The 487,333-nt window shown below is 39.5% G+C and overlaps 11 protein-coding genes and 1 long non-coding RNA gene across 41 annotated transcripts; 5 read left to right on the forward strand and 7 right to left on the reverse strand.

The window, feature by feature from the left end:
• The first annotated feature begins 1,576 nt into the window (after positions 1-1,576).
• tpm4b (tropomyosin 4b) lies at positions 1,577-15,760 on the forward strand. 4 transcript variants are annotated; one of them, XM_047367845.1, is made up of 9 exons: positions 1,577-1,914; positions 4,320-4,445; positions 12,126-12,259; positions 13,357-13,474; positions 13,561-13,631; positions 13,710-13,785; positions 14,455-14,517; positions 14,609-14,678; positions 14,857-15,054. In XM_047367845.1, the coding sequence occupies exons 1-9, from the start codon at positions 1,801-1,803 to the stop codon at positions 14,937-14,939; spliced, it is 855 nt and encodes a 284-aa protein (XP_047223801.1). In that variant the 5' UTR covers positions 1,577-1,800; the 3' UTR covers positions 14,940-15,054. The 4 variants fall into 4 exon arrangements, with proteins under 4 accessions (XP_047223801.1, XP_047223800.1, XP_047223804.1 ...); XM_047367844.1 differs by lacking the exon at positions 14,857-15,054 and adding an exon at positions 15,167-15,760 and having other exon boundaries at positions 1,580-1,914; XM_047367848.1 differs by lacking the exons at positions 1,577-1,914; positions 4,320-4,445 and adding an exon at positions 8,081-8,323.
• A 3,464-nt stretch (positions 15,761-19,224) lies between these two features.
• LOC124869907 (ras-related protein Rab-8A) lies at positions 19,225-29,268 on the forward strand. Its single transcript, XM_047368140.1, has 8 exons — positions 19,225-19,404; positions 19,891-19,951; positions 21,613-21,673; positions 21,772-21,849; positions 21,963-22,052; positions 22,185-22,250; positions 24,085-24,135; positions 25,305-29,268. Exons 1-8 carry the CDS (start codon positions 19,281-19,283, stop codon positions 25,392-25,394), a joined length of 621 nt encoding a protein of 206 aa, XP_047224096.1. The 5' UTR covers positions 19,225-19,280; the 3' UTR covers positions 25,395-29,268.
• cib3 (calcium and integrin binding family member 3) lies at positions 29,005-39,237 on the reverse strand. Of its 2 annotated transcripts, XM_047368142.1 has the most exons (6): positions 37,586-39,237; positions 36,049-36,083; positions 33,317-33,428; positions 32,629-32,776; positions 30,504-30,699; positions 29,005-29,738 (listed from the first exon to the last, which is right to left on the reverse strand). In XM_047368142.1, exons 1-6 carry the CDS (start codon positions 37,634-37,636, stop codon positions 29,717-29,719), a joined length of 564 nt encoding a protein of 187 aa, XP_047224098.1. In that variant the 5' UTR covers positions 37,637-39,237; the 3' UTR covers positions 29,005-29,716. The 2 variants fall into 2 exon arrangements, with proteins under 2 accessions (XP_047224098.1, XP_047224097.1); XM_047368141.1 differs by lacking the exons at positions 36,049-36,083; positions 37,586-39,237 and adding an exon at positions 34,136-34,303.
• Positions 39,238-40,211: 974 nt separating this feature from the next.
• LOC124870642 (anti-dorsalizing morphogenic protein) lies at positions 40,212-44,353 on the reverse strand. The gene is made up of 5 exons (XM_047369460.1): positions 44,059-44,353; positions 43,839-43,975; positions 42,073-42,195; positions 41,800-41,989; positions 40,212-40,815 (listed from the first exon to the last, which is right to left on the reverse strand). The coding sequence occupies exons 1-5, from the start codon at positions 44,351-44,353 to the stop codon at positions 40,391-40,393; spliced, it is 1,170 nt and encodes a 389-aa protein (XP_047225416.1). The 3' UTR covers positions 40,212-40,390.
• A 4,089-nt stretch (positions 44,354-48,442) lies between these two features.
• Positions 48,443-55,536, reverse strand: pnhd (pinhead). The gene is made up of 7 exons (XM_047367552.1): positions 55,408-55,536; positions 54,971-55,066; positions 54,727-54,866; positions 54,113-54,389; positions 51,496-51,677; positions 50,764-50,822; positions 48,443-48,731 (listed from the first exon to the last, which is right to left on the reverse strand). Exons 1-7 carry the CDS (start codon positions 55,457-55,459, stop codon positions 48,581-48,583), a joined length of 957 nt encoding a protein of 318 aa, XP_047223508.1. The 5' UTR covers positions 55,460-55,536; the 3' UTR covers positions 48,443-48,580.
• A 6,071-nt stretch (positions 55,537-61,607) lies between these two features.
• LOC124870132 (serine/threonine-protein kinase NIM1-like) lies at positions 61,608-67,659 on the forward strand. Its single transcript, XM_047368657.1, has 3 exons — positions 61,608-61,614; positions 61,742-62,010; positions 64,660-67,659. The coding sequence occupies exons 1-3, from the start codon at positions 61,608-61,610 to the stop codon at positions 65,413-65,415; spliced, it is 1,032 nt and encodes a 343-aa protein (XP_047224613.1). The 3' UTR covers positions 65,416-67,659.
• A 4,219-nt stretch (positions 67,660-71,878) lies between these two features.
• On the reverse strand, positions 71,879-73,944 carry ccl25a (chemokine (C-C motif) ligand 25a). Its single transcript, XM_047368964.1, has 5 exons — positions 73,875-73,944; positions 73,297-73,382; positions 72,873-72,990; positions 72,677-72,785; positions 71,879-72,583 (listed from the first exon to the last, which is right to left on the reverse strand). The coding sequence occupies exons 2-5, from the start codon at positions 73,358-73,360 to the stop codon at positions 72,557-72,559; spliced, it is 318 nt and encodes a 105-aa protein (XP_047224920.1). The 5' UTR covers positions 73,361-73,382; positions 73,875-73,944; the 3' UTR covers positions 71,879-72,556.
• Positions 73,945-93,156: 19,212 nt separating this feature from the next.
• On the forward strand, positions 93,157-121,566 carry ranbp3b (RAN binding protein 3b). Of its 5 annotated transcripts, none has more exons than XM_047368764.1 (17): positions 93,157-93,247; positions 95,085-95,140; positions 96,991-97,027; positions 97,125-97,202; positions 97,316-97,387; positions 101,466-101,531; positions 101,683-101,775; positions 103,914-104,023; positions 106,952-107,071; positions 108,879-108,979; positions 109,082-109,157; positions 109,246-109,342; positions 110,836-110,960; positions 111,044-111,164; positions 111,625-111,767; positions 113,162-113,357; positions 120,363-121,566. In XM_047368764.1, the coding sequence occupies exons 1-17, from the start codon at positions 93,226-93,228 to the stop codon at positions 120,404-120,406; spliced, it is 1,557 nt and encodes a 518-aa protein (XP_047224720.1). In that variant the 5' UTR covers positions 93,157-93,225; the 3' UTR covers positions 120,407-121,566. The 5 variants fall into 5 exon arrangements, with proteins under 5 accessions (XP_047224720.1, XP_047224722.1, XP_047224723.1 ...); XM_047368766.1 differs by having other exon boundaries at positions 93,168-93,247; positions 95,127-95,140; XM_047368762.1 differs by lacking the exon at positions 93,157-93,247 and adding an exon at positions 93,588-93,630.
• A 6,859-nt stretch (positions 121,567-128,425) lies between these two features.
• Positions 128,426-233,738, forward strand: LOC124870028. 3 transcript variants are annotated; one of them, XR_007038706.1, is made up of 6 exons: positions 128,426-129,240; positions 129,332-129,403; positions 173,143-173,226; positions 187,911-188,052; positions 209,673-209,868; positions 233,608-233,738. It is a non-coding gene; the product is annotated as an uncharacterized LOC124870028 (long non-coding RNA). The 3 variants fall into 3 exon arrangements; XR_007038705.1 differs by lacking the exon at positions 173,143-173,226; XR_007038707.1 differs by lacking the exons at positions 173,143-173,226; positions 209,673-209,868 and having other exon boundaries at positions 233,608-233,729.
• Positions 164,445-183,455, reverse strand: LOC124870027 (neurturin-like). Of its 3 annotated transcripts, none has more exons than XM_047368419.1 (4): positions 183,344-183,455; positions 182,779-183,193; positions 168,726-169,011; positions 164,445-168,203 (listed from the first exon to the last, which is right to left on the reverse strand). In XM_047368419.1, the coding sequence occupies exons 3-4, from the start codon at positions 168,982-168,984 to the stop codon at positions 167,770-167,772; spliced, it is 693 nt and encodes a 230-aa protein (XP_047224375.1). In that variant the 5' UTR covers positions 168,985-169,011; positions 182,779-183,193; positions 183,344-183,455; the 3' UTR covers positions 164,445-167,769. The 3 variants fall into 3 exon arrangements, with proteins under 3 accessions (XP_047224375.1, XP_047224376.1, XP_047224377.1); XM_047368420.1 differs by having other exon boundaries at positions 183,292-183,424; XM_047368421.1 differs by lacking the exons at positions 182,779-183,193; positions 183,344-183,455 and adding an exon at positions 178,797-178,986.
• On the reverse strand, positions 186,738-188,280 carry LOC124870026 (la-related protein 6-like). The gene is made up of 3 exons (XM_047368418.1): positions 188,121-188,280; positions 187,845-188,031; positions 186,738-187,743 (listed from the first exon to the last, which is right to left on the reverse strand). Exons 1-3 carry the CDS (start codon positions 188,135-188,137, stop codon positions 186,853-186,855), a joined length of 1,095 nt encoding a protein of 364 aa, XP_047224374.1. The 5' UTR covers positions 188,138-188,280; the 3' UTR covers positions 186,738-186,852.
• On the reverse strand, positions 191,078-455,748 carry ptprfb (protein tyrosine phosphatase receptor type Fb). Of its 18 annotated transcripts, none has more exons than XM_047368400.1 (37): positions 455,217-455,748; positions 409,545-409,691; positions 356,736-356,912; positions 342,062-342,207; positions 341,014-341,155; positions 304,460-304,648; positions 301,237-301,254; positions 295,972-296,082; positions 282,978-283,247; positions 279,521-280,102; positions 278,057-278,190; positions 277,415-277,559; positions 272,379-272,684; positions 271,049-271,242; positions 263,766-263,792; positions 258,116-258,233; positions 255,544-256,116; positions 254,808-254,908; positions 254,415-254,662; positions 251,914-251,992; positions 249,159-249,383; positions 238,867-239,021; positions 237,015-237,026; positions 233,572-233,684; positions 229,164-229,196; positions 226,895-226,992; positions 217,591-217,714; positions 217,276-217,451; positions 210,427-210,546; positions 209,667-209,821; positions 207,843-208,128; positions 206,145-206,323; positions 199,840-199,966; positions 198,695-198,820; positions 197,711-197,865; positions 196,194-196,329; positions 191,078-193,242 (listed from the first exon to the last, which is right to left on the reverse strand). In XM_047368400.1, exons 3-37 carry the CDS (start codon positions 356,833-356,835, stop codon positions 193,174-193,176), a joined length of 5,772 nt encoding a protein of 1,923 aa, XP_047224356.1. In that variant the 5' UTR covers positions 356,836-356,912; positions 409,545-409,691; positions 455,217-455,748; the 3' UTR covers positions 191,078-193,173. The 18 variants fall into 18 exon arrangements, with proteins under 18 accessions (XP_047224356.1, XP_047224358.1, XP_047224354.1 ...); XM_047368402.1 differs by lacking the exon at positions 409,545-409,691 and having other exon boundaries at positions 455,217-455,313; positions 455,412-455,429; XM_047368398.1 differs by lacking the exon at positions 409,545-409,691.
• Between the last annotated feature and the right edge of the window lie 31,585 nt (positions 455,749-487,333).

Raw genomic sequence — 487,333 nt, forward strand, 5'->3', positions numbered from 1 at the left:
GAGATAGACCAACACAAAGTAGTGCTTAACTGTGGTGTGCATTTGCATTTAGGATGCCTAACTTGGATACCCCAAAATACAACCAGTTGCCTTCAGAAGTCACCTAATTTGCATTACATGCAGACCTATACAGATCAAGAATAACATTGTGGAGAAGTTAAAAGTAGGGTTGGGTTGACCATCTCACAGAGCCCTGTTTAATTCATGATCTACAAGCCATGTAGGGGTCACAGCGATCATGCATCAGGTGCTCCAGAGACCAAAATTTAGCTTATTAGTCTACACCCAAAATGCTACATATGGTGGAAAACTTACACTATACATAACCCTGAACAGATCAGTGTTACTGTGAAACATGGTGGAGGCCGTATCATGCTGTGGGGATTATTTTCTTTTGAAGGGACAGGAAAACTTGTCAGAGTCTATGGAAAGAAGGATGAACAACATATAAACATATAACCAGAACAACAATGGACTCGTTTAGATCAAAGAATGTGTTAGAATGGCCCAGTCAAAGTCCAGCAAAAATACAATAGAGATTTGAAAATTAATGTTTACAGGTGTTCTCCATCCAATCTGACTGAGCTTAAGCTGTTTTACAAAGAGGAAAGGGCAGAATGTATGTTTCCAAATGTACTGAAAAACACTTGCATCTGTAATGGCAATCTATAAAGTCTTGACCCACTGGGGCTGAATACAAATGCACTTCACCTTTTCCAGATTTACACAGTTACGTTTTGCACAAGAATGAACTACTTTGTGTTGTTGCATCACAAAAAATCACAATAAAATACAGTTTGTGTTCGTAATGTGACAACATTAGAAAACGTTTAAGGGGTGTGAAAACATTGAAAGGCGCTGTTGTGTTCACTTTTGCTTTTCCTTCCATTTTTCTTCTGGTCTGACACAATAATCTGCAAATAAAGACTACAAATGCAGCTTAAAAATAAAAATGTAAAAATAAAAATCCTAGAAGTCACCTTAGAAACTTGCAATACTTTCCATGTTTTTCCAATTAGAAATCACAGACCATAAATCTAAAGAAAAGCCTGTCAAACTGCTGGTAATTAGCAGGATCCTACTTGCAGTGAATCTAGGGTTTGTGTCTCTGCAGCCCGACTGTAAAACTGCCTGTCTGCTGTGGATCGCATTCAGACTGTTCTTCGCCCACAGATTTTCTTTGGCTGGATCATTTTCCATCCAGCTCTTTTTCATTTAACAGTAGAATGAAAACTATGTCGTTTTCTAACCAACTCTGGTATTAACATCAATTTGAACATTCCTAAGTTAGAGCACAGGCATATAGATGGTCTGAAGAAAAAGGGGCAGAAAAACAGCAGTTAATAACTAATATGAATCATGTTCTTTATGTGGCTCTGGATTGTCCTCTCATTTCTTATCTGGTATTCTTTTCCAAATAAGGACATTGCCTGAACATTTACTTCGTTTTTTTTACTTCAAAGATCTCTTGAGAGGTGAAGTTTAGATTAGGATATGAGGGGGAGTGTGTGGGGCACACAGTAAATTCTGTGGGAGTCAAGTCGGGGAGTGGCAGAAGGGGTGAACGGGTGGGGAAGGGCCGTCATTCGGGACTGGAGCTGCCTCCAAACCTCCAGTCAAGTTTAAATTATACTGAGCTCCACTAACTCACATTTTGTATCCTCCTCTCTCCTCTCCATCTGAAAACCTCTCTCTGCCTTCAATCTTGAAGAGTTCCTCTGAGGCATCTTCCTCTGAGAAGAAAAAGTAATAAATTCCCTTTCTTTGAGCCCTACAGGACACCAAGAGCCAACAGCCACCATGGAGGCCATCAAGAAGAAGATGCAGATGCTGAAGCTGGACAAGGAGAATGCCATCGACAGGGCAGAGCAGGCCGAGTCCGACAAGAAGGAGGCAGAAGATAAATCCAAGCAGGTGAAGTGAAAGATGTCTTTTCATGAACCAAAATACAATATTATTTTTGTGTGTGTTAATAACTCTCTATATAATGAAGAATGGATATGGCAAAATAAAGATTTATATACTAATAATGTTAATAATAATGTTAAATAAGTCTGGGACAGTTATTTAAACCTCTTCTCCACCGCTATGATTGACTTAAACAACACAGTATGACCTGGACAGGTTTAATATACAGGTTGCCCTCTATTTTTAAAGTGTTTACAATTTATATATTTTTCTAATGCTTTTAATCGCTCGAAGGACTCATATTTTATGCCAACCCTTCCTTTATAATTTATATTTAATTGTTGAATTGCACCATTTTAACTGTATGTATTTTTAGTGCAGCTTTACTTTCCCAAACATGTTTCCCTGCACGGATAATAGTCAATTGAATTGAATTGAATTGTAAAAATGAAAAAAGCATAAAGCTTGAGAGAATGTGTAATAATACAGTCAATAATAATGTTTTTGTATACATTTATTGTTTTTTTGAGTAATATTGTGAAATCATGGAGGTTTATTATTATTCAGATTCACATTCAGAAAACTTTATTTATCCCCAGGGGCGAATTAAAGACAAACAGAGCAGTGTGGCCTGTATAAAAGGTACACTTGATCTTGATTTTTTTATTTATTTATTTAGATTATCTTCACAATCTAAATCATAACGTAATTACTTTAATTATGAACAATGTTTGATTTATTTAGGTGAATGTAATTGTTTTATGATACAACAAGACTTGAGTGAAATACTATGAAGATCTGAAAGTAAATAATAATTATAGTAATAATAATAATGTTTTCTCTAGCGAGAAACTGATACTGAGCCCCTTTTGGCACATTGTGTTTAGTAAATGCTTTAAGATGCTTTCAAACAGTCACAAATTAAGCAGCAAATGCAAATAGGATCCACCTTGAATCAAAGGGATTATATGCAGCAAAATGAGAGCATTTACTGCTGGAAACAATTCTCTCCAGCAGTAAATGCTCTCTCCTTTTTCATCAGACTTGCTCAGCATCCTTATCTGAGCCAAAGTCTGAAGAAAAAACGTCACTGATCCCAAATATCCTTATTTGGTGCTGCAGCACGCGAGCCTTGGAGAGCTCGATGTTTCCAAGCCTCTAAACTAATGACAGCGTACTTATCCCACTTTATATAAACAAAACAGAATTGAGACATGTAATAGGGCATTTAAGAGTTTCTAAATGAATGGCAAGTATTGCACTGTTTGGAGATGTAGTTGTCTCTGTGGTCCAAGGGGAGGAATGAGAAGAGGTTTGCAAAGCTAAAGGATCCACATTAAAGCTATTGGAAAGAATCCATCCATCCCTCTGGAGGCTGCTGCCCCTCATTATATCCTCAAAGAGCTTAAGGGGTGACAGTTATCACTGGCACTGCACATATGGACCCTCATCATATCTTAAACATCAGTGAACAGTCAGCATGAAATCCAAGAAGATCACACAGAGCTCTTTGGTTTGTCTAGCATAGCCGGGATGTGAGTAGTGCAAAGAGACACTTTCTTTGCTATTCTTGGCAGGACGAGTCGAACACCAGGGTGCTGTCTGGCTGACGGAAAGCACTGAAAATATACTGAGACTAACATGCAATGTCAACATCCATCACACAGAGGATCAGGCTCCGACTCCAGCGGTAATTAGAGAAGCGGGTCACCCAAATTAAAGAGGAATTTGGAAAATTTCAGGGGCTCTGAGTCTCATCAAGAAATGCCCCAGTTCCTGCTTATATTCCAGAGCATTGGTGAAAAAACAATAGACAGCAAATTAAATCATCATCAGCAGTCGTATAGCTTTGATTTGTACTCATGCAATATATGAACTACAGCTGAATGAGAATGCCACATTGAAGTTTGCAGACATTCTTTCTTATGTTTTTAAGAGGAGGCATCCTAATGATACCCTAGCATTTCACATTCAGCTGCAACAAGAGGTTTATTTAGACAGGTCTGCTGTAATAAAAGTTTGGTCAGCTGTCATAGAAATTGCAATAAATCATAGTGAAAAAACATTATTAACTGGAGTAACTTGTAAAATTCTTGAATTAATTATCCCTGAACCTTTTTAAATTTTGTCAATTTATAACCACTTTAATGTATTTTATGTGATAAATTAAATCAAAGAGGTTCATAGTTGTGAACTGGACTGATAACAACAGTTTTTAGCATTTTCTGCAAATAAAAATCTCGAAAATGTGGCATGCATTTGTATTTAGTGCAGCAAGTCCTAAAAATGCAAGTCCTAAAGTCCTAAAAATAAAAAATGAAATAGTTGCGCTACATTATTTCATCAGGTCAACAGAGCAAAAAAACTTTCCCAGTAACTTTATAAATATAAATATCTTTCTCGTGTCTCAGCTAGAGGACGAGCTGCTCGCCCTGCAGAAGAAACTGAAAGGGACAGAGGATGAGCTGGACAAGTTCTCCGAAGCCCTGAAGGATGCTCAGGAGAAGCTGGAACTGTCTGAGAAGAAAGCCGCAGATGTGAGTTAACCACAGCGCCACTCGCCTTCTGAAACACATTAATCACATAACACCACCACCACAACCTCTGGGTTTTCTCCCTGTACACATACAGTATCAACATCCCCTCTCACAGATGGACTTCACTAAACAGCAGTGATTGATTGCTACAAAAAAGGGGAGCAGCAGACATTGACGTTCTTGAAGTTTTGAAGCTTCTTATTTAGAGCGTTGCTTTTCTTACTTACCCAATACAAAAAGATAATATGTGTGTAATATGTTAATGTGACATAACAAAAAAAACTAATAGGATTCAGTTGCTTAACTATAAGTAATGAGGACGAATAAGAAAAAATAAGAAATATGCCGACGTATTTTCCAGATAATCACTACAAGAATCTCAAATTCCCTATTTTATGACACTTTGAGTTCATGTTTTGAGTAAAAAATCCCAAACTTAATCATTAAATGGTAAACATTTATCTTCTAACCCTGGCTCGCCGAGGCCACTAACAGAACTGTTTGTCAAGCACAGACAAAACTGGGCCAGCCTGTAGCCGAGCAGGAATGTCAGGAATGCAGCTTAAGCAAACAGAGAACCCCATACTGCAGTGTCTAATGAAATCAATGCTTTGGCCTTTTTAGGGGTGGGGATTTAATGCTGGGTCCAGCCTTACACTGCACAGCAGTAAATGGCAGCTGACCTTTAAAGAACAACACTGTTTTTCTCCTCTGTGCATTGTCACAGAAGAGAAAAAAGATGTTGTCATTGTTAAAACCTTAGGTGATATTAGACGGATTCTAATTAGGGAAAATCTTTAATTAAAAGCACAAAAGAAAACGGAAGGCAAGCCTGCTTTAGCCTGCCTCATCAAAGTGAAAATACTGATGTAACATTAGATTTACACAAAAAAATAAATGATAGCCACAATTAAAGCTGGAAGCTGAAAATATCTGGTATACAAAAAGTAATATATGCAAAGTGCAAAGTGACATCTCAGATCCATACATTTATTATATCTATTTTTGGAATATTTCCAGTTATAGTCTAATGCAACTAACATGGATCTTGAAAATGACGGTGCAGCAGGTGAGATAAGGTCTCAAAGGTCAAAACAAGATGAAGATCTGCAAGATCAGCAGTGGAAGCAGATGGCATCAGGTGCGTTCTGCTAATGGTTTTTACTGGCATGCTTGGGGGGAGCTGAAGTATGAAAACCCTACAAAAGGTCAGAAAGGGATGGTAACTCGAAAGTGAGCTTGGAAGTGGATAAGATCAGGAGTATGGAGAACTGAAACTGTCAGAATCAAAAATTAGAGCAGAAATAAAGACACAGCCACCATGCCAACAGATAAGATAGGATTTAGACACGTGAACAACCATTTATCTATAAAAAGGGAGTATAAATTCATTTGTTTATTCATGGTTTTTTTTATTACGGGCAGCACTCAGTAAGTGTTGCAAAGCAACCGTTGCTCTGTACATAACAACTATCAGCCTCTTTAAATGACTTTATTGTCCGTAGCTCAACAGCTTACTGGTCACAACACAAAACTATGATCTGTCATGGGTGATCGATAGCATTAATTTTCTCTGAAGATGAATTTGTAATCTTTCCATTAAGCTTTAAACAAGAAGGACATTTCTTAATTTTTATATAATACTTATGAAAAAAGAAAACCAGAAAAATAAACGTTTTCTGAAAATCAAGGCAGAAATAATAAAGAAAAGTAAATACTAAAGAAATAACATTTGAGCTACAGCTAAAACTGAAATATCAGCCAATGGTAGATGACCACCTGGTGTGGGTAGCATGGTGGGTATGAAACATCCCGGGTCAGATGGCTCTCCTTCGTAGCAGAAAACAGGAGTAAAGGTAAAGCAGCTTTAATTTTGGTGAGCCACCCATTATAGGATAGTACAACGATAGCCCTTTATTGTCTGTGGAATGAAGAGAGACATAGAAGATTAAAAAAAGAAAAACAAAGAAAACATTTTAATCATTAAGAATAAAGGTAGAAATGATGAACATTATGAGAAAGTAAAAACTGCTTTGTGATGATAGCTATTCCTTCTGGTTTTGCTTCCGTGTCACGCTAAAATGTTTCAGATTGTCAAACTAATTTTGATATTATACAAATATCACCAGAATAACTAACAAAATACATTTTAAATAATTATTTCATTTTTTCAGCTAGAAAAAGACAATCTGGCACTTGGTGAAAAAGTTATTTCCCTTTAAATCTCTAAACTGGCTGTGTCATCCTTGGCAACAGCAGCTGCTAGCAAGACTTTGCAGTAATTGGCAATGAGTGTCTTACATCACTGTGGAATAATTTTGGTCCACTCCTTTAGGCAGGATAGTCTTAAATCAGCCACACTGGAGCGTGAACGGCCTGTTTAAAGTCATGCTGCAGAATCTCAATAGGATAATGGTTCAGACTTTGACTAAGCCACTCTAAAACATCAATAACATTTATTTAGCTTTTTCCAGTGTTTCTTTATACCCCTAGTGAGATTGATCTTAAGGTCACAAACAGATGGCTAGACATTTTCCTTCAGGATTTTCTGGTAGACAGCAGAATTCATGGCCCTGTCAATTACAGGAAGTTATATGGGTCTTAAAGAAGCACAGCAACTCAAGACCATCACATATTGGACTGCCAGAATTATGCTCTGTTTCTGAAATGCCGTGTTAGCTTTATGCATGATATTTTGGGACCATGCCTTCCAGGCAACTGAGGATAGTGAGGCATGCAGTGCTTTAGATGCTGTTCTGATTTTCTTTGATGCTCTCTAGCCTACCAGGTGAGCCACGCCTGGGAAGATGGCTCTTGATGTAATTCGCTGGAGTCCCACAGCCTTAGGAAGTGCTTTTTAACCCTTTCCAGCCTGATATATGTGACACACATGGTTCCTGTTTGTTCTTCAATTTCTATAGGTCGGGTCATGATGTGTTGAGCTTTGAGCACCTTTAGTCTAACTGAGGTGTGTGGCTTGTGAAATAGTCCAAAAAATGTAGTTAATCGCAGTAAATATATTTTTTACCGAGGGCCAGGTTGGTTTGTAAATATTCATCACAGTTGTTTTTTTTTTTTTTTTTTACATTTTATAAGGCCGGTATTGTTTTGGGCACTCCCAGTCTTCCACAGTAGGACGAGGCTGAAGGAATGTCTTGGACCCCAGCACGGCTGCGGGTCATGTCTGCAAACAAATCAATTTACATTCCAAGGCAAAGGTCAACAATCCAGTTGAATGGGATTATCACAGCCCCACCCTACTCCTGACCCCCTCTTCTTCACGTCTTTAGGCAAATCTTTGATTTCAATAAAGCCACTTTTTAATTCAGTCAGTTTCTTTATGAGGCAACCACATTTAACCACGCCTTAAATGAGGCATACTTGTCGTTCTTGTCCTTATCCCACTCTTCCTGTGATCAGAGCAGGAAAATATACCTTGTTTGCCATATAAGTCCACAATAGAAAAGCCAAACTTCCACTCCTTTTTTTGAGGAGGAGGAGGAGGAAAAAGCTAAGTCCCTTCCCTTCCTGAAAGCTCTGATGTCATCTCAGACAGGTTTCTTCACTGGGATTGGAGGAACTGGTCATAAATTTCCTGAAAAACTCCCAGCCCATTTTTTTTTTTTTTTTTTTTTTACCCATCCCATCGTCCTTGATTTCCTGCCCGAGAAAAAAAGCTGAAAACTTGGGTTTGCCATCTATTTCTTAGCCCCTCTTTTTAAAGTCATTCTTTGCGTTTGAGAGAACAGCGAATAATCGCAATTATGGAAATGGTGAAGAAGAAAATCCAAACCCTCCAACAGCAAGTTGATGAGGCAGAAGATCGCGCACTGGCAGTACAAAGGGAGTTGGATACAGAACGGGAACTGCGGGAACAAGTGAGATCATGTATAAATTACAGAAGATCAAGCCGCATTGTATTGTTTCTTAAAGTTGTACTTCTGTAAAAACACGTTTTTTACAAACAGGTAAATAATTTATTCTCAGTATGACGGCAAATAGCGATAATGATACACTCGTAAGACATATAAAGTTGCCCGAAACCTGTCCAGATGTGAATGTGTTTCCTTTTCTCTGTTTTGTATTGTTTGAATTCAGATTTGTCGTTATTTGCAGACTTTCTTTGCAGACCCTAGTAAGGCTTTGTTACCTAACTTCCCACCCGCCCCATATTCATTGAACACATTGAAACTCTTCCCCGGTGTGGCTGATTTTTATATAGCATAGATGCATAACTGGAGATGCACTGATTGGGCCTTACCAGCCGGTACCGATTTTCAGTTGTCTTCGAGGTCTAAACTGTCAATTCCAGTTTTGGCCAACTTTATGAAATATGTGAAGCAGGTTTTCTGATAAGAGGCAGTTTCGAAACTGTAAATTAAGAAATGACAACATAAATCCTATTTATGCATCAAAGCATATGTTCCTAACCTATATCCGATTTGTTAATAAACCCAGAACAGTGAGTTTATAGTTTTTCTTAAGGTTTAAAGTTACTTTATTTCTGCCTGTTGTTAAATTTGTTTTGCAGTGGCTCAGAATATGCTTACACACACTGAAAAAAAATCTTAAAATAACCAGAACCATAAAATATAGTATACTCAATACTTAAAATGTTCAGGACGCAAAGACACAAAGGACATAGAAGAGAAGAGCAAGGCTTAAAAATCAAGAGAAATAAATAAATAATCAGATATACAAGTATTAAAACCAACTAAACTAAGAGTAAAAGTCAGTAAAATAACAAAACAAATAAAACCCAACAAAAATGGTTGTCAATAGTTGGTAAAGTGAAATACAATATAAAATCCATGAAAATTGCAATCCATTTAAAATCCAATTTCAGTCCATTAAAAGTGTCTGTGTCATGTTATCTTGTGAATTTCAAGACTACCTACATTTCAAGACTTAGTCTTGATTCATTTAATGAATAGGAAAAAAAACAGTTTTTCCAGTACTTGACCTGCTGTGATTTACTTCCTATCAATAGTTTACTCTTTCTCAAAGAGTGGTAGAAGTTAGAACATGGGATGCCTTGACACAGAGAAAATTTTGATATAACTATTTACATGATTAACATGAAACAAATTAGCTATAACTGTCTAGCTAATAGGGGTGTGACTATACATCCAGCTTGTGGGATTAGCTCATACCTAATATTAAGGTCAGGAGAATGTGATGACATTTTAGCTGTTTTTTAGGGAATGCTAAAAGTCCCCATTTTGTTGTTTTTAACTAATATAGAATATAGATTTCTGGTTTTCCAGGGTGTAATTCCAACTTCAGGAATCATTTGTATTGTCCCAAAAAAACATTATTATGAACTTGGAAAACACTAAAGGACAAACAGGGGTTTATATGTGGTTATGTGTGTAAAAGATTTGAGATAAAAACTGCTAAATGTGCAAATAAATGTTATACATTCTACTTTCCCTATGTTTAAAATGACAGTTATATTACATTCTAAACTCTGCACTGCTAAAAGACAACCGACCTTCCCGTTTAGAATCCCCAACATCCAGGTCCAGTTGCTTTACAGAACTGAAAAATCTCACTTTGTAGTGGAAAGTGAACGCACCATCATAACATTTAGCAATACGATTTAAAACACTGAAACACTACAAATACTGGTGGCATGTATAATTATGTGTGAGAAAGTTTAATCAGGTACAAACTTCCAGAAGGGCAAATACATTGTTTATTACTGCGGCTAAGATCATGCTTTAAACACACAGCAACCATATTTGACTTTGAAGTTGGTGTTGGCGAGAAACAACTATATTTTTCTGCAGTGTTATTGAGTAGAATATTTAATTTCTATTCTGTCTTTTATGACAAAACTCATCAACTGGAAAAAGTCCAATCATTGTGGTAGTACTGTTCTAAAATGTCTTCACAGTACTGCGGTACATGGAAAAATGCAGAGAACCAGTGGTTGAAGACATCAGGAAACAGTTTTACTCCTGCTTTGTCGAACATCCAACAAGCCCTTTGTTCCACTCTCTTCCTGTGACTCTTTTTTTTTGACTAAATATCATTTGACACAAAGCCTCTCTGGACATGAGGAGCTTGTAATCCTTCCTCCTTCTGTTCAGCCTTTACACAGGAAGGAGGGACACAGCTATCTGAGATATCAGGCGGACAGGAAACAGGCTGTGAAGAAGCAACCAAGGCTGAAGGATTTCAGATTTGTTAGGGTTAAATTGTCTCTCTGTTTTCCAGCGTCAGCACTTTTCTTTTTAAAGTGCCTGTTCTGGCTACAAAGTCCACAGCTTGTTATGAAAAGCAGAACAGAGATAATTCATAATGAATAAATAGAGTGGCTAACCAGAAGGTTCTAAGACAGCTCGAGATTGTCAAGATGTACTCTTTACTCAAAAATACCATAATATCATTGCTTTGACACAAAAAGTAAAGGAACATATATAACATGATCATATAACATAACACATAGCATGGAAAAATTTGGATGTTTATGCAAAAACATAAGCAAAAGTGTAAAATAAAACTCCTGCTAAATTTAGTAGAACTCAGTTTTAAAACAGCATTACCAAAAAAGATTTATTCTGGAGCAATAATATACACAATAATTGAACAAATGTATTTCTATATTGTAAAAGAGGAAAAAAGTAGAGCCGTCAGCTAACCAGCAGTGCACAGCAATAATTGGGAAAGGGGCATTACTGCATTACTCAGCATACAGGCTAAAGAAAGCTAAGGAGCATTCTCTGGCCTTTAATTGAAATAACTCTAAACGGCAGGAACCAGTTCCAGAACAAGAACAATGTCTTGGACATAGAGTAGGCAAAAGAAAACCTGTTTAGGGTTGAACTGACATCAGTTTCTTTCAATGGTAATGGTACAACCCAGGTCATGGCACCCCAGGCATGAAAGCCACATTGCCCATATCAAAGATCGTCACTGGCAGGAACGGTACGAGTGAAATGTTTGCAGTTTTCAAACTGTAACTTTTAAAACCTTGGTATGCTTTAGTACCAATAACCAGCCTAATCATGTCCCAGTTTGTCCCTCATTTTGGATTTCTGCTGAATGCATGTGATGTAATCTTAAAGCAGAGGAGTTCAGGCCTGTCACACCTCCATGCAAGTCAGGACAGACCACAGCCAAGCTTGTATTTGCTGGAATGGAGACATGCTTCATAGTTGGAGTCTTATCAAACCTTGCACAAATAAAGCTAAGAATCACTTTTCCTGTCCATACTGTGGTATTTGAGGGAAAACACAGATTACTTGTAATATTTCTGTACATATTTTCAAACCCAGTCTGAGAGTTTTACCTGTAGACATTTGTCATTTATGGCAAACCTCCTGCTACCAAGAATGACTCAATATTGACTTGTGGATGTCTTGAGGTTTGGACTCTGGTATGTAAAGCTTGAGCACTTTAAACAGCCTTGGCAAAAGGTCCAAATATTCTACTAAAAAACTAGAATAATAGTTTTAAATTTTGTGAAAAAGTATTTTAAACATTCTTGACAACTTGACTCACAGACCCTAACACTTAAATAAATACATCGTCGTACATTTACAGTACTTTTGCAGTTGCATTATAAATATCCTGCGCTGGATGTTGATCTCAGGAATCCTTCCAGCGTAATGTTTCCTGTCTGACCTCAGACCTCTAACTTTTCTCTGTCCATCTGTCTCTGTGTGGCTAAAGGCTGAGGGCGAAGTGGCCTCTCTGAACCGACGCATCCAGCTGGTGGAGGAGGAGCTGGACCGAGCTCAGGAGAGACTGGCCACAGCCCTGCAGAAGCTGGAGGAGGCCGAGAAGGCTGCGGACGAGAGCGAAAGGTGACGACCGACATAGATCTGAACTATTTAGAAGCCTTTATTAGTAAGAATGTTTCAGAACACTAAATGTAATAAAGTTCCAATCAAGCTGTAGCATTCGTAGCAAAGCTGTCAGCATTAATGTCAAACTCTAACCTATGTTGAGAGCAGAACTTCAAAAACTTTTAAAGGCCAGCAGTATTTGGACAAAACATCACTAGATCAGCTTCATATACCCATGTGGTTAATTTTGCTACCAGCAACTGTATGTCCTGTTCCACAATCTTTGAACAGCTTTGATAAATCAAAACAAAACAGAAGAAAAAGGTTCCTTGTCTAACCCTGAACAGCGAAAGGTGCAGACAGACTGTTACCCCATTTTATATGCATGGACTCATGAGCATTCTCAAAGGACCAAATTCTTACTAAGGATTCAGGAATGCCTGTGTTATATAACTCAATCAAACCCAAAAGCTTTAGATGCATCGATAAAACACAATACAATTGTGAAATTATGTATGCTATACAAAACCAAAATCTTCTTCTTAGGCAAAATACTCATATCTGCACCAAACAGAGGTTAAGAGAAAATATTCCATCTAGTTCAACATTGTCTTTTCTAAAACCTTGGATAAAATACTGACTAAGGCTGATAGTTGCTATTTATTTTTCCAACTTCGTCCTTTGTGATGGGAGAATATCAGGAACCAAAGACCCAGTTAAACAAATTGAGTTCTCTACTAGTAAAGGTTAAAGCTTCAGCAGAAATCTGTATTTTGAACTTCTTGTGGAGAAACTATAACATTTTTCTTTTTGTCAATGTCTTGCACTACAAAGGAGGCACTTCTGTTACAGTTAAATAGGCAACAAAAATGTTTCTGCCTCAACTGAGTAATTTAACACCATCAGTATTAGTTCTTGTGAGTTGAATGTGCCATTACACTCTCAAAAGGTGGGATTAATAATGTATTTAAAGAAGTTACAAATAAACACATTATTGCGTGGATTTTTTTTTTTCTTTAACATTTGAATCCGTGTTTTGTTAATTTAAAAGTATCACTTTAGTGAGATGTCTCTCTCTGTTATCGCCTAACACTTTGCATCTTTCTCATCTTCAGAGGCATGAAGGTGATTGAGAACAGAGCCATGAAAGACGAGGAGAAGATGGAGATCCAGGAGCTGCAGCTCAAAGAGGCCAAACACATCGCAGAAGAGGCTGACCGCAAATATGAGGAGGTGCATGCTCAGACATGAGCTGTTCTCCCAGGTTTTTAATAGCAAATCAGCTCCATGCTGATTCTGTTTCCTCTTTTTAACGACAGGTTGCTCGCAAACTGGTTATCCTCGAGGGTGACCTGGAGAGGGCAGAAGAGAGGGCAGAACTTGCTGAACTGTAAGCACAAGTATAACATTAAATGGTCACAAATGGCGCTAATGAGTTTGACCTAAATGTTTTACTTTGCCCCCACAGAAAGTGTAGTGAGTTGGAAGAGGAGCTTAAAAACGTCACCAACAACCTGAAGTCTCTAGAGGCGCAGTCTGACAAGGTAACCCTCCAGATTACACCTACTAACACTTCTCATAAAAGATGCATAAAAGATGCATAATTTAATCCCAGTACAAATCCAGCTGTTCTGTGAAGGTCTTAGAGGTTTGTTAGAGAACATTAGAAAACACACAGCGTCATAAAGACCAAGGAACACAGCAGACAGTCCGGAAAGAAAGGTAATATTTAAAGCAAGGTTAGGTTACAGTTCAGTGGCAGCATCATGCTGCAGGGGTGCTTTTCTTCAGAAGGGATGGGAAAGCTGGCCAGAGTTGATGGTAAGATGGATAGACAAGGCCCCTAAACATACACCCAATTGAGCAGTGGAATGGTTTACATCAATATCCATGTGATGGAGAGGCTCAGTCAAAGTCCGGGGACGGAGATGTTGGTCAAACAAAAACAGGACAATCCTGAAAGAAAACCTGATAGAGGCAACAAAAGACAAAGGTTCCTTTTACTTCATAATTATGCACTACTTTGTGTTGGTCTATCTATCACATAAAATCCTAATAAAACACACTGACGTTTGTTGTTGTAAGATGACTAAATGTGAAAAAGTCCAGTGGATATGAATGCTTTTACAAGCCACTATAAATGCTGATGGTAAAATAATCTACCTCAGCCACTTTTAGAAGTAAACTGATTAAGCATCTCCTTTTCTGTGCAGTACTCTGTGAAGGAAGACAAATATGAAGAGGAGATTAAAATCCTGAATGACAGACTCAAGGAGGTATCTTCACATTGTTCTTTAAGCTGTCTGTATATTTGTTGGCTATATCAGGGTGATTAATATTTGTGGGATTTTGTTTTGTTTCAAAAAGGCGGAAACCCGTGCAGAATTTGCTGAAAGGACGGTGTCAAAGCTCGAAAAGACCATAGACGACTTAGAAGGTACACCTTGTTTCCGTCCCAGTCCTGTCCCAATCTTCTCTTTTCTTCTTTACCGAATGCTATTGTAAATCTTTAGTCAAGTTAATATTTGACCTGGTCTCTTTCATTTCTCTCCTTTTCCTCCACCCTGACCTGAATCCCTTCACCCTGCCTTCTCTTCTGCCGTTTCCACCTGCAGATGAGTTATACACTCAAAAGCTGAAATACAAGGCTATCAGCGAGGAGCTGGATCATGCCCTCAATGATATGAACACCTTGTGAAGCTCCCATATGGCTTTGGATGTATTCTCTTCATTTTCTGTCTTCTCCCTTTGCCCTCTCTTATCTTTTCACAGTTTGCATCAAGCTGAAACACAATAAAGACATATTTCTCTTCTACTGCCTTCTTTCTTTCATTTACAATGTCTGTTTTCCTCATAATTATGTTTCTCAAAGCATGAATGCTTCTGTAATCATGCTATTCATTGCAGCTACCCTTTCTATTGCAGAGAGCCTGTCGCAGGCGAAAGAGGAAAACCTAGGGATGCACCAGGTTCTGGACCAAACACTGCAGGAGCTCAATAGCTTGTAAAAAAAAAACAAGAAGTACAAAGCGCAAAAAAACACCTTTTTTTTTGTAAAAGAATATTTTCTACATGCCATCCATTCTGTTTTTTCACGTCCCCTTGTCTGTGACTTTTTAACACATGTAGCCAATTTGTGTATTTATGGTTCATTTGTTTCTTTTGCTTTTTTAACAAATGGTTTTGGGTCCATATGATTTCAGTATTGGTGCTAGAAATTGTCTGCTAGACCAAACTCTGAGAACAAATAAAGCTTGTGATGATGTCAGTCTCAATGCAGCTCCTGATGATACCATGTCCTCTTCTCTTTTTGCCACCCCTGGTAAAGATGTGTAAAAAGTCTTAAAATATATCCATCATCTATTGCTGCTCAATCTGACTCTGTAAAATGTAAAAAAAAAAAAAAAACAGTTCAACTTTATTTGTAGAACATTTATTCATTGTGGGAAAAAAATCCCCATTTCCCCTATTATTGGCAGCCATAATGATTCCTATGAAATAAATACAACTGGAAACGTGTTTGATTTACACTTGTCTAGTAACTTTTAATTAACAACCCTTATCTTTCTGTTTCCCTGGGTTATAAATATGACATGACAAGGAGGCCCATTTGCCACTCTTCAAAATAAGAAAGACAAATGAACATGGCATTCAGGTAATGCAGATATTAGTTGATTTTCATACAGCAGGAAGTAGTTACTGGCCTAAAATTGCCCATTTCTAAAGTAAACAAAAATGCTAATACTAAAAAAGAAAGGATTAGTGAACAAACCGCAGAGGAGTCAGAGGAACACAGCAGACAGGTAAGGGAGACATTTGTGGAGAATTTTGAAACAGGGTCAGGTTTTTTAGGTGTTTCATGCTGACGACACCATCGCCCCCATGATGCTGTTGATGTGTCTCTTCAGCAGGGAGGGAAGCTGGTCAAAGATGACAATGAGTACTTACAGAAACTTGCTTTTATTTAAAGTCAGAACAGTAATGCAAACTGTGGACAATGGTAAAGGGTGTAAATAATCTCCAAAGCTCACCAAGTCTCCATAGCAACCATCATCTGTCTACATGCCAACCAGTTGTTTTGAGCGGGATGCCAGGAGAAAGCATCTTATTTACCCACCATCAAAAATATAAATGTTTTTAATGGGACTTTAACTGGCACCTTGTGCTTTGGTCAAATAAAACTTGATGGAGCTTTTTGACAACAAAGACTCATCTCAGTCTCCAGACTAAATCATAAGCTCAAGAGAAGAGGTTATAAGAGGACACAGAACTGGATAATCTAGACAGAATGTGCAAAGAGGAATAGCCAAAGATCCTCTCTCTGTAAGCCCCAACCTTATGAGATGTTATGTTTGCAAAAGTGGGTTGTATAATAAATGAACAGCTTGGGTGTGGAGGTTGCTGTAAGTGTTGGTATAGTTATTGTGAGTGTGATTTCTGCCTATTCTGTTCTGCATCCTGGAGGCAACTTCAACATTCACTCATAAAGTGTAATGGAAGAAGAGCAAGCAGAGGGCTAACATGTGTAAACGTGCTGTGTTTTCTTTATGCTCCATGAAAACAGTGAATTTGTTTTCTGTAGAAGCACCGAAGTCTGATCTTATCATTGGGGAAAAAACACTATGTCATTGGCAGTTCAAGCTTATCAAAATAATCAGATTACAAAAAATCTGATTTTATATTGTCAAAAGGAAGGGATCTCAGGACTTTTTAAGTACTGATGTAGTGTAGGTTTTCTATGACATTAAATTAAAATAATCACTGAGATCATTTCTGTGTGCAGGAATGATGTAAAGTTAGGCAATATTTTCAATAGACAAGCCTCCACATGTAATATACCCTTGAAAAGGGCTGCAAAAACAAAGAAGACACAACATATATACAGGTACAGCTGACTCTCTGGAGTCAGAACTGAAGCTGCACCCTCTTTTCTGAAGATTAAAGCGAAACCCCAATCCAAATGATTGGCCCACCTGAGTATCTCAAAAGCTCAAATAATACTTCAACTACAACTCCAAATCCCTGATGAGTTGAAAAGGAGACGCCGTGGATGCAGAGCAGGAGCTAAGAGAAGAAAGAGAAGGAGGAAGTTCAAACCATCTCTTCCGTCAATTATGATGGGCAATGTGAGATCGTTGGGAAACAAGTTGGATGAACTCCAAGTACTTGCGGAGCCAATGAACTGAACACATTCTTTAATAGGTTCAGCTCAGAAACAAGGTCAGCAACCTCCTCTCCTGCTCACAGCCAAACAGACATTCCACCTTCCTTTGACCCAAAGGACCCACAGCTGTCCAGTAACACCTCACATTTTTTATCTTCCACCTCAGCCCTAGACCCTTCTGCTTCTACATGTTTGCCTTCAACCATATCAGAAGATGCTGATGCTTCATTTGCTTCCCCCTTCCACCTGTGTGTCCTCCTGTCTTGTTCCGGTACCAAATAAAACTCATCCATCAGTCCTCAATGACTATAGACCTGTTGCCCTGACATCTCACATCATGAAGGTCCTAGAGAGACTCCTGTTGGCCCACCTGAGTAAGCAAACAGTAAACTATCAGGACCCCCTTCAGTTTGCTTATCGCTGTGGAGTTGGAGTTGAAGATGCCATCATACACCTGCTTCAACAAACCCACTGTCATCTGGACAAAGCCAGCAGCACTGTGAGGATCATGTTCTTTGATTTTTCCAGTGCATTTAATACAATCCAACCTGATTTGCTTTGTCAGAAACTCCAGAAGACTCAGGTGGAGGCCTCAACAATCTCCTGGATCAAAGACTACCTGACAAACAGACCACAGTTTGTGAGACTGAAGGGTTGTGAGTCCAACCAGGTAGTCAGCAGCACAGGAGCACCACGGGGGACTGTACTCTCACCATTCCTTTTCACTCTGTACACCTCAGACTTCCAGTACAAGACAGACACCTGTCATCTGCAGAAATACTCGGATGATTCTGCAGTCGTGGGGTGGATCAGAGATGAACAAGAAGCTGAGTATAGGAAGGTGGTGGACCACTTTGTGGCATGGTGTGGAAACAATCATCTCATTTTGAACGTGACTAAAACAAAGGAGATGATTGTAGATTTTAAGAGAAACAGGAATAAGTCAAAAACTATTTCTATCATGGGAGAAGAAGTGTAGGTGGTGGAGGAGTATAAATACCTCGGTGTTCACCTGGACAACAGACTAGAGTGGAGATGCAACTGTGAAGCCATCTACAAGAAGGGACAGAGCAGACTGTACTTATTTAGGAAGCTGAGGTCCTTTGGTGTTTGCAGCAAGATGCTGCATATCTTCTATAAGTCTGTTGTGGAAAGTGTGATCTCTTCTACCATCATCTGCTGGGGAAGCAGCATCAGAGCCAGGGACTTAAAAAAGCTCAACAAGCTGATAAAAAAGGCTGGTTCTGTTCTGGGGACTCCTCTGAAACATCTGGAGATCATTGTGGAAAGACGGATTCTTCATAAAATGAAGAACATTATGGAGAACCCTGAGCATCCTCTTCATGAGACTGTCCTACAACAACAGAGTGTCTTCAGTCTTCAGTCAGAGGCCTCTTCAGATCTGTTGTAAGACGGAGCGCTACAGGAGATCCTTCCTGCCCACAGCCATCAGCATCTACAACAGCTCTTTGAGGAAACCTTCATAATGAGCTGCAACAACATTTAATTTCCCTTTGGGATTAATAATTGGTTGCCCAAGACAAAATTGTTTCCTCAAAAATGTTTGATTTAGCCTAGTTTAATCAATACAGATTTGGGTGCACCCCGGTCTGCTTTTGAGTAAATGTTGCCGTATATTTGTGATTCTACTTATTAGGAAACTAAAAAGAAAACGAAAAACATGTACAGTTCTTGAATTGCCTTATGGGGGCCGCACAAAATCAGTTCAAAGTCCACAAATGTCCAGCACTGCTGATAACTTCTCGTCCAATGGCGCTGTAATCCCTGTAAGTGGATTCCGGACCAGCAGGGGGCGTTGTATCGTTTTTGTGCATCCCATCTTCGCCGGGCGGGATTTCCGCAATAATATCAAGTATGGCGAAAACATACGATTATTTGTTTAAATTACTGCTAATCGGGGACTCCGGTGTCGGCAAGACCTGTGTCCTCTTCAGGTTTTCAGAAGACGCCTTCAACTCAACGTTTATCTCAACAATAGGTGCGTTTTTGGGGTGTATTTTGGTATATTCTGTGTGTTTACACTACGCAGAGGGACTGGCTCTGCGGATACGTCTATTTGCTGGAATCCTGGTTATGGTAGATGAGAAATAACTGATTTTTTTGTCAGTAAACGTTCATACTTGTTCAGATTTTGAGGACCTTGTCGCTCTAATATAGTTGGGTGTAGAAAAGCTGTTAATATTGTATTTATGAGTTGTTTGTAACTTAATTTGATATTACTTTTCCGCCCATACCGGTGTATAAGCGCTAGTGTCAGCCGTTAAACCCGTCTATGTTCTGGAAAGACACCGGAAAAGCTGATGTTTTGCATGTTAAATACTTTTATTATAAAGCGCCTTTTCTTTTTAATGGACCCTACTGACTTTTGTTGTATAATCAGTTGTTTGAATGTTGTGTTTTGGGTCATTGCATCTTAAACTTGACGTTATTATGCAAATTTTAGTTTCCGTTTGCTTTCCTACAGGTATTGATTTCAAGATTAGGACAATAGAGCTTGATGGCAAGAAGATAAAGTTACAGATATGGTAAGAGTACCTTTTTTAGGGTGAGCATTGTTTTGTTAATACGGTGCCTTGCAAAGTATTCACGCTCCTTGAACTTTTATACATTTCATCACTTTTTCCAACCACAAACGTCAGTGTTATTTATTGGGATTTTGTGTGATAGGAAAAATAGTGCATAAGTGTGAAGTTGAATGAAAATGTTAAACAGTTTTCAGATTCTTAAAAAAAAAAAAATATTGTGTCGTGTGCTTTTCTATTCGGACCTCTTTACTCAGGTACTTCTTAATAAAAATCCAGTGCAATCGATTGCCTTCGAAGGTCACCTAATTGGTAAATAGTCCACCTGTGTATAATTTAATCTCAGCATAAATACAGCTTTATTGTGAAGGCCTCAATTTGTTTGTTTTTTAGAGAAAATGAACGAACATGAAGACCAGGTAACACAGCAGACAGCTCAGAAATAAGATGGAGAAGGTTAAAGTAGAGTTGGATTCTAAAACAATATGCTGAGATTCAAACATCTCATGAAGCACTGTTTAATCCAAACATATAAACAGAATAGCAAAGCTGCAAGCATACTAAGACATGGCCGTCCACCTAAACTGACAGGCGGGCCAGTGAGAGCAATAATTGGTGAAACAACCAAGAAACCATAACTGGATGAGCTGCAGATTTCCGCAGCTCAGGTGGGAAAATCTGTAGAGAGGACAATTTTAAATTAACTTACCTATCTAAAACAAATTAACCAAAAGGCAAAATTGTATCTCTCTAACAAACAAAGGAGAAAACAAAGATAGTCCACTGCTACAAACTCCTTAGATTATTTACAAATGCTGATGGGAGTTGTGGCTGGTTGGGCTGAGCAGAGGAGGAATGTTGGGTGGTCCGCTGCAGCATCATCTTATGCATCAGCCTCCTTTCATTCAGCAGTCTGCATCCGACTAGCTGTCTGACTCCAACCAAACGTGGAACGGCATCCACACCCTTCAATTAACATACAAGCTATTACTGCTGTCTTAATAATACATGGACGTTTGTGGCAGTAATGGGACATATTGTTCAAGCGGTGTGAATACTTTTGCAAGGCACTACACATTTCTGATAAAGTTAGAAGTCAGGTTCACAAACACTCTTCACTACTTATTAAAATCACGAGTTAGGCTGACAATGCTTCCACTTTTGCATTTGTTGTGTGTTGTACTTCTCATATGACTAGTGCAAAGTAAAGCAAAAATAAATAAATAAGCAAAGAAACAAACATCACCCTTGGCATATAGAAAGAAACACTAAAAATAAAAGAGAATCATTTAATATTACAACTCAGGCTTGAGGTTTATTAAACACAATTTTAAATAATAACAATTGCATTTATGTAAACCAGGAAGAGAAAGTATCATGGATGATATGTGTCTTAACTATGTGGGAGCCAGCCAATCAGAATAGATTTTTGGAACACACAGAAGCTGCATTTTATTATTCAGCCAATGAGTCAAATGAACTCTGAAGCTAGTCATTGAGAGCTTTTCCAGATAATCTCTCAGATGTGAAAAAGTAAAACATTTCTTGAATCAAAACACTGCCGACTACGAGCTGCTGCTGTTTGAAACAGAAATAAAGTTTTGAATCTGATCCCCAAGATGTTTCCCCCTTTTTATTTAACTTAACTTATTTGACTTTTACAGGGATACAGCTGGTCAGGAACGTTTCAGAACAATCACAACCGCCTACTACAGAGGAGCAATGGTGAGTGGCTTCATGTGCTATTAGTTCCTCTTTCTTAACCATTAAAAGGCTCCTCAGCTGTATTTATTGCAACATGTGTCATGTGCTTCTCTTTCCAGGGCATCATGCTTGTCTACGACATCACAAATGAGAAGTCTTTTGAAAATATCAAAAACTGGATAAGGAACATAGAGGAAGTATGTACTGCTCTAAACACATCCTCAGTGACATGTTTGCTGCGTGGTTTTATGAAAGACTAAATGGCTCCATGGAGCATTTTAAAATGTGCCTTTTTCCTCTGTTTATGCAGCATGCATCATCTGATGTGGAGAAGATGGTTCTTGGCAATAAATGTGACATCAATGACAAGAGGCAGGTGTCCAAAGATAGGGGAGAAAAGGTGAGAATCTCAGTTTAACATAAAATGAAGGTTGCTGTTTAATGATAATATATTATTAGCACTAGAATGAGAGCAACAGATGTTAGCAGGTTCAATGAAACTTAATTTTGGACTTATTTCTTTTTCTTTCAGCTTGCACTAGAGTATGGGATCAAGTTCATGGAGACCAGTGCAAAGGCCAACATCAATGTGGAAAATGTAAACCACTCTTGTGTAAAACCCTTTCACATATGTACTTGTTTCATCTGATTTGAAAAACAATCAGGCTTCATGTCTGTATGATTATCTTACCACCAAATCTAAAAGTGTCAAAAACAGATAAAGTTGTCTGCACATCTGATAAAGTGGTTAAAAACCCGTGGAAATGTTCCAGGAATTGAAAATTGGACTAATTTTAGTTTGGTCTGCCATGACCGGGGATCAGAAATAAATCCTTTTATTCAGGTGTGTTGAACCAGGGAAATATGTAAAACAATATGTAAAACAGACACTGCTGATCTACATTCTCTGTTTTAGCAGTGCTAGCTATACTTGACACTCTAATCACATAGAAATAATGACTGTTTGCAGGAGGAAGGATTAAAAAGAATATTTTGAATGCTGTTCTAATATCATCTTATATTATAGCTTTTAAAGAGAAATCAAAATCAGCTTAAATTAATTAGGAAGTCAAGGCAGTCAAAAACGAGATCAGAAATTGGGCCTGAACGTCTGACCAGTGTGTCTTTATATACATTTAATTCTGGAGACAGCTTTAACAGTGTGGCTGCAGCTCCTTCCTGGTTCCATGCTGATCAGACTGATGTGTGTAAGCATGACTCATCTGAGACCCTCTTTACACGACAACGATCCATTGAAAACAGGATTTTGTTTTCGTTTCTGTTAACACATCTACATGATGTTTTCATTACAATTTCTGTTTACACGGCAACAGTAGACGTGAAGATGGTGTAATTCCCCCACCATGCTACTAGTTGATGGTATGTTATTTGAAACTCAACAACATGCACAAACACTTCCTGCTTACAAAACAGAGGAGAAAATGAGTACTTTGTTGGAGAACAGTTGTTAGATTCAAAAGAGTCAGGTGCACAAGTCAGTATTCTGCAATCCACTGCTGTTATTGCTTATATCTTTGTCTTCTGTGGGTTTTAAACTGGTCAGCAGACGTGATGTTGTGCGCGTGCGCATTAATCTCTACTGATTTCAGTCATACTGAGCATTAGCCAGGACTTCCCCTTAAGAAGGATTTAATTTTTCCCCTCTACCTGACAACAATGACCTTTTCACACGATTACACTCTGGAAGCTGCCCTCAAATGGTGTCATTTTCAGAGAAAACATGCCCCGTTGTCATGTAAACAAACAGTAGAAACTCAACTCAACTTTTTCTTTCTCGCCAGAAAACGTTGTCGTGTAAACAGGGCCTTAGTCTGATCTAATTGTTCTTCACACATGTTAAATACGTATGACTCAGTGCTCGTTTCAGCATTATTTGCTATGTTCCTAAATATTCTCACAGTAGATGTCAGTTAACAGCTGCAGCTTCAATAATGTATGGCAGAATTCAGACACCCCTGTCATTACTGTTCACTCAAGGACAAAGAGAGGTTAAGCAAACAAATCGCTAGTTTCTCTAGAAATTAATCATTAAAATAAAACGTTGTAAGAATTAAGAGAATGCAGCAAATACCCAAAATATCTGGTAAAACTGGAGAAATATTGCCAAAAGATGACAAGAAAGCCAGATTCTTTGAAATAAAAGATGGATGATTTAAGCAATAAATAATAAGATATGTAAATACAAACCTAAATACCCTCTATTGCTTTAAATGCCTTTAATTGTTTTTTTATTCCCTCTTTCTTATACATATTTTCTAGTAGTCTTCTTGTTACTACTGTCAGTTATAAAGCCTTGACATTGCAGATCAAGATGTTATCAAATGATTTCATACACTGTGGCTTCATAATGAAATGCTTTAAAGTAATGTATAGAAATGCATCATTTATTTACATTTGTTTGGGATTCACAGGCATTTTTGACACTTGCCAGAGACATCAAATCAAAGATGGACACAAAAATGGTAAGAAAAAATATTCTATCAATAGAAGCCAAGCGATTTTATTGAGATTCAGTGTGATGGATTAAAACAATGTATTTCTTACACAAATAATTGTAAAGTAAAACGATTTATGGTTTTCTACATTTCTTTACATATAAAAATCTGGAAGGTGCGATGTGCATTTGTATTGAACTCTCTTGAGTCAGTATTTTGCTTCAGGTCTTTGGGGTTTGTCTCTACCAGCTTTGCACATCTGGAAACTTAACAAAGTTTCCCCATTTATTGAAGTAGCTCAGTGTCTGTCAAATTGGATGGAGGGCATCTGTAAACATCAGTTTTCCTTTCCTACCTCAGATTCTCAATTGCATCTAAGTCTGGACTTTGACTAGGCCGTTATAATCAATGACATGCTTTGATCTGAAACATTCAGTTGTAGCTATAGCTCCATGTTTAGGGTCGTTGTTCTGTTGGAAGGTGAACCTTCACCCCCAGTCTCAAGTTTTTTGCAACCTCTATAAGGATTTCTTCCAGGATTGGCCTGAATTTAGCTCCGTCCATCTTTCCATCAACTCTGACCAGCTACCCTGTCCCTCCTCCCACCGACATGTGTTACCATATGGGTGGTGTGTTTACTGTGATTTGCATTGTTAGTTTTCCACACATAGCATTTTGCACCGTGACCAAACAGAGAGAATTTTGCTTTCATCTGACCAGAGCAGCTTCTTCCACACGTCCCCTGCATGGCTTGGGGCGAGCTGCAAATGAGACAACAGTGGCCTTCACAGAACAGCTGCATATATACTGATTACACACATGTTGACTCTTGTTTACTAATTAGAAGAGCTCTGAAGCAACTTAGTTGCACTGGATTTTATTTTGGGCTATGAATACATAAGCGTGCCACCTTTTTCAGATTTTCATCCCACAGTTATGCGCTACCGTGTGTTGTTCTATCACAGAAAAGCCCAATAAAATACATTGAAGTTTGTGTTTATAAAGTAATGAAACGTGAAAACGTTTGCATGCACTGTAAGTTATGAGAAACAGCGTGTCCACCAGTCACTCCTTGTATGTATTTTAGGATGCATTTTGGGTTTCTTGTAACATATTTAAAAACATAGAAGAGCTTTTTGTTTGTTTGTTTGTTTGTTTGTTTGTTTGTTAATTGATCTTTTTGTGGTTTGCTGCAGGAAGCCAACACCCCTCAGGGTGGCAGTCACGGAGTCAAGATCTCAGAACCACAGAAAAAGACCAGTTTCTTCCGCTGCAGCTTACTCTGAGTACCAAAGCCTTCCATGCTGGCTACAGGCTGGCCAGACACAATTTGACTGTGCTTGCTCTCAGAACTTCCTGCTCTTTTTTTTCCTATTCTTCCCAACCATGGCCTCTCCCGGTTCATCCGGTCTGCAAAAACCACTATTGTCAATAAGTGGAGGACTTCCCCTCCTCTCTTCCTTTTCTGATGGCTTCCAGAGGTGCGCCGCTTCCATATTTAGAAGATAACTTGTCTTCGCTTTTCAGAGTTTTTAACTGACAAATGACTCAAACCCGAACGTGGTCCACGTGTTCTCTGTTACAGAATCTGGGCGTCTTGTATTTCTTACAGTCAGTAGCAGAACCAATGACAAAAGATACTTACATCATTATAATATTTTTGAATTGGAATGCAGAAGTGGGGTTTTGATCCATTTTTAATGGCACTCTTTGGGTTGTTGTGTTACATGTGGCTGAGTAGGGACTGATGGTCCTGAAATTCAGTAAGAGTTGCACTTTTCTCATATCAGCAGCTGAAGTCATATCAAGCTGTATAAAGTCAATTCGAAATCAGTTGGAAGGATTTTTCATTTGTTCTCTTTTAATTTGTTTGTTGTTCTCGACAATCATCTGATGTGACGCCTCTGATCACTGCCTCCAAACAATTTTTTTAGCCGTAGATTTTAAGTTTTGGCAATATATGGTCTGTGTTGTCTCAGTAAGAGGTGGCATATCCCTGTAAAGGGTCTCTGAAGTAGTAAACCATATAGTCGTAGAGATGCACTGATCAGGCTTTTACTGGTCAAAATCAGTTTCTGGTTTTATTAAGGTCGGACCTGCTGATGCCAATTTTCTTTTTAAAAAAAATGTAATGCAGAAAGGAGCCGAAACTGTTCCGCAGGTTCCATGATAGAGGTTAAAGCAATTGTAGAAACAATATTGTTCTGTTAGCTATTTAAGTTTCATTTTAGGGACACTTCAAATTAAAAAAAACGGTTGGAATAGCTGAAGTGGCCTAAACAGATGCAATTATACTCAAGACAGAGTAATAAACTCTTATATAATACTCTCAGCAGAGAAAAAGAAACATTCAGTTCTTCAGACTTGAATTTCATCACCATCTACGTTTGAAAGTCCCACATTCATGTTGTCATGGTGCTTTATACCATCATTTGAAAGACTAATCCCAAAACCCGAAATCATCAGAGCTGTTATCTGCCACACCTAACTTAAATCTTTAAGATTAAACCCTAAAAATCATTAGGAGAAAATGTTATCAGAACAGACGTCTTCAGATGTTCAAGAGAAAACCAGCTCTACGTTTTACCTCCTTAGGTTAAATCTGCTTATATTAAAGCCTTTCTTTATATGGGTAGCTGGTTGAAGGTGAGCTTGATGCCTTTCATCAATGGGCGGATTACTGTGAATGACTGAGCATAAACAGACATAACATGTTTTTCTGAAAGAAAAGGGCAGAAATAGAATATTTAAACATCATGTTTTAAGTTGGCAGGAGAATAGGAAGCGCTGCTTTATTAACTTCCTGTTTAGACCGAGATGTTTTTGCTTTCTGTGTGGTTTTCTTTAAACAAAATGGCAGGAACTGCATTGCTGGTGATTGATTTTTGGACAAAGTACAGCAGCCAGCCTGACAGTGTTTTTTGCCAGCATTCAGCAGTGTAGCAGATACACCTTCGTCTTTATCCTCAAATGTCAAAACTCGTATTATAATCTACATTGAAATCTGGAGATGTGACTCAGAAGAGGTGTTGAACATTTACAACCCCAGCCACATTAGTTTTTCAACAGCAAGGTTCCCAAAGTCTGTGGAAGAGAAACGGACCCAGAGCATCACACATCCTCCACCGTGCTTAACAGGGAGCATGAGGTGCAAAAGGTAGAAAGTATTGAATTTCCTTACAGCGTTTTCCAGTTCTGGAAAACTACGGAAAGCTGTAAATGGACTATGGGGAAAAATAGTTGTATTCTCAGACTTTATTCCCTGTCACATGATCTAAAATTTGTACCCATTCAACTATTTGTTGTCCACCATGCATCTGTTTATCCATCACTTTGTCCATGCAATTATCCATTCTATATTTTAAACCTGACCACAGTAGTAGGAGCCACTGAAAACTCCTAGTATGCTAAAATGGTGGACTAAATTGAATGTTGAAGTTTAAATGTTGGAGTCTGGAAAAGTTTGGGATTTTGGCATGAAAGGTGCGCAGGAAGTCTGTCCACACCTGCAGTGTTAGTGGCTAAAATGCTCAATCTTAGTCTCATCTGACCAAAGTGCACTGTTCCAGTTAAAGTCCATGTAGAGCTTCACATCTTTACGACTGATGCTAGGACAGATGATGCTTATTTGGCATGCCTTTAAAAAGCAGCTTTTTGACCTGAAGATGGTTTTCATTGTTGTTGTCGAGATGATGACCAAAATATGCAGATCTCTCACCCGCTCCATAAATGTACTCAACTTAAAGGTTAGATATCTCTAAACTGTTCAGTGGAATTATTCTACTGCAGTAGAAAACTAGTTTATGTTACACATCTTTTTCATGGGTGTCCTTGGGAATCAGCTCCAGATGTCCTTCAAGTTAAATGACCTCTCTGGTTATTAGATGGTTCAGATGATCACCACATGAGTTCACCCAATTTCCCATAGAGCTCTCCCAGCACTTTACAAGTAAATCGTGTTGTCTGTGTAGTCTGTGCCAAGTGATGGCTTCGCAATGTAACAACACAGTGTTGATCTGTTGAGTCTTTGTATTATAAAGCCGTGTAATACCAAAATTTAACTGGAACAAGTGATCCACCATTCTCATATTGTAGTCTTTCACTTTGTAGCATTTGCTTGTAATTTATGTAAACTGATGTAAATCCAGTATGTAGGTGTAGAATAGAGGAGTTTTAAGCTAAAGCCTGCCAATTTATTCTAGAAAGGTAATATTTCTGCTCTGCTCTCATCAAAGCAGGTTCAAATTAAGCTCATTTCAGATATTCAGTTCCATGTTTAGTTGTAGCCCTCATGTTTGATGGCTAGATGGCTCTATAGCAGCAGTATGCCGGTTAGCTAAACCACCTAAACACATTTGAGTCGCATTTAATTAAATTGAGAAAACAAAAAAAGCAGAGTTAATTGAAATATGTTCTTTTTAATGTATTTGCTTCAGTTTCGGCCTTTTCCTTTATTACCTCGTTTACATTCCTACATCAGTTGCTCTTCTGGAAGTTCCTACACCCACAATATTTAGAAAGGCATTTTTCTGGTTTGGTCGAGCCTTTTGTAAGGATCAAAGAAAAATCCGGGACCTCATGATTACTAGGACCATTTGTCTTAACTGTCAGCTCTCATAGCTGAGCTATGCATGGTGAATCTTGGACCTTTACACCCCTACTGTTGGATTTATGGGCTTTGTTCCATATAATGTTTATTTAGTCACTTATTGAGCCAAAAACAGGTCATGCTCATTTGGAAGCTGCTTGTTGAACTAAACTTCTAGCAGGTTTTTTTTTTTAGCAGAGATGAAACGGCGCTGGTATGTTGCTTGAGTAGTTTAAGGTGATAATAACCATGGAGAGCAGATGTTGGACCCAAAATCTGTACTTTTATTTTTTTTCATGGATTGATGCTTCTTCTTTTTTTTTTATTTCACTTCTTCTTAAGATTCCGGTCACATGTTGTAATAAAGCAAACACGTATCTTTAGCTGTCACGTTTTCATTGTCTGTTGGGAAATTTACAGGGAGATGTTTTGAGCGGGAAAATATATAAATATCATTGAATATTGAAAAATAAATCTATATAAACTGTACTGTACTTTCTAAACCCATAAGAAATGTATCTACAAACTGTAGATATGTGTACTTTTGATTTAATAAAAAAGATCTAAAAATGTTTAAGTTCTTCCAGTACTTTCATTGGCTGGTTTCCTGACGAGGTGACCAATAGTTGACCCCCATGCTGGAGCTTTGCTGCTTTTAGGACAAATGGCCCTCTCCCCCTCTTACTGGCCCGCTGGGATGTTCTGTTCTTTTACATGCAGTGTAACTGAACCCCTTTAGATACAAAACAAATCTACTGTTGATGGTCATAATTAATGAAGCCTGTCCTGATGGATTAGCTGGGCTTCCACCCGCTGATGGACCATGGCTGGTTTTATTGCAAAATAAACTCTGGATGTGGGTTCAGTTGAAGTTTCACTTCAGGTGAAAACATTTAAGATCAAATGACAACATAGAGTAATAATAGTTTTCTGAAGATTTCAACATTTAAGTTGAGCAGTATTTTTGTTTAGTCCATGTTTGGGTTTTTACAAGCGATCAAAGGGCAGCAGCTGGTTTCCTTAGATCCGTATGTGAAAGGTGCTGTGAAGACAATTTTGTAGATGTTATATTTTATATTTTGTCATATAACAACCACAATGTTCATGCATTTTATTGGGATTGTATCTGACCAACACAACGTGGTGCATGACTATGAAGTGGAAGTTCAATTTTTTCTTTTTCAAATAAAAGTGTGGCGTCTATTTGCATGGAGGGTACCTGGTTTGTACTGTTAATAGTTGCCCATTCTTTAAAAAATATTTCAGGCTCAGTCAGAGTGGGTGGTGAAACGCCTGTGAACATCATTTTTCAAGTCTTGCGACTAATTCTTGCTTGGATATAGCTCTTGACCTTGACTGGACCATTTTAACACATGAATTTCTATGGATTAATTGATCTAAACCATTCTATTGTACCTCTGAATGTACATTTATTGTCATTGTGCTCATTTGCAGCCTCCAACAGTTTGTTTTTATTTTATTTTTTTTACAGGATTGCCCTGTATTTAGCTTTTCCCATCTTTCCATTAACCCAATCTTGGCTGTCCCTGCTGAAGAAGAGCATCCAGGTGTGTCTATTTATTAATTAGGTGTATTCTGGAGGCAAGTGGTTGCATTAGATTTATTGAGGGGAATCACAGAAAAGAGCCAAATGCACCCCACACTGTTAAGATTTTCATTTCTGACAAATTTTGAACACCATGTATCATATTTGATCCACTTCACAGTTAACTGTTTTGTTTTGGTCTGTTACTTAAATCACAATAAAGCTCATTGGGTGTTAATACTTTTGCCAGCACTGATTTACCTGAGGAAATCCGGAGCTCTGTTAATCATGTGCTGGAAATCCTCCAGTGACAGGCGTCCATCGTTATCCAGGTCAGCCTCGTTCATCACCTTCTCGCACACCATCTTCACCTCGTCTTCTGTCAGCTCGTTGCGAGTCAGCTTGTTCAGTGTCTTCTCCAGGTCTGACTTGCAGATAAAGTCATCGTTGTTGAAATCTGTAAAAGCAAACACAAAGAATATGTAAAACATCCTATCTAAATTTTTGTCCTGTTTGTTAAAAGTGCTCAGTAAGTTTCAATGTCCCCAGATGCTAATATTTGATTTTGTGACTGATTTACTCTAAATACATGTTTCAGGCTGATGATGGGAAGTGAAGTTTCCTCAGAAAATAACCAGAAATACAAAAGAGCCCATTGTGTCGCAACACAAACACATTGATAAACACAATAATGAATTATTCTTCAGTTTCCTGGGACAGTCCTCCAGACTTTTATTGTAAATGTCTTAGTATTCCAAAGAGTTTGTGATGCCATGGATTTTATAAAGTTTCTCAAGACCTTGGGAAGGGAAACGGGTTCACAGCATCACAGATCCTCTAATGTACTTCTCAGCGAGCCCGAGGGGCTTTTCCACATATGCATTCTTCATTTCTTGACAAGTCCGCCTGGAGTGTTTGCTGGCAAAGGGCTCAGTCTTAGTCTCATCCGTCCGAAGCACACGGTTATAAAGTACCAAAAGAGTACTCCGCATCTTTACATCTGTGATGGTGGAAGAGCAAATGTTTACTTTCCTGGCATGTCTCCCTAACAAGGCAGACAGAAATACATAGGTTCCAATGGTTCTTATGGAGATGCCATTCTGTGCTGTACCTGCCCTACAATCCTCTTAACTTGGGTCCTCGTCAAGCTTATTTCCACATGATTTAAACCTTTTAACTGTCGCTCTTTAGCTGCCGTAGATGAATGTAAGTTTAGGTAAGTTGTTCTTTTAAAAAAACAAAACAAATATGCTTAACTTTGTTGGCATGTTCTCCGGCCTTTCCCATTTTAAAGAGTGAATGAGTGAAGTGGGCTTCTGTATCACATGATATTCATAATCCAGGGAAAGGAGATGTCATGAATTAGTTGCCTCAAGTTAAACACAATCCATTTGAAATATGAATTTTAAAATGTTCATTTATTTTAAATCTTTCTAAACACTTTCATTAGTGCTTTACTTAAATTATAAGTCCTTTCTATGCTGAGCTACACTTGCTCTCTCCAGTGCCTCTTGTCATTGTATATATATATGAAAAGGTTTCATTTGTCAGCTCTTGTTAACAAGGACTCACTTAGCAGTTAGGCCATCGAATCTCAGTAGTAAAGGGTAAGCTGGAGATTGGTCTAGAAGTGCCCAGGAGAGAAGAATCTAACTTTAGCCAATCTTATAAACAGTGGTTTTCAGTCTTACGTAACATAGTGTTAAAAATTCGGATTTGTTCAAAGCCCTCAATAGCCTAAGTTGTAGATTAGAAGAAACATATTTGTTGCAGACATAAAGGATTTAGATTTGCTACCTACCCCCCAACCATAAAAAATGCAGGAAATCATCTAAATTCAAGGATGGGGTATAATGCACTGCAGTCCCACACAAAGAAAATACACAGGTCGGCCTATTCTCAGCAACATGCAGGGCCTGGTGCCAACTCCCCATTAAAAAGCTACAAAAAAAGTATTCCAGACACAACTAAAAATGAAGTGCTTGTGCGTCGTCCTTTTCTTATGTTGCCCTGGGCAACTGCCCATGTGGTCATATCAAAAACCGTCATTTATTCTCTCATTATTTCTCCCACATCAAAAAAAGACTTTTGACTAATGTCATCAATCAACCCTTGTGATGAATTCACTGCTTTTTAGTCACTGGAGATAAAGAATTAGAAACTTTGTACATGTATAATATCAGATTAATAAAAAAGAAAATACCTCAAATACAAGCTGCAGGATTGTATGTATTTACATATTAATGTTTAACCAGCACTACTCTGTTTATGTAAATCAACAATAAAACAGAAAACATGTAAACATACAATCTCCATTTCTGTATTGAGTGGAGGACGTCTTTAAGATTATTTTTTTGCCATCTACATTTTCCCTGTGAAACCTTACCGTATATTTTGAAAGCATAGTAGGCCTTGAGGTCACGAGGAGCCATCTCACTGAGGACTGAGAACATGTCCAAGAAGTCGTCCAGAGTCATATTTCCTTCTCCATCCTCAGAGAAAACCTCAGCAATCCTCTGCCGAAATGGGTTGTCCTGAGCAGAGACCAAAACTGATAAAATGCTAAAACACAGGAGTTTATATTAATGAAATGGGTCTCTGCACAGGTGAGCATGCCCTGAGCGACTCCACTGTCACTCAAAGTGGAACAAAATTACATCAGCTGCACTCCAAACAGGTTTTGTTTTGCTTAATTGCATAACTGGTCAATACCACCCACCCTGTCTCCAGTGATATTGTCTGATTTTGATTTTGAAGTACAAATGTTGGAAAGAACCCTGTTTGGATCAAAGATGGACTTTAATGTTTGGTCTAGCCCACTCCTTTTTTTCAGCACCTGCCAGTAAACAGTAAATATATGTTTACCTTGCTTGCCTTTGCGTAAAGGGGCATATAATTGACCCATTTCTAACAAGTGAGCTCTCAGGCACCCAGGAGCATTCTTCAAGTTTAAAAGAGTCAGGTAACGTATAACCTTTCAATGAATTCTGTCGATTAGTTGGTCATTAATTATGGATCAGGAACAGAGGGGGAGAGCGGGTCTGCAGGGTTTTTTTGTGGACCAGTGGGTCTACCTTCAGCTCCGGCATGCTGCCAATCAGCTCATATGGTAACTTCACATCTGGTTGGTTGGTGTAGTCAAGAGGAACAAGCTGCGGTGCCAAATCCCAATAGCGGTAGAAAAGTCTAGGAAGGTCCAAAACATTCACTTTCAGTACTACATTACAAGCATACCTTGTTAAATAGTGGTTGCTAATAATAGAAAAAGTTTCTTAACAAGCATAAAGTAGGGAGAACATTCAAATATAAGCCAAAAAAAAACCATCAAAAAGCCTAATTTAACATCAATCTGATTTCCTTGGAAGTTCATCTCAGCAGGACTGGTCCACTGAGGGTTTAGTTTAAATTTACCGTAAAAGTTTGTACAGAACTAAAAAAGAGTCTGAATAAATCGTAACTACAGCTGCATCAATTTTCATTAGCATCCCTGGAAGAGAAGTGTAAAAGGTAAAATAATTCATATTTATTGTATTAGTATAATATTACAAAAAAAATTGTACTGCAAATTCCTTCAGCATTGTTTTCCACAGTCGCAGTTGTTTTGAATGTTGTAAGTATTACTGACTGCACGGGCATGTTTTGGAGAATAGCTATTTGGGTGTAACTATTTTCTGACTCATGAGAATCAATATACATTTGCCGTTCTTGACTGGCATGTTCTCTTGTCTTTCCCATGTTGGGACCACAGAGCCATGGGTTTTCAACACTAAAACTCCGGTACATACTTTCCTGGAACCTTTCAAAATAAAGTGCATTAACCTTCTTCCAGCACAGCCAGGAAAGGGGGTAACTGCGGACTTCCTGTGGCGCCAATACCCAAATAAAAGCCCCACCTTTCCACAAGTCTTTCTCTTCCATACGGCCTCCCAGAGTGACCGGTCAGGAGGGAACACAGCGCGCTGAATGTCTTTTGCTGGCAAAAAGACATAAATTCAACTGGATCCAAGGACCGATCATTTGCAAAAGTTAAGTAGAATGAAATACTGTCTGTGTATCCGGTATTTTCATTCATGAACGGAGAAATTAAGGTGTAAGAGTTGCTTACATTTTCTCTTCGAGGCCCCAACAGAAGCAAACGGTGTTCCGAGAGAAGCTGTTTCGACAAGCCGAGTCTGGAGGAAAGACAACGGCCGCAACCGTGTTTACGGTAACGAACAGCTGATCACCTTCTGATCGGGAGAAACTGAGGAAGTTGGCGGGAAGCTAACCTTTGTTCACGACGGATATCTTCTTCAAACTTCGCCTTGGGACGACATTCCCTCAACAGTTTCAGAGGTTGGGTTTTGGGCAGATTAACAGATTGGTTTAGGATGAAATGATCTAAACGTTTTCATGTTATGAAGTTTGTTTTGTGGAGCTCGGCTATCTTGGTGCTAGCATGCTACCTGTAGCACCCAGGCCGGTTCGGGTTCTTTGTATGTTTTAAAGCTAAGATAAACTTTATTTAAAGGGTGGTTTTAACCAGAACATTGCTCATAACGCGCCGTCAGCGCTTATGCATTTTAACCCTGGTATTTTAAAGGTATGTGTTGATTCTGGCGCTAAGCTATCTCTAGCTTAGCACTTTAGCTAGCTTCTTTGTTAGCCCTACGGCCAACCGGTAAGAACACGTGTGCTAGCATTAAGGCTAGTCAACAGAAAGGTTGTTAGTTTTAAAGCTAGTGAATAATAGTCCCTGAACAGCATTTACTAGAGTTGATAACTAAGTAAACACCATTAAGCCCCATTTCTCCAGAAAGATTTGGCTCTTTTCCAAAATACTCAATAATATTTGAAGAAATATTATTTTAATAAATGAAGGCAGCTAATTAGACACCGTTGAGAATTAGTCATCCAGGAAGTTGGTTTTATTCAGCAGATCATTATTTAAAACATTATTTTATTAAAATAATATTTAATCTGATCTTGCATTGTGAAGGGTTGTCTAAAGGTTGCTGATTATTTTCTAAGTTAGTTCCAAGACTAACTTCACTTCCAGATTCTTCAAGATAATCCTTGGTTCTCAAACATAAACACTGCATGGTAATGTTGCATCACTCTTTTTGGTCATGATTTCTAATCATCTTTAATCAACTTGTTTATATTGTACATAGTCCATTAAGTCTTCATTATTCTTTAATTCTGCTTGGTAGTTTAGTTGGATTGTTTTAGCATAGTAAAGAGTTTGTTGATTAAAATACGTTTGACTTTGAGTTGACTTATTTTTGTTGATAAATTCTTGTATTTTAAGAAATTGTGTGAATTCATTCCATATGTGTGCAGAGTTTATGCTGTTCAATAATGTCAGAGCTCGTCTCACACCTTTCTATTCTGTCCTAATACCATCGCCTTAATGGGGCTGGTATTCACAGGACAATCCTTAACAGACCGGAATATTATTTGGTAAAATATTAATATTTTATATTACATAATATTCTCAGATTAATATTTACAACACCCATTTTGAAGAATATTAGCTTGGGGAAATGGGATGTCTTAGATTGTTAATTAGACGTTTGCCAGCTGTCTGATCAACCTACAAAATGCATTTGGAAAAGTTCTTCATTAATTTTAGAAGATTTTTTCTTAATCTGGTTCTAATCAGATTTTTTTTCCCCACTGAATAAACTAAAGGTTGCCCAAATTCTAGATTTTTTTAATATAGCGTTGGATTACTTTTGTGAAAGATGAACATACTTGATGGCTTTTACATGTTTAAGAGCGGCTTTAATAAAAGTCGAGGGTGCTCTATATATTTTATGCTCACCTGAGAATTTCTTTTCTTGTGAAATATGTACAGTCCTGCAAATACAAACAGACAATGGTGGGAAAGTAAAGTTATTACACCGAACGTTCAGTAAGAAAATCAGTTTCACACGATAAAACTGTTTTTATTAAAATGCTGTGAAAAAGTATTAATTGCCCACCTTCTTAAACCATGGTTTAATTGTGATGAACCACATTTTCACTTGCCACACTCATGCCTGAATACTGCCTGTACTTCAGAATCAAGAAATCACTTGAATGGAACCTGTCTGACGTTATGAAGTTGGGTAAAAGTGCCCAAACAGCAACACAACTTATCTAAATCTAAAGAAATCTAAGAAAAGAGGAGAACCAAAGTCAATAACATCTAGAAATCTGGACAGGGTTACAGTTACAGAGAGTTTTCAGACTGAAGCACAGTGAGACATAGTCCACAAAAGGAAAAAACGTGGAACAGTGGTGAACCTTCCCAGATGTGGCCAACAAATCAAAATTACTCCAGGCGTGCATTGAAGTAGTTAATGAATCTGTCACCCAGGAGAACACAAAGAATCCTATAAGAACATCTAAAGCAATGCAGGCCTCCCCGGCCTCCGGAGAAAGAGAGAGAAAGAGAGTTGGCTCCCAAGGCCAAAACCACAGCTGACCAGAAAGAGCACAGAAGACCATCTCACATTTTCTACAAAACATCTTGATGATCCCCAGGAGCTTTGGAAAAGAGTCATTACCAACAGTCTAACATAGTGGCAGTACTGATGGTCTGGGGCTGCTTTGCTCCTTCAGGACCTGGAGGCAAAATTAATGAAACCATAAACTACAGCAAAACATCCTAAAGGAGAAAGTTCGGCCATCATTTTGTGACCTTAAAGCAAAACACACTTCGATTATGCAGCAAGATAAAGATCCAAGTACACCAGCAAGCCTACCTTTGCATTACTCAAAAAAACACCAAATAAAGGTCTAGGTAAAGAGGCCTAGTCAAAGCCTAGGTTTATATCTAGTTGATGTGCTGCGTCATGCATGACCTAAAGGCCGTTTATGCTTGAAAACCCCCCAATGTGAATCAATAGAACAATTCTGCAAAGAGTGTGCCAAAACTCCTCCACAGTGTTGTAAAAATCTGTATAATTGCTGCCTTTAGTAAAATTACTTTTTTATTGTCTGAAACATTGAAATGTGAGAGGGAAAAAACAAAAAAGAAAAATAATCTTAGCAAATACTTGTTCAGAGTCAAAAATAAAACAATTGAATTTATAAACTATTTTTAAAATGTAACTACATCCATGTATCTTGATGCTAGTTGTTTGTTTTCTTTTTTTATTTTTTTTTTTATTGGGTAAACATCACTTTAAAAGGATCAGACTAAATCAAATCAACAAACTATCTGGGTAAAATTTGTGAACAAGAACAGCAGCGCTGCATGGCTGTGGCTTGTATTCTTTTGTCCAATAAAGAACAAAGTAAGAACAAATTTCATCTACTTTGTCATTAAGGTTGCAAACATTAAGGTGATGCTTCAAAACGGGATCCTTACCTACCTGATATGCATCGAGCTGCTGTGCTGTGAAGATGGTTTGTTTATTCCCCATATCTGCGCTTTCAGGGTCCAAAACCACAGATCCATCGCTGCTCCAGCACTAAGCAAATGGTTTTTATTAGGGTGGCCCAGTCAGATATGAAATACCAGGACAAAATGAGGCCAGAGCCAAAGAGGAGATCGGGTGTCGGGCCGCAGCTGGGCCCTTTGCTTGCCACCATAAAGGCAGCATTTCATCGTTTGCTCCATTGTGAATAGCAGCCCCTCTGATAATGAATGAGGGCTGTCGTACAGCATCATGCCAAGTGGTTTCAACCCCCTTTAGTGCCACTCTATGGCCAACGCCTCGCTTGCTGCTCGGGTTACAGTCTTTACAGACAAGGTTTTGAAATGCACTGAAAGAAACTTTGATGGCTGACGACAACATGCTTTATGTTTTGTTTCAGCTGCAAACTCAAGAGACACGTTTATATATAGTTACTTTGCTGTGTAGTACTCATACCCCTTGATTATAACCTCAAACATCTATGTATTTTACTGTGATTTTATACAATAGAAAGTATACTATTTGATCAGTAATTTTCTCTAACAACCTCTTAGGCCTTCACAGAACTAATGGGTGTATAAACTACATACAAGTGGACTGGATTTATTAAGCAGGTGTTGCACTGGATTTTACTTTGGGGTATAAGAGTAAAGGGGGCTGAATACAAATACACCCTACACCTTTAAGATAATTGGCAAGGCTACAAGCTATGTACGAGCAAATGAATGATGTATAAGAGAATCTGGATGCAAAACATGTAACTTTTTTTCCTTTAAACCTCTAGAAAATCTTAATGTTTTTTATAAACTTTTAAACAAACCCGACAGAACCAGAAATAAGTGCCACATTCAGACAACAGAGCATTTTCCTGGTCTGTCATGATATCTGATGGAGACTGAAAATCACTTTACATTTTCATGGTTATCTGCAGACAGCTCTGCAGGAGCAGAGACCACAGTTCCAGGTTTGGATGCAATTACCTGTTGTATGTTACTTAGTGTTTAGTAGTTATTGTAAATGAATTATGCAGATGTAAAGCAACATCTATGGTCAGATGCAAGTTAGTAAAAAATTAAATGTAAAATAATCTTTTAAACCTGTTCATGGATTCAGTGCAACTTAAGGAATAGTGGAAGGAATTGATCAAATCTATAACTCTAAAACTGGTCATCATCTACTATTATTTGTCAGCTGAGACAAAAAAAGTATTTATAAGCAAATAGTCTTTCGAAAGAAGTAAAGGTTTTGACTTTTTAGGGGACAACCATGCTTAGACCACCATTATTTACTTAGTAAAGCTTTCTTTTATGATCAAAAATGAAATCTTTTACTTTTTATTTTAAAAGGTTTCAACTTAGTACTGACATGTCTTTCTAATTAATTATGTACACTTGATATTTGTCAAATGACTATTTTTTCTTATTTAATATCCATTATAAATGTGAAAATAATCAGAATTCTGAGTAAAACAGGACCATTTACTGAAAGATTTAAGCTGAGCGGTAACATCATCATGTACGCTCTGTTCCAAAGGCAGAACTTCCATTACTGCGTCCTTGCGTTCTCAGCTAAAAATGTGTAAAAATATTTAAATAAATTCCTCTTTAAATTAATTTTGTGTTTTTTATTATTCATACAGAAAATTTAGAAATAGTTTAGTAATTTAAATGGAGTACATTTATTCTTTGTGAAAGCATTTTGTTGAGATATAAATGTTTTTATCAAACTCCCCAGTGGCACACCCTGCAACACTTTGTATAATTACATTTTGATTTTTTAAAGGGATATTAATAACTTAACATGGATTTTTTAACCCACTGAATGAATGTACTAAAATTAAAGGCTAAATTATTTTCTTTTTTCTTATTTGACGTCATCTTCCTGTAAGAATAGTTAATTCTAAGGCTTATTACACATCTTTACTAGTGTTGATGAACAATCAATTCATCAATGCTTAGAAGCTTAGAGGTGTACTGCTAATATTTTTGCTCCTTAAAAATAAATTTCAATTCCAAATATTTCTCTGCATAACTAAAGGAAGACAGAAATGTAATAAGATGAAAACCATATATTTTAACATTATTATATAAAATGCACCTATAATGACTCAGCTTGCTTTAACATGAGAGATGCTTCTTCAGAAAAAATAGAAAAGGGTGGAGTAAATAATACTAAGATTTACATGGTTGAATCTCTCTGTAATTATTTATGATTCTTAGTGATGCTTCACTGAATGATTTGATCACCAAGTTCTTTCTGTGGAAAAAGTGTTGCCAAATTGTTAAAAAACATTATTGCTTACGGAGAACTCAATTAAAGTGGAAGAATGTTGCTAAATAAAATCTGTTTTGGATTGCAAAGGTTATTACACACTTTTCACCTTTTTACACAGAAACCAGGGGAGATGTATGTAAGATTTCTGAATTAATGGAACAAAATAAAAAAATTTGTTCAGTCATCCTAAAATAGAAATTTCGAAGTTCCATATATCTAGTTTATTTATTAAAAGTTATTCTTACTTCATTAAAATAAAGAACACAAAAACATAGCATATACATATTTACAAATTTTTGTGGTTATCTCTTGCATCACAGTCATATATTATAATTTATGTAGATATTTACATATATTACAGTGTCATTGGTAGAATCAGCACATTTACTCATGAGTTAATAGTGAAAGGGCAACAGGAACGGTAAGAGTGAAAATTAAATCTGCGTCTGAGAAGCTATGTACCCAAACACAATAGACTTTACAAAATCAGTGACAGCCACAGCTTCCAGCCACCATGTCATTATACTGCTTCAAAACAACATTCTCATCATCATCAAAGTACAGCAGGTTGATGGAAAACAGCTTGTCAGGCACGCAGCACGGCGTCTCGATGCCTCGGATCAGCTTCAGGGCGTTGATGATGGACTGGACGGTGGCATGGTTAGTCGGCCTCATGTTCTGACCCAAGGGGAAGGAGCAGGACCCCTTGCAGTGATAAGCGTTGTAGCCCCTGGGAGACACGATCCACCCCGACCAGCCAATCTCCTCGAAGTCCACATACAGAGGCAGGCGCTGGCAGGACTTGGACCAGCCTTCCTCCTCGCCATAGTCCAGGGAGCGAGCTGTGCGGGAAGATTTGACTGACGTAGGGGTCTGGGGGAGAAAGGAGTTGGCGATGGCCTCATGGGCATCTGGAAGAGAGAAAATGGTTGCTTAAATTAGCAAACACAATCGAATACTTGTAAAATGTGTAGAGTATAATAACAGCCAAAATTTCTGAGCACCATTTATAAAAAGGAATTTTGGAGGGTATAAGTGTTAGGTTTTTAACTGACTACATTTTAATCAAGCATAATAGTGTTTGAATGCAATGTTCCATAATGGTTAATTTCTAACAACATTAACTATGTTTTTGGGTAACAAAACTTAGGTTTTTAAGGTAGCTGGTAAGAGTCATTACTAATGAACAGCATATTTAAACCGGGGTTGTCAGGGAAACAGTTTACATGTCAGCTTCTTAGAAAATATTTTAAAAGTTTAACCTTTAGCTTTAGCTAGTTTAGCGACAGGGCTAATGCTAAACTTGAACTTACCAGCTAGCTTAGGTTTTTAAGCTAGCTGGTAAGAGGCGTTACCTAATCAACAGCAAATTTAAACTGTGGTTGTCATGGAAACGGTTTACATCTTAGAATAGATTTTAAAAGTTTAAGCTTTAGCTAGCTTAGTAACACAGCTAATGCTAAAGTCACGATTGCTAGCAATCGTGGTTTCTTGCTATTTATTTCTCTGATGTTTTGTACTTCTAACTGATTAATATGATTTAAAATCATGAAATATTGTCTGTTTCTAAAGTCTTCGTCAATATAAAACAGAAGAGTTAGAATCTAACTAATTTATTTGAATAAAGTTAAATGTTTCAGAGTCGGATCATTTAAAAATTTTTTTTAATTCTAACTAACTTATTTAAGTGTCTTTTAGCAGTCAAACATGCAAACTCTTTTCAGAACTATTGATTAAATTCCCACTTAATAAAATGTATGCAAATTGCCTCTCCTACTTAAAATCTAACGGTTTGTTTAACAGTGTAGGCCAATACAAATCATCCAGGATTGTATTTACTGTCATTGGTTGTATTCTGATTTGAGAAATGACATTAAAACTGATGCAAATCTCACTTGTGCTCTCGAGTGCAGCAGAGCGGCGGCCGTCATCGGTGAATAGAACCAGCATGGGATGTTTGCTCAGGTGGTGGTGGCGCCCTGAAGCAAAACGGATCAGTTTCAGGTCCGTCTGGCTTTCTCCCAGCGTCCTAACCACCACGTAGAGCCCTAGGTTACTGCCTTCATCTGCCATCCAGGAGCGCACCTTAAGGATATCAGTTACAACATGATTTTTATACAACATCCGTGGCTTGGATTCAAAGTATTTGGGCTTTAGGAGATACTTACAGCTTGTGTGACTGCGAACACTTCCCAACCAGTTGAGTGGACTGGAATGAGTCGAGAGGACAGCAACTTCTTTGCCTGAGTGCTGTTGGTTTTACCACTATCCAACAGCTGATAAACACTGACCTGAATGATACAAAATGAAAGGAAAAACCATTAGAAATGAAGCAAGGAGAAATTAATTTTAGTGTATTTAATTTTCACATCCAGTCAGGGTATGTGCAAACAAACTGTTGGCCTGGGGTCCCAAGAGAACTTTAAACTTGGCAAGTTTGTTAATGTACAATTTAGACATATTCAAAAGAAAACTATCATTTAGATTACAGTTACAATATAAACCCGATTTAATCATTTCTATTGATTGTATCTAAATCTCGGACGCATTTCATGCACACAGTCACTGTCTGCAAATAGCTCAACAATCGGTTCTCTGTGGTTACATTAAACTCTGCTCCCTCTCCCTGATTCCAGCAGGATACATTAATTGTTACTCGTACTCGTCGTCTTCCGCTTTATCCAGGACCGGGTTGCGGGGGCAGCAGACTCAGCAGAGATGCCCAGACACCTCCTCCAGCTCCTCCGGGGGGAGCCCAAGGCGTTCCCAGACCAGCCGAGAGACATAGTCCCTCCAGCGTGTCCTTGGCCGTCCCCTGGGACTCCTCCCAGTGGGTGTTAATTGTTATCAAATCAAAAATTTGAAATGCGTGCCTTGCATATCTATTTAGCACCATTTTCTCTAAAAATAAACTCTAGTGCAACCTGTTGCTTTCAGAGGTTCTATAATGTTCCTTAAGGGCCTCAGAGGTTTGTTAAAGAACATTAGTGAATAAACAGCATCATAAAGACCAAAGAACACAGCAGACAGGTCAAGGAGAAAGTTGTGGATAGGTTTCAAGCAGGCTTAGAATATAAAATAATATCCCAAGCTTTGAACATTCCACAGACCTCTGTTTAACCCATAATCCGAAAATGGACAGGCTATGGCACAACCACAACCCGACGCATGGCCATCCACCCAAACAGAGGCTGAGCAAGAACAGCAATAATCAGTGAGACAGCCAAAAGGCCTGTGGTAACTGTGGAGGAGCTACAGAGATCCACAGCTCAGGTGGGATAATCTGTTGACAGTAGAACTTTTGGTTTCACAATCCACAAATTTGGCCTTTGTGGAAGAGTGGCATGAAGAAAGCCATAAGATGCCTAGTTTGCAGCTTGCTGCACACATGTAAGCGACGCAGTAAACATGCATAAGAAGGTGCTCTTGTCAAATGAGACCAAGACTGAACTTTTTGGCCTACATAAAAAAACACTGTTTGGCGAAAAACTAACACCCTGTACATTTAGCAGCATAATGCTGTGGGGTGCATTTCTTTAGCAGGGACAGAAAAGGTGATCAGAGCTGATGGGAAGATGAATGGATCTAAGCAGCAGAAAGAAAATCTGTTACAAATTGTAGCAGACATGAGACTGGAGTCAATATTCACTTTGCAGTTTGACACCAACCTTCAACATAAAGCTAGAGCTACAATGAAATAGTTTAGATTAAAGCACATCCGTGTGTTAGAATGGCTAAGTCAAAGTCCAAACATAAATCCAGTTGAAAATATGTGCCAAAATGTGAATAAAATTGAAAATAAGCCTAAGCCACTTTATGAAGGGAAAGTGCAAAGCTGGTAGAGACATGCCCCAATAGGCAGTTTCATACAACCTAGGGTCAACTCTGCATGCAGCCATAAACATTTAATTATTATTTATAAGGATGAACCTACTTGGCAGAAGTGATGTCTGCTGAATGTGAGGGATGCCTGTGGGCGCAGCTTGAAGAGGTGGAGTTCTGCCATGAGGACCTTCTCGGTTCTTGGCACTGTTGACAAATTAAACTTGAACTCCACCTGTTCACTGCGCACTGCAATAAAAAAAACACTATTAGAGACCACACCTTCTATTTTACCCTCTTCTGGTCTGCACACCTAAGTACAAGCATCTTACATTTGTCAAAGAAGCTGCGCACAGTATTCCCCTCCAGCAGATAGGGGTCCTTGGTCACGCCGTCCACATCAGCCACCGTGTTGTACAGATCGAGCATGTACTGAGGAGGCTGCTTGTGTCCATGGACAGCAGGGGGGTCCTCCATCCCGAAAACTTCCAGAAGTCTTTTAATGGCAGCTGAGCGGACCACCTCTGACTCGCCCTCTGAGGTGAAATGATTCCCCTGGTCTCCGAGCGCAGGCCACGCTGCGGTGACGCAAAGCAGAGCGGCACAACTGAGCGCAAACACCAACATCTTAGGAGCGTGAGTAGATCCCCGGTGCATCAGTCTGTTTGAGCGCAGCTTGTTGCTGGAGTGACTCTGAAGACACCGAAGCTCCACGTTTTATATCAAATAGCCTAGTTCCCCTCTGCAGCCTTGGTAAACAGCAGTAAAGATGTTATTTGGCCGCAAATGTAAATCACCAATCAGCGAATGTAAAAGGAGACTAATGGCAGTGCTAACAAGGTGCGACCCCCGATTGGAGATTTTATTCAAGTCTATTGTCTTCGTGTCAAGGAACGAAGGATCAAACAAACTGCAGTCTGCTTTTGCATAACACCGATCTTGTTCTTGCAAATTTGGGTTTTTTGTTAAAAATGTGTTGTCAGAGCTTGAGAAATGAAGAATGCAAAATAAATAAGATTTGCACAGTTTATAAGCCAGGAGCTGCGGACGTGCAATCTGTGGGTGGCCAACTGCGCCTAAATGGATCCATTAATTTAAACTAAAGGCCACATTGTTTTAGGTGGAAACCAATTACCTGGATAAATTACCTGGTGTCACTGGTGACACTAGGTAAAATTTACATGACTGCCCACCGAGCTACAGTAATCATCATGTTTGACCAGACTTAGGCTGATCTCTGATTCACAGCTTCTGTTTCAGGACTAAAGGGATATTCTGCTACATTTCACTACTGTGAACTAGTTCACAATCTGAAACACTTGGAATGGTCAGATGGACAAAATATTCTATACCGACATATTGCTGAAAACAGTTTATGAGTTGTGAAGCCATAATTCAATGTGTGAAAAATGAGAAAATAATTTTTTTTTTCACCGTATTCACTAAGATTGAGTCCAGTGTGAAATCTAAAATACTTAAACAGGTCAAACATGGGCAGAATCCGTCTTTACTTGTAATATATTCTATAAAATATAGTTTGTGCTTGTTAAAACCTTTATTCAAATTCTGAAAAATTAAAAAAGTTGACTTGTATAGTTTTTTTTACACTAATGGCAGATCCTAGAAAACAGTTTGTAAATTGTAAACCCCTTTTTCAGTTCATGAAAACTCAAAAAAGGCAGATTTTAGATGGGTTTTTTGTTTCTTCATTAAGTTTCACAAATCCCACACTGTATTCTGTAAAAATGGCCAGAATAATTCTGTCTGTGGATGGTAGTTTTCAAGCTGGACCCAATATAGTGTGATCTTATGCCAAAAAAGTTCTTGTTTTAGTTTTTACAAATCCAGTAACAATTTCACAAATCAATGTCTATGTTTTCTATTTTACATTCAATATTATGAAATATTCCAGGTCATGTTTGACCTTCCTAAGCATTTTTGTGTTCATATTAGTGACTGGTATTAAGTGGGCCCAGGCTCACTAAGCGTTCTTATAGGCTCCCCATTTCATTTTACTAAACACAACCCATATCGACAAATTGAGTAGGGCAGCCTCTGTAGATAGATAGATAGATAGATAGATAGATAGATAGATAGATAGATAGATAGATAGATAGATAGATAGATAGATAGATAGATAGATAGATAGATAGATAGATAGATAGATAGATAGATAGATAGATAGATAGATAGATAGATAGATAGATAGATAGATAGATAGATAGATGGGGTTGGAAAAATTGTCTCCTTCCTTGTAATAAACATCTCAGGGATCAAAGGTTTTGTTCTCTCCATGGCACCTTGCAGAAAGACCATAAAACATTTTACTGTAGTAGAAACAGAAAACTGTGACAGAGAAGTGTTTTTTCACAAGTCTGTACCAGAAAGAGGAGGCTGTAACAGCTTGCATGTGTGTTATTTCAAATCAGCATTAACATTTTAGTCCCTCTTCGATGTTTTTCTTTAATCTGACTGCAAATATTCCTTAACAATTTCATGAACCAATAAATTTGAAGTTTTAGGCGGGCAAAAATAAACACATTTTAGTTGTTTTCTGATAAACCTGAAGGTCACAGCTGGACTTTCATTAATATGTAATTCATGTATTTTGTAAAACCTTTATATATATAAGCAGAAAATAGTTTTTACCCGTATGGATGTCGTCTGCAGTTTAAGGACTGAAATATCAGATTTTTTCGTATATTCATTGAATGCATCAAAGCTAAGGACTCCTACAATTTTTAGCCTATAAATCAACCACAAGACTGATTCACTTTTTTGATTATACATTTTTAAAAATCTGATTTTCAAGCGTATAATCCTTTTGATTTTTTGTTACATTTGAAACTACAGCCTCTATTAAAGAACCTGTGGCCCATTTTACTTTTTTATGTGATATACAGGTCCTTCTCAAAATATTAGCATATTGTGATAAAGTTCATTATTTTCCATAATGTCATGATGAAAATTTAACATTCATATATTTTAGATTCATTGCACACTAACTGAAATATTTCAGGTCTTTTATTGTCTTAATACGGATGATTTTGGCATACAGCTCATGAAAACCCAAAATTCCTATCTCACAAAATTAGCATATTTCATCTGACCAATAAAAGAAAAGTGTTTTTAATACAAAAAACGTCAACCTTCAAATAATCATGTACAGTTATGCACTCAATACTTGGTCGGGAATCCTTTGGCAGAAATGACTGCTTCAATGCGGCGTGGCATGGAGGCAATCAGCCTGTGGCACTGCTGAGGTCTTATGGAGGCCCAGGATGCTTCGATAGCGGCCTTTAGCTCATCCAGAGTGTTGGGTCTTGAGTCTCTCAACGTTCTCTTCACAATATCCCACAGATTCTCTATGGGGTTCAGGTCAGGAGAGTTGGCAGGCCAATTGAGCACAGTGATACCATGGTCAGTAAACCATTTACCAGTGGTTTTGGCACTGTGAGCAGGTGCCAGGTCGTGCTGAAAAATGAAATCTTCATCTCCATAAAGCTTTTCAGCAGATGGAAGCATGAAGTGCTCCAAAATCTCCTGATAGCTAGCTGCATTGACCCTGCCCTTGATAAAACACAGTGGACCAACACCAGCAGCTGACACGGCACCCCAGACCATCACTGACTGTGGGTACTTGACACTGGACTTCTGGCATTTTGGCATTTCCTTCTCCCCAGTCTTCCTCCAGACTCTGGCACCTTGATTTCCGAATGACATGCAGAATTTGCTTTCATCCGAAAAAAGTACTTTGGACCACTGAGCAACAGTCCAGTGCTGCTTCTCTGTAGCCCAGGTCTGGTGCTTCTGCTGCTGTTTCTGGTTCAAAAGTGGCTTGACCTGGGGAATGCGGCACCTGTAGCCCATTTCCTGCACACGCCTGTGCACGGTGGCTCTGGATGTTTCTACTCCAGACTCAGTCCACTGCTTCCGCAGGTCCCCCAAGGTCTGGAATCAGCCCTTCTCCACAATCTTCCTCTGGGTCTGGTCACCTCTTCTCGTTGTGCAGCGTTTTCTGCCACACTTTTTCCTTCCCACTGAGGTGCCTTGATACAGCACTCTGGGAACAGCCTATTCGTTCAGAAATTTCTTTCTGTGTCTTACCCTCTTGCTTGAGGGTGTCAATAGTGGCCTTCTGGACAGCAGTCAGGTCGGCAGTCTTACCCATGATTGGGGTTTTGAGTGATGAACCAGGCTGGGAGTTTTAAAGACCTCACGAATCTTTTGCAGGTGTTTAGAGTTAACTCGTTGATTCAGATGATTAGGTTCATAGCTCGTCTAGAGACCCTTTTAATGATATGCTAATTTTGTGAGATAGGAATTTTGGGTTTTCATGAGCTGTATGCCAAAATCATCCGTATTAAGACAATAAAAGACCTGAAATATTTCAGTTAGTGTGCAATGAATCTAAAATATACGAATGTTAAATTTTCATCATTACATTATGGAAAATAATGAACTTTATCACAATATGCTAATATTTTGAGAAGGACCTGTAATCCTTAGAATAAAAGAGAAACTGGTATCAGCCACAAAAAACCTGATCGCTGCCTCTCTAAACATAAATGTCTTTCTATTCAATCTCCGTGATTTTCATTTATTTAGTTTGAATTATTTACATGACGGATAAAATAAAAAATGTAACCCACAACTTCAAACACACAATCTAACACATTTACATACCAGGTGCAAATAATAACATACAAGTTATCATCTTGTTTGTTTTTTACTTTTATTTACAAAATTATCACTTATACATATATTACATATAAAACAAACAACATGAGGTTGGTCAGTCTTCAAAAGTCACTGGAAACTAAGGAAGTTGCTTTCCAGCAGAGGGCGCTGTGTTCAGTTTTGACAGAGGCAGGAGGTGATGGAGAGGATGGTGCGAATCTGCCCATGCTGGTTGATGAAGCTGTGGCTTTCATATCCCTGAGGAACACAGGAGCTGGACTGTCTTTTTGACCACAAGTAACAGTTTTCCAGATCAGATGGACTCCTACAGCAACAGAAAAAAATGAGAACATTGAAACTTCCTAATCCAGTTGAATATATATAATGGAAATAAAGCTGATAACAGTCATCAGCTGTGTTTGTTTTTAAAACCAAACAAAAGCAGCTTTTGTTGAAATTAGAAGGTAAATCTCCCTCCCAAGCAAAATCCCTATTTGGAAACAGCTAAAACTGTCTTTTTAAAAGGTACCAAGTAGTAATAAGAACACAGATGTTCAGAGATGTATTGTATGCCTGGTGTTTACCCTGGTAAAACTTAAAAATGAACAAAATACATTCAAAATTAAGTTTATATTCAGGTCTGTACCAGCTGAATATTTCCCAACACTTAAGTTGTTGTTGTTTAATAAAATTATAAACAGCTACCTAAAAGTTGCATATTTGTATGAACCAGAGAGACAAGTTAAAGTATTGAACTTTTTCCCATTTTGTCCCATTACAGCCACAAACTTGAAGCTATTTTGGTGGAATTTTATATGACAGACCATCATAAAGCAGTTTATATTGTGAAGTAAAAAAAAAAATTCCAACACGGATTTTAAGCCTTTTCACTAATAAAACTCTGTAAAGTGTGGCATGCATGTGTATTCAGCCCCAGTGAGTCAATGCTTTTTGCAGCAGTTGCAGCTGCAGGTCGTTTGGGGTATTTGTCTATATAAGTTTTGCTCATCTTGATATTTTTGCCCATTCTTTCTTATAAAGAAGCTCAAGCTCAGTCAGATTTGATGAGAGCATTTATGAATATCAATACCTAAGTCTTGCCACAGATCCCTGGCTGGATTTAGTTTTGAGCTTTTACTGGGCCATTCAGACAAATGAATATGGTTTGATCCAAACCACTTCATTGTAGCTTTGGCTGCATGTTTAGGCTCTTTGTCCGGCTTCTAACAGGTTTTCCTCCTGGATCCCTCTGTATTTTGCTCCATTCATCTTCCTTTCAACTCTGACCAGCTTCCCCGTCACCACCTTAGGAAAAAAATCCTTGCAGCATGGAGCGGCCACCACCATGCCATGTGGGGATGGCGTGTTTGGATGGGTGTGCAATGTTAGTTTCCCAAAAAGCAAAATAGGTTGTATGTAGGCCAAAAAGTTTTAGTCTGATCTAACCAGAACACCTTCTTCCACATGTTTGCTGTGTCAAACTGCAGAGATCTTATGGCTTTCCATAAACAATGCATTTCCTGTTACTGTCTCTCCTCCATAATGGCCAGATTTGTCTAGAGTTGACTAAAAACTGTCCTGTCAGTACATACTCTCACCTGGATTTCTGCAGCTCATCCAGAGTCACCAAGGGCCTCTTCCCTTTTTTTTTATATATTCTACAGTGATCCAGTGTAGGTGGATGGCCATGTTGTGGGAGGTTTGCAGTTGCCCCATGACCTTTCCACGTTAAGATGATGGATTGAACAGAGCTCTGGGAGATGTTCAAAGTTTAGGATATTGTTTTAAAATCTAGCCCTGCTTTAAACGTCTTGACAATGTTCTTCCTAACCTGTCTGCTGTGGTGCTTGGTCTGTTCACTGAAAAACCTCTGGAGCTTAACAGAACAGCTGGATTTATAATGATTAAATCACACAATGGAGGACTCCATTCTCTAATTAGGTGACTTCTGAAAGCAAATATTGCACTGGATTTTATTTAGGGGTATCAGAGAATGCAAAGGTATTCTATTGTGATAACCCAGGAAATGCACTGTAGAGAAGCCTCAAATTCTTTGGTTCTGTTTTCCTTTATGTACATGCAAAGCAGTATTAAAAGATTTCAAAACATATGCAAGAAACATTTAAACTACAGCATATTTCTGAAGATGTTGGTGAAATTCTCTATAGCATGCAGATAAAGTCCTGAGACTCTTGAGTAGCCTTGTTGCTTCTCCAGATGCTAATTAGGATCTGCAGTTTTGTAACAAGGCTGGAGATCTGACCTACTGAGTGCAGAAGGTGTCGCAGCTTACAGGCTGCTGTTACAACTCCAGAGCAGAAGTGTGTGTGTGTGTGTGTGTGTTTTTTCATACTGACCTGAGAAGGCATCGCTTTCCTGCTGTGCAGCCTCCCAAACATCTTCCCACATCTATTTCCTGCAGACAATTAGCAACACAGAGACAGAGTGAGAGAGGGGGGGAGTCAGCTCACAGCTGGCTGCAAATATTGACCCACTTTGAGCTGAGGAGCAGCTGCGGTCTGAAAAGATAAAAGGGCTTTCATTTGACACCTGCAGGGACCATTTGTGTTTGTTAGCGCTGCTCTCACATTTGGTGCAGAGAATCAGAACAATTGATCCTAAACAAGTTTTTACAGAAAATCTTGTGTTTATTCAATTATTTTTTTTTCTCATTTGGCAAAGTTTTGTTGTTAGTTCTAGTAGGTTTTGCAACTTATTTAACAAAAATCTGATTTAGTTTTGTTTATTAACATAAAACTACATCGACTTTTGTTTTCAACCCCAAAGTGTCTTTGCTTCGTTCTTTATCTACGTCAGTCTTTTCTTTTTGGGTCTGAAGGGTGCAACACATTCTGGTGATTTTCCCACCCGGATGTGCGGTCCTGATTAAGTGCCGACTTCCACATGCATGTCTGATGCATTAAAGGCACTTCTTTATTGTCTGGCACCCAGCTAAGGCACCGTTTCCTCTACTCTCGATCACAAAGGGGTGTGAAGCAGACATCTTAAAGGAATCAGTCTTTGAATGCACCATGCTATTCAAAGAAATTAATGGAATGAAGAAAGTTTTTTTCCCTTATCTGACTTACTTTGAGCTTCTCTTCCTTGACTCCATCTCCATGTTGGACTGTTTCATAGTAATACTCCACATAGGGGATCCTGTAGCAGCTTTCCTTCAGCTCACAGGCCGAAACAGTCTGGATCACGTCCACTTTGTTCGGAGTTTCCAGCAATGCTGAGTCAAACTTGGTGGGGACGCAGGAGAAACCCTCTGGAAACAAACCAGAAAGTGTTAACCAGAAAGAAAACGGGCCAATATAAAACTACAATAACTCTGGGTTCCTATAAGGATTTAAACTAAAATAAGATGTAAAAATAATTTTATGTGATTTAACTTATATCAACAATGCCCACCACATATGGATAAAGTTTTGTAGATCTTGATCAAGCTGTTCCCGTATTTAATTAGTATAATGGCAGTTTTTGTGTATTTTAACCAAAGACAGCTCGGGTCAGAAGTGTTTTGCTCTGATATTTTGTGGGTTTCACCAGTGCGGGCCAGATTGTAAAGTGTTCCTAAGCAGAACTTGATTTGGATCACCAAAGCTTAACTAGTATCTAATTTACATCAAAAACGTTAAAACGTTTGTATTAAACCTCTAACATTATGAATAGAATATTTTAAAAACTTTAAATCAAGATTCACCAATTAACTGGAATGAATCCGTTTCCCTTTAATTAGCTCTTATTGTTGACCACGGGTTAAATACTAAGAAACCTGAATTTTCTTCTTATTTTTATTATTAAATGCATGAAAACTAAGAACTACCAGCATTTTTGGTTTATTAACGCATCAACCAACAGACTGTACACTGATACCCTTTCGTGTAGTTTGTTAAAAAGTCTGATCAAGGATATGGAACATGTGGTGAGATGCATATCCTTCATTTTCTGCTGGATTCAAAGCCACAGCAACTATCTAAGAACACGCAGCACATTTTCTCTTCTGAGTGTAAATAAATCAATGAGTCAAAATTTAAATCAGGGAGGTGAGACCTCAAAGAAAAATAGTGATTGGTATCGGTCTGTAAAAGGCAAATTCATGCATCTCTGCAAAATATTATAATAAGATTTAGGCAACCAGATCTCTACTTCTTGACTCTCATTGGTGACTTGACATTATGTTTAAGATGTGTTATATTTATAAATGTTGTCTGTCTCTCAATTAGACATCTATAGCTTTTAAGGTAATAGCAGAGGTAACAACTGACTAATGTTACTATTGTAGTGCTGCTGGGGGGCCCTCTGCTGGTGTGGAGGGCCCAAAGCGACTCCTTAGTTTGATTACATCTCTGGTCTGCTGTTGGTTAGATGATAAAAAAGTACATACATTTTATTTTTACTTTTATATATATATAGATAGATAGATAGATAGATAGATAGATAGATAGATAGATAGATAGATAGATAGATAGATAGATAGATAGATAATTTATTCTTTGGATTTTGGAAAACAATGTTATTGCCTCTGCTTTAAAATAAACCTCAAGCACATCAGATCCTTTCTTTGTTTTTGGTATTTTTTTGCTATTTGACTGACTGCATCACAGCACCACATAAGGCCAGGCATGGTTATAAAAATATTTTGCATAATTTATATGAAGATATTTCTAGAAATAGTACCATATTTATGAGGAACCTTTCTAAAAAGGAAAAAAAAACTCTGTTTTAACATAAAGTGTATGTGTATGTAACTTTTAATCTACTGTGGTTTGTAAAAAAGAACCTTGTGTGGGTTGGGCACCAGCACTGGTTCTGGCCCAGTGGCCCACCCCCTCCTAAACTGGGCCCTGAGTAGATACAGAAGCACTACTTTATTGCTGTTTTCATCTTAGAAGTGAGGACATTGCTGTTCTGAGGACAACACGGTGACTTTATAGTACTAGAGACCAGGCTTATTCAACTTTAACTGTGGATATAAAATGGCTTAATTATTTTGGGCCTTGAAATGGATTTGGATTAACTGGCTTAATGTCATAGACATTGTTATGCATCATTGTGAAGTGGAAGAAAAATTATACAAGGTTTAATTTTTTACAAATAAAAATCTGAAAAGCTTAGGAGTTCATTTTAATTAACCCTGCTTTCTGTGATGCACATCAATGAGCCCTGTTCAATCCACCATCTGACAATGGAGAGACTATAGCACTACTGCAAATCTACCTGGACATGGTAGTCCACCTAAAGTGACACACAGGGCAAGCCTGCAGAGATCCACAACTCAGGTGGAAGAATCTGTTGACAAGACAAACATTAGTACTGTTCTCCACACCACTGGCCTTTATGGAAGAGAGCCAAAAAGAAACCCTTTGTTGAAGGTTTGCCACAAGCCATGTGGTGGATACAGCAGACGTGTGAAAGAAGGAGCTCTGGTCAGAAGAAACCCAAACCAAACAGTCTGGCTATAGATCAATGGCCCAGTCAAAGTCCATGACTAAATAAAATTGAGAATTCACAAAAACATAAGAGAAAATTACGTATCATTTTCCATCCACTTAAATATTATGCACTATATGTTGCTAGTTTATCACATAAAATCCCAATAAGTTACATTGAAGTTTGTGGTTTTAACAAGATAAAAATGTGAAAAAGTCTTAGGGGGATGAATACTTTTGAATGACGCTGCACCTAAACTCAAACACGCACCTGGGGCTCCTTTAGAGCGGGAACATCCTCCCACGTCTAGAACCGTCTCGTATGGTGTTTCGAAGTAGTAGGTCCTCAGAGCCGGGACTCGGATACATTGGCTCAGCTTTATCTCACAGTGGCACTCCTCGATAACCTCCACCTCCCGGGGCCCCTCCAACAGCAGCACCCGCTCCACTCGCATCCCCGTCGGCTCGCAAACCTGGTTCACCCCGCAGGAAGGGAGCCGGTTCAGGTGCTCTGAGATCTCTGGTGCAGCCGGGCCGTGCGTCCTTGTCTTAAGGGAATCAATGGGTTTTGTTTTGGTTAAACATGTCAGAACATGTTTCTGTGCTCGTCAGCTTCAAGGTGCTAACTCCTTTTAGACATTTTATAGCTAATTGTATGCAACGCGGCGAGAATTAAATGATTTAAAACAACATACTATCATATTATTATTTTTTTTTTATTTGTCCTTTCCAAGCACCTTAGGAAAACGGTGCGGTGGGTCAGGTTGCCATGCAGTTTCATTGTCAGATTTACTCTACAAAAGTTTTTATGGCTTAGAGAAGCCCTAGGAAATGATTACAAATTCACACTGCCCTCTTGTGGCAGCAGATGGAACTGCAGCGTACCTTCTTGCTCCTCAGGAATTCCAGCATTGAGGAATGCTTTGAGTATTCCTGCCGTCTTGTTTCTTGCGATAATCTTGCGGTCATCCCGCAGTGTGACCTGCACATTCCCACATCTATGCTGACAGGACTCCCTGAAATGTCTAAGTTCCCAGAGAGAGTCGCAAATAGATAAATAAACAGCAAACATAAATACATAAAAAAAAAAAAAAAACATAATCTACTTCTTGGATGTGCGTTTCCTTACCTTGCCCAATGTGCACAAAGTGACTCTGCCTCTTGCAGCACACTCGCTGTGTAAACAGGTTTCTGTGATCGATGTGTGTGCTTAGTGCTGCACTCACTGAAAAACACCAGACAAACATGTATCTGTGCTGTCATTTGTGAATGGAGAGCATTCAGTGGAGCTGCATAAATTGGTTGATACAACTCAAACATAAATTACTAGTTTAAAACTGCAGTAAAATAAAGATAATGCTTATCTGTCATTTTTGTTTGGTGTTTTGTAAAAAAATAAAAATTAAAACGAAAACTGCGTGAAACTATTTTTTCACTTTAAAGTAAGATATCTAATTGCAATTATTTACCACTTTCATCAGTTAGTATGCTCATGCAAGTTATTTGCAGTCTGTGAGATAAATCAAACAGCTGCAGTACAACAGAGGATTGGCCACCAGTACTTACAAGTCAGATGAAACACACACAGGAATAGAAGGAAAGGTTGGAGAACATCCATGACTCATCTGAATGGTCTCCTCAGTGCTGTTCTGCTCACTCCTTCCTCAGATATTTATTTGGGATCCAGCTTCAGCCTTAAATCTCACCCAAAGTGAGTCTTCAGAAGCCAAAAAGGGAGAGCTAATCAAATTTCCATGCTGATGTCTTACAACGCAGGGGCCACTTCAAAGGAGGATCTCAGCGTCTCTGTTTTTGTTTGTTTTTTTGCTGCAAAGGGACCCACAGAGGATCAAATATGCTGACCAGACCTGAGCTCCCTCTAATGAGGGGGCTTATAAAGGCCATGAACCATTCAGAGAGTCAACCTCAAAGGTATCAATCATCTTTTATCTCAGGGGGAAGGTGTTTAGCACCTCTGACTTAAAACAAAACCAGGACTAAACACATAAACAGGATCAGCAGGGGGAAGCAAGATCCTCACCTTCAGAAAACTCCAGCACCTTTGTGTTTATTCAACATGACACCAAATGGTCAGACCCCCTTAGACCTTTCAGAAAACTCGGCTCTTTTCCCTTTTTGCACACACTGGATAGTTTCAGGTCCTGAGTAACGCTGTACATATTAAACATTCTCTTCAAGCTGCATGGTTCAGTTAACCAAGAGCATTTATAGAATGAGCACAACAAACATCGATCTTTTAATGGTTTTTATATTATGATCTGATATGGCTTAAAGCTTGATCCTGAAGAGGTCCAAGGGACATTTTCTGCCATATGTTTTTTTTTTTTTTTTGTGGTATTTCGGGCCATTTTGGCTGTGTTGAATGAGTATAGTTCAAATCTGCAAGATTATTATTTATTTATTTATTTTAGAATTAAAATCTTATGGCTAAGCTACACAAAAACTACCATATTTATTACAAATGACAAAATAACTATTTTTGATCCCACATATATTTTATTTACATAAAATAATGCATTCCTTTATGTTAACATTTATTTTGAATAGCCTGTTATTCTGTTGTTATTTTATATTTGTCCACCAGATGGCGCTACTTTACCCCATTTCATTTTTTTTTTTTTTTTTTGACACTTTTCTGTCAAGGTTAATTGGTCACTCTAAATTGCCCTTAGGTGTATGAATGAGTGTGTGCTTGGTTGCTTGTGTGTTGCCCTGCGATGGACTGGCAACCTGTCCAGGGTGTATCCCGCCTCTCGCCCATAGACTGCTGGAGATAGGCACCATCTACCCCGTGACCCACTATGGAAGAAGTGGTAGAAAATGACTGACTGACTGACTTTTCTGTCATTGATGGTTGGGTAATCGTGTGTGTGTGTGTGTGTGTGTGCGTGTGTGTTTTAGTTAAATTATTTTGTTTTGGATTTTTGTTTTAAGTTTTTTGTATGGTTAAGAAACAAACAAATATTTAAGCTCTGTAAATATCCTGGCCTTTAAGGGGTTAAAATGCCTACAACATAATTAATATCAGATATAAATATTTCAGGCTCCAGTAGTTTTAAAAAACTGAACCAGTGAAAGCGGAAAAACGCTAAGTTTATAACATGTTACAGCAGATTTTAGAGAGCTGATTGTGGTTTGTCATTAGAACCATGAGTATTTTTTTAAATGCAAAAATATTAACAATCATAATATTGGTTATGTATCAAAGTCAGTGATTCTGCTAGTCATCAATCCATCTCAGGTCATAATAATAATAATAATCGAATACTTCTTAATATTATTATATGTAAATTATGTTTGTATTTTGATGTTTGTTTAATAAGAACACAGTTAGGAGCTATCTAATAACACTAAAAATGTTATTAACATTTATTATACTATTTCCAGCTGAAGCAGTTTTAAAAGACTGACATGTTTAAAGTACGTTTTCAGATAAAAATATTTTCTAATATATTTATATGAAAAAAAAAATATGCTTTGACAAAAAAATACTTGGAGCTGCCTTGTAAACTTAGCATTTTACAGATTTGCTCTTTCAGTCTTGACCAATCGGGCTGCTATTTTGATATGCTGATCAGATCTCCCTATTTTCGCTGAGATTAACGGACCTTTGTTAAATGAACCATCAGACATCTTGATTAGAGTGACGTTTTTAATACCTTCCAAAAGTTACAACAAATGACACCGTGGGCCTCTTCCCTACTTCTCTAATTAATGCGCTCCTTGTCCAGCCAGTCAGCTTAATTAGTCTTGGTTGGTTTGTAGGTGTGCCATACTCTTTCTATTTTCAAATGATGGATTGAATAGTGCTCCTTGAGATGTTTAATATTGCTTTATAACCTAATTTTAATATAAACATCTACACAACTGTATCCCTGACCTGTCTTGTATGCTCCTTGGTCTTTGTGACAATGTGTCATTTATCTTCCAAAGACTATAAGAACCTTAAAAGAGTCTATGGGACTATGAACCCTTTTACCGACGAGGGTATACTGGTATACAGACTATACCAGTAAACTGAAATGTACATCACCATTAGTTCTTTCAACAGGATAGTGATTCAAAACATATAGGCAAATCCATAGAAAAAACATCATTCTTCCATGCCCATCCCAGTCCCCAGACTGAAATCTTCTAGAAAACTGAAGAGAAGAGAGCATAAGAGGTCCCCTTTTATGCTCTTTTCTCTTTAGTTTTCATCCAAGACTATGGACGATCTAGAGAGATTCAAAAACCTAATGGTCAAAGATCCCTTTCTCTGTATTTAAACCTGCTAAAACTCTTTCTGTTAACTTTAAATCCACCCAATTAACTTTCCCAAATTTAAGGTTGGATTTGTCATTGTGAGACTATTGAAGTAAGATTTTGGGGTATTTTACACAAAATTTAAAGAGGTATCAATAAGTTCAGAGAAAGCTGTGGAGATATCTTCCACATCTATGTCTTCTTCCCCTTAGACAATCTTCTCCTTATAAGAGCCTTTACTTCAGCATTGCACATGCAAAGAGCTTTATTGAGCACAGATTATAATGAGTCACCTGCGACATGAGCAAGCAGTTTATAGAGCGAGGACTTCCAGAGATAATCCTAGGTGTCCAGTCTCGGTGCTGCAGAGGTTGGAGAGACCGACGGGGAGCAGACATCTGTGTGTCTATGCAGACTGTCTTGTGTCTAAATCAGTGTCTGGGTCACCAAACCGCTGTGTGACCCGTTCACAAAGAGGCCTCCTTTGGAGGTTCTGGCTTAGATAAAGTGAGGACGCAGTGCCGTTTATGAATTCGTCTTGTCGTTTGCAACATGTTAAATTCAACAACATGTAAGATTTAAGTGGGCCAGGTTAAAATTTTAAATGAGCCCTTTTTTTTTTTTTTTTTTCGTACATTGTGTGAACCATGTTTGCCAAACCAAATCAGTGCCTCAAAAAATGCATTTTCCTTTATAAATGTGATATGAATGCTGTACATGTTTTCAGTAAAAGTTTGTATAAAATAATTTTAAAATATTAAATCCTTCAAAAAGCTAAATAATGTTAAACTGTGATTGTCTAAAAACAGTGAAAAATATTAAAAAGATTAAAGAGTGGAAGTATTTGAAAATAGTCAAATGTCTTAATCCGTTTAAGGTGAAAATAATGTTTCCAGCCTAGGGGGAAGTAGGTAGCTACCGTCAGACTGTTTCCAATCTTTCCACATAATGGCATATTGAAAAAATGTGTGTTATGCAGGTTTAAACCTGAGAAAATTCAGTGGATTTTGTAATCCTGTAGTCCTGTTATACCATGGAAGCATACATGTTGCTTTTGATGTGCTCCCGGTTTGAATATTGTTTTTAGATCAAGAGGGTGGAATTCACAATGTTGAAATACAAGTACTTTACCTTTTCCATGATGTTACAGTCTCTTATATTTTTCATATTTTAGAATTGACCTCCTGTAAATTAAACTTTCATGAGTGCCACCAAGTGGACATATAATGATTTCTTGAATCAATCAGAAAGGTGGCCATCTGGTCAGTTTCAAGCACCTGGCGTCCTTAGGTAAATGAATCTTCATCGGTGCAGACAGAGCATTTACATGGTGTTTCATGAGATTAGGGAATGATATTATTGGGTCATTGCTGCAATATTTGAACAGGAGTTGTGAAAATACTGTAGTACTGGCTAACAATGTGGTACACATTGCTTAGAGCTGCATCAATTTTTGTATCTGTGGCAGCCTGACTTTTGTGATGAAATTATGTTACAGTGTTAAATGCATATAAATGAATAGGGAAACATTCTTCCAAAAAAATAATAAACTGTATAATTAGCGGAAGTCCTTGCTATCGTGTCTGAAAGAGCTAATTTTGGGGTGATTCAAGTTGCACAAAGATAGCAGAAGCAACTGATAAATAGTTTATAGCATTAATATAATGACTGTATAGACACAAATCCATTTGCATTTCAAAGACTGACTGTAGATCAGGTAGGTTTGTTCATCTGCAAGGTTTGAAGAGGCCTCCAAAGGCTGCATACTGGCTGTCTGCATGGGAGGAGGCCAACACCAGAGGGGATTATAGGGCATTATGTAGTAGTTCAGGATTATAAACCATGAGACAACTTTGGTGCATACAGAGCTTGTGAAAAGGTGCCAGTGAACAAATGTACACTCTGGAAGGGAAGCTGACTTTTCAAGAAACACTTTCTTAAAGATTTTATATTCTTGGATGCATGCTCTATTTTTTTCCAGTCAACCTTTCACTTTTTGTTTTTGGTTAGTGAAAATAATTTTTCTTGTTTCTTGTACACCACTGTACTTACTTAAATCGAGGTAAGGAGTGTGGACCCATCTGGATTGGAATTATGTATTTGAACAACAGAAATAATACAATCAAAACAGAGAGGAGCAAGAAGAACATAAAAGGGAAAACATGTAAGTACAGAAATACCACTTGATCTCAATTATAGCATTTGATTGTGACATACATTTCAGAAGGTATTCATGGTAAATTGTTGTTGTCAAAGTGTACCTTTACATCATCTTACTTCCTTTTTCTCAATGTCAGGTTCTTACTTAAGGTCAGGTACCCGTAATGACGAAATTGTGACTTTGACACCACCACAGGAGAACAGTAAAATGGAGAGAACCAAAAAGGTGGCAGAGGAAGAAGAGTCGCTGCAGAGGACAGCCTTCGGAAAGGCCGTGTACAATATGACCCACTCAGAGAGGGTGATAGATGATCTGATGTTTGGACGCCGGGTGGGATTTTATGAACTGAAGGGAGAAATTGGCTCTGGTAACTTTTCCCAAGTTAGACTGGGTATACATGACCTGACCAAAGGTGAGTTTTTGGATGCTTTGATTTGAATACTTTTATGTTGTAGATAGCTCTAACAATGGCTTGAGATGCACAGATATACAGTAGGTTTTATATTATATATCATTTTAAACAATTATTGGCATCATTAAAGAAAAATGTGTGTAAAAGCTTAAGGTTGTCAAAATGGTTGTTATGGAAACTTCGAACCATTCAGACTGATTTGTCACTGTTCCAGTTATTTTAAAGCTTTTTTTTTCTTTTATTTGTGGAGAGATTAAACAAAGTTGTACACGTTATATACATCTTACATGACATTAGAGATCTAACCAATTTGCCTTAACCGTTTTAATTATGATTCTCACTGTAGATATGGGCAAGATTAGTCAAGCAGCTTTCAGGTAAATCTATTTTGTGGGACATAAGCTTTAAATAAATTCACATTGTTTTGAAATAATGGTAATATTAAAATGTAATAAAACATTTAAAATCTGATGTCAGTCATGTGACATTAGAATAAAAGACTAGAATTCTGTGTAAACTGAGCTATTTTATAAAATACTTTAAACCTGTATTGTGGAATTTTATACAATTTAAAGATGTTTTACATCAAAGTACAACACAGTGTCAAGTCTGTGCGGTTTACACAAGGAGGACTTTTAAGTCTTCCACTGCCTCTTCCTGTTATTCATGTTTTTGGAGATATTTTGGCTTTTCTGCTCAGTGTCTGGAATCCCATGTTTGATGGGAAGTCTCAGCTTAGAGATGAATGTACAGAGATCCAGCTGAGCTCAAGGAGACATACTTCCATCAGTCTGGGTCATTCTACATGTCAGAAGACATGACTAATCTCATCAGCCGGACCCTGACGAATACATTATGTTTTCATCCTTGTCTGCTTTTGTGTAACATGGCAGCTATGTTGTGAAGGGCTACATAACCACATAGGGGATGACAAGTCAGAACAAATGATGCATTTTAATTAAAAAAGAAAATTAAATAGCAGGATTATGAAGTTTAGGAGAAAGGTGTATTTTTGCTTTGTATCACAGGACTGCCTTTTTCTATGTGTCTTCATGTGATAGAAAGAGTGGCAGTGAAAGTCCTGGATAAGGAGTGTCTGAGCAAACACACCCAAGCTCTCTTTGCCTCTGAGATTACCTGCATGGAGAGGCTCTCCCATCCCAATATAGTGCGCCTGTATGAGGTGGTTGAAACTTTCAACCGGCTTTTCCTGGTGATGGAGTATGCCAGCGGAGGAGAACTCTTCTCCAGGATCACCAACAGGGGACGCCTGTCAGATCTTGAGAGCAAGCTGGTGTTTTCACAGGTTCTCTCAGCAGTCAAGCACATGGTGAGTAAGACACAGGTAGTTCTCTGGGGAACAGAGTGGGCGTTGGAGTTACTGGGAAAACGAAAGCAACGAGACTCAGAGCAAGGTGTCAAACCAGTTCCAAAACGTACTGTTCCGGGAAGTAATGGTCTTCAAGCTGAAATACAGGAATATGTTCATAGCCTTAGAACTGTATATGTCTAGAGTTGTGTAATATACTGTGTCGTGCAGAAGTATTCATCCCCCCTCAAATTTCTTCAAGTTTTTTCACATTATAATCACACAATTCTATTTAGATCATCGAGGTATTACAGTAAAGTTGGGCAATATGTAACATTTTTCCAAGTGTTATTTATCAGTCCAACAAATGAAAATTGGCAATATATTCGGGTGACATTTGGATGTTTTTGTGGGTAGAGTAATGTACACATGCACGGACTGATTTGCCACTTTAGAACAAAATGGAGGAACTAGTTGCCAAAAAAAATACAAAGTCTATTATTATTTTGGCTTTAAATCGGATTAAAGAGGCAAACCACAGGATGTAACTAAAGTGGTGTGCCGCTTGTGGAGACGTATAGGGCTATTAAGAAACTTAAGGCCAAAACATAGTCGGTTGTACTGTGAACAGCGTGGACTCAGTGCGCACTATCCACCGACGTTTGAGGCTTCATAGTCAAGCCTACTAATTTCCTACATTTCTGGAGACATAGTCCTAGATTTCCCACACTTTCTGCCTTTGTGTCATTGGACAGGGAGGCAGAGCCAATTTGCTGTGTGCTGTTCGTTGGAAAAACAAAAAGAAAAGAAGGTGGTGTTAAAGGCCATTAAACCAGACTAGGGTCAAAGAAGGGGAATACACTTGTCAGTGTGGCGCTGAGAGTGGTGGTGACCCTTTGCGTACTCGCAACTGGCTGCTTGGAGCAGAGTATCACATATAAAACAGTTCGATATGGAGACTTTTTCCCACTGAGCAGTTTATTGTGTGACACCATGTACGCGTTGTAAAAATGACTCTGCAAGTACATCCGCGGAGTCAAGTGGGCTACACCCGACTATGTTTTGCGTTTAACCCATAGGCCCAAAAAAACAAAACAGCCAATCCTCGATAGTCAATAATTTCGTTCCAATCACCCAACCTTAATGGACAATCCCAAAATGAAATAATTCCAACCATTCCTGTCTGTACTGGCTTGTCCGTGCAGGGCCGCTCTTGTCTATCTCCAGCGTTCACTGGGCAAGAGGTGAGGTATACCCCAAGCAGGTTGCGTGTCCATCACAGAGAGATACAGGACAGACAGGCATCCAGGCACCCTAAAGACAATTTAGAGAGTCCTAATTGTTTTTTTAGACTGCAGGAGGAAGCTGGAGTACCCAGAGAAAACTCATGCATGCATTGGGAGAACATGCAAACTTCATGCAGAAAAAGCCTAGGCTGGGATTCAAACCCAGTACCTCCTTGCTTCAAGGCAACAGCGCTACCAACTGTGCCACCATGGAGCCCAAAATAAAATTATTTTGAAGTACAAAGAAGATAATACACAGTTCATTCATGTCCAGCCCTCTTTACGCTGATACCTCCCTTCAAAAGTCATCTAATTAGTACATAGAGTCTGCTTGTGAGTAAATTAATCTCAGGATAGTTGCAGCTGTTCTTTAACAATATTTTGGTTAAAGAAAGCCATAAAAAGTCCCATTTAAAGTTTACCAAAGCCATGTATGTGGACAGCCCTTCTTCTACACTGGTCAGATGTGATCAAAATTGAAGTTTTAGGTCTACATGCCAAATGCAGTACATGGATAGAAAACGAAATGCAACATCCCACTGTGAAATGTAGTGGTGGCACTAACATGCTGTGGGAATACTTTTCTTCAGGAGGCTAATGGTCTAAGTTGATAACTGGTGCTAAATACAGGTCAATACTGTTGGAAAACCTCTTGGAGGCTGCAAAAGATTTAAAACTGGATCAGAAGTTCATCTTCCCAGTAGGACATCAAACCTAAACAGTCGGGCCCATGTTGAGATGGATTACATGAAAGAATATTCATGTGTTCAAATGGCTCTATCAAAGTCCATACCTAAATCCAACTAAGAACATATCAAAATTGATGTTCTTGGATGTTCTCCATCCAATATGACTGAGCTTTAGCCATTTTTGGAATGGTCCTGGTAGAGACTTACTCCAAAAGACCTGCAGCTGTAATTGCAGTGAAAGGTGGTTCTAGAAGGTGTGACTCAGGAGGCCTGAAGACAAATGTGCACCACACTTTTCATGTTGGTCCATTATCTAAAATCTCATTTGAGTACATTGAGGTTTCAGGTGGTAATGTAAAAAATGTGGAAAAGCTTGAGGAGTATCAAATATTTTTGCAGTACAATGTATAAACTGCTGTGCTTTAGCGCAATAGATGGCCTCCACCTTGCATTTTGTCATATTGAGGTTTGATGGTCCTAACATAGCTCATAATAGACTAATTTAATTCTAGAGGGGGCTTTGCAGACTTTAGGACTATGCACACCCAGAGGGGGAAAGAAGGGAGGGGTTTGGCTCCCTAGACCCTAGACCCTGCTCAGTGATCTCCTGTGGGGCTAAGAAAGAGGTAAAAGATTTACTAACGTTACCAGTTGTGATTGCTTCAATAACATGTCTTTGTCTTCTCCTTTTTCAGCATGATAATAACATTGTCCACAGGGACCTGAAGGCTGAGAATGTGTTCTACACCCACACCTACTGCATTAAAGTAGGGGACTTTGGTTTTAGCACATGTTGCTGCTCCAGTGATATACTTCACACATTCTGTGGCTCTCCCCCTTATGCAGCCCCGGAGCTTTTCAAAGAGAAAGGCTACATTGGACATTATGCAGACACCTGGGCTCTGGGTATTTTGCTTTACTTTATGGCAACAGCCACGATGCCTTTTAAAGCAGCCACAACTACCAGGCTGAAGATTTGCATCCTGCAGGGTGCTTATGCCATTCCTTCATATGTTCCCCAGTCCTGCCAGGAGATCATAAAGGGTCTCCTGAGGCCAGTTCCCGTAGACCGTCTCACCTTGGCGCAGATAATGAAGAGCGACTGGATGGCAGGCATCGAGTATCCTCAGGCCTACCCGACTTCCAGACCTACTCTGTCGCACCTGGTCGAGCCGAACTGCGTCCTTACCTCAGATGAGCTGAGCGTAAAAGTGGCCCTGGAGGATCTTGGCATCAGTGCGGTTCATCTGCTCAACAACAGTCTCGACCTGAGAAGCCCCATCACCGGGGCTTATCGGATCATGTTGCATCGAATCCAGAAGAGGAGATTGATAGAGCCTGCGGGTTACAGTAGAACACGCACGAGTGAGTCCCTGAACAGACTAAGATGGAAAGCTGGTTCAGAGGGCCTTCTTTACAAGCGCCACTCTGTGGTCTGTGTCATCATGTAGCTTAGTCTTTCTTTTTGAAGATATACTCATTTGGGAGATATTCTTGTTTGTGCTTCCAGTCTGAGATGAAGGGGATGGCCCCAACTTGCATTTTTCTGGGAATGTGAATCACCTCTTAGATGCATTTACTGTAACTTTATCCTCTTGTTAAAAAATGTCCCCACACTTTAATTCAAGCACAAGTCTTCTGGCAATAGCATGAGGTTTCTGAAAGGACAGAACATGATTTTGTATGTAATGATTGTTTCTGAAAATGCACACAGTGGCATTCTCCATGAACATACTTGGCCTCCTTTTTGTCCGCTAAAACAACATCCAACGTTTCTGTAACTGGAGCTACACTTAAATCAGCTAAGCGTGAAAGAAATTTATTGAATGTTGTCAGTGACCCTCTTCATATTTCTCCTTTTGTAAGATTAAGGGAATTTTAAAAAGTCAAAAGAAGACAGTTTCTTTATTCATAGATTAATGAATCCACCCAGCCATGCATTTTCCATACCTGCATCATCCTGTCCAGGGTTGCAGAGTTGTCTGTCTTTCAGCAAAACCATGAGCTCAGTTTGAAAAATGCACTCTCCTCCAAACGTTTTGGAATAGTTAGGCCAATTTCTGTTCCAGGTGACTGCAAACATTTGGGTTTGACATCAAAACATTCAGACACACAGGATGTTTTTAACGAATAAGTGGCCTGTTTAAGGTCATGTCACCGCATTGTGATTGGATTTAAGTCCAGACTTTGACTTGGCCACTCCAAGACCTTCATTTGGTTTTTTTTATTTGTTTCTTGAGCCATTCAGAGGTAGACTTGCTGGTGTATTGTGGATTAGTTTCCAGCTGCATAATTCAAATATGCTTGACCTTAAGATCACAAACTGAAGGCTGTTCCTTCTCCTTCATGATTTTTTGCAACAGAGCAGAATTCATGGTTCCAAATTTAGCCAGTTGTCCCAATCCTGAAGCAGCAAAACAGCCCTAGTTTGCATAGCATCACTATCACCACCATGTTTGACATTATGGACAATGTAATTGTTTTGAACTGTTGTGCTAGTTTTAGGCCAGATGTAATGGGACACACACCATCCAAAACATTCAGCTTTTGTCTCATCAGTCCTCATAATCTTTTCCCAACAGTCTTGTGAATCTTCACAATGTTTTTTGGCAAATGTGAGGTTTATATCGGAAAGCAATGGTTTTTGCTCTCAAAGGGATGCTATTTATTTTCTGTGTCTTTAATGTCATGCTCATGAATTAATCATAAACACTGACCTTAAAAAAGGCAGGCTGTAGAGCTTTAGATGATGCTTTCGGTTCTTTTGTGAACTCCTATATGAGTTGTCGATCCAATCTTGGATTATCTTGGTAATTCAGGCATTTCTGGAAAGGTTCATAGCATTGTTCCAAGTTTCCTTGTGAACAATGGCTCTGATTGTGGTTCTCTGGCTGTCCCAAAGTCTTCAAAATTGCTTTGTAACCCTTTCTGACTGATGGATGTCAGTGACTTTGTTTCTTATCTGTTCTTGATTTGCTTTTAATTGGGACATGATGTGGTGCTTTTGGAGATCTTTTAGCCTGTATTTAGCCGACTCAGACACGTCCCAAACAGGTCTGGCAGTATTCACGTCTGGGTGTTGCTTGTGAAATTTAACCATAAACACAAATGATTCATGTTTTAACTTGTGAGGGGGTCAACTACACTTTCACATAGGATCAGGGTGATTTGGAACGCTTTTTTCTTTAATAATTGAAATATGCTTTTGAAAACAGTTGTTTGTATTTATGGAGAGTGTCCTCTGATAATAAAATCAGTTTGATGATCTGGAAGATTTAAGGATGACAGAAACACAAAAACAGAAGAAATCTGAAAATAAATGTTTATCTCTTGTGTCATATTCATCACATATCAAACCCAATTGTTTACTGTTTACAGCAAATAAAGAAATCGGCATCACTGCTCCAAAGGAGGGGAATGTGCGTATTTTGATCCTGTATGACTTTATGCAAGGTTAGATGTTAAAGAAACCCAGAAACTGAAAGCTGGTAAAATTATGCTGTATAATATTGTTAATGTCAGTGGATTTGATCACTTTGGATAACATTAGCATTTTAAGTGTTAAGTAGCTTACTCAAGCTAATGCTAGCTATGTTCAGCATAGACAGTTTGACCAAAAAAATTGGAAATAAAGTTAAAACAGACAAGAAATATTTTAAATAATGTTAAATACCAAGTGAGAATGTTGTCAATAAATGTGCAAATATTATAAACTTGTTGTATTTTTTATTTAATCATTTTTAATCCAGTTGTAGCTTAGTTGTTGCTACAGAAAGAAGGTCAGTATTTTCAACCCACTCCTTGGTAGCCCAAAGAGGGCCAAACCCAGTATGCAATGTCAAACCCATAACCCAACCCTTTTGTGTTTAATAAACCTGGGGGTGGTATCGGTCCATATCTGACCTAGGACTGGGTTAGCAAAATGACCCACTTTGGGTTTTTGTTTGTGTGTATCACATTTTGGACACGTCATAGAATTTACAATGCAAATCTAAAGCTTTAGTTGTATTTGAAGAAGAAACATGGTGGATCTTGCAATCCAAAAGTTGTCGGTTAGATTCTGGTCACATGACGATGTGACGCTGGGCAACAAGTTGCCTACCAATCAGTGTATTGTATGTGTAATATGTGAATTTTGTGAGTGTGATAGTGTGAATCTGGCTCTAGTGTAAACTAGAAAAGTGTTTTAAAACAGAATCAACTGGAAAATCAGCAAAACAACTAGGACTTGGTGCCTTTCCCTAACCTCTATTTTGGAACGAAAAGACTTCAATACAATTCTAAACTTGGAAAACGTTTATTTCAAAATCTCCATAAAAGGTATGTAAAGAAGAAAATAAACAAACTTCATTGTTTTTTATTGGGATCTATGTCATATGCAAACACAAAACCGGTAAATTACCTTTTTCCAAAATCTTAACCCCTAAATAGAACCCAGTACAACCAACTGCCTGGAGAAGTGACCTAGTTAGTAAATAGAGGCTACCTGCTTTTAATTTAATCTCAGTATAAATCCAGCTGTTTTGTGAAAGTGTCAGAGGTTTGTTAAAGAACATTAATAAAGAAACAGCATTGTGAAGACCAAGGAATACAGCAGGATATATAATATTATTCCAGACTCTATACATCTCACAGAGCACTGAAAAGAGTATGGCTCAACAGCAAACCTACCTAAAACTGGCTGTCCACCTAAACTGACAAGATAGTCAAGCATTAAAAGCTTGACTATCAAGGAAACAAGTATTACTGAAGAGGATTTTAGGTACAGTGTCAATAAAACCGCATTGAAAAGCAGAAATATATGACCTTTTTTATTTTGCCCTACACAGATCAACTCATCCCACATTTACTGATGAAGGAACTGAATCCTGTCATATAATGACTATTTGATTTACTGTTTTCACTATTCAGTGTGACAGAAAGTCTGTTAGAACAGGTTAATGTTAGTGCAAAATGTAATTTGAAGGAAAAAGGTGTCATTTCCAAACAGCTTTGCTTTGTGAAACATTTTACAGCTGCTTTCATCTTTCATTTTATTCTTTTTAACTTTTGTGGGAATCATAATTTACAGCCACATCACAGTTATTAATGTTTGATACCAACCTAGCACAGACCTTTATTTAATAAACAAGTCAAAGTATGTCAGTCGACACCATTATTTCTGGTTTTCTAGTGTGTTGTAATAATTTATAGCTATAATTTTCACACCTTTTCACACGCCATAACATCTCAGTTTTTATAACATTTGTTTTAGAGTAAACTACTCTTTCCTGCATTTACCTTTGTACTTTTTTACATGTTTTTACCTTCCTTCATTAAAGAAGCTGCAGATTCTGCCCCAGCTTGCAATATGATCCTCTGAGCATTGTTGTGATATAGACATGAAGAAACGAAGGCGCCAAAATCCTTTTCAAGTTGCAACACAGTTTTATTGACCTATGAGGGTAGCACTCCTATTAGTCATTCTCAAAGCACTATTGGATGTCCACCAGTATTCTAAAGGCAATAACTGTTGTGGTAATTATCTCGCATTTGTCAGGCTATCCATCACTCTTTCTGCCTGTGAGCTAAGTTGGCAGCATTTTCAAACAGATACTTTAAGTCTGTGAGGCCTCCTGGCCGTTAAATCTCGATTGCACTACAGTAAAACATATTCAATAGTAACTTTTCTCTCACCAGTTTATGTGTCTTCAGCAGAGAAGATGACAGAAGCTTAAAGGTGTTCACACTCAATCTTTAATCAACATACATCACATTTTTGATGCGTTACAACAGAGGCCTTTGCGGGCTAATAATTTTTCTATTGAGACACACAGTATCTCTGCTTCATCTTGCTGTTTGCAAGATGCAGCCTCTGCAAGGCAACTGTGTGGAAGTCATCAATCTCCAAAGACAACAAGGTGAAACACACACTGCGTTATGCATGATAAGATTTTATCAGCAGCAAGCCCCAGCAGTACCCTGGGAGATGAGGGAGGAAGATACAAATAAGTCAGTAATTCAAGCTCCATGGCTTATCAGATAGTGTTGTCAATCACTCTGTTACACGTGCTCTGTGCCTCCTTGCTTGTTTGAACTGTACTTGGAAATAAAAAATTTTCGGCTAAGTTTCCCAATTGTGTATCCAAATTCCTACCAAACCTGCAGAAATGCGATCAAAGTCCTGATGGCCAGGCTGATTCAAAGCTGTGTTGAAAGATCAGAGGAGGAACGTAGAGCACAGTGCCTTTTGAAAGTATTCGTTTGCCCCCCTTTACACTTTGTTATGATACAACCCATGTATGTATTTTTATTCGGACTTTATGGGTAAAGGATTCATGCTTTTCAGATTTTTTAACAAATGAAAAACTCGCTTTGATTGAAACCTCTGGCTGTATGTTTAGAGTTGTCGTCCTGCTAGAAGGTGAACCTCCACCCCAGCCATAACTCTTCTATAGTCTTTAACGAGGTTTATCTCATGCTTGTCTTGTGTTTGGCTCCATCTACTCTGTGACTAGCTTCCCTGTTCCTGCTGAAGATAAACATTCCCACAGCATGATACCGCCACCACCATGTTTTGCAGTAGCGATGTTGTGTTCAGGGTGTCCGCCACACAGAGTGTTTTGCATGTTAGCTAAGAAATTGTTTTAGCACATCTGACCCGAGCTCCTTCTTCCAGATGTTAGCTGTGACCCTTACATGGCTTCTGAGATCCTTTAAACAGGACTCCATTTTGGGTTTTTTCCAACAATTTTTGCTTGCCACTTTTCCATAAAGGCCAGGCTAGTAGTTGTCCTGTCAATAGATTCTTATGGCTGTTGTGTACAAATACACTTCACCTTTTTAGGTTTATATTAGTAAAAACATTTAATCTTGTTTCCAATTGTGCTCTACTTTGTGTTGTTCTTTCACATAAAACTCCAATAAAATACATTGAGGTCTGGGGTTGTGATGTTTAAAGGTCCAAGGGTCTATGAATCCTTTCGCAAGGCACTGTAGCTGCCAAATTGTATAACCAGCGAACAAAAGCTGTGCTTCAGCCTGTTGCAGTAATACAGTAAATATGTAACCTGAAATCAAGCTTAACTACCTGCTGTATCATTTTATTATAGTAATTCACAAGATTATCTTATTTCAAAGCACTTGTAGGATTGGAATGATTACGTATCTATGGCTTATGGTGCGATCGATCTTGTGTTCTGAAAAAGTGTATTTAAATCTAACAATTTGATTGTGATGCAAGACAAATCTTGAAGCGGTTTATAGACAATGAATTTATGAAACATTTCTAGGAATGTTTTATTATTTATCTACTGCTAATGTCATTCTCGGATATTTATATGCACTTTCTCACAGTCAGACATTGAATCAAGTTTTGTTAAATGCCAGAACAATAAGCATCTTCAAAGTCAAATATTTCCTTTGAATTTGGTAGTGCCGCCTTTTATACTGTATGAATTGGGTCAAACGGCCTGCCAAAGGAACCCCACGGTTCTCACAGTAATTTACTGTCCCATTCCTACTGGTAATACCACCAAAGTGGTATAACTGGTAGCCCACATTGCTGAGACAAATATTTTTACCTCAGTCCCATAAATTCTCAGTCGGTATGAGATCATGGCTTAGTGATGGCCACCTCACAAGATTTCCTTTGTTGTCCTTAAGCCACTTTGTAACTAATTTGTCAGTATGCTCATTGTGTATTTGGAAGATGGTTTGGCCCAGGCTTTAACTTCCTAAAGATGTTGCTTACATTTTTTTTTACACTATATTCTTTCTTCTTAAAGTAATCTAGTTTGTGAAGTGCACCAGCCCCTCCTGCAGGAAGGGGCTGGTGCAGGGGCTTCTCCTTCTTGAAGTCAGCATCTTCAGATGGTTCTTTGCTCTTGCTTTGTGGTTGATTTGCACATTTTGAAGACAGAACACGTCTCCCTCTTGAATAATACGAACATCTTTAATCATCTTTGACATGCAAACCCCCCCAATGTGAGATGCAATAACCAAATTTTTTTCAGCAAGATTTTAATTGGAACATGTAATTTGTAATAAAACCTGTACACAAACGTATGAAAAGAAAGACACTTAAAAACAAATCTAATAAAATGTATGACGAAAGCTTATCATTTTCTATGGCATAAACTTTAAGAAGCAATTTATACCATACAGTTCCACTCATATAATTACTTAACACAAATGTGTACACATTGCAGATGTATTATATTTTGTATCAACACATATAATTTACTCTCCATTATCATTTCTATAATCAGTCAACTTATTTCTGTTTTAATAGCATAAAAACAGTTGCAAAAATATCCTCTGAAGGAGCCATGCATTGAAATGTGTGTCTTGTGAATATATTCTATGGTGATCCAGCAGCTGCAAGACTCTAACCGTTAGCAAAGTGCTGCTGCAACTTTAGAGTAGTTTTTGACCTGTAATGTTAATGCTGAGCAAAAGCAAAAGCAGAGCTGCAACATTTTCTTGGCCAGCCTCCTGACTTTTCTTCCAGTCAGACTCCATAAAATCCCCATAACGGCCGCTCTTTGCTTGGTAATAAAACTGCAAACAGCGAGAAGATGAAGGTGGTGTCGCTGTGGGGAGTCGTCCTCTTCAGCCTCTTTTTGGATGTCTTGAATGCTGCATGCAGAAAAAAGGCATTACTTGAAGCATAGTTTTTTAAGAGTTACCTCTCTGCAAATTTCAGGTAGAAGAATGTCCCCCAAAAAATACCTTTTTGGGACTAATATTGCCATTCTTCTCATCAATCTTCTCCACAAGTTCCTTGACCCACTTCTCATTGGGGTCTGAGCAAAACTTGCGTCCCTTCCTCATGGTAAAGCTACAAAAAAGTTAAGAGTACATGTGAGGTTCTGGTTCAGGTGATCAGATCTGATTCAAAGTGAGCTGTTCTGCATTGAAAACTCACATTACAGCAGGAATGTTGCAGCCACCATCTGTCTTCTGGTATCTGTATTTCACTGCGTGCTTCTGAACACTTTTGGTAAGACTCTTCACATACCTCAGGCAACAGTCCTCATAGGACACTGAAAGAGCAGAAATCAAGTTTAATTCAGAGCCATCAGATTACAAAAACATCAACACCTTCATAGTAACTTTTTGGAAAGATTAAGGTTGAATAAATTTAATCAATCAGTAAACAAAATTTACAGTAAGTAGGGATGTTTACAGTTTTTAACAAGCAATAAGCACATAGGAGGTCACAGTTACCCATCCCAGCAATCAGGCAATAAACCAAACTCATTAACCCTGATTATCTCTTTATAGCATGCTAGATATATGACACTATTTCCAGAAGTCAGCTGTTTGTTTTTATTTTATTAACCCTTTACCTTGTGCGAAAGTGAAGCAGAGACAGGAAAGGATCAGCAGGAAGAACAGTGTGTTGAACCTCATGGTGAAGTTTGTGGAGGCAGCTCTGAAAAATAAATGAAATAATTAAACATCATGCATGCAATCAGCCTTATCACTCTTATTACTCCAGCTCAGTTCCTCTCACACCTTTCCATATATACCTTGAATTTGAACAAATATGCAGAAATGCCAGTCTTTGTCTAACATCTTATCCAGTCACACTTTGGATCAAAAAACTAATTTATTTTGGATTACAGAAAAAACTTTGTTCTGTATTAAGTAAATGCTTCCTGCCTCTAAATGACGAGCATGTTTGCTTTTACTCTTTTAATCTTAATGCACTTTTGATATTGTTTTTATCTCAAAAAAGTTTGATTTTGTTGCTTTTTAAAAAGAAATTACTCAGAATTTCCATTCTCTCCATCCTGCAAATAAATAGCATTGCCTATTTTCTCTTTAATATATTGTAAAGTAAATAAACCGCACACTAAAATAACAAAATTTAATAAGACAAGAAAAATAAAGACAAACTAACTCTTAACCCAAAATATCTCACCTGTTATGCTCTCAGTGTCAGTTGCAGCTCACTGCTCGTGTGTCAACCAAACCTGTGCAGGTAGTGCTCTTTATACGCTCTCACCTCACTCGGTGCTGGCATTTGGCCAAAGATATTTCACAAGCTCCTCACCTTTGTACTTAAGATTATCTGTTCTTTTTATTCTTTCTTTTTACAGGTTGACTTATGTTTTCAAAGTTCATGATGCACCCACACAAGACAATAAATTAAAATTAATCTCAGTTATGTGGTGAGAATAACTGCTTAAACTTTTTAAAAACTCCACCTTGAAAATTCATAAATCATTTTGGGGTCAGTTTAAGTTATTTCATTAGTAGACCACAATAAAAGTCGTCTCATGGCAGACAGCAATTTACTTTACACAAGTTTAAGGACTGTTAAATAGAGACAACTATTTACCAATTACACAAAGTGAGAATAAATACATTTCAGTAAAGGCAAAACTCTCTTTTATTTGTTCTATTAGTACATTTTACCAGTTCTGAACTAGTTATGTGTTCTAATTTTGCATTTTACAGTTTATTTCTTTTGAAGTTTTTTTTTGTGTTAATGTAGTTTTTCTCCCTTTTTCTGCAAAGTCTTAGTTTGCTTTTACCCTTTTTGATATATAAATAGGCATTTATTGTCTAGAGATTTAAACCTGGTAAATATTTATTGTCTGAATAAATAAAAGTGTTTTTGTTGTCATTGCAATGACTAAGTTAACACTAGCTGAGACCTGTCTTCATATTGTCCAGTCCTTCATCATGTATTGCAATAGGGTTCGAAGCGCTTTCTTCTCACTCTGAGCTGGAGTATTTTTAATAATATTGGGAAACAATTTTCTAAATCTACGTTTAAAATCCTTGTTCTCAATTCTAAATAGTAAGGATGTTCAAATGTAAGGTATTAATTACAATATAATGAAAGAGGCACAGTGTTGTTAGTAAACAAATGAGTGTTGAACTTCTGAATGGAACAAGAAGTGCTTTTTTTTTTATAAGTATCTTTCTAATGGCAAAGTTATCTTAATAACAATTTAGTTTAATTTATTTTGTTTCATAACTTTTTGATAGTCATTTAATTTAGTCAATTTAGTTTATCTGGAAAAACATTCATGTGGTCATTATTACAAAGCATAATCCACAAACATCCATTGCTAATAATCGATAGCCTTTCACAGTAAAACGTCACCTATCATATTTGCAGTATGTAGCTCACATACGGGCTTCCTTTTACTCTTGATACATTTTAATATGACTCAAGTTTCAGATCAGGAGTGCAAGTCAAGTCTCAAGTCTTTAAAACACAAGTCGATTCGGAAGTCTTTTTTTTTTTTTGTGACTTAAATGCGATTCCATCTCTGAGCATGTAGCAAACTAAAAGTATTAGTCCGAGCACAAAGACCTGCAGAACTCCATTAATAATTCCTGTTTACTAAAAAGGCTCACTGTTTACTTAAACAAACGGATATCTATGACATAAGAACGAAGTGTCGCCACTATCCTCAGGGTTTTATAATGACATGTCACAGGCGATAAACACAAGGCCAAAAGTGGATTGTATGTCGATTACATTTGTGCTTTTTTCTGTGCTTTATCATGACCTAAGCTCCTTAAAAACAGATGACCAAATGCAATTGTTTACAGTTAAATAGCGCACTACTGTTTTTTTAACTGCTCTTTGTTTTAAGATTTTCAGATACTTACGTTTGCATGATAATTATCTTCTACCACTGGTTCACAACCAGGGCTTTTAATTGTAAATTGTATCTCAACAAACCTAATAACCTAAGTTACATGCTAGTTATTAATAATAAACTGATGATACTCAACATGGTTACCAGTTTTATTTACTTCACTGAAGATATGAATCATTTCATCCTGTTGTAAGGTAGACATCGTCTAAGCCAGGCTACAAATTTATTTTTGGTGACTTCCGTTTAACCTAAATTCAGTGTTGCAGGGAACCTTTCACACAGGCCACTTACATTTCCAATTACACCGTTTTTGACGGTATCTATAAGTTCCCATGACTGACTATGATAAAGATGTTGATAAGTTGGAACCAGTTTTATTTAGATTTTATTACTCATTGTTGAATGCATTGTTTCAAGTGGCATGTTACAGGGAAAGCATGTCCTCCACACTATTACACGCATACCCACATAAGATTGGATTTAAGATTCCCAGAGAAATCATCCTGAACGTTCAACTGAGTGAATCACACTTTCATTTCTTGAACTTGCTGTGAACATATTTCTAAATTTCTCCTGGTAATAAGAGCACCACATTTTTACTTTTATTTTAATGAGACCTTGCAAGTGTGCTTTTAGTTTTCTTTTCATTTTCTCTTTTTAAACAAGAAAAATAAGATGCATGATGTTCCATCGGTTGGTCTTCAGAGTTGAAAACATATGGTGCAGTAAACGGCATACAATGTGTGAAAGTAGTGTATTTGTTACTTATTTACCTTTAACAGTGTGGAAATTCCCAAAAGCTCTTGCGCAAATGTTTTATGGGCTCATAAAGGCTGCAGTCTATTACATGATCAAACTCTTCAATTGGCCTGTTAATAGGAGCCATCAAATTTGATCACTGACGTTTATGGGAAAGAGAATCAATAAGTTAATTCCTACCAGGTAATGTACAAATTATGTATCTTGTCTGAACTAATATGATATTATGACTGGTATAGTTCAGGTTTACATTTACTGGCTATCATCCCCATGCTTCTATCCCATACTCATTAAATAATAATAAAAACGTTCTAACATATCTCATTCTTTGTTCATAACTTACAGTTTTGTTTAACAAGAATTAAAAAGCTGTGAATCTTAAAACTGCTTTTATGTTTTTGTTAATTTGGTCATAGCATTCCTATATAACAGCCTGTTTATACTGGTAAGCTTAAACTTTAAAATGCCTGTCTGACAGCTTGGCTTTTTTAAAGAAATGTGATTGGATAAACCACTGTTTCTCTATCATGTTCTGTAAACATTTCTAGATTCAATAACCTTGGTTTGTTTCTTCTTGCCCTGTTTTTTATTTCCCCTCACACCTGTGTCTTAGTGGATTATCATCACAGTTGCCCTGCCTTTGTTGTTTTAGAACCTATCGGTGTACAGATGAACCTAAAATGATCCATCCTTGTGCTGTTATGAGCTGCTGCAAGTGGGATTTAGAGCCAGACACCACATTCTGGCAGCGTTCCTAAGGAATCTTACCCTTCTCCTCATGGGCAAAGGGAACCAATTCATTAATTGCCCTTTCCATTAGTACTTCCTAGTGGTGAGATGTTATTGTTCCCAGTTTCACGAACGAAATGGTTTCTGAACTTCAGGATGTCTGAACAGATGTTTAGCTCCCTGTGCAACAAACCGCAACCCGGTCTAGAGCGACAAGATACGACTTTCAGTATTGGACAACTTTTGTGTCTTTTAAAAATGTCTTTTGTTTTCTACATATTACAAGGACTTTATGACAAATGGAATGCTGAATGAAAAAAGCTAAGGATAATCCAGTTGGATAAATCAGTTTTGGTTTAGTATTATTTGGTGGTTGGTAAAAACAAATTAAATTCCATTAAACACTAGCCCAGAATACAGATGCTAGTACGGCACAGAATTTCTTCATATAAAAGTGATATCACTAAATAGTATGATTTCTTCTGCACTGACACATCCAAGAATAGAGTTGTGTGATGGCTTCACTGAGTAAGAAAATTACCTTGTTTAGATTACCTTTTCTTGAAAATGCGACATCAATATCATGGCCACTCCAGTATCTTCCAGGACTTGTTCTGAAACCTAGCTTAAGAGTTTGAAATATGCTTAGGATCATTATTGTCTTTAAAGGTCCATTGGCACCCAAGTTTTACCTTCCTCACATTCACCATGGATCTCTCCAAGGATTTTTTCATACTTGATTGAATCCATCCTGCATGTTTGCTGTGCCAGAGGAAGAAAACAGACCCAGAGCATCACTCAGTCACCACCATGCTTTAATGTAGACATGATGTTCCTTTCAGCAAATGCTTCATCCATCTCCTTCCACTCAAAGGCCCAAAACGTTCCTCCTTTGTCTTATTTATATTGTTGTGAGCAAACTGGAGCTGATTTTTCTCATGCTTTTGGGTCAGTAGCTATTCATCTTTTAGAGTTCAACCATTAGGCCCTTCATTGTTTAAGAAGTCCCTCAGTGTTTGCTGCCACCAAGTCTTGATGTACAGTCAGCTGAGGCTTATTTTTACCACCTCCCTCCATAGAAATCTAGTGGCAGCCCTTAATAGTTTCCTGTTTCTGTCACCTACAACTCAACTTTAAACATGTGAACTACGTATATGCTTCCAGGCATTTCTCAACATTGAATGCCTTTGTTGTCTTTTTGTATCATTTTCCATGATTGTACAAAATGATGATCTATGAATGTTTTGGAAAATATTCCTGATTTAACCCTGTTTCTAACATGCAATAAAACATCACTGCCAACAGTTCAGGTATTTGAGATGTTCTATCTCGAGCATATTTGACTCATCAAACTACCTTGATTCTCTGCGTTGTGCGGATTTAGGGTTAAATCTGGATAAAATCCTTTTAATATTAGATTTATTTAACTATTTAAAGAATTCTTGTTTTATCTGATTATTTTCTGCCAATAAGTCCAATTTGCAGCGGGAATAAATCATTTTAGGTCCAATTGTAATGTATTTCCCCTTTATTTTCCTGCAGTGGGAAATGGGGATGTAATTTTGTAAGCAAAAATCTATGTACGACAATGTCAGGTTTAAACAACCTAAAATACCTATAACATAACAAAAAGAAGAGAAAGACAAGATAATTAGTTTCTTACTCGCTGCGAGGAGAACAGACAGAGATGTGCTTTCAGTTACAAATCTCCTACCGCTCTGAAAACACATCTCTCCAACACCTCTTTTTATTATCTTTAGGGTGGTCCCTAGTTACATAAACGTTGCTGCTCTAAAGGGTGGGGAACATACAGCAGCAACGTGACATACATCATGTACACCATTGTCTTTTACAAACACGCTTGCATAGTCTCCATAATCTTAAGATATGTGCGATCTTTGTTCAGCACAATCAGCTCGTGTCTTTGTGATGTCCTCAACTGTGACTGCATCATCCCGATTCCACCTTTCCTCCTTGCCTGTAAACAACTCATCACATGTTTGCTTACACATACAACATGAAAGTTTATAAAAGTCAAATTGCAAAGGTAATAAAGAGAAAATGTAAGATAAATCTATATACAATTATTCCAACAGATAAACAGGTACAACATTTACTTTATCTATATTGACTTGATGTTCGGTTTTCACGGTGGTGCAGTTGGTAGCACTGTTGCCTTGCAGCAAGAAGGTCCTGGGTTCGATTCCTAGCCTGGGGTCTTTCTGCATGGAGTTTGCATGTTCTCCCCGTGCATGCGTGGGTTCTCACCGGGTACTCTGGCTTCCTCCCACAGTCCAAAGACATGCCTGTTAGGTTAATTGGTCACTCTAAATTGCCCTTAGGTGTATGAATGAGTGTGGTTGTTTGTGTGTTGCCCTGCGATGAACTGGTGACCTGTCCAGGGTGTACCCTGCCTCTCGCCCATAGACTGCTGGAGATTGGCACCAGCTTCCCCGTGACCCACTATGGAATAAGTGGTAGAAAATGACTGACTGACAGAGCTCTATTGATTTGATGTTCAGTTTTCATCCTATTCCTAAAAGAACCTTAGTTTGATGTTGTTAAACATCTCTTGTGCAGAATCTGATATGTCTTCCCATTTCATGAAATCCCTTGTCAGCATTGCTAAATCGCATTTACACTTCAAACCTTTCCTGTTAACTCCTTAAAATAGCCCTTTATGTCATTGTCAAAAGAGCTTTTGACAGAAGCTAATGAGCCCTCAGTACCTGAGTGGACACCTGACACTGTTTTTGTTTCTTAGTTGTGCGAACATCATCTGCTGAAACCCAGTGAAGCGATGCATCTGTATTTTCTTTTCAATGCTCTTGCCTGCTGAATACTGTTGTTTAGTCCTAAAAAAGGCACACTCAAAGACTCTGAAAATTTATATTTCTCCCCAGATGCCACCCAGACTCTTTCAAGATTTCATATGTATTACGTTTCGTATGATTTATTAGCAGTTTGCGTGGCCTTTATTGCACAATTTAATTTTCGCTTGCTATATTTCCTGCTGACTGTGTACATTTGATCACATTCATAAATTGTTTACTGGAAAGATGGCATGTAACTTCTTATGATAAGAAAAATGGCATCGACGATCTTTGATCTTGACATGCATTTTTAAGAAATCCTGATGGATTAATAGCACCATTTGTCAGAATAATAACATCTGACGCCAAGGAGACTTGGGCTCGGCCCGGGTTATGATTCACCGTGTTGTCTTCAGCATTCTTTTCAGACAGTATGATATGCTGTTTTATCCATTCATCTCTGCTGTCATCTACATATATTTGAAAGAAAGATATCTCCAAGAAGCCATTCATCAGGATGTGAAACAATTTCTCTTGGCACACGTTTTAAAAAAGCTACAACACGGATAAGAGCAGAACTATTTCAAATGCTGCAGACAGAAAAATAATACACATTGAACACGTACTTCTGTTGCAACCATCCATTTTTAAACAGAAATGTACCTGAAAAAGAACAATTCGAGCTAACAGAACGTAAAATGGTCTGGCTGTTGATGATTTATCTGAGTCTGTTGGTTACCTAAACACAAATGTCAGTTTTTTTTTCTTGCACCCTTTCTTTTGCTGGTTTTCATTTTTTGTAGCCAAGTTGAAACATTTTCCTGCTAACTGCCAAAAAAGAAAATTACCACCAAAAGAAAAACAAATGTTTAATAATAATAACTAAACTAAGTCATGTGGCTTGTCTATTTAAAGAAGCTCATTTTCTACTTAGTTGCAAACATGCAAACTAAACATTGCACACAATGGAAGAAAGTAGAGTGCATGCAACTGCTTGTTCTTGTACAAAAGGTGCTACAAGATTATGTGTGCAACCATGCAAAGAACAGCCTGACCTACAAAAACCCAAGCAGTTCAGGAGCGGTGTTCTATATAAGTGTATAACTGTTTAAGGTAGATTTTGGTTCATCTTGATTTATTTTTTTCAATAAAGGTCATGTTTAAAGTCAAGAACAATGGAAAAAAAAAAGCATTACAGAAAGGAAGCCAGGAGAAGACACCTTAGAACGCAGTCGAAGGTTGCCTTATAGTGATGGCCTGCACAGGTGTGGATCAACATTATCATTTCTCCCAACTGTTGAGTTATCAGAATTAGAGTGCAACATTTAGGTAAATACAGCAGGAGTAAATGGAGGCAGCTGAAAGTCTCATTTCTCCACACATAGTTTACTGTAGGGTTTAGCTAAAGTATGTAACAGTGATGTTTAAACAATATTTCAAAGACACTGTCTAATTTACCACTCAGACTCTATGCAACCATCAACAGTAAGATTTCTCATAACAGTCAATTTTGCCCTAAAAGTTACTTCAAGCTAATCCTAAACAAATTGTTGCTAGAAAGAACGTCAAAAAATTGAAACACTTTCTCTAGTTCATTTTGCTCAGACACAAAAAACTGAATCAGTTGCTACTACAGCTATCGTGGATTGAACCATAAGACATTCTACAGATGTCAGCAGATCCTTTGTATTTATGGAGGACGAAAACACCAAATCCATGGTAAATGACCACATTTTCCCACCTGGAAAACCTGAGCTCACAAACAACACCTCAATGGTCTGGCTGCTGACTTCTGAAGAGCTCTTTGTCTCTCTCTGCCGTGGCATAAACTGCTTTGTGTCCTCGCCCCTCAACTTTGGGTTGTTCCTTAACTCTCAGACAAAATTCAGACTTTGGTATTATCCATAATCTCACTCACTTTTTCCACGTAGACGATCCGTGGGGACAGTCTAGGTGCTCGCTCTATCCTTTTCCATATTCGCAACAAACGACTACACATTCATTTGTCATATTGTACAATATTAGAATAGTCTTATTGTTAAGAAAACAATTAATTTTCTGTTTTTAACAGTTAGCAGTCACACTCTGCATTTCAAGCCAACACTTCATCACTCATTCAGGATAATGCCTTTCTGTTTGAGGGATGTAGGAAAAGCTCTTTTTCTTTGGGAAATTGTGCTTTAACATTATTATTCTATTTTTTAAACTAATTGAAAGGCCGAATGTGACTTGTTTAAGTTTGCTACTTTGAACGTTTGCTCTTTAATGTTTTCTATCTATACAAACTCAACAATAATCATTGTGGCAACCCTGAAAATAAGTTCAAAATGTTTATATTTGAGATATTACATTTTGTTATTTCATGTGAAAGGAGGAAGTAAAAAAAAATACCAAACACAAACATCTTGATGAGAAATTGCAATCCTATGACCAACCATGAAGATGATTTATTTCTGGTTTCTACAACCAGACACAATGAAGACACATGAAGTATAAAGTGCCCATTAAATTAACAAGGTTTGGCATCACTGTACATGTAGATGTGATGTTTGACTATAACTTTAATAATGTATTACTTTCAGAGTCTGAGTCTGTGTGTGTGTTAGTGTGTGTGTGTTAGTGTGTGTGTGTGTGTGTGTGTGTGTGTGTGTGTGTGTTTGTGTGTTCCTGTCTTGGCATTACAGTGAGAACCAATTTCCCGATTTCACCATCAAATTGAGGACCAATTGTTCCAAAGTGAGGACATTTTGCTGGTCCTCACGACCTATTTTGCTAACGGTTAGGTTTAGGACTAAGGTGTGAATTGACTTTAGGTTAAGGTTATGGTTAGGCATGCACTGGTAATAGTTAGGTTTAGGGTTATTGTCAGGGTTAGGGCATAGAAAGGGTTGAAAATGACTGAAAATCAATGGAAGTCAATGGGAGTCAACACATGGTCCTCACTACATATATAGTAAAACAAGAGTGTGTGTGTGTTTTTGTGTGTGTGTGTGTGTGTGTGTGTGTGTTTGGTGTACTTGTCTTCATAACCATTCAGTGTTTCCAGTTGGTGCTGGAGTTCTCAGGTGCGCTTGATGACAGGTGTCTCCTATCTGCTGATTGCTTGGAGGAGTACTTAAGCGGGAGGCTGCCAGCACTTTGATGCCAGAGTGTTTGCCTTAGTGGTAACAAGCTCAGCCTCTACTGATCTTTGCTTTGTTTCTGAACTTCAAGTAACTTTGTATTTTGTTCTCACCCAGGTTTTTACCTGAGGCTTTGTTTACCTTGCTGAGTTCTGACTTTGTTCCATAGTTTCTCTGAGCATCTGGATTATCAACTACTGAGTTAAGGATCTATTTTCCTGTGGATATCTCTCTCTACCGTCTGTACCTTTCGGACACGGACCAAGCTGGCGGCTTCCCGTTTCCTCCAACTCCAGGACCCAAGCATCAGCATACCCTGTCCCTCCCTCCATCTCAAACATTGGCACCTGAGCTCCATTTGGCTGGCACCAAGATCACAACAAAGAAGACAACCAGTCCATTCTTCTTCCTTCCTGTACAGTTGGTGTTTCCAGTCCTCATCCCAGATTACTTTGCTGACAATAAAATCTGTAAAACTTTCTCTTCTGAGTGTTCTTTGTATGTGGGTCAGATCTATACCGAAAATGACAGAACATTCTGGCCAACAAGACCCTGCAGAAACACTCCAAAGAACTCTTTCAGAACATGTAAATCAGCTTCATTGTCATGATTCATCTCTCCATTTTCTTACAGAGCAGCAGCATCAAACTAACCAGCAGTTAGTGCAGATCACCTTCATGCTACAGCAGACCCTCAGTACCCAGTCCACCACACAGGTAGATGGTGCTGCTGCATCCCCGGTAACTCCACGGCCGCCTCACTCTCGACGTCATTTCCCCTAACCCTGATATGTTTTCTGGAGAGGTGGGTAATTGTAGAGGGTTTTTACTCCAATGTACCCTAGTTTTCAACTGCTCTCCAAGTTCCTTCCTGCATGATGATGTTAAAATTTCATACATCATTGGTTTATTGACCGGCAAGGCTTTGCAATGGGCCGAGGCTCGATTTTCAGCTTCTTGTTATTTTGGTTGTACCTTTGAAGAATTTATTTCTGAATTTAAACTGACATTTTCCCCAGAATTAGATAAGCCAGACACTGGACGGCAGCTGCGGGCATTAAAGCAACGCAATAGACCCCTCACTGAGTTTTCAATAGAATTTTGTACTTTGGCAGCAGCTTCCGGTTGGAATGATTGTGCTTTAAAGTCTGCATTTTTTCATGCCTTAGACGATGATCTGTAAGACGAGTCAGCTCTGGTTGATGAACCTACCACATAGAATGGAGTAATTTCTTTGGCCACAAGAGTGGATAACAGAATAAGGGAGAGAAGGAGGACCAGAACAGAAAGATCTAGTATTAGATAACGGATTAACTTTTCACCAATTGCTAAACCCACTCAGCCCTTAGCTACTGGGTCAGAACCTATGTTGATAGGACGCACCCAGTTAACTCCAGAAGAGAGACAGAGATGCAGACAAGCCAAGCAGTGCTTTTACTGTGGTTCTCCTGACCATTTTGTAGCTGACTGTCCTATTTGTCCCGGGCAGCCAAAAGACAGGGTCCGCTAACCAGGAAGGGGGGATTGGCGGACCATTCATTAAATAGTGAAGCCCCTAGACTCAGCGAACAGAATTTGATTGATTCAGGATTAGTAAGCAAAGCCGGAATTGAGGTTGAACCTCTTGCTTCCCCTCAATCTGTGTTGTCCCTTGATGGACAGGCCTTACAGCGAATTACACATCAGACCAAACCCATTGACCTTCTACTATCAGGAAATCATAGAGAGAAGATATCTTTCTTTGTATTTCCGGTATCACAGGGCTCTTTGGTCTTAGGTTACCCATGGTTATGGAAACATAATCCTCATCTTGATTGGTCGAAAGGTCGTGTTGAATCTTGGTCCATTAGTTGCCACTCATCTTGCCTCCAGTCAGCGTTCTCTCCGAGCTTTTCAGAACAGAGTAGTGAGGAGAACGAGGACATTGATCTATCACATGTATAGAATATCATGATCTCAAGGGAGTTTTTAGTAAGAACAAGGCTTTGTCCTTACCACCCCATAGGCCTTATGACTGCGCTATTGACCTTCTCCCAGGCGCCTCCTTACCCTCCAGCAGATTGTATAATATCTCTCGTCCCGAACAGAAGTCGATGGAGAATTATATTAATGATTCCTTATCTGCGGGAATAATCCAACCATCTTCTTCACCTCTTGGGACCGGATTTTTTTTTTTTGTAGGGAAGAAGGATGGGTCATTGAGACCCTGTATTGACTATAGGGGTCTTAATTAGATCACTGTCAAAAACAAGTACCCTCTTCCACTACTTTCCTCAGCTTTCGAACCGGTTCATGGTGCTACAGTATTTTCTAAACTAGATCTGAGAAATGCTTACCATCTTGTTGGGATCTGTCAGGGGGATGAGTGGAAGACGGGCTTCAAGACTCCACTCGGCCACTTTGAATATCTGGTCATGCCTTTTGGTCTATGCATGCTCCTGTTTTCTTTCAGGCCCTGGTTAACGACGTGCTTAGAGATTTTTTGAACGTTTTTGTGAATCTAGACGACATTCTGATTTATTCTAAGGATATTGAGGAACATCGTTGCCATGTTCGCCAAGTACTCCAACGTCTTTTGGAGAACCGTCTTTTTGTGAAGGGTGAAAAATGTGAATTTCATCAAACTTCTGTCACTTTTCTAGATACATTCTCGAGTGTGGACAAGTACAATCTGATCCCGAGAAGATTAAGGCAGTCCTGGAGTGGCCTGTACCAGACACCCGCAAAGCATTACCGAGATTCTTCGGATTTGCAAACTTTTACAGACACTTAATAAGAAATTACAGTCAGATAGCCGCACCACTTACTGCCTTAACCTCTTCAAAGGTTTCATTGTCATGGCCACCCGAAGCTGAAGAAGCATTCCAGGCACTAAAGAGGAAGTTTTCTCAAGCTCCCATCTTGATTCACCTTGACTCTTCAAAACAGTTTATTTTAGAGGTTGATGCCTCTGATTTTGGAGTTGGGGCAGTTTTATCGCAGAACTCTGAGGATGGGAGATTACATCCTTGTGCTTTTTTTTTTCATGCAGACTGAACAATGCAGAGAGAAACTATGACGTCGTAGATAGAGAACTATTAGCTATTAAATTAGTTCTTGAGGGCACAGAACATCCTGTCCAAGTCTGGACGGACCATAAAAACTTGGCTTACTTACAGTCGGCTAAAAGATTGAGCCCATGTCATCCCGGTGGTCTTTGTTCTTTTCACATTTTGATCTTTGTGTTTCTTTCAGACCTGAACCTAAGAACACAAAACCTGATGCACTTTCCAGACAGTTTGAAGTAGATGACTCAGTAAAGGAGCCAATTCCCATTCTACCGCCCAGCTGGACGGTTGGGGCACTCAGGTGGGAGATAGAAGACATAATCCACAAAGCACAACAACAGGAACCCGACCCTGGCACAGGTCCACCCAATCGTACCTATGTCCCGTCATAGACTCATTGATTGGTTGCACACAGCTAAATTTTCTGCTCATCCCGGAGTCAGCAGGACAATAGCTCTCATACAGAGAAGGTTTTGGTGGCCTTCAGTTCACAAAGACTTTAAAGACTTTGTTCAGGCTTGCTCCACGTGTGCCAGAAACAAAACCAGCAATCAACCACCCGCAGGTCTCCTTCAACCACTTAACATTCCTAGCCATCCCTGGTCACATATCGCTTTGGACTTTGTTACCGGTTTACCCCTAACCTCAAGTATGACTACCATTCTCACAATTGTTGACCGTTTCTCCAAAACTTGCCATCTCATCCCTCTCAGGAAACATCCATCAGCACTGCAAACAGCTAAACTTCTCACCAAACACGTTTTTCAGTTGCATGGGATAACACATGATATCCTGTCTGACCGAGGTCCGCAATTCATCTCTCAGGTCTAAAGTTTCATTAACCTCCGGTTATCACCCTCAATCCAACAGACAAACAGAAAGACTCAATCAACAACTTGAATCCACTTTACGCTGTCTCACTTCCACTAACCCAACAGACTGGTGCTCATACCTACCATGGGTAGAATATGCTTTGAACTCTCACGTTTCCTCTGCTACAGGACGTTCCCCTTTCGAAGCATCCCTAGGTTACTAGCCTCCTTTGTTTTCGGCCGATGAGACAGACATCACGGTTCCCTCGGTCCACCAACACATCCGTCTTTGCAAATCCGTATGGAACTCCACCATCCAAACCCTCCAACGAACCGCAGAACAAACGATTCGCTGATCGACAACGCCGACCTGCCCCGGAATATCAGCCCGGCCAAAAGGTTTGGTTATCAACACTTGATGTACCAATGAAGTCTATGTCCTGAAAACTTTCGCCTCGTTTCATCGGACCTTATGAGATTGAGACAGTGATCAGTACCTCAGCAGTTTGTCTCCACCTACCTGCAAGCCTTCGCATACACCCTACGTTTCATGTATCCCAGATAAAGCCGTGGATCCCTAGTGCTTTGTTTACCTTGCTGAGTTCCGACTTCATTCCAGAGTTTCTCTGAGCATCTGGATTATCAACTACTGAGTTAAGGATCTATCTTCCTGTGGATATCTCTCTCTACCGTCTGTACCTTTCGGACACGGACCAAGCTGGCGGCTTCGCGTTTCCTCCAACTCCAGGACCCAAGCATCAGCATACCCTGTCCCTCCCTCCAAACATTGGCACCTGAGCTCCATTTGGCTGGCACCAAGATCACAACAAAGAAGACAACTGAACAATCTTCCTTTGCAAGTTAAGACTCAGAATCTCTCTGCCCCTGGTGTTTCAAGCTACAACAATTTAGTAAGACATTTCTCAGATCTAAGTAATCAGTTACTTCATATTATTCGTTTGTTCACCAGTCCATTCTTCTTCCTTCCCGTACAGTTGGTGTTTCCAGTCCTCATCCCAGATTACTTTGCTGAACATAAAATCCGTAAAACCTTCTCTTCTGAGTGTTCTCTGTATGTGGGTCAGATCTATACCGAAAAAGACAATTACCCCAAATAAAAGTGTTTCAGGTATATTCTTGCAGAGCTGAAAAGAGTCCTAAAATTACTTTGCAAATTCCACACAGAAGCTGCGAAGGACTGTGAGCTGCTGCACGTGTCATTAAACTTAAATGTAAATATTTTGACTATAATTAATTATCTCTGTGGCATTTGCATTGAGACGCAGTTAAATTTTTTTCAAATAACTGATCATTTGTTTTAACCGGCACAATATAGATGACATTGTTAGGGCTTGCGAGATAGAGGACCCCGGAATGCAAACTAGCAGGCAGCATGACGGTAAGTGCAAAACGATTTAATAAAAAACAAAACCTCACTCTCAGAAGAGGCAGGAACAAAACAATAAACGGACAGGCAGGACAGTCTTGGCATGATCCACAAAACAAGACGTGAGCATGATTTGGCAACAAGACATGATTTGAGAAATGTTTCCGCAATGAATAACTGAACAGGTGTGTATTTATGGAGCGTGACCAGGTGAAACAAGAATACAGATTAATAGGTGCAGGTGATCCGAATAAACTTAATTGACAGAAGAACAAAACGTGGCTGGAGCAAAACAGAGACTCTTGAACACAAACTAATAGAAACTAGAAAAACATGAAACAAAAGCATAACCAGATCCAAAACCAAACTTGACAAAACATGAACAAGACAACAAAACTAAAGCATGACCAAAAAAAACAAACAAAAACATGATTCAAAAATCTAACAAGAATAATAATAAATGGACTGAACTTATATAGCACTTTTCCAGTCATGCAGACCACTCAAAGCGCTTTACACTAGAGCCACATTCACCCAATTGCACTCACACATTTATACACCAATACGCAGATCAGTAGGCAACTTGAGGTTTAGTGGCTTGCCCAGGAGCACATTGACATATGGCAGGAGGAAGCTGGAATAGAACCCACAACCTTCTGATTGCAAGACGACTACTCTTCCTACTGAGCCACAATAATAATAAACAGAGTGATTCAAAACCTTAACTGTGAAAAACATAGAGAAAAAACCCGAAACCAAAAAACCAAACAAACCCAAATCATAACAGACATAAATCACAACATAAATTATCTTGTGGGTACACACATTGTGCACATTTTGTATCAAAGACTGAAGTTGCTTAGAGCTGGTCTACTGAAGTGAGTTATGAATGCGCCTCTTAATAAAGCATTTTTACTTCATATAATCATATAACTGCCACCTGTCCCCAAACAGTGTTTTCCAAATAACCCCCCACAGAAGATAAGACAGAACTTGTCTAGTTTTCTAATGAAGCAAATCTGATGGTTTTGACTTTGGTGATTATGTAACCAAATGATATTTGTGAAATCCCCGTTCTCCTAATTTTGGGGTATTCATCACAGTAAAGTGAAAAACAACAAGACTGTGTTATGTAAGGTTCTTGTGTTTCATCAAAACAGAACCTATCATACACAGATATTTGACGCACCAGGAGGATATTGAGTAAGATTTTTTATGTCTCTTCTTTGCAAAGATTTTCACCCTGTTGTGCAAGTACCAGCTGTATTTGGGTAGCATTTAGTAGGTCTGAAAAGCACTTTTGGCTTAATTATTTGACCTTTGCTTTATCAGAAATGCTCATACAAACTCATGCTGGTGCCTACTGGGTTCCATTATGTCCGTAGTCATAATTTGGAGCTGCAAATGACATTTAACTCTACTTAACCTTGTTCTAGTTTAACGTACGAAAACCAGTGGGGTTTGCTACCAAATAAACTTTTATTATGATATATGGTGAAACTGTATACTGCTGATTTTAACACCACCAAATCCCTCCTTGTTTGTAATTCAGGAAAACCAGGTAAGGAGAGGAAGGACAGGGAGTTTACAGCAGCCATATTTAGCTGCAGCTGAATGAAAGAAATGAACCTTAGGAAACTGGTTCATTCATTCATTCAGCTGCAGCTAAATATGGCTGCTGTAATTAGCTGCAGCTGAATGAAAGAAATTAACCTTAGGAAACTGGTTTGAACACTTTAATGCTGTGGTGCTTGTTTTAAAATGACCGAAAACTGCTCTTCTATAAAATTTGCAAGTTAACATAAAGGACATATTAGTTACACTAACGCATAAGAGAGGAACCGAAAGTGTTTTAGTCCCAAAGTTTAAGCCAAGACAAATGAGCCCCATCTGTAACTGACAGCATCAATGCGTGCAGTGGCCTGTTTGAGTTTAAGCTGAGGGGATATCTGGAGGCTGATTCTCTAAACTCCAGCCTGACATTACTCGCCACAAACTCTCATGTAACGTGCTGTATTCAGCATTTCTTAACAGTACCTGAGGTAGGCTGGCACAAAACATGTCTATGATTTCCTTTCCTGAGTTTTTTATACGTTTCACTAATCCAAGTTTCTTCATTTGATTGACCTAGCATGTTTTCATCTTTTAATTAACATTTAATACATACTGAGTTGAAGTTTTCGCTTTGATCCTTTTTATTGAAGACAGGTGAGAAATTGGGAAAATTTGGACGAAGAGACGAGAAGCCATTGAGGGTTTCATTTTACAATCAGGAGCCCCTTCATTATCGTTTTATGATAGAATAGAAATATCCTTTATTGTTCCTGCTGCACCATGGCGCAGTTGGTAGTTTCACTGTCGTCTTGCAGCAAGAAGGTTGTGGGTTCGACTCTTGGCTGGGAGTGTCCTGTGCATGCGTGGGTTCTCTCCGGGTACTTTGACTTCCTCCCACAGTCCAAAAATATAACTGTTAGGTTCATTGGTCTCTCTAAATTACCCTTAGGTGTGAATGGGTGTGTGCATGGTTGTTTGTCCTGTGTGTCTCTGTGGTGCCCTGAGATTGGACTGGTGACCTGTCCAGGGCGTAACCCGCCTCTTGCCCGTAGACTGTTGGAGATAGGCACCAGCTCTCCCTGGACACTGTATGGAAGAAGCTGGTATAGAGGATGGATGGATGTTCCTTATTGGGGAAATTCAAGTGTACCGAAGCAAAGTGAAAGGCAAAAGAAAGCATGCAGATACACACAAGGTAAAACATATGAAAACAAAAAAATAAGAATAAGAGACTGTACAGTGAGGGAAACATTTACAACATAAGAAAAATTATGCATATGCTATTAAAAATAACATATTTAGATTAAAAGACATGCAACTAAGTAGGCTGAATTTAAAAATGTACAAAATATTAACATATATTTGTGCATGAAAACAACAACAGACTATTTACAAAAATGGAAAAACTGTGTAAAGACAGCAGCGATGTAAACACTTATTGATTTTGTTGGGAGCAGTGATAGTTATAGAGTCTAAGCTGCAAGGAGGAAGGATCTCATTTTAATCTGATTCTCCAAAGATGATAGATTACTCTAACATTTTCTGATGCTTACATGTTCTGTTATGTAAAGACTATCATTAACACATTGATTTCATTTATCACTTTAGCTTTAAGCTAGTGTGCATTTGAGGCCTGTTTAAGCTTCTCCAGAAGATAAGGACCGTTTGCCCTCTAGTGGCAGGGAATTTGAATTGCATCGCCACCAAAAGCAAGCAGAAAGATGAAAAAAACATCAAACCTGTTTACAAAAATCCACGATTAGTTGGGTTTTGCAAAAGCTCTTTGGGTTAAAGTTAGTTAACTTTTTTACTAAACTGCTGGGATTCAGAAAATGCATTAAAACTGCCACTGCCAATAACAGCCTACAGAAACAGGGATGAAAAAGTAGAAATGCTGTAAAAGTAAATTAAGTTTGTCATTTAAAATTAAACAAAACCCATCAACAAAGGTGTGCTACAAAGTTACATGTGCCTCTGTAGCTTTTCTGTATGGATGTAGCAACAAAAATTATATATAGAAATAATGAATATATTTATTAAAGAAGACAAAAGGCAATGTTTTATTAAGTAGCCTATATGTCAGGAATTTCTGCAAAAGAGTGACACTAATGTGGTTTTTCTTTAGCCGTTCTATGTCATGTAGCAGCAAATTATGCACTTTATTTTTTAAGTGGAATGCTTATTGTTTTATTTTTTTATATTCCATAAATGATCAATTGAGTCAATTTGCCTCAGTCCACTAAAAACTATTTTCCCTCTAAAAGATTGATGTTTTTTTCTTTGATCTGATATTTTTTTAAAAATACAAATAATTTTGATTATCAAAGTTAATTATAAAACAAATCTCAGGACATTTTCAAATAGGTTTGTGGCCATTGATATTTATTTTGCAGTAACATTTGGATGGAAAAGATTATGACCCCTGGACCCAGGCACACAGAACTCTGTCCCTTGAGACTGACTGAAATATGTTTATGTATTTTTTTAATGCCTTGCAAAAAAAAAAAAAAATTTTTATAGTTCTTAATATTTTTCTTCCACCCCAAATCTTCTTCTTTATAATAATTTCCACTGAGGCCATGGAGTGGTGCAGTGGTTAGTATTTGTTGCCTGGCAGCAAGAAGGTCCTGGATTCGAATCCCGGCCTGGACTCTCTCTGCCTGGAGTTTGCATGTTCTCCACATGCATGCATGGGTTCTCTCTGGGTAGTCTGGCTTTCTCCTACAGTCCAAAAACATGACAGTTAGGTTAATAGGTTTCTCTACGTTGCCCCCTAGCTATGAATGTGTCTGCCTGGTTGTGGGTATCTTTGTTGCCCTGTGATAAAAATTGATAAGCTGGTTTGTACAATTGTGGATTTGTTATGTTGTTATAATATGTACTAATTATCATTATTACATATATCTATCCCTATACCTTCATGAATGATAAGCATTTGTGGTGCACCTACTACCTCACACCTATAAATGGACAATACGACTGTCTTCTGCTCTATCTGTACACCCTGGTTGTTCACTATATTTTGGACATCAAAGATTAAAAATAACACAAAACAAACAAGAAAAAATAGATGAAAATCATAAGTCTCACCCAGAAAACTGAGAGTTGGCAGCTTTAAAAGGCATTTTCTTTCATTTGGTCCTTCTGTGTGACATCTGATGTCACAATTTGTTTTCCACAACTCTTATTTTATTTTGTTGGGGGGAAAAAAGTATTGCATTGCAGCTTTTTCCACTCTCACGTTGTCTCTCTGTGATCGTTTACATTTATATTAGCGACCCAGTTTTGTTGAACAGCTTATTAATTATAACTCTGGGACAGGAAAAGGAGACTCCTGACTCGTCGGGCCCCCAGGCCTGCCTGAAAACATCTCTGCCTCGGCTTGTGTTATCTGCGCGGTGGGTTGTGGGTGTGAGAACGTCGAAGTAAAATGGCGGACTTGGCAAACGAAGGTGAGTAAGTAGCAGTGTGAGGAAAAAACAGCAAGGCTTTCCTTCTGATGTATATGCTCCTTACAATAGTGTCAGCACATGCGGCAGCTGCAATGAAGCATCTCGGTCCCATATTTGTTTGTGTGTTCGGGTACTGTGTGGCGTCGCGGTGTTGATCAAACCTATAACGTTAGCAAACAGGCTAACAGTGCTAGCGCTTGGGCTCGGGCTAATACCTGGAATATGTCGGAACTGCCGCGAATCCTGCCTGACGCTAGCCGGCTTACCTCTCAAAGCTAGCGCCTGGCTATTTTTAGCCTGTGTGTGAGACGAGCTTTAAGCGAGTTTCTGTGAACATAATCGTATGCTGAATAACATGTTTTATTTTAATGAGTGTGTGAACGGTAATGTATCAATTTAAGCTTATTTTGTGCTGCATTCCCCCGTTTGAACGTCGTAAGCTGTGTATGGCACAATCCGCTATCGCTTGTTTAGGCGCGTAGGGGTGAAAATGGCTATTAAAACAATGCCTGAATCGGTTGGGTTTTGTAAAAGTTGGTCAGTGATGCGTTTAACCGATTCCGCGTAGGTTTTTAATATAATTACAGCTAACAGGACGAGATTGCTATTAGCATTAGTGGTTAGGAGAGATGACTCATGCGGGATGAAGCGAATTAGCAAGCTAACTATAGCCTGCACGCTAAACCACTGCTTTATAGAGGAACCGGTACTGGCGACTATTTGCTGGAAAGGGTCATGGTAAAAGTGCTAGCTGTTTAACATAAGCCGGGACCACCTCATGCAATTTGAATGTCAGACGCGAACACCAGCAGTGCATGCAGGAATCCATCCGTTCGTCATATTAGCTAATTTTGATTAAATGAAAACAAAGATGGATGATATATATAGGTCACTTAGCATGTATTACGTTGTTGCACCCAAAAAAAAAAAACCCAGCATGATCAACAGGGGGATTTTTGTGCAGTGATTGTTAAAATAGCTTCGCAGGATATTTCCAGATGTTCATCTGTTGTTTCATGCATGTGCAGTTTTGTAAGGCAGGCAGCGTTAATGATGCTACACCTGCCCAGGAACAGGCCCCACTCAGACACAGGAAAACCTTTGTCTGATAACGTTATAGGATTAGACACCTCACATAGGTTACACCGTGAAGATGCTTTAAGTGGCGTGAGGTGACTCCAGATCATTGCCTTGCTTTGAGTGCTCTTCTTTCTGGCAACTTGTAGGGGAAGTTGAATCTTGGTGGTAAATAAGATTTTTGTATTGCAAAGGCAATTATTTGCAAAGCCAGATTTATGTATTCAGATTAAAATATACTCTCTTCATTGAGAAATATTGTCAATATTGCTTGAGTGGTTAGCTTTGATTCTCATTCTTCCAAGAAGTGTTAATGGGATTGTATGATTCAGCACAGTCTGTATGGAAGCGGATTTCTCTGGCTTTAAATCAAGATGATATATGATGTGGTGATATATGATATCACCACAGAAACCTTTCCAACTCGAGATGTTTGTCAAACAGATCACAGCCACTATTATATAACCTTAACATAAATATTTAAAAGAAGGTAAAGGTCATGCATAATGTAAGTGTACAAGATGCTAAAATGCGCTTTGATATATTCTAAATGACTCTGATGTCACTTGTTTATTGAACTTTGCTGTCTTATTATGTTGATTTATTATTCCTATTCTCCAGTGATCATTATCAGCTTTCGTTCTGTGGCTTTTTGTATAACTTTCATGTTCCACTACAAATCATGAAACGTTAACTGGACAACAATAGAGGTAACCTAAAGCTGATGCTTGGATGACCAGCCTACATCTTTTCTTAACAGACAAGCCTGCCATTGCACCTCCTGTGTTTGTTTTCCAAAAAGATAAAGCACAGAAGGTAAGTTTCTGCTCTCAAAGCACTTTGCACTTTATTTCAATTGTTAAAGCAGGCATGAGCTGATATGAGATTGCCTTAGTGTGAGTGAAAATACCACGGGTTTACACTTTCACAAAATAAAAACAAAAATGTTTAACGTGCTAATTGCTTTAGTAACAGTTACTCGTATTGCTGCCAAAATAATCTAAAATTTGGATCATTACAGTTCTTGAAGCATTATAACACTTTTTTTTTTTTTTTTTTTTGTACCTGGACTAGAGCAGAAATATTGCACAAGTTACCTTTTGTTTAGTAGCGTTTATTGTGCAGAATATCACACCTCTTTGCTATTCTGCTCTTTAGTCTGTAACCAGCTGAAATTACCTGGTTAACCCAATGTGTACCCTAGACTGTGTGCAAATATATGGTCAAAGCATCAGTGTGCCCAAAATTAAAATCACTAATGTTTATTTGGAATGCAATAATTGTTGGCTATTGTATTCCAAGTGTCACACATTTACGCTTTTCATGCCAAAGACATGTTCATCATGTCTTTGGGATGTAAAGTGGAATTTCAGTGTTTAAACACCCACACCAGACGCACTTAATAGTGCCCGAAGACACTAAAGGTCACAGACAGAGTTGGAAAACTGAAAATGAAGGATGAGAAACTGAGATCGACCCGATCCGATCCAGGCGTCATGAACCTGTGTTGCTGCAGCACATAGGTTGACTAATTTTACTCCAGACGTTTAAGCTTGAAATCCAACAAATGTTGCACACTTCAACAATAAAATATACAGATTAATATATTATCGAAACGTATGGATGTTTTAACTCTATTTGAAGATTTAGCAGATTGAGTAATGTTTAAACATACAGACTCCAGGCAGAGAGAGTCCAGGCTGGGATTCGAACCCTGCTGTAAGTTGACAGTCTGCTGCACTTCAGCTTCTTTAGAGGATTTTTACCATTAAAAGGAGAAAACGTGAGATAAATGTTGGTTATTGGCTTTGTGCAAACATGTGGTTTGGTGGAGGCTGTTTCAGACAGTAGTAACTGATGCACACTGAGTTTACGATTGTCGTATGAAACGTGCTCAGTAAATAAAGTTCACTTGACTTGAGAGAATTTCTGAACTGTACAGACAAGTCAAGGAGTTTCTGTAACCAACAAGTGGCTAACTAGAATACAGAATATTTTATTCTTTTAACCTCCATCTGCCATGGAACATATTTGATTTGGGAATGCCAGTGGTCTGTTGGAAAACTCTGACATTTGGTAAAACATATTTATAACCAAGAAAATAAATGGCCAGGCTGCTGTTCATTGGCTATGCCAATTCCTTATAAGCCACGATATATTTTTTTTTGAATTGGTTTTACTAAGATGTTAACCTTAACCGTCCTCTTGGATTTAGGGTTAACAGATCATTCTAAGGCCTATTTTATCATTAATTGTGTAAACATAAACACAGTTGATGTCATGTGCACATAATACAGTAATGTTACTGTCGGTGCCTAGGTGGTTTATTTATATTCGCTTATAACAACAGGACCAAAAGGGTTGGTGTTTCAGTAAAAATGTTCTGGATTGGAAATTATCAATATCGGCAGCTATTTAAAGTCAGATTTCTATTATCTTGATACCAGAAACTCACCAAAATCTATGTTAAAGCATGTTTTTTTAACAGCTGGTTCAGAGCTTTTTCTTTGTTAAGAGTTAAAGGCTGTATATGTAAAAAACTAAAAATAAAGCCCTCATTACTGATGTAAAAAAACAACAAACCATTTTTTTTGTTCTAGGCTATCACTACAACTTTTAAAGGTATTTTGTGTGTTAATTGAAGGTCTTTTTGTTATCTCTTGCAGCGGTCTGCAGAAGGCTCAAGTGCAGAAGATGGCGAGGGTAAACAAAAACCGTAATTTATCTCTGCTTTTGGTTCATAGTGTTTTATAGATTTTCTTTGAAACTAACAATAAAAATCTTTTACTACTGCTTTCAGATTCAGATAAAGATGAGGGAAGCTATTGCCCCCCTGTGAAAAGGGAAAGGACCTCATCATTCCCACCCCCTCACTCTGGTAAGGACGTCTGGTGACTCAGCAGACCATATTCTTCTTCTTTTTTTCTTTCGTTATTCTTTCTTGCGGTAGATTTGTATGCTGAGTGCAGTGTCCTGTTTGGCTTCTTGCAGTTCCCAAGAACAATGTATTCATGCCCTCAAGTTTCTGCCAGTCTCCAACTGGGAACTCTGATTCTGAGCCAGGTGAGGCGTTAAGACCTGAAAGCTTCTCTTCACAGCTTTAAGACCTCCTGTTGAAATGTTTTAACTTTGAACCGTGACAGATACTGTTTACCTTTTAAGAAAGGTATTTTAGTTCTTCTATTAAAGCTACGTGATCATTCTTGGCTTGCCTGAAGAATCTTTTAAAGGTTAAGTTATCTTTGAAAATGTTTAACTTGTTAAGATCTGGTTGCCAGCACATTGTCAGTGCACTCTTGTAAATGTCCTTCATCCAAAATGCATCCACATAACTCTCTGACCTCCGAACCTTGTTGTGATTCTTTTACTTCTAAGTTGGGGTTTAAATTTCTAGTTCAGGGTCCCGGTGTTATTTATAGATGGCTGAAATGTGCAGTTTAAAAGTGTATTTTGTTTTTTGTAACTTGTAATAATTTCTCACTTACAAGCTGCCAAAACTATCGTTACAAGACAGGTTTTCTGTAAATGTTACAGTATTTAACATCATTAGATAACCAACTACTCTTCCTGTTTGCAGCGGGTTACATGTTGTATTTTTCACGTGTTCATTGCAGATCATGATGCACCTTTCAACAGTAGCTGCCTCAAACAGATTCAATCAGTCACACTTCTGGTCAGGCTTTTGCCAGAACAGCTGTTGCTGTCTGGTTGCTGCGGCAGCCTTGGTGTTAGTTTGGCAACTGGTTTGCTAGTGAATATGTCGGCTGTTTGCTCTCTGAAAACTGATCGGATTTAGTCGGAGGTTACAGATCAATCTTTATTTCGCTCATAAACTCTAGAAACATGTTACTATAACACTGTTAATATTATGACTAATTTAACAAGATGAGATGTATTATGCTGAACATTACTTTATACGGTACATTTGTGTTTTTCTGGTAGGTTCTCAACTTTCTTCATTGGAAGCCTAAGTGTTCTTTGTCACTTTTTCGTTGGTTGCAAACAGATCAGGCTTTGTCCGGAGCAGAGAGAAGTGAAACGTTTTGCAGTTTGAGTTTGCAGTGCTTATTGTAAGAACGTCTTAAAACCCTGAGTAATTCAAAAAATGTTTTCATCCTGGGAACCATTTGGACCACGTGCAGCCTGTAATTATGTCTGCAAACAATGCATTTATGATGGCAAATCCATGTTTTAAAGCATGCATATGAAAACTTTACAGCAACTCAAACAGATGCTTTGATATTATTAGATGCTATTTTATCTACAATGCTTTGCAAAAGTATTCATACCCCTTAAACATATTCAAGGATTTATGCTGTAAACCAACAAGTGGTGTTTTTCACTAATAGAAATTCGACAGGTTGCCTTTGTATTCGGCCCCGTTGAGTCAGTAATTTGTAGAACCAGCTTTACACGTCTGAGGAATATTGTGTTTGCTGATTCTTCTTTGCCAAATAGCTGAAGCCCAGTCAGATTTGTTGCAGAACATCTGTGAACATACATTAATTGGATTTTGGGCTTTGACTTGGCCGTTCTAACACATACACAGACTTTGATTTAAAACAGGGGTGACCAAACTCAATTAAAACCTGAAACATGGACAGGTTGGGGCCAAATTGTTTATTCATAAAAGTAAAATTTTGTTTTAAATAGAATATGAATATGAAAATTCAAACAAAAATATGTTTTCCAAGTAAGAAAAATAAGAAATATCAGCAAGTCTGTCAAGCAGAGCAGAATATAAAATAAGAAAGCTGATGAAAAGTTTTAGGTCTTTAAATTAAAAGCAGCCTGATTATTGCAGGGAAAATGCTACTTAATAAATTAAAAATATATTTATTGCATTTTCTCTGCTCTTTATATAATGTAACATTTCTTGGCAAGCAGAGTGTCAGTTTCAGTGTTGGATTCTCAACTGTGGAAAATCTGAACACTTTGGAGGTGCCCATCAGCAAGTTGGCTCCCTTGTGCCGTCTTGTTTATCTTCATCATTGAGAACGGTTAATCCCACCGTTGTGTTGCTACCAAACATGCAGAACATTCAAGCAGGTTGGAGGCAGAGTTGGGGCCTTGTTGCAGAGATGTAGGGGACCAACGGAGTCACTCTTTGCCTTGAGTGTGTCGTTACACTGCGATTCCAAATAAACGCATAGATTACAGAACAATTGCATGTTATTCATTGCGCTTAAAAAAACAGCACAGCGCCCAGTGAGGACATTGCCCAGCATGTTCAGTTTATCAGCAAAATGTGCACTTGGGAACCCAGCAGCGGTGATTTGGTTTCTCATTTCTTGGCAACATGAAAAGTTTCCTTGCTGCATCTGTCTCTCCCACAAGCGCTTTACAACCTACCAGTGGGCCATTACTAACAGGTATATGAAATTATCTTGTGGTCCAGATACAATTGTATTGCAGGCCTTATGTGGCCCACAGGCCTTTGAGCTTGGCACTTCTAATTTAAATCATTCTATTGTATCTATTGTATCTTTATATTTAGTGTTGTTGTCGTGGTGCAAGGTGAACCTCCGCTCTAGTCTAGTTTTTGCAACCTCAAACAGGCTTTCTTGCCCTGTATTTAGCTCCATCCATCTCTTGATAGGTTTCCTCTTTTCTGAAGTAAAACATCCCTAAATCTTGCTGCTGTGTTTCTCTGTGATGATTGTCTTCAGGGTGATGTGCACTTTAATACCCTTTTTTGCATTTAGGCCTTTAAGTTTAATTGTGGCCTCTTCTCGCCCGACCACCTTTCTTCACATGTTTGCTATGTCCCCTTCATGGCTTGCTTGCAGCTCCTCCAGAGTTTACGTGCTGCATGTCAGCATGCTCCCTGTTTGACAGAATATTTGTCTAAGTAAACGTTTGTGGTTAGAACCTTGAAGGTTGCTAAAAGGAGGATGTATATATTCATGAGTTATTTCCTCATAAGTTACTAATTTTGCATGGTTTAGTTTACTTCCAAAGTTACCTTTGCTGATACATCGAGTTGGTACCAATACATTCATACACGTATATTGTTCAATTGTCAGAGACACTAAGCTTTCTACTAAGGTGAAGTAACTGTAGAAAAGTGAGGTCACACAGCAAGTTTGATTTGGAAGTGAGGAAGTTGTCTAAAGGTGAATAAACAGCACATTGGTTACCACTGAAATATATGCAGATGAACTGTGGCTCCAAAGAATATAAACACAACATAGTCTATTTTAAACACAGCTCTGTTATTCAGCTGCTTGGATGAGGAGCAAAACATGGAAATGAGTCTCTTGAGGAAGATTTGCTTCAGTCTTTAACAACTACCCTTTTTATGTTTTTTTCCTCCCATCGATAACCATAAGGGCTTTTCATTTAGGATTCAAACCATTTATCATTTTAAATGTACTTTTTCTAACTTAGGACTTTTCAAGGCTGGCTTTTGACAGCATATTTTATATAATGTGCATGTGTGTTTTAGTATTTGCTCGGTAAGGGAGAAATATCCAGGTGTGTGTCTGTGTGGTTTTGTTTTTGTTACAAGATGAGGCTCATTTTCAGTAAATGTACTACATTGTGCGGACCAAAGCCTGGTCCTCATGCGGGAAAATGTTGTTGTTGAGTTGGAGGTTAGGTTTAGGACCAAGTAGTGAATTAAGTTTAGGTTAGGTATGTACTAGTAATGGGTTACGTTTAGGCTAAGGGTCAGGGTTAGGCCATATAACTGAATGAAAAATGAATGGAAGTCAATGCACAGTCTCCACAAGGATAGAAAAACCCAAGCTGGGTGTGTGTAACCCTTAAAGGCACTTTTTAACATATGTTCCATGCAAGCTATATGGAAGTCGTGTCTGTCACACTCAGGTGAATTGTTAAAGTCAAAGGCCAAAGGAAGTAAGGTTTTAAAAAGTTTCTTTTTATATTCTTCTCTATCACTGACTAGTTCATAAAGCCAAGGAGCTGAAGAGACAGTTTAAAATTGACCAAAGGACTAAAAGCTTGCCATGTCACGTTAGGAAAACTGTATTGTTTCTGAGGTGTTGCAACACCATGAGGGTTGCTGTGGTAACTCGCTCGGTGGTTAGAGAAGTGGCAGTCAGACGCATATCTATTTATGTTCCTTTGTAATTTTTAGATGTTAATATTTGTTGACTTTTCTGCTCTTTCTCACCAGAGGAGAAACCTATGGGATTCCGTTTAAAGCCACCAACTCTTATACATGGGCAAGCACCAAGCTCTGGTAGGTTTCAGACATTTTTTATTGTTCAGGTTCTGCTGGGTTAGTGAATTCACTATAGTATTGAAAAAAAATTAGGCACTTCCCATATTCCCTATGACAAAACAATACAAAGGATTTAGACAGTATACAAGACAAGGTATCTTTGTTTCAGGTGTCCCGAGTCAAAAACCCAAGGAGGAGCAGCGAAGTGTCCTTCGCCCAGCAGTTCTCCAGGCACCGCCCTCCAAATCACATTTAGAGTCCAGTGAGTATAGCTTATGCTTAGGCCACATCAATCACAACCTAGTTTGGACAGTTTGCAAAGGAACTGCATCCTACAAGCATTCAACCAGCATTAGTGGGCATTAAGACATAAAGCGGTTGGTGACAATGGTCTATAAGGGGTTCAAACTAGGTATTTGTATGTCCCAGTCCAATACTTAATTAAAGACAATAGAATCAATGCCGTGCACAAGTTTGAAAACTCTTTAAAATACAGTCAGATCTATTTAGTCACTTAATACCTATGTTCATGACGCTACGGTATTTGTTTTTCCTGCAGATATTTTGTCCTGATCAGAGTTTTCGAAGGTCAGGCTTAGTATTTTACTCTAACATGGCTTAACTTGGTGAAGGAAGCTACTCTAAAGTTCTGACAATGCATCTGAGATATATCTGACTCCATACATGCAGCTACATGCTTCAATAAATTAAAATCTTGCTTCTGATGGAAAAGGTTTTGTTCATCGCAGCTTGCCAAAATGATAGACTGACATTAGCTTGTCTTTCTCTTTGTTTTGATATGACTTGTTGATAACCCTCCTTGAAATACAGTTTGGACAAATCTTTGTCATTCAATAACCTTTCCCTGTTTTTATTACTTTCTACTGTACATTGTAGATTCAAAGCACAGACATCAAAACAATGACACAAAAGTATGTAGAGTTATGTAGCAAACAAAAAATGTGTCAAATAGCTTAAAAGATCTTTTATATTTATTAAATTAAAGCTTTGATTACTGCTTTGCACACTCTTGGCATTCTTTCAAGGAGCTTCATGTGGTAGTCACCTAAAATGGTTTTCCAACAGTCTTAAAGGAGTTCCCAGAGGTAGTAATAAAGTAAAAACAAACCACTAAATGGGAAGGTGTGTCCAAACATTTGACTGGTGGTGTATATTATAAATGGATTTCAGTTTGACATGTAAAGTCAAATTTTACAGTAAAAGTTGTTCTCCTTCTTCATAAATTCATTTGAACATCATAAAATTTAATAACTTGTGTTTCAGCTGCTCTGCCCATCACTGTCTCTACTACAAAGAGCTATCTACCAGTATGAGCACAGCAAGCAAAGCAGGTCACATGACAAACAGGAAGCTGCAGCAGCCAATACAATCTCTGTTTCACTGGGAAGGTCATTGTAGGGGTAGGAAGAGCAAGCCTAAAATGCAGTTTTGCAATCCATGTTCATAAAAATTGACAGGGCATGACTCACTGCAGATCGCTCGGGATGCGCCCGATAATATCACAAATGGTGTGTGTAGTTTCTTCAGGGACTCCTACTCTGATCATTTAATAATGCCTTAATCCCGACCCTGATCCGATTCTTTGGATCAGGACATCCCTGAATTAAAACTGGCATTTTCTGAACTCCGCCTACATTAATTATTAGAGACAAATTATAGTTTTACACTAAAGTGTTAATTCCATCTGACTAATCTCAGGTTAATTTTAATTTCTCACACAAGCTAAACAGAGTAGTTTATTTGATATTGGTTTATTTCATTATTTAATACTTTTAAATTCTGAACTTGATTATTCAAATAGTCTTTATTGACATGACTTCCTTACATAATGAAGCAATGAGACATTTCATGTCTACATTAAACTAGCCTTGTTGTGGTACTGTGTAAATTTTATGCAAGATCATTTTCGAAAGAGAAGAGAAGGAACCAGATAAGCTTCTGACTTTCATAAAAGACATCAAAGCTGTCAGCAAACTTTATCTTCATGGCTTGTTGCCCAAACTTGTGTTTCTCAAGAGCTTTCTGCATGTCATGACAAATAAAAGTGTGTAGTGGCAAATTACCTTAGAGATCTGGTTTAAAAGTATAAAAAGGAGCACTAAATAGTAAAGAAGTTAAACTTAGCTTTTATTAATCTTTTTGGGGAAAAAATACCATTGTAGTATTTTCTTAGATTAATTTCTTGCTACATATACCTAAGTATACAAGGTATATCATACCTCAGCATAGCTGCGGCGCACACATACACATAAAAAAACACACACTGCCCTCAGATCCTTATTAAATGTATCGAGATGTTTTCTGTGTAATCTATGTTAGGGTGTGTTTCAGTAAAGTAATAAACAAATGTACAATATTTTGTTTTGTGTCTAAATTTAGATTCCACTTGTGGAACGAACGGTGTGAAGAAGTTGCCCGAAGGATCACTGGTCAGCCAGTCCTTCTTCCTGAACAACAACGAGCACTCAACCACGCCGGCCAAGTCACTGGTGAGTTTTATCTTCGTCAGTTTGCTGTTGGCTGATGTGACTTTAAGCATTGGTATCTCTGTAATGAGTTAGAATGGAGATAGGGAATAATTGATCACCACAGATTCTTTAACTGGGCTTCTGTTGAGATTATAATTGAAAAGAACATTGAATGCCCCTTCATTTCACTTTACTGTTTTCAGTTGGTCCTAAGTCTGTTTAATGTCCTACGCAATATTTTAAAATCATTTCTATTTTCTTTGCTATCTTCATACTTTGAGTTAATTCAGAGTTCATTATCTCCCTACTTTCATGTACTATCTTGCTGAATTGTAGCTTGTTTATTTTGTACTTTACAAGCTACCAGAGGACATCAGTGATCTGCAGCTGATCTTTGATCCATGGTTTCTGTAAAACATTCACCTGCCAGTACCAAGCCAGTTCTGTGTTTTCTTTAAGAACTATGATTAACAGCATTCAAATGATTTCTTTCTGCCCTTCCTGCCCTGAGCGGCCATTACTTAAATCAGAAGCAGAGGTAACTTCATCCCATGAGTGGGTGAAAGCACTCGTACTCGTCGTCTTCCGCTTTATCCAGGACCGGGTCGCGGGGGCAGCAGATCAGCAGAGACGCCCAGACGTCCCTCTCTCCAGACACCTCCTCCAGCTCCTCCAGGGGGAGCCCACGGCGTTCCCAGGCCAGCCGAGAGACATAGTCCCTCCAGCGTGTCCTGGGTCGTCCCCTGGGCCTCCTCCTGGTGGGACGTAGCTGGAACACCTCCCAAGGAAGGCGTCCAGGAGGCATCCGGTATAGATGCCCGAGCCACCTCAACTGGCTCCTCTTGATGTGGAGGAGCAGCGGCTCTACTCCGAGCTCCTCCCGGATGGCCGAGCTCCTCCCCCTACCTCTAAGGGAGTGCCCGGCCACCCTACGGAGGAAGCTCATTTCAGCCGCTTATATCCGGAATCTCGTTCTTTCGGTCATAACCCAAAGTTCATGACCATAGGTGAGGGTAGGAACGTAGACCGACCGGTAAATCGAGAGCTTCGCTTTTCGGCTCAGCTCTCTCTTCACCACAACGGACCGGCACAGCGCCCCCATTACTGCGGCAGCTGCACCGATCCGTCTGTCAATCTCCCGCTCCATTCTTCCCTCACTCGTGAACAAGACCCTGAGATACTTAAACTCCTCCACTTGAGGCAGGAACTCCCCTCCAACCTGAAGAGGACAAGCCACCCTTTTCCGGTCGAGAAACATTGCCTCGGACTTGGAGGAGCTGATCTTCATCCCAGCCGCTTCACACTCGGCTGTGAACCGCCCCAGCGCATGCTGTAGGTCTTGGCTAGAGGGGGCCAGCAGGACCGCGTCATCTGCAAAAAGAAGAGACGAAATCCTCTGGTCCCCAAACCAGACCCCCTCCGGCCCTTGGCTGCGTCTAGAAATCCTGTCCATAAAAGTTATGAACAGGACCGGTGACAAAGGGCAGCCCTGACGGAGTCCAACATGCACTGGGAACAGGTCCGACTTAGTGCCGGCAATGCGAACCAAACTCCTGCTCCGCTCGTACAGAGACCGGATGGCCCCTAATAAAGAGCCCCCCCGATTCCATACTCCTGGAGCACCCCCCACAGGGCATCACGAGGGACACAGTTGAATGCTTTCTCCAGGTCCACAAAACACATGTGGACCGGTTGGGCAAACTCCCATGAACCCTCGAGTACCCTGTAGAGGGTATAGAGCTGGTCCAGTGTTCCACGGCCGGGACGAAAACCACACTGCTCCTCCTGAAGCCGGGGTTCGACTATCGGTTGGACTCTCCTCTCCAATACCCTGGCGTAGGCCTTACCAGGGAGGCTGAGGAGTGTGATCCCCCTGTAGTTGGAACACACCCTCCGGTCCCCCTTCTTATAAAGGGGGACCACCACCCCAGTCTGCCAGTCCAGAGGTACTGTCCCCGACCGCCACGCAATGTTGAAGAGGCGTGTCAACCATGACAGCCCTACAACATCCAGAGAGTTGAGGTACTCAGGGCGGATCTCATCCAACCCTGAAGCCTTGCCACCGCGGAGCTTTTTAACCACCTCAGTGACTTCAACCTGGGTGATGAAAGAGTCCAACCCCGAGTCCCCAGCCTCTGTTTCCACCACAGAATGCGTGATGGCAGGATTGAGGAGATCCTCGAAGTACTCCTTCCACCGCCCGATAATGTCCCCAGTCGAGGTCAGCAGCTCCCCACCCCCACTGTAAACAGTGTTGGCGAAGCACTGCTTCACCCTCCTGAGGCGCCGGACGGTTTGCCAGAATCGCTTCGGGGCCAACCAGTAGTCCTTCTCCATGGCCTCACCGAACTCCTCCTAGGTCCGAGTTTTTGCCACTGCCCGGGCCGCGGCACGCTTGGCCCCACGGTACCTGTCAGCCGCCTCAGGAGTCCCACAAGCCATGGGTGAAAGCAGTCGCTGTAAAACTGTTTTACTGTTTAAACAAAGACAGATTGATTATGGAGTTGTCATTTTTGACTGTTTTTAGCATCTTATATTGGTGATAAGCATTGCTAACTGTAGACAGCTGTCCCTACATCCATACTCCATAGCAGGGGACATTTACAATTCAAAGAGCGATTTCTGACCTAACACCAACTAAAAAAACAAAACAAAACATGTTCCTTTGAAAAATTATAATTTATAAAGTTTCATATGACTGAAATTTGAGAACTACAATTTAATTTGTGGTTTTATGTAAAACAAAAGAAAGCATCAAACATTTTGAATGTATTTTCAATAGTTATAAAAAGAACTGGAGGACAGCTGAATTGTTTTATGTCTAGAAATTAGTTATAGTTGTGGAGTTTAATAAAGTGAATAAATTATACCTTAATATCCTAGAGATATCAAACTGCTTTATTTGAAGTAAAAGTATATCTATTGGTGTAAATTTGTTTTGTACTTCAGAAACATGAAAATGAGGAGGATGGAGCCAACGGCAACAAAGATGGAGGCAGAAGAGAGAAGAAAGACTCTGATATCCCAGTGTCCTTTGTGTTTGGTCAAAATATCAAAGACAGAGCAAAGGTGAGTTACTTTAGATTCCTAAAACACTCCTGATCTAAATATTCTGTTGGATCCTATAAAGCTTGTAGGTCGAGTTAGTTTGAGCAGACAACTGCATTTAAACACAAACATGCTTTTGTCGGCTGATCAGAAGTTCACAGCCTTTAAAAGCTAAAATCAGGTTAACTTTGTGTGATGTGAAAATTAGTTTGATCTGCAAGGAGACATTGTGATGTGATTTGAGAGTGCAACTTCAAGCCTTAACATTACAGTATGGAACCAGCTTAAATATTTCAGGACGTCCAATGGTCCATTTATGTGCATCATATGGATACAGATTTCTTATGCTAATTAGATTTTACATATTATGGACTCTTGTTGAGCATGTTCACATTAAAATGTACAGGGGTTGAACAATGAAACTGAAACAGCTGTCATTTTAGTGTGGGAGGTTTCATGGCTAAGTTGGACCAGCCTGGTAGCCAGTCTTCATTGATTGCACATTGCACCAGTAAGAGCAGAGTGTGAAGGTTCAATTAGCAGGGTAAGAGCACAGTTTTGCTCAAAATATTGAAATGTACACAACATTATGGGTGACATACCAGAGTTCAAAAAAGGACAAATTGTTGGTGCATGTCTTGCTGGCGCATCTGTGACCAAGACAGCAAGTCTTTGTGGTGTATCAAGAGTCACGGTATCCAGGGTAATGTCAGCATACCACCAAGAAGGACAAACCACATCCAACAGGATTAACTGTGGAGGAAGAGGAAGCTGTCTGAAAGGGATGTTCGGGTGCTAACCCGGATTGTATCCAAAAAACATAAAACCATGGCTGCCCAAATCATGGCAGAATTAAATGTGCACCTCAACTCTCCTGTTTCCACCAGAACTGTCCATCAGGAGCTCCACAGGGTCAATATACACGGCCGGGCTGCTATAGCCAAACCTTTGGTCACTCATGTCAATGCCAAACGTCGGTTTCAATGGAGCAAGGAGCGCAAATCTTGGGCTGTGGACAATGTGAAACATGTATTGTTCTCTGATGAGTCCACCTTTACTGTTTTCCCCACATCCGGGAGAGTTACGGTGTGGAGAAGCCCCAAAGAAGCGTACCACCCAGACTGTTGCATGCCCAGAGTGAAGCATGGGGGTGGATCAGTGATGGTTTGGGCTGCCATATCATGACATTCCCTTGGCCCAATACTTGTGCTAGATGGGCGCGTCACTGCCAAGGACTACCGAACCATTCTTGAGGACCATGTGCATCCAATGGTTCAAACATTGTATCCTGAAGGCTGTGCCGTGTATCAGGATGACAATGCACCAATACACACAGCAAGACTGGTGAAAGATTGGTTTGATGAACATGAAAGTGAAGTTGAACATCTCCCATGGCCTGCACAGTCACCAGATCTAAATATTATTGAGCCACTTTGGGGTGTTTTGGAGGAGCGAGTCAGGAAACGTTTTCCTCCACCAGTATCACGTAGTGACCTGGCCACTATCCTGCAAGAAGAATGGCTTAAAATCCCTCTGACCACTGTGCAGGACTTGAATATGTCATTCCCAAGACGAATTGACGCTGTATTGGCCGCAAAAGGAGGCCCTACACCATACTAATAAATTATTGTGGTCTAAAACCAGGTGTTTCAGTTTCATTGTCCAACCCCTGTACATGGAGGACTTTATGATTGGCTCACTGTTTACTTAAAGCTTCTTGTATTTCCTGACTGGCTATTTGGTTGATTTGCTATGGGAATTTTCTGTTGTGGTTTCCAGGCCCAGTTTCTTTTGTTTGATGCCTTCTCGTGTTTTCTTTCCCTTCCAGTTGGAAGAAAACAGTACAGAAGACAACTCAAAAGAGGCTGCACAACTAGACTCTCAAACAGAGGGCACCAATTATTTCTTACAGTACATCTCTACCCCAAGGTAACCAAATTGTGTCCCGGACATGTTTTTAACATTTCAATTTAATTCAAGGTTAACCTCTATACACGGATTGAAGCTTGTGTTCATTCCTTGTTTTTTCAGTTCAAAAAATGCCACAAACAGTACAGACAGTGGAGCAAAGTTTGTCTTTGGGCAGAATATGTCTGAACGAGTTCTGGTAAGCTGATTTAAGTTGGTTGTTTCCCAGAGACTTACCATGAAATACATTTCAGTTGTCATCTCTCTTTTTTTTCTTTTTTTTCCAGAGTCCCCCTAAGGGTGGGGCCTCAAACGAGGAAAACAAGGAGGTTTCTGCTCCTCCTGCTTCAGAGCCCTCATCACAGGAAACAACCCCAGAAAAGGGTAAAAGTACACTCCCCCTCATCTTCAAAAAATTTTTGCTATTCAGCTTCATTACTATGAGATATAACAGGACACTTAGCTGGACTTTATTGAAAATCCCAAATGTTAGATCTGAAGCCTCCCAGAAATGTCTGAACACAACCACATGCGGCCTGCAAGCTTCCAGGTTCTTTTTTCTAGGCATAGAAACGGTATAGAAACTTGTAGTCAAACCTGGAAATTGTGTTCCACCGCTGGGGTACTGTAGCTTGCAAGAGTTTGCATACCGCTTGAACTTTTTCACCTTTTGTCCTGTTTGAACTGCAAACTACAATGTTTTAGTTGTAATTTTATGTGATAGACCAACAGAACGTATTGCATGTTAAGTAGAAGGAACATTTGAATATATATTTTCCTTAAATATAAAATCTGAAAAGCATCGCGTGCATTTTTCTTTCCGGCTCCAGTCAATTCTTCTGTAGCTGCAAGTCTTTTATATCTCGGTACCCGTTCTGCACATTTAGAGACTGAAGTTTTCGTCAAGTCTTTGTGAAAAACTGGACAAATTCTCAATTGGATTTAGTTGTGTGCTTTGACTGGGCCATTGGCTTTGATCTAAGCCTGTCCATTTGTAGCTCTGGTTTAATGTTTAGGGTTGTTGTCATGCTTGTATGTGAACTTTCACCTCATTCTCAAGTCTTTTGCTTCTTCTGACAGGTTTTCTTCCAGGATTGTCCTGTATTTAGCTCTGTCCAACTTCTCACCAACTCTGGCCTGCTTCTCTGTCTCCACAGTTTTTTGCTGCCACCAGCTTGTTTCATTCGTGAGGATAATCTTTTCAGCGCGTGTCAGTGTGTTTTCTGCACAAATAACATTTTGCATGTTGACCAAAACTTTTAATTTTGTTCTTACCTGATCAGAGCAACTTTTTCCACATATTTTCATACATCTTATAGCAGCCTACTTATGGCTTTCTTCGTGCCAATTTCTTCAGAAAAGACAGACTTCTGGAGTGCACAACTACTACTTGACTAGTCAAATTCTACCAGATGAGCTGTCATTGCAGCTCCTCCAGAGATATCTTTGCCTGCTTTTGTGATTAATCCTTGCCTGGTCCGGTAGATTTGCTGTATGACAATGTTTTACTGTGTCGTACTCTTTGGGATATTGTCAGAGTAAAGGGGGCTGAATACAAATGTATTTCACGCTTTTCAGATTTGTCCATGTAATAAACATTTCAAAACATGCATCCTTGTCCTTTCGCCTCGCAAATATCTGCTGCACTGTGTTGTTCTATCACATAAGATCCAAATAAAATACGTTAAGGTTTGCAGTTGTAATGTGACAAAGAAGAAGTTCAATGAATAAATGTTTTTGCACTGATTACATTGTGTGTAATGGATCAACAGCAACGTGTTTAGTTTCAATGTAGGGAAGGAAGAATATTTTTTGGGTTCAGGGGGAAAATGTTCAAGCCATGTGTGAATGATTTATTCTGCTTTTCATTTTAACAGCAAACAGTGTGTCAGAGTCTTTGGCAGAATCTGCAGCAGCTTACACCAAAGCCACAGCCAAGAAGTGCATCTTAGAGAAGGTCGACGTGAAAACCGGGGAGGAGTCAGAAAGCAATGTTTTACAGGTAAGAGCCAAGACGGGCCTTTTACATTCAACATGTGCAGTGAATAAACGTGGGAGAAATTGATTCATTTTGTTTTACTACAGATGCAGTGCAAGTTGTATGTTTTTGAGAAGACGGCTCAGTCGTGGATAGAGAGAGGACGAGGGTTGCTGAGACTCAATGACATGGCTTCAACAGACGATGGCACGCTACAGTCTCGTCTAGGTAAACACACCTGCAAAACCCGGCATAGAAAAGAACGTAAACCCTGTTAAAAATGAGCAGGATGTTCACGCTCCAAAGTGGGCTGATGCAACACTTGACACACGACACAAGGGGGCGCTAAATCATTCAAATCATGTGACTTTATTAATCATAACATCGCATTTCACAGAATGTTAATGTTAATTCATAAGGTTTTATTTCAGCATTTTTGATGAATACCAGCAGTTTCATATTTTATTTCAGAGTGCAATGTTCCTAAACATATTTTCTTTAATTTTACATAAAATATAAGAAATACAAAAAATATAACACTGCTTAGATTACTTCTGTGGTTGATACTTAATTGTTTTTATGATAGGAAGTCTAATCAGATGAGTATCACAAAGACAATAAAAGTTAAACCTTATTCTCGCAGTAGTTCAATGCAGTAACTCGTCTTTGTGTCCCCTAATCTTTGAAGTGATGAGGACACAGGGCAGCCTGCGGTTGATCCTCAATACAAAACTTTGGCCCCAGATGCAGGTGGACAAGGCCAGCGAAAAGAGTGTGCGAATCACTGCCATGGACACAGAGGACCAGGGGGTCAAGGTCTTCTTAATATCAGTATGTATCACAAAAAAAAACACTAAATCAAGGCTGGCTCTCAAATGATCTGTTTTATGTCCAGATTCTTCTATATAGGCCTTACATTTTATTTAGGTATGTCTTTTGGTTTTACTTGAAACTTTTTTCCTTTCTCAGTTTTAGGAATTTTCTGATTGCAGTCATTTATTCAACTTGTTGTAGTTCTTGATGAGGAAATAGGGTTTTATTACGCACTGACAAACCGCATGATGCAGGGAAGTAAACACACCCATCAGAAGAAAGCTACAGCAGAACATTTAGACTTTTCTCTGCAAATCCACAACAAATCTGCACTAAAAATGAGCTTATTGGTGTTTGATTAGGGATCGAAAGTGTTCTTGTTACCCTGTCCACTGCCTGCTATTCAGCTTAACCATATCTTAGATACAAGTCAGAAAATATGCAGGATTTATCGCTTGTTATCAGTGACCAGTTTAATTACTTGTATCAGTACAAGCTAACAGCAACATATGTCCCTCCTTCTGATGGTTTCAAAGACTAAAATAACATGTTAACAAATAAAGGTTGCTTGTGTTTTTATGAATCATATACAAACTACCAGAAGTACAAATAAATAGTTTATTTCAGCAGCTGTCTTTGGTTTACATGCATGGCAGCCATATTGGATTTTGAGTGGGTGTGTGAGAAGACTCCCTCTTTTTCTGTTGGAATTCAGGACTCATTTGGTTTTTTTCAGACTGTCGCTTGGAAATTTCTACTTCAGACATGCAGTGCAATGTTATTTTTCTGTTATTTGTTTTGTGACAACAAACAGAAACGGTTTAACTCCAGTTGTTTTAAATGATCTTGTGGACATGGTGGTGGTTGGAAAACAGTGGTATTTAGGGAGGGGATGCTGGTTCATAAAGGTTTGAGCATCACTGATTTAAAGAATTTTATCTAAATTGTATTTAATTTCCATTTTTTGTTTTACATAATCTGTGTTGTTTATTGTAACATGTTTTAATTCCCACTAGTTCTTTGTTGTTGTTTTAATCTGAGGGTTCTGAGTTTCCTGATCTGTTATTACTTAAAATGTTTCTAATGCCGTTCTGTTTTTATAGTGCTGTGCTAATTTCCAGGTGAATACCATTGTGCCCCACCTAATTAACCTAAAAAGCTTCATCAAGTTTAACCTTTCGCTGCAAACACTTTTAACATATTTTCTGCTTCCACTTGCATAATAATGTTTGTTCCATCCTACTAAGCTCCAAAAAGTCTTTTCCCAGATGGTTGACATTAGTCTCCAGTGGCGTAAAGGCCAGAAAGGCTACGCTTCAGACAGACATTAAATCTGAAACATCTGCACTGAGGAATGTATTGACAGTATATGTAACTTTACGTTTCCTCAGATCTATCTTTTATTTCTTTAGGGTAGCTCGAAAGACATAGGTCAGCTGGCTGCAGCGTTACATCATCGTATTTTAGCTCTGAAGAGCAGGGCAGAGCAGGAGACTGAGGCCCCAGCAACAAGCATCCCTGAAGCTGAGGTGCCGCAGTCTAACGAGGACGACAGCGACGAGGAAGACAAGGGCTCTGCCTCTGCTGCAGCATCCACTCCTGCTACAAGTCAGTGATTTTGCTGACTTATTTTAAGTTTGTATTGACGTATTCGATGACACTCTTCAGTGTCAGCCAATAATATTTGTAGAGCATTTTACTGAACGCCTTTTGTGCAGCAATTATTTAAAATTGGCACCAGGTTGCCAAGCGAAATGCAGTAATAAATATTGTAATGTTTTTACAAGAGAGAAAATGATCCTGCGTTTTAAACTGTGTTGTGAGCACACAGAGAAAAGGCAATGTGAGCAGAGCACAAGCAGAGGAGTTTTCTTTGTTTTAATGATTTTCATACGCGACAGTCTAAGGACCATCTTTCAACTAATTATGACTGCAAACATCAGACAGTCAGGCCCAATTAAGAGAGCTTTACATACAGGTCCTTCTCAAAATATTAGCATATTGTGATAAAGTTCATTATTTTCCATAATGTCATGATGAAAATTTAACATTCATATATTTTAGATTCATTGCACACTAACTGAAATATTTCAGGTCTTTTATTGTCTTAATACGGATGATTGTGGCATACAGCTCATGAAAACCCAAAATTCCTATCTCACAAAATTAGCTTATTTCATCCGACCAATAAAAGAAAAGTGTTTTTAATACAAAAAACGTCAACCTTCAAATAATCATGTACAGTTATGCACTCAATACTTGGTCGGGAATCTTTTTGCAGAAATGACTGCTTCAATGCGGCGTGGCATGGAGGCAATCAGCCTGTGGCACTGCTGAGGTCTTATGGAGGCACAGGATGCTTCGATAGCGGCCTTTAGCTCATCCAGAGTGTTGGGTCTTGAGTCTCTCAACGTTCTCTTCACAATATCCCACAGATTCTCTATGGGGTTCAGGTCAGGAGAGTTGGCAGGCCAATTGAGCACAGTGATACCATGGTCAGTAAACCATTTACCAGTGGTTTTGGCACTGTGAGCAGGTGCCAGGTCGTGCTGAAAAATGAAATCTTCATCTCCATAAAGCTTGTCAGCAGATGGAAGCATGAAGTGCTCCAAAATCTCCTGATAGCTAGCTGCATTGACCCTGCCCTTGATAAAACACAGTGGACCAACACCAGCAGCTGACACGGCACCCCAGACCATCACTGACTGTGGGTACTTGACACTGGACTTCTGGCATTTTGGCATTTCCTTCTCCCCAGTCTTCCTCCAGACTCTGGCACCTTGATTTCCGAATGACATGCAGAATTTGCTTTCATCCAAAAAAAGTACTTTGTGCTGCTTCTCTGTAGCCCAGGTCAGGCGCTTCTGCCGCTGTTTCTGGTTCAAAAGTGGCTTGACCTGAGGAATGCGGCACCTGTAGCCCATTTCCTGCACACGGCTGTGCACGGTGGCTCTGGATGTTTCTACTCCAGACTCAGTCCACTGCTTCCGCAGGTCCCCCAAGGTCTGGAATCGGCCCTTCTCCACAATCTTCCTCTGGGTCCGGTCACCTCTTCTCGTTGTGCAGCGTTTTCTGCCACACTTTTTCCTTCCCACAGACTTCCCACTGAGGTGCCTTGATACAGCACTCTGGGAACAGCCTATTTGTTCAGAAATTTCTTTCTGTGTCTTACCCTCTTGCTTGAGGGTGTCAATAGTGGCCTTCTGGACAGCAGTCAGGTCGGCAGTCTTACCCATGATTGGGGTTTTGAGTGATGAACCAGGCTGGGAGTTTTAAAGGCCTCAGGAATCTTTTGCAGGTGTTTAGAGTTAACTCGTTGATTCAGATGATTAGGTTCATAGCTCGTTTAGAGACCCTTTTAATGATATGCTAATTTTGTGAGATAGGAATTTTGGGTTTTCATGAACTGTACAGGTCCTTCTCAAAATATTAGCATATTGTGATAAAGTTCATTATTTTCCATAATGTAATGATGAAAATTTAACATTCATATATTTTAGATTCATTGCACACTAACTGAAATATTTCAGGTCTTTTATTGTCTTAATACGGATGATTTTGACATACAGCTCATGAAAACCCAAAATTCCTATCTCACAAAATTAGCATATCATTAAAAGGGTCTCTAAACGAGCTATGAACCTAATCATCTGAATCAACGAGTTAACTCTAAACACCTGCAAAAGATTCCTGAGGCCTTTAAAACTCCCAGCTTGGTTCATCACTCAAAACCCCAATCATGGGTAAGACTGCCGACCTGACTGCTGTCCAGAAGGCCACTATTGACACCCTCAAGCAAGAGGGTAAGACACAGAAAGAAATTTCTGAACGAATAGGCTGTTCCCAGAGTGCTGTATCAAGGCACCTCAGTGGGAAGTCTGTGGGAAGGAAAAAGTGTGGCAGAAAACGCTGCACAACGAGAAGAGGTGACCGGACCCTGAGGAAGATTGTGGAGAAGGGCCGATTCCAGACCTTGGGGGACCTGCGGAAGCAGTGGACTGAGTCTGGAGTAGAAACATCCAGAGCCACCGTGCACAGCCGTGTGCAGGAAATGGGCTACAGGTGCCGCATTCCTCAGGTCAAGCCACTTTTGAACCAGAAACAGCGGCAGAAGCGCCTGACCTGGGCTACAGAGAAGCAGCACAAAGTACTTTTTTTGGATGAAAGCAAATTCTGCATGTCATTCGGAAATCAAGGTGCCAGAGTCTGGAGGAAGACTGGGGAGAAGGAAATGCCAAAATGCCAGAAGTCCAGTGTCAAGTACCCACAGTCAGTGATGGTCTGGGGTGCCGTGTCAGCTGCTGGTGTTGGTCCACTGTGTTTTATCAAGGGCAGGGTCAATGCAGCTAGCTATCAGGAGATTTTGGAGCACTTCATGCTTCCATCTGCTGAAAAGCTTTATGGAGATGAAGATTTCATTTTTCAGCACGACCTGGCACCTGCTCACAGTGCCAAAACCACTGGTAAATGGTTTACTGACCATGGTATCACTGTGCTCAATTGGCCTGCCAACTCTCCTGACCTGAACCCCATAGAGAATCTGTGGGATATTGTGAAGAGAACGTTGAGAGACTCAAGACCCAACACTCTGGATGAGCTAAAGGCCGCTATTGAAGCATCCTGGGCCTCCATTAGACCTCAGCAGTGCCACAGGCTGATTGCCTCCATGCCACGCCGCATTGAAGCAGTCATTTCTGCAAAAGGATTCCCGACCAAGTATTGAGTGCATAACTGTACATGATTATTTGAAGGTTGACGTTTTTTGTATTAAAAACACTTTTCTTTTATTGGTCGGATGAAATATGCTAATTTTGTGAGATAGGAATTTAGGGTTTTCATGAGCTGTATGCCACAATCATCCGTATTAAGACAAGAAAAGACCTGAAATATTTCAGTTAGTGTGCAATGAATCTAAAATATGTGAATGTTAAATTTTCATCATTACATTATGGAAAATAATGAACTTTATCACAATATGCTAATATTTTGAGAAGGACCTGTATATGCAACCCGTTTGAATCTGGAGACAAAGCGGCAGGTACAGGAGCAGCTTTTTAAAGGTAGACATTAATTATTATGTCTGAGGTAGAGATGGAAATTTTAAATATGTCATGCTCAGAAATGGTTCAGTATAATGAGAAATGTTGATACAGTTGTAAGCAGCGACATTATTTTTAATAAGATTGAGACGTTTACCATTTATTTCTGCATAAAATGCAAACATCAGTGATTAGAGGCCTTGGTGTACTGGTCCGTAGATAGATGTGCACAAAGGAATTAGTCAAGCAACATCACACCTTTTTACTTTGCCCATATTTAACCTTTTTGAAGCTTTATCAATTAGTTTTTCACATGCATATACAGCAAAGTGACATCAACATGTTAGCTGAACCATACATGTGCATCTAAGTAAATAAGTATATAATCAAGAATCAAATTTATTTTATTAATTCGTTTTAAAATGTTAAATTAATTCATTAAATTTATTACACATATAGTGATATGTTTAATGAATTTTCATTATTAAAGCCTACAGCTAATAAAAACCCTAAATGTAGTTTAGGATGTTACGTAAACCAATAAAAAAAAACTAAATGTAGTTTAGGATGTTACGTAAACCAATAAAAAAACCTAAATGTAGTTTAGGATGTTACGTAAACCAATAAAAAAAACCTAAATGTAGTTTAGGATGTTACATAAACCAATAAAAAAAACCTAAATGTAGTTTAGGATGTTACGTAAACCAATAAAAAAAACCTAAATGTAGTTTAGGATGTTACGTAAATCAATAAAAAAAACCTAAATGAAGTTTAGGATGTTACATAAACCAATAAAAAAAACCTAAATGTAGTTTAGGATGTTACGTAAACCAATAAAAAAAACCTAAATGTAGTTTAGGATGTTACGTAAACCAATAAAAAAAACCTAAATGTAGTTTAGGATGTTACGTAAATCAATAAAAAAAACCTAAATGTAGTTTAGGATGTTACGTAAACCAATAAAAAAAACCTAAATGTAGTTTAGGATGTTACGTAAACCAATAAAAAAAACCTAAATGTAGTTTAGGATGTTACGTAAACCAATAAAAAAAACCTAAATGTAGTTTAGGATGTTACGTAAACCAATAAAAAAAACCTAAATGTAGTTTAGGATGTTACGTAAACCAATAAAAAAAACCTAAATGTAGTTTAGGATGTTACATAAACCAATAAAAAAAACCTAAATGTAGTTTAGGATGTTACGTAAACCAATAAAAAAAACCTAAATGTAGTTTAGGATGTTACGTAAATCAATAAAAAAAACCTAAATGTAGTTTAGGATGTTACATAAACCAATAAAAAAAACCTAAATGTAGTTTAGGATGTTACGTAAACCAATAAAAAAAACCTAAATGTAGTTTAGGATGTTACGTAAATCAATAAAAAAAAACCTAAATGTAGTTTAGGATGTTACGTAAACCAATAAAAAAAAACTAAATGTAGTTTAGGATGTTACGTAAACCAATAAAAAAAACCTAAATGTAGTTTAGGATGTTACGTAAATCAATAAAAAAAAAACTAAATGTAGTTTAGGATGTTACGTAAACCAATAAAAAAAAACTAAATGTAGTTTAGGATGTTACGTTAACCAATAAAAAAAACCTAAATGTAGTTTAGGATGTTACGTAAACCAATAAAAAAAACCTAAATGTAGTTTAGGATGTTACATAAACCAATAAAAAAAACCTAAATGTAGTTTAGGATGTTACGTAAACCAATAAAAAAAACCTAAATGTAGTTTAGGATGTTACGTAAATCAATAAAAAAAAAACTAAATGTAGTTTAGGATGTTACGTTAACCAATAAAAAAAACCTAAATGTAGTTTAGGATGTTACGTAAACCAATAAAAAAAACCTAAATGTAGTTTAGGATGTTACATAAACCAATAAAAAAAACCTAAATGTAGTTTAGGATGTTACGTAAACCAATAAAAAAAACCTAAATGTAGTTTAGGATGTTACGTAAATCAATAAAAAAAAAACTAAATGTAGTTTAGGATGTTACGTTAACCAATAAAAAAAACCTAAATGTAGTTTAGGATGTTACGTAAACCAATAAAAAAAACCTAAATGTAGTTTAGGATGTTACATAAACAAATAAAAAAAACCTAAATGTAGTTTAGGATGTTACGTAAACCAATAAAAAAAACCTAAATGTAGTTTAGGATGTTACGTAAACCAATAAAAAAAACCTAAATGTAGTTTAGGATGTTACGTAAACCAATAAAAAAAACCTAAATGTAGTTTAGGATGTTACGTAAACCAATAAAAAAAACCTAAATGTAGTTTAGGATGTTACGTAAATCAATAAAAAAAAAACTAAATGTAGTTTAGGATGTTACGTTAACCAATAAAAAAAACCTAAATGTAGTTTAGGATGTTACGTAAACCAATAAAAAAAACCTAAATGTAGTTTAGGATGTTACATAAACCAATAAAAAAAACCTAAATGTAGTTTAGGATGTTACGTAAACCAATAAAAAAAACCTAAATGTAGTTTAGGATGTTACGTAAATCAATAAAAAAAAACCTAAATGTAGTTTAGGATGTTACGTAAACCAATAAAAAAAAACTAAATGTAGTTTAGGATGTTACGTTAACCAATAAAAAAAACCTAAATGTAGTTTAGGATGTTACGTAAACCAATAAAAAAAACCTAAATGTAGTTTAGGATGTTACATAAACCAATAAAAAAAACCTAAATGTAGTTTAGGATGTTACGTAAACCAATAAAAAAAACCTAAATGTAGTTTAGGATGTTACGTAAACCAATAAAACAGATTTTAAACAGAAATGTTATTTTGTGGCCATTTTATTGCATACACAATCATGGGGAAGACCGTTCCTGAGGAGGGTAAACCACGGAACAGTATTACTAAAGAAGCTGGCTGTTCAGAGAGCTGTACTCAAGCATGATGAAGGAAAGTTAAGTGGAAGGAAAGGTTTAGTTAAAAAGGGGACAAGCAACAGGTGAAAAGTATGAAGCAAAGCCCAATCAGGAGTTTGGAGGACATTAACGAGTCCTGGACTGAGCCTCAGTAAGACACTTCTGGGATTCTTCTTTCTGCCTAAGAAGAAAAGGGACTGAACTGTTGCTCAGTGGTCCAAAGTCCTCTATTCTAAAGAGTAAATTTTACATTTCATTCGGAAATCAACTTCCCAGTTTATACTGTGCAGTACATAGACGTACCTTTCAGCATGCTGACATTTCTCTATTAAAATCCCACTGGTCTTACTTAATATTAAAATGTTTGGAGAAACTGAATTTCGGGTTTTCATTAGCTGTGAACCTTGATTAGCAAAATTAACAAATGGACAAAATGTATCTCTGTGGGTTCGACTTTCTGATATACATTGAAGTAAAATTAATTTATTAACCTTTTGATTGCTAGTCTAATTTTACATGTACGTATATGCCATCCACATAGTGGTACCAGACGCAAACTGGCCTATTTATGGCTGTTCACCTCTGAAGAAAGTGTTTTGTGTTTTCACGCTGGGTTTGACTTGATGTATTGAGCCCGTTCTTCCATGGTGACGATTCCACCCATTTCAACTCTTTTGTTTCCTGCAGGTAATTCAGATGGAGGTGAGAACCAGGCAGCAGGAAGCACATAGCGTCACTCTTGGACAGCCTGCTAAGATGCCGCTGTTGAGGTATTTTGCTGTAGGCAACTCCATGGACAGCCCTTGACCAATATAGGTCCTCAAGACCAGTACTTTTGGATATTAGAAATCTTGCTCCAGGAAATGACCCCCTGTGTTGGAGTGTCTTACCCAACTCGTGCAGTTCATCTTCTCTGCATTCAGCGTAATATCTGGAGTTGTTTCTTCCCTCCCTCTCCTGTTTTGTGTTTTATTTTTGTTTTCAAGTATTTTTTTTCTCTCCTGATAGCAAAAATAAAGACTTCAAAGCTTTGGTTTGGGACTTTTCTGCTCATCATATTGATGAGTGTAAGGGTGTTTTCCTCTACATTTTAAGTATGGCACATGTTAAGACTGCAGTTTCTACTTTGGGACCTTTATACTCACTCTACAGCCGTACCTCTGAACTCCACACATCCAGAGGAGCTTCGTTCACAGTGTGTTTTGACTAGTCATTTAGTCTGTTGGTCCAACATCCAGACCAACTCTCCTTCTAACCCCCTTCCACTCCCCTCCAACCAGTCTGTGCATTAGGTTTTGGCAGAGGTAATTTATTTTGGGTAGTGATTTTCATAATGCATCTCAACACATCCGTGCTGTTTGTAATGGCTAGCCAAGATCACTCACTTGTCATTACTAGCAGTTTCTTATATTTCCTATTGACCTATATTATAGTGAATAAAACACTCAAACAATGCCGTTTCCGCTAATGTGATTTAATTATTTGAGGACAAAAGGGCAGAAGGATTCACCTTAAATTGTCATCTGAATTAATAAGTTTTTAGTTACACATGTTTATTTGTTTTGTTTTTCCAACTTGAGAAAATGAATTCATCAGTCTTCATTTTGCATGTAACTTTTTTTTTATTCATTTCAGCATCCCAAGGATTAGTTGTCTTGATGCGTATTTTTATGTCGAAAATGATATAAACTTTATCCATTTACATTTGGAAACCATGTTGGAGTGAGGACTTCGTGTGTGTATAAAAAAAAAATAAAAAAACTAAATATTGAGTAATGACTGTAATACCTTTTGAATTACATGTACATTTGAATATATCATTTAGTAGCACACCATGTTTTCCCATCTCCTTCACCTGCCCCCTTTACAAAATAAATCATTTTGGACTGACTGTGATATTTTTCCTTCTGAAACTTGATCTCTTGACTCTGCAGGCATATATACAGGGCCTTGCAAACACCCCTTGAACTTTTTCAGTTTTTGTCACATTGCGACTACAAAATTCATTGTATTTTGTTGTGCATAATTGTAAAGCAGAAGGAAAAGGATTCATAGTTTCTGAATTATTATTCTGCAAATAAAAATCTGGAAATGTGGCTTGCATCTCCCCAACCCCCCCTTACGTTTGTCTGTGACATTCAAGGGATATAAATAATTTTGCAAGGCACTGTAAAGCCAAACATATGTCAGAGCACTGTTTCATGCCTCGCTATTACCTGTATCCATATCAAAAAGCGGTAGAGAACAGATTTCAACCTTAGAAATAAGTTAATACATGGAGTGCAGCTTTTTTTTTTAGCTGATTTGTATTCATGTGCTTGATCTGGCCTGCAATTTTATGTACACTCTGCTCTGACTGCACCGCGAAAGGAGTCAGACTAAATCTTGCTTATGTAGCATATTCATCAGGGACAAGGTCATGAATATTTGATGCATGTACCTATCACCCAGCCTATCATATACACCCAAACAAGAAACAAAACTGCCACTGCTTGCAAACTCTTTGCCTTATCAGCTCTTCTGCTGTGACCCGGCAGAAAGGCATTTGTTTGCAGCATTTCCTTTGAATTACATTGACTTTAAGGGATGGAGGGAGGTAGAGGTTGGGTGTTTCAAAACCAAACGCATTCTGACCGTAAATGTTTGGATAGTTTAGTACATGAACTTGTCTACATAATTAAATTTGTAGCAGGCTTTGAAATCCTACACACACTCACCCTGATGCATATTTTTGTCTTTGATCTGTGATGAAGTAATATCGTCAACTTACTACAATAAAGCATCTGCTTGTTTCCAGACTGTTGCATTTATGAGCAAAGGTTTTGCAAGTAAATTTCACTGTCGGCAACAACCAGTGCAAAAGATCCTAAACTAAAAACAAATGGTATATAAATAGTAATTTTCCCTAAATATGACAAGTAGATTGATCTAAGTAGACTCTGGAAATAAAAATGCATATCTTCTATACAGAAAATTACAAAAATGAGTAAAAAGGTCAGGTCAGCTTTAAAGTATGTGTTATGGACTGTAACAGAGCAAGGCTATGTATATGTTTCTGAGACGAGCTAAACCAGGTGCAGAATTCATGTATATTTACTTTTCTTTGACTTGCTGATTTTGAACAGTTGGTGTACAGAAAGACAATTGGGTTAAGAGTGAGGCAATGAAAGCATATGAAGGATAAGAGAAATGAGTTTTCAGTTATACATGTTTGTAAAATTATGATTGAAATAGAAAATCCTAGGTTTTCATTCAATTGCTTGTGCTCTTGTTTCTGAGTGGAGGGGGGTGGATGATTCTGTAGGATGCAGACAGCGTGTCAAGGTTAAAACTGACTGACAGACCATCACTCATGTTTAGGGTTAGTCAAACGCAGTGACAGAATGAAGAATGGAGGAACTGATAAGACAACATTCAATGCCAGCTGCACAGATTTATTATTAGCGTTTCCAATGCAAATGTGGGATCTGATTTGTCCTTGTTATAGCAATGAAGTATACCCTATACAGCATCTTGTATTTGAAGGAAAGTTTTCAGCTTTTTTTATTACTGTTAATATTCAAAACTGGATGGGTTAAGTCACAGTAGTTTTGTCACGTGTTCATTAAGCATTCCCAATTAAAAAGCTAAAATGTTTTAGTGTTGACCCCATTTGTGATGTTTTGTTTAACGTCCACTGTTACGTTTTCAAGTCATGGCCTGTTTTTGCATCCAGGGTTTGAAAAACTGTAATAGAGGTTATGCACAATATATATTTTTTTATTTAGTGAATCTGGATCTTCATCTACAATCTGTTATCTAAACTTTGTGATGACGGTCTCCTTAAAAGAGAGATGGTTCTTGCTGCTTCTGCTCCCACTGTCATGTGACCTTTGCAATGCTCAAATAACCCCTGATGGGGAAGAGTAAGAGTGCAGCTGAAGCAGTAGTTTATAAACATTATGACAAGTTTCTGAACCAGGAGAAAAACCTTTTTTGTAAGTTTTGGCCGCAAGCAATTAACTAGACCCGCATTTAAATATGTTACGATCTGATTCATCAAAACAGGCAGGAAACACGACAGCTTTATGCAACTGATCTGGATGAGAAATCTACATTGTTGTAGCTTTCTTAACCCTTTCAACTTTCTGTTCTGTTGGGGCAGCATAATAAGGCTGCCCTCCAGAAACTTCAGGGAAAAAAAAGAATTTGCCTCCTCACATTTATCCTTTTTTGGTTATGCTTTATGTCATCAAACACATTTTGATATACAAAGATAATTTGATTAAATGCAAAAGGCAGATAATAAATGCTCCATACATTAAGGGAAAAGGCTACCCAAAGCCGCCAACCTATATACGAGTTGCCACTTTTATTAAGCACATTTTTTGCTTCAGTTTTATTATCCACACCCAGCCCTGATTGCTGTCTGACCTGTAGAATCAAGAAAGGGCATAAATAGAACCTATCTGAACATGAAGTAGGCTAAAAGCTCTCAAAACCTAACACAGTGTGCCTCGTTCTAAAGATATGCAAGAGGAAATGAGAAAAACTCATTGACATCTACCAATGTGGAAAGTTACAAAGGCAACTTATAAGGCTTTGGGATTCCAGTGAACTAGAGTGAGAGCCACAATCCCCAAATAGAGAACAGAAGGAACAATGGCCAACCTTCCCAAATGTGGCAAACCTACCAAAATTACTCCAAGAGTGCAATGACAACTAATGTAGCAAGTCACAAAAGATCCCAGAACAACATGTAAAGCACTGCAGGCCTCATTTGCCTCAGTAAAGGTCAGTGTTCGTGATTCAACAATAAGAAAGAGACTGGGCAAAAAGGGCATCCATGGGAAAGTCCCAAGGCCAAAACCACTGCTTACACAAGAAAAACACAAACACCCATCTCACAATTCTCAAGAAACATGATAATGATCTCCAAGACTTTTGGGAAAGTATTCTGTGGAATAATAAGACAATACAAACTTTTTGGAAAGTGTGCGTGAATTGTCTAGTCGAAATCTGGACTTACAGGGGTTGGACAATGAAACTGAAACACCTGGTCTTAGACCACAGTAATTTATTAGTATGGTGTAGGGCCTCCTTTTGCGGTCAATACAGCGTCAATTCGTCTTGGGAATGACATATACAAGTCCTGCACAGTGGTCGGAGGGATTTTAAGCCATTCTTCTTGCAGGACAGTGGCCATGTCACTACGTGATACTGGTGGAGGAAAACGTTTCCTGACTCGCTCCTCAAAACACCCCAAAGTGGCTCAATAATATTTAGATCTGGTGACTGTGCAGGCCATGGGAGATGTTCAACTTCACTTTCATGTTCATCAAACCAATCTTTCACCAGTCTTGCTGTGTGTATTGGTGCATTGTCATCCTGATACACAGCACCACCTTCAGGATACAATGTTTGAACCATTGGATGCACATGGTCCTCAAGAATGGTTTGGTAGTCCTTGGCAGTGACGCGCCCATCTAGCACAAGTATTGGGCCAAGGGAATGTCATGATATGGCAGCCCAAACCATCACTGATCCACCCCCATGCTTCACTCTGGGCATGCAACAGTCTGGGTGGTACGCTTCTTTGGGGCTTCTCCACACCGTAACTCTCCCGGATGTGGGGAAAACAGTAAAGGTGGACTCATCAGAGAACAATACATGTTTCACATTGTCCACAGCCCAAGATTTGCGCTCCTTGCACCATTGAAACCAATGTTTGGCATCGGCATGAGTGACCAAAGGTTTGGCTATAGCAGCCCGGCCGTGTATATTGACCCTGTGGAGCTCCCGATGGACAGTTCTGGTGGAAACAGGAGAGTTGAGGTGCACCTTTAATTCTGCCGTGATTTGGGCAGCCGTGGTTTTATGTTTTTTGGATACAATCCGGGTTAGCACCCGAACATCCCTTTCAGACAGCTTCCTCTTGCGTCCACAGTTAATCCTGTTGGATGTGGTTCGTCCTTCTTGGTGGTATGCTGACATTACCCTGGATACCGTGGCTCTTGATACATCATAAAGACTTGCTGTCTTGGTCACAGATGCGCCAGCAAGACGTGCACCAACAATTTGTCCTCTTTTGAACTCTGGTATGTCACCCATAATGTTGTGTGCATTTCAATATTTTGAGCAAAACTGTGCTCTTACCCCGCTAATTGAACCTTCACACTCTGATCTTACTGGTGCAATGTGCAATCAGTGAAGACTGGCTACCAGGCTGGTCCAATTCAGCCGTGAAACCTCACACACTAAAATGACAGGTGTTTCAGTTTCATTGTCCAACCCCTGTATATCCAAACTCAAATGGAGTAGCATGAACTTAAAGAAGCTGTTAATGCTCAAAACTCCTCCAGTGTGGCTAAATTAAAAGAATTCTCCAAAGAAGAGGGGGCCAGATTTCCTCCATAGAAATTTTAAAAACACATTGCCAATTGGTTTGGCTTAGGGGAAATTCCTTTTTTTGATAGATTATTTTCCAAATAAATGAAATAATCATTTAAAAACTGCATTAGTCTGGTTAGAGAAGTAAGCTATCAGGGCTTTCAAGGTATCCAGAGAAGGCCCCAAGTTGTTCCAAAAAGAAGAAAAACAACTTGTCACTAAATATTTTTGAATAAATTAAATAATCATAGTAACAGTTCTCCTTAAGATTACAACACCCTCCAGCTAAACCAGTCAGTACTGGCGACTGTCTTAGACCATCATGTTATCTGTTACGTGGGACAGTTTCACATTGATTAGATGAAGAACATCAAAAATTGACTCTCTAAAGGAAAACATGACACTTCCTGTTCTCAGGGGGTGGGGTTTTGATGATATCAGCATCTGATCAGTGAATATTGTTCAGGCCTAGAGGCAGATCAATCTTAGAAGGTTTCAGGTCTCTGTAACTTTCCCTGTAGGAGCTATATCAATTTCGTCTTTTATGCCGAGAAGTCATATTTTGAGGTGTGGCCACACCCACACGCTTTCATGCAGCAAAAAGCTTTTGATAACATTTGGTCACCAGTGCTTTAAGAGTATACTGAGTGATTTTCAAGTGTCTAAGTCAAACGTTGTAGGAGGAGTTCGCTCAGATATGTGGGCTAGAAAGGGCAAATCCGGGGTCAAAATGGCAACTTCAATCCAAAATGGCTGACTTCCTGTGGGATTTGGACCAATGCTCCAAGAGACTATTTTGGAGGTCTTGACAAGTTACATATGTGTACCAAATTTCAGATTCCTCAGTCAAAGCATGGCTTGGGGCTGATTTCTTTTTCATTTTCTAGGGGGCGCTGTGGACAAATTAGGCCACGTGCACCAAATATGTCATCAGATCTCTGTTGGGGACTGGACTAGGATCAATCACATCAAATTTAGTGCAGATCAGATGATGTATGTTGAAGTTAAAGACAAACGTATGGCCATGACGTGACATCAGACTTCGCCATGCCGCCACGGCCACACCCTCTAGCCAAACCTGTCAGTACTGGAGACCACGTTAGACTATCATGTTATGTGTCACTTGGGACAGTTTCATGTTGATTAGGTGAAGGGGACCAAACATAGACCACACTAAGTGAAACATTATACTTCCTGTTCTCAGGGGGCAGGGCTTCAATGATGTCAGTATTTGACCATTGCATATTGATCAGGGTGTCATATGGATCAATCCCAGAAAGTTTCATGTTTCTGTGATTTTCCTTGTAGGAACTATAACAGTTTCGTGTTTTATGGCGAGATGTAAAATGTTCAGGCTTGGCCACGCCCACATACTTTCATGTAGCAAAAAGCTTTTGATAACTTTTGATCCCAAGTGCCTTGAGAGTATACTGAGTGATTTTCAAGTCTCTAAGTCAAAAGCTGTAGGAGAAGTTTGCTCAGATATGCGGGCTAGAAAAGGCAAATCCGGGGTCAAAATGGCAACTTTAATCCAAAATGGCCGACTTCCTGTGGGATTTGGACCAATGCTCCAAGAGACTTTTTTGTAGGTCCTGACAAGTTACATATGTGTACCAAATTTCCGATTCCTCGGTCAAAGCATGGCTTGGGGCTTTTTATTTTTATTTTCTAGGGGGCGCTGTGGACGAATTAGGCCACGCCCACCAAATATGTCATCAGATCTTTGTTGGGGACTGGACAAGGATCAATCACATTGAATTTGGTGCAGATCAGATGATGTATGTGGAAATTAAAGCCAAACGAATGGCCATGGCGTGACGTCCATGTTCGCCACGCCACCACGGCCACGCACTTTTATGAAAGGTTACTGTGTTTCAAACATAGTTAGACCCACTAGTTATCAGTCACCTGACACAGTTTGAAGCAGATTGAGTGTAGACAGGCAGATAGCGACCTCTCCAAATAAAAAAAGTGACTTCCTCTTCCCACGGGGTGTGGCTTTGATGATATCAGCTTATGACCCCATAGGATCGTCGGGAACCCAAAGGTCTTCCTTCATGCCAACTTTGGTGTGATTTGGCATTTTTTGGGGAAAGTTATTGCATTTTTTCACTTTGGGCGCCAATGCCGTTTTCGTGCCCCGGCCACGCCCCCTAAACATGGCCGAAAACTCACGATTTTGATAATTTTTAATCCCCCATGCTTTAACTGCAAATTGACCAAATATGAAGCCGATAGCTCAAAATCCCTAGGAGGAGTTCGCTAAAGTTCGAGGTGAGTAAAAGTGAAAAACGCCCAAAAATTGGCCTTTGACCCAAAATGGCCGACTTCCTGTGCGTTTTAGGGCTTTTTTTCTTGGTTTGAGGAGTTCTACCTGTGTGCCAAATTTCAGAACTCTACGACTTACGGCCTATCTCACTTTAGGGGGCGCTGTAGAGCCACTTGGCCACGCCCACTGACAAGGACATTAATGAACAAGAATTTCACGCGGGGGACAATTTCGGGTAAAATCTTGTGAGTTTTCGTGCATGGCAAAGTCCCCAAATTGCCCCGCAAAGACGCAGCGGAAAAAAGAAATAAATAAATAATAAGAAAACCTACGATTACAATAGGCCCTTGCAGTTTTCCTGCTCGGGCCTAATGACCTTTATTTGTAGTTTTCTTTCCAAAATCTGCGCTTAACAGTCATTTTTTTTATTAATGTAAAAAATAAGCCTATCGAAATTCCTTGTTTGCGGTCGCTAGGTAGAATTTGTCTTCTCTGAAGACTTTCTCTGAACGCCTTCAGGTTTAAACAAAAATAAAACCCAACAACTTAGCATACATTCCAATTGACGTTTTGATCAGCCAATCATATCTCGATGTGGAGTCAGTGGGCGGATTCTTCACAGGTCAAAGGTTAGCTAGCCTGGTGATCCTCGTAGAAGTCTGAGATGTAGCTGTTGAAAGATGTTCCCTGGCTCTGACAATCTTATTCTGGGGCTACGGATTTGTTGCGTTTGTTTTTGTTGTTTTTATGGGATTAACCCATAAAAGTATTGCGTAGTTTGCGTAAAATATGCAGCTTCGGTCCTGGATTCCATAGCCGTTTTTAGGTTAGCACCTTTACAGGCCAAACTTGAGTCTTAGTTCGGCTAAGGAGGTTCTACTGCTGGAAGAAATCTCTGGACTGGAAACTTGGTGTGGAACTAAAAAGGTTTCAGACTTCGAGTTATTTAATTCAAGCTGAAATAAATCACTAAAACACCGGATCGTTTTGAGCTAACAGTCATAATGTCACTTTTTAGAACATATCCATGGAGTATTGAGCAATTAATCCAAACGGACTTTCCTGGTTCTGTTTCAACTGAGCATCTATGGTGAGTAAAACCATTTTTTTCTGTTTTTGCTGCTGTCATTTTAAAAGGATGTGTTCTCTGTTATGTTGAACCGTATTGATCCCAGTAGTTGCCTTTAGGTTTTCATGTTGATTCCATAATTTACGCTAATAACTGAGGAGTATTGTGCTTGTGTGACATTTAAGAGGTTTGCAACCTGCGGCTCTTTGGGTCCTTCACAGTAGCTCTTAATAAATTTGGCCAAAATTAAATTTAGAAAGATAGTTTTTGTGCAGTTTTTGGAAGTGTTTTTATGAAATCTAGGTGTCAAACTAGTCATTTTCCATAATTGTGGAACATTCTCTTTAAGTTTGTTGTAAATCTTTGATGTAAATAGTAACAAAATATGATTATTGTAAACATAAGACAAAAAAAGTCTATATTTATAAATCTCCTTTTGAAAGGTAATGTAAGTCTCCCTAATCAGCAGTCAATCAGCTCTGCAGAAGCCTGGTAACGAGCCATTCATCTGATTCAGGTATGTTGGAGAAGGGATGGTTCTGAAGGCTGCAGAACACTAGCTCTCCAGGACTGGACTTGGGCACTCCTGTTGCTGGCCCATGTTCTAAGTCAGCGGTGTCCAAAGTCAGTCCTCAGGGGGCACTGTCATGCATTTTTTAGATTTTTCCCTGGTTCAGCACACCTGAATCAAACAAATGATTCATTACAAGGCTTCTGCAAAACCTAATGACATGCTGGGGATGTTTTGTAGCCATTTGATTTATGTGTGTTAAAGCAGAGGTGCATTTAAAACCTGCAGGGGTCCGGGCTTGAGGACTGGAGTTAGGCACCCCTGCTTTAGGTGGTCTGTGTGGGTGTAGTTTTGTTGTCAGTTTATCACAAATCTGCCACCAACACTGTGGTTAAATTAGTGAAGTGTAGACTTGTGCTTTAGTTGGAGCTTAAAAAAGTCTGCAGCTGCAACTATGACCAGTTTGTGTGTGTATCTTTGTAACAGGCGGCGATAGTAGTGGTGCGAAGCATTAGGGTGTATTCACACCAGGAAAGTTGTTTGGTCCAGACCAATTGCGGACTCTGTTTTTTGCGTTTGGTGCAGTTTGTTTTCACATTGTACTTTTTGCAAATGAATTATTACTTGTAAACAAAGCAACACGGGTAATGATCATTGCTCCCATTGGACAGAAATGACGGGGACGGGAAAAAACACAGACCTGGAAATTGACAAAAACAACTGTTGCGTGCAGCACGTCTGTTCTGCATATTTGTGTCGTTATTACAGCTGCAGTGTCAAGAGCAGCTCCTTCAACACAGATTTTGCGACATTTATTCACCCCGTTGGAGAATGTGTGCTGCAAGCCGAAGGAGGCAACGTGTCTTTCAAGACAAACAAAAAAGAAGGAACATGTCTCCACAGTGCTCGCTTCCCTCCACTGACTCTGTGTTTTAGAATTGAAGTTTTACTGACTTATGGTTTTGTTTAGTCTTGTCATATTGTTTTTAACTGTCTGTTTTTAACTTTGAACTATTGTTTTCATTTGTTGTTTCGGTGTGCAGCACCAACGTCAGTGGTTTTTAAATGTGCTATATAAATAAGTTTGATTTGAAGACAAAGATGGAGCCAAAATGATCAGAATTAGTGTGCAGAATTAATGGCGTAGGATAAAACAAGAGGAGGCTTCTTTGTGATATTTCTATTGAATTTGTAAAAACACAAAATATAGATAAAGTTAAAAGAAATGGGACCAATAATATAACGCAGGGTTTCTTTCAAACAGCTTGAGGCAGAAATGTCTGTAGCATTCTGGTGGTTCTGCTCCTGATGTTGTGGTACAGTTTGTCTGATGGAAGCAGGTCACACACTTCATGCAGAGGGTGTGAGAAGTCCCTGACAATGTTAGAAGCCCTGATCCTGCAGCTAACAGGTGGGGGGAACTCAGATGAACTTTAGCTCCCCTCACTGTCCTCTGCAGGGCCATTTTTCTACCTAATTGCAGCAGTTCCACCATGGTAAAATGCAATAGGTCGACACACCCTAAACCAAAGATCTCTAGGATGTTGTTAGGATGGTTGTAGGAAGTGATGTTTTTTTTCTTTCGTTTTGTCAGAAACGTCTGCCCTGGTCCTTTTTCATGATCTCAGTGGCAGATAAATGTAACACTGTCATCTATCTCTATTCAAGTCATTCATTTTCTGTTTAAGCCAAAATTGTCTTTGGTTATACAGGTATTTAGTTTTATTTTGGTAAATAAACTGAATTACAGCACAATTCTAGGAATGTTGAGACTGTAACCTGTACAAGTACGTGCAAAATAAAGGTACCTGCTTTCTAACGATGTCTTTACTGGATGGATTTTTTTTTTTCAGACTTTATAGATCACATTGAGACGTTTTTGCTTTCCTTCAGGGCCAGAACACCTGTAACCTGTGCTCTATGCTGAGTTTAAATAAATATATACTTCGTTAGGAGAATTTATTGTGACAAAATATTGCTTAAAAATGGAGGTTAAAAAGAATAGTGAAAAAATATTTTCTTCTCTCTTTTTGACATTTTAAGACCCTTACATCATGATGTTGTCTGACTCCAGTAAATTAGCCAAAGGTAGCACTAATTTAACTATCTGGCAGCGAAAAAAGTGTGGACTTAAATCTTTGATATGCCGCTAAGTTAAAATATCCCCCCACGTTTCTGCCCAGATTCTATTAGCTTGGCTTTCGGATCACAAAAGTATGCGGACTCTGTTTTCTTCCTCATTAGATGCAAATGGCACACATGACTTCATCCCAGACGGGTGTCGCCGTAAAGCGATACCTCTCATCTGCAGCACCTTCTGAATTTCAGTAGACGTAAACAACTCTCAAGCGAACACATGCAGCTGTGAGGTCAGAATGAGAAGCGCCTGATGTACGTTGCAATGGAATTAACTGCTTATGCAGTTACTCAAGAAACTCTTCGCGAGAACATATTCCACCTGCTGACTCTTGACCTTCAAACTGTCAGCTTTGGAGTTATAACTCACCGAGCTTTAAGGGGGTTGCCACATTTTTTTGTACACCTGTTATTTCAAGTAAAGTGGAACATATTTTGCAATACAGTCGTTTTTTGGCAGCACTTTAAGGACAGTTATGTCTGACGAGATTGGTTCAGAAGGGGAACGCGATAAAAGATTGTGATGAACATACATCAAATGAGAAGTCACTGAATGCAGGTTTCTTTGAAAGAAGGGGAGTGCTGTTTTGATATCAGGGAACGGAGGTAAATATCTGTCAAAGTTGTATTATATCCTTGCTTCTCAGCATCGTAGTTCAACACCAGATGTGACATGGAAAAACAGTCATCAAAGCCAGAGTAAAAGTTATATGGTCCCCCATAAAGAAGCCCTGATGACTGCCCTTCTTCATTTTTTTTTCCAAAAAAGGCATCAAGGTATTCAGGAGAGAGTTTGGAACATGCATTTCATCCTGATTATTAAATTTAAAAGGTTTCCAAAGGAGGAAGCCTAACATTGCATTGGAGTTGCCCTCTCTCTTCAGTCAAAACTTCAGTTGCTTTGCCAGGAAAAGAAAACATATGTAGCTGAAACTTTGCTGAAATAGTTCATAATATGTAACTCTATAAAATGTAAAGCAAGTACACAGGGGCAAGCTGATAATAGGGATTTAATGGGCTTGTATTTAAAGCATGAATTATGTGATCGCTGTAGTGAACTGTTTTAAAACTGACTTTTTGCTATGAGAATGGACCTAAAAGATGGATCACTTGTGGTCCAACTGTGGGCAAGAAGTATTTGAGAATAAAATTACACATCCAGCAATCAGTTCTGTTTATCGTTGTGTAAACCCGTAGGGTCTTTACTGTATGCGCCCATTATGCCTGTAAAAAACAACTTCCCTCTAAAACAGTAAGGTATTGTAAAGTTGTATAGCTCGGTTCATGTTCTAAACCTGGCCTCTCTGAAATGTCATGTAATGTATGTTTTTTTTTTTTCCTTAGTCCATCCTAAATAAGTTATGGCACAAAGGAGACAACAAGTACATGGTTTTAAAACCATGTTATTTACCATCCACTTAACAATTATGCACAATTCTGTGTAGGTCTATATCATAAAATCCCAAGAAGATGCTTTGAAATTTTGGGTGGGTTTGTGACAAAAGGTGAACAAAATCGCAAATGAATCTATTTCACATTCATATAAAGCATAGATGCATTGTTTTTTTTTTTCCTGACCACTTACAGTGCAGAGCAAAAGTTTGGACACACCTTCTCATTCAAAGAGTTTTCTTTATTTTCATGACTATGAATATTGTAGCTTCACACTGAAGGCATCAAAACTATGAATTAACACATGTGGAATTATATACTGAACAAAAAAGTGTGAAACAACTGAAAATGTGTCTTATATTCTAGCTTCTTCAAAGTAGCCTCCTTTTGCTTTGATTACAGCTCCACACACTCTTGGCATTCTGTTGATGAGCTTCAAGAGGTAGTCACCTGAAATGGTTTTCCAACAGTCTTGAAGGAGTTCCCAGAGATGCTTGTTGGCCATGTTGCCTTCACTCTGCGGTCCAGCTCACCCCAAACCATCTCGATTGGGTTCAGGTCTGGTGACTGTGGAGGCCAGGTTATCTGGCGCAGCACCCTATCACTCTCCTTCTTGGTCAAATAGCCCTACACAGCCTGGAGGTGTGTTTGGGGTCATTGTCCTGTTGAAAAATAAATGTTGGTCCAACTAAACGCAAACCGGATGGAATAACATGCCGCTGCAAGATGCTGTGGTAGCCATGCTGGTTCAGTATGCCTTCAATTTTGAATAAATCCCGAACAGTGTCACCAGCAAAGCACCCCCACATCATCACACCTCCTCCTCCATGCTTCACGGTGGGAACCAGGCATGTAGACTCCGTCCGTTCACCTCTTCTGCGTCGCACAAAGACACGGTGGTTGGAACCAAAGATCTCAAACTTGGACTCATCAGACCAAAGCACAGATTTCCACTGGTCTAATGTCCATTCCTTGTGTTCTTTAGCCCAAACAAGTCTCTTCTGCTTGTTGCCTGTCCTCAGCAGTGGTTTCCTAGCAGCTATTTTACCATGAAGGCCTGATTCACACAGTTTCCTCTTAACAGTTGTTCTAGAGATGTTTCTGCTGCTAGAACTCTGTATGGCATTGACCTGTTCTCTAATCTGAGCTGCTGTTAACCTGCGATTTCTGAGGCTGCTGACATGGATGAACTTATCGTCCGCAGCAGAGGTGACTCTTGGTCTTCCTTTCCTGGGGCGGTCCTCATGTGAGCCAGTTTCTTTGTAGCGCTTGATGGTTTTTGCGACTGCACTTGGGGACACTTTCAAAGTTTTCTCAATTGTTCGGACTGACTGACCTTCATTTCTTAAAGTAATGATGACCACTCATTTTTCTTTACTTAGCTGCTTTTTTCTTGCCATAATACAAATTCTAACAGTCTATTCAGTAGGACTATCAGCGGTGTACTGTATCCACCTCCTGCACAACACAACTGATGGTCCCAACCCAATTTATAAGGGTTGAAATCCCAAGGGTTGAAAGTTTATGTAGCGCTTTTCAGCAACGAGACACTCAAAGCGCAGTACATACAATTACAATACAATCACAAAGCAAATAAACACAGATACAGACACAGAAAAACAAATCAAATGATAAAATCAAACAACAGAGGTAATTTAAAAAAGTAAAGTAAAATAAAATAAAGAGAATAGAATGATGGACAAGAAAATGAAAGGAAAATTGGACTGAAAACGCAACTAATCATGCCTAGATGGCACAGTCAAAGGCCACTCTAAAGAAATAAGTTTTTAATCTTGATTTAAAGCAATTTAGGGTTTAGGCGCTTTTACAGTTTTCTGGCAGTTTATTCCAGATTAGTGGAGCATAAGAACTAAAAGCTGCTTCTCCATGTTTAGTTCTGGTTTTGGGTACACAGAGTAGATTTAAGCCAGAAGACCTGAGATGTCTGGGTGGTTGATACACTGACAACAAGTCAGTAAAGTATTTTGGTGCTAAGCCATTCAGTGATTTATAGACTAACAGAAGTATTTTAAAGTCAATTCTACTAAAGATGAACACATGCATTAGTTTTTCAAGGTCCTGCTGAGACATTAGTCCTTTAATCCTGGAGATGTTCTTTAGGTTACTGTCTTTATGTGCCTCTGAAGGTTCAGGTCTGAGTCCATCACTACACCCAGGTTTCGAGCCTGACTGGTGGTTTCTAGCTGTATTAACTGAAGCTGTATGCTAACTTTTAAACGCTCTTCCTTTGGTCCAAAGATTATTACTTCAGTTTTGTTTTGATTCAGCTGAAGAAAATGTAGGCCCATCCATGCATTGATTTCTTCTAAGCATTTACCCAGCACTTGAATGGGTTCATGGTCACCTGGTGACATCGTAACGTATAGCTGTGTGTCGTCTGCATAGTTATAACTTACGTTGTTGTTTATTAAAATCTGAGTTAGGGGGAGCATGTAGATATTGAATAGGAGGGGCCCTAAGATGGACCCTTGGGGAACGCCACATGTGATTTTTGTGGTCTCTGATGTAAAGTTACCTACTGACACAAAAAAGTCCCTGTTCTTCAAGTAGGATTTAAACCAGTTGAGTGCTGTTCCAGAAAGGCAGACCCAGTTTTCCAGGCGCTTTAATAAAATGGAGTGATCAACAGTGTCGAATGCTGCACTAAGGTCCGATAATACCAGCACTGTGGTTCTTCCACAGTCTGCATTTATACGGATGTCATTGAACACCTTGACAAGAGCAGTCTCTGTACTGTGGTGAGCAGGAAGCCTGACTGGAAGACATCGAAGCGGTTGGTCGTTGTTAGGAAGTTGTTTAACTGCTGAAAAAGCTTTTTCAATAATCTTACTGATGAAGGGGAGGTTTGATATAGGCCTGTAGTTCTGTAGTAGCAGCTTGTCCAAGTTGCTCTTTTTCAATAGAGGTTTGATAATTGCTGTTTTTAGGGCCTGGGGGAAAACAGCTGACAAAAGGGACGTGTTTATTATTTGAGTTAAATCAGATGTTATTACAGGCAAAGCTTTCTTAAGGAAAGCTGTGGGTAAAAGATCGAGACAGCAGGAAGAAGATCTTAGTTGGTGTACGATTTCTTCTAAGATTTTGTAATTTATGTCGTGAAATTGGGAAATCTTGTCAAAATCAGCTCTAGTTGGACACAACATTGGTACTGGAGTTGAAGAACCTAGAATATAAGACATATTTTCAGTTGTTTCACACTTTTTTGTTCAGTATATAATTCCACATGTGTTAATTCATAGTTTTGATGCCTTCAGTGTGAAGCTACAATATTCATAGTGATGAAAATAAAGACAACTCTTTGAATGAGAAGGTGTGTCCAAACTTTCGGCCTGTACTGTATGTGTTTCCAGCTTTTAAAAATGGCTGAAATTCTGTTTTGAACATTGGAGTATTACACCTGTCACAGTTGTTTTAGAGGATTTCCTGACATGGTCTCCATGCATTAATACATTATACATCCGATATAGTCAGTCTGACTGACTGACTGACTGACTGACATCCGATATACATTCTCACTCTCTTTGACACCATAAATTACTCAGCAGTGTAATGTGGAACAGGTAAAAAAAGGTGCAAAAGCACCATCTATTCTTCTATTTTCCTTTAAAACACATTCCTATGTTCTTTGTCACATTTCTGCATCTGGATTCATGCCCATGTCTGTCATATTATGTCCAGAAAAGTACCTGAACGTTTGATTTTTTAAGGCCTGACATATTTTATTATGAAAATTATTTTTCTTCGCTTTGCAGTCATTCCTGCCGTCGCCCACATGGTGGAGCTGTGAGGTGGAAAAGCTACTGTAGCTAAAATTCATAAATGCAGTCTTCTCTAATAATTGGATTTTTCATGATTTGTTGGCCACTTAAAGATAATAAATACCTGATGAACAAAGACGTGTGTAAATTCTGCATGCACTTGAAATGTTTTCTAACAAAATATTTTATGGCACGATCAAAGCGTGCACAAAAGCCAAAAACAATGAATATGGTACATGACAGAGGATTTTGCAAACTGAAAGCAACAAACTTTTTCCTAGTTCTTAATAGATTGTTCTGGTAAAAATGTCATAAATACCTTGGTATAAGATCAACATACAACAAACATGGTTAATAAAAAAAACTACCAGTATATAAACTCTAGTATATACTGCTGTATGGAGGTAAATTTGTCTCAATATTATTTAATTTAAAAAAAACTAATATCAATCAAAAAATATTAAGTTGTGATCAAAACTTTCAGAGTTGTAACAATTTTTTTTTAATGGAATATTTCATTTTGGGGAGAAAAAAAAATTGTTTGAAAATTTTTTGATTAAAATGACTCATTTTTTCTCACGAAGAGAAAAAAGTTATTTGCAAAACATAAACTTTTATTTGTGCATGTCAAAAATCTTTGATTACGACTCTCGCTCTTTTGGTTTTGACGCTCTCTGTTTTTGGTTGAACTCAACGAATTTTGAGTGCTGGCATCTTGCGTGGGGCCTAAAGACGAACGCTGTAAGATGTTTCCCTATTGGTTAGTGCTGACTAAAGCGGCCACTCGAACTGCAGGGCTTGAACAGAAGAAAACTGCGGTTAAGTGAGCCAACAGTCAGAAATGCGCGGTCATGCCAGCCGACGCTAGCTCTCTTAAAGATTAGCATAGCGCATACAAGGTGCATTACGGTAATGGAGCAGTGAGGAACCCCGATCCTGGCAACGGTTGAGAAAATAAGAGGAAAACAGAAAAGGAACCTACAGAACATTTATATTAATTAAATTTTTACATGTAAAACATTCATGCTTTATGTAAAAGAATAAATATTTAATATTTTACTGTACAGTTTTGGAGAAATATCTTGTCAAAATACCTCAAAATGCTCAACCATTATATGCATTTGTCCCACTTTCAGGAATTTATTTCTCCAAAACCATGAGAGGTGACAACACAATCTCTTCAGATTATATTAGAGGGTTATCTATATTATAACCAGAATTAGTATTTCATAATTTCACTGTAGATTTCTGGAGAAATACACAACTACCCCAACAAAGAACCACAAACGCTTCTTTTTGGTGAGGTCGACCAAGTCCTGTGGGAAGTGGTCTGGACAGCTTAAAGTGCAAGAGCATCCAGATCTCCTATGACCTCTCCTGGACCGGAAACGCCCCTCGCCTGTTGAAGAAGGTACAACTACAGCTCTTCTTCATCAGGACATGAAAACAGACTGTTCTCTCTCCTCAGCTGTTTACAGATGTCTGCAGGGCCACGGTGGAAAGCACTCTGTGTCTCAGCATGACAGTGTGGTGAGGGAACTGCACAGGAGAGGAAGGAAGTATCACGGGTTGTGAGGACAACACACAGGATTATGGGATGCTGTCTGCCCGACATGGACTCTGTTTTATACTACACTTGGGGTAGTTGTGTATTTCTCCAAACCTTTACAGTAAAATTATGAAATATTAATTCTGGTTATAATATAGATAACCCTCTAATAAAATCTGAAGTGATGGTGTTGTCACCTCTCATGGTTTTGGAGAAACAAATTCCTCAAAGTTAGGCAAAAGCATATGCTGGTTAAGCATTTTGAGGTACTTTGACCAGGTATTTCTCCAAAACTGTACAGTAAAATATTAAATATTTATTATTTTACAAAAAACATGAATGTGAAAGTTGTAAAAATGTAATTAATATAAATGTTCTGTAGGTAACTTTTCTGTTTTCCTCTTATTTTCTCAACCGTTGCCAGGATCGGGGTCCTTTCTGCTCCATTACCATATTTCTGACTGTCGGCTCACTTGACCGCAGTTTTCTTCTGTAGAGTTGATGTCTCCTCACTGAAGCGACGCTGCAAGCCCTGCAGTTCGAGCAGAAGTTCAGAGGTGCGGGGGATCAGAGTGCCGCTTTAGTCAGCGCTAACCAATAGGGGAACGTCTTACAGCGTTCGTCTTTAGGCCCCTCGCAGGATGCCAGCACTCAAAATTCGTTGAGTTCAACCAAAAACAGAGAGCATCAAAACCAAAAGAGTGAGAGTCATAACCAAAGATTTTTGACATGCGCACATAAATGTTTGTTTTGCAAATAACTTTTTTCTCTTCGTGAGAAAAAATGAGTCATTTTAATCAAGTTTTTTCAAACAATTTTTTTTCTCCCCAAAATAAAATATTCCATAAAAAAAAAAAAAAATTGTTACAACTCTGAACATTTTGATCACAACTTAATATTTTTTGATTGAGATTAGTTTTTTGTTTGATTGAATAATATTGAGACAAATGTACCTCCATACTGCTGTAGATCTGTGGATTAGTGCAGAAAAGTGACGCATTAGCCATCCGAAGAAGTGGAGTCGATCCACACCTTACCCTACTTCTTCTTGTCCTCCCTTTAATCCCTCTGTTCCAACAAACCCTGCCACTCCCTTATCATCACCCCCTTCTAAAGTCCCAACAAAACACTCATGTTCACTACCAACACTGCCACCCTCACCAGTTCTTAAAATAAACACCCGAGCAAGTGAACACACACCTCCTTTTGTGCATCTGACTAAAATCAAAAGCATTTTCACTTAAAACGCTACTTTCCAAGTCACGCAGTGCTTGAACTCTGACGCCCAGATTTAAAGAGAGATCTAATGAGCCGCTTGCAGTTCAAAGGTTTTAAGATGTGGAGATTATCCTGATCCAGTAACCCAACAGGAATAAAAACGCAGAAGGTTGCCCGAAAAGCATTGTTCAGGAAATCCTGGAGTAACTGTCAGCTTTTTTTTTTTTTTTTTTTTACAGAGGCCTGGTATGTTGTAATTGCTTCTTACTATCCAAGACTGATTGCTAAAACAATGTGTAGATCATTGGAGCTGCTTTCCATGGAAACGGCTATCAGTGGCATCTTTGTGGCCACGTTTATGTAGAGAAGAACCACTTAATGAGAGTTTGCAATGACTAACTGGAGGAAACTGGAGGAAATCAAATCATATATTTAAACCAAACGCACACCAACGTGCTTACATAGCAACCACTTGAAACAGAGTGTGCCATTTGAGATCTATTTAGGGATCGCTCGACTATATTATACTTTGTGTGCCACTTAGGCACCAAGCTTCAGCCACTGCAGAAGGCATAATGCCTTTCCAAAAGTGTCAACAGTCCATAATCCCTGTCCACATTTTCTTACATTACAAGCACACATTTAGCTGTATTTCAATAGGATTTTGTGTTAGACCAAGACAAAAAGTTTTTGAAATCTTCTATTACTAAACATCTTAAAAGTGTGGCCGCATTTCTATTCAGCCCCTTAAAGTGCCAAAATTGCCCTTTTGAAATAATTGGTTGTAATTTAATCTTAGTAGAAATGCAGCTGCTCTCTGAAGGTCTCAGAGGTTTCTTAGAGAACATTAGTGAACAAACAGCATCATGAAGACCAAGGAACACAGCAGACATGTCAGGGATGAGGTTGTTAGAGATGTTTTAGGGTTAGGTTGAAAAAGAGATCCTGAGCTGTGAAAATGTGAGTATTAGTAATTTCATTATCTGAAAATGGAAAAAATGTGGCAGCACTGCAAACTGACTGAGCTTGAACTGTTTTACAAATGTGTTCTGTTTCTAGATGTGCACATTAGGTAGAGACATACCCCCAAAGACTTGAAGTAATACAGCAAAAAGCAATGTCAACATAAATTATGAGCAAGGCGTCACCAACTACATCTATGTAACTTTTACACTATCAAACTTCATCTGCTTGAAAATGATTTATTCATTAAATTACATTTAGCCCGCAAAGAATGCTGTGTAAATCTTCACATCTAATTAAAGATGTAACATCTAATGTCTCCAAAAAAATCATGTTTTATATTAAGAAGAAATTGATTGTGTTATCCATCTTTCAAAGGGTTCAGGGTTAGCTCAGGAAGAGGAGAAACACCTGCTCTTTGCTATTGTTCAGACTCTTTGGGTTGTCCAGAGTTTGCGCTTTGTCCGACGTCCCTCCATGTTCCTCTACAGATGTCTGAACTCCTCAACATGCTGCAGCTGGACATGGGAGGGAGCTGTGGAACTTTTTTGGCCTGTTTATTGCAGATCTTGTCAGTTCTGTTAGCAGCAACAGATGTCTTGTATACACTAACACTATTATCCAGCGGTACACTGATGTTGACATGAATATAATGGGGCTTTCCTGTAAATCTGCAAACCCAAATAATCTTCACAATTTGCTGAGATTATGTTTAACCAAAATGTGGACAGCTGAGTTTGTGACCACATGAAAGTGAATTAGAGAAAACTGAAAGGGAAGGATGCTTTTTGTGGCAGGGCTGGTCCTAGGATGTTCAGGGCCTTGAAGAGAACTTGATTTGCGTGGCCTTCCAACTACCATTAATCACAACTAAACTGTGTGCAGCTTATACAGTGTAAATTTATTCTTCCCTCAAAATAATACCTAAAGATACAGCCATTAATGTCTGAACCACCGGCAACAAAAGTGAGTACACCCCTTAGTGAAAGTTCCTGAATGTCAATATTTTGTGTGGCCACCGTTATTTACCAGAACTGCCTTAACTCTCCAGGGCATGGAGTTTACCAGAGCTTCACAGGTTGCCACTGGAATGCTTTTCCACTCCTCCATGACATCACGGAGCTGGCAGATATTTGAGACTTTGCGCTGCTCCATCTTGAGGATGCCCCAAAGATGTTCTATTGGGTTTAGGTCTGGAGACATGCTTGGCCAGTCCATCACCTTTACCCTCAGCCTCTTCAATAAAGCAGTGGTCGTCTTAGAGGTGTGTTTGGGGTCATTATCATGCTGGAACACTGCCATGCGACCCAGTTTCCGGAGGGAGGGGATCATGCTCTGCTTCAGTATTTCACAGTACATGTTGGAGTTCATGTGTCCCTCAATGAAATGTAACTCCCCAACACCTGCTGCACTCATGCAGCCCCAGACCATGGCATTCCCACCAGCATGCTTGACTGTAGGCATCACACACTGATCTTTGTACTCCTCACCTGATTGCTGCCACACATGCTTGAGACCATCTGGACCAAACAAATTAATCTTGGTCTCATCAGACCATAGGACATGGTTCCAGTAATCCATGTCCTTTGTTGACATGTCTTCAGCAAACTGTTTGCGGGCTTTCTTGTGGGAAGACTTCAGAAGAGGCTTTCTTCTGGAATGACGGCCATGCAGACCAATTTCATGTTGTGTGCGGCGTATGGTCTGAGCACTGACAGGCTGACCCCCCACCTCTTCAATCTCTGCAGCAGTGCTGACAGCACTCCTGCGCCTATCTTTCAAAGACAGCATTTGGATGTGACGCTGAGCACGTGCACTGAGCTTCTTTGGATAACCAACGCGAGGTCTGTTCTGAGTGGACCCTTCTTTTAAACGCTGGATGATCTTGGCCACTGTGCTGCAGCTCAGTTTCAGGGTGTTGGCAATCTTCTTGTAGCCTTGGCCATCTTCATGTAGCGCAACAATTCGTCTTTTAAGATCCTCAGAGAGTTCTTTGCCATGAGGTGCCATGTTTGAACTTTCATTGACCAGTATGAGAGAGTGCGAGAGCTGTACTACAAAATTAAACACACCTGCTCCCTATGCACACCTGAGACCTGAGTCACATTACATTTTGGAGGTAAAATGACGAGAGTGCTCAATTTGGACGTAGTCTCTTAAGGGTGTACTCATTTTGTTGCTGGTGGTTCAGACATTAGTGGCTGTATCTTGAGTTATTTTGAGGGAACAATAAATTTACACTATTAAATAAGCTGCACACAGACTGCTTCTCATTATGTCAAAGTGTCATTTTGTCAGTGTTGTCCCATGAAAACATATACTTAAATAGCTCCAGGAATGTGAGGGGTGTACTCACTTTTCTGGTACACTGTATATATATATACTGGAATGTAATAAGTAAAATCAGCACAATATATTAGTTGACTCTATAATGTGTGTTCCTTAAATGACGTTGACTCTAAATGACAGAAGCCATGCCTGCCTTCATAGGGTGATCGTTAGAGTAATATGAACAAATTTATATGAGTGTAGATCTTATTTTCTCCACGCGATTAAAACAATCGCCAGAAACGTATTGGACAAACCATTATTTCGTTGGTGCTGTCAGGGAGTGTGAAACGATCAAAATACTACAGTGATCTAAATTATTGCTTGATTTTTGTTTATTTAGGAGTATAAGGTGTGAGATAACATGTTCTGTAACTTCTATCCCTCCACTTACCTGCTGATGATCACCTTACACCAAATGCAAATTGCAACTACTGTTTCGATTTTGTCATCTTAAATATCGCTGGTAAAAAGGATATTTTTTTTATCAACGGCCATGTTGGATGGTGATGAAGATAATCATGGAATACACTAGAATGATCTTATAATTCATCAGTTATTTTAATCTGGTCTTTCAGTATTTTGTTACAAGTTTCATGAAGTATTTGCAGCACTCTTAATTCAACTGACATGGTATCATTAGGTATGCACATAATATTGGATAGAGTCAAATGAAAGAAATATTGGTGTCATTTGTTCTAATGTATAACAAGAATTTGTATTAGTGTTGCATTCACATTCTTTACATCAGAGATGGTAACAGTGTAACTGCTGGACCCTTACATCTGCTGTAGCCCTGGTGACACAAACATTCCTGACATCCTAAAAGGCTACATTATTCTTTACCAGTTTGCGGCCCAGGGTAGTGACACGTTATTAAAAATCTTCCCATTTCAAATTTCAACCATCTCATTTAGTTCTATATCACATCAACGGTCGTTTCATGATGTAGGAAACACAAAAACAAAACAATCACCCATTTTGGTTGGAAGGTTATGCCTCAAACTGCATACAAAGTTTAGATTGCAGCTCAGAGATCAGAATAAACTCCGACCCCTCACAGTCCTGCCCACCCTCCTTACTTTGCAGTGATGAGTGCCACTTGCTGTGATGCAGTCATCTTTATTGTAGAAGCTTGTAGGTGCCAGTCCTGATGGAATAGTAGTGGGCCTGAATGAAGGAAAGGAAAATGACAACAAATACAGGGTCAGCAGATCATAATTGTCTTATCCTGATGTGATGCAAATTATTTAACTTTAATGAGGGTTTGAAGAAATGAAGAACTCCTCAAAGATGTGTAAGGAGAGAAAAAAACAAGAACAAAAAACGAGACAAATTATTATTACCATCATTACATTTGCTGAAAGAAGGGAGAAGCTTGCAGCATCCCAATTATGAAGTACATAGATCTGGAAGGAAATAATTTTGCCAACCCCGACTGAAGCCTGGAACCTTTTTTCCTGGAAAACAAGAACAAAGACACAATTGTTTTAACTTTTGTAAACACAAAAACGTAAGAGGAATATAATAAATTACTCTAAAATTAGGTTTTATGTATTTATTTTTAAATGTATATAAATATTTAAAGCAAACCTGCACTAACCTCAGTGTGGAAATACAGTCGTTTTCATCCAGAGGTCAGTGAAAGCCTCAAGAATATGGTTGGTTGATGACTTCTGGACACCTCTTTCACCAATTTGAGAAGAATTAGCCGTCACTAAATTATCTTTTATATTTCTTTATGCTGAAAAAGGCCACAACAACGGCACATACTTCTACAAAAAGCGAAGCTCATTAATAAAATGTAGAAAAACGTACTGGGAGCTGTTTGGAGGAATGAGAGCGGCAACACAAACTCCTGTTTTTGTCAGACAGTTGTCAGTATTAACCCTAGCACACACAAAAGGTTAGTTAGTTAAATTGTAAAACTGATTCTGAAACAGACTTTAAAAAAAGATTTGGAATAAGGGTTGGGCTACCTATAGCAAACCATGTGATCTTCATGTAACTGTTGGACAGTTATTCCTGTTGATTTCCTGAAAGGCAATGGGTCAATGTACTCGCCTCTAAAAATCCAACATTGCAGTGAAAGGGATGCAAAGCTGAGGCAGTAATTACAAATTCCCACCAATTTCTTTAGCCTGCGGTATTTTGTGTTTCCCCTCTGCCAGCTCACCAAAACACAAAGAAACAATTATTCTTTCTGTCCACAAACCACTCATCTGCATGGTGCCACCTGGACTCAGAGATAAACTCACTGCAGACTCACTTAAACATTTATACAGCCCAAAATGTTGAAATCAAAATTTACTACATGCAAAGACACCACTGCTAAAATTCATGAAATGAGTGATTTGCCAACTGGTTTACTTCAGTGCAACTTTATGCACTTACCAGCAAATTATTTTGGTAATAGATCTTCAACCTTGGCTAATGGTAAAACTTAATGGGGCTAGTTCAAATAAGGTGGTCTTCTTGTTTCTGTCATATACAGCATCTGTGTCAGAGGTTCAACTGTATGCTAATGACTTGCTAAAAAAAAAAGAGGTGCAGGACCCTGATAGAAAATTACCCAGTTCACACGGTTCCTATAATCACCTGACCCGACCGGATTCTGTAAATAAAAACCAAAAATAACCGGCAATATAGCTGTCATCCATCACAAGCCTGAGTAAAGATCCATATTTATTTTGTCTAAAAACCCTAAGATTTCACTGGCCATTATACAGGTCCTTCTCAAAATATTAGCATATTGTGATAAAGTTCATTATTTTCCATAATGTCATGATGAAAATTTAACATTAATATATTTTAGATTCATTGCACACTACCTGAAATATTTCAGGTCTTTTATTGTCTTAATACGGATGATTTTGGCATACAGCTCATGAAAACCCAAAATTCCTATCTCACAAAATTAGCATATCATTAAAAGGGTCTCTAAACGAGCTATGAACCTAATCATCTGAATCAACGAGTTAACTCTAAACACCTGCAAAAGATTCCTGAGGCCTTTAAAACTCCCAGCCTGGTTCATCACTCAAAACCCCAATCATGGGTAAGACTGCCGACCTGACTGCTGTCCAGAAGGCCACTATTGACACCCTCAAGCAAGAGGGTAAGACACAGAAAGAAATTTCTGAACGAATAGGCTGTTCCCAGAGTGCTGTATCAAGGCACCTCAGTGGGAAGTCTGTGGGAAGGAAAAAGTGTGGCAGAAAACGCTGCACAACGAGAAGAGGTGACCGGACCCTGAGGAAGATTGTGGAGAAGGGCCGATTCCAGACCTTGGGGGACCTGCGGAAGCAGTGGACTGAGTCTGGAGTAGAAACATCCAGAGCCACCGTGCACAGGCGTGTGCAGGAAATGGGCTACAGGTGCCGCATTCCCCAGGTCAAGCCACTTTTGAACCAGAAACAGCAGCAGAAGCGCCTGACCTGGGCTACAGAGAAGCAGCACTGGACTGTTGCTCAGTGGTCCAAAGTACTTTTTTCGGATGAAAGCAAATTCTGCATGTCATTCAGAAATTAAGGTGTCAGAGTCTGGAGGAAGACTGGGGAGAAGGAAATGCCAAAATGCCAGAGGTCCAGTGTCAAGTACCCACAGTCAGTGATGGTCTGGGGTGCCGTGTCAGCTGCTGGTGTTGGTCCATTGTGTTTTATCAAGGGCAGGGTCAATGCAGATAGCTATCAGGAGATTTTGGAGCACTTCATGCTTCCATCTGCTGAAAAGCTTTATGGAGATGAAGATTTCATTTTTCAGCACGACCTGGCACCTGCTCACAGTGTCAAAACCACTGGTAAATGGTTTACTGACCATGGTATCACTGTGCTCAATTGGCCTGCCAACTCTCCTGACCTGAACCCCATAGAGAATCTGTGGAATATTGTGAAGAGAACATTGAGAGACTCAAGACCCAACACTCTGGATGAGCTAAAGGCCGCTATCGAAGCATCCTGGGCCTCCATAAGACCTCAGCAGTGCCACAGGCTGATTGCCTCCATGCCACGCCGCATTGAAGCAGTCATTTCTGCCAAAGGATTCCCGACCAAGTATTGAGTGCATAACTGTACATGATTATTTGAAGGTTGACGTTTTTTGTATTAAAAACACTTTTCTTTTATTGGTCGGATGAAATATGCTAATTTTGTGAGATAGGAATTTTGGGTTTTCATGAGCTGTATGCCAAAATCATCCGTATTAAGACAATAAAAGACCTGAAATATTTCAGTTAGTGTGCAATGAATCTAAAATATATGAATGTTAAATTTTCATCATGACATTATGGAAAATAATGAACTTCATCACAATATGCTAATATTTTGAGAAGGACCTGTATGTTTCAGTGGAAGCAGATCAAAGCCCAGCGCCAGTCAATGTGATAGTTCATGTTTAGCTCTACATGCAACGCTGTTTACTTCTGGCTGGTAAACATTGTTTTACGTGTGGTAGTATTATTATTTAAAACACCACTTTCAATAAAAGGGGAGGTCTAGAACTAGATTAAAGGTTCATTAGTTTTCTCTCTGACTTAGTTAGGGAAACATGTTAATGGATTATGAGGTTCTTTCCGGGTCTCCAAACCTAGTTCATTCAGAGTTTGCACTTCTGGGGTAGGAGACGTCATGAGAGACTGAATAACCAATCAGAAGTGGACTTGAAGTATAATAAGAGATTAGTCACTTTAGACAGTCAATGGAAATTTACATTTTTCAAAAAATGGAACTTGGAACTGTCCCATGGAGGCCATTTTTGGTCAGTTTCTTTTTTATTGTTGCATCTTAAACACTGACTTCACCTGAGGCACGTGAGTTCTCTTTGCTTTTAGATATTGGTGTTCTTGACTTCCTGTATTAGTTGCCGATGTTTTTTTGTAGTCATTTTAATAGACTGGCCACTCCTGGAAAGATACCCGATTGTTTAATGTTTTCTCTGTTTGTAGATAATGGGCTCTCACTGAGGTCCCATAGCCAGAGGTTTGGCTTTTTAATAATTTCAAGGCAGATTGATGTCCCTTTCAGATCATTGTTTTATAGTAAGCACACAACCACAAAATCTTACGGATCACGTTGTTTTTGTGTCATCATAAAAGTTGATTCACAGACATCAAATGTTACATGTGCTTTCAGATCATGCAGTTAGGGTTAGGAGACTGAGTAGGTGTGGCTAAGAGCTTACTAACCATTTACTTTAGTAATATGCCTAAGTAGGTACATCTGCAACAAGGGAAAGGGTAACACGTGATCGGATGACCATGTCACTGTGTGTGTATCTTTACGTTTTAAAAGAGTAGCAAATGTTCTACATATATTTCTAAATGTGCATAATACAAACTGACACAATTTTATATATAAATCTGAAATACCAACTTCATAAGTAAAGGAGGCATTACCTTCATTCTTTTCATCCAGCCTTGCAACTGCTAAAAGTAAGGATCAAAGGGAAAATGGGGCCAATTGAATGAACCAATCGATGTGTTTACAGACGAAACACCTAAACTTTCAGCCTCCCACTTACAGTCTGTAGATGTACCCCACTCAATATGCTTAAGATATGGGTGGGGGATTTTCCCAAATCTAGCAGAGGTCTGTGGAGCTGTCCTAAAGCAATTCATTAAGTTGTTTAAATATAATAAAACTTGTGTGACATCCTCGTCATGTTATTATGCATCAGTTTTTGGTTGATATATGCATTTCTAAGAGCAGAGAAGGATGATCCAGTGCTTCTGATTTTGTGTCATACTGCTATGTCATACTCATTCCCATATCCCATATGATTCTTTGAATATTCTGTTTCAGGACCTTTCAGCTAATCACAAGGTGTAAAGAACCAGTGTATTCCACCAAACAAAAGGATGATCTGAAGTGGACTAAGGAATTTGTTTCCAATTTGTTTTTGAATTTTATTCTAAGATCTTTTAGCCTACTTCATATTGTAAGACAACACCAATTAAGTGATTTCTTGAGGCTGTGGTTTATTGATCTGTCAGGCATTAGTGAATCTGGGTGTGGAGAGTTGCACTTAACCAAGAAATTTGCTTATTCAGGTGTTTCGGCCTTTAACACGGAGGACAATTATATTTTCACTGAAGGCCAGGTTGGTAAGCATAGCTTCTGCCCCTAATAATTCAAGTATTATTATTTGTCTCATATTAAAATTAGTTTGATTTGTAGCATTTAAGTGTTACAATAAAGTTAAATGGGGCTTATTTCTAAGGGGGCAAGTACCTTTTTATCAGCACTGTAGGTTTTGTTTAGAGCCATGTATCATTCAAAAACAATTTTCATTTTTAAAGATGATTTTTGTGGCATTTATTGTGCTTTTTTGGGCACCTGCTTGTGTGGCGGTCCTAAGCACTTGCTTAATTTTGTTTATGCCTTGGACTGACTTCGTTGGGTGGCATGGTTTAATGTAGTCTTGTCAAGCGTCTTTTTTGTTTATTTTAATGATTCTGATTGTTGTTGGCAAGGACTTCTCAATTTATTTTCCCAAATTAGACTTCCTTACCTCCTGCTGGCTCTGGATGTAGCCTGCTATTATCACCCCATGAAAGTTCGTCAGGGAAAAATAAATAGATGTAGTGATTATGTCTTTGTACATGTCAAAGGGAGGCCAAAAACGGCAGAAGAATTTGCTTGATGAATCAAATTTTGTCATCAAACCACCCTGTGTTATAATTCAGACCCGGCTGGTTGAATCACTAACTTGTCTATTTGTCATTCCTGTTGATCTTCCAGTTCTCTGCAGAGCCTGTGCAGAGCTTTTATTTTGGCTAACACGATTTGCTGCAGAAATGCATGTTTATGTCAGGAGTAAAGTGGTTCCTTTTTCATGGAACTTATAAACATTTTAGCATATAATTAAGCATATTTTGAGAACCCAGTGAATGACAAACTATCTGGGACAAGAATGTAAATTCAAAATACTGGAGGAATGCCATCTTCTGCCTCCGTAGTAAGAGAGGGAAATTTATCACTTCAGGGGAAAATTCTTGATGCTTTAGATTTGATTGCATCCAAATGTCTTGTATGATCTACCTTTTTTCTGTTACCGTACATCAGCTAGTTTATTCTGTGTGACCAGCTCTAAACTGAACATGACTTCTGTGCTACCTTAAATGCCTGCAGTCACAGTTTATGTTTCGTCTCCAAGAGGTAATGTTGCCTCATTGAAGTTGAGCAGGAAGTTGTTTTAGTAATGTTTTCTGGAATTTGCTGGGACATCTCCTGGGAATAACTAGAACTAAATGCAAAACTCAGCAACGACTTCTGCAACTTTATTCAACAGATACCACCCATATTTGTCCTCTGGGTAACATTTCAGTTGAGGTAAATTACAGCCAACGCTTCGCACAAATTGTTTAAAACAAGCAAGCAGACCAATCATCCAAAGAATCTCGATTTCTTTCCAGTGCTCATTTTATCACAAGTTACATTACACTGCTAATGCATTCACCTCAAATTTTTGCTCTTCGGTTTCCCTCTCTGTATATACTGTTGAGCAGCTTCTACATGAAACAACCTGCTTTTCACTGGATGCCAGATTCCTTCTCGGTTATTCACATGCTGTTGAGTGGCGTTGTCACAAACTGATGTCAAGAGCTTTCAGGTTAAACCACATTCCCCGAATGGGCCTCCTCTGCTTTCCAAATCACTTGGTGCTGTGCCAAACTTTCCTTTTTCCTAACTAGAAAACTTCAAAGAGCTGTATTAATGTATCTTTCTCATAAAACACATATTGCAGGGCAGAATGTTTGCAGTTAGCCTGCATAAACAAGTCTGTTTTGCAAAATAACCAAGTTGTTAAAAACCTCAAAGCCTCTTAAATTTCCAGTAGATGAAGATAAGGTTATAGAGGTGTCTGCACTGCTACCAGTGGGAGCTTAGTTGTTAAAGCACACTACTGTTTTTAGCAGGTGTACTAGTTGTTGTCAGACAGAATTGAAAAGTTCAATGTGAACATGTTACTTTTGTTCTGGGTCAGATTTAAACCAGATCTCTTGGTAGGAGACAGCTCATCTGTCCATCATGATAGAAGGACTAACATTAAAGTTCTAAAGAAAGATTAAACTTTCCTTTTGTTTTGCAAAATATTAGTAAGACAAAGGGGAAATCCACCTGGCACTTCTTTGTGTCCTTCACCTTTTTGATTTTGTTCTATACTGTTTATTACATGCAAGTGTGTAATGACTGCTTGGACCCCTTGCAAGTTAAAGTTCAGACTTTGCTTGTCTTTTTCCAGAGATATATGGACAGTCAGATGTTACATTTTAGGCTTTTCAGTCTTTAGTTAAATCTATTTCCTGTTTCATTGGTGCATAATTTTGACATAATGCAGATTTTCATTTGTTCTAGCTGTTGGAATAATTGTATATAGATTTATCTTATATTTCCTCGCTTGTTGTTAACTCTGCTATTTGACCTTTATAACCTTTCATGTTGTATGTCTAAGTAAACATGTGATGAGTTGTTTGCAGGCAAGGAGGAAAGGTGGAGCCAGGATGATGCAGTCACAGTTGAGGACATCACAAAGATAATGGTTGATTGTGCTGGACAAAAGACACACATATCTTAAGATTATGGAGACAGTGCAAGTGTGTTTGTACAAGATAATGGTGTGCATGACCTATGTCACGTTTATTGTAACTAGGGACCACCCTACAGATAATAAAAAGAGGATTCGGACAGATGTTTTTCAGAGCGGTATGAGATTTGTAACTGAAGCACATCTCTGTCCGTTCTCCTCGTAGCGAGTAAAATAACTCATTTTTTGTCTTTCTCTTCTTTTTGTGATATTATAAGTATTTCAGGTTATTTGAACCTGGCATTTTTGGTCCTTCGAGCCAGAGTCCAATTACGCCTGAGGATTCCAGCGGGTTGGTGGAATCCAGTAAAGACCGTGCGCACGGCAGACTCTATCAGGGAGACTCTCAGACCCTTTGCGGGACTGGACCTCGGCCCGCCCGCTGGGTTCTGACGGCTGACGGAACTCCGAGAGAGAGGAGAAGACAAAGTGGTGAGTTTGAATCTGGATTAAAAAAGTGTGACGAATGACTGGGGGTCATTGCGTGAAAGAAAACCCTGTGAATCCTAGGCCCCAACAGGTAAAAGTAGGACGGCGGAGTCCTGGAAAAGTATTTAGAAGTAATACTGAAAATTCCGTGTTTAAAGGACGGCGGAGTCCTGTTAAGTATTTAAACAAAAATACTAAGAAAATTCCGCGTTTAAAAAAAATGTAAAAATAAAAATTATTTTGTGTGAATGTGAGAAATGAATGGAGGTTTTAAACCACTAGGTTTTGCCTCATACCAAAGCAGTAGGATTGTAAGTGACTAACGTTTGTGGATGCAAAGGCAAGAATTCTCCACTCGAAAGAGTTGAAGCGAGAATTATTACAAAAGGAGATTTTTTCTGTCATCCTACTGAGCCAAATAATCCAGCATTTAGAATACTCTAGGTATTTATCTACTGGACCAAATTTGTCAAAAATAAAAGACGAATTACAATGCAAAGATTTGAAATTTATAGAAGCACAGGATCCAAACAAATTGAAATATTTAGATAAATGGATAACCACATATAATTATGATGGTCGATTAAACTCTCAAAAATTAGTTAATCTACAGGATGCAATAATTAAAAGTACACGTGATTTAAGAAAAATGGATAAAGAAGGTTATGAGGATGTAGATTATTATTTAAAAATAAATAAAAAGAGAGAGATGTGTTACAGGAGAAAAGAATGGACGTTTTTGTGAAAAGCAGAAAAGGTCGGAGTGCTAAGAAGAAATTTTTGATGGACTTGCAAAGTAGAACAGCAGGACAAAGGAAAGTGAGTAAAAAGAGTAGGTGGAAAGTTTTTGTTTTGTACCAAAGATCTGATGAGGTTTGACAGGATTGGATGGGCTGAATGAGTCCCTTTGGTGAATAAATCCATCCCCACCACGGCTGTACCTTGTGTATGTTTTATTTGTGTTTATTTTTTATTGTTTGAGACGCTGGAGGCTGTTGATACAGCGTGTCACGGAGGTTCATGGCATGACAGGTTTTTTCTGTGTAACCGTAGGAAATATTTTACTCTTTTTAACAGCAGAACAAATATTGGAGATTTCAGGGTATAAAATGATGCACCTGAAGAAATAAAACCAGTAATAGAGGATTTAATAACTGCAGGGGTGATAATAAAATGTGAGGACTCACCATGTAACGCCCCCATTTTTCCAGTTAAGAAACAAGCTTCATCAACAGGATGGCGCATGGTACAAGGCAGTTAACAATGCAGTTGTTCAGAGAGCACCGTGTGTTCCTGATCCTTATACATTATTAAATTCCCTAAGACCAGATGCTAGAATATTTACTGTAGTTGATATAAGCAATGCATTTTTCTCTGTACCTGTAGATAAAGATAGTCAGTTCTGGTTTGCATTCACTTTTGAGGGACAAAGATATACTTATACCAGACTACCTCAAGGCTACTGTGAAAGTCCAACTATATACTCTGAGGTAATGAGTGCAAGTATGGCCAAGTTTGACCCTCCAGGAGGTATTCAGGTTTTACTATATGTTGATGATGTGCTATTAGCCTCCCCTGATGAGGAGACCTGTAAAAATGACACAATAGCATTATTAAAACATTTAGCAGAAGAGGGACACACAGTTGGGTAAAAATGAGGTTAAATACCTAGGCCACAATCTTAGCGCAGGGGGACGCACAATAGTAGAAGAAAGAAAGACTGCACTATTACAAGTTCCAAAACCAGTAACAAAAAAGCAAATGATGTCCTTCCTTGGACTAACTAATTATTGTAGAAACTGGGTGCCAAATTATGCAGAAATAGTAGCTCCATTAAACAAACTAATGTATGAGGAAGAGCTGAAAATGACGTCTGAACTGAAATGGAGTGTAGAAGCTGAAGAAGCATTTACCAACATAAAACAAGTTCTAGTTTCCAGTACTGCTTTAGCATTACCAGTAGGGTTGGGCGGTATCCAAATTCTGATACCTTCATACCGTCTCCACATTTTACCTCGGTAAACGGCATTACCGTGACTAATTAAAAATTATGACTTAAGGCTGAGACGGCGTCACCAAACTGTTGACTTGTGCCTACTTGTTCAGAAATTAAATACCAAACACTAATAATGAAACAATAACAACATAATGTGCACAATATTAACGTTTATTAGAAACAGCTTAAAAAGTGCAAATATAACGGTCAAAAAAATGTAATTAACCTGACCACCCAAAACAGTTTTAAATCAATTAAATTAAATCACAGCCTGAACAACTTTAAATAACAAAAAGAGCAACCTTTAAAAAAGTGGTAAAAGTTAAAGAAACAAATAATAGCAGTGAGCTGGGTGGCAAGTGTCAACAGGTTTAGTCAAGATTTTTTGCCAGAAAAACCAGCATGTTAACTTTTTCTGGATTTAACAGGGAACGTTGGGGACTGACAACTTTTCCCGCGGTGCTGAAAACCCGTTCCGACGGCGAGCTTGTGGCACAGATGCACAGATACTTTCTGGCCACTCGTGACATCAGGGGAAAACGCCCGGCAGCACATTTCCACCACAGAAGTGGGTCTTCGTCTGCTTGGATAACGGGCTCCAAACAGTAGGCTGTTATTTCAGCTCCAACTCGGTCTTCTACGCTGCCGACGGGACCTGCCACTGCATCGGCTTGTTTTTGCAGAAGACTTCCCAGAGTCACCCTTTTTCGTGGGGGTTCGGGTTGCGCTTCTCCTTCTTCCACTCTGATGATGACCACTGGACCTGCTGGTGCTTGGTCCTCTAAGCTCACAAACTCAGCTTGTAATTCTGCCTTGGTCTCAGCCAATGCGCTGGCATCAGTCTCATATCCTCCACGGTAACGAGGGCCGAGGAAAGTGCATTTTTGCATTAATTTGCGCACTGAATCGGATTCATACTTGGCCTCTAGCTTTTTTATAATTCCAGTTTTGATTGCCTTTGCTAGCTGGAGGTCGTATTCTGACACAGCCAACACATTGTCCCTGCATAGCTGGAGTATGGGGAGGATAGAGGAACTGGTCACATAGTGTTCTCCTGACAAAAGATCAGTGAAGTCACCGACTGGTTTCAGTGCGTCGTGAACAGCTTTCAAGACGTCTGTGTTCTGCCAGGTCAGGGACAGGCTGCTCCTTCTGTCGTCAGACAAGACGTGTCTGACGACATTAAGCCCCTTAATGTATATGATTATTTTTTTTAGTTTGCCTATGTTATAACAGATTCAGATTTTTAGATACAAATTTATGCTTACCGTTATGAGACTATGTTCTGGGAGTCCCAACTCCACTTGCTTCTTGTGGAGTTCCCTTTTACGTTGCCAGTTGTGTGAAACGGCCCCGACAATAATACGGCACACTCCGAGGGCGCGCTCGGTTTTTGCCTATTGTCATGCAATGCATTTGTGACAGCCAGGTTTAGATTGTGACCGAAGCAGTTAAGCCACGGCCAATGCAGGGACCTGATTGCGGCAGAAATGTTGGCAGCGTTGTCAGTGGTTATGGCTGAAAGTTTTTTCTCGTCAAGTTGCCAGTCCTGAAGTGCAGCTCTGAGCGCTTCAGCAAGGTTGTCCACCGTATGACTCTCAGGAAAATATGTTGTTTGGAGGCATTTGGATTCAAGTTTTCCCACTCAGATGTAATGGTGTGGACAGTCAGGGACATATATGGAGTCATGTTAACTGACGACCACATGTCAGTTGTTAAAGAATAACTGTTGGCCTCTGACAGCAGTACTTGAACTTCGTCTCTAACTTTAATATATAAATGTGGGACGGCTGTTTGTGAGAAATGTTTCCACCCAGGTAGCTCGTACTGGGCATCTAGGACCTTTACCAGGACCTTAAAGGACTTTTTTTCCACCGTGTGGAAAGAGACCATTTCCTTCGCCAAGTATTTTGTCACAGCATCCGTGCAGGTTTTCCAACAGACACTGTCCCTTTTGTACTTCATTGTTTTCCCGAAGGCCCCTATTATTGTCAACTGTGTATAAGTGGCGGTGGACTTAGTTGTTGTTGGTCTTGGTCCTGCACCGGTATCAGCGGGAGGTGTTGAAACGGTTACACTTATTGAACTCTGGGCCAAATGCATCCTCGCAGCAGTGAGTGGATGGTTAACTCTGAGATGCGTCCTTAGGTTCGACGTGTTTCTGTCCCTCGCAGTCACCATTTTATTACGTAACTTACATATTGCCTCATCAGTATTTACTGGCTCCCCCTTCTCATTTGCTAGGAACCCGAAGTATTGCCAGACTGCAGATGTCGTGTTCTTCTTAGCGACGAGTTCATACGGTGCGCAACTTGCCATCTTTCTCTCTCTCTCTCCTCCTCCTCCTCGCTGTCACATGATGACGTTACGTTCATAAACATCAAAAGTCTCACTACTGTGGAAGTAAAACTGAAAATTCAACCACATATAAGTGCTGCTGGACATAGATAAATTTTTAGACATTGATTTAATTATCTTATATTTAATCCTTATCTCCTATATTTTTTAATGATGTAATGACAGTATTGAAACTGATACCGTTGCTTTTGAAAGATACCGCAGGTATACCTTATTACCGCCCAACCCTAACTACCAGACTATAGTAAATCGTTTGTTCAGAGGGTAGGGACATTTTATGACTTCAGTTCTGGTTCAACAACATGGGGATAAAATGAAACCAATAGCTTATTTCTCTTCAAAACTAGATAGTGTTGCGTGTGCGCAACCATATTGTGTGAGAGCTGTAATTGCAGCCTCAATGGCAGTTGAAGTCCGTGCCACAATAGTGTTGTTTCACCCTTTAACTTTAAGAGTTCCCCATGCAGTTTCAGCATTATTACTGCAAACAAATATGACCTTTCTATCACCTGCCAGACATTTGTCCTGCATGTCAACCTTACTGTCACAACCACACTTAACTATAGAAAGGTGCACCACTTTAAACTCCGCAACATTGTCACCCACGCCTGAAGATGGAATTCAACACGGTGGTCAAGAATTAGCAGAAAAAGAAGTAAAAACTAGAAGTGATTTGCAGGATCAACCCCTGGTACAGGACAAGATACTCTATGTAGATGGTTCCTCCAGAAAAAATGAGAGAGGGAAGACACAAACAGGATTTGCAGTAGTGACGAAAGATACAATGTTAAAAGTGGAGCAATTACCTTCACATTATTCTGCACAGGCTGCAGAGCTTATTGCATTAACCGAGGCCTGCAAACTATTTGCAAATGAGGAAGTAACTATTTATACTGATAGTCAATATGCATTTGCAACAGTGCATTTGCTCAATATTGGAAGAATAGAGGCATGGTAACATCTGCTGGGAAACCAGTAACTCATGCTGATTTGTTAAAAAACTTACTGAAATCAGTACACCTCCCTAGAAAATTAGCAGTCTGTAAGTGTGCAGCTCACACTTCTGGCACAAATGATATCATAAAGGGAATGCATTTGCAGAGAAAACGGCAAAAGTGGCTGCAGCAGGACAAATCAAAATATTAGTTATGGAAAAACGGCATGGTATAGACAATGTTGTGTTAAAAGAAATGCAACAACAAAGCTCACCTCAGGAGATAGAAATGTGGAAAAAACATGGAGCTACATTAAAAGATGAAATCTATATTTGACCAGATAATAAACCTATCCTACCAAAGAACCTATACAAATGGGCAGCAATATTGAGCCATGGTTTTTCTCATGTCTCACAAGCGGGGATGGTAGGACAGATACATCAATATTATACAACATATGGATTTAACTCTTATTCAAAAAAATCTTTGTAGAACATGTTTAACATGTGCAAAACACAATCCACAAAGGAATTTAAGACCACGAAGGGGACAATTTCCAAAACCAAAATACCCTTTCCAAACAATTCATATGGATTTTATTGAACTAACCCACAGTGAAGGGAAAAGGTTCTGGTTAGTCATTATAGATGCATTTTCTAAATGGATAGAACTATTTCCAACTAAACATCCAGATGCCTTAACTGTAGCAAAAGCACTGTGTAAAGATATCATTCCCAGATATGGGATTCCTGAGAAAATATATAGTGATAATGGAGCCCATTTTGTAAATCAAATAATAAAGAAAATATTAATTATGTTCCACATAGATCTAAGAAACCATTGTGCTTACCACCCTCAAAGCGCTGATTAGTGGAAAGAATGAATGGGACTATAAAGAACCGCCTGAAAAAGTGTATTGAAGAGACAGGAAGACCATGGACACAGTGTCTAGATCTAGTAAAACTATATATAAACATTACAAGCACCTCAGGGCTAACACCCTATGAAACGTTATTTGGAAGACCAGACAGATTACCACTGTTAGAAATCAGTGGGAGTTAGATGAAGAAGCCAACCTAGCTGATTATATGAGGAGTATGTTAGAAAAGCAACAAAAACAAAATCAAACTAATGAGGAATGTTCTATTTCCCAGCAGGAAAACCAACTAAAAAGGTAATTTTGGTTGAAAACTCCACCAGGGGAAGTGATTTACAGACTGATAATAGGGTGGACCCAGACATTTAGAGGCTGGAGAGACCCGAAAGTCAGTGAAGAAAATTAAGACACTGGAACCACTTAGAGGAGTCAAATTTCAGCCAAAATGACTCTTGGATGGATTAGCAATGCAGTCGGTTGCTGGATATTTATATTTTTCCTCATATTGATTTTCTTATTTTTCTGGTACCTCTGGGAACCAGACAAGATAAATCAAAATGTAACAACACCTGCTATGAGTCATATGAAACGAGTAGCGCTAAACCGAGGAAGGCAAGATAATTTAACTGTGTACCGAACTTACTTCTTATACTTATAGCATTCAAGTGTGTGTGAAATCTAACACCATAGCTGTGGTGCGGATCCCACTCATTAGCTCGACCAAACGAGGAAGGAAAGGACATGATTATAGAAGTTATAAATGGTACTTAACTAATGACAGAAGAGACACCTCATGGTCCACGATGGTAGCTGATGAAGGAAACAATTGGACACCAAAGTGGGGCACCACTGCTTATGCTAGTCATCAAAAGAAATTGTTTAGACTCCATGAAGATGATAATGCAATCCAAGTAACCATTAATCTCACGCATAACTCTCTATTTCCTCCCAACTATCCTTCATCAGGAGGGAAATGTTGGGGTTTTCTCTTGTGGGCCTGGGTTTCAGGGTCAGACCCAAATTTTGACCTTTTTGTTTGTGAAGTAAAAAGTGAAACAACTCTCTCCCCTAAGACCACGGCAAAGAGAGTAGAAATTATGCCAGGAAACTCAGATGACGGGTTCCAGGTTATTACTGGAGTATCAGGAACAAATAATAACTTGTTATTGATGGTAGAGCAAGCGGCTAACATGACTAAAAGAGATTGTGTTTTGTGTATGGGTCCCAGGCTTTTGTTATAAATAATTCCAGCTTTGATACCACAACCCTGTGTGATGGAAGTAATGAATCAAACTAATTTAATGAAATGTGTCAGCACTGGGATTCTGTTTTTCCTGTAACTAGAGCAGATAAAAACAAACCGTTATTCCATAAACGGGTCACCACTGGAAACTACACATGTATAAATATGACAGAGAGGCAATAAATTGGGAAATCTCACTGCAGTATGGTGTACTGCAATTGTAAAAGTAAATAAGTATTTTAAACCAGTCTCTAGAGGAGACATTTGGTGGTGGTGTGGTGACGACAGGTTGTTTGATTGATTACCTACAAGAGCCCCTCCACCCATCCTGAACAGAGTCGTCTCCTGGCCAACCGTCTGAATGGCTTCTACTGCAGACATGACAAGAAGCCATTCACACCTCAAATCATCTCCTCTACATCCCATTCAGGAACAAATTCCTTCCATAAAGCAACCAACCCCCCACCATCAGATCCTCTGCCTGCACTAAAGATCTCCGAGGAAGAGGTAAACAGGCTCTTTCAAAATGGGTAAGACAAAAAACATTAAATTCAAGTAAGGCAGATGAGTGTTGTTCTTGGTAAGGCATGAAATGGCTATGAGGAAAAAAAGCCTCTCACCCACACTTGCCCTTATCCCCTTAGGTATGACTGGTTCAAACTGGCATCAACCATGTTCCAGTCCACTTCCAGCCAAGTTGGTTTATAATGCGTAAGGCTCTTATTAGAAGCATTATGCAATGATCTGTTGGCCAGAGTGTGAATTATATCTGGGTCATGAAGGAGGACGTGCATACTCTGCAGATTGTATGGATTTAGGCATTGCAAAAAGAACATACAATGCCAGTGTATGCCAGTTTGGACACACCTTTGTTCCTTAGTAGCTTTTCTTTATTTTTATTGCTTTCTCCATTGTATATGAAGGCATGAAACTATGAGGGAAAGGATATAGAATTGTGTAGCAAGCACAATATTGTGAAGTAACGTATCTTTTATATTTTAGATTCTTCATAATGGCCCCCCTTTGCTTTGATTACTGCTTTGCACACTCTTGGCATTCTCTCCATGAGCTTCTAGAGCTAGTCATCTGAAATGTTTTTTCAACAGTCTTAAAGTTCCCAGACATTGAATTAAATTATTTTAGTCAGTTAAAAAATTGAAAAATTTATAATTGCATAATTAAAAACACTAATAAGTTATTTTTTTATTACTGTGCACCAGTGTTTTTAAACACTGATTGTTATAAAAACATTGCTTGTTCAAATACATATGGTAGCTCAGAGTTCAAGGTTTCAAAGTTCTGTCTGCAAAAGCAGCATCAGAAAAATAATGCAGAGTTCAGACTAGAAAATGTGTTTTATTCCTCATGTGCCTAATGTCGCTAAATCGCACCATACCAACATTTACACTTAGGGCCTGATCTTCAAAGATCCCAAATAGGGGGTGCTAATTTGTGGGCAGGTTGCTTGCAATTTTCAAAGATTGGGCTTGCAATGGATTGCAGGTGCTCAGCAGGTGCAGACCGCCCTATTTAAATGAGGAAATTGTGTGTGCTCCTGTGTGGAACAAGAGGAAAAGCAAACAGATCGTCTCCGATTGCCCTGCAGTGACACAATGTTACTGTCAATAAAGCAATGTGTATGGTTTAGTGACAAGGTTAAAGCATACACTGTCTTTGTCTCCACATGGAAAAGGTGGCTTAAAATGGTAATTTTTCATCTGCTAAGAAGTGATTGTAGCATCCAGTTTGCAAATGAAGTCTTTAATCTGCCTTGTAATGTCTTTAGTTCTTTCCTATCATTGCATGTGTTGTACACGCAAACCTTTTGAAGATCAGGCCCTAAATGTTTGTTGGTGCAGTATTGAAGATCTCTAAATAAGCATCTAATTGACAGCAAGGACACAATCATTTTTAATATAATGGGATATAGATTATCTTGACTGATTCCCAGATGAATGCTCTCCTTGTCTGGCCTGTCAATTTAGGTATATGGTCATGTCTTGGTAGGGTTGCTGTTGTGCCACACTTTTTGTACTATAACATGATTTAAACTGTAATGAACAAATACAATTTTGTGAAAAGGACACTCTATTGTCAGATGATGATTAACCAGTCCTTGCTGAGATGTACATTGCAGGGTGGACATACATTTTTTCACCGCACTTTCCACATTTTTATTTGTAAAAAATAGGACAAGGGAAGTGAAGAGAAAAATCTCTTGCACTAGCTGTTAGAATACTGCAGATTTTTGCAATAAAAGATGAAGTTATTTTAAAGGATTTCACACATGAAAGAAAAATGCACAAAAAGTTAAATGTTTGGTTGGGCATTTAGTTGCTATTTGCACATTAATAAAAGGACACTAGCAGACAGGAGCTTGCACACAACAGACATTCAGCATGGTCAGTTGTTTATCCAGAGTAAATGGATTGCTGTTTCTGGAAAGTAAAATTAATGTTGAATTTTCTTTGAGTACAAATTTCTGTCTCCCTTAAGTGATTTTTGGGTGGAAGCAGATGTTGAAGACCAGGCTGCTTCTCCTGCTAAACACAGCTGGAGGTTAATAATAAAATATATGGGTAGAGGAGGTTTGCAAATCATGCATCATGTTGAAACCCACATTAATTTGTGGATAGTGGTTACACTTAAAGTGAACTAGTTTCCATTTACACTGTTCTGTTTTGAAATTGATTTTTTTATCATACAAAACACATTATTTAAATATAATCTAGCAACATATATTTTTTTATGTCTGCAATATAGAGGAATGTCTGCCTTTTACTCATATTAGCATTTTTGGTGTTATTAGATATTTTATCTCTTCCCAGTTTCAAGCAGTCAGCTGCATCTTTATAGTAGGTGTCAACAATTAGATTTCCAGGTATGTTAATAGATACATATCATCAAAAAGTTCATTTCAGCATTTGTTTGAAAAGTGAAGCTCGCTCAAGATTTATTACTTTCAGACTAAAGGCAAACTTTCAACTTTCTAAAAACTGAGCTCCAGTTTTCCAGAAAGAATATTGGAGTAGACCATTAAAAGGGATTTTTAATACAAAAATCTTGGTCTCCTGAAAAGAGTGTCCATTTACTGTACTCAGTGCTTGGTTGGGGCTCTTTTTTCTTGAATAACTGAATCAATGCAGAGTGGAACGGAGGCTATTAGCCTGTGGTTTTAAGGAAGTCCAGGTTCCCTTCAGCTTGTCGTCATTGTTGGGTCTTGTGCCTCTCATCTTCCTCTTAACTATTCTTCATAAATCATCTACAGGGTTTTGGTCAAGTCAGCTATCTGGCATTTAAGGAATTGAGCATAGTGATACCATGGTCATTGAATCAGGTATTGGTACCTATGACAATGCAGGTGGGTGCCAGGTCCTGATGGAAAAGCATAAAGCTCATAAGCAGAGGGAAGCATGAGGTGATCTGAAATATCCTGGTAGACGACTGCTCTGACTTTGGACTTGATAAAACACAGTGGACCAATACCAGCAGATGACATAACACCCCAAATCATCACTAACTTTGGAACTAAAAAAACTTGGATTCTCTGCTTCTCCCTTATTCCTTCTGAATCTGTGACCTCACCTTGTGAATGTCCTCCAAACTCTTGAATGCACCTTTCTTTATAATGTAAAATTTTTGTGTGCAGCTTTTTGTACTAGATGTCTGCCTTCCACTTACCTTTTCTTTAACCATCTTGTATAGAGCATTCTGTGAAACAGTTTCTACAGCCACATATCCTCTTCATGGCGTGTGTCACAGGCCTTCGGCAGCACAACTGTCTAGTCAGCAGTCTTTCCCATGATTGTTTAGACCATTACAAGGCAATGACATGTCTGTATTGAAAGTCCTTGTTTTATTGTTCTTGTGTAATTTAAAAATTTTCAATGAACCTGCTTTAGCAACTACATATGGCCTGCAATTATATTGTGCTTTTTCAAGTCAGAGGACTCCAAAGCACTTTACACTACACTACCGATTCATACACACATTGACACAGTGACAGTGACTACATTTTAGCCACAGCTACCCTGGGATGGATGGAACGGGTTCGAACCGACAACCCACTGGTTACAGGACGCACAACTACCACCTGAGCCCCTTGCGAACTAAAAGTGGAACTGACTCCAAAGAAATGCCTGCTCTGTCTTTTAAAAGATACTGCTTGATATGACGTTCATGGTTTATCAATAATTTAAATTGTTTGTGGAAAAGTATAGACAGAAATATTCTGAATGTTGGTCAGAGATTATCACAAGTCATTTTTTTCCAGGTCAAGGCTTAAGTCATTGAGGCCCAAGTCTAAGTCACGTCTTTAAGGGGCAAGTTAAGTATGATGTCTTTCACCCTAAATGCCAAGTTTCTAATGACTGAAACATTTGCTCATCAAATACACAGCATGAAGTGATAGCGGTCCACTTCCCTGTAACTGCAGATTATTATGCAAGCCACCTGCCTTGCTCTTCAAGGTTTTGTCATTAGCACTGTTTAAAACCTTGGCTATGGAGCTGCTGTTAAACAGATGATTTCAGAAAGCAAATCTCACACAGTGATGTAGTGTTGGGACAGTCTGGCTCTGTTTTTAATCTCCTGCATGGTTTATTCATTGAAATCTGATCAGCAAGTCTTAAATCTTGACTTTTGTTACACATTTTGGCTTCTTTTATCTTATGAACAACATTTTGTGTCATTAGCCGTTTATCATGCATTACAAGTACCGTACTTGAGTTCTGAAAATGTTCAGCGGAGGAGAAATAACCATCCACACGTTTTAAAATTATCTTTATTCAGCAGTCAATATAGTGTGTAAGATAAAACTTTTTTGGCACAGTTGCTTGATGATAAAAGCTGTCCCCTTTATGTGTGGTAATCTTAATAAATATGAAAATCTATAATTTATTTCCAAAATAAATACAATATAAACTACAACATAGATGCACCGCATCCGCACCCCTCGCTTTTACCTTCTCATGAGAGAAACAAAAATACAAAACAATAGCTGTACTTCCGGCAGGTATTTCAATCTACATTAGGACATCAGAGAGTGAAAATGATGCATAATTTATGTACAAAGCTTATTACTCTCCTAAAGTCTACCAGGCAACACAATACAGAGGCATGTTCGGGGCCAGTCGAAAGGCTGTACAGTATAGTGGGTCATGGGTCAGAAAACGCTTTACAGATGGGTAGAAATTTGAGGTTTCGTCTTCTCAGGGCAAAAAGAAACATTCCACCATCTTTTCACAAAAACCATTCATCTGTTTCCCACTTTCTCCTGTTTCATCTTTGCAAATCAGTTAAACCCGGTTTGAGGCAAACATTTCACAGATTCCATCCTGCAATAACAATTTGAACAATTTATACCATCTTAAACTTAAGAGTAAATATGTTTCTGACTTGGTACATTTATTACATCTGAAGTTTTGGCAGTTATTTAAGTAAAAAAGATTCCAGTTGATATAAAAATGCAGACAAATTTGTTGCCACTCCTGTTAAAGATATGTTAAAACTACTTAAATGAATGCTTTATTTCAGAAGCATAATGGCAACCTAAATAAAAAGTAGGAAAAATCCAAACTTTAATCTGGGTACATTTATTCAGTCAGAAAAAATTCAATGTTAAGAAACTTTTACCTAACTGAGCTATGGGAGAATTTATGTCACCAAGTCTCCATAACCAGCTTTAGACACTTCGTACATGACGAGCCGTTTTCATTGAAGCATGTTGGGAAACAACCTTCTCTGTCTGACCATCTTGATTTTCTTTTTGGCCACAAACACTCTTGATGAGTTTGGCCTGAAACAAAAAATAATAAGTAAGGAAGCATGTCATCCTCACTGTTGATTACAGTGGAGGATATGTGATGGTGTGGGCCGGTTTCTCTTTCAGGGGCCCTAAGAACCTTGTACATGAGATCATAAAATCTTTGAAATACCAGGAGATTTTCATACATATCTAGTGGACTCTACCAGAAAACCTAAAATGAGCGGTCATTTAACACAATAATGATCCAAAACAGATAGCCAAATCAAGCTATACAGCAGTGATAGTCCCCAGACATACATTCAGTGAAAAACCTGCTGGATGAACTGACAGAGGATCCATAATGTTGGATCATTTAGACAGAGAGTGCAAGAAAGAGAGCCCCTTCTCTGTATACTTCATCCATTCATTGTCATCTGCTCATCTGAGATCAGTAATAAGTCTAGAAGGGAAATCAAGACCCAGAAAAGTTCTCTGGCATGTTCTGTTGGGTTCCCAAGGGGTTCTCTGGACAGAAGGGATACATAGTCCCTTCAACAAATTCTAGGTGCACTGTTTGGGTTGCCTACCAGTGAATGATACCCAGGAGGTATCCCAATTAGATCCCTAAACCACATCAACTGACTAGGTGTTCCCTGATGTGGGAACTCCTTGGTCTGTTTTTAAGGGCTAACCAAGACAGTTTACATAGAAGGTTCATTCTAGTCACCTGTATCCAAGATTTCATTGTCATGATTTATATGTCATGAACCGTAGGTGAAGGTCAGACTTTAGGTGAATTATTACATTTTGAACTTTTCTTTTTGCTAAGCTCTTTCTTAATTATGAAAAGCTGGAGCGCCAATCACATTACGGCAGACGAGGCTCTAATCCATCTACACATCTCCTGAACATGACTCCAAGATACTTGAAATTCTCCTCTGCTTGAGTCATAGACCAGTCCCCATCCCATTACAACTTTTAGCCATATCACACTGCAGGTCATGGCCTGAAGACGGCAACAGAGCCTCATCATCTGCAAAAACTAAATATGAGACCCTGAGGTTCCCAAACCAGACACCCCTCCATAAACGGGACAAGTGGCAGTTTTGGCTGAGTCCAGCCCGCATTGCAAACGAGCCACACTTTCTGCCGCGAATGCAGACATGGCTCTGGCTTTGGGCATCCAAGGACCAGACTGCCCTTACAAGCATCTAGACAAACCCATGTGGAGTGGACAACCAAACCACCATGACCTTCTTTGCAGTTCCATGAAGGTAAAGATCTGTATGCTCCAACCTTGTGAAATGTTATAGAAGATAAAGTGCTGCCTCATAATACATTACCACTGGGGCCAACTGTGATTTTAGTTATTTGTTAACATGGTATTTTTCCCACTGAATAAATGTACTGAAGTTGAAGTTGAAAAAACAAATATATATATATAGAGAGAGAGAGATGCAATAAAACATTCATTTAAATACTTTTTACGCACCTTTACCAGGCGTACCTGGTAAATAATTTGGGGAAAGTAGATTTGTTTTGCAGAATGCAGAATTTTTTACACTGACAATACATACATGTTGAAAGTCTCTACACAATATCAATAAAATGCAGTAATTATGGGTGATGTACCAGGAACTAAAGCATAAGGTTTTTCATTGATAAATTATAAGTAACATTCCTTCTCTTGTTTTACCTGTGTGATAAAGCTGCAATTGGTAACGATAAACTTCATAAGTGAGAAAACATGACTTAATTACCTCCTTGGCTTGCAACAATTTAACACAAACCTCTGGACACATCTTGAGTTTAAATGAGTATGTTGTCCTGTGCTGATTTTTGTTATGTGTATTTCATTTTATAGCTTTTGTATTTTATGTGCCTGACTAGCAATTTGTTGGGATGATAAGTCTTTAAACTATAAAATTTTGTATAGAAATTTGAATGAAGTGCAGTAACAGAGATGATCCGGTCCACCCTGTCGCATCATTCTGAATTTAAACATGTACAAATGACTAAGAAGACACAAACCTCATGTTGCTAAACTGCTGTTTACACCATAGTTTACAGTGTTACTACACAGATAGAAAAGATATAAACATGTATTTGTTTGTGCTCTCATTTTCATTATCATAGCGTTTGCCATACATGTAATCCGCTTCCAACCTGCAGCGACAGACAAATTCATTCAAAGTCAGTCCATCAAAAAGGTTCCCATGGAGACGCCATAAACATTTTCCCATTGTTTCCTCCTGCCTGCTGGTCTTTGTTTGTCCATTATACATCCCTTTTTGGATCTTTCAGCAGAAGCTTTGAGCAGCTTGAAGAGGTTCATTACTTTGGGTCATACACACCCACAACGCTTCGCTGATACGTTAGGTATTTCGTTATGGGTGCCATTTCCATAGTAGACAATGCTCTTTTCAAATTTAGTTGGTCGGCAGCAGGGTTCTTTGCTAACTTTGTTCTTTCGACCCTTCCCAATGTAGCCTTTTTCAACCATGTGCTTCATGACGAAGTCATAGTTTTGCCTTTCTTTATCGCATTGACCGCTGCAGTACTGCAGCTGTATGGTCTCGTCGCTCTCAAAGCCAAGACCCAGTTCGTTCACCGTCAGAACCAGCTTCCTCAGGGAGCAGGGCCTGGATTTTTGAGCTCTTTTAGTCCTTCGAGCCTGAGTCATACCGAGGGACTGGCCCCTCCTTCTCTTCCTGTCCAGCAATGTTCCCAGAACATGCTGAAGCTCACTCTCTGTAAAGCTCTGCAGCATCATGGAGACTGAAAGAAATGAGAAAGATCAACAGCAGCGTTATTGACAGGTGACAAAGAGAGGCTTAACAGGCTTCCTAGTAATTTTGAGTCAGATATTCAAAACATTGAATTCGGCGGAACCGATGATTGAGTGTGATAGGGTGTTAAAGTTTCTGCAAACAATGAAAGTCATGTACCAACAGATGCCTCTTATTTGCTTATTTTTCTTGCATTTACTCTATCTCCACCAGCCTGACAGAGCATTAAAATTTCATGGAGACAATGTAGCTGATAAATGCGTGTGAACGAAGCCAGGTTGAAGCAAAAAAAGTGCAATATATCACCTTCTGTTGAAGGCTGTAGAGCTCCTATACAGAGTCTGTGAGGTATGAGGTGCTAATTGACTGCAGGTTGTTTTAAGACATTAAAACCTTCTCTGTAAACAACAGACTCATGTACTAAGTGTTTTGACCGAACCGTGGCAACCCATTCCAGTGACACCTTATCTTAAAACAGACAAGAAAGAAAGAAATAAACAGCGTTACTCACATTCTGAGAGCAGGGAATTTATGTTGTTTCCTGTTGAACGGGTCTCCCGACGAAGACTTTCTGTCTGCCAGGGTAGCACTCTTGGTTCCGCTGAAGATGTTAAAGATGATTTAGGGATTGTTTCTGAGGGAGAAGATGCATGTGGATGTTTCTCTTGGACTGTGAATCCTCTGATGGAGGCCATGTTTCTAATGAAGAAGGTGGACAGGGCTGCAGCACAGAGCACGAAGGCAAAAGTAGCACCTTTCCATAACTTCATCTTAATACGTGGGGGAGCATTGAAACTCTGCAGAGAGATGGAGGCAAAAAAATGCACATAGGTCAGATAGATAGTCACGTTTGAAGCACAGACAAGAAAAAAAAAGCCCTTCTGTCAGAGGGCAGCATGATTACTTGAAGAAAAAAAATCAAAAAGTGACCTGCCTGTTGTTCTGTAAATGATGTTGCAAACATAGGAGTCATGGTGTCTGACTTGTAAATGAAACAGATTTTTTTCCTCTTATTTTAAGGCATTTGATAATTTCCTGTTGGATATCTAAAAAACTAATGAAACTTGGACAGAGATTCAAGAAAATGTTATTTTGACATTCATGAGAGCATAAAATCTTTAAAAAATAATTCAGTAATTTAATTAAAAAAAAGTGAAACTCTTTTATATAATGCAATTTCATAACAGTATAAAATATTTTAGTCTTTATTTCTTTCAATTTTGATGATATTGGTTTAGAGCTAAAGAAAACCTTTAAATTCATGTTCAAGTAAAAATTATGTTTAATACAGAAACGTTGGCCTGCTGAGAACTTCACCCATGTATGGGCTGTACTTGTATAGCGCTTTATCAAGACCCCAGAAACTCCAAAGTTCCTTGTTCCTTACACTACAATCAGTCATCCACCCATTCATTCACACATTCATACACTGACAGTGGTTGACTACTTTGTAGGCACAGCTGCCCTGGGTCGGACTGACAGAACATAGCTGCCATACAATCGGCACCACCTAGCCCGCTGACCACCATCAGCAGGCAAGGCGGGTAAAGTATCTTGCCCAAGGACACAACAACTGAGACAGACGGAGCAGGGGTTTGAAACGACAAGCTACTGGTTACAAGTCAAACCCCTACCACCGTCACCCCACAGTGATGTTTTTAAATGTGCTATATTAATGAATTTGATTTAAACTCTTCTACCACAGTTTTTCCACCCACTAAACTTCCCATTAACATGCTTGGATGCAGCCAGCTTCATTTGCAATTGCCCTTTGTTGCCTATCCTAATCGTTGAGGGTGTCAAAGACTATCTGCTAGACTACTGTCAAGTCAGCAGTCTTCCTCATGATTGTGTGGGCCAGAACAGAACATTTCTGCATAATTGGTCTTCTGTAATATCTGAGAATCTGAATTTTAAATCTATTAATTATGGGTTTCACTTACTTTTTCAGTTTTTTAATTGAATTACTGAAAGGAACATTTAGACAATAATCTGATATTTTGTCTTGTAACTTGCTTTCTTTTCAGAATGCAGAATGTGTTTGAAGTTGGCCTCCTTGTTATTTTTAAACTGTCTGGGTGGGTTTTGCACCATTTCACTACTTGGATGACTATATAAACTCCTTTTATTTTAATGTTCTTGTAAAGAGAGCAAATACATTCCTGCTTTTACAGGAAGCTCTTGGCCACACCTATTTGCAAAGTAATGTATGATGAGGCCTCGACGAACATGTGTGCTCTTAGATCCCATTATCACGGACAGCCCATCCCTCCCACCACAGCCACCACAAAAACTCAATTTGTAGCCTCATGTTTTCCTTTTTCCCCCTTGCTGGTATTCAGGACATTTTGTCAAGATCGCTCTGTTGTATTTTTTTATGTCGTGTCACAAGTGAGCAAAGCATATCCTCGAATCCGGAAATGGTATGCTGGGAGCGACTTAAAAGCAAATCCAGACCAGCTATACAAAGCGATTTGCCAGACTGGAGCCTGTGGCGTATACATATAGGCTGCCGGATTGTTTACAGTGAGGGGGAAAAGGCCACATATTTTTTTCCTCTGATTCACTGCAGGAACGAAAGAGCTTGATCTGTAAATTTTAGTACCGTAAAAAGAGGTAACATTAGAATTTTCTCTCACAAGGTTTATTCCTTTCCAGTAGAGTTTTTTTTTCTTTTTTTAAATAGAACTGGGGGCAAATTATAGAAACCACTGAATGTGAGTGTTTTGAATGATGCTGGAGGGAACACACAAACTAACTCCATGCATGAGCAGCCGAGAAATAAACAACGTATAAACAAGTATAACTAGTACTATCGGTAAAAGCTTGACTCATCACTCATAATTCCATATGGTTTAACATGTCGAAGAGTCTCCGCGCAATACTATTCATTTGAAAGTCAAACATGTCACCCAACAACCTCATTTAATACCCCAGTCTACGTAAATCAGACGTGGAGCAGCAGCCCTTATTTACGTCTAATATCTGGTTCTGTATCCTTACTTGTGTTCTTCCTCCTTTTTTTTTTAATCTCCCATCTTCTTTCATTCCTTTCTTCCTCCTCGCTCTTTCTTTCTCCGTCTCTCCTTTATGTTCCTTCCTTTTTTATGTGCTTCCTTCCTTTCTTCTTCCTTTGCTTATATCCTTCATTCTTTTTCTTTCTTACTTGTGTGCTTATATCTTTCTCACCTCATCTTTCTCTCCTTTCTGCCTGTCCTTCCATCCTTGTGTCCTGCCTCTCCCCTTTCTGTCCTTCCTCCATTCTTGTCTCTTTCCTTTTCCATCTTTCTGTGCTCTTTCCTTCTGCCCTTCCTTGTGTCAGTCTTTATTTTTCCCACTTCCTTTATTTTACCCTCCCTCTCATCCTTCCTTCCTTCTGTTTTTTTGCTTGCTTCTTTCCTTTATTCTTTTCTTTGTGTTATTCCTTTCTTGTGCTCTACAGCTCTTTCGTCTCCTTCTCTTCTGGTGTTCTTCTTTCTTTGTTTCCCCTGTCCTACCTGTTTTATTTCCATCTTTCCATCCTTCCTATTTAAATTTTTATATCCATCCATTCATCCATTCATCCATCCATTCATCCATTCATTCATTCATTCATTCTCATTTTAGGCCTGCCATAAAACCATTATGAACTTTACTATTTCATATTTTCAAGAACTCAGTCTGGAATCTTTTTCATGGAAAAATTTCCAGGAATCCTAAAAATATCCCTTTGCTCCTGTTCAGTGTGAAAAATTTCCAATATTAAGAGTCAGTTTGTTATGATGTACAGCCCTGGATGAGATCACTGTTTGCTTCTTCTATTAATAGGTCAGTTTGGGGTGATTACTCATCCCTGGGAGTTAGCCGTTTCACACCACAACGATGCGTCAGTGCCCTCCGCTCATTAACTCAGCGGCTCATCTCGATAAAACAATTACCTAGTCAAGAGGAGATGAGGCCTCCGGCGTGTCAGTGGCTGACACTGGATGAAGCTAGGTCGTCGATCGCTGATCTCATGTCCCCTGAAGACGCTTTGATTGTCATAATTGCTCCACTCAGAAACACATTAGTCACATCTGCAGTCGATTGCCAGCAATAAAAGTGGCAGGGAGCATTCGGCAGCTTGCTCAAACGGCCACAAAAACTTAATTGGCTCAGACATTTAATATCTACCTCTGGCCTTTACTTGGCCCTCGGCTGAGGACATAAATACACTTATACTAATAGGGTGGAAGGAGGGGGCACTGATGTTTTCTTTTGGGTTGAAATGGAAAGACACAATGCAGACAGAGAGGAACAGTAACACAGAGGATACTGTGGAACCCCAGAGGACTTTCCACCAGAAGGAAAAGCCATTCTTGAACAGAGACATAAAAGTACAGATGAGTTGCAAAGACAACTAAACCATCCTCAAACACATCCTCAACATGTCTGGCTCTTCACAAAAGCATCACGAAGCGATGTGTCCCTGCATGTCGCTATGTGCCGAAATGAAGGACAATTTAAGGTGCAAGGCCCAAAACAAACTTAGAAAATCCTCTATTCACAAACAGACAATAGCTGAGGGCAGGCAAGGATGTTTTTCTCTTCAATATTATAGCTTTTATGTAAGAAACAGCACCTGATGTTTGCCATGAGCAACAGAAACGGTCCAGGAAGGTTAACAAATATCAGCCCACAAATAAGTAAGTCCATGTTAAGCACATCATATGCCATGTGGATCTCTGCCCAGGGCGCCACACTAGATGGGGTGCAAACAAAAAAAAAAAATAAAACATTTCATTTTTATTTGTTTATATGTATCAGTGGATGCTTACCTTATGGTGAGCACATGTTAGGCACCTTATCATCTGGTGTTAAATTAAAAGGCTGTTTCTGTGTTTTTATAAGCAGCATCTATCTACTGGTCTATTGACCTTAACCTATTTATCTTTTATATCTCATCTAAGCCAGGAGAAGGAGGGCCTTGCCTAGAGTGTCGTTCATGCAAGAACCACCCACTAAGTATGGGCTCGAGAAGGTGCCTTTATAAGGTAACTGTAACCAAGCAGGTTTAGCTTATAAGTATTAGTCTTGTCTTTTTTTTAAGTGTAGTGTTACAGTTGTGATTTAACCCTGCTGCTCCTTGTGTTAGGCGAGCGCCTATCAAACCACATGCAAAGCAAGGCAAGGGAAGGAAAGTTTATTTATATAGCATATTTCAGTAGCTAGACAATTTAAAGTGCTGTACATGAAAAGAGAAATAATAGAAAAAGCACGATACAGTGGCATAAAGGTAATTAAATAATTAACGAACACAAAAAATTAAAGAGAATTATAATAAATAGTTAAAATGAGACGAGGATAAAAAAGATACTAAATGAAAATGATTTGATAAAAAAATTAAAGGAAAGTTGAACTGAAACTTAACTAATGTTTAGATAGCACAGTCAAAGGCCACTCTAAACAAATAAGATTTTAATTTAAAGCAATTTAGGGTTTCAGCGCTTTTACAGTTTTCTGGTAATTTATTCCAGATTAGTGGAGCATAAGAACTAAAAGCTGCTTCTCCATGTTTGGTTCTGGTTCTGGGTATGCAAAGTAGATTCGAGCCAGAACACCTGAGAGGTCTGGGTGGTTGATACACTGACAGCAAGTCTGTAATGTATATTGGTGCTAAGCCATTCAGTGATTTATAGACTAACAGAAGTATTTTAAAGTTTATTTTTTGAGATACGGGGAGCCAATCTGAGCACTTGGGTGATGTGCTCCACTTTCTTGGGGTGTGTTCTCACCTGCCACTTTTGGTCCGCTTTAAACGGACCAGAGTTTGCTTCCCCCGTTGGTCCAGACCTTTTGTGCAGGTGTGAATACACTCAAGCGAACCCTGGTCAAGACCAAACAACCAGACTGAAACCCACTTTTTGAGGTGGTCTCGGTCCGCTTCCAAACGGACTCTGGTGCAGTTCACTTATGGTCTGAATACGAACCGGCCCCGATTTGAACCAACTACAGAAAACGTGCATCTCTTTGGACTTAACAAGCCACCATAGCCAGTGGCAAAGGTGTACGTTTTACTGAAATCATACCTGATAAATTGTATGTTGCTTAGCAACGCTACTGGCATGTTGTGGGCCATGGCACATGCTTTCTCCGACGCCGTTCCAAAATTATAAATAGAACTGTGCAAAATCTGTGTGCTCTTGACTCCCACAATAATATGCAGCATGCAGCACGTCTTCAGCTGTTTTTCCAAATGTATGAGTCTGTGCTCTGTCCCGCCCCCGTCATTTCTGTCCAGTGGGAGCAATGATCGTCACCAGCGTGGCTTTGTTTACAAGTAATAGTTCGCGTGCAAAAAGTACAATATGAAATCAAACTGCACAAAATAGAAAATATCAAGTCCGCTATGGGTCAGGGCCAAACAAGCGGACTAAAGGCCTTTCCTGGTGTGAATACACCCTTTTGTTTTTAGTGAGGACGCGGGCAGCAGCATTCTGGATCAACTGCAGCTGTCTGATGGACTTTTTAAGTAGACCTGCGAAGACACCGTTGCAGTAATCAGTTCTACTAAAGTTGAACATATGAATTTGTTTTTCAAGGGCCTGCTGAGACATTAGTCCTTTAATCCTGGAGATGTTCTTTAGGTGATAGAAGGCCGACCTTGTTACTGTCTTTATGTGTCTCTGAATGTTCAGGTCAGAGTCCATCACTACACCCAGATTTCGAGCCTGGTTAGTGGTTTCTAGCTGTATTAACTGAAGCTGTGTGCTAACTTTTAAACGCTCTTCCTTTGGTCCAAAATAAAATTATTACTTCAGTTTTCCTTTGATTCAGGTGAAGAAAATTTTGGCATATCCATGCATTGATTTCTTCTAAGCATTTACCAGCGCTTGAATGGGTTCATAGTCACCTGGTGACATCGTAATGTATAGCTGTGTGTCATCTGCATAGTGATGATAACTTGTGTTGTTGTTTATTATAATCTGAGTTAGGGGGACCATGTAGATATTGAATACAGGTCCTTCTCAAAAAATTAGCATATTGTGATAAAGTTAATTATTTTCCATAATGTCATGATGAAAATTTAATATTCATATATTTGAGATTCATTGCACACTAACTGAAATATTTCAGGTCTTTCATTGTCTTAATACGGATGATTTTGGCATACAGCTCATGAAAACCCAAAATTCCTATCTCACAAAATTAGCATATTTCATCCGACCAATAAAAGAAAAGTGTTTTTAATACAAAAAACGTCAACCTTCAAATAATCATGTACAGTTATGCACTCAATACTTGGTTGGGAATCCTTTTGCAGAAATGACTGCTTCAATGCGGCGTGGCATGGAGGCAATCAGCCTGTGGCACTGCTGAGGTCTTATGGAGGCCCAGGATGCTTCGATAGCGGCCTTTAGCTCATCCAGAGTGTTGGGTCTTGAGTCTCTCAACGTTCTCTTCACAATATCCCACAGATTCTCTATGGGGTTCAGGTCAGGAGAGTTGGCAGGCCAATTGAGCACAGTGATACCATGGTCAGTAAACCATTTACCAGTGGTTTTGGCACTGTGAGCAGGTGCCAGGTCGTGCTGAAAAATGAAATCTTCATCTCCATAAAGCTTTTCAGCAGATGGAAGCATGAAGTGCTCCAAAATCTCCTGATAGCTAGCTGCATTGACCCTGCCCTTGATAAAACACAGTGGACCAACACCAGCAGCTGACACGGCACCCCACACCATCACTGACTGTGGGTACTTGACACTGGACTTCTGGCATTTTGGCATTTCCTTCTCCCCAGTCTTCCTCCAGACTCTGGCACCTTGATTTCCGAATGACATGCAGAATTTGCTTTCATCCAAAAAAAGTACTTTGGACCACTGAGCAACAGTCCAGTGCTGCTTCTCTGTAGCCCAGGTCAGGCGCTTCTGCCGCTGTTTCTTGTTCAAAAGTGGCTTGACCTGGGGAATGCGGCACCTGTAGCCCATGCCTGTGCACGGTGGCTCTGGATGTTTCTACTCCAGACTCAGTCCACTGCTTCCGCAGGTCCCCCAAGGTCTGGAATCGGCCCTTCTCCACAATCTTCCTCAGGGTCCGGTCACCTCTTCTCGTTGTGCAGCGTTTTCTGCCACACTTTTTCCTTCCCACAGACTTCCCACTGAGGTGCCTTGATACAGCACTCTGGGAACAGCCTATTCGTTCAGAAATTTCTTTCTGTGTCTTACCCTCTTGCTTGAGGGTGTCAATAGTGGCCTTCTGGACAGCAGTCAGGTCAGCAGTCTTACCCATGATTGGGGTTTTGAGTGATGAACCAGGCTGGGAGTTTTAAAGGCCTCAGGAATCTTTTGCAGGTGTTTAGAGTTAACTTGTTGATTCAGATGATTAGGTTCATAGCTCGTTTAGAGGCTCTTTTAATGATATGCTAATTTTGTGAGATAGGAATTTTGGGTTTTTATGAGCTGTATGCCAAAATCATCCGTATTAAGACAATAAAAGACCTGAAATATTTCAGTTAGTGTGCAATGAATCTAAAATATATGAATGTTAAATTTTCATCATGACATTATGGAAAATAATGAACTTTATCACAATATGCTAATTTTTTGAGAAGGACCTGTAGAAGGGGCCCTAAGATGGACCCTTGGGGAACGCCACATGTGATTTTTGTGTTCTCTGATGTAAAGTTACCTACTGACACAAAAAAGTACCTGTCCTTCAAGTAGGATTTAAACCAAACAAGTGCTGTTCTAGAAAGGCCGACCGAGTTTTTCAGGATCTCTAATAAAATGGAGTGATCAACAGTGTCGAATGCTGCACTGATGTCCAATAATACCAGCACTGTGGTTCTTCCACAGTCTACATTTATACAAATGTCATTGAACACCTTGACAAGGGCAGTCTCTGTACTGTGGTGAGCACAGAAGTCTGACTGGAAGACATCGAAGCGGCTGGTCATTGTTAGGAAGTTACAAAAATGGAGAGGTGTACAACTGGCCAAAAAAAAGCAAGCCTATTCCCAACAGGGTGAGGACAGAAACAGCAGGTATAAACTAGCATTGATGTGGTGTGTGATGAAGGCCATCAGCAGACAGTACTGCTATGTACTATAATAATGATCCTAGGTTGCTTTAAAGCTGCAGTTGGGAGTTCTAAGAAAACTGTGGATGTAGCCTGAACATTTGAACAAGCACCTTTTACAGGTCCCTCCCCCTTGTTCTCTGCTGTGCTACAGCCTTCCCTCCACAGCGAACCCTGCTTTGAATGCGCAGAGTAGTAAGCAGAGCCACCTAAGAAGGCGGATATATGGCTTTGGCACATTTACTGGTAGGTACAAATCATCAGTGATTGCTTTAAAATTGACTATGACCTGCGCATACCATTATTACAGCTGCAGCACACTGGCAGTCTTGAGCTTGAAGGACAGTACACGCTGTGTGGGGCAGGGGTGTGAGCGCAGGTACACGAGCATGATTGACACTGCTAAGACATTCCTCCTGGCTCTGATTGTTTGTTTCTGACCGGGAGTGGTGTATTTAGGCAAATGGCAGGAGGACCACTAGGAGGAGCCAGAGGAGCTTGATTATCTGTCTCAGTTTTAACAAATTTTGTAAAAAGTTATTTTAAAAAAAAGTTACCTACTGCAGCTTTAATATCTACCTGTTGGTTCTGGCGTCTCTCATCCTCCTCTTGACATGGATTCTCAGTGGGGTTTAGGTTAGGCAAATTTGCTTGGTGTTTAAATGAAAACAGTCTCCGAAAGTTAATATGCTGAAGAGAATTTAAAGCCATTCCTGAGACATTATGCATGCCTCATCTCAAGTAATATGCAGTTATAGGCCAATCTTTTAACATCAACTGAGCTCTTGTTTCACGCAAAGATTGCATTATCTCAAACGACACAATAAAATCTACGTTTTCCAGAAATAACTGGGTCAGTGGCAGTAGTGCAGCTAAGCCGCCAGTAATGTAATTACAACAGCATGGCACTTGCATCCTCCCCTCCTTCTGCTGCCAGACGGAGATGCTCAACACAATGCCACAACCAATAGAAGATGAACCAGAGAACTGTCAAAGTGGGCATAGGTTACATCAGTGGTTAACAGCAGCAGACAGGGAGGGCTTTCTTTTGTGCCTGCTTGGAACTCGACCAACGTGGAATGACTGCTGGAGAGATCAGACAGATTGAATGAAGAGCTTCTTTGTGCAGATACCAACATTTTGTGTCTCACTACTCTAGCATTTCTTCATATAAACTCCCTAAATACAGCCTGTTCTGTCTCACAGTGACTCACACATACCATAAGAACACACGCACTGCCATTGCATGGTTTCACTTTTCTCAGATCATCTGACACATGGCATACATAGATAAACTTTCCAACCCTGAAGTGTTTGTTAGACTTCCTTTCTTTGCTTTCATGTTCCTACAGCAACATTGCCCAACACTAGATTATTCAGTTTCCATAATACCACTGCCTTTTGGTACCACTACCAATATTACAGAACATTTATGCTCTGCTCCACCCAAGTGACTGGACGGTTCTGCACTACACTGAACACACCCCGCCAATACCTGCACTGGAAAGACAACAGCAGCATAACAAACAGCGGCAAAGGCACCTACTGTGATGTTGCAGGGAAACAAGGTGCTTATGGAGTCCCAGAGAGGCCTAGTCTTGTCTTTTCCCCTCTTAAGTGAGCATCATCAGGCCTGGGGACATTGCTTGGAGAAGGTAATAGGGACATATTCCAAAGATCAGGGCGGGATTAGTACTAATGCCTGCCGGGTTTATCTACAGTCACGTGGACAAACACCTGGCTGCAGTGTTGGTGGGTGTGTGTGTGTCACTGCTAATCCATCAGACACCTCAAACTCAAGGGTTAGGCCAGCATGCTCTGAAAAAGAACAAGCTCCTCTTCCTCTATACACCCGCCCTGAATGTCGGAGTAATGAGGGAGGGAAAACAATTAGGCTTTTGGAGACGCATCTGTTGCAATGGCACAGAAAAAAGGTTGTATCATAAATTGGGTGATCTGAACCAGGACTGGCTCTTCTAACAGCATCCATTTGGTTAAGGGTTCGATTAAAATGTGAAGTAATTTTGTTGGGGCGGCCACATGAATTGGTTAGAACTCAGTCACACAGTAATCAAAGGATTAATAAAACAAAACCTGGTGCTTGTTAATGTGAGAGCTCCTGTTCATTATTGAGAAAACATCTTTAAAAATATTTTTACACACATTTCACACATTCTCCTGTCATGTTTTTCTACTTGGTGGCTTAAGAAGCTTAAATTTGTCCTGTCCTGTGGATGAATACGGATTAATATGTTGACAAACAGCCTTGCACACAATGCCACAACTGATCCTGTTGGTGGCATTAAGTGCACATTTAACACCTAACTATTATAAAACCTGTTGATTCTCAGGTATATATATCTTATACTGCATATAATTAACACATTTAACAGGCAAAGAGGAAGTTGCATAACAGTTGGAATGAAAACAATCTTGCCTCATCATTACTTGTGTTACAGAGATTGATGTTTCGTGGGCTACTTTCTAAAGAAGAGTCCCTGAGCTGCTATTCTGGACCTTAATCTGTCCATGCCAGATCCTCTTTTAGCACAGCATCGACTCTAAACCCTGGTTAAACAGGTTGATGTTTCTGCCGCAAAGGTTTGGTGGCCATCTGCCACTCTCTGAACTCCACTTTCAAATGTGAGAAAAAGCTACGAGCTCTACTTTCTTTATTTTTCAATGGAGCAAATTCTACACCATTCACCCAAAATGTTGTGACTTTAGCATTTAAAAGACTTATTACTGAATGAGCATTTTGGCAAACTAGTCATTGGCTGGTTACCAATATCAAGGTATACTGAGATTTATCAAGCTATGTTTATGAAAATACTAGTATTTTCACCACCTGTGGTTTAAAGTAGAGGTGCTGCCGAGAAATCGGCTTTTGATTAAAAATTTGACCAATTTTCACCATGATCTGCCACTAGAAAACCTATGTTTTTTTCTGATCAGTTAAGGCAACGTGCTCTTTACATAAACAGTCTTTGTTGTGGACTCTGTGTCTGGGTGAAGATGTTTAGAATCGGAAATCAGGAGGCATGGAGATGTTAAAAATAATTTTAAAGCAAACTATATGTTCTATGACATGCCTGCAATTCTTTCTGCGAGAGAGAGCAAGACTATCAGCAGATACCAGAAAGACTGAACAGTTTTATCCTTTGGAACTTTCAAACTTTATGGAACATGTTGGATTTAGAAATGTTGACATCCTTTTTCTACATCTCAGTGTTGATTATTTACATTCTTTCCGAAATACCTGTAGAAACAGCCGTTGCGTAATCCAAGCCATGCCAACCTCATTAAATGCTTATATAACATACTAAAGTTTTTAAAATGTCAACTTAAGAATTTTGTCTTTATTTTAAAATACTATCAAACTGTGTTTTGCAGACTGCCTTCTCACACACAATAATTGAGCGAGTGCAATAGGAAGACAAGAAAAACATATTTTGAAGGCTCTTTTTATAGGCTCTTTTTATATGTTCTTAACTTCTGTGCTAAAAAAGAAATTAAAATCTGCTAAAATATTTATCGTTCAAGCTTTACAAAAACCGGAGACCAAAAGTCAGCCACAAAATTCTCACGTCTTCTGTAGTTTAAAGTTGTTTTAATGAGACAGCAGAAAAATTGCCACTTAATCAGACTTTTCTCCAGCTGTATGTAGCATAGAGTGATGCAGCTCTTCCTCTACCCTTCTTATTGCTGCGCACTGCCAGTCAGCTGGTTGAAAGAAGGCTCCCCAATGCTTTCCGTTCCTTAAATGAGGGCTGAAATCTCCGGTTGGGAATATCTTCGTCATCACAAAACACAGTCAAGGTTCGCCAACAATGACTCCCTCTGTTTCAGAATTTCCCGCCAACCTGATGGGATCTAATGGAAAGGTTTTTATTGCTAATTAGAGATGGGCCACTATGAGATTCTTACGGTAGGATAACCTCGAGTAAAAAAGAAAAAAACATGGTTTCACTGTAGAAGAATTAAATGTAATGTCGAACATGATCTAAAAGCATTTATTTATAAGAGACAAGCAACATGTTGATTACGCCAGTTACAATTATGCTACCTTTAACATTGATTTATTGTTTTGATTTTGATACAGACTTAAACCAAAAACAGAAAATAAACAACCACTAAATTAAGGGAAACATTTTTAAGTGCCCTTGGTGCAGAGTATTACACCTTTTTTTTTACTTTTCTGCTCTTTATAAATTCATAAGTATAAACTAACCCTTACAAACTGTAGTTTTAAAGCAGCATTACCTTAACAACATTGATGAATCGCACTCCTTTACCTCAGCCTTCTGGTAAGCAAGGGGAAAGTCTAAGAGCCCTTCGTTAGCCATCTGTACGGCAGTGTGCAGCACCGGAGGGAGGTGGTTGTGGGCAGTAGTGCATTACTCCGTGCTCTTTGCTTCATACAACCAGCTCTTTGATAAAAAGGACCATAAATCATATGATTTGTTTGATAAAACCTTGATATATCTTAATACGGGTAACCAGCCCATGCCTAGTGCTAATATTTTGGTACCAGACGGAACAACCTCAGATGGACTTTTTCTTCCATACCTCCGCTGATAGGCGCTGTTATTAAAGCATAAAGTCCTGTTTCTAGGTGGTCATAATGTTATTCCTGATCTTTCCTCCTCATGCATATCTACTCTTTGAGGTCACTTGGATAATGAGAGCTCCTACAGTATCTATTTCAACTTTGGGATTAATAGAGTACATTTGAATTGAGTATTTTGGAAAACAGCTCATTTTAGCAGACCTTTGGGGAAGGAAAATCTTCCTGGTGCATCCGTTGATCTCACGTTTTAGCTTCATCCAGTGACAATCAGATTTGTCAGGTTATGAAAGTTGAACGCCTCAGTCGACTTTAGGCTTAACCTCGATCAGGCCTCCTGGGGCACAGCTAGATACAGTGTAATCTCCATGTATGATATGGGCTTAGTGCAAAGTGGATCATCACTCTAGTAAAAATAATCCACGAGAGTTTCATCAGGCTTACTGTTTTTACAGCACATCTAATATTTTATTATCCCTGATCGGCTTAATAAACTAACAAAGTTTTGGCTCTATAAAAGAAAAATACGCAGGCAGGAAAAAAATAATTAGCAGAGGACTCTTAGCTGAATGCCTTTGTGGAACAACCAGAGAGCAACTATGCAGGTGAAAACACTACATTGGTTGAGTGACAGAAGAAAGAAACTCTTCATTTCTGGAAATCAAACTGGTCTGCATGGTGGGAACAAAATTATTACAATAGCCATTTACTTATTTGTACGTGCTCCAGTTTGGTGGCCATCATGTAATCAGCGGTCACCGCTTTGCAAACATTTCGTGCCAGCCAGGCTGCAGAGCGTGGCTGTCAGCGGTTGCAGCGAGGGACGCTTGTTGATACAGATAATCCAACGTGTGTTTTCTGGCACTCAGGCACTTAGAGAGGCATCTCTGTCAGCAGCACCTAACGCCTTTCCACATAAGCTACCAGCTTAAACTAACAAAAGAAGATGCGCTGTCCTTACCGTTCGGCCTGCTAATCCAAACTTAGCTGCGTGGCGTCGGCTTCAGCTGACCTCCTCAGGCAAGTGCTGACTGGGTAAGTCCATCTTCTTCACAGGTGAGGATCATAGGCAGGAGTCCTGCTTTTTCCCATGAATTCTGTCACAAACTTCTTCGCCTTGCAAGTACGGAAGGTGTCCTGACTTGATGTGGGTCTTATTCCTTGATCATATTTACTTTTCCATTGAACCCTTATAAATGGTGAAGATCAAAATCAACATTCCTCTGAATGCAATCATGCTTTGTGGCACTCAGATTTATCCATTCAAAAAAAATGAAAAGATCTTGAAGGCTACGGTTGAGAAAACGTTTGTCAACATGCCTGTTCGCGTAGAACTTCTTGCTCTTCTGTTTTGCAAAAAAAAAAAAACCTTTAACCTAAAACAGAAGGGGAGAGCAGAGCTGAGATGCAGTGGCATGCAATAAACAGATCTCACAGATGTCTTAACTTTTATCCCATCTGCTGAGAAACTCACTTCCCCTCAGAGTACTTTGTCATCACAGATGGAAGGACAGTGCTCATCTTACCCTCTTTTCCGGCAGCAGGTCCTCCGTTCTGCTCCCAGGAGGGGAACTCTGCAGGTCGAGAAGGTGGGTTAGGGTGAGGAGGGAGAGCGTGGTTACTCTAAGTGGAGCAGAGAGCTTCTTTCTGATGCCTCTGCCTGCCCAACCCCCCCCCCCCCCCAAAACTGTTGCTCCTCCTCCATAGTTGTGCTTGTCGGCCGAGTCGGATTACTCCTGATATGTTAATCTTCCTGGCTCTGACTCCAGGAGCACTAAAGGATGCTTTAGCCTGAGCAGGAGCTTACATTCACCTTCTGCTGCAAGGGAGTCTGCCATCTTAAGCAGGCAGTTGGTAATAGCCTCAACTGGGCAGATAGGGTCTGCTGAAGCAAGTGCTTTTCAGTCATTAAGGGGGAATTAAGAAAGTTCTGAATTTAGCTAAAAAGCACTGAGATGACATTGAAACCATCTAAACGGAGTTTAAATAAGTGTTTCATGATTCAATCTGCAGTTAGCTGGAGATTAAACCATGTCTGCTGTTGTTGAGGATCTCCCACTTCCCTCCAATCCAGACCCGTGTTTCAGCCCTTGAGCTCTCGAGCGGCAAATGAGGAGCAGATGGTCATGCTTTTGGAAGGTATCAGGCAGTCCAGACTGAAATCTAAATAAATACTCTGTTCCCTGAGGAAATGTATCAGGTGCACAGGGTCAGTAATGCATAAACAGAGTCCAACCTGTTTAGATATGAGCTAACTGATACCCTCAAAACTCCACAGGTGTTGCTTTTGGGGAGCATAAACCTTCAAAATAAATCTGCATAATAAATCAGAACCTAGGCCAGCAACACAACAGGAAACAAATTATTTGCTAACAATTATCTTATTCTAACAACATGACTCATTTGGACACACTCAGCCCAGTGTCAACACAAATCAGGGTTTACAGGCAAAGATGTGGCTCGGTGTTTACTTTCTACGGCTCATAGTTGCTTTAGAACTGAGTGGGAACAAAATGGAAATCCCAGAGGAATTTCCTGTCAGCTTTTAAGTTTGTATGATCTGAAACCAAGGGCCTCAAACTGGTGGTGCTTTCGTTCCCTGTAAGTGGAAAAAAATTGTCGACCATTCAACAGTTATTAATACAAATCTCAACTTAACTACGTTCTGAATCCACAGCAACAGCCTAACAAAGCTAAAACAGTGCATTTCATCTCCTTAAAGACTAAAGGATTATTTTCACAAGCTCAGGTTGAACTGTACTATGTGCATTAAAGATTTTATGAGATATAATTAATCACACCTGCAACTAGACTGTTTTTTTACTGCAGCTGTCTCTGTTTTCAACCAGCAGGAGCCATACTGGATTTTTTGATTAAAGTTGGTGAGAGATTCCAGATTTTAATACTTTTAACCTTTATGTTGATTTTTCCCAACTTGGAACATAGAAATTTCCACTTCTGATTACAACTGGAATGTAAAATCCTTAAACCAAACATGCAAATCTGATTGATATATACAGAATATATATTTTTTGGCTTTTATTTTAAAAAAAACAGTGAGGCGCTTAATCCCCCAGATTGTCTATCAGTTTGAATAACTGCAAGAATGTGTGGCTCTTGGGTAAAAAAAAAAAACACATTGAGTGTAACTGGGAAAGCTCTAGACAAGTTCGGCCCATTTACTAATTAAACAGGAGAACCTCCAGTATAAACTGAAGTGGACCACTGTGAACCAAGAACAACTGCTGCTGCCTTCTTAGTGGGAATCTGGACTAAACCAATTTAACTGAATCCTAGTACCAGTCAGAAAACAGGGCTGTGCTGCTACTACTACCTACAAATATTGTCACGTACTTAAAAGACAACTACTACTACAATTACTACTGCAGCCATTATTGTATTTTAACATGCAGGAGCCAAATCAGATTGAGACAAACCCTCCACTTTTCTACCTAAAATGCAAACTTCAGGGGATCTTTCCATTTATTATTTTCTAACGTCCAACTTATAAATTCTGATTCCAGTACAAACAAACATGTTGCAACCAGACATGAAAACGCAACTAACTAAAAAAGTCCAGACCTGTTCAATGAGTATTTAAAAATGTGGATCGGTTTGGCGGTACTTGGAAATGTTAGTATTTACTGAAGCGGTTCCTGTTATAAAAAAGTAGATTGATCTTATTGTTTGGAGTGTAACGGAGACCAACTGTGTGCCAAGAAATGAAGAAAGAGCTCCTCATCTTTCTCCACACTTGGGATTATTTCCTGGCAGTCAGCAGGTGTAAATCCACTCAATCCCACCTCTTAAAACACGAAATAAAAACGATTGTTCATTCTAACTTTGGCACAAGGTTCGGTTGTGGGTCCGAGCTGCATATGTAAACACATGTCTTCCAGTTAGCGGGAGAGGTCATGCTTTTGTAGCCTTGAAAGGGATCCATCGGCACAGAAACATTTCCTAACATCAGGCAGGAACATTTCTTCTCTATACATATTGTTCACAGATGTGTAAGTAGCCCAGCCTTGGCTGTTTTTTAAACTCCAACAGCTGTTAATTGCAGAATCAAGTAAGAGACGGTTGCAAGTCAAACACTGGGTCTGTATACACTGGGTCTCTCTCAGCAGCTGAGATTGCATTAGTCACAAAGACATTGGCGTTTGAACACACAAGAATGAAGAAAAATAAACAAAGAAGGCTTTCAATCTTTATATGATTTGAGATCCATATGCAGTAGATTGAACGTTTTCCACAGGGCGTGGACGAGTGAAGAAACACATTTTGTTTAGGTTCGGGCAAGATTTTAAGGAAGCCCTCAATCAGTAACACTATAAACAAACCATTGCAGTCGAGGTGTCATTAAAATGGCTGGAAATCAGGCCCAAGCATTGTTGCTCTGCTCGTCTTGCGCAATGTGTGGTTTGACGATTGGACAAGTGGCCCTTTTGCCAAACTATCATCTTAGTGAGTGGAAAGCTACTTTCCAAAGACCCCAAGTCTAAACAGACATCCCTGCAAAGGATGAAGAAGTATAATGAGGGCTTTGAGTTTTTTGTGTCTAAATACGACCACATTTTGCCTGAGAAAGCTGGTAATGTAAATGGCTCCTGGCTGAGAAACAAATATACAGGGCAATTTGCTGCTGTGACCAGAAGAGCTGAGGCCAAGAGGTGAAGACTCTGCTAATCTTTCCTGAGCACCCTTCATTTGGACACTTCAGATCCTTCTGCTTCAGCCCAGGATACACTATTTTTCCCCTTTTGTCATATGTATTCCATTTTGTTTAATTGCAATAAAACCGACTGTATAAAAGCACGATAAACTGAACAAAGTGTCAGGAAATAGTCTATTAAGCACAAGTAAATGCTGCCCTCATCTGTTAGTGGTTCCTAACTACATGCAGAAATGACTGAACATTCATCAGCAGAACCTCATTTTCTTTAATGGAAACAAATTTTCTGTCTTCTTGTCGCAGCTTTTGACTATTTTTTTTTTTAGCTCTGTCTCCTTTTAGATCTCCACTAAGGGTCTCTCATCAAAGAAAGTTGGATCTCTGCCTTCTGGCTTGAAAGCTCTTGGTATCATCAGGGCCCAAGGGCTGACGCAGGATTTTTAATATTAAGCCGGCTATGTTCAGGTGCTCAGCCATCTCTGGCTTTGCTGCACTGGCTGCAGATTTGCGCTTCAGTACCCACGGGCACTGAGAAATCTGCGTATTACGGTCTCCGGAGCACCAATCTGTCCAGCTGTACCTCTTAGTTAATCCCCGCAATGACTTTTCACTGCAGCTGGAGTTATCCTGGTGTGCTTGAGGATGATGCGCTTCTGCAGTTTCTTCAGAAAACTTGAGAGGTGCGGGACGATCCTGCTGGACCAAAATCAGAGAGATTTCCTGAGAATGTCCCTTAGAACATGTGCCGTCCACTTTGTTCTTCTCAGATGGTTCAAAGTTGTTGATGCCCTGCATTGATTGCCAACCCAAAGGCACCACACACAGACCCCTCCTATCAGTCTTTTCTTCTCTGAGAGAGCTGAAGCCCCTACGAACCGACTCCAAACTATTAAACTTCATTACGGCACACAAAAGCTGGCTGAGCACTTTGTGACGTTTGGCGTAGCATTGCAGCTCTTTGGGAAGCTCCTCTCCAGGATGCAGGATCCAGACTGAAGCGACGTCACCAGGAATGTCAAACTTCTGGAGGATGCTCAGTAAGAGCGAAGGCTGCCCTGATTCCGTTGCGTCTTCTCCACTCTGCTCCTCGGAAGGGTTCCAGATGAGGAGGAGCCGGCTGGTCGGGGAGCACATTAGCCATTGAGGAAGAGGCTCTTTGCGTCGAACCTTGGTGCATTCCTCGTTCAACTCCAGCAGGTCTGAGCACTCTGCAGCTGCCAGGGTCATGTACCAGTTTGTGGTCAGGGCCTTTATCTGTGTCAAATATGTTACATTTTAGCTTTGTTTGCATTTTTATTGGATTGTTTTCATTCAAACGGGTTCAGAGAGCACACACAACTGAGAAGTACGTTTACCTTTTTCAGACAAGTGAGTAGCTTGAGGCTGACGTAACCCTGCTTGTTCTTCTGCATGTGTTTTAGCAGGAAGCCGTCCTCTGCCAGGTGACTGTCAGAGAACATTTCCTCCAGGTGGTCTTTAATCTTCAAGCAGAGTAACTCAGCTTCACGGTCTTCTGCATCTTGGTTAGACTGTGCGCCATTTCTACGACACATGACCCAACACGTAATCCAGTGTGCTGTTAAAAACCAGCAGCGTAAATCAATCAGACCTACGGTTCTAAATTTCCTTACCCATTTAGATGAATCATTGTGCCTCCTAAGGATGTTGTTTCTGGGTTTTTCCACCTAAAATACAGATATTCTGAAAGAGAATAATTAAAACTGCTGCAGAGGTGTAAAACGGTATGCGTGAAGTTTGTTTATCCAGCCACAGTGATGCCAGTTGCTTGTGTGGTATCCAAAACAACATTTTGTAAAATGCCACAGCCAGAATTCTGCCCTAAACAATGCAGCCCCACAAACAGGGAGATCTTGCAGTCAAAACAATTTACTGCTGTAAATCAGCTTCATGTGGGCATGCTATTAGCTGTCATGAACTGAATATTATTAGCACTAAAACTAAGCTCTGCTCTCCACAGCAGAGATAACAGTGGCGCGCTGACACAAAAGAGCAGCAACACCATTAGAGGTGTGAATTTCTGCAGTGCTGCTCCGAGCCGAGCGCACAATTGAATCGGAAATGTGATTCTGCTTAATTCCAACGTATACAATGCTGTGTGGTCTATTGAAGCATTTAAGTGTTCAAAAAAAAAAATCCAGCTTGACGTTCAGCTTGTGTTCTCGTGTCCTCAGATCTATGTTTCATCCTAGTCGGCAGGCCCCTGCTGCTGCAAATCCATCACTTACATTCATCTGTTTCAGGCAAAGTCCTTGTTCATTTGTATGATACATGCATGATAGAGACGCACAGACGATGGTGCGTTTGCAGCACTGAAGGCAGTGGAGATGAGAGTAGATGGAGTACCAAACCCAAAATGCATGAAATATATCGATAAAGTAGTTTTTAGTTATTCTAAGTCTGTGGATTCTTGTCATGTTTTAATGGCAGCGGTGTTTCCATGGCAAAATACTAGAGCTGCTTGAAAATATGAAACATTTCAGTGACTCATTATTCCTTAAGATTCCTCCTAAGGCGAGCTTTAAGACACTTGAATCAACAGTGTTTGTCATTGTCTCTTAGATGTTTTTTCATTCCAGATAGTTTGCAGAAGGTAATACATTCAAACTATACTGCACTGCTGAGAACAGTTTGAAACGTTACAGTGGAAAAGGCCTTCAGACCAAAGTAGTTCTGATTGATGTATAACAAGTAGCAACATCCTCAAGTTAACATGTTGCTGCAAGGTTAAAAAGTAAAAAAAATACTAATTAGCGTAGCATACAAGTTAGCAAATGTCACTGGTATTTGAACATGGAACAGGACAGGTAAGTTGGGTCGCAGACAAACAGTACTAGTTTTTGTACGCATAGCAGTATGCATAAAGAAACTAGTTGGTCATTGAGCTTTCAAATTGGAAGTAATGAAACTAGTCGCCTCCACATGTTTCTGGTTGACTGTTGTCCACATCCATCAAGGGGAGATCTCGAGGTTCTCTTTCATAGCATTTGTTTCGTGTCTCACTACGGGGAAACCCCTCCTGCGTGACGTCGCCAGAAGCTTAAATATCATCACGCCGGCCCTGAAGGGAAATAACACCAACATTTCTGCTGAATACCATTAAAGGCACAAACCTGATTGGTTTGTCGAAATACAGGACCCATTTTCGTTTTTGGAAAAGTGATATTACCATTAGTGTACTTTTGACTATGTTTCACTTCACTAACTTGGATCATTTTGAGCAGGTCCATCACATTGAATAAGATTAAACGCATTTAAATTACAGGTTGGAATGTCACAAAATAAGTAAAAATCCAAGTTGGGCAGAGGGGATTCTTTTTCAAGGCACTGTGTGGTATCAGCAGAACACATTTCAAATGTTATCAGATTGAGATTCAGCCCATTTCTTAGTGGTGCACGGAAACAGATAGCCCTACTTTTCCCAAGGACAGCTCAGCCACACCAGACATGTGAGGAGACCAAAGACAAAAACAGAAATTATGCTGTCGCTCAGATGTGAAATCACCAGAGACTGTCTTTTAAGAAATGACTAAGCCATCATCATGACAACTAAGCAGACTCTGTTCGTCTGCAGCAGACTGGTAGACGTGGCTGAAAGCTCTGAAAACGTTGCTCATATGGAGGGTTAAGATGACTTTGTCTATTTGGTAAATAATAGTATTTTTCTCTAAGAAAGGACTGTTTACTGTGCCATCTACACTTATGGGCTCCCCTGTTAAAGGTTTGTTTTTTAAAATAACTTTTTTTATTGCAGTGGTAATAAAAGTGAAGGTTTGCTGCAGTTTAACAGTGAGGTTTGGACCTCCCGTGTTATCTTTCTTTCTAGAGCTGCACAGTATATCAAATCGCCATCTTAATATCATGGCTTGAATGAAATATTTGGTAGGATATTAATTATAAAGAATGTCAATATTTATTTGGATAAACTTTCAGTAGCCTCGCTGCCTATTCTTATTGCATATCTTTAGCAGCTGAGATGCTAAAGCTCACAAAGCGTGGCGGGACCTTGTGATGAAGGAAGAGAGTCCGAAAAATGTGGGTTAGTCATTGCAATATTCAGCAGTAGTATCGTAATCAAATGTTTTCCTCATATCGTGCAGCTCTGCTCCTTACAGCGTTTGTCACACTTTGTTCTAAATGTTGAGTATTTAAACGCTAGTTAAACCAGATATTGTGGATTACCAGTTAAAAGTTCCTAAACCAGGGGTAATCAATCTTTCTTTTTTTTCAAAGAGCAATTTTAACTTCCGCTTCCAAACTATCATTTGGTTTTCATCATTGTAAACATTTTTTATGTAAAATGTTTCTGTTTTTACATTTTAGAACAAAAAAATCAAAACTTTGTTTCATTAAATTTGGCTAATTGAGTCATTTCTATATTTGGAGAAAATAAGAAACATTTATGAAACCCATTTAAGTATAAATCAGAAATAAAATGACAAAAGGATCGAAGATAAAACCTTGTTCCTTTAGCTACAGGAGAACTGCTGAATCATATGTAGTTAACAAACATTGCCTGTTTCTATATAATGTTTGTTTAAAGATAAGAGCCAATGTGGAAGGGCAAAAATCATTTTGATTAAGTGTTTAATTGAGTGTTTTTATTTTACAAAAATGCTTTAGTTACATTTATTTTATAGGAACTGTTAGTGATTCTTCTTCTTCTCTGAATAAAAGTCCACATCAAAGAATGGTTCAGCCTGAGATTATACTCATACAACAAAAGACTAAATGACATTTAAGGCTTTTTACACAGAGAAAGGTCACATTAAAAACTCAAAAGCATTTTTTGGAAATGATTGGCAAATAAATCAGACAAACCTTCCTGTGGTTGTTTGGTGCAGAAGCAAAACTGAAAACCATTTTGAGGTGTACATACTTTTACCATGCATGTGTTGTAAGATTTCAAATCAAGAATCAAAGCATCCAAAGCCGTTCTTTGTACAAAAACCCAATTATTTAACTTTATTAACATCAAGGTTTTTCTTTTTCATCAACATGATTCTTTAGTTCCAGTTCTTTATCAACAGATAGAAAACAGACTGTGTGTACAACAGATTGAACCCCTACAGCACTAAGCATTCACAAGGTAGATATGAACATTTTTTTGTTTTTGCCAACGTTTTTCAAGTCCCCCCCCCCCGATCCGGTCCTGGTTCCGTGGGTCATGTAGTAGGTGTGTGCTTGCCCGATTTGATGATGGTTGGGGGGGGGGAGGTTGTGCTGTTTCCTCACGTGGACAACCAGCTGTTGAAGTTACAATGGTAGTACAGTAGATACAATGGTGTCTCCATTAATACACACTCTAGGACAGCAGGCTCTCTGAAGTGTCTCTAGGTAGATCAGCAGAATTATTCCTTTCTAACAATATATTTTTGAAGCTGTGTATATATCTGTGTAATTGTACATATATATAATCAGTCATAATTATATATATGTGTATATATATATATTTATAGTTTTATTTCTGTATAAAATATCAGGTTTCAATCCAAAGGGCTGAGTTTCTGTCCCTCTGTAGGAATGGTTGATTCTGTACAAGTACCAATGCTGATGGCTCTGCTCCCCAACCCATAACGAACCACTTCCGCTCCGCGTCACTCCGACCCCGGCAAACCCCACCGGGCTCAGCCGCAAGTGAGGCGACGGGGAGGAACTTGAAGAGCATCTCGACTTTTATTCAGAGATCGTGAGTTTATATTTTCCCCTCGCCAACGCTTTAGGTACAAAAGCCTGCTCTCTTCAGGTAAGTTCTCCGCTGTGGAGCATGAAGGCCTCAATGCCATAGGCTTCTGATGAAAAACAAACCTTAAAAAAAAACATTAACAGAAATAATGTGCTTCGCATTTCGGTGCACCTCTTTTGACTTGTGTTTCAGCTATCTGCTGCGATTACAGAGGGACGACTACAGCAAGTCTGTATTCTCGAATCAAATCTCAAAGTTGATTTTCGTAACGGCAAGTGAAAAAGGCAATTGGAGTTGTTGAACTGACAACGACCATAAGGAACTTTTAGAACATAAAACAAAGAAACATCCTGTGGTGAAAGAATCCTGACAGCAGCTTAGAGAACAGTGGTCCTCTTGCATTAGTATCGAGAGACATGTTAAAAACACATGTCCCTGTGTGCTAAAGTACCCTAAAAACAATTATGAATATAATGCTTGTTCCACTCTGAGCAGTTTGTGACGATAAAGAAATGTCTGGTGTTAAAACGATTAATTAAAAACAACACATAAAAGTATATTAAACAATAACTTGTCTTAATGAATCATATTGACAAAATGAAAACTGAGAGGATGCTCTCTTTGTGCTACCAGTAGCCTTTGACAATCAGGGAGGTTTGGCTTCGACGGGAGTCTGCTCTGTCACGTCTGTACAAGAGTTGTCATGTTTGTCATAGTCTCTGATGTTTCTGTCATCATTAAAGCAAAAATATTGGGCGGTTGGTGATCTCGACGTATATCTCTGTAATTGGTTGAAAAAACCCTTGACGAATGACGGCAAACTCGGCCCGTTCTCCACCTCTCCGGTAGCTGCGAGGCAGGAGCCAGGGGTCGAGGGTTTGGGTGGGGGGGTCAAGTGATTGGAAGGATGGCGGCTGAGATGGGACACTTGGCACACTCCTGAGAGGTCTGACCGGGGAAAGCTGCTTCGGTGGGAGTGGTTACGTTGCATAGTGGTCAAAGCTTCCCAGGTACTCCAGTGCTGCCCTGTAGCACAGCTGGTACTGGTCCTAAAGGGAAGAAGAAGGCAGTGAGCAAGTGTTCTGATTCCCCTACAAATCAACTCGTAGCCCAGTGCCCTGCTGCAGTGCCTTGTGATTATTCATAGTTGGACGGAACTGTGGTATTTTATGTGGTAGACCAACACCGGGTAGAGCATAATTGTGACTTGGAAGGAAGGAGAAGCAGTTGACATACATAATATTTCAGCCCTAAATTATAACCAGTCTAAGCCACCTAATTGGTAATTCATTCTGAGTATACAGGTCCTTCTCAAAAAATTAGCATATTGTGATAAAGTTCATTATTTTCCATAATGTCATGATGAAAATTTAACATTCATATATTTTAGATTCATTGCACACTAACTGAAATATTTCAGGTCTTTTATTGTCTTAATACGGATGATTTTGGCATACAGCTCATGAAAACCCAAAATTCCTATCTCACAAAATTAGCATATCATTAAAAGGGTCTCTAAACGAGCTATGAACCTAATCATCTGAATCAACAAGTTAACTCTAAACACCTGCAAAAGATTCCTGAGGCCTTTAAAACTCCCAGCCTGGTTCATCACTCCAAACCCCAATCATGGGTAAGACTGCCGACCTGACTGCTGTCCAGAAGGCCACTATTGACACCCTCAAGCAAGAGGGTAAGACACAGAAAGAAATTTCTGAACTAATAGGCTGTTCCCAGAGTGCTGTATCAAGGCACCTCAGTGGGAAGTCTGTGGAAAGGAAAAGGTGTGGCAGAAAACGCTGCACAACGAGAAGAGGTGACCGGACCCTGAGGAAGATTGTGGAGAAGGGCCGATTCCAAACCTTGGGGGACCTGCGGAAGCAGTGGACTGAGTCTGGAGTAGAAACATCCAGAGCCACCGTGCACAGGCATGTGCAGGAAATGGGCTACAGGTGCCGCATTCCCCAGGTCAAGCCACTTTTGAACCAGAAACAGCGGCAGAAGCGCCTGACCTGGGCTACATAGAAGCAGCACTGGACTGTTGCTCAGTGGTCCAAAGTACTTTTTTCGGATGAAAGCAAATTCTGCATGTCATTCAGAAATCAAGGTGTCAGAGTCTGGAGGAAGACTGGGGAGAAGGAAATGCCAGAAGTCCAGTGTCAAGTACCCACAGTCAGTGATGGTCTGGGGTGCCGTGTCAGCTGCTGGTGTTGGTCCACTGTGTTTTATCAAGGGCAGGGTCAATGCAGCTAGCTATCAGGAGATTTTGGAGCACTTCATGCTTCCATCTGCTGAAAAGCTTTATGGAGATGAAGATTTCATTTTTCAGCACGACCTGGCACCTGCTCACAGTGCCAAAACCACTGGTAAATGGTTTACTGACCATGGTATCACTGTGCTCAATTGGCCTGCCAACTCTCCTGACCTGAACCCCATAGAGAATCTGTGGGATATTGTGAAGAGAACGTTGAGAGACTCAAGACCCAACACTCTGGATGAGCTAAAGGCCGCTATCGAAGCATCCTGGGCCTCCATAAGACCTCAGCAGTGCCACAGGCTGATTGCCTCCATGCCACGCCGCATTGAAGCAGTCATTTCTGCAAAAGGATTCCCGACCAAGTATTGAGTGCATAACTGTACATGATTATTTGAAGGTTGACGTTTTTTGTATTAAAAACACTTTTCTTTTATTGGTCGGATGAAATATGCAAATTTTGTGAGATAGGGATTTTGGGTTTTCATGAGCTGTATGCCAAAATCATCCGTATTAAGACAATAAAAGACCTGAAATATTTCAGTTAGTGTGCAATGAATCTAAAATATATGAATGTTAAATTTTCATCATTACATTATGGGAAATAATTAACTTTATCACAATATGCTAATATTTTGAGAAGGACCTGTAAATCCAGCTGTGAAGCCCTCAGAGGTTTTTTAGAGAACCTCGTGAAGACCAAGGAACATACCGTCCAAACTCTAATGGTGGTGGCATGATGCTGCCACCACCATGGGGGTGGATCCTCATGAAGTCCAAGAAAGATAACAGACAGGACGGGGATAAAGGTGTGGAGAGGTTTAAAACAATGTTCCGAGAAGTTCTGCTTGCCACAAGCAATGTAAGGGATGCGGCAAACACAAAGAAGAAGGTGCTCTGGTCAAAGAACACTGCACATCATCATGAAAACACCAACCCAAAGGTAAGACATGGTGATTGTGGCATCATGCTGTGGGATGCTTTTCTTCAGCATGGACAGAGAAGCTGGAAACAGCTGTTGGGAAGACAGGAGGAGCTATTATTTACAGGACAATCCCAGAAGAAAACCTGTTAGAAGCTGCAAAAGACTTGAGACTGAGTCGGAAGTTCATCAATCTGAGCTACAATGGGATATATTTAAATCACAGCATGTTGATTTGAACTAATCTAAATCCAGCTAAGAATTTGTGGCAAGACTTAATAATTGCAGTTTCCAACCAATTCAACTAAGCTTGAGGAAAAAATTAGCATACATTTCAGTGTTTAGTAAAGAAATACCCTGAAAACATGTTTCCTTTTCTTCCACTCCACAAATATGCTCTGCTATGTATTGATCGATCACATAAACCCCAGTGAAATAGATTAAAGTTTGTGATTATAATTTGTATGGATATTGTTAGGAGTCTTTTTGCAAACCTATAAAAAACCCATTTAAATTCACCTTAAGACTATTTTAATATCCTTTCCCTGCTACAGGGTCTATGGATTTGCTTGACAACAATCAGAAAAGCTGCTGTAATACCACATGAGTTTGTTGTGGGATTTCTGATGCACCACTAAAGCCTCTATTAAAGGGGGATTTGTCACCAAGTCTTTGTTTTTGTGCAGCCCATCTTTTAAAAGAGGACACTTTGGCCACCATCAGCCTTAAATATCAGACCTATACAACATTAACTTTCAAACAACATCTTGTCAGAGTCTGGATTAGTCTGAAGAATATCCTGAGCATCAGCACGTTGTCCTGACCTCAGTTTGCACCATGGCAGGCCGCTGGGTGCGCAACGTCTTCACCGTCTGGAAGAGGTCTACCACTCCCTCGTACCTCATCCGCTCCAGCACGATGCTGAGGGTGATGAAAACTCCTGTCCTGCCTACCCCGGCACTGTGGAAACGCACACAGATAATCATTACTGCATTTACCATGAAATTAAATCTCACATGATTGATGCTTTAAGTTTCTCATAAGGCAAAAAAACCCATAAAAAAACATAAAAAGCTCTAGTCTTTCATTTGAGAGTTATTACATTTGGTTTACTGAACTCTGGAGGGGAGGCACTGCAGGTACATTAGCAACGGCTCACAATGAAGCACATAAAATTTAGAGTGATTACCAAGGAGGCCATGAATCTAAATGATGAATGTTGAGTAGAAGACTGTTAGAGATGATGACGACTTTGGAAGGTTCTACATGATTAAAACCCAAATCAATAGATCACTAAGAAACAAGCATGTTTAAAAAGGTGGAGCAGAGCGTCTCCTGTCGGTCTGTTCCCTTTCTAACCCTGGTCTGATCTGATGATCAGACCAGGGTCAGGGATGATGATGGTCTCGCTGCATGCTTTGTGAAAATGTAATTAAATTCTGCTCCTTAGCTGCTTTGTTCAAGTCCGTCTCAACAGTCGGACCCAACTTCTAATTAACTTTAGCAATTTTATATAGATGTGTACATTCTGTGGAAACACCCGATTTTAGTTTAGTTTTCCTCCATCGGACCCAAAACCTTTAACCAGTCAAACAAAAACCTGTTTAGGAACCACTGAGACCCCAGTCTTGTAAAAACTGGAATCCGCAGCACCACCAGTGTCACTGTCCACCCGGAAGCCCGTTTTAAACAACGAGGAGTCAAGGTGAGTCTCTGAAACCTAAGAAAACTGTGTGAAGCACAGCAGCATCCTGCTGCGGGGTTTGTTTCATGGCAAGGTACAAGGAATAATGAAGTAGGAATACCCCAATCTATTTATTTTACCTGAGATCTACAGCTTGATAGTTGAAACTTGGACATAGTTGGGATTTCTAACACCACAATAATCCCAGATAGGCACCAAAGTTACCTTCAAAATGCATCAAACAGGCTAATATTTAGCTTCTGGAATAGCGCTGACCTCAGTCCTGTGGAAAATGTGTGGACTGTGTTTAAAAGAGTCTGTTCCAGGAAATCAACCGTTTAAATGAGCTCAACTAACTAACAAGGAGAGTGGTCAAACATGTTGCCAGAAACATGTTAATGGCTACAGAAAACATGAAGCAGAGGTGCAACCTGTTAAGGCCCATGTAGGCTGCAAGGGTGTATGAAAATATATGAGCCTTTATGTGTGGATTAGAGAAAACCTTGAATAAGCTCAAACTTGTGTATCCAGTTCCTGTTTTTATAAAATGGTTTCTCCCTGAAGAAAGAATGGCACAAACTTCTGACCACAAATGCAGTTGTTTGTTATTAACATCTTACATAAATCAGTGGATATTTAATATTTAGTCTTTCTCACCTGCAGTGCACAGTGATTGGTCCGTCCTGTCCAAACTGCTCCTTAGTTTTGTGCACTTGTCCAATGAAATCGATGAAGCCCTCTCCAGTTTTTGGCACTCCCTGCTCGGGCCAGTCGGTGAACTGGAACTGGCGGATTGTTCTGGATTGTCCATCCTGAGGGGCACGCATATCAATGTGCAGTGAGGTTAAACAGGCCCGTTCTGTGGCTTAATGAAACTGGGCTGTTCATTTCTAATAGCTCTCTATGAAGTGAATTTACAGCAACGCAGAGGTGTCCAGGTTGAGATCTGTGAGTGCATCTAACCCCACAGAAGCAACTCATCATCTAATTTCCACCTGAGATGCGACTGAAATAAAGCCCACAGCCAAGATGGGAGATAAAACCAGCAGGGCTGCAGCTCAGATGCAGAACGATACATAATTTTAACAGAACCCATAAGTCCATCCAGAATCTGCCTCTTGTTTCATATTTATGCAAATCGAGTGGCCTACATGTTTTCACAAGACTGTGAAACCATGAAAAAAAGCCAGATGTATATAAAAGAGGAAGTGAATGTGGGATTAGAGCATTGCAGCAGTGGGAGCCTTCAGATGACACTGAAGTATATTTATAGCACAATGAAACTACTGCATCACAGGGACTTCCAGTACTGGTCCCCTCAGGGACCGAAGGCTGTGCTTTTCATGTATTTCCACAGCAATCACACACATCCACACACACCACAGACAAGCTGTAGAGCAAGCCTACTGTTTCTAAATCTAGGTAAACACGACACTTTCTTTGGGTGTCAGCCTGTCAGGTAAAATAACACGGGACATGTTCTGATCACCTCTGTATAGTTCCTAACATTTAGCAACACTGCTGCTGTTTTTGATGGGACCGAAAATAAGGATTCTGGTTGGAGGCTTGGATTTCCGAGAATTGCTATAAATTTTCAAGCGAGCCCACAAACTCTTTTTCTCAGTGAGCGATCCGACGTACCCTGGCATCTGTGACTTTGAATTCTCTGAGGATGTACTGAGGCATATTGTACTCAGCCATTGGATCCACCACAAAGTACTGGTACCTGGCAGAACGCTCTGCTGGCCAGTACTGATGGCACTTCTCCTGCAAGCAGAAAAAAAAGAAGAAACATTTTTTTTTTTAACTAAGTCTTTTTAGGCAAAAAATAAACCCAAAACGTTTACTTTTACTTAATGACTGCCTGGTGAACAAGTGTGGGTTACTGGAAGTTATTAATCACTTTCAGTGATGGAAATGTCTCTCTGCTCACAACAGTATCCCAAAAGACTAATCTATGGTTTAGAAAAACCGATTCATCTTTGGTGATAAATATTTACATAATTTGTTAGTGTTCATGAGGGCTTTTATTGCGCTCAGCTGCGCTTATGGTTGAGAGGGTGATAAAAGCTCTAAATTGCAGCTGAGTCAGAATGTCAGAATCACCTAAATCGTCAGCAGAAACCGCAAAAATTAATTTGATGGCGAATTAAAATGGTTCTACAGACTTTAGGAGTGATTTGACGCTTTTGGTAAATCTCCTTATCTCCTTCATTTGGATATAAGAACATGAAATAAAAAGAGCTTAAAATGAAAAACGAGGTTAAAAAGTAAAAGTAACGGAAATACGTAAAGTAGCTTTACAAAATAAAAGTGTCACAAAATAAAAGTGCATTATGAAATAAATAAATAAATCTTTAAGTAAATTAAAAAGAAAGGGGATAGCCCTTAAAGTGTTAAAAGATTATTCATCAGAATGCTACATTATCAGACAGGGTGGATGTGCAAACATAAAAAGCCGAAGAAGAATAAACTGACTGTAACAGGTCTCATTTTAAGGTGCAGTGTATTAGAGTTATCAGCACCGTTGGAATGCACCCAGATATTGACAAATCTGACACCGGAGCGACCTGATTTAAACCGGGCCTGTTGTGAGCCACGCTGATAAGGAGGTAAACTTTGAGCAGCAGTTATTGTCCTGGTCTAGAATGAATTCATATTTGAGCAGAGCGCCATAGAGGCTTAGCTGAGGCGAGCAGACGTGTTATAGATGGTTATCGGCTGCTTAAAATGGTTCGGTGGCCTTACAGGTGGTGAATCTGTGGTGTTTTAAGCGTGAGAATTACCCGGCCCATTTCTCGTAGCTTGGTGAGCATGACCACGATGGTGGAGTTGTGCTCCCACAGCATCCTCCAGAAATCCTCGGTGGTCTCAGCCAGGGGTCCCTGTGTGGCGATGTAGGCTTTCTGCTGTCTGAAGGTGAAAATACACAGAGGGGGAGAGATTAAACATTATAGGGAATCAAAATAAGCTTTATGGGACTTTTACAACAGACATTATGAAGCATATTACAAAGCAATAACTACAGGAAGAATCTTATGTGTGCTGCTGTAGAAAGGTTAGCAAATTTCCTAAACTATACTCCACTCTCCCATATTAGGGTCATCTGAGGAGAAACTGAAAGGGTAATATAAAAAACATTCAGATCAGTCCAAGTTTCTTAGATTTTGAGCTGAAGATAATAAATGCAGTCCAGATTCCTTTAAAAAACTGGGAAATAGCCCTTTGACCTAATAGCAATGTCGAATCACATACCAACTTCAGCATCATTAGTCACGTTGATCTACTTTTTTCTTAGCCGTGTTGCTCATCAGCATGTATGTAAGAATAATTATAATTCATTAGTCATACACAAAATCACAAGTATTTGATAAATGCATGAAGTTTCTAAGAATGTGGCAAGAAAATAATACTCCTCTTATGTCTACCACACATTATTATTTCCCAATATTATTATCAATGTGATAATATCTCTGCTGCAAAGCCTCAAACAATAAATAATTTTTATTGTGGCTTGTCAAACCATGTCTTGATTGGTGAAGACGGATCAGTCCAAGGGAGTTGACTGATCCAGAGATACTGAAAACATTCAGATTTATTTATATGTATGTTTAATTATGTAGTGACCATCAAAAATGTAGTTGCTGCTTGTATATTCTTGCTAGGTCTAGGCTACTGTTTCTAAACCCACAGGAATACTCTAGCATATGCTTTATTTATAGAACCACTTTCAGGCCAAAACATCCATTCAGTATCATTGCAGAGCAGCCTACGCTGACGTATATTTATATAATTTTTGTAGAGCTGCACAATATATCAAGTTAAAATGTCAGTGTGCAAAATCACAACAGACTGAATGGATTCAGTATTTGTTATACTGTTATATATCAAGTGTCTAGCTTGAACACCTTGGATTTAACTAAATGTATTTGACCAGTGGGATGGACTCTGACTGCCCTTGATGCCCAAAGAAATTTTCAAAACTAAAAAATAAAGGCTGAAAGACAATGGCAGAGAGATAAAAACATAAATAAGGAAAATGAGGGTTGACCAGCCTCATTCTATTTGTGATTTAAATCCAAAGGTCTATGTAGAATTAGTAGTGAGGATGACGGAAAGATATTTCTTGTGCATAACATACATGGTAAATAATTAATGGTAACTGTCCTCCTCGTTAAGCAATTCAAGCTTGTATAGATCCGTCTCCTCTCTCTCTTTCCCTCTTTGTAACCCAATCCGGTTTTAGGGAGGGAGGGCACTCGATATGCTCACCTAACTGGAGATGAGATCATCCTCTGTGAGGCCAGAGCAGTGCTGCTGTCCTACGTGACTTTGCTTAGGCTGAGCAGTTCTCCTATTAACCAGCAGGTGGCAGCAGTGCTCTTACCACCAGCGAGGGGGAGCAGAGAAAGCCAGTTCAGAAGTGCATGCATAATTGCACGCAGGCACTATCACATGTTTGCAGCACATGTAAACCTGCATCCAGGTGTAGGTACTTATCCAAGCAGCAGCTCTGCATGTATATTCAGATGTGCTGTTGCTGCTGAAGCACGAACACACCCTGAGCTGTAGCTGAACAACTAATGAAGGTGCTGCAGGCGAGGCACTAATATGAAACCGGGAGATTAGAATATGCTCAGGGCCTTGCTCGCATAAATACAGAGAGGAGAGGATACAGGAAGAGACAGAATCAAATTAAAATTAGGAGGAAAAAAGAGATCTACAAAGCACAGAGAGGAGGAAGAGGGGAGCTGAAAAGAGCGAGCAGTGCTCTTTTCAGCTGGCTATTATAGTGCAATGTAGGTCTCAGAGCTGAAGATGCAAGAAGAGGAGGGAGAGGGGAATGAGAATAGAGGCAATGATCCCTTCCTAACTGTCACAACCTGTCCACTTTGTTGTCTGCACAAGACGTGCTCTATAGTTGTTTTAAGTCAAAAAAGTAATATATGTAAAAAGGGGAAATATTCAATTCTCTCCCTTTTTGTAAAGGAAATCTGTCTCAACACTGTATAGCAACTAGAACCCTATACGGTTTTGCAAAAGCTGCAAAGACAGGACTTGACAGAAACAAACACAAAGGAAATGTGAGCAGTAATAAAAGGGGTCCAAGTCCTCGTTATGTAGCCCTACCTATGTCTCACGTTTTACCCATCCCTAACAAATGCTGAGTCTCCTGCCTGTTGACTTAGTAGATCATTCACCCAAAAATAGGTAGATGGAAAGAAATGACTTGGGAAAGTGGCTATTTGTTTAACGCCTAAAGAAATATAAGCAACGTAAAGCTGAAATGACTCTACACTAATAAGGACACCCATGGCAGTCTGCTGTAAATATGGCAAAACAAGTTCAAGCCTCTGTCTGGTAAAAAGCTAGATTACCAGACAGGGAGAGATGCCTCTAGAACAGGAATTTTGTAAATAAAAACATTTGATCATGTTTAGCCTTTAGCAACAATAAGTAATTTAGTATGTATCCAACAAGAAAAACAGATTTAAAAAATACTTTTCAGTTTAAATAGGCCAGTGATGAACAACTGTGCACAACTTCATTGCAGTAGGATAAAGACCACAAGTTAACTACAAGTGTAGATTGAATTACAAATACCTGGACTACAAAGACAAACTTCAAGGTAGGCCAAAAGATGGAGGGCATTAAATGTTCTGCTCCATTCAACACATTTATCTGACTGAGACATTTATCTAATTAGGAGAAACTGATTTTTTTATTTATTTCTAAAGCCACATTTATATATTTGTTTATAAGCCACGCCCACTTTAGGTTATCATCATTTTAAAAATGCCTTGCGGCATTTCCCTGAATGTATTTATAGAGTTTAAGGCAAATCCTTTTAGTACGTTTTGCTAAATTAACCTTTCCTAATTTTTGTGCCTGCTTGTGTGGCATTTGTTGCCAAATTAGAGACTCATCCTCAGGATTGTTGCAGAGTAGTAGAGCATGTGCAGGTTTTTCTGGTTTAGGTTGCAGTATTTTATCACAGTACCAGATAAATGCAAACCCTTGCATCTGTAGTCCAGCCTCCCTAACAAAGAGAACAGGGGAATTTGACGGAAAGTAAGGAAGAAGATGATGGCCAGGCGATCAATCCGGGCTATGTGTGTGCCAAATGTCTTACTGACAAGGTGAACTGCTTTCACCTCCTCATAAAATGGCCCCCGCGCCAAAATTTAAACAATTCTAATATTATCCAATAATACTGACTTCTCTGCACGCAGCGTCCCAATGAGCGCGCTGCCAAACGGCACAAACGCCCTCTCTGCCTCATCCCACATGGCTGCAGCGCTTCAGGACATGGTGTTTCATTTCAACCTCATTACAATGCTAAAACTCCCGCCTGCATCGGAGCACATCCAGGGCTAGCACCCTCTGTAGAGGAGCTGGAATCAATGGTTCGCCTCTCATTAGCTTAGTATATTATTGGCTTTTCTTGAAGGCGTAGGGTTGAAGGGCACTGGAGGCCTCCGTTTAGTTTTTATTTATGCCTGCATTTTAAAAGCGGCTTAATTACACAGTGCTGCTGGTGCACACAACAGGTCCCCGCCTGGATGTCTGACTCTGCCATGATGTTCGGAAGGGAAATTAGGCCGGGAGAGTAGGAGAAGAAGAGTGCAAAGGAGGCAGAGAGAGTGAAAATAAGGAAGAAATAAGAAAGAAAAGAGAAAGAAAGAAAACGCACTTCATTACAACACTCCTGCAATTATGCTATTTACACAGCAACAAAGGAGGGTGGGCCTCTGCGGAGCACCTTCTTATTAACAGCAGTGGTGCAGAATAAAGAAGGGGAGTTGGGAGGTGGGGAGCAGAGGTGTCATCTCTGTCATGGCCCAGTACGAAGCAGAAGCCCATATGGATTAAAGGGCATTTCACGCTCACTAAATCCATCCCTTCACTTAAACCACAGAAGAGCCATCTCTGTCTGTCACTTCCCGCACTTATAGAGATATAAAACAGAGTGCTGCCTTTTCATCTTCTTCCCTCTAGGAAGCAATTTGGACTCACGGAGCACACAGGGACATGCAGCAGCCTCGGTGTAACGGTGGCGGTGGCTCAGCGGACGAAAAGCCACATTGACAGAGCTGGGAGTAATTGCAGCTGGATGCTGCTCGCTGCAGCCTCGTCTTTAATCCGCTCCCATATGGCTTTATCTGGGAATGCTTCCTGCATTCCTCACACCTTAAACAGACATTTACACCAAAGAAGAGCAGGCACATTCCAAACTGAGTTGGGTCTGTACTTCAGGACATTGGTTTTAAAATTAAAAATGAAAGCTCGGCCTGTCAAATTAAAATGAAGGATGTTTACAGCAGCATTTCCACATATGTTCATGTGAAAGTTCCAGCGTTTTTCCGGACTCAACTTTCTAGAGTTCACCGTTCTTCATTTTACAATATGAAATAATAGACTTCACCAAGGTGGAAAGAAAGGAAGGAAGTGAGAGAGGTATGATACAAGGGATGAAGGACAGAGGGAAAAAAGGAAGCCTGGTATAAAAGCACACAAGGCAGGGAGGTAAGTCACATGGAAGGAAGGAAGGAAGGACACAAGGAAAGAAAAGAGAAAGAAATCACAAAAAAGCAAGAAAGGAAAGACAACGAAGGTAAGTAAGTCACTAGGAAGGAAACGAAAGCAAGACGTAGTGAGACACGGAGGAGAGGAAGGGCAATAGAAAGGACACAATGAGGAAAAACCAGACCCAGAAAGTTCTGGATTCAAACTCCAGACCTTTCCAGACGGTATTACAACCCTGCTTCATCCTCCTCAGATGAGCCATGACGCTGTCCACCTGTCTTTACACACAGGTTTCTACAGTAATGTCTGCAGCTTACAAATAGCATTCAGGCAGAAATAAGTTCCTGTTTTATTGATGTTGACATGTCCTTATTGGGATGATCAGAATGAGGCCAACTCTGCTTTGAAGATAAAAGGTCGATCACTTCCTACATGATTGAAAAACATATAGGCCTTGTGAAAAATATTCATGCCCCTGAACTTTTCCACATTTTTTACTTTATTTGGATTTTATGCGGTAGATTAACACAAAGTGGCACATAAATAACATTGAGGTCTGTGGCTGTAATTTGACAAAATGTGAAAACGTTCAAGGCCTAAGAATACTTTTACAAATTACTGTAATCCTCAGCATACAGAGAGGATTCACGGAGTAATTAAAGGCTTGTATTACATCCTGAATGACCAGCGTCAATAAGAAACTCTGCTGTAAAGATGAGCTTGAACCTAAATCCAGTTTTGGATCATCAAAGCAAACAGTTTCAGTCAGATGGATGCCTGTCAGAGACGTTCCTCAGCACCCCTATCTTAACTTTAAAAACAAAATCCACTTAGAGGAAGCTGACATAAACTTTACAGCTGACATTTCATCCCCTTGGCTGAAGAATGACAGTTGAAGGTAGCCATTTGTTTTTTTATGAGAGGGAAAAGTGTGAGCGATTGTTTCAGATAGAAGCGCCAGCAAAGTGTTGGAGATGATTCACACCCATGAATCATCAGGCGAGGGGTGGGGGTACTGGTTCTGTAGATACGAGGCGAGCAAGTATTTAGTTGAAAGCTCTAATCAGTCAGCGTCTGCCTCAACTTTATGACTCAACAGAAACGTCTTTCCTTTTGAGGTTTGAAAAGCATCAACCATCAGCTTACTGTTACCAAAACATGGCTTGGAACTCTCTCATGTAACCAAGTAAAGCCGTTTCTTTTAGTTGCTTGTTTGTGCAAAATAATTGAATTGATGAATGATTTATTGTCCCAAACCTCCTTGACCGTTTTCAGTACCTTCAATGCTTGTACTGCAGCTCAGTTTGAACCCATCCCTGATGTTACACATTAGACAGTAAGGTGTTGTAGGATATACTTTATTGGAGAAATTTTGCTAAATTATGCTTCGGCAGTCTGAAACCTGCAGAATGTTCCCGCCATGATGCACCTGGTGATTAGAGCACGTGAAGTGAAGCATTGCCTGAAAATCATTCTTATTTTTCAGCTGTTCATTGCATTGCTAAATTCAGTTTTTTATGGCATTTCTTGACATTTAAATATTTATTGTTTTATCTTTGCTGACCTGTAGCCATCAATGAAGCTGGCGTTGATGTAGTCGGAGCCCTCGACGCCGCGGATGGGCTGCAGGCAGACACGGGTGGACTCAAAAGGCATGATGTTGACCAGTCGGTTCTTGAACTTGTTGCAGGGCAAGTTGGCGCTGATGAAGCGTGACGTGTGGGCTTTGGAGTTGGCCAGTCTCTGTTTAATAAAACATAGAAGGAGGGGGAAACAAACAAGGAAGCTTGAAACTCTCTTTTCTGACAGGTCTAGGTTCAGATGTACAGCCTTCTGTCATGACATATATGAAAGTCAAACTATAAAAAGTACGTGTTGTAGATATCAACAGGAAGCTTAAACCAAGTGTTGCTGACTTCTCTTCCCATTAAGTCCCAGTTTGCTTACAGGACTGTAGGTGTCACAAGCATGGTGCTGGCAGTGGACAGAGAGCAGATGGACAGCACAGGAGTGTGTATGGAGAGTCAGGCTACTGCAGGAGACTCTGTTGTGGCCAGACTGTGTGTGTGTGTGTAGGGGGGGGGGGTTCGGGTCTTGGTCCTGCGTGTACAACACAATCATCCTCTCACTCTTTCATTCTCGGTTGTTGGCAAGAGTGTAGATGCCATTATCACTTCAAACAGAATGGATCATGGTCATAAGGGGGCTAATGGCAGGGACGCGCTGGGAGGAAAGTGTGTAATAACACCACAGTCAATGGCTATTGACAGAAAAGGGATGTGCGGCGTATGACAGCGACCTTGAGCACCAGCAGGGTGACTGTCAGTCACTTTGTAATCGTCACTGGGTCGGTCTGTTCACAAGTGTTTTGTTCTGGGTTATTTATTCCTGAAAAATGTGCCGAAGCTGCTCATGATGTCTCCTCATCAATGTAACAGATTCCTGAGCATCAGCTCATTTGGTGGATTACAGTCACTTGAAAAGGCATTCGCAAAGATTTTATTTTACTGGGATTTTAAGCGATAGAACAACACAAAATAGTGCATAACAGTGACATGAAAGGAAAATAATTCACTCTTGATACCCCCAAATAAAATCCAGACAGCTGAACCTCTGACCCACCCTCAAGTCTTTTGTAGCTTTTAACAGGTCTTCTTCCAGTACTAAACTAAATTTAGCTACATTAATCTATCCCCTATTTACTGAAGGAAAGTCACTCCACAGCATGATACTGCCACCACCAATTTGCCACGGTTCAATTTTGTTCTCATCTGAACAGAGGACCTTCTTCCATGTTTGCTGTGTCCCCTACATTGTTTTGGAAAAACTGCACTCATTAGTTCTTATTTCTTTCCCTCAACAATGACTTTCTGCTTGCAGCTCTTCTCTTTAGGTTAGATTTGTTGTGTACATGTCTAATAATTTTCATGGTTCAAAGCAGAGTTACAGTGGGTCTCTGATTAAAGCCTTCCTTCTTTGGTCAGTCAGTTTAGATGGAAGTCTATGTCTTCCTAGGTTTGCTGTTGTGCCATAATCTTCACATTTTCAGATTATGGATTGATGTTCGAAGGTTAGGATATTGTTTAATAATCTAACTTTGCTTTAAACTTCTCTACCACACTACCACACAAGCTCCCATTAAAATACACTAAAATTGCTGTAAAGTGGAATAAAGTGAGAAAAGTTCAAAGGGAAATGAATACTTTTACAAATAGAACAGTAAGAGAATACTTGTACATGTATATTATTAAATATTGCTCACCTTGAACTCCAACTCCATGGAAGTGACCGTCTCGCCGGGCGGCGGCTGCGTGAGTTTCTGGATGTGGGCGTACAGGTTGCGTGCTGGCACCTCTGTGTTGCCGCAGGTGGCGGCCTCCAGGAGAGCTTCGTGGATGAAGATGTACTGGTCCTCGGTCTGGACCATGTAGTTCCTCTGGGCACGCATGCACGTCACATGGCCGTAAATGTCCACAGTCTTCTCGTGCTTTATGCGCTCCAGCATGGCGTCGATCACGATGAAGCAGCCGGTCCTGCCAACGCCAGCACTGTCAGAGGAAGACAGAGGTAAGCAGCTGATGCTGTTTTTACTGTAGCTACATAATCATTACAATGTGGAATAAAAGCTGTTGAACCTAACAAACTGAAATCCATCAGACAGACTGATAACGTTGTTTTGAGATAAAATTTACAAGTATAATAGTTTTTTTTAAGCTTTGAAACTGGATGTCAAAGGCAGACTGAAAGGTTACTGTTTGTAAATGTAACATTTCTACCTCGGCCTCTCCTCCCCTTCCCTGCTGAGTAAGGCTGTTGTTGATGTGTATTGGAAGTGGGATGTGTGCACTTGAAATTAGGTCATTTTTCACCTCTTTTTTTGGAACCCTCATCCAAGTTATCAACAACAAAGCTTAATCTTCTCTGTGTTCTTCAGTTCCTCTTTGTCTGGAAAATCAGATATTCGGCAAATCCAATCCAGTGCGGTAGTGTATATTTTGCCAGTAGCATCATCTCTGAGGACAAGTGGAACAAGGTCCAACTGGAGCAAAATGCAGTAATATGCATACCTTCTGGATTGTGGTGCACAGCACTATATCTGTTTGCATTCACAAATAAGTATAAATGAGCCTTTACCTCAAGCTGGCTGCAACATGCATGCACCAACCCAAAACTGAGGGTATTTAAAGGAGAAACACTGATGCTGAGACCACAACATTGTCCCTTGCAATGTTTTATCTTTGATTTGGTAACATATTTAAGAGTTTCTAGATTTTAGTCAACCATTTTGTTGCTTTAAATGTAAAAAAACAAAACAAAAAGGCACCAAAGAACTGATTTCATATTCCCTCAGATCAAGTTGTCATATGTAAAAACCACAATGGATTTTATTCAATGGATTTTATTCAATGGATTTTATTCAGGGCAGTCAGTGTAGGGGGGCTGAATGCAACCATCCTTTCCCATCCGCTTTTCGCTTCCATTTCACAATTATCCACCATAGTGAAACATGGTGGTGGCAGCATCATGCTGCGGGAATGCTTTTTTTAAACTGGTAAAACATTCTGAAAAGCATGCATAATTTTCCCTCCAGTTCACAATTAAGCACAACTTATTGTTAGTGTAGAACAAACAAATATCCCAGTAAAACATTAAAGTTTGTGGTTGTAACATGACAACGTGTGAAAACGCTCATGGGATGTGAAAACTTTGGCATGGCACTTTATGAGACTACCACTACATGTCCTTCGTGCTACTTTTTATTAGAATTGCAGCCAATTTTCTTATTCTAACGACTACTTGAGTTATGTTTCTGGTTTGTTTGGTAAAATATTTAAAGGTGTGATTACTTTACAGCTTTATTTATTACTTTAAACTTTAAAATATGATGCAGAAACCTGGTTTTAAATAGAATCCCTTGCAAAAATATTTGCTTCCTTTTAACTTCTTTATATTTCGTCATGTTAGAACCACCAATGCCACCTTTAAGTTTGTGGCTGTAACTTGACAAAATATAGAAAAGCTCAAGGTGTACAAAAACAAAATGCAGCCCGCTAAGCATCGACAGCTTTTTCCTATGCTCACCCACCTGCAGTGGACCACCATGGGCCCCGCGTCTGGAGGATTGCAGGCCTTCACCCTCCGTAGGAAGGCCAGGATGGGTGTGGGATACTCGGGCACCCCGTGGTCGGGCCAGGCCATGAACTGGAACTGTCTCACCTCTCTCTTCTCGCTGGAGCCATTCTGCAGGAGAAACAAGATGACCTGGCTTACAGGGGTACCCTGATACTGTAATTGGCTGCTTTTTAAACTGATTTTTCATGCTGGACTATATTTCTTCTAATATGCTGACAGTTAGAATCTCAAAAGCACAAGTTGGTCCCATTTTGTCTCTCTTCTCTTAACCCCAGCAATTTACCTGCCGTTGTTGCTTGTCATTAACTTTCTGTTTCCTGTAGGTTAACTCTTTTCCTTTCTTCCTGTACCTTTCTGCTGCTCAGACTCAGGCGCTGCATGCCTGACATTTAAAATCACCGGCACAGACATCATTCCATGTGTTGCATTTGTTTAGTTGTTTTTCTCAACAAAATGTTCTTGGGGCTGGCTTTTAAAACCTCTGCATATGAACAGTTTATCTAAAATGAATCCAATAAATAGCTCCAACCCTACCTAACCCTCAGAAGAATGCCTCAAATAATATAGTTTGGCATATAATATGCAACAAATTATATCTTTCACTGCTCAAACTAAACAAGATATACATTTAGGAGGTTGTAGAAAAGCACTAAATGCTGGAAACAAAAACCCTCATTCTCCCTTAAATGTAATACAAGGAACATGCAGGTTACCTTGTATAGGGCGAAGGTTCGGACGCTGTAGGTTGCCAGCTCTACAGTGTCCAGCATCGTAACCTGGATCATCCCGTATGTCTCTGTTCCTCGTGACGGCCAGTACTGGTCACACTTCACCTGGCAGGAGCAAGACAGAGAGAGAGATGGCTGCTGAGGTGCTGCTAACATCCGATACAGGACAATCAGAGGCTGTGTGGGATCACGCTGATTAACGAGGGAACGTTAAAGAGGTCAGACCACAGCCCGTCCACTGTCTAATTAAAAGCTGAAGACTCAGAGTCCGCTCCTGTAACAACACGCACCACTGAATCAGGCTTTTGCATGTGCACTCATGTGTGTCTCCATTTGAACCAGGGCTTCAGACGAGTGTTAAAAAGCCCACTTTGTCTTTCACCAGGCCTCTGATCATTTTTAATTAGCTAATTGTCCGGTGGTTTGTAGCCTTTGTCATGTATGCTTCAGGATGCATTTCTGATGGCTGGATTGAGAGTTGGCTAAAAGCCTGTTCCTGCCTGTAATGAAGGTGTAGCACCTGGATTCATACTGTAGCCCTGGAACTACCACAGTCTTCCTGGTACTTTATTGGGATTTCATGTCATAGACCAGAAGCAACTATCACATCATTTTGAAGAGGAAAGAAACTGATGCATAGTTTTTAAAAGTTTTTTTCTTACAAAGAAAAGGCGGAACAATTTTACTCTGATACCCCTAAATTTAATCCAGTGCAACCAATTGCGTTCAGAGGTCACCTAACTAATAAATAGAGTCTGTGTGTAATTTCATATCAGCATAAATCCAGCTGTTCTCTGAAGACCTCAGAGGTTTGTTAGAGAACATTAGTAATGTAACAGCATCATGAAGACGAAGAAGCACAGCAGACAGGGAAGGTGAGGAGAGCCTTAATTGAAAGAAAGTCCAATTTAAAGTTTGCCACATACTATGTAGGGGACAAGGCAAACATGTGAAAGAAGTTGTTCCGGTCAGATGAGACCAAAATTCAGCTTTATAGCCTTTGTGCAAAATGCTATGTAGTGATGGTAGTTTCCGTGTCATGGAGTGGGGATTTTCTTTTTCAGCAGGGATAGGGAACCTCTCAGAGCAGACGGGATGATGGATGGAGCAAAAAACCGGGCTACCGGGGAAGAGAACCTGTTAGAGGCTGCAGCAGACTACAGCCACAGACTGTATATTATTTAGGAGCATCAGGGCAGAGGCAATACAAATGTACACTGTACTTGTTGGATGTATGGTAGTGGCTCAGCAGCAGAGGAGGCACAGCAACCATCAAGGCTGTTAGTCCATTAGCTGCATGTCTTCCCTCTTCTCTCTCTGCCCCATTTCCAGTTGGAATTACAGTAAATAAAAGCCAATTATCTACAACTTTCTGTTGGTCTACCACATGAAATCCCAATGAAATACATTAAAATTTATGGTTGTAAAGAGTTGTGCTGAAAAAGATCAAGGGGTGTGGATACTTTTTAGGGGCAAAAACTTCACTTTCTGGTAAAACAAAGGTAGATCATTGATGTGTCTCTGCTCTAGGAAGGAGAAAGCAGCATTAGATCATAGAAAAGATTGAAGGCTGTTGTGATCTTCACCTTGACATCTACATAACCTCTTCCTCCTCAGATTAATGAACCGCATTACTGCATGTTAGAGGAATTTGGTTCTGGTTTTCAAAAAGGCAATGATGAGGCATTGTATGATTCAACACAGTCCATGCAACTGCACAATCAATTTCCAGTTGGTTTTTTATAGCACACTATCTAACAGCTATCCAAAAGGTGTCCGAGTTCACAGAGGAGATGAGCCACATCATTATCTCAGCATTTGGAGGAGTTGGTTGATTGGCCTTGCCTCTGGGCTCAGCGTTGTCTCTCAGGATGTTTTCAATACAAAAAAGATACCAAAGCATTCCTTATTGTTTATCCTGCTAGACATGTGTTTTTAACAAGGAGCAGAAGCAATTTTTTTATGTTAAAAGCACTCTGGACAAGTAGCCCTGTGTTAAAATGAGGAGTCATTATAAGCTGCTGCAGGGAAAAAAAAATATCCAGAAAGCCTTTAATGCCACGACTGCAGGGACTAAAATGTAGAGCCATTGATTTGGATGTCGCGCGAGGAAAGGGATGTGCCGCGGGTGAACTAATCGTATTGGTGCTACAGTGCCGAGCTGACATTTGGAGGCACTTTGGCTCCCTCGGCAAGCTGGTACAATTGACAAACAAACTGTCCTGATATTCTTCTCCTCCCCTGGAGACAGCTCCCATTCAGACGCAGAGGCGGCGCTTACAGGGGAGAAACTCAATTGAGTGATAGGGAACTAGTGCACCACAAACATATGGATTAGCAGTCACCTCTGTAATGAATTTCTCTGTGCAGTCGGAGGTTTGGTTACATGTTCTCCCTCATACTGACACGCAAACACAGGCTGCAGGTTGCACAATCTTCTACCTCCGCTTTGAACCCTTCTTCTCGCATGTTGTCACTTGGCCTTTTGCAGGAGCGGCAGACCTCTGATCTACAAACACAGCGACTTGTACCTCATTTCAACCCCTGACCTTTTAAGGTTTTACTCTCTTGTAATGACAGTGCAAGAGGAAGCCAGAATCTGCCTGCTGCCTGCAGATCTCATTGTATTTGTTCAGCTCCAGCAGTATTTGGCATGAAGTGCAAGTCTTGCTGGTCGCTGGAGGATTGACTCATTCGCTCACAGCGTCCGTCCGAGGGCATTTTTTCACAGAGAAGTGAGCAAATTATGAGTAATTTATGTAAAGGAAGGTAAGGAAATAAAAATTTCCTCTGGTTTCTGTCCAAACAACATTTTGTAAACATTGTTTGGCCAAATAATGGAAATTACAGAACCATTCACATTGTACAATTACTGGTGTTTATGAAATACGATCAAACGATCAAGATATTTTTAATTAGTGATGCCATTCTTTTTCTATGGGGTTTGAATATGAAACATGAAACAAAGGCCCAGTTTTTTTAGCCACTCTTCAAAATGGGAAAGACAAGAGAACATGCTATTCAAGAAAGGCAAGAACCACAAAGACTAGAATCTCGTCTAAACTTGCCCAAATCTACAGTCAGATCAACACCATTTCTTATAGATACTAATCAAAATGGGAAAGATAAGAGAACATGCCAATAAAGACATTTCTTTCCTCAATCATTAAAAAAGGCTAAACCTACAGACAAGCAAGGCTGGATAAGAAATTTACCTTGGCACCACACAGTGAGGAGGAGGGTAATGGAGATAAAATAAAAGGCTTTTTACACTTCTTTAGCAGAGGCGCCAATCGTGAAAGGTGCTATAAGTTGTGGAGGGTGCTATATGTTGTGGAGGGTGCTATAAGTGACAATCGCTGCAAAACAAATCACAAGAAAAATGTTGACTTCAAGGAAAAGGAATAATCGGTGCCATATCGGTGGTACAGGCAGCTGCCTGTCTCGTTATATAATTATTAGACATATTTTATTAGCTACTTTCCAAACACTATTTGTTTGCGATTTGATTAGTTAAGATGGTTCCACTTATTAAGTAATGTTTCCTGTGCCAAGGCAATTTAATCAGCCTAATCTGCTGTTGGCAGCATGTTTGTGGTCTCACACTGCATTGGAAGGTCTTTAAAGCTTGCAACAAACATTTATTTGTGATTTCACTAAACATTTTCTCTTCGTTACAATGAAGGCTTTAATGGGGACTCATAGCCACAGCTGTTTACAGAGTAACATGATCTAAATAATATATTATAAAACTGAACAATAAGGCTTTGTGCAGCTGTCAGCATCTGTTTGAAACTGGAATTAGCCACAGTCTCGTAGTTTGGAAAGAAAATTGTTCATTCCTCTTTTAAAATGCTACACCTGGAGTTTTATTTGGTCTGATTTAGGAAAAATGAATTTGACTCCCATTTTGTTTCTTTCTTACAGCACAGACAATTATTTCACAGTCAATAAAAGGGTTTTGGACCAGCTCAGAAGATAAATCTGGTCCTCTAAGTTTTAGATCCTTCGTGGGTCATTAGCAGGTTCCTGTAGAACTTGGTTACAATAGAAGGGTCAGAAGTGCTACAATTCAATAAATAATAAATGTTTTAAATAAATATCTATATAAATAACAAATTAAATCTATTGGATAAATATATTCATAACTATTTAAATGTCAGTAATTGAATTGAATGCACAAACAATTGAATATTGATTTAATTGGGTTTTTCAGTATTTGATTATTTCACACCTTCTGTGCCACTGTCCTTCATTATATAATTAAAATTGCCACTATTTCACAATAAATAGGCCAACATATCCGATTGGTTCACCTTTACAGCACCTTAACTGCAGACCAATCAACTTGTCTACAGCAGTTAGCCCCACCCACTAACTAACCACTATGAATCTAAATAAAATAGTGTACTAATATAATTACATGTGTTTTTATTGTATGCAGAAAACAAATTTTAATAAAATATTCCAGTATTTAATTTCTAACATATTTAATAAATTATTGATACGTGTATTTATTTATTGATATATGTGTTTATTTATTGTATGTACATTAATTTTTGGTAAATTATTACTAATGTAAATATTTAAAGATTTATTTGTGTATTAAATTGTATAATCAAATAAATGAATGATTATTTGACATTGAAGGATTGCATAGTGATGATGCAGATGATTCAGCTCATGTGATTTACCAGGAACATCTCTAAAACATGCAGGAGTTTGTTGAAATTTTACTAATCCTGAAGTAAGGATGTGTAGACGCAGCTTCTGGGATCAAAGAGGGACAGTCTGCAAATGGCCTCTCAGACACACTCCATATATAGAAAGCATTTGCGAATACGCCTGTGCACTCGCCATGAAGCGAATGTGTAATAAAAATCTTCTAATCAAACATATCCGAGGTGAAGATATTCTCCAAGGTCCAAATAAAATGAGCTCTGCTCCAAGGAGCTGGAGTGTGGTCATAATTTGCCTAAATGATTGATTGCACTGATAGCTCCGAATTAAAACAGATGATGTTTTTTTTGTTTTTTTTAAGATGGTAACTATTTAAGGTATCGACTTTGACAAAACAATTACTTTCTTGTAGCCTCAGTCTAGACTAGAATGAGACAAACGGAGCTTCAGGTGACGATCCTCTCCTGCAAACCAAGGAGAGGATTTTTCAAAATGAGCATTTTAATTTCCATTTTCTGCTACTCACAGTTTTTCTTTTAGTCTGGGGACTCTTTCATTAGGGCGCTGTGTGCACACACTAATAAAGCACCACATACTGGCAGGACTTCACGCTGTCTTTTTCCCTCCAAGGAATTGGTGAGTGTTATTTTCCGATGGTAATTAAATAAATCCGTTCCAGTTTGAAATCTCAAGTTGTCATGCGCTCATTTGTTTTTGCTTTTATTAGGCCGAGATGAGTTTAGGGAGCATGCTAATGCTGTCGGGTGACAATCCTCTTTAGCTCCAACTTCAGAAATCTGATTAGAGCTCTTCAACTTTAGAGGACCAAATTTACAAAAAGCAAATAAGACTCTGTGAAACCTTCGGTTCGGTGTTACAAAAATAAACAAGCAGCAATCGAGAGTCAAACTCCTGGAGCAGTTTCTAAATAATGACGGCGTTATAATGAAAGTCTAAAAATAACCATAATGTGCCTGTGTAATTTGACTGAAAATGTGCTTCTGTTCAATAGCGGGTGTGCAAGTGTTGCTCTCGTATGCAGGGTTGAGTCCCTACCTCCATAAGTAGCAAACACACAACAGGAGGGAAAATGGAGCAGGAGTACAAAGCTGTACCTCAATGCAAACTTTCTCAGGTGTCCTGTGCAGGGCTGTATTGACAGAAACCAGTATGGCTGGAAACCTTTCAGCTCCTAAACATCAGCTGTTCAGCTACACTGGGGAACAACCTGGTCTGATGGGCTTTTTCTCTTGCTTCCAATCCTTACTAATTTTCTATTTTAAAGTTACTTTTCCAGACTGAAATTCCTATATTTTTCTAAGCCAATGTTTATATAATAATAGATATCTTAGCACAAAATAGTCACCTACCTGTGGTTTAATTATCTGCATGGTTACACAAACCTTGATACAACACAAAAGTGAAGTTCGCTTCTGATTGGGTAGTGTGGTTAAAACGCGGAGGGTTTTCCACCTCAACCAACTTAAAGGGTTCCTACACATTTTTATGTCAAAGTTCCATACTTTTACAAACCTAAGAACATTTTTACATCAAAAATATTTTTATAAAATTGCTCTAATTCAGAATCTGCACAAGTCAAGATGGATGGATTTTTTTGTGTTTAAATTGAAGACCGTTGAGTTGAAAGCTACAAACTCAAATTTTTTCTTGATCAGTAAACGGACCGTACATAAGCACTAGCGCAACAGTTTTCAGTGTGGAAGTAGTAACTGCATAATAATAAGTTTCAGTTTCAGTGGACATGAAGTCAGAGCAGAGGACGCACCGAGATGTAAGAAACTATTAAAGAGGGCACTGTAGTTAATACAGAAGCATGTCACCTTTTCCTTGTGGCTCCTACAACAATGAGCTAGACTTTGCAGAGTGCTGGTCATATTGCTGGTCTATTATTTCATACTTCGGAGGAAGAGCTGCAAATGTCTGCAGGTTTCTAGAAATAAGGCCGCTAATACATATTTTGAGCGGCGAAAATCTTTACTGACAGGTCTAACTATACCACTATTAAAAACGGAGACTGGAAACCAAATCTCCGTCATACATCTGTTAATTTCAATCATTCTTCCAGTGTGCTCACAGCTGTAAAGCAATTCATTACTGATGCAGTGTGCAGGAACTGGATGATGCCCTCCTTACCCGCGACTTCTCCTCCAGCCTGGTCATCATGACGATGGTGTTGGATCTCTGCTCCCATACCATTCTCCAGAAGTCGCTCAGGGTCTCCGGCAGAGGCCCCTGAGTGGCGATGTAAGCATTCTGCTTCCTGTAGCCATCAATGTAGTTGCCGTTAATGTAGTCGCTGCCAGGAACAGCTGTAGCAAACAGGAAAAAGTGCAAACAGAACAAAACTGTTATGAGAAATCAGACTGAAATATCTCTTAGCACACATGAAGTAGATCTAAATAAACAACAGCAATCTGTGAGGGGTTAAGTGCTTCCACAAGCTCTTACCATCAACAGAGGTGAGGACCACTCTGGAGTGGTCATAGGCGATAACGTTTGCATAGCGATTCTTTGGCTTGTTCACTTCCATGTTGGAGTTTTCCCAGGTAAACTGCTGGCCTGGATCAATAGACTGAGTGAGAGCAGGAAAAAGGAGCAAAAAGCAAAGAGCAGGGAGACAGAGAGAGAATGATGATGGAGACAGAAGGGACAGAGAGGAAAACAGAAGCACAAAAAGACACTTGAGTTTTGCTTCAGTAGAAAAATGAAAGGAAAATTGACCTGCTGTCATTCAGCCAGCTGAGGTGAGCTATGGACTGCTAAACCTTTTACCAGAAAATATTATGTACCCACAATGCATCTCTGAAGATTTATTATCTAGTTGGTCTCTAGCTGGAAAAATTGAATTAATCCTGGATTATCAGGTTAAAGACTTGCATGACATTTGATGTTATTGATGCATATTAATGAGGCAGAAGAGAAACCTCCAACTGTGTTGATTTAAATCAATTCAGAAAAGGCCATAGACTGAAATCTAACAATTCCTTGCACTAAACCGTATTCTCATCTAATCTTTCTATTCTTGCTGCCTTTCCAGTCTTCTTATTTCGCCCTTTCTCCTGTTTCAGGCAATTTTCTTCTTGCGTCATCTGACTCCTGCAGAAGGCGGCATTGGACCGCATACATATTGATCCTGGTGAAGATATGTGATGGTCTCCCAACCCTTGTTGGATAATGTCACAATGTCTCTCACTATGCAGCATCGATCCCACTTTTTCCTCCCCACACCACACTATTGTTTGGTGATTCCACAGCAAATCCAGCAGCAGCTACAACAATTTTGAACATGGCTGTTGCACAAGTAAATTATTGCAAACGAAGCTGCCGCGCATGCTGAGAGAACAGGTGACCTCAATGAAAAAGATCCCAGTTTGAGCACATTAAGTTTACAGGTGTATATCTTTGAATTAGAATATCCTTGAATGCTTCATTTATTACAGTAATTCAATTCAAATAATGAAATTCATGTATTATATAGAGTTGTTCCCCTTGGAGTGATGTAGTTCAAGAACTCGTTGTCGTCGTCTTCCGTTTTATCCAGGACCGGAGACAGCAGAGACGCCCAGACGTCCCTCTCCCCAGACACCTCCTCCAGCTCCTCCGGGGGGAGCCCAAGGCATTCCCAGGCCAGCCGAGAGACATAGTCCCTCCAGCGTGTCCTGGGCCGTCCCCTGGGCCTCCTCCCAGTGGGACATGCCTAGAACACCTCCCGAGGAAGGTGTCCAGAAGACATCCGGTATAGATGCCCGAGCCACCTCAACTGGCTTTTCTCAATGTGGAGGAGCAGTGGCTGTACTCCGAGCCCCTCCTGGATGGCCGAGCTCCTCACCCTATCTCTAAGGGAGTGCCCAGCAACCCTACAAAGGAAGCTCATTTCAGCCGCTTGTATCCGGGATCTCGTTCTTTCGGTCATGACCCAAAGTTCATGGCCATAGGTGAGGGTAGGAACGTAGACCGACTGGTAAATCGGGGGCTCAGCTCCCTCTTCACCACCGACCGGCACGGTGCCCCTATTACTGCGGCAGCCGCACCGATCCGTCTGTCAATCTCCCACTCCATTCTTCCATCACTCGTAAACAAGACCCCGAGACACTTGAACTCCTCCACTTGAGGCAGGTACACCCCTCCAACGTGAAGAGGACAAGCCACCCTTTTCCGGTTGAGAACCATGACCTTGGACTTGGAGGAGCTGATCTTTATCCCAGCCGCTTCACATTAACACATGTGGACCAGTTGGGCAAACTCCCATGAACCCTTGAGTACCCTGTAGAGGGTATAGAGCTGGTCCAGTCTTCCATGGCAGGGACAAAAACCACACTGCTCCTCCTGAAGCCGAGGTTCGACTATCGGCTGGACTCTCCTCTCCAACACCCTGGCGTAGGCCTTACCAGGGAGGCTGAGGAGTGTGATCCCCTGTAGTTGGAACACACCCTCCGGTCACCCTTCTTATGAAGGGGGACCACCACCCCAGTCTGCCAGTCCAGAGGCACTGTCCCCAACCGCCACGCAATGTTGAAGAGGCGTGTCAACCATGACAGCCCTACAACATCCAGAGACTTGAGGTACTCAGGGCGGATCTCATCCAACCCCGAAGCCCTGTCACAGCGGAGCTTTTTAACCACCTCAGTGACTTCAGCCTGGGTGATGAAAGAGTCTAACCCCTGAGGCGCCTGACGGTTTGCCAGAATCGCTTCGAGGCTAACCGGTAGTCCTTCTCCATGGCCTCACCAAACTCCTCCCAGGCCCGGGTTTTTGCCTCTGCCACAGCCTGGGCTGTGGCACGCTTGGCTTCACAGTACCCGTCAGCCTCCTCAGGAGTCCCCCAAGCCAACCACAGCCGATAGGACTCCTCCAGCTTGACAGCGTCCCTTACTGCCGGTGTCCACCACGGGGTTCGGGGATTGCCGCCACGACAGACACCTCAGACCTTACGGCCGCAGCATCAACAATAGATGCGGAGAACTTGGTCCACTCGGACTCTATGTCTCCAACATCCCCCGGAATCTGGTCAAAGCTCTCCCGGAGGTGGGAGTCTAATACATCCCTGGCCGAGGGCTCTGCCAGACATTCCCGGCAGACCGTCACTATGTGCTTGGGCCTGCCAAGTCTGTCTGGCTTTCTCCTCTTCCAACGGATCCAACTCACCACCAGGTGGTGATCAGTGGACAGCTAAGCCCCTCTCTTCACCCGAGTGTCCAAAACATGCGGCCGAAGATCTGACGATACAACAACAAAGTCGATTATCGACCTCCTGCCTAGGGCGTCCAGGTGGCAGGTGCACTGATGTTACCTTTATACTTGAACATTGTGTTCATTATGGACCATACGTGACTAGCACAGAAGTCCAATAACGAAACACCACTTGGATTCAGATCGGGGAGGCCATTCCTCCCGATCACGCCTCTCCAGGTGTCCCTGTCGTTTCCCACATGGGCGTTGACGACCCCTAGCAGAATAATGGAGTCCCCGGGAGGGGCACTATCCAGCACCCCCGACAGGGACGCCAAGAAGGCCAGGTACTCCGCACTACCACCTGGCCAGTAGGCCGAAATGACAGTCAGAGACCTGTCTCCAACCTGAAGGCGCAGAGATGCGACCCTCTCATCCACTGGGGTAAACCCCAACACTAGACGGCTGAGCTGGGGGGCAACAAGCAAACCCACCCCAGCCCGCCGCCTCTCCCCGTGGGCCACTCCAGAGTAGAAGAGAGTCCAGCCCCTCTCGAGGAGATGGGTTCCAGAGCCCACACTGTGCGTGGAGGCGAGCCTGACTATTTCTAGTCAATATCTCTCGACCTCCCGCACAAGCTCAGGCTCCTTCCCCCCCAGTGAGGTGACATTCCACGTCCCTAGAGCCAGCCTAAGCATCCGGGGATCGGGCCGCCGAGGTCTCCATCTTCGTCTGCCGCCCAACCCTCTTTGCACCGGTCCCTCACAGTTCCCCCTGCAGGTGGTGGGCCCACTGGGGGACAGCCTCGCATCTCTCCTATGGGCTTGGCCCGGCCGGGTCCCGCGAGGAGCAACCCAGCCACCAGGCGCTCTCTGACGGATCCCGACCCCAGGCCTGGCTCCAGGGTTGGACCCCGGCTCCGCCATACCGGGTGATGTCACGTGCCTCGATCATGTAGTCCTCATGAGGGGGTCTTGAACCGCTCTTTGTCTGACCTGTCACCTAGAGCCTGTTTGCCATGGGAGACCCTACCAGGAGCATTTAAGCCCCAGACAACATAGCCTTTAGGATCATTCGGGCACTCAAACCCCTCCACCACATTAAGGTGGCGGTTCAAGGAGGGGTAGCGGTTCAGAAACTGCTACCCCAATAAAGAGAAAATAACTTATCTTTATTGTAGCTACCCAGAAAATTAGCATATTGCAAAAGACGATTAAAAAGGGATTTTTAACACTATTGTTATACTATGACCATATTATCGCCAGGAAGGTGTCTCTGACACCTTTGAGAGACAGGATAAGCCACAAAAGGTGATAGCTGAATAAGCAGGCAGCAAACATATTCATGAAAAGTTAAGTGGAAGGAAAAACTGTATTACAAAACAGTGCAAAAGCACCTGGGATAACTGGATTCCTTTTTTCTTTAGCCCAAGCAAGACTCTGCTGATGTCTCTGGTTCAGGAGTGGCTTGACACAAGGAACAGATGTCTATGATATGTTTGTGTGCGGTGGCTCTTGAAGCACCAACTACAGCTGCAATCCATGCTCACGAAACTCTTCAGTGTTAAACAAACTGAACTTGTATAACACTCTTCTAGTTGTAATGACCACTCAGAGTCTCATTCATTCAGCTACACTCACAAACCTGGGGTGCCTTGCCCAAGGGCAAATCACCATGGAGAAGAAGCTGAAATTGAAACCTCAGCTCTCCGATTTCGACTATTCGTGCTTTGCTTCACAATCCACAATTCATTCATGGCTGCAGCAATCCCTGTTTGTTATGCACCTATTTCTTTTCACTCAGTATTTCAATTTGCTAGCATACAGCACGCAGGGTGAACATCCAGCCAGGAGTATTTCCCATTAAAAACATTTTTTACTGGCCTTGAATTTTGGGTTTTTCAATAGTTCTAAGCCATAATCATACACATTAACTGACATAAACTCTTGAAATATATCACTCTTTGTTTAAAAAAAAATCTATATAATACACAAATTTCACTTTTTTAATTAAAATACAGAACTGTATGTACTTTTCTGTGATTCTGATTTTTTGGAGACGCACCTGTACTTTCGGCTATTTTGCAAATCAAAGGTTCATGAAACAGGTAGTCAGGTTCTCTCTGCAAATAGCAGTTGCAAAATCTGTTGGTTTGAAACTGCTCCAAATCTTTTTGAAGGGTTCGCTCCCAGAGAAAGAAACATATATGCCGACAAATAAAAATATGGAAAGCTCGTACGCAACAAGTCCTTCATCACATCTAGAAATTGCTCAGCCATGTGAGTGGTGGGGGTTGAGACCCGTTGCTGCTGATGAGCTCAGCATTGGCAATTTGTGCCTGGGCTTGGCACCATGAAGAAAAAGATTTCATTTGCTGTCAAAATGTGTCACATTCATTTGAGAGCTTAGTGAAGACAGCCAGGCACACAAGAGGGGTTGACAACTAACGAACAAGTTAGGTAAAGAGGTGAGGAGCAAATGCCTAAGGTGCTCCCAGTAAAAAACTGAAAATACTTTCAAACGATCTCAATGATGGCTCTATGACGACTGCGGCGTGACGTTCCTCTTGGCAATATAAAGAAAAGACTGTCTGGGGACTTGCACCATGCCTGATTGACAAATTTTGCTCATTACCCAGTGTGTTGATTGCTCAGCATGTTGCGGACTGGAGTCGACGCTGCAGAAACAAAGTGTCAGGCTGTCTAGTGTTGGGGAGAGGAATTGGCGAAGCCTCTATAAATTTTGCGCCTCAGGGTACGCCACGAAGGGCGCAGATGGTGAACGTGACTGTGACAAAGTGCCTAAGTTCGGCCACGGCACCTCGGCTGGCAAAGAGACAAAGGGCCATCTGCCAGGCGACGGAGGGGGTCTTCCTATACTCAGAAGGACTTTTTGCAGGGAGGTGAACAGAGTCGGGCTGATTGCTCGCCGTCATTTAAGCTACTTTCTGTGGTTAGGTTCATTTAAACAAACTCAACCGGCCGGGAGGGCGACGGGCTGGAGAGGCAACACATATAAACCCAGTTAATTAAGTGCAACGGTTTACCGGTGCCTAATGATCTCCCTCACTGGCTGTCAATTTCACAGTAAGAATGTGATTTAGAATCAGAAATTGACTTGGTTTTAAATGACGATCTTTGCATACTTTGTCACACATTATTTACATGAACCCATTTAGGTTTTGGTTTATGCTCAATGGTGTTAACTGGTAGAAATGTTTATCCCAGTGGTTCTCAAGCCTTTCAGCTTCTGACACTTAAAAGAGACTCATGGCCCCAACTCCTGGTTGAAATACACAATCATCTTTACAAAGTCAAGTAAGTGACGACTGCACAAACAGCATCCATAGCCAATATCTGGCCAATATGGTACTTCTATTAATTTTAAAGTGCTGTTTTTTATTTTATTTATATTTTATACATTTATGGCATAAAAATGCTTTAATATTATAATTATTGTAATTTATGATAATTTCTGAAGAGGGTCTGAAGACCCACACTTGCTGAATCCCAACCACAACTTTTGGGACTACTAGTTGATGCTATAATAATTACATTGGAACGCATTAAATTTGAACCTAACTGGATTTTATATTATTGGATGTTTTTCTTGTAAAGTGCTTTGAGATGACAGTTTTTTTGTTAATTGGCGCTACATAGACAAGTTGAAATTCCACCATAATTCAAATGCACCACCATCTATAACTACCAAGTGACCAGTGTCTGCATTAGACAAAATCAGTTTCAGTGGTTAAATGAATAAAGCAGAAATTGTAGTATAAGAATCACTACGGTTCGGAAGTTAAAATAAAAATCCAGTCTTTTATTTAAGAACATTTATTTAGTTCTGGAACATTCCTTGTTTAGAAATTATTGTTTATTGGTACCCTGCTGTAAATACTTTGTACAACTTTTTGCCGATAGAACAGCACCTAATCTAAGGTTGGAGTACACAGATAGAGGTTACAGAGTTCTCCTTTCAGCTCGACCCACAAGTTTTCTACGGGTTTTAGGTCTGGGCACCAAGATGATCATTATCCTGAAGAAAGACCAAATGATGATCCATATTCATTTTTATGGCAGAGTTCACCAGATTTATGAAAATGTCCTGCTGTTTCAAAGAGTTCATGCACTCTCACGAAGTTCCAGGGGCCCACACCATGACAGATCCTCCACCATACTTCACAAACACTAGGCATGAGGTGCTTTACCACATTTGTTTTATTCCAAATCCTCCTGGAGTGCCTGAGGTCAAAGAGACCTACAGTTGCAGCAAACAACTCATATTTACATTTGTGATAGTAGGTTAGAAAATACCTAAAGAACGAAAGTGTAAATTTTAAAACATGCTTCAGTCGCACTAATTTTAAATGGATTGGTGATTTAGTTTTCAACAATTATATCTTATGGGAGTATTTGTTTGGCCATTGAATAAATAAGTTCATATTAAAGCTTGGATTCGTCCTTACAATTTTATGTTACTGGAATAAAAGATAAATCGATTTTAGGTCTTTTTACACATCTTCACCAGCGATGCCAAGACATTTGGCTACACTGCATGTACTGGATGATAATTAGTCATTAGCCTTTTTCCTTCCTGTTTGCATGTTTTCAGGCAAGAAGAAGTTTCTAAGTTATGGCTGGCAGACACCTTATTTACAGTGACGTGAAACTACACACTGTAAGAAAAACTATTTCTGTCCACATTCAGAAAATCTTCATTGTTCAGCTGCACAAGTCAACCTAATAAGATTCATTAGTTTCAATTGTTGATTTTTGGCTCATTTGGGGCACTTGACAAATTATTTTCTTATTTAATCTTTGTGACGGCATGTTTAACAGCTTCACACTACTACTACTACTTTATTCAAACCAACATGCAGGAAAAACCTTTCCTGCAGGAGAAGTGAGGCTGATGTTTTACTATTTATACCATAAGTAAACGCTGAGTTATGGACCTTCCTAAAAAACATTATCAACAAAAAACAAACCAACTGTGAGCAAGACAAATGTTTCAACAGCAGTGGCAGCAGGTGTTTTGTTAGAAAAATATTTTTCTTAGGCTGCTGTCATGCAGTTGCATGTTAGCGTTTTGAGAAATGTGAGAAAATTAAGTGGGTTTTGTATAGCATCAAGCTCTGTCACATCTTTGAAGTATCTGTGTTGCTGTTGATGTGTCCCCAGTTTAATTTGTGCATGTGACTTGACTGCATTGCTTGATAACTAGGATCAGTTTCAAATGTATGCATGTACTTGACTAGGAATCTGTCTGTATGGTTGGATTGAATCGACTTGTTTTGTAAACTGCATTGAGACGATATGTGTTGTGAATTGGCACTATATAAATAAACTGAATCAAAATGTGTAGTGGGGATCAAGGTGTGTAATTCACAGTGTTCTGCTGCGTCAGGATCTATGAGGATCACCTGATCGTCTGCCGATGAAAGTTCAGTGAGTGCTCCTGAGCGGTCAGATAAATATTAGCTGGTTTACTCAGAAAGTTGGTCTATTTCTCTTTTAGTTTCATCCATCCAGCACACAGAGGTGAGTGGGTCTTCATTAGCGAAGACTGAGTGACTGCACAGCATAGCATGAGAAAAAGTCATGTTAAATATTTGGTCATTGCTGCAATATTTGAGTAGTGGTAAGGTGGATTTCGTATTGGTGATTTCCATGGGCAGTGCATGATGCACTGTTACTATGCATTTTTAAATGCATGGTAACAGGGTGACGGGGGTATAAGTATGGCTTTTCCTCCCCACAGAACAAATATACCCAAATTAAAGGCTAGATTTTACCTGAGTTTTTAAATAAAACATTTATTTATTCTGAAGCTTTTTATTAAGGGCTGCCAATAATTGTGGCCATGCTGTAAATAGTATTTTATTCCTAGAAACATGAAACTGCAGTGCAACATTTCTAGACTTAAAAACACTGGTCGCAAGCAGTGAAATAGGGAAGAACATGACCTTCTAGATAAAAAGCCAAGATCCACAACCCTTCCAACTGCATTGTTGGAGCCATCAATTGAATAGCCCTGATCAGACCAGACAGATCCAACAATCTGAGCAAATAAATAAAAGACAAATCGTGTTTTTCTGTATTCAAGGATGTCTCTCTTCTTCATCTGGCCTTGCTCAGACTTCCAAACCAACTATGTAACACTTTAAATGCAAATTTGCCTCCTGAGTCTTTTTTTATTCTTTCTGGTAAAGAAGAACACTGACAACAGATAATCCCTCACTGAGTTGCATTGGGGAGACCTCCTGAACAACCCCTCCCCCTCCCAAAAAAACCCATTCTTCTGGGAAGCAGCAAGACGAACATAGATTGCTTAAGCGACTTGCCACCTGCTAGCTTTGTGAAAAATCATCTCACAGCATTTAATGTAAGTGTTGGTTTCCTAGTGGGTTTGGTAAGAGTTGTGAAAATGACTGAAGAATGTCTATGAAAGAAGTCTCACCTTAACCCATTAGTATACATGCATATGAGATCAAAAAGGAAAAAAGGTCCCTCCCTGACACAATGATAAGAAACCCATTATATTCTTGAAAGAGGAGGAATCAGTAAAGCTTTGTGCTTACCTCATACTCCTGGGAAAAGCGGAGGCCGTCGTTGGCCTTAAGTCGCTCTATGTGGTCAGCCAGGTCAATGACGGGAATTGGTGGGTGCTCCCTCATTCCTGGAGGAAGGAACAGAGAAAGAAAGAGTGAGACATGGTTTCTGCATCAAACATGCACTCACAGAAACAACGGTTGGACCACGGGGTGTGTGAGGCGGCCGGTGGGGCCATGAGGTGGCTATGGCGGTGATGAGAGTGCAGTGTTCTTCAACAACGCATGAGGAGAGACAGGAATACAGGTTTGTGACATTTCTGTGACGTCGTCATGCCAAACGAGCGAGACAGAAGTGGGACTGGCACTGAGATGCACATGAGTGGAGTGGGTGAGCATGGTTCTTAGAGGAAGCAGACATCTCTCTGACCGATTCTGAAGAACTCAGCTTGTGGTAGAGGTGGAGATGGAGCAGGAACTCACAAGTCTCTACAGATCAGTCACACTGTCACTCCATACCATGAGAAGGGAAAAAACTGACTGGTCACCAGCCAAAACTCATTTCTTGAAAATTCCTTTCCCCACAATAGTCTCTCTTCTGGTCCCCCCTCCAGCGCTTGGCCTGTATTAATTTCAAACAACCCCCCTGCTGCTCTCTAGCTTCCTCATGGTTGGGTTATTGGATGATTTATTGCTAATCTACCGACACAAATTTACCCTTGTGCTTCTGAACTTGGAGAGGCACTTAAAGCAGACGGCTAGGAACTCACAGTTCAGGTCTTACATTTACATGCACTCATGAATTTTATTATTTTGGGCTTTTACTAATGGATTTGAACATCTCTTTTTTAAAGGATGATTGTGCAACTTCAATGAATGTTAAAAACAAGAATTGGATGCATAAGTCTGTACTTAACGTTATAATGCTAAATAAATCATTTTTGATACACGTATTTCTGAAAGCTCTACCCCTTACCCACCACTTGCTACCTAAACCTACAGTTATATAAAATATTTATATATTTATATGTATATTTTGCTGTCAACTAGATTCTAAATTGGGTAGAAGTTCAAAAAAGTACCTACAGTACAACAGATATAAATATAGGTATTTCGTATGTAAATTGGCTACATTGGGCATAATTTGGCATGACTATGACCACTAGACGGCAGCAAAGGGCTTCTAATATGATCAATGGTATGTGTTAAATATTTATGAACAGGACTAACATACTTGACTGTTTAACATGTGGATAACAACAGTAGTAATTCCCTAAAACACCTGCTGTATCGAGTAAAAAGCCTGCTATATAAATTGTAATACTATTTTTGTTTTCTTTTCTTAAAAGCATCTAATTAAAAGCTCAATATCTTAAAAATCATAATTTTCTGACAATTATTGTATCAGCCTAATGAAGATTTTGGAATGAAATGTATTAACTAGGCATAAAAGTTCAACTTGCTAAGGGACATTTGGCAAACTATAGGGAGAGTATATGTACACGTTTGAGCCCTTTTGTGTAATTTGTGGATTAAAGAAAATCCTCAAATTAAAAGATGTTTGTCAAATTATCAGACCATCCAGAAAAAAGAACAGTTTAAAAGCCTTAAATATATATGACATTCATCATGCTGATGATAGGCGAATGTAAACTGGCGCTCTGTACATCATCTATACAAATTTAAATGTGTACAATACATGGAGAGCCTGTAAGGCTAAACCATGGATCATTGTTAACCTGACACAGTGCACAGCCTTGAAGTGCGGACACTTAAAAAGGGTCTTAAGCTGAATGTATCTGTGGGGTCAAGGGTCAGGCTTTTAAGTGACATACCTTTGTGAGCTTTTTATTGCATTAATGCCAATGGCTGATGGCCACTTAACAAGATGAGGCCTGACCAATTACGGAAATTTAATCTTATCTCACAGAGGGGCCAGCGAGCATATTACCATCAGTGTGCACGTGTTTGTTCGGGACTTTTATGGCTACGTTTTTGGTTAAATCGAGGGTGAAGCCATTGGTAACAACGCTAATGTACAACAAGTGCAACTATCCGCACTGCTCAACTATCCATGAAACCATGTAGGCCTCTGCTACTTCATCATAAAAGGCGTTGTGGGAAAGTTCACAGCCAGTGGAAGGCCATTGGCGCATCCTTGGAGTGCCAGAGGCAACAAGCTTGCATGCTTGTGATGTCTGTCAGGATTGCAACGGGGGAATAGGTTCATGAGTGAGCAAGTGAAGAAGAAAAAACTGCATGTGTGGGAAGTATGCAGTAGGTGAGAAAACAGACTAACTTGGAGTGTTGGGGCAGCGATGAGAGCTGGGACCTGTTGAGAGAGGAGAGTAAAAGCGAGGAGGAAGAAGAACACTCAGGATCACACTCAGGCCAAACAGTATCTAAAGATAACCTTTGGAGCTAGTTAACTTTGAGTAGCAGATGGTGTTTACCCTCTCTGGGCAATTCCACTAGTGCAATTTGGAGAGATGAATGACAGCGAAACTGAGCTCAACCTACAGAAACCCTCCAGTGACAGCATCTATAAGGTTCTTCACTAATGATTAAGTGGTAATACTCAAATATTTATTTCCACAGCTTGTGACGTTACAACCACAAACCTAAACATACTTAAAATGGATTTTATATGATGGACCGACACAAACTAGAGCATAATTGTGAAGTGGAAGGTCCGTACTTTCTAGAAACACATTTTGCTGCAGTTCCAGCTGCAGGTCTACTTTGGTGTGTGTCTACCAGCTTTGCACATCTGGAGACTGAACTGTTTGCTCAATCTTCTTTGCAAAATATCAGGCAGATAGGATGGAGAGCATTTTGGAACCCCAATTTTCCAAGTCTTGATGATCAATATAATTAGGTCTGGACTTAGGTCTAAACCATTTAATTTCACCTTTGTCTGTATCTTCGCCCTCATTGTCCTTCCGGAAGGTGAACCTCCACCCCTGTCTCAACTCTTTCGCTCCCTATGTCAGGCTTTCTTCCAGGAATGACCTCCATCTAACTTTCCATCAGCCCTTATCTGCCTCCCTGTCCCTGCTAAAGTAAGCATTCCCTCGGCATGATGCTACCACTACTGTCAGCAGCATGACAAATGGGAAAATCATGAATCTTTTTGCTTCTGTTTCACAATTATCCTCCCCTTTGTGTTGGTTTACCACATTAAATAACAATAAAGTACACTTGCAATATGTTGTATGTTTCAATTATAAAAAGTCATATTTCCCTTATTGTTTTAACATACCAGTCAGGAAACAACATTAATATTGCATTTGAATTTAAAATATAAATGGGCACAAGACTGTTCGGAGTCAGACTAACATGAATGAAGCAGCTGCGAGTTGGAAACTGCTTGAAAGCTGGAAAAAAAAGGAGGGCAAAAAATAATAAAAAGTCAGGCTAATTTGTTTTATTATATGACCTCGAAAACATCTTAAAAGGCCTCATTAAAAGAAATGTCCTCAGAAATGCCTGAGTTTTAACAGAAACTGTACCTTTCTAAAAAAGACTCAGTTGGTTGTGTTTGTCCTTTTGCAAATTGTGGTCATAAGCGTCGAACACTTTAACCAAAATGACAGAGGTAATTTCATAAGCTGATATTTATCGTCTCCGTTTCTCTGCTCTCTCCCTCAGTTCTTCCATTTACAATAAATTTTTACTCCTCAGGCTGAAAACACGCACTGATCACCACCACATTTTAACATCTAAACTGGTGTGAATCATTTTTATTTCAGGGCTAACCAGAAAAATACATTCGCTCACTATTACTCACTTGTTTTGTGTCAGGATTTTATTGCATATGATATGGTCACAGGTCGAATTTAAATCATTATGAATCCTTTCAGTTGCAAACACCACTCTGCAGAAACCAATCAAATGGCAAATGTTCAGAAGCCACAATTACAGCCTCCTCATTTATTAACATCCTAAAAGCAAATGTTTCTGTCTATAAAACTTTAATCCAAATAAAAGACAAAGACGACTTATTTTAATCTTCCCTTATTTTCTTTTCCTACTTTGTGTCCTATTTTCCCCATTTGTATTCCTTTGTCCTACCTCCTTTCCTTACATCCTTCTTTGCATCTTTCTTCACGGCCTACCTCGCTTCCTTGCATCCTTCTTTGTGTTCTATCTTCTTTCCTTGCAACCTTCTTTATGTCCTACCTTCCTTCCTTACATCCATCTTTATCCTACCTTTCCTCCTTGCATCTTTCTTTGTGGCCTACCTCACTTCCTTGCATTCTTATTTTTGTCCTACCTTTGTTCCTTACATTCGTCATTGTGTCCTACCTCACTTCCTTTAAACCTTATTTGTTTCCTACCTACTTCCTTACAAACTTCCTTGATTCCTTCCTTGCATCCTTCCTTGCTTGTGTTCTACATCCTTTCCTTATTTTTCAGTGTTTTATATTTTATGAATATAAAAACCAGAGTTCTGGAAAACTCTGGTAACCTTCCATGAAAAATGTGTAGGAACGCTGTAAACCGTTTGAAGTTTTTTATTAATAATACTCTGCTGATACTACTGTCCCACTGTAAGCTGTCTGTAAATCGTTCATCAGGCTTTAAAAAGTAAAATCTGAACAAGGTTTGTTTATAATAGGACATGTCAGTAACTTATAAAACCAAACTTCTGCGACTGCAGCGGCGAAAAGAGCAAAGACATCTGTCAGAAATAAGCAACTTGCTGCTGATGTTGATTCGATGGTTCAACAACAATCAAAATCAGAGCAGGAATGTTCACCTGCTGGGGACGAATTAAAGAGAGAACGAGCAGGAGGATAAAGGATGTGGCGGTTCAATATTCGCCCGGCTCAGGCTCAAAGACTCATACGATTTCACCATCTAGACAGAGACTCGGTGGTTTTCGATAATCACCACACTTGAAGCAATGCGGAGAGGCGGTGAGGGAGGAATAGAAGGAAATAAATGTTGACATACAGAGAGAGTGAGAGGGGAGAGAATGAGAGGAAAAGAAAAGAGATTACCCTACAGGGGGAAATGGAAGACAAAAGCCAAGAGAGGTGGAGTGGGAGGATGGCAGAACAGGGCTCTTTCAAAGAGTCGGCACTGCTTAATTCCACTGCAGGGGTTCAAAGGGTTCTGTGTGTGTGTGTATTGCAAATGGGATCTTTAATAACCTGCAAGAAGGGGCTGCACACACACAAATACACACACACACAGACAGGGAAAACACACAGCAATGCACGCACAGTCGCGTGCACCAGGGGCTGACATTTTCTCTCAGCTCCATTGTTCCCTCGGCCCGGCTCACCTTGACATCAGAGGCAGCAGGACTCATTACCAGCTGGGGGGAATGAAAGGAGCTCATGGAGGGAGGAGGACTGAGGACCAGGGGAGGAGGAAGAAGATCAGGAGGAGATAGGAGGAAGGCTGATGCTGAGGCGGGCATCCTCATGGAAGTCTCCCCCACCTTCCTCCTCATATCCACCCGCTTCACTGGTGTGTGTGTGGACAGAATCTGAATCTCCTCAGTCTGACTCGACTGAAACTGTCAGCTGGGTATGATAGCCAAAGTATTAAGCTCAGTTTCACGGAAATAACTTTTCTTTTCTCCTTTTTCTCCCCAAATTTGTCAATTTAACAGGCGAACACTCAATAAACACACAATAAAATAAGGGGGGCATGTGAAGTTCAAATAACATCTGCAAAACTCCAAAAATGATCAACAGATAAATCAGAGCAGTGAGACTAAATGATCTTATAAAATTTAGTTTAAAGGAAAACAAGGAGGAAATCGTGAGAATATCCACATTATATACTTTTTCACAGTTTATGAAGGACTTCATCTCACTACCACAGGTGTTGAATGCACCTTCCCCCCACTTCAACATAAAGGACTTATTAATCAGGCAAGTAGTACTACAGTTCCTTGCATAAGTTAGCATTATGTCATGCAACCACAAACTTCCATGTGTTTTATTGGAAATCTTTGTGACGAACCAAAATAGTAGTTAGTTAAAGAGAGAAGAAACATGGTTTTCAATGTTTTTTTAGTCTTTTGGGGTGTTTCTCCACCAGCTTTGGATTTCAAGCCTCTCCAAATCTTACTTGGATTTAGGTCTGTTCTTGGACTGGGTCATTCTATTGTAGCTCCGCTGTATATTTATGGTCGCTGTTTTGCTGGAAGGTGAAACTTCGCCCCGGTCTCCAACAAGTTTTCCTTTATGATTCCCACCTTCCTAGCAATTCTGAAGAAAATAATCCCCACAGCATGATGCTGCCACCTCCATGTTTCACAATGTCTCCAGGTTGATGTGCAGTGATGTGTTAGTTTTATATATGAGTCACATGTTTGCTGTGCCCCATACATGGCTTGTAGCAAACTGCAAACAAGGCTTCTTATGACTTTCACAGAAAACTTTCTTGCTGCCTCAGATTTGTAGAGAGCACAACTAATGGTGTGCCGTGCAATGAACTTTATTTAGGGGTATTAGAATAATGTGGGGTAAAAACATTTTGGAAATCTATGTGTCATTTGCCTTTATTTCTTACTTAGGCTCTCCCAGCAAAATACATTGAAGTTGGTGGCTAAAATGTAACAGAATGTAGAAAAGTTAAAGGTTTTGATTTCTTTTGCGTGGCACTCTGTGTGAAGACCAGTGTATGTAAATCAATGTTTAAAACTGAACTCTAGAGACATATATGGGATTGTTGGAGTTTATTACCTGGTGTCTGGTAGTTGAGTCTTCTCATCTCTACAGGGTCGGAGGAGTTGGCCAACAGCGAGTCCTTCACGCCGCCTGAGTGTTCATCTTTCGGTAACGGTGACGCCCGCTTTCTGGAGAAGCAAAAGGAGGCAATAAGGCAATGAATACATTTTGCTCATATTGTCTTGTCTGAAATAATTAAATAAAAGCTTTAATTTAGTCATTGGTTTTGCAGGAAAACTTAAAGCAGACATGACAGGATGATTTAAAATGACATCAATAATTACTATATACACACACTTTGACTCATTTGCACACTAGATGAGGTTAATGGTGCATTAATGGCTCTCGAAGCTACTTCTAAGGACAGGAAACTCAAGAGACAGTGGGGGCCAGGGGCCTTCTTCCCTTTAGTTTGAAAGGAATCTTGAATTTAATGTGTTCGAAGAAGCACCATAATTTTGCTGGAGTGGGCTAGGTGGCGTTTGTTGCTGGATCGGTGACAGCTGCTGTGTGGGAAACATGTGCCCATGGGTATGTGTTTGCACAGATTTGAATGTGTGCTGCTGCTGCTGCTTATGTGTGTGCTAACAACACATTGTGTTTACTGGCTTCCCAGAATGAGAGGAAAACAGGCGGCCGCTGTAATTAGCTCATCAGCTGGGTGGCACAACACTGGATAATTAGACCAGTTCTGCAGCACCTGTGCTGCCAGGCCCGGCCTCGCTGCATCCAGCACACCGCAGAATAGAACAGAACAGAACAGAACAGAACAGCACTGCTTGGACTGGCTTAGCTCAGCCGACCATAGGTCCGTCCATCAGGCAGAGAAAAGTAACAGCAAACGCAACCTGCTTGTATTCAGACAGCCAGCATCTGTTGACACATACAGGCAAACAGATGCGCACACACACACACTCACTCACACGTACAGCTGCAGACTCACAAACCTCCTGACAGCAAATGGAAATGGGCAGAAAGAAGCATCAGGGCACCCCGTGGAAATTTCACATCTCATTGCACTCCATTTGCAAGTGGCGAGCATGGTTTTAAGAAGGAGCGGGGCCTTCTGTCGAGGCACGTCATGGCGAGAATACACAAAGTTGGTGGTGCCTTAACGTGGTTCCCCCCCTTTAGCTGCTGGGTCTGGGGCCTCACCACCACCTGTTATCTCTTGCTGCAGGGGCTTAAGCTAATGCTGGAGGCATGACAGCTAATCTCTGACAAGCATCTCTTCCTTTCCAGCCGAGAGCTGAGCCAGACCGTGTCCAGTTTTTCCCAGAGATCGCTGATGGGGCTGAGCAGGGCTGAGGGAGCGGGGGTGGGTGGTGAGAGTTTGGCATCTATGAAATGGTCTCTACACAGTTTATATACACTGCCTTGCAGAAGTATTCATATGAGTTAACTCCTTTGTGACATTTTGTCACTTTGCAATCCCAAACTTCATTGGATTTTATTGGGATTTGTATGATAGAAAGATTGTATATTGCTTTTAAAACATATTTAACAAAAGCAAATTTGAAAATAAAGGCATGCTTATGCAGGCCCCCCGAGTCAAAACTGTATTGAACCGTTCAATGACACTTGCAAATCTTTTGGGTTATGTCTCTGCAAGCTTTGCACATGTAGAAACTAAGATTTTCCTCATTCTCCTTAGAAACATAGCTCAAACTCAGTCAGACTAGACGGGGAGCGGGTGTGAAGAACAACTTTCAAGTCTTGTCACAGAATCTTACTGGATTTTCGTCTGGACTTTGACTAGGCCATTCTAACATATACATATGCTTTGATCTAAACCATTCCATCTTAGCTCTTTCTGCATGTTCAGCGTCTTTGTCCTGCTGGTAGGTGAACCTCCACCTGTCTTGAGTCATTAGCAGCCTCAATCAGTTTTATTCCAGGATTTACCTCTACTTAGCTCCACCCCTCATCCCATAAACTCTGACCTTCTTCCCTGTTCCCACTAAAGAAAAGCATCCTGACAGCATGATGCTGCCACCACCATGTTTCAAAGTGGTAATGATGTGTTCAGGGTGATGTGCAGGGTTAGTTTTTAGACATGATGTCTTGCATGTAGGCCAAAAAGTTTCCTTTTGGTCTCATCAGCATGGCTTGTGGTAAACAAGATTTCTTATGGCCTTCTCGCTGCTGCTCTTCTTTAAAGACCGGTATTGTGGAGTGTTTGACTAATAGTTGAATAGTTTGGTTGATATCTGTTGTCACTATTCTACCACATGAGCTGTGGATCTCTCCACTGGATTTTATTTACGACTATCAGGCGTTTGAATAAAACACTGCACTTTGATTTGTGGTAAAATTATAGGAAATCATTCCTCATTTTTGTGTCCACTTCACATTTATACTCTACTTTTGCTTTGGTCCATCACAGAACTAAATTTCTAAAGATCCGCAACACCTAAATAACTCTTGTCAAATTGTATGTGTACCTATGAATGTGTTTGTTTTATAGTTAAATTGAAGAACCATATTTTATTTCTATTTTTAAGATTTAGAATGAAGTAAAACTGAATTTATTTTTATGATTAAATTTCACATTTATGTAACGTTAAAAAAGCACATACTAAATGGCCTAAAAACGGAAAACAAAAGGATGAAACAGTTATTTAGAAAAAATGCTAAAGTAGTTTTCTTGAGTTTTGGGCTTGTAACATGACAGAATGTGGAAAAGTTCAAGAGGTATGAAACCTTTTGCAGCGCTCTGCAACCTCTGACCCAACCAGATGCCAATCTGCATGAAGCTTTGGTACCTCTCTAAAGTAAACATGTCAGAAAAAACATGTGAGGTTATTCATCTCTTCACAAAATGTGAAGACGTGTGAAAAAGCAAGTACGCACATGCAGAGTGTGAAACACCGGGGAGTCTTAATGAGGGTAGAACAGGGCCCTTTGTTGAGACCAGGAAGCAGAGAGTGAAGCAAAAAAAAAAAAGGCTAAAAGTGGAGGAAAGAGTCTCAGTGGAAAATGTCAGCTTAAAAAATGGGGACGTTTCTTTCTGAGGCATCTATCCCCCCCCACCCATGTTTGGCATTTACTTCACAATGGCCAATTCAGCAGCAGGTGATGCCTTGGCATATTCAGATGGGGCAATCTTGGAGGAGCACACTGTCACTGGCTGGATAATGAAACACAGCATGGAGACAAACCATGGCAGACAGGACAATCTGAGGAGGAACACTAGCACTAGATGTGGAACATGCACTGGTACACGGACGTGACCCGGGGGTTCCTCAGCTGTCAGGGGGTGCAGAGTCGGCTGCTTCTTACGTCGCATTGTGTAAAGCTGACCCAGTTGGACAAAATAACAGCTAGATTTCTTTTTAATCGTGTTTAAAGTTCCCTTTTTGTGTTAAAGCAGCCAACTCTGCACCCCTCCTGAGCTCACAAATAAGAACAACTTGAGTGGTGGTGCATGAAGTTATGATGCAACACGGAGTACCCACCTTGCCTGTTTGCTGCATTCGCAGGGGCAAAAACAAAAGATAGAGGGGGAGGAGTTAATGTGTATTAGCTCTTCATGAACTTAAAATATCAACAACAATTTTAAAGCACAGAGAAAAAAAAATGAGCACAACAGTTCTAGCTAGCTGTACATAACAGGCTCATCACTGTTTGCTGCTGGTCTCTGTGGCTCTGCAGGCAGCAATAACAACCAGTTCTACAGTGTGATTATTCCTATGCACATTCACCACCAGTCCACAGTGAAAAGGCCACACAGCCACCTCCCCACAGTCCCTCCTGTCAATCAGTATCCACACGGAGAAAGGGACTTCCACACAAGAGGATGTGGTACTCAGCAGCAAGCTGTCTCAAGGCCTATTATTAACCGGCTGCTTTTTAAGTCCGCCGGAGACAGCTGCTGCCGATGGCAGCTCGGAGGAACAGATATGATGCGAAACGCAGAGTCTGTAATAGAGCTGCCAAGACAAGGTAGAGCGTAGGACTTAATCAGCAGGAAGGGAAGCGAGGTAAATAAGGAGCTGCAGGTAATAGATTCCCATTCAAATGATATCTTTCTGAATGTCCACATTACTATTTTAATTACATTCCTCAGCAGAGACACGGTTGCAGGGCAATAACTTGCCTTAACACAACAGTAATGCTAATGGGTACATTTTTATTTTGTTTATAATATAAATACCAGATTTACAGAACTATTTAATGACCTTGAACTTTGTTTTGTCCTCCTGCAACAACAAGCTCTAATATATTTTACTGAGTTTTATGTGCTAGAGCAACACAGTGACGCATAATTTGGAAGTAGAAGGATCCCAGATTAGCTCATCAGATGCCCTGAAATAAACTCCACCCAACTTCCCTGTCCCTTTTAAAAGAAAGGTGTCCCCACAGCATGACGCTGCCACCACCACTCTGTGGCCTTCAGAGAAATTATCTTATTCTCAAACAAGCTGTATTATACTGAGATTAAATTACTTCTGGTCTCCATTTACCATCTTTGTGACTTGTGAAGGTAATTGGATTTTATTTAGAGGGTTTAGAGTAAAGGAGGCTAAATACTAACTCACAACACACTCCTCCAACTTCACAATAATGTACCACTTTGTGTGAAATGGTTCAAGCTGTTCAAACTTCTGCAAGGCACCAAACAAAAACCAAAATGACAGCTCTTCCTAGAGATCCAAGCTAACAGATTTCTAGGTAACCAAACCTTAATGTATATTCCTCTACAAACACAAAAGACTGAAAAGGTGGAAGAAGAAGCCTAAAGAAAACACAGGCAGTAAGAGAAGCCCAATTCCCCCATTTAAGTGATTCTCCAAAACACCTTGCTGGCCTGTTTATAATCATGGCGTACTGCACAGGGGCAGCTCAAGCGCTTTAAAGAGATATTGACTGAGCTTTTAGCTAAGCCCTTTGCTGCTGCCTTCTGTTTCTTTTTCTGAAATGACCAATGGTTTTGCCAAAAGAAATTTTTTACTCCCACCCTAAGCGCATTTGACAGCCGGGCTGCGATTTTATTAAAGCAGGTATGTCAGCTGCCAATTCATCTGACACTTAACATAGCGTTGTTGACAACTGCCAAGCGGGCCAAAATCTCTTTGTCTGAGACACAAATCAATCCTTTTCTGGTCCCTCTCTCTCTGTTTCTCTCTGTGTGTGTGTTGAATACTACAGTTTGAGAAATTGGACGTTATGGTTTGATTTGTGAGCAGCCCCAGTTCATGGTTTTTTTTAATGACCATTACTGATGCAACCAAAATAAACCTACAATCACTGATGGCCTCGCAGTGTAACCTAAAGGAAACAGAGGAGTGGAAGCCAAACATAACTTACTTTTTGAACAAAAGGATGGCGATGACGATGATGATGATGACGACCACTGCCAGCACGGGACCCATAACCCACAGCATTTCAGGCTGATCCATCCCTTGGGCCATGTTTGTTGTGATCTGAATTGGGTCAGAGTATGGGCTGGCGGAAAAAGTAATCTGTGAGGGAAAACAAACAGTTTTTACTTCAAAAACAAATGTTCAAAAGTAAGCAGAAGATTAAATGTATCCATGATCAGGGCAGATGGTCGTATTATTTAATACCGGTGCCGCTCAATTATTTAAGATATAAATGAAAATGGAGTATAATTAATACATCTCAGTAAAAATGCTCTATTATATGGATTCACTACATACAGAAAGTGTTTATTTCATTTTGATGATTATGGTTGGAACTAAAAAAAGCCCTGAATTCAGTTAATAAGAAACTTACAATCTTACAAAATACCAATTAGAAATATTTTTAATACAGAAATGCCGACCAACTGAGAAGGAGTTGTTCAGGAGTAGATTAAACAAGGAATGCAATAGTTGTAGCCCATGTCCTTGATATGTCAATGTGAGGTGGCTCTTAAAGCTCTGACTCCTTGTGAATCTCCTCCAAACTACTGAATGGCTTTGCTTCACAATTCTCCCAAGGCTTCAGTCATTGTTGTTGCTTGAGAATCCTTTTCTGCCACACTTTTTCCTTCCACCCAACTTTCCATTCCTAGCTTGGACACAGCACTATTAAAGGCCAGCCTATTTAGCAGTGATCCTTTATGACTGCCCTTCATGGTCTAATGTATGTCTAATGACTATCTGCTGGACAACTAATAAGTCAGCAGTCGTTCCCATTTTCTTTTTTTCTTTATTGATCTTTATGTAGACCTGCACAATATATTGAATCAGTCATAATCACAAAATCAATATGTTTAATATTGCAAAAGACTGTTTGAGATCATCTGCCTTGACTCTGAATTCAAGCCCTTTGATTCCAGATATTATCTAGATTGTAGTGATGCTAAAGATGCTAAAGCTCATGAAGAGGGATGGGCACATTGTGAACATGGAAAATAAATTGCATTATTTACCAACAATATTGCTTTTTAATCTTTTCTTAATATAATGCAGCCCGAGTCTTATGTAATATTAAAATGTTCTAAGAAGCTGAATTTTCTACCACAGTTTTTCCTTCCACTAAACTAATATGCTGGACTGCAGCACTCTTTGACACAGCCTGCTTCTTAAGTATTGTGGAGGGTGTAATTAGCTTTTAGCCATAATCATTAAAATTACTACTACTAATATATCACTGTGTGTGGAATAAATCTATATATGAGTTTCACCTTTTAACCTCAGTCACTGAACTAACTGATCTTTTCACTGATATGCTAATCTACTGCAATGCAGACACATTAACACTTTTATTAACATTGTAATAGGTCACACAAGACAAGTTAAAATGTTGTAAATAAAACCCAAATGGTACTATTTCCTGTAACAATCCAACTAGACAATTCCTTCATATAAAAGCATTTCTGTTTGAATAAACTCAGATGCTTCATGACAGCAGGTTTGAGAAAAGAGGGTATGAGGGGTAAAGACAGAGAGGTGGGGATGACAGCGTGCGTCCCTTGGTTCACTGAGATAAATGGGGGCACCGACGAGGAATCATCTCTTCTTCATTAGTGATCACACCGTGACGGAGGAAGAGGAGGAAGAGAGAGGTGACGGTGAGGGTGCGTTTCCACCTTGGTTGTAAATGAGACATCCTTCCACTTAACGTCTCCAAATTATGATATGGGGGGAGGGCTGGCGGGGAGGCATGTAGGTGTGTGTGAGTGTTTCAGGAGCGAGCAGACAAAGTGATGCAGTATGGTGTTAAAAAGGGGAAAAAAAGTGTGATGAACAGAGAGAATAACTGAGGAGAACAAGCTGACAGACGAGAAAGAGGGAAGTGTGTGTTGCATCTGTTATTGGAGCTCTGCATGCCACCTATTGAATGTTCATAGGATGTGCAGGTAAAGGGAAAAGGTGTGGGGTGTGCAGAGGGTATTGGGTGACAGATCACAGACCTCGGAGGGAAATGGGCTCCCAGCGTGCGGTGGGAGGGGCAGGGCAGCAGGCAGCAGTAATCCGCATCATTAGCCGCGCAGCAGCCCACTCTTTGGCACACAGGCTGATATTAATTGGAAAGATAAGCTGAGATGAGCTCAGAGTCCTGTGCTCTGTCATATAGTTTTGTTATCTCTCTTACTCTTGGGCAACTGCCGGAAAAATTCACATTATGGAAGTGTGCGTGTTGCAGCATGTCTCAATCGTGTACGTGCAAACCGGCGTGCGCTGATATTAGGCACAGACAGTAGATTGCTCAACCAGGAAAGTGAAAAGATTCACATTTTCACATAACGGCAGTAGATTGCAGCAGCGTCTTTCATGTATCTTTGCCTTTCTCACATGCAAATACACACACACACACACACACACACACACCCACCATGAGGCGAGTTCACTCCTGCTCCAAGCGCCTGTGGGAGGAACCTATTATCCAAGAGCAAAGGGAAAACGGAGCCGCTACGGGATGCCGCCTGTGTGACGACACCTCCAGGCTTCCTGTTCTTTGGGGAGGACGCAGAAGGAGGCTTAGGGACACAGCCCTGCAGGGAATCCTGGGAAAATGTCCCCTTTTTTTGCTGCAGTAACAAATAAGTGCAGCTGTGCTTTCAGAGAGGGGAGGAGAAGGAAGAGGACGAAACAAAAAGAGAGGGCTTTTTGTCTGTTTGTCACGGCCGTGTAGTGGGATCATCCATTTGAACAGCCCTAATATCTGATAAAAGCTCAGTCACGCAGCTAATAATGTTCCTGGCCTCACAGTGCAGCATCACAAAGAAGGAATGGGGCTGTGAAGGAATGTGTGAGGCTGACAGTGAGTCAGAGACAGTGAGAGACGTCAGGTTAGCTCTCAAAGCTAACAGCTGTACAGTGCGGACAAGGGTTCAGAAAGGTCCAACTCCTTTACTCGCTAGTACTGCGCTTTAAGTAATGATGACTAATCTAAATACTGTACAAGTGTTCGCTTCGCTCTTTTGAACCCGGTGAACGTCAGTGATCTGAAACAACCCTGTAGCTTAATTCCATTTATTGCATAAAAACAGCGCCGTGCAGAAGTATGTAAGCAATTCTAATTTTTCCACATTTTGATACATTAACCACAAGCTTCAGTGTATGCATCTGTAGCATGTTCTTTCTGCTCACTCATATAGATGACAATAACTTTCTTCTCGCTGCTTTGTGTTGGGTATCACATAAAATCCCGTAATATACATTAAGGTTTGCGGTTGTAATGCGACAAAATGTGAAATAGTTCAAGTGGTATGAATACTTTTGTATTATTTCTGCAAAAACAAAACTCTCAGATTCACATCATTTGTCTGCAATCATGTTTGCATAGTTAACAGTTTTTCAGTCATTATTAGGCAACGACGGTGGAGCAGTTGGCAGCACTGTTGCCAAGAAGGTCCTGGGTTCGAATCCTGGGTCTTTCTGCAAGGAGTTTTCATGTTTCCCCAGTGCATGCGTGGATTTTCAACAGATTCTCTGGCTTCCTTCCACATGACTGTTAGGTTAATTGGTTTTAAATTGCCTTTATGAGTGTGTGTGTGTGTGTGTGCATCTCTGTTTTGCCCTGTGATGGACTGGTGATCTGTCAGGGAGCGCCCTGCCTCTTATGCAATCACAGCTGGAGTTAGACACCGACCCCCATCCCCACGACCCTGTAAATATAAGCAGGTATAGATGATGGATGGATGGATTAGACGTGACTTTTTTTATTCCTAGTTGTCCTTACTCCATCACAGGAACCATTTCCAAGCACATAAATGGAATTCATGAAAATTACAGACGTACTCCCCTCTAAATTGAAGCTCATCAAGCCTCTTCAATGACGAAATTGATCGACACAGAAACCATGAACAGGGATTTGTCCCATATTGTAGCATTATCAAAACCCTATCTGGTGATCTGGAGTCTCCAGCTGTCAATAAGCTTTGTTTGAGCATTTGAGAGCTCGAGTCCAAGAGAAGTAGCAGTAATTTATTTCACTTTGTTAGTCACATTTAATCCCTTTTTCACATTACATGCCTCTCAGAACTCATTTTCAGCTAATTTAACTCAAGTGCTTACTCTATTGTTGCTCAAGAATAGTGAAAGCTGCACCTAAACTGACTTCATGAGAAAAGTGACAGAGAAAATGAGATATTGGATACAGATTTAATAAGTTTCTGTTAAATCCTGGTGACAAGAGACAGCACAGGGAGCAGCAAATATAAAGCATGGATGCTTTGGCTTTGAGTAAGTAGAAGGAGTATTTGGTTATTTGTGTGCATCTGTTAGAACGAGGGTATGTGTAACATCAGTTTTTTTTAAGCCTTTTGTGAAACTCCTTTGAGCCTCTACAAGTGAACATGTTTGTCTAGGTCGCAGGCGCAGAACAAGCGAGAGCGCGTGTGATTTCCAAGTGTTTATCTGAGGCACAGTAAGTGAACAAGAGAGAGGGAGTGGGTGATGAGAGATGGCACAGAAAGAGGAGACAGACAGGGAGAGATTGAGACAGAGGTGTAATGGTAGCAGCGTACATTCAGCGTGCTATCTTGGACTGTGGGCTATGCAGCGGCCTCCTCTGCCATGCCTCCCCTCTGAGATCCACCACGCGCAGCATGGGGTGCATTTGTTATGACTCGTCGCTGACCCCGCTAGCTCCACCACCTCCCAAAAAATGGCTTAAATAAGCTGCAGGCTGTGTGTCAGACAGACAAACAAACATGTAGAGACGCCTGTTATGTATCCACAGCTCCCGCCACCACCCTGGGGACGCTGAGGAGCTCACACAGTCCATCCACACTGCATGACAAAGTGAAAGACAAGAAGAGGGCGGGCGACAAGATTATAGTGACAAAAAGTAAGAGAAATACAAGATGTACGCCTTTATCTGTGAGGAGCAGAAACGTGGCTACAGGGTACCGTCTACCCTTTTCTTGTTCTGCAGTTCTTCCCTTATGCTTTTTTCCTTCATTCATTTTTGTCCTTGCATGTTCTCTCAGTCATTTAGCTGCATAAAGTGCACTTCCTCCTTGCTCTTCAACTGTCTGAATGCCAAGCCGTCATTTCAAACGGTTATAACCAGAGTTGTTATAAAGCCACTGAAATCCCCCAAAAATAGGAATAAAAATGCAGAATTACGTCTGATAAAACAAATAAAACAACACATACCATGTTCTGCATGCCCTAAGAATACAATGCAAACTCATTTCAGGAAGACAATGTTCCTGTATAATTTCCATGAGTTCCCAGTCCTTCATTTTAAAATATACAACACTATAGATCACTATGAATTTATGGCAGATATTTCTACAGTGGGCATGTTTTAAATATGGAATATAGAAAAACCAAAAACTGGGTGAATGGATGGAAATAAAACAAGGTTGGACCAAAGAAGGGGAAAAGGGAATAACACATGGAGGGAAGCGTGACAAGGACAGAAGGAATGGAGCAAGGACACATAAAGGACAGAAAGGAGAGTGGTAGGATACAAGCATGGAAGGAAGGATACGGGCAGAAGACAGAAAGGACATAAACGAGCAAGGAAGGAGAGACACATGGTAGAAAATAAAGTCTGGAAAAACAAATATGTTTCCAGACTCTTATTTTCTTTTTCCATACTTTTCCAAACCTGGAAAATACAAATTTTCTGTGTATCCAAATCCCAATAAAACACCTTAAAGTTTGTGGTTTTAATGGGACAGAAAAAAAAAAATCAAAGGGGTGAATCTCTGCAAACTTTTACAAGAGGATCAATGTTTTCCACTTGAACTATCAGTGGCTTCGATTTTACACCTGATTGTTGTAGACACATGTAAAATGCATTGGACACTGCATTGGTAATTCTCTCTAGTTAATTTTTTTTAGCCTGTCCCTTATAAATAAACTATGGCATAAATAAATAAAAAGCATCCAGATAACTGGAGGTGCTGCCAGAGGGAGGCGCCTCTGGGAGGAGATGCAACACAGCACAGCTGAACGCCGGCTGCTGTCACCCTTGAAAAGCTGGACTTGAATATGTTCATGCGTCCAAATAAAAAAACAAACATCTTGTTTTCATAAATCCCTCTTGATACTGTTTGTTTGAGCCTTTTAACATTTGAAAGTAGCTAGTCTTCAATGTTAGGGTGTTTGGAGCTTGAAGCAACAGAATTAGTGCAACAAAGCAAATTCTCCATGAGAGTGAGGAGAATACAAATGTCTGGATAAAACTCCAAAGAGCAAAACGAGGCAAGCACATCTGATCGCTCGGTTTGGGTTCCTCTCCCTGCCAAACCCTCACTTCTCTCTTATCATGACTACAGCACACGGTAGAACAATCGCCTCCTCTGCTGTTGGTTCGCTTCATCTCGTCTGAGCTTCATAGGCTGGACTGGACACAAGACATAAATAAATAAATAAAGAAAATGCCATCCTCTTTTGCTCTCCAGCACCACCCCTCTTCTCTGCCTCAGATCACACACTATTTCATTCTTCTCTCTCCCTCAGTCTCTTTTTGCATTAAATGATACTGTTTATACACACCCTGCATCTATCATCTCATTTCACACTTCCCCCGGCTTGTTTATCTGCCTTTGGTGCTGGGGAGACATGAAGGCGCATTCTCCTCTCCTTTCTTTCCCTAATTTCCCCTTCTTTCTCAGATTCTCTTCAACCACTAGCGTCTGCTTGTGGCCACTGAAATACGAGGGCTTATTAAACCCTGGCGGTCCTGTTTGATCTGCACTAGGGGAGTTTGGGGTGGCGGTAAGGAAGCCTAGTAAAGATACAAGTCATTTATTCCACTACTTGTTGTTTTATTCTCCTGAGTCTGGTGAAGATCCTACTCGAGGCACCTCCTGCCTACTACCCGATCCTGCTGCACGCTTCACCTTCTTCTATCAGCACCTTTGGTAATAAAACCTCTGCAAGTGCCACGTGGGGGCTGACAAAACCAAACACAGCTGTGGCATCTGACTTGCACTGAAAGGATTTGTGCTGTAATCAGTGACGGACTGCTGGTAGCCACCAAGCGGTTTGCACTCAAGAAACAATGACAGGAGGAGGTAAACAAATCAAGGTCGCTCTGGAGTGATCTTGTTATTTCAAAACTAAAGTGTATTGTACAGCGCCTTGCAAAAGTATGCATGGTCTTTGTAACTTTTCATTTTTGTCACATCATTACTGCAAGGTTCAATGTATTTTTTTAGGATTTTATGTGACAGACCAACACAAATTAGTGAAGTTAGAGCTGCAAGTCTTTTAAGGTTTTTGCCTTAATTTAGCTTTTCACATACAGAGGCTACAATTGGATTTTTGTCTGAATTTTGACTAGGCCATTCTAACACATGAATATACTTTGATCTAAACCATTGTAGCTTCGGCTGTATGATTAAAGTTCTTGTCCCGCTGGTGTGAACTTCTTCCTCAGGCTCAATTCTTTTATAGCTTCAGAGGATTTCTTCCAGGATTGCCTCCTCCTGACCAACTTCCTTTTCCCTTCTGAAGAAAAGCATCCCCACAGTATGATGCTGCCACCACCATGTTCCATGAATGGGATGGTGTGTTCAGTGCGATGTCCAGTGCCGCCAGTGCCACACGTTTATAGCATTGCTTGCGGCTGCACAAAACTACTACTACACGTATCCATAAAAACAGATTTGTGGAGTACTCGACTAGTAGCTGTCCTGTCAATCCCTGGATCTCTGCAGCTCCTCCAGAGTTACCACAAGATTCTTGGCAGCATCTCTGATTAATGCTCTCCATGTCAGAGAGCTCTGTGAGATGTTTAAAGCTTGAGATATTGTTTTAGGACCTAACTATGCTTTAAACTTCTCCATGACTGTTTCCGTGACCTGTCAGCTGTCTTATGGTGCCGTTTGTTCACTAATGTTCTCTAACAAACCTCTGAGGCCTTCACAGAACAGCTGGATTTATACAGAGATTAAATTACACACCGCAGGAAAGGTTTCACTATGCTTTACCTCCAGGTATCAGAGGAAAGGAGGTCAAATAAATGCGTGTTTAAAGTTTATACATAAAAACCATCCATCCTTTTCATGATCATCCTACTTTTAGTTGGTCTCAACACAATATCTATAAAATTCATTAATGTCTGTATGTTGTTGCGTAAAAAAGTTACACGGGTATGAATACTTTGGCAAGGCATTTACAAGGCTGGCACATTTTAAATTGCTGTTAGCAGACAGCATATTTACAGTTCAGTGAAAGGACACACTGTGTGAAATAATTCAATTTCATTCATTAGCTTTAATTATAGCCACGGTTTTTGGCAAATTTGGGAAATTTGGAGTATTTTCTTTTTCAATCCTTGTGATAGCCTCTGTTACAGCTTAATACTCACCGAGTGCAAATAAATACATTTAGTTACACAAATAGTGTCAGAAAGAAACTTGTTAAGCAGAACTTGTTTCTCTGCAAATGTTGTGTTTAATTTGTGAACAGAAATACAAAAGGTGTGCCAAAAACGTAGCATTGAAATGACGACTGTAATTTGCATGAGGTTTATTGCAGAAAGGTGGAAATAAGGAAGTAAGCTCATTAATTGACAAACCCTGTGAGTGGGCTTCAATACATCTAAGTGATCCAGTTCACAAGGTGAGTAACTGCGAGTCAGTTTAAGGAAAGAGACCTATTCTGAGCCCTGCTGATCCAATGTGCCGTGTCTTGCAGGTGTGGCGAGAATCCTGTGCAACGATGGGATTTAGGATCTCCTTTGAAGTCAAATATATCATAGCTGCCACAGGACTGCCTCCTTTGTATGTCCGTGGCCTTCTCAGAGCACAGGGATTACTTGGGGGGATGTGGGGGGCTTTAGGGACATGTAAAGTAGCGATTCAAGGGAATCAGGCCTGCCTTACGGACCCTCTTGGCCCTGTGACCAGGTCCTCATCTCCCTCTTAACTCCAGCCGCACTTAATCAATCTCCTCTGCCGCCTTCATGGTGGACAAAAATGCGGAGAGCGAGCGAGAAAAAGAGCTCAAAGGAAGGAGTGGAAGGAAAGAAATAGGTAAAAAGTCTGAGATCCAGTTTAAGACATGAAGGACTCTCCCTCTCTGTGGTCGCCGAGGGCCCAGCTACTGAATATGCATGTCCGGGGTAGCAGAGAAGCCCAGAGCAATCGCAGACGCTCATTCCTCCTGCAGTGAAGTTTAGCCCAGACCATCCCACAGAGATGTGGGCCTCCGTGTTAGTGCTGCTCGACAAGTGCACAGTGCCTCCACTTAGAAAGCCAAGAGGCCTGTATTACCACTGTTAAGACATCTGTATGGGGCCCCTGCTGGCTGCAGGGAAGCTAGAGCTGGATCTCTGATGTCATTGTCAACCGATAAGGGAGTTATCAGGACAAGCTGCAATTTCTCTTAGAGGCTGCTACAATAAAAGCTAAGTGTTGGTAAGAAAACAAACAAGCACTTGGCTGATCACGGCTGTTTTCGAAATGCTTGCGGGATTGAGTGGTTGGAGCTTGATGGTGGGCGATAAACCTAACCTGAAATGAATGAGGTTAAATGATGTGGGGCGTGTTTCCGTGTGGGGAACATGGCCTCAAGTTTAAGTGTAAAGTCTTGAGTAGAGGTCCTCAAACTTCTTGTTGAAAGGTCCAAACCTGATTTCTAAGTAAGGTCAAATGTTCAGAAATCCTGATGAACAAATCGCTTTTGTCAAATTTGCTTCCAATTTACAAGCTAAAAGAAATTACAATGTACGCCTAAAACTGTTTGTTTGTTTTACTATATTCATCATTAAAAACTAAATTTTGTATTTACTCTGGTTATCTTTGTCTGGAATTAAAATTTATCTGATAATCTGAAAAGTTTAACTGCGACCAAAACACAAAAAAACAGAACAAATCTATAAAAGGGCAAATACTTTTCCACAGCACTGTACATAAATAAAAGACATATGATTTAAAAATAGATATATTTAAGACTTTTTTAGACCCTGTTAAAACTTTGGATAGGACTTGTTAATAATTCAGCTCATACGGGTCCCAATTAACTAGGTGTTCCATAAATTAAGCACTTTGCATTAAATGTTATCATTATCAACCATTATTATTATAGCTGAGTCCCCTAAAAGAATGGTATGGGCTCAGTCCGGATAGACATGCCGCTCAGTCTGAATCCCGATCAGAGTCCGTGTTTTAAGAATGGCTGGTCCAAAGTGTAGTCCAACCATCTGCCCTGGTTCAAATAGAGAAGAAGGGTGCAACTTACGTAATTAGCTGTGCTGTCCGTTCCCTCATTTCGTAGTACTGCCACGACAAAGCAGAGGTACTCCTGGTGGTTAGTCAGGGGCTTGTTTCTGAAGCCCATGTAATCCTTGTCATCTCCCAGTGTAAAGGTTGTCGGCAGGTAAGCCAATTTGGCTGCGACGTATGCCCTGGGGGGCTCCACGTGACGTCTACGCCTCAGGACCGGACCTTCTCTGGATCTGAGCAGCTGTGGGAAGAGGGCAAAGTGGAAAGGTTATGGTTTAAAATTAGTAACACCGCCAAGGAGCGCTGAGAGCAGACAACCTTTGAAAATTCAGCATCCAAGCTGTACAATCAGCTAAGGTTTAAGTCTGGGCTTAAACTAGTATCTGAGCTCCTAAAATCTCAGAAAAACAAAACCTTTGCATTGACACGGTATGTCCTGGTTTGGCTGTGCTTCTCAGTAAAAGATAATGACTCCACAGTGCTAAAATGCCCTTTGCAAGATGGAACAATGGCAAACAAAGCCGCCAAGCTACGAAGTGAGCAATTAGCACTTGGTGGCGCACACAATCTCAGCATGACTGCCAGCCTGGTTAATAAATGAGCAGGAGCGTACAGCACTGCGGCATTGTTTTTTTCGGCAGCATTTTGTTTTCTGTCACTGATGTCTCATGTGCTGCTCCAGATGTTTCTTTATTAAATCATTATGTTGGAGGGAGGAGACAATGGCCTGCTCTGTGTTTAATGACTCAGGGAGTCCCATCTCTTTCCTTCTCTCCGTCTCCTCCATTATTCCTAAGGGCGGACTTTGAGCAATGGTGATTCAGATCAACGCACCTTGAAGTTTACAAAACAATTCTGCCATTATTATTCAGGCATGTAGGCTTAAAACCTCCCCATGAGTAAGTAGCATCATTATTTAACAACAAATACATAAATTAGGCAGTCATATAAAACATTATGAGATGGTAGGTAGCCTTAACTATACAGTGCTCTCTACACTTGTTGCCACCCCTGGTAAGGATGTGCAAAAAGCCTAATTAATTCATCCTTTAACGTCATAACCTGCAACCAGCAGGACAACACTCTAGATCAACCAGAGTCTTGGCTGACGCTCGTTCCTTCGAGTCACTCCACTGGATTTTTTTAAAGCGATTTAGTTCCATGGACTGAGATATCCATGGAAGAAGGTTGATTTTGCGTCCTGATTATGTCATATGTTTTGGATCATAATCCTGCAAAAAGGACCAAATTATGACCCATTTTTTGTTTGTCTTTTTAGCAGGGACCACATGATTTAAAATGCCAAAGTATTTCATGATGCAAATACCTTTGGAACAGAAACTGGCCCACAGCATCACATACCCTCCACTGTACATAACAGTGGGCATGAGGTTTTTTCCACATGTTCATTCTTTTTTTTGTCAAAAAAGCTCAGTCCAAAAAGCAAGAAGACCCAGATGCAATAGGCAACCTCTTTATGTTTACGTTTGTGATTGTAGGACAAAAAAATTGCTTTTTTTTCCTGCCATGACACCCACGCCCAGTTGGCATTCACAAAGCATATTATGGAGATTTAGTGACCCAAGAAGATACGCCTTGCTGCAACAACAAAGCCCAGCACTGACTGTGCAACTTCAAAATGTGAATGGGTGATAATAATACGATTTAATAATAATAAATAACCAAACAAACTGTTTACATTAGACAAAACTGCATCAGAAAGCTCCAACAGAGATTTCAGTCTAGCAATCAATGGCCAGGAGTTTCTTTGCGATAACCCGCTTGTCACTAGAGCCTGACTCTGAAAAGACAGAAAGGAGGAAGATGAGATGACTGTGGAAAATCACATAACTTAAAATTCTGCAGCAGAGGTGCTCACACCGCATGATTTTCCCCAGATCATTTGACACTAATGGATATTTGTCTCAGGTTGTGAGAGAGTTAAATGACCAGAGAACATAGATTTAAGCTCACAAGCAGAGGTATATGATTCTTCCTCCTCACTGTGTCAGATAAACAAAGGGTCTGGTGAGAAGGTTTAGTTGAGTAGTCGCTGGTAGTAGCAGTTTTTCTTATTTTTGATGGTTGACTAAAAAGAAAACAGGCCTCTGTTAACTCAGGGAAACATGAAGAAAATACACGTTTTTTGGCATTTAATATAAATGAATGTTTTAGGTACTTAAAGTTGGATTTTTCTATTTTCTTCAGTGTGAGGTTCTACTACAATATTTATTAATTGTTTTTATTTTATTTTAGAATTTTTTACTGATCTTTACAAGAGGTACCAACAATTGTGTTACGTGTGATTTTGTAAAAGAAAAAACACTGAATGAATGTAGCCAAAGGTTGGGGTTTCTGCAATAAGATTTTAATTTATTTTAAGGTTTTTTACATATTTTTAACCGGTGGTGCAAGTATATGTGAAAGTACAGAGACATTTGTTTGCATTGCATATTAAAGAGTACCATGCAGATAAAGTTAAACCCTACATCACTTTTTACATATTAACACCATTATCTGAGCATGTAACAGTTTGATTCGACAGATGGCCGCTGTTTGCAGACCTGGCATCCAATCAGGAGACTCCCCACCTACCTGAGTGACTCACTCTTTAATATCTGTCTGCCCTGGAACCTCTTCCTCCCTGAGGCAGGAGGGTAGAGCTAATTGGCTATCACCAGCAACTCCCTACCCAGTTGGAGCGGAAAATGCTACCTGTGACCCCTCTAACCTGGGAACATTAGCCAATCAGCCCCCTGCCTTGCACTCACCTCTTCCAGGTCAATCTCGTCTGGATTCTTCCACCGCTGCATCGACTGGATTCGCGGCACCACCACGATGTAATACCATCTAATGAGAAATAAAATATAAATAAATAAAGCCTGTCTAAACAAAGCATGACACAGTCAACACATTTTAGAGACTTGGAGGTGCTTTCGATGTGGCGGTTTGTTAGAACGCCACCGCTGCACAAGTGAGTCCAACCAAGGTCAAACTCCAGCAAATTCGCGCTGCTTTCCCCAATTAATGGCTAAGAACATCTACCACATAGACCAGAACAAACACCATTCAGGAAAGGGGAGCCTTCAGCTAATAGAGATCCCCATAGGATTCCTGAGGTTAATAGGTGCAAATACGCTTTTTTGTTTGCCGTGATTATAAAAATCCAGATGGATGGAAATGAAGGACATCATTGGAAAGGGTCAAACTGAGGAGGTTAGGTACAGACTGGACAAGCATACATGTGAGAGCACACAAAGCATTCATGTCTCTGTGTTTATATTTGCGTTGGCTCTATCTCGCCGTCAAGCCCTGGCTGTTTTCTCTCGGCTGAAAGTTTTCTCTCCACTGCGGCATTTTGTAAAACGAGCTGCTGCTGACAGTGAAAGCAGCTACCTCTCCTCCTCCTCCTTCTCCTTCTCTTCCCTGCTTCGCATCTGTGATTCAACAGTCACTCAAGTCTAGGAGTGGAAGCAGACGTGTATAACAAGGCTCCTCACCAACACGGGCTAACACACCCGTCACCTCTTCTATCTCCAATCACCCGCCCTCCTCGTCTGTCAGTCTGAGCTGGACCTGTCCCAGACTTGACAGCCCCGTAATCTTTACACCAATCAACTTGCCGCACTCCTCTAACATGCCCATATCTGTTTGAGTGTGAGTGTACATAAAGGTAGCTCTTAACAGTTCTTGAGAATTGGCTTAGAAAGAAAACCGCTCAGGCTGAGGTTAAGTCTAAATCATCATGAGTTTTCGTGCGGTAATGACATCTGAGAATAAAAGCAACAGTTAAACAGAAGGAGCAGTGCTTAGCTACTGATCAGATGTGTTTTTTGAATTTTCAGAGCTACATGTGCATGCACAAGAATGTCCTGCATATATATATATATATATATATAGATATATATATATATATTTCCATACATATATATGGAAAGTTGAGTGGAAGAACAAAGTGTGGTAAAAAAAGATCCACAAAAGACAACAATGATTGCAGCCTTGCAAGATCGGGGTTGAGATGCACAAGCTGTGAACCATGGCTGGAGTCAGTGCTTAAAGAACCACCACACTCAGACGTATCCAGGACAGGGGTGACAGGTGCTGCATTCCTTGTGTTAAGCCACTCCTGAATCAGAGATGAATCAAAAGCATCTTGCCTGGGCTAAAGCCAGGTAGAACTCGAATGTAGCCAATATTATTTTTACATGAAAGTAAATTCTGTATTTACTTTAAAATCAAGGTCCCTGATTCTGGAGGAAGATTGGAGAGGTACAGAATCCAAGTTAACGTAGAGCCAGTGTGAAGTTTCCACAGGTGTGTAGTCATATCATCTGCTGGTGTTGGTCCACTGTGTTTTTTTAAAGGTCAAATTTAGCACAGATATCTACCAGGAACGTTTAGAGCATTTCCTGCTTCCTTCTGATGTCAAACTTTATGGAGATACTAATTTCATTTTCCAGCAGGACCTGCCACACCTAATAAACACCTAATAAATTAATATATAGTTTGCCAGTCTGAATTGAACTATAAAAATGTATTCACTTTATGATAATATGCATTAAGACGCACCTGTAAGTGGTGTCTTTACGGCCAAATGCAACAATTATTTATTAAGTGAATCTCTTTTCTCTCCAGCTTGTTCTAGGGCATCCTGAGGCGTTTCCAGGCCAGAATGGATATAAAGTCCCTCCAGTAAGTTCTGGGTCTGCCTCAGGGTCCCCCCACTGGGATGTACCTGGAAAACCTCTGAATAGAGACATCCTGCTCAGAACAGCAAACTACTACAGCTGACTCCTTTAAAAGTGTATAAGCACAACTTTCGCTTAATAAATCTGCCAAAATTATTTTACTTTTTAAACAATATCAATACTTTCAGTCTTTTTTTACTGTTTTTTATTCAAATGATGTTATACATTTTTTGGACCAATTATAATGTTATAGTTAAATTTGTATTTTTATTGCCTATTTTATTTAAAGGATCTGCTGTTTGCACTTAAGAGGTACATTTGGAGGTATGAATGGTGCTTAAATATGAATGTAAATAACACAGGTTAACATTGATTATCATTATATCAATGAGACTAAATACTGTTTCATATTCTGTTAACTCTAAATGTTCATGTTTATAGATCATTTCTTAAAATGAACTTAATTCCCAAATCCAGATAACCTATTGTGCTAACATCAGCACAAAGTTGCTCCCATTCACACAGGCAGTGACAGCAGAGGGATTCTGGCCCGTCTGTCCAGCTTTGCTTTACTCCATACTGACCTGACACGGGTGGTGGTCTGAACTTTAGGCAGGTTGATGGCCATTTTGCCACCCTGAGACATCTGGGTAATGGGCTTGGTTTTGATCAGGTCAGGGGCGGTGCGGATGGACACCTGTTGCTGAAGACCTCCAGCAATTAAGCCCCTGCTTGTCAGTACAAAGGAGTAGTCGGTGTCCGGCTGCAGCTGAATGATCAGCTTCCTCTTTTGGTTTCCCTCCACCTCCACGCTTTGTTGGTTGTACAGAATCTGCAAAAATACAGAGCGAGAAAACTTAAGACTTATGGCTGCGGTGGAGTATATTGTCTTTCCACTCCCCCCAACGCATACATAAAGAAGCTATAAAAATACAACTTTGCCTATTATATTTATCATAATTTTGACCGAAACGTACCTTAAATGGAGCCTGAGATTTATAGTTTTCCGGCAAGTCCCAGGTGAGGAGCACAGATGTTTTTGTGACTGCTTTGACACCAAAGTTAAGGGTTGGGAAATCTACAAAGACAGAAAGTAAGGTATTGCAATAATTGAATGCCATATATCCTTGTCTTTCAACTTCAAATTACACACTACTTTGTGGTGGGTGTATCACATACAATCCCACTAAAATGCGTTAAAGTTCAAGGGGTAGGAATAGTTTTGCAAAGCACTGACGTCTTTTCTCTTCCAGACAAGAGCAACAGGCTGAGATCTTAGAGATCACTGGGAAATGTGTGAACGTAGAAATGGCAACCTGTGTCTTAAAATAAGCATCAGTCTTTTAATTAATAAGATTTTATGTTTATAAGATTATAAAACACATGAAAAGGAAGGTAGGTGCTGGGTACACTTTACATTTATGGGTAATGGGATGGAGGATGAGGATGCGTGGTAATGTGACTGTAGCGTGTAATGAGATTAGCTCTCTGTAAATCAATAAACAGAGCTGCAGTATACTGTGAGAGGAAGATGAGAGACGTGGCACTGATGGGGACAAAGCTGGTTCTAGAAGTTAAGGCGCAGCAAATGTTATAAAATACATAGACTAGTTGATGGATGTATGGAAAAGTATTATTGCATTAGGGTTTTAAGCCCTGATTTCATCTTTTCAAAGGAAACATCCCTAAAGTGTTTATGTACAAATGTACTACCGTTCGACATGGTCCTGCTCTGGATGCTGGGGCTGAGGGGGCCAGCGCCCTTGCTGGTGAAAGCCTGCACGCGGATGTCATAGGTGGTGTCGGGGTTGAGGCCTTCAATAGTCAGGTGTGTGTCTGTCGTGCGGCTGGTGTTGTCTTGCTGATTGTTTATGTCCCTGTACACAACCATGTAGTGAGTTATCTTGCCGTTCCTTTCTTTCAGATTCGGGGGCTCCCAGGTGAGCTGCGTGCTAGACTGGGTGAGCCCGGTGACTTTGAGGTTGAGCGGGAAGCCCGTGGGCACGTCTTCAGGGGTGCTGATCTCCTTCACGTAGGCCTCGCCAGCACCGGCGCGGTTGCGTGCGCTGAGGCGGAAGACGTAGGTTGCACCTTTGTACAGCTCGGTGACGGTGTGGTGGTCTTTGGTTTTGCTCAGCTCTAGCGAGGTGAAAGTCTCTTCGTCGGTGCGCTTGTACTGCAGCTGGTAGCCCATCAGCTCCCCCACCATCTCCTTGGGAGGCTGCCACTGGATCAGTGCTGTGTTGCCCATAGTGGTGCTGATCATCATAGTGGGTTTGCCTGGCACTGAAAAGACAAAAAAAGTTAGATCATTCTAAATTTATATCACAACCTAAGCCTGCCACATGGAAACGCTCAAAGTCAGTGCACCCTATGCCTGGTTCACACAGCTGAATTTTTATGCCGATTTTTGACCCAATCTTCCCCTTCCGACATTTCCTGATCATCGTGATGGCTCTAAATGATCATCTTATGAGATATTACCTCAAATGGAGGATATTCAACATGTTGGTTTGTCTTGGCCCGATATCCTACCGTGTGGGGTGTTCCCCAAGGACAAACGAGCGGAAACCTGTGGAATGTGACGTGTTGCCAATCCAAGAGCAACGTGACAGAAACACAGAAGGGAATTACTTTGAACTCATGTTTGATTTCGAAAGGTTTGCAAGATTTCCCATCTGACATTTGCATGTTTGTGAGTGAAATCTGTTTGTGTCTGGTGTGTTGTAGTGCTTGCCATGTGACCAAACAACACACTGTTATACCTACGATTTTTTTATCATCCTGTGTGGGGTCCCTCAGGTTTTGAAAATCAGCAAATGATTTAAAAATGCTGCAGTGTGAACCAGGCAATACTTGCTTTAAACCGAAGGTCTTGATGATCAGGACGAATATTACATGCAAATACACTTCAGGTAATGATGTGTACAAAAGCCTAAAAAAGGTAACTATAGAGACTCAGTGACCCCAAAATGCCACTCTTTGCTTTGGAGATTTTTTTTAACCAGTACCTATTTTCTTGTGGCCAGATTTTTATTTCTAATCTCTAAATTGGCATATCAAATCTCTAACGAGGTTCCTAGGGCCTTTGGAGGAGACACAGATCCACAGCATGAGTCATCTTTTTTTTTAGGCGGAACCCACCAAAATGCTCAGCCTAACAGCCCACAGTTACAATTAAAGACCCAGAAGCATTGGGAATATACCACACATTTACGTTAGTGATAGTAGGGCAGAAGATGCTTTTTTTTTCACTGGCATCCTTACTAAAGAACCAGTTGGTTTGTAGTTGCATCTGCGGGTTGTTATGAAGACTTAATGACCATAAGATGCCACTCTTTGCTGCAGTCTACCAGTGATCTTTGGAGGGAGTTTTTTATACTTTCCTGACCCTCTGTTTGTCACACACCCAGTTGTTAATATAAGTGAGTGGTCACTTCATTGTAGCCATTTCTTCACTGATGAAGATCAACTAAACTGCCCAACTTGAAAGGCATGTGCTTTTCTCTTTCCCATTTTGAAGTCTGGCTGAGAGAACTTACCCACTGTAGGAAAATAGAAAGTCATTTCATTGTTATTGTTAGCTGACCAGTAATAAGGCCAGTGGTGACTTGTGTTAAATTGGTGCAATACAAATATTTATCTCAAGACTTTTTACACATCTCTTGTCAGGGGTAAAGATGAGGAAAGCAAAAGTAAACAGTTAAAACCTTTATTTCAGGCAGGTGCACATCAATCTACCATAATATGACTACCAACAGGTAATGCAACTATGCTGATGCTCAAAGGCAGATTATACTAGGAAAACCTGTATCTTGTTCTTCCTACAAGTGCAAAAACACAACCAATCATAAGTACCTCAAACTGCCAGACTTGAAATCATTTACTCAGCCTTCAAATTACCTGAATATCTAACTGAAATTGTGATGGACCGGAGAGAAATAACATAAAACTAAATAAATAAACAAAATAATGTATAATGATGATTTTATTTAAATAGAAATGTAATAAAATAAATCTTTTTTGACTAAGGCTCATCCTCTCATTTCTCAAATGTATATTCAGAAAAAGGTATTATGCTGGGGAATAAGCAAATGTATATCATTGCCGCCCTTGCACCTCCTTGATGGTACCAGTAGATCCCAGGCACACACAGAAGCCCCCACAGACGCTTAGGTGGCAAACCAAGCATCTACAGCACACTGAGCAGGTCATTGTAATGGTATGTCTGACCTGTGCATGTTCTCTGTTTTGCATAAAAAACATTGATAAAACTCTGGCCAACCTGCTCCAGTCGTAGTGACGACTTTAGCTTTGCTCCGAGCTCCGTCGCCCCTAGTGGTGTAAGCGGCAACGGTGACAGAGTAGGTGGTTTCAGCATGCAGTCCACCAATAACAGCTTCCTGTAATATGGTGAAACAACAAGAAATAAGTGAACCTGAGTAAAATAAGAACCTTTTCTTTGGTTAAAATACTAAGAAAAGCCCCCTCAAAGAGCTCATATCCCCTCAAAGAACACACAGCACCAAAAGAAACCATAATGAGATTAAACCCCCTCCTCCATTTACTTATATTCCTTGATGAAATTACCTAAAACAAAAGTTAAAAATTAAAAAACACACACAAACAGGGCCAGAAATTTTTCTTGAATAAGAAAAATTCCTACGCCCAACTGTAAGGCACACGCTGCACCCAATGACCAACAAACCAAATGAACCAGAACATCACCAGTGTGTCAGTGTTCATGCCTGCCGCATGGATAAGCATGGGATTATACCCAGAGGATCTTAGGATTGTCACTGCACCGCAGTTTGTTAAAACCCCAACAACAATCTTCACTTCGGACTGTTGGAGTGGTGCAGGAAAACTATGAAATCAATCCTTTTGGTAAATAAATATTTGACTTTTGAATTTTAAAGCTAGAAATTTGGCTCCTCTGGGTGGAAGTCCATACAGTGCACAAAACACAGACACACTTACGGTGGTTGAACAAATCAGTAACTCAGCAGTCGGAAACAAACAACTGTTATGTGTAACCTGCTGCAGTGCTGGCACTCACTACACCAGCCTGCATCAGTCGGAATAAAAACACACCCACACTCTGGAATTAAACGTGGTGCGCTTGAACGAACCCAATATGTAAACAGGCAAACAAACACACACACAAACAAACAAACACACACACATCTGATTTGGCAAACGCACCAGTAAACACAGGCCTCTGCATATGCCTTAGGTCACTTCTAATTTCTTTATATTTTGCTTCCAAAAAGTGACGCTGTTATTGCGATATCTTAGTGGTGATAATTTTTTAGGACACAGACTTCCTCTTACACTTCCTTACAATACAGCACTCTTGGCAACACAACCTTTGGTGGTGAGAAACTGCCTAAATATGGTATCTGAACTGCTTCTTCACTAAGCTGTTATGTGAGGACACAACAATTGCTGTTTGCAACCTTACCTATACCTAAATGATTTATTAATCAGTATTTTGCAACCTAAAAAATCAATCTATAAAAAGCGAACTGAAAAATAAGCAATTTATTGGCTTCAATAGCCAGAAGATAATTGGTTGGTGACCGGGGTCTGATGATTTTCTGCCAAATCGACCCTGACAGTCAGAAGCAGAGAAATGCTTTATTTTTTTTATCAGTAATAGGGCTAATGCCTCAACGCTGTCAAGTCGTGTTAAAACCAACACTCTTTAGTGTGGACGCTGTTACTGAGTGAAGAAAACTCTGATTTAGCCTGTTCAGTATCAGTGAGGTGTTTAGAAATGTCAAAGTCCAAGGAAGTATAAATATATAAGCAGCTAATAGAAAATTATCTTTTCTACAATATGTTAAGACATACCTGTGGCTTATTCTGGCTGAAAGACAGTGAGAGAGAGACATAAATTTAGCAGACAATAGGAAGGTCGAACGGACTACGGCAAAGTTGTTCTGTTTTATCCAGTTTAAAACGTTGACACGAAATCATTTTATACTTTGTTTTTTTTTTCATTATTAAATGTGACTGTTTACGACGACACAGGTGGCACGATGTTGCCTCTGTTCCTAACATAAAGAAATAATGGCTGCTGATGTTTGGAAAAAAACTTAGATCTTATATTTTCTTAGTTCGTAAAAGGAAATCAGAAATGTCTGCTTTTGGCAATCAGGCACACAACTCTAAATAGCGCAACGCTACTTTTAATGAATATTAACTGACTACATCTAACTGTATTGGTCTTGTTGGTAACTGAATTGGAGAGGTAAATGCTGGATGATAAAGATTGTACTAGATTGTGTTGACTTTGGTTCTATAAAACTGGATTTGATTTTTTTACTGTCTTTGTAAAATGCCCTAAATAGTTTTTGCTGACTGTAAATCTGTAAAAAAACACATGTCTGAAGAACTTTGAAAGACCTTGAGAAAACCTGGACAAACCAAAGACAAAGATTACAAGAACATCTATCCAATGTAAGAAAATTACACATAAAGTTACACATAATTGTGCAAATGAGCTCACACTCAGAAACAAATGAATGCCTGCGGCTTAAGTACACATACTCGAGTTATCTGGTTCTGGCTGGAGCCATTGAGAGGACAAGTACACAGATGCCTATAAGCCTTCCTGCTGGAACTCCACTCAAACTTCAGATACTTGGAATACTATATGGGTTTGCCCTATTGCTGTTTCTCCAGCTAACGAAGTTTTAATTTCCTTAACACAGAAGACATTTAACAGTCTATATAAGCAAGCTCTGTTCAACTGTGCTTTTTACTGCCTTCCTCTTTAAGGGACATTCAGTACTCCCATGCTAACCTTTAAGAGAGATGGGGGAAAAATGCTAAATTACTGTATAATAAAACCATTTTAACTTTATGGTGGAAGTCTCATTACTTTATTCATACAAAATGGCATTAACAATCTCTGCGATGGCAGCAGCGGAGATGGCCCCTCCCTCTGCACTGGCAAGGTCGACTCAGGTCTGGTAACACTTTTGAAACTCAGCACAAAGTAACGAAAGCAAAGCTCCAAAGTTTTCCTTCAGAGCAAATGCTTAGAGCAGCACCAAAGGGCATTAGGAAGATTATCAAGTTTTAGAAATGGAGTCTTTTCTATGAAGCTCTCTGCCACAATCCTCACTGAAATGGAAAGTGTCAAGAGACAATTAGTGACACAGATAAAATAAATATAATTGCTTCTTTTAGCTAAAAGGCAATATTTGATGTTATCCATGTTCCTTGTTTTACAATATTGGTGTTATCATTAAGTATAATTTTAAAAACTCCATGCTAACTAAGGGTCAGCCCGACATGTGGATGTTTCTGTTGCAGACATCAGTCTGTGGCATGTCCCACTACATTAGCTACCTGGCAAACAGAATGCTAAGCAAACAACAGAACGTGTGAAACGAGAGACATCATCTGACAGCATCCGGCTCGGTGTCTGACAGGTGTTAATCAACGCATTAAAGGCAGAAGGACACGAGCCAAGTCTGACTCATGGCATGTGGCTGCAGGAGGAACCTGTGACCAGGTTTCTGCAGCTTAGCGTTATCGCGTAGAACCAACCGGTTACACACACCTTGCTGCCTCAATTATTAAAAGGACAGATTAAAGCACTGGTGTTGATGCCATTTTACCAGTTTGACAGACTGAAACTGCAGTTTTGTAATTAAAGACTGCAGTAATCGTCTCGGGTAGAGACATGTCATTTTTCCCCCAAGTCAAGACTCATTCTCTAATTATATAAATGTTGTCTCATGAGATGAACACCTTTTAGTCTGCCAATGGCACTGCATTGCTGTGGGGTACGAATTCAAATCAGGCACGGTTTTATCCGTAGGCCTAATTTAACTTGTGAAGATTTAACTTTTTCAAAGCATTTAGTTATAAACGATTAGGATTTTTTTTTTTTCAGTAAGGTGCAACATTCAACCTATTAGACACAAAATATGCATTTTGTTTTGAAGAAATATTATTGTCTTTGTAATGATGCAAATAATGCCTGTTATGTTTAAACTGTTTGGATTTTCACTGTAGTTCACAGTATAGAGTTTAGAGGCTTTTCTTCTCATTCTCAGTCCGAAGATTTGCAATCATATCAGAAGTGTGTTATTTGGCTAACCGTTAGCAGCTAATGAGGCTACAATTAGCATTTGTATCGGAGCTTCCTATCACCCTAAGCTAAAGGGTTATTTTGTTATACATATTTTAGAAAAGTACATTTTCTGATTCGGAAAACCTTTACTCATTTTGTGATAAAAGAAACTGAGATTCTTGGTTTGAAAGACAAGATACAGATTATCTGTAACACTGAGAAAATAAACTGGCTAACTGTTAGCTGCTAGAGACACTGAAGTTAAAATTAGCTTTGGAGCTTCCAATTGGTGCCAAGTTAAAAGCTTATTTTATGCTATTATTCAAAACAGAATGTAATTTAAGAACTCTATTTCTAAGTTTTCTCATCATCATCTCATGACCTCTGTGTATTATTAGGTTAATTGTTAATTACTACATGAGTCCAGCATAAAAAGTGCCTTTCTGTTTTTACCAGTAAAAAAAAATAGAAACCGTAAAGACAGGATATGAATGATACAATTAGCTAACCATTTGGTTCCTATCTGCACTAAACTAAATGGATTTTTAATATTACAGAGTCTTTAAAACAATATACAAGAGATTTTTACTTGACTTGTAGAAACAAAAAACATGGGATTGTTTGTTTTATCCAGAATATAGCTAGATCTTGCTTTATTCATGTGAGCGTAATATTGTGTAAAATGTCGTCTTGTGACCTGGATACATTCTTACACCCCTAGTTATAGTATATGAGTTATTATAGTTTCCAAAATCAGTGCCTCCCACTTTTTACCAGTAGGAAATAAAAAAACTGACATAGTGTCACATAAGATACAAAGGATTTGTAACCACTGGCAGAATACCAGAACTGGCTAACCATTTGTTGCTAAGAAGGCTGAATTTAATATTAGCTTTAGAGCTTCCTATTGGCACCACACTAAAGGGCTATTTCATATTACATGTCTTCTAAAAAAACTATTTGTGATTTATGAAACCTTTATTCGATTTTTGAATAGAAACAAAGTTTGGCCCAAAATATTACTAAAACCTCATCGTCTTGTGTTCCAAGTATTGTGTATTGCCTCATCTTGTGAGCTAGATGGATCAGTACTCTCCTTTTAAAACCTCATACAAACCAAAGTTTTTTTTTTTTTCAAAACCTGGCTAGGAATAGTAAGTGGCTCTGCATTTACAATTGTACCATATGACTTCTAAGGGGTAATAAGCCATAACAAGGAGCTGCATGACAGGCACGGAGCCAAGCTGGCATCTAGGTGGAAAAAAAGAAGACGAAAGACTGGTGGAAACCTCTGAGATGTGCGGAGCTGATAAAACCCCACAGCTCCTCCCCTCAGATAGACATGTCATCTTGAACCGTGGGGGGATACAGCGGGTTAGTCGACACCCAGCTTTTTGACTGCGGTGTAAACTCAGTGGTGGAAAGCACTCCATGCACACTGCACCACAGATCTCCACATTTGCAAGTGCACAGCTGTTACTGGTTTGTCTTATAAAACATTGACCTGTACACAATCCATAGTGGAAATAATAATCATGCTCTGCAGTTGCAATCGTGCTGATAAAAAAATTAATAAATCATGCACACACACACACATACACACACACACACACACACACACACACACACACACACAGAGAAAGACCTTTCTGGCTGCGGTTGCAATGGGGTTATGATCTTTCATGTGGATTCACACTGAGTGGATTACAGGCATGGCTTACACACAACCAAACACATACACCGACTTGTGATCCAAAACAAACAAGCACCCCCAAAAACTGCAGAGGGGAGAAGAACTGGCCCTGCAAGACAAACCCCAACAGCACACATGAGGGCTACTCACATGCTCGGTGGACTCTTCAATATTCCACTGATGGGAGAGAAGACATAGGACAACAGGGCGGGGAGAGAAATGAGTCAGAAACAACACAACGGGCATGGGAAAAAAAGCACTTGTCTTTTTTTCACTAGCAGATGAATGTAGGTGTCAATAGAGTCATGCTGCGGAAAAAACACTGTGATGGAGAGATGGAGTGAAAGAAAAAAGAAATGATGGAAAGTTGAGTGCTATGAAATAAATTGGAGAAGAGTAAAGAGGAATGGTTGTGAAATTCATTACTGTCTGTAATGCACTGCCTTGTTTCCCATTCACCTTTGAATCCATGAAAATTTAAAGCAACCTCTGCTAGGTATGATACAGTAACTGCCTCATTGTGGACATAAACTATGCAGAGACTGTGAAGCGTTTCTCTTTTCCCTAACAGAGGTGGGGGGAAGAGCCTTTATTCATTACATTTCAATATATGTTTCCAAAATGTTCTCCCTGCTCGGTGTGCTCGGCCGAGTAATTCCCGGAGGGAAGTGAAAGCCCATTTCGGTGCCGCGGGGCTCCGTCAGCGTTGAGCATGAAATCCTATTACCAGTGCCGCTGTTAGCCTTGTGACATCAAACCCCGCTGATGCAGAACACAACGGCTGGTGTTCACCAGCTCAGTCACTGCAGAGGGGTTCACTGATGGGTGGCCTGGCTGACAACAAGGGCAGGAGAGATGACACTGGTGACACTGATGAGGGACAAAGTAGAGAAAACAGGTTGGGGTGGAGGTGAGGATGCATCAGCAACCATTGTATCAGCACTGGGGGAGAAGTTAGAGAGCAGAGGCAAATGGAGGAGGCCCTATAGGATCAGATGAGAGGAGTGGTAAGGTCAAAATAGCATCAACAAATCAAGAATAAATGTTAAAGGGCCACACCAACCATTTGTATCACCTATATTTACAGATGCCCCGGTGACAATTTCAAGTCTGATTTCCTGTCTTTTTTTTTTTCCTGTCGTTTTAGTGTTCTTCATTTAATAACAGCATTGTACGTTATGGTGCAGACCCTGATCGAAAAGAGATTGGATTTTTGGGTCTCTGATCAGCCGGAAAATCGAACCATCATCTGGCTCTAAATCAGCCAGATCATGTGACCAGCCGATTTCCTGGTGCATTTCTAGCAGTTTCTCAATCATTACAGTTTTAATGAGTAACAAAGACTGAAAAGAACTATATGTGTTATAGTTTAACCAAAACACAGATGATGCAAATGCATACCATCACAATTGTGCAGTTTTGGTCATTTCATCCCCAACTTTTTTGGGTAAGAAATTGATTGTCTGCAGCAGGACGTTTCATACTGACCATGTGTAAAATTGTACCCAAATTTGATTTTTATGACCGTGTACATATAGATCTATCCCTGTGGGACATGCCTGAAAATCTCCATCAGGAGCGGCTATGAAGGAACCTGCATCAACTTCTCTCAAGGGTTAAGTCCAGCCAACCCACAAAGGGAGCTCATTTCAGCTGTTTGCATGCAGGATTTCATCCTGTCAGTCATGATCCTTATGGTAAACAAAGGGCTGTTTAGCTGAGCTCTTCTATTTTTACAAACAACTGGAGGAGCACTGGCATTACTTTAGATGAGGCCCCTGTTCAGCTATGCATTCCCCCTCCATCCTACCCTATACCGTCACTTGTAACCAAGATGAAGAAAGAGAATCTCTTTGCTTGAGGCAGAGAGTGTGCCCCCTGACCTAGTTTCCAACCATGAATAAAGAATACAACATGCTACACTGTGGACTTTTGAGTCAAAATTATGTACAATAAAAATTTAACTAAGAATTTTTTTTAAACATGGGTGCTCCCCTGACATAGCAGGGCACTAAAAAGTAGTGTTTAAGAGCAGCTGCTGCTTAACTCCACGTCTAACAGTTTGTGATGCTCCTGATTGCTTAATTTGTTTGCCGTCAGTTCAGCTCAGTATGCCAACAGAACAACAAACACATTAAGGTTCACAAGTTCCTATCTCATCTCGGACTTAATCCCCTTTCAGCTGCAACTGCTTTTGCTTTCTGCCTAAATCCACAGGAGAATTATAAATTATCCTCCATTTATATTTTGAATACCAACGCAAGCTGAAAACACATCACTGCTGATAAGCGTCGTTTGTGGAAACGGAGTGGTATAATTTGCAGGCGGGTGAATGCAAATGTGATGACATGGGCTGAGATGTGTGGCAATAAAAATGGGAACGAGGGGAGAACGAGTGATGTGGGAGAGAAGGAGCTGTCATGATTGATGGAGTGAAACGGGCTGAGGTGCGTCTTTTCTTCAGCCCCCCCCCCCCCCGAATTTTCCATTCAACTCCAGTCTGGGGCAGCGAAGGCTGTAGAGGCAGTGAAGCATCACCTTGCTCGCATAAACTACAAAAATGCATGAGTGGTCAAACCAAATGAACCTGGAAAGTAGTGCTGAATGGAGGGAAACTTGGGCAGAAAGGGAAACTCTGGTAGAAGCACAGAGTGGAGTTAATGGCTTAAAATATTCAACCATTTTCAGGATCTGTATGTGAGAATGAGCCTGAATGTAGCTGCGAGTAGCTGCGTGGCGTGGAGTTGCCAGCTCGGGTTTGGGTCACTCTTCCAAAAAGGAGAAAGGGTTTGATAACATCACACTGGTAACGTGGCCTCTAGTTTAAATTTAGCAGGAAAATGAGGGCGATGTGTGGGCTACTGCTTGAAAAGAAAAGAAGCGCTTAAAGCACCCACGCATAGGCGAGCTCTCCCAGCTCTCCTCCCGGCGTTTTAGCTAACCTTGAGAAAGGGTGAAAAAGGGCCAGAAACACAGAGACAAACAGGTGTTGGGTTTGGGTGGGGGCAGGAGTGGGGGGTAGTGGTTATGACAGGATCTGCAATTCAATCACTTGGCTTTAGATCGTGATTGAAGTGTAAGGTATGCTTTCTGAAACCTGGAAAATTTGGATTTTGCTTTTCCTCCTGGCAGGCTTACAGTGCATCCAATTCAGGTGAAAGGGTAGCTACAAAACTGATTTCACAAGACATTAAAGGAATTTCTTTGGATAAATACTTTGGGATGCGTAAACACAGAGGAAGATTGCTTTTTCCTTTTATGCATGATCAATTCCAGGTGTGCGTTTGCAGGATTTGTATGACTCTCAAGATGAGTCACGAAATCTTTCCGACCAGCTGGAACGCCCACTACGAGGCTGATCTTTGCAGGAATCATGCTTGCTCATGTTATCTTTGTTGTTGGGGTACGTGAATGGGAAGATGTGTGGAAAAAACAAGGGATTGTTCTAAAACCAGTTAAGTGAGCAAGGAGAAAGAACTGTTGTCTGACTGTGTGGTCTTTAATGACGTCGGGCAGGTCCTTGCAGGTTGACTACTCAATGATGAGTCTGTTGAGATGACTCAACCAAGGGTAACCAACATGCACGCAAGGATCTGGTAATTACTCAACCAACTTTCAAAAAGAACAGGGACAAAAAGAGGCCATGGGAGAGGAATCAGAAAAAGGAAATGAAACTCCAGGATCTGCAAGTGGAGGGCAGTTAAAGGTGTTCCAAACACAAGGCTGGAACACAGGAGCTATACAGTGCTCCAAATTACAGCATGCTTTAATGTATATTGTATCCCCCAAATGAGACATGGCAGGGAGTATTATTTGCATAACAAGTAGAGTCATGTTCAGTTCAGTTTTCACAACTCAAAACAAAATCATGCGGAACATGCCGCCACGGAGAAAAACACTCGAAGGAAGACGAGCAACAACCACCATGTTTTTCTCCTTTCCCAGACCAAACAGCTGTCCTGGTTGTTGAGCACTCCCTTACACAGTCAGATAACAATGAAGTGTCAGCAGCAGCTGCCAGAAACCACTGCTTTAAAAACAAAGGCTGCGCTTTGTTCGGGAGATCAGGGCTCACTTTTTGACCAGGTGTAGACACACAGCTATATGTCAGTCAGGTTCTTTATCCCCATTTATTTTCAACTTTCTCCAGTCAAGCCTAATGGGCATAATGTTACTGCGTGAGAACTAGAAAAAATGTGTTTACACAAAATTCAAATCCAAAAGGTTCTGTTGAACTAATTTCACATGTACTAGCCTTGTAGCAACAGCTCTGTAATGATATGACTTAAGAAAACTTTTTTTTAAATCAATGAGTTATAAGAACCCAGTTAAGGCCAGGGCAGTCCTTTCCTCTTACACTACTGCTCCATTTTATGAGCAAACATGGCTAAGAGATTATTCTGAGTGCAAAGCCATTTACAGAACTATGGATGCCTATAAATTTGAATGTGTGCAAGTTTGTGAGTGTGATTGGGTGAATGTGGCTCTAATGTAAAGCACTTTGAGTGGTCAGTATGACTAGAAAAGCATCCATTTTCCATTTCCCATAGATAGTACTCCAGACTCTGCTACAATGTTTAGCTGTGCTTACTAAAACACTTATTGAGCTATTGCTGCCATTAACTGCATACTATTGTTTTTCTTTCCAGTAGAAAGCAAACCTGGTCCAGGGCTACATTGACTGAGATGTTGATGCAATTAACTTTGTAAAGTCTCTTTGTTTTTTATTGCAGTGGAGAGTACCCCTTGTCGAGTGTCTTTTTTGGGTGGTATCTTATACTGAGCCTAGTTTGCTGGTGGTTTCTTCTTGTTAAAAGGTAGTGGTTCCTTTCAACTGTTGCCAAATGCTTGATCTGGTTAAGGGATTGCTGCAAAGTCTTGAAGTAAATGCAATCAGTTGGGCTTCAGACAACTTTATCAATTGGCATTAAATGATCAGTTGAATTTGACTGTTATTTGGACTGAATAGAAATATAAGTAATCAGATCTAGACTATGGGAATTAACTATACTGATTATATTGGACTCAATATAATTTAACAGAGACAAAATACAGAGGCTTGTAAAAGTATTCATACCTCTTGAACCTCATACCTTCCCTGTCCCTGCTGAAGAGAAGCACCCTCAGAGCAGGATGCTGCCACCAGAGTTCAGAGTGATGTGCAGTATTAGTTCTCCACCACACATGGCGTTTTGCATTTTGGCCAAAAAGTAAAATTTTGGTCTCGTCTGGCCTAAACACCTTCTTCCACGTTTGCTGTGTCCCCAACATGGCTTCTGACAAACTGCAAACGGGACTTCTTATGTTTTTCTTTTAAAGATGGCTTTCTTCTTGCCACTCTTCTATAAAGACCAAATTTGTGCAGTACACGACTAATAGTTGTCCTGTGGACAGATTCCCCCACCTGAGCTGTGGATCCCTGCAGTTCATCCAGAGTCACCATGGGCCTCTTGGCTGCATCTCTGATCAGTGGTCTCCTTGTTCGACCTGTAAGTTTAGGTGGACAGCCTTGTCTTGGTAGGCTTACAATTGTGCCATACTCTTTCCATTTCTGGTTCATGGATTGAACAGTGCTCCGTGAAATGTTAAAAGTTTGGGAAATCTTTTTACAGCCTAAACCTGCTTTAAACTACTTACCAACTTTATCCCTGACCTGTCTGGTGTCCTCCTGGGACTTCATTATGCTGTTTGCTCCCCAATATTCTCTTGACCAACCTCTGAGGTGGACTCTATTTAGTCATTAGCAATCATCAGGCAACTTCTGACGGCAATTGGTTGCACTTAAAGAGGGCTGAATACTTTTGCACACCACATTTTTCAGTTTTCTATGTGTAAAAAAAAAAAAAAAATCATGTATAATTTTCTTTCCATTTCACAATTGTATACCACTTTGTGTTGCTGTTTCACATAAAATTCCAATCAAATATATTTATTTTTGTTTGAGGGGGACATTGGCCAAGCTGCTGCTGGCAACAACTTAATGCTCGCCTTCTACAGATTATCCACCTGGCCCTGTCTTTCAATGTTTAACCCTGTCTCTCCTAGACATTGCTACTGACTGAGCTTCTACTGTGACTAACTGTATGTGGTCTCTTTCATACTCTAGACTTGAAAACTGTCTCAGAGGTAATCTGCTTAACTGTCCTTCTCTCCTACATGAAGCCACTAAAGGAGCTATAACCATTAATGTTTCAATTTTATTTCACATAGAAAGTACTCCTGGATCAGTGCTTCTGTGTTCTTTTTCTGTCTCTGTTCTTTTCTCTCAAACCCCCAGTCGGCCGCTCACACTGAGCCTGGTTCTGCTGGAGGTTTCTTCCTGTTAAAAGGGAGTTTTTCCTCTCCACTGTCGCTACATGCATGCTCAGTATGAGGGATTGCTGCAAAGTCAATGCCAGCAACTGTCCACTGCCTCTACATGCTCATCCAGGAGGAGTGAATGCTGCAAGTCACTGGCTCGATGCAATCTGCTGGGTTTCCTTAGATAGAAAAACGTTTTACCCAATTTGAATAAATAACTGACTCTAACTGCAGTGTTTGATAGGTAGGATCAATTGGAATGAATGTACCTGACTTGAAATCTGTATGATTCGATTGAATTGACTTTGTAAAGTTTCTTGAGACAACATGTTGTGAATTGGCGCTATATAAATAAACTGAACTGAATGTAGCTGTAATGTGACAATATGTGGAAACGTTCAAGGGGTATGAATACTTTTATAAGCCACTGTATATAGACTAAGTTGAACTGAATAGGACACTAATTTAAATCACGTGCTTCTGTTAAAGGCGATCAAGGGTTGAAGTACATAAATTCAAATGTTAAAACCAACAAACAACCAGCAGGAAGTTTTTAAGCTGGTTTCTTTAATTTACAAAATCAGGAAGCTGTGAGAGTTGGGCTTTTATAGCTTAAGGATATTCATGAATCTCCGAGTCCGACTTAAGGATTACAATCTCATCCATCTCATGGTGTTGCGCAGCTTTGGGCAATTCAGTGCACTTTGCATTAACATGTAAAGGGGCAGTGTCAGGGAAATAACTTCAATTTATAAACATGGTAACAAGGCAGTGCATATGTATTGGTGTTAAAACTGCAAGAGAGCTGAATTGATTTCACTAAGCCACATCCTGATGTTACTAACCGAAAATATATCCAACAGCTATTACTGTAGAATTTAAGTGGATTTTATCCTGACAGCTAATCCAAAGCTTGGGGAGTTGGGTACCAATTTAGAGTCAAATGTCACATGTGGAAAAAGATTATAGAAAGAGAAAAAAATACTGCAGTGGACACAATGAAAGTTCCATGTGTCTCGCCCGGAGTAGGACAACTAAAGCGTGAAGAGAAGAGGACAGTAGGGATAGAAAATCACAGGAAATCTACATAGTCAAGTCAAGAAGGGCAGGACGAGGATAAGATTATGCAGTACCTGTGCCTCTGGCAAAGCAACATCCATGATGTTAGGTTGGCCTCGTGGTTCTCCGTTTTCCAGCCGGGAAAAGATTACTTGGTAGCCCCTGATTTGTCCATGCTGCTTCACCTGTATGGGAGGCTTCCAGGTAACCCGGATGGCTGTGGAGTTTACGGCCTCAACTTCTAGCTTTCTTGGAGGGGCTCCTGGCACTGGAAACCAAACATTGAGGGAGGAGAGTACAAAACAGTCAAATGAAGAAGTTGGAGACGGCAAGATGGAACGAGCGATATTTAATAGTCAAAATATATTGCAATGGTGATCCTCCATGGTTATATAGCAGAGTATACTTTGTCTCATTTGGAAGTTTTATATCTGAGCAAAAGAAAATCACATGTGGGGTCCCTCAAGGCTCCATCCTCGGTCCAATTTTATTAAATATCTTCATGATCCTCTTCAGATTATGGTGTACTACATCTTTTAGCTTTATAATCCTGCATCCCTACATAACCACAGTCTATTACAGTTATTAACTCTGTGTGTGCACATTATATATATGACTGAATGGGTCAGAATTTCATCCAACTTTAAGCTACAATATGTACCAAAGCTGTTGGTAGACTGAAAACTGAAGAGCGATAACATTACTGTTTCCTGGAGCTATGCCATAAAGGTCAAATATTAATTAATTGGTACATTTTAACATTACTTTAACTTTTTGCTATTATTCTTTTAAGGTATTCCTCATTTTTCTTGTAAAGTGCTTCAAGTTACCCAGTGTATAAATGGTGTGAAACCCATCTTAACAAATCTAAAAATGATCAAACATAACTTTACAGGGGTAAGTGATATTAGATGTGATCATACATCTAATCATCACTTACTTCAGATGTTCCAAGGCTACTCCTTTCCCCAAAAACACTTTATACCCAACAGCATGTAGTCTCGTCATGTCTGTAGTGCCCTTAATTCCAGTATGAAATTAGCCATGTTGCAGCAAACTTCAAACACATTAATTATAGACGACTCTCTTAGGAGAAGCCACCCTCTATCAACACTGCAAACAAAATGGGGAAAAAGACAGAGTGGTGATAGAAAAGAGGCGAGATCAGTTCCACTTCTGTTTTTTAGTGTGGGGAAAAAAGACAACATTCACACAGTACAAGAAGAGGAAAGGGACACAGAACTGAACCCAAGGGGGTGATGAGAAACAAGAAGGAAAGAAGGTGATCCCAATCAGCTACCACTGCCACCTCTTTATCTCAGAGGTTACGAACAAGACAAATGAGCCAAGAGGGTGAAGTAAATTAGTGACAGTTTGCTTCGAGCGAGCGTTGCGTAAACATACCATCCTCCTTGGTTCTCATCTTGACTGGGGCACTCTCAGGGCCTGGGCCCACATCAGTGTGTGCCCTCACCCACACCTCATACTCAGTCCACTTCTCCAGGCCTTCCAGCACACAGCTGGTGGCGTCTGCACCGATGTCAGGCACATTGTGCCGCTCCGTGTCCTCTCCGTCTGGAGCCTGGTAGCTGACTGTGTAGCGCACGATGGCACCGTGGCGGCTGTCAGCAGGTGGCGCCACCCAACTCACCTGGAGGCTTGTGGAGGTCAGGCTGACCACGTGAACTTCCTGAGGTGGGGCAGAGGGAGCTACAGGGGAGGAGGGAAGGGAGCAAAACCACACGAAGGAAGGCCATGGATCAAGCAAACAAAAAATAAACTAAAAATGCACAAAAAACATGACAAAACTAAGGAAGCTTTTTGCAAGGTATTCAAATAACTTCCAACTGAAGTTAGAAGTAAATTATTTGCATCAATTCTGTTATGTTATTGATGTAATATATATGTTTAGAGTTTAGTTTAAAATTACAGAAAAAAATGTACTTTCACTGATATTCTAGAGAACAGAGATACACATGTAATATTTATTTATGACAATTAATTTGGATTCTTGCCTCTACACTCTTCAAAAAAACAAAATTACCAAAGTCTGGATGCAAAAAGCTTCCATACTAAAACAGGCTGCTACCTCCAGACAGAGATTTGGATGCAAAAAAAGCCATTAACGGTCCAATGCTTAAGCCGTGTTTGGCGCCACGTTTATGCAGGAGGCAATGAAACCACAGGCTGAGGCGGACAGAATATAAGATGTGCCAAAAAGTTTACAAGGCCGTGTGTTTTATGAAGACGTAATTTGTCCCTAACCACCCCCTGTGCTGCCTCTTGCAGCGCGCAGTGGGAGCAATAAACGGGCCATGGATGTGTGAGCTTGTGAACAAGTGCTTGACAGTGTTGACTGGTGTTAACACACTTGTGCAGAAGCTGTGGGCTTTGTTACAGAGCTTGGCTGCAGCTGTGATGGGCAGGTAAAGACAAAGACAGTATATGGCCTTGATTTTTATGATCAATAAACCTTAAGATGGTTTCGACCAACATCTGCTTTGTTGAAACTGCCAATTCAACAGACAAAAGAGAAAATATTCAGGTGAAGTACACAATATGATGTTCTGTCATTAACCCACAGATACACAACTTAACCATGTATTATTTTCTTGAAACATGGTGGAGGCAGCATCATGGTGTGGGGATAGAGTAAAAATTCAACTGCAAGTGACTGTATCTACATTTTTATATGTCCCCCTCACTCTGTAATTTAACATCAAATGTGAGAAATAAAATAACCAAAGGAGGTTGAATACATCTATTCAACAGTTAAAAAACATAAATGTTTAAACTCTCGAGTCTGGAGGTAAAAGCAGAAATAAAACACTTTCAAAAAGCAGAACTGGAACAAAACTGAAAATAAAATTTCATGCAACTAACTGCATCATGAACCTGTTCAACTTGAGAAAGAACAAGATCTTGTTCAAGTAGCTAAAACAGGACCTTTTTGTCTAAACATGCAGAGGAAATTGCTCTATAAGGAACTAATGCCAACACACAAAACCTCACTTTTAAAATGAAAATAAATCATAACTAAAGGGATGTGAAGATGTGTCTGATCCACCAACGAGTAAACTGAAGAACTACAAAGGCTGCAGAACAACTTGTGCATTGAGGAAAAAGTGGCAGAGTGACAATTTTTTCAAAAACTTTAATTAATCTCCCGATCAAAAATCAGGAAGATTAAAGTGAAGGTGGACCTGGAGAGGACAACACCAGAAGGAAACACAAAAACTCAAGAGGAAGCAGATATGCTACTGGACTGCAGCTGACCGCCAAATATATTTTAGGTAAGTACATTTTAAAACTTTCAGCAATCTGAATCTTATCCGCTTCTAAAAGAATTCAAATATGAATATTCTTACTCATTTCTATTCCAACATTAATGGTGTTAACACTCCTACAACCTACATGCTCAGCATCAACCTTTGCACATGAACTGCTGGAAAAATAACCAATGCTCAGTTTTAATTTTTGGCAATGCGACAAAATCTGAACATGCTCCGGCACCTCGACCTACTGATTTTTCAGCTATCTTAATCCCTCTCACATCAGTGTTATTCCATTCAATTTTAGTTCAAGTCTCATGCAGCTGTGTGGAGCCCTCAGCTGAGCGGTGAAGCACAGAAAAAAGGGTAAACAGAGCTCACTTCTGATGCTTGCTCTGACTGTTAAAAAATATTGCTGAACATTTAAATGGAGACCTGGAGAAAGTAATCATTTCTAAATGCCTGTTCACTGCAGAACCTTCCCAAGGCTGCTGGCATGCGTCGAATCGTACCCCTGCATGCAACTCAAATTTGTTTCACTGAGTTTTGTTTCTCCTCTAAGCAGGAGGCACAAGGATATGGACTTGTTAGTCTGTCCCTGTTTTTCTGTTATTTGTTTAATTGTTGTTACCCAACAAACAGATTTCTGGTGGTTTGCACGTTAGAACTCCCATCGCCCTTTTTTGCCCAGTTTCTTACAGCTCATTGTATCTTACTGTTTGTTCTTATAGTTGAAGACTAGATCTAACTGGGGTAAGTAAGGCCTCCAGTGCTTTAGATGGGATTCTTAGTTCTTTTATCACCTTCTTGAGGAGTCCTCGATGCATTTATAGGGTATATTTAGTGGATTGGCCACTCCTGGGAAGGTTAACCACCGTTTCATGTTTTCCCCCTCTGTGGATCATGGCTCTCGCTGTGGTTGTCTGGAGTCCCAAAGCCTCAGAAATGACTGTGTACCACTTTCCAGACTGATACATGGCAGTGACTTTGTCATCTGTTAGCTAATCTGTGCTATCTATGTAATCTAAGTCATGTGTTCTGTTTTGAGATCTTTTGGCCTACTTCGTATTGTCAGACAGGATCTACTGAAGTTATGTTAACCAGGGGGGATATATATTACATTTTCACATAGAAAAGGCTTGGATTGGAAACATTTTCCTTGCTCAGTACATAAAATCATTGTTTGAAAACTGCTTTTTGTGTTTACTCTGGTTATATAAGTGTGACAAAAAACCAAAACCAGACAAAAATCTACTACTAAAAAGCTACTATTTTCACAACAATGTAATCCAGTAACTGTACTCTACAGTTCACTATCCTTTGAACGTTGCCAGCCCTGGTCAATAGCCAAACATGTATACTGAAAGAGGAATCTAAATGTGTGCACTAGTGCGAATGCACACAAATCAGCTGCCGCTAATTAACGCTACCTCCTTGATTAACTTTCACTAATCACCACATTTTGATCACATTCCACAATTAAACTTGTCCGCTGTTGCGTATGTTTGCTCTACCAAAACAGGCGTCTGTGCTCATCCAGGATCCATCTTTTGTGAAGGAACAAGCTCTGCATTGTAACATCTCTGTGTTTGTTTCCACTGTTCCGGGTCCAGCAGAGTGATGTGTCCTCTTTCTGGTCCACCACACTCAGTCAGCTTTTGGAATCACCTCATATGACTCCGAAAACATCCTCTTGTCACTTCTTACTGAAGAATATTTCAAGCTTGAACTTTTCCAAATTTTGTCACGTTACGACCCTGACATTGGGTTTTTATGTTACAGGACAACACAAAGTAGTGCAGAATTTTTAAAGTGAAATGTGGTGTGCATCAGTATTTGGCCCCCATTACTCTGATACCCAACCACTTGCACACAGAAGTCAGATTAAATAAATAAGTGGTCTAACTTTATTGAATTTATTGTTGGTTTAAAGAAAAGCTGCACAATAATACTGAATCACAATATCATCATTCCTGTATCAAAGGTGCAATATTTGGTAGGGTATTACATTTTAACTGTTCTGCATTAATTAATAGGCTGCACAAGACTTGAGATTGGGTTTGAGGTTCACCTTCCAGCAGGACAGCAACCCTAAATGTACACCCAGACCTACAATGGAATGGGTTAGATCAAAGCATCATGGCTTAGAATGGCCCAGTCAAAGTCCAGCCCAGACCTAGATCTAATTGAGAGTCTGTGGCAAAACTTGTCAGTGGATGTTTATAGATGCTCTATCAACCAGCATGACTGATTTTGAGTCATTTTGAAGAAAGTTAAAATGTGGGTTTCTAGATGTAGCTGGGTAGAGATATACCCTGAAATACTTGAAGCTGCAATTGCTGCAATATGTAGAATTACAAAGTATTGAATCATAAAGGCTTACTTTTTTAATTAGTCAAAAATGATAAAAACTTATTGTCCTTCCACTTCACAGTTATAAACTACTTTTTGCTTATCTTTCATAAAATCCCAATAAAATACAAAGAAGCTAATGGTAGTAGTGTAGGGCTGACAAAATGGATAAAAGTCCAAGGGATATGAATAGCTTTGCAAAACAATGTAATTCAAATGATCCCAAAAACAAATAATGAGTTTCTGTTCTGTTTCTCTCAAGGCTATGCGCAATACAAGCATGCAGTGCACAAAACCCTTCTGGGTGAGGTGTTACAAGCATTATGCCTACATAGCAAATAATATAAAAAAAACAAAAAAAACAAAGCAAAACGAGTGACATTTTGAGTGCTGGCACTATAAAAGTACACAATGATATGGGGCAAAGCAACACAGCACAGCTCACAAATGTGGGAACAAGACACATTAAACGTACCTTCGACACAGGGCCTGCCCTCTGCTAGATGGACAGGAGGGTTAGTGCTGGTGACAGAAGGGAGGTGGTGGAAGTGGGGAAGCTGACCGGGATGGTTGGACTGTCAGCATTATATGCTGCGCTCAGATTGATTTGACATTCAAGTTGCTCACACTCTCTGTTTTAAGGTCTATAAAACTCACATTTTGTCCCTCACTCTCTCACTCACTCACTGTGGGGAACGGCCTGAACCTGCTTCAGCCGCCTGGAGGTGACTCTCTGAAATCACTGGGTTAGTGGCTAACAAGCAGAAAAGACAGAGGACAGAGACAGTGTGGGGAAAAGAAAAATGGAGCACTTACTGGACTGAGCAGTGCGGGCCTGGATGGGCTGGGTGTAGACGCCCAAACCCATTTCAGAGCGGGCTGCCAAGGAGAAATAGTACATGGTGTCAGGCTTTAAACCATCCACAGAAAAGGAGCCTGCTGGGTTGAACGTCACGTGTTTCTGGAGGGTTTAGATATGGAGAGAAAAATAATAAAACACACAATCAGTAAAAGAAGAGATTCTGCAGCACAAGTCTGTTCATGTGCTCTGCAATAACAAGATGATTTCATCTTCAGCTGAAATGCAAATGGTCATACATGAATGCAAAAAGGAGTAGAGCCAGCTTGTTCCAAAAACAAGTTGCCCTCCAGCTTCCAACTGGTTGAGTCCAACAGAGTCTAACAAATGGCCACAACAGAAGTGATCAACAGTGCAGATTGTGAGCACGTTAGGTCTTTCTCATCAGCCGGGGAGCTGACTACATCACTACAGTAATACAGCCTCAGCTGATGCTTCTCATTCAGAGAGGTTGCATCATAAAGAGTAACACTCGTCTGCAGCTTCACTGTGGAAACGAGACAAATTCAGCAGCAGACAGAGAGTGAGCTGGCTAAGCTCCTGTGCAGAAGAGAAAATCACAACATGAAACAGTCTGAACTCTGTGCTCTTGTTCTAACCTTGCTGTCTGTGCCAGCCTCCCAGTACTGCAGCTCATACTTGGTGATTTGGTCCTGAACGGGCCACAGCCAAGTCAACGAGATCCGGGTGTCGAGCTCAGCTTCGGCCTCAAAACTGGACGGCTGAGCGGGAACTGGTGCAGAGCAGCAGGGACACATGTTAAAGTATATCATGCACAAACATACAACATTTTTAATGCACTTTGTTGGGATTGTATGTAACAGATAGACTCAACTAGTGCTACATCATGAAGTGAAAATACATTTTTGTTTTCCCCAAAAAAGATCTTGAGAAATGTGAATGAATCTTCTGAACGAATATCATCTACAAAGACCTTTTGCTATAGTTATAGCAGCAGGTCTATTAGGGCTATGTGTCTAACAGCTTTCCACATTAAGAGACTTTCTTTGCAAAATAACTCAACCTCAGTTTGGATGGAAAGCATATGTGAACATCAATTTTGTCATCAAGTCTTGCCACAGATTTCAATTAGATTTAGATCTAATTGACTCTATGTTTATGGTTGGTGACCCCCTGGGTGGTGAACCTAGGCTCCAGCCTCTAATAGGTTTTCATCCAGTATTGTCCAGGGTTTAGCTGCATCAATCTTTTCATCAACCCTGATCAGCTTCCCTGTCTCTGCTCATGAAAACATCCCCACAGTACAATGCTGGCACCACCATGCTTCATGGTAGATGGGGGTTATTTGGGGTGTTCATTATCTGGCATGTACATCTGCATGTTTAACAAAACATCAAACTGTGGTTTCATTTGGCCAGAGCAGCTTCTTCTTCTGTTTAAAAAAATAATAAAAGGGCTTCCTATGGCTTTCTTTTAATATTTCAACAATCTTTCAAACTTATTACGAAAGCCAGATTTATTTCAATACGATCTCCCACCTGAGCTATAGATTTCTGGAGCTCCTCCAGAGTTACCCTGAGCCTCTTGGCTGGTTCTCCTTTCGTGGCCGGACAGTTTAAGCAAACGGTAAGTTTTCAGTTGTGTTTCTGGATGATGGGCTGAACCAACTTTAAATGTTCAGAGCTGGGAATAGAGTTTTTTTAACCTAACGTTGTTGTAAAGCACTGGTTTTTATTAAAATGTGGCTCCACACGTAATACATAACACACTTCAGATTTTCTTTGGAGTAAAAAAGTGAGAAAATAATGCATCATTTGTATTTAACACCACAATTAGGTGTGACCTTGTGTTGTTCCATTACATAAAATCCCGATGAAGTACAATGCAGTCTGAAGTTGGACTATGAAAAATTATGAAATAGTACTAGAGGTAAGGTAAGAAAGGTCATCATCTAGTGTTTCACTGATTGCATCTCAAACACATATATGTGTTTTTAAGCTGTTACGCAAACACAGTCAGATAAAATGCCTTCCACTAATGATGCATTTCTAGTGTTCACACACAAAGAACTTCAGAGCGTCACTGCGTGGTTGAATGCTCACCTCCCTGCTGTGTTTTGACTTGCAGAATGTCGGAGGGTGGTCCGTCACCTACGGAGGTGAAGCCCAGGACCCTCAGGCTGTAGGTGATATCAGGCGTCAGCCCTGAGATGGTTGTTAGGCTGCTGTCGTCTGTGTTGTGTTTCTGCCAGGCACTGAGCGGGGCCGTCATGTCGGAGCTGTAGTACACCCGGTAACCTCTTATCTGTCCATTGGGTTCCTCAGGAGCCTCCCACTGGACCAACATTGTGCTGGCGCTCAGCATGCGGGCCTGGACATGGAGGGGTGGCGACGAAGGCGCCTGCTCGCCAGTGCGTGTCTCCACGGGGTCGCTGGGCGGCCCACGGCCGATGTTGTTTACGGCCATGACGCGGAACTCGTACTCGGAGTATGGACTGAGTCCACCAATGCTGTAGCGTGTGGTTGCCACGCCCTCCACCTCTTGGAAGCCATTGTCCAAGGACTTGGCTCGGTATTGGATCATGTAGTACGATATGGGTTCTGGGTTTCCAGAATCCCACGTAAGCGTCACACTGGTGGCAGTGGTTTCAGTCACGGTGAGGGAGGTGGGGGGCTTCGGTAAGGCTGAGGGAGTAAAAGGAAATCATTAGCTTTGACTGTTTTACAAATGTATAAAAATAAACTTTTTAATGTTTTTGCACAATTAGGTAGAGATTGGTAATTTGAATATAGCACATGCAATAGATTGTAGCCAATTAGAGACATCAGGCATAATTAGGCAAAGAAATAGTAACCGAACACATTTTTGTGTCTCAGGTATGTAATTTATCATTTATTGCTCTTACTAAACAAGGATTTGATATTGAATTAACAAAAATGACAATATTTCAAATACATCTTAAAACTGTCTTTGGTATGTGCAGAATATACATCAACAGGTATCTTGGCTACATTAGAAGTGGAAGCAGTGTGGGGCGATTTTATGACAGTAATTTAAAAACTGTTATGGGGTTCCTACACAGTTTTAGGATTACAATCTGTTCCAGGCTCAAACGTCTATAATTTTTTGGGGTGTGGGGGTTGGACATATGATTACAAAATATTACCCTTCAACAGCAAACAGACTAAATTCAACAAATCCTGAAACAAAACAGTGCTGAAATTAGTTTCCAGTTATCAAAGTGATGCATAGAGCAGCAGTGTATCTTTAGGCTCTCCACAATAAAATTTGTCAAAAATGATAAATGCAAAGTAATTAATAAAATGCCAATATTTGGCAATATGTTCACTACAGACTGAAACTACCAGTACATATAATATTTTAATTTATTTTTTGGTCATTACATTCCAAATAAAAAATTGGCTCTAAATAGATTATTCTAGTTGCACCAAAGGCTGGATGTAAAGGTTGCTGACCCATTGTGTAGGGCTATTTCACTGCTGTTTAGGCATGTGCATAGAAATAAATATCCTCTATTTCATATTCATGCCTTGTAAGGACTTGTAACAACTTGCAAATAAACAATGGAGTATTCTACAGTGAATCGAGACCCTTTAAAGCACAGTTTGTGAACATTGGTAGCTGTATTACATTACAAAAAGGTAGTTTTAATTGTTTGGGATTTTAAACCAGAGCCAGTTTAAGAACCACCAATCAGTTTTAACCTGAATTTAAAGTTGTCTAGATTCCAAAAAAGTAGCGGAATAGTGATTTTTAAAATCTTAAGTCTGTGTATGTTTCTGCCAGTAAGTGGAAAACCAAAATACTGATGAGCAAAATGTTAAAATCAAGGTGTGTTGAGCCAAATCAAAGATAAAGTATGCTATTTCAATATAAATCAATGTATCTTTCTCTGCATTTATGAACTATTTTTAACTTCCAGTCTTTTTGAAAAGAGAAGCAGGAAAAAAGAAAACACCTAGCAACCAAACATTTTTCATACTTATCCAGACTTGGAACATGACGATAAAGCAATTTCCATACTTCTCCAGACAGTCCAGGGAACATGTATTAATAATGGACTTTTCAGGTAATTCCATGAAAAATTATACTTCTGAAATTTTTGATAAAACATCTCTAAGGGGCAGAAAAACAAAGCCTATTACAGCTCATGTCACACCAACAGAGCTGATAGTCTGTAAGCCATTCCCTATAATACTGTCAGCAGCAATTAACCCAAAATAAACAGCAAACCTCAAGTGAAGTCACAATTTGGTTTAATAAATAGCCTGACGATTACTGACAATACAAGAAGATTGGGAGAGTGGTTGCTGTTGTTGCATATTCGAGCCAAACAAAGGGTCTGTCTAAAGACTTCCTTGGAGAAACAGGTCTGTATTGCCTTGGTCCCTCTAATGACTGTGACATTTTGTGTATTGACCAGCTTGAGTGGAATGCCAAATCAATATGGACAAATACTGATACCAGAGGCCATGATAGGTAGAAAACACATCCTTAAAGTCACGTACACACTTGGATATAGAAGCAAGCAGAGAGAAAAAGACAAGCCACAGAGATCAATGCAATTGACAAGGAAACTTCAAATGGTAACTGAAAATAATTTTTTTTTAAATAATTTTCAGAGGGCATATAAAGGTTCCTTTAATTAGTTTTTAAAACACGTCTTACTATATACAGTGTCTTGCAAAGGTATTAACATTTATTTGAGCTTATCTCACAGTTTGCCACGATAAAACCACAAACTTGAATGTATTTCAGTGGGATTTTAAGTTACAGATCATCTCAAAGTGGTGTAAAATTGTGAAGAAGAATGAATCATTTTTTAAATACGAGCCTGAAAAGTGCAGCGGGCATTTGTATTCCAACCCCTTGAATAAACACCTCACATCAGCTTTGAATGGTTAGACTTATTTTTTTCCCAAACAGGTCAAGGTCAGATTGAATATAGAGGGTCTGTGAACATCACTTTTCAACTTTCTAATTTGAATTTCGGTCTGTACATTGTCTGGGCCATTCTCGGACTTGAATCAGCTTTGATCTGAACCATTCTAGTGTAGCTTTGGCTGTATGTTTGGGGTCGTTGTCCAACTGGAAGGTGAACCTCTACCCCAGTCTCAAGACTTTGGCTCTCTATAACAGATTTTCTTCCAGGATTGCCCTGTACTCCATCTATCTTCTTGTCAACTCTGACCATCTTCTCTGTTACTACTGAAGATGACCCTCCACACAGCATGATGCTGCCGCCACCATGTTTTGCAAACTTGCAATGCTTTGCATGCTGCTCAATGCCGTTTTTCTGCCCCATACAGAGTTAAAGATGTATGTTACATTACACTCCCCAATGCTGAGTGAAAGAATCCCCACAGCATGATGCTGCCACTGCATTGTGTTGGTCTATCACACAAAATCCCGATAAAAGTTTTTCGATTGTTTTGTGACAGAAGAAAAAGGGAAAAAAGTGTAAGTTTGCAAAGCACTATATAAATCAGACGGTTACTTACATCAACAATGTTATCACTTAAAAAACCTGTACCTCACCTTTGACGGTAACCTGTGCCGTGGCTTCAATCATGCCCAGAGAAGAGATGGCCACACACGTGTAGTTGGCTGACTCTCGGATGTTGGTGACCTCCAGAACATTGCGTCCCAGCGGCATCTCCTCCTCCTTGGTCAGCTCCACCAGCCCCATGGTCCACTTGACGTAGGGCATGGGTGAGCCCACCGCTACACACGTCAAGTTGACACTGCCACTTGGCATGACTTCTTGGTTGGTGGGTGGAATAGAGAATCTAGGTGGGACTCTTCGTACTGAGAGGATTGAGTGAAGAAGAAAGGAAGAAAAGAAATGAGTGTTAGGGTTAAGCAAGGTGAATACAGTTCTTTCTTGTGTGAACTCATGAATGTTCCTTCCCCATGCAACATCACAAAGAGAAAAACTATTTCAGAGAGTCTAATAGAAAGGAGGAGCTGATCGCTTTTGTCCAAATGTGCAGGCAAGCACAATGGGAATAAAAAGGATTGTCACAAAATGGCTCTGGATATTCACAAGAAATCTTTCAGGGCGTGCTTTTTATCCCCTTCCCCACAGAAAGAGAATATTACCAAAAATAGTCCAGTTTTGCAGGAGACTATGTCCGGACCTCTTTTGTCAAAGTGTCAAACAGCAGCGAGAGTTGCATCATTGAGGGACCCTGTGTAGATGCTATTGTTTGATTTCTCCTCCCCTCTCTCTGTCTCTGGCTCCTTCAGCTCTCTCCCTCTGTCTTTTTTCTTAGTCTTTGTGCAGTTCTGATATGCAGATAGGCTGACATAATGGTTCCCATGGAGACAAGAATGGCCCGTTGATGTCGCCTGGGACAAGGCAAACACCAATTCAGAGGGTCAACGGTGGACTAAAAAGCTAGCCTGGGATAAACAGGCCGCCGGCATTTACATATGACTTTCTGTCTCTATGAAGATGCATACCAAATGCCTCTATTTAAACATTTTAGATAACATTCTGGGAACCTTTGACAAGAAAGTTATCTATATGACACTGCGGGAGAAAAAAACAAAAACTGTCAACACTGTGTGAACATCCATTAGCGTCATACCTGTTAAATTTATGACATGTTCCTGTAGTGTACACTCAATCTAAGAGTTTAGAGGCTCTAACTTCTTTACCCTCGACTATGAGGAAAGTGAAGCTTCGCCAAACATTTAGCTTCCCGCTGAGAACCCATTATTTCTATTCCACTTCTGCTGTTCATATGTTTCCAAGACACTAACAGCAAAATAAAAAAATAGACTCCCTGCAGAATTCACACTGCTTGTCTTCCCTAATCCACTACAGCATCTCTCAAAAAAAAAAAAAAAAAAAAGGAAAAAAGACTCAACTGTAATTGCTCTTAGCTTGGGTCTACATGAAAATGGATTTTCAAATACGAGTCTCCCTCCAACCTCTCCCTCCACCGTCGAAACCCTTCACCGCCCCTCCCGGATCTAATTTGAACCGGAACGTCGTTACAGCCGTGCTTGTTATTCCCCTCATTATGTGGTGAAATGGAAAAACACAAAAGCACCTTTTGAGATTCCAGTCAGGGAAAAAGCCTGGTTCTCTGGACCGCACCGTAATAAGTGGGGGTGGAAACCAGGTTCACATTCATCTGAATTTTCCCATAATTATTGAGGTTCTGCACGCAGACTTTCTGGTGTTTTAATCAACAGATTCACGTGGGATGGAACTACTTGGCTTGGTATCAAAACCTAATTAATATTCCAAGTTTAAGCCGCAGAACAGTTTGGCAGTTTTGCTCTTGGAATTGGGCCTTGTGAATTTCTGTTGCACAATTTCCAACAGTAGTATCAGCCAACGTTAGGAAAGACTAAAGTCGATTTTCCTCTACATTTAATTAAGTTTTGGGGTTTTATGATGAATGGATCAAAAACAACTTTACCCATTTAAATGGTCATGTCAACTTCATGAAAGACAACTGATTTCTTCATGTAAAGACTGGATAGTTCTTCCACGAGCTTGGAAACAGAAGAGGAATGTTAGTCTGAACTTAAGCATGCATGGGAGCTGGAGGGAGGTTTTGAATAGAACTAGAGATGTGCTGAAAAATCGCTTGGCTGAATTATAGTTTGCACGGCTCTGACAAGGGATCGCTGGTTGGAAAACTCCAAAATCGTATCTTTTTTCAATCAGTGTACGCACCATACCTAGGCGAGACCTGGTTGCCGTAACAGCAAAACCCTTTCGTGTTGACGCTGTGTTCAATATTGTATCAATGTTTTGAAAATTCACAGAAAGCACATGCATTTGACAAGCTATTTAAAAGGAAATGTATTTTCTAAAACGTGTCAAGAAATGTTTGGGTTAATTCACGGCAAGAGAGCAAGACTTCAGTAGATAACAGAAAGGCTGTTTTATTCTTTTAAGCTTTTAATCTCTCTCTTGCTAAATATAATGGATTTAGCTTTGTGGAGTCCAGGTAAGCATTTACACTCTCAAGACGTAACACACTATTGTTTTGACAACCCTAGCAATACTAACCATGATAACATATGATATAAGATGCTAAAGACAGTTTAAAACGTCAACCCATATAATATGCGTAATTGTTTTAAAACAATATTATCCTGTTTTAAGGCGACTACTAACTCTCTGTCTCCAACACACATAGTGCCTTTGCTCCAAATATAATTAATTAGCAACCCCTTGCTGCAGTAGGTAAGGAAAAATATGTTGAATGCTGTTCGTATATCTTTTTACATTATAGTACTTTCAGCAGGGCAAAGCTTAGCTAAAACTGAAGTTCATAAATCGGCCACAAAATTATGAAAAGTGCATCTTTAGATAAGAAAATTAAGTGAGAGAAGCACTATTTTTCAAATTTCTTTTATAATTGAGTTGACTGAAGGACTCAGTTTGACTACTGAGGCACTTTTCTTGAGGGCTTTGAAATTCATGTTGGAGGCCACACATGTCTTTTCACAGTACTGTTTCTTTTTTTAAGTGTTGCTAATTCTCAGAACAAGCAGAGGGATGTAGCCCAAATATAAAACCATACATCCATTAAGCTCATAGCAGCAGTTATTCTTTTGCAATTCCACAGACTTAGAGTACTATGAGCAGTCAGTCAATGGGGGCTTGTGTATATTGTGTATATTGAACACTTAATGTTGTGAATAATTCATGGGGCGGTTAAGTTTGGAGAGGTGCTGTGGAACAAAATGACTAGAGGGCAGGTAATTGTTATTGATTCCCCCTGAGCCTCTCTCCTGTCGAGAGCAGCTTGGAGAGATGGGCTCCAGGACTCTATCAAAACCACAAAATAAGCCCTGTCTCCACTCTGCCTGCCTGCCTGCTTGCTGGATACCTATAAATTTAACTACCCTGGAAAAGTGCCCAAGGATAGCAGAACCTGCCCAGTCAATCAATATCTGGCACAAACTGGCATCGAGTCAGCAGGTTCAGAGTCTTCCTGGCAGCAGCGTCTCTGGGCAGCCATGATGGCTGATCATCCCCTTGTCAGCACTCTGGCAGCTCATTCTTAAATATTCTACAGGTCAGCTGTTTGGGAGGCAGAGATGTGCAAATTGTACAGAAGGAGGGAAAAATCCCTAAGAATCACCTCTGCCTTGAATAAAGTGAATGGTAATAAATGCAAGGCAGAGTTTAGTTTGTTGAATCATGACACTAAACTCATAAAATCACCAATAATTAGGGGTGTAACGAGATCTTGTGGTACAGGATCTGGAGACATTGATATGCCACAATATTTTCCATCAAATATCGCTAACGTTATCAAGCATGAAAATCCTAAAAAAAACAAAAAACAATGGTGACTGTGACAGTTAAAAAAATAAGGATTTGTGAGGATTGTGACTAGCTAACTGTTAGCCGCTAACCATGCTAACACTAGCATCGACATCTACTACGCCTGTATGTCATAGTTTTTAAATTACTTTGAATTGTATTTGATCTCTAGGTCAAAACCTACAATATTCTGTCTCATCAAACCGGAACTGCATCCAATTCAGGTTTGATGATTGCAAATATTTGTTGCATCATGGATCAGAGGTCATTAACTCACCTATAAATGGGCATGTAACAAGATCTTTCTATTTTTTTAAATAATGAAAAGTCTGTCTGAGTTGTACGAACCAGCAACACTTTTAAATCGTGTTTAACTGTCAGGACTCTAAAAAAACAAATTAAATAGTGAAAGATTTCCATTCATGTTAGGAACGGTCTGTATGCTCTATGAGAATACAATTACTTGCTAATCGATAGCTGCGGAGATTAAAGTTAGCATCTTTTTTAGAGTTAAGGTTTTCTGGTGGGCCTGGACTGCATTTAAAATTTTTTATTTCAACATCTAACATTTTTATGGGGTACCATCACCGTCAAAAACCAGACATAAACCGGTATTAATCGACATCTATAATTCACACTAGAAGCATCATGCTAGTTCTACATTAAAACTTTGACTTAATAAAACCTTTATCCTATCTTTAAAAAAGGGAGGCAAAAAAAATTTATTTATGGATAAGTCAAAGCTGAAATAAGCTTTTGTCCACAGTTTGTAATTTGTGAGGCCTTTATGTGTATAAACAAATGAGTATTTTATTTTTCCCAAAAATATTGCTTAAATCTCGTCTAGTCTCATTCTCGTGAACAGAATAATGTGAGCTGGATGTACCACCACACGTTCACCAGTAAGTCACAGAAAGACTGGAAGATGTTTTTCTCTTTTCATTAGTCCATAATGTGACCAGGACATCCTTCAGTCTCCCGGTGGAGGCTGCCCACGCTGGTAAAACAGATATAATCCCCCGAGAAAGGCTTTGTCAGCTCCAACACCCATGTCCCTCAGTGGGAGAGCCGGGGTGTTGCTGCCTAAATACCTGACAAATCCAGTTGCCACCTGAATACCCAAGTAATCCATCACACACCTCTGATGGCCGTACACAGGCGGATGGAAAGTCTTGACAGGGAAAGCTGCGGTAGCTGTTGGAGGATGTGTTTAACAGGAACGATACGGGTGCGGTGAGGAAGAATGCTAATACAACAGAGATCTAATAATGACTTAAGCTAACTGCTCGGGGACTCCTTTTGTATGTTTTTGCAAGACTAATTGAAACACAGTAAGGAGTGGCAGTGGAAAGCATGCAAGAGTTGTTCAGGGATCCATGCAAATACGTAGACAACGGTACACAATTACATTGCGGAGGATTAAGGAGAGCTATTAATATATTCATCTCTAGGGGAAAGGGATATCTGTGTTTTCACCACAGGAGGTAGGTAGGTAGTGAGGGAGGTGAACCTTTCTCTGAGAAATCTGCACTAAATTGGGAGGAAGTGACAAAAAGTGAAAATGGCCAACCTATGCGCAGACTTGTTTTCGAGTGAAGCGATTTGATGAAGGAGACTAAAGGAATGAAAAAGATACAAAGTGAAAAGGAAGACAAACAGTGAAACAGACAGGTGTTTTGGAGCATCCTGTATGAACTTAAGCTCTATTTGAGCTTTTTTTAGTGTCTAGTTTAACATCTAAAATACTGTGACTTGTAAATCCTGAACTATATCATTCTACATTGAATACAGATTTTTTAAAACACTGTTCAGTATTAATAAAAACAATATAATTTTTGCAAAAACATAAAACAGAAGCATTTTCAATGTTTTTTACCCCGTCACATCATAGATTACAAGTTTTAAAATCTCCTATAAATAGAGGTAAAAGGCGATCTGGTGCCACACGATGTCTCGAAAAATGTCTTGCTAAGGTGAAGTTTGTTTTATGTTGTAAAAGCCACCACCACTTTAAAACCTTTGAGGTTGGATCATTTTGGTTTCTTTATTAAAAAAAAAAAAAATCTAATTGGAACAATTTGTGAGCACTGTGAGAATATGATTAGCTAACTTTTAGCCGCTAACCATGCTGATGCAAGCATTTGCTTTAAAATGTCCGGTTGATACTGAAGGCCTGCATTTCACAGTTTTTAAATTAGTTTGGATTGCATTTGTCTTTAGGTCAAAACCTACAATATATTTGACTCATCACACCTGAACTGCAAAACGCTATGCTGATTGCAAATGTTTCTGTGACATCATGCCCCAGAGGACATTAAATCACCTATTAATAGGCACGTAACCTCTTCCTATTTTCTGGTTAATGAAAAGTCTGTCTTTGAGTTGTAGAAGCCGGCAACACCTTTAAATTGTCTTAACTAGCAGTACTCTTAAAAAAAAACTAAATTTGGTTTTGAAAGATTCATGTCTATGTTAAAAACGTTTTATAAGCACTATGAGAATACAATTACTTGCTAAAATTATGACAACTTTAGTTGTCATAATTTTCTGAGCTATCAGTATTAAGCTACAGATGTATTTCAAGGTTTACTGGTGGGCCTGGACTACAGTTAATCATTTTTGTTTCAAAACAGAACATTTTTAAGAGGCACCATGCTGCATTGCATCAATAAAGGGAGGTTAATCGGCAACAGTATTTCACACTAGATGCATCTTGCTAATTCTACTTTGAACTGATTCTTTAAAACATACTTTGACTTCATAAAACCTTTATCCTATTTGTGAAAAAGAGCATTTTAATGTTTTTTTGGCATTAGAACCAATTTAAGATTAGACAGGCATAAAAATGGATATATGGATTAGTCAAAGCTGAAATAAGCCTTTGTACAATGATTAGAGATTCTTTAAAACAGTTTGTGATTTGTGAAGCCTTTATTTGTGAAAAAAACCAATGGGTATTTTATTTTTCCTAAAAATATTGCCTCAACCTTGTCTGGTCTCATTCTCATGGACAGAATAATGTGAGCTGGATGTACCACCACACGTTCACCAGTAAGTCACAGAAAGACTGGAAGATGTTTTTCTCTTTTCATTAGTCCATAATGTGACCAGGACATCCTTCAGTCTCCCGGTGGAGGCTGCCCACGCTGGTAAAACAGATATAATCCCCCGAGAAAGGCTTTGTCAGCTCCAACACCCATGTCCCTCAGTGGGAGAGCCGGGGTGTTGCTGCCTAAATACCTGACAAATCCAGTTGCCACCTGAATACCCAAGTAATCCATCACACACCTCTGATGGCCGTACACAGGCGGATGGAAAGTCTTGACAGGGAAAGCTGCGGTAGCTGTTGGAGGATGCGTTTAACAGGAACGATACGGGTGCGGTGAGGAAGAATGCTAATACAACAGAGATCTAATAATGACTTAAGCTAACTGCTCGGGGACTCCTTTTGTATGTTTTTGCAAGACTAATTGAAACACAGTAAGGAGGAGTTGCAGTGGAAAGCATGCAAGAGTTGTTCAGGGATCCATGCAAATACGTAGACAACGGTACACAATTACATTGCGGAGGATTAGGGAGAGCTATTAATATATTCATCTCTAGGGGAAAGGGATATCTGTGTTTTCACCACAGGAGGTAGGTAGGTAGCGAGGGAGGTGAACCTTTCTCTGAGAAATCTGCATTAAATTGGGAGGAAGTGACAAAAAGTGAAAATGACCAACCTTCGCGTGGATCTGTTTTCAGGTGAAGTGATTTGATGAAGGTGACCGATGGAATGGAAAAGATACAAAGTGAAGAGGAAGACAAACAGTGAAACAGACAGGTGTTTTTGAGGACACAGAGGAGGTTAGTGACATGTCACAGAGAGGCAAAGATACAGCATCTTGCACCACTTAAACGTTTCACATTTTGTCATGTCATAACCACAAACTTCAATATATTTCATTGGGATATAGACAAACAATTAGTGCGTAATTGTGAAGTGAAGGAACAATTATTTGCTTTTCAAAAACAAAATCAGAAAGGTATAAAGAGCAATTTTATTCAGCACCCTTTACTCTGATACCCCTGAGTAAATCCAGCACTAAAACTGCCTTCAGGGGTCACCTAATCAGTAAAGAGAGTCCATTTGAAAGTTTTTTTTTTAAAGACATTGTTTTGGCACTAGAGGCCTTTATTTATTTAATTTTTTCTAGAGTAGACAGACAGGAAAGAGGGGCAGAGAGAGGGGAAAGTTCGCTGGGTCCGGGACTCTGCATCAGGGACTATAGCCTCTATATATGGTCGAGCGCTTAACCCCTACACCACCATGTAATTTAAACTCGGTATAAACAAGGCTGTTCTGTGAAAGCTTCAGAGGTTTGCCAGAGCCAATTAGAAAAAAGGAAAGGCTTCTCCACTGCATAATGCTACCACAGCCATGTTCAATAGACATGTGAAGTGTTACTTTTCTGCCAAAAATGTTTTTGTTTGTTTTTCTTCCATATGTTTGCCATGTCTGGATTTTATTCAGAGGATCAGAGTAAAGGGGACTGAATGTAAATGCACACCGCACCTTTTGATTTTAAGACCCTGTTTTAAATATCATCCACTTCACAACTATGCACTACTTTGTGAAGGTTTATTGAATAGTATTCCAACAAAACCCACCGATGTTTTGTGGTTGTAACGTTACAAAATGGGAATAAGCTTAAGGGAAACAAGTCAGTGCTCAGCGTCAAGGAGAGAAACTAAACCTTTATAATAAACCAAATTTCTTTAGCTTATTTAGGAATAGGTTTTTACAATAGACATCATGCCATACAGTATGTTCAAATCCATTAACCTACATTTAACATCAAAATTTCCCCCTTCAATGTACAATCTTAGAATTGTCAATGAATTTGAGTAATTCTAGTATTTATTTCTTCAAGAGCATGTGCTGAAGTCAAGGTTGCTAAATATGCTCTTGTTCTTAACCTCCCCCCTCATAAACATGACCTGAACTGATCATATTCCAAGTTTCCCTCCTTGACACACAGACACGCACACATAAAACAGCATGGAGATATTTTGGTGAAGAAAAAACCCCCCGGCTGCAGCACTTTATCCTCGGTGACATATTGACATGTCACATGGATATATGAAAGAGTGCCAGCAGACAGAAGCTGACATCCCTCCTCCGTTGTGGGATAAACGCTTGACAAATGAGCGCTCAAGCACGATCACAGCGAGCTGTGTGCTGCAGCCCACATTGATGGAGTCCTCCCTTTTTAGAGGAGGGTCACAGAGAGCGACCCGCAGCTGCACACCTTCAAACACGGTCACAGTCCTTAATGGATAACGAGGGAAAGGACATACTGTAAATTGATACAAAGACAAAGGGGAAAACAATCCTTGAGCAGACTCCTCGTCCTCCAACAACCCCCCTCCGTCGTCTCCCTCAGTCTTACTCCTCCCACACGCTAATATGAGGACATCACTCTCTGGTGGCTCTAACATGTCGAGACAAGGGTGGTGCAGGCAGTATGTTTGTGTACCACAGAAAGGAATCAGATCAGGTGGTGACAGAGAGCAAGGGAAAAAAAAACATCCAGGGATACAAAACACCAAACCATAACAAGAACATTTAATGCAAATCTGACAGGCGTGTGTTTGTGTTGTTGAGTTTCTCCCATGCTACTCCTTTATGGTACCTTAAAAAAGCCCAAAATTTGATGGCGTCTTTTTAAGACGATCAATTATAATTTCACTCATGGGGGACGGGATTTTCACAAGGCGCTGCATTTAATCAGTTAATTGAGTCATATCATTTACACATACATTTAAAAAAAAGGTTAATGTACAACAACTACTTTAAGCAGTAATGTGCTTCAAATATTACATCAATGTTTTCTAGATATAGCACACATTAGTTTTTCAACTAATAGGTGACCACATAATGTAGTAAAATGAAGAATTATGCCGCAAACTTCAATACATTTCAGGATTTTATAAGACTAACATAAAGTAGCATAGCTGTGACCTTAAAGGAAAAGGATTCATGGTTCTCAAATTGTCTTTTAAGCCTCTACCATGAACACTATATGCCAACCATAAAAGAAATGGTGGTAGTGGCAGTATCATGCAGTGGGGATGCGTTTGTTAACATAGACCATCATAGGACCATAACTGAATGTCTTGGTCAACATGGAAAATGTTCAATGTGGAAGAAAACTAACACTGCACACTTCACCCTGGACATGCCATTCCTACCACGAAACATGGTGGTGGCAGCATCATACTGTGGGAGTACTTTTCTTTAAGTTTGACCTTCCAGTAGGACAATGACCATAAACATTCTAACACCTGTTCATGTGGAAGAATGGCCTAGTCAAAGTCATAGCTTTAATCCATTTAAAGGAAGGAGTTTTGTCTATCAACTCTCGTAGGTTTTCCTGTCTCTGCTGAAGAAAAGCATCCCCACAGCATGATGCTGCCAACACCATGTTTTACAGTGGTAAATGCAAATGCATGAACAACACTTTTCAAAAGTTATAAACCATGTATAATTTTCCTTGCAGTTCAAACTTTTTTACACATTTGTGTCAATCACATAAAATCCCAATAACATGCACTCAAAGTATATAGTTGTATGTAACATGACAAAGTTCAAGTGGTATAAATACTTTTGCAAAGAAAACAAAAACAACACATAATTAACAGATGTTAACTGCATTAAAGTTAATGATTTTGTTGTTCAGTGTTAAATAAAAAACCCAAACAGAAACAACAGGAGAGGAAGACAGGCATGTCAAAGGCCACTTCACTCACTCATGTTTTAAACCTAATCTAGCAGCAGAGTGATTTTGCAGCCTCAGGTCTCATCTCCCCTTACTCCAGCAACAGTAACAAAGACGGAGCGAAAACACGGTTGCAGCCTTTGTTCTCCATTCCAGTCGAGAACACGTCTAAAAGGTTACGCTTGGTTTGATTTCTATCTCTCCTCTGGTGTGGTGAGACTGGTGGAAAAAACTCAGGTATTGGGGGCAGTGGGTTGACAGCTACCTGGGTGGTGTTACGGAGCAGAGGAGCCCCCAGGCCTTGCTGGCGCCACGCCACACAACTACAGTAATTACCTCTGAGAGGAGAAAAAAGCCGGTGTCTGCACCTGTGACAGACATGTACTGATTAATAGACGAGACTTGCATCCCTTCCTCGCCTCTGCTGTTTGGCTGACTACTTTCTACCTTTGTTGACATGAAAGACGTGAATTTTTTAGTGATGTTTAATCTGCAGATGTGATCCCTCTCCAACCTTAAAACAGGATTTCACTTTTGATTCAGAGGGAGGTAATACATTCTAGACCAAACATTTATATTGCTTGCCTGCCCATGAGAGATAATAAATGAAACAAAGAATGATTTCTCTTTTTTTCTGGGGTATTTGGGAGACAGTAAACAGTAATTTACTTGATCTTGATGAAAAAAAAAAAAAGACACAATATACTTACTCATCCATAAAACAGACTGCATGCTCCAGTACTGTACGCTTTTAACAAAATTATAAAATGATACCCAAGCGTGTCCCTTTCTTACCGTAACCCTTTCACACGCTAACAGCTGGAGCAGCTATTGTGTTTCATGTACATCAGCCATGCTGGTGTGTTTCCACAGGGGCTGACCTCAACTACTCACTCCCCCTATAGCAGCTTTTTCCCGCATGTGTACAATCCTGCCCCTGCATTAGTCTGCTCACAGAGACCTTACAGCACAAACAAACTCTGGAAACCCAAGAGCCCCGTCCTTGTCTTTAGAAGCTCCGGGTTTGCGCGGAGGGAATAATGACCCCTTTCGATACAGTCAATGTAAAAAAAAAAAAAAAAAGAAAGAAGGCCCGGCATCAGTGCTAGCTGAGGAAATGATTTCAATGCAGCTGTTTTCTCAGGGCTGCACCTGGTTGAGTTAGCAGCCAAACTGGAGGCTGAGGTTAGTTCAGTTCATTGGAACAGAGGAAATGAGAAAAAGGTGGTGAAGACAGAGACAAGCACAGAAACAGACATAAAAAGATGCAAATGTTGAAAGACGCACAACAGAGGAAATCCCAGTGTGTCCCACAGGGTACGATGCAGTTTAAAGGAAATACATGAAGACAATACATGATTTTTTATGGTTGATAAATAAGAGACCTGAGAAAAGAATTTGCCCTCCTTTTAGATTTCTTGCATGTTCCCTTCTTTGTCAAAGGTTTCAAATCATGAAATTAATTTTAATATCAGACAAAATTAGCCCGAGTAAAAATCCTTTCATAAGAATCTATCCAAACCAACCTGGTCGTATATGAAAAAGTAAGTTCCCCTTAAACCTAAAAACCTGTCGTGTTACCCTGGAATGTTTTCCTACTGTTCTTTGCAGAATAGTTTTAATTCAACCACACTAAAGGGCTGGCATCAACAGCCTGTTTAAGGTCATGCCACAGTATCTCAATCGGATGTAAGTCCAGACTTTTACTAAGCCACAGCAAAACCTTCATGTTGGTTTCTTTCAAAGACATGCAAAGGTAGATTTGCTTTTGTGCTTTAGAGAATTTCTTTTCCTCATAAATTTTCCTTCAGAATATTCTGGTAGAGAACAGAAGTCATGGTTGCCTCAATTACAGCAATTAATCCAGACCGTAAAGCAACACAGCAGGCCAAGACCATCACACTACCACCACCGTGTTTTATTGTTGTTTCATTGTTGCTTTATTGTTGCTTTATTGTTGTTTTGAAAATAGGTTTTCGCCTTAGTTTCATTCTTATCGTTGAATCATGAACCTTAAGTGAAGCAAGTGAGGCCTACAGACCTTTAGATGTTGTTCTGGTTGTTTGGGACCTCCTGGATGAGCTGCTGGAGCACTTTTGGAGTAATTTTAGTAGATGCTCACTATGGTTTAATGGAGTTCTAAAACCTAGAAAATTGCTATGTGACCCTTTCCAGACTGAAAGATCTCATTTTCTTGAGTTTACTTAGATTGTTTGAGTTGTTTTAACCTACTTCATATTGTCTGTTATTTAGCGGATTCCTTGATTCTACAGGTTAGGCAGCATTTTGTTTTCCATTTTATAGTTAGTTATCAGTGCTATCTTTGTTTGACATTGAAATAACTGTAAAGAAAAAAACAAACTGAAGAAATCTGTGAGGGGGCGAATGCTTTTTTCACAGTACTATATTTGAAACAGCAGAAATACCACAAATAAATAACTCCAGAAGGGTGAAGAACATTGGACTTTACCTCTGACGTAGAGATTGGCAGGTGCAGAGTACCGGGTCCCAGCGCTGTTCATGGCTACGCATTCGTATTTCCCCTGATCCGGCTCCTCACTGTTCTCAATTTGCAGAGCTCCTACACGGAGGATTAACAAGTTTAGTCTTCTGGACAGATGACAGAACCAATCCACATATTTAAACGCAATCATTCAAAAGAGAGCCCGAGGTCAGTTAGACTGACCTAGTTCACGCTCAGGATGGACAGGGTTTTGCAATGATGCAACACAAACAATTAGATGTTCTGGTGAGTTTAGTTAAAGCCAGTAATTAAATATTTGGCGTAGTCGTGTTAAGAATGTAAACGAAGCATGTCTGACGATTGATTTAAACAACATGCCAAAACCATCACTGCCTGAGCAACTCTTTATTTGGTGGAATTACTGTGAAGCTCCCTCCACATTTATTGGTCCCAGTGGAAAAGATGTCTAAAAAGCCTTAAAATAAATTCATCTTTTATTGCAGTAACATAATCTCACACTGAAAAAAAAAAACAAAAAAACAAATCCATCCTTTAATTTCAGTGCATTTATTTAGTGAAAAAAGTTAAGATTTTTGGTAATTCATACAAAATAAATGTACCGGACAAAAGTTTTAACTAACATTTTCATTTTTTCTAGTAAATCAGAGTATTGATATGACAGATGAGCGCTTTCCTGCGCTAGTTTTCTAATTGGGAAACACAAGAGGACATGCAATTCAAGTAAAGGAGATGTGTGTTGATTTCCCTCAGTCAGGAGATGTTTGCAGGATAACAGCTGTTCACCTAAACCTGCCCATAGTTACCGTTAGGGCAATAATTAAAAACCTGGAGCAACTTGTGTGTAGATTTGGGTTCTGTACCTTTATGTCCTTGCTCAAAGTTACACTTAGAGCTGTAGTCTTCAGTTTCTGTTTTTCTCTTTCAAGACTTAATTTCCTTTTTGATTTTGGAACCCTGTGTTCAATTGTTTCATTGTTTCTGTGTCACTTGTTGATTTGGTATTTGTAGTATTTCTTGGGTTGTCCTGGTTAGTGATTGTGTACTTTTTTCATTCCTTTACTTTTCTCTAATGGTTTCCCACCCAGTGCTTACGTTGCCCAATTTATATTCCTCCCTGGTTCAGTCTTGCAAAATCATACTGTTGCCATAATGCCCTGTAATCAGCAGTTTCTGCTGCTGCTCTGGACTTTGTCTTGATAAGTTGAAGTTAAATCTTCACTTGCATAGATCCCTCCTGCATTGGGCCCCTCCAGTCAACACCATGAACTGACAATTGCAGGAAAACAAAAAATCTCCAAAGCACACTGCTGAAGAAGCCTGTAGCCATTATTTTGGTTACTGTGAGATTATGTTACTGTGATATAAATATATATTTCACATTTCTTTAATATGGGTGCCAATAATTGTTGCAGGAGTTGTAGGTGGCAATCTAATCTGTGCCACAGAGGATTAATCTACAAGATGCAGCCACGCAGCTAAAAACTTGGCAGATGAAAGCCAAAATATGATGTAGTGGTTTTTTTGGCATAGCTCAGTAAGACCTAAAACCTGAAGAAGAATGTTACTTCCTTAAAGTATACTGATTTTTAACAACCTGGCCAAAAAAGTAATCACAGCTCTTTCAGGAAGTGCAGTGTAGTGATTATTATGTTTTAGTTGGCAACCTGCTATTAACTGATGCTTGTGAGGTTGTTGAAACTACTAAAACTGTTTGAACCCTGTCCAACACAAAGACAGTGGTGAAACATCTTCCAGGAAAGCTGTGTTAGGAACAAATATTTAATGATTAATGGAATCAACTGAGGAAATACTTTCTTTGAAAATTATGTGAACTTGGGGTATTTGGACCAAACAGCTGTGTAGCCTGTGTAGCAATATCACTTAGCAGTGAGGCTTATGAGAAATGGCAAAAGGTTTTCATTTGTTAGGAACTGTAAAGACTACAGCAATAAATATTGAGAGCATTGGAAAATCCAAGTGAATGTGCACTTGTTTGACCCCATGTCATTCCACATCAGAATAAGAAGACTGATGGATGAAATGATGCACAAGGCAGCCCTTTCTCACATGGATAGTCACCAAGTAGTTCAAACCATATTGCCATTGGGAGTCTTTGGGTGTACAGGAAGATACTTTGTGCAGTGGTTTGATTCTCCTGTCATAAAAACACAATTTTAGCGAAAACAGCGATGCTACACTTGTTGAAAGTAAAAAGGGTTTCATACTTTTCCAGGCTACAATATCCAGATATGCCAGGCCCTTTTCAGTTAATTGATATATGGTAAATAAGAGCAAAGGATTTCTGGAAGATATTTCAACAGTGGCCAGGCTTTAAATGTGGAACCTTCAAAAATCACTGGATGGATGGATGGATGGATGGATGGATGGATAGATAGAGCAACAGATGGATGGATGGAGCAACTGACTGATGGAACGATAGATGATGGATGGACAGATAGATGGTTAGATGAAACGACGGATGGACGGACGGATGGACAGACAGACAGACAGACAGACAGACAGACAGACAGACAGACAGACAGACAGACAGACAGACAGACAGACAGACAGACAGAGTACACATATTTTCCATAAATCTAATTTATTTTTACATAATTATTCAAACATAAAAAAATAAAAAAATGACTTCAGTAGACTTTTTCAGAATGTGCAGAAACCCTGAGTAAATGCATGGCATAAGCTTTTAGAAATGATGCCGTGGTGCAGAGAGGAAGGATCTAAGCTGAAAGTGGTTTAACAGTATATTAAGCATGTGACCGTTTTTGTTTTTGGCCAGGTACCAAAATCACTGAATAACAGGTTAAAGCAATAATTAGCTTTCGGCTCCTAACAGTCTATGATGACACAACCGAAGGTGTAGTTAACAGTGAGAAAATGATTGACCAAGTTTCAACAAAAGATACTTTACTCTGCAGATGGCTTTGATTTGTATTCATAAAGATGTTTCAGACATCCAAATGAAGTCCAACATGTTGTTTCAAACAAAGTATGAAAAACCCCGGGGACCAGTCCAGGGGTGGGTTTTTTCCCCAATGTTTTCCCAACAGTTAATAATTGCTATTGACTTGCAAATGGGAGACAGATGAAGCAAGTTGTTATTTGACAAATTAGGAAAAGCAGCAGTGGACTTACCTGCACCACCATTAAAAGTGAATAGATAAAAACACACAAAAAAGCTAGTTCTCTCAGCAGAATACATGTAGCAGGGTGATAAATATCATCACATCTCCAAAGCAGCATGGTGCTCCCACAAAAGGCGGCGAGCCACCATGCAGTTTGTAAAATGACAAAGAAAAAAAGAAAAAATACTCAGAAAACGATGCAGCTTTACATCATGCAGGATGAGATGAATGTAACAAACAGGTTCACCAACCATAGGGAATTTGACACAAAACAAGACCAAAACAGCAGAAACGAAACAGGGGCGGGGCAGTGACATGTTGGGTATACGACTTCAGATCTCATGACAACACATCCCTCCGAGGTGTTTGTTCGGCTTGCTGAGCTCATCGGCGTCTGGTTCAGCGCTGACATGAACCTGAATACTAATGTCAGTGTCACCAATCTGTCAATCTGCCAGCTCTCCTGTAGAAGAAAGCAGTTTGAGCCCCAAAAAAATAATAAATGTAGAAGGTTTCTGCTTCTTGTCAAGATGTAACATTAACAAAACTGCTTCTAACCGCTTGGATATCTGTAGATCCAAATTCTACCTGCCTAAAAAGGTAACCATGTAAGCAGGGGTGGACTTTTGGAAACTTTATTCAGCTTTTCGCAGATTTCCAACATTGACTACAGCATTCTTCAGTGGAAATCATGCAAGGACTTCCCAAAAAAACAGGTTCAGACTTTTTGACATTTTCTCTAATGAATCCTGTTTCCATTCAGGGGGCCAACTTGGCATAGGTTCTGTGCAAATGTAGTCACTTCCGTCCCCCATTAAGAGTGCATTAATGAGGCACGTAGGTCCATGCATGATAGTTTTGGCCTTTTTTTTGACTCCTTGCTCCTTTAGCTGAGAATCCAGGGAAAAGATGTTCTGTTTATACCATGCCCTTTTCACATTTTGTCATGTTATTTCATTGGAATTTTATGTAAAAGACCAACACAAAGTAGTGCATAATTGAGTGGAAGGAGAAGGATGCATGTTTTTTTTCTAAGTGTACAAATAACCATCTGAAAAGTGCATTTGCATCAAGCCACCTTCACTCTGACGGCTCGAAAGAAACTCCAGTGCAGCCAGTAGCCTTCAAAAGTCATGTAATTACTAAACAGTCAGCAAAACATGGGAATGGATTGACTAGCAATTTTCATCCCTTGCTACAGATTCCCAACTAGATTTACATCAGTACCTTGACTGGGCAATTATATGTGTTAAAATGTTTCACCTTCAAGCAATATCCTACTCCAGTCTTCAGAATTGTTCAGCCTCTAACTGGTTTTCTTCCAGGATTGTCCTGTATTTAGCTACATCCACGTTATTCAACTCTGACCGTGTTCCCCGTCCCTGCTAAAGAAAAGCAACCCCACATCATGATGATGCCCCCACCATGCTGGTTTGACTGTTGGTTTTCTACCACAAATAGCATTTTGCATTTAGGCCTCATCTGATCCAAGCCCTTTTTTCCACATGTTTTTGGGTCCCCTACATGGCTTGAGCTGCAACTTTCTTACTAACAATAGATATCTTCTTGTCACTCTTGTGCCTATAGCTATATTTGTGGAGCATGGTGAATAGTTTTCCTGTTTCTCTAAATTTTATTTAGGGGGCTGAATACAAATGAAGGTGATTTTTATATGTAAGAATATTGAAATCCATTTCTCATTTTCCCTTACGCATTACAAATATGCACTACCTTTTGTTGGTTTGCTACATAAAATTTTATGAAAAATGTGGAAAAACTCAAACGTTATAATAACTTTTGTAAGACACTGTACCTGCTTTCTTATTAAAGCGGCTCAGGCTTCACAAACTTATGCACAGCGGTTCGGTGCACTTCCCTTCACACAGCGAGGTTGGTGATAATTTGTTTGTAAAGGATCAGACAGCAGACAGAACATGTTGGAGGGGGGCCAGGAGAAAGTGGAAACAGGGTGGGCTGATTCTCCGACAGTGAGGATGAACCTGGCGAAGTGACAATGTGGGAGGACTTAAAGAGGGTGGGGGCAGATGTGGGCGTGAGGATATGGCGTAGACGTTATATTTTCGAATATACTATTTGTCATTCTTACCTCTAATTGGTGTACCACCTAGGTGGGAGTAATTTAGATGAAAACAGGGTTGAAAGATTAGTTAGTAATCCACTTACAACAGTGGGAGAAAAAAAACATGTCTTCTGAAAAGCAACAGATCGAAAGAAAATGATAGAGTAGAGGCCACCTAAATGCGATTTAACAAAGTTCAACATACTTGATCAATACTACAAAATAAAGGAAGTGTGAATATTGGATTGTACAAGTTGTCTATAATCACAGAAAACAGCTAAGCCTTTGAGAAGGATCCCTTCTGTCAGCAGAATCCCTTGGAATATAATATTCTGCTTTAGCAGACAGCCCTGAGAAAACTCACTCTTACTTCACAGCAGCTTTAAATTCACGCAAAAATATTGTAATTAAGCTTTCTAATTAAAGATGGCCTTCACTCTGGTTTGCTATTAGTAAAAAAGGACATGGGTAATTACTGAAAAGAAGGCAGAGTAAATAGGGTGATGTACAAGAAGAAGTATTTATGTCAGACATTTTAACTGAAAAGGAGTAAGTATCTTTGCCGCATAGGATGAATCAGATTGCCTTAAACTAAATTAAAAAATAACAACCAAGTATTATAATAATAATAATAATAATAAAAATGTAAACTTAGGGTGCCTATTCTGCTCAGCTCTGGCAACAAATTAACACGTTTCTTCTCTGCCATTGCAGAACTGGCCTCATTTCGTGTCATATTCAGTAATGTAAATCCTGATGCAGCAGCAGATGTCAGGAAAACGGTGGTGGATAAAAAGAAATGTTAGTCTGGGGGCATTGCATATCAGCTCATTTTCAGGAACTCCAAATGTATGTGGAAAAGAAAACTAATTAAAAGTTGTTGCTGAGGGTGAAAAGAAAAAAAATCTTCTTTTTTTTTTGCACAATTTTATCCATGCACTGAAAATATCAAACAATTAAGTAGCTGAGTTAGTATACAGTTTGTACTTTATAATGATTTAACAATGACAATAACATGGACTGCCCTAGTAAATGTGCAGCTCTTCTTTAAATGGCTATATCATATTTTAGTCAGTCAGTCATTTTCTACCGCTTATTCCATAGTGGGTCACAGGGAAGCTGGTGCCTATCTCCAGCAGTCTATGGGCGAGAGGCGGGGTACACCCTGGACAGGTCGCCAGTCCATCACAGGGCAACACACAAACAACCAAGCACACACTCATTCATACACCTAAGGGCAATTTAGAGTGGCCAATTAACCTAACAGGCATGTCTTTGGACTGTGGGAGGAAGCCGGAGTACCCGGTGAGAAGCCACGCATGCACGGGGAGAACATGCAAACTCCATGCAGAAAGACCCCTGGTCGGGAATCGAACCCAAGACCTTCTTGCTGCAAGGCAACAGTGCTACCAACTGTGCCACGGTGCAATTGACCTTTCCATTTTTTCCCTAAAGCAGATACTATAAGTAGTTTAAAGATACACACCCCAATAAAACAGGAAGGTGCTACCATACAAGGATAACGTCAGTAAAGGCAACATCTGGAATATCTCACATCGTCACAGAATAAATTGTTTTCTTGACAAAAATGCCATTTTAACGGAACTAAGTTAATCTTATGTGTGGCCACTTGTTTGTCAAGACAAAGACTAGAAAGAGCAATTTAGCATTTTTCATCCTTCAATCAATAACCGCTGTTTCAAAACAATCCTTCTGGTTCTTAGTCACAATAATAATCTTCAGGTGTGTAGTGATTTGAACTGATTTATTAGGGCAAAACGACATGTTGTGGGTAAATGAACTGAAGATATAGCAGAAAACGAGAGACATGACAGCAGGTTTTGAGAGCTACACTACTGCATTGTAAACATACCCTTCCAAAAAAAGATGGATTTATTATGTGGAGAAAAGTGAGACTTGCACAATCAGTGCATGGCTTGCTGGTATAAAGCACGTTATGCCGATGATACTTATTGGGAGGAACATGTCGACACATAACTGCTGGTCAGAACTGGAACAGAAATTACAAAGCCTACCTGAATCTTACTGTTTGTATTGAGACATTTTGTCACAAGCGGACATTCACCTGTGTAGTGAACAACAGGTAGACTGAGCTCTCCGCAGAGCACTTTTAAACTCCTCCATAGTGTTCTGGTTTGTTGGGTCGTCAAGCTACTGCTTTCAGATAACATTTCTTAGATTAACTTGGATATAAATCTTTACTTTATAGCTAAAAATTAAGAGGGAAACTTTGCTGCCACTACTTTTGTTTTGGATGGACACTGTGTTAACCATTGATATATGCATTCAAAACAAAACGTGGTCACCATTCAACAAGTTTTATTTCACTCTCTGATGCCTTGCTTGTGTTTTTTTCCTTTTGCATATTTCTCAATTTTCCTCATGGACATTTAAATAACTATCTCGAGCTGCAAGCTTGAACACGGCTGAAAAGGAAAAGCGGTGAAAAGAAATAATATGATTCCCTTAAACTATCTCTTATCTTTGACCTTTTTGCTCCTCAGACTTGCAAGCAAGCCTGACACGTCCTAAGCTGCTCCTCTATTACAGAAGCCTCACAAAGTAAAATCTACCTCATATACAGTGGGGCTTTACTACCACACAAAGTAAGGCTAGGCATATAGGAGAATCAAAGACTGAACATGCTCCAAAACGCATTAATCTATCTACCACGCACTTTTCCCATCAAACCCAGGTCAAATAAGGCTGTTTATATATCAGTGATACTGTTAGTGTGAACAAAGAGTACCTCATTAGGTTAAAGTTGAAATACTAGCTAATACATCATCTGCTACCCTCATTTTGACCCAGCTGCATGTTTAAAAGGGGATTAGGGATTATTTAATAGGGTGAAATTTTCTCGCTCTGTACTTCAAAGGTTTTAAAAGTTCATGTGTCACTGTCAAAGACTGCAGGAACACGGAGACAGTGTCATTTCAACTTCAGTAACTGTAAGTCAGGATGTGTGGTTGTCAAGAATAAAAGAAGTCAGCAAAGTAATCAAGGTGACAACAACTAGCCGAGTAAAACTTTTACATCCCTTGTGATGAAAGCAAATGCCTGAAATCATAGGTGACAACAAAGGCCTTTTGTTTTTTTCTTGTTGGGCTCATGTCTTAACAGGATGTCTGCAGGTATGCAGAGACATTTTGCACCTTACAGCTCAGCTTTCTTGTGTTTATATTTTGCAAGAAGTCATGCTGAGCCATGAGATCAGATTCATTTGTACCTGAACGAAGCTGTTTGATGCGCCCATTGCTGCTGTTGATGTCCACGGGGAGCATGTCCTTATACCACGAGATCTCCGGGTCCGGGTTTCCACTTGCAGCGCACAACATCGTGGCAGTGCGGGTTTTTTCGACCACTTTTAGCTGAGGCCCCATGTCAATGACGGGGAAGCCGTGTGGGATCTGGTTCTCTGAAAATGTGAAAAACAGATTCTTATTAAAGCACAAACACGAAGAAGCAAAACAGGGGAAAAAAAAGAGCAAAAGATGTGTTTACAAATAGATTCTAACAGAGTTGTCTTTCAAAGGATGTAAGAGGAGTTCATCACAGGTTTTCAGCTGGCAAGGTCAGAGATGAAGATGAAAAAACAGCAAAAACACTTCAAATGCCACAGGACAAACAATAATCTGAGCATACGCTCACAAGCAGCTAATATTAGTGTGAGGGCACAAGACACTACAGGGGAAAAAACAGATCTGGGGCTGATTTAGATTTGATAAAAAAAAAAATAACAATCCTGTTAGTAACTGATTATCATAGCAGGCTTATTGCCCGGTGCAGGGAGTCTCAGGTTCAGGCAGAGTGATGGTTGCAATCTGCCTCTGGGCACTCAAGCATAGATGAAATGCCCTAGGCTTAGAAAACTAAATAAACCAATTTGAATAATCCAGCTTCACATAATGAATGTAATAGAATATCCATGAAATGATCCTTAAACCAGAATTTGAAATTCTACAAGCAAAAACCTGTGCTTTTCATGTCATTTGGTCTAAACCCTTTTTTAAGTGCTGACCTGACCTGCCAGATAATTGTAATATCTTCCCTGGGTCTGGGTCTAAATAAGGAAAATGTCAAGAAAAAGTATTGTCTGCACAAATCACAATAACTTTCTGGAACTTTATATGTACTTCCTTGGAACTAATTGGGTATATTCCCTGAAGCTTTTCTAAAACTTACTAGACACTTTCTCAGAACTTACCAGGTGCTTTCTGAGATTTACCAGATAATTTATTCTAACTGTGCTTAACTTACTAGTTGATCTTTCAGAACCTACTGGTTACTCTCCCAGAACTTTATAAATACTGGGGTAATAGGAATTTACGAGATTTTTTTCCAGAATATGCCAGGTACTGTCTTGTAACTTACTAGGTATTTTAGAAAATGCAGGACAGTACCTGATATGTTTTGGAATCTTCTAAGTTCTGGGACAATAACTGTTGAGTTCCAAGAAAGTACCTGGCAAGTCCCTCAAAAGTAACCACTAATTCCTATGTAAGTTCAAGAAAAGTATCATGCAAATTGCAAAGAGCAACTACTAAGCTTTATTGTTAAGTTTTGGAAAGTAACCGTTAGGTTCTGGAAAAGTAAGGACCAGTACATTTCATGAAACTTCCAGAAAGGTACCTGGTAAATACTGGAAACTACCTGGTAAGTTCTGGAGCAGAATTTCTAAATTCTGGGTCTGTCTAAAAAGTTCCAGGAAAGAACTTCGTAAGTTCTGGGAAAGCAACCAGTAAAACGTTTAGGAAGTGTCTGGTATATTCCAGAAACTATCTTTAAATTTCCTTCCCATTAGCTAGTAAATTCTAGCAAAGTAACCACTGTGTCCCATCAAAGTTTCAGGAAATACCTGGTAAGTTCTGAAAAGATACCATTAAGGCCTAGGAAAATAAATATGTTCAGGGAAAGTACAGGTTGTATTCCAAATTGCTGCTTGTTACCTGAACCATACAACCAATTTTGAGATAGAAAAAAAACAACTTTTGAGGTGCTGTCTGAGACAAAGAAAGAGTTTGGCTTAAAAGAATAGGACAAGCTGGAAAGAAAAACTGCATATGAAGTTGGTACGGAGAGTGGTGAGGTGATAACATTAATATGTTAACAACAAAATGAATCTGCTCAATTATTTCTCTTCATTGATTCAAATGTAGACAAGCTGTCAGCTTAACTGAAAACATGCCATGTCAAACAGATGCCCAACTACAAACAGATCAATGGCAGGCAAAGAGAGTTGGGCTGTGGGTGTGATGATAACTGTCACGTTCATTTCTTTGAAGTAGTTTTAGATCTGCAGCATAAACCCAAACCAAATCAAACAGATTCAAAGGCGCAAAGTTTGATGCTACTTTTAGATCTGATTGCATCTGACCAAATTCTGGATTGAGTTATTGCACATCTGATTAGAGCATACATCCATTAAATTGGATAATTCCGTGTTATAAAACAAACAGCTGAGTCATGGGAGCAAAATCAGCTGCCTGGCAAATTTTTATTTCTAATATTTAAAGTGAAAGTTTTCACTTGCCACCCACTAGTGTACAAGTGTGACTGTGATTAATTGTTTCATTGTGCTGTGGCCAGATCTTTTCAGCTTGATATTGGTACACCAAACATGCATTCTTGGGAAAATATTTAACTCTATGCACCTTCTGTATTAAGACAAAGCAATTTTTCTCACTGTGTTAATGTACAAACAATAATGCTACATTTATCAAAAGAAAAAAGGGCATTGACATAGTCTAATTGTGCTGCAAAACCACAATTACAGCCTCCACTTTAAATAAATAAAACCCTCAAACATGATAAACATGATGGCCCTTCTAAAGTCTTTTTGAGCTGTCTCCTTGTGTGTTTCACTTGGGCCAAAGTGCCAAGATAAATCAAGTGTTAATTATTGGGACTTCTGCCTTGGGTTACCATTAAAAGATACATAGCTACAGATTATGTAACAGCAGACAAAGAGCTGCTCTGATGGATGACAATATTTATACAAAGAATAGATAATAGCTTGGAAGTTGAAGCAACAAATCTGGTTCATGCATTCACCTATTCATCAATTATCTATGCCCACTTATCCTTTGAAGAGTACCAGAGGGCTTGGGACCTATCCGAGGTCACATCAGGTAACAGGCAAGGTGAACGCTGGACAGGTTGTCAATCTGTCATGGAGCAAGAACTTAATGATGTAAAAGTTATGTAACCATAACCGACTGGTTTGCTAAACATGACCTTCAAGTAAAGTAAGTGAAGAAAAAAAATCAGAAATAAGCTGTCAGCACGTTATTTCAGCATACAGTTCAATTCTTATTTTCAACATACCAACATGGATCAGATGCACATACAAACAACTCCACAAAAGGTGTACCATACAAATATGCTAATTCTGCTTGGATGAACAATTGGGATCAGCTAAAAGCTGCTAATTGAAAGAGCTAAGAAGGCAAAGCTAGCTGGAGATTCCGGATCTCAGTACTGCTAGACTCTGAAATAACGGGAAACATTGCAATGTTGCTGAAAAGCTTCGAGTTGGCCTGGCTGACTTATTTTCTTATCTATTTTTACTCTATATGTACTAATAACTTTAATGCTGACAGAATATCGTTGTATAGGAATCTTCACATTTTTCTTCCTTCACTACATGGAATACACCAATCTGCTACTTTAGCCCAACAATGTTAAATCTTAGAGTTGTTAATTCAATAGCCAGGTAACCAGAGCTAGCTAGAGTTTCCAGTTCCTACATGCGCAAGCCTTCAAGCTAGCCCATGGCAAGGTTCGTTTTGGATCGTAGAAAAGCCTAGAGTTGGCTCGAATAAGCTTTTGTTCGTCTTGCACTTGTAGGGTTGCTGGGTATGCCAGGCACCGATACATTAAAAAAGGGTTTTGTTTTAAGTACAAAATACCTCGATCATTTCACGTCAAACTTCTTCCAAAATATCAAACCAAATTCCTTTTAGTCTCTGTGGATGGAGAATTTGCTGCTAAGGCCTACTTAACTCCCTAAATCCTGTACTAACCAGAGTAAAAGTTTTTCAAAATCATGTTTGTTAAGGCACAGAGAGATAGCTGACAGATGATTAAGAAATGGCATTTTCATATTTTCACAAGAATTGCATTAATTTTGGATTGCTTTTTGACACTTCTGAACAAACTGAACCAAACATTTTCTCAAATTTACCTGCTTCAAATATAAAATTTAGCTGTAAAACTGACTGTTTAGATGTGACCATTTAGAGTGACAGTTCGAGAGGAAATTAGCTAATGTAAGAGGTATCACTTTGGAAAATTCTTCCAGATGCAAAAACATGGACATAAACCAGAGAAAGCAATGAGAAAAAAGCAACTGCGACAAATCCTAAAATAACTCCACGTCACACAATTTTACCGCTGAATCACCTCGTTCTGGGTCTTTCTTTAGGAGACAACAGCGAAAAATGTTTGGTTTGTGTTGGTTTGTTTGGAGATTTATCCATTTTAGCAGAAAATGTATTGATTTCAACCTTATCCAGACAAGGTTATGACATAACGGCAAAGAGCATTTTGCCCTCCATTTCCTATGTACATAAATACCCATTTAGTTTAACAGAAGTGAAAGGACAAGATTGACTTATATTTAACAATGTGAAAGTGTGGTTGAAAAAAGAAAGGGGAAGTCACCTACATGTTGGTTGTTTTGTTTGTTCAAAAAGGCTAACAAGGCCTTACTCTGAACATCTTCATTTAGGCTAAATTTGGAAAGCCCTGTGGGCTACAAAAATATCATTTTTGAAGCCTTTTGCAGGGCTAATTAAAGACAAGGACTGGCCATAGTTAAATAGCCAGAAAAAGAAGTCCTGCGTTTGCACTGGATGTTTGGATGCTTTGAATACATTATCATCTCTAATATTGTATTAAGTAGCCCACTACAAGTCCAGCGATACCTCCATCTTGTCTGAGCCAAAGATCCATATGTAAACATATATGAGCTGAGCATAAAAGGTGAATGGGTGTTGTTTTGTTCTACTCCCCAGTAGAACAGTTGTTTCTCCTTTCACCCTTGTGTTTGGCCTGCAGCCCAGATTGTCTCATGTTCAGACCCAGGTGAATTTGAGAGATCTGAGGTGAGGCTTACTTCATTTGCAACGATACAGAATTAGTTTTCAGACAACCTAAATGATACCTCGACAAAAGAGGATACCTCTACAACATAGTCTACTACGATTTGTTATTGAATAAATAGTGGTAAGAATATTGATGCTCCTTGTGTTCCTCTGTGGTTTGCCCTCTTTTACATTTGAGGAAAAAGAATGATAACATTGGAGTGAAATGGAGACAGACAGGAACAGGAAGAGAGAGCAATACAACTTAAATAATCATATGAATACCTTTTTTTCAAATCACAGCATATCCAAGAGAATACGTTAAAATGCACATTTCTGTGGAAAAGGATAACAGATCCCTGAGCTGTTCTACTTCTGAGAAAAAGAGTGGGAAAACCACTGAATTATGCTAAACCTTGAGGGGGATGAACTCCATTCTCACTTACTTACAAAACGCTTTGAATATTTTCATCATGTATCACCTCGGAGGATATCCCTCTGAGGCTGGACCCAGTTTCCTCATGTATGCCTTCAGTGGGCAGCGTCTGTGGGGTCTGCTGGTGGTTGTGTTCCTGACAATACGATAAGATTGATTGTGTAGTGATGCAGCAACTCTATTCCCTACTCAATTTGCGGAGTCTCCTGCATAGATACATTTAAAAGATTGCTTTTGCAGGCTATTAGGAGTAGTGTACCCCTAATTAATTGATAATGACACACTGCAATATCACATTTTAATAGTCAAGAATAACCCTAAAGTGAAATCATCACAGTGAGGGAGGTAAAATAAAAATCCAAAGTTAATTTAACGCCTTGAAAAAGTATTTGCACCTCTTATAGATTTTACTGTCTGTGCTTTGATGTCACACATTAACTTTTTTAATCAAACATTTTGTAATACCAGACAAAGGTAACCTGAGTAAATACCAAATTACTGTTTTAAATTAATAGTTTCATTTATTGAGAAAAAGCCATCCAAACCTATCTGGCCTGCTCCCTAAACCTAATAACTGGTTGTAACCAACCTTCTCAGGAACAGCTGCCATCCAGCATTTGGAATACCAGACAATCAGTCTATTGCATCACTGTGGCGGAATGTAGGACCACTCTTCTTTGCAGATTTTGCTAGATTTATGGTTTTTGAGCATGAATGCCACAGCATATCAATTTAATTTAAGTTTAGACTTTGATTAGGACACCCCAAAACCTTAATTTTGTTATTTTTGGAGAAATTCAGAGGTGGACTTACTGGGGTTTAGATCATTGTTCTGCTGCATAACTGAAGAGTGATTAAGCTTAAGTTCCAGCAATTGCACCAAGTCATCGAGGTCCTCAAGCAGCAAGGCAGCCCCAGACAATCACAAATACATAACCTTGTGTGACTGCCAATACGTACTTTTTCCTTTTTCTGAAATGCTGTGTTAAGTTTGTCGCCAGAGAGGCAGTGCTTTTGACATTCTTCTGGGTTCTTCTGTGACCTCCTGAATCAGCCGTCATGGAGATTTTTGTTTTCTCTATTTGTGGATAATTGTTCTCACTGTGTTTCACTGGAATCCTAAAGCCTTTGAAATGACGCTGCAACCCTTTCCAGAATGAAAGACATCAATGACTTTGTTTACCATCCATTTGTTGCAAGATGTGTTACTATTTTTTACATCTTTTAGCCTACTTCATGTTGTCATACAGGTTCAACTGAAGTGATTTCTTGACTCTACAGGGTCAGTTAGTAATCAGGCCTGGGTGTAGCACGCAAAATGTGGTTTATCTGAAAAATGTAAATATGCTTGATTATCTGAAAAGCCTGATTGTAAAATAAATTGCACAGCACTGTATCATCAACGTTCAACCCCATTCAAGTCAATCTCAGAAGATTGTGTAGCTTCTTTTCACACAATGAAACTAATCAAATGAATGAGACAAAAACCTTTATTGTCAATTACACCAAGTGAGTTACCTTTGGAGGACTGAAAAGTCTGTCATGCCTTCTTTGAGGTGAACTTTAATCTATTCCCTCCTCACACACTCATACCTGCAGCGATATTTAAGTTTGCAACAGAGTTCCCAGATGAAATAAAAGCTTTCCCCTATTGGGAGGAAAAGCTACTTATGCTATAGTTATTTGAGGAATAAGTCCTTTTTTTTCTCCACAGAATGAAATGGGAAGACACATCCCACCTGACCTACTTTTTGTATTGTTGCATGGAAAAATGTATGATTAACATTATTGGCAAATGTTGGCAGACTGTGAAAAATGCAAACCAATGTTAAAACGGGGTTAGAGACCCCAAAGGAGTTATTTCACGAGTCAGCGGCTCTGTTATATCAGGAGGCACAAACAGGGAATAATTTAACAGCTTCTGCACAGATTACACAATATTGTGTCCTAGACTTCTGTTTAATGCCTGCATCGAAGGTGAAATATTAAAAAAAAGTTTTTCTACAGTGTGTACGATTAGGAGAAGGTGACCAGGGTGTTTCGACCCTTCCATGGGAATAAGTCACACTATAGACTAGAGTATTTATACCCAAAGGAGAAACAGCATTAATGGGCTTTACCGTTGCTTTTATTGTGTGTATGTCATGATTCACCTGTGTTTGGGTTTTGAGGTTCTTGTCTGTTTCACTGCACTTTCTAGTTTATGTTCTCTATTTGCGGTCATGTCTTATTCCTGTGTTTAGATATCTGTTGCTCTGCTGGACTGTGTTCAGTGTTCCCGCTCATCTGTATTAATTAGTCTCCCTCCTTCAGTTGCTCCGCATTCTCCCTGCCACCAGCTGCTCCACACCGGGTCTGTATTTATGCTTTCTGGTATGCATTGCTCGCCACTGGATTCTGCTGTTGATTACCTGATCTATGTCTGTAACCTCTATGACACTGTTAACCTGCCTATGCCAGCTACTGCAGCGTTGATCCATGTCCTACATCTACTTGTTTCTACTCACCATGCGGCTCCTACACTATTGTCTGCAAGTTAGTCCCACAAACCTTGGCACACATGACACAGTAGCTGTCGTTTCTTTAGAGTAGAAGCAAATGCACCACCCTCCACAAATACTAAAAACCCTGGTAAAGACATGTAAAAAGCCTGAAAATATGATAGCTTGGTGACCATGAGATTCAGTGCATTGCTGCTGTTCTTTAACCTCCTTTACAATCCTCCTTACTTCCTGTGGTGGTGAAATAAGTAAGTTCTCACCAGCCTTATTTATCACAGCACTTTTTATTTAATGTTCTAACTAGATATGAGCTATTACAGTTGAGTAGCTATTTTCGTATGGCCACATCCAATTTTTCTGACAACAAATCTTCCTTACTTAATTGGCATGTTCTTTTCTCTTTCCCATTTTGAAGACTAAGAGAAAAGGCCCTCTGAGTCACATCAGGAAATCATTACTAATTACAAGTTCCTAGAAACATGCAAATTACAAATATACTCTAGTTGAATTTATTTTAATAGAATTGTTTAAATTGAATGCATTATTCTCTTCTTTATCTAAATATCTGATTTTTTTCACCCTGAATAAATGTGCTCAAATTAAAGGTTGGGATTTTCGAAAATCTTCAGTGTGACATTATGCTACTGCAATACAATATTAATTTAAGTTTTTTACACATATTTACAAAAAAAGTGGCAATAACTGATTTACACTGTATAAGAATGTATGTGTGGTTAAAAAACCTCGTTTAGAGATTTTTCCATTTTAGTGGAAAATTTATTGATTTAGTTAAATATGATTAAATATTTATAAAGAACTTTGTAACCTTTGCAGCTTATTTGCAAAAGGTTAGGCTATTTTTTAGTTATTTATTGGGTTAAAGTCACAGTGAAAAGTGAGAATCTAAAGGCTATAGACACATTTGACAATAACTTTGTCCTTGGCTTTTATTTATAAAAAAGAATAACCGAAGGCTCTTTTGTTGGACTTATCAAAGATTATATTAAGTTACGGAAAGATTTGCGGTACCTCATCTGTCTGTTTCTACAACTGGAACTCCTGTGTCTGGTCTTGTCTGCTAATTTGTCATCCCGAGCAGACAAAGACGAGCCTTTGTTCAAAAGTCTTAAAACGGAGAAAATAAGGGATGGGTACAATTTGGAGAGAAAACCAGCCACATAGTGCGAGCAATGCGGGTTGATGTTTGGCATGAAAGAGAGAATATTTGATAAAAGACTTCCTTGTGCAAGAGTGTGATTTATAAAATAATGAAATAATATAAAGCTCTATTTCTTTGTCTACTCCAAGTAAGAAAACACAAATAAGGCAAAAATCTGATGTTGTCAAAAAGGCGCTTCTTTATTAAGGCACACAGAGTTGCTGCAGCAAGAAATATAAATACCCATCCTTGCAGGTATTTATTTCTACTTTTAGTCTAGCAGGGATATACTGATACATCCAGCACACTAGATGAGATGATAGAGAATAGTTGGTTCACAAGAATGAGACGAAAATGTAAAAATATATTTGGGGAAGCTAAGCGTACCCATTTTTAGAGTGGTAAAGGTTCCATAAAGCACAAAAGACGTTTAAAACAAATCTGTAATCAGTGCAGAAGATTCCAGTTCAGGTTGGACTATTCGTGCCCGTGCCATTGTAAGCATTTAAATGTGTGTTGACAAGAGAATAAATATTTCATAGATCTCAAAATGTGTTTAAAATAATCTGTCCAGTGCAGAACAATCTAGTTCAGGTTTGATCACCAAAGTAAAACTAAATATCTGGCCCATTTACAGATTGGTTTATTTTTTGCTTTTTTCCACACTCAAAAGTAAAAAAAAACAAACAAAACAAAACAAAACAGGAAAAGATAACCTGAGTCAAAACAAAAAGCTGTTTTCATATTAAAAGGGGAACAAAGCTAGCGAATTTAACCTGCGCCTTTGTCAAAAAGTAATTCCCTCACTTGTTAAATTATGAATTAACTGATCGATTTGCCCAGCTACCTCCAGGTGAGATTACTGACAGACTTGTAGAATTAAGAACATATTAATAGAACCTGCCTGACAACATGAAGTAAGCTAAAAGAGCTCAAAAAACCAAACCTTTTGGTAACATATTCTTTGGGCTGATGTAATAATGGAGATGGCCGGGTGATTGTCGGATGAGGGCTGCTTCACGACCTCGACGACTTGCTGTCATTGGTGGAATTATGAATTCTGCTCCCTAGCAAAAATAAACTACTAATGGAGAACATCATCCGTTTGTGACCTTAAGCTCAAGCTCACTTTCGTTATGCAGCAGAACAATGACCTAAAACACAAAAGCAAGTCCACCTTTAAAAGGTTAAAAGAAATGAAGAAATGAGAGTGGCCTAGTCAAACTCCAGACTCAAATGCAATTGAGAAGCTGTGGCGTGAATGTAAACAGACTGTTCATGCTCATTTCTGAAAAAGTGGAGTCTGTATAAGGACAAGGACTTTTTCACAGAACTGATTTATAAGACAAACTTCATTTTGATGAGAAATATATAGATGTTTTAACAGCACTATAACCCTACCAGCTAACTGTATGCAAAGCCTAATCCTTTAACTGACCTCATAAAAGGTTGCATATGAGTTTTGGTTACAAGGTCCAAGTATTTTTAACCAGTGTTATTCAATAAACACCCTGGGTTTGCAAATGAAAAAACCATCAGCTCGTGGCGCATAAACTGGTTCCTCCATGTCGGGGAAAAACAAATAGGACCATTGTTCTCTCAGCAGACGTTTATCATGCAAAGAGTCAATCTGCAACGTGAGCAGCTTGGCAGATGAACTCTGAGTTTATACTGGCTGTAGCAAGAAAAAAAGGAAAGAAAAGGGTCAGGCTTAGAGGGATTTTGTTCTTGCACTGATTAATTAGGGTACCAGTGGTGGGCCTTAATTATACACAAAGGACATGGGGAAATTGGTAAAATATTTTATTTGGATAAAATTGTCCTAATGAAACCATAATTGGGTAAATTTAAAAAGCTGTAAACAGTAATCATAAATCGTTGTCAAAGAAGTATGCCTCTGTGACAGACGCTAGCAGATAGATTTAGATAAGAGGAGAGAGTAAAACAAGTAAAAAGAAGAGAGGAAGGGAGGAGAAGAGGAGGGGTGCATGCCAACCTCCTGCCAGCTTCAATTACCAGTGAGAGTGAAGCGTGGCAGCTAGGGCGATGGGTCTAATCAGAGTCCTGCTGAAAGAGACCCATCCCCGCACCTCCTGTCCCACTGGGAAGCTGCTGGAGCTCAATCCCGCTCTAACGCCAGCCAGCGTCCCCCCCCCCATCACAACCCAAACACACTCATCGCATCGAGGGCAAACACTGCAGACACCCCGCTTCCTTTCTAACAGGGGAGCCCTGACACAGTGGCAGATGATACAACTCTCATCTGCCTCATCTCCATATCTGCCTTCCTCCTTATAGTCTTAAGTGTGAGGAGAGGGTGAATGTCATGTGCTGCCATGAATCTTTTAAGTGTGGATGTTGGAGAGAAAATTAGAGTTTTGAAACATGGAGGGGGAGCATATGGCTTGGAATATTAATAAGAAAATGAATGCTGTTAGAACTTGACAAGGATTTGCATCGAAGTGCATCAATAGTTAATCTGAGATAACTTCATGTTTGCCCCAACATAAAAAATTATTTGGACTGTTTCACATTTGGCACATAAAGTAATCGTAGATCCTTGAGAAGTAGAAGGAAAAATGGTTTTCCAATTGTTTTACCAATAAAAGTCTGGTGTCCCCTTTTGTTTTCAGCCTGTAGAGTCAATACCCTGTAGAACAACCTTGCGATGTCAGTATAGCCATCTCTAAAAGCTTTGCACCTCTACAGACTGATTTTTTCAACCCCAGTTCTTCTTTGCAAATCAGCTCAAGCTTAGTCAGACTGGATGGAGAATGTCCGAATAATCATTTTCAGGTATTGGAAAAGGCAAGATCGGGACTTTGACTGGGCCATTGCAAAATATGGATATGGTTTGATCTAAACCATTCCGTTGTGCTTCTGGCTATATGTTAGGGGTCACTGTCCTGCTGAAACATGCACCTTAGTCTAAGTCTCAAGTCTTTTGCATCCTACAACAGGTGGCATACTCAGGATGATGCTACCACCATCAGGTTTCACACTGGGAATGGTGTGTTAACTCTTGTTTTCTTCCAGGATTCACCACTATTTAGCTCCATCCATCTCCCATTTAACCAACCACTTCTACTACTCCTACTGAATAAAATTAGTCCCACACAATGATTCTGCAAGCCCCGTGTTTCATAGTGGAGATGGTGTATTCATGGTAATTTGGAGGGCTTGTCTACCATACATGGTGTGTTGGATGGAGACCTAAAAGGTGAAAAGGTCAAGTTTAAGGGTTACTGACATACCCTTAAAACTGGTATTAACATATTTAAAATGAATGTGGCCAACCAAACCTATCTGTCAAATTACTTAAATTAACCAAAAATGGTGTCAATCAATTTTGCTACTTTTGTTCTGGTTGGTTTGTAAGGCGAAAATATTTTTTGGACTTACATTTTAAAGATATTAAAGAAAAAAAGCAAAGCTTGTGATTTCCCTTTTGTTTCTAATTACCAGAGGTTGGCCGTTTGACCTTTGTATGACCTTTAAACTTCAACATCTTTAAATTTATTATGGCAGAAAAATTATTTCAGCAGCACAAACTGATACATTCACTAATGTCTATATGGCTTAGGGCAAACTACAGAAAGGTCTTCTGGGGAAGCTTGGCATATGTTTTTATAACCTAGTCCTGCTTTAAAATTCTTAACTTCATCTCTGACCTGTCTGCTCTGTTTTTAGGTCTTCAACATGCTCTTTTTTTGACTAATGTTCCCTAAAAAACCTCTTGAGGCTTTCACAGAACAGTTAAATACATGTGCATACAAGAGCTAAATACACTTTTCAGGTTTTTATTTGGGATAAACTGTTGAAAACCATGATTTTCCTACCACTTCCTAGTAGAACTGCATGTTTGTGCACTACTTTGTGTTGGCCAATCCTATTCAAACACATTGCAGTTGGCAGTTGTAACGTGAAAAAATGTGAAAAAGCTCAGCTTATATAAATTTGGCCCCCTGAGTCGGTCTCTTTTGATTGCATGAACCAAAGGACCACAATGGCAGCACATCATGAAATATTACTGCTCTAAAATCTACTTTTAAACATGCATTACTGTAGTGTCTATTAAAAAAGCTCTCTCAAAGACTAGGAAGCCATTCTGCTCCTAATGTTTAAAAAATGGATCCATCGTTCTACATTTGTTACGCTTAAGAACTAAAACTACTTCAGCGCTTCCAATTTGTTTAACTGATGAAATTTTAATTGTTCTCCTTTATAGAAGTCCAACCTTTCAGGCAAACTAAATATAGCACGTTAAATCTGGTCTGTCTCAGCTGGTCTTGAGTCGCACTGGCACTGCCAAGCATACGAACAGGGTGCAGCAAATAAAGCACATGGCCTGCAGCAGTTTCTGGGCCAGAACGTTGTCGAGACAGACATTTGCATCTGCCTGAGACGCGGAAGTGTGTGAGAGGTGTCAGCGGGGCGACAGGAGGTGCAAACAGAACAGCCAAAGCTAACATGAAGCTGAAAAAAGGCCCGTGTAAAGGCTGGGCTTGCTGGCAGATGTCAGCGAGTTCACTTGGAGAAGTACAAAGGCACTGGTGATGTTACACTAAGTTGAAAACAGTAAAACAGTTAAACTTCCAGCTAAATTAACAGCACACAGTTAAGTTACTTAACATCTCCTTTGTTTTTTTTTTTGTCAGCTTTCTCCATCTGCAGTAGATACTCAGGTAAAAGTCCAGGTTTTTGTGATGTAACTAAATTAGACCAAGGTAATTTTAGGGCGTTTTCCACCTTTTATGTGACATACATTGTTCATTATTCTACTGAGAGCCAAACAAATCTGTGAGAATACATTTACCCATTTGCATATGGAGTTGCACAATATATCAAATTGCAGTTGTTATCGGCAGATCAAAGTGTGCACTATCGCAATAAAAAGGGAATGATTGGATGCAGCAGTAGGATATAATATTCATGTGCCATGCATCTAAATTTTATAAGCCAAAAATGTATTTGACCTGTTCTGGTCTGATGAAACCAAACTTAAACGTTTAGGCCAAAAGGTAAGTTTGGATCAAACAACAGGCCTCATCATGAGAAGAGCCCCCTACCCGAGGTGAAATAGAAAAGAGACGGCAGCATCGTGCTGTGTTAAAATTCTTAAAATGGAGGAAGACTATAAAAACCATTCAGTAGGGGCCTAAAACCTTCTGGTGTCTGCAAGAAAGTTAAAGGGGAAGATGGATTTCCCTTTTAAGTATTACAGTAAGGCAGAGCAATATTCAAAATCAACAACAGAAAGGAGAATTTAAGTTTTAAAAATGCAAGAGTTCAGAGCAAAATCTGACAGAAAATCTCCAGGGTCAGCTGGTGAGATGTCCTCAAAATCTGACAGATCTGGAGAACTCTTGGGGCAAATATTATCAAGTCAAAACAGGAGATGCTGAGGGAGTCCTATCAAAGAAAACTCTGAAAGCTGAATCAAAAGCTGCTTCTACAAAGCATAAGTTTGGGCATGGCAGCGGCGCAGGGGTGCGAGTCCCGAACCGTTGACCTTTGCTGCATGTCTTCCCCTATCTCCCTCCATCCCATTTCATGTCAGTCAACTTACAAAAATTAAGAAAAATAAAAGCACAAGTTTATTGTTTATATTTCCAGTCTATTTTTTACACTGCATAAACCCGTTATTTTATCAGGGGTGTGTAGATTAAAATGTTTGTTCCACCTTTTATATCTGACAGGTACAGTAGAAGCTCTGGCTATTTTTGTTGTGCGTGCTTATTCAGACATGTGGTAAAAAACACAGACTAATAGCTGCTTCAGAAAAGGTGGGCTTGCCTGACTGGTATTCACGTAACTGCCTCCATTAATTTTGACTTGCAAAGCATTAGAGTTTCCTCACATGTTTGCCATGAAGGCCATGTGAGATGGGCTTCTGCTGCTCCCCTGGCGGAGATCCCGCTGCAGAGGTCTCCTCAGCAGGGATGACACGGCTCACGCCAACATCAAAGACCCCAAACGAGGAGGCCATTGATGTAATGCTGTTGTAATGACATGAAAAGAAAAAATCCAGAAAATCTCTCCGGAGAAGAAAATAAAGACAAGATGCAAATCCCAAACAAGCTAATTATCTTCACAGATGAGTCGGTGGGGTGATTAAACAGCAGCCTTACGAGTCTGCTCACAACTGTTGGGATCAGGTAAGAGAATGCAACTATACAATGTGCATTTAAATGAATACCGAACATCTTGTCAAGTCGGCTTTTGTCTGGCACGCCATCTCTCCGAGGCCGGGGTGTTGTTGCTGTTGCCATGGTGATAGCCATGAATCAAACAAATAGGCCCCAGGAAATATGAGCTGCGTGCTCAGACACACCTGCATGCAACGGACCATCACAAAAGACACAGCCATAACAAAAACACTCCTAATGCTGTTATTAATACAAGTCCGCGTGCTTGTGGTGCTATCATTGCCAGGTGATGCTCCTGTTTATCCAGAAAAAAGGGGCTGTAATGCATACCATGACCTTTGAAATAATATACTTTTTTTTGTCTAACTGAGCGGAACATTTGGCCTGACTTCCTCGCCTACAGACACATAATCAATAATAGTCATCTAAATCCCCCCCCTCAGACACACTTCTTTCCATCCCTTTTTGGTTTTTTTAATCATTTCTCACATTTATCTTATCTTCTCCTTCTTTCTCACATCCGATATCATACTTCCTCAGTCGTCAGGGTGATCTACAACCCTGCCAGATGCCCCCATGCCGGTTATTTATGCTGCGCCGCGCCTGTTAGTACATCGCCCTGGCCTCTAACCCGTTACTGCGACCCAGGGGTGGTCCTCTGAATTTTGCATGGTTATGCTGACTGTGTCACCTTGTGGGACAAGAGCTGCTGCACAGAATCACATCCTCCATTAACTGTCCCCCCGTATGAGCAGCTCTTGCTTTGGGCTTTTTACTTTGGTATTGCAGCTCGACTCTTGCCTTGTGGTCCCACAAGCAGGAGGCTGATTGTAGACCCTTGAGATTATGGCATTGCAGAGTACACGGTTTGTGGTTTACTGTTTATTTTAATGTAACTGCCTCTACGATAGGATTAAAACAAAACCTCAGGGCTCATGCTTAATTTCTGGTGATGCAATGTGGCTAATCAGACAGGCCATTCCTCCAGGTGTCCTGGGAAAAGAAGCAAGGACTGGGCTAAAAATCAGGAACTTTGACGGGTAATGAGTTAAAAAGGAAAGTGCCGAAGGAGTGGTTTGCAAATAAATAAATTAATTGATCCACTCTACAACACAAATTAATCATCGGCAGAGGTTTATTGTGACATGTTTAGTGTAATTACGGCAGATAGGGATGGCTTTTATGAGTTCTGGGAAAGGCAGTGCATGTAGTGGAATGTGGCAGGTTCTGTTAATTAAATCCTCGCTGACTGGGCTCCTGTGACAGCCTTTCCTTATTCTCTCAGTCAGAGATAATGAATAGTACACAGAAGCTGTGAGTCAATGTTGATGGGCTCAATTCTGATTACGTGGAGGTTTGCAGAACTGATGGGTGCTCAAATACATCACAGAGCTGCATGCTCACCTCACAAGAGGTAAAAAGCAATAATTTCATCAATAGTCATCAGTAGCAGAGAGGTAAAGCAAACAATCATTTGCTGTAAACTGTTTTGACAACTGGCAGCTATGCTGTGAATGTATGGACACTGATTGGACAAACATTACTGTGACTAGAGTTAGAACAAATATTATTCTACATCTTATGAGCCAAATAATTTATTCACCACTTTGTCTTGTTTAAATGGCATGTTAACTGCAGAAGAACCTCACCTGGAATGGACTCAGACCAAGAGTCCTAAACTGAAGTTCTCTTGAAGGCTTGTTGCAAGTGTAACCTGGTACTAAAGCCTTTTCTAGATGGAAGTAAAAAAAACGTCTATCATTAAAGCATAGTCACAACAGTGTCAGCGAATGAGACTTATCTCAGCGGGGGGATGAGTTGAACATAGAAATAAGTCGGTTACCGTGTCGAGGGTCGATCATTTAGGGTTTTGAACAGTTAGGGTTGCAAAATAGCTAAACTTTCCAGTCATACTTCAAAAAGGATTAGGCAAATTTTTCATGGGAGCAATCCCTGTTGCTGCTTAACTCACTAATACATTTTTCTAATAAATGTGGCACCATTAAAAGGGAATGTATCAGGCTTTCCTATGGCATAAGACTTACTGCCAGGAAGCATTGTTACAACAATGAAATAGGGCTGCACAGTGGCACTGTTGGCAGCACTGTTGCCTTGCAGCAAGAAGGTCCTGAGTTTGACTGCCAGCCTGGGATCTTTCTGCATGCAGTTTCCATGTTCTCCCTGTGCATGTTTGGGTTCTCTCTGGGTACTCTGGCTTCTTCCCACAGTCCAAAAACATGACTGCTACGTTAATTGGTCTCTCTAAAATTGCCCTTAGGTGTGAATGAGTGTGTGCATGGTGTTTGTCCTGTATGTTTCTGTGTTGCCCTGCGATGGACTGGTGACCTGTCCAGGGTTTACCCCGTCTCTCTCCCGTTGACTGCTGGAGAAGACAAGCTCCCCCATGACCCTGTACAGACGTAGCGGGTATAGAAAATGGATGAATGGACAAAAATTAAAGAATTAACCAAACACATGTAATATATGCCAATGCCAATATGGTGCATGTAATATCACCATATTGGCTCTTGATGATGTTTGTGTTATCATTGTACTCTTTACTTTAACCAGCTGAGTGAAAATGGTTGCATACTCAAACAATTGTCTAGGTCACAAGCCTCTCCCACTTTTATTTTGAGAGTCAAAAGCTTAAAAGTCAAATTTATTTTATTCAGGACAAAAAGGTTGATATGGATGGATGGGCGGACGGACTGGATCTTAGGGCAACTTAGGGGCAATTTAGTGAACTTAATTAAGCTAACATACATGCTTTTGGACTGGAGAATCCAGGAAGAACCCATACATGCACCTGGAGGACCGGCAAACTACATTTTTGTTTTTGTAAAGGTAATTAGATCACAATAGTCAATTTTTCTTTTTTTATACGTTTTTGTATAAATACCATGGTATCCAGTAACCTTTGTATTGTATGTAAGTATTGTATATAACGTTGTCGTTGTGTGAGAATCTCATACTGGTCCATGCCTCTTTGAAAACATTCTTTGTCCACATATTTAGTCTGTCTGGCCTTATGCTTGCAAAGGTTTTTATTTATTTACACCAGCAAGTGTAGCTGCAGTCAAGCATAACAAGAACAATTTCATTTGCCTTAACCTGTGTTCACTGTCTACAACACCACCTCTTTGTATAAGAGGCTAAACCATGTTTTACACTTCGTCTGTTTTAAATGCAGTGAAAATCTGACTAAATCATGAAACAGTATGACAAACCTAAAAGAATAAACATTTGGACAGGACTCTTGATTACTGATTTGACACCATGATGAAATCAAGAAATTAAATTCAAGTCCACCTCTCCTTGCATTTTATGTGACTGTGGCAGTTTAAAGTCATCCATTCAAAGTGAAAGTGGGACCAAAAACTTAAGATTACTGCTGCACATTTTTGTTAGACACGGCAATCAGACGTTCTATCAACACTTTGACATCCGCGAATGAAAAAGGGGTAAGAGTCTGAAAGGAGCTTATGGTTGTTACGAAATGCAAACCTGAATTTTAGGATACCTGGTCAATCACCTGTACCTTGCATGCAGGTGAAAGTATATATAGATGTGATGCATGGAGCTCAGCCAATGACAGCTGTAAGCAGACTGATTACGCAAACCCTTAAAAACACATTGCTTAGCAGCTTAGAGAAAAATGCTTCTATGTTTCTTTAACCAGGAGAAAAATGAGAGGCTTAATGGGGACAGGTTGATGGTGGGACAAGCCGTCCTCTGCTGCCTCGCGTTGCACGGGGAACGAAGTCGAGAGGTCTTGGTGTGTAAATGTGTGAGAAAAAGGGGTCAGGGTGAAAGGACTCCCATTAGCCAGCTCATTGAGTGTAGGTATTAGAAGCCTCCTGACATGCAGCAGGACCATCCATCCATGACCAGCCGGTGCCTGGGGAGCCGTTGACTCATTGGCCTCCAAAGCTATGAGGTGGACTTTCTGCTTTTGCCTGCAATAAGGAAGCCGTGGGCTGTTGTCTTGATAGAAGTTAAAATAAAATAATCATGTTCGATGGACTGAGTTTAATTTCATTTGATCTTTGTTTCCAGAAAGTTTCTTTTTTTTTGTAAAATGGTAAAAGTGGGCTCTCGAAATAATGGACCCCCCAAAGTATGAGGGTTAAAACGTTCTGCAGATATAAAACTGTTCACATGATTTTTTTAATATTAGATTGGTAATTTTTTACCATTATGTGGGGATTATTTTTCTCTGCTGTGGAAGCGCTGACTAAGGCAGCTTTCACTGATACCAACATCAAAGTGTTTGAACAAAATCACTCCCACAAAACCAAGCCGTAGAATGAGCAGTCATGAATAGGGATTGCTTTATGAAGCATTTATTAGAAATCTGTGACATAAAAAGTTATTTTCCTCTAAGGTCTCTGTGATTTATGACTATACTGTATTTTCCAATTATATTGCGACTTTGTTCTATGGAAATGATATAAAGTGTAATAGACTTTTTTTAATAAGTAATAAATAAAAAAATTATAATGGTAACAAGCTTGGCTAAGTATGCATGATATGGCTGTCTACATGGAGAATATCCTCATCTCCAGGCTGGAGCTGTTTTAAGCATCAAAGGTTCGGTTCTTCAACAGTTTTGCTTACACCTCTCAGAGGTTTAATGGTTTCGACTCCGCTTCTGCTGAACTCCCTTAGGGGTGTACCACAAGGCTCCATTTTCAGCCCTCTTCTTCTTTTACTGTACCTGCTGCGGCATGGAGGTATTTTATTTTAGCATTTTCATTAATTTTTATGCAGACAACTTCTCACTTAATGTTCCACTGAAGCACATTGGTGAATCCTTTTTCTAGCCTTTTTTAGATAATCTTGTTGACATTATGAGATGAAGCTGAATACAGGAAGGTGGTGGACCTCTTTGTGGCATGGTGTGGAAACAATCATCTCATCTTGAACGTGACTAAAACAAAGGAGATGATTGTAGATTTTAAGAGAAATAGGAATAAGTCAAAAACTATTTCTATCATGGAAGAAGAAGTGGAGGTGGTGCAGGAGTATAAATACCTCGGTGTTCACCTGAACAATAGACTAGAGTGGAGATGCAACTGTGAAACCATCTACAAGAAGCGACAGATCAGACTGTACTTCTTGAGGAAGCTTAGGTCCTTTGGTGTTTGCAGCAAGATGCTGCATATCTTCTATAAATCTGTTGTGGAGAGTGTGGTCTCTTCTGCCATCATCTGCTGGGGAAGCAGCATCAGAGCCAGGGACTTAAAAAAGCTCAACAAGCTGATAAAAAAAGGCTGGCTCTGTTGTGGGGACTCATCTGGAACCTCTGGAGATCATTGTGCAAAGAAGGATTCTTCATAAAATGAAGAATAAAATGAAGAACATTATTGAGAACCCTGAGCATCCTCTTCATCAGACTGTCCTACAGCAACAGAGTGTCTTCAGTCAGAGGCTTCTTCAGATCTGCTGTAAGACGGAGCACTACAGGAGATCCTTCCTGCCCACAGCCATCAGCATCTACAACGGCTCTTTGAGGAAACCTTCATAATATGAGCTATAACAACATTTAATTTCCCTTTGGGATTAATAAAGTATTTTTGAATTGAATGAATGGCAAAACATTTCTTATTTTAAATTAGAATAAAACTAAAGCTGTGTATATTTAGACAAAATGGCACTAGCAAGACCATGTGTCTCAAAAGTTCCTCCCTGGCCGCATTTGAGAAAACAATAACAAATTTGGGCATACATTTGGTTCTATCCGTCAACCTACAGTCATGTAAATGACTGTAGGTTGAAATCCGGCTTTTTCCAGTTCAGTTGCTTGCCAAGAATAAAGCCTATTCCTTCTAAATGCTAACTTGAGTTTGAATGCCGTTCTCTTTAAAAGTTACCCATGCTGCCAAATACTGGTGCAAAAAGCTACCACTCGATTTTTATCATGTACAACTAAGCGATCAACCTTCACTTGCTGAATGTAAAGTTTGGTTGAAAAATATTATTTTAAGCTCTAGCACTGTGGTCAGTGTTGTTGTTGCTTTCAAAGTCATTTTAAATAAACTGGTATAGCTGGGAGCGATCATGTTGATTTGGCCATTCAAAATTGTGATTCAGGGGCACCTTTGTGAGTGACAGTTTTCATCACCATGTGAGCATAAATTCAATGAGAAGGCTTATATTCCTGACAAATCGGATCATCGGATCTTTTCATTTTGATGCCTCACTCTATCTTCAGGCCTCTGCTGGTTTACAGAGACGTGACAATGCAATATCCTCAGTCATTCAATCTAAGAGAAACTTTCTAAGGTAAAAAGTACCCTTCAAATCAGCCGTGATCTCAAACACAAGCCTCATGTCAAATCTGCCACTGAATGATAAAAGCCTGTTGCACCTGTTTGTGTCAGATACTTAACAGAAGATGTCGATTCGCTGATATCCATCTGTTCCGGACGAGTGAGTGCACAGATATTAACAGATGTACAAGTCTCGCCACATCTCGGCTATCTGCTGAAATCCAGAGACAATGTCTGGATAAGAAGAGTGATAAAGTTGTGACTATAAACAGGGGCCGTACCTGAAACTTGGAACGGGGACAGGGCTGTGGCTACAGTATCAGGAAGTGTGACAGAAGCCAGGAGCAACAAAGTTTCTCTGCACACACAATGGACAATCATTCATCAGCTGCTGAACGTTGCAGCAGAGGAAATTATTCCATTCTATTAAATGATTGTTGTTTGGAGATATGTGCATTCTTTAAACATTTTAGACTCCAATTTTCCTAACGTATTGTGTGTTACCCAATGAGATTGTATTTATTGTAGGAGGTAAATTCTGGCTGTGTTACCAGTGCCAAGTCCAGTGGGGAAATGTGTGCACACAAGGTTAAGAATCTTGGAGAGTCTGGAAAAGGATGAAGTTAGCATGAAAAACATTTGTATTGATAGGTTTATTTTCCTATTCCTTTTTCCAAATGTTGTTTCCATCCTTCCAATGGAGGGATGGATAAAACAAATAACTACATATTTTAGATATCGAACTAAGGAGGATCAAATTAAGACTTATTTAAAAAAACAGAATTACTGATTTAATTAGTTGATCATTCTGATAGCAAGTCAAGTGGCAAGGTTAAGCTCAGCGGAAATTTGAGTTTAAAAAAATTTGAGTGTTTTCAAAAAAAAATTTATTTTGACATGAAAAATGTCCAGGAACATGGGGAAAAATACGGAGATCTTCCTGTTGCTCATTGGTCATCTTCACATAAACTAATCAACAGTAGAAAATTGTGACACATATGGCTTTATCCATTTAGTCTAAATCAAAAATAAACAAGTTTCTTAAGACAAACAACAACAGTCAGAAGACACTAGATGTTTAAACTGACTCACTACTAAAATCTAGAAACCAGTTCTGTTCTGTTCCTCCCTGCCCCTTTCTTGCCCCTCCATCCCTCAAGGCAAAAGACATGATCAGTACTGACGGCGCAGACATACCAGACATTGCACTTACAGCTTGCTCAAAGCACCATGCTATTGATGGACAAGTACAGATAATAAAATGTTGCCTCAAAGCAAAAATGACTCCATCCGGATATCTTACAGATTCTAAATAAAGTGGGCGAGATAACTCTAAGGGGACACACCATTAAAAAGTAAGTCAATTTTAGACAGTAATGCAACATTATTTAATGATCATATTCCAATATTCTGAACTGAAACAGAGACTTATTGCATTTTCTTCACATTTCAGTCATATGCACTTAAGCAGAATAAAGATTGCACGTTAAAGCATATGATGCAACAGCCAAAATCTGAGATTTGGATTTGCCCAAATGCTGTCTCTTCACGGGCATCTTAAAGCACAAAATATGAGACTGATTACTTGAGCCAAGAGAGAAGAGAAATTATGTTTCTTGCTGATATCCTCAAAAGAAATCAGTTACCTTTTTTGTACAGGTGAAAGTTTATTTTACTCCCAAAGACTCCAAAATTCCACCTGTCCTACTTATGATGCCAGAGTCCTTGGAAGCTGGGATGCAAGGATGCAGATTGTGTGGCCAGGAGAGCGATTCCACCTCGCCATATTGTGAGAGTCCTTGGGAGAAGCATGCATAGACAGATGCAGTTTGTATCTGTCAGGCTTGGATATGATCTACAACGCTGGGCCTGCAGCCAGCAGATGGTGGGGGAAATTAAATCTGTGACACGTACTGTCACAATGGAGTTTAAAAATACACCTGTGGATGTGTCTGTTTGAGGAAGTTTGTCCCTCAGTTGTGTTGTGACCAGTCAGGCTTAAATTACTTCAGCAGCTCCTGAATAGCAGGTCTGATTAAAAAACTGTCACAGAACAGGAGCTTCTTGTGGTATGAGATGCTTTAAATTAATAGATTATTTACCTTCTTCAGTAATATAAAGAAACAAGTGTGCAGCATGAAGGGACGCCCAAAAAATATTCAAAAGAAGTATTATAGTCATAGAAAAAGTGATGTTGGGAAAAGAAGTTAAACTACAAACCTTATTTTGGTCATTGTTGCTGATCTGAATAGCACCAAGGAAAAGATAGGATTAAGTTGTCAGAGGAACGGGTTTCGGCATTAAATCATCCCCATAAAGCTTCGGCATGTATTTATCTTTCCTGGGATGAGGCGCAGTGAGATTTCTATGCTGTTTATCCAGTCAGGTTTGTTGTCCTGACTTGCCTGGGCCCTGAGATATTTATTTCTGGCATTGTGTCACAGTCATTTTCTGCCTCTGCACCAGGGGAACTATAATGCATGGCGAGCAAATAAAGGTATTTTCTTACTGGCGAGGCTGCATTTTGCCTACTGCCACCAAAGCTCAGAACACTAAACACAATTAAGACTATTCTCACCAGTGAATGCATAATGAGATCCTTCATCTGCAATCTCTGAAATTAGGGGTTTTATTTGGTTTTCATGCCAACATTTTTTACTTTTACCAGACTCTAATTCTCAGAGTTCTCAATTCATCTTTGCCTATTTTTCTATCTCTAAATACAAATGTATTATAACCCAATGAATGGATGGATGGATAAACAGATGGAGCAATAGATAAACGGAAGGACAGATGGATGGATAAAGAGACTGACTGATGGATACAACATTTAGAGACTGTCACTGGGAATAAAGTCTGTAAATATTAATGTTTTTCCTAAGTCTGTTTTCATTTTCCATACTTTTTAGACTCAGAATTGAATTCAATGTAATTCTAAGCTTTTCCAAAATGAAATAGTGGGATTTTGTTTATTTTATTTCAACTTTATTTATTGAGGTTGGTCTCATGGAGAGAGTTTTTAGTTCCAAAGCAACAATATGTTGAAACAGACTAAAGTCAGTACAATTTATAGAACAAATTAACTAAAAATACTATTGATAATAAAATAAAAGACAGCAGAAATAAAACTTAAAGAACAGTGGTTCTGTTGTGGTTGATTGCTGATCAAAAACCTTGACCTGACAATGTGAGAATCGTGACATCCTCCTTCCTTCTTACAAGCAAATGTTGACCCTGTGACGGGATCCAAAGATGTCATTGTGGACAAACCTGGACTAAACAAGGAGTAGACTGTATGAAACACCTGCTAGGAATTCAGCATTTCACATTTGCCTTATTTCACCACATCTTTAACTCTCTGCTTATTTTTTGCTTTACTGTTTATAAAACATAGTTCTCTAGAAAGCAAAAGGTAAAAAAGTTGGAAGGATAGTTCAAAGGTTCTAGTCTGAATCTGAAGGATACATTTTCTAATTCACTCCCTGACAGTGGAGGATCCTGGTAATGAAAGCCCTTTTGATCTACTACTATTAGATATGATTCCTCCTATCTAGAGATAGGTCCGCTGTCTCCCAAAGGACGAGAGAATGTTCTCCATTATATAGGTATAACAAAGCCTGAAAAGCCACTGAGCAGGCCTGAATTCCTTCTCATATTCAGGGAATGTCATAGGGTGTTCAGCTCTACAATATGGACATTTTTCACTTGATTTAGCTTTTAATCCAGAAAGAAAAAAATCCCAGAGGAACTTACTGAAGTGAGACAGAAAGATATGAATATTTTATCTACCAAGATCTGGTATTTGATAAATAAAAATGACTACAAGGATATTCACTTGTATTAACGTGTCTAACTTTCAATCCTCCTTTGTAGTCCTGGTTTGGAAATTAAGAGGATATATAAACCAAACAGTAATATGACCCAGTTCATTTCCACAACATCAATTTCACTAGCTACATCCAGGGGTGTTTACTGCCAGACCTGTAGAATCAAGAAATCAGTTAAGAGAACCTGTCTGACAACATGAAGTAGACTCTAAAAGCCACACCACGTGCTCCAATTGATGAAACCAAAAATTCTGCTCCATAGCAACAATTGCTGAAGGAAAACGTCTGACCATTAGTCCGTGTCCTTATACCCAAGGACAAAAGCAGCAGGACAATGATCCAATGCACACCAGTAAATTCCACATACAAATGGCTCAGAAAAAATAATAAAATAAATTAAAGTCAAACTTACATGGCTTAAACAATCCATTAATGTCTGAAACCCCTTAAACCATTTTGAAAAGGAGAGTGGGCCAGAATTCCTCCACAGCAAAACAGTCATGGCCAGTTATCGCAAAAGCTTGATGGCAGTTGTTACTGACAAGAAGCTGACAAAAGCTGGACAGCTTTTCTTCTTTAAGAAATGAGATCAATTGAAAGCTACTTTTTATATTTACAAAGATTCAAAATTGTTGGATGACCTGAAACATTTAAGCGGGACAGAAAAAGCAAAAATAATAATAATAGAATAAATATGTGTTGGGATTATGAATATGAGAATATTATTTAATTTTTATATTAATATTTTAATATTTAATCAAATAATATTTCGGTCTGTTAAGGGTTGTCCTGTGAATACCAGCCCAGTAAGGCGGTGGTATTAGGACAAAATAGAAAGGTGTGAGACGAGCTCTGACATTATTGAACAGCATAAACTCTGCACATATATGGAATGAATTCACACAATTTCTTAAAATACAAGAATTTATTAACAAAAATAAGTCAACTCAAAGTCAAACATATTTCAATCAACAAACTCTTTACTATGCTAAAACAATCCAACTAAACTACCAAGCAGAATTAAAGAATAACGAAGACTAATGGACTATGTACAATATAAACAAGTTGATTAAAGATTATTGAAAATCATGACCAAAAGAGTGATGCAACATTACTCCTTCAATATTATTTATGTTTGAGAACCAAAGATTATCTTGAAGAATCTGGAAATGAAGTTAAGTTAGTCTTGGAACTAACTTAGGCAATAATCAGCAAACGTTTAGACAACCATTCACAATGCAAGATCAGATAAAATATTATTTTAATAAAATAATGTTTTAAATAATGATCTGCTGAATAAAACCAACCTTCTGGATGACTAATTCTCAATGGTGTCTCATTAGCTGCCTTTATTTATTGAAATAATATTTGAAGAAATATTATTAAGGGAATATTTTGGAAAGAGCCAAATCTTTCTGGAGAAATGGGGCTTAATGGTGTTTACTTAGTTATCAGATTTAGTAAAATTATGTTAGGGACATATTATTTACTGGATTGAAAACTAACCTTTCGGGGTAAATATTATTTAGCAGCAAGCACGTGTCCTTAGCTGTTAGCAGTTAAGCTAACAAAGGAGGCTAATAGCTTAGCACAAGATTCAAACACACACCTTTAAAATTACCGTTGATAAAAGGGTTAAAATGCATAAGCGCGGACAGCGCGTTATGATCAATCTTCTGTTTAAAATCACCCTTTAATAAAGTGTGTCTAAACTTTAAAAACACACAGACACAGAACACAAAACTGAACATGTGTGCTGCAGATATTCTGCTAGCACCAAGATGGCGGAGTTCAACACAACTATCTATTCATAAAATGAAAAATGTTTAGATCATTTCGATCTAAATTACTTCTATATTATTCTGCTCTGCCCAAACACTTAACCTCATGAACTGTGGTGAGGAATGTTGTCCAAGCGACAATGAAGTTTGAAGAAACGTCCACAGTCTTTAAATGGTTAGCTACAGCTAACCTCCTTAGCTGTGGGGAGTGGTGGCTGTTCTGTCGGCCGGTCTGTGAACAAACTTTTAGCTTCTAGCTAACCTCCGTGGCTGTGGATGAAAGACGGCCTGTTCTGTCCGCTAACCACACTGCACGTTACTGTAACCACGGTGATGCGGTCTCTGCTATCTTCCTTCCAGACTGGGAGACCGCTCCGCTCGGCTTCATAGAGACCGCTTCTCTGTAGGGAACTTCTCTGGGACAGTTTGCTTCTGCAGGCCTCAGAGAGAAAGTAAGCAATTCTTACACCTTAATTTCCCCGTTCATGAATGAAAATACCGGATACACAGACAGTATTTCATTCCTACTTAACTTTGCATATGATCGATGATCGTATGACATCCTTGGACCCAGTTGAGGAGTTTATGTCTCTTTGCCAGCAAAGAGACATCAGCACGCTTGTCTCCCCTATCCCGTCCCTCTGGAAGGCCGTGTGGAAGAAGTCGGCTTGTTGGAGAGGGGGTGTTCTTATTCAGACAGTGGCATCATGGGAAGTCTGCTGCTACCCCCCTTTCCTCAGTTGCTGGAAGTCAGTTAAATGCAATTTATTTTGAAAGTTCCAGAAAAGTGTATACCGGAGTTTTAATGTCGTTTCCATGGCTGGGTCCCTCTTAGGCTAAACAATGGGATTAAGAAAGATAATGCAATCCTTTTTTAATTGGCTGTCTAAGGTAAGGTATCTCTCGCATTGCCCCAACGCTATCTCTGATTGGTTGATTAGCCCCTTGTGATGACTCCTCTCCCAGAAGCATGCGCTGGCGAGAGAGGAGCTGATACCAGGGAGATTTAGCAATACCGAATCTCAGAACCCACAAAGGCTGTGTGACTGATTAGTTTATAACCTTAAAAATAGTTGAACATGTTGTGAACTGGTCTCTCTTTCTTTAATTTAGAAAACATATCTATATCTAAACTGCTCCACGCAGCTGATGGATTTTTCCCCAGGTCTTTGGTTACTGGTAGAAACTAATTAAAACCATATTCTTTGCTTATGTCATCCAAATCAGATTTTTCTTAGAGGTTTTGGAATAAATCTGCCTTTGAAGCCGAGCCTCATCAGTTTTATCATCACCATTACTGATGTGTGACACGGTTTTGACACCAACCTAAGTCATGTCTAGATCTGAGTCATTGCATTTTACATTTTACATGCTCATCAAATGTTAACGCCGTTCAAAGTGTGAAATATGGCCGTGACACGGAGTGGTGGCGGCACACTGCATCGAAGACTGATGTTGTGAACCAAGATGTCTTTTCTGTACTGCAGTGGTTTACTCCATACATCACAGAGACAAGCACCATTTACCTGGACATTTACTGAGGCCGTTCAATTCAGGGGGGGTGGGGGGGGGGGGGGGGGTTGCTCAAGGGCAGAACATTGGCATCGTTACCTAGGTAATGAGTCATTGTCCCCCACCCGGTCATTGGTCTACAAGGGCCTTCTGCAACAGCAGCAAAGCACCACCAAACTGTCCACCAACATCAACTTGGGGCAGATACAAAGAGATCAACATCACAGATACAAGAGGGCAGACACTGAATTAAAAGAGAGTCTGAGGGAGAAGGGACGTGAAGGACCGCAACGGGATTTCTCAATCACACCTCCTTGTGTGGTCTCAGCTCCCATCACTATTAATCTATACAGGTCAGACTAACCACCTTCATAAACATAAACCTGTTCAGTCAAAAGTCAACTGCAAAAAAATTTTTGAAATACAGAGAAGATACAGTAAAGTATCCTTATAGGTTGATAGCAACAATGATACAGAAACAAAATTCTTTTCTTTTGTTCGTATGTAAGGAATGAGAAATGGCTGAGAAGTCTTCAGGGCCTGTATGCAAGTCTCCATGGTGTGACCTCTCAAGAGGGGGCGTGAGAAAGGAGACACACAAAGAGCCAGGCTGCTACAGCGTGACAGAATTACAGAATGACTCAGGCCTTGCGCTTGCAAAATTGCTAATGCTCCAATTGACTGGTGAGAAACTGTGGCTTTGGAGTGGCGCGTCAGGTGAGCGGCCATCAAAATGGCAGCAGAGCCGTTAATCTCAGTGAAAAAACATAATATGACATTTAGCTATACTTGCTCGTTTCAAATATTGAGTTTCACTAAAATGATATTAAACTTAGTCAGTCAGTCATTTTCTACCGCTTATTCCATAGAGGGTCTCGGGGGAGCTGGTGCCTATCTCCAGCAGTCTATGGGCGAGAGGCGGGATACACCCTGGACAGGTCGCCAGTCCATCACAGGGCAACACACAAACAACCATGCACACACTCATTCATACACCTAAGGGCAATTTAGAGAGATCAATTAACCTAACAGGCAAGTCTTTGGACTGTGGGAGGAAGACGGAGTACCCGGTGAAAACCCACGCATGCACGGGGAGAACATGCAAACTCCATGCAGAAAGACCCCTGGCCGGGAATCGAACCCAGGACCTTCTTGCAGCAAGGCAACAGTGCTACCAACTGCGCCACCGTGCAGCCCATCTTTTAAACCAATTAAATAAATTGAAATTTTAACAAAAATTAATCTTGAAATAAAAAGTAATTTCAATTAATCAATATTAACAAAGAGCTATTTAATGTCAAAAGTTAAAATACCAACAAATCATAAACATTTGTGTCTTAAATCAAAATAAAATAAATAAAAAATACAATAGTTTCAAAATAATACAAAAGTTTTAAAATAAAACTAAACAATGAATAATAATTACATTAAATGTTTCAAAACACTAACAGTAGTTTAAACTAAATTTGAGTTTCAAACTAAAATAAGATTAATAAATGCTAAAAGCTAAAACAGTTCTAGTAGGACAATCCAGAGACATGTACTTTTGAACCCTGATGCTTTTCTTCAACGTTCCTGAGAAAAAAACACATTGAAAACATGCGTAAATCTGCACTGGTGTGACTGTCATAATCCATATTTTGCAGGATTGGCAGAAGAAAATAAAGAGCCAGTATATGAAATAATCATAATTAATGCTCGACCTTCCTTTACTCCGCTAAAACCTATAATCCAAATCGACTTAGTGCTGTAATGACTTTACCATTCCCGCTCAATCTCTGGATGATGGGGTTGCCCTGTGCTAGGAAAACTTCATGTGTATGCAAAATCACATGTACTCACTTTCACATGATGCGTATCTCACAGAAAGCAAGACATTTTTGCTTAAGAAGTGATTTTTCCACCAACTTTGACTGAGAAGTGACATGATTTTTAGCAGTGCTCAGCTTTCCTTCTCTTCATGCATGTACATAGGGAGACTTGAGATCTTTAAATAGCTGGAAGAATTCTTCGTGTTTGACGAAGTTCAATCCTGGTTAGAGTATTGGTCACGTTCACCATGTTCTATCATCTGGTCCATTGAAGTGAAAAAACCACCTTTGACATGAGACACAAGCTTCTCAGAGCTTCAGGCAAACGCAGGTCCATTAAAGAGCAGCATCATTAGTCTCCATCAGATCGGTGCTGCCCCAGTGTTTTCCTGCATAGGGCTGCCAATATGAACTTGATGTATCACCAGGCTACAAACAATGGTCTAAAAATAGAGCCTAGCTGACGTCTTTGCTCCGTAAGGGTGGCACGTTGGTACCAAGTATGTTTGTGACAGTGGATATAATACGCATGCCTGTGTGTATTGTTGAGTTCATGTGTAAACATAAACTCAGCTCATCCTTGGGGTTTTCATTGAGTAGATTCCTGAAGTAACTTTGATGGAACATGATGTTTGTTTTGTATGGTCCCCCAGCCTACGTGCGTGCATTAAGAGGAAAGAAAAAACATAAATGATGTTTGACAGTAAAGGAGCAACACTTTCCACTGTTTATCCTTTCACCACAGTTATAATCTAACTGAGCCACAAGTTATCATAGGTGCATTAAAAACAAACTGGAAACTGATGCGTAAACTCAAAGATTTGCAAAACTGGACTCAGAACTCCGCAGCAGGTTAGAGTAGTCCAAGTGGATGGGTCTTGAGAAGGTGCTGGTCATTTTGCTCCTTTGGACGTTTCATAACACTTTAAAGTGGATTTTTAAGATTCACTTATATTTTACTGTAAGGAAGCATGCAGACAGGCTCTAATATATAGAATGCATCTGATATAGAAGTTGTTGGTCAACTGGTCCAAATTCAGACCCCAAATCAATGGGAATATGGTGCAATGCAAAGCTTTAAGATAATAATATGCACTTGAACTAAACTAAATGTGGGATTTGAGCATTCCTATAACCATTTATCTTTATAATTCATGTCCATATGTAAGTGCCAAAACAAAAACGGATATGAGACTGTATAAGTGTACAGGCACAAAATGGTGGTAGGAAATGATGAAAGGCCACTAAACTTTAAATACTTTTTTTTCATGAATGTCACAAAAAACAACAGACAAAAATGGTTGAAAATAATACAGTGTTCCAAGTGATTGGACTGTAATCATAATAGTACTTAAATAACTTTTTAGCAGTATTGCTACTCTAAGGAGTTTGGTCTAACCCTTAAACGTCAGCCCAGAATTATTCAAACCCCTGAATGATTTAGGTTTAAAGTGATCTTTTGTTTTGAATGTCTCTTCTAAGTGGAAGTAATATTAACATTTTGGAGCGACACAGAGAATCCTTGGAGGAAAGTAGAGATTAGGGTGATGGCAAGGAGGCCAGACTTGGGAGACAAGAAAAAGCAGATTATACGGGTTTGCCAATGAAGCTTTTTCCACCAATTATTTAGAAGAATACAAATATTTGTCAAAATGCCATAATTTTAATGAAATGTAAATGAAACCTTTTTTTATGTGCACTTCTTTAATACTATTTGATTATCCTTTGAGAGAGATATGTGCTGTTTGCCATCTCAAACAAACTTCATGGTTGAATCAAAATAACATTAACTCTAAATTTTGGATGAATAATTTTGGGCTCAACTGTAAATATTATTGGCATCGGTGAGTACTTTAAAATTTCTTTATTTCAAGAACTGTGCTTCTAATTCACTAGTAGGGTATGAATCAGTTACTGTTATCAACGTATTTTATGGTTTGAAAGTTAAAGAGACCATAACTGCTAAAATGTTCAATCATTTCATTCCTACAGTTTAAATGAGATGCAAGAGAAAGTGCTGAAATCATCAAAGTATGTATGAAGCAAGGAGTAATGCAGGACTGCGCCTCTCCCCTTGTAGCTGCACACTGTTGGTAAGCTGGCAAAAAGAAGGCTTCTAAACCTTTCCTCTGCTTACAAGACGCACACATTTGCCTGTAAAATACAAGCCAAGGAAACTAAAAGGACGGCGTTTTAAATAGTCGTTTTACATCTAACTTAAGTCTTTTTATCAAAATCACAATAACACCAGGAAATGTGATAGATAATATAAAATTAATAATCAATATGTTATAGTATTTTAGTAGAAGTGGGACTAATTGTTGGTTTTCAGTCAGGTCATGTTGTATATTTATGTTGAATCTTTTTGTTTACCTAAATAAAACTGTGGTATTTTTACTAAAGGTCATCAAACAATGAGAATCTCATACAGGCTCCTATTTACCAGAAAGATGTCCTGGTTAGGACAAGGCTAAGTCCAGTGGCAGGTTTATAGATAAATTCAAAGATGTGTCTGAGGTCCACACAGAGCTTATGCAACCTTTGTTGCAACACCACCATCATAAAAGCAGAGAGTTTGAGGCATGGCTTGATTAAATACCGCATGATGTCAACGGTTCAGATAACAAGCCTGAAACCTCAGAAACACCCAATAACATCACAGCCGCATGCCTTTACACTCAGTCATTTGATCAGCTTTATGCTGTCGAACACATTCAGTGTATACAAACGGGTTTGAAACGTCCTACTGTGGACCAGTTTCTCTATGCACCTTCTTCTCCTAAGCTTTGACAAAGACATCATCTTCAGTTTACACTGGCTATCTGCCACTTTGCTCAGGGCAGGTAACGCAGAAGAAACCTGCCTGTGTTTGTAGGCTGAGAACAGCTGTCCGCAGGTTTTACAAGGCTTCACTGTTTAGGTATATGCGACTAAAATAAAAAGCTGAATGATCCTCAGGTGTTGATACAGAGAAGAACCACCACATCTAACAACACTGTGTTTAGTTTTAAATATAAGCATGGGGATGAAACTGAATCCTCCGATTAGTACAAATTCATACAACAGCTTGCAGAAATTAAAGTTTATCACATTTTGTCACGTTGCACCTGCAACCTTGAATGGGTTTTATTGGGATTTTTGTGAAGTGGAAGAAAAATTATACATGGTTGTCACAAAAACTGTTACAACTGAAAATATTAAACATTCCCCAGTAGGTTGTATGTTTGTTTATGGTGGTCGTCCTTTGGGAAGGTGAGCCCCCAGTCTCAAGCCTCTAACAGCCTCCCTTCCCAGACTGCAGTGTGTTTAACCTCAACCATTACCCTAGACCAATATCCCTGTCCCCGCTGAAGAAAAGCTTCCCCACAGCATGACACCGCCACCACCATGTTTCAGCTTGGGCATGATGTGTTTACTGTTTTCTCATCTGACAAGAGCATCTTCCCTAGTTGCTGTGTCCTCTACATGGTTTGTGTCAAACTGCAAACTGAACTTCTTATGATTTCCTTTCAACAACAGCCAATCACTGTTGCCACATGCTCGCTCTGGAGGACGGATTGTTCCAAAGTCAATAACCTAATGAAATCAGCTGGACGTTCACGGACAGAACAATTTTCACCATGTGGCAAAATAAAAATGAATGTGACTGTGTTGCATTACTGCTAGGCTTTAACTGGAATGTATGTCATTCAATGTTAATGTATCTATGTGACTAGTCTGACATTTGTTATGAATTGTCACTATATAAATTGAATTTAGAAAAACCGTCTTTTAGTAATGTCAGATTTGTGGAATGCATCCTTTCTCAATCCACTTCATAATTAAGTGGCACTTTGTGTTCGTCTTTCTCATAAAACTGTTAAAGTTTGTGATTTTAACATGACGAAATGTCACAAAGATCAAGGGGGCTGAATACCTTTGAAAGTCAATTTAAAGGGGCTTCTTGCAGAATGACAAAAATGTAAAATATATGTATCCAACATAAAAGAGCAAGCCACAAGAGTAAAAAAAAACATACACACAACGTCTCTGTTTGGTATATAAGTGCCATGAGGACAGTTTGCTAGCTGCTGACTATTAATCCTGACAATCCATGTTCTTCTAATAGAGGCAAACCAACCTCAGTGTCTCATTTGGCCCTCCAACACTAAAACTGTGATTAATCTCATCACATTCACGAGAGCTTCAGGTCACATCAGGCAGCGTTTGCCTTAACATTCTTTATGACGCTGCAAGCAGGGAAGGGGGTAAATACAAAAAATACTTTCATTTCAGTGAAGAAAAGTTCCTTTGAGGAGGATTACGCAAGCTGAGATGATATCATCAAACCAGCATGGACGGGGCAGGAAAAAGGGAAGTGTGGGTGTAAGAAAGATGAAATTAAAGCAGAAGATGCAAAGGCTGCATGAATGAAATCTCTCATTTTAATCTTAATGTATTGGCCATGGATGGAGATAATTTGCCATCTGTGTAGCTTGGCTTCAGAATGTCTTATAAAGTCAACTGTAAAACAGAGACAACAACATTCCTGCATGTGTAAATCACTGAAGAATATGTACAGGACATCCTGACAAATTTCTCATCTTGTCACATTTAAAATGTTTAAAATATTAATGTTTTATAATTTTAATAAAACTGTGATCAATCATATTTTCTGCAAAGCTGAAATCAACTTGCCACAAAGAGGTCTAATTATTGCCTGACCTGTCGAATCAATAAATTGCTTAAAAGAACCTGTCTTACGACATGAAGTAGGCTAAAAGGTCTCAAAAACTAATAGATCATGCCCCAATCTTAAGAAATTTCAAGAACAGTTGTTCTAAGGCTTTGGAACAGCAGAGAACCAGAGGGAGATCTAAATCCACAAATGGAGAAAACTTGGAACAGTAAGTCTACCAAAGGTACTTCAATCATCAAGGATCCATCCAGGAGGTCACAGAAGAAGAAAGAACGTGTAAAGTTTGCAGGACTCGCATGATTTAGTTAAGGCGAGTGTTCATGACTGAAGAAGACAGGGCAAAATGGGCTCCATGAGGGGCAAAAGGAATAAAAAGGCATATCTCACATTTCCCAAAATAAATCTTGATGATCCCTAAAACGTTTGGAGAAAATAGACTGTATATAAAATATGGAATGTGGACCTGTTTGTAAGGTGTGAATGTAAAACTAAGCGTTTCACTGTAAGAAAAGTATTTAACCTTCAGTCAAACATGCTAGTGGTGGCTCTGATTTTGTCTAGGACTGCTTTGCTGCTTCAGGGCCTGGATGACTGGCAGTAACTGATGGAAGCAAGCATTCTGCTCTCCTCCACAAAATCCTAAAGGATAATGTTTGGCCATCAGTTTGTGACCTTAACAGTTATGCAGCAGGACAATGATCTGAAACACACCAGTCCACCTGTGATTAGTAAAACAATGATGAAAGTTTTGCATTGGCCTAGTCCAAGTCCAGACTTCCATTTGATTCAGAGGCAGCGGCATTACCCTTAAAAAGACATTCATGATGAAAAGCCCTCCAATGTGACTAAATTAAAACAATATTGCAAATAAAATAGGACAAATTTCCTCCACAGAGATGGAAACATTCACTGCCCCTTTGTTATTAGGTTAATCACATAGGTTGGTTTGGTTAGCTCCTTCCCTTTAATGAATGTAATCATCACTTAAAATCTGCATTTTTTTTATTTCCTCAATGTGTTTAATGATCTTAAACATTTAGGTGTGACACAAAAGCAGAACCAGACGGACTCTGTAAGGAGCAAACCCTTTTCCACAGCGCTGCACATATGAAGCATTATTTCTTACAATTCAGGTAAAATAGAGGAAATTAGTGATCCAAAAGAGACATAATTCAATAATTTAGTCTCTTATCTTCCTTTCAAGCTATTAAAATAAAGCAATCTTTAAAATACAACTATGTCCAGGTTATATGCAATATTTGCTGAATAGCTCAACTATAAGACATCTTATTTCAAAGTGCCTTCCTTGCATTTCCTTTCACCTTTTGGACTTTACATTAAAATATATCTGCTCGTCCGTCGCACCGCCAATACCAGAAATCCACAGCTTTAGCTTTAGCTTATGTATGAATTATTGAGGCAAATGCTGATATTTGCTTTCAGATATATGTTGGAATAAAATCGTCCACAACCACTAGGCAGCTGAGGGGAAAAAGGAGGAAGAGTTAAAAGAAAAAAGTGAGAGAAAGAGAGGAACCAAGTGAGGAAAGAAACAGACTTATCTTACCTTCCAGCACTGTTAGCTTGGCATTGGCGTTGATCTCCCCAGCGCTGTTTGTGGCTGTGCACTCATAAATGGCTTCGTCTCTGTGGGTGCGCAGCGGCTGGATCCGCAGTACTGACCCCGAGCCATCATCGAATTCAATCACCTGTGGGAGCCGCAGCAATAGCATAAGATGAGAAATTGCTTTTTTTGGGGGGTTTTGTTTTGTTCCCAAACATTTATTGCATGTATAAGGATTTATTCGGACTTTAGACAAGGGAGACTGCTGTTTGAACTTTCCATCAACCCTTTCATGTGAACATTAGCGTTCTCACATGCTAAAATCTGAATGTTCTCAGGGCTGAAACACAGATGTGAGAGATGTGATCTGAAAACAGTGAGATTCCCGCCTAAGACGTCCCCTTCTGTTGAAATGTACTTCAAAATGGGAGGAAAAGGAAAATACTTCAAGGGGGTGCATGACCAGATTTGGTCTAGCCGAGGAACAGAAGGAGGAGGATAGAAGAGCGAAAAAGGCAGGAGAGGATGAAGGGGGACTGTAAAAATAAAAGGGAGTGAGAATAAAACGAAGTGAAATTTGTAGAGTTTCGCTTGAACAGGACGAGAGTTGGGTTGACTTTCAAAAACAGGGTGTGACATACAAGGCCTTGCAAAAATATTGCCACCCCTCTCCCTGCATCCCCACAGCATTATGGTGCCACTACCATATTTCACAGTGATTAAGAGTGTCAGTTTACCTCCCCATGTTGGCTGTGAAGTTAAATCTTGGTTTCGTCTGACCAGGTACACTGTAAATGGGATACTTAATGTCTTTCTGTCAACACGGGCTTTCTTTACGTTTCCATAAAGGCCAATTAACACACTTTCCCACCTGAGCCCACATAAGCAATAGATCTCTGTAGATCCTTCAGACTTACCATGACTGCTGTTCAAGAGCTCTGGGTGCTTAAGCAAGGCGCAGTATGTGTTGGTCATAACCGGAAAGTACAAATGCAGCTTCAACTATCAACTATTAGTTTTATTTATGTTCAACTCCTCCCTCAGTACCCACCTCAAAGCGCTGAGAGCTGACTTTCTTGCCCTTCTTCATCCAGGTGATTCTAGGCTTGGGTTCTCCTGTGGCCTGGCACACAAATGATGCAACCCCACCCGAGACGCCAGTCTGGTCCTCGGGGGTTTTGACAAAACTCGGCTTGCCTGGGAAATAAAAGTGAAAGCAGGGGCAGCAGGAGAGAAGGGGAGGGGGGTTTGAGGTTAGTGTCTTTTTCCATACCAGCGTTTTAAAACATGGCAAAACCTCAGGTATCACTACCACCTTCACAGTAGCAAGCATGAGAAAACTCACACAGGCATTGTTGTTGTGAACACCTGCAGCTCAATTATAGGAAAAAAAAAAACTGCTTTTGGGTCTGCCAGCCACTGCATCATGTTGAATTTCTAACATTTTTGTGTATTTTTTCTCTTTCAGGATGAAGCATCCCCCACAATCCAAACTACTGTGTTCAGAGTCGGTACATCTTTCAGACTTCACAGATTTTATGTGTTTACAACAATACTGTGCACTGCCATGGAGAGCACCTCCAACTGTGTTTTCCACTTTTTGCCTTCAGGGTTTTTTTTACTGGGCACCACACCCAGAACCATTGTGTCCAAAACAATGAGGACTGTATTTCATTGACAGGCTGTCAAAACTGACATGACGCTACAATGAGCACACCTTGAGCTCTGTGATACAGCCTCCCGTGCAGACATGTATAATCCTCGCTTCAAGAACGTGAGACATTGTCCTCGTTAAGGCCTCCGTCAGTTCATGTTTCATCTGTGGCGTCGTTAAAAATGCCACAAGGGATCACCTAAACCGCAGGCTGAGCAGATTGCCCCGATGGAGGCATCCACAATAGAGGTAAATCATTACGCCGTGTATAAATAGGCCCTGCCAGCATTCCCTCACTGAGAACATGGTAAAGGAAAATAAGCAGTGGAAAAATATGGGACGAAGGGTCAATATCTAGTTAGCATAACACTGCACCTCATCCAGACCTGGAGAGAACCTTCAGTGATCACTTTCTCTAGGTCCACCTATCATGTCACCAGTGTCTGTCTTTGCTTTGTTAAAGAAGAGGAAAAAATGTTGCAAGCTGTCGTTGCTTGAGATTATTTTCTCACCTCGAGGGATGACACACTGGTGATGTAAAGAAAATGGATACTGCAGGTCTGCAGGCGCTAGAGTGCAAGAGAAGGTGTAACACCTTCCCATCATACTGTGTAGTTTTATACACCTTTAGATACAGATGGTCAGAAAGAAGAGGCCATCACTTGGTGAAACACCAGCCAGGAAGTCTGCAGATTTCAACTTTTTTTCTGTGCAACTAACGGAAATGTATCGATACCTATAGATCTTCTGGAACATGCAAAAGTGTTGTTGGGACTTTTGAACTCCAAGCAAATTAAACAAACTCTTTATGCATTAGGAATCTAAATTAAGGCAAAGTAAAAGTATACATCACAGAAAAAAAAACAAAAAACTGTTACTTATGAAAGAGAGAGTTTTAAATAAAGAACCAAAGCAACTTATTTAATCCATCTAGGGCTGAAACAATTAATTGGCTTAATCATGATTTATCGATTATGGAACTAATTTTTCAACTAATTTAGTAATCGAATAATTGTTAACTGGAGTATTCAGACTATAAAATACACTATTTGCTGAAGAACAACCCACCCAGAGAAGTAAATAAGCCAACATCCATCCATCCATCCATCCATCCATCCATCCAGAGGTTTTAGTGACATTTCTGGCCCAGTATCTTTCAGGATCAATGTTTATAGTCTCATAGCACATCAGTAAATCCTTTTCCATTGCTGCAGAATGTGAGTGCCTGACAAACATGCAGGTAGCAGCGGTTAAGCTACGTTTAAGATTACGACCTGATAAGCATTAAGCACGTATGTCTGGGCATGCATCGTTACGCGCATGGCTGGCGAGCTGGAATCCTGAAGAAGGGATTATCAACAATCTGACTTCCAAGACCTGCTGCTGCTGTCACCTGCCTATAGCAGTTTCATTTAAACTGCCATCTTTCCAATTTGTGACTTCGACAGAGGATTAGCCAAAAAAAAAGAAGAGCTTTGCCCTTGCTTCAAAATAAAAGTCTTAAAAAAATCATGTGTTGCTACAAAGATTTAATCAAATGTCAGTAATTCTTAGAAATCAAGAGGATTTTAGGGAAACCACAAGAGTAGGGTAAACAGGCCTCACTGGCAGGTTTTACTTACATTTGTCTTCTCAAACATGCTTCCATGCTTGGCCTATAAATCAAAGGTCAATCTCCAACACATTTTGAGCTTTTTTGTCTTCTTCGCTAATCCAGATCTTAGATTCAGCCAAAAAAATCTCAAGAAGCCCTATGAAGACCCTGCATCGCTGAGTTACAGCTGGGGTTAATAGTGGTCCAAGTACTCTACAACAAACAGCCAGAAGCGTTTATTTCCCGACTCTCAGAGATTTTGTGTTCCTCCATCACTGTTGCCACTGCAGGCAAGTGAGAATATAAAACTGGTGTGTCTGTCAGTTTTTTCTAAGAGAAACAGAATCCAGACTCAACCTTTTCTTCATTGCCTGTGTCCCATTTTTCTGCCTGTCAGGCAGTTGTCACTTGAAAACAATAAAAAGGACAAGGTGGAAAACACACGAGCCTACCTATGCAAATCCTTCTCTCAGCCATGACTGCAAGCTCCGAGATGCACTCCATCAGTTCTTTGAAACATTATGTTCAAAACCGCCGTGCAAAGAAGTTGCTGCAATAATTGTCCAGAATAGTCTGGCAGCAAGTTTGAACGTTTATAGTGTTTTAGTTTCCAACTATTCTGACATATTTAAAGCGCCACCATACAACAAGGCATGGCCCAGTATGAGACTGTCACAATGTAACCTTGATAATACCACAGTTTCATGGTGTTAAATGAAAGAACCTAAAATTTTAAGAAAGCAGCAACTATTTCTACTGCTGTTAGACAATACTGAAGAAATACATTTTGCTTATAGAGCAACAAGGATATCATACAAGTTAATTGATAAGTTGGGCTACTGCCCAGTATTTTTCTCTTCTTCAAAACAGCCGAATTCGTCATTCTCATAAGCATGGAAGTAATGTAGTAGCCTACTGTCAGCCAGCTGACTGACAGTTTGCAGAAACAAGTGGGAGAGGGGGTGCACTGCACTGCTCTTTGTATCTGTACAGCAGGAGAAAACTCTCTTCAGCACAGAACTGCTGTATTGTACTCAAATGGATGCATGACTGGGGCTGCAAAAAAAAAATCATTAAAATTTTATAAGAGCGAAAAAGGCTTCTGTTATATAACTAGCAAAGTGAATACATGAATTAATACATTGAAAAAAACTGCACATTTAGTGGAAAAACAGTTTGCACAAATCATAGGGTTATTAGGCAAATGCATTTACAGCTTTCTAGTGCTTTGAGGCCAAAAGCTTAACACAAAGTGCTAGCACTTTCTAATAGTCTTCATCAGAACTAATTCATGGCATCTGGCTGGTAAGCTGCAGTCGAGGTTTAGCGGTGAAAGATTCATATTGGTGCCATGCTGATGTGAATCTTAAATTTGACCCAGGGTGCAGGATATTGACAAGTCTACACAGAGATCTTTTTTAGGAAGGACTGAGGGAATCTAAAGGCCGCTGACTGCTCTGGGTGTCGAGGATTAAGCTGCTTCTGTCTGTTAGCCTATTGCCTGCAGCTGTATTTGTGGGGTCTTGGGCCTTTAAATGCTTGAAAGGTGTTGGTGGGGGGGCTACAGCTCTGTTATTTTCCACTGGATTGATCTCTGGTTGTAAAAATGGCTCATCCGGCTCATCAAAGAAAAAAGATAATGAATGGCTTTTATGTATAGAATAAAAAAGCAGAAGGGAACTTTATCTTGGAAAAATTAATTGGATAATAGATTACAGATAAAATAAAAACGTATGTGTGATTGTTTATGGATAGATAGAGTATAGATTTTCTCCCTTCTTCCTGCTGAAAACCTAACAGCAAGCTTGTAATAAACGCAGCAACAACAGAGAGAACAGCGTAAATGGCTCTTATGTGGCTAACAATTAGCATATTCCCAAGCCTGCCAGGGTGCCCAATGAGAGAGCTACTCTGCAGGATAGAGTATCAGGGATCGATACACACACAGCAGAGAGAAATCCATTAATTCTTATTAATAATAGATTAGCAAGTTATCATTTTCATGGGACAACACTTAGTGGGAATTTGTCTGATGGCATCAGCACTGGTTGTTTTAATGGAACACTTCCATTAAGGCCTTTTCAGGCCATTAGCAGGCAACTTGTTTGCAATTAATTCCATATAAAGCTGTCTTCCCTGCAAGTTATTTACCCCAACAGAGTCAACTGCACTCCGGGCTGTTTGTTTAAACCAATAAACATCACGTTTTCTATCTGTGCTATTCTTTTATTGCTGAATCTAAGGGATCATGGAGTTATTTGATATTGGACATGGCACATGTGAAAATAACTTTTTGCAATTTACATAAAGGATATAATGCATCTGTTTTCTCAATGTATTTTAGGTTAGGATGCTAAACAGACAATTTCCTTGAAAAGTTATCTTAGCTTTATATAAATCTTCAAACGAGGTCAAAACCAATGAGTTTCCCTGAAAAAAATGAACTGTTTGTGACAGTCTGATACAAGCTTTTTGACCTACAGAAAATACCCACTGTTTCCTTTATATTTCTGAACTTTCTTGGCTCAATAAATAATAATGTTACATTTAATGTATATATAATAATGTTACATTTCTGGTCCTTTAATAAAGGTGGGCTTAGCACAGACCTTCCCAGCATGTGCATATCGATGGGACTGCTGAAGAAGCTCAGTTAAAGACTTGAAGAAAACAGGAGCTATGTCTTTCCCCAGTGCATAGGAAGTACATGCCTGATTGATTAAACACATTCTTGATTTGATGTCAGTATTTGTTAGCAACGAATGGGATGCTGTATAGAAATTAGCCATAGGTCAGTGGACTTGGTGTTTTTGTTGCATCACTTTATTCACGTTAGCTATAGGTGCACCTCAATAAATTAGAAAAATTAAAAAGTTCATTTATTTCAGTAACTCAATTCAATAAGTGAACACATTTTACAGATTATTACACACAGTGATGTTTTCAACCCTTAATTTCTGTTAAATATGATGATTTTCCACTTAATGAAAACACAACATGTAAGATCCGAATATTAAATCGGACCAATCAAAATGTTTAATACAGAAACGTGAGTTTAATGAAAAGAACGTTTACCAACTGCTTAAAGGGTGTTATTTTTAAAAGGCACCTTTTATCTGAGAAACGAGCCTGATTGGAACACATATTCTAATTTACTGAGGTGTGACCGTATCTTATATAACAAATGAATTTACTGTATGGTTGTGTTTACATTTAGGTTTAATTAAAAACATGTTTATTTTGCTCTTTGTTTGTATGTCTGCAACTGTGCTTAAAATGTTGTCAAGGAAAGAAAAAACAGTCTCACTTATCTGGGATTACATGATTTGGTTATTTTTTGTATTGTATTAAGGAACAGAGCATTTAGACCTTGCGTCTAAATGAGATTTACCTGCATCAATAAAGGTCAGATGAAATAATAACTAATAAAGATTTTATTATTATTATTATCAGATAAAATCGTGGCGGTGCCCAGATGGTCCAACTCAAATCATGTACATCCCAGCTACCCCCACTTCTCCTCTGGTGTACCCCAGGGTTCTGTGTTTGGACCTCTTCAGATCTTTATCCACACCCTCCCTCCTGGCAATATCTTTGGACAATGTGACATTCCATTGTTAAGTGGATGACAACCAGCTGTCATTATCACGCTCATATTATTGGCATCACACTCCGAAGATCCGGAAGAACAAATGCCTTTCCAGGTATTTGCTGGATATTTCAGTTTCCAAGCACGGTCCTCTTCAATATTCAGTTCACATTACATTCACCTCTAACATTACAGAAACCAGAGATTTTGTCTTTTATAGAAAAATAGTTCATTGGCCAAAGAAAGATAGATCTTCATAAGTGTTATCGGAGCTATAGTGAAATCTCAAGAGCAATGTGATTTATCCTTACTGAGCTACTTTACCTAAAATGTTTAAGCCTAGAGAAGACAAAAGAAAAACATCAAACTTTCAATACCCCTGTGGACAGATGAAGACAGGCTTTCTATCAGGCCTTCCAGCTCGATCTGAATTATTCAAGACATTGGAGAAGAAGGAGAAGTCTAAGTGCAATTACCCTTCACTCATCTCTTTCCAGTGTGAACAACATTACTGTAATGGCTTTCATCTTCTCAAGCTGATTATGAAGCAGGGGGGCCTCTCCCAAGTCTGCTCTCTTGCTTTTTCATTGTCAGTGAAACATGCCCACTGACATTTGAAATAAAAAGAAAAAACACTCGAAGTGAGCATTTAAAGCAATTGTTTTCTAATATGGAATGATAAAAGCTTTTCTATGTAACTAAGGAATGTGAGAAAGTGAATGTTACAGGTATTACACGACTGGGAGTCTGAGGTGTTTTATTACCTGTGGTATTTAAACTGCCGCCCCTACCTAGATCTAGTCTAAGATGACTCACTATCTCTGACTTCTTTTAACACACTTGCTACCTTGTGGGAAAAAGATACAGGATTAAAGCAGAAAATCCACATATGTCTACTTAAGGTAAAACTATTTCTGTTTCTATATTTTTATACCTCTGCAACAGAATTAGGCAATAAATCAGTGCATGTATAAAGGCTTTGTATATTTCATAATGGCTGATGTATTGTCTGCAGCACAATGCAGATGAGGGAAACATCACTCCCTTTCTTCCATTAGCAACCTCTAAACACATGCAGCCCTGACCTATAAGATGAGCTCGCTAATGTGTTGCATGAACTGCACAGCTCATTTACACAACCCAGGGGCAACATCACCTCCCATGTTCACAGAGTTCACTTGGAGAAATTTGCTCGTTTGCAATGAATGTCATAAAAACAGATTTTTTTTCCCCCAATTTGACACGACGAAGGACGTCTGACTGTTTGAAGGCTTGTGTGGGTGTCAACCTGGGGACACATGCATGCAAAACAAAACAGAAAGAGGAAAATGGAGCACTGTGTATGCAGCTTGAATATATGATGATGTATAGATTTATTCAGTGTTCCTACACTGTCTGGATAAGTAGGAATTTTAACATTTGACCGAGCTCCTCACCTTATCTCTAAGGGAGTGCCCGGCAACCCTATGGAGGAAGCTCATTTCAGCCACTTGTATCCGGGATCTCGTTCTTTCGGTCATGACCCGAAGTTCGTGGCCATAGTTGAGGGTAGGGACGTAGACCGACCGGTAAATCGAGAGCTTCACTTTTCGGCTCAGCTCTCTCTTCACCACAACGGACTGGCACAGCGTCCTCATTACTGTGGCAGCCGCACCGATCCGTCTGTCGATCTCCCGCTCCATTCTTTCCTCACTCGTGAACAAGACCCTGAGATACTTGAACTCCTCCACTTGAGGCAGGAACTCCCCTCCAACCTGAAGAGGACAAGCAACCCTTTTCCGGTCGAGAAACATGGCCTCTGATTTGGAGGAGCTGATCTTCATCCCAGCCGCTTCACACTCGGCTGCGAACCGCCCCAGCGCATGCTGTAGGTCTTGGCTAGAGGGGGCCAGCAGGACCACGTCATCTGCAAAAAGAAGAGATGAAATCCACTGGTCCCCAAACCAGACCCCCTCCGGCCTTTGGCTGCGCTCAGAAATCCTGTCCATAAAGTTATGAACGGGACCGGTGACAAAGGGCAGCCCTGCCGGAGTCCAACATGCACCGGGAACAGGTCTGACTTAGTGCCGGCAATGCGAACAAAACTCTTGCTCCACTTGTACAGAGACCGGATGGCTCCTAATAAAGGGCCCCCGATTCCATACTCCTGGAGCACCCCCCACAGGGCATCACGAGGGACACAGTCAAATGCTTTCTCCAGGTCCACAAAACACAAGTGGACCGGTTGGGCAAACTCCCATGAACCCTCGAGTACCCTGTAGAGGGTATAGAGCTGGTCCAGTGTTCCACGGCCGGGACGAAAACCACACTGCTCCTCCTGAAACCGAGGTTTGACTATCGGCCGGACTCTCCTCTCCAATACCCTGGCGTAGGCCTTACCAGGGAGGCTGAGGAGTGTGATCCCCCTGTAGTTGTATGTTATTATACTTCACAAAATATCAACAAAAATAAAAATCTGTAAGTTTAAGTCTGGAAAAGATATTTAAAAAAAGGAAACTATACACTATATATAAACTATAGGAACCCAGTACATTTGTGACAGAAATCCAAGCCAGTATCTAGTGTTGCTGTGGGACCTGGGAGGGTAATTTAGAGACTTTGTAGGAAGCCTTGCCTTGGACCCTGGCATTAATAGACCAAGTGGGAAAAATGTTAAGTGTGTTAAGTAATTCTGAGAGGTATCGGGATAGGGGGGCTCAGATGCTGAGATGGCAAAAAGCTTTTTCAAGAAATCCCATTTTGAGGGTTAGCTCACCATTCATCACCACAACCTCACTAACCTCATTAATTAACTGAATTTGATTGGCTCTCCCTCCGAGACCATAAAGAGCCCCTATATTTGTTCTCGTCATCTCACCCACAAGGCCCAGGAGTGTTAAGAGATTCAACTGTTCACTAGTCGAATGGTGGGAGAAATTAAATTACATGATGGGAAAAAAACGACACAACAAGGAGATTCTAGCTCACTTGCTTTCTTCCTGACACTTTGAATAGCTGTTTGACCATGAATGCATATCACTGATCAATGTGATAGACATGAAGGAAAACAACTGGCGGCCAGGAAGTGAAGCCACTATTGTCAATGAAGTAACAGCAGTGAGCACAGAATTGAAATGTCTCCCTTTCTTTCTAAGATCACTCTGACGTTTCCTGTCATCCTGCACCACCGCCAAGAGCGGGCCACAGCAGAGAGTTTGGGTGACTGCCTCCAGCCCTGCGACTGAGCTCTCTAATTAAACTATTAATCTCACATCATTAACCTTCGATGGCACTTTCCTCCCTGAATTCTGACACTGCTGCACTGGCTCGTGAAAACAACTTCCCTTTGAAATCTCTTCAATATTCCCTCTTCATCTTCACTGTTCTCATGCTATCATATTGCATTTTCTCCCAGCTGTTTGGCTCTCTCCCTGTACCCAAGTTGAATTCCTGGAGTAGCTGACTGCATATGTGTGGACCACAGCTGTGTGATAACTGCATTACTCTTTGACTGCTTCTCCAAGGTGGATATGGTTACATTTAATTAAAAGAGAATCAATTGTTGTCCCTTTCAGTGTTTGAATTGGTGACCATATGGGCACTTAAATATACAATTTAATTTGTAGGTTCCCCACCCAAGACCCCATCTGGCCACCAATCTCCTAAACCACTTTGGCATTGCCATTGCATCATTCCTTTGTCTGAGCATAAGAAACTGCCAATTCAATCTTTAAAGGTTAAGTCATAGGAACAAGTGGTGGCAAAGCAGGGTAGGGAGTTTTTAAAATCTTTCCAAACACGCTTGAATTCCTAATAAAATATCTGGAAGCTAATTAAGCATGAAAGTCCTATTAATCTGCGGTTTTCAATGATGGGCCTTTTGCCTACAAGCGTTTTGCAGTCAGTATCTTGCATATTTAACCAGTCTTCATTTAACTTGGTTGGATTCGTGGCATGGACCTGGCTTTTAAGCACAGTCCACATATTTTTAAATTGGGCTATGGGAAGATCAATCAGGATGTTTAATGCAATTCCAAAACCAGTTCTGATGTGTTTGGATCATTGTCCTGTTGGAATGCCAAGCTGTATCAAAGTTTCAACCATCCTCCCTAAACTGATACCCTAAGCTGGAAATAAAAAAACGTTTGGGTATTTAGGAAAAAAAACTGTAAACCAAGATCCAATCCTACCATGAACTGGAAACTGCAAGAACACCAGTGTTACTTTGTACAGTAAAACGAGTTTTGCATCTTCATGGACTGAGACGGAGTCGACCAAAAAAAAAGTCCATGCTCCAAAATAAAAGGACAATTTCAGATGCCCAAATAAATGAGCCGCAAGCCTGGTCACGTAAAACGAGAACTGAGCTATTTGGTGACAGAGAAAAAGAAAAATGTTTGAAAGGCTGAAGCTTGGGCTTTCAAATCTAATCACTGTACCAACTGTCAAGCAGGGTGGTGGTAACATCATTGCCAAAGGTCTGTATAGCTGCCAGTGGTACTGGTTCAGTCAAGAAGTGCAGAAAATAATGAAACAATGAGATAATTTCCTTATTTTTGGTAAATACGCAGTGTCTCATCCAAGAAAATGTTTTTCTTTACATTAAAACCTAAATGTATAAATAAATAAAAATAACAGTTCTTTCAATTAACCATAATACAAATCAGTTTTATATAGAAGGTATCCTTAAAACTCGATAAACTACCTTAGGATTTGCAGCTCCAGACAAACTTTATTATAAAGGAGTGAGGGGAAAATGGCTCTCTGGGTTTGAAGTGCTGCTTAACCCGTGCAACAGGACAAGGATCCTAAACACGCATAAAAAAAACCACCTTTGAATGAATACAGGTTCAAGAATGGCCCTGACATTCAGCCTGTTTGGACAATCATTAGGAGGTCTTTATAGCAGGAAATCAACCACTTAAATAGAGCTCCATGATTTTTGAAAAGAGTGCTTAAAAATCCATGCTGCAAAAAGCCAGGCGCTTCTCTGCGACATGTGAAGAAACTTTTATCCACAAATGTTAGTGGAGGTGTTTGAATATATTTAAGGATTTGCGGGCTGGAGAAAATTAATAATGAAATCAAACTTGGGCACTCTTTCATGTTTTTAAAAATCCTTGAAGTCGTGTTTTTATCAATCCAGCACCTAAATTGAACAGCTCCAGTAATCATTAAAAGTCCAAAATTCATGTGATACTCATGCTGATGCTGAATGTAGTTACCAAATTAGCAAAAACCTCCTGTGGGAACTCTTTTTTATGATCTAGTCATTGGAACAATAACAGCAAAAAAATTAAAACAGTATAAAGTGCCAATAAAGTGCAGTCACTTTGGCATGGAGCCTCAAGGATCACAAACAGGACAATAAAAAAGTGGAACAGTGACTTGATATAAAATTGAATAAACTTGAGTTAATCATTAAGCCGGTCTAATCCTCCCATCAGACTGGGCCAGTTTCCTGGCACCTCACAGGAAAACTAACCCAGATTAGAACCTGTGAGGAACCACAGGAGACACATACATCAAAAGCTGATTAAAGCCAGGGAAATAAGTCAGTATGACAGCACCACAGAAAGATAACCATTATGTTTAAGAGCTGCACATGTGTGACTTTGAGGCTGACCTTGTGGGGTCGGTGCCCTATTGTCTATGAGGAGCCCATATAGAGACCAAAAGAGCTCCCTAGGGATCAGTAAGACATTTGTGATCAGCACTCAGAGTAATCACACTCCATTGTTTGGCTGTACAGTGATGACATGAGATAAATGATCCTACAAAGCCATAACACTAATAGTGCTCATGGACAGCACTTATTTTTACTTACATTGCTGTAAAAAGTATGCATATTTGCCCCATTTACACATTTGTCATGTTTTAGCTTCTTTTCACACTTAGATTTTTCAGATAAACAAATTTCAATATCATAAAAAGATAACTTGAGTAACCATAAAACTGTTTTCAAATGATCTGCAGGTTTTTTTGTTCCCTTGGGTATTTTTAAGATTGTGGAATGATGTTTTCATTTTTAAGATCTTTTTGCCTACTTCGTGCTCTCAGACAGGTCCTGTTTAGATGATTTCTTTATTCTAAATGTAGTAATTAGGCCCGATTGAGGCTAGTGAAAATATTCTTAGCTTCCCAAAATGTGCTTTATCACATTTAAAGTATGATTTACACATACTGTCATGTCAGTTAGGATAGCTTTGTTTTCCCTGAATAAATGAAGTCATCATTTGAAAACTGAATTTTGATTTTCTAGTAATTTATTTTTGTATCCAATTTCTTTTGATGATCCGAACCATTAAAATGTGCCCTGGGGCAGGGGTCAGGGTGCACCAACTATCCTAAAAATGTGTCTGCCTTATCTAAGGGAGCATAAAGAGATAACAAGAAAGAGCTAACATGTTTTCTTCTTGTGGTTTCTTTGCCTGTTCAGCTTTTCGATGGGGTGGTTGTGGGGGTGCATGGGTGCTCCAGACTTACCCCGTGTAATGAGAAACTTGCCAGGCACCTCGGCCATAATATCTGTCTACAGTCTGCCCTGTAATACAGTGGATCCAAACCAGAAATATCAAGCTTGCATAACTAAGTTCCATACAAATTAAAGGCACCAAATGCACACAACCCTGTGATTAGTGGTAGGTGTTATTTCTGACCCCCCCAGCTGTCTTATCTTAATTCTATGTGTTTTCTGCTTTACAGGGTGGATAATAGCTGCTCTGGGTCTCTTTCAGTGAGTGCTTAGACTATACATAAATAAACTCCAGACCACGGACAATTTTTCCTAGCACATATTTTATGTCTGGACTTCCTTTTCTTTTCCACTACACACCCTAGTCATGTAAAAGTGTTTGGGTGTATCTCCAATAAATATATATGTATATTTATACATATATATTTACATATTGTGTAGTGACTCGTGGCATCAGAGTATCTTTGTCAGTTAATTAAAATGCCTGACAGAGTTGTTTTAATCCCTAAATGATACGATCACTGAAATTAGAGCCCAGGGCAGTCTAACTCTCACTTGGGGCACAGGGCAAAAAGAAAAAAACAGAAGCTGGCTGTGTGCATCCTAAAAATTCCCGGTGAAGCTTGTTAAAACGGTAAATGGATGCAATAAAGGCAGCTACTCACAAGAGGAAAAATATTTGCAATCCAGCACTTTGTGCTTATAATTCACTTTTGTATGTACCTATCTGCAAAACAGAGATTAAAGACAGTGAAAAAGCAGCACAGTGTAATAATAATGAAGGCCTCATCCTGCACTAGGCATCTTAAAGAGTCAGCACATTTGAATAATAACCTAACACTGTCATTGACCAGGATAAGAGCTTTTTTATGTTCTTTAAAAAGTCCATGCCACTTAGTTTGTTTTGAGAAAATGCTGGCCAGAAAAATCTAAGGAACGTAATAGTAAGCAAAATATTCAAATAGAAAAAAAAAAGCTTTTTTCTGCAGATCTGACTTGCCTAGGCAAAAGTAGCCTGCTACTTTAATATTTTGTGTTGTTTATTTATTAGTAGGATGCAGCAGTTTGGGCTATGGACATGTCCATCTAAATTGTGCTCAGAATGAATACTTTAATTTCACTGTACTGTTCCAGTCAAGAAGAGATGCCCAGATCCAAGATTTATTTGGGTTGGGATCTGATGATTTAAAGATCCACCCATCCTGATATTTATCCGATCCAGAATGTTGTTACTGAAACACTTAATACCGTTTTAGCTGTGGGGTTGTAAAAGCTAATATGAAAAAGACACAAAGGCACTGACAGTCACACTACTGCAAATTTTCAAGTCAAGTCAAGTCAAGTTTATTTATATTGCGCTTTTCAGCAACAAGGCAGTCATTTCAGCTTGATTTCTATTTACTAGGGATAGAACGATTTCAGATGAGAGATATTAAACAAATATTTACAATAATTTGTGGCATTTATTACAATACAAGCAATAACAAAAGTATTTAAAATCTATTATGACAATTCCTGTTTTTTTGGCAGTTCATTTGTCACTGCATAATTTTTTTCAGCCTCCTGACCTGCAGTGCATAGCCACAAAATGGGGGAGGAGCAGCACTGTGGTAATCAGGAAGAAACACATAACTTTCTTTGGGATCACTTTAAAAAGGACAGATATTTTGAAAAAGAAAACCTGTGTATACTTTGACACCAGCAAGCAGCACGTGCCCACGTTTATATTTTATTAATTAAGTGCAATATTTGGGCTTAGCTTAGAGAAAAATCATCCAAAATAATGTCCTAATTTGGTCAGTTCAAATTATAGGCAGAGGCAAAGGTAGATTTGCAGGACCACAAGAAAACTGTCAGGACTGCAATGTCTCTCTACAAGGTAAAATTTACAGTGAAACAATACAAGAGATGACCCACCATGAGAACAAGGCCCTGAGAGACAAAAGACCAAGGGTATGGAAAAAACAAATCCTTTTTGAAGCAAGTCTTAAAAGGACAGATCAGTTGTCGTGGTCAGACTGAGACAGAGGGGTGTCAGGGCATAATTGAATTACAGTGACCCAATGACAGCACTGTAGGTGAGGTCATGTGTTGAATTAATTCTGTTCCCGACCTTGTCTTTGGTGGGGGACCTGCCCCCGGAGACCCAAAAGGTCTGGCAGCAGAGATAGATCTCTCAGAATGTCTTTTTCCAGCCAAAACTGTCACTCAAACAGACAGCGTGGCACAGAGGCAGCTGGATCGCAACTGCCTACGCTGTATCCTTATTTTTAGTTCAGATACTAATGCTCTACCTATATGTGGGGATATGCATTTGACAAACATCTGTGTCTGTTCTCTAAATATCCATTAAAATCTGAAAGTAGAAATCCCTCATGCTTTAACACGGTAAGTAAGCTGATGCAGGATGTCCCAGGTGAACGAGGTTACTTACTGTCTGCCAGAGAAGAGATCACCTCGGAGCCGAGAAGGAGCAGAAACAGCAACGCCCCTCTGTGCAGGAGGGGCCCTGCCAGGTGAATGTTAGGCACCATGCTCCAAGTTGGCACTGCTCCCTCCTCAGTCCCTGCTGCTAGACGCGTCCCACTCTGACAGGATCAAAAACTAACACCTGAGAGAGCAAAGAAATGCAGAACAGGGGTGCAGGGATATTAGTATTCAAACTCACTGAGCATTTGCATATATTTGAATGAGCAACATAACACAGTTAGGCAGAAATATAAAAAAGAAGGCAATTCGCAGAGCAGAACTAAACGAGAAAGAATTTAAGTATACATGTTTAAAAAAAAAAACACAAACAGCTGCAAACAAAACTGGAGATCTTTGTTCATGATCAACAAGGCATCTAATACCCCAAACAAATCCTGCTTGGCAGCAATGCAGAACAGTTCTAGAAAAAGAAAATGAAATGTAAGAGGATTCAAAGGGAGTGGAGGATGCAGGATCAGCCACCTTCCCTCTAACAGTGGGGTTCAGTTAAAAACCCAAAGGACCTTCTAAACAGCAGTCCCAGAGGTCCACGGCCCACTTAATGTCTCCCATTAGGAAATTGAAACTGAGCCATCCAGATGGTTTCGAATCACACAAAGTGCAATGATCTCATAGAATGACAACATGAATACATAAATAAACCTATAATGCAGTGGCTTCAGGTAAATTCGTCCCTTTGCCAATTTGTAACCCCACTTTGTACCTGCGTATGGCAAATTCATTCCTTCCTACTTCCATTCTATAATTATAAATAAACATATTGTACCCATGTTCTTACAATGTAACATCTAAACTTTTTGTTGCAGTTAAATTCAGAAAATATGTAAATACATGGCCATAACAATGCTCAAATATTATATACTTCAGTGACATTTTAGATTATTTTCTGGTCCCAGTTTGGGGCAGTTGACTCATAAAATATTACATATATCCCTGATCCCACCAAAAAAACTCTAAATGACCTCCTAGAGTCATATAACAACATTTCTATACAATAAACTAAGTAGATAATACAAAATGGCTTAAAAATATCGGCTGTCAAAGAGGGTATGAAGTGGCCCAGGTGCAAATTGGTTTATTTTTACCGAGAAACCTCCTGCAGTAGACAGAACCGTTTCATGCTTAGAAAAAAAAATGTTGAAGAGTGAAAACAAGCAGAAGCCTATGAGGGGTGGGTACTGTCATGGTCAAAATCAAATATATAGGTATACCACAAAACAAACACTAGGAGTAAAGGTATGACATCTTTAGATAGTGAAGGATTACAATTTCTTGGCAATATTCAAACAATATTATTATATATTTGTAAGCTAAGTAAAACAGTTTGAGATGGAGGCTGCTTTAAATGTAGCGAACTAATTAAATGTTAATTGTAGTTGACAAATTTGAAATTCTGACAAACGTAACTTTGAGCAAAAACAATTCATGGTATTTACACAAAAAGGTTAAAGATAAATCTATAACATGACCTAACTAGTCTTCTTTAAACAAAAGAAAAGCATTTGTTTTCCCCATTACTAAACAAATTACTTGATAGCAGGGATGGGTGGTGTTCCTTTATGTTTCATTTTCCGTAACCAGAAACATTTAAAAAACAAAAACAAATTTGTCTTTCTTGTAAATGAGGAAAGTGTAGCAGCCTTCTGTCAGCAAGCTGACTGCCAGTGCACAAAAACATGTTGTGAAGTGGCAGAACTGTTTTACTATACAATCTATAGGGCAGGAGAAACTTTATCAGTCCACTTTCTTCAAAGGATTTTAAAATGCAGGACATTTGGCAGATTAATTTAAAATCTTTTCAAAAATATTCTTTGGTCTAAATGCTTTTTTATGTGTGTTTTTGTCTTTAAAAGCTAGGGAAAATCATGAAAAATTTATTATTTTACTGTAAAAACAAAAGATGATATTTAGCCATATCAGCCACCTATAATGACCACTAATATTTGTCTTTTAAGAAATCTTATTGTCAAAAACAACTCAGTTAACTGGCTGAGAAACAACCGTTAGTGTGTTATAGTCTTCAGTTTAAGTGTCTGTTGCCATTATGAACAAAGTAAAGGCAAACCCCGCTGAATTAAGTTAACTACGTTTCTCATTCCTGCCTGTGGCCATCTCTGAAAAGTAGCTATAATAATGTAAAGAAGGACTTCTTAGCCAGGATAAAAATCTGCCTTTAAATGGATTTAAAGATAGCCTGTCACAATGATTTGAGTAAGAGATTAACTAAGATATAAAAAAAACAACTCTTTGATATCTTTGTTTTTTATTTTTCAAACCTTTTTATGAAAAAAAGACAAAGTTCACCATGCTGAATATCTTGAGGCTTGCTGGGTGGCCAGTCAGCTTCATTCTATTCAGCTCAGCTAAATAAGTTGAGAGTCAGGAACATAATGCCTCCAGTATCTCGTGAAGAGAAAAAAAACATTCTTCAGCCTGTGGAGGTCATTACTCATGTGGCTCCTTCAATGCTGGTGAAAACAGAGAAAAATGCACACAACGGGCCATATCTACAACCATGACCACTCTCTTTGTTAAACATTCTCTTCTGCAGGTACTACACTACATGGAAATATCAATAACTATCATCTTTCAATTCATGCATAATTTTTAGCTATTTTCTAAAGTTATTTGTTGGAAGAGAAACACATGCATGACTTTGTAAGACAATAAAAAGGCAGACTGCGTGTGAGTCCACGCTGGTGCTTGACATAGGCTCAGACCCAGACAATTAAAATTGTCAGCCAATTCTTTATCACTGCTCGTCACTGTACAGGTATGTGCCTCGAGGTGCTGATGTCTGCCCAAATAATATTCAATTCCAAACACACATTGCGTCTGAGGAATTTCCAGACACGGTAAAGTCAACATCATCTATCGTATGTGCAGGTTTGAGCTGCGATCCTATCGACCCTAGAACACTCCTCCCTGCATGTAGACTTTGAAGAAGTACTCCCAATTGCAACTGAATCATTTTAAACCCCAAGAAAAAAAATAAAAAAGAGGCTTTCCTTCTCGCCGTTATTGAAAAACAATTTAATGTTTCACTGTAAAGCTGTTGCAGTCAGGAAAAGAAAAAGAAAAAAGCACAAATGTGCTGCTGAGGAAGCCAAAATGTTGGATCACTCCCCCATCTCTGCACAGGGAATTACAGACATTTAGATCCCATTTTTTATATTAAGTAAATACTCTGTGTTAGTATTGCAAAGTGAAAGTAACTTACATCAATTTCAGTGGCTGACTAATTTGTTATGACGCCCATTTTAATGTACACCAGCGCTGCTCTTGTTCACGCCATGGAGAGAGGAAGTGAGTGAGGCATATAGAGTTGGCTACTCGCCGTGCTCCAAACCCTTGGCGATGGAGGGATATCTCTCACAGCAGATGCCAGAAAGAAGCAGATGCTTTTCATCTTCAATGAGACAAATTCCTCGAGCGAAGGCTTATTCTTTTTTTTTTCAGCTACTTATTTACTACAGTGAAGCCTGGTCCCTCCCAGCTGTACAGAAATACTTTGGGACAACTCTTTCAACTTTGCAAGTTTGTGTTGTGGCGGGAAAAAGGACAGGGCGGTAACCTGGAAATGGAACATGGTGTGATCCAAAAACCAAGCAAAATGGCTCAGCAAACAAGACGTTGCTGTTGTTTGCAAGTATGAGGGGAAGCAATAGCAAAACAGTGTGAAGATGTAGGTGTGGATGAATGCCCTTGTGAGAATAAATGAATCCTTCTGTAAGGATTTCCCTCCAAAGCCTGATGAGAGTGAGTGAATGAGACAAACAAATGAGCAAGTGGATAATTATTGCTAAAAGGCTCATCCAGATTATTTCACTAGCAACTGTGAAACCGAAGCTAACTGTTTACGCAGCTACAGGGGTTATATAAAGTCCACAAGGTAAGTTTTGTTTGTGCAGGTGCAAAGTATTAAAACCTTTCCAAAATAGTCAAAATAAATCTAATTAGCCTAAATCGGGGTGTACCGACACATCCTGCTAACAAAAAGAGACGATACATGAAATCAAATTCACAACAATGAAATGAGACAAGATTTTAACAATACTGGGAAAAATAATCTCTACTTTTTTGACAAGTAAAGGCATTGCAAATCAGAAAATCCTAATTACTGTAGAATATTCCAGTTTAATTTTTACTTGTTTGTATATCACAGTTTTTAAGCTAGTAATGCCAAAATAAGCCCTACAACTGCCCTCATGTTTTCAGGAATAACAGGTTCATACATGTCAAATAATGTTTTTAGGAATCTATGTTCATTGTAAAATTATCCAGTTCAGTTTTGATCAATAACAATTTCAGAACTTGAACTTCAGACGATTAAATTCAATTCAGGCATGTTGGATATTTTTTAAATACCCGTTTGGTTAAGCACCAATCGAGACCACTGAACCAGACGCTAACTTTAGCATCCTTAGTGACTAAAGGTTAGCCAGTTGCAATGTTTTCATAATGTCCACAAATCATTGGTAACTTGTCTGCCACTCTGTTACTGTTTATTTTTCTACCAGTAAAACTGAAAGGCATTATGCTCAACTGGGGTAATAGTTAACTATCATCCAGCTTATAGGTTGAGACGATACACAATAGTTCTTGAGACCAAACAACCAAACAAACGAGATTTGAGAAACAGTTTGGAGAAAACTAACAATCAACATTTTTTTTCGTTTTCTCGAATTAAAAAAAATGTCATATATTGTTTTTAATTTATATTTTTTGCAGCACTAGAGGCCTTTATTTAAAATTTTTCGATAGTAGGTAGACAGGAAAGAGGGGCAAAGAGAGGAGAAGACCTTCCGGAAAGGTCGCTGGGTCCAGGACTCGGACCCGGGACAGCCGCGTCGAGGATTATAGCCTCTGCACATGGTCGCGCGCTTAACCCCTCCACCACCCGCACCGTGCCCGAAAAATTAATATTTTTGAAGGAGTTTTCACAAATAAGGGGAGCTTTCAACCTAGCCCTGATAGGAACCTCGGAAGCAGATGTTAACCTTAGCATCGTTAGCAACTAACGGTTGTTTTCACAGTGCTTGCAAGTCATTACAACGGTAATGACTGAACAATGGTTGTTCAGGCCATTTACCATTATTATTTTATCCGTCATTTTGGCACCATTTTTTCTGACTACCCCTAATAGTTTAAAAAGGAGAAAGATATTTTTAACACTATTGTAACTGAGTGTTGTTGGCCAGCCCCATTAGGAGTATTTTCAGTTAACTTTCAGAACTGTTAGCCAGCTAAACAAGATAGTTGATTCTTAGCAAAATGGAAAGTCCAGATCAGCTGCAAGAAGAAACTGACATTGATCTGGTCTTGCAACTCCGGTTTGGGACTTCTTGCAGCATTTTCTGGCCAGAACTTTCTTGTGTGGTGTCAGAAAGATTAAGGTTGTGTGCTACTGTAGGGAGACCAATGATAACCAATTACATTTGCACTTTAGCTTTTGTGAAGTATGACATTTCTTGGCTAGAAGGAACTTGGTTCTTGTTCGTGTAACTTTAGGTAAATTAAAAAATGTCTCTGTTCCTGTGAAGTAGGTTTTGGACTTGAGAGTCAAATATAGATACAGGGTGGCAAGCTTAAATCATTTACCTTCCTGTCTTGCCATGAGATCTGGTGACACCACCCGAACAAACAAAATGACCCAACATGTCCGCTGACTGTTCGAACATACCCATTTAAAAGAATTTATTTGTAGAATTGTAACCCTAATCTAATCTAATCTAATCTAATCTAATCAAATCATTCAGATGAAAGGAACCGTCTGTACACTTATGAAACAATTACAGTCCACATCTTGAGCGTGATTCAGGAAAAACCTTTGCGGCAATTAAATCAATAAGAGTTACAGCAGCCTCCATCATTCTAATATAAAAGAAGTCTGTAACAGCCAGCAGACACCCCAGATATGGCTGCCCAGTCAATTGAGTAATGAAGAACAAGGCACTTTGATCGGACAGATAAGTAACCTGCCGATGGTCACAATTAGTGGAAATATAAGAGAGATGAACAGAAAAGTAGAGAGAAGTCCTTTTTGCTGTAGAATCTGAAGTATCCCGTGATGCAAAGATGGTTTATGTTTGGAATGACAGATCAGGCTTCTTCTTTATTTTATTTTTTTAAATAAAAGCAATTAGATCATGTTGTACATTTACATTTAAAATTTTGCCTCAATACTATGTGTTTTTTCCAATTACACTTTTCATGTTGTAATAATGTGACTGACGAACCAGTCTATGCCTACTATGCAGCAGTCTGCAATCAAGTTAAACATGTTTAGGTGTTATATAAGATAATATTAAATGAGGCATATTCAAATAAACTAATTATCAACTAAAACCAGGACATTTTTCCAGTAATTGCAGTTCAGGGGTGTGATGTGTTTATTCGAGTCTGAAACTTGGTTGGGAGAGCTGCTGAGCCAAAACAGGCCGCATTCAAGTTTTTCCAGACTTTTTCTGCAACTCAATCCACAAATTCGAGATGTGGGTGGTGATTCAGAGGCTGAACACCAGTTATTGTGCAGCACAGGGTCCCCAATTTGTCAAAATGTCAAGATTGCATGGCCTATTAGGGGGAGATGATTCTGTTGTGGTAACATCATGTCTAAACACACAGAGAAGACGAGGTCGCTGAATTGAACCCATCTGAACCTTCCATCAGTCAACGGGGCATCGGCTCCTAATCCTTAACGAAGACGCTTCGGATTTTTAAGTGTTTGGGGAGTTTTCAGGAATACAGAGCTTGACAAGCAGAGTTTACGGTGTATAAAGTGTGCAACAGATGGAGGACTAAGGGATTTAGTGAGGTAATTAACATGGCAAACATTGGAACATCTAAAAAAGGAAACTGTGGAGGACAATAGGGCATTTTAGCCAGCTTACTGGGGAGGAGAGAGCATACACCTCACTAACACCTATTCAGGTGTCTGTCACCCAACTTATACCTCCCCCCGTAAATGTGTGTGGCAAAGGAGTGGCCACCCATACAGAAATGGCTGTCGACAGACAAGCAATGCAGGACGCAGCTGCGCAGAGAGAGAAAGAGGGGGAGAGAAGTGGTGGCTGAGTAAACACCACCATTACGCTAACTACAGGTAGCGTTTCTGCTCTCTGTCGTTTCCCCCTCCCTCCCACTCATGTTCCCTCCATTTCTCCGTCTCTTATTTAATGGGTAATCCTGGGCGCACAGAGGTGGGACAGCTGAGATATATGGGCCAGCGGCATGGAGAGCTAATCACGGCCTTCTCTGGGGGTGATAAACCCAGACCAGAGAGGTTTGAATTTGCGAAGCCTGCAACAGCTCCATAAACATGGTTACAAGCTGAATTTCAACAGCAGTGTTTTTGGCTCTTGATTAGTTTTCCATGCCCCAGAAGTCTCACCCTCACAGCTCTATACTACCTTCTTTCTCTCTCTCTTTTATTTTTTTTTTTTACCTTAGCGGTGATCACCAACCACAAGATCCCTGGAGAATTACTACAAGCTAGCGAGCCCCAAACTGTAAAATGAAAGTGTAAAATAACCAAATTGAGTTCTCTCCTCCAACTCGGGACAACGTGGCTTTATCCAAAGACTTGATGGTGCGTCTCTTTTAAAAAAAATCTTTTTACAGGGTTGCAACAAGACCCTGCATTGAATCTCACCCAACAAAAGGTAATGTCCTGTGACCTATTGAGTTTTACAGCTCTTCTGTTTACAAGCTGATTCCACAAAGTTAATTGTTACACTTTACTGCCGACCAAGACACTGATAGACTGACAGGCACCTCTAACAGATGTGCACATTTCCATGACTTGAGCAATAGAAAGTAGGAGGCACTGATTATGCTGACCTCGAGTAATAATTAAACATCAGTAAAGTTTCTGTCTGTGTGGACGACTCAAAGGATTTCACTGATGTCAGACAGTCTGATAATTATCAGAGAGGTGATAATATATGCAGTGGATAGTACAATTTACAGTCCCACGGAAAAGTAAAACTCCTCAAACTATTTCACGCTGCCAGGTTACAACTACAAACTTAAACTTGTATTGAGATCTCATCTGATAAACACAAAGTGGTGCATAATTTCTAAGTGGAAGAAAAAAGATACATGGCTTTTATTAAAAATCTGATTTTACATTAACAGTTCGATCATTATTCATGCACTTAACAAATTGGGCTTTTATGGAAGAGTTTGCAAGAGGAAAGTCACTGGAAGTCACAAAAGGCAACACAGCAAACCTGTAGAAGAAGGTGCTCTGGTCAGAAGACAACTGAACTTTTCTGGCTTACTTGCAAAGCCACCATCCCCAATGTGACACATAGGTGGCAACATCATGCTGAGGGAATGCTTTGCCAGAGTTGATGGGAAGAAGAGTGAAGGTAAATACAGGACAATCCTGGAGAAAAACATATTAGAGGCTGCAAAAGACTTTGGATAGGGGTGGAGGTTCACCTTCAACATAACAACAACCCTAAACATTTAGCCAGGACTACAATACAATGGCTTGGATTAAAGTATATTCATGAGTTTTCAGCCGTAATTGCAGGAAAAGGGTGTTCTATAAACTATTCACTCAGGGAAGGTTAATACAAATGGGTGCCACATTGTCAGATTTTCTTCGTCTAATAACATCTCTTCCAGGACTACCCTATATTAAGCTCCCTCCATCTTTCTATCCACTCTGACATACTTTACTGTACCTGAAAAACAGCATGCCCACAGCATGATGCTGCCATCACCATGTTTCACTGTCAGGATGGCGTGTTCAGGGTAGAGGTTCAGACTCTTATTTGTAAACATTTTTGAAAACCATGTATCCATTTTTTTCCACTTCACAAACATGCAGTGCTTTACCCTGGTCTACTGGATAAAACCCCAATAACATGCACTGAAGTTTCTGTGTATTGGGTTTATAGTACAGTGTCAATTGACATTTAGTATGGTTGAATGATCCTTTAACAAAACTCAAGCATCTCCATAATTTTCTACATGTCTGTTAGTGGCAGAGGGGGTTCTTACTGTAGGGCCAGCCATCTTCTCAGCAGCCAATCATTCTGGGAATGAAAGGTGATATGTTTTACACTAATATGTATTACAAGGACTCGAAGAGACACACCAGAGTGCCACTTCCATTTGAATTCATCGAGGAGTGATTATCGGTGATGTTGCACGGCAAAGCGAGGACAAAATCGCTTGCAGTGCAAAGTACAGCGAAAAAAACGGGCTGGGAAATAAATCAAAACGCAGACCCAATGTAAAACAGACATCCATCAAGTGAGAGAAATGCTGTGTATACCTGAACTAATGAAGTGTCTGAAGCAGCTTTTTCTATTTTTTTATTCAGTGTTTATGGGAAACAAAAAAGCACAGTCCTATTTAAGAGACCTATTTTGTTTTTCTAAATCCAATCTTATAAAGATTATACTCACAAAGCAAGACATTTTATATTTTCAAAGCCCAGTTAACGTATAGTATGTGGAAAAATTCCTTGTAAATATTTAAATCTATTAAAACATGCAAAACAAAGCAGGACAAAGTATACCAGTCTATTTCAAGTATCACTTGGCGAACTAACAATGCATTGAGTCGGAGCTTGCTTTAAATTCTGGATCTGCGTAGTTCAACTCGTAGCAAGAAGCCAGAAAATAAATCAACTAAACAGTTCTTGGACTTTGTGCCTGACTGTAAATTATACAACTATTAAATGCATATTCTCAATGTATTAGACAATTATTACACTCAAGACTGGTGATTCTACTAATGCTCCCAACATCTGATGTGATCCCATCATGATTTCCATTTGAGATTCCTTGTTTCATTTTTGAAAGATTTTTCTTTCTCTTTTAATTCAATTGAATGAGAAAGTGCGTTCAAACTTTTGACTGGTAGTGTATGTACTTATTATGTTCCTAGTGATTTTCCGATTGCTTTTATATCTGTTGTCAATGACACGTTTTGACATCCTCAACATGTTGGGGCCTACAAGCGTAGAGATAATGTTTTAACTGCAACATACAACTGTAAGGAGATGGGTTGCTGGCCAGCTAGCCGGATGGATGGCAACATTTAGACAACGAAATAGGGACTAAAGTATGAAAATAAAAATATTTTTCAAGACATGTCAACAGCCTTCCTGCTGTTCAAAGATTTAAATCAGTGTTAATATTTCTGTTAAAATTGTACCACAAAACATTAATAATTAAGCTTGTTTCTGTGTTATAGTTAAACATTAATTTAGCCATATAAACTTAGATTTATTCTCAACAACAGATGCTTGGGAACATGGAAAAAGAAATTAAAGCTGCCAAGCAAGAGAGACAAGCTAAGACGTCACCACTTGACGGGTTGCTTGTGGACAGATGGTGCCGTAAAATGACTGGGCAGACAGCACAGAAGGCACGTATCCCCCCACCCCTCCCTTCAAACCACACAGAGGACTTTGACACCCCCGCCCCCACCAACTCCAAGGCACAAAGCCTTGTCTCCACCAGTAAAAGACAAACAAAGTGAAGGCATGTGAGCAAAATGACTGGCAAAAACACACAGCTCCGTAGATCAATAGCTCGCCAAACGGAGGCAGTTGTTCCGGCTCAGTCCATGGTTATTTCATGGATGGATTGTAGGAACTAGAAAGAGAAACACAAATGAGAGTGGGGAATATATCTCTGGGTTTGTTTTATGGTTGCATTGCATTTATTCTAAACAACTGGCAAATCTGGATTAAAGTTTGTATGAGAAGGGTTTTTAAGGGTCCCATGCTTTTCAGCTGGTGCCCCCAATGTTGTAAAAAAATTACATCTAGTAAGTCAATGCTTAGATTAGGGGGTATTGTAAATCAGCTTGGTTTCAGGCCAGATTAGTAACTGTAAAAAGCTGGGAGCGTTGTGAATCCTTCAGAGGCGGACATGAGAAAGACGTTTTGGCCCTCGATGCTCTGTTGTAGGGCAGCAACTCTGCTCATTGTTTGCAACAAATGCTCACTAAATTAGGATTATATAGGGATGTAATCTCTGAATCTAGATGAATCCATCTTACAGTTTACCAGACTTCTTAAGATCTAATTGAAGAAACCTTGCAGCACTGTTACTAATACTACATTTTTATCTACAAGGTGATAGCCGATGTTTAACTCATATTTTCTAATAGGTACATTTTTATGCACTACAGGCGTACAATACATCAGTCTACACAAAACAAAACACTACATGATAGTGAGTTCACAAGAACAAGAAGTAGAAGTTTTTAAAAATCACAAACTGTTTCAAATCATCTCTGTTCAGCGTAGAACAATCAGTCTAGGTATTGAAGGTTTTGAACTAGAGATAATGAAATATGGGTCAGACTCATCAAAAACCATAAACAGCCCCTCCCTTTTTCTAAAGTAGCTTACCGTCATTAGGAGCTAACAGTTAGCCAGTCACGGCATTAAAAAGGTCCTTTCACTGTTTTTTGGTTTTATAAACATCAAACTATGTTTTAAAGAATTTCTGATTTGTTTTGAACAATCCAGTTTAGGTTTTATCAGTCTAGTATTTCAGGTTTTGAACTCGTGGTGATCAAATGCAGACCGGGCTTTAAAAAAAAAAGAAAACAGCAAAATAGTCCTTTGCTTTACCCCTAATAAACACTACAAATTTGTTTCCAACCTATGTGACCAGACTCATCTAAAAAGCTCAGAAATAGTCCTTAAATATAGCACTACTAGGAAGCTTTTTAGCAGACTGCAACTTTAGCGCCATTAGCGGCTAACAGTTTGCCACTCCCGTTATTCTCACGGAAAGTAAAACATTTTTCATTAACCACAGTGTTTTAAGTCATTTCTGTTTAGCTTAAAACAATCCAATTTAATCTGATCAAATACAGACCAGAATCCTTAAATCAATGTAGAATAGTACTTTACTTTGGACCCAACAGATTAGTGTACTGTGACTTAAACTAATGTCAAAAGACTTTAAAAATAAATGTTACATTTGAATTAAAACTGATGAACACTCCTTTGTTCGCAAATTTATACATTAATTCAAAAAATAAGAATCAAAATTCATTATAGAGATATCCAAAATAGTTTTTTCATTAAATTATAAAAGTTCTACGTTATTTTTAAAAGCAGTCACACATATACCCATGTATAATGGTCTGTGCTTGTGTGACTGCAGTCCGACAAGCAGTTCCTTATCTCACTACATCTGTTAAATGCAAATTTGTTCCTGAGAAATCTGCTTTGTCAGCCACAATATACTCCCAGGTAATAAAACCACACATACACACAGGCGTGAGGAGAGTTAGCTGTGGACTACATTCAGTTTATGACACAGGATGTACAATATTTCTCACACCGTATTGAATGTTTGCCTTTAGTCGGTGGCAGAGCTCAGAAGAAACAGTATGTTGACACAACGCGTTATTTCACTTTGCAACAGGGCATGTAAAATGCAGTCCATTGTGGTCTGAGGTACAGAGGAACGAGCTTAATATTGACTCAGGGAAGGGTTAGACAAACTCATGGAATGCTGGGAAAAGCCTCTCGTATTAAACCTGCCATCTAAAGTGGGAAACAGAAACATGGCGTGTGGCCCAAAAAGGACAACCTCTTCATGTGGAACATGCTTTTGAAAATATAAAAAGGAACATGCCACAAAAAGATCTACCTTTCTCCATAAAAAGTTTATAATTTACACAAAGAAAACCAAGACTGCTTGACCATACAGAAACAGTTGAAACCTAACATATTCAACATGCATTAACTGTTATTGCAGAGGATCCCAGAGGTCCTAATCCAACTTCTGTCCATGTCTGTGCCTTCTATTCCAGACAGATACCCTCTCAGTCCCTGTCTAACTAGTGAAAAGAGGCAGATCCTAATAAGCCATTCTGTCTTTCTGTCAGTCTGTGTTTCCCTCCATCTTCTGGCTTCTTCCCCTCTCTCTCCTTTCCTGACCAAACTGACTCCTCTGTCTTTTACCCTGTCTAAGCCATGAGCCAGCCTGTTGGAGCAGATGGAAGCATATATCCCCACTGCTCTCTGGAGGACTAAGGATTTAAAATGTAAAAGAGATGAGTTTGAATTTGGCAAAGGCCAGAGGATCAAAGAGCAAGAAAAATAGGAACTCACAGCTTAGGCCATGTTCATAAAACTAGAGCAATCTTACTCCAAAAGTGATAAATTATAAAGATGCCAGCTCCAAACTAACATGGTCTGTGTGTCCTTGATTAGTGTTGAATCGAGCCTTTTAACGTGTCGTAAAATGAAGATATGATAAACAATGTAGGTGGATGTTAGAAAACGTCGTAATGTTTCATTTTTCCCCATCAAACTGTGAACATGTGATTATTAGATAATATTGAGCTTCAAAATTCAAGACTGAACATTTAGTTTGTGTGCCAAAAGTTGTAGTTCACTCACTTGATCTAATTGATCAATTCTAAAGCCAAATTACCCACTTGTACAGGTAGAAACAAACACATTTAAAGCCAGTGGATGCTTTAAGTTGAAATCCATCTCTACATATAGGCACTGTCTCCATAAACTCAAGCTACTAAATGTCAGCTACTAGAAACTTCAATTCTTATTATTATTAGAAGTAGTAATAGTATTATCAGGGGTGTAACAATAAATTCAGCACATAAGAGATGAGACCCCACACAATGCTGGCTTCTCAAGAACAAGAGAACGAGATATTGGCCAAAACTAAAAATGCTATGTTCAGATTTGGTGTCATAAAATCACAAGCTGTATTTTAAAGAATCTGAAATTGGTACAGAATGATTCAGTCCTGAGCACACAATAGGCACTATGATGTGGTCCTAATGTAAAGAAAAGCATTAAACATTCTCTTGCGTTTTCACAAATAAAATAAAGGTTTCATAAATACAACATAGTATTTTAAAGAATATCTGTTCAGTCTGGAACATTTTAGTTCTGGTTTGACCAGTGTTTTAGATTTTATAGTACAGCTAAATGGACTGAACTTATATGTGGCTTTTCTAGTCATACCAACCACTCAGAGTGCTTTTACACTATGAGTCACAATCACCAGCTGAACCCACAAAGCTCACATATTCACTCCACCAATGTTCAGATCAGTAGGAAACTTGGGGTAAAGTGTCTAATCCAGCGCCATGCTGACATGTGGTGGGGGAGGATGGTATTGGACTGTCAACTTTCTGACGATTACTCTTCCCACTTAGATTAAATCTGTCAAGACGCCTTACAAATCTGTGACCAACTTCTTATTTCAACACTGAAAGTAAGTTTTGAAGCAAATGCTAACCTTAGAACAGTGTTTAGCAGGTAATAGTTCATCAGTTGCAGTATTCTGACAGTAAAAAGAAACTAACATTTGCTTCAGCCCTTATAGGAAGCCTTGAATCAGTTGCCAAGTGTAGTGTCTAAGCTAATCCAAAATAAGTGAATTACCCTTATGCTTAATGCTAATAGAAAACTTTAAAGCACACGCTAAGTTTAGCATCATTAGCAGCTAACTGTTAGGTAGTTGCATTAATCTCACAAGGAAATACACCTTTGCTTTGCCCTTGAGTAGGAGCTACATGGTGGTTGCCAACATTAGTTTCCTGTCTCCTCAAAAACATCCTGAAGCACCTATAAGGGCTAATATGAAGGTTTCTTTAGCAAATGCAAAGTTTAGCATCACTAGCAGCTAACTGTTGACCAGTTGGAGTACCTTTACAGTGAAATGGTCATCTGCTTCAGCCCCAATAGTTAGCTAAAATCAGTTGTCATCTTTACTGTCTGGACTAATCAAAAATTGTAAAATAACCCTTCAGTTTAGCGCTTATAGGAAGTTTTAATGCACATTTTAGGTTAAACATCATTAGCAGCTAAGGGTTAGCCATATTGAGTGCTTAGAAAATCAGTCTTTTTACATTGACTCTGTCATCTCAACAGTATGTTAGTCCACAACGGTGTATGGAAATATTTATTTAGAGTACATCGGTTGCCTGTTTTTCTACTATGCTAAGTGCTACCACACAGGTGATTGGGGCTTCTTCGTTGCAAATGCTGCTAGGTATTGTCAGCCATTAGTCCACTCCTTTTTATAAGTAAGCAGGCAAGTAAGTAAAGTTTACTCATAAAGTGCCTTTCACAGACACAAAGTCCCACAGCACTGTACAACTTATATAACAGGTCAAGTCAAGCACTGCTTCCTTCTGATGTCAAAATTAGAGTTTCAAGCATAGATGTACAACAGGTGTCAAGCTTAAATTAGATGCAACTAGTTAGCGCTTTTTTTTGGGATTTGGGATATAACTGAATCTTGAGGGACAAGACCTCAAAATTCAGTTTTATCCTAAATAATAGTAATAAAAGTCCCCATACCTCACTGATAAACATACATGACCCACTGAATGCTGACTTGTGTCGAATTGCCAAAGGCAAGAGTAAATTGGAGTGACTCCGGATGTCTCTTGAGCTTACGTTGGCAGAAACTGTGAAGTCAGGCCCACGTTTTCGTCAACACCTCGCCTCAGTCCACCTTTCAGGTAATGAGAAAGTATCTGGACACTGCATCTGTCCTCTGAAGAGAGATTCTGCTTTGTCCTCAATCTCCGCATGACAGACAGCAGGAGTGCAGAACAACGGGCCGACGAGTTGTGAACGGTGCAATCGATTGCCAGCTGACTGGCAAGGTCTATTATACTGACAGGTCGGAGCCCCAACACGCTGACCTGCACATCACCAACGTCCTCATTACTACCTATGAATCTCTCTCTGGGACCAATCTCTCTGGCCTCTCCTCACTCCTGCTTTGGTCTCCCTGGGCAAGGCATACAACTGAAATTCACTCTATCAATCTGATAGATGAGCTTCAAAAAGAGGCAAAAGCTACACCTAAGCAGTTGCACTATATTTAATGCACCATGCTAGCAACAGATACAGAATAAATACAAGAGAGCGCTTTTCTTGGGGAAACAGCAGCAGTACATTTAATTAAACATTTAAACATTTAATACTGCGCTGTCTTAAAGAAACTGATTCTCTGCGAGGGCCTCTACCATACCTCTGCCTCTCTAAAGTCTCTACCATATTCAAACCTTCACCCATTGCAAGTTTTTTCCTTCTTGTTATGCTTGACCTTGGTATACCTATTTATACTTATTTTCTCCTCTGCACAGATATGGTTTGCCTCCCCCAGACTATCAATTACCACCCATAAAAAGTTAATGTGCAGTGCCTTTACTAATAGGACACACACTTTCTGTTTTTACACATGCATGTTCAAAATTAAATCCAAAGAAAATAATTTTTTTAATGAGCTCTTGAGATTTGAGTGACTCATCAAATACTTTGCTCGACAAATCACTTCATAGAAAAAAATCTTGGCAAGAGCTCCTCCAGATATTCAGTGTAAACACATTCAATCAAGCAAAGCTGGCATTCAGATCTCGAAAGTCTTTTTCTGAATTATTACTTAATTATAAGAGAAGATGCCAAAGACGTAACCTTTATTAAATTAATCATCATTATTAATTAAGACAGAGTGTTATAAAATGGTTACTTTAGATATTGCAAAGCATAGATTAAATAATAAATAAAAGGCTAACTAACAGCACATAGGCAAACAGTCCAAAAATGTTTGGCCCAGTTAAATATATTGATATAATAGCACCAATTTAGTAGCTGCAGTGCCTCGCAGAAGAATCCAAACTCCATCATGGTTCACAGTGAGGATTATGTTATCAGGGTGATTCATTGTTCGCATTCCTTCACACATAAATTTGGATATGGCGTCGGGCAAAATAGAAAATATATTTTGCTCTCATCAGACCAATCTTCCAAAATCTTGGAATCTTCTTGTTACTCTTCCATAAATGTCAGATTTGTGGAATGCACATTTGAGAGACTCTCCTATCAGGGCCGTGGAGCTACCATGGTCCTCTTGGCTGCTTCTCTGATTGAATTAATAAATAAAATCCGCACAGTGGGACTATTTAATAATTAATTAGGTAACTTCTAAAAGCAATTGTTTTCACTGGATTTGTTTAAGGGTGTCATATTAAGAGTTTCTAAGTTTTCCAATGCACTCATAAAAAGAGAGATCTGACTTCTCTTGACATGTCATCTTAGTTTCTAAGACCGAATAGGTTGAACACCAGGCTGTTCAACACAGGAAGACATGTCAGTACAGGAGCCCATCAATCAACTCATCAGATCCACCCTGATGTGGAAAGCTTCTCTGTCAGGTCAACAAATGACAACCCAATGCAGTAAATGTAGCAGGCATTCCACAAACTGGTTAAATACTGTCTCTCAAGGATCAGTTCAACTTGGCTGAGCTATTTCTGAGGGGTTTCGAAACTTCAAGCATTTTTCCTAAGTCAATCACAGGAGGTGACTCCAACCAGGAGGCAGAAATTATGCAGATTGCCTAAGATAATAACCTCCCTAAAGCTCCCATGAGGACTGCAGCCTACTTTCTTGTCATGCTTGGTCTCTTTAGCAGTTTTTCATATAGCATCCAGACTCAGCTTGCAAAGAAAGATCTGAGAAAGCAAATTCCTTTTAAGTGAGGCATCATGTCTAGTCATGGAAATCATCAGAATAACTTATTTGGGTCAGAAAGCTAATAAATGTAAATTAACAATGAACTGGGATCTCCATTTAATGCACAACACTCTGAGGCAGTCACAGCTCAACATCAAACCATATAACTACTAACCCTATGAGACGCTGAGCCAGGGGAATTAGGAATCTCCTTACCAATAAGTGCAAAAAAGCATGACACATAATTTAAGCAAATTTTAAGGCATTTTACTGGCATAAATAAGTGCTCGACATGACAACACAAATTGCACAGTATGTGAAGGAGACTGGTCAGCTTTCTTCCCAAACTGGTTCTCATCTCTTATTTTAAGCCAAGGAAGCAAAGACTCCCATATTTACTAATGCAGAAGCAACCCCTTTATCAGGGAAGAGATTTGTAGGGAAGAGGCAGGGGATTAGCCATTAAATTACCAGGCAGACAGCATCCCTGCTCCAGGGTTGTGAAGCTGTAATCTCCAAGGCTGGAGCACCTTGGAAAGGGTGGAGGGGGGTCTGAAGATAAAGGTTTGGGATTGCTGCTATAGAACTCAAGACAGTGCACAAGTTGACGACTAAAGTGTGTTTAAGGGTGACTTTCTGCAAAGGCTGGTTTACTTTTTATTGCAAATGCTTTAATAAGGCCTGACCGCATTGTGTGGTTTTGCTTTACAGCCCAGGACCAAGCAGTGCAAGACTTTAAAGGCTTTAAAAGAAGACTGCTGTAGCTAGGCAGGGCTAGGACTGGAATTAGATTTTGGTGGCCTTGTCCATGGTTCGTGTTCTGTCACCTCTCCGCCCTTCCTTCAACAAGTGGTGCTTTCCTTGGAGAAACACCCCCATCCTCACAAGCCCCCACCCGCTGGACACAGGAATGTTTCATCAACGCCACAGCCCCCAGCATCTTTACCAGGCCACAGTGGGCCAAGAGGCGCTGCACAGGCAGGCCATAAATAAGTCAGGCGTTATAATGAAACCAAATGAATCTCCATCCATCTTCACAAAACAAGCCGGGGAATTGAGAATTCTGCAGGAGGAAGAGACATTGCCCTATGTCTGAGGATAAAGCACACAGCCGAGAATACAAAAGCTGCATGCTCAGATGCAAGTCTCCGAATGAGCGTGAAGGCTTATTATTCCATTAGAAGTGACATGTGTGGGCTGATAAAGGAAGGGACAGGAGGGCTGGTGAAGTAATGAAGTGGAATATCAGGTTTAAGCATGGCATTTTTAAGAAATCGGCCTGAGCAAACAAGGGTGCTGGTGAAAGCAATAGAATAAATCAAACACTTGATTGTACTGTGAGTACAGAGCTATGAAATAATCCGGCAAAGCTTCAGTTTTATTTGTTTTACTGCTGCTACGCATTACAGTTACCCATCATGCTCCACCAAGTAAAAGCTGCAAACTTAAATTCTCACAAAAGGTAGGCTCTAAATAACCAAACTCACAGCTTTTATTCATAAGGGCAAATACCATCACACTTTGAACCCATAAAACCTAAAAATATTGACAATAGGTTACATAAGTAATGTTTGTCTTTTTTTAATCCTTTTAAAAAAAAGACAAGTAATTGTATTACCCCTTTTTAAACAGCAATAAGGCCTTTGTAGCTTTGTTTTTTTTTAAACGGGAAGTGAGAACCATATATGGTACTCATTTCTTTATGGTAAAACAACCTTTTAACCGAGAAATGTCGAATGGATGTGAATGCTGCCATAACTACGACAGAAGTGAACCACCAAGGTGGCTGAAATGACAGGCAAAACCACTGCATGGCTCGCTAATAAAAAGTTATTCTGGTCATGTGATTATGCATGCACATCAATGTGACAATGCTGGTCAGAACTGGAGCAGTAATCAAATTGACCAGAATACTGCTAGAATTGTTTCCACAGCTTTTGTCACAACTGCTAGTTTGACACTGGATTGAATTAGGGGCAGTCTGGGCTTCTGACAGCAATATGGAAAAATTCAATAGAGTGCCAGTTTGTTAGGTCTCCAAGCTTCTTTACTTAGACAACTTTTCTTATTACTTTAACATATCTGAGAAGGAAAAATTACACAAATTCTGACATACATACATGAAAAGACACTGTATGTTTTAAGGAAAACCTAAAAATGTAAAGTCAAACTGAAAAGTACCCAGAAACATTTCTTTCTTACTTTGAACAGAATAGGATAATTTACAGGACAATGTTTTTTAATGACCAATGTATATTCCCAACTGGGACCACTGCACAGATCACATATAAAGAGACACAAGCCTACCCTTATCACATATGAAAAATACCCAAAAGAAAAATCAGCAGCCCATCGAAATGGACGCATTTCAATCAAAATGGAGGCATAATTGGATGATGTGGAATTGAAATGACTTTGGGGCAAAGAGGGAAGTGTCCTGTTGGATAAAGTGGATTTGTGTTTCCTTTGAGAAACTGACAGAGTTATGGTTTAAATGAAAGGTGCAAGGCCATTAAGAAGCAACAGACTTCTGATGGTTTGCTGTGAATAGCCATTAAGGATGCACTTGTAATGAAAAACACACTACAATACATAATGCAAAACACAACGTGTAGAAGGTTTGAAATCACTTAAAAGAGACAATGAGCTAAAGCTGCCCTGATCACAAGCAGCAAAAATAACACCACCTTACCTAAAATAAACATGTTTACTAATTTAGATCTGATCTTGTGTCAAACCCCTAATACGGTGTTTATCAAACTTCTATAGAAGTCAAAGGAGAGGTGCAGACATAGTTCTATCAAATGAGCTGACTGCTAGGGGTAGCTGAGAAAAGAAGTCTTGTCAAAACACTGATGACTGCAGTAGTAAAGATGGCCTTTTTTTCTTTTTTAAACCTTCCCGTCAGCACCTGTCGAAATGAATGAAAAACCGGAAGAAAGAAATAAGTGTCACAGCTGAAACCAGAAAGTGACTATCAGCAACCACCGACACATCAAACTATCTTGGCCGCTTATTGACATCACACATTATGCACGGCGTATACGGCAGACTCAGAAAAGTGGAGCTGTGTAAACATGTTATTTAGTAGAAAGTCGGATTGACAGTTAGGCGTTGTCATCATGAAACAACAACCTATGACCCTGTCAACATCGAGGAACAACTCGTGAGTTCATAAGCTGAAAAAATGAAAAAACAAATGCCCACTGCTGACATTTTAAAGTTGACAGCTCCAAATCTGCATCAAAGCTTTGAGCTTTAATAATTCAATAAAAGAGAGCGGATGTTTACTTACAGCATGTGTCATGGATAACTGACACAGTCACCGTCACTGGCATTGATCTTGATTGATTGATTGCATGCATCACCTTGCATGTTCAGACTCGGACGAAAGCGATAGATGAAATTCGTCATGCCTCAATGGCCCACTACACATAACTACACATAACCTGGCTCACCATTGATGCAAAATCAAGTTCTACAGAAATAAATCCATATGCTCGGCCCATAATTACTTATCCAGTATCCAGTGGGGGTGATAGGTTGTTGACTAATTGTTCCTTTAAGGATAATCTATTTAGAAAGAAAGACATCAACCATGAGACCCTCTTAACAAAATAATATGATGTACAGTCTCTGCAAAAGTATCGGTGAAAACCACAAGCTTCAGTCTATTTTGTTGGAACCTTAGGTGCTGGATCAACATTAAGTAGTGCATGGTTGTTAAGTGGAAGTACAAGTTACATGGTTTTCAACATTTAAAATACAAATCTGGACAGTGTAGCAATGCTTTTTTACTCAGCCCACTTTACACTGAAACCTCTAAATAAAATCTGGTCCAAAATGTGCCTTCAACGAATAGTGAATAAAGTCCTCTTAAGTATAATTTAATTTGATCATAAATAAAACTTCTTTAAAGGCCTCAGAGGTGTGTTAGAAAACATATGTGAGCAAACAGCAGCATGAAGACCAATGAATAAAGCAGATAAGTCAGAGATAAAACAATATCCCAAGCTTTGAACATCTCACGTTCAATCCATCACCTGAAAAAGGAAACACTATCGCTCACCTGCAAACCTACCAAGACAGGGCAGCCCGCCTAAACTTAGTAAAGCATGGTGTTGGGGGAATCAGGCAACAGGAAGGCTTTTCTTCAGCAGAGAGAATAAAGGCTAACCGACAAGAAAACTAGACTGCACATCACCCTGAACTCACCATCCCCACTTTGGAACATGGTGAAGGCAGCATGATGCTGTGGGGATGCTTTTCTTTAGCAGGGACAGTGAAATTGGTCAGAGTTGAAAGTAAATGGACGTAGCTCAATACAGGACAATCCTCAATAAAGACCTGTTAGAGGCTGCAAAAGGCATGTGATAAGGGTGGAGGTTCACCTTCCAGCAGGAAAATGACTCTAAACGTACAGCCAGAGCTACAATGAAATGGTTTAGATCAAAACATGTACATTAAAATGGCGTATTCAAAGTCCAGACCAAATTAAATGGCAATTTGTGGTTATTTACATTAGTTAAAAGTTTTTGAAAACTATGCATCCCGTTTCCTCCACTTTACAATTATGTGCTTCCTTGTGTTGGTCTTTCACGCGAAATCTTAGTAAAATACACAGAGGTTTATGGTCTATGGTTAACATGACTAAAATTGAAGGTGTATAAATACGTCTTTATTAGATTCAATGTAATGCACATACAGTCATTGAATCTAATAAAGAGCATATAAAACAATCATAGCTGCTTCCCTAGGTCACGTCCAGATCATGTAATATTTGACTTCAACGTGACTGCTGAAAAGTGGCCGAGGACCAGTCATAAAAATTGGAATGACGGGTCAGTGGCCTGCATTTTGGAGGTGAAGGAGGACAACCTCCGGGTCAACCCATGCAGACTTGGATTGTCTCCGTTTGCACAAATGGACACGGCAGACGTTTTTTAGCCATGTTCGTTTTTGCTATCCAGCAGCTGAACAGACATTTCTGCCTCTTGAGTTTCAAACCAGGTTATACCACTCTGTGTTAAGACAAACAAGGGGTAAGAAAAGGTTGCTCTGCTGAATCATTAACTAAAAAGAAAACAATAACCGAAAAAACATACTCACAAGATAGAGGAAAAAGGTTCTTATTGCAGAACAACCGACCTACAGGGAAGAATATGTCTCTTAAAAGGCCAAACAAAACAGAAAAACATGTCAGAATAGTGTTTTTGGAAAGCTTGAGGCAGCTTTGGTGGGAAAGGGCAAGATACAAAAAGGGTATTTTTCACAGACATCCAGGGCTTGCATTGAGCAACAACGTTTCTGTGCAACAATTGGCAAATTACTTGTGAACAAGGAAAGTTTTTCAAGAAGTGCGTACAATGTAAGAAAATAAACCTGTAAATCACACAAACATCCATTACAGGATGTAGTTAGTCGAGACGCAATCATAATTTATGACTTCCAAAAGTTCTCCTCTACAATTACCAGGGATTTCAAAGTCTTTCAGTGTCTCCACCTCACTGGAATTTGTGTTGCTGAAATGTTACCCCCAAAGATTGCCCGTGGAGATAAAGACAACTGGAAAAACAGGTTGTTTGGCCCCAGAGAGCAGGGCCTAATGCAGTGGAAACGGCAGGGTGCCTCACCTTAGCAGCGGTAGCTAGGGGACACTCTGTGGCCCTCCTATTCAAAGTCCTCTGAATATGTAGGGGAGGGCTCGCACCAGACAGGGCAATTTGCCAGAGAGCCAGCCAATAGAGCTAAGCCAAGACGAGGTTAAACTATTGTTTTGGCTTCACAAGCAAGAATGAGCAGGGACAAAAAGTAAAGGAGACAAAAGGGTGGTAAGAAAATACCTGACCACTCAAGTGGAACACATAAACTCATTTAGCTACTTTTATTCTAAAAAGGCAATCTGTGAACGGCATGTTAGGGATCTCTTGAGGATAAAGTTCAAACCGCCTTAAAGAGGTCAGTATGTTTCACAAAATGCACCTGTGCCTCACTTATTTCAAAGTGTAAAAACTTCAACTAAAAATGCTCAAAACTCAAACTCACCCATGCATGTCCAGTACATCCACTTATAAAAAAATCATTTTCATTCCTCCTTATTCTGAGGCTCTTATTCCCGCAAGACAGAGATTGAGAGACTGTATCCAAATCCAACGAAAGAAAATCCAGCAGTATCCACAAAAAGGAAAAGATTATCCCTGAGAGATGTCTTTGGAAAAACAGAGAGAGAGAAAGTAGTTCCCGGTCCCTCCTCAGTTATTTCGTTCACAGCGGTTTCATTAGACTGAAGGAACGCGTCTCCCTGGCTTCCCCAGCAGTAGGTTTCCAGCTGTGGCTGCAGGGAGAGATCCTTCAGAGTCAAAGCTTGTTCACACACTGAGCGGGGTGTTCAGGGACTGCCCAGGACAAGCCAAACCCACCCTGTGTGATGTCACTGGTGTCCGATTTCAGGCATAAGGAGGAAGGAGGCTACAAAATGGTGTTACCTTTTCAAGCATGGACCAATGGTAGGCAAATCTGTGCTTCACCTGAATGTAGAAAAAAATAAAAAAAAAGTCCGGAGGTACACGTGACATTTTGTGTATCTTAGAGACTCCATTATCTATTGTTCGGCTTCGAAGCAGGGTTTTCTCTTGGAGGTTAATCATAAACAGGGAAAAAAACTCCTCACTGTTAATTTTAAATGAAACACCAGGATGCATTTCCATTTATTTGTAACACTTATATGTTTCAGATCCTCCTACATATGTAACTATCAGAGAAATGATAACCTGATGTTTTCAAATGATAATTTAATTTATTAAGGGGACAAAAAACTATCCAAACCATCAGTGCTCCTTGTGAAAAAGTAATTGCACCCTAAATCTAATAGCTGCTTGTGTCACCCATAGCAGCAACAACTGGGATCAAGTGTATGGGATAATTGGCTGTAAGTCTTTTACATTCATTTTAGCCCACTTTTTTTTTGGCAGAATTGTTTTATTTAGCCACATTGGAAGGTTTCCTAGAGTAAATGGCCTGTTTTAAGTCATGACAGAGTATCTCAATAGAACGTAAGTGCAGACTTTGACTAGGCCACCTTAAAACCTTTAATCTTAATCTTACATTTTCGGCCATTCTGAGGTAGACTTGCTGGTGTGCTTCAGATCATTGCCCTGCAGCATAAACCAAGTGCATTGAATCCAATTTCACAAACAGATAGCCGGACATTCTCCCTCAGGACTTTCAGGTAGAGAGGAGATTTGTCCTGGTGGTGAAGCAGCAAAGCAGTTGCAAACCATCACGCTGCCACCACCATGTTTGACAGTTGGTGTGAGGTTTTATTTTATGAAATGCTGTGCTGGTTTTATATCAAAGATAGTGGGGTACACAACTTCGAAAAACAGTTAAAGTTTTTATATTTTTCCCTATAGTCTTGTGGATCATCAAGATGTTTTGTTTTGGACAAATGTGAAATAAGCCTTTCTGTTTTGTTTGGTCATCAGTTTTTTTTAATATACCCAAGTATGCAATGTTTTCGGTCTCTTTTCTATTGTTGAATCATGAAGATTGACTTTAACTGAGGCGAGTGAGGCCTGCAGTGCTTTAGATATTGTTCTGGGTTTGTGTGTAAACTTCTGAATGAGTTGTTGATGAGTTCTTGGAGTACCTGGATTACAGATCTGTCACTCCTGGGAAGGTTCACCACTGTTCCATATTTTGACCATTTGTGAAGCACAGCTTACATCTAGTCTAAAGCCTTATAAATGACTTTGTACCACTTTCCAGCCTAGACTAGGTCGATGTGAATGACTGTTTGTCATCTGTATGACATGTCGCTTGTTGGCATCTTTTGGTGTTCTTCATGTTCTATGTAGCAGTTTCTTTATTGAACTTGCAGTAATCAGTTTGTTTTGGATAGCTTTTTTCCCTTGATAAATAAAACTATCATTTAAAATTGAGGGTTGAATTTACTTTGGCCATCTTTGTCTAAAATAATGTATTTGATGATGTGAAAAGTAAATTTGAAAAGGGCAAAAACAAGAAATCTGTAAGGGAGCTAATACTTTTCACAATGCTGTATGTATTAGTTCAGATTCAGAGACTCTGGTATAAATATAAAATATAACACATTCACTTAATATAGTAGTAGTTTTTAAATGGTTATTGGGCAGAATATCATACATTTCCTTTACCTTCCATGGGGGTTTACCCTTGTTGGTTAATAAACCATAAAAAAGTTCCCACTGTTGGTTTTAAATGAAATTCCAGGATGCATTTCCAATTCGATAAGCTGCTGAAACTTAGGAGACTAACAAAGCATAACCTTGAAATGTACAAACATCCCCAGGAGACTGTGATAATATATGTCCACTTACATATTTGTTGGATAATAAGGTGGCTTCAAAAATAATTTGTCCTTCTTTCTTTATCGTAAGAGGCGGGAAAAAATAATGGTACAGGAGGATAAGTATGCAAAATCCCCATTCTTACATCTACAAGGCTTGGGGTACACACATACATAATTTTCGCAAACACACTGTTTCCTATTCCCTTTGGTCAAACTCCGCTAGCCATGGAGCTAATCATCCACAACAGATGTTCAGAAATGTTCATTCGGATTTATGATGGAGCTCAGAGGAACAGCCAAGTCAGCCCCTGGTGCTGTTTTTCTCTACCGTCCTACAAGGACAAGGGATTGCACCGAGAGAGGATGTCAGCACAACAATTCACCCCCCCCCACCAAAACTCCCTGGCGCTCCTGAGGCTCACCATCCGAGACGAGTGTGCCTTAATAGATCACAGAGACTCGGGACCTCGGGGGGAGTTTTGCTCATTTATCCCCAATAATACTTTGTGCGATGTTACTCATCCAGCAATGCTTCAACTGTGTTTCACCCTCCACATAATGATGTTTGTTATATAAATCTGTGACACTGCTGATACTGCAAGCCTAGACGGTGATAAATATTTTTAGATGAAGCAAATCATAACATTGTGTTGCCTTTATTATAAAATAACAAATCCACATTACCTGGTGTAAAAAGATGGTGGGAATAAACGTCGGTTTCAGAATTGTATTGCTCTTGACTATTGCATTTCATATTAACTACAAATGGCACCGACTTCAATGCATTAGGACAACAAAATTAGAGGGAGCTTTCTGAATATAAAAATTTATCAAAAAGAGCAGCATTTTTTAATCTATCGAGCTTTTCGTGTTACTTTTGGTTGGAACCCAAAGCTGCTCCAAGGCTGTATGGACCCCTAAGAGGAACTGTATTTAGGGGCCTTTTAACTGCCATCGATCATAACGTCTAACTCGATATACAACAGATATTTATGTTTGAACTAAAAAGAAATGTAATAAGTTTTTTTTAAAGCTTTTTTAAAAAGGAAGCTGCTTTTTCCAAATGCCCAGATATTTCTGTTTTATTAAGGCTGTGAGATAGCGAGAGAGATCAAGACTTTCAACAGATGATAAAAGAGGCTGAACTGAGTACAGTTCTTATATATTACTTTAACATAGTTATAATTGGAGTAGAAATAGGAATTATAAAAAATAAGTATGGACAAGTCTGTGTTTTAAGAAACCTAGAGATTACACAGAATTATTATCAGCTCTTGTTTAAATGCTTTGGTACATAAATATAATATAATCATTATTATAGTTATATAGAATTAAATGAGCATACATTACATTGCACTAATTTACTTTATAACTTAATGTGCACTGCATGACTCACATTCCCTTTACACGATTTATAAACAGATAGCACTGGGAATATAAAGTGAAGTGACAGAATTTGACCTTTTTGAAGTTCTTCTTTTTAGTATAACATAAATATAGGAAGCTCATGTCAGCAGGTTAAATAGTCTTTCTTTCAGCCAGCTGATTTGCAGTAGACTCTGGTCTCTTATTAAAAAGGACTTTAGAGACAACATGAAGGAACATTTTAGCAGTTTTACAACCGTAACCTTGTAAACCTCTGTATAACTTTATACTGGTAACCAGTTCATGGTTAATATAGTCAGTGTGGTTGTACTGCAATACACTTCGTAACACCAGAAAACACAGAATTTATCTGTCCTAAATGAATATTCTAATTTATAGCTCACGGAAACTCGGTCATCTTATTAAAGAGTAATTATATTTCAACTGCAGAAAAGTAGAAAATATGTTTTGTGGTATGTGCTGCAACAACACTGCACATAAATGTGAAATTAAGCATGCACAGTGAACAGAAACTTGTCAAAATCTACACCATAACTATCTGTGGAAAGAAGAACAGCCAATCTGGACAGCTTGTAAACATCTCATTTCATTACAAGCTCGCAAGAGCTTGAGGGGAATCTTCTGGATAATAATGAGTCCACCCACACAACCCATAAGGAGAGGGAAAAAAGTAGTATATTTGTGGGTGTAAACTGTTTGTGCCAAATCAAATGTCACATGAATCTGAAATGAAAATCGCCGGAACAACCGAACCTCAGAGTGGGAGGTAAAAATTATTAAATGCATAACGTAAGCCATTTCATTTGGAGTTTAATCCTATTTGGGTGCAATGTAAAAGTAAAAGCAAAAGCACACGGATGGATTTTTAGTTGTAATCCTCAGTGAAAGTTTTAAACTGTTGCCCAAAAGGAGGTTTGGTTGTTCAAGCAGTTTAAAGGATTTAATCAGGCCCCACCCCTCCCACAAGAGCTTGAATAGAGTTGGAAATGCCCCCTCTTTAAGAAGACTGAGAATTTATAACATTGCAACAACCACCCATCCCCCTACTTGTTTCCTCAGACTTAAGGAAAGTTGACAACCTTTTAAATCTGAAGCAGCCAGCCTGTCTTAACTACCAAACCCCACTTAACAATTGTAGAGTGGTCTTGTATGTGTGAGGTATCCGTTTTTCAGCTTTAACTTTTTTTTTTTGGGGTGAAGATGTGCAAAGCTTGTTGTGTGGCCCCAGGGTTAAAGCATGCATGAATCAAACTATCAAAACTCAGCTTGTTCTTCTGGGGTAGCTACAGCCATCTTGTAAGGTACCGCACAGCCTGCTGCAGGATGGGATGAATCACACTGGCCCTGCAGAATCACTTAACAAGGTTAAGCGTCAAGGAAGAGAAACAAGTTTCTCGCTGTCAGTTCAGCAGAGACTCAATGAATGAGCTGAATGAATGATGCTTGCACCACAAAAATAAACTGGGCGTCACTTTTAGAACATTGCAGCAGACCGTCATCTGTTGGTCATGCAGTGCCTTACGAAAGCATCTTAAAATTTTTCACATTTTGTCACATTACAACCACAAACTTCACTGTATTTTATTTCAGATTTGTGTGATAAACCAATACAAAGTAGAACATAGATGTCAAGTGGAAGAAAAATTGACAAATGGTTCTGAAACATTTTTACAAATTACAGATGGCAGAAAACTACAGTATATTGACTTTAAATCTATATCATTGGGCAAAATGAACTATACATTTCTGTTTGCTTTGTAAAGAACTTTGATGTGACATTTGTTGTGAATGAGTACTTTATAATAAACTGAGCTGAATTAAAATGACTCACCATAGCATATACTTCTGTTTCTGGTTTTGCCATTTTGTAGAATTATGGCGACAGATATTTGTGAAAAATAAATGCACCTCTATTATAACTTGTGGATGATGATAAAGCCATAAGTTCAAAAAGGTTTGTTTTTCAATTTAAATTCTGATGCTTTTTGAAGTAGTAGGCTATTTACTTAGGCTAAAGGGGCCAACATGTCATACTGGATACAGGTACAAAAATCCACTAAGCAGGTATAAATTGAAGTGGGTGCAAATTGTCATATGGTCCTGCAGCCAACATGCAAACCATCATTCCTCGCCTTCCAGCCAGAAAATGACCCTAAAGATACTACTGATGCTACAATCGAATGGTTTAGATCAAAGCATATTCATGTGTTACAAAAATCTAGACCTAAATTCAATTGAGAATCTGTGCAAGACCTAAAAACTGCTGTTTAATACCAACTATAATTGAGCTTGTGCTTGGGGTCAGAGAAGAATGGTGAAAAAAATTCCAGTCTCTAGATGTGCAAAGCTGGTAGAGACATACCCCAACAGACTTATGGTCGTACTGGCCCTGAAAGATAGAAAACCGTTTTCAAATTTTGTAGAAAACAAATGAAAATGATGTATCAGTTTTCCTTAAACTTCACAATTTATGCACTACTTTGTCTGGTCTATCACACTAATTCCTAACAAAATACCACTGACGTTTGTTCAAGCGGTACGAATACTTGTGCAGGTCACCGTATCTATAAATCTGATGCATTAGCTAAAGTAATGCAATTCTGTTTAAAAAGAATGCAAACAGTTGTGCATACCTTCCTCATTCACCAGGGACGTCGTCAAACACAACACTGGGTGCATGCCAGGGAAAAAATGCTGACCCGTGTCATAAACACTGAGCTGTGAAAGTCAGTGTGCTGCTGCTGATGGGCTCTTTAGACTAGCACTATGTCATCATCTCCAGAAGCACAGCTGGGCAGCACCTGTTAGTTTAACATTCCCAGGCAATTTGTATAGAGGGCTGGATACTGCAACTGGTTTTGTTGGCTAATTTGCTTCCACACTGAAACTGGTTGGATTTATAGAGCACGCACAGACCACACCGTTACTTTAAAAAAATGGGTTAGGCATATTTGCAATACTTAGCGTAACATTTGACCTCACTCAGATGCAGAATGAGATGAGTTACAAGGATAGTTCAGTCCAAGCAGCAAGCATGAGTAAATATCTAATTATATATAATCATATGTAATTTTCTTGACACAAGGCATCCAATTAGAATTCATTAATTCGCATTAAAACATGTTGAATCTGCATACAGAAGCTAGTTAAATATATACAAAACTGTATTCTTTGGCAACGCAAAGGCAGTTTTGAACACTGTACTTTTGCTCAACGTTTGCCAAGGACACGATTACGGCTGTGATTTTTTTTTTCTTGCCAGGACTGTCTGCAGATAACAATGGTTCCTACATTGAGAGGGAAGGTGATGGCACAAAGCGACAGGAGGTATAAAAAATACAAAGGACATGGGGGGAAAAAAGCACATAAAAACACAGATAAGATAGTAATTTAATGGTTCTGACCTTCAGAGGGAGCAGGCATGAGTACTGGCCTGTAAAGATGCTGTATGTATCAACATATGGGGAGGATGTGAATTAAAAGGCCAAATGTCATATTTTAGCACCAGAAAACCTAAAACAATTGAGAATAAAAATAATTTAAAAACACGCTTTATGAAATAAAAAGAGTCAAATCTTTAAAACAGATATGCACTACCATATATGGACAATGACCTATCATCTGAGCTGGCACCATCTTAGAGCTTGTTACTGTCTATAGCTGTAAACAAAGAATACTCTGTTTTGTTGACCAAAAGAGCTTTTTAATAGAAAAGTGTCAAATGCATCACTGAGCACTTTTGTACCATGATCATTAATGTAGAAAATGTGTCTGAACTCAGTGAAAGTACATAGATGAACAGCACAAAGTGGAAAGGGGAAACATTTTTGCCCCCGTACTATGACACATGAATAATGGATTTAAGAGGATAAATGACCAAAATCTAAGGGATAGTGAAACAGCAACATTCATGCAATAACTAGGGTAAATTAGCTGTAGCGTGGAGTCAGCCTCCAGATCACCAAGGCGGGAGTGGTTGTCGTTTTTCAGCAGGAAGTTTTTCAGGAAGGAAAATGCTTTCCTTTACAGCAAGTTTTTTTTTCTTTTTATGTGCTCTCGTTCAGTATATAACAGCTGCTGATGTCTGCAGGTTGATTAAATCAACCGCTCTCTCCAAACATGACTTCTGTATGTTTTGCCATAGTAATTAGCTATAGCTACAACTAATGCTTTCTGTGTCTTAGCCAAATGAAGGAGAGTATTTGACTGCAGCTGCTGTCTGATAGTATAATAACATTTAAACTTGCCTTCCATCTACAACATGTATAGCTTGAAGGGGCTTTTTGTGACTCAGTTCAGCCTCTTCTGGGAGAAAATTATAGCACACAGGTTCAGACTTTAAGGTACTTGACAGATGGTATCCACTAAAATTAAACCTTTAAGAGTAAAACGAACTGACAATGTAGAAACAAGTGAGACTTGAATAAGCAGTGCATAGTTCATCGTAATATATACAGGTCCTTCTCAAAATATTAGCATATTGTGATAAAGTTAATTATTTTCCATAATGTCATGATGAAAATTTAACATTCATATATTTTAGATTCATTGCACACTAACTGAAATATTTCAGGTCTTTTATTGTCTTAATACGGATGATTTTGGCATACAGCTCATGAAAACCCAAAATTCCTATCTCACAAAATTAGCATATCATTAAAAGGGTCTCTAAACGAGCTATGAACCTAATCATCTGAATCAACGAGTTAACTCTAAACACCTGCAAAAGATTCCTGAGGCCTTTAAAACTCCCAGCCTGGTTCATCACTCAAAACCACAATCATGGGTAAGACTGCCGACCTGACTGCTGTCCAGAAGGCCACTATTGACACCCTCAAGCAAGAGGGTAAGACACAGAAAGAAATTTCTGAACAAATAGGCTGTTCCCAGAGTGCTGTATCAAGGCACCTCAGTGGGAAGTCTGTGGGAAGGAAAAAGTGTGGCAGAAAACGCTGCACAACGAGAAGAAGTGACCGGACCCTGAGGAAGATTGTGGAGAAGGGTCGATTCCAGACCTTGGAGGACCTGCGGAAGCAGTGGACTAAGTCTGGAGTAGAAACATCCAGAGCCACCGTGCACAGGCGTGTGCAGGAAATGGGCTACAGGTGCCGCATTCCCCAGGTCAAGCCACTTTTGAGCCAGAAACAGCGGCAGAAGCGCCTGACCTGGGCTACAGAGAAGCACCACTGGACTGTTGCTCAGTGGCCCAAAGTACTTTTTTCGGATGAAAGCAAATTCTGCATGTCATTCGGAAATCAAAGTGCCAGAGTCTGGAGGAAGACTGGGGAGAAGGAAATGCCAAAATGCCAGAAGTCCAGTGTCAAGTACCCACAGTCAGTGATGGTCTGGGGTGCCGTGTCAGCTGCTGGTGTTGGTCCACTGTGTTTTATCAAGGGCAGGGTCAATGCAGCTAGCTATCAGGAGATTTTGGAGCACTTCATGCTTCCATCTGCTGAAAAGCTTTATGGAGATGAAGATTTCATTTTTCAGCACGACCTGGCACCTGCTCACAGTGCCAAAACCACTGGTAAATGGTTTACTGACCATGGTATCACTGTGCTCAATTGGCCTGCCAACTCTCCTGACCTGAACCCCATAGAGAATCTGTGGGATATTGTGAAGAGAACGTTGAGAGACTCAAGACCCAACACTCTGGATGAGCTAAAGGCCGCTATCGAAGCATCCTGGGCCTCCATAAGACCTCAGCAGTGCCACAGGCTGATTGCCTCCATGCCACGCCGCATTGAAGCAGTCATTTCTGCAAAAGGATTCCCGACCAAGTATTGAGTGCATAACTGTACATGATTATTTGAAGGTTGACGTTTTTTGTATTAAAAACGCTTTTCTTTTATTGGTCGGATGACATATGCTAATTTTGTGAGATAGGAATTTTGGGTTTTCATGAGCTGTATGCCACAATCATCCGTATTAAGACAATAAAAGACCTGAAATATTTCAGTTAGTGTGCAATGAATCTAAAATATATGAATGTTAAATTTTCATCATGATATTATGGAAAATAATGAACTTTATCACAATATGCTAATATTTTGAGAAGGGCCTGTATTTCTATTGACCTGTAGGTTATCATAATATGTAGGTTATTCTGGTGACAGTTGCTGGTGAGAACTGGAGAATAAATTATAATTCCTTACGTGAATGCAAGCAAAAAAGTTTCCTGAATAAGAGTTTTTGTCACAAGCGTTCATGGTTGCCACAGAGTGCTTTTAAGTTCTTGGGTATGATGGCAGTTTGTTAAGTCTCCAAACTACTGCTTCTAGATAGCATTTCTTTTGACTTCCTCCTCTTCCTAGGATAATTCACAAATAAAAATCTTCATTTTATGAGTGAAAATTGGAGCTGCATACTTAGGTATCACTACTTTTGATTTGGGTGACCACTGTGCTAGGTATTACTGCCAGAGTTTGGCGTTCCAAACGTAACATCCTTATTTAGCTCATTTAGCTCATTTCGTCTGCATTTTCGGAGAATCTTTTGCTCACGCTTTTACATATTTTAAGATTTCCATTGTGGATATTTTTATACCTTCTATATAATTATTTAGTTGCAAAATTACCCTTTAAAGTCTCAGTGCCTATCTCTCCAAGTGTTCCTGCATGCCTAGATGGACTTTTAGTTACAGGCAGCATGAGAGCACACAGGTTGAAGTGATAGAAGAAGGAACCTCTATTCCTCGTTCTCACAGAAAATCAAAAACAATGAGCGCTCTCCATTATACTCTGTTGCTGTCAACTGACAGGGCACGCTCTCGAAGGGGAGCAGACAAGCATGCCACCGAATGCATGAGACAAATCATTTTTATCTGGGACCCCGGCGGGTATTGACAAACCGAGGATGCATTTAGATAGCCCAATTAAAATGAGGAAATAAAGCAACATCGAAGCACTTTACAACAGAGTGCCCCCTCCCTGCCCTCGAGGGTTGGGTGGGGGTTGAGGCACCCTACGAGCCTCTCCAGTGGCCCTCTTCCTTTGCATACTACACTCAGTGATGCTCTGTTGGGGTGGGTTCGGGGATGGCATAGGAAGCAAATAAACAGGTGGCTCAGAGAAGTCGCTTTGAGATGAAATATGGAATACGGGAGGCGGTGATGTTTGCGAGAGGCAATAATGAGCCCTAGTGACACGGCATCATTTATATGTCTTCACATGGAATGGCTACATTTTACACAGTGCTCTTTGGGAGTAAAACTGACTGCTTTCGCAACAAGACGCTCAAAAGGTACATAACAAGGTCAGGACCTGCAAGCAAGAAATGGAACTCAATACATCTCTCCAAGTTCAAGGGGAAGCTGGCAATCAATAAGGAAATCTCCTCCACGTATTCAGATGTGCTTTAGCAGGTGACCTTTAATGTCATCCACTTCCTCATACTTCTCTCCCCACTTGTGTATTACTCCCACCGGTTTAATTTTCAGTCCACTATTTGTCTTCTTGATCAATGATCATCCCACTGAGATTACAGTCAAGTGCATTTTTCAAAAACGATATCTCGGCGCTGGCAGACACACAAAAAATTCCATTCATCAGACTTCTTCAAGTATGTTAAAAGGTTACAAGACTAGGATATCTCATGATGTCTCACCTTCTGTGTAGGAGGAATGAGAGCTCTAGCCAAAGCAGCCTGTTTCGGTCTCAGGAGGAGGCAAAAAAGTCAGAGCAACACCGTGGTATGCTGCAAGCAGCTGTTCAGTGTTACATTTCATAGACTGTAGTCTACAAAACCACAAAGATGCAAGGCCTTTCTACAGTTCCTCCTGATATTTATGGCTATTGTCTGTGAGAAAAAAAACGCATGTGTTTTTAGGGAGTATTTCCTCCTGGACGTCTGTAACTCCAAGTTTAACTACATAGATAAATTTGTCTGTTAAATGACTAAAGCCTTTCTGGAACTTTCTAAAGCAAAGTAAATAATTTACATTTCACATTACTAGAATGTAGAAATGTTTGTTTTGAGTTAGGGGAGGCATGTAACAGTAGACATAAGTCATTGTTTGGCATAGCAACTACCTTCTACCATTGCTCCCTACTTTTTTTCAGTCAGCTGAGCAGCAATGCACAGCAGTCTGTTCAGGAGGGGTTGTGCAGCGTTATTATGCAAACAGAGAAAACCACTTTGGCAATTATTCAAGCATTTCAATAGTAGAACATTAATCTGAACATTAAGCAGTTGTTGGAACTGTCACAGGAATAAGGTCCCGGGTTCCAGTACTGGCCTGAGATCTTTCCTTCATTGAGTTTGCCTCCCACAGCCCAAAATCATGCATGTTGGGTTAATTAGTTACTAGAACTGATCAAATGCAGTCCAGACTGATTAAGAAAAAAAGGTGAAACAGTTCTTTAGTGAGGACAGCAAGTGCTCTAGCAGATCCTAACTTTAGCATTGTTAGCGGCTAACGCTTAGCTAGTCGATGTAGTCTCAGTGTTTACTAATATTTTATGTCTTCCTTCACTCTCGTCAGCTGTGTCTGTTTTCTACAAAGTGCTGCCAGATAGCTGATTTAAAAAAGCATTGAGCTTTTTCAGGTGTTTTTATGACCGAGTGTTGTCCGTCAGCCTTGTATCAGCCTAGTTGATTAACCGACTATTTTTCTAAAACAAGGCAACTAATAATAATAGCTTGCACTTGCTTCATTAAACCAAGTCACGTTCTGACAACTGGATAGCTCTTTGCTATGCAGACCTCACCTTGACAAGAAATATTGTTGTATTTTAATATCGAGAGATCTTGTGCCACAGCACCTCTAATAAAAAAGAAATTGAGACAGCCCTAGGTGCAGTGGTCGCCCCATATATGGAGGCTATTAGTCCTGCTATACTACAAACATCCTATTATTTTGCTATTGGGGTTGCCGTATTAAACACTGATCAGAACCCAGGGCTACAGCATCACTAGTAACCCAAACTATGTGCACAACTGATTTAAAGAACCAGTTGGGTAAACATCCTGCATGCCATTTTGATGGTCCATCCTTGCATTAATTGGGTCTAGAGTGCTCTAGACAAAAGCTGAATATACTTAATTTGGTCAGACTACAAAAAGCAACATAACACATATGCATGTCCTCTTCTGAATGAGAGTGGTGATCACCTGTGACTGAGGTATTCTTTGTCTGACTGCATGCACCAGTGAGTGACGTCTGATCATGACATTTTAATTTAAATACATGTCATGTGATACTTCTAGTGTATAGTAATTGGGATTTATTTTGAACGTGTGTGTGTTTAAAGGCACTTACATAAAGCTCATATTCTCTAAAAGTTAAAATATTGAAAGACAGTGATAATCTAAACAGGTATGGGAAACATGTAGTGTATGAAAAGTGCACCTTCAGACGCCCAGATGTAGCAAGTATGGGGGTGACGTTGACAAATCTAAAAAGCTTTCTGCGAGAGATTTCTAATAAAAACCCCACAGAGCAGTCTCTCATAACCAGGGGAGGCTACACTTTGTCTCTGACAGGACAGGTTTCCAAAACCTTTTCCTCAATACATTTCTACTTCAGATGAAAAGAAGAAAAGGTGTTATAGCGGCACTTTGGAAAAAAGGGAGCTGGTCAAAACTGGAGCTAGGACAAAGGGAAAAGTGTCAATGTTCTTGTGCACTCAGTGTTGTGGATGTTTGTGTCAATATGCATTACATGCACAGATGAATCGGCATTTGCTTTGGATTTCAAAAAGTAGATTTGAATCATATTTTAAAAGCTAGATTTGAAGCAAAGCATTTTGCTAAAATGTTTCCTTTGATGTTGTTCAAGTTTAAGTCTAAACCAACCAGGCCCTATGTAAAAAAAATAACTATTCCCTAAACCTGATAATTGGTTGCCCTTGGCAACAACAACTACCATGAAGCGTTTGGGATAACTAGCAATGCGTCTTTTACATTGCTGTGGAGAAATTTTGGCAAAGAATTGTTTTCATTCATCCACATTGGAGGGATTTTAAACAGGCCGCACAATCAGATTTAAGTCTAGACTTTGACTAGGCCCCTACAAAAGTTCCATTTTGAGTTTTTTTAACCATTCAGAAGAGGACTTGCAGGTGAACTTCAGATCATTGTTCTACTTTATAACCCAAAGTTGGTTGAGGTTGAAGTCATAAACTGATGGCCGGACATTCTGTTTAAGGATCTTTTGCTAGAGAACTAAATTCATTGTATCATCAATTATAACAAGATCTCATGGTCTTAAAGCAGCTCCAACTCATCACATTACCACCACCGCCATGTTTACTGTCTTGACGTTCTGCTTCTGAAATGTTGCGTTAGTTTTACACCACATACCACATGAATTACACGTTCCAAAAATCTTGGAGAACATTAGAACGCTTAAGCCAACCATCAGGCGGGCCTTTGTGTTCTTTTTGTTTTCGTGTTGGAACTCTCTCATGGAGTTTGGCCATTTTTGTAGGATCATGAATCCTGACCTTAAATGAGGTTCTTTTGTGACCTCCTAAATCAGTGGTTTTCAAAGTGGGGGCCGCCAGGGGAACCTCCGAAAGGTTGGGGATGATGATTAAAAAAAACTGTTATTATTCTCAACAGTTTGTTGAATGTTATTCAGTGAGATTATAATTGTGTTAACGTTTTTAAGTAATATTCTTACATTAAATAAATGTATTGATTATTGAATAGTTAATAAAGTACATTTTAAAAAGTTGATGTTTCTGTGGGTTTAGCAAAAGGGGTCCCCGCCCAGAAGCTAATGCTGTTAGGGGTCCATGGTATGGAAATGTTTGGGAACCCCTGTCCTAAATCACTCGGGAGTAATTTTGTAGGTTTTCTGTTCCCTGCTTACCCATTAGTGGATAATACATTTTTACCCCAAGCCTCTTAGCCTGTTCTTGAATTTCTTTAGGATGGACCTTAATGTGATGCTTTTTGGGATCCTTTAGCCTACTTCTTGTTGTCAGACAGGTTCTATTTAAGCTATTTTCCCTACAATAATTGCTGCTTTATGTATTTACTGAGGTCATCTTTGTATGACATTAACCCATCCACTGCTGTCAAGTTCGTTTAAATTCAAAACATACCAAAGAGGCCTTTAGATTTAGATCTTAAAGTCAACATCGGTTATTTTCTTCTAATTCTAACACACACACACACACACACACACACACACACACACACACACACACTGTTTCAACAGATGAAAGGGCTGTCAAATGAAAGAGTAATACATCACTTGTGCCATTTTGCATTTGCGGGGTCTCTTCTCTCTTAACAATGGCTTGACTGACAAGGAAGAATAAGGGCCCACTGTTGACCAAAACAATGGCAAAATCATCACTCTATAGCTTCCAGACAGAAAATACATGTTGGTATTTTGTATTAAAATGAGTCTCTGGTTCCAATAATTCCAGCTGAAGGTGGAAAGGAATAGAAAAAATACACATTTCTTACAGCAATAGTATCAAGTTTGGCATTATAAAGGAGTTGCTTAGTAATATGTCTGTGCAAACCAAACAACTGAATGACAAAACTTAGCAGCAACCTAAACCTATAGCACAGTTTCATGAAATAGTGATCATTATCTATTCAAATCAGGGGGAAACAAATGGACTTCTAGTGAATAAAACGCTATCCCAAAATAATTAAGGCAATGAAATATTCAACATAAAACTTCTTATTATAGCGCTTCATAAATTTACAGAGAACAAATGAGTGGATTAATCTGAGTGCTAATGGAGAAGAAAGGCAGTCATTTCCCTGTGTTCCAATTTAGCTTCATTTGTAAGGGCAGTACCTGCTAATGCTCATCTCTGAATTTCTGGTGTTTGGCACATAAATTGGACTGAGTTAAGAGCATTGGTCTGTCTCGTCAAAGTATGACTTCATTTCTAAAGGAGACAACTTGTCCTGACAAAGATCACAGCTTAAGTGTTCCACGGAGAGTGCAATTTTATAAACGTCCCAAAATCTTTGCTTTTACCCCTGGAATAGCAATCAAGTGTTAAAGTGCAGGACAAAGTCAAGAGGAAAGCCAAACAGAAACATTAAATAGAAGAAAAATCTTTTAGTAGCACATATTCTGAACAAAGGCTTTGTTTCTTATAGATAACTATGTACAAAATAACTTTCAGTCATTGTTGAAGATTTCAAAAAGAAGCATGTAAGAGTTTTTAAAGATGAAAACACACCAAGTCTCAAAAATTGTTTCACTTATATCTCTGCCTTCAGCGTGAAGTCAAAGCTCTGTAGGACCTCTGGGATGCTAGCAGTGGAATCAAGCTAACAGACTGATGTTAAACACCAGACAATCCTTCATGTGGGTAAAGAGATCAAACAACAGCGCAAAACAGAAATTAAAAGGACAGCAACACTTTCCTATTATTCCACATCTAAAGCACAAGATGCAAAACCATGTACTTTTATTATATTTTTATACAACTTCACACATGAAGTCTTTGTTTCTCTTTAACCTCCGTTAACTTTAGGGAGACGTGGAGCGATTAATCTCACAAATCACACAAATGCATAACTACCTAAAACACTTTGTAAATATAGCTAAAAAAACAAAACAAAAACAGTTTCATGTGCCATAATTGACTTCCACTTACAGATAAAGTATTCATACTCCTTGAACTTTTTTACACTTTGTTGCAGCTCTGGTTGTTTGTTTACATGAATCTCCTAACCAGTCTAATATCTTTTCATGCCTCTAAGCTGGTTTTCTTCCTTAATTGCCTCGTTTTTAGCTCCAACTGTGTCCAGCTTCCCTGTCCCTGCTGAAAGAAAAAACACGACCCAACACTATGATGCTTCCACTACCATGTTTCATCATAGTGATGGTGTTTTCAGGAAAACGTCAGTACCCTGCAAAATATTAAATCACGATTTGTGGCACCTTTTGTCAAGTGGCAATCAAAACCTTTAATATACTTAAAGTGATTAAGTATATTAAAGACTTGATTTGTGGATTGCACGACTAATACTATTAACAGATTGTCCCACCTGAGTTGTGGATTTCTGCAGCTCCTCCGGAGCTAAATTGGGCATCTTGACAGCTTGGCCCAGTAATGCTCTCCTTGCCCGGCCTATAGGTTAAAGTGTAGGGCAGTGCCACTTTCTTAAAAAAGTCAGATGATTGATTGAATGGTTCACAGCTTTGGATATAGTTTCATACCCTAACATCTGCTTTAAAATTCTCCGGGGCTTTCTCCCTGAACTGTCTTCTGCATTCCTTGGTCTTCATTTACTGTTTGATTCCTCATGTTGTCTAGCAAACCTCTGAGGCCTTCAAAGAACTGCTGCATTTATAGAGATTTGACTCTACAAATTAGGAGACTTATGTTTGTTGCTCTAGACTTTATTTAGGGGGATCATAGTAAAGGGAACTGAATATAAATGCAAACTACACTTTTCAGATTTTTATTTGAAAAAGATTTGGTATTTGCTTCCACTTCATGGTTATGAGCTACTTTGTGATGTTATATCACATTAAATCCCAATAATATACAATGAAGTTTGTGGCTCCAATATAAGAGAATGTGGAAAATTTCAAGAAGAATTCATACATTAGGCTTTAAACCTGCGCTATTTTGTCACAAATGTCCTAACCCTCATCCCATGATAGCATTTTAGAGGTTTCCTGGAGGTCAGGTTCACATATTTTTACAATTTTATTTGACAGTTCTTGTTTCTTCACTATGAGGTTTCCTATCAGGATGTTCACAATTTCATAATAGGGCTGGCAAATGGATCCACATTCCTAGAGTTACTAAGTTCCATTAAGGCTCCTAACTGTCTGACACACCAGCGTGACATTAAGTGGGCCACCACGCTGGTCGCACTAAAAGACTCTCTCCCCCAGCCTGAAATCAAATATTTGAGCCAGGAGGTCAGCTCCATGCAGAAAGTCACGAACCGGTCCTTGCTCCCCAGTAAACACAGCGTGCCATCACGGTCTCTGATCATAGAGGTGCAAAGTTGGTCTGCTGTAATGGCTATAGGAGAAGTGACTGAGCTACGCAGCTGATCCCATTTTTCCCAGCATCTCATGATGGGGCGACTGTGGCTCAGTAGGAAGAATAGTCATCTTGCAATCAGAAGGTTGTGGGTTCGATTCCAGCTCCCTCCTGCCATATGTCGGTGTGCCCCTGGCCAAGGCACTTAACCTCAAGTTGCCTACCGATCTGCGTATCGGTGTATGAATGTGTGAGCGTTAGTGAGTGCCATTGGGTGAATGTGGCTCTAGTGTAAAATTGCTTTGAGCGGTCTGTATGACTGGAAAAGCGCTATATAAGTTCAGTCCTTTTACTTTGCCTAAACTTCCAAGAGAAGGATCTTCAGAGCCCTTGGTTCTCCATAGTAAGGTTCACTTCATCTCTGACAATAACAGGGCAGCAAGAATGATGCACAAGATCGCGCTGATGCCTCCTCATTTGACTTTTAAATTTCATCCGTGCATACGGATCTACTGCAAGATTTGCTTTTTAAACACGTTTGTTACATTTAAATTAAAATCCAACATATAGAAGGTAATCACAGTTTTTTCTAGCTGTTAATGAGATATGACAGGATGAAACATCTGCATTAAACTGTGGTCTCTGCATATTTTTAAAGTGTTTTTAAATATTTTTATTAAATACTAGAAGAATTGCAGTTGAAAAATAATTATGAAGTCAAGTAGGTCTGTGATACAGTAGTTATTAAAAAATATAAAAATTTAATTAACATTTGTTTTTCTGTGATTAACTTGCATGGTTTTTTGCTACTTCAGTGGCAGAAGCTAATGGCAACCCTACCTAAAAAGCCTTGAAATAAGTGAATATTTTATTGGAAAATAATAATTTTAGAGTGGAAACTAAAAAACAAAGAAAAACATTTTAATTGGAGTACATGTATGCCGTTAAGAGCAAACGCTTCATTCTTGATTAAAAAAACACCGTTAAAAACTTATTGGCACCTATTAAAAATCTCTAATAAATGTAATGAATATTTTTAACTCATACAAGACATTTTTAAGATTATCCAAGCTGTTAGGAGCATTTAATTAATTTAATTTCACTGGGGTACAAGTTACACATGACACAAAGGCCCACTTGTAGCTACTGGCCAGTGAGTGAGAAGCCTATTTTATCCTTCCTCCTTCCAGAGTATCCTGAAAAAACAAAGAAGATTTACATAGAAATCTGGTGCACTTTTATCAGAAAACTTCAAATATGTCATAATTCGGTTTGTTTACCCCTTAATGGCTCAATGTATTTATTTTTATATTACAATAAATTCATTTTTTGTTATTTTACCATCAACCAGATATTAAATTCTATAATGATTGTTAGTTTGAATAAAGCACATACAGAAATAATCTTAAAAAATAATTTTGTTACGATGCAGATTAGCAACACTAGGCATAATTTAGCATAACAAGAAACATATTTTCTATTCTTAGGTATGTAGATTATTTTATTGATGCCTCTGTTACTAAACAGGGCTTTGAAATTGAATTACAACCTAAGTTTCTGTGCAATCCATTCTGGTCCAGCCCAACTGTATTTCAAATACAGCTTATCACTGTAGAATCACTTTTGGATGTCGCTCAAACTCTGACAGCTAGAGAAGGAGTTACTAGTACAATCTAAAGTATTCATCAACAGACAACTCTTTACTATGACCATCACATTTTCCCGACCTAAATCCTGTGGAAAGTCTCTGTATTATGTATTAGATGCAGTGGAGCCAATTAGTGTAGTACTCGTGATTTTGTTAAAACAATTATTTCTTAACCTGGTTTAAACTTAAAAAGCGCAAATAATCCACAATACAAAAACGTCACAGAGTGCATTTATATTAGATTAACTAACATTACACTACACATGTGTTTCTGCATGTTTTGTCCATGTTGTGCATTCACATGGCAATAAATTCCTCTTAGGGGAAAAATAAGCATTCAGAAAAATCCTCATCCAAACTTTCCCGAGGAGCAAATTTGTCACCAGATGGCCAGGACTTGTGGGCGGACAAGCTACCGTGCACCTAAATATGTACACTGCTGAATTAAACCATCCCCCTGTCCCTTAGGTGACTATGAAAATTAGTCTACATGTCAAAAAGCCTAAACTAAATTGCTAATTTAAATCAAGCAGCTACACACTAACCAACAAGTGAGGGAGCAAAGTTAGTCCCTGAGGCAAAATATGACAAAAATTTCCATCAGCAAGTTAGTCTCGGCATCTCAGATCTTAACAATTAGATCCGACAAGGGCTCAACATCTACACGCCAGACAGCTGAGACATAGTAACAAATCTGGCAAATTATCCGGCTGTACATTTGCTCAGCGATGCTTTTAGGTTAAGTTTTTCCTTATGTCATCCAATGGAGCTAATTAACTGTACAGATTGCAAGAGTGATTGTGGGTCTTTTTGTCTTTTTTTTTTGTGGGGGGGGGGGGGGGAGAGAAGATATCAAATAACAATGGCATCCATTAGCAAACACAGCAGCAAAATCCAATCAATACACATTATCGGCTCAGTGAGGGCCACGATTTAAAAGGAAACAAAAAACCCGTCTTAAGGGAAAATCCTTTGAACTCCTTGAGATGTGAAGCGAACATTTCCTGTTAACTCCGCTTTAAACCTTTTATTCATAATTCATGTCAAATGGAGAGCACGCTGTAATTTTCAGCAGAAAAGGCTAAATGACATCAGTTTTCCACAGAGCCCCCACCACCACAAACCACCACCAACAGTTAAGATGAAAGTAATCAGAGCAGACAAGAAATTACAAAAACATGCTGTGGCCTTTCAAGTATGAAGGGGAAAAGCTCTGTATACATTTACAAAATGTGAGAAGACAGTAAAAAAAATTCCCATCACAGAAATTGGGAGTGTGACTAATGGGTTGTGAAAGAGCTGGTCTGTAACCTGAACTCCAAAATAATCTTGCTCAAGTCTCCATGGCCACTTTGGGGGAGCAGTGGGGGAGCTGACAAGGGGAATGGAGGGACCACCTGCACATCTTGCAGAGCCAGTCCTGTACTGGCACCGCCATTTGTTACGCTTCAGATTCCCATTACTTCAGAGCCAGGCAGGCTGGGAAATCCATCTCCTGGTATCATGTATGTCAAACTTCTATGCAAACGGCAAAAGGTGCGAAGACTGAAGGATCACAGTCATAAGGTGGGAATTATCAGCTCCACCTTTAAAAAGAAAGTTACAATTTCACCTCTATAAATTAAAATAGCTTTTTTTTTCAGTAATGAGGATGGAGGGATGGAGGTATTTTAATGTCAATTGTGCTTTTAAGGTCGATGTTTTATTCTTGTTTTGTTGAGTCTGTTCTTACCTTTTGTTTTGTCTGCTGGCATGGGTCACTTTCAGTTAAAAACACGAATCGTCTGCAGGGTATTGTAAACGTATGGAGTAAAACACCCCCCGAATGAGCTTTGTGCCCTCTACTAATCTCATAAGACGGCTAAAACCATCTTGGCTGACTGTAGTCCTGCTACCTTCAGGAAAGAGGTATAGGATGCCGCATTGTAGTACAAACAGACTGAAAAAATCTTCTATTTCTGCTACTGTGAGCTTGATAAAAGGTAAGAACAGATTCCACAAATTGAATAAAACATCGACCTTATTCTCATTTATAGAGGAACTCAGACTTTCTCTTTTAATGTTATTGTTTTGTGCTTGATTTTGGATGGATGGATGGATGGATGGATGGATGGATGGATGGATGGATCATTTAGTTAATAAGTCTGAAAATACAAATATTTTCCCATGCTCTATATTCATTTTCCAAACTTATCCAGAGCTGAAACATATTGACATAAAATGTCAAACCTTTCCAAACTGCTTATGGACCCTGTAGTCCTAATACTAGATGTGTAAAAAAACATCAATTCAAAAGAACAGATATCCAAAGTCCAGGTACGAATTTGGTTTGACAAGTTAGAGAAAGGCCCAAAGCAGTTTTCTTATGTATTAATCTCTGGAACAACAACACAAACCTACACAATCTAAAAAGAAAAACATTAAATCATCCTGCATTGTTGTGGAATGAACAAAACCTGAAAAATACTTCTGATAGTCCCTGCATCACGATGAAAACGAAACGTCCCCCCCCATCCTCTGTGGGTTTTATGTAGAATCTAGGTGGCTTTGTTTTGAGTAACAAAAGATGTTACTGGGAGACAAAAGGACCCGCTCCCAAAAGGCATAAATAGGCTCAGAGTTAATTCAAAGTTCTTTCAATATTAAAAAAAAAGATCTAGTGACAGTGGGACGAAAAAACAAACGGCTTTGAAACACAGATCAGATTCACAGAATGTCTTGGAGCAGCAGAACCGAGATCGTGAACCAGTAAAATGTCTGTGAGGAGCTGAAACAGCCCTTGAAGAGCGTAGAAATTCTATTAGCTGAAACAATGTTCGAGCCTCGGTGGGATTTCATAACAGACGCGAGGAAAAGAACAACGGATGTGATAGAAATTAATTTAACTGTAATGATAATCAAATTTGTATGACCTTTCTCCATTGGAAGTTTAAACAAAGACCTGGTTTATGAGCAAGCTGCCATGATATTAACCATATCAAATATCCCAGTTGTAGGATTGGAGTTCATCTGGGAGGCAGGAATACAAAGTGTTTGGTTTTATTTGCCGAAAATGTACAGCTAAAATGGAAGTTCTGAGAAAAAGAAAGAGGGAAGACAGAAAAGTTAGTCATATGATGCATTTCTACAGCTTTCCTCTAAAGCTCCTAATTAGTTGAGACATTTTGCTTAGTGGCTTGGCATTTTAGCCACAGGGGGCTGAAACAGTAGATTGTATTGGACATGCAAGCAGGGGGGCGCAACCTAAAAGGCTGAGTCAGGAGTCCACATTCTTTGCCCGCCTGAAATTGTGTAAAACATCGTCTAACAACCACAACATGATATCCGAATTCCAGGCCAAATGTGAATGTAATGTCACACTATGTTCGCCAAGCTGAGGAAAATCAGCATTACACTTAACAGCATAAGGGCAAGCTCAACGTGCAGAAACAATCGTTCATTTAATATTTTAATATTTCATGCCCTACTTTTTTTTTACATTCCCCTGCCATCACAAGACTCATCCATTAGTGGCAAAGGCCTAAATAGAGATGTTTCATTAGCCCATTGCTGAGACAAACATATTTGATGGATTAAACAGTCAAATATAACAAGATGCTTGAACTGCTGTCCTGCTTGTTAAGGGAGATCAAAGAGGAGCCTGAGGGTCTGGTAAGTGTGGGGAGCGGGATTGGTTCGACAGAGCTCCAAAAGAACAAGTGCTGGACCAGGAAGATATGACATCAGACGTGAGCACTGCATTCCCTCAGGCCTGTTCTTTCAAAACCATCAGCCGTGTCTGCACCAAAACGAGCTGCAGGGAGAGGAGGGTGCAAACATCCCTTCTGAGAGTGGTTTTCTTCCAACAATGAGGAGAAAACCAATTTGGTAATGTCGTGTGATCCTGAGAAATCTGTTCATTTAGTCTGCACATTTTCTGCAAAGTGTAAGAAATATTGCATGATATATGTAAATTAAGACTCCTACATAGGACTAGTAATTACTGTCACTTGTCTTGAAATATATGTGAGTCCCCAAAATCAAAAACATGTTTAAAAAAATGCATTACAGTAGTTTCAGCAAAAACATGCATTGAACCTTTGCCTGTTTTGTATAAAACCCCTTTATTAAAATTCAGGCAAAACACAGTTATTAAATATATGGATGCAGCACATCCGGTGAAGCTATCCCAGCAGCTCAAGTAAAAGAGGTACAAATGAAACATTTTAATTTCATGCACATCAGAGCAACACAGGCAAAGTCAGGGGCAGAGGTTAGAAATAGCCAAAAAAAGAGGAACCTTTACAACTTCTCCTTTTAAATTGTACTTCCTGCAGCAGTGTCTTTAATTATGATCAACTTGGTGGACCTCGTGGAAGAAAATCTTCATTCATCATCATACTTTTATCTGTTCATGGGGTTGAAGTTAAGTCAACCACACAGGTAGTTGCAAAACCGGGATGACGAGGATGTGTGGAGTGGGAGGCAGGGTATAGAAACAACTTACCGGTCAAAGATTATGTTGTTAACAAACTGATTGCATCGCGCCAGCTTATGTCAAGACTACACTGTTGCAGCACTAAGGCACCTCTTTCAGTCTGTTATAATTACTGAAAGGACCCAAGGACTATGCATGAGCCACAATGAGATTCCAACTGTATAATAAACTTGTGTGAAAATAACAGCTTCTCTGTATCAAAAATAAATGCTTAAAATATACAGATAATACCTAGATCTCCCTGGCATATATTAAAAGTATTTAATCCATTGTGGACTATGGATTGACAATTATTACATTGCTTATATTTATCTGGGAAAAAATATTATCGAAGTAAGAAATGTGTTTCATCGTGATGCCAATTAACTTTAATGGTCTATGTTGATAAACCCCTAAAACTCAGAATATGGTTACAATTGTTACTTTTACTATTTGTTTCCACTGTTGGTTCAATAGGAGCATCAAAAAATACCACTATATTAAAAACAGGATTAAATCAAATTATTGAGTGCTGTTTGTCACAACCTTTGTACCTAATTTAACTGGTGTTGGGCTCGGACTATGCGCACAGACAAGCAGTAATACCCTTGCAATCAATTGCAAAATAAAGTCTGCAATGAATTTTAAACAATCCTTGTTATAACAATAAAAGTCACAATAAGAAATACAACAAAATATTGCAATAATATTTTAAGTTCACAGTCCACAGACACTGTCGCAAATTTGCCTCAAATGACTTCATGAGTTGATGTATACTCCACACATAACTAGAATCACTAAATATGGAGATTTAGATCTACTGTACGCCATCTAATCACTTTTATTTCAAACACCTTGTCAACCAGCTTTTAGCTTTATAACCCTGTTGTCCTAATAGTAGTAATAAATAGCCTTCTCTAGTGATTGTTCATATTTTAAAAGACTGGAACTATTTCCAAACATCCTTTTCTGTACGTAAAAGGTAGAGAGAAGGGTAGTTGCTTTTATGTGGCCAGCTGACAAACAGTGCACAGCAAACGAGTGCGAGGAGGGAGAGAAGTACTGTATGCTCAATATAGTGGGAGAGAAGTTCTCTCTTTAGCCATTTCTTTTGCCTCTCATTAAAACAAAATTCATGACAATTTTTTTTTTTGCGGTTTTAAAGCCATAATTTTTAAAACGGTGATGAAATGTTAGGTTGACTCCATTAATCTTATTTTACCCACAAGAATAAATGTTTTCTAATTCCCTAACCCAACATTCTCCATCGATGCAAATACGAAAACAGTTAAGACGAGCCTAAATTTAAAAGCGGTGGCGCTGAATGACAGAATAATCCTTTATTTATCACTCAGTGGGGAAATTCAGAGCATCACCAGCAATGTGACAGGCAATGCCCATAGTGAAAAAATGCACCTAAATATTGGTAATGATAATAAAAATAAACAGAGATTTGAGTCATCCCAAAACACTAAACAAATTTTTACTCCATTTTAAACCTTTTAGGTCAATCTTTTCAAAAAACAAAAAAAATCATGTTCTGAAAATAGAGCGACTTTGGGATATTGCACCCATTCTGCTGCAGAGAGAGGGAAAAAGAAGCCTGTTGCATGATGAAAATATATTTATACGACTGTGCTCAAAATATAAGCTTTTACCAGGTATAAATTGCAACAGCCATCACTGCAGTGCGTTAACCAGGTGCAGCAGTCTGACAGCTGACACAGACACAAATGTGAATGAGACAGGGGGAAAAAAAGTTGTGGTGCTCATGTAATGATTTGTAATATAAAAACAAGACGCTTAATACATATAAATAAAGCTGAAAAGTATAATCTCATAACCAAAATCAGCACCATATGGGCACATTTGCACACTGACAAAAGTCTCAGTGTTTTACATTTTAACTGGAAATAAGCAGGCACTTATTTCATTATAGATTGTGCAACAGACCCTTAGTGTAGCAGCGACAGGAAGTTTTAAAGCAGATGCTAACTTTAGCATCGTTAGCGGCTAATGGTTAGCCAGTCATGGTGTGGATGGATGGTTCCAACAGTGCTTATAAATAGTTTGCATCTTGCCAGCCATAGCTTCTTTTTTTTTTTTCTAATACACTGTTATTTTTCTTTGTACATCATTTCATGATGGTTGGTTCAAAATCAAAGTCAAACCTGAACTGGATCAATGTACAATAATCAAGAGGGGTGTAACAATATTTTGTGGCATAAGATCTTACAATATTAAAAGTACAACATTGCCTGTCAAAGTTTAAGCAATTATGAGCCCCAGAAAGCTCCCAGAACTTAATATGAGTGCTTTAGGGAGACTTTTATTTTAAACAAAGACAGGAAGTAGTTCTTGAGTTGTTGTCTGATTAAAAGATAAGTTGCCTGACCGCACTTGGTTACAAAAAAATTAAAGAAGCCCAAACCACTTTTAGATCATTTGAGAGATACAGAAAGAGAGAAATTACAATTATTTGTAAACTGTGGTAGACTACCTCAACTTGCTAAATGTTAGCTGCTAACAATGCTAAAGTTAGCATCTGTTGCTGAGCTTCCTATTGCCCCTAATTCTAAAATTAAAGAAAAGAAAGATAAAGAGTCTTCTGGACTGGATTAAATCCTTTTTCGTTTATCTTGGACTGATCAACCCATAACCTGATAATTCTGAACAAAGCATAGGCCAGTATTAGATTCTTATGTGATGATTTTGAATAGAAGTGCCAGGGTCCCATTATATTTGCGCAACAACTCAAACACAACAAGATGACACAATGTAACTGATTTTATTCGAAGCTCAAATATATGATTACATTAATAACTATGTTGTGTACTAGCATTTATTTATTGTTATTTTGACTTCAATATGCAATTAACACATTCCCAGTATTTATTGAGTATTTTACCCTTTTCCCGCTTTTTTCTAATAAAATACAGCAGGTCACAGTTTGATTGATTATCTGGTTAATAAGTGAGGTTATCTGCTTATAGGTACCAAGCATGCAGTCTGCTGCTTAACAGAAATCCAGTTTATAACTTGCCAACTGTTGTTTTAAAACAGTGTTGCATATCGTTATTCTCATGGCATAACTACCAAAGTCAAGTCATTTAGGCAATTAGGCCACGAGACTAACAATATGATTCATGGGTGGCACTCCTATAGTTTTTGCACCATCAGGGTCTGCTTGTGGTTTACTTGTGACCACAGACAACATAACCTTTTTTGTAAACCTGCAGTGCGCAGCAACAGGTGGGGGAGGGAAGGCGCTAGCTTATGCAGTGAGATAAAATTCTATTTCCTCTGGAACCTTCTCTGGCATCTCATTAACAGGAATTTAAAGGGGAGGAACTCTATGACGACAGTTTTGTAAGCCTATTCTGAGAGATTCTTTAAAACACACTTTGGGATTAGTAAAACATTTTGTGAAGCCTCAAAAAGGAAACATTTCCAATGATTTTTGGACCTTAGAAGTAAACAAGCATAAAAACCACAATATATGAAGTAGACAAACCTCAGCAATATTATTTTACACCGATTACAGAAAATAAAGTTTGTGACCTGTTAAACGTTTTCTTTATTAGTAAAAAATTATTTGAATTCTTAGTTTTCCCCACAAAAATTTAAATATGGACCTAATACTGTGTCATCTTGTCTAATGAGGTGGATGTATTGTCACACCCTTATTTAGGTATGCCAGATGATGCTTATGTTGTCCTATTCTCTATCAACCAAACTACAGGTCCTTCTCAAAATATTAGCATATTGTGATAAAGTTAATTATTTTCCATAATGTCATGATGAAAATTTAACATTCATATATTTTAGATTCATTGCACACTAACTGAAATATTTCAGGTCTTTTATTGTCTTAATATGGATGATTTTGGCATACAGCTCATGAAAACCCAAAATTCCTATCTCACAAAATTAGCATATTTCATCCGACCAATAAAAGAAAAGTGTTTTTAATACAAAAAACGTCAACCTTCAAATAATCATGTACAGTTATGCACTCAATACTTGGTCGGGAATCCTTTTGCAGAAATGACTGCTTCAATGCGGCGTGGCATGGAGGCAATCAGCCTGTGGCACTGCTGAGGTCTTATGGAGGCCCAGGATGCTTCGATAGCGGCCTTTAGCTCATCCAGAGTGTTGGGTCTTGAGTCTCTCAACGTTTTCTTCACAATATCCCACAGATTCTCTATGGGGTTCAGGTCAGGAGAGTTGGCAGGCCAATTGAGCACAGTGATACCATGGTCCGTAAACCATTTGCCAGTGGTTTTGGCACTGTGAGCAGGTGCCAGGTCGTGCTGAAAAATGAAATCTTCATCTCCATAAAGCTTTTCAGCAGATGGAAGCATGAAGTGCTCCAAAATCTCCTGATAGCTAGCTGCATTGACCCTGCCCTTGATAAAACACAGTGGACCAACACCAGCAGCTGACACGGCACCCCAGACCATCACTGACTGTGGGTACTTGACACTGGACTTCTGGCATTTTGGCATTTCCTTCTCCCCAGTCTTCCTCCAGACTCTGGCACCTTGATTTCCGAATGACATGCAGAATTTGCTTTCATCCGAAAAAGTACTTTGGACCACCGAGCAACAGTCCAGTGCTGCTTCTCTGTAGCCCAGGTCAGGCGCTTCTGCCGCTGTTTCTGGTTCAAAAGTGGCTTGACCTGAGGAATGCGGCACCTGTAGCCCATTTCCTGCACACGCCTGTGCACGGTGGCTCTGGATGTTTCTACTCCAGACTCAGTCCACTGCTTCCGCAGGTCCCCCAAGGTCTGGAATCGGCCCTTCTCCACAATCTTCCTCTGGGTCCGGTCACCTCTTCTCGTTGTGCAGCGTTTTCTGCCACACTTTTTCCTTCCCACAGACTTCCCACTGAGGTGCCTTGATACAGCACTCTGGGAACAGCCTATTCGTTCAGAAATTTCTTTCTGTGTCTTACCCTCTTGCTTGAGGGTGTCAATAGAGGCCTTCTGGACAGCAGTCAGGTCGGCAGTCTTACCCATGATTGGGGTTTTGAGTGATGAACCAGGCTGGGAGTTTTAAAGGCCTCACGAATCTTTTGCAGGTGTTTAGAGTTAACTCGTTGATTCAGATGATTAGGTTCATAGCTCGTTTAGAGACCCTTTTAATGATATGCTAATTTTGTGAGATAGGAATTTTGGGTTTTCATGAGCTGTATGCCAAAATCATCCGTATTAAGACAATAAAAGACCTGAAATATTTCAGTTAGTGTGCAATGAATCTAAAATATATGAATGTTAAATTTTCATCATGACATTATGGAAAATAATGAACTTTATCACAATATGCTAATATTTTGAGAAGGACCTGTACAGCACTTCCTCTAAGAATGTGAAGACATAGTGGGAACATCAGCTGTGGAGCTGCCGCCAATGCATTGACTTAACCTTCCAAATATTTCCTGTAATGTGCTTAAATCCACAAAGGAATGAATGAACATGTGTCTGAGAAAAAAACACATTACCACCAACCTTGTGCAAAGTGTAACCAATCCATTCAACTTCCTCTTGAAAAGCAAGACTGGAGTGGATGGAGAAAATTTGCATCTGCTGTGTCCCACCCTCTTGTTATATGTGTGGACCACTCGGAGGACATATGATATCACACGCGCTCTGTTTCTGAGAGAAATAAACAAGGTAGGCAAGAAAAGAGAGGAAGTCGTGAGAGAGGGGAGGAGACGGACCCTTTGTCTCTGCATTTCTCACGGTTGGCATCGGAAACAGTCAGATGCTGTCAATCACAAGTGAAGCCTAGAGAATGGACTGGCCTATTTGTCTAATGAAAAGGTCAAAGGGTGGGGTGAGTTCAGTGTGGGGGGGAGCACAGCATTGCGCTTGCACTGCCAAGAGGGACCACCAAAGGGATCACAATGTTTTCGTTTAAGCTGAGCGAAGAATTATTTTGATTACACGTAGTGACGCCCGCTTTCATATAATGATCTGTGCTTTCATCTGGCCACTCAGTGCCATTACTTTCCCTGATTGCTGCCTTTTGTCATGCATATGTGCACTTGTAAGCGATTAGAAAGGCAGACAAAAGGCAGAGAAATTTATGTTCCCCCAGAGTGTTGTACCTGGGGAAATCAAGGTTCTCTAATTCACCACATCAAATTACAGAAACACTGTTTCTCTTTTCCGACACAGAGGAGAAATCAGCTTACTTGAGACAGCTGAGTGTTACACAGTTTTACCTGCAAATCTAACTATAGTTACATAAAGTGCACAGATGTCTTCTGTTGCTTTTTGTCACAAAAATGATTTGTGTTTCAGATGAAACAAAGTTTAATCTCAGAGATGAACTGAGTAAATATAAAGCACAGTTTCCACATGAATTTACTAGGGGGTAAAAAAGGCTATCCAAACCAACCAATGAGCACCTTCCAAATGGTTCCAGCATTTACTCATCTTTCCACTAAATATTCTTCCTAGGGTCTTGGGGATCATAATGGTTTTTGGGGAAATGTGAAATGGGCCTTTCTGTTGTGGTTTTTTCTTGAAACTCTCCCATGAGGCCTTTGGTGCTTCAGATGTTGTTGAGCCATCAGTGCGCTCTTGGAGTAATTTTGGCTGGCTGGACACAATGAACTATTTAGTGTTGTGTCACCTTAAACCTATGTACACTTTTTGTCATAGATGGCTTCAATGCAGCAAAAAGAACACAAAGACAATATATTTTATATGTAACATAATGCAAAGACACACCAAGCTTTTTTTTTTATTTCTTGTGTTTTATTGAAACATGTTGCAGGCATTTGACACTACCGACGGGTCTTTTAACATTAATTAGGCAAGGGTTATAAATTATTCATGTAGAATATTACTAGTACTTGCAACAGCTCACTAATAGACTGCTCTTTAATGCATAAACAGAAAAGTTTGAATATTTCCACTTTAATTGAAGAAATGAGTAAAGAATTGAGCAAAAGATGAAATGAATGAGCAAAGCCAGAAGAGTTGGGTTGGGAACCAATACGCAAAATTTGTAGGTGATAAAAAAATAGAGCTTAATGAAATCTATTTCAGTCTATTTTTAAATTGAATTTTGTAAATCCATTCTACATCTTCCTGCTGATGATTTTACTATGCACTTTTACCAGCCCTTACCTTTACATAAAAAACATTATCTGTCATGTTGATTTTAGTAATTGATGAGAAACCAGATTAGACCACTGCAGTCTGTTTATTGTGGCCGCAGCCACTTACACCGCTGCCATGTTACAGGCAAAACTTATATGTTACTTAAATCAACCTGGTCAGATTTCTGTTACAAAATGTTGCAGAAAACACCAGGGGGGTAATTCACACATGACACCAAAATATTCAGCTGCCAGTGGATAAACAGAATGTGTGAAAGAGACTTTAGGAAAAAGAAAGCAGCTCGGCTAGTGTTATATATTTACACGACTGGAAAAGGTATGTGCCAGGCCTGATGTGGAGTCACTAAGTTTCTATTCTTACACAAAACCTTTTTTGTTTTAAAATAAACCTAGAGAAATAATTCTAACTAGCTGAGTCTGTGTTTTAGGTAAACCAAACAAAACAATGGGTAAAATCACATCAGTCGGATTCAAAACCAAACTCAAGTCCACTGGGGAAAATCCCACAGTCTGCTAGAGCCACCGCTGGCGGCTTGGCTTCTATCACTGAAGAGATACTGGATAATTGAAGCCTGAGTGGTTGAAGTGAGTGAGATGACTGGCCTTATAGCAAAAGGCAGAAGTTACTCAAAACTACAAGGCTCTAAAATTACTGGAGATTTCAGAAAGGTCATTAAAGAGAAAAAGGAATAATTGAATGACTCAAGTGTGACAATAACCATTTGGTTTTCTCAACCAGTTTAATTTGATGCTCTCTTGACTGAGCTTTGTGAAATGCCTCAGAAAGTTAGAAGAGCGTGTTGAAAAACATTTATGAGAGAGATCGGAGACAATGCTCGCTCTTACTGTTTCTTTGGCTTGAAAGCAACTGTAGCATAGTGAAAGTAAATGATAATCTACAAAATATCTGCTCTGCACTTAAACGCTGTCAGTGCAGATCATAGCTGGATTTTGAAATATGATGGTTGCATGACAGTAGGAATTAAGAGGTTTTTGTTATTGAGCCGTTAAATACCGCTGACTGGTATTCTCAGCTTGCATAGCTGTAAGCCACACCTTTGAATGCACAGAACTGGATCTGAAACCTTCAGCCCTTTCTCATTCATTTTCAGGAAAGATGCACTGAACAGTGATTCGGGCCCTATTTCCGTTAACAGATTTTTGTTGCTCGCAGACCTGCTGATTTTAGTCAATTTAGATTTGTCCCCAAATTTCCCGAAGGCAAGTACGACGAGATATTCTCTGGCAGACAGCTCCTTTCTGCACATGAAAACAAATCGCCAAAACTCCCAAAGTACTAAAAGACAAAGGAGTAGTACTGCACCAATCAAGCTTTTCCTGGCCAATAACAATTTATCAGTTCCAATTTTTTATTTTAGGAAGTTTAACACATAAAAACAGAATAAAACATGCTGCAGGTTTTCTGATAGAGGTATATGTTTTAAACCCTACAGATAATTAAGGAATTGCATCAAAGCATGTATTCCTAACTCATCTGACTTTTATTAAATTTCAGCATAGTAATTCAAAGTACATATTGCTAGCCGATGTGTTTATAAACTGAAAATGGTGAGAGTTGTTAGTTTTAAACTATTTGATGAATGAGATTAAAAAAAAAAGTATTTGGGCTACCGATCACAGATGGCAGCGAATTGGCTGATTCCAATCTCTGGGGGATTGAATAGAATAAAATAAAGAGAAACCGCTGAAGTCCAGCTCTATATTGTAACAGCCTAAATGAAGAGTCAACACGTGTCTGTATAAGTACGATTTCCTTTTAAGCGGCTTCTTACATTTTTTGTGCTTCCTTTGACTTCATTTGTAAACTGAAAATAGCCAAAGTTGATTTATCTTCACACAGTAACAACCTTCACACTGATGAGTGTTGACAGCAAAAATCTGATTTTCTAAATCCCTTTTCCCTAACAGGAAGAACATGAAACCCAACAAAATACACAGGAAATTTGTTGTACCATTCAGCCTTCCTGTTATTTGGTTTCTCTTGCACTCTCTTAACTTCCCAACTAAAGAGTGTGGTTGTCAGTGTGACCTGATGGCCTTTAGGTATAGCAAAGATTGGACTTTTGAGTTTTTGACTGCCCAGTCACCAGTAGATTTCTTAGTTCAGTGGGCGAATACCGTGAGGTAAATTGCGTCCATTCTTTAATAAAGATATTAAATTACCTATTTTGCAACACAGATACATCCATGAGCATCCTCTGCATTGCAATGTTTGATTAAATTCAGATTCAAGGCCAGAGGGAAACACTGAAATATAGTACTTTTTAAACAACTCATGAAGAGCAAAAATAAGTCCAAGGTTTAAGCAGCTCTGATTATAATAACTTGGCCACTCTACAGAAAACAGATGATTGAACTTCCCCTGATTGCTCCACAGCCTGAGTAAATTTTCATAAAGTGAAGCATGGAGAGAAGGAGAAAAAAAGCCTTATTTCCATAAGACTAAAAATAGCACCCGTATATCCACTAAGTTTGCATAACCGCCGTTTTCTTCTTTACAAAACTCATAAAGGCCGACATATGCAGGTAGAGGACCTTCCACACGGCAAGCGTGCCACCTCACTTGGCGTCACAATTGATTACAACATCTGCGCGATGACTAATGCCGTTGCTATGGTGACACCTGTGATTGATGGCTTTGTTAAAAGGAATAGTTACACATCATTAAACTTTTGTAATAGTGCATGGCAGTCATCTCAATAACTGGGGACAAAGCAATTACCAAGTCATTAAAAAGGGAATAGACTAATACAACACAGTGCACACTATTATGAGTGACATGCCTCCAGATCAGGCCGTGTGATGGTTTTCTTAACATAAAAACGACATCTTTGGTTTCCATCTAGGGTTACATTAAGGTAGATTTAGGTGTAGTTTAAATATATTCTTAGATTAGGCATTTGATTCGAAATTATTCTGTTTCTCGTGAATGGAAAAAAAGTTAAAGCCATTTCCTCATCCTGTATCACTTAATTTTACATCACAGATGGTATAATAGTGTCAACTTGAATTTATATTTCCACAGGGACTACATTTGGTTGAATCTTGATGATAATTTGATGTCTGAATCAAGAAACTTTGTTCAAAGGAAAACCATCCCGCTCTGTACCAGTAAGCCAGAGGCAGTGCAAAGCAGTGCTGGCAATGATTGAGAGAACTCGAAATTCAAATGAGAGAGCGAGAGGAGATGGAGCGAAACAGATGTGCTGTTGTTTCGGAGAGGGTAGCATGGCGCACACGGTAAGCACACACAACACACACCACAGCACACACAAAGCTATATACACATGCATACACAGTAGTGCCACTCAATCATCCCAGTTGAGGGCCAATCCATCTATTGCTGGTTGACTGAGATCCAATCACCATTCCCAACAGGCCCACAATGAAAGAATGGCAGACAGCCTGTGAAGAAGCCCACTTTCTCACAGCAGATTGATGGGACAAATCTTGGGGCAGTTCATGAGGCATTGCATATCAAAACAAACATGCTGATTAAAACATAAAAAACAGGCCTCTGACCTTACCTCGCCGTTCATGCTTTGCAAAGAAAGAGTTTTAGCAGTTCAACCATAAGAAGGTTATCAGAATGCATCAAATATTTATTTATTTTTTTTACTTTTATCCAGTGCTTAGCACAATCCTGCATGTGTTCGTTGGTGATAAAACATCAAATACAAAACATACTCTTACAAAAACAACTTTAAATATTTCTTTACAAGAGAAAGACAAGTGAAATAGCCTAAAAACGAACTCCTAAAGTTAGGTAAAGGATTAAAATATGTATCAGAAATAGACCAATCAGAGTTTAGCTGCAGAAAATAACTTGGAGCATATTTATGTTCTTTTTTATGTACTTAGAAACAAGAAAGCAACGGGATTGGTCTAAATTAGACTCAGCGAACAGACCACAAAGAAAAAGGGAAATTGGTGACGACCAGGAAAAGCCTAATTGTGGCATCTTTATTTAGAAATCAGCACTTTACTGTAATGCGTTTACACTTCCTGTTATTTCCTTAAATTTTGCACTCTGAAATGGACAGCAGACATCTCTCGAGATGTTCTACTTTTGACACAAAAAGTCAACTTTAAGTTTTCTTCCTATAGTAGCAAGTTCCACATCGAAGAGTGGTGTTCTTAATGAAGCTTTTCACTATGGTGAATTCACTGACTGGAAAAATCTGCTATTTTTTAAGTTTCCAACCAGCCATTCACTAGTCAGGGCTGATCATACTGAAAATAAGCCAGTTTCTGTTCACACCCTGATTCCTTTTTTCATCCATTTCTAATATTTAGCCTCTCCGCTGGCTCAGTCTTATATTTTAGTATTTAGTAGTGGTTGGGTGGGGTCACACATGTCCACACTTTTTAACCCATTTAAGGATCTGTTGATACCAAGTGTCAATCAAGTGTTTTTTTACACAGTTTGATATTAGAAAGTATTTGCATTAAAGACCAGTCAGTCAGTCATTTTCTACCGCTTATTCCATAGTGGGTCATGGGGGAGCTGGTGCCTATCTCCAGCAGTCTATGGGCGAGAGGCAGGGTACACCCTGGACAGGTCGCCAGTCCATCGCAGGGCAACACACAAACAACCATGCACACACTCATTCATACACCTAAGGACAATTTAGAATGACCAATTAACCTAACAGGCATGTCTTTGGGAGGAAGCCAGAGTACCCGGTGAGAACCCACGCATGCACGGGGAGAACATGCAAACTCCATGCAGAAAGACCCCCGGTCGGGAATCGAACCCAGGACCTTCTTGCTGCAAGGCAACAGTGCTACCAACTGCGCCACCGTGCATTAAAGACCAATTTAAATAAAATAAAAAATACAAGCACTGTTTGTATTCAGTACACTTTAAAACAATGTATGAAAGATTTTGTGAAGTAACTACTTTCTAAAATGTGAGACCATGACATCGAGAGCATCTAGAATATCTGTTGTCCATTCATTTTTGTCCGCTAGTCCGAAATCAGGTTGTGGTGTACGGGGTCCTAAAGACTGATCCCAAGAGCTTCCTAGGGCAGAATGGATAAATAGTTCCTACAGCAGGTTTTGGGTTCTCTAACCAGTGGAATGTGCTAGAAAACCTCTAAACAGAGACGTCTATGAGGCTTCCTGATCAGATGCCCAAACCATTCCTCTTGATGTGGAGCAGCGGCTCTACTTTGAGACCTCCGGGAAGGTGGAGCTCATCAGGTTGTCTCTAAGGCAGAGCCTGGCCACCTTACAGAGGAAGCTAATTTGAGACAGTTCTCATGAAGTCATCTAATGATGGAAAGTGAGGGTCAGAATGTAGACATACCAGCAAATCAAGAGCTTCTATGTTTTCAGGCTTTTAAGGCCCCAGCCCTTCTGTTTATCTCCTGCTCCATCCTACCATCACTCATGAACAAGACACCAAGATACCTGAACTGCACAATTTGGGGCAAATTAAACCCCAGGGCCCCAACTTCAAAAAGGAGCAACAGGAACATGAAAAAACAAACAACAGGAGTAAAAAAAAAAGTTTTCAGTGGGACTATTTACGATTGAAAGATGTACTATTAGATAAATTGTCACGACACGAGCATAAAAATGTTTAAACTTGAATAAATTATCAGGGTAAGTCAGTTTTGACTTGCCAGATTAATACTTTCATGAACTAATCAGCTGGGTTACACTGGCTGTTTTACAGAGCAAGAGGGAGCCTCCAGAGGAATGTCCTCGGGAAAATCCCAGAGTGTTACTCTAACTGGCCCTAAATAATTTAAAATGCACTGTTTTTAACACCAACAGGGTTTTAATTGCGCCTTGCTGCAAATTCTTTAGTAATGACTAGGCCACCTAACTTTATCAGAGCATTTATGTAAAGCTAATCAGCAGCAAGATGAAAAAATACAGAAAATGGCTATTCTTACACATCCGTGTTGCCAGTGCATTAACGGGTCCTAATGTGGGAGTGTGATAAAGCTGCTAAGCAGACAAATATACAAGGTGCTGCTGGCTCCGCTTGCAGTATTCAGTCTGTGTTTGCTGTCATCTTCCTTCAAAAATTCAACCAGATACATCTGCTGCACACGCTAATTGCGACACATGGTGCAGAACTCTTTGGCTTTAACTTTGCTTTTGGTTGTGAAGTGAGACAAACACCACAAGGTTTTTCTTTGTGTCAAATATGATTAACGGCTCGATGTTAAATCTGCCCAAAGCGGCGCTCTGACAAACTCAGGTGGCACACAGTGAGAGTGTCGGAGCAAATTTTAATATTCAAATTTAAGTCTATTGCAAAAACGAATTCAAAATTAAACTATCTCACAAAACTAATCAGATCACTTGTGGTGTTTTTTTTTTGTGAATGTGAGAGTCCCAATCCGCTCGTTTCCAAGCCGGCAGCCATGTCTGACATGTGATGAGAAACTTCAATTTTCATGTGTGACAGGCAAAAATTAGCAGAATGGATTCAAATCCTTGATGAAAATGAAAATGAAAGCAAGTTTATTAAATGGTGTCCATTAGGAAGACCGAACACCGAACCAAGACCGAACACTGAGGGTGTCTACCATCCATGAGGGTTCTTCACATTTTTCATGTAATAATTCAAAGAGGTTCTACACTCAACTTCACAGAGTTTGCTTTCTTTATATTTACTTAAAAAATATAAAATACTACATTTCACTATAATTTTATGTCATGGAACTTGGAAAAACTAGAAACTGCAAGAAAGGAGGGAAGGAAAGAAGGGAGGACAAAAAAAATTAAAAAGGGAAAACATAAGGAAGACAGCAGCAACGGACACAAGTTAGGAAAGGAAGAAAGGACACAAGGAACAAAAGGGGTGCACAAGAAAAGACTAAGGAAGGATGCAAGAAATGAAAAGGGACTAAAGAAAACAAGGAATGAAACAAATGAAGGATAAAGAAGGAATAAAAGATGGACATCAGGAAAGAAACATGGAAGGAAGTTTGCAAACAAAAGGATGGAAGAAATGACAAAAAGGAAAAACAGAAGGATCCAAGACAAGAAAAAAGGAAAGGATGGAAAAAAGAAAAAAGGCAAGGAAGGACACAAGGAATAAAAGAAAAGATGGCCAGAGAAGGAGCAAAAGAAGGGCATAAAGGAAAAAGAGGAAAAACACAAAGGAAGGAAGGACATAAAGACGGAAACGACGGGAAGCAGGCAGGACAAAAGGAATTAAAAACAAGGCAGAAAGACAATAAGCACACATACAAGGAAAGAAGGAAGGACACAAAAGAGGAAAGAAACAAAAAATCAGGGAAAAAGGACGGACACAAATTGAGAAAGAAGAACACAAGGAAGGAAGGGTATGAGGGAAGGGAAAGTAAAAGAGAGAAAGGACATACTGTAGGACACAAGGGATAGGTCTGGGAATATGAACTGCACAGGAACCCTGTTGTGTGGATCACAAGTTAAACTATGCAGCTAGCTTGGGTACATCCACAAAACATTGCCTTCCTACAGGAGCAACTGTAAAACAAACAGTGTCAATAATGAGCTGAATAAAAATAAGTTTTGAATTCATTCTAATGTACAGTAATTACCAGCTTATTCCAAGAACAGATCATCTATAAGAAATGCACATTTTGGCATGTGCTTTTTAATCAAAACATTTATGAACAGAAAATGATAAAAAAAAAAAAAACATATACCGTGCAGTTTTAACTTTCCATCTTCCTCTTTCATTTCCTTTCCTATAAAAAGGTCCTATGTTTAAGTAATTAAGCTTATTAAATTTCTGCATAAATTCAATTACCGCCTCAATGGCTGACAAACAGTGATTGATACACTGCTTGATGCAATCTTATGAGCAGTTTGAAAAAAAGATTCCCTTCTCCTTGAACTCAATGACGCTTAAGGCTTAGGAGAAAATGGAGGTGAGGGCTGAGAGAGGATTTTCAGGCAGCTACAACAAGCACCATGCCAGGCAACTCTTTTGATCAGGTTGGAGGCAAGTTATAAATGACAGCCAAAAAGGCATTCATTTTGGCAATGCATGCGTTCCAACAACAAAGGGAGCTTCTATCAGACAAAGTATCTGTATACTTTGTGAGATAATAATACTTTTGATGTTCCAATGACATTCATTTACATATATCTCAAGAGGATAAATCTGTTCTGAGTTTATGACAACAAACTACATGTAAAATTGGTTTGTATATTTCCAGAACAATCAAGAACACAACTATCTGACTTCAAACTGAAAAAGAATAACGGCATCCCCTAATGTTTAACCCACAGTTAACACAAATAAGAATTTGTTTTTGTTATGGATACAACTAAACATAATAGTGGCATGGACAAACATGACAGTACGTTTTACAGCAATAACTGCACCGGGGAATCAGCTAGAATCAACTAATTTTAGGGTGTATTCATACCTGCCACTATTGGTGGACCAGAGTTTGTTTCCCCCGTTGGTCCAAACCTTTTGTACAGGTGTGAATACACTCAAGCGAACCCTGATCCGGACCAAACAACTGGACCGAGACCCACTTTTTGAGGTGGTCTTGGTTCTCTTCCAAATGCACTCTGGTGTGGTTCGCTTATGGTGTCAATACGAACCGGCCCTGATCTGACCAAACTACAGAAAACATACGTCTCTTTGGACTTAACAAGCCACCATAGCCTGTAGCAAAGTTGTTGCATGTTGTACTGAAATCATGCCTGATCAGCTGTATGTTGCTTAGCAATGCTGCTACTGGCATGTTGTGGGTCACGGGGCGCAGGGCACATCGCCTCCTTCGGCGTTCAGCATGCATTCTCCGACGCCATTCAAAAGTTAAAAATAGAACGTCATAAAATCTGTGTTGAATGAGCTGCTCTTGACCCCCACAATGATATTGCAGCTGTAATAATGGCACAAATATGCAGAACAGAAATGCAGCACGCAGGACATTCACAGTTGTCTTCCTCCATTTCCGGGTCTGTGCTCTGTCCCTCCCCTGTCATTTCAACCCAATGGGACCAATGATTGTCACTCGTGCGGCTTTGTTTACAAGTAATAGTTCACTTAAAAAAGCAAACCATTTTGTACCATAGAGGCAGCAAGAAAGAGAGAGCAAGATTTTCAACAGATAACAGGAAGGGTGTACAGACTGGAGCAAACTTGCTCCAATTTGTCCTTTTGAGCCTCCTGGAACATGCCGGATTTTTGGAATGTTGGAAGCATTTTGGGAATTTCAGGGTAAAGGTAAGGGAAAACACCCAGAAACTGTTGTTTAGAAATGCTAGCCATGCCAATTGTGCTGATTGCTAATATAAGGTGGGGAAAAAACAGTAAAAAATGTCAACTCTGCAACCATTTTGTCTTTGTTTAAAATAAATCCCATTTTACAGCGACGCTCTCTCCGACACACGATGCGACGTGGCCTCTATTAACGTATATAAAGAGTGTCCACTCAAAGCAGGAATGCTAGAAAAGATTTTTTAACACTGTTCTCATATTTTCTTATATTACAGTTCTTGAGCAAGAAACTTTTATCTAATTTAAAGTATATTTCAGGTATACAAACTGCTTTTAATTGAATCACTTTTCAGGAGACATGAAGCACTGATTCAAAGAGCTATAAGGGTAACAGCAAATATGTCTGCAACTAGCTGTCAATGTTAAAAAAAAAGAACTAAACATGTAATTTACGCCAAGCCAAAGGAAGCCCAGCAGACTGAGAAAATATTAAGACCATAAGGTTTATCTGACCAACTGGCCTTGGGTGAGAGGACAATAGTTATTATCAGACCCCGCCAGTGGGTCTAATCCTTATAATGAAGATTAATAACATCTAGAGAGGCCAGGATACTGTTTTATTTGCTCCTCTCCTCAGGCAAAACTGCCATTTACCTTCCTTTACTTCCTAGACTGGCAGCAGCAATATAATTCCCCATCTTCCCTGGGTGTTTATTGACGTGCTAGAGGATCCAATCTTGTGCATACACGCTTGCTGCCCTTACTGTGTGTCAGTCTCAGACCCAAAACACCGCGCTGGCCTGTTAAACAGCACAGTCAAATGGCAGACGCGCTGTTGCTCTTGATAATGCAAGGCAGCACGTTCCCACATTAAGAGTCGAGCACCAGAGGGGAGCGGAGCCACGGGATAGGCTCCCCGCTGAGCTCCAGTCCTGCGGCTGCAGCGGCACTCTTTAGGATTCAACAGAAACCCTGAAGAGTCGGTTTGTGCCTTTGGTTAATGTCGGTAAAAATCCTGATGTATTAATAAAAAGGGTGTACTGAAAATAATAACACATTTTCATAGCAAGAAAAGCATGAAGCTTATGTTATCATTTCTTTCCATTAATTTTATCTAAACGAATGTCCACCGGTCTTCCACATACTCTGTCTGAAGTGTATTTTACAGCCTTTTTTTGCATGTAGAACATTTGCAATGGTACATAAGCCTCTCGCCCTGATTTACCCAAAACACCTCCAACCTCTTCTTTTGTTTGCCAGTTACAAGCTACACCAATCATGCATAACATAAGGAGTACCAGCCTGACAGTGTATTGGTCCCTCTTTTGCTGCCAAAACAGATCTGACCGGTCAAGACATGGACTCTGCTAGACCTCTGAAGGTGTTCTGAGATGTCTGGCAGCGGATCCTTTTAGTCAGTGGTGTCCAACCTTTAGCCACATGAAGTTGAGCAGACTTCAGGGGCAATAGAAAAACTATAGTTTTTCTTGCTCAACTAAAACTAAACATATATGTAAATAATGTATAATAATCTAATAAAAAATAAAGTAGTTGGATTCTAGATATAAAGGCATCAGCAAATCATAAAGGCCTTGCACGTTTGCATTACTGAAAGAAAAACATTCAATACATCATTTAGGGTACATTGTTTTAGATTTTCTCGGTTTATCAATAGCCTTTTCTCAGCAACAAGAACGGGATATTGGTCTCTCTATCTTCAAACATACTTGCTGTATTTTGCCAGGTTTAAAGAAGGGGTGTGACCAAGTCTGTTGTTGAGTAAAAGGTTGATGGATTTTCCAATTTTAGAATTTAAACCATCAGTGAAAATACCAGCCTAAACAAATGGATCTATCTACATTAACTGTCTGTGCTGGCTGGGCAAATTTGTGCCATTGTTGAATTGCTATCAGGGACCATACAAAATCACCCAAGGGTCACAATTAGCCCATGCACTGCACCTTAAACCCACCTGCTTTAGGTTCAGAAATTTGTGAGGTGTGATCTCCATGGATCGGACTTGTTTGTACAGGACTTCAGACATATGCTCGATTGGTTTCAGATCTGGGGAATATGGAGGCCAAGTATACAACTCAAACTCACTGATGTGCTCCTTAAACCATTCATTGACCTTTATTATGCTAAAAAATGCAAAAGTTAACAGGTAACACCATATTTAACAACACCTAGGTAGGTAGGTTTGTGTCTTTTGCATCCTGGAAACCCCCAGGATATGATAGAAAACATGATTCCCCAGACCAGGCCTCATGTTTCCTTGGCACCAGACTGGTCTGCAGCCCCGTATGAAACAGTTTGCATATGACACCTTTCTATCAGAACCAGCATCAGCTTCCTTAGCAATCTCAGCTAGAGGAGCTGCCAAACCATGCATCCATGAGCTCTGTACTCAGCATGAACATACATAATCAACCTTTCAGCTACAAGAACCACTTTCTCCAATACTTTCAAAATGTCTTACCTGAACCACATGCTAAATATTTCAGTTAAATGGAGGCACTCATGTGGATGCATTTTAAAGCAACACCTAAAACACAGCATACTTGTGTGACATCACTGCAAAAAGTCAAACAAAATCAGGCAAGATTTCAGGTAGAGAATTTTGGACCTCCACGACTCTGGTTCCTCCCTTGGTACAATTTCCACACGTCTGAAGGTGCCACAATCATATGTTCAAAAAATTACATGCGGGATATATTCCCAGAGATTTAACCTGGTTTGGTGTCAAATGTCTTTCAACCCCACAGCTAAAAACCTAGTGAAGATGCTAGCTGAGGGTGTTAAGAAAAATATGTATGTAAATATCTGATTACAGCAGCTTTTAGAAAGATTATAGGCTCTCAGCTGCATTTGCCAGTTTATCTTTATCAGCCAAAAACTCTTCCTCTCTGGGATGAAGAAACAGGACAGATTCTCGGAGACTCTCAGTATCCTTGAAATCCAGCCACAGATATTTGACTGGCTAAATGCCAAAGATGACGCAACATCATCACCCAGCCGAGACACTGAGGCATTTTGCAATTCAAACCAGTCACACTCGTTGATATTTACGTTGTCACGCATCTAAAACAAGGTAAGCGTCGTATTTATTAGTCCAGATGGACTGACATATTATTGACAAACATTTACTTGCACTCTCGCACATCTGTGATAAAAATTCCTACAGATGAAAAGCCTGAGGGAAGGGAGATAATTAGAACACCCCAAATGAGAAGTTGAAAGGGTTGCCTTTCCTTAAAGCCTCACAGTAAAAAAAAAAAAAACACTCCATTGATCTGACAAACCCAATTAAGATAGGATGCATATTACAGCATGATTACAGAATAAACGGAAGCGGTTTGCTCGCCTAATTTATCCTGATCAAGGTCAATCAATGGTGTGATCCCTCGCAGCTTTCGAATTGAGGGACTCATCTGCTACCAACACAGGTCAAGCCGTCTCTAATCAATAGGCACATCTCTCCCCTTAAAGATAAACTCATTGCAATGCTCCAGAGGTTCACAAGAGGAAGTACACACAGTCCTTGACCATGATATGCTTCTTAAAATGTAAATGAGCCTCTGAATAATGGCACAAGTCAGCAATGAATATGCAGACGACCACAAATTATTTTTGCTTATCTTATAAATCATCCCCTGTTTGCTGGCATTTCAGAGAAGCTTTTATTGTTTATTCTAAACTAAAACCGCTTTAAAACATTTTGCTCCAGTGCCTAGAAGGTCCTACTGCTTTTTTTGGTTTTTAAATATGGGCTTAAAGTTTTCCATGTCAGAAACTGATTGCAATATTTTATTTAATCCTTGTCCGACCAGACAAGTTGTTTTCAAAGATAGCCAGATCTAGTCTGCACATTTATAGAACATTTTAAAGTGTGCAAGGTTTTACAACGTGCAATTTAATTTTTTTCCTTTGTGACAAATTTAAGAAGTTAGAAGCAGTGTTTAGTTGCAAGATAACGTAGTACTGGACTCCTATGAATATCTGCAAGCAAGCCCTCCACACCCACTGCCTGCATCGGGCAGCCTAATAATCATGCAATAGTTCATCCAGTGTTTGAGCTTTCTCCCGCCTAAACAACCTCACAACAAAGACATCTGTCCAGATGTAAGACTTACTAGCTGAGTACTGAAGCTTTTTGAGCACCTGGTCCCAGCTGCTGGAAGGTAAAAAAAAACACCTGCTCCTGTCACACTCAGGTGTGATACTCTTAAGGCTAGTGGGATCAGAAAACCAACTTCTATCCTAACGGTGGGCAACAAACCATCACCAAACTCAAAGCCCTATGAACACAAAACCATACAATTTGAATATTAATAGATTGATGTCAGCACAACAAACACTCAAGTTCCAATCCCTGTTTGTTTCTGCCCACCCCTACCGGTCTGCAATACACCTACAACGTAAATTTAATTTTTCTAAACTGAAGCATTTAAACATAATCCTGCAGCATCCTTTAACAGCAAACAAAGACTATGCAGACAGTTTGCCTTAACTGATAAAGATTTACTCACCTCAGCATGGACAATGCTTTGAGTGGTGCTAATAATAGCACAGTCTCCTTACTTTCTGATTAATTCAGCTAATATTGACTTGGGGGCATTCATACTGTATAGAGCACTAAACTTTCATCCCAAGATGGTTAGAAGATGGTCCAATGAAAACATTAAGCATGGCGTCAAGGCAAAAGTGATGCCTCAATAATAAAGTAAGTAAATTTTGTACTCTGCTCGATGATGTCTACAGTGATGAAAATTTACATAGCTGAAGCTTAAAACAATGTAAAACCGATAGCTCGTCTTACAGCTAAGACCAAAAACATTCATACCCGTGGAAGATTTAGATGTGAAATTATTTTCATTGAAACAAGTAGTTGGTTTCTAATGGAAAATGAGACAGGTATCTCTCAAAAGACAAGAAAACAATGGTATTATAAATTGCACATTGAAAATTAGTTACACCCTTGTTAATGGAAAAAATTTTACCGCACTCAACCCTTTTTGTATTTGCTGATCAGCTTTTGGAATGTTTTCACTAGTATTTTGGCGATTAATTTTTGATGATGATTCTGAAGTCTTTCAGGTTGAAAGGCCTCCTTACTATCTGTCAGGTTAAAGTCAAGACTCTGGCTTGCCCAATTCAAATGGTAATATTTCTTCTAGTCAGAAGAAACATGCTGGTAAAATTAAAAGGTTACTTTAAACCCAAATCTGCCAAGAGTTTGATTTATTTTGTGCATAGATTGTTATTGGACGGTGATGTTACGTCTAAAGTAACGTACCTGGACCACACATAGCAGAACACTGTGCCTTCCACATCCTTGATCCCAACACACACCTTCTATTTCTAATTGGAGCAGACCAAAAGGGACACACATACTTGCGTGAAGAAATGACAGGACTTGATGTTTCACAAAATGTGCTTCAGATCTTCAGATTTACAGATGCGTAACATTAGTTGTTGGCCATGCCAATTTGGATGACAGGATAAGTAGCAGTGTGATAGTAGCTTTATAATATGTGTGCACTGCTATTCAAACTGAGTTCAACAATAGCTGTTCTTTGTTCTTCTAATTTTTAAACAGACTTATTTAAAGTCATGTGTATACTGTCGAGCTGCATTAGACTAGATCGTCTCTACAGTTTGAATTGGATGCAACTAAACAGCAAAGGACCACTCCAAGATCACAATGACCCATCGTAGATCAGAGTCCACTATCAAGTGTTTTAAATCTATTCATGATGCAATTTTCTACCGACTTATGTGTAAAGGAACATTCTAGATATGCTTAATAGGAACATCAACATCTGCATCCACCTTTGTTTTACACAACAATCTGTAAATAAAAGATGAGCCTAAGCTGTTTTGGATCGACTTGATTGTAAATCAGCAAGCAAATTATGACAACCTTTATCTTCTGGAGTTACTCCTTAATAGTATGGCAGACCAATGCTGCCATAATTAAGAATACATACAGAAATAACTGACTCAATAAAATAATTATTAAAAAGTAGCTACAAATATAAACTAGTATACCATTAAATGGAACAAAATAATAAAAAGAAGAGATTTAATCAGTATTTGATCAATAATCAGATATAAATATATATCTCTATTTTAATCCACAAATTTTATTTAAACCACAGACTTTCAAATCATGTATTTTTTCTTGAACTCTATATTTTGTCTTTGCTTATATAATACAAGTGAATTTCTTGCCGTTTTATTTTTCCTTCTATTTCTTTCATAATTATTATCATCCAAATATATTAAAAACATGTTTTTTCCCTCAAAAATAAATAATTATTTTACTGCCCATTTAATTGTTAAGCACTCATATAGTTTCTCCTCTAATATATACCTGTTGTATTTTTTTATCCAACAGATTTCCCCGAGCCCATTTATTCCCATTTTTCCTTTTTACAGTCCTTGGTCGCTGTATTGTCTTTACCGTCTCAACATGCAGCTGGAAATGTAAAAACGAACGGGGCGGGACAGAGACTGTCTTTGGAACAGCCTCACCGCCTCAGCTTCTCTCCTACTGGCTAAGGTCAAGCCTTTTGGAAGTCTATGCCGAGCTTCATTATGGCTGCCTGTCTGGTTAACTAGCAGAAACGGCTAACGTCTGTCACGTTGTTGCTGAAGAAGTCAGGAGTGTTGTGGATTTGGCGGTAGATACCACTACTAGTGAGGATAGCTTACTGCATCTTGCTTACACTAACAGAGAATACTTCAGTTTCCTGGAGTACTAAGTATTCAGGCATTCACGTTTACGGACCCGCTTTCAAAATAAAAGCATGACTCAGTGACTGACTGTTTTCAGAGGAATCATATTTTAGAACTTCAACGTTAAATCAGGGTCTTTAAAATGATACTTCCTCACATTCGCGACTATTGGCCATTATAAAAAGGTACACCTCAGAAAGAATCAATCAGAATGCCAATTATTTTTTCAATTAAAATCATTCCACCTACAGGGGTTGGACAATGAAACTGAAACACCTGGTTTTAGACCACAATCATTTATTAGTATGGTGTAGGGCCTCCTTTTGCGGCCAATACAGCATCAATTCATCTTGGGAATGACATATACAAGTCCTGCACAGTGGTTAGAGGGATTTTAAGCCATTCTTCTTGCAGGATAGTGGCCAGGTCACTATGTGATACTTGTGGAGGAAAACGTTTCCTGACTCGCTCTTCCAAAACACCCCAAAGTGGCTCAATAATGTTTAGATCTGGTGACTGTGCAGGCCATGGGAGATGTTCAACTTCACTTTCATGTTCATCAAACCAATCTTTCACCAGTCTTACTGTGTGTATTGGTGCATAGTCATCCTGATACACGGCACCGCCTTCAGGATACAATGTTTGAACCATTGGATGCACATGGTCCTCAAGAATGGTTCGGTAGTCCTTGGCAGTGACGCGCCCATCTAGCACAAGTATTGGGCCAAGGGAATGCCATGATATGGCAGCCCAATCAATCACTCTGGGCATGCAACAGTCTGGGTGGTACGCTTCTTTGGGGCCACCGTAACTCTCCCGGATGTGGGGAAAACAGTAAAGGTGGACTCAGAGAAAAATACATGTTTCACATTGTCCACAGTCCAAGATTTGCGCTCCTTGCACCATTGAAACCGATGTTTGGCATTGGCATGAGTGACCAAAGGTTTGGCTATAGCAGCCCGGCCGTGTATATTGACCCTGTGGAGCTCCCGACGGACAGTTCTGGTGGAAACAGGAGAGTTGAGGTGCACATTTAATTCTGCCGTGATTTGGGCAGCCGTGGTTTTATGTTTTTTGGATACAATCCGGGTTAGCACCCGAACATCCCTTTCAGACAGCTTCCTCTTGCGTCCACAGTTAATCCTGTTGGATGTGGTTCGTCCTTCTTGGTGGTATGCTGACATTACCCTGGATACCGTGGCTCTTGATACATCACAAAGACTTGCTGTCTTGGTCACAGATGCGCCAGCAAGACGTACACCAACAATTTGTCCTCTTTTGAACTCTGGTATGTCACCCATAATGTTGTGTGCATTTCAATATTTTGAGCAAAACTGTGCTCTTACCCTGCTAATTGAACCTTCACACTCTGCTCTTACTGGTGCAATGTGCAATCAATGAAGACTGGCTACCAGGCTGGTCCAATTTAGCCATGAAACCTCCCACACTAAAATGACAGGTGTTTCAGTTTCATTGTCTAACCCCTGTATTTTCCCACAACCTGGACATGTCTGACATATTTTGTTTAGTTGTGCTGTTTTGGCAGATAAAGTATGCTAGAACAGTACTCTACACTAGTCAGTTCTGTGCAAGCATAAAAAGCTGAAAGATAAGACCTGCATCGACCTAATAGAAAAATAAATTTATTACAAATGAAATTTAATATCCTTTTGCACCTGGTAATAAAGTAACTGCTGCTGCCTTACTCTATTTTATACTTAAAGCATAATATGAAACTATGTCAGTCCCTACCGCTGTGAAAAGAAAAGCCTAAACTGCTTAAAAGAGCTGTAGAGGCTGCTAAAATATTGCATTGGGTTTTCTCTAATCAAAGATGGATGATCTTTTAAGCCTCTAAAAAAGAAAAAAGCGCAAAAACGTAGACCTCTCTCTTCATTATCACTGGGTCAGACTCCCAGCAGGTCCTGCTTTTCACTTCAAACCCCATCCAAAAGGCTTTGCAAGGATGGATGAGCCTTAGTTCATCCCTCTATCTCTTAACACTTTATTATATGAAACGTAATCTAAAGTACAATTGTCAACCTATTTAACCCAATTACATGTTCAACAAAATACATGCAATTTCTACAAAAATGTGATTACAAAATAATGAATCATTTAGACCTTTTCCTCCTAATTATTATTCCTTACCTCTCTTTTTACTCAAGGGTGAAGTTGTCAACAGTTTTTACACATGAAAATAAGCACATCAAAACATATCTGGAACAAGATGGTCAACGATGAGTGCTCTCAACAGAGAATATTAAGAATCTCAAACCTGTTTGCAATTGATTTTCTTTTTAAGTTCAAGACACAGAACTTAATTAGTGGTCTGTGCTGAAAGATCACAGCAGCAATAAGGCGATGAACAGAGCTTTTCTCCAGGTAGAAGAGATACAGTTTGCATGTACATAGCTGATAGAGACATTATCCACAAGATCTGATGCTGTAATTGCAGCTAAAGTTTGTTCTACAAAGAATTTGGCACAGGCGGAGTGAATACCACACCTTTCATATTTTTATTTATAGAAACATTTGAAAATCATCTCTCATTTTCCAATCTACTGCATAAAACTCTACTAAAATACACTGAAGTTTGTGGTTGTACCATCACAAAATGTGTGAAAACCTCTCAAGGCACAGTAATATTAACTTTTTATCAAATTAAAAAAAGCAATAACATTCTTTGAGAAAAAGATGTGCAAAGGTTAGCTTATCTACTTTCTCACAACAACGTACATAGAAGGATTAACAAGTACCTGAGATCTCTAACTTGACCAAGATCACATGAGGCGAGTTAGTGCTGATGACTGCGCAACAAAGCAAAGAAAAACGGAATAAAATGAGCTAATCAATCCAGCGACAGGAAGCAGAGTGAGTCCTAGTCAAGCTGCCAAGCCATCAAATAAGGAAAATAAGGAAAAAATAATAATCAACTTGGAAGCATCTTATTTAAAATCATTTAAATTCAGCTTGCAAAAGACTGTTTTCCCTGTTGTCTGGAAGGAGATTTGGGCAGACATCATGTGACAATCCCTATAACATACAGCCATTAAACATCCCTCATTAAATCCTAAAGCAACTACTGCTGATCCTATACAGATTTACTGAGGCTCACTGGAGTGACTGTGCATGGATTCCTTGAGATCGTACACCACAATATTGAGAAGGGCTGGATAGTCTTTTAATAAGGGAAGTCCTTCAAAGACTGGAAGTAGGTGATGTTTGCTAAAACATTCTGTGTCACTTTGCATTTTAAACGCTTCACAAAGTAAGTCAAATCCACTTAGTGTAACCCTTGTTTTCAATCTGACTTTCCTGCCCTCAAGGTTTTACCAGACAGCAATTCTAATGAAAAAAAAAGGCAAAACACATTCGCAGTAAAGGCTGTGCTTGATGTGAAAACACAACGTTGCGCCATCATAACTATCACTGTCTGCTCCTACGCAACCCTTGCTGACTTAACATTGACTTTGGTGCCTATATGCAGGTGAAGGATAAGTCCATTTTTTGTGTAATGTGGGAATCAAGACAGAGTTTGTTCAACATAAAAGGGACGATAACTTTTATTTCCTGAGAAGTTTTCAATCTGCTGAAAGTTGAAGGTTTTCAATTTCAAAAATGTTCCTTGTTCTATGCCATTTAATTATCTGAAATTCTGTCAGATTTATAGCTTATAGAGATTCTCAACTGCTGGGAGTCTCCAGAACAAAGAAGTGGACATGAAGGTCCTTAGAGCGGAAACATGCCAAACCAATCAGACGCTCTTTTTAAGCCTGAAAAGTCTGCCTGAATTAAGCTAGATTTTTCTTAAAAGATTCAGTAAGACAATAAATTTGTAGGAAGCCATTTTATTTCATGGACAACATTTTCTACTCCAAAGCATTGATAAGGTTCATATCTATATAGAGGCTTAGACAAAGACAGATAAAGGTGAAAAACTGCTTATCTCTCTGCTGACGTATTAATAGTTGCAGCTACTTCTTCTGCACTACAATGTTTGTGTCAGACATTTACCTCCCTCATGCCATCTCTTCTAAATGCAGGCATTACTCTGACGTAAATGCTAAATGCGCAGCTTCATAGATTAAAAGCAGTGAAAACTTGTCAGTTTCTATGCATGGTCGAGCATGGAACAGTGAAAGGGCCTCATACTTATATGCTGGAAAAGAAAACCATTCAGCTCATCTTGAACTATAAATCAGGGCCTGCTCAACCTGGCCAAGAGCATTTTCAGACCCATTTGCAGAAGATAATGCCAGCTATTCCTTCTCAGCCCCAGGGACAGAAGAGCCAGCCTCATGAATCATCAACCTTTTAAAGGAGCTGTGCCATGGCTCACATCAGGCTGTTTCCATAGGGTCCTCCCTGACTCTTCCCAGTAGGCAGAAACGATGGATGGTGGTGAAGAAAGAAATGCTTCAACACTGGTCAAAAACATGTACAAATCGAGTTGTTAAACACAATGGCATAGTGACAATGTGCCCTTTGCAGTTAACAAACACTAGTGTCTCCCAGGGAAATTAGATTTTTACTTGACTCCAAAGAATTGAATCAAAGATTATCTTGCTGTAACATATACATATCATTAGCCTCAAAACCTATGATTTAGTCTCTGTTTGTATTCCTAGATAACGTAGATCTTGACCATAAAGCTTTCCAAAAGGCTGCCAACATTTTCAAATCCAGCATGTTCTACTTTTAAAGCTCAAAATCATAAAACACAGCATCTAGTTTACAGGGTTTAGCCTCTCTGTTATTTGCTGAAAGCCTTGCTCTCTCTCGCTTCCTCACAGCTGGAATTTGCATGTTTCAACATGTCGTACAAAAAAACTGCTTCTTTTAAATATGTTTATGTCTCTGGTCCTCCTCTGACTTCACTGATAATGAAAATGGGTAACACTGGATCTAGTTCACCCAGCAACAACATCCACACTGAACAGTATTTTCTGCATGACAAGGTAACATTTCAGTGTGGCGGCTCACAGGTTGGAAAAAGGTTGAATTTCTGGGTTTGAGACCAACCAGTCTCTTATCTAAAGGATAAGCAAGTAAACAATAAAAGAAAAATAATTTACATGCTTTTACTGTGTGAATACAATCACTCAGGACGATGCTTTCAACCTTCATTAAGTATTTTTATCATGACAGTACAGATCCAGAAATATAAATGAGGAAATCTTTGCGCTTCACCAAAGAGATGCCTCACATTATAAAACTTGGAAACAAAAATTGCGCACCTTTTCTGTAAACCCCTGTTAGACATTTACAAAAGGTGTAAATGGCTGAAAGCCATCAACAAGCTGAAATCACCTAAGAAACCTAGTAGTCGCCCCTTCAACCCATGCCAGCCTTCTTCTTTCATTGGTTAACAGCACCATCTGAGAGGGTAAGGAAACAAAGTAGGCATTTACCTTGACGGGGGGTTGGGGGGGGTTAATGATGCACCTTCCCACTCTCCTGGGTGCAAGCTGAGTTAGCTTAGCTTTTATCTCAGTCACTAATGTAACCTGAGCTCAGGCACTTTATGGCTGACAAAAGGTGGCAAGACTATCGCTAAAGGGACACACTTTTTTGTGCAGTCACACACCAGTAGAGATCCCAATAGACATCTCAGAAGCTTCAGCCATGTACACAGGCGCAGATTGGTGGCACTTTTAAACTGGAGACAGGCAAACTCTCAGGGACATAATTTAACAAACTACCTTTTGTCTGCACTGTGAGTTGTTGCAGATTTCTATCTCCTCATTACAATGCTGGGTGCCAGGAGCTCCCACTGGTTGGTTGAGTCACTGCCGTCGGTGCTGCATTTAGCATATGATATGTTGTGTATTGCATATAGAAGTGTCATTAATGTCAGAGGACAAACTAATTCTAGTTTTAGCATCTACCTTTAGTAACACCGCTCAAATAAGCTGAGTTCAGAGGCAGAAATTCAATTTAATCACCATAACAGTTTTTATTTATTTATGTAAATGGAGTGACAATAGAAATTGATATTAGTCTAAAACAAGCAATTTATGTTTAAACTGACACTAACATTTACTGGTCCACCTATAAAATACATAAAACATTCAGTTAAATGTATCTTTTATAGCAGTAGTATATTTTTGAAACTACAACCCTTAAATTTGAGAACATTTACTGAATGGGAGAAAATCCCATGTTAAGAAATGTTGCACTGATACACAGCCGATACAGATCTTCAGTTTTCTTTGAGGTCTGAACTATTTATTCCGATCCTGACCAACTGTTTTTATTTGTAAAAATGTATCACATAAAAGACAAAAAACTTTGTGTTGCAAGTTCTTTAAAAGAGTTGATTTGAATCTAACAAACTGAAGAAATAACAAGATTATTCTAATTTTTGCATCAAAGCATGTGTTCTTAACCTTAATTTGATTTTAATTAACTGAAAGAGAGCAAATCAAAGTAGACACTGTTAATTGAAGCTTTGATCAGCCAAAACATTCGGAGTACTTAGTATTGATGTTTTGGTGAACAGAGAAAGCTGATCAAAGGTGATTTCAATCTCTAACCAATTTTTAGGTGAGTCTCTAGTGGCATCCCCAACATCTTATCAAAATTATGTCTGAACCTTTCAAAGTGGGAAAGAAAAAGCACAAGAATGTGCCATTCAAATAAGTCAGGTAATCTCGAGAAGACGAAAGCGTCTTGTGTAAACCTTAACCCACATTTACAGTTAGAGCGATAATCAAATGTTTAAAACAAGTGGAACACGGCTGGATGCACGTTAATCTTGTCACCATGCAAAGGAAAGAGGGTAGGGCAGGGAAAAAAGTCTCCAAAGCTAACAAATTTTTCAATTTACAATACATTAGTTCATTTCAAGGCTTTTTACATCTTTACCAGAGAACCACTGAATGTGAATAGCAGAGATACCCTCATCAATTGGCCAGAGATCAGAAAAAGCACATTTTCCTTTTGATCTGATATGTGATTGGAATGTCAACTACTGCTAAGTCAGATGTTTCCCTTATTAATTAAATCAAAACTAAGAATTCCCACCATATAAGGTCTATATTTACATCAACTAACAGCTTTAATGCTCTTTTTTAAATGTTAGGGACATAGGCATAATCTTGTATTTTCTTCATTTTCTGTTGGATTAGAAAATATGCTACTGCTACCAAAAAAACCTGTAGCACAGATGTTTTTTGTTTTTTTTCCCTGTGGTTCATCTCTGCAGTGTTATAGTCTTTTGATTCAAGAAACCAAAAACTGATCAGAATCAGAATTGGTAGGTCAAAAGTCAAAGAAATCCGAAAAATGATATCGGCAAGGAAAACTCTAATCGGTTCATCTTATGTATATTGTTCTGCCAAAGTGCATTACCGTGTTAGAGCTGGTAGAGGAAATTGTGTTGGCGACTCCAATTCATCACTCTACATAACACAACATCCAACATATTTGATCTTTAAAAAACAGTTTTCTACCAGTAAATAAATTCAGCAACATCCCAGCGTCGTTTCTCTGACAAAAACAGTAATTTACAGCCTAACTAAGGCATGGAAAATGTCAAAAGGTGGTTTTCATGATTGCCTCATCTTTAAACATTTCCATATATTTGCTTGAGTGTGTGTCTTTCATGCATATTTGAAGCAATGTCTTCTGCGCTGCCATCTGAATGCACCCGTCACCCCACTTTAAATTATCAGTTACCATTGCAGCTATCTGTATTATGTAAGAACATAAATGAGCAAATCGGCTTTTTATTGTTTGTTTTGGAGGCGGATGGTGTTGCAGAGTTTTCTTTGCATTGATTGTTTTCAAGCATCTTTCTCATTGGTTTATGTCTCCCGTGACATCTGACTTTTGGATGATTTGGTTTCATCTCTGTGGATTCTCAGACTCTTTATTGCACATTTCTTTTAATGTCTCATTTATACTTATGTTGTTTATTGTACATTGGCATATGGATGATGTAATTCATGAAATGAAATTCATAAAAAAAATTTTGTTTCATTTTTTTACAATAAGCAAAGGTTACAAAAGGCATTTCTACTTAATGTAGTAAATGTTATTTTTTGTATGTTTGCTGTTGTGAAGCATCATGTTAGAATGTGCACATAAATATAAAAGTTTTACAATATTAGGGAGGATGTAGCACATCTCTGAATGTGCTGCCATGGAAAATAACCTTCAAACCCTGCTGAAATGGAAAACAGCCTTTTATCCCCATGTCCCCAGTCATTAAATAAATAATAAATACCATTTAGCACAAATAGACTCAAATGAGTCTCTCTTCCTCCAGCACCTAAACTGCTCTGCAGCACCATGCTGTGATATTCTATTGCTTCCTCCCAGCAGTTAGGAAATTTGACATGATTTTAGCTCTGCACTGCAGTGTGTAACCTTGAAATGCACTTATAGCGAGCCTGATGAATGTTGGTCATGTGCATCTAGCTACTGGGTCATTTATATGATCACAGCCCATATTTATATATAAACAGGACACAGGAAGCAACTTATCATGTTGGTCACTGCGGAGACATTTCATTAAAAGCCAGTTCAAAAGTCCCAGTGCTTCTCCATTCACTGTGACTTTACTGAAGAAAAATGGAAGCGGGACAAAAACGACACATCCTTGATGAAAAACTACGTACTCTGGCTTTATCTGATGCCAATTTTCAACAGAAGGTGATTATTCTATTAGTATAGAAAAGAGAGGCATTGTAGAGCAAAAATCTTTAAAAGAAGGCATATGTTATTTAAAGTGCTGGCCACATTAACTGGCACCTGTAGTAAAGATATCTAAAAAGTCTTTAATAAAATTCCTCTTATGAGGAAGTATAATAATTTCAGAAGGATTTTTCTGAAAAGAAAATCACACCTGTAATTTGAGTACAATTAGGTAGCTGGAAAAAACTCAAATTTTAGAAAAAAAAAAAACTAAATCACTGGTAGTAGCAGTTTTTGATATTAACGATATGGCTCATTGCCCAGGGCACTACTGTGTTAGGGGCAGCAGAAGCACTTGTCAGTTGTGCCTTGAACCAGTTCTCTATTCTCTTTAATCAGGTCTTATTTAGGCTCTAAGATGCTTACACTGATCACACCGAAACTGACTTATTCAATACTGAACTGGGATTTTACTGAACTGAAATGCTGTGAGTTTTTCTCTTCCAGTCCGTTGGGAACCTTGTTATAGTGCCCGTATTCATGAACTCTTTGAAATACCAGGAAATTAAATACAGATCTGATTGACAACATTTCTTAACTAAAATTGTGCCATCACTTGGTCTTTTAACAGGAAATTTATACTAAATATATACCCAAATCAAAATAGAAATAGATTACCAGCCACATAGTACAGTTATTTTGAGATAATTGTGTGATTTTTGTTTAAAACTGTTTCTTAACAAGGGATTGTTGTAATCACAAGTGAATAAAAGTACTTGAATAAAAGAGTGGATTAAAAAAATAAAACGGTGTAAGATACATTTATTTTATAGCTTTTTCCAGATCTTCATCAGACATGCCTATTAATGTATTAATTCTGTTGGCCTTAGTCCACAATTTTTCTAATCTTGCCTTCAGCACTGGTAGTCAAAATTTATCCCAGATTTCACAGTTGAAAACAGAGCTATATTCCTCACAAAGACGTCAGGAGTGCAAACGATATTCCTTTCAGTGTGACCATATAAAACATTCCTCACAGATTTCAGCATTTTTCAAGCACCAAGCAGAGCCCCGGGTTCAAATTATTTACACAAAGTAGGCTCACTTTTTAGCATTTAAAGTTTTTTGTGCAATTAAAGCCCAGCCGTGCGAGCAGTCTCTTTTAAGTGATTCTCAGTCTGTAATTCACTGGCTGAATTATTGCATTACATGGTTTTATTAGAGTCACTTGTCTTCACTTGTGTCACAACACTTGCAGTGGAGGCTTTCTAGGCAGTCTCTGCTCCAAGCAAAGGCCAGGAGTCACAACAAAAGTTGGACAGCATATAACTCACACCTAATAGCATTTTTGTACCTGGCTCATTGTTTTGTGTGTTTTCAAATTCATGTGAAGTGGCTTTAATTCTGCATCCCATTTAATTAACTTCTGCAAATGAGGCATCATCTGTGATGCTTAGCTCTGATGAACAGTAATGTGAAAATCCTCAGGCTGACAATAGCAAAAACCCATTTATTTCCAAATTTACCATCTTTATTTACTGCTCTTGCTTATATACGCTGCATCACCACCAGCTCCCATCTGACACAATGACATGCCGTCAGTGCTAATGGTTTCTGATGGCATCAATGCTCCATCAAGAGGACACAGTAGGCACTCAGAGCCAAGGCCCCTGGTAGCCCTCTGCAGATGAAGAGCTGTCATGTCTGTCCCTCACTGTCAAATAGCTCCACCTTCGCTCCTTAAAATCCCATCCCTTTCCCATATCAGCGGGGCAGATGGAGTGTAGGGCACAAACCTTTTTAACAAATAAAGATGTGATTTAGCTACCAAACTGTCACCTCGCCACTATCTAAAGCTGTTTCACATGTTGCTATATTAATTTGGGAGTATGTGTGAGGAAATCGAGGGTATTTTGAGGAATATTAAGTCCTCATAAGTTGTTAAAGCAAGTCTGTCACATTTTAATTGCTCCTGTTCTCAATAATGTGTGTGTATTGGGATCAAAGGTGTGATATTTACATGGGTTTACAGGTGTTTTACATGGGCATTTTTATCTTAAAACGCTTAATGATGGAGGGCTGTATAAAAGGAAAGTTATCTGTAAGCATTGCAACTCTGAATTGTCTTATTATCAGAGTAGTTTAGGTCTGAAATATCACTTACATTTTTTAATTAAGTCTCAGAAATGTTGACGCTAGCAAATCCCTCACCATAAAAGACAGTGGAGGGAGTCTTCTGCAGACTATGATTGATGCAGCGTATGGGAGAAGAATAAATAAACAAAGCCAAAACTACCAAAACAACAAGGTAACTTTTTGTTTAAACAAACTAAATAAAACATTATTGTCCTGGACTGTATTTAAATGTGTCCTCCTTATTGAGATTTCACAGAAATACTAAGGGAATACCGCTGTTAAAAAGTACCTTATTTGTTTTAAGTGTTTCAAAATATTTTTATGGGCTTATGATCATAAAACAGTACCTTAAAAAGTGATATACACTTTTAATTTAATTGTAAAATTATGTGCATAATGATGAAATGAATCGTGATTGAGAAAGATAATTGTTTCCTAGCACTAAAAACATAACATTCTTTTAGGACATAATGGCTATGACTTCTGCCCTTTATAATGTTTATACTTTTTAAAATATGTAATGTCAAATAAAACAAGTCTTATAGAAATAAGGTTAAGAGATAAGCTTTAAGAGATAAGCTTTCAAATCATTAAAAACCTTTTACATATAACATGCTTTACCTATAATGTTAGGACATTTTAACAATTTGTAGCTTTTAAAACAAAATCTCTATTTAAGTTTTATGAAGTTTTTGATCAAATACAAATTTTTCCCACCCAAAGACGATGACATCACTCACTTCAAGCTCTTACAATCCACTTTCTTTCTTCTGCCACAACTTTAATAAATAACACATCAAAACGCAGGAGAGTCTGTTAACCTTTACACAATTTGACTTTAAAATAACAGTATTTTAACACATTTGAACTAAATGCATCAGAAGCAAGAAGATCTATCCTTAGAGGTTGTTGGGTTTTGTATTAGCTAGCATGCTAACATTCGTTAACATTAGCAATTTAGCTAATGTCTATATATATCCAAGTTTTCCTCCTGCTTTTGTCTCGGGCTGGTCTGCTGATTCTTCCAATCTAAACTACTTTCAACAGATCGGGTGCAGATAGTCAGTTTGCCTTGATTTCAGCTTCTTTCATCTTCTGCTATTAGGAATGCTTCAAATGTGTTTGAAGCAATCCCTCATACATGCATGATCAGTATGAGGGAATGCCGCAAAGTCAACAACTCAATGCAAGCGACTGTCTACTGTAACAATGCTCATCCAGGAGCGAATGCTGCAAGTCAGTGACTCCATGCCATCTGCTGGGTTTCCTTAATTTGAAATTCTTTTAACCACTTTAAACTGAATTTGACTGCATTTGACTGCACAACTAGGATCAATGGAATGTATGTACTGACATGGAATCTGCATGATTTGATGACATTGACTTTATTGTAAAGTGCCTTGTGTTGTGAATTAGCACTGTATGAATAAACTGAACTGAATTAAACTGTACTTCAACAAATTGCTTTGAAATCTTTTGCTCTTGTAATATTTCAGCTAATTTGTAATCCTCAATAAAACATTTTCTGCATCAAGTTCTGCTTCTACAGCTGGTCAGCTCACAGTATTCACGTTGCATTTTCGGAGGAAATGCACAATTTGTTTTTACTTATAATTGTCTCACATCCGACTGACTAACACTAGTTTTACCACATCCATAAGCAAAAAAGAAGCTTGGTGAGTTGTCCTGAAAGACAGTATTTCTAAACAGTCAGCGTCATTTTTCCACCTTAGAAGTGCACGGAAAATCTGTGTATGCTTGCTATTCTCGCCATAACTGGTAATGGCTTCGACAGAAATTCCCTTGAGCAAAAGGGGCTTTTAGAGAAAAGAGCAGAGGGAAATAGCTACAGCGTGCTGACGTCTTCCTGAAAAAAGAAGAACATGCAAGATGAAACATTCAAAGTCATGATTCTGAACATAAACAAAAAATTGCATTATGCCTGTCAAAATGTTTTCTATCAACACTTGCGCAACTGTGTTGAAGCAAGTTCCCTGCAAACAGGGTATAGAAACTAGCATCAGTGTGGCCTGTTTTCGGTTTCTTGGAGGACAACACTGCAATGTGCTGCAACCTAAACAACTGTTTATGAAAATTAAAATCCAGGCCATGCTTAGAGTGAGAAAATGAGTCACAGTTAACTGCAGTCACTCCTTAATCTATGTATGTGACATTTCTCGCAGCTAGATAAGACAGCTGACTGTTTGACCTTCATGTAATGTTCTGCATCAATTGAGGCAGCGACCCGTGTGTTTGTGCAAATACGCCAGTGTCTGTGGGGCTTTAATTAGATAAGAAAGTGAAAAGAATCGGAAGAGGATGACAGGTTGAAATGAATGACACCAGCTGGTGAGCCGTCCAGCCTTTGTCCAAAATGAAAAAGAGCATCATCCAAGTGATTCTGCTGACTCTGCAGATGAACAGCCAAGGCACTGTCACGTGTTTCTGTCAACCCACTTGCACATTTACCAAAGAACCAGGTGCGATAACACTTCTACAGTGACATACCCTATCCACATTCTGTACAGGCATCTCAAATAAAAAAAGCAATAACCATCAACTTTAAATGGTAGGGGGTGTGAAGCTATTAAGTCTTCAAACAATTCATGAAATTCACTGCTGGATTTGACGCATTATAGTGGTAAAATTTCATACGATACAATTTCATATACTTTTAATGCTCCAAAGCTAAGGACTGTCTGAAAATGTGATGCATAAACCCATTTTCAATTTACAATAGCACTCAACTTTATGAAATCATAAAAATCGAATATTTAGGAGTACCACATGAAACAATTTTGTTGTTTTACCTATTTTTTGGTAGGATGACACAAAATTTAAAACAGCACTACACAATAAAAAAAAAAACCCGCATTTGGTGTCAAGCCATGAAGCCCATCATATTGGTATAACAAGATCAATTAAAAACATTTGTGGTCAGTTGATTGATGCATTACTTTGATTGCATATAACATTTCAGCTAAGTGGCAAACATCAGAGTAACTGTGGTCATCCATCCAAAGATCGTCAGTTTTAATCAAGCAACACTCAGTTACATTATCATTGCCCACTTTTACACCATTTCTGTTGCAGTATTTTGGTTCCTATGTAGAAAATAGAAACAGTGACAGATGATTTGATGTAAAAACAATTTACAAATTGTTTGTATCAAATCATCGGTCACTGTTTCTATTTTTAAATGGCTTACAAGTAAACCATGTAAGAATAGCATCAATGGCTAACCATTAGCTGCTAACAAAGAACTTACCATCTGCTTAGAGGGTTCCTATATACAAAAACAGAAAAGCAATTTTAAGGGTTTTTTACAAGTCTGGTCTGCATTAGAGGCTGACATTTTTTCGGGAGTCCCACGGGTCACGGGATTCCCACGGGAAACCCGCGGGACAGGAGACAGCATCAGTAAAGATCACGTGATTAGGACGGTACAGGATAAAAAATGAACGGGAGCAGACGGGAGCGGGAGCTAACCAATAGGAGGGAAAATAAACTAGGATCAATTGTCTTTGGAAATGTAAAACTGAGACTTTGTTATAAACTTTAAGAAAAAAAAACTTGGATCGACGCCGCCATTGTGTAGTTTCTTTCCAAGAAGCCTATACTATAATGTGAGTCAAACGAACTACACGACCCACAAGCCAACAGTGCTTCTGCTAGGTGTTTTCCACCTGCGTTCAGGATGGAGGGAGCAAACGCAGGTGGAGAACTGGACGTGGTAAAATTGGATTTGTAACGTAAAGTCAGAAGTAAGGACTTATCTATTAAACTCATAGAGCTGACAGGAAAGTCGCAAATATTACCGAACATCAGGAGAGTTGAATGCAGCGCTGTTAACACGCAGTCGGCTGCTTGTAAAACGTGTTTAGTTGTAATCAAGTTCACCAGTGATTAAGGGACACTTGTAAAACAGATTCTGGATTAAATCAGTCCTGCATCTCTTCATTCATCAAACCAAAAGTACCATCATGTGTCAAGTCTCATCTGACCAACACAATTGCTGCATGTGCACTAAAGATTTCAGAGGTAAGGTACGGAAGCCCGTGAGGGGACATGGGGAAATTTATTACTTTTGCGTCCCCACGCAATACTTTTGCGTTCGGCATTTTGGAGCAACAGCACAGATGATAAACTGCTTATAAAACAAACACTTATATGTCATTGATATGGTTTATTTGTCATATGCAGGTTAACACGCAGTAAACAATGCAATAAAATGTTTAGGATAAGAAGAACCGTTCAAATCACGATAAAAACAAAAACCCTAATGGTGTACAAAAAAAAAAGTACACATCATGCAGCAGTAATAAGGAAATAAAGTGTCACAGATGTGGTTTTGTGCAGTTTTATGGTCCAGAGTTCAGTAGTTTGACAGCTTGTGGATAAAAACTGTCTTTTAGTCTGATTGAAGATAATTTTATTTAAGGCCGATTTCAAAATAAAACTCAATAAATCTCAAAACGGGTGTAGTGTTTGTTTCATTTTTGCAGTTATCTGGTTTGGAAACTATCCCACAAAGTATTGCGAAATAACGCAAAGACTATTGCGTGGGGACACAAAAAAGAAAAAAATCCCCCCTTGTCCCCTCATGGACCTCATTGAAAGGCTTCATCAAGGGAAGATATTAAATAAATATGTTGTGAAATAGAAAAAAATTGAATGTACCATTAAATGTACAATTTATTTAATACATCATTAAATATTAAGTGTACCACTAATTACGTCATGTCATCTTTAAAATTATACTTAATTATTCACTGGCACATTTAATTGCATAATATTCCATTTCATGATATAATGGTACATTTATTGTTTCTAATGATGTATTAAATAAATAAATGGTACCTTTAATTTAATGGCACATTTAATGTTACATTTCTTTCATGTTACATTTACTTCACTTATGGGACATTCACAAAATTTTTTTATTTAATGATGATTTTATTGTATTAATTTTGTCCAGTTTGACCCTCCATTCTTGATGCCTGTATAGGAGGTCATGTCAGAATTTGAATCAGGTGTTCTGGAGCAGACACACATATACAACTTGCAGGGAAGGAGTCCCTGAGGACCAGGACTGTAAACCATTGAGGTACAGTTTCTAAATTATGAAGGTAATGCCTTTTTGTCCTTTTGTTCACCAAGTACAGTTCTCTTACTAGGTGCATTTTTCTTTCGTTTCAGCAACTTGAAACATAAAAGTGATGTCATTGTTCAAAGGAAACAGTCACTTAATAAATAAGTAAAATACAACTATGTACATTTTGTTTATTCAACTAAGATAGGCATGGTCTGTTTCCTTGTTTAATATTTTATTATTTCTTCATTATTATTCTTTTTACTTTAACTGGCCTTTACTACAGCTAAAAACAGGGACCTAACTGGTCCTTCAAAGAAAGAAATTGCCAAAAGACTAAATGAAGAAAACAGAAATGGGAGAGTCACAGGAGTGGGAGTCGTTCTGAATGGGAGCGGGACCGGAGTGGGAGTCAATTTACCAGGAGCGGGATGGGACAGGATTTTTTTCGTTATGCTGGCCTGGGATTGGGATGGGACAAGACATTTTTCTGTGGGAGCGGGATGGGACAGGAGAGAAAATCCACTCCCGTGTCACCCTCTAGTCTGCATTTGATCACATCTAGTTTAAAACATGTTTAAACAGATCAAAACTGAAATAGATCATTATACACTGAACAGAAATTCTTTAAAGCACAGTCTGGGATCTGTGAAACCTTAATTCCATTAATGGAAAAACAAAAAGGTGAGAATTTAAATGCATTTTGGCATTAAAAACACAAAACAATTCAAGAAGCATAAATATCACAACATATGGACTTGTCAAACTTGGACTGGAATAACTGACTAACCGTTAGCCGCTAATGCAGCTTAAATTAGCACATGCTTTCAATGTTTTTCTAAGAAATCTGTTCTCCTTTTAATCATCTCCAGTCCAAAATCTGAAATACAGAGATATGATTTCTATCTATGTAACAAGTTTCTCAGTAAGTGGTACATGAGGAGTAACAAGGAGCTTTAGCAGAAAACAGGAAGGCTAGTTAAGGGAATTTACTTTATTTTATTCTTTTGAACTCTCAATCTCTATTTGCCATATAAATGTTCATATATGGAAATGTTGGGAGTCTGCTGCAAGAGTGACACAAGGTAGGAATTTTTACAATCAAGAAAATAGACTGGCAGCTGTTACAGTTTGAGATGCTAGCTGGCTAATGGTGCTAACTGCTAGTAAAAGTGGTTAAAAGGAGTTTTTAAAATGTCAGCATGTCAAGTTTTAACACACTCCTATTTAAATGAGCTGCTTTGTGTTTCTTTTCTCAATCTTTCACACACACCCCTACACACCCACTTTAACTTTGCTTCTGAATAATTATTGACCATTCATATGAGAAAGATAAGGTAATATTACACTATGATCAAACAATTTTGCTGTTGGATATATATATATAAATAACAATTACACCAACATTTTCCACCTTAAAAAAATATATAAAAACAGCACTTTCCTTTTCTTATTACGACATTTTGGGAAGGTTTGCTGTGCGTCCCACCCTCTACCTCTCCAGTGTAGTTCAGATCTGGTAGCTCTATTGCTAACAAGAATGTGAACATAAGCATGAAACACTCATTAGGTATTATGTACTCCTTAAATGCTTCTAGACATTTAAGTAATTACATTGTGGATGGGAAAATATCAGCATCAGCTGATATTGGGATTGGACTGGAACCTCAATAAACTGGATCGTAGGATCATATGTACTAATTCATACATTATTTTTTAATTTATTTAAATATTCCCATAAAACTGCAAAATTTTTTAAGGTTGTGTGAACAAGCTAATTAAAAAAAATAATAACCTTTCTTTAAATAAAAAAAAATCTCCCACACAATAAGCAGAAACTATGAGTCAGCACTTAGATCATCAAGCTTCAGCAAACCTATTATTACTTTATTTAGACAAAAACAATACAATATATTCACACGGTTGGTCTAAACACACACTTTTGTAGATCCTTTGATATCAAAGCCTCTCTAATCTCTTACACATAACCCATGAAAAATAACCGTCAAAGACAAACGGCAAACAGTAATGTGGGTTTCCTAATTTGGGAAACAATCACAAACTCTATAACAGCTACAACAACATTGGGGGAAAAAAAATAACCCACTTTTATGTGTTTGGTGGCTACAGGTTTTAATTACATGTGTGGTGAAATTCCAAAGCCATCTGGGACTATCTGAGATCACAGGGACAGCAGATGAATCGCAACAGTTTCTACGTTTCGCTGCAGACTTTGTTACGCATACCAATTGGCAGTTCATTGCACATTGTGTCTATGATACGCCACAGTTGCATTTCCTCTCATCAGAAAAATCCCTCAGAAACAAAAACAGAGAGCAGCACTTTTTCGGGGGGCTGTCGGCGAAGCAATAAGTACAGGGCTTCAAATCTTCAGCCCTCGATGATTAATATTTAGAAATTTGCATCAAAAACTAATTTGATTGGGCAAGGACAAATTAATTATTCAGCAGTAATGCCAACTGTAGACATGCTTGTGTCTTTATCACTTACATAATAACGTATGAACAAAAAAAGTTGAATTCTTTAATGAAGCTCGAGAAAAAAACCTCTTAAAGTTATTGATGGATCCCTTAATCAAGTTCAACTGTAACTCAGCATTTTGATGTTTTTTTTCTTCCATTAAATCTGAAGTTAGTCAATTTTCCCAACAGAGTGAATCAGAGGTATCTGTTGTTGAGTTCTGAATATTAACAGTAGAATAAGCGGACTGCTAAAGGTCCAGACTTCATCGTGTAGTTAGTCTTGGTACTTTTTATTAAGAGAAATGCTTTCTTTTTCATCTTCAGGAGCATGTGTATATAATATGTTGTGTTTTAGTAGAGGAAAACTGAACTGAGGCTGCTACTTCCATTTAAGCAACAGCTATTGTTTTAAATAGATATGAGGGTGTTTGTTTAAAATACATACAGCAGGTTACCACCATCACAACTTTGCAAAACTTAAAAACCCGATTTCTACTGTTTGGAAATATTTTGCACCAAACAAAGACAGTCATGATGTGGAAACTACTACACCAGCCTTCACTTTTCCTAAGGTAACGCTGCTTTGAAACTAGAGTTGGCAAGCTATGAGCAGCATGTCTGTTAAGCAGCAGACTGCAGGCTAGCTACTCGAACAGATGGTCATACTAAACAACCAGTTAGTATTAGCTTGTTAGTGTATAAGGAGCAAAATTGCATTAAAAGGTATTGTAATCTGCATTAGGTTTTGACTGGATTCCAGCATCAAGGCATAATAAGTTTTGATAAATGCTTTCAAAAAGGCAAATACATAAATAAATTAGAGATGCCATAAAAAGTGCCAAGGTGTCCATTATTTTGTCTGGCTGTATGGAGCATACAGTAAATCAATGTTTCACTTCCCTCACCTGTTCCTGTGCACTGCCAGTTAGCTGGCTAAAAGAGGGATACTAAACTTTTTCACACAAATTTTGCTGTACGGAAGTATTCTGTGAAACTAAAGTGCCGATGATCACTCTTAACATAAAACAACACTTAGCAAGTGCACAGAAAATAGCCTGACTACTTATAATTGGCTTTTGATAGTTAAGTTAGTCTAGAAGAACAGTATGGCTAATGGGTATTTTCTGCTTAGTAAGCACATTTACTTAAAAAAAAAACTACTATTAAATTGATGGTAGGTGAGAAGAAATGTATGATATACTGTAGATAATACATTTCTGTATGGCATGGTTGTTGCTTTTGTTGTTTATTTTATTGCAAATTCTTGTGTTAATATCGTGATGTGTTTACTCAATGATATACAGTGAGAATGTCATGCTGGCCAATGCCTAGTCCACCATATGTTAATGCAGACTAAATGGATAAACTGCTCTAATATCTATACAGAGAAACTCGACCACAGTTCATAGGCACACTTGATGGCTAAAGCAGAAAAAGTATAACCACATCCAGAAAAAGCTCCATAATCAAAACCAGACATTGCTCCTATATGTTGGAGGTCCTTCTGCCCAAATGAAAAACAGACTGAGCTAATTAACCTAACGTTTGGCCTTTCAATGTCCTCCATGTTCAACAACACACTCAGCAGCCCGTGCACACTTTGAAGAAATAAAAAAATCACTCAAGGAGCGGGTAAAATTAGGGCTACTGTGGTAAGCGCAGGCCATTTTTAGGCTCTGTGTCTGTTTCCACTTTACCAAAGGCAGGGGTGCTCTGTAACACATTGGTGTAAATGGTTTATAATGTCACCAGTGGACTCTGAAATGGGAGAGCTGGTTTCAATCAGCAGTCAAACTGCTCCTACATTACCCTCGAAGACAAGAGTAGTAAATCACTTTTGCCTCTCCGCTGGTCACGTTCAACAAAAGGCATTGTTGAAAATTCACCATGCATGCTGCCATTTACAAGAGAGACCAGGTTGTTTCATTGAGATCCAAGATCTCAATGAGACAACCTGTTTAAATAAAGGCTAAATATCTTTATGTAAGTACAGGTTTCTGAGCAGGCCAATATCAGCTGACTGCAGCATCCCAATAATTGCAGGAGTAAAATATTTTTATCATATATATCATATATAAATCTGGACATTTTGTATCCATATGAGAGCCTCCAACAGAAACCTATACTGATAACACCATGCATAAGATCCATCAAAACCAGTTGGAACCAGTTTGCTGGATTTGTAAAAGACTTTGCTTTTTCTGTACCAACGCCCTGACAGTGGGCTAGCAAGGCACCTCAGAGTAGTTATAAACTACTACAAACGCGAGAAACGGAGAACCCACCCACCACAGACCAACACACTATGGGTATAACCTCTCATTAAAACTCTAGAGCCCTAAAATTACAAAGTTTTTTACCCACATGGAGAGAATGAGAAATGTCAACGGAAGGGGAGGGTTGCGCCGCGTGGTTTCTTCGATGTGTGGCCGCAGACAAGCTGGAGCTGATGCCAATCAGTGTGGCCAATGTCAAAAAATACCAATATATGAGGAAACCAAGGCGGCTGCTCTGTCTGCTTGCCTCACACTATTGCTGCAATAAAATACTGGACACGAGATCCAACAAATGCTACAGCTACAACAGGGTAATCTGGCAATTAAACCACAAAGGATTTTACTAACATATTTAAACTGTAACTGAAAACAGGAGTTTTTGGTAAGTAAAGTGCTGTGAAAGAATATTTTCCACCTTAACAGTTTGTTTTTCGCCGATGATGAATTTTGGCCCACTCTTCTTTGCAGAATTGTTTTATTCAGGCACACTTGAGCAAGAGCGGTCTGTTTAATATCACACCACACCATGCCAGATGGGGTTAAGGCCAGACTTTGACTAGGCCACTTCAAAACCTTTCCTGTTTTTATTATTTTCAGGGGTGGTCTTGCCGGTGTACTTGTGATCATTGTCCTGCTGCATAATCCAAGTGCGACTGAGTTATAAAATAATGATGCGTGTTCTTTGAAGGATTTTGGAAAGCCTATCACTGTGGTTTGTCGCAGTCTCAAAGCTTTACAAATGCCTCAGGCTTGGAGGTGGCTGATAAAAGTTTTCCAAACTAATGTGATTAATCAGAGTTTATTTGTGATTTTACAATAGGGTAGGGGGTTAATATTTATACTTAGGGCCAGGTTGGTTTGCGTAGCTTTTCTCCCTTAAAATCAGCAGTCACTGCATTTTGTGTTTACTCTGGTTGTTTTTGTCTTAACAATTATTTGATTGTCTGAAACATTTACACGTGACAAAAATGTAAAAACAAAAAATCTACAAAGTGGCAAATATTTTTTCAAAGCACTTTATGCTATGTTAAAAGTTAGTTTTCAGCTAATCAGTAGGTCCCACCTAACGTAGACCTGCTTACACACTTCAAAGAAGTCTGGATGTCATTTAACTGGTTTTTATCCCCCAGTTCCAGCCCTTGTTGACTATACTCAGTGACGGTAATCCTTGTTCTACTCTTCAAGATCCCTGTTGTAAAATGAAGGACCACTTCATCTAGATCACAGGAGGTACACAGCTCTTTACTGGCCTGCAACACAAAATTCTCAACATAGCAAATGGCTTTCTTCTTGCCACTCTTCCATAAAGGCCAGATTTGTGCAGTGTACGACTGATTGTTGTCCTATGGACAGACTCTCCCACCTCAGCTGTAGATCTCTGCAGTTCATCCAGAGTGATCATGGGCCTCTTGGCTGCATCTCTGATCAGTCTTCTCCTTGTTCGAGATGAACGTTTAGAGGGACGGCCGGGTCTTGGTAGATTTGCAGTGGTCTGATACTCCTTCCATTTCAATATGACTGCTTGCACAGTGCTCATTGGGATGTTTAAAGCTTGGGAAATCTTTCTGTATCCAAATCCAGCTTTAAACTTCTCCACAACAGTATCTCAGACCTGCCTGGTGTGTTCCTTGGTCTTCATGATGCTCTCAGCACTTTGAACAGAACCCTGAGACTATCACAGAGCAGGTGCATTTATACGGAGACTTGATTACACACAGGTGGATTCTATTTATCATCATAAGTCATTTGGGACAACATTGGATCATTCAGAGATCCTCACTGAACTTCTGGAGTGAGTTTGCTGCACTGAAAGTAAAGGGGCCGAATAATATTGCACACCCCACTTTTCAGTTTTTTATTTGTTAAAAAGGTTTGACACATCCGATAAATTTCATTCCACTTCACGATTGTGTCCCACTTGTTGTTGATTCTTCACAAAAGATTTGACTTTTATATTTTTATGTTTGAAGCCTGAAATGTGGCTAGAGGTTGACCAGTTCAAGGGGGCCAAGTACTTTCACAAGACACTGTATCACATAAAAAGCCAAGTTTCTTCCTATCGTTGCCAAAATAATATGGTTTATTGATAGTTACAGTTATATTATATCAACTAACATTAATTTCTTATTATTTTAATATGATACATAGACTAAAGAAAATGCACAGAATAAACAACTAATAAATTGTGGACTGGCTATCTAGTGACAAGACATATAGCCAATAGGTCTCCAACTGTATTATTAAAGCAGCTTTACCATGATAACCATTAATGACATGATATGATTTTTTTCCGTACCATGACAGCCTATGCTTTTCGCAATATATGTCCAAACAGCCCAATTTTTGTCTTTTATGTAAGCGATAAAAAGATAGTACCTTTCTTTCGGCCAGTTGCCTAGGAGGTTGCAGGAACTGGTGGGGGCGAGGCAGTACTATAATCCTCCAGAAAGCCAGAGAAAACTCTCTGGCACATTCTAGCATTTTAATAAAATGACTTTAAACCACAGGAACAGTTTTTAAACAAAATGTTTTGAAGTTTTAAAACCAAACATTTCTAGAACTTCTAATACCGTCCAATGCCCAGATTACAGTAACTCTGTTTTTAATCAGACAGTGCACCCAACTACTTAAACTAATGCATACCATTTTATTTATCTTGGTAGTAGGCATAAAATAACAGTACAACATTTTTTCAGGACTTTATAAAGTTAATTTGGGTCAGTTGAGGTAATCTGCATTTAATTCTAAATCTCTGACAAAATACTTTTTAAATAACTGCAATTAATTACATTTGACATCAAAGGAGAACAAAAAAGCAGTAAGTCCATCTACCATTACATTACAGATAAGGTTCCCCCAAGTATTTCTATTCCAGCCTTTAATAGTATGCATTTTATAGTATGCCTAATAAATTATGTCATCAGCTATGGGGCCTTGGCTTGTTTCAAAAATCCCAAAAGAAACACCAGTCTTGAAAGGAACAAAGAAGAAAGCAATGTAGCACAACACAGTGGGCCATTCGATAATCCCTCAGGAATAACGGTCATCTGTATCACATGTCTTCCTTTGAATCACCTTTGGTTTAGAGTAAACGAAGTCTGACACCCTGTGGAATTTGTTTCCATTCAGGAAATACATAGAGGTATAAAATGGTGGCATAACTTACAGAAAGCATCAAAAAGAGAGACTGAATCCGTCACAGCCCACAAAAAGAATGAATAAAATTAAAAAAGAGCCAGGTTAGACACAGTAAGAGCGCCTAACAGCTCTGCTGCAGTCCTTATCAAGTCAACATGATGGGAGAAAACCTTAATACTTCCGCAGCATGTTCACCTATCAGGCCTGTCAACACAGGTTTGAACGATAACTTGTCTATCCATAAGATAACAAAATGTAATTCTAACTCTCTGGGCAAGACTGTAGCAAACAATCCCCTTTTAACAAATGACGTTAAGGCTAGGCTATATAAATCAATTATGATTTACACAGAAATACAGCCATAATGTGTATATAAAATATAACTTGGTCAACCCAAAACTTCAAATAAACTGCACCTTTCTACTGTCTATTCAGTTGTCATAACCTGAGGATATAAACCCAAACATGCAGTAAGGCCATGATTTTCTTTTCAGAGATTCACTGATGCAACTGCAAGAAACTAACCCACCCTGCATCATCTTGATACAAGCTGGAAAATAGTTTGGCCTCTTCATTGTTTCTCGGACAGTTTTAATTAAAATGGAGTTATATTTAGATTAAGGGCAGCAACACAGCAATTTTAGGGTGATGCTTTGCAAGTAAAATTGCTTCCAAACCTTTTTAAAACAGTAAAGAATACACAAATGAATAAGTAAGAGTGGAGATGCACTGATAAGGCTTTTATAGGTCAAGCATGATTTCCTGCTTGTTTGCATTCTGACCGGCCCCAATTTTTTTCAGAGGACTATTAAAGAGAGAATACATGTGCAGTAGGTCCTTTGTTAGATGTAGTAGTTTTGCATCCAGGTGAAAAAGAAGGAATTACAAGATGTCCTGTTTGTGTCTCGAACCTTTATCTGCTTTATATTAAAAACACAAGTTAAAAAGGGCATCAAAGGACATTTTGGTGGTTGATGTGTTTATAGACTATCAATAGGAGGAATTCTTAGTTTTGATGGATTTAAGGATTAGGAAAAAAAACAAACAGATGTTTCAGTATTTGATGTGCCATTTCACCTTTCATGGCAAATTTGGAGAAAACTGGCATTCTAAATAGTGCATCTCTAATTTAAAGTCATAAATAAAAGCAGGAAAATGGTCTCTGGATTATTACATCAAACAGCATGCCTAGAACGGCTTCAGAAAAAGATTTAATATGCAATTTTCTCACAGAGGATTGTACCCTGTTAATGTTTTTTAGGCCACACCCACAAAGCAGAGCCTTAGAACAGTCGGCCCAAGGCATAAGTGAACTAAACTGCAGTCATTACGGGGGCACCCCAAAAAGCACCTGTTGTCTTACACAGAACACAGATTCTAAAACTACAAACCTATAACTTCGTATATGAAGAATTACCCTATTTTTCAATACCCATGTACCTAAATTAAAACATTGTGTCTTTATTTTTCTATGTAGTAAAGTTTTTTAATGAATATTGGGAATAAAAATGTAAATTATTTTCAGAAGACTTTAAACTATGCCCTATTTTCATTTTTACTGGCTTTGATCATCCATTATTTCCTGTTGATATAACTTAAATAGCACAAATTAGTTTAACCTTTGATCAAACTAGAATAGGCCTAACCAACCTCCTACTGGTCGATATTATTTCTTGAAGTCATTTACTTATATTAGTAGATTATAGGAAATTATATTTAATCCTTAGTTATCAAAGCCAATACAAAGCATCCCAAAGACAGCTAATAACTGACGAATGGTTCTTGTAAAATATCCCATGGTAGCTGGGTCAGTTTCACCAGTAAAATATGGGTACTAATGACTGAGTTAAAAAAGGTACAAAGCACCTTTGACCAACACCTGGCCAAAATCTAACATAAGGGCAATCTAAGCAGGTACCCAGGGGCCCTTTGTGGTAGAATGAAAAAATTAAGTTGATTTTTATTGACTATAATGTCTTGATGGCCAGTGTCTGGCACAACAAGCATGGAAAGTATATGTCCTTTCCCAATATCCCAAATTAGAGCTAAAACCTACATTTTAAACTTTAGTTGAACTGGGATGATAATGATATGATTTCCTTGTCTACCACGAATGTTTTCATCAAGTACACAGGCATCATAAGAGAAAGTACACCCACTTTTACTTCTAGGGTCCTAACACATAGATGACTTTGTCTTTAATAATTTTTATTATTTCTCTAACCTCAAGTGTTTAAACCACGCCACCAATTCCACCACTTCATCATTTATTTAAAAAAGGAAGCAAACGTGAAACGTTGGTGAAAAAAACAAAAACAAAGACACCCCTAAAAACTGAAGATGTGAACAAATTATGTAAAACCTAAAATTTCAAGGGGGTGTACTTTCTTGTTACCACTGCTGTAGAAGTTATTACAGTCCAAAGAAATGTTTTCTGTTTAGATGCATTTTGTAAATAATCTGTTATAGTTTGTTTTATCAAATCAGATGAACTGGTTATTTAGTCTTTGATAATTATGACAATGTCTGATAGGTTTTAACATTACAAATGGTTTGCCATTGTATATGTATATTTTAAATTGTGTCCCTAATTAATACTCCTGGGGTTCCCAAATAAAATAGCAGGAGGTTCACTACCTCCATCATCCAAACACTTTGGGGTCCAAACATTTTAAATCAGCTGACAAATATATTTTTATGTTTCAAATAGTCTTTTTATTCAACATTTAATTAACACTAGAACAGTTCTGCTCTCCTTGTTGTTGCTGAACCTTTTCCTTAAGTTGTTGTCCTTCTTTTCCATCTAAAAGTGTGTCTGCCACAGCTTCCATGCACTCTTTGATCATTCTCCAGTCAGTGAAAGGTTTTTTGTGTTTTCCTAAAATCCACTGTACTCGCAGTGAGCACTCGTATGTTCGCTGCTATGCTGGAAGACTGATATCAGCCATGTAGCTCGCTCATGCGGTCTCCTCAGTTCATTTATTTTCTTGTCCTACCGTCAGACCCAAGCGGATAGTTTTGGTTGAAGTTCTTATGTCTGGTTTCATAATGTCTCTTTCCACTCTTTTATAAGTCCAATTGATTCAAAACATAAGGCAACAAGGCCTTACACCAGACGGAAGCATATGCTTCTGTCCATTCCCCCCATCCATTTTCTGGAGGTTGCCATACAACGATGTGGTGCATTGCTGCCACCAGCTGGCCTGGAGTGTGGATCAGAATGTCTCTGGCCAACATAGCTGCCCGTCACACCTGTTCAAAAGTCAGACGCAGCAGCCGGCAGGAATGGAATGTCTATATCTACATAATAAAGTAAGTCCAAATCCGGACCCACTTGGACTGGAGTCCGGGGTTTGGAGACCCCTAGCCCAGAGCCTCCTTGAGGAACAATGCCCAGTGCAAAACCATGGAGTGTGTTCATTTTGCTTTGACAACACCTACTGACAGGTGGGCCCCAAATCAAATCCCGCCCAGGGCCCCAAACATTCTTGAATCGACCCTGCCACAACATACAAATCAGTCTATGCACACGGTGATGGGAAATAGTTTTGGGGGAAAAAAGACAACAGAGCATGGCAGGTGCACTTGATGGCCACAGAAAACCTCAAAGACCTCTGTCTGATGGCGATGAAGCAAAGCAATCCTGCAAGTGAGACAGCCAGACCCTGTCGGGTTTCTCTGACGAATCATTATTAATATGATGGGTCAAATCATTACATTGCAAATGCATATTAAAACACAAGGTTACGACATGCACAATCCACACACACCACCACTGCCCTCCCCACCTCAGTGTTTCCACTCCTTATTTCATTAGTAATTCTCGACAGATTTTCTGCATGGGTGAAAATTTCATCTCTGCAAAGAAAACTGCGACGTCAAGCTGTCCATGGAGAGGAAGATGCGGCCAGCCATGCACAGGTCTGCGTTATTTGCATTGGAGAAAAAAAATGACTTGAATGAGAAACAATAATCTTCCTCGCCTTTATCACAGTCACGGTGTTATAATTAGAAGAACTGACCGTTTCTGCCACTGCATTTCAAGTAAACCAATAGAATATGTATTTGCTGTAGTCATAAAAGTTGCTGCTGACTATACATCGAGCCTGAATAAATAGAGAAGCAATGCGTGGCTGTCTGCAAGCCCATGAGCTTATTTGCAATATTTTCTCAAGGAAGTTCCATCTTAAATTTAAAGCGGATTCATACATGTTCATGTACAGTGTCAGTAAAAATCCATGCAAGTTAGCGTAACTTAACAGCAACCCAACCCGCCTCAAGTTCATAGAGAATATTCATAAATAAAAGATCAGGGTGCACTTACTGAATCTCCTCTTTGTCGCCGTCTTTTGCATTTCTCTCTTTATCTGAAGAAGCGTCGCGTTTAGTCCCGACTTCACTAGTTTGAAGCAATCCACTTTCTGCAATTAACAGCCACCAACCAGAGGAGTTACAGCCGAGCGTGTGAAAAGAAAGACATTTAAAACAAAAAGCACAGGTGGGAAAGATAGGAGTCCACCTCCGGAGAAACACGAGGTCCTATTCCCGGTCAGCCGACACCGGGAGGGGGGTCGTGGATCTACTGTGGATCTATTCGTGGCAGCTCCGGTTCGCTGCTGCCGCTAACGGGTTAACGTCAGCCTCGCTCAAGTGTTCGGCGTCGTTGCCAACAAGAGGGAGAGAGAGAGAGGGAAAAGACGGAGAGAAGAAATGTTGTCTCCCTCTTTGTCTGTGAAATGCGCCGCTTTTAAGTTCATTTGTGAGCAGAAGTATCCCCCGTTGAGGAAGAAGAAGAAGCCGCGGCAGGCATGGAGTTGTTGCGTCTCTCCCCCCTTCGCAGTCACGCTTCTTTCTGCCTCCGTGGTGAAAACACACACAGGTCGGTCGGTCAGCAGGATATTTTTTATTTCGGCTTCACTCGCCTCTGTGTGTGTCCATTCATTGCCCCTACCATCCCATAACACGCACCTCACGATCCCTCTCTGTTAACCACAGAGCAGAAATTTAAAACAGACATTAGGTGAATTTCTGAGAAGATTATGACTCAGGACAGGGACGGATCCATGAAACAATAGATCCATGGGCACAAACATAAAAGCGCCCCCCTCCCTTCTCCAAATTCCATTGCATCTTAAAAAGCACTTGTGGCACATGTTTCCCAATTAGAGCAGAATGTTTTAAGAGCACAAAGGATTTTGTGATTTTTTTTTTTTACCTACTTGGCAATAAATAAATAAAGTTACAATATCTGGATTAAAATTATTAAATAGTCTGATTTTCAAAACATTGTTTGGGTCGACTATGTTCTTTTTTCTTGGTTTTAGCGGGGGTCCTACAGAAATAGTGCCCTGGGCAAACCCCCCACCACCTCCAATCAATAAATATACAAGGCATAAATTAGTCAGTCATTTTCTACCACTTATTCCATAGTGGGTCGCAGGGGAGCTGGTGCTTATCTCCAGCAGTCTATGGGCGAGAGGGTACACCCTGGACAGGTCGCCAGTTCATTGCAGGGCAACACACAAACAACCATGCACACACTCATTCATACACCTAAGGGCAATTTAGAGTGATCAATTAACCTAACGGACATGTCTTTGGACTGTGGGAGGAAGCCGGAGTACCCGGTGAGAACCCACGCATGCACGGGGAGAACATGCAAACCCCATGCAGAAAGACCCCCAGCCAGGAATCGAACCCAGGACCTTCTTGCTGCAAGGCAACAGTGCTACCAACTGCGCCACCGTGCAGCCCGGCATAAATCAGAATCCCCCATTTTTAATTTTGTTTTACATACAGAGTAAATAGTTCTTCCTTTTATTTAGTTATTAGCCAGCAGTAGTGAGTTAAATTCTCTTATGGCCAGGTTGGATAGCTGTTACTACTTATTAAAACAATTCTTGTTTGTAAATTGCTTTCAGTATTTACTCTGGTTATCATTGCTTTACTTAACTTTATTTGAAAGGAACAATGTACAGCTCAAACAAAAATGTCACCATTTGATATGCCATACCAGTTTATATCTTTAAGATAGTTCAATAGTTCCTCGGCAGGTCAGAATGATAACGTAGATTAAGAACAGTTAAACAGAATACAAATCTTAGTCTGAAATTAAATTGTAATGATCAGAAATATTTTGGAGTAACAAGAAAGCAAAACCAGATGGAATCAAAAGTTGGCAAATATTTTGTTCAAGCACCTCTTCCTACTGGCAGTTAGATAATCCTAATCTGTCATATTAACTGTCCTAAATGGAGGTCAAATTTATGTCTTTTTTAAAGACTTATTTCACTTGATTTCTAAAATTTTACTGAACATAACAGAAAAGAGTAACAGCAGTATTTACTCATATACAATATTCATACGTTCAAAGGAGCGGACATGAGTATAAACTTAAACTAACCCACCGTTTCTCCTGTGACATTATTCCCATCACTAGTCATCAAAACTCTTAATTTCATTCAGAAATTGTAATCTAAAACAGCAACAAAACAATAAAGTGCCTTTCACAAACGCCCATGACAATCATCTTAAGACAATAGTATATTGTACATTAGTATGAAAGGTAATAATAATATTAATAATAGTGATAATTTTTCAAGTCTACAGGTCCTTCTCAAAAAATTAGCATATTGTGATAAAGTTCATTATTTTCTATAATGTAATGATGAAAATTTAACATTCATATATTTTAGATTCATTGCACACTAACTGAAATATTTCAGGTCTTTTATTGTCTTAATACGGATGATTTTGGCATACAGCTCATGAAAACCCAAAATTCCTATCTCACAAAATTAGCATATTTCATCCGACCAATAAAAGAAAAGTGTTTTTAATACAAAAAACGTCAACCTTCAAATAATCATGTACAGTTATGCACTCAATACTTGGTCGGGAATCCTTTTGCAGAAATGACTGCTTCAATGTGGCGTGGCATGGAGGCAATCAGCCTGTGGCACTGAGGTCTTATGGAGGCCCAGGATGCTTCGATAACGGCCTTTAGCTCATCCAGAGTGTTGGGTCTTGAGTCTCTCAACGTTCTCTTCACAATATCCCACAGATTCTCTATGGGGTTCAGGTCAGGGGAGTTGGCAGGCCAATTGAGCACAGTGATACCATGGTCAGTAAACCATTTACCAGTGGTTTTGGCACTGTGAGCAGGTGCCAGGTCGTGCTGAAAAATGAAATCTTCATCTCCATAAAGCTTTTCAGCAGATGGAAGCATGAAGTGCTCCAAAATCTCCTGATAGCTAGCTGCATTGACCCTGCCCTTGATAAAACACAGTGGACCAACACCAGCAGCTGACACGGCACCCCAGACCATCACTGACTGTGGGTACTTAACACTGGACTTCTGGCATTTTGGCATTTCCTTCTCCCCAGTCTTCCTCCAGACTCTGGCACCTTGATTTCCGAATGACAGGCAGAATTTGCTTTCATCCGAAAAAAGTACTTTGGACCACTGAGCAACAGTCCAGTGCTGCTTCTCTGTAGCCCAGGACTGGGGAATGCGGCACCTGTAGCCCATTTCCTGCACACGCCTGTGCACGGTGGCTCTGGATGTTTCTACTCCAGACTCAGTCCACTGCTTCCGCAGGTCCCCCAAGGTCTGGAATCGGCCCTTCTCCACAATCTTCCTCTGGGTCCGGTCACCTCTTCTCGTTGTGCAGCATTTTCTGCCACACTTTTTCCTTCCCACAGACTTCCCACTGAGGTGCCTTGATACAGCACTCTGGGAACAGCCTATTCGTTCAGAAATTTCTTTCTGTGTCTTACCCTCTTGCTTGAGGGTGTCAATAGTGGCCTTCTGGACAGCAGTCAGGTCGGCAGTCTTACCCATGATTGGGGTTTTGAGTGATGAACCAGGCTGGGAGTTTTAAAGGCCTCAGGAATCTTTTGCAGGTGTTTAGAGTTAACTCGTTGATTCAGATGATTAGGTTCATAGCTCGTTTAGAGACCCTTTTAATGATATGCTAATTTTGTGAGATAGGAATTTTGGGTTTTCATGAGCTGTATGCCAAAATCATCCGTATTAAGACAATAAAAGACCTGAAATATTTCAGTTAGTGTGCAATGAATCTAAAATATATGAATGTTAAATTTTCATCATGACATTATGGAAAATAATTAACTTTATCACAATATGCTAATTTTTTGAGAAGGACCTGTATAATCATCTTTTTATACCATTTTAAACTGTTTCATGTTTAGGCATTGCTTAAGCTCCACATTGACTGTTCCAAAGCTTCACCCCACAGACAGAAATACATCTTCCTCATGTGAAGCCATAACATGAAATTTCTGCATTTACAACATTTTTATTTTAATTAAATGGAAGCTATAAATATTAGAAATATGGACAGACACCTGTGTACCTATACAGTATGGATGAAATTCAGAACAAAAGACTGATTAAACAAATAAGCTTGTCCAGTCCAGGTTCGAAGCTTGGTATGGCCCACTTGCTTTTAAATTTAAGTGTCCTTTAGGCTCATTCATTAATCTCTCTATTGTTTTAGGTCAAAGAGAAAACTCAAGGCTGAGACAAACACTCCTTAACGACCTTGCTCTTGATAATGGAGTTAAACTGCACCTTCTGTTCCTGCTAAGGAGCCCCTCTGGTAGCTGGCCCTCAGATCTCACTTAGGGAGCTTTTGAAAGGAGCAAAGTCATGAATCATCATTGGGAAGAGTACATTTACAAATATTGCCCTAATATCCTTATTTTCTTCTTCATCAAATAAAATTCATTTGGTAGCCTTCTCACCACTTCCAGACTTCTTGCGTAGGCTCAGGACAAGAATATAATTCATAATTTATAGGAGTTTGTCAGCTGCATGGCTCTTTCACCAGGAGGTAATATTGTTCTTTAAGAGAGGAGTCGGACAGGGAGGCGAGACATATTCTCCAATGTTCAATGACACAGAGGCAGATTATCATGCATATTAAAATATGATAAAAAAAAAAAAAAAAGGACAGTTTTTACACTAGCAAATTTAAAAGTGAAGTTTTGTAATATGGGTAGAAAATGGGCTGTGCCTTCAGGACAGTCTAGTTGTTAGTGCATGGGCACTCAAGCGATCCGGTTGAATGTGCAGGGCAAAGATGATATGACCCCCAGTAATGAGGACCTGAATATCTTCAGGATTTTGACACACAACTCCCCTCGCTTTCTAACCTTACTGTGATCAATCGTTAGTTTGGCAGAACCCCTACCGAACTGCAGCCTGGCTATCTCCTAATAACTGGTGCAAATTATGTTTACACAAGGTTTCACCCTGTAATAAATGTCCCTGCAATTGGGCCATCCTCCGTTCACCGCACTCAGGCAAACACATGGACGTGAGTATTTGTACTTCATTTAGCAATAATGAGTTGCTATGCGACCTCAAAGTGATTGAAAAGGATTTATGTTCCTTTTGGCGTACAAATGATAACCCTGGTCAAAGCACAATGTTCCTGGAGCAGGATCTCTGTCAGACAAATAAGAGACCAGGACCGCATTATTACACACAGAGGGAGGCCATTGTTTTGATACAGCGACCATCAATATGTAGGTGCCAGACAGAGAAATTGGTACATGTGCTCAATACTGCTGCAGTGAATCTCTGGTGGCCAACAACAGGCCTGCTTTTCAGCTAAAGACCTCTCCTGTGGACAGCGTGGAGACTCATAAACAGCCTTTCTGTCTGAAGGTTAGAGACAATGTTTTTTTCCTACAGAAGTTGCTAAAAACCCCTCAGAGTGCAACTATGATTTTCATTGCCAGATTTTCTTAACTGAGCACAAGACATTGCCAGAATTCAGCCAGTCAATATAAAATCTCATGGATCACATAAAAGAAGCATTTTATTCATTATAATGTTGAAAATCTGAACATTTCTGAATAAATTATTGGCTTAATATGCACAGATAAGAGATACCATTATGACCAGCTGCCTAATAATGTGGTGGTTACCCCCTTTGGGCTCCAGAGGACACCTGAATGTGTGCCGTGGCATCTTGCACCAAGATGTTGGCAGTAGACAGTTTTGGTCCTGTAAGTTTTGCAATGGGGCAACATCGACTTGACTTGTTTGAACACCCATAGTTACATTCATATTCCAAGTTAAACAATAGTATAGTTCAAAAATAAATCAGCTTCATAATCACCCTTATTATCCATCAACAAAAATCAGCCTGAAGGATAAATTCCCAACCAATCCACCAAACAATATCACAAATTAAAGAGGAAAGGAGCTTCCTGTATTTCACCAATTAGGATTTATCTAGCATCAATCAAAAAATAAAAACACTTTAAGGATTAAAAAAAAAAAGTGAAATAGTAATTAGATCTACAGGGGCACCAATCCCCACTGAAAATTAGATTAGGCAAACTAGCAGCTTTATACAATAAACAAATCAAGCAAGAACAATTATAACAGCTCAACACATCTAATATTGCAAGTGTTTTTCCTCCAAATTTAACGCTAAAGTGCCCCTTTTAATGACTGCTGCAGTATCATATTTATTCAACTCCTTCATGATGAGTATTTTTAATACTTAGAGCACCCTTTAGCTGGTACACTCTGGTGCAAACTGGAGTTATTGGCAGACACCAGATTCTGGCAGCGTTTTTGGGAACTTTTAGCCTTGTCCTCATCGCCAACGGCCTCCAGGTCATAAATATTCTCAGCTGACTTTTTAAGTCTCACCAGAGAGCCAGAGTTCAAGTCAGGAAACTATAAAGTCCACTGTAGTATCTTCCAGGGCTTCTTCTGAAACCAAGCCTTGGTAGACTTTAAGATATGTCTGGGATCATTGTCTTGTTCGAAGCCCCAAGACACCCAGGTTTCAGCTTCCTTACAAACAGAATGACATTTCTCCAAGGATTTCCTGATAATTAATTAAATTCATCTTGCAGGTTTCCAACGCTAGAGGAGGCAAAGCCCCAAAACATCACTAAGCCACTGCCATGCTTTACTGTAGTGCTCTTTTCAGCATGTACTTCATCCTTCCTCTTCCAGACCCAAAGGCTGCAAAAGTTAAAGGTTTGATTCATTGCAACACAGAGCAGAATCCTTAAACTATTTTGGCACATTTATATAGTTGTCAAAAAACTGGAGCTGATTTTTCTTGTTTATGGATTAGTAGTGGTGCATGTCTTGGAGGTATAGTATGGAGCTCTTCAGCATTACTATTTGCTTTACTGTGGAGGTTGAAACCTCAGGGGTTTCTGCCACCAATTTTTCCTGTGGGTCAGTAGAGGGTTTTTGACCTCCTTCCTCCTCAGAAATCAGCTGAAAGCTGTATGTAACCTGCACAGTACCCGTTTACAGTTAGCAGATCTAGCAAGGTAAGTTACTTTTACCATTAACACTAGTAATACCAGCTAATTAGGGATGTTGGGCCTAATCAGAAGACTCTGGATTCGTGGGCTTTGTGGGATTCCCTAGATGTCGGAACAGAGAAAAACACACACAGAAAATAACTGATTTACTCACTAAATGATGAATGGATCCAGGTTTTCATCCACATATAAAATTGCGCACTCTTAAAAAAACAAAACATAACCGAGCCTTGTATAGTATTTTTTAGACCTTTCAGTCCTTTTCAGTTTGCCAGTTAACTGTTCACTCAATGTCCCCTTTGTTGTGACCAGTTGGGTCACACTCTACCGGCGCATGCAGATCTTTGGGCCGGGGCTCGCCATCCAGAACTGGAATGATGATCCTATCTTCTCTGTGGCAATACGGGTTGAATATTGCACCCAAACAACAAAACCTGACCAATGACAAGGCCGGAATAAAGCCACTTAAACTACAGTAAGCTAATATCCATTATCCATATCCAATATCCAAAGTTACAATTTAAAGCTGCAATTTAAAGATTCCACATTAATTTGTGTTTTTCCCACAATGCACAACAGTATAGTTTCAGTAATAACAGTTATATCTCACCAACACATTACTAAAACCAAGAGAAAAACTTAAATGTGAAATTGTTTCAATATTTTTTCTTCAAATGAAAAAACACAATCACAACATATTAATCTAGCAATATAATGTGGACTGGAAACACACCTCTAGCTTAATTTACAAAAATGCTAGCAAACTGCTAATAAAAAGGCATCTGACATTGGCAACAGCATTATTAACAAAGTCAGCACCAATTAAAATACTAAAAGATGTGATAATATAACAGTAGGTGTAAATACAAGATATCAGTAAATTTTTGGTGCAAAACTGCAAGCGCTAGTTAGCATGGAGGCTATAGTGCTAATTAGCATTACACCTAGTGCCAATAGTCACATATAAATCACTTATCAATGCCACACCAGGCTAGAACTGGGATTTTTCAGACTCAAATGTGTTCATGGCAGAAGCCCTGTAAAGCCTAAAGAACATGAAATTACTAGTCAATCCAGTAAAATATGCTGAGGGTGTCATAGTGGGTGGTTGAATGGGGCTGGAGAAAAATGCTAGGAAGCAGGATGGTAAACTTAAGAATCTCTCTTCTTTAATAACAAAAATGGTAGAACTTACATAAGTCTAAAAAAAAAACACAAACAACGTCATGGAGCAGGAAACAGCAGGGAAATTAACAGGAGGACCGAGCGAAGAACAATGAAAATAAGCAAACATACACTGCTCAAAAAAATAAAGAGAACACTCAAATAACACATCCTAGATCTGAATGGATGAAATATTCTAATTAAATACTTTGTTCTGCACAAAGTTGAATGTGCTGACAACAAAATCACACAAAAAATGGAAATCAAATTAATTAACCAATGGAGGCCTGGATTTGGAGTCACACACAAAATTAAAGTGGAAAAACCCACTACAGGCTGATCCAACTTTGATGTAATGTCCTTAAAACAAGTCAAAGTGAGGCTCAGTATTGTGTGTGGCCTTCATGTGCCTGTATGACCTCCCTACAACGCCTGGGCATGATCCTGATGAGACGGTGGATGGTCTACTGAGGGATCTCCTCCCAGACCTTAACTAAAGCATCCGCCAACTCCTGGACAGTCTGTGGTGCAACGTGATGTTGGTGGATGGAGCGAGACATGATGTCCCAGATGTGTTCAATCGGATTCAGGTCTGAGGAACGGGCGGGCCAGTCCATAGCTTCAATTTCTTCATCTTGCAGGAACTGCTGACACACTCCAGCCACATGAGGTCTAGCATTGTCCTACATTAGGAGAAACCCAGGGTCAACCGCACCAGGATATGGTCTGACAAGGGGTCTGAGGATCTCATCTCGGTACCTAATGGCAGTCAGGCTACCTCTGGCGAGCACATGGAGCGCCATCCGGCCCTCCAAAGAAATGCCACCCCACACCATTACTGACCCACTGCCAAACTGGTCATGCTGAAGGATGTTGCAGGCAACCCCCATTTGTGGATGTCGGGCCCTCATACCTTCCTCATGGAGTCGGTTTCTAACCGTTTGTTCAGACACATCCACATTTGTGGCCTGATGGAGGTCATTTTGCAGGGCTCTGGCAGTGCTCCTCCTGTTCCTCCTTGCACAAAGGTGGAGGTAGCAGTCCTGCTGCTGGGTTGTTGCCCTCCTACGGCCTCCTCCACGTCTCCTGGTGTACTTTACTTGGAGATATATTGTGTTGTTTAAGTGTTCCCTTTATTTTTTTGAGCAGTGTACAGGTCCTTCTCAAAAAATTAGCATATTGTGATAAAGTTCATTATTTTCCATAATGTCATGATGAAAATTTAACATTCATATATTTTAGATTCATTGCACACTAACTGAAATATTTCAGGTCTTTTATTGTCTTAATATGGATGATTTTGGCATACAGCTCATGAAAACCCAAAATTCCTATCTCACAAAATTAGCATATCATTAAAAGGGTCTCTAAACGAGCTATGAACCTAATCATCTGAATCAACGAGTTAACTCTAAACACCTGCAAAAGATTCCTGAGGCCTTTAAAACTCCCAGCCTGGTTCATCACTCAAAACCCCAATCATGGGTAAGACTGCCGACCTGACTGCTGTCCAGAAGGCCACTATTGACACCCTCAAGCAAGAGGGTAAGACACAGAAAGAAATTTCTGAACAAATAGGCTGTTCCCAGAGTGCTGTATCAAGGCACCTCAGTGGGAAGTCTGTGGGAAGGAAAAAGTGTGGCAGAAAACGCTGCACAACGAGAAGAGGTGACCGGACCCTGAGGAAGATTGTGGAGAAGGGCCGATTCCAGACCTTGGGGGACCTGCGGAAGCAGTGGACTGAGTCTGGAGTAGAAACATCCAGAGCCACCGTGCACAGGCGTGTGCAGGAAATGGGCTACAGGTGCCGCATTCCCCAGACCTGGCCTACAGAGAAGCAGCACTGGACTGTTGCTCAGTGGTCCAAAGTACTTTTTTCAGATGAAAGCAAATTCTGCATGTCATTCGGAAATCAAGGTGCCAGAGTCTGGAGGAAGACTGGGGAGAAGGAAATGCCAAAATGCCAGAAGTCCAGTGTCAAGTACCCACAGTCAGTGATGGTCTGGGGTGCCGTGTCAGCTGCTGGTGTTGGTCCACTGTGTTTTATCAAGGGCAGGGTCAATGCAGCTGGCTATCAGGAGATTTTGGAGCACTTCATGCTTCCATCTGCTGAAAAGCTTTATGGAGATGAAGATTTCATTTTTCAGCACAACCTGGCACCTGCTCACAGTGCCAAAACCACTGGTAAATGGTTTACTGACCATGGTATCACTGTGCTCAATTGGCCTGCCAACTCTCCTGACCTGAACCCCATAGAGAATCTGTGGGATATTGTGAAGAGAACGTTGAGAGACTCAAGACCCAACACTCTGGATGAGCTAAAGGCCGCTATCGAAGCATCCTGGGCCTCCATAAGACCTCAGCAGTGCCACAGGCTGATTGCCTCCATGCCACGCCGCATTGAAGCAGTCATTTCTGCCAAAGGATTCCCGACCAAGTATTGAGTGCATAACTGTACATGATTATTTGAAGGTTGACGTTTTTTGTATTAAAAACACTTTTCTTTTATTGGTCGGATGAAATATGCTAATTTTGTGAGATAGGAATTTTGGGTTTTCATGAGCTGTATGCCAAAATCATCCGTATTAAGACAATAAAAGACCTGAAATATTTCAGTTAGTGTGCAATGAATCTAAAATATATGAATATTAAATTTTCATCATTACATTATAGAAAATAATGAACTTTATCACAATATGCTAATTTTTTGAGAAGGACCTGTATATACTGAGGGAGAAAGGAGTGTGAACCAAGGAAAATGGGTGACAGGTAATCAGGTGAAATATGAAACAGGTGTTGAACAGGGCTACAGAGGAGCTGAGGGAAATAGACTAATGACACACAGGTGAGGATGACAGCAGGGAAGGTAAACAAGAAACTAGACTAATAAACAGAATCTGGGGAAATACTAATCTAAAGGAAAACCAAACACATGAACCGTAAAAAATGAAAAAAGTAATAAACAAACCACTTAAAGAAAAGGTAAACAAAACTCCAAAAAAGCTGAGCATGACAGAGGGATTTAAGAGTTAGTACCAATTTCCAAGTTTCTTAAGCTAATATCCGGGAATAGCTTTATGAATGTATTTAATCTTAGGTATTTATCAATTTACAGTATTAATTTAATGTATTACAATTTAATCTCATTGGGACTAATAAGATATGAAATTAATATTTACATTGGATTTTAGCAGAGGGTTGCATGTTTATAGTTTCCTCTTTCTGGTACGCCCAGGTTGCTTTAACTTTAAACCTGTGAACTATGCTTCAATCTGTATCTCAGGAGACATTCAGTTCCTTTGCTATCTTTTTGTATCCTTTTCCTTGTTTGTGCAAGGAGATGATCAGGCAGTTAAACATTACCATAAACAGCCCAGGTATCTGTGGTATTTTATCTTAAGCAGCAAGGACACATCAGGTGTGCCTGAAACCACAATGGATTAGCGAACATGATTGCATCTTTTGAGACTGCAGTTGTCATTGAAAGCATCATTTAATGCTTAATTTGGATTATATCCTCCTAATCACTCTTATTTAACTATTTATTCTGGTGAATTCTGTTTATGGCAAACATCAGATAAACTTCAAATTTTGCCAGTAAATCTAATCTGCAGTAGGGGTTGAATAATTTGAGGTGCAACTGCATATACTAATGATCTAGAAAATACAAACAAACAAAGATAAAAGACACCAAATCTAACAACTCCACAACGTACTTGTTAAAAGCTAAAAGGGTAAGTCTATATGACTGGGGAATTCAGGATTCAGAATACTAACTGATTAAAACCTCACTTTTTTCTAAGCTTTACTGGTCTCTCAGGAGCCTAAGGAAAAGGGCTTTTCAATCTAATACTGGGTTCTAATGTCTAACATTAAACTTAGAAAGAAAAGTTTAGAAAGAAAAGGAAAAGATAATGAAAGCAATGTTTGGAATTCTTCAGCTTCCAACATCAACACCACCAGAAATAGAAATGGAAAGAAAGTGTCTTAGTATTGGGCTGTTCCCAGAACCAACTTGCATGTCTGCTCCATTGGTCCCATCAGTTGCATGTCTATCTTGGCTAAGTAAAGGCTGTACCTGGACCATGAGCAGTTCAGTCTCCAACAAGCAAGTTGAAAACAACAAGCAGTGCTGGTCTGTTTTGTCACAAGCTTTTGGATATCTGTAGGTTCCTCATTACGGATTCGAAATTGGATTAGATATATTGGAAAACACCTCCTAAAGAAAATTAAAAATATGGCCTTAAGTAGACCCCTGAGCTATGAAAGAAAAACAAACCAAAGCTTTTCAACGAACTTCACACAAACAGACACAGCGTTGCGTGCTATTCAAACAAGAACATTTATCCCACCTGAATCAGAGAGGATGAGTCCTTCCTCATACGCTGTTGGGTAAAGCTTTTTGGTAGGTTATTGGGTTCTCGGGTCAGGAAGTCAGCTGCCTTCACGACAATGCAAACTTCAGGGAAAGGAGTTGTCACAAGGGACTGATCAGTCAATCAGAAGAGAGCTTAGGATAATGTGAGAGATGTAACAAGTTGGACTGCCAAGACTGAAAATGTGTGTTTTTTTTTTTAAACATCATTCTTTAAACAAATATTTTCTAACAGCAGTTTTCAGAACCAGATACTGGATTTTATAAACCTGTGGATCACTGAATTTCAGTGAGTTAGAGGGGTTAGTGAACACCTTTGGCAACGTAGTGTGTAGACCACCCACTACCAGGTGCAATTATGTAAAGATAAGTGTTAGTCACTTCACCTGTCAGACGTCATATTGTCATGTCTGATCAGTGTACTTACACTTAAACCTTTAACATTTTCTCTGAGAATTTATGCCCAATAGAACACAGCAAAAATCCCACTGAAAACAGCTTCTTCATAATGCATGACAGACTAAATTAGTGCAAATCAAAAAGTGTCTGAGGGTCCATATCAGCCTCAAACCAAAACACTGTTAGGATTAAATTTCATACATGGATTCCGTTATCAGCTGCTCCTCCCTACTCATTTTCTTAATTGAACTCTGTGTGGAAATTAAGTAGAAAAAATGACTTGTAAAGAAGATCATTTTAATTGGAGGGCCCTTTGCTTGGCATATAATGGATTGAAGGCAGATTCTGAAACTTCTCTGATCAAGCTATATATATTGCATAGTATTTCTTTAAAATATATTATACTGTGTTTAAATTACCAGTAAAAATAATCTTGTACAGTCACTGTTTTAGCAAGCCAGTACTTTGATGACATTAAATTTCACGATGAATGGTGAGAACCAAAAAGGACCCTAACAGATTAAGTTTGTCCCATTAAATCCAAACTATTTCTCATAAACTTTAATTTTGCAGCTCCCAGGGCCACAATAGTCACACTTATGAGCCCCATTATTTCCTTCCTAGAACTGAAATTATTATAATGATTGGTGATTATATTCAGAATCCACTGAGCATCTGAGAAACTTTGGGAACTTCTGGATGTAATTTTCACACTTCAGTTGGCCAGATGTTTTTGGAAGGCAGCCAGACATGTTTTTTTAATAGTAATCTGTGGAGAAGATCCAGATATGAAAAGATTCATCCTAGTATTTATCAAAGGAAGGACTGAGAAAACTTACAGTGCAATGCAAAAGAATTTACCCCAGCTCAAACATTTTTACATTTTGTCATGTAATAACAAGCTTCAATTTATTCATTGGGGATTTAATGTGATAGACCAACACAAAATACTGGAGCTGTGCAATAGATCACAAATTTATCATTACAGCAATACAGTGTATGCAATATGCGTATCGTGAAGAAGTGCTTGAGTTGCAAAAAATGTTAGCTACTTTTTTTTGGTACCACTCTTTCAGGCTTTTTGGTTGACATTCAAGTTTAACAAGGTAAAGATGTGGTAAGGTTGTTCAGTCATTCAGTGCAACTTGGTTGTTTCAGTTTTAAAACATGCCAACCAGAAGTCCCTTTTTCAATAAAGCCTTGTTGAGATGGAAATATTTAATTAACTTTTTTTCAAGTAGCTGGATTGAATACCCATTATCTGGGGTCTGTTATGAACCCAAAGCAAAAAGACAAGGACACTTCTAAATTATTTGTTTATTGGAAGTCATACTATTAACATTCAACAATAACATTGAATATCACACATGAAACCCTATAATATAGAATATAACTGTGAAACATTGTTTAAAATGTTTTACTAAATCAAATCTGAAAATTTTATTTACAGCAATTACAGCTGCAAGTATATTTGAAGTATGTTTCTAACAGCTTTAGAGAGACTGACAATTTGGAAATTCGTTTTGTAAAATCATTCAAGCTCAAACAGACTAGATGGAGAACAGATTATCAATTCGATTTAGGTCTGAAATTTGGTTGGACCATTCTAACACTGTCCAGATAACCTTTTCCCACAGATTCTGCCACCTGATCTGTGGATCTTCGCAGCTCCTCCAGAGTTAACAGACATTTTTGACTATGGTTTCATCCTCTCTATTTGATCTCCAGCCTGCAAGTGTTGGTGTCTTGGAAGGTTTGCAGTTGTGCCATGCTCTTTCATCTTTCTCAACATGACTTGTGCATTCCTTGGTCTTTGTGGTTCAACAATTCAGTTTTGTCAGTCAGTCATTTTCTACTGCTTCTTCCATAGTGGGGCGCAAGGAAGCTGGTACCTATCTATGGGCGGTAGGCGGGGTACACCTTGGACAGGTCGCCAGTCCATCGCAGGGCAACACACAAACAACCACACACCTAAGGGCAATTTAGAGAGACCAATTAACCTAACAGGCAAGTGTTTGGACTGTGGGAGGAAGCCGCAGTACCTGGTGAGAACTCACGCATGCACAGGGAGAACATGCAAACTCCATGCAGAAAGACATGAACCCATGTCTGAACCCAGAACCTTCTTGCTGCAAGGCAACAGTGCTACCCGCTGCACCACCATGCAGCCCACTTGAGTTTTGTCGTGCTCATAAAAATAAAAAAAATAAAACCATGTTCGATTTTTCTTCCACTTCATAATTGTGGTTTACAACCGCAGGAGTCTTTTGGGCCCCTTGTAGCTGACATTAGACATTAGGTGGTGCACTGTGGAATGCCACTTCAGTCAATGACAAAAACTAATCCTAAAATAAACATAATAAATTAATGTAATTCACTTAAGACCACTTTGCTAGCATAATAATCATAACCATGTGCAATAATAGCAGCAATCAATACTGTTTTATATGCTGTGGGTTGATTGGCTGACCTCAATGCTCTTCTGAGCACAAACAAGGAAAATCTGATGCAGGACAAGCAGGAAAAACAGAATAAATAAGTTTTAAATTGATTAGGTCAAACAACTTAAAGAGGAGTTGGGGTAAATATGAGTTGGAAAGCAGGTCAAGTGACAAAATGTTGCTGAAAAGAACAGCTTAAATAGAAAACTCTAAGAGATACCAATTTGGTTTTTCAAAGTAGAAACAGGAGACTGGTGAGCTAATGAGCAGTGCTAAGATAACATCACTGAATATTGTATTTTGCTACTAGACAAGCAAGACCATTGAAATATACCATGGTCCGTAAGACCACTACTACTACTGTTTTTTGGTTACTGTAAATTAAATGACTGATACTGGTACGCTTCTGGTACTATTTAAGCTAAACAAAGCTAGTATCGTACTGGGACATGGAAACAGTACAGACTATTTACTAGTCAAAAAGAAGCATCACATGTTTTCTTTAACTCTAAAAATGAAACTGATGCACTTCCTTGTCCTACAAAGCCACCTAAAAGTGAAACACTTCATTTTTATAAAGTATCTCCTATTTGTGTGAACAGCCTGGAAACTGTGTGCGTAGGCATCATTCTAGGCATGTTTATTAATTGTGAGTAAAAATTTAAATCTCTGTTGCCTTTGTTGACTGCAATTTAGCTCTGTAGCACTCAGACATAATGGTCACTCCCCTAAAATAATCAAACTCCTCAGTGCTAAAAGCCTGTCATCATATCATTCTTTGCAATAACCATTAAAGGCTCCTTTATTTATCTTATTTGTAAGTTGCTTTGTACAAAAGGCTCTGCTAAACAAATGAGATGTATCAAACATAAATAGAAAAGGAACTTGTGGTTCGCCTGTAAGGAAATCTGCTGCACTGTCTGTAGATGGAAAAGAAACTGGGATGGGTTGTATCATTTTGCTTCAGAATATCATACCCTACTATACTGCAGTACAGAGTCAAGACCTATAACATTTCCCCTCCATATGAATACATAAATAAAAAGAAAACAAACTACAGGTCCTTCTCAAAAAATTAGCATATTGTGATAAAGTTCATTATTTTCTATAATGTAATGATGAAAATTTAACATTCATATATTTTAGATTCATTGCACATTAACTGAAATATTTCAGGTCTTTTATTGTCTTAATATGGATGATTTTGGCATACTGCTCATGAAAACCCAAACTTCCTATCTCACAAAATTAGCATATTTCATCCGACCAATAAAAGAAAAGTGTTTTTAATACAAAAAACGTCAACCTTCAAATAATCATGTACAGTTATGCACTCAATACTTGGTCGGGAATCCTTTGGCAGAAATGACTGCTTCAATGCGGCATGGCATGGAGGCAATCAGCCTGTGGCACTGCTGAGGTCTTATGGAGGCCCAGGATGCTTCGATAGCGGCCTTTAGCTCATCCAGAGTGTTGGGTCTTGAGTCTCTCAACGTTCTCTTCACAATATCCCACAGATTCTCTATGGGGTTCAGGTCAGGAGAGTTGGCAGGCCAATTGAGCACAGTGATACCATGGTCAGTAAACCATTTACCAGTGGTTTTGGCACTGTGAGCAGGTGCCAGGTCATGCTGAAAAATGAAATCTTCATCTCCATAAAGCTTTTCAGCAGATGGAAGCATGAAATGCTCCAAAATCTCCTGATAGCTAGCTGCATTGACCCTGCCCTTGATAAAACACAGTGGACCAACACCAGCAGCTGACACGGCACCCCAGACCATCACTGACTGTGGGTACTTGACACTGGACTTCTGGCATTTTGGCATTTCCTTCTCCCCAGTCTTCCTCCAGACTCTGGCACATTGATTCCCGAATGACATGCAGAATTTGCTTTCATCCAAAAAAAGTACTTTGGACCACTGAGCAACAGTCCAGTGCTGCTTCTCTGTAGCCCAGGTCTGGGGAATGCGGCACCTGTAGCCCATTTCCTGCACACGCCTGTGCACGGTGGCTCTGGATGTTTCTACTCCAGACTCAGTCCACTGCTTCCGCAGGTCCCCCAAGGTCTGGAATCGGCCCTTCTCCACAATCTTCCTCAGGGTCCGGTCACCTCTTCTCGTTGTGCAGCGTTTTCTGCCACACTTTTTCCTTCCCACAGACTTCCCACTGAGGTGCCTTGATACAGCACTCTGGGAACAGCCTATTCGTTCAGAAATTTCTTTCTGTGTCTTACCCTCTTGCTTGAGGGTGTCAATAGTGGCCTTCTGGACAGCAGTCAGGTCGGCAGTCTTACCCATGATTGGGGTTTTGAGCGATGAACCAGGCTGGGAGTTTTAAAGGCCTCAGGAATCTTTTGCAGGTGTTTAGAGTTAACTCGTTGATTCAGATGATTAGGTTCATAGCTCGTTTAGAGACCCTTTTAATGATATGCTAATTTTGTGAGATAGGAATTTTGGGTTTTCATGAGCTGTATGCCAAAATCATCCGTATTAAGACAATAAAAGACCTGAAATATTTCAGTTAGTGTGCAATGAATCTAAAATATATGAATGTTAAATTTTCATCATGACATTATGGAAAATAATGAACTTTATCACAATATGCTAATTTTTTGAGAAGGACCTGTATACCAGAGAAAATCACAGTGCCACTCTTAAACTCCTGAGTTACTTCAATCTTCAGAGTACACACCAATCAGACATAATGCTATGACCACCTACTCAATAGTGTGCCTGACCCTCTTTTTGCTACCAGAACAGCCCTGACTGATTGAGGCGCGCCTCCATGAACCAGACATGTTTATCACACACATCCGACATATGCACGATTAGATTTGGAGACCAAGTTAACGCCTAAAATCCATTCTTGTGCTCCTTTGTCACAATATGGTTTTGGGTTGGACCAAAGCGCAGACAAGAGCTTGGGAAGCGCATTTCAAAGTAGTCTTCAGCTTTATTCAAAAAATGTCAAAAACATAACAAAAACACTGCAAGTACTAACCAGAGTTAGATCCAAACACTTACATAGATACTGCAAGAAATCATGACACGGACGAGGGCAGTACATGTAGAAGTGAACGAGTTGTAACGCAAGGAACCCACAAAACATAATGAAACATACCAACTAATATGCAGAGAGAGAACAAAGGCAGGTAATCAAAGGAACTAAGGACAGGTGAGGCAAGGAGGCAGAGGGAACAGGTGAACCGAATACAACTAATTAACAAGACAATGAGCAGACCTAAAACAAAACTATAAACAAAGATAAATAAAACATAAGAATCAAGAATAAACATGAACTAAAGGAAACTGAGAAATTTGAGGGAACCCAACAACCTAAGGCCTAAACACTTAACAAAATAGGAACCAAAAGGGAACCCTGACTAAAAAGTAAACAAACCTAAACAAACACTGACTGAACCAAAACTGAGGATGAAGCAGAGGAAACGAGGACTAGAATAAAAGTAAATAATAACTAAAGCTAACCTATAAAGGAGGAACTAGAGAACAAAGATAAACTAGGGGAACAAGGCTAAGGGGGACCGGAGAACTAATAATAATAATAATGAAACCATTCTAAGAACAGGAAAGCAACGCCAAGAGAACAAAGGGTGAGAGGAGAACACACTGGGAGGCAGAAGAAAACCAGAACTGTAGGAAAAACAGAAAACATGAATACAAAGCCATAAACAAGAAGCCTCTAGTTAACAGTAAACAAAACAAAACACAAAGTCCAAAATGTCACATCCTGACACCTTAAAGTATTAATAAACCATTTTTTGCTTTGTGGAAACAGGCCACAGCCATCAAAGAACAGAGAACACCATTTGCATTAAATGGTGTTCATGGTCTACAACAATGCTTAGCTAATGGTATTTGAGAAAGTAATGGCAGGACCCAAGGTTTACCAGCAGAACATTGCCCCTCTTGGGCTGCCTTCTTCTCAACTCCTTCCCCTGGAAATGCATTGTTACATTGTTTTTGAGGAGCTGATTTTTTGGCTTACCCAAACAAGTCAAAGAGAGATCAAAATTTTGAGATTTGGTTAAATGTTTTTGGTTTCTTTGTTTGCTTGAATTCTGGCACAGCGGCAAAGTTGTTAGAACTGTTGCCCTAACACAGTCATTCTCAAACTGTGGGTGACAGCATGATGAGGGGGTGGAAGAACCACCTCGCCTTTTTTGGTTTTTGTCTAGAAAATCCAGCGCATGCATACAACTAATGTAAATGTTGAAGCTCTCTAACTCACTTGTTGCACTCATTAAAAGTTCTTTTAAAATGTTAAATGGCCTGGACTTGCATATTGATTTATTAAGGATGATGATTGTAGCACCTTACAGTACAATCAGCCATCCCCTCATTCATACAGACATTCACACACTGACAATGGTAATCTACATTGTAGACTGGCAGAAGTGGGGCTGCCATACAATCGGCACCACCGATCCCTCTGACCACCATCAGCAGGCAAGGCGGGTGAAGTGTCTTGCACAAAGAAACAATGACTGAGACCGAAAGAGTGGGGGTCCCAACCGGCAACCCCCTGATTACAAGATGAATCCCTACCACCTGTTCACCAGTCTTCATTGATTGCACATTGCACCAGTAAGAGCAGAGTGTGAAGGTTCAATTAGCAGGGTAAGAGCACAGTTTTGCTCAAAATATTGAAATGCACACAACATTATGGGTGACATACCAGAGTTCAAAAGAGGACAAATTGTTGGTGCACGTCTTGCTGGCGCATCTGTGACCAAGACAGCAAGTCTTTGTGATGTATCAAGAGCCACGGTATCCAGGGTAATGTCAGCATACCACCAAGAAGGACGTACCACATCCAACAGGATTAACTGTGGACGCAAGAGAAAGCTGTCTGAAAGGGATGTTCGGGTGCTAACCCAGATTGTATCTAAAAAACATAAAACCACGGCTGCCCAAATCACGGCAGAATTAAAGGTGCACCTCAACTCCCCTGTTTCCACCAGAACTGTCCGTCGGGAGCTCCACAGGGTCAATATACACGGCCGGGCTGCTATAGCCAAACCTTTGGTCACTCATGCCAATGCCAAACGTCGGTTTCAATGGTGCAAGGAGCTTGGGCTGCGGACAATGTGAAACATGTATTGTTCTGTGATGAGTCCATCTTTACTGTTTTCCCCACATCCGAGAGAGTTACGGTGTGGAGAAGCCCCAACGAAGCGTACCACCCAGACTGTTGCATGCCCAGAGTGATTGATTGGGCTGCCATATCATGGCATTCCCTTGGCCCAATACTTGTGCTAGATGGGCGCGTCACTGCCAAGGACTACCGAACAATTCTTGAGGACCATGTGCATCCAATGGTTCAAACATTGTATCCTGAAGGCGGTGCCGTGTATCAGGATGACAATGCACCAATACACACAGCAAGACTGTTGAAAGATTGGTTTGATGAACATGAAAGTGAAGTTGAACATCTCCCATGGCCTGCACAGTCACCAGATCTAAATATTATTGAGCCACTTTGGGGTGTTTTGGAGGAGCGAGTCAGGAAACGTTTTCCTCCACCAGTATCACGTAGTGACCTGGCCACTGTCCTGCAAGAAGAATGGCTTAAAATCCCTCTGACCACTGTGCAGGACTTGTATATGTCATTCCCAAGACGAATTGATGCTGTATTGGTTGCAAAAGGAGGCCCTACACCATACTAATAAATTATTGTGGTCTAAAACCAGGTGTTTCAGTTTCATTGTCCAACCCCTGTATATATATATATATATATATATATATATATATATATATATATATATATATATACATATATATATATATACATATATATATATATATATATATATGTACACTTGTCCAAAATCTTTAACAATATTTGTGTGTTATGTGAATTGATAGCTGTCAGGTCCACTGGAAGTAAGAGAGTAAGAGGTCAAAAAGTGTAAACTGCTACATTAAAATCATTATAAGAACCTGGTATTTCTAAAATGATTGCTTTCCTATTCTGGGAGAAAAAAATATTACAAAGGTTTGATGAAAATTCTTTGGCAGAAATCCCTGCAGGGTTTTTGCAGCAAAGGAGATAGCAGCTCCCTGGAGAAGGGAGAACTGGTGCTTGGGGGTGAGAGGATAAGGTTTTTTTAAAGGTTTTTAGTTCAAGGTATTATTCTAATACTGAGGTTTCACAAATGTGCAGTGAAAATGCCTAATGCACCAACCCTCCTATATAAGACAAATTAGGGTTTATAAAGGTAACATTAGTTGTCATGATAGGGTATCAAGTGAAATATTTTCATAAAATATAACTTTATTTAAGCTAATCCTAATTCTAACACTTGAGCATTGAAAATTACAGTAATATATTGTATACAAGTGTCTGAATGCCAAAATACTGGATACTTTTTTATGGGTTAGTTGCTTCTCTGGTTAAATTTAAAGTTAAAAAGGCAGCCAAAGGTACAGGGTGAGCAGATGATAGGTTTTCTGCTGCAACCTGCTAGATAAACACAGTAACAATCACTTTTTGTTTCAGTTTACATCAGAAGAAAATTATAATTATTTGGATCAAGGGGTTAAAAGAAACCTAAACAAAAGGGTATCAGGTCTTGAATTTAATAATATAGAAGTTCAAGTTAATTTGGGGTTAATTAAAAAAAAATTGCCAAGAGATGTTTGTTTTAAATCACCAGTGCTACTTTTAACAATTCTGATGCAATAAGGGTTTTAAGGTATACTTTGCTTTAAGTTAATCAGAGAGGACAATTAGTAGTCCATGACTTCTTCAAATCCACCAAAAAAATGTATGTGCCTCAACAAATAAAGTGCCTTTCTTTACACAAAATAATAAAATAAATTAAAACAACTGAACATAAAGTGCAACATGGCACCGTAAATTTAAAACAGCTCAAGTAAAACTAGGATATCCATAAATAGGGTACACTGCAATATAAAATGGCACCGTCTTCCTTCAGTGAGCTACACCAATCCAGCCCCCAGTAGCATTCATATATTTTCTTCAGTGTTTTTATGTTTTAGAATTCCATGATTTTAAAATGAAACACATTTTTTAACCTTGAGAAATATCTAATTATAAGGTTAATACCTACGACTATTAACCTAGATTTACTGGAATTAATTTAAAGTTGTAAATCTCTTTTTTATCATATAAAAGAAGCACACATTAGCGGATAAACTGTCCTGTCGAGCACCATTAAAAAGCGGCACCACAACAGGTCAGGGTATGATGACTCCCAGCCAAATGAACGCCTGCTATTTGGGAACATTAGGCTCCCTTATTTAACTCAATTACTCAATATGTCCAAAAACCAGAGTTTTTTTTAAAGTAACATTCACTGAAAGTCAGATTCTACTAACACTGATTTAAATCCTTTTATTGTATAGACAAATTTGACCACAAGTCAGAGCTGATTCAGTCTGTGTAACGGGATTAATTTGAATGAGGTGGGAGTTTTTATTTTCTAGAATAACCCTCCTCTCTTCAACTCGTGGGGCATGTGCTTTGTGCTGTATTACATTTATACATTTGCTGTTGAGCTAGCGAACTGTACAACTTGCAGCAGTAAGGCAGTGATGTCCAAAACCAGAAATATTAATATGCATTTTGTTTTGTGTTTAAATATAAATGAGAGAATCTGATGTTATTCATTCCAGACACTTTTCTATTAGGTAAATTAGTTTTACACTCATCTCTAAATACACATTTGAAACAAACCAGTGTGCGCATCTGGGGTGTTGGGTTTACATATCAAGTTCAGAGTTTGTTATGAACACATGGCAGGGGATTCCGAGTGGATTGGTTGTTAAAACAAAAAACCCACCAGTGTAATTATCCAGTAATTTACACCTGCAGAGTTCTGCCAGCAAAAACAAAATACGCTCTTCATGCTATATTTGCAGATTTGCAGCTAAGGTGTTGCTTTCCTGTTTTTCATGCCAGCATTAAGTGGCAGGCAGTCAGTGTAGCGTTGTGCTCAGGAAGATTCAAATGACATCAGATGGCAAGTCAACCAATGGCCTATTGGGAATGCAGATAAAGCCTGAGGATACAAGCTTGCCTTAACGAAGAAAGGTGATAACCACCATTGTGGCATTTATTCTAGATGCTTCCGTCATCATTTGTCCTCAGACCTGCAAGCTGCCATGAATCAGTCTGGGTTGTTTTTTTTTTTTTGTCTTTTTAACATTTCTTACGTTAAAAACAAGACTGGAACATCAAATTACAATTGGAGTTGGACTCTGTCAATCTATAGCCACTTATAATGAGATAGATGAAGGAGCCTCAATGTCTTTGAAGCTGCCGACCCCGTAGTGTTGGCATGTATACAAAGTTATCAAACACATTTTATTTCCATCCAACAGCAGAAATAAATCTCTTCCTCTGCTCTTTGAAAGTTATTTAATTCAAGTGACCTTGTGGTTTTCTTTCTTTTTGTTTTTGCTGTGAATTTCTAGTTTTAATTAAGGCTGTGAAACCAGATAGATTATGCTGATAATTTGACTTTAATATATATTTTTTTGTACACAAAAACGTTGCTCATTAGACTGATAAGTGTCAATAGTGCAGTAGAGCGCATGTGCATCTGATCAAACGATGTTAGATCTGGATATTTGCATTTTTTATTCAGATGCAGAGTGCTTATTTTACTAATAAAGTGAACCATCTCTCTGTACAAGAAGTCTTGTCATGTCAGCTGTTTTTTCAGTGGGAATTCAACGTAATACACTATATCACAAAGCTCATAAATGCTGAAAAGGTCAGCCACAAAATGACAAAGTGGACTTGACACATGCAATGACCAGGACATCTTGAGCTCGCTGTTGCAGGATGCTCTCGTCCTGTGTCTGTCACACAATTAGCGCAGGGACTCAATGAGGCAGGAAAAACAGTTAATGGAAGTTAATGATGAGAACACACAGAGCACTTGTATCATTAACCAACATGCAGTCAAACATGCTAATGATTGCGGTTACCATCTCAGCAGTGGGTCATAGTCAAGCTCCAAATTAAGGTTTTCACTTGGATAAAACTACATTCTGCTCTGATTCAAATTGCAAATGCTTGTCCTACAGACAGGCCATTCATAATACTTTGTGATGCAATTATTGGTACAGTCTTGTGTCTGAGTGATACATACAGTGCTTTGAAAAAGTATTCATTCAAGTTTTTTGACTTTAGACCAGCACAAAGTGGTGAAGTAAAAGGAGAACTATGCATTTGGTCAGAATAAATCTGAAGAGTTTGTATTCAGCCTCCGGGATTAAATACCATAACCAGAATACCTTCAGCTCAGTCAGGTTGGATGGAGAGCATCTGTGAGGATAGGTTTTAAGGTCTTGCAATGGATTCTGCTCCGGCTGTGTGTTTAGGATTGTTGTCCTGCTGGAAGGCGAACCTCTGCCAGTCGACTCAAGTCTTTTGCAGCCTCAAAAGGTTTTCTTTTAATTTCTAACAAGCATAATGCTTACTGTATACTCAAAATACGGATGGTGAGTATAGAGTGCAATGTTGATGATAAGGTGAATGGAGCTAAATGCAGGTCAGAGGTAGTTGCCTGTTAGAAGAAAACATGAATGTCTTATACTTAGCAAACCCCATGAAATATTTAGATTTTCCAAAACAGACATCCATATATTCATTCCAAATCTAATTTTTGTATCTCGAGAAAACAAATTTAATACCAAGCAAACATAAAAAACCACCTCATCCTACACATTGATGAAAATATATAAACTTTCTTTTCTGCTGGAGGACCGTTAGACTACCTTACCCTAGTAGCTAGTGTTACACTCTTTGACGGAAATACTGGTGTGATGCTTCTTGTAGTGATGTATCACTCTCTGACAACAGACTGAGGATAGTTTATGAGATGTTAGATGGCTTTCTTGCATACAGCCTGTTTCAAGTTGCTCCACAGCATCTCAATGAGATCCAGATCTGGGCTTTGACTGAGCCCAGGACTTTCTGTCTCCTAATTCTGTGCTGGTCTTTGGTGGATCCAGTGGTATGTTTTGTGATGAGGTTCCAGTTGTGATTTAGCTGAATCATTTTTCCTCACATTTTCTTCAAGCACTCACCGTTACACAGTAAAAATCCTGGTGGATTCTTTGATGGTGAGCCAAACAGGTCTTGCTGGGGCAAAGCATCTTGAAACCATGTCACTTCCACCTCTGTGCATCACAGTTAGTATGAGGTTATTTTTCCGTAATGCTGGATTTGGTTTCTGCCAGACATGTCCTCTGTTCTGATGTCCAAATGGTTACATTTTAGACTCATCTGTCCAAATAACACATTATTCCAGAGGTCCTGGTCTTTGTTTATGTTCTCTCTGGCAAATGTCAGTCTGGCCTTCATGTTTTTTTTTGTTTTTTTTCCACAGTTGTGCAGTCTCTTTTGCACAGTTAAGGCATGCACTATCATACCAAACAACAACAGGAGCCATAGGTCAATGATGAAATGTTAGGGTTTTTGGAGACGTGTTTTAGCATCTTGCAGTCTGCCTTGTCCCAGAATGGGCAAACATTTCTACCTCTTTACGTGCAAATCTGGTAGAGACACACCCAAAAATACCTGCAGCTATAACTGAAGCAAAAATCAAGAGGGTTGAATGCAAATGCATGCCACACTTTTCAGGTTATTATTTGTGAACATTTAGAAAACCATTTAAAGTTTTCATTCCATTTCACAATAAGGCATTACTCTCTGTTGTCAGTCACATAAAATAACGAACAAATATATCTGTTGTAAAGTGACAAAAAGAAAAAAGTTCAGTGGGTATGAATATATCAGCAAGTCAATGTATGAACAAATATGATTATTAATATTTCAAGGAAGCTTGAGTTTCCTTTAAGAATATAATTGTATTTTTTTATGTGAACGACTGAACACAATTTTTCAATTTCACAAGCAGACCACTTAAGCCACAACAGAGAGACATGAATGATCTGAAATGCTCCCCTTCTTCAAAGGCTGGAACCACAAGAAACACACAAACACCCTTTCCACAGAAGCTATATTTAAAAGGCAGAATGCAGAGGAAAAAAATGAAGAGGAAGAGACAGCCTCGGCAAGAGACAGAGAAAAGAGAGAGTAGTGGGTTGGAATTGGATGAAGGACGCATAAGCTCTCATTGAGCTGGCAACAGTGAAAAGAGCTATGGTTATTGAAAAAAAGGAAGAAATCAAAGGCAGAGAATTCCTGCAGAGGGATGGGGGCAGAGAAACAAGCTTGTCCTCCTCTTCATTGTTTCTCCCTCACTGTGGTTGGAGTAGTTGGCCACTCAGCGTTAGAGGAAAGATGCATGGCAGCCAGCAGGTTGGCGAAGCCCTTAAGCATTAGGATCTGAGCGTAAATAGGAGGCGACAAAGCATAAATTGTTTTCTGTTCTTCAATGTGCTGGATTGTGCTGAGTGTTTAGAGGTGCTTTTCCAAGAATGCAAACAGTACAGCAGTTCCCTTTTACAATACAGACAAACAAGCATGCCAAACCACGTGATGACAAACTAATTAAACATGAAATGTTAAAAACCTACAACAGCGAATGACAGTAAATTCAATATTTTACACAGAGTGTAATTTATAGTCCCACTCTTCAGAGCATGCACTGCAGATGTTGTACATGTAAGACACTGACAGCAAGGTCATGTTGTAGTGCAGGATACATTGCACAGTGATGTCACAGCTACTACACAACTTCCATGGAAAAATCCCAGACCTTAATGGCTCTCTAAAATACACACTAAATATTATTAAGAATTATGGCAGATTATTTTTAATATGGAACCTAGAAAACTGGACAGACACACACAAAAAAGAGGGGAAGGAAGGAAGGATACAAAAAATGTGGCAACAAAGTAAAGAAGGAAGGAGAGAGGAAAAAATAAAGGACGCAAGGAATAAAGATAAAAGAAAAGAGAAGAACACGAGGGAGGATGCATACATGAAAGATAGGAAAGACAGAAGGAGTGCCACAGGAAAGGAAGGAAGGACACAAGGAAAAATGGAAGGACAGACACAATGAAAGAAGGAAGGATTGACACAGGGAAACATTGAAGGCAAGAGGAGGAAGAAATGACATAAGTAGGGAAGGAATTGACTTGAGGTAGAGAGTAAAGAAGGACATACACAAGGGAGGAAAAGTAGGGGCTTGGGAGAAAATGGAAGTAAGAGCATGAAGAAGGAAGGGAGGAAAAAAAGGAAGGTAAGACTTGAGGAAGAAATTATGGCAGTACTGTCAGAATGTAGGGCACAAGAGAGGAAGATAGGAAGAAAGGACATGAGAAAGGTTGGAAAGTCACAATGAAATAAGTAAGGAAGGAGGGGAACACTACGAGGATGGAAGGATGCAAGAGAAAAGGACACAAGAAATAAAAAAGAGGAAGCACGAAGGACTTGAAGGAAAAAGACAGGGCAGAAGAAAAATAAAGGAAAGACAGCATATACACAACGTGATTGGGAATAATGTGAAGTATTTTTCCTTACTATATTGCCTTTTTCCATGTCATTCAGACCTATAAAATACTAAGAAATCTAATCCTATGAAAATCTGACACTGTGCAGGAACGCTGTAATGTGTGCTGCAGGAACAGGCTGTAGCTTCTGTCTGTGGCCAGCTGTTGCAGACTCAGAGTCGGCCATAATGGATGTGATGGACAGAGAGAATGCCCTCTATTTCTTCCTGTCATCTCTGTCAGCGTTTTCCCTCAAGCAGATTAGGTTCCTCGAGCCATTCCTCACAGATCATCGCAGGGGGGAATCTGATGTTTCAACTGTGCAGAGCATATCACCCAGACAAGTGGATATTAGCTAGTTAATTTTTAATTCCTGGGATGCAGGAGAGCCAGGCTCTTTTGGGGCAGTATGGAGAGAGATAGCTAATGGATGTGGATTAGGTATCACTGGCGGATACCCCCCTTAAGGGGAAGATTGTGTGGGTGTCTCCATTGCATGCCATTAAGAGTCTTGAAGTCAGCCAGAAAACCTCTAAAAGACTGTCCAACTATTGACCTTTTGGCAGCACAGTGGAGGTCCTCACAGAAGGGATATAGAGTAGATGCTGGCGTGGTTCATTAAGCCTTAGTGGAAGTTAAAACATGGCTTCTGATAAGGTCTGAAGCCAGTTTGACACATTCAGACATAGATTTCTGTTTCCCACAGAAAAACCACCGAGAGAGATCAAAATGCACGCTCTGCAGGCTCAAACGAACGATAGCTGGCTTTGAGGGCGCAGTAACTTCTCAGTGCTCACCCTGCTGATAGCATCAATATATGCACACCAGACTAACACAGAAGATTGGGGCTGTAATAGGCAGCCGGGCTAAGTGCACGTCAATCCACTCCCAGGACAAATACAATCAAAAACCTCAGCCATGTTTTCTTGATGCTCTGGAATAATTTCCTTACTTTCAGGCAGATTGGCAGTGATGATTGTTTTTATTGACTCAGATGTTCCATTAGGAGAGGAGCTGCTTGGGGTAAATGGCTCATGACAGCAGCACAGAGCCGTCTGATGATGACCCGTCACTAGATCTCACACTAGGGTTATTAACTGGACGCCGATGCAGCAGAAGCGCCAGCGCTTCTATGACAGTGATGCACACATGGAGAAAATATAACACCATCTTCAGTTTCCTAGAACGGGCTGCGGAAGACAGCTGGTAAATACAGAGAGGGGAATGACTGGGTCTTAGCTTCATAGACAGAACAGGCGTGTGGTGAGTCAAAATCAAAGTGATTGATTAATTAATTGTTTGTTCAGTGGATTTCCAGGGATTTTGCACAATTACACTGTTTTATGTAAGTGGTGTTAATGGGTCCATTTTTAGAGTTATATTTGCATTTTTAAAGCTCTATATACAGTGACAGATGTATTGATAAAAATCTGTAAAAAAGTTTACATTTGTCATAATAAATGGCACAAAATGTTGTGATAAAATTTTCAATTTATTGTCTGTGTCTCTGAAAATAAGAAGCAAGCACAAGCCAAATTATCCATTCACTGAGTGGTGCATTTATTTTCCTAGGTTTTTTGTTAGGTAAAAACATACAAATGAGGCTTTGATGAAGAGAGGAATATATCACCTCTTGTTACCAGTGACACTACTACATTTATAAAATGTAGTTGGTAAAGGGGAGCCATCTTTATTCAGTTCTGGTTTAATGCTTTCAATATGGCTTCATATAATTACAGATGATTTATCACAAGTACATAAAAAGCTAGTTTTTACAAATAAAAACAAGAAGACAATAAAACCAGTAAATTTAAGGCTTCACCTCAGGCATTTGAAGTCTTCTGTCAACAGCAGATACAAAGATAAAAAACTGGGAATAAGGGATTACAAATATAAGATGTAGTCTGATTGCCAGCGTAAAACAGAAAAGAGAAATCGTAAATTGTTTTACGATTCCCTTGTTTTTACAGGCAGGACTCAGGAGCAAAGGAGATGAAGAGTATGACAGACAGATGGGACGACATAAGATCTGGACAGGTGAAGATGAACAGAGTGTCAGAGAGATAAGACACGGGTGAAGAAGAGGTGGGTACCTGATAGGTAACACCCAGTTTGTCATAGAGCAGGAGCTCAAAGGAGCACACAGTGATGAATGTAAACATTTTTTCAGGCTGTAGCAGAGAACAACTTAGCCTGTGACCTTCGGGCATGGTCGAGGCTCTACAGGGTTCTCCAAAATTATTGACTCCTAAAAATGTAACTCCTACATAAATAAAAAAGTATGGCCTGAAAACTTTATAACTTCTCTGTTACATATTTATTGATGAGCGTCATGCACTTTTGCTGTATTTCACCTATTGCACATAAACTAAAAAGCTGCAAAATTGCAATTGATTACTATGCTTTGCAGCACCTGGTGTTAGGAATGCACCGCTATGTCCAACATTAATATTGCTGGAATAACCGATAACCAATATTTACCAATACTACATACATTATATATATTTTCCTACCCTTTCAAAACCATAAAAAGAACTGCCACATCGCTGACATTACTGTGGTGCTTCACGTCAAGCAGCCACCAGGAGTGAGCCAGCACACACCAAAGCACCCTGACACTGAGAACCACTCGTACACCAGTGGGCAGAGACACCAGCCACCAGCAGGGAGTTTGGCGTGGAGGAAATAAGCCCCACATTTGATTGGGGGCCCAAGATGATCCAGCATCCACCATCTTCTACTTGTTGTTTGCATTGCGCCTGTGGCTTCGTTCTTACCTAAGCTCCGTCTCCTTTGTGGACCTTGCGGTTTGTTGCTTCCTGACAAATTCCAAAATGTTGATAATAATCATGTTTGCAAATAAAAGTGCAGAGTATCTCAGTAATCGCCTGAATTCAAACTTTCTTAATTAGGGCCACTAACTGTCACGCCAGTTTATATGAAAAAAAAAATCACTGCTTACTGTGAGGTTGTTTTTTTCTTTAATTTTCAGTGATATTGTGCTACAATACCCAAAAATGTTAGATGTGACAAATGTGACGAGCACCCGCATGCACATATCCACACACAATTAGATGGAGTATCTGGGGAGGGAGCTAAAAATTAGGGTGATGACAAAGAGTATATACCAGTGGATACATACAAAAAGCTAGTTAGCAAATATAAGAAAGGGTTGATTGGAGTGATACCAGTAAAGATGTTTCCATGTATTATTGAGAAGAGTTTAAATAATTTTTCACATGCCATTCCTGAATAAAATATACTAAATAAGCTTCTTTAAAAAAAAAAAAAGAATACTCCTCTTACATTGTCTTTTGAGAGATGCCTGTATAACAATAATAATAATTGATACTTTATTGATCCCCGAGGGGAAATTAGACCCTCTGCATTCAACCCATCCCTTATAGGGAGCAGTGGGCTGCCGTTGTGCGGCGCCCAGGGAGCATTCTGGGGCTAAGGGTCTTGCTCAGGGACAGGGATACGAACCCAGCCCCTTGTGTCCCCTCTGGAACGCAAACCTCCTGCTCTAACCACTAGGCCACCACTTCCTAATAATGTCTTATTGGAAACTAACTTTTCACCAGGGGTATAAATTATTGTGGGCTTTACAGTATGAGCTTGAACATCAAATTCTTAATCCATAGGGTTTGATATAATATAGCCCCCTAGTGTAACCATACCAGCTTCAACTCTCCTGGTAAGGCTTTACACGAGAATTAAGGTGTGTGTTTATTTGAAATTTTCACTGTTCACCCAGAAGGGCATTGGTGAGGTCAGACACTGATGTTGGATGAGAAGGCCTATTGAAATCTCCACTCTACTTTATGCCAAAGGTCTTGTATCGCAATGAGGTCAGGACTCTGTGCAGGCCAGTCAAAATCCTCAATACCAAACTTGCTTATCCATGTCTTTATATACCTTGCTTTATGCACGGCTGCACAGTCATGTTGGAACACAAGGTGGCCACTACAAAAACTGTTCCCACAAAGTTGAGAGCATGAAAATGTTTTGGTTTACTCAAGCATTAAGAAATCTTTTGACTAAGGGGCAAAGACCAAACACCTGAAAAACAGCCCCACACTATAAACCACACTTTACACTTGACAAAATGCAGTCAGGCGAGTGGGTTTCTCTAGCAACTGCTAAATCCAGACTCATCCCCTAGATTGTCAGACATGATTCGTCACCTCAGAGAATACCACTGTACTGCTCTAGAGTCCAGTGTCAAAGTGCTTTACACCTTTACATCGGACACCATCTATTGCACTTGGTGATG

Source organism: Girardinichthys multiradiatus, chromosome 6 (assembly GCF_021462225.1).
Source record: "Girardinichthys multiradiatus isolate DD_20200921_A chromosome 6, DD_fGirMul_XY1, whole genome shotgun sequence".
Taxonomy (NCBI): Eukaryota; Metazoa; Chordata; class Actinopteri; order Cyprinodontiformes; family Goodeidae; genus Girardinichthys; species Girardinichthys multiradiatus.

What these genes read in the sequence shown, in the direction of transcription:
- tpm4b (XM_047367845.1), top strand. Translation starts at nt 1,801, where the DNA reads ATGGAGGCCATCAAGAAGAAGATGCAGATGCTGAAGCTGGACAAGGAG. An exon ending in GCTGCGGACGAGAGCGAAAG is followed by an intron (nt 12,260 to 13,356) that starts GTGACGACCGAC and finishes TCTCATCTTCAG; the next exon opens with AGGCATGAAGGTGATTGAGA. An exon ending in GACCATAGACGACTTAGAAG is followed by an intron (nt 14,679 to 14,856) that starts GTACACCTTGTT and finishes TTCCACCTGCAG; the next exon opens with ATGAGTTATACACTCAAAAG.
- ccl25a (XM_047368964.1), bottom strand. Translation starts at nt 73,360, where the DNA reads ATGAGGTTCAACACACTGTTCTTCCTGCTGATCCTTTCCTGTCTCTGC. An exon ending in CTGCTTCACTTTCGCACAAG is followed by an intron (nt 72,991 to 73,296) that starts GTAAAGGGTTAA and finishes CTGCTCTTTCAG; the next exon opens with TGTCCTATGAGGACTGTTGC. An exon ending in GCAATATTAGTCCCAAAAAG is followed by an intron (nt 72,584 to 72,676) that starts GTATTTTTTGGG and finishes TTCTGCATGCAG; the next exon opens with CATTCAAGACATCCAAAAAG.
- LOC124869907 (XM_047368140.1), top strand. Translation starts at nt 19,281, where the DNA reads ATGGCGAAAACATACGATTATTTGTTTAAATTACTGCTAATCGGGGAC. An exon ending in GGATAAGGAACATAGAGGAA is followed by an intron (nt 21,850 to 21,962) that starts GTATGTACTGCT and finishes CTGTTTATGCAG; the next exon opens with CATGCATCATCTGATGTGGA. An exon ending in CCAAAGATAGGGGAGAAAAG is followed by an intron (nt 22,053 to 22,184) that starts GTGAGAATCTCA and finishes TTTTTCTTTCAG; the next exon opens with CTTGCACTAGAGTATGGGAT.
- ptprfb (XM_047368398.1), bottom strand. Translation starts at nt 356,835, where the DNA reads ATGGTGCCTAACATTCACCTGGCAGGGCCCCTCCTGCACAGAGGGGCG. An exon ending in TTGAAGAGTCCACCGAGCAT is followed by an intron (nt 258,234 to 263,765) that starts GTGAGTAGCCCT and finishes ACCATATTACAG; the next exon opens with GAAGCTGTTATTGGTGGACT. An exon ending in TCGCTGCCCCAACACTCCAA is followed by an intron (nt 226,993 to 229,163) that starts GTTAGTCTGTTT and finishes TCCTTCCTCCAG; the next exon opens with GAATGAGGGAGCACCCACCA.
- LOC124870026 (XM_047368418.1), bottom strand. An exon ending in TACTCACTTGTCTGAAAAAG is followed by an intron (nt 187,744 to 187,844) that starts GTAAACGTACTT and finishes TATTTGACACAG; the next exon opens with ATAAAGGCCCTGACCACAAA.
- LOC124870642 (XM_047369460.1), bottom strand. Translation starts at nt 44,353, where the DNA reads ATGTTGGTGTTTGCGCTCAGTTGTGCCGCTCTGCTTTGCGTCACCGCA. An exon ending in GCGCAGCTTCTTTGACAAAT is followed by an intron (nt 43,976 to 44,058) that starts GTAAGATGCTTG and finishes TTTTTATTGCAG; the next exon opens with TGCGCAGTGAACAGGTGGAG. An exon ending in TGTTCGCAGTCACACAAGCT is followed by an intron (nt 41,990 to 42,072) that starts GTAAGTATCTCC and finishes GATATCCTTAAG; the next exon opens with GTGCGCTCCTGGATGGCAGA.
- ranbp3b (XM_047368762.1), top strand. Translation starts at nt 93,591, where the DNA reads ATGCTGAATAACATGTTTTATTTTAATGAGTGTGTGAACG. An exon ending in AAGTGCAGAAGATGGCGAGG is followed by an intron (nt 97,028 to 97,124) that starts GTAAACAAAAAC and finishes TACTGCTTTCAG; the next exon opens with ATTCAGATAAAGATGAGGGA. An exon ending in GGAAACAACCCCAGAAAAGG is followed by an intron (nt 109,343 to 110,835) that starts GTAAAAGTACAC and finishes TCATTTTAACAG; the next exon opens with CAAACAGTGTGTCAGAGTCT.
- cib3 (XM_047368141.1), bottom strand. Translation starts at nt 34,230, where the DNA reads ATGTCTTTTTGCCAGCAAAAGACATTCAGCGCGCTGTGTTCCCTCCTG. An exon ending in AGAGAAAGACTTGTGGAAAG is followed by an intron (nt 33,429 to 34,135) that starts GTGGGGCTTTTA and finishes GGACCTTCCTAG; the next exon opens with ACTTTTCTACCGCTATTGGG. An exon ending in GCAGCATGCCGGAGCTGAAG is followed by an intron (nt 32,777 to 33,316) that starts GTAGACCCACTG and finishes GTCTCTGCTCAG; the next exon opens with GACAACCCATTTCGGCAGAG.
- LOC124870132 (XM_047368657.1), top strand. An exon ending in TCTCAGCAGTCAAGCACATG is followed by an intron (nt 62,011 to 64,659) that starts GTGAGTAAGACA and finishes CTCCTTTTTCAG; the next exon opens with CATGATAATAACATTGTCCA.
- LOC124870027 (XM_047368419.1), bottom strand. Translation starts at nt 168,984, where the DNA reads ATGAAGTTATGGAAAGGTGCTACTTTTGCCTTCGTGCTCTGTGCTGCA. An exon ending in AAATTCCCTGCTCTCAGAAT is followed by an intron (nt 168,204 to 168,725) that starts GTGAGTAACGCT and finishes CATTTCTTTCAG; the next exon opens with TCTCCATGATGCTGCAGAGC.
- pnhd (XM_047367552.1), bottom strand. Translation starts at nt 55,459, where the DNA reads ATGGATGTTCTCCAACCTTTCCTTCTATTCCTGTGTGTGTTTCATCTG. An exon ending in CTTTGTGCACATTGGGCAAG is followed by an intron (nt 54,867 to 54,970) that starts GTAAGGAAACGC and finishes CTGGGAACTTAG; the next exon opens with ACATTTCAGGGAGTCCTGTC. An exon ending in TCAAGGAAGAGAAGCTCAAA is followed by an intron (nt 50,823 to 51,495) that starts GTAAGTCAGATA and finishes AATTGTCTGCAG; the next exon opens with GAAATAGATGTGGGAAGATG.